Source organism: Vombatus ursinus, unplaced genomic scaffold, assembly GCF_900497805.2.
Source record: "Vombatus ursinus unplaced genomic scaffold, bare-nosed wombat genome assembly UNPS02014779.1, whole genome shotgun sequence".
Taxonomy (NCBI): Eukaryota; Metazoa; Chordata; class Mammalia; order Diprotodontia; family Vombatidae; genus Vombatus; species Vombatus ursinus.
The window spans coordinates 37,714,761-38,207,610 of NW_020954557.1; the positions used below are offsets into that span (position 1 = coordinate 37,714,761).

The 492,850-nt window shown below is 37.9% G+C and overlaps 2 protein-coding genes across 2 annotated transcripts; both read left to right on the top strand.

The window, feature by feature from the left end:
- The first annotated feature begins 3,784 nt into the window (after positions 1-3,784).
- Positions 3,785-468,025, top strand: PDE11A (phosphodiesterase 11A). The gene is made up of 20 exons (XM_027866086.1): positions 3,785-4,702; positions 92,334-92,492; positions 189,375-189,464; positions 193,762-193,902; positions 218,829-218,893; positions 248,756-248,888; positions 259,727-259,802; positions 262,258-262,325; positions 263,791-263,883; positions 287,739-287,789; positions 356,212-356,358; positions 356,489-356,596; positions 371,306-371,415; positions 385,742-385,832; positions 391,844-391,944; positions 405,786-405,863; positions 409,399-409,462; positions 420,018-420,092; positions 425,584-425,667; positions 467,867-468,025. The coding sequence occupies exons 1-20, from the start codon at positions 3,785-3,787 to the stop codon at positions 468,023-468,025; spliced, it is 2,811 nt and encodes a 936-aa protein (XP_027721887.1).
- A 12,921-nt stretch (positions 468,026-480,946) lies between these two features.
- TTC30B (tetratricopeptide repeat domain 30B) lies at positions 480,947-484,155 on the top strand. Its single transcript, XM_027865953.1, has one exon. The coding sequence runs from the start codon at positions 481,173-481,175 to the stop codon at positions 483,168-483,170; it is 1,998 nt and encodes a 665-aa protein (XP_027721754.1). The 5' UTR covers positions 480,947-481,172; the 3' UTR covers positions 483,171-484,155.
- Positions 484,156-492,850: the final 8,695 nt, after the last annotated feature.

Here is a 492,850-nt window from a genome sequence, read left to right on the forward strand (position 1 = left end):
TTTCCTTTCAAAGAGACCTTATCTTAAAGGTGTGACATGTGTAGGGTTATCCTTTGTTCAAAGGAAAATGATATCTTTTTAAATTAGCAATGAAATTAGAAGTTGTAGTGGAAAGGGTAGCAGATAGGAGGATTAAAAGTCACTAGGTAGTACATTGGCTAGTGCTCTGGACCTGGAGCCAGAAAGATCTGAGTTCAAATCTGACAAATTAGATACTTACTAGCTGTGTGATCCCAGGCAAATCACTTAACCTTTGTCTGCCTCAGTTTCTTCAATTATAAAATAGGAACAATAGTTAGTACCTACCTACTACCTACTTACCTACCAGGGTTGTTGTAAGGATAAAATAATATGGCATCACAAACCTTAAAGTGCTTTATAAATTCTATTATTATCTTGGGTCAGGGGATCAGATTTAAATCTTAGCTCTGGTACTTACTACTTGTATGACCTTGGGCAAGTTAATTCCTCTCTCCAGTGGAGCTCATTTTCTTCATCTGTAAAATGAAGAGGTTTAATTCAGTTTTCTCTAAGGTACTTTCCAGCTGTAAGGTAGCAGACTCAGTAGCTTTGCTTCAGTGACTTTTTGATTGGTCTCCTTCCTGGTTCCTGCCTCATACCTCCTGCTAATGTCTTCCTCTCTTGGGTCACTTTATATCTACTTTCTATGTATTTTGTTTATACATATTTATGTGTGTGCTGTCTCCTTCACTAGAATGTAAGCTTCCTGAGGGCAGGGTCTTTTTTTTTTAAAGCTTTTTCATTCTTTTTTTTTTTTAGCTTTCTCATTCTTTTTTTTTTATTTTTAGGCAATTGGGGTTAAGTGACTTGCCCAGGGTCATACAGCTAGTAAGTGTTAAGTGTTTGGTCTGAGGCTGGATTTGAACTCAGGTCCTCCTGACTTCATGGCCAGCGCTCTATCCACTTTGCCACCTAGCTGCCCCCTTTTTTTTTTAACTTTTTCTTTGTATCCTGAGGGCTTAGCTCAGTTCCAAGAACATAATAAGTGCCTAATAAATACTTGTTACTGAATTGTTTGCAGGACTTATACATGACTGAAGTCCCTCTAACATCTGAGGGTAAATATATGTACAACCATCAAAATTATCCAGGGCAGGAAAATGGCAGAGTAGGGATAAGGAAAGTACTTAGCAGCAAAACAGCAGCAACAGCAGCATCTTCTGAGCCCCAAGAGCTGATCTGATTGGGTTTGATTTCATTCAAGAACCTGAAAATAAAGTAGAAATGTCAATTGAAGCAATGCCATTAATCATACACTTAGGTAAGGAGCAACCTTCAACCCAGGCCTCTATGTCTTCCCCATATCCCCCACCAAAAAGGAGCATTTTTCAGTGAAAATCAAATGAGGAGCCAAAGCAGTTTGGAAGCTTCCTCTCTTGCACTTGAAGCCTTAAGCAGGGGATTTAGCACACCATAGCCATCAAAATGCTGTTAAATTGATTTCTCCCAATCTCCCCTAGGTCTCTCACCTCACTCTTTCCCTCTGCCCTTCTCTAATTAACAATACTATTGAGACTAAGAACTGAATCAGGGAGAAGTTTTACCCAATTAGCTCTGTGACTCCAAATAGCTTATTGCCTTTAATATCATAGAATTTAACACTGGAAGAAACCTTAGAGATCATCTGGTCCAGTGCTCTCATTTTACAATTGAAGAAATTGAGGCACAGAGTGGCTAAATGAGTTGTTCAGTTACACAGCTAGCCAGAGCTGAGATTTGAATCTAAATCTTCTGATTCCAAACCCAGTGCTCGTATAAGATGGACATTCCAAGACTGGCCTCTCCTCAATCTGCATCCGTATCTCTTCTCTCCTTCATCCAAGAAAACTTCAAAACACAGAGCTTTTAAACAAGTGACACTCTATCCTCTTGGACCCTGCTAATGGTTCAAGAGGAACAAATGTAGAACTTCAAAGCACTGTCAGTTACTGGATCCCACTTTCAGGCCCCCAAGATGGTTCTGGTGGGCCTCAATTTTGACTATTTAGAATTCTTCAGGGAGAAGCAGGAGGCAGATCAATACAATAAATGTTGATTGAATTCTTACTACTTGCACACCACTGTGAATATATCTTCCATTTCTTGGATGTTGATCCTATCCATTAGCTCATTTAATGGTATCATATAAGACTGGATCACAATAGTCCTGTTCCTGTCTGCTTTTTTCTCCTCTGAAAGGTCAGAGTTGATCTGCAACCTGTCCTGGGAGTAAGATCACTTGCCTGCAAAGATCCACTTCTCTGACATGCTCCTCCCTTCCCCATGAATTGTTTAAGACTTACTAGCTATATTTTTAAAAACGAGACACCTAACTGCAGAAAGAAGTCAGGTTCAGGGAACTTTCAGGCTGGAGAAAGAATAATCAAATTCATTACATAAAAGCACTAGAAATTCATAGGGATAGAAAGCACATCTGACTGTGGGCTTGGGGATGAAAAGGAATGATTACAGGGTAAGTCACTCATGGAGGAAGAAGAAAGAAATCATAGAAGTATAGAGGATTGGGGAAAAAATTCTCCTGCCCTCTTTCTCTCCCTCCTTCTCTTTCCCCCCTCCCCAATCCCCTTCTCTCCAGGCCAGTGAATATATTATCCTACCTTGAGCTAAGCTTCCCCTAATGGGTTTACCTGGTAAATCTGGTTTCCCTTTACTTCGTAAATGAATTTCAACAAGCTACACGGAACAGCTTGCACAAAGAACTTTATCTGGTACTTTGGGGGAAATTTAATTCAATTAATATTTCTTGAATTCTCTGCAGGGACAGGACACTAATCACGTAGTACTCTAATCTGGCAAGTGAATAACCTCTAATCACCCCCCCCTTCCCCTCCAAAAGCAAAACAAAACAGAAAATAGCCCTACCTCTCCTTGTCCATCTTCATTTCCAGGGGAACTAACCTCTGGGTTCTGATTTCCTTGTAAAACACAAACACTTCCTCTTAAAGTCCCAGCTGTGTTCCTGCTGGGATCCTTGCAACAAATGCTGCTGAATAACCCGGTAGGGGAGGATGGAGAAGGGAGGAGGGGGCTGCAAAAGGCGAGGAGAGGAGGGAAGACGATAAGAACAAGACTCTTCTTTCTTTCCTCTTCCCCTCATTCCATTCCGAGCAGAAACGCCATCCACCCCGATCCCCGTGGTTTTTGTCTCACTGGTTACTGAACTCCCTCCCATGGAGCGACAGCCTGCCATAGTCTCTGGTTTGTTGACTTGAGCTTTTCATCCCTCTCCTCCGTTGCTCCCTCCCTCCAGTCCCTGCCCCTCACTCAGGGGCGTGTCTTTTCTCCCCCAACCCCCCTAACATCCAAGCATCAGTTCCCTTACTGCTTTCACTGTGGTCCACTCATCGATTTCGATAACAGCAGAAACAGAAGCAAGGAGGGCAGCAGAAGCAAGGAGGGCAGCAGCAGCAACAGCAACTAGCTAGCTCCGCACTTTTTTTCTTTTTCTTTTTTGATTAGAAGTAAACAGCAGCTGCGGCAGCAGCGCGGCTCCAGGCACCTGTGAGTCTGGTACCCAGAGTGCAGTGGAAGAAGGGCTAGCTGGAGTACCTATGCGACCCACCCTCTGAGCTGGAGGAACGCGAGGAAACCTGCCTGCTGGGATTCCTCTGCCCCACATGACCCACAGGCTGGCAAAGAAGGGTCCCCTTGGAGTTCGTGGTGCTTGATTGGGGTAGAACATGTGGAGGCAAAGAGTTCCCTGGCAGTAGGTAAAAATTTGTGCCCAAGTGTCCCAGAGGTGTCTGCAGTCACAGCTGGGACCATGTCAGCTCCTTGCCTGGACTTTGGGGAGGTGGAAAGTTTCCTGGACAGGCACCCAGATCTTTTCGAAGACTATTTGATGAGGAAGGGGAGGCAGGAGCAGGTGCAGAAGTGGCTGAAGAAGCATGACCAAAATCAGAGGGTCTCAACCGCAGGCCACTTTGCTTCTGAGGCCAGGACCCTCGAGAGCAGTGCTGCTGCTGCTGCTAGTGGTGGTACTTGTGGTGTCTCCGTCCATCAGGGGTCTGTGAACAGTCAGCCCAGTGCAGGTGTGGGAGATGGTAGCAACGTTCCCATGAGTCCCAACTGGGCCAGTAGTAGCCGTGGAGGAGATGGGGGCCTACAGCGGAGGGCTTCCCAGAAAGAGCTGAGAAAGAGCTTTGCCCGGTCCAAAGCCATCCACGTGAATAGGACCTATGATGAGCAAGTGACATCCAGGGCCCAAGAGCCACTGAGCAGCGTGAGGCGCAGGGCCCTGCTCCGAAAGGCCAGCTCCCTGCCTCCAACCACTGCCCACATTCTCAGCGCCCTCCTGGAGTCTCGGGTGAACTTACCCCAATATCCTCCAACGGCTATTGACTACAAGTGCCACCTTAAGCAGAACAACGAACGCCAGTTCTTCCTGGAGCTGGTCAAGGAGATTTCCAACGACCTGGACCTCACCAGTCTCAGCTACAAGATCCTCATCTTTGTCTGCCTCATGGTGGATGCTGACCGATGCTCCCTGTTCTTGGTGGAGGGGACAGCCTCAGGCAAGAAGAGCCTGGTCTCTAAGTTCTTTGATGTGCATGCTGGGACCCCATTCCTTCCCTGCAGCAGCACTGAGAACTCTAATGAGGTGCAGGTGCCTTGGGGAAAAGGCATCATTGGCTATGTTGGGGAACATGGGGAGACAGTCAACATTCCTGATGCTTACAAGGTAGGACCATTTCAATGTCCTAGCTAGACACCCCCCCCACAATTCAGTAGCCACTGGTGACATTCCAATTGGATGCCCTTCAGTGCTCTCAACACAGATAAAGCTACGTCCAATATGAAACTTGTCATGTGAGGTCCTTCATGTGCTTCCATAAATCAGAATTTATCTACTATAACTCTAATGTTACTGAGTACTTTCCAACACTTAGTGGTTTACTGGGAACCCAAAGACTCTGAGGGCTATGTAGATCTCTGTTTAAAAAAAAAAAATATCAGGATGTATTCAAGACTAACAAGGAATATGAGTTTTCAGAATATATCTGAATAATAATAAAAGAATTCAGTCCTAATTTATATTTAATTTTTAGACCTAGCAATCTAATGTTAATGCAAAGAAAAACACCACTTCGACCCCTTAGTCCATTAACTGCAATGCACTTTTTAGTTCCCTTGCTCAGTGTCTGGCAAAGTGTCCAAATTAGACTCCACCCCTGTGAGGAGGAGTCAATAACTTCTTAGGTGAATTTTCATTTTCCAAGGGCTTATTTACCTCTTCTGTTTATATTGACACTCTTGTGCTTTTTGTTCAAATATGTAATTCTCAGTTTTTGCAGTATAAAGTTGGCAACGTTTTTATTTGTCGTCTTCAGAGAGCTTGATGATAAAGATGCTAATAACCACTTCACTGACATGCTTGCAAAATGCTGCACTGATAGAAGAGAGAGAGAAACAGGAGACTGAAACCAGAGAAAGAATCAGCAAATTTTAAATTGGCAAATCATCCTTAAGTTGTAGTCTTAGAGGGCTACCCTGGGACACCAAGAAGTTAAGTCACTGGCCTGCAGTCATCTTCATCCTGATCCTCAGGCTAGCCCTGCTCTAGCCCCTGACCCACACTGCTTCTCTGTATCTCTAAATAGCTATTTTAACTGTGCTTCTAACTTAGAAGATTATTATGAAAATGACTTTTTTTTAATTGTAAAGCACTATATAAATGTGAAATATTCTTGACTGTTGAGTTTTGACCAAACGGGCCGGTACTTGGTTATCATTAGGCTCAGACAGAAGAAAAAGCTCTTAATAATTAACTTCTTAAAGTGTGCATTTACTTATTTTTAACTTCTAATTAACACGGTGATTAACCTCTTAGTGAGTATGTTTTATATTTGTGAGAAGACTTAGTTAAAGTGATAACTAGATTTAAAGGTAAACACTTGGGAAAAAGATGATTTTCAAATGCTCATAGAGTTGAGAAAGACAAAACAATATTCTTTGTACTGTGAAGTCACTTTTGTTTTTCAGTCATGTGTGACTCTTGGTGACCCCATTTGGATTTTCTTGGCAAAGATACTGGAGTGATTTGCTATTTCCTTCTCCAGCTCATTTTACAGATGAGGAAGTTGAGGCAAACTGGGTGAAGTGACCTGCCCAGGGTCACACAGCTAGTAAGTGTCTCAGGCCAGATTTGAACTCAGGAAGATGAGTCTTTCTGACTCCAGGCTCAGCACTCTATCTACCATGCCATCTAGCTACCCACATGGTCACTAGTCACTTTCATTTTTTTAAACAGTGATTTAAGCTTTGGTACCCAGGTGCCAAGGCTTTGAAAGCCAATCACTTACAATTCAGTCAGTGTTCATTGACTGAAAATGTTAATGTTGTATATAATTTTCCATAGTATTTTTAGGATTCACAAGAAATGCAAATATACTTCTTTGGTCATGAAAGTTTTCTAGTGATTCTGTGAACTAGCCTTCCAGCTGTCCTATTCAGCTGCATATAGGTCTAGTACTCATTTAACCAGAACGAATTTTCAGAGTGTGAAAGAAATGGAAAAAAATTATTTTTTTAAACCTCATCTGAAAGATTCCAATACAGAACAATCTAATCTCCAGTATGGGTTTTCTGTGTCCCTACTTTACAGATCTATTATGTCATAGAACGCCCACCCAAAACATCAGCTTTACTAACAATTTATCAGTAACAAACTCAGCTTGACAGCCAGTATAGTATAGGCGAGAGAGCAGGCCAGTGGTGGAATAAGAAAGACATGGGTTAATAGGTAGGCATAGACAGTATGATGGGTGGGCCTAGGTATACTGGCACACTTGCCCCATGACCTATGCAGGTCCAGGTCTGGTCCTGATGCAGACACATAATATCTGAACTCAGGTCTTCCTGACCCCAGGGCTGGTGCTTTACCCATTGCACCACCTAGCTACCCCTCAGACACATAATATCTGCATGACTGTGGGCAAGTCACTTAATGTTTCAGAGCTCCCTGGCAATTCCCTAAGACCATTGTTGTTGTTGTTTGTCCTTCATTCTCAAAGAGGACCATGACATCATGGAGGTGATGCCATGACATGCAAGTGAGTTGGATTTAAGTGAGGGAGGACTGTGCGAAGTCACCAGCCTCACTTTCTCCTCCAGAGCCATCTGGGTCCATTGGAAAGATATAGATCAGGAGGAATGGAGGTGGCCCAGGATCCAGTGGGAGGCTCTAAGACCATAAATTACAGATGACTTGCCAGCCTGTCTTAGTGTAGGGAATCTCCATACCAGGAGTTCCCTACATTAAGGATAACTGAGGTCCATAAACAAAAGCATAAAACAAAGGTGAGCACATTGTAATTCATTTTCTTCTCTGAGGAAAAACCAAATGGTTTCACATTAAGCTGCAATTTGCTGAAAGATGTTATTTTGATTCAACAAGTGTGTACTCCACTAGAATACTAAATATAACTCCAGAGATCCTATCATACAAAACTTTACAAAATCTTGGGGGTATCCATGAGAAGTCGATACTCAAAAAGTTCTCTTTCTTTTTCTATTGCTAGCATTTCCTTAAGTCCTCTTGTATACCTGGTTTGCTTTTAAATAATCACAAAAATTGTATCCAGCTGTGCAAGTCAAATAGTTGAGGTTTTTGTTGAGTCATTTCAGTTGTGTATGACCATTGGTTTTCTTGCCAAAAATACTGAAATGGTTTGCCATTTGCTTCTCCAGCTCATTTGACAGATGAGGAAACTGAGGCAAACAGGGTTAAGGGACTTGTCCAGGGTCACCCAGCTAGTAAGTGACTGGGGTCAGATTGGAACTCACAAAGATAAATCTTCCCAACCCTAGTCCCAGTACTCTATCCACTGTACTACCTTACTCTCCAACAATCAGTTGTCGAACAGTTGATGTCAAACATAAAACCCAGCAATGTATCTTCCTTATTTCTTTCTTTGCTTTTTTTTATTCTTACTGATGGAACTTCTCCTATTTTTGTACTCCTTATTTCTTACTAGACTCCTTCATCTTCTACCATCCAATAAATACTACTCATATTGTATTCCTTCCTCTTCATTTTCCTAGGCTCCTCATCAATTCTTTGTCTAAGGATGGAGAAGAAACCTAAAAGAGTATCAAAGGCAGAGATACCATAGCTTCAGGGTTTTAGTGGTTTTCAGTTCATCTCCTTTTCATTCTGCAGTCAGCATTTGCCTCATTGCTGGTTTTTGGTTTTTAAATTCTGAAAGTGTGGTTGGGAGGAGAGAAATTTGTTTCTAAGATCAGTGATATCTGTTGAACTAGGGGCCTGTTTGGTGGTGGTGGGATAGTGGAGGCAAAGGAACTCAAACGTAGCTGGTGAGAAGTCCAATGTCACCTTTGTTTCTAGCCTAGGAAAGCGTGGTTTTCTCCTCGCTTTGGCTGCTTTTTGCTACCTGTTCCAGTTTTCTAATTTCCCTTTCTGATTCGTCCCTGCCACTCTCCTTTCTCACCTTGTGTATGGTACAGTTTTGAATATGGCTATCTCAATTTCTGTTCATTTTATTTGTCCTTATTGCTCATGGGTTCTTCTCTTTTCTTATTTGTCCTCTTAGTTTCTCTTCTTGATTTTTTAAAAGCTATATCTGCTGTCCCTGTAAGCCTGTCTTGGTTTTTTATGCTGCTTTTTATCTCTCTGACTTTCCATACATTCCCTAATTTTTTATGTTGTCCTACTAGCTGCTGCTTTTTTAACTTCATCGGGCAACTTATTTTTGTTTTTCTTCTTTGTAAATATTTTGCAACAAGTCTGGAACTTACCCGAGTCATCTTCTGTCCCTTTGCCAACATGGCCTCACTAAAATCTTAGAATTATTGTGAATTCAAGTCACACTCTTCCTCTCCACTCCCCGTCTATGGCACTTGAAATGTAACCTTTACAACGTGGCCTTGCTTCTACTGTATTATTCCAATTCTTCATCTAATATTCACCATGTACGTGTGTGTGTGTGTGAGAGAGAGACATAGAGACACACACACAGAGACACAGAAAGACAGACAGAAAAGCAGAAAGAGAGAAAGACACTGAAACAGAGAGACAGCAAGAGAGAACATTTGGGAATACTTTATTCTGGTATTGATGGTCCCCCCCCTTCAGATTCTAATATTTTCCTTATCTCTTTTCTAATATAATTATGACTAAGAAGTCAGGAAGACCTGAATTAAAATTCCCTTTGATACTACTAGCTATGTGACATTGAGTATGACACTTAACCTCTCTGGGCCTCAGTTTCCTTATCTGTAAAATAAGTTTGGCATTTGATAGCCTCTAAAATCCCTTCCAACTCTGAATCTATGATACTATAGTCTCCTTTATAGTACTTATTCCTCTTTCTGAAATAATCCTCTAAATGTATCATCAGTTGTTTTGTTTGTACCATGATTAATATTGTGCATACTTTGAGGTTTCTATCTGAGCTTTCTGTGTGAAAGCAGAACCACTTGCTTTGGTTCTAAGCATTCTCTCCACCTCCCTCCCTCCTCTATATAGAGTGTCCCAAAAGTCTTAGTGTAATTTTAAGCTTTTTATAGCTTTAATAACTGAAAACTGCACCAAGACTTTTGGGACATGTTTTTAATTATTGAAAATATTTAAATCTGCCATTTGTTTAGGAAGAGCCAGGCTTTTATGTTTCTGAGGCAGGTGAGCTTTTTTCTTATGCCACTTAATTTTTTGTTACTGGCTGGTGAATAGAATTTTGCTTCTACTGAATGGAAAGAGGAAGTAGAGGAGGAGAGTTAAGCAGAAATCAATCAAAAGCATTTATTAAAGCACCTACTATGTTCCAGGCACTGTGCTAGGCACTGAAGATGTAAAAATAAAACTTGATTAGTACCTGCCTTCAAGAAATAGAATTATTCTTATGGAAATGAGAAAAAAAGGAACAAAACTTTGTTAAGCACCTACTATGTGCTAACACTTTCCAAATACTATTTCATTTGACTTTCACAACTCTGGAAGGTAGGTGCTATTATTGTGCTTATTTTACAAATGAGGAAACCGACTCAGAGAGAGATTAAGTGATTTGCCCAGGGTAACACAATTAGTGTCTGAGGTGATATTTGAAATCAGGTCTTCCTGCCTCCAGACCCAGTGCTATATCTTCTGCCACACCTAACTGCTTAGCTGATTAGAGAAAACCAACATAAACAAAAATAAGAAAATACGAAATAATATAAGATAAATACAAAATAAGTCCAAGGAGAGCACTAGCAGCTGTGAGTGGTGGTGGTGCTGTTCTGTAAGATGTTCTTCTGCTTTTCATGATGAGTTGACACTTGACCTGAGTTTAACAGAAGCTAAGGGACAAATCTGAGAAATGGGATGATATTGTTATAATACAAACATAAAACAAATATATGAGCAAATTAACTTATAATGGAAAAGCAAAACAAGCATAATTCAATATGACATAGTGAAAAACACATATAACAATAAACATATGCAATTCCCCTATGGATAGGGGTGAGGGGAAGATTTCATGACTACACAGGTGAAAGAAAGGATCACATAAGATAAAATGAGCAATTTTGAATATATAAAATTAAAAGGTTTTACATAAAGAAATCTAATATAGTGCAAATTAGAAGGGAAGCAGAGAATGGAGAAAAAAAAATCTTTCCAGCAAGTTTCTCTGATAAAGATCTTCTTTCAACTGATTAAATTAGTAAGACTAAGAGCCATTCCCCAGCAGGCCAATGGTCAAAGGATATAAACAGGCACTTTCCAAAGGAAGAAATCCAAGCTATCAACAATCATATGAAAAAATGTTATAAATCACTAACAATTAGAGAAAAGCAAATTCAAGCAGTTTTGAGGTTGTACCTCATACCTGTCAGACTGGCAAAGATGACAAAAGAAGAAAATGACAAATGTTGGAAAAACATTCGTGGGAAAACAGGTATAATAGTTAGTGGATCTGGGAATTGGTTCAGCCATTCTGGAAAGCAATTTGGAACTATGCCCCCACATTCTATAAATTGTGCATACCCCTTGTCCCAGCAATATCACTGGTAGAGCTATTGTATTATCACTCAATGGCTTTGTATTATGATACAAAGAACTAAAAGAAAGAGGAAAAAGATCTATATAAACAAAATTATTTATAGCAACTCTTTTTATGGCAGTCAAAAATTAGAAAACAAAGGAATATCCTATGAGGGAAAGGCTAAACAAATTGTGGCATAAAAATGGAATGGAATATTCTTGTGCCATGAGAAATGGTGAAATGGACAATTTTAGGGCAAATTAGGAGAACATAGAATAGTTTACCTGTTAGATCTATGGAGAAGGGAAGAATTTAGGAGTGAACAAGATATAGAGAACATTATGAAATGGAAAATAGATAATTTTGATTATATAAAATTGAAGTTTTCACACAAACAAAACCAACACAACCAAAATTAGAAAGAAAGCAGAAAATTAGAGGGGGGGATTTATAGCAAGTATCTCTGATAAAGGCCTAATTTCTCAAATACATAGAGAACTGAATCAAATTTAAAAGAATAAAAATCATTCCCCAATTGATAAATGATCAAAAATATTAAAAGGCAGTTTTCTGACAAAGAAATCAAAGCTATCTATAGTCATATGACAAAATGCTCTAAATTACTATTGAATAGAGAAATGCAAATTAAAACAACTCTGAGGTTCCACCTCACACCCATCAGATTGGTTAATAAGACAAAAAAGGAAAATGATAAATATTGGTGGGCGTGGGGAGAAACTGGGACATTAATACACTGTTGGTGAAGTTGTAAATTGATCCAACCATTCTAGAGAGCAATTTGGAACTATGCCCAAAGGTCTATAAAGCTGTGCAGACCCTTTGATATAGCAATGCCACTAGTAGATCTGTATCCCACAGAGATAAAAAGGTGGGGGTCAGAGGGAAGAACCTATTTGTACAAAAATATTTATAGCAGCTCTTTTTGTGCTGGCTAAGAATTGGACATTGAGGAGATTCTCATCAATCGGGGAATGGCAGAACAAGTTGTGGTATATGGTTGTAATGGAATATAATTGTACCAAAAGATATGACAAGCAGGATGATTTAAAAAAAAAACTGGAAAGACTTACATGAACTGATACAAAGTGAAATGAGCAGAACCAAGAGAACATTATACACAGTAACAGCAATTTTGTATGATGAAGAATTGTGAATGACTTCGTTATTCTCGGCAATATATTGATACAAGGCAACCCCAAAGGGCTTACGATGAAAAATGCTATCCACCTCCAGAGAAAGAACTGATGTAGTCTGAATATAGACTTCCTTCCTTCCTTCCTTTCCTCCTTCTTTCCTTCCTTCCCTCCTTTCTTCCTTTCTCCCTTCCTTCCTTCCTTCCTGCCTTCTTTCTTTCCTTCCTTCTTTTGTTTTTGAGTTTTCTTGTACAAAATGACTAATATGGAAATGTTTTACATGATTGCACATGTAGAATCTATATCAGATTGCTTATTATCTCAAGGAGGGGGAAGGGAAGAGAGGGAAGGATAGAATTTAGAACTCAAAACTTTAAAAAAAGAATGCTAAAATTGTTTTTACATGTAATTGGTAAAAAATAAAATTATTTAAAAATAAAATAAACTAAAATTTGTTTAGTAGGGAACAAGTAGTACAAGTAGAACAAGCACAGATTAATAAAATATTTCAATAATAGAAATAATTATTATAAAAACATTAAAGATGCTTTAAAAGGGAAGGGACAGCACTAGGCCAATTTGGCTGGAATATAGGATACAGAAAAAGAAGCAATATGCAATCAATCCAGAAAGGCAGGGTGAAGTCAGATAGGGAAGTGCTCTATAACCATCCCAGGCAGACAATATATTTTATTCTAGAGTCAAGATGGAGCATTAGAGCTTCTTGAGCAGGGAGGAACATAGCCAGACCAGTCTGTTAAGAATATCGCTTTGGTAGATGTGAGGAGGGTGAGTTGGAGATCTGGAAGCCTTGAGGCTGGGAGGCTTCCTCCAGGATAAGGATATTGCTATAATTCAGGTGAGAGACAGTCAGGGCCAGTACTAGGCTAGTGGCTTATGTGAATGGAGAGAAGGGCATGGATTAGAGCAGGGGTAGGGAACCTACCTTGAGGCCACATGTAGCCTTCTAAGTCCTTGACTGAGTTCAAGTTTTACAGAACAAATCCTTTTACTAAGGGGATTTGTTCTGTGAAGTTTGGATTCAGTCAAAGGGCCGCACTTGAGGACCTAGAGGCCACATGTGGCCTTGAGGCCATGGGTTCCCTCCGCCTGGATTAGAGAGATGTTGTGCAGGTAATATTGACCAAACTTGGCAACCTATTGGATATGAAGAGAGGGTGAAGAAGCAAGGATAATTTTGAAATTGAAAGCGCTTAAAATTTAAAAAGTTAATATTATTAATTTACTATTTTGCATTTTAGGGTAATCATTTTAAAGATTGCTTTTAATGGCTCATGGTGAATCCCGAGGAAGAAAACATTCAAGGTTTTATTAATAAACAATAATCCTGCTGAGGCCTAATAAGCAATAAGGAATAGTAAGTAGAACTCTGGATTTAAACATAAGACAACTAGATTTGAGTGACACTTCCTAGTTGTGTGACTGTGGGGAATCCAACTTCTCAGAGCCTTAGTTCCCTCCTCTGTAAAATGGGGATGATATACTCTCTATCTCATAGGTCCAACAGATCTAAAGCTTAGACATCACCTATTCTCACCCCACCCCTTATTTTACAAACGAGCAAACTGAGGTCCAGAGAGGTTTGGTCCAGAGGTCTGGTCAATATCATATAGACAGCAAAAGGCAGAGCTGAGATTCAGGCACAGTTCTTGTTTGCCATCATCTAGTATTCACTGTACCATAGGGGTGTCGGTGAGGAAAGCATGACTCTAAATCTTTGAGAGTTCGAGAAATGGGAGCTAAAGGGTTTTGAACTAAATAGTTTCAAAATAGTAAACTTAGGAGGATCAGCTTTAAAAAACAAACAATCTTTCCTTAATCACCTACCATGCTCAGACTTAACCTTATAAGCAAAGTAATGTACCCTGTAACATAACAAATCCTAATCTATAAATGAACCATCACATTTGTTGTTGTTAGTAAGTATGTTTAGAGTGACCACCATCTGTCTGTTTATCTATCTGCTTATTTGCTCATTTCTTCATATCTCTCTCTCTCTCTCTCTCTTTCTCTCTCCCCCCTCCTTCCCTCTATCTATATCTATCTATCTATCTATCTATCTATCTATCTATCTATCTACCTATCTATCTAGGCTCACAGTTAACCAACAGGAGGAGTTTTCCATTCCTTAATAAAAAAAAATGCCCTAAAGAGGTTCAAAATGATGTCAACGTGCTCAAAGTGACAGATGTTCCCTTTCAGGGCATTCTTAGTATTCAGAACACAGCACTTTAAACATTAATAAAAAGCACTTTACTATTTGTTTTGCTAGTGTTGTTAATGATGATACAGGTGCTTGATCGGCTTTGAATTTGAAAAACAGAGTCAAGCTCTTTTGTTGGGTGAGCTAAGACAGATGACAGAAACACAGGTGTGCGAGGCTGTAAGAAAAAACCGAATGTTTACATAACATTTATTCATTACTTTCATGCATTTATTCATTCAACAAATATTTATTGAGTGCTTACTATGTGTAAAGCATGTTTCATCAGTCAGGGAAGGGTTCTTAGAAGAAGTGGTTTGTGAAGAATGAATAAGATTTCAGTAAGCAAAGAGGGGATGAGGCCACTCCAGGTGACCAGAAGGGCATTCCAGGTAGAGAGAGTAACATGGGCTAAGATACAAAGGTGGAAAAGAACGGGGCATGTTTAGAGAACTCCCAGTAATACGGTTTGTCTGCAGCATATGATGGATATACACGTGTAAAGGATAATAACATTAAAAAGGAAGTTTAGGGTCAGATTACAGAACGTTTTGAATAGTAAGTTCAGGACTTTGGATTTCTTTCAGTGGGAAATCAGGATGCATTGAAGGTTTTTGAGTGCAGAAGTAACATTAGGAAAATTAATGTGGCATTTATTCACAGGATGGAATGTTGGTGGGAGCCCAGAAGCAGGGCGGCCAATTAGAAGACAATTGCATCTGTCCTGGGGAGAAGTGGTTTAATTATGGTGGTGGCAATGGTAATGGAAATAAAGAATCAGATTAGCCAAGTACTGCAAATTCAGGTGCCATTGTTTGTTGTTGTTCATCCTTCATTCTCAAAGAGGACCAATGACATCAGGAGAGTGATGTCTTGACTTGCAAGTGAATTGGATTTAAGTGAGGCAGAGCTGTGCAAAGTCATCAGCCTCACTCTAGAATCATCTGAGTCTACTGGCAAGACACAGGTCAGAATGATTGGCAATGGCCCAAAATTGCAGGGAGAGACCTTGGCCTTTTTAAGCTAAGGTCTTTCCCAGGTGTCAGTTTGTCTGAGGCAACACCCATTCATTGATTTGAGGTGAGAGAGAAAGAAGAGTTAAAGGTGAATATTGGTTGAAAGAACTAGGCATATTTAGCCTAGAGAAGAGAAGGCTGGGGGGGAAGGGGACATTATTTGTCTTTAAGTCATTGATCCTCACAAAGACAGTTTGTGGTAGGTGCTTCTGTGATCTCAGTTTTACAGATGAGGAAACTGAGGCTTAATCAAGTCTCAGTTTAGTCAATATTAGACTTGTGCTATTTGGTCCCAGAACATTGACCAGAACATTGGGTGAAAGTTGCAAAGAAATCAATTTAGACTTAATGTTAAGGAAATTTTCTTAGTAATTAGACAAGTCCAGAAATGGAATGGGCTGTTTCAGGAAGTGGTAGGTCTTCCTTGGAGATGTTCAAGTAAAGGCTGTGTGTTCACTTGTCAGGAATGTCATGGTGGGGAATCCTTTTGTATGTGAATTAGAGTGAATGGCTACTGAGGGCTCTTCCAACATTTAAATTCTAAGATTCTATTTTGGGATTTCAAGCCTGTATGACTATGACGATGGTGGTATCTGTCATTCACAGACATTGGGAAGTAAGGACAAGGAGTTGATTTGAGGGAGAGAAGATGATTTCAGTTTTGGACATGTTGGGTTTTAGATGCTAGTAGGGCATCTGGGTAGAAATCTTTAGCAGGTAGGACAGGAGCTTGAAAGAATTTGGGGACTGGGTCTGTGAATTTGGGTATTGTCTGCACAATTATTTGAAGCCATTGGCATGGATAAGATCCTCAAGAAGAGAAGAGGGTTGATATTGACCTTTGATGAACACCTACATTTAGAGAATAAAAGGAGGAGGTGGAAATGGAGAAGGAGCCAAGCAAGAGACAAGGGAAGAGAATGAAGATACTGCTGGATCTCAGAAGTCAAAAGTTTGAAAAAGTGAATGGCCTGTGGTGTTAAAAGCTTTAGATAGGTCAAGAAAAGGCAAGTTATTGGCTCTGGTGATTACCTAGTCATTGGTGACCTCCAAAAAAGAAGTTTCAGTTGAATGGGAGTAGAAAAAAGGGAAGTAAAATTTGGTATTATAAAAAGATAGTTTCCAAACACTTTATTTAAATATTGATCTTCCCTAGTATTGTCAATGTTATTTTTTCTCTTGACCTTCTCTCCATTTTTAAATGGTTTATAGGTTATTAACAACTTGTGGAATAGAAATACTCCAAACTAAGGTCTTATGAACCAAAGAAATAATACCATTTTTGAAATTATGATGTAAGGTGCTAAATTCAGTTATATTTTTTGCTTTCTAAATTTTAGTGCCTTGGGTCAGAGCCACTATCACCTTGCCTTAGTTATGTCTCTAACTATTTATTTCTTCCACTGAAGTAGATTTTAACTCTTCCATAATGGCATTATGAATTGCTGTGGCCCCTAAATTCATCACCAACCCTCTGGTAATTTAGCCTCACCTCATTGGACTTACTAAGGCCAATACTGAGATGCTGGATATACAGTCCCTCTCTGGGCTCATACTTAAAACCTTTCTAGCCTGATAGGATATAATTGTAATCAATTGGTATAGTCTGAGAATATAGGGTCACCTCCATGTCACAACCCAGCACTGAAGTAGGATTTTAGTGTAGAGTTACATGGATGTTTTACAGTAATGTGACATTTACCTTTTTAAAATCTTTGAACTGTTTTATAGGAAAGTCAACAAGTTTTGCACAGTTTACCATTTACTACTTCATTCACCTAGTATGGAAGCCAGTTATTTCTTTTTAAAAAATGATGCTTATGTTTTTAGCCTTTGGTTCACAATCTTTCTTCCCCAACTCCTGCCCTTATACTTGGGGATGTACATTGTCATCTCTTCAAACACACTCACTTTTCAGTTTCTCAGCCTACTCATTTCCCATGACCTACTCCTCCACCCTACCTCAGCCACACACAGAGATGATCATACCCTTGATCTTGTTGTCATCATCCACAAATACACCACCTCCATATTCAAGAATTCTGAAATCTCTACATCTGACCATAATTTGTTTGCTTTTTATCTCTCCCTCTGCCTTTCCATAACAAATACTACTCTTCATCTACACTGTGACCTCTAATCCCTCAATCTCCCATGCCATCATCTTTGCACTATCCACTCTCTCCTGTTTTTCCCATCTTCATCTTATAGTGAATTAATTCAACTCTTTCCCCATCCTCTGGTCTCCTTATCATATCATCTATCGTGCTCTGCCAAGCTTCAGCCTTTGATGACTTCCACCATTTGCCACCTTTGTTCCTACAAATATGCTGCTGAATGAAGGTGGAGAAAATCATGTGACCCTTCTAACGGGGTCCACTCCAAATTTATATTACATAATTTCAGCTGGGCCCTCACCGCTACAATCCTTCTGCACTTCACTTATCAACTCACTATCTCACTCTCCACAGTGGCTCTTCCAAACTGTTTTTATCTGTCCTCAAATCTCACATAGTTCTCCTTAGACCCACCTTTCCAGCTGAGATCCTTGCCTTGTATTTTATAGAAAAAATTGTGGCTATGTACCATAAGCTTCCTTTTTTCTCCTCTTCCTCATCTTCTATCACTCAGATGCCTTCTCCTACCCTATCTTCTGTTAATCTTGTCTCACATGAAGAGGTGGCCCTATTCCTCGACAAGGCAAATCCCTCTATTCTCCATTCAAATGCCAAAGTTATTTTCCAAAACCACTGGTCCAACCATGTCATCTCACATTCCCTTCCCCACAAAAAACAAACAAACAAACAAACAAAAAACCTCCTTATCATCTCTAGGATCTAATACAAACTTTTTTGGCGTTCAAAGTCCTTCATAACCTCATCCCTCCCCCCTCCCCTCACTCTCCATTCTCACACCTTATACCCCACCAATACTCTTTAATCCAGTGAGACTGGCTTCCTTGCTGTTTCATGAACAAGATACTCCATATCTTATCTCCAGGCATTTTCTTTGGCTTTTCCTCATGCCTGGAATGTTCTACCTCCTTATCTCTGCCTCCTAGACTCCTTCAAATTCCAATTAAAATTTCACCTCCAGCAGGCTTGCACATCTTACACACTACTTTGCCAATGGATTTCTGGCACCCCTGAAAAATGTAGGGTTGCCACTGCGCACTCTCCTGTTGTCACGTGACCCGGGGCAAGCAACCATCCTCAGTCTGTCTCTAGTCTAACCTATCTGTGGCCCCAAGAAGTCTACAAGTTGTGCAGGTAAGTTCTACAGCAAACCTTTCCCAAACCTTCTCAATTCTGGTGCCTTCCTTCTTTTAATTATTTCCTATTTACTCTGTATATAGCTTGTTTATCTTGTCTCCTCTATCAGTCTGTGAGCTCCTTGTTTTTTTGCTTCTTTTTGGATACCCTCTTTTTGGATTAATAAATGCTTATTGACCGATTGGCAGGAATCTTAGTTGTGAAAAAATGTAATTAAAAGACATGTTTTAAGAGACAAATTGGTTATTGTTCCCCTGTACATCTTCAGGCTGACTGTAAACTTCCTTTAAAATTAAATAACTTTAAATTGAAACAATGTTCTTCTAGCCAGTTTCTATGCTTCTAATGTAAGTGGTTCTTTAACCTTTTTGTATCACAGATCCGTTTGGCAGTCTGATGCAGCCTACAGATCCATCTCAGAATAACGTTTATTACCTACCTTAATACTGGAAGGAAATGTCGAACCACAGTTAGAGATTATTGAAAATAAAGATGGAATTTTGTTTCCCAACCAATTTCACATACCCCCTGAAATCTATCCACCAACCCACTGAAGTGTTAAAAAAAACAAACAAACCAACCTTGCTTTAGTGTCTCTCTTCTATAGGATCTCTAAGTTTTAAATTACATAGGACCTCATGCCCAAAAAGAATCCCTATTACATCATAACCAACAGGTGTCATACTCCCTCTACTTGAAGACTTTCAGTGAGGAAAGATTCAATCTATTCTTCACAGGTGAGTAAACTAGCTAATATACTACTCTCATTTTCCTTCTCTGAGACTTTCAGTGGCTTCCTAGCTCATTCCAGATAAAGTCCTTAGTATGGCATTCCATGCCTTTCATAATCTGTAACTAAACTTTGTAGCTTCCCCTCCACATAGCACATGTACAGAACCATACTTTTTGCCCTTTTCTAAGCAAATCCTGAGCTTAATGCCTCATGTCATTCCATACACCTAATATGTTCTACCTTCTCATCTTTACCTGTTCTTTAACTTCATTCTGGCTGTGGAGACTTGGTAGACTGAGTACCAGTCTTTAGGGGTAGCTAGGTGGTGCAGTAGATAGAGCACTGAGCCTGTAGTCAGAAAGATCTTCATCCAAATCCAGCCTCATACACTCACTAGCTGTGTGACCTTGGACAAGTCACTTAGCTTCCATTTGCTTCAGTTTCTTCATCTGTAAAATGGGGATGATAACAGGACCTACCTCACAGGGTTGTTGTGAGCTCAAATGAGATTAATATTTTTTAAATGCTTAGCACAGTGCTGGCACATAGTAGGTGTTATATAAATGCTTTTTCCTTCCTTTCCCTCTCTGTTGAAATCCTAATCCTAATCATTTTTAGGGCTTAGCCTTCTGTGATCTGCCTAGCTGAAAATGATGTTTTTTTCCTCTAAATGCTCATGGAACTATGTATATACTTCTTTGTACTTCTGTGACATTCTATGTGTTTTTGTGTGCGTATCTTAGCTCCCATAGTCTATGTGATAATCTGTTTCAGGATAAATACTATGGGTTTATGTATCTTTATATCTGTCTCAACGCCTGCTATAGTGCCTTGCACGTGGTAGACATTCCGTGTTTCCTTAATTAAATCACAGTATTGATATGTAAACTATACCATTAGTTTCCTCTGTATGCCTCTGTTTTTCTTACTAAGTTAATAGATTTTAGTAATTGATCAAAGGTTCTGTAAATTGATGATAATTTCCATTTCCATTTCCATGTCATATGATTTTGCTCTGGGTGATTGGTAGCCCTGTATGAAGAACTTTTCCCTTTTATGGAATAGTGACAATGTGAGAACATCTCTTAGACTGACTTTTTCCCATCACGGTGAATATCAGAAATTGAACAATAGCCACATTGATAATTTGATAGTGAGTACTACTCTCTCTCTTTATTTTTAATTTTAGTGAGGCAATTGGGGTTAAGTGACTTGCCCAGGGTCACACAGCTAGTAAATGTCAAGTGTTTGGTCTGAGTCCAGATTTGAACTCAGGTCTTCCTGCCTTCAGGGCCAGTGCTCTAGCCACTGCGCCACCTAGCTGCCCCCATGAGTATTATTCTCAACTCCCTTAGGACAGGTCTACTAGGCCAAAGCACATTAGAGGATTCAGTATATTCATACAGTGTAGACAGTCAAGATAGATAAATTCTTCTTTAAAGCTCACTTTTAGTTATTTGGATTAAAAAAATCTTTAAAACCATGATTTATTGGAGCCTAAGTAGTTTGTGAATTATTTGGATCGGTTGTCTACATTAACCAAATAAAAAATCAATTTTATTTTCTTTGGCTTCATTCTGGCTATGGAGACCTCATAGACTAGCCACTCTGAAAAAAAGCCCCCAGAAACTATTTTTTACCACCAGCTTTCTTTAGGGAAAATTATTCAAGTCAAGAAATGGAACGATAATTAATTTGCTCACACAGCCTTCAAGAATCTATAGTTAAGTCTGAATGATATTTATTCATTTTTCTAATGATATCTGATCTGGGCTTGGAATTTTGAGTGGGTTCTAGCAGTGAACAAAGGAAGGGATGACCCATTTTTATTTGATCAGGTTTATCAGAAATCTTTGCTTCCAAGTACTTTGAATTATTCTCATGATCATTTTGTTCTTCCTCTTCCCCAGTGCAAAGTCTCAAAGATTGATTAGGACTCCTGTTAATGCATCACTCCATTCATTCAATCAAAAAATCATGAGGATGCACGAGTCAAATAATTTGCATGCTGATTAATTTACAGATGATATTCTCTTTCCCTGCTAAATCTAATCAACATGTAATTTCTTTCCCATTGTCTGACTAAAGTTCTTTAAGTACTGCAGGGGAGGTAAATGTCATGAAATTCAGTTCAAAGAAAACACGATGAATTCCTATAGAACGGGGAAGGCAGTTGGAAAAAATGAGGAAGTGATTCTTTCTAGAGTCCTTTGTATTTTCTGGTATAAATTTTCTTCCTCTCCTGCCAGTTGTGTCCAATTACAGTGTTTCCACTATACCATATAGCCCCAATTTCATGGGTTGGTCGGGATCATTATCCGGTGGTCATCCTTTGATTCTTGAGTCTCTCTGGACTTAGCTAGGCCAGCTCCCATAACATACCTTACCTCTCTCCACCTTTTGGGATTCTCAGCTCCTTTCAGTAACTGTCTTTCCTTAATCTTCCAGTTTTTAGTTTAGTGTTAGGACAGAGTTACCTCCTTCCTAATCGCTTTGTATTTATTTTGTGTTTATTTATCAGTGAAGGTTCCCCCCATTAGAGCGTAAACACCCTGAGGGCAGGTGCTGTTTTGTTTTATCTTTGTTGTTGTTCTTGAGTCCTTTCAGTGGTGTCCCACTCTTCTCTACCCATTTGGGGTTTTTTTGGCAAAAAACTGGAGTGGTTTGCCATTTCCTTCCCTAGTTCATTTTACAGATGAGGAAACTGAGGCAAACAGAGTTAAGTGACTTGACCAGAGTCACACAGTTAGTAAGTGTCTGAGGCTGGATTTGAACTCAGGTCTTCCTGAGTCCAGGCCCCGGTGCTCTATCTATTTTGCCATCTACCTGCTCCTTTATCTTTGTATTCCCCTTTCTCTCCCCTGCATAATTAGCATAGTGCCTGGCACAATGGTCATGAATAAATTATTGAATTGAATTGACGAGCACAAACTCCATTTCTGGGCACATGCTCAGGGCATTTTCAGCTTTACCCTAAGGCTCTGTACGGGGCCCTCTTCTTTTTCTCTCTAATTCACTCATTTGGTGAATTCATCAGCTTCCATGAGTTTAATTATCATCTCTATGCACATGACTCCTATCAACCACTAGCTTCTCCCCTGAGTGAGTTTCATATCGCAAACTACTTGTTGAACATTTCAAACTGACATTATAGACATTTGAAAGGGGCAGCCAGGTGGCGCCATAGTGCATAGAGTGCTGGGCCTGGAGTCAGGAAGAATCACCTTCCTGGGTTCAGATATTTGACCTCAGGCACGTTCTAGCTGTGTGACCCTGAGCAAGTCACTTAACCCTGTTTGCCTTAGTTTCCTCATCTGCAAAATGAGCTGGAGAAGGAAACGGCAAGCCACCCCAGTATCTTTGCCAAGAAAACCCCAAAAGGGGTCACAAAGAGTCAGACATGATTGAAACAACAACAAGCCATTTTAAAATCAACATGTCTAAACCAGAACTCATTATCCTCTCTGCAAGACCTACCTCTCTCTTGATTTCTAACAAGGGCTCTACTATCCTCCCAGCCACCGAGGTTCATAACCTCAGTGTCGTCTATACTCTCACGCATCCCACATATCTAATCAGTTGTTTTTATTTCCAAAATGACAGTCCCTTCTGTCCACTCAACCAACCACCTTCCTAGATCAAACCCTCTTCACTTCTCATTTGGAATAATGCAATAGTCTTTTAATTGGTCTCCCTGCTTCAAGTCTCTCAACAATCTAATATATTCTCCACTATTGCCAAAGGGGAAAATTTTCCTGAAGTGTAGGATGGACCATGTCATTCTCCTACTTAGTAAATTCCAGTGACTTCTGACCGATTCCTAGGATCAAATGTAAAGTCCTTTGTTTGGCATTTAAAGTTCTTTACAACATGACCCCATTCTGGCCTTATTCCACATTACCCTGTGATCCAGAGGAACAGGCCTTCTTGCTCCTCCTTCCACAAGACAGTCTCCATGTGTTTGCACTGGTTGTCCTTCATGCCTCTGATATATTCCCTCTGCCTCTTAGAACCCCTGACTTTCTTTCAGAGTCAGTTTAGACACTGCCTTCTATAGTAAGGCCTTTCCTGGTCCCCTAAGCTCCTTACCCCAAAGGTTACTATATTTACTTTGTGTATCTTTTGAATACATAAACATATAGTGCGTATTGTTTTTCCTATGAGAATGGAAACTCACCTAGGAGGTTTTGAGTAAGCTTTTGTCTTTGCATTGCCAAGAGCTTAGCACAATACCTGGGGCTTAATAGGTATTTAATTAAAAATTTTTTAAAAAAATACTTGATTTGCCAGTATCACCTTGAAGATCTAGAGCAGGGGTAGAGAACCCGTGCCCTTGAGGCCACACGTGGCCCAATAGGTCTTCAAGTGTGGCCCTTTGACTGAATGCAAACTTCACAAAACAAAAAAGATTTGTTCTGTAAAACGGACTCAGTCAAAAGGCTGCACCCAAGGACCTAGAAGCCCACATGTGGCCTCACGGATGCAGGCTCCCTGCCCCTGATCTAGAGTAACCACCTCGTTGTGAAGAGACATTAAGATTTTGGTGGATAAACCAAACAATCACCTTTAAAAGAATATCCCTTAGTGAGCCAAATGTCTGATAAAACATTGTGGTATAGTAACATCTGTAACTGGTATAGGTCAGGAATGAAGTGTTTTGGTTAACTGAATTTTCTGACTTACTAACCTTTAACCCAGTGTTCACTGTTTAGGGATGTTCCTTCTTAGGAAAATGGACCTGTGGAATGTAGCTCCTACCTTTGGAATTTTATTTAGCATTTGTCCAATTGCATTAGTTTATGTCTTAGTGGCATAAACTTAGGGATCTGTGGAATGTAGCTCCTATGTTTGGAATTTTATTTAGCATTTGTCCAATTGTATTAGTTTATGTCTTAGTGACACATGGTTTTTAAAATCTATTTTTTTAATTTTAAAAAGTTTTATTCATACCTTTTGTTTGTATGTACAATATTCCACATCCCTAGTGGAGGCAGCTAGGTGACAGAGTAGATACAGTGCTGTGCCTGGACTCAGGAAGACCTGAGTTCAAATCAGCCTCAGACACTTACTAGCTATGTGGTCCTGGCCCTTAACCTCTGTCTGTTTCAGTTTCCTCAACTGTAAAATGGGGATAATAATAACACCTACCTCCCAGGATTTTGTGAAGATCAAATGAGACAATACTTGTAAAGTGCTTGTCATAGTGCCTGGCTTAATAAATTCTTTTTCCTTTCTTCCCTCCCTCTAGTCCTCTTTCCAAAAATGAAGTTTGTTTCCTTGTATGTCCCCTGGAACCAAGATTTCTCATTGTATTTAGTCTCAATTTTAGTATTGTTTTCTTCCTTCCTTCCTTCCTTCCTTCCTTCCTTCCTCTCTCCCTCCCTCCCTCCCTCCTTCCTCCTTCCTTTCTTTTTTTTTGTTTTGTATGTTGTTTTTCTGGTTTTGTTTTCTGTTTCAAATCTTTTCACGCAAGTCTTCCCATGTTTCTTTGAATTCTTAATATTTGTAATTTCTTAAGGCATCCATATACAACAATTTCTCCAGCCATTCCTTAATCAACGCAGATCCGCTTTGTTTGCATTTTTTTGTTACTACTAAAAGTGCTGCTACAACTATTTTGCTACATATGTAAATTATCTCCTCATCTTTGGCCTCCTTGGAATATGTGTCCAGTAGTAGGATCACCAGGTTAAAAAAAAACATTTTCAAAAGTTATGAGAAATTATAGATTTTTTTAAAGCTTGTTTAGAGATTATTCTCTCTTATGACAACTGCAGTTTCTATAGGTTCTCAGATTAAGAATGATTGAATTTCTTGGGAAATGAGGGGTAAATGAGGTCTGACCATGTCATTCCTCTGGTCAGACTTCAGTGTCTCTTGCCTCTAGAAAAAAATACAGACTCCGCTGTTGACATGTTAATCCCTTCACAGTCTGGTGCCAACCTATCTTTCTTCCTAGATTGATTTCAGATTAGTCCCCCTCATGCCCTCTCTGCTGCAGACAAACTGGTCTGGTTGATGTTTCCCATACACATGTGATACTCCATTTCCTGCTGTCCACCATGCTTAGAATGCTCTTGCATACTCATTTTACCTCTTAAAAGTGCTAGTTCACTTTAAGACTCAGCTCAAGTGGCCTTTAACTACAAGAGACCTTTCCTGATCCCACCTGCCCCCAACCCTGCTGAAATTTCATTGACTTATCTGTGTACAAATTATTTTCCCCAAGTGGAAGGCAAGGGCTTTGTATCTTCTCAGGGCAGCCAGGTGGATAAAAGTGCTGGGCCTTATGTAAGGAAAACTCATCTTCCTGAGTTCAAATCTGGCCTCAGACACTCACTAGCTGTGTGCCTTTGGGCAAGTCACTTAATTCTGTTTGCCTCAGTTTCCTCATCTGTAAAATGAGCTGGAGAAGGAAATGGCAAACCAATCTAGTACCGTTCCCAAGAAAATCCTAAATGGGGTCATGAAAGGTCGGGCACAACTGAAAAATGACTGAACAACAAATTGTATTTTGTGCTCCCTGCACAGTTTCTTAAATGTAGTATACACTTAATAAACGCTTGTTGAATTGAAGTGAATTGGTAGTGCTTGGGGGCATAGTGCACTTTTCCTACTTTCATTCTTGGCTCCTTTATTCTGTTGCTTCTGTGGGATGAGCTCTGCTTTCCCCTACTTTGGCTACATGATCTAGCAGTAATTTCTTGTTTACAGACCTAATATCAGTTTTTCTCAGAACTTCTTTAATTGTTTTGTGGTGACCTGTGTGTGCAGTATGGTGTTATATTGTTAAGTATAACCTTTGGCCAACCAAACTGTTCTCCCCAAATATAGATTTTACTGTTTTTGCTTTAAGTAGAGGTGACCTGTAAACTGACATTTTCATTCCTTCTTTTTATGGACTTGGAAGACCATAATTAACATAGGTAAAATCTTTCAAAGTTATTTCCAGATCTTCTTTTTTCCCTTTTTGTCTGAGGATTTTAGGCAGGTACAAATTAGTCCCATGTTACTTGGACTCTCTCAGGCTTTCATCATCAACTTCTGAGAGTACACTCTACCTAACTTGTTACTGTATTAATTCAAAGATTATTTCATTGAGTTTCTATTCTCTTACAGATGTAATTTAAATTATTGGAAATTGGCATTTCTTTCCAATTTGACCTAGGATTTAGTTAGCAGTAAACACCAGTTCCAAAAACCAGGATTCCAAAGAGGTATTAACCAATTTTCTCATCTTTAAGGTACTTCCTAACTGATCCTGATTTTCAAAACTGGGATGAGAGTAGAGTTTGTAAATGAAAGGTTAGTGAGTTTGACTTTGAATATGTCATTAAAGATGTTGTTAGTGAAAATCTATTAAACTGGAGACTTCAAAGAGGCTTCTTCAAAAATAAGTCATGCCAGACTAACCTCATTTCCTTTTTTGACAGGGTTACTAAACTAGTAAGTTAGGAAGTGCTGAAGACATAGTTTAGCTAGATTTTAGCAAAGAATTTGAGAATATGTTATATTATTCTGTTGGAAAACATGGAAAGATGTAAACTAAAAAAAGCCCACTTTTTCTTAACATCCTCTCAACCTATCACTGTACATCTCTCCTCCTTTTCTCAGTCAAATTTCTAGAAAAATCTGTCCACATTTGTCACCTCCACTTCTTCCCCTCTTACTCATTTCTCATCCCCATGCAATCTGGCTTACCACTTTATCACTCAACTAAAACCATCTCTCCAAATTTACCAGTGATCTCTTCCTTGTCAAATCTAATAGCTTTTTCTCATTCCTCATCCTTTTGGAATTCTCTGTAACATTTGACTCTCCTCCTGGACACTCTCTCCTCTCTGGGTTTTGGGTTTGTTTTTTGGGTTTGTTTTTTTTTGACACTGCTTTCTCAGGGTTCTCCTCCTACCTGTCTGACCTTTCTTTCTCACTCTGCTTTGGTATCCCACACTCCATTTGTGTTTGTATTCCAAGGCTCTGCCTGGTCTTTCTTCTCTTTTCTCTCTAGTTCTTTCCTTTGACGAATCTCATTAACTATCAAGGGTTAAATTATCATTTCACATATATGTGTATATATATATATGCATACACAAATCTGCATATATATGTGTATTTATATGTGTGTACATATACACACTGATCTACTGTCACACAAAGAGTAGCCAAGGCAACATATTTGAAACAGCAAGTTACCCTGAGGAAGAGTCAGGAAACAGCAGGTGCCAGGCAAGTCCACTATCACCTCTACCACCTTGACTACCATTTCTCCTCAGACCTTGATGGAGAGAACCCAGGACCCTGAACCCATGAGTCTTGGGAATAGCAATGCTTCCAGCCATCATCCTGGGAAGCAACCCTCTGGCAATACAGCCTGGCAACTGCTCTTGCAGGTGCTATATGCACAGCTATTGAAGACCCAGAAAAGAGAGTTCTCACCACCATGGTCTTTGGCACCATCAAATGGTTCAATATCAGAAACTGATGTGATTTTGTCAGTGGGAATGACTTTAAAGAAGAGTCATTAACTACTGTGCCACCTAAGTGGCACAGTAGATAGAGTGCTGGTCCTGGAGTCAGGAAGACTCATCTTCCTGAATTCAAATCTGGCCTTAGACACTTACTAGCTATGTGACCCTGAGCAAGTCACTTAACCTTGTTTGCCTTAGTTTTCTCATCTGTAAAATGAATTGGAGAAGGAAATGACAAGCTACTCCAGTATCTTTGCCAAGAAAATCCCAAATGGAATCACAAAGAGTCAAACACTACTGAAAAATGACTGAACATTAACACCTACTGCACCCTGAGGTCCATGGGAATTGTCCATCTGACTTGCATCTGAATCCTTCCATGTGGGTTGTCTCTACCATTGGAATGTGAGCTCCTTGAAAGTAGAGACTGTCTCACTTTTCTATTTCTATCTCTTATGCTTAGCATAGTGCTTTACACATAATAAATGTGTAATTTATTTACACTTAATAAATGCTTCATATATTTGCTCATTCATCCATGATTCCCAGATATACACAGATAGGTGTGAACATGTATATATGTGCATATAACTATACTTACATATATGTATGTGTGTATATACATAGATGTGTATGTGATATATATGTAGTCTCTCTCTTGAGTTACAATAAGTTGCCCTGTAAGCATCTCAAACTCAATATGTCCAAGACAAAATCCCTTGTCCTTTCCTCCAAACCTACTCCTCTTCCTAAGTTTATTCTTTCTATTGAGGGTAAGGCCATCCTTTTAGTCACCCAAGGTCATAGATTCAGAGTGATCTTTAGCTCTTTTTTCTCCCTCATCCCCCCATATCCAACCAGTCATTAATTTTGGCTAGTTCTACCTCTACAACATCTCTCTAATCCATGCCCTTCTCTCCACTCACAGCCACCACTCTAGTTCAGGCCCTTGTCATCACCTTTTATCTGGCCTGTTGTCCTCACCTTTTCCTTGGTCTCCTAGCCTTCAATCTCTCCCTTCTCACTCCATACTCCACAAAGCTGCCAAAATGGTATTTCTAAAGCAGATATCTGATCATGTCTTTCCCCAGTTCAAGAAGCTCCAATGATTCCTGCTGCCTCCAGGATAAAATAAAAATTCCCTTGTTTGGCTTTTCAAACCTTCTATAGTCTATGTCTATCTTATCTGTCCAGTCTTATTACTCATTGCTTCCCTTCACTCACTCTATGACCCCCCCAAACCAGCCTATGTGTTTCCTTATATATTGGCATCCCATCCACCCTATTTATCTTTACAGAGGACCCTGGAATGCATGCCTCCCTCACCTTCCCTTTTCAGAATTCCTTTCTTCCTTTAAAACCCAGTTCAGGATCTCTCCCTGAGAGTGGGGTGGGAGGAAGCTACTAGTATTCCTCCTCCCCAACTAATTATTTTGTATTTCTTAGCATATATTTTGTATGTGCATTTGTTGTTTCTTCAAATAGATTGTGAGATTGACACTAGGGAATGTTTCATTTTTGTCTTTGTATTTCTAGCACCTGACGGTGCCTGACATATAGTAAGCATTTAATAAATGCTCGCTGACTGATTGATTAGAAAATAATATGATTAGATGGAACTGGATGATTGGCCAGACTTAAGTAGTCATTAATGGTTCAGTGTTCAATGCCAACTTGGAAGGAGATCTGCACTGGATTGCCCCCCCCCCCCTTCCACTGGGAACTGTGCTTGACTCTGTTCTGTTTAAAATTTCTATCAGTGATTTAGATAAAAGGAAAGGTGACATGTTCTCAAACTAGGAAATGACACAACGCTGGGAGGGATAGCTAATATACTGGATAAAAGAATGAGGATCCAGAAAGAACTTGACAGGCTAAAACATTGGGCTGACTCTAATATGATATAATTCAATAGGAATAAATGTCAAGTCTTGAAAACCAACTTCCCAGTTGCAGGATAGGGGAGATGTGGTAAGACATTAGTTTGCCTGAAAGAGATCTTGGGTTTTAGTGGACTGAAAGCTCAATATGAATGAGCATTGTGGTGTGGAAGCCAGGAAAATTAATGTGATCTTAACAAAATTATAGCTTCCAGGAATAAGGAGGTAGTAGTCTCTATGTACTCTGCTCCAGACAAACTGAATATTGACTAGTGTACTCAGTTCTATAGCAGTTTTTATTTAGAAAAAATCAACTATCCTGGCGAAGGGTCTTAAATTCATTTCATATTTTCAAAAGACTAGTTACTTAGTATTTTTCAGGCAGCTAGGTAGTATAGTGAGTAGAGTGCTGGATGTGGAGTTAGGACAACATGAATTCAAAACCCACCTTAGATATCTACTAATGGTGTGATTCTGGCAAGTTACTGAAATTAGTTTCCTGATCTGTAAAATAAGGAAAAAAATAGCACCCACATAGTTGTTGTGAGGATCAAATGAGAGGACATAAGTAAAGGGATTTGCAAATCTTAAAGCACTATATAATACTAGCTATTGCATTATGATGATGAAGTAATCATAGGTAGTTTTTGAAGGGACTGAGGATGTTTAGCCTGGCGGAGAGAAGAATCAGGGTGGGTATAGTAGTACCTCTCTTCAAGTATTTGAAGAGCTCTTAAATGAATGAGAGTAAAACTTGTTTTATTTGACCCAACAAGGCAGCACCAAGAACAATAAGAGGAAATTGCAAAGGGGCAACTTTAGACTCGATGGTGGAGAAATATGTCTAACAATTAGATCTGTCCAAAGTGGAATGGACTGCCTCAGGAAGAGGTAAATTCCTTTTCTTTTGAGGTCTTCAAGCAGGGGGCAGATGACCACTTATGAATGTTATAGAGGGGATCCCTTTTTAGGCATAGGTTCAAGTTGATGGCCACTAAAATCCCTTTCAGATCCGAAATTCTGTGATTCTTCATGATTTTCTCCTAATCTCTTAATGCATCTTATAATTGTAGCTTGAGTTCCTTATACATTTGTATTCCCAGCACCTAGCACATAATAGATATGTTTATTTTGCATTTGCTTTGTCAAATAGTATGTTGAATTGAATTGAATTCACTCTCATGAGAATTTGTGTTTCTATATAACAACCCCTGCCTGAAATAATACATAGTCAAGGTCATATGTAGAAATTTTGTATACACAAAAAAGTTACAGAGTATGCCTTCCCTTTCCATAAATGTCATTGGAATTAGGTGTTGATGATTTTAATTGGTTGCAATATGGATCAGCCAAACTTGATTGATCAGTATCTCAGCCAGTTAGTGTCAGAGCATATTCAAATACTGAAAAACACAAGAATGCCTTCCATCTCCCTTCTTCAATTCAATACACAGAGGTTTGGATATCAATCCAAGGCTGTGTGCCCTGCCATCAAAAATGCTGGAAGCAACAGTAGACACTAGCAGAAGGTTTAGAATTCTACTTAGGGTCTCCCTTGCACCCTCATGGGGCAAGAGAAAAGGGAAAGAGAACTTCCAGATGGTATCTGGGCATCCTAAAATGCAGCATTGCCTCCAAGTGGCCCAGTGTAGTTATTGTCCTGCCTAGGAATAAAAAATAATTATTTCTTTTGGATGCAGAAACACTGCTGACACCCCTCCCCAATACATTGAATAATTTTTCTTGTATTGATAATACATATTTATAGCTCCATGTAGTTATTCATTTGGTCCCTCTCATGGCCATGCATTTACAATATGGTGGTACAATATTGGAGTTAAAATCTGTGACTGTGAACACAGCTAACAAGAAAAAATAAAAACAAAACTGGATATAAGAAAAGTGTTTTGACCAAAGAAGGTAGGATCATGTGTGCATGGAAATGTATTTAAGAAGGGGGTTGGTATGAAAGAAAAAGGCATCTACATATTTGTTAATAGATTGTGAATTTCATAAGGGCTAGTACTTATTTCCCCCTATTCCTAGTATAACACAACCTACTCTGCCCTATCCCTGAAGGCCTGGTGAGTTAGATTTTACCCTTCTCCTCAGGATTCTCTAAGGGTGTCTAAATTCTCTGCAAATGCTTCTAGCTCCCATCAATGTTGTTCTCCAAGTTGTAATAATTTCCTAATTCCCTAATCGATGGTCCTCAGTGCCCCAGTTCCATTTAGACATTAGCAGTCAGATTAGCTTTTACACAGACATACTTCCAAAGGTATAATCACAAACATATAAATGTAATTCTCTTCTTTTCCCAGTACTACCTCAAACTCTGGGGAGGGGAAGAAGATTAAATTCACAGCTTGCCCTGGTTTTTATAGAACACATTCTTAGTTCCAAGTCCAAAAACTCCCCTTGGGTTCAAGTTTCCAGCACCTTGAGCTCTCAGGGTATCCATGCCAGGCAGGCTGGCTATATTATCCAACCTGCAATCCTGGCTCCAAGTTCATCAGGGCTTGAATTACCATGTCCTGTAGGGATCAGCTCTGGCCCCTGAAACTGAAGAGGGCAAATAACATAGTACAGAAATGAACACCCCCAGGCCTATTTCTCAGGAGTTGAGGCAAAAGGGAGCAGGGAAAGGAAAGTCCTTCCTTTCTTACCAGTTCAGTTCATGATGTACATGCTGTGGGTTAACTTTGATTTTCACCATCTGGTTGTATCAGATAAAAGGAGTTGAAAATAATGCAGCAGAAAAAAGAGATGGAAAAGATCTATTGGCTTTATCTTGCCATTTTAAAGAAGTAGGCAGACAATCACCTACCCCGACCCATGTAGTAGGGGATTCCATATTAGGCAAACTGGGCAATCCTGAGCATATACCAGTTACTCTCTTATAGTTTTCTGCATTGAGATGTCATAAATGGAATGCTGAACTTGGAGCCAGGACAACCTGGGTTTATATTCCACTGCTGACAGTGACTAGTCACGTGATCCTCAGCAAAGTCACTGAAGATCTGTGAGTCTCAGTTTTCTCACTTGTAAATTGAGGATAAAAATACCTTTAGCACCTATCTTATAGGATTGTCTTGAAGATCAAGTGCAATAATGATTGAAAAGTATTTTGGAAACTTTAAGTGCTGTATTATTATTAATATTAATATTATTGTAGGTACTCAACAAATATAGGATGTCCCAAAAGCTTTATTGGCTTAGAAGAATTTAGGACATTATGTGCGGAGATTGAAATATCTTGGTGTAATGTGAGTACAGGCATAGCTGATCTTATTGCACTTTGTTTTATAGCACTTCATCAATATTGTATTTTTTTTTAACAAATTAAAGATTTGTGGCAACCCTGCTTTGAGCAACTTTATCAGCACCATTTTTCTAACAGCATGTGTTCACATAGTGTCTCTGAGGCACATAATTCTTGCAATATTTCAAACTATTTTTATTGTTATTATATGTTATGTGATCTCTGATCAGTCATCTTTGCTGTTACTATTATAATTGTTTTGGGGTGCCACGAAATGTACCCATATAAGATGGTGAATTTAATTGAGAAATGTTGTGTGTGTTTTGACTGTTCCACTGTCCCAGTCTCTCTCCCTGTCCTCAGACTTTTCTATTTTCTGAAAAACAATATTGAAATTGTGACTAATTAATAACCCTAAAATGACCCCTGTGTGTTCAAGTGAAAGGAAGAGTCAATAAATGCGGGCAAACTTCATTATTGTCTTAGTTTAAGAAATTGCCATAGTCATCCCAACAACCTTCAGCAGCCACCATCCTGATCAGTCAGCAGCCATCAACATTGAGGCAAGATCCTCCACCAGCAGAAAGATTATGACTTGCTGAAGGCTCAGATAATGGTTTGCAATGGTTAGCAATAAAGTATTTTTTAAATTAAGGTATATACATTTGTTTAGACATAATACAATTGCATACCTAATCGACTACAGTATAGTATAAGCATAACTTTTATATGTACTGGGAAACCAAAAAATTCATGTGACTTGCTTTATCATGATATTTGCTTTATTGTGTGGTCTGGAACCAAACCTACCACATAACCAAGTTATGCCCATGTGTGTACATAGGGGTTGTGGAAGGGCAGATTGTGTAGGCTGTCATGGCATCAGGGACCACTTGACCAACATCAAGGGAGTATGTAGAGCAGAAGGATTTTGTGTTGTTTACATTTTCATTAGCTCCCATTGTTTATGATGTTCTCAATACTGATTTCTAGGGTAGGGTGCTTTGAAATTTCCTTTGAAATTTGCCTCCTTCCCTTCATGACTTGCTAGGTCTGTTATCCTTCAGTGTCAACTGTAAGCAAAGGCAGCTCTCCATGACTAATCCATAGTGGAAGCTCTTTATTATTATTGTAGGATCAGAACTCAAATGGAGTTTATAGTAATTAGTATTAGCCATGGTGGGTGGGTGGAGGGGGGAAGAGGGCAGATTGAGCAATTAAATAATTTGGCCATCAGTTTTTAAATTTTGTTACATTTTCATTTAGTTGTGTAAGAGCCCACACGTTTTCTTCAAAGGGACTATAACATCAGTAAATGTGCAGTTTGTTTTAAGTTTAAGACTTCAAAGACTATTAGCACTGTTAGTAAGTGGTTCACTTGATAATGTTTAATTTTTTAAAATAGATTTTAAATTGCAGGCTAGAAAATATGACTTGGGTGCAGGCCTAGTTAGGGAGGATTCCTTTTCATTATGACCCTGAAACTATCTCCTACTCTCCTTGCAGTTTGGGTTGAATCACTGAATCTCTCTTTCAGAATTTCTTCTTTTGTATAGGAGTAGCACATAGATAGGGGTTTCACGAAGTCACAAATACTATTTGTCATTTCACTATGAACATTAAAAATGGGCATTGTATTTGTTCGCAGACTTGTAGTTCTCTCAGTATGGAGATTACTTGTATCTTCTTACATATCAACAGCATGTTCTAGTTAAAAGGAGTCTGAGACCACATTTCCAAGCATGTTATAGATTCTACTGTGTAAAAATGGGAAAGTAATTTGATGATTCACAAAATCAGTTGAAAACAAGCAAGCACAGCTGCTGTGAAGAGGAGGCCAAAAATGGTGAAAGAAAAGCAAATTCTGTTGGATGGTTATGGCACATCAATCTTTAAAAAGGGAGAAAAGTTAATAATGGGTACTGATAGGAATTTTCTACTGTCTTGTATTCTGTATTAGAAATAGAAAACAATTGTTAACAGGTGAAATGATAGATATAATTTATTCTGGAAGCTCTTTAAAAGGAGGAAACAAAATTCATGGTATATATGTATAAAATGCAAAAAAAGAAAAGAAGTTTTATGATTCTATGACAATATTAATTTAATTCACTTTATAAAGCACTTAATGCTAGACACTGGGTGTATAAAGATAAAAATGCCTTCGAGATCAGTTGTATATTACATTATATGATATAAAGCTAAATTAGTGATACAATTGCCTGACATAGAGCTTTTAGCCTCTTATTTCACAGGGTAGAAATGACTCTCAGATTTCTGGAAGATCTTTTAACTGGGAATTACCTTGCAAGAAAACTTCTCCAACCCCCAACTTTTTAAAAAAAAATCTCATAAAGGTCAGTAACCACTAGGGGTTACATTTTATGATAAGCATTTATAATAGTGGGAGATGCTAATGAAAATTCCATAGTTGTACATAAGTAGCTACCTGCAAACTGCAAGAAGTTTAGCATTCATTCCACTATTAAACTCTATATATTTCTTTAATTGTGTAGCTTGTTATTCTGGGATAGAGAAGGATTTTCACTAATTCTGCTTATAAAGATATTTAATTAACATATAGCTGACTTCTTATTAGTCAAGAATGAATAAAAAGAATAGAAAATAAAATACTCAAGGCTGTATTTAATTTATAATAGGTTGAGCTGCATCGCATGGATAGCTCTTCTGATGTGAAAATTATCCAATGCTGGAGTCACAGATGCCCACTCAGATGTAGCAGGGAATTGCTGTGTTCATCTTCCCACTCACCCCCAACCACCTTTCACTTTGGTTGCTGACTTTTTTCTTGGTCACTGATTTCACCGGGCAATGTTACTCCAGCCACTGACCTCATGTAGCAGATTTGGTCCAAATAACTAACTCTGTCTCTTAATCATACAGGGAGTTTCAACTAAATGTGCACGTGCTTTAGTGATCAATATATTTACTTATGATGAGGTTTGTGATATTAAAATATTGCATTAAGCAAGCAAATGTGCCAGGACATGGTACAGTGTTCTTTGTATAGTAGGTACTTAATGATTTTTGTTATTTTCAAGAGGAATGTAGGAAGATAGTGCCACGTTAGGATCTATAGGATCCCAGTTTCCTCACAAATAGCCTAGTAAAGCTCCAAAAATGTACCGGAAGGAATAATTATAAAGAAACTAAAGAGAATTAGTTAGAAACTCCTCTATTCAGTTTAGAATTGCACGAAAGACTGCCAGAATTCTGTAGTGGAGATAAGCTAGGGTAAGTAGTAGGTGAAGTACAAAGCAGCCCAGTCCCATAGAAGGGTACAGGTCGGGAGCAGCACTCAGTGGTACCAGGGATCTCGTCTCCGTTCCCAATAGAAAACAGGGACAGACCAGCATCCAGGCTGCCTGTGGCTGATCCACGGCAAGGACAAGGCTAATAATTGTGGGGACTAACAAGCTAACAAACTTGGGATCAAACAGTGCCTACCTGTGCCATCCAGTAGTACAGGAATTGACTCAAGTATAAGCTACTAATCTAGAAACTGAGGCTGCAGATAGGGGCAAACGGAAGAAAAATGCTAACACGATAAAGAAATAACTTGTGTGAGAAGCACACAGGATAAATCCAAAAGAAGAGAGTAGATCCATAACAAATCTAGGTAGAGCCTCAGAAAATAGAAGGTCTTCTGCATAAGAATTACTAAAGTATCTGGAAGAAATGACACAAGAGATACAAAATGGAGTAGCTGGTGAGGGGGAAAATAGCAAGGAGAATTAATGGATTAGAATAGAAAAATTAAAGATGATAACTCTCTGGTGATAACTGAATAGAAAGAGAAAAGAACGTACATATTTTTCAGCATTTCATGGAACCTTTACAAAAACTGGCCATTTTGGGGGCATTGAAACCTCACAAACAAAGGCAGAAAAGCAGAAATTTGAAATGCCTATGTGAGTGACCACAGTGTAATAAAGTTATATTTAATGAGGGGCCTTTTCAGAAAGAATGAAAAATAAATTGAAGACTAAATAACTTAATGCTGAAGAATTAAGGGGGTCAAAAAACAAATTATAGGAACAATAGAAAATTTTATCAAAGACAATCACTGCAATGAAATAGTATACCAAATTTATGAAGCTCAGCTAAAGCAATTCTTAGGGAAAATTTAAGTCTTTAAATGTTTTAATGAATAAAAGAGAGAAAAAACAAATGAATTGAGCATGCAACTAAAAAACCCCTAGAAAATCAATAAATAAAAAAAATCTATCTCAAAATAGAAATTTTGAAAGTCAAGGAAGAGATCATCAAAATTGAAAGCGAAAATGACCGTATTGAATTGACAAAACTAGTAATTATTTTTTAGGAAAAAACTAATAAGCACATAAACAGTTAACTAATCTGATTTTAAAAAGAGAGAAAAAATTCATAAAAATGAAAAAGAATTCACAACTGAGGAAAAAAAGGAAAAAATACACATTATTTTGCTTAATTATATTCCAAAAACCGTCAGCTTAAATGAAATACCTGAATACTGTAAAAATACAAAAAGCCCAGATTAACAGAAGAAATAGATTCTTTATATATAGCTTAATATCAGAAAAAGAAATTGAATAAATCACAAATGAACTCCCAAAGAAAAAAGACTGAGGGGGATTTACAAATGAATTATACCAAATATTTGAAGAATAACTATAATTACTTCCACTATTACATATTCTATTTGCAAAATAGGAAAAGAAGGAAACTTTCCAAACTTTCTATGATACAAATATTGTTTTGATACACAAACCAAGGCAAGACAAAACAGGAAATAAAATTCTATAGATCAATATTCTTAAAGAATATTCATAAAAATTATTAAATGAAATATTAGGAAATAGGCTACAACAACATATTAAAAAGATCAGAGATCAAAACCAGGTTGGATTTGTACCAGGAATTAAGGGATGGTTCAACATAAGGAAAAATATAAACAAAACATACCATATTAATAGTAAAAATAACAAAGTCATATAATTACATCAATAGATCTGAGAAGGCTTTTGACAAAATCCAACACCCATTTCTATTAGCAACACTAGAAACATAGGAATAAATAGATTTTTCCTTCATATGGTAAGTAGTATCTCAAACTAGCAGTAAATGATATATGTAAAGGAAAATGTTTGGAATTTCCAATAAGATCAGGGAGGGGTAAACCAAGAATGCCATTTATGACCCTACTGTGTAGTGTAGTAGTAGTGGAAATGCTAGCTATAGTAATGAGAAGAATAGGAAATCAAGGAATAGGCATGGGCAAAGAAGAAACAAAATTAGCACATTTTTGCAGATGATATAATGATCTATCTAAAGAACTCCAAAGAGGCAACCACAATTAATTGAAATAACAAATTCAGCAAAGACAGACGTAGGATATAAAATAAATCCACATAAATCATCAACATTTTTGTGCGTTACCAACAAAATCTAACAAGAAAAAATAGAAAGTGAAATTTCAATCATAATAAAATAACTCATGTATAAAATAGTTGGGAGTCTAGCTTCCAAGAAGCACTTGGAAACTATATGAACATGGTATTACAAAAGTAAAGATGGAACTAAATAATCGGAGAAATAGTAATTGTTCATGTCACAGTGATACCAGATCAGACTTTCTTGAAGGATAGCCAGTGTTGCACAGATAACAGACCAGACTCCCTGAAATCCACCTGAATCCTTCAAGGATAACAGATTTCTTCTAATTGAACAAGGGCAGCTAATGGTACAGAGATAACTGTTTTCTTTCAATTAAAGTGATTTATAGGGAAACAACTTTTAAACTTAACTTAGAGAGAAAAACTGAACTTCTAGACTCATGAACTTCAGAACTTAACTCAGAGACCAACCTCTCCCCCTGAAATCAAAAAAAAACCCCTTTCCAAATAAAAAAACAACCCATGGCTCAGGCAGTTACAAAATGAATCAATTACAGAATGACATCATATATAAAATACTAAATCAATATCTGATTTTCTCTTTAGAGAAATGCAATGTAAAATAACCCTGAGGTTTCACATCATACTCATCAGATTGCTGATAAAAAGGGAAAATCATGTAAAAATCCTCTAAATCACTAATAACCAGAGAAATGCAAATAAAGCAACTTTAAGGTTTCATCTTACAACCACAAGAATAGCAAAGTTGACAAAAAAGGTAAATGACAAATATTGGAATGACTATAGGAAAACAGGCACACTAATGGATCCATGAATTGATCTAGCCATTCTGGAAAGCAATTTGGAACTATCCCCTAGAAACTACTAAATGGTGCATACCCTTTGACTGAGTGACAGCACTGTTGTTATTTAGTCACATTTGACTGAAACGACTGAACAAAAACAAAAAGAATTAATGCTTACCATGTCTTATGATTTGTTGTTGTTCAGTTGTTTCCAACTCTTTGTGAACATTTTTTGGGTTTTCTTGGCAAATATACTGGAGTGATTCACCATTTCTTTCTCTAGCTCATTTTACAGTTGAGGAAACTGAGGCAAACAGGATTAAATGACTTGCCCAGAGTCACACAGCTAGTAAATGTTGAGGCCAAATTTGAACTCAGGAAAGTGAATCTTCCTGATTCCAGGCCTGGCACTCTATCCATTTCACTACCAAGCTGCAGTGATACTACTACTAGGCCTATAAGGCAAGAGATCAATCAAAGAAGAAAAGGACCTGTACATGCAAATAAATATTTATAGCAATTTTTTTTTGCAGTAGCAAAGAACTAGAAATTAAGAGAGGTGCCTATCAATTGGGGAAAGACAAAACAAATTTACATCTATGAATATAATAGGATACTGTTGCACCATAAGAACTGATGAAATAGATGGTTTCAGAGAAACCCAAGAAGACCTACATGAACTGTTGGCAAGTGAAGTGAACAGAACTAGGAGAACAATTTATACAATAATAATGTTATAAAACAAATTTGAAAGACTTGAGAACTCTCAATGATTTCAACCATTCCTAAAGGCTGATAATAAAGAATGCTATGTACCTCCTGACAATGAGTTGATGGATTCAAGATGCAGAAAAAGACATACATTTTCAGGAAAAGTGGTTATTTGTTTTGATTGACCATGTACTTTTTTTTTTACAAGAGTTTTTTTTTCTTTTTTCTTTTCTTTTTTGTTCTTTCCTTCCCTTTTCATTTTTTAAATGTCCAATTATGGGGTCAAGGTGACTTCTTTCAAGTCTCACCTAAATCCCACCTTTTACACAAACCCTCTCCCAATTCCCCTTAATGTTGATGCCTCCTTCCCTCTGTTGATTAGTTTTTATTTATTCTACATATAACTCATTCATTAAGGTAGGTATTTAATAAAGACTTATTGACTAATTGACTGACTGAGAGGGCGAGAGGCATAAGATAGGGTAATAAAAAAGAAAAGAAACCAAAAAAAGAAGGTGATTGAGGCATCTTTTTTTAAAAACAGAGAGAAAAGAACAGAAAGAAGTCCAGACAAACTGAACAGTTCAACCTTGAAAAGCTACAGGTTGATCTTATTGAATACTTAACAAAGGAAAAGCAAATTGGATATAATAGACACCTGCAGTTTCATGTGCAAACTGCTTTTTCTGTTCTACCACGGATAGGCAAATGTCCATTCTATTTTGTGTTAAGTTCAGAATAAAAATTAGACTTATAAAAAAGTGGTGAAAAACTTTGTTGAGTTTGTTAGATTACATGAACTGTCCAATAATATGCATCCCACTAAACTTTAAAATACTATCTAAAAGTTGATGATATTTATTATTATTATCATTATAGTAGCTAATATTTTGGGAATTAGAGGTAGAGGTAATATTTCTAAACCTATTTACCATCCCTTCAAACCCCTTCCATTATTGTCACTATATCCTTTGGTCCGAACAAACTACTGAATAGTTGGGTTCTTGTCCAGGTGTGGATTGCAATCTGGCTCCAGGTTATCCCTGTTCTTACAAAGCTTTGGACCAATCTGAATTTTGGTCATTTTTCAAATCTGTTTCTCAACTTAACTCAAGTCCTGAACCTGTCCTAGATTTTGATTCCCATTTTGGACCCAGAACTAAACATATTTGTCTGAATTGGAGCATGCTGTGCCTTCATCCACTCTTATATTCAAGAACTAAACTGAAACACTGCAGAAATGTAGTAGTAGTAGTAATAACAGTTAGCATTTATACAGTACTTTAAGGTTTGCAGAGTGCTTTGCATATATTTAGCCTGGTAGGAGGCAAATACCTAGAGAAGAGAAAGGAGAAGGATAAGAAATAGGATTTTATTCCCTTTTGTTTCTTTTTCCATTTCCCCAGTCTTCTGGCATGGATGAGGAGGAAACTATGGGACGGCTTTTTATTTTGGGAGGGGAAGGCATATGCTCAAAGATTCGAAACATAAGAGAAATCTTGACTTAGTCATTTTTTTGGGTAATTTCAAAAGAAACAATGATATTTCACATCTGTTTTGAGCTTGTGGTGCAGACTTTATGACAGATTTTGAGCTCACTAACTTTTTTTCCTTTGAAATTTTCCCTGATTAAATTTTGCTCAGTATAGACTAGGATTGTCTTCTTATGGTGAATTAAACTGATAGAAATTCTCAAGGTCAAAGCCAATGTGAATACAAGTACTTATGCTAGATTTAAAGTGGAAGCTGTCAAGATTGTATGTTTTAGAATTTCTTTTTTTTTTTTGTTAAAAGAGAAGTTAATGTTTTCATAAGATATTTTCTTTTCTTTCTTTTTTTTTTTTAGTTAGGCAATGGAGTTAAGTGACTTGCCTAGGGTCACACAGCTAGTAAGTGTTATGTGTCTGAAGTCGGATTTGAACTCAGGTCCTCCTGAATCCAGGGCTGGTGCTCTATCCACTGCATCACCTAGCTTCTACCCCATCAGATATTTTATTGAAATCATGTTAATTCTTTGAATGATTTATAATTTTATTGGTGAGAATGACTGCTCCTTCCACCAATACAGACTGCAACTTTTCCACACCTTCTTGTCATATTTGGTTCTTGTGCATATTTTTTCATAAATCTTCTACAGGAGGTATACCTGGCATTCTAGAAGCTTTCCTTTCATTCTTTTGTATCCACCTTGAACTCATATTGTCCTTTAATCTTAGGATGGGACCAGTGCCTCTTTCTTTCTGAGCCTACATATCTTCTATGTCTTTCATGGCCCTGCTTGCATGGAAGCTGCTGTTGTGTTTAATAAATGTTGGTCAGTTGACTGATTGTCAGCAATTAAGCTGCAACTGGTTTACCCCTACCAGGTATCTTTCCACTGCTTTTTGTGTTTTTTAAAATGTTAATTTAAATAAATTCAATAAACATTTATTAAATGCCTATTATGTGCAAGGCACTGTGCTTGTTGGCTGATACTTGGGTTACATTGACTAGAATGAAACTGAGCAATTTCAAAAGGGAGATAGTGTTAACTGGGTGGGAAATGAGGAGGTAAGGATCAGGAAAGATGTTTTATAGGAGGTGGCACCTAAGCTTTGAAGGAGACTAGGGATTCTATGAGGTGGAGGTATGGAAGGATATAGGGGAACACTTGTGTAAAGACACAGATGTGAGAGATGACAGCTAGCCAGTCAGTTTGAGTGGAATAGAGAATGTATTAAAGGGAGTAATTTGAAGAAAGACTGGAAAGGTAGGTGAAAAGGAGTTTCTCAACGCCAGGCTAAGGAGTTTGTATATATTCTAGAGGCAATAGGGATCCACTGAAGATTTTTTGAGTAGGGAGATGACATGATCACATCTGTATTTTAGGAATATCAATTTGTCAGCTGTATAAAGAATGACTTGGAGAAAGGAGAGACTAGAATAAAGGAATACAGTTAGAAGGCTATTGAAGTAGTTTAGGTGGAAGGTAATGTGAGAATGGACTATGATACAGTAGTGTAGGGTCTGTGTGAATGCTGAGAAGGGGGTGGATGCAAGACATGCTGTGGAGATAGGTTTGATAGGACTTGGCAACTGACTGGAGTTGAGGAGTGAAGGAGAGTGGAAGATGAAGGATGACTTCAAGATTGATCATTGTACCCCATGATTTAAAGCTATATTCACAGTTCCTGGATAGAATTTGTGATTATCAATGATTGTCAATATTCTTCACTATCTCTAGCTTCTGGCTCAGCTGAGATCCTGGCTTGAGGTTATTACAATACACTTTCTTTTAAAAAAAAAGTTTTTATTGATGTTGAGAGAAATTATTTTTCTGTTTTATTAAAAACCAATTATTAAATTAGGATCCAGGCTTTTCTCTTCCGTTTCTCTATTGAGGCCCAACTCCTGTGGAAGATCATTCTCTGAAAGACATGGGTGATTGAGATTGCCCCTAACCTTAGGGGAATATGCTCTTTGATCTTGGGCCAACTATGAGACCTTCCTTCTGTTTAGAGTATAAACAGAATCGAGCCTGGGTGAGTTCTTACCCAGAAGGAAAAAAGCCCCTGTTCTTGTGCCCCTCCATTAGAGTTTAGGGTGACCCAGCTCATGAAGGAGAAAACCAAGTTGTCTGGATGGAGATAGATTCCCTTGCCCAGATTGCTGGTGGTGGCTAAGTTTCATGATTAAGCCATGTTCTCAGCAAGAGGAGCTGAAAACTTCTAGTCCATCTCCTCATTAAATACCTACAAATCAGGATTGATTTTCACTTGTTGGGGTATTCCCTTTTACAAAGGTGTTGAAGGTATCCATTATCTCCACTGGGGGTCTTTGGTTGCTGAGAGAAACCACTAACCATCAACTTATTGATTGCCAGCTAGCCTAATTAATAAATTGCTTATTAATTACCTCTCTCGGTGGTTTTTCATTCATTACAATGTCTTGTGGGTTTTTTGTTTATTTTTTACATCATCATAGTTTTCCCCAGTATCTTTCTTCCTCCCTCTACCAGAGAGCCATCCTGTATAACAAAGAGCATTTTTTAAAGACAAAAGAAAAAAGAAGAGGAAGAAATCAGTACAATCAACCATTATATTGAAAAAGTATAAAAACATGCACAATGCGCAACAACTGTGAACCTCCAACTTCCATGAAGGATAGGTTGACAGTGTCCTCTTATATTTCTTCTTTTCTGCCTTCTATGTTCCTTGCAATTTTGCTATATTCACTTATGATTTTGTATGTGTGTGGTTGTTCTTGCCATTTACATTTTTGTATTTGTTGTGTATTTTCTTGGCTGTGCTTACTTCACTCTGCACCAGTTCATATAAATCTTTCCATGATCCTCTGTATACATCACATTCACCATTTCTTATAACACAGCAGTATGCCATTAGATTCATGTACCACAGTTTGTTTAACCATTTCTCAACTGATGGGTATTTTTTCAGAAAGAACCAGAAGTGGTACCCTAGAACTAGCAAAAGCCTTAGCTTTGGGGTCTACAGATCTTCTGAGCAGGATTTTAGCTCTAGGGTTAGACTCAACTCCTCTCATTGGTTCAATTCTATTCAACTCCAGGGATACTACCCATGCCACCACGTTATTTTGGTTGCAGGATGCCATTGCCAATTGAGGGAAGACAAGAGATTACCCTAGTTCTTCTTGGCAAGAGGCCCTCTGGGACTCATCACTTGACCTAGTTAACTTATTTTTCATATTAGTCCACATAATTTAGTGGCAACCCATAGCCTGGGAAAAAGTCCATAGTCTCTGCCAAAAGCTTAGCTGAATTTCTGATCTTTTCAAATGAAAATTCAGCTACTCAAAGTCTAAAAGGTGCACACCCTTACATTTCATCTTAGCTCTTAGCTATCTGCAAATGGGCCCACTCAAACTCTGAAAGCTTCCTATTTTCATCCGGTGGCTTGAGAGTATCTAATGGACACATTTCAGATACCCTAAATTAGCAAGGTCTGGAGTCCTTTCTCATCATAGATTTATTCTTATAGCAACCTGAGAACATAGCATCCGTGGCTTATTCATATTATCCAAAGACTGCCTAAATTCACAGAATCCCTACCAGGAAACCCTATTCTCCCAGAATACAGACAGATTGGACATTCCCCTTTCTTACAGTTCCTAACCATGGAAATACTGGGATTCTAGAAATGGAAGGGAATGTAATGATCGTTGAGTTCAATGCCTTCCCTCATTTTTACCAACGAGGAAACTGTCAGTGATAATCACCCAAGATCATATAGCTGCTAGGTTAGTAGTGTTGAAAATGGATTTTTGGGAGAACATAACTGGTTCCATTTTGTTGTGCATTTTTTTCCTCACTCATCCTGATTCTTGAAAAGACATCAGCTTGAAGATTCCAGAGAGAGGTTTTTCATTAACTTCTTTTGCACTTTGATGCACTTCAGGGTTTGTCCAAATAAATCAATAAATTGTTTTGGGAATTGAATCTCTTGTGCCTTTTATACTTTGTAAAGCTTCATGATAAAATGTACCACGTAGTGGTCATTTAAATTGATGTTCAGTAGGTACAGACTTACACAGATCAGACCTTCCTGGGATTTTCCCTTTATTAGCCAAAAATATGCCAGAGAGATGAGACCTCTCTGGAATATTCTATTTTGGAACAGTCTGACCAGGATCTCAGAACTTGAGCCTTAAGTCAGCTTTATTTCATTAGTGATAAGAAACTCTTCTCACTAATTGAGGTTTGTGTCAGATCTGAAACTCACCAACCTTAACCTTGACCTTAGGCTCTAAATTTAACTATGAATTTAGAGCAGAAATGATGGTCATGACAATACTGTTGTCATAAATGACAGACAATCAGACTGACAAATTCCTTGGTTGTTGACCTGTGGAAAATAAGATGAAGGGGCATCAGGTTCAGAAAAATCCTAGTTCTAACCAAGATATTCACCCAGGTATAGAGGAACCTCTCCTGTTGAAATACAAAGTTTTTTCAGGAGTGGGAGATAAGACAGATAGATAATATAGAACCACAAAACATTACCTGTCTCTGGTTTTCTCAGGGGTGGCTAGGTGGTACAGTGGATAGAGCACTGGACCTGGAGTCAGGAAGACTCATCTTCCTAGTTCAAATCTGGTCTCAGATGCTTACTAGTTGGGCAAGTCACTTAACCCTGTTTGCCTCAGTTTCTTCATCTGTAAAATAAGGTGGAGAAGGAAAAGGCAAACCACTCCAGTATTTCTGCCAAGAAAACCCCAAATAGGGGTTTAATCTCCAAGAATGTGATGATTAAAAAGTTTGAGAGACATGGTTTCTGAGTAATTTGATCATCTTATTAATAAGGCCAGCAGGTTATTAATAAAAGGATGGTTATTTGGTAATCTCTCTTAGACCAAAAGACACCTAATGGTGGTGGGGTCACAGTTTATATGCCCTTTGAAGAAGAGGGTTCCCCAGGGGTGTCAGTCAACTAGGATTGGTTAATACAATAATGTGTGTGTGCTATATTAAAATAAAGTTCTTGGGGGTATGTGACTTAGATCACTCAAATCTTGGTCAAAGTGGCATCAATTTCCATATCACCTGTCTTGATAATAGGGAGAATAAATCTTTCCACCTCTCCCCCACCCTGTCTGATCAAATACAATGAAGCAGAAATATACTGAGTGGGGGCAGCTAGGTGGTGCAGTGGATAGAGCACCGACCCTGGAGTCAGGAGGACCTGAGTTCAAATCCGACCTCAGACACATAACACTCACTAGCTGTGTGACTCTGGGCAAGTCACTTAACCCCAATTGCCTTACCTCCCGCCCCCCAAAAAATATGCCAATTAGTCTAAACTTAGAATTTCTTTTACACTCTGATTAGATCATGGCTTGGAGAAATCTCTAAGAGAGATTTCCCACATTGGTTGGTTTCTAGATGAGGAAGTAGAAAAGGGGAAAAACCTTGGTCCTAATACAATAATTAGTTATTAAATATGAAAGAAATATTAATTTTTTTTTGGTTAGGCAATGGGGTTAAGTGACTTGTCCAGGGTCACACAGCTAGTAAGTGTTATGTGTCTGAGGCTGGATTTGAACTCAGGTCCTCCTGACTCCAGGGTTGGTGCTCTATCCACTGCACCACCTAGCTGCCCCTAGAAATATTAATTTCTCACAAGAAGAGTCAGACACAACTGAACAACAACAAAATAGTTTTCTCACAGGCACTATGCTAAGTGCTTTACAAATATCTCATTGATATCAACACACAACCCTGGAAAGTAGATGCTATTATTATCCCAGTTTTATAGTTAAGCAAACTGAGGCAGACAGAGGTGAAGTGACTTGCCCAGGGTCACATGGCTAATAAGTGTCTGAGGCTGGATTTAAACTCAGGTCTTCCTGACTAGGGGCCCAGAGTTCTATCCAATGTGCCTCTGGGTGCCTCTGAGAAATGTGAAACAGTTGAGTTTCAGCAACTGACTATATACATCTTCACTTCTTAATTCATAATATGCTCTCCTTTTGTGTCTGCAAAAGGGCACGACTCTTCCTGCCTCTTTCAGCTGAATTTGTGACAGAGATGTAACCCTTACTTGAATCTGTTGTAGAGATAAGTCTGTTTTCTCTTGGCCAGCTTTACCTGAAGAAGTTTCTTCCATTATGGCAGGAAATTTGTTTCCCAGCTGGGTTTTTCCAGGAAGTATTACCCACCAATCTGTACCTAGGATAATCCGTATTATTGGCATGTTACTTGCGGAGTACCTCTTCTGCTGCTGCAATAAGCATAGGCCTACATATTTCCTATCCTCAACACCTATTCTTCTAGAACTGCTGATAATTACGGGGATTTTACTAGGGAGGCTTTGTAATATTCTCAGGCATAATGTAATGAATACTGTGACACTTGAGGTGTTGCTATGATCAGGGCTTGATCCCATTTGACAGGTAGACCCCTAAGCATAGGTTTGTCAAATAAATGCTTGACGTTATCTATCATGTGTATCAACTAACACCAAAATAGAATAACTACCAAGCTCCTTATGTTCTTTTCTTGCTCTCAGAGCAATTGGCCACCAGAGTCCTTTTGGCTTGCCATTTGTGGGTAGTGGTGTTTTTCAGGGCCTCTAGGGGTACAGTTTAGTATTTCTATCAATCAGATCAGTGACTTGGCCTTCATCCTCTCAGCTCCTTCTATTTGTTCTGTCATTGGTCATATGTTTCACTGGCTCACCCCTAAGTCAAGGACATATAATACAAAGTGTTTAATCACATGAGACTAATGGTAATAAAATGGGAAACATTAGTCTAACAGAGTAACAGATAAAAATGGATTCCCCAGACCCAGTCTCTACCAATATTTTCTGAGTTGAAATCGATCTTTTTTCCACACCATGTTCACTGCAATTCTTTTGCTGTTTTACTTTTGAGGCAATATTTCTCACGGTTTTCTGGTGTCTTTGTTGATATCTCACAAATGAGATTTTATTCTAAACTATTTTTTGCTTCCTGGATTGTTTTTCTGCTTAGCAAAGAGATTATTTATTTTCTAGCTAAGCCAGTTTCTGAGTTCCCTCAACCTCCTTATTGTGGCAATCATTTTGTATTAATTAAATTTCTCTAGAAAAGGTAATACTCAGGAATATCTTTGCTTTTATTTATTTGCCTTTTTTTCAAAGTCATTATATCATTAATCATAGTGGAAAAAAGAGCTGCCCAAGAGCTGGTTATTTTAAATAAACAGATTCAGCTGAAATAAAGAAATCATTATTTAAAACTATATATCATGGAGTCATCCCCCAATTGATAAATGGTCAAAGGATACAAGCAGGCAGTTTTCAGAGGAAGAAATCTAAGCTATCAATAATCAAATCAATAGCAATTAGAGAAATGCAATTTAAAGCAACCCTGAGGTTCTACATCATACTCATCAGGTTGGCAAAACTGATAAAAAAAATAAGGGGAAAATAACAAATGTTTGTGGGATGGGATGTGCTACAGGACAACAGGCGTATTAATCCACTGTTAGCAGAGCTGTGAACTGATCTAATCATTCTGGAAAGCAGTGTGGAACTATGCCCTGAAAAGTTATAAATTGTGCATACTGTTTGACTCAGTGATAACCACTACTAGGTATGTTCTCCAAAGTGATCAAAGAAAGAGGAAAAAGTCCTTCACATATAAACATTATTTATGGCAGCTGTTTTTGTAGTGGCAAAGAATTGGAAGCTAAGGGAAGGTGCCCTACTATTGGGGAGGGGCTGAACAAACTGTAGTATGGGAAAGTAATGCAATATTATTGCATTATAAGAGCTAATGCAATGAATGGTTTAAGAGAAGAGTTGTGTGAACTGATACATAGTAAAGTGAACAGAACCAGGAGGAAAATTTATGTAATAACAACTACATTATATAGACAACTTTGAAGGACTTAAGAACTCTAATCAATGCAGACCCACCATGATTTCAGATGACCTATGATGAAGCATGTCACTCATCTTCTGACAGAGTGGTGATGGATTTAGAGTGAAGATAATATATATATTATGTATGATATATATGGATAGGTATAGATATATAGATATATAGTTTTGTGATACTATATATATACATACATATTTTTGTGATTTATATATATTTATAGCGACACAGTTTTTGGACATTACCAATAGAAATTATTTTTGCTTAATAGTACATATTTGTTAAAATGGTTTTGTTTTTGTTTTTTTCAGTGAGTAGAGCTGTGGGAGGGAGACAAAATAGATTTTTGGCTACTGAAAATATAATTAATTAATTAATTAATGAAAATAAAATATTATTTTAATTTTTAAAGAACCAAACTATATATCATGGTATAGCAGAGCACTGGAGAAGGATTCATTAACTGCTATGAACTTGGGTAAGTTACTTCTTATCCCTGAGGTTTCCTCCCTCCCTCTGATTGTAGAGTTGGGGGATAGACATTGGAGAGATCCTCTCAGGCATTTAAGGAGGGAGTGATTAGGTCTGTGAAATTTAAGGAGGGAGTCCAGGGCAGGCACATCATTATTTCCCATCCAGCTTGAGGACTTCATCTTACTCATTACTTTTCAGTTTCTTTTTTTATGTGTTGTGTTTGCCCATTAAATTGTGAGCTCCTTGAAGGCAAGGACTCTTGTCTTTCTTTTTTACCTCTAGTACTTAGCACAGTGCCTGACACACAGTAGGAGCTTAATACATGTTTACTGACCACCTGGCTAACTTCTCCTTTGGGGACTTGTCTGCTCGTTTGTAAAATGAGGGGGCTGGCACGGATAGTCCCTGAGGTCTCTTCCAATTCAAATGATTGATCTATTAATGAAATCTATGAATTTGTTTCCTGTTTTATAATAGAATTTAACAATTTTCCCCCCATGAAACTTTTTAATTGAAGTAAATAGCAACTTTCTTCCCTACAGTGGATAATAATTTCGGACTTAATTCATTTAAGCGCAATTTTCTGCTATGTCAATTAGTGGGTAAATTCAGTACTGTTGAATTGCATTGACCAAAGATGTTGTAAATATTTGCATATCTGTGCTTTACGTTTAGTTGTGCAGGTTGAAAGGCAGTAGCAAGAACAGAGGAGAGAACTGGTTTTGCTGTCCGAGAATCTGGGTTCAAATCCCACTTCAGATGCTTACTGATTGTATGACCTTGGGCAATTCATTAACTTCCCTGGGTTCCAGTTTCCTTATCCTTAAAATGAGGATGTTGGGCTAGATGGCCTCTGAGGTCTTAATGATGGGATATGGGCCCAAGCTGAGACCTTTGCCCCTCACCCAAAAGGAATTTGGGTCCTATTTGTCTACTGGGCCCCAGAAAACCCTTAAACTTTCTTTGAACTATCTAAGAAGTGGAAAGTGGCTGCCTGAGGCTATTATCCCCTCAGCTGGCCTTTCCTTATCTCTTATTTTTATTCTGATGGACTGGCTCTCCCTAATCCTAGGCCCTATCTCCCTTTGATATCCTAATCTATCTAATATTCTAGTTTTATCCAGATCCCATTCCACCTCCTATCTCCCAGTTCTTTGTTACCTTAATAAAAGCCTACCCCTTCATTGTCTATTCCAAATGACCCCATTCAACTTCTCAGACACTCCCATTCTCTCTAAACTCCTCCCTCTGTCACCCTAGATCCTCCTCCTAGCCCCTTCTCCAAACACCTCAAAATTGTTTGGCTGTATATAAGATTCATCCTGGTCCCCATTTAAACGCTGAGATTTCCTCATGCCTGCTCGTCCTTATGGGTGTCACAAATGTTCAGATTCCTTAAGAGTCTGGCCTGTATGGTTCATCTCTAATAAACCTTGTCTTTGACTGGAAGAAAACTTGGGTGGGATTCACTTGGGCAGGACCCGCATGTTGTGATTTTGGGGTCCTAGCACCCCTAGCATCTATACCTCATCATTTCCAGTTCCAGATCTACGATAATGAACTAAAGATTCTATGACCCTGTGACTTTTCCCTTGCACAAGCCAACTAAGCTGATATAGACAAAATGTGAGAAATGACATTTTTCTTTATTTCTTTTCTTTCTTTATTTATTTTAACAAAGACAGCACAGCATAGCAGAGCTTTGGACTTGGAGTCTGGCAACCTATATTCTAGGTCTGACTCCATCACTAGCTGTGTGACCTTGGGAAAGTCAACTTACTTCTCAGTTTCATCTTCTTCATTTGTAAAATGGGAGTAACAATGCCTGGCCTGCCTATGTGATAGGGTTGTTATGAAGAACAAAGGAAATAATGCTTGGAAAAGTATTTTGATGGGTATAAAATCCTGTGCAAATGCAAAGCAATTAATATCATAAAATGCACTCATAGACTAATGGTTTGAATCATTTGGAACTGGCAACTACCTCGAGGTTGATTTGTACAGTCCCCTGGGGTTTTGTTTTTTTTTTTCAGATAAAGAAACTGAGACCCAGAGAATTGAAGTGACTTGTCCAAGGTCATAAAACAAGTAAGTGGCAGAGTAAGGATTCAAGCCCAAATTTGTTCAGTGATGTTGCAGATAGGCTTCTTGACTTGGACCGGAAGGGCTCTAAGACCCTTTCTAACGCTTAGATTCTGGGTATTCGGTTTCTAAACTCTTTCCACTATTCATGCATACTAAATCCGTCCCCCTGATTTTAGACATATTATTACCACATATGCTGTGTATGTGGGAGTGTAACACATTGCTGACAATGAAATAAAGGTTATATCATTTGGGTTTATCTGAAAGGACAAAGATTATGAAGTATGACAGGGATATACATTCCCAATTTCTTCTTTTTTTCTTAAAACTCTGGATTTTGGCTTTTCACAGACCTAATCACTGGCCAGTGACCCCTTCCACGAGGTAAAAATTTGTTCCTTGAATGAATCTGAAAATAAGCAATTCCATAAGATGAGAAATAATAAGCCATGCCTCCAAGTGACTTCTAAATCAGTTCATTAAATCTGGGACTTAAAAGAGGAACTCAGCTCCTGATGAAACACATAGAGACAAAACTTCGAGAAGGTACTAGGAGCTGGGAGAGTAGAAACAGAAACAGAAGAGAATGCCACAAAGAACAGGCTAAGATTCTGTGATCACGTCTGCTGGTGGTGGTGGGGCAGGGTGGGGGGCAGGGTGGGGAGATGGCAGGACACACATAGTATTGTGACAGAAGCTAGTTTGCTGAAACCTCTCCAGACTACCTTTTACCCAATAGTAAACTTTTATGGGAACCTAAAGCCTTTTCTTTTATGGGAACCTAAAACCTTTTCTTTTAGGCACAGGGAAAGTCTGTTTGCCTTCCTTTGTTTTAAATATTTACTGTTTATTTAAAAGCCGCATTAAGCACCAACATTTGTTCTTGCAGGTGTAGTAAACGGGAATACTGTTGGGAGGAGGCAACTAAGAATGAGACATCCCCAGAGAAGGAACAGAGATAGCTCCAACACTGAGGTATTTTGCCCAAAGCACAATCCCTGGCTCCTGGGAACTCTAACTAAAATAAAGATAGAGAATTATAGAACCAGAAAGGAGAAGGAAACTTTTATACTGAGAAATTCATCTGGATGAATTGAATCAGTAGTAGGGTGAGGAACAAATGGGGTGTTGGAAGAATATTGATCTCTCTACCATCCACTGCAAATAAACAAAATCTCTTTTTCCCCCTTATCCAATAGGAGAGAATTATCAGGATGAATCTCTAGTTGGAATCTGTTTTTATAAACTATCAATATTATTGTTATAACATTTCTAAGGAACTTCAAGACATTTTTATTAGCAGTGTTGAGATCTTGCAGAGAGTCAGCATATGATAATAGATGAGTGTTAGACATGGAGTTGATGCGGTTTAGGGGTTCAGGGGTACTGGGACCCCAAAATCACAACACATGGGTCCTACCCAAAAGAATTTGACCCAAACCTTCTTTCAGCCAAAGACAAGGTTTATTAGGACACCCATCATATTGGGCAGACTCTTAAGGAGTCTGAACATTAGTAAGCTATTGGCTTATTGGCTAGATTATAAGAATCTGAGCAGTGGCTAGATTTTAAGAATCTAAGCAATGGCTAGATTATAAGAATCTGAGCATCTTAATGGTGACAAGATGGACCTTATATACAGAAAGACTGTGGGAGGGATCTAGGAGTGGCCAGTAAACTGGGGTGAACAGAACTCCTGGGACCTGGACCTCCTGGCCAAGGAAGAACGGAGCCTAGCTAGGATTAAGGGTGGGAAATGGCTGGGGGCCATACATAGGGAGGTAAAACAAAGGAAGGCCAGGCTAGGTTAACAGAATTGGGAGATTGGGTGTAGCCACAACGAAAGGCCAGTTAATGGGATTATAGCCTCAGGGGAACACCAGAGATTTGGCCATGTGGGAAAGTCCAGGGTTTTTCCTTTCTGGGGCCCAGATTCCAACCCTATCACTTATCGTATTGGAGATCTTGTCCTGTCAAGTCTTAGCCTTCCATTATTCCCACCATCTGCCACTTTTGCTCTTACTCACATGCTACTGAATGAAACTGCTGAAAATCATGAAACCATGTTCACTGAGTCCTCTACAAATTTATGCTATATAATTTCAAGTGGGCCCGCACTGTTGCAAAGCAATTCTTTTATATCTCCCTAATTGACTCATTATCCCACTCACCAAGAAGCTCTTTCATACCTTTTTTTATCCCACATGTCTCTATTGCCCCCCCACCATTTCAACTGAAAACCTTTCCTCATGTTTTACTTGTCTCATATGAAGAGGTTTTCTGCGGGTGTTCTCCAAGACTCTACCCTGGGCTCTCTTCTCCTCTTCCTCTATAGTAGGGGTAATAGCAGTAGTAGTAGCACTACTATAGTATTCAGGTGTTACTACTACTACTACTACTATAATACCTAGCATTTACATAGTGCTTTAAGTTTTGCAAAGCACTTGGTGATCTTATCTGCTCCCATAGATTTAACTATCACCCCTATGTATGTAATTTTCGTATTTATATGTCCAGTCTAGTCCTAAGTTCTCTTTCAACCTCTAGCTTTCCATCCCTAATTGCCTAGTGGACGTCTTGAACTAGATGCATTGCTGACATCTTAATTTCAGCCTATCTAAAACCAAACTCATTCTATTTCCCCCCAAATTATTCCCTCTTCTTAACTTTCCTGTTACTGTGGAGATTACTACCATCTTCCTAAAGCATTTTGCTGTCTACCAAGACATCATCCTCAACTTCTCACTTTCTCTCAACCCCCATTTCCAAACAGTTGCCAAGTCCTGTTTCTTTGATCGTCCTAAAATCTCTCTTCTATGCCTCCTTATCTCCATTTGTCTTCTTTTCTATCCCCAGTGTCTAGCACATAATAATTTAATATGTTGATTGACAGATTGAATGTCATTTGCTAGACTTGTGACCATGTGATAAATTATTAAATCTATCAGATAGGTTGGTTGTGCAGTGCAAAGAGCTCTCGACCTAGAATCTGGAAAACTTGAATTCAAATCCTGCATTAGATACTTACTAGCTGTGTAACCCTGGGCAAAGTCACTTGACCTCTCTAAGCCTCAGTTTCCTCATCTATAAAATGGGGTAATAGTTTCTATTTCATGGGATTGTTTTGAATTTGACATTAAAATGCTATATTGATGCTAGCTATTACTATTATTATTATCTGAGTCTCAGGTGACTTCCTAAGACTTAGCTAATATATACCAGGGAGGGAATTTCCATACCAATGAAATTCTAGAACCTTGATATGTTGATGAATTTGGATCACAAACTGTACAAAAAATAAATTAGGTCATCTAACATCCAAGAATAAGTGAGCCTGAATCTCTGGTATTTCCTCACCCATAGTAAATGGTAGATAGTAGATAGATCATTCCTTCAACTGGGTAGCATATCCTTTAACATCCAGTTATTTAATTCATTGCCTTTTATTACTCAAATAATGCTTTCCCTATGCATGCTTTTATATTCAGATTGTGTTAACTTGAAGATCGTATTTGTGAGAGTTGGATTAGGTGATTCTTATGCTACATCCTAGCTTTGTGGTTCCTTTCTCCTCCATTTCTCAGCTGAGTCTGATTTCACCATTTTTATCAGCATGTTTTCATTTTTTGAAGATCTTGGGAGTGAGGGATTGAAATTCGGATATTGGCTTTGTTCATATCGTTCCCTTATATTTTTCCTCATTAAAAAAGAAGTGTTCCTTTTTAAAAACTGAAATTGCAGGGAACTGTTTTACAAGTTAACATTTTTAGTGGGCATTTAGCAAGTTAATGTGCATGATTACATATTTAAAGTTTTAATAACAACTGTAATAGTATTAAGAACTATAGGCCTGGGACATTGTGAAAGAGAGCATGATAGGGTTGCTAAGGTAACCAGCCTCCATTTTCGTGCATTTTTGCATAGGGGATTTCGGAAGAGATGACTGGCTATAAAGCAAAATGATATTCCTAACTCTCTAATGACCACCTGTTCTAGATACCCAAATTATTTCCCTTTGTATCCCTCTCCTTAGTCCTTCGGCTTCAGAGGCGGCTACTAAGGGTGGGTGAGAGTGGGTGAGACCAGGCCTATATCTAGCTACTAACCCTGGCTTTGTTTTCTGCCTTCAGCTGGTGGGGCCTTGGGCCAGAGACCTCTCCTCGGGCCCTTCCTGTATTTCGGATCAGCCCTGAAGATCCCGGCCAGCTTTAGCAGCTTTTCTTTATGGCCATCCTAGGAACATTAAGGGGAGGAAGGAACAGCTAGGAATAGAGCCAAAAGGAGCAAATAGAGGCAATGGAGGAGCTAGATTCCAACGAAGGGAATCTAGAGGCCCGGACAGGGTGAAGCAGGAGCTGGAATGTGATGCCTCCTTCCCCTTCTTGGACCTCAAAATCTTCAATATATTGGTTTAGAAAAGATGGGGGTGAGGGTGGGGGTAGGGAAACTATTCAGGGCTGGTCCTGTTTTGACTGAATCCTTTCCTAGGTTCCTTTAGCAGGTTTAGGGAAAGAAAGGCTTGGGAACAGAGGGAAAAGACAGGATGGTAGAACTGGAAGAGTTTTGTCTGAAAGTGAATGACATATCTTATTAAGCCTTTATTATGTGCAGGCACTGTGCTAAGTCCTGGGGACAAAGAAAGGCAAAGACATTTCTTGCCCTCAAGGAGCTTATATTCTAAGTCCTAGGACTCAGATATTTACTTTCTGTGTAAGGACTAGACAATTAAATTTACCACCACTGTGCTCCTACTTTGTGTCCATAGTGACTTCTACAAAAACAGAAAAGGCTTTGGCTTCAAATACCTTCCTTTTATTTTGAGGTGATACAATTAACAATACAATTAACAATAATACAATTAACAATTAACAATAATAATGATGAAATTAATAATAATAGTAATAGCTAGCATTACGTAGTGCTTACGAAGTGCCAGGTACTATGCTAAGTGCATTACAATTATTGTCTCCTTTGAACCTCATTGCTGGGTGAACAGGTATGAATTAGATTCTATTGTTATCCCCATTTTACAAATGAGGAAACTGAGGCAAGCAGGTTAAGTGACTTGCTCGGTGTCACACTGGTAGTAAGTATATGGGGCTGGATTTGAACTCAGGTATATTACAAAAAAAGCAGAGTATGAAGAAAATTGAGGGACAGGGCACTAAGATAGGAAAGTCATTTTAAATGCTGAGAGCCTCAGTTTCCTCAGTTATAAAATGGAGATAACAATACTTGTACTGCCTACTTCACAAGGTTATAATGAAGAAAGCACTTTGTAATCTTAAAACACTTATATTTAAATAGAAAGTTTGGTTTTGGGAGAGATTGCAGCCTGACCCTGAGGCCTCTCTTCTTCCATTTTGTATTCCTCTTTCCCTTCCTTTGGTCACATATATAAAGTTTAAAAAAAAGAAAAGGAATCCAAACATGTTTGATACTTTGAAATCCTATTTGACTATATCTTGTTTTATTTAATTCATGTGGATCCTTAATTTAAAAATTTTTTTTTGCTCTGTATCTTAAATCCAAAGTAAACTTACCAAACCCTGGGATAGAATTTTGACTTTGGAATAAGGTCTGTCCATACATCTTTTTTTTTTTTCACTTTGAATTTATTATGTATGTATTTTTAACATTTTTTTTTTAAATTTGAGTTCCAAATTATTTCACTCTCTCTGGTCCTTCCCTCATCCATTGAGAAGGCAAACAATGTGATATCAATTATACATGTGAAATTACGCAAAACATATTTCCATATTAGTCATGTTGCAAAAAAAAAGCAATAAAAATAAAGAAAGTGAAAAAATCATGCTTTAATTTGCACTCAGACTTTATCAATTTTTTGGGGGGGAGGTAGATAGAATTTTTCATCATGAGTCTTTTGGAATTGTCTTGGATCATTGTATTGATCAGAGCAGCTAAGTCTTTCACAGTTGATCATCATTATAATATTGCTATTACTACGTACCAGTTCTCCTGGTTCTGCTCACTTTACTTTGCATCAGTTCATATAAGTCTTCCATGTTTTTCTGTAATCATCCTTCTTGTCATTTCTTACAGCTCAAGAGTATTCCATTACCATCAGATGCCACATATGAGGTATATCCCTTCAATTTCTAAGTCTTCACCACTACAAAAAGAGATGCTATTTTTTTTTTGTACAAATAAATCCTTTTCCTTTTTTCTTTGACCTCTATTTTATAGCCGTTTGGGCATGGTTTCAAATTGTTCTCTAGAATAGTTGGAGCAGTCCACAACTCCACTGAACAGTGCATTAGTGTCCCAATTTTTCCACATCCCCTCCAGCATTTCTCATTTTCCTTTTCATGTTAGCCAATTTGATAGGTGTGAGGTGTTACCTCAGAGTAGTTTTAATGTGCATTTTTCTAATTAATAGGGATTTAGAGCATTTTTCATTAGCTTTGATTTCTTCTTCTGAAAACTTCCTTTGAGCATTTAGCAATTGGGGAGTGGCTTTTTTTTTTTTTAAAACAAATTGACACAGTTTCCTATATACTTGAGAAATGAGACCTTTAGCAGAGAAACTTGCTGTAAAATTTCCCCTCCCCTCACCCTAGTTTCCTGCTTTCCTTTCAGTTTTTGCAGCATTTGATTTTGTTTGTGCAAAATCTTTTTAATTTATTGTTATCAGAATTATCCATTTTATTTCCTGTGCCCTTGCATCTTAAAGCAAATTATGATCTAGCATGTATCTCTTCAGGATTGATATTTTAGTAATTAGGGACTTTGAAATACTCTGAAATACCTAGATGTATTCAGAAAAAAATCTGTGTTAGACAGTCTTTGACTGTAAGTATGCTGTGTGGTTACGTACCCTGGATTGTAGAACATTACTACCCTGTACCCTCATTGCCTAGATTTTTAGTCCACAACTTTACAGAATGAACCTTGGTGGGCTATTTTTAAAAATTTTAATGATATTTTATTTTTTCCAATTACATGTAAAGATAGTTTTCAACATTCACTTTTATAAGATTTTGAGTTCCAATTTTTTTCTCCCTTACACCTTCCCCTCCACCCTCCCATAGAGAGCAAGCAATCTGATATAGGTTATACATGCACAAGCACATTAAACACATTTCCACATTAGTTATGTTGTGAAAGAGGAATCAGAACAAAAGGGAAAAACCACGAGAAAGAAAAAACAAAAAAAGAGAAAATCTATGTTTCAATCTGCATTTAGACTCTATAGCTCTTTCTCTGGATGTGGGTAGCATTTTCCATCATGAATCTTTGGGAACTATCTTAAATCATTGTATTGCTGAGAAGAGCTAAGTCTCTCAAACTTGATCATCGCACAATGTTGCTGTTACTATGTACAATGTTCTCCTGGTTCTGCTCATTCTGCTCACTTCACTCAGAATCAAGTCATGTAAATCTTTCCAGGTTTTTCTGAAATTCACCTGCTCATCATTTCTTATGGCACAGTAGTATTCCCTTACATTGATATACCACAACTTGTTTGGCCATTCCCCAATTGATGGGCATCCCCTGAAATTCCAGTTCTTTGTGGTGGGCTATTTTTGACATTGACAAATAGGTATGGAAAGGTCAACTTTCTCATCTGGATATAGATAAGGCTCAGTGGTATTCATGGCAGATATTTAGCTGAATAGATAAGGGAAACCTAGATAAACTTAGGGGGGAATTTCTTTAGACACTGGGAAAGAAAGACTTCCACAGAACTCAATTTTAGAAATCTAATTTACTGCCTAAATGGGATTTCTCACAGGGTAGTCTTGTGGTGGAGGACAGGGACACAGTGAATTTGTGTTAATAGCTATGGTGCCTAGAGTGTCCATCATAGAAGAAGACCCCCATGCTAATCTTGAATTTGATTACTTTCAGTAAGACATGAAATATATGATAACCTCTAAAGAAGTATCCTTTTACAAAGAAACCTGAAAATCTGGTCTCTTTATTCCCATTGCAGGACTTTATTCCTCCTCTTTCTTCCTTCCCCTTCTCCATGTCTGCCTATCTATCTTTCTCTCTCTTTCCCTTTTTTCCTCCCTATCTACCACTAAATAACTGTCATGGATTTTAGTCATTACATTTTAGTTACCCCAGGGGAGCAAGGATGCAGGCAGGTGGCAGGGACTGAAAGCAGTTTTATATGCAACACAGTTGGATATATGATACTTGCTTGATTAGTCACTGCCTCAGTACAGAAATAGGCTAGGTTTATATCAAACCACTGTTCAGTGGGAATCCAGTTCTGGTGATTTTGATCAATCTTTTCTCATGGTCCTTGAATATTATAGCAAGATCATTCTAGGTTCAGTGACTTTTCTTATGTCATTACTTTATGTTTTTATGTAGCCAATGTAAAGCTCTAGGGCATTCTTATACCAACCTGACTCTCACAAATGAAGAATTTCCAGAGATAGGCTGTCTACATCTCCTCTGTAAGAGTCCTAAGGGACTCTGAATGGCTAAAAGTTGACTTTCTTTAATGCCATAAGCTTGAGTCCCCACTGGTATACTTTCCCCCAAGATTATCAGTTGAGAATCAGTTAGTCAATGAGTTTTAAATAGCTTTTAGAAAGTGAAGTGTTATGTTGGTAAATGACTATTAGCTCTCTGGAAAAAAAATATATATATATACATATATGCATAGATATATGTATGTATATGTATACATATATGCATAGATATATGTAATATGTATTTATATGTATATGCATAGATATATATGTATGTATATATATAGTATAAATATGCACAACATACTTTTAAGTTTAATATGTATGATTAGCATTTTCTCTTTCCCTTTCTTAAGTATAGACAATGAACAAAACAATAAATCAAGTCAGTTCAGTTGAATTGCTGATTTCTAAAGGGTAAATACACTGAAAATTTAATAATAGACTCTTATAAACTGATTTGAGCTGGCTCCAGCACACCCCTGAGAAAGGGGTAATTACTCAGGGAGTAAAAGAGAATAATTGGCACAAAACATTCACTGAAGAACTATGATGCATTCTTTCACAAGTACATACAGAGTCCAGAGGAAAGTGGGTTAAAGCTTAGAGAACATTTGGCAAAAAGATAACTTCTAGCTCCTGGTTCTTTTCCCTCCATTCATGAGGTATTCAAGAACCAAATTAGGCATAGTCTAGACTTTTTTTTTTTGCTAGGCAATGGGGTTAAGTGACTTGCCCAGGGTCACACAGCTAGTAAGTGTTATGTGTCTGAGGCTGGATTTGAACCAGGTCCTCCTGAATCCAGGGCCGGTGCTCTATCCACTGTGCCACCTAGCTGCCCCCTAGACTTTTTGCTAAGCTCCTTACAGAGCTATGAGTTCAGTCTAAGCCTGGTCCCCAATGATGTGGAAGTTGTTGCCAAATGATTCAGGGATGCTGTTTAGGACACCGATGGGAAGATGGGAAGTCCAATATACACTAGACCATTTAACACTGGAAGGTCTTTCTCCTGTCAAAGATTAGGATAAAGGAGGCCCAACTGATGTCTTTCCTCCAATCTTAGCAGAGTATTGGAAAGTTACATTTGCTTCAATTTCTGAAAGAGCTTTCTTCTTCAGCTTCAAACTCAATGCTGTCAGAGGGAATAATAAAATCTCAGCAACAATTGGAATAGATCCCTTTTCTGGAACCATTTTATCTCAATAAATGTATTTCAAAGACTTTTCCATGCTTAAACCAAGTATGAAACTGATGAGATTCTGTTTGCCCTGAGTTAAGGCATCAGGCTGAAATTAGGGCAGGGTGGTTTTGACCTTAGCCTTACATCTATATGTCATCAGATGGATCTGTCCTTTGTCTTTATTTCATCTGGTCCTAATGGTAAACTTGTTAAAATTCCTACCCATCCTTCAAGTTCCAGTTAAAGTAATGTCTGTTCCTGGAAATTTCCCTGATTTCCCCTATCCAGATGTAATCTGTCTTTTCTGTAAACCAACATAGTAGATCATACCTCTGTTAATGTACTTTTGCTTTCTGCCTTGTGCTATAATTATTTGTATACACATTTCAATTTCTCCCTCCCCTCCTTAACCCTCACCCCCATAAGTTTTGTGAGGGCAGAGTTCTTACTTATTCTACTTTATGTGTCTCATGATGCCTAACACTTTGTCTTGATCATTGGAGACAGTTAGAAATACTGGTTAAATGAATGAAAGAAGGGTATATACCTACTCTAACACAGATTAAAATTCCTCTTTTGGTGGATTGTTTTGGAAAATCCCAGTCAGAATAGATTCTTTGTTTTTGTATTTTCTACTTTTGTCCCTATTTTATTCTGTGTGCCTTCATCCTATCTTCCCCTTTCTACTTCACTCGTGATTTTTTTTTCTCCTCCTTTGTCTCTCTTCTTTTTCATTCACTACCATATGCCTATTCCCTTTTATTGGTTGTCACATAGAACAGAAGTTTTAAAAAATATTTGTGTATTTATTGAATAAAATTTTATGTTCCCTATTCTTTCTTTAAAAAAAAAATATTTGTTAGGGAGAATTGTGGGAAGATAACAGAATAAGACAGGAAATTACCTGGCTCTCCTACATTCCCTCACAGACTCATAATGACTCATAGTGAACTTTGAGCAGCAGAAATAATTTAAAGTCTGGTAAAGCAGTTGTTTGACTAAGACAACTTTGGAGGACTTTGGGAAAGACCCAACCTCCAGGGGTGGTGGTGGTTTGACCTAATTGAAGTGCAAATACTTCTGGGTAGATACTGCTGAGCCAAGGAACAGCAAGCCCTGGGGGCAGCCTCAAATTTAGAAATTTTTGCCACATAAACAATGGGGAGGTGGGTGTGGTGTCAAACAGCTAATCCGGGGAAGATTGCAGGGCCTCCACAGGTACTGGATGCTGGGCCCAGGTGTTCTGACCTGACAGAGTCCCAGACTGTAGCTGTGAGCAAGCACAGGCCAGGTGAGTGCAGTCATAGAGGGCAGAGACCCTGGTGGTTGTGGGCACTTGCAAAATCCATGGTTTTGGTTCCAGGGCAGAGGGGTGAGCTGAACCTTGCAGCTGTGAGAGGGACCACTGGGAGCAGGAGTGTTGGTGGTGACAGTGTCATAAGGAACCCTGGTCATGGCTCAGGGGTTGAGAGGAGTACCTGGTCAGACCCTCTAGAACTTAGAAAACAACAGCACAAAAAAACCCCCTGAAACCTAAAATATTATCTCCCACATCTTAGGACCAGAGCCGAATTTTTACACAAAGTTAACAGATGAGAAATAAGCTGCTAAGATGATGATGATGATGATGATGAGAAGCAAAAGAGAAAGAACTCAACCATAGATAGCTACTATGGTGACAGAGAAGATCTGGGTTCAAACTCAGAAAAAGATAGTAAAATTAAAACAGCTACTTCTATCTCAAATCAAAAAGCAAAATGGTCACAAGCCCTAAAAGTTTTTGGAAGAGCTTAAAAGAATTTTAAAAATGAAATAAGAGGGGCAGGTGGGTGGTGCAGTGGATAGAGCACTGGCCCTGAAGTCAGGAGGACCTGAGTTCAAATCCGACCTCAGACCAAATACTTGACATGTACTAGCTGTGTGATCTTGGGCAAGTCACTTAACCCCAATTGCCTCACTTACAAAAAAAATCAAATAAGAGAAGTTGAGGAAAAATTAGAAAAAAATAAGAGTAATACAAGAAAATCAAGAAAATTATGAAGAGAGTCAACCAATTGGAAAAAGAGATCCAAAAACTTACCAAAGAAAATAACTCCTTAAAAATTAGAATTGAGCAAGGAGAAACTAATGACTTTATAAGACATGAAGAAATAATAAAACAAAATGAAAAATTAAAAAGAATGGAAAAATAGAGGAAAATGTGAAACATTTCATTAGAAAAACAACTGATCTGGAGAACTGATTGAGAAAAGACAAGGTAAGAATTGTTGGACTACCTGAAAGTTCTGATCAAAAAGAGTCTAGATACTATACTTCAAGAGATTATTAAGGAAAAATGCCCTGAAGTTTTAGAATGAGAGGGTAAAATTGAAATGGAAAAAATCCACTGATCACCACCTGAAAGAGATCCCAAGATGAAAACTCATAGGAATATCATAACTAAGTTTTGAAGTGCCCAAGTCAAAGAGAAAATACTACAAGCAACTATGGAGAACAATTAAATACCGCGGAGCTACAGCCAGCATAACACAAGATTTAGCAGCTTCTATATTAAAAGACCAAAGGTCATGGAACAACATATTCCAAAACAGAAAGAAACTGGGTTTGCAACTAAGAATAACTTACCCAGTGAAGCTGTGTGTTATCCTGAATTGAAAAAAAAATGGATATTTAATGAACTAAAAGACTTTCAGGTATTTGTGAAGAAAAGACTAGAACTAAATGGAGAATTTGACCTACTAGACTCAGGAGAAACATAAGAAGATAAATATTAGAGACAAATTATAAGGGATTTAATAAGGTCAAACTGTTTACTTCTTATATGGGAAAACGTTATCTTTAAGGGTGTTATCATTACTTTGGTAGTTTGAAAAAGCATATGTAGATAGAAGGCGTGGGTTTGAGTTGAGTATGATGAGATGATCCTAAAAAATAAATTGGCGTAGGGAGAGGTAAAATGGCACACTCATACAAATAAGGTGTGAATGGAAGAACTGCTACAGTGGAGGCAGGAGGGGGTGGAGGGTTGGTAGTGGTAGAATCTTATTCTCATCAGAATTGGGTTAAAGAAGGAATAACATATACATCTAGAAGGGTATAAAAGTCTTTTTAATTTACAAAGAATAGGAGGGCAAGGGGATAAGAAAAGGGAGGGACTCCTAGAAGTGTGGGTAAATTAAGGAAAAGAAGGATAAGGGGGGGAAATAAAGGAGGGATTCTTAGAAGGGGTATGGATTAGGGAGGCAATGGTCAGAAGTCAATTGGATGTTTGAGGAGGGATAAGGTAAAAAGAGAGGGAGAGAAGGATAAACAGTGATGAAAAATAGGATAGAAGGAAATACACAACTAGTTATAATAACTTTAAATGTGAATGGGATGAACTCACACATAAAATAGAAATGGATAGCAGAATGGATTAAAAACTAGAATTCAACAATATGTTGTTTACAAGAAACACATTTAAAAATGGGAGATACACATAGAGTAAAAATTAAAAGCCGGAATAGAATTTATTATGCTTCAGCTGATACAGAAAAAAAAAAGAAGAGGTAGCAATCATAATGTCAGACAAAGTTAAAGCTAAAATAGATTTAATTGAAAGAGAGGAACAGAGAAACTATATTATGATAAAAGGTACCATAGGTAATGAAGTGATATCAATAATATACCTATATGCACCAAATGCTATAGCACTCACATTTTTAAAGGCAAAGCTAAATGAATTACAGATGGAAATAGCAAAACTATAACAGTGGGGGATTCCAAATTTCCCCTTTCAGAACTAGACAAATATAACCAAAAACTAAATAAGAAAGAAGTCAAGGAAATAAATAGAATCTTAGATAAGCTAGATATGATAGATAATCTGGAGAGAATTGAATGGGAATAGAAAAAAATATACCTTTTTCTCAGAGGTATACGGTAGGTACCTCTACAAAAATTGACCATGTATTAGGGAATAAAAACTTTATAATTAAGTGCAAAAAAATAGAAATATTAAATGCATCTTTTTCAGACCATAATGCAATCAAACTATATTTAATAAGGGACCATAGAAACACACATTAAAAATTAACTGGAGACTAAATAACCTAATCTTAAAGAATGAGTAGGTTAAAGAACAAGTCACAGAAACAATGAATAATTTTTTTAAAAAAGAGAATGATAATAATGAAACCACATATCAAAAACCACAGGATACAGCAAAAGTAATAATCAGAAGAAAATTTATATCTCTAAATACTCACATCAATAAAATAGAGAAAAAGCAGACCAATGAATTGGGTATTCAATTAAAAGAAATCTAGAAAAAGGAAAAATTAAAAATTCTCACTTAAATACCAAATTGGAAATCCAAAAAATCAAAGATAAGAATAATACAATTGAATGTGAGAAAACCATTAATTAATAAACAAAAAAAAATTGGTTTTATGAAAAAACCTAATAAAATAGATAAACCACTGGCTAATATGATAAAAAAAAAAAGACAGAAGAAAACCAAATGATTAGTATCAAAAATGAAAAGGGTGAATATAGCACTAATGAAGATGAAATCAAAGCAATAATTATGAGTTAGTTTGCTCAATTATGTGTCAATAAATTTAACAATTTAAATGAAATGGAATAATGCTTCCAAAAATATAAACTGCCTAGATTAACAGATACGGAAATAGAATATTTAAATAAACCTGTTTTAGAGAAAGAAATTGAATAGTCTATGAATGAACTTCCAAAAAAAAAAGCATCAGTACTGGATGGATTCACAAGTAAATTGTATCAAACATTTAAAGATCAAATAATTTTAATATTAAATAAGTTATTTGTAATAATAGGCAAAGGAGTCCTACCAAACTCCTTTTATGAAACAAATATGCTACCTACACCAGGAAGAGCAAAAACAGAAAGAAAATTATAGACCAATTTCGTTAATGAATGTGGATGTGAAAATTATAAATGAAATACTAACCAGGAGACAACAACAATATATCACAAAGATTATACGTGATGATCAACTGGGATTTCTACAAGAAATGCAAGGATGGTTTAGCATAAGGAAAACTATTAATGTAATTGATTATATCAATAACAAAAGTAACAAAAAAACATATGATTACATGAATAGATACAAAAAAAACTTTTGACAAACTACAACACTCATTCCTATTAAAAATACTTGAAAGCATACTATAAATTAATTTTTCCTTAAAGTGATAAGAATTGTTTACCTGAAACCATCAGTAAGCATTATTTGTAAAGGGGATAAGGTAGAAGTCTTCCCAGTAGGAGTAGGAGTGAAACAAGGATGCCCATTATTACCAATATCATTCAATATTGCATTAAAAATACTAGCCATAGCAATAAGATAAGAAAAAGAAATTGAAGGAATCAGAATGAGCAGTGAGGTAATAAAACTATCTCTCTTTGCAGATAATATGATGATATATTTGGAAAGTCCCAGAGATTCAACTAAAAAATTAGTTGAAATAATTAATATTTTTTAGCAAATCAGCAGGATATAAAATAAGCTCATATAAGTTATCATCATTTCTATATATCACCAACAAAACCCTGCAAGAAGAGATAGTAAGAAATACTTCATTTAAAATATTTGTAGGGGGCAGCTAGGTGGCTCAGTGGATAGAGCACCAGCCCTGAAGTCAGGAGGACCTGAGTTCAAATCCGGCCTCATACCAAACACTTGACACTAACTATATGACCCTGGGCAAGTCACTTAACCCCAATTGCCTAAAAAAAGGGGGGGGGGAATAAAATAATTGTAGACTGTATAAAATACCTGACAGTATATCTGCCAAGACAAACCCAGAAACTACATGAACATAATTATGAAACATTTTTTATACAAATAAAGTCAGATTTAGATTGGAGAAATAGTAATTGTTCATGGGTAAGCAGAGTCAATATAATAAAAATAATAATTCCACCTAAACTAAACTACTTATTCAAAATGCCATCTCAATTAAACTACCAAAATTATTTTTGAGCTACAAAAAATAATAATAAAATTCATTTGGAAGAACAAAAGGTCAAGAATATCAAAGGAATTAATGAAAAAAAGCATAAAGGAAAGAGGCTTAGCAGTACCAGATCTTCAACTATATTATAAGGCAGTAATTATCAAAACTATCTGGTGCTGGCTATGAAATAGAAAGGTGGATCAGTTGAACAAGTAGATATACAATACACAGTAGTAAATGATTATCATAACCTTATGTTTGACAAAGTAAAGATTTAAGCTTTTGGGATAAGAATACACTATTTAGTAAAAAAAAAATCATTGGAAAAACTGGAAAGCAATCTGGCAGATATTGGGTATAGAGCAATATTTCACACTGTTTACCAAAATAAGGTCAAAATAGACTAGAGATAAATGGCGATATTGTAAGAAAACTAGAAGAACATGGAACATATTACCTATCAGATTTGTGTATAGGAGAAGAATATATGAATAAACAAGAGATAGAGAGTATTGTGAATGTAAAATGGATAATTTTGATTACATTAAATTAAAAAAGGTTTTGTACAAATAAAACCAATGTAGCCAAGATTAGAAGGAAAGCAAAAAAAAATTTGGGAAAACATTTTCATAGACAGTTTCTCAGATAAAGGTCTCATATTTCAAATATATAGCAAACTTGTCAAATTTATAACAATATGAGTCATTCTCCAATTGATAAATGTTCAAATGATAAGAACAGGCAGTTTTCCAATGAAGAAATCAAAACTATATATAGTCATATAAAAATGCTCCAAATCATCTTTGATTAGAGAAATGTGCATTAAAACAACTTTAAAGTATCATCTCACACCCATCAGATTGGCAAAAACAATAGGAGGGGAAAATAAGAAATGTTGGAGGGCATATGAAAAAATTGAGACACTAATACACTGTTGATGGAACTGTGAACTGATCCAATCACTTTAGAGAACAATCTGGAATTATGCCCAAAGAATATAAAACTATGCATACCCTTTAACCCAGCAATACCACTATTAGGTCTGTTTCTCAAGATGATCAGAGAAAAAGAAAAAAAAAACCTATGTGATCTAAAATATTGAATAGTAGCTTTCTTGATGGCAAAAAACTGGGAATTGAGGGGATGCCTATCGATTAGGGAATGTCTAAACAAATTGTGATCTATGATTGTGATTGGTATACTACTGTGCTATAAGAAAAGATAAGCTGATTGATTTTAGAAAAACATGGAAAGACTTGCATGAAATAATGAAAAGTGACATGAGCAGAACTGAGAGAACATTGTATATAGTAACAGCAACATTGTTCCAAGAATAATTGTGAACAGCCAAGTTATTTTGAGTACTACAAATACTCAAATCAATTGTAAAGGACCTATGAAAGAAGAGGCAATATATTTCCAGAGAAAGAACTGATAAATAGAATTATGCACAGTATAGTTTTACATATATTTATAAATAAAATAATTTGTTTAACCTTTTAGATACTTTAAAATTTTTTCTTCAATTTTATTTTCAGTTCCAAATTCTTCCCTTCCTCTTCCTCCTTTCCCATCCATTGAGAAGACAAGAAAAAAACAAAGCCCGTTACAAATATGTGTAGTCATGCAAAACAAATTCTTGAATTAGCCATGTCCAAGGAAAGAAAGAAAAGAAGTAAGGAAGGATAGAAGGAAGAAAGGAAGGAAGGAAGGAAGGAGGAAAGGAGAGAGGGACACTGAGAGTAAGGAAAGAAGAGTACACATGATTTGATTTGCACTCTAAGATCATCACTACTCTGTCTGGATGTGTATAGCATGTTTCATCATGAATCCTTTGGAATTGTGGTTGGTCATTGTGTTGATCAGAGTTCCTAAATCTTATCCTTACAATATTACTGTTATTGTATAAATTGTTCTCCTGGTTTTATTTACTTCACTCAGCATCAGTTCATATACATCTTCCCAAATTTCTCTGAAACTATTCCTTGCATAATTTTTTATGGTACAATAGTATTCCATCACATTCATATACCATAACTTGTTTAGCCATTCCCCAATTGATTGGCATCCCCTTAGTTTGCTACCACAGAAAGAACTGCTATAAATATATTTGTACAGATTGATTCTTTTCCTTTTCATTTGACTTCTTTGTGGTATACAATCAACAAAGGTATTGTTTGGCCAAAGGGTATGCACAGTTTAATAGCTTTTTGGTCATAGTCCCAAATTGCTTTCCAGAATGGTTCACAGCTCTACCCACAGTACATTAAAAGAGCCTTTTTTTCTGATAGCTTCTTCACAATTTGTCATTTTCACTTTTTCTCAACTTAGCCAATCTAATAAGTGTGAGTTGGCAAATCAGAGTGGTTTTAATTTTCATTTCTCTAATTATTATTGATTTAGAACATTATTTTGTATGGCTATTGGTAATTTGGATTTCTTTCTCTGAAGATCACCTATTCATGTCATTAGAGGATTTATCAAATAGGGAATGGCTCTTATTATAAATGTAAGTCAATTCCCTACATATCTTAGAAATTCGACCTTTAGCAGAGAAACTTCCTGCAAAGATTCCCCATGCCTACCCCAGTTTCATGCTTCTGCATTGGTTTGGTTTGTGCAAAAACTTTATAATTTTATATAATCAAAATTGTCCATTTTACCCCCAGTGAACTTCTCTATCTCTTATGTGATCATGAACTCTTCCTCTATCCATCGATTTGATGGTAATTTCTTCCATATTCTTCTAATTTGCTTATGATGTCACCTTTTATGTTTAAACCACTTACTCTTTAGAACTTATCTTTGTATATGTTGTGAGTTGTTCATCTTACCTAGTTTCTGCCAGAGTATTCTTCAGTTTTTCCACAGTTTTTGTTGAGTAGTGAGTTCTTGCTCCAATAACTAGAATCTTTGGTTTTATCAAATAACAGGTTACTGTGCTGCTTTGCTTCAGCAGATTGTGTATAGATTGTGTACCTAATTTATTCCACTAATAGACTTCTTTATTTCTTAACTAGTATCATCCCCCCCCCCCCCACATTATGACTTTGCAGTGTAGTTTGGGCCCACTTCCTTGACATTTCTTTTTCATTGATTCCTTTGCTATTCTTGACCTTTTGTTACCCCATGTGAATTTTGTTATTATTTTTTCTAGCTCTATAAAGTAATCCTTTGGTTGTCATTTTTATTTATTGATTCAGCCTGTCATGGGCAAGTAATATTTCCCCAATTATTTATATCTTCATGGAGTGTTTTGTAATTTTGTTCATATGGTTCTTGTGTCTTGTCAGGTAGACACCCAAGTATTTTATATAGGCCATGGTTATTTTAAATGAAATTTCTCTTTTTATCTCTTTCTGTTGGATTTTGTTGCTAGTATACAGAAATACAGATGATTTGTGTGCATTTATTTTATATTCTGCAATTTTGTTGGTTATAAATTGTTTCAATTAGTTTATATATATATATATACATATTTATGTATATATATGAGGCAATTGGGGTTAAGTGACTTGCCCAGGGTCACACAGCTAGTGAGTGTTATGTGTCTGAGGCAGGATTTGAACTCAGGTCCACCTGACTCAAGGGCCGGTGCTCTATCCACTGTACCACCTAGCTGCTTCTCAATTAGTTTTTTTAGTTAACTCTCTAGAGTTCTCTAAAAAATCCATTGTATCATATGCAAAAGTGATAGTTTTGTTTCTTCTTTGCCTATGCTTATTCCCTTAATTCATTTTTGTTTTCTTATTGCTATTGTTAGTATTTCTAGTACAATGGACATCCTTGTTTCACTCCTGATCTTACTGGAAAGGCTTCTAGCTTGTTCTCATTACACATAATGTTAGCTCTTGGTTTAGATAGGTACTACTTGTCATTTTTAGAAAATCTCCATTTCTTCCTTTTCTTTCTAGTGTTTTTGACAGGAATAATATTGCATTTTATCAAAAGCTTTTTCTGCATCTATTGAAATAATGTAATTTTTGTTGTTTTTCTTATTATTATGGTCTTTTATGCTTATAGTTTTCCTAATATTGAATCAATCCTGCCCATTCTAAATTCAACCTGGTAATAGTGTGTGATGTTTGTGATACATTGCTGTAGTCTCCTTGTTGATGTTTTATTTAAGTTTTTTTGCATCAATATTCATTAGAGAAGTTGGTCTATATATACTTTTCTCTCTCTACTTTGACTTTCCCTGTTAGTATTCAAGACCATATTTATGTCATAGAAATAATTTTGTGGGTCCCCTTCTTTATCTATTTTTTTCAAATAATTTATATACTATTGGAATTAAATGTTTTTTAAATGTTTGGTAGAATTCACTTGTAAATCCATCTGTTCTGTTTTTTTCCCCCTTTGGGAGTTCAATTATGACTTTAATTTATTTTTCTAAAATGGGATTATCTAAGTATTATTTTCTTGCTTTGCTAGTCTGGGCAACATTTTTGTAAATATTCATCCATTTCATTTAGATTGTTTGTTTCACTGCCATAAAGTTGGGCAAAAGAGCTCCTAAAATTGCTTTTATTTCTTCCTCATTTGCTGTAAATTCACTTTTTAAATTTGCAATACTGATAATTTGGTTTTCTTTTTTTTTAAAAATCAAATTAATTAATGACTTGTTGATTTTTATAAATAGTACCTGGTTTTATTTATTGGATCTTTTTTTAATACTTTCAAATTTGTTGATCTCTCCTTTGATTTTCAGTGTTTCTATTCTGCAGTTTAATGGGGGAGGGTTATTTGGTGGTTTTCTAGCTTTTTAGCTGCACGCCCAATTCATTGATCTGCTCTTTCTCTCTTTTTGATGTAATCATTTAGAGATATAAATTTTGCTTTAACTACTGCTTTGGCTGCATCTCAGAAAGTTTAGTATGTTGTCTCATTGTTTTCATTAGCTTTAATGAAATTACTTATTGTTTCTTTTATTTGTTCTTTGACATACCCATTCTTAAGTATGTCATTTTTAGTTTCCTATTAATATTTGATCTATGCTTCAAAGTACCTTTATTGAATATAATATTTATTGCATTGTGGTCAGAAAAGATATATTAAATATTTCTGATTTTTCTGCATTTGTGAGGTTTTTATGCCTTAATAGATGGCCAATTTTTGTGAAAGTGTCATGTACAGCTGAGAAACAGGTGTTGTTGTTATTGTTCAATCATTTTAGTCCTGTTCACTCATTGGTATCCCATTTGGGGTTTTCTTGGCAAAGATACTGGCATGGTTTGCCATTTCCTTCTTCAGCTCATTTTATAGAGGAGGAAACTGAGACAAACAGTGTTAAATGACTTATCAAGGGTCACATAGCTAATAAGTGTCTAAGGCCACATTTGAACTCAGGTCTTCCTGGATCCATGCTTGGTGCTTTATCCACCACACCACCTAGCTGCTTTGGAAATAGGTATACCCTTTGGGATACAGACCTAGAAATGGTATTGCTGGGTCAAAGGATGTACACATTTTTATAGCCCTTTGGGCATAGTTCCAAATTGCTCTTCAGAGTGGTTGGATCAGTTCACAACTCCACCAACAATGCATTAGTATTCCAGTTTTCCCACATCTTCTCATCTTTTCCTGTTTTGTCATGTTATCCAATCTGATAGGTGTGATGTGGTACCTCAGGGTTGTTTTGATTTGCATTTCTCTAATTAATAGTGATTTAGAGCATTTTTTCATATGAGTATAGGTAGGTTTAATTTCTTCATCTGAAAACTGTCTGTTCATATCCTTTGACCATTTATGAATTGAGGAATGACATATTCTTTTTTAAAATTTCTTTTTATTAATTTCTTTTGATTTATCAATAATCACTTCCATATGGTTTTGAGTTTAAAATTTTTCTCCCCCTTCCTCTCCACCACCCTCCCCAAGATGGCGTACAATCTGATATAGGCTATACATTCACATTCATATTAAACATATTTTCACATTAGCGATGTTGTAAGTAGAAATTAAAACCAATAGAAGGAACCATCAGAAAGAGGAAACAAAACTCAACAGAAGAGAAAAAATATAACAATTCGGCTTCCATAGTTCTTTCTTTGGGCGTGCATAACATTTTCCATCACAAGGCCTCTGGAGATGTCTTAGATCCTTGTATTGCCAGGAAGGGTTAAGTTTATCAAGATTAGTCATCACACAATGTGGCTGTTATTGTGTACAACGTTCTCTTGGTTCTGCTCACTTCACTCAGCATCAGACCATACAAGTCTTTCCAGATTTTTCTGAAGTCAGCCTGTTCATCACTTCTTATAGCACAATAGTATTCCATCACACTCATATACCACAACTTGCTCAGCCATTCCTCAATTGATGGGCATCCTCTCAATTTCCAATTCTTTGCCACCACAAATGAATATGCTATGAATATTTTTGTGCATGTAGGTCCTTTTCCCATTTGTGTAATCTCTTTGGGATATAGCCCTAGAAGTGCTATTGCTGGGTCAAAGGGAATGCACATTTTTATAGCCCTTTGGGCATAGTTCCAAATTGCTCTCCAAAATGGTTGGATCAGTTCACAACTCCATCAACAATGCATTAGTGTTCCAATTTTCCCACATCTTTTCCAACATTTATCATTTTCCTATTTTGTCATGTTGGCCATTCTGATAGGTGTGATGTGGTACCTCAGAGTTGTTTTGATTTGCATTTCTCTAATCAATAGTGATTTAGAGCATTTCTTCATATGACTATAGATGGCTTTAATTTCTTCATCTGAGAACTGTCTGTTCATATCCTTTAACCACTTATCAATTGGGGAATGACTTATAGTCTTAAAAATTTGACTTAATTCTCTATATATTTTAGAAATGAGGCCCTTATCAGAGAGACTGGTTGTAAAAATTCTTTCCCAGTTTTCTGCTTCCCTCCTAATCTTGGTTGCATTGGCTTTATTTATGCAAAAACTTTTCAATTTAATGTAATCAAAATTATCGATTTTGTATTTCATAACATTCTCTATCTCCTGTTTGGCCATAAATTCTTCTGTTCTCCATAAATTTGACAGGTAAACTATTCCTTGCTCTCCCAGTTTGCTTATAGTATCAGCCTTTATATCTAAATCATGTACCCATTTCGACCTTACCTTGGTATAGGGTATAAGATGTTGTTCTATGCCTAGTTTCTGCCATACTGCTTTCCAGTTTTCCCAGCAGTTTTTGTCAAATAATGAGTTCTTATCCCAAAAACTGGAGTCTTTGGGTTTATCAAATAGTAGATTACTGTAGTCATTGACTACTTTGGCTTGTGTACCTAACCTATTTCACTGATCCACCACTCTATTTCTTAGCCAATGCCAAGTAGTTTTGATGATTCTTCTAGCCTGCTTTTTGACTTTGTACTTTATGTTAGTGCTGGGCTCTGTGTACTTCTGGAGGGATGTCTGGCTTGAACTTCTGTCCTTTTATATCCTTCTGATGGGTTCACAGGTCAGTCTGGAGCACTGTAAATTTTTGGTACCTCTAGAGTGGTATTCCTCAGGGAGAGATCTGTTCACTACCTCTTAGTCTGAACTCTGAAAGTTCCTGACTGAAATTTGTGTCTGTTGGCTTGTATGTGGTTGGATTTTGGTAAACAGCTACTGGACTCAGTCACTAGGAGGTTTTGTAGGTTTAGAGCAATGGAATTGCTGGCACTTGTTTGATCTGAGACTTCCAAATTGTGCCATTGCAGGCTTTCATATGGGCAAAAGGCTAGAACTGAAGTGATGCTTTGCTCCTAGGCTCAGAGCCACACAACTACATTTCTGGACTTTGTACTTTTCTCAGTATATAACTAAGGCCCATGTTTGTTTGTATCTGCTCTGCCCTGCCCCGCATCTGTGACCCAGAACTGGGTAACAGGACAATAGAACTGTCACATCGCACTTGTTCCTTCACCCAGTGCTAGTTCAGGGATCCCTCAGGATCTCTTCCTGCCCTGGTGCTCTGTCTTGGTTGTCTTTCTATCTCGAGATGTTAGAATGTTCCTAACCACAGCCACTGTGGTACATTTCTGTTCAGCCCCCATCTCCAATGTCCACAGACCTCTTTGTCTCCCTAAATTGCCCTGAGCTGGAATAGTGACTCATGACCTTTTCTTAGCATTCTCGAATAGGTCTGGTGATTTTTCTTCGTCCTCCAGGGGGAGATGTGTTGGGCCAGCTCGACAAAAATGGTTCCCTTCACTCTGCCATCTTGATTCTGTCTCCAGTGTCTTTTTCTTTCAAGGAAAAAGAAAACAGTTTTGTGGGTCTGTAGCCTTTGATTATTATCCTCATTCTTAATTTTTAAAGTTGCTAAAAAATGAGAACAAGTGGCTGAATAGAATGCTTTATGTTTCTCTGTGAAAATAAGTAGAAGTTAATTAAGTTAATTTTTTACTTAAGTAGCCCTTGATTATTTTTTTCCTGTGGTTCAGTGGCTTTCAGTAAAAATATGCTTCCTTACCCCTCACTAGGAACAACCAATAAGGATATTGGCATGTATTAGGAAGATTGCAACTCTGTTCTTATTAAATGGGACCACTGAAGTATACTACTTTTTTTTGTACAACTATTAATTAGCCTAGTGTTTATCAGGAAAACACAGCAATAGAGGAGTTAATAGTATTGCCAGCAAAATTAAAGACTCATTGGATTGGAATTCTGATTCTATATAATAGTTAGCATATGGAATATCTAAAGAAAATTAATTTACCTTTAGTTTGCAATTGTTTGCCACCACCACCACCAAAAAAAAAAGCTGCCTCTAAATATTTTTGCACATATAGGTACTTTTCCTCTTTCTTTAATTTCTTTGGGGGTATAGGCATAAGAATAGTATTCTAGGTCAAAGGGTATGCACAATTTATGTTCATTTGGGAGCCCACTTCTAAAGAACCCGTTAATTAGACCATGGTTGAACAAACTATTGTACTGTCAGTTCTGCCTTTCTAAAAATCACTGCACTATCAAGATTGTGTAATAAAGACCACAGGGCTGATGGGGAAAATGGGGTTAGAAACACTTAGAAACTTTGTTAGTGACACATTTAAAAAAAAGGTAGGAACTTAATAAGAAGGCAGCACAGATTTATATGTGTTAAATGGTTACGAAATACATAAAGAGTACCAAGTAATGGTGGCATCAGCAGCTTTTGGCTGTTGCTCCACCCATGTCCCATTTCCCATGGGGACAGGCAAAGTCTAGGGCTGTGGGTGAGAGAGGAGGCCTCACCAGGCTGAGACCACAAGGGATGAGTAGGTGGGAGATGTGGAGTGTATGGGTGTGCACCAGCCCTCCTGTACTCATAGCTCCTACTGCACTAGAAGATATATAATGAATTTGACACTTTACTTTGAAAAAGATCTGAAGTTTGCTTGTGAAATTGGGCTTTCGAAAAGCTGTACCTCCTAAGTTATTGTGAGGTAGGGCAGTTTTCTGCCTTGTTGCTGTTGTTTCTTGCAGATGAAATTGCGCATAAGTGGAATCCTTTGGAAAAAATTCATGTTTTCAAAACAATTATAGTGGAAATGATTATATATGAACAGAATGGGATATTGTTATGCCATAAGACGTGATAAAGGGGATGGCCCCTGAGAAATCTGGTGAGACTTGTATGAACTGAAGTAAGCAGAACCAGGAGACCAATTTATCAAAACCAGACAAACAAAACCAAAAACCCAACAGCACGGTAAAGACAAACAATTTTGAAAGATTGAAGAGCTCTTAGTGCAATGACCAACCATCATTCGTTCCAGAGGACTGATGATGAAGTATGATACCCACCCCCGACAGAGAGATGATGGACTCAAAGTATAGAATGAAACATATATTTTTTGGGGAATGGCTGATGCAGGAATTTGTTTGCTTGACACCGTAAATTTGTTATGAGGTTCCCTGTACCACCAACAATGGGGAGTAGGTGGGAAGAAAGGTAGGAGGGAGAGAAAATGGATTTTTATTAATTAGAAAAAATTGTAAGTGAAATGGAAAAAAGTGAACATCCTTTGAACTGTTCTTTTATATATGCATCTTCATAGAGAAGAAAAAATTCCATTGAGTCTCCTGAATCTACTACGAAGAGGATTTAATCACCCATGTCATTATCTGCTCTTTCTTCTTGACCAATGTATCAGCGATCATAAAAATGTCCAGTCACTTATTAAATTCAGCCATAGGAATTGTTGTTGCCCTCCTATGGTAGTCAATTTTTTTAGGTGAGAAGTCAAACAAACTGTATACTTGATGCTACTGTAGTTTAGAGAGTGATATTTCCTTGTGACTCAATAATTGTTTTTATGTTTATCATTTGTACAATTCTTTATTCATATCCAAGACCGTAGGATCTTATATTTAGAGCAAGAAGGGACCTTAGAGATCTTTTAATATCAGATCATAAAAAATCATGTAGTTTTTTTTTTTTTAGTTTTTAGGCGATTAGGGTTAAGTCACTTGCCCAGGGTCACACAGCTAGTAAGTGTCAAATGTTTGGTCTGAGGCCAGATTTGAACTCAGGTCTTCCTAACTTCAGGGCTGGTGCTCTATATACTGTGCTACCTAGCTGCCCCATAAATAGAGATGTGATCACAAGAATCAGAGATCTAGAACTAGAAGGGACCCCAAAGACCACCAATCCAACCCTCTTCTTTGACTGATGAGGAAAATGAAGTTTAGAAAGGCTGAATTACTTGCCCAAAGTTGTTTCAGTCAGGTCTGACTCTTCATGACCCCATTTGGGGTTTTCTTGGCAAAGATACTGCCATGCTTTGCCATTTTCTTCTCCAGTTTATTTTACAGATGAGGAAACTGAGGCAAACAGGGTTAAGTGACTTGCCATGGGTTACATAGCTAGTAAATGTCTGATGCCAGATCTGAATTCAGGAAGATAAGTCGTCCTCACTCCAGGCCCACCATCCATTGAGTTACAACATAAAGCTTCAATAGCTGTGCCTACTCATGAAAGCTTTTTCTCCATTTCTAATTCCCTGTAACTGTTAATAATGATGATAACAGTAATTGCAATTAAAGGTATGGCTCTTCCACTTTCCTTGTTGTCTACTCTGAATCACCTGTAAGTCTTTTGGGAAATGCACTTTGGGCTAGCACGTTGTATCTTAGGAGTTAATTTAGTGACTCGTGGGAGACAGTAAGCTGGAATGAGTTGGCTCCTGCATCCCACTGAATGCAAGGTATGTATGGTTAAATATAAAAACAAATGGTGCAGATCAGAAGTGCTCTAGGAATTCAGAAAAGGACAAGAGCAGAATGGGCTGGAGTTATTGGGAGTGGTGGAGGAGGAGGAATTTGAGGCAAAACTTGAAGGATGAGTGTGATTTGGATAGGTAAAGTCTGGAGTGCGAATAAGTATGGCAAGTTTGTAGGGCATCGAGGAGACTGATCTGGGCACTCGTAGGGAATAAAGTTGAATGAGTATGGTGAGGATAGGTTATGAAGGAGTCTGAAAAAGCAGTCTGATTTTGGGACTTAACCTGTGGACAATGGAGATGATAATAGTTGTAAAAAGATCCTTAGTATAATATTTGGTACATAGTAGGCACTATATCAATATTCATTCGCTTTCCCTTTTCTTATTCCCCCCTGAAGGCAGCCCCAGTTAGGATTACAAAGAACAGGACATGGTAGAAAGAGCAGCCACAAGACATATGTTCGAGTCTTGACCTTGAGATACTTTATAACTGTGTGACTGTGGGCTAATTTGTGACCATATGTATGCTGTTTACTTAGGTTTCAAACATTAATTTCAAAGACTTATAAGACAGAATGATTTACACGAACTTTGGGATTTTTATATATACTTCAGAATTTTCACAGCTAGGGATTTTAAATGCTACTCAACAGAAACATTTCCTGCACCCAAGTTTGCACAGAAGGAGGCTAAATTAGCAGAAAGAATTTGACACGATATGTATGTGTCATGTATAAAGCACGATATGATAAGATCACATATTCTAGAGTGCTAGACTTGGAATCAGGAAGACCTGTATTCAAATCTTGCCTCAGACACCTGTCTGACTTTGGCCAAGACAAACATGAACCTCAGTTTCCTCATCTGTAAAATGGGGATAATACTTGCATTTTAACCACCTTGAAAGGTGACTATAAGGTTTTAGTTAGGTAATATATATAGAAAACACTTTGCAGACTTTAAAGCACTATCCTCCTTTATTTCTTATCAGCTGTTCTGCTTGGTTTTGATTTCATAATCATCATGTGTTCACCACCTCCACATCCCACCAGCTGGGTACTTTCTGGAGCTCCCTTACTCCCTTTCAGTTTCTTTTTATATATTGTCTTCCTCCATTAGGTTGTAATCTCATTGAGGCCAGGGACTGTCTTTCTTTTTCCTCTATGTATCACCAGCCCTTAGCATAGTGCCTAGCACATAATAGTCACTTAATAAATGTTTGTTGACTATTGACTATTGTTGACTATCAGTTTGGAGAATATTACTGTATTTTTACTTTTTATATTTGGCATGAGAGTTCTTCATGCCTTAAGGGACTTTCTGGAATTTAAAGTGGCCCAAAGGACATAAAATAGACGGAATTTTAGTGTGTTATGGGTCTTTAACATATGGAGGTTGCACATCTGTAACAGACAATAGAAATGAGTAAGTTGGGCCAAAAGTTGAAAAGGAAGAAGTCAGTGGGCTGGATTGCTTTCTGAAAATTACAAGTCTTTATCAATATCAATAATTTGTTTCTGAAAGGCTATATGAGACATGTAATACAACAGCCTCTAAAGAACTGAAAATGAATATCGCAGAAAAGGCACCTGGTAATCATGAGCAGGCTGAAGCGTACAACCAATGAGGAACTTTGAAGGAAAGGAGTAAAAGATGTCACCCCAGAAATGTTGAATAGGAAGATATGAGGGGCTGGTCAGGTGGCAAGGTGAGATATGACAGGTGGACAGCCAGAATGCTCCACTGGTGTACTTGTGACATGAAGAGAAATCAAGGAAGGCCTCCAGCTTGTTGGGTAGACACCCTGTGATGAACTCAAGGATGACATGAAGAAGAGGCACAGGGCTGGCCAGGCATGACTGTGATCTGCACAGTAGGAGGGAACATCCTAATTTCTGAGAACACACAGACCCATTTGAATATTGAGCACACATGCTTATTGTATTTGCTCAGTCATCCCTTATTTGAACTGGGAAACCAGCCTTCTTTACCTAAGAAAAAATGTCTATTTATTTATTCATTTTTCCTTCCTCAAGCTAGCATGTTCAACATTTAAATTCTAGAAAGTAACAGAGACAAAGGAATTCCAGTGTTGTTGTTCAGTCGTGTCTGATTCTTTGTGACCCTGTTTGGGATTTTCTTGGCAAAGATACTGAGGTGGTTGGCCATTTCCTTCTCCAGGTCATTTTACAGATGAGGAAACTGAGGCAAACAGGGTTGAGTGACATTTCCACGGTCACACAACTGGTAAGTGCCTGAGGCCAGATTTGAACTCAGAGAGGACTCTTCCTAACTCCAGGCCCAGCATTCTATCCACTATACTATGTAGCCACTCCAGATTCCAGTACCTAAAAATAAACTAAATTAAATAATTAATTAAATGAAAATTATTAAATAAATTAATAACAAAAGCTGGCAGCTATATGGCACTTTTAAGATTTGCAGAGTGCTTTACAAATATTTTCTTATTGATCCTTACAATAACCTTGGGAGATAAGTACTATTATTATCCTTATTTTAGGAAACTGAGGCAGACAGAGGTTAAGTGACTTGTCTGGGGTCACACAGATTAGCTAGTAAGTAGCAGGATTTGAACTCAGTCCTTCCTGACTCTACTTCAGTGTTCTAGCCACTGGACCACATTATTGTCTCTAGTATTAGCAGCAGTGGGGCAGCTAGGTGGCACAGTGGATAGAGTATCAGGCCTGGAGTCAAATCTGAGTTCGAATCCAGTCTCAGATACTTACTAGCCATATGACCCTAGCTAAGTCACTTAACCTTATTTGCCTCAGTTTCCTCATCTATAAAATGAGCTGGAGAAAGAAATGGCAAAATATGCCAGTATCTTTGCCAAGAAGACCCCAAATGGGGTCACAAAGAGTCTGACATGATTGAAAAATGGCTGAACAACAACAACAAAATTTAGCCATAGTACTTAGAATCATACAATTGTGGAATCCTTGAATTTTAAAGCTGGAAGGATCCTTAGGGAATCTTAGAGAACTTCATTTACCTCTCCAAATTCTTTGTTTTTAAGAGCAACAATAAAATACTGCTTAATTGGGGAAGCTATTCATCCTGTATCCTGATTTATAGTCTCAGTACGTGAGGGATTTTAAAAACAACACAAAACAAAGTGCTCTAGAGTTTGATAAATAGAATGTTGTCTTCTTAAAAACTCTTGCTTAACACTGGTCTTGGGCTGAAAGTTAAGGACTTTTCCAGAGATGATGGGTGAACATACTGAGCAAAGGAAACAGAACAGGTGTGAAATTGTACAGATCACACTGTAGGAAGGAAATAAATTTCTTTTGGTACCTTTCACTGTTCACAACACCATCTGTCATTAAAAAAATTATCGGGAAAGAAAATGAGAATTCCTGTCCTTTAGATTTAAACTGAGTCCCAAACTCACTTCTAACATCATTTTGCCAAAAATGATTCCACTACTGCTATCTCAGTAGGCATTACCATTGCATATGCTCACCTTGGAGAAATAAGGTTTTTGTTTGAGTTTTCCATGATTTCCATGGGGGGTTATCAATTGGCACTTGTTAATTAGTTTATGGTCTGAAAATTGTCCACCAGATACCAACTACCATAGTTCATAAAAGTCACTTAAAAAAAAAAAAACAAGGTGCAGAAGATAAATAGAGTATAAAAGTAAATTCTAATAAGTTGTGGATTATCTACAATAGTGACATATAAATAGATGAATAAAATAAAAAAACTGAGGCAACAATATGGAAAAATAACATGAGATGCAAAGGAATTTAGGTGTGCAGATTCTTTAAAAAGGCAATCAGCTGGGTCTCCATAACACCATGGGGTAAATTTTCAGTGCTCAGTTGAACCACATTGCTCCCATTAACTTTAATGAGAGCTGGGTTGCTAACTCCCTCTGTGCAATACTGAAACCTATCCTTTCGAACTCTGCAAATTAAAGTCAAAATGAAATGTTAATTGTATGCTGAGAAGGTTGGTGTTTAACAAGGGCTCTTGCCCCCTGGCTTCATTGTATCACATGTAGCTTTAAAGGTGGCATAGTTCTTATGTATTATATTCAAATTGTGTCTTATGATGCCCCGAATGATTGAAGGCATACTTCTATACTACTATTATTAAATGTGCTAGTTCTTCATTGGCATTTACAAAATTGAAGCATGCTCATAATGCTGAAAAGTTAAAGGAAAGAATTTGTTGTTTTTGTGGTCCAGTCATATCCGACACTTTGTGACTCCATTTGGAGTTTTCTTGGCAAAGATACTGGAGTGGTTTGCCATTTTCTTTTCCAGCTCATTTTACAGATGAGGACACTGAAAGAAATAGGGTTAAGTGACTTGCCCTGGGTCACACAGCTAGTAGATGTTGAGACCAAATTTGAACCTGGGAGTAGTTGTCTGTCTGACTCCAGGTCTGGTGCTCACTGTGCCACCTAGCAGCCCAAAGAAAAGAATATCATTCTAAAAAGCCAAAAGCACCCTTTTTACCCCCTTTTTGGTGAGGCAATGGGGTTAAGTGACTTGCCCAAGGTCACACAGCTTGTACGTGTCAGCTGTCTGAGGCTGGATTTGAACTCAGGTCCTCCTGACTCCAAGGCCAGAACTCTATCCACTGTACCACCTAACTGCCCCAACACCTTTTAATCTTAAGTGGAAATACCCAGGGATCGCTGTTCAAATGGTAGGCGTCAAGGAAGAAGAATAATGGCATCTACTTCCATATATAGATGGTGCTTTAAGTTTTTTTTTAAAAATATTTTCCTCCCAACAAGTTGGTGAGGTAAGTATTGTATTCCTATTCTCAACTTACAAGTGAAGAAACTGAGGCTGTGAGAGACTGGAAGACTCCCCTGGGGCCACACAACTAGTAAGTTACAGAACTGGGGTTAGAACACTGTCTCTTGACTATAGTTCCATTGTCTTTTCCTCTAGAATGGGGAGCTGAAGTTGTTAGGAAATCCTGATCCTCAACACTGGCATTGTTTAGAAAGGAGGCTCACCTGTCACAAAGGTGCAGCGTTGCAGCTCAGCGGCACCATCCCCTGTTACAGCCTGAGTGTGTTGGAAGTCTAGGTGGGAGACGCCTTAGCTGGAGTTATTTCTATTACACTGAGCAGCCCCTGGAAGAACTTGGTTATATTTGCTAGAAGGCTGATGTATGCTATGTTAGGCTACTAGTGACAGTAACCATATTGGGGTTTGTGGAGTGTTCAGAGAGGACTAGCACCTCTGGTTTGAAGGCTTGCTGAGCCCTTTTCAGGGCTGTTCATCCACCCTTCATATCCACCCAATTCACCAAGCTCTCCCCTGTGGCTCCAAGAAGGTGGAACACTTGTAGCGGCCACAACCCTGTAAAACCATCTTGGCAGAAGTGCTAAACCAGTTTGAGGGTAATCAATGGGTCTCAAACCTGTCGGTGACTTAGAGAGATGTCTATCCCAAGCGTGTGAAGATGTTCCCCGTTGGAATGGCAAATGAGAACAATTTGTTCCAATAGACCGTGAAGGTGGGTAAAGCAGGCTCTGGGGAGCACTTAGAGGTTGATCCAAGGTCATCCACTGAGCCATCACAGTTATCCTGGATTTTATCTTGCCACTGGACTTTGATGACTCTGGAAGAGAGAGTGAGGCTGACAGCTTTGTGCTACTCTGCCTCACTTAAATCCAATTCATTGGAAAGTCAAGTTGTCACCCTATGATGTCATTGGTCCTCTTCAAAAATGAAGAAATAACAGCAACATTGGATAATATAGTAGAACCATGGAGAAAGTCCCTTGTCTTTTCTCTTTGTGGTTAGGCATTCCATTATTGACTTGTGGACTAAAAAAATGGGAGAATCTATTGATTCTTAATCTTAGACTCTTTAGAACTGTTGTTTATGATGTTTATCTGCTTATGGAAAGAGGAGCTCCAGAAGAGAATAACAGTAATGTGGAAAGGAGGAGAGAATTGTTATAGTCTATTAGTATAGTCTTAGAGAGTTGTGCCAAGAAATTAAATGGCTTGCCCTATAAATATTAAAGGAAGACTTGAATTCAGGTCTTCTTAGCTTTGAGGTTGGCTTTCTATCTATCCACTATGCAAATTGCCTCTCGGTTTTAGAAAAAAAAAACAACTGGAAAATCCCCTCCCCATTTTATATTAGTCATTATTTTCTAGTAGTTTTTTTTTTCCAGAGCTGAAAATCTGCGGCAAAAATTTGGTATCTGCTCTTTCTCTTACCCTTTATCATCTCTTGTTGCAGAAGGAAGTAAATATTTAAATGGCCAGACAGCGGATAGCAGGAGAAAGGAAGAGCTGGGGCAGGAGGCAGCTAGCTCCCTAGGTAACACGTACACTAGATAATCAGCCCTTAGACAATGAAGAGTTGCCTATATATAATTTATTCTAAATTATGAAGAGCTCAATATAAGAGTCTTAGTAACTGGTAGTCAAGGAGTATGGGGAGTCAAGCAGGATGACTTCAAGAGTCTATTCTGACAAACTCTTGGGAGACAATCTGTTTCAGATCCTCTGCCTCCTCTGAACGAGTCACTGTCTCCAGTTCCCTTTCATGTTTGCTGACTGGCTCTTGCTAAGGGAAGAAGTAACAAAAAGTTTTAGTAGTATTAATCTTAATCCCGGGGAGTTAAATGTGATAAAAAAGACATCTGTTGGACATGAGATAGATCAAAGAGATGTCTAGAACTATAAGAGTGAATGAATCACAGTATATTCTAACTTGAAAGAAGTTAAATCCAAATCCCTTCAGATTTCAGGTGAGGAAACTGAGGCTTAGAAAGGTGAAATGACCTACCCAAGATATTCAATGAATATTAGGCACTAGTGCATTGGATTCTAAGCTTCAGGAACATTTTAGAAGTCTGGCTTTGGTTTTCACTGATTATTCACATTCCATTTTCCTGAACAATATTGTACAGCCACTCCAATGGGATTATAGAAGGAAGAGTAGGCAGATGTGTAGAGGATGGTGAGAATTTATGGTTGTAAATAAGCCAAATCCTTAAATAATAGGCCCTCCTCTTCTTGTAGTAGGAAAATCTTGACTCAAGTCTGCTAAGACAGTTGTGTGCTAGAGAGTTGGGTTCTCAGGGTCCACAGGTAGTTGAATGTTCAGACTATAACTGAGGGCCATCACTGTAGCCTAAGTGAGATTAAGTATGACTTGGCTTGGGGAATTTAATTAGAATGTGTAGAAAATATTATGAGAGCTCAAAAGAGAGCAATTAAAATCCTCCCAACTAAATAACTGGAATAGTGAACCAAAAGTAAGGAGAATCTCTCAGGAGACTCTTCCCTCTACCCTTATCCAAAGTATTCTGGAACACATTAACTTACTATAGGTGGAGCTGTGAATTGGTCCAGCCATTTTGGAAAGCATTTTGGAACTGTGCCTAAAATGTTACTAAGCTGACCAAATGATATGGTTACTAGCCTTATACTCAAAGAAAGAGGAAAAAGAACCATATGTACAAAAATATTCATAGCAGCTCTTTTTTTTGCATGGTAGCAAAGTAGTTTTAAACCAAGGGAATGTCCATCAATTGGGAAGGCCTGAAAAAATTATGGTATATTAAAATAATGGAATTCTGTTATGCTATAAGAAATGATAAAGGGGATAATTTCAGAGAAACCTGGAAAGACTTGTATGAATCGATGTAGAGTGAAGTGAGTAGAATCAGGAAAACAATTTGTACATCAACAATGACACTGTGAAGACAACTTTAAAAGATTTTTTTTGAGGTGTGATCAATGCAGTATCACTCACCATGATGCCAGAGGTTGGTCCTACCTATCTCTTGACAGACAGGAGATACCCTCAGGATACACAATTAGGCATATATTTTTTTTTGGACATGGCCAAAATGGGAATTTGTGTTGATTCACTGCATATTTGTTTAAAAGGTTTTCTTTTTCTTTTTTTCCCCCTGAGTAGTGTGAGGAGGTGGAGGAAGAGGGAGAGAAAATAGATTTTTGTTCTTGAAGGAAACTAATTTAATTTTTAAAAGAAACAAAACAAAAAACACCAAAGTAAGCCTGAGAAAGTCCTTTGATTTTTGGCTCTGCACTACAGACTCCTGATTGACTCCTGTGGGGAAATAAGTTAGATGAGAAAATGTCGGCTTCCTCTCCAGGGCTAATGAGCGTGTTCCTTCTTTTGCCTTTCAAACTCTCAGGTAGCTAGCTGAGTATCTTCAATGTGGATATGTTTCCAGGATGATATTCCTAAAGCACAGGTCTGACTGTTCTACTCTGCTACTCAAAGAGCACTAGTGGCTCCCTATTGCCTCTAGGATAAAAATGCATACTTCCTGGTTTGGCATTTAAAGATTTGGCCATCTGGCTCTAGCATAACCTTTCTGTTTCTATTCTATATATCCCTACTTCATGTAGTCTCCATTCTAACCAGACTGATTTGTTTGCTGTTTCTCAAACATGACCCTCTATCTCCTGTTTTCATGACTTTGAAGGGTGTTCCCATGCTTAGAATGCACTCCCTACTTACTTCTGTCTAGATTTCTTCAAAACTCAGTTCAAGCATCACATCTAACACAAGGTCTTTTTTCTGATCCCCTAAAGATGGTGCCACCACCTGAAATTGCTTCGAATATATTTTTTATTTACTCCTATGTATACTTGTTTCCCATGTTAGAATGTAAACTCCTTGAAGGCAGAGAATGTTTAAATTTTTTTTTTAATCCCCAACATCTGGTACAGTGCCTGGCACATATTAGGTGCTCATTTGATACCTATTGATTGATTAGTAAATGTTTGTTGACTTGTTGAATATAAATCTCTCCTTTTGGTCATTTCTTCTTGTTCTGTCTTTCAGGAAGATCATTGCCTTTCATATTGTACTTCATTATCTATTTGAGGATATTCATAGTTACTCTCAGCCTTCCCCTCTTCAGGGCTAATAATTCCCCTCCACATTTTTCGTGTTTATTAGTTCTCTCTGAATTCTGAGATTGGATGGTAACTCCGGGATGGCTTTGGTTACCTCATCCAGTCCTTCAGCATCAGAGTCATCAGAATAAAACAGGTGCAGCTTCTTTGAACAGTCTCTGACCACTTTGTTGTCTGTCTCAGCCTGTTTTCTTGATCTCTCATATTGTGTTGCCTGCTCTGATGTTCAGATAAGTCTGAGATAAAGAAAGCAACACTGACAGCCCATGCCATTTTGATGTCATCTGTTATTAAGCTATCCTCCTTCATTTGACAAAAGAGCATTATTTCTCTTTGTCCTCTTTTTGTGTTTACTATATTTTAAAGAATGGTTTTCCAACTTCCTTTGTCTCTTGCAAGTGACAGCATATCTGTTTGGGGCATGGCTTGTTTTTTTTTTTTTTAATCTTTTCATTGTAAGCTTGTATCTAAGTTTAGGGACTAACATGTTGGGAAAGTGAGGATTTCTGTCATCCATTTATTTTCTTCCCTCTTTCCTGATGGACTATTTACTACATTGTGTGAGAGTCAAGCTATAAGTGAAATGATAAAGTAGGGAAACAGAAACTTTTGAAATCTCATAAATTTAAGAACAACTGCAGAACGATAATAACTATTGCTTCTCAAGTTTTGAACTGGATAACTATTGATTATATATTTTCACTGGCTTATTCTGTTTTATTGTGTGAATTTTTTTCCTCTAAAGCATAAATTCACTTGGGAGGGCAGTGGGGTGGGACGTCTGTAACAGTGATATTGAAAAAAGCACAGCACTAAGAGTCCAGAAAGTCTGAGTTCTAGTGCTATTGATGCTTCCTAGTGATATGACCACAGGAAAGACACAATCTCTCTGAGATCTAGTTCAAAATAGGGATAATAATACCTGGTTTTTCTATACAATATGTTGTATCAAATGAAATAATGTATGTGAAAGCACATTGTAAAATTCTAGAGTGCTATATACATGTAAGGAATTATTATTATAGTTTGAGAGGTTGTATACTGTTCTTGTACATGCCTTAGTTTGAGTCTGTATCCACGTATGTTAAACTGGTTTGATAGGCAGGAATGTTCCTTAGACTAGTGCATGTATATTGAGCTATATTGGGTTGAACCAAGGATTTTGGCTATAGCCACTCTTGAATGTTTGACTAATAATGGTGATCAAGAAAGGTCTACAATGGGAGCTCTAGTCTTTTCTGGGTTGGGCTGGTGGAGGAAGAAGCCCATCAAAAACATAGAGTTTTCTTTTCTTTGTTGTGGATTCTCTACATTTCCAGGGTTGAGGTTGGGACATACTGGACCCCTCAGGACTAGTTTAAACTTGTTTAGTTTCCTTGGTACACTCATGAGGGTTCTTTAACTTATTATAAACTCAAGGCTCTGGGGGAATAAACCATGAAGTATAGCAAATGGCCTGATAATTTTCCATTTAGTGTTTGCTGAAATGAAAATAAGCAACTTGTTTTTTTTTTTGTATCTCTTAAAGGGAAATTAAATTGTGCCTTTAAAGATGAGTGAATTGGAGAGGGGGATGATCAATGGGGCAAGTTCCTAGAGAAGATGTTGGGGGATGATATCAAGGGCATACATAGAAGATTATTCTTGGCAATAGGAAGGTCACCTTTTGTTTAGAGGCTAGAGTGGGGCAGGAGAGCATGGGTAAAGAGGCAGCGCGATAGGGAGGCATAAAGTAAGGGAAATTAGAAAGCTCATAATGGATGGTCTTAATTTCCTCAGTAAAGCAGGAAGTGAGGCCATCTACTGAAAAACAGAGGAGTGGGGCTGGCATCTGGGTTTCAAGGAAAAAGGAAAGGTTTGAAACAGTCACTGCAGGCATACAGAGCATGCCAGGGAGTCAATCAGGGAAGAATAAAAGGATTGTCATGCAGCAGGGAACGCCCAGTAAAAAAAAAGATTCATGGATTTGTAATGAAACCAGTTGGTATGGGTGTATGATTTCCTCTAAAAAATATTCAACAGTTTGGAAGTAGGAGCAGAGAAGGCAGATGGGATAAATCAGAGCTGGGTTCAAAGGGTATGACTAGGTAGAAGGGCAGGGGTAGGGGATAAGGGAAGATATGTGATTCAAGGGTACAGGAAAGTTATGTCTGTATAGGTTCACAATAGGGTCAAACTGTGAAGGCAGGAAAAGTGAAACTGGAACAGGGGTAATATGCTGTGACAACATAGAGAAATGAAAAGACTAGAGGTCCTTCCTAAAGATGAAGAATAGATTTAAGAGGAGTAGGGCAGAAAGCGAAATGGAAGGATAGGAAATTTTGAGCACAGAAGGGAATTTCATACTCCAAAATGGAGTTGGAACAGTTTTTGGTGCTGGTATGGTCTAAGGTGTGACAATCCAATGAGTGGATAAGGTAGCATAGAGATATAGATCACGGGAGTTGAAGTTTGGAAGACAAATATGTTTGAAGGGATGTAAATATTGTGAATATTAAAGTTTCTAAGAAGGAGGACAGGAGTTAGGGTAGAGATGAAAATCATTAGCCAGGCATGGAACTTCTTGAGAAAGAGAGTTACTTGGAGGCTACAGATGACAGCGAAAAGGATCTGGGCTTGATATAGGTAGATACGGTGAACCTCAAAGAAGGAGTGGTGACTGAGTGAGAATGACACATTTTTGGAAGCAGCAGGGTATGGGACAGAGTATGCTGACTTTCTTGGCCTCGTGGTAAGGGGTAGACTATGAATGAAAGAGTAATCATTCAGGGAGAGGGTGGTAAAAGGTCTTTTAGAGAATGTCAATTTTCTGTGAACTCAAGAAAATAGAAAGTGTGAGAGGAAGAATTTTAGAATGAAGGAATTTGTTAGTGATAGGTTCCAGAGTACATATAGGGAAAAGATTGTGGAGGAGACTAAGGAATTGGTGGGGATGAAGAGGGCTAAGTTTTTGAGTTATGAGAGTGGGGGAAGAGGTAGCAGAATGCTGTTGGAAAATACATGTATTCAAGGAGGCTAATGATCCCAGGCGGTAAATAGAAAACTGGAACTGTCATGTAAAAACATATTGACTCTTCCCGCTCTCCCCACGTTTTTATTTTCCAATAGCATTCACCCCATAGAACACTTTCTAGTTTACATTTTGTGACTGTAGCCCACTGCCTCCCTATTAAGAAGAGGAAAATATGTTTTGTCTTAACCCTATGCAACCAAGATTAGGCATCATATGGATTGATTCTAATGTCTTTTAGTCTTATTTTCCTTTACATTATTCTAGTCATCATATATATATATATACACACACACACACACACACATATACATATATATGTATATACATACATACACATGTATGTGTGTATATGTATATATATTATACATCTATACATATATATTCAGATTCTTCTTTCTTCATTTTCTATCAGTTCAAACAGGTCTTCCCAAGATTCTTTGTATTTATCGTATTTGTCATTCCTTTATGAGGCATTACACAATTACATGATTACAACACAATTTGTTCAGCCATTTCCCAATAGGTAGAAATTCACTTTATTTCTAGTTTTTCCTGTTTAAGTATCACAAACAACCTCTTTATTTTTCTGTCTCCATCACAGTCCTCAAAAGGGACTGGTGCTAGCATTGGAAACATTGATATCCTTTGAGGATCAAAATCTAGGGGAAGGCCACGAAGAACATGAGAACAACATGGACTGAAGGAGCTGGATTTTATAATGACATTGTCCTTATAGTCAAGGATTAGTCCAAGCAGTATCATTTTTGGTCATGGTCAGCTACATTCTGTCCCCCCGCTCACCTCCCACCTCGGGTGCAAAAACAAAACAAAACAAAAAACTTTCCTGCCACTCATTTAAAGTCAATGAAGAAGCTGTGGAATGATTTGTGGTGGTACAGAAATCTGGGGAGCAGAATTAAAATCACTTTAAACAGATCTAGGATCATAAGATCATTGGTTTAGAACTGGAAGTAACTTTAGAAGTCATTTTGTCTGATCCCCGTATCTTAGAGATGAGGAATCTGAAGTCCAAAGACAGAGTTCTTCTTTGTTGTTCCCCATTACCAGCACTCCCCATCACAGAAATGTAGTCATCTATTTTGTTTTGGTTCAGTCATTTTTCGGTCATGTGTAACTCTTTGTGACCCCATTTGGGGTTTTCTTGGCAAAGATACTGGAGTGGTTTGCCATTTCCCTCTCCAGCTCATTTTATAAATGAGGAATTGAGGCAACAAGGTTAAATGACTTGCCCAGAGTCACACAGCTAGTAAGTATCTGAGGCCAGATTTGAACTTGGAAAGAGGAGTCTTCCTGAATATCTACTGTGCCACCTAACTGCCCAGCTAATAACTCCCACCTATTTATCACAAAAGCTTGACCTAATTTGATAATTCTAATGGTATTTTGAGATGTGTCTTCTCCATTTTGAAATTAAATGCTGAAGAGAGTCATTTTTGTGAAAGTAGAATAATAAATAATATATTACTGTATCACTGCTCCCCTTGTCCCCACCTTTATACACTGTTAGTTAATCTTAAAATCTTTTAGGACATCTACTAGGATGTAGAGCTGTTTGCAATGATTTATTATAACATATTTCTAAGTTGAACAAAGCATCAAATCAAACCTATTAAATATGGAAAAAGATTATTGGAAAAGGTTTTCATTGATCACACAACCCATAAAGAAAGACTGCTCCCTAACTCCTTTCTATCCTCTTGCAATGAAGCACAGGTGATTAATATTGCATCTCTCTTCTGTTTAGGACCGAAGATTCAATGATGAAATTGACAAGCTGACTGGATACAAGACAAAGTCATTGTTGTGTATGCCAATCAGAAACAGTGATGGGGAGATCATTGGTGTAGCACAAGCAATAAACAAAACTCCCGAGGGTGTTCCCTTCACTGACGACGATGAAAAGGTAAGTCCACACACCTCTCTTGGGACTTACAGGACTACATTATTACACTTCACATAGTGAGAAGATCATTGATAATTATCTTGATTGGAAAAGAACAATGATTATAGGATTTCCTTATTCAAAGATGAATGATCTTTGGATCATCTCATGATAAATTAATGTTTTTTTCCCCCAATGGTAGATTCTTGCATCAATATGATGGAAAAGAATCATGTTTACTGTGTTTTTTGGTTATTCTTTATCTATCAAAAGGATCATAGGATCATATTCAGAGATCTAGAGGGACCTTCAAGGTTGTTGTTCAGTCATTTTTCAGTCATGTCTGACTCTTCATGACCCCATTTGGGGTTTTCTGGGCAAAGATACTGGAGTGGTTTGTCATTTTCTTCTCCAGTTCATTTTATAGAGAAGGAAACTGATGCAAACAGGGTTAAGTGACTTGTCCAGGGTCACACAGTTAGTGTCTGAGGCCATATTTGAACTCAGGTCTTCCTGACTTCATCCCTCAGGCCCCTTTCCCTGCTCTATCCACTGTACCACCTAATTCAACTCTCCCTTTTACAGTTGAGAAAACTGAGACCCAGAGGGGTTTACCTAAAGTCATATAGATAGTAAGTGGCAGAGCCATGATATGAACTCAATTCTTCTAATGCAAAATAGACTTCTCTTCCAAAGAAAATTGGGTGAGTCAGAAATCATAGATTCAAGTCTCTGCTGTACTTATACTAGCTTTGTAACATCGTGTAGGTTCCTTAACCTCTCATTTTTTCCTCATCTGCAAATAGTAGATAGTTTGTGAATTACTTTGTTGTGAGGAGCAATATAATAATATATCTAGGTCACATTTATATATAGTTTCAGAACAAAGCACTTTACTCACAACAACCTGCAAGATAGGTAAAGTATTTTGTCATTATATATAAACATATAATACCTGCAAGTTCCCATTGTGCCTGCTTTTGGCTACTTTCAAGTCCATGATAATCAAGAGGTAATAATCCATTTGATTCATAGCTCATGAGCCTCTATTTCCATGAAATCTCCCTTGACTAAGCAAGAATAAATCATGTGACATAACAGTAAAGCAAAGGACATTTTCTCAAAGTAGGATGAGAGGCAAATAGCAAGGAATTAAATTAAGCAGTGAGCTCTCTCACAATCCATTTTCCAAAGCTACCACCTGCCCACATATGTCTCCTGGGGAGCACTGGTCTCTGCTCCTACTTAGCCATCTGAGGCTTATTATCCTGCCATCTTCACAGAACAATAGGAGCATCATACATCCAGTTGCTCTTGACAAGATGTTGGGGAGTGTCCATGGCAGCAGCATCATGCTGGTGTTCTCAGCAGGGCACTGCAAGCTAAGGGTACAAATAGGGGGGTATTAGAATGCCCAGGAGGCAGGGAGTGTTTTTGAGAGTGTTGTTGCTTCCCATCATGACAACTGAATGAACAGGACTTCAGGACCAGGCTCTGTCCATCATTTCTTTCCTGTCTTCCCTCTCCAGCTCTGTCACCTGGACTATAATCCATGTCTAATTCCCTGGAGATTATTCTAGTCTCTTGAAAATCTGAAGTGCGCCTAGGCAATCAGAATCTGGACTGGGATAGTGTTGCCATTTTGCAAAGTCCAAACATAGTCTTGAGGGGGATGTAGTCCCATGACTATTCCTGATGAGAAGGGTTCTCCTGTGCCCCCCAGGCTTCCCATATGGGAATCGGAAGTCCTATAGAAACACTACCAAAAATATAAGCTATTATCATGATACAACTGATGGTACAGTAAATGGAACACTAGAGCTGGAAGCAGGAAGTCCTGAGTTCAGCCCCCTGGCCAAGTCACTTGACCTCTGTTTGCCTCTATTTCTTCCTCTGTAAAATGGGGATAATAATAGCATCTACCTCAAAGGGTTGTTGTGAAGATTAAATGAGATAATAATTGTAAAAAAGTACTTAGCACAGTGCCTAGCACATAGTAGGCTCTTTGTAAAAATTTATGAGCTTCCCTCCCTTCCCCTTATTATAATGCATGTAAAATGTTATGTTACCATAAAGTGATAGAAATGTGAACTGTTACTGTAATATATTGTAGGGTGATTCATAAGCATAAAGTGTCACATAAATATGTTGTTATTATTGTTGATATTATTATCACAAACATCATGATCATTAGTCCTGTTATTACATGGACTTTTTCTCAGAATAAGCAGGCTTTTTAATTAAGGGCCTTAGCGCTATCAACCATTGCCCAAGAGATACAAAGAGATTACTGCATTTTAGCCATTCAGCTCTTTTTATTAGACTTTCATAAATACTTGAAAGAGTTTTCTCAGTTGTTACATAAAAATCCCAGAATGATGAATGCTATTTGATTGTTATTCCCAACTGCTGATGAAGAGAGCATCACTCTGGTCCCTAGAGAACAGCTGATCTTCGTAGTAGTAATGCATTTCTTGACCTCAAGTCTAAGAGGTGTCACCGGTTCATTCATCAGCTCGTATTAAAAGTCAGAAATTGTTTAGGAACTAAAGCTCCTGCTTTAAATCTTTCCTTTTGATTTTTAAAGAATACTTACAGAGATTTATATCAGTGTAGTGAAGAAATGGGCCCTCCATGCTCAGAGAGGCCCATGTGTTGTGAGGCCTGTCACTGGGTGGGTCTAAGGGAAGCAGAATAAGCATCTCTTGCTTCTTCTCCCTCCGTCCTTCTCCAAGGGAGATTTTTCATTCCTGCCAGGAGGGGAAGCAGGAGGTTGGAGTCATCTCTCCTCAGAAAGATTGAGTATCAGGTTAGAAGTATATCTATCTGTTCCCTTAAATATTGTCAGTCTAGGGGATATGATTGGGTTGAAGCTAACTTCTTATCACTTTGTCATTTTGTGGGGAAAGGAGGATCCCCAACTCTATACCCAAAACTTGACCCCTTTCCCACCAATGCCAGTTCCACCGTGAATGCACATAGGAAATAGCAAAGAAACCCATTTAACCAAATCATAGCAAAACAGAAATCAGAGAAAGTATATATAGGAGAATATATACCAGATAATACAGAGTGAAGGAGCTTTCCCATTAGGAGCAAGATAACTCAGCTCAATCATGAGAGAGACTCTTGGATCTCACCCAAGAGGAAACTCATCACAATCCATAGTGTAGCAAGGTGGGAACAGAGATGTGATGGAGACTGCTGGTTCCTGTCATATCTTCCCAGTCTTTTCCCTCAGTAACCTGAAGTAGGGTTGGCCTCTTCTATCTTCTCTCTTAAAGCTAGAAGCCAGAAGTGTCTGAAGCAATTCAGTTTGAAGTTTGGTGAGTTCTAAAAGGGACTGGTGAAGTTTAGAGATCTCTCGCCTCTCACCAACTTTGCCCCACCCCTTACACAGAGCAAGCATTCATCCCCACCAAAAAGGAGAGAGCCCTGTACTAATGGGCTTTTGGGGCAGGGGTTATGTAAGACAATATATAGCAAGCAGATTTCAAATTACATTTGTTTAAGTTTTAATCGGTGCTGTTCCCATCTTTGATAGTGCCACACTTCCTAACTTAACCTTTCTGGCTACAGGGTTGCTATTTTGCTGTGCTAATTTGTAAAGCAGAAGACCTACTGGCAGGGGGCAAAAGGATTAAAAGGTTGTCATAAAATATGATTATAGTGTAGCACAAAGAACTTTTCAAGTGAAGAAGGACACTGCCGTAGGTCATTACTGGAAAGAAGTATTCATAGCCATCCAGATTTAACCCAAATAGCAGAGATGCTACAAAAACTCCAAGAACAACCAGAAAATCATTAGACTTGAGGGCATTTGTTAAGAATAACTAAAAAACTGTTGGACTTCAGGGCATTTGTTAACAAGTAGCTCAGTTCAGTTTTAGTAAAAGCAGTTATTTCAAGAGAATCATGTGAGAAAGAGGAGATAAATCTAGGTCATCTTAGACAAAAACCTTCCCCTGGTGACAGGTATCTAAAGGATGAGTGCTTAAATCAATCATTCAGTCAAAAAGTACCTGATATAGGTAGTCAGACACTGTGATAGGTGCTGAGGATATAATTATAAAGAGTGAAACAATTCTATGGAGTCAGGAGCACCTGAGTTCAAATCCAGCTTCAGACACTTACTGGCTGTGTAATCTTGGGCAAGTCACCTAATCTTGATTGCCTCCAACAAAAAGAAAAAAAGAAAGAGTGAAATAATTTTAAAACATAGATCTGGAAAGGGTCAGAGGCCAAGGCTAACACAACTGATGATCACCCCAAGTCTAGGTTGTGCTTCTTTGGAAGCATCATGATCCTGGTGATGGACTGACCAGGCCCACCCCAAGGGCTCTGCTTGAATGGCAGGCCATCTGAGAAGCACTATCAGATCTTGAATGGCAGGCCATTTTAAATTTTTACTATATTATAGTAGGAACAGTAGAAGTCTCATAACATAGCTTGTTTATGATTTCATGGCTTATAATCTGAGTAAATCATGTCTCATAAAATGTAATAGCTATATTAGTAAAAGCTTGATATGGTTGGTTAACCTATAACATAGATTGTTCTGTCTCTGTTAGTGGATGTGCTAGTGTATTTCATGAGAGTTTTAAAAATATGGTATGGTTTTCTTCAGTTCTACCCAACTCACATAGCAATTACTTGGTCTCCCTTCAGTCTGGTTCTAGTCTAATTTTCTAACTTTATTGCACATTATTCCCTTTCTCATACTCTATTGTCTATCTAAACGAACTTAGGCTGTTATCCAAATTCAATATTCAGTCTTCCACTCTTGCCCCATTTTTGGAATCTCTCCTCAACCAAAACCCTTAAAATCCTTTGTTTCTTTTAGGCATTTACTTTTTTTAAAAACAAAATTTTCTCAATAATAAATACTAGCTAGCATTTATACAGCACTTTAAGATTTACAAATGTTATCTCATCTTGTCCTAACAACAATCCTGGGAGTGCTATTATTATCCCCTTTTACAGATGAAGAAAATAAAGCAGAGAAAGGTTAAGAGATTTGCCCAAGGACACAGAGCTAGCAAATGACTGAGATTGGATTTAAGCTGGGGTCCTGACTCTAAGCCCAATACTCTATCCACCGAGCCACCAGCTGTATCCTAGAGTTGATTTATATTGAGCCCCATGTTGAGTCATCTAATCCCCCAGGCCTATTTTAAATGAACTGGCTATTTATATGTTTCTTATCCTAGAATTGGAGAATTGATTCATTTGGACCTAAATTTAGGATTTTATTCTGATCCCTTTTACATTTTATTTTATTACATTGGGCCTCTACTGAGTTCTGTTTTCATATTTCTTCATGATTATGCCAGCAGAAGAACATCTCTGACAGGTTCTACCAAGTAGGAAAAGCTTTGAATATGGGCCTGGTGATGAATTATATATCTCTTCATCAACCCATCAATTAATCCATCCACAAGCATTTATTAAGCATGTGCCACATGCCAGGGACTATGCTAGGCACTAAACATACAAAGACAAAACCAAAACATTTCTTGTCTCCAAGGAATTTCTATTCATTTTTTTTTTCAGGCAATTGGGGTTAAGTGACTTGCCCAGGGTCACATAGCTAGTAAGTGTCAAGTGTTTGGCCTGAGGCTGGATTTGAACTCAGGTCGTCCTGACTTCAGGACTGGTGCTCTATCCACTGAGCCACCTAGCTGCCCCCAAAACGTCTATTCTATAGGGGGAAGTAACAAATATACATATAAGTATAGACAAACTAAGTATAGACATTTATATATATATATATGCACATATATTTGCATATATATTCACAAAATGAAATGGAATAGAATGGAAGGTATTTCTGAAGTAGTTACTATGTGACAACCACTGTGCCTTCAAGTAGAAAAACAAGACAGTCTCTCTTCCCAAGGAGTTAATTAGGGGAGAAAACTCACAGAGGAGGTTGTAACTGCAGGCAAGATGGAAGGGCCTGATGGTCTTTAGAGTATAGCAGGAAGATAGATGACAAAGTCTAAGAGTCCTTAGGATGCAATAGTAGGACAGATGGCAATGCCCAGAGGTATTATTATAAGGTAATTTGGGTAGAGGCACTGCTATCTAGGGGTGGAAGGGAGATCAGGAAAGGCTTCACATAGGAAATGGTATTTTGGTTGAGCTTTTAAGGAAACTAGGGATTACAAATTATAGAGGAAAAAAGGGGGTGCTTTTCAGGCATGAGGGGCAGAGTACATAAAAGCATGGAAATAGGAGGTGGGATGTTATGTGTGAGGAACTGTAAGAAGGCCAGTATGGTTATTGTGAAGAGTACAATGTATAATAAAGATGCAAAGAGAGGTGGGAACCAGGTTGTCAGTGGTGTTAAATGCAAAGCAGATTGGTTTACATTTGATCCCAGATATAATAGGGAACCATCGGAGTTTATTGATCAGAGAAGTAGCACAGTCAGATCTGTGCTTTAGGAATATGAATATCACTTTGGCAGTTATATGGAAGTTAGATTGGAGAGAAGGGAGATCTGAGGCAAACAAACAGACATTTAGAAGGCTATTTTTTTTTTAGGCAATTGGGGTTAAGTAACTTGCCCAGGGTCACGCAGCTAGTGTCAAGTGTTTGGTCTGAGGCCGGATTTGAACTCAGGTCCTCCTGACTTCAGGGCTGGTGCTCTATCCACTGCGCCACCTAGTTGCCCCTAGAAGGCTATTTTAATAGTTCAGAAGAGAGGTGTTAAGGACCTGAAGTAATATGGTAGCTGTGTAAATGGAAAGAAGGGGAGTGAATATGATAGATGTGGTGGGGCTAGCTAAATTAAGAGCAAAGAGAACATAGAAGGGTTGGGATCTGTGTCAATGGAGGGAGTGCCCACAATAATGAGGTTACATGGTGAACTGTCTAAGCTTTCCTCTTAAATACCTTCTTCCATTCTTTTCAGACATGTTTCATTCTCTATTAAAGCTTTCCACTTGAATGATTTAAGAAAAAAAATCAGCCTTGTTCTTTAAAGTTCTTATCTAATTAGCATCAATTTTTATCAAGAATTGTGGAGAGGTTTGTATTAAATGGAGCCAACCAGGTGTACATATTAATAATTAAAGTTACACTGACAAATTATTAGTTTGGTGATTCACATTGGAAGCACACACAAAGGCAGAATATACGACGTGAGAATATGCGATTTCTTATTTCACTAGTTGGGCTTCGAGCGAATGTACCTATTTTTCAGTGATATGTAGAAGGTGATTCAGGCTCTGTCTGGGCTCCTGGTGGCTTATTATTTCCTCACTTTGCCATTCCTGAGTGAGAGCATGGGATTATTTACTGCAGAAGAAATAATGAGATGTAGATAAGGGAAAACATTCCTGATCTTTTCGCAGGGATGTTTATTCCAGGGGGGAAACTGAGAGATCGAAGATGTGGTTACATCCCTTTGCTTCTGATTAGCCACTCCACCCCCTCTAAGCAGCTGTTACTGACAGGGTATTCTCCCCACTGCTGGTGCTTCCAATAGCCTCTTTCTGCATTTGGTGACTTGAAGTACTTTGGCTAGTCTCTCTTGCATTTCTTTGGCCCATGGATAAAGGAAGTACTTAGGCATCCCACTGTGATCTTTCCTTCCAACATGTTCAGTCATCCACCAGATCTCAGATAGTCAACAGAGCTTGGATGCCATGGGCCTGGCTGTGCTCCATCATTACTGATGATTCTTTCTTGCCACATTAACGGTGCTAATGAAACTGCTCAAGAAATTGGACTTTTGTTATGTGTAGCAGAGCCAAATCTCATAACTAATCAAGAGGGAGGGTTTCATAAGACCCTTGTATGTTTATACAGCTACCAATGGCTACATTGTTAGATATTTTTCACATGCTTATGTTTAGATATCTGTGACATATAAAAGGTGAAAAGTATATCAAAACTTCTTACAGTTTTGGTTGGAGACTTAAATAATATTACAGTTTTGAATCTTTTTTTTTCTCTCTTTGAATAATTTCCTGAAGTCCACACATTTATAATGAATAGAAAAAGGTATCATTTTTTAACGGAGAATTGAAAAAAAATTCTTCTTTTCCTTTTAAGCTTAAACATTATTATCCTCAAGTATAATCTCCCAGAATATTTCTATAAAAAGTTTTTGCCACACTTTTCTGTTGAAAACCCCTTTAGGCATCTGATTAATTTAAACTTGCTCTATCTGCAGCCAGAAAAGAACAGGACCCAGGATATCTTCCATCAAAGGTGACTGGGAGGGGGAATCTTTAACCTTAAAGATATATTGAAGCAAAGCTGGGTAGACTCTGAGATACTGGAGGACCCTTAGGTCTGCTCTCCAAGATGTTCGTAAAATGAGATTTCTTTAGTGAACTACTGTTAAAAAACTGCTGAGGTCAAGTATGGCCATTTACATGGCAGCCGAAGGCACTTCACAGTCTGCCCAGAGCTACATGTAGAGCCAACAGGACCCAAACAATATGGTAGCATTTTGTGTTTAACCTATACTTCTCTCAATTATCCATGTTGAAAATAGGCATTACCTTCATATAGAATTAGATATTTGCAGTGCAGGGATAGTACTTTTTTTTTTTTGACCTGGAATGTGGAATTTGTGGATGTAGGGAGTTCCTGATGAGGAAACTCCATCTCTCTTGTCACCTGCTCTGCAATTTACAGATTTAGAATGTTTAGCCCTGAAAAGTTTAGTGCCCTGCTAAGCAAGGGTCCCATAATATGTGTCAGAGGCAGAAACGGAATCCAGGTCTTCCTGACTCTCTTGCCAATATGATGTCTCTATCAGTAGGAATAGTGCATAAGAGTTAACTCATCTCCCCAGGCTTAATTTTGAAATCTTTCAACATTTTTTTGTTGTTCAATCATTTTTTTCAGTCATGTCCAACTTCATGATTCCATTTGGGCTTTTCTTGGTAGATACTGGACTGGTTTGCCATTTTCTTCTCCAGTTCATTTTTTATAGATGGGGAAACTGAGGCAAATGGGGTTAAGTGACTTCTCCAGGGTCGCATAGCTAATAAGTTTCTGAGGTCAGATTTTGAACTCAGGTCTTCCTGACCCCAGGCCTGGTGCTTTATCCAATGCACCACCCACCTGCTTATCGAAACATTATAAGAGTACTTTCCTTTTTTTTTCTTAATAGACTAACTTTATTTTAAAAATTAAATTAAATTTTTTCAGTGAACAAAAATTGATTTTCTCTCCATCCCACCTTCCCCACCCCCACTGAAAAAGAAAAACAAAACTGCTATACCAAATATGCATCGTCAAGCAAATCATTTCCACATTGGCCACATCCCCAAGTATCTGTCTTATTCTGCAGCGTGAATCATCCTCCTCTCTGTCAGGGTGAAGGTCACACGCATCTTTCATCACCAGTCATTTGGAATAGTGATTGGTTGTTTTGTGAATTGGAGTTTCATAGTACTTTTCAAACAGCAATTTAAAAACAGGCGCAACTCAGCTCACTTGTGCTCAGGGATATAGGCAGGGTATCATGGTGAACTCTCTCAGGTAAGTCCTTTTGTATTGTAACCATCTCATGTTTTAGGCATCAGAATACTGAAAGTGGAGAGAGAACATTAGATGTAAATGAAGAATTTCCTATCATCTAGCTCTTCTCTTGTTTCTTTGCTTATACTCAAATCAAGCTACATGTCCAGGCCTATTGCAAAAAAAAAAAAAATACTGCTACAATGAAAATTTTAAAAAAGTGAAATAAAATAAAATTAATTCCTTAGCTAATGACTTGTTTATTTAAAAGCTCTTGTGGGTTCAGCAAATCTCCAGTCCAACAAAGAATTTGGGCAGGCCTTTGGAGTTTTCTGTAATAGCACTTGACCTGTTTAAGCAAAATAACCAAATTAGGATCCTTGATTTAGAAATGGAAGGGACCCTAGAAATGATCTTGTCCAACTCCCTCATTTTACAGATGAGGAAACAGGCTCAGAAAAAGTGAAGTAACCTATTTTAAGTCAAACAGGTAATAAGTAGGGATTGAACCCATGTCATCTGGAAGGAGAGGCCGATCTGGAATCAGAGGATGTGGATCCCTCATATGTAAAAATGAGGACATTAGACTAGATGACCTCTGAGTTTCCTTCCAAAACTTGACCCCAAATCCAGTGTTCTTCCCATTGCCCCATGCTATCTCCAAATCTCATCAAATCACCTCTGCTTTTTCTTTCCTTCTTGATAGAACATGTGCGGTCAGAGTATGTCCGTAGTACCCTCGTGACCTGTGAGCTCAGAACATTTTATAGTTTTCCCAGATATTAGAATATATTTCATGGAGACACTTAGAATTAAACAAGATTTCAAGAGGAAAGCGCTGTTAATGCACAAGAATGCCAAGGTTCAGACCTATTTTTCCCAGGTTCTGTGGCCTTGAGGCCACATGTGGCCCTCTAGGTCCTCAAGAGTGGCCCTTTGAATCCAAACTTCGCAGAACAAATCCCCTTAATTAAAGGCCTTAGGGCCTAAGGTCTTGAAAAGCCTGATTTCTGTTTTTATATTCTAGGCTCTGACCTACTGCTATGGTTAAAAATGCTGACATTTTCTGGATTAATTAAGAAATAATATTGGAAATTTGGGGCTGTATTCTGTGCCTTTCCCTGTACACAAAGTCATTGGTAGTGAGGGTACGGTAAAATTTCAGTAAGGCCCTGTGAATCTAGCCAGTGCCCAGATGAGTAGTTAGGGGTCTGGCCAAAGCATTCCACAACACTCTGAGCATGCCTTGTATTCTCTTGACTTGATTCCTTTGCTTATGTCTTACCTAGAATATTCTTTCTATTTTTTTTTCCCTCTGGGGCTAGTAACACTTTTATTGATTACCTAACAGCATTATTGTGAGGAATAAAGGAAATAATACATATAAAAATTCTTGGTACTTATAAAATTCTATGTAAGTGATCTTATCTATCTATCTCTCATCTGTCATGTCTATATACACCTTTACACACATACACACACACACACATATCCTTATTTAAACTGCTGATGGCTGGGGGCCATTTCTTACATATCTCAGCACCTCCTTTTAGTTCTTTTGTGCAAAATGGATGCTAAATATCAGTTGGCAGGTTGGTTAGTTCATACAGGTTGGTCCAACCCAATGTGATAAAGCAGAAAGCAGGCCTTAGCTTACTGAATACCAGATGATAGGGATTGAACAGGAGCTGAGGGAGAATTCAGTGCATGCTGACATTAAACAAATGATATGAACATTCCAAGTACTAAGTACTGTGCAGAACCCTATTTGTCATCTTTTGAAATAAAATTAATATCTTCTTACTTTTGCCACTACCAAATTGTATGACTTTGCTCAAGGCCCACTGGGTCCCACGTTCCTCACATGAAAAATAAAGGGATGGCAGTAGATTGTCTTTATGTCTCCTTCTAGCTATAACATTCTTGGATTTTATGACTTTAATACTGCATATTTTGAAATGCTATAAAGGAGGGGCAGGATGATGTAGTGGTTAGAGTGTTAGCCTCGGAATTAGGAAAATCTAGGCTCATGGCCCACCTCTGATACAGTGGGTCTGTATGGTTCTGGACAGGTCACTCTAGCAGGGGTGGGGAACCTGTGGCCTTGAGGTCACATGTAGCCTTCTAGGTCCTTGGGTATGACCTTTTGTCTAAGTTCAAGTTTTACGGAACAAATCCTTTTATTAAGGAGATCTGTTCTGTGAAGTTTGGATTCAGTCAAAGGGCCGCACTTGAGGACCTAGAGGGCCACATGTGGCCTTGAGGCTGCAGGTTTCTCACCCCTGTGTCTAGGGGGTGTTCTAAGATTATACTTTGCAGAGAAGGTGCCCATCTGTACTGGCAGAAGAAGTTCCTCCCGAGGAGCACCCTATATTGATGAAATCACAAGTCTGCCCACCCTCTCTCCCCGTTCCCCCAGAGTATAGTCACAGTAACTACTATTGCTCTGAATTATGCTTTGAGGTTATACTTTAAAAAACTCATAGTCTTTGAAGTTGAGGGTTGAATCTGGTCATCATGTTAATGAGATAAGACCTTTTGGTAGGGAATAGGATTTAATCCTTAGAAAGCCACCATAGCATAATTTTTTAAAATTAAATTTTATTTATTAAATTTATAAGCATTGATTTTCTCTTCTCATCTCTTTACACCTTCTCCTGTTCCTGCAACCCAAATGAGAGAGATAAAAAGAAAAAGAAAACCCTCAAACAAAGATAGCATAGAACAATTAATACATTTCTGGACGTGGAATCAGGAGAATCTAGATTGATATAATGTCTCTGACAGTAACTATATAATCCTGGACAAGTCAGCCTACCTGAGCCTCAGTTTCCTTAGTTGTAAAATAGCACTTATAATTGCATTTACCTCATAGGATTGTTGTGAGGATCAGATGAGATCATATTTGTAAAGCCCTTAAGATCATAAGATCATAAGATTTAGAGGTGGAAGGGACCTTAGATGCCTACAAACCCAACCCCTTCATTTACAGAGAAGGAAATTGAAGCCCCGAAAGATTAAGTGATTTGTCACACAGCTAGTAAATATTTAAGGCAGTATTTAAACTTTGCAAATCTTAAAATACTACATAAATGTAATCTATTTCATCAGCTTTAGCTGCTGTGATTCATGTATGATGAGTTTGACCAGGATCTCTTTATTTTCTTGTGCGATGTATGGCTCAGATAAAGTGCTTCTTTCTCATGGTCATCTTAGATATTTGGTTCAACTTGCAGCGTGAGGGATGTTGTCCAAATGCTTCCATCTCAAGCATCTGCTACTGTGTCCTCATGTAAACATCTAATCATAGGACAAGTACCAGTTGAGTGAGTCTGGCTAGAGATCTGAGAAAGTTTACAAAATAATAATAAGGGTTACAGTGACCTGGAGGGAATGTGAACATTAGCTGGAGCTAACACTTTCCATGAGTGACAACATTCTAGCTGTTAAGCCCCTTCTAAAAATGTAAAATGACTCTGGTGCTACTCAGGAACCCCTGCTGACCCTGCCAAAGCTTTGTCTCCACTTGAAGCTTATACTCAATGGAAAGCTAGAATTGCAAGTGAGAAATGAATGAAAACTTTTTTCTTGATGAGATAGACTATGACTAAATAATAATTATTATTTATTTGACTACATGACAAATGAAGGCCAAGGTCATGAATGATTTTTTTAAATAAAAGATTTAAAAATTAAGGCAGAGTATCATCTTCCTTGAATGGTTTAAATATATTTCTGGCTGGAGACAAGTGGATAAAATTGAAGGGTTGCCATTTGGCATGCTGGAAGATTCAATTTAACATTTTAAAGTTTTTTTTTTCTCTCATTCTGTTTTGGTGAAATAAATAGAGGTCAGTAAAATTCCACATTTTGAATATTCTTTGACCTCTCCATTGCCCTTGTCTCTGTCTGAAAGGTTAAATCAGAAAAGCCTGGATTGGAATCCTGCTTTGGATATTGAGTGATTTCATGACCATGGACAAGTCACTTAATCCTGCCATTCTGTAGAATTGGGATACTACCTTTAGCACCCTAACATCCCCATTGGGTTATTGTGAGGTTCCAATGGGATAATATCTAATGGGTTATGTGTTCCAAAAATATTAATGTGTTGTATAAATAACAGCTATTATTCTTCTTTCCTTTGATCTCAGATGAGTCTCTTTAAAGCATTATTTCCACTTATTTAATTGAGAGAGAGAATGAACAACAATGAGAGCAATAGTAACAGACCAAGAGAACATATGTGCATGTACTTGCTTGACTCAGTCAGCTATCGGCCTTTCAGATGGTAAAACCAGAAAGGATTTTGGAAGCACAAGAAGCTTTTCTTGATTTTTCTTTCTTTTTTATTACAATAGGCAAAGGATGTGAAATTTCAGCTGCCTAGAGAATTTCCAGTACGAGGACTTCCTTCACCAAAACAGATTTCAACCTATCTATGACTGAATAGATACTTTCTAGAAAATTTTCTATAGCATAGAGAGGTTAAACCACTTACCCAGAGTCACACAGTTAATAAGTGTCCAAGGTGGGATTCAAACTTCACACCTAGCATAGCAATCTTGACCCTCTGCCTCTATATACCGCTAAACAACCTATATGAAAATGTAGTACTCATGGTGTTGTTTATGCAGGTTTAAGAAAAAGAAATTTCTGTTGAATGAATGAGTTACAATTATTCTTAACTTGTTGATAATATTAATAAATTTCATGGGTATCTGGAGTCAAGTTAACTCTTGATTTTCAATGAAAATTGGAGAGAGAAATGGGTGAAAAACTGGGAACAATGAAAAATTTTTCTTATTAACAATCCAACTGTGCAGTGAAACGAACCTACCATTTTACATTTCCTTTTTATTCTGTTTATCAGGGGAAACACATACTTAAATATTATTTATGTTTTCAACATAGAACATTTTTAAGAAAGTGAGAGAGGAACAATTTGGATCCCTCCCTCTCTCCTCAATCCCCCCTCCCTCTCTCTCTTCTTCAAAGGATTATTCACTTTTTGAGTCATAATTTGGCCAATATCATATAATTTTACTACTCTGTGAACCGAATCTGGTATACTCTGGTGTATTGCAGTCTACTTAGGATTTTCCATGCGTAATTCATGTTTTCTTTGTATTCAGAATAATTATGGACTATGGAAGTTAAGATGTAGCTACACTGTAATTTTTCACTTTGCCCATTAGAGAAACCCAGATGGAAGGATAAGATAAATGTGTGCTGTATTTTAAAAAGTGCTGCCTTAAAAAATTTTTTTTGGCTTTTTACCTTTCTTTCTCTTTCTCTATTTAAGCTACAAAGTGTTACTATTACCTTTGCTCATTCTCTTTCATTTCCTCATGTACATTCTAGGTAATATCTTAGCTGGGTTAGCCAACTTTGACTAGCTTATTGTGACTCCATTGACTAGTGTCCACAATCAAAAGTAAAGGGCCATTTGGTTGTTTTCTTTTTTTCCCTCCTCATATAGTATACCTTCCATTTGAAAATAAGAAAAAAAAATTCCCAAAGCAGGAATCACTATATTACCAAAGCAGACAGAAAGGCCACTCAAGGGAGTGCCCAACCTGGAGTGAAAGCCTACTGAAAGAGGGGAGAAAGTAATGAACAGTTTTGAAAAATGAAGTTATGTAACTTAGAGCTGCCCAGGGATGCTCTGAAGGTCTATTAGACACAGTTCTTGAAAAGTGGTTTAAATGAAACTAAAATGTAATAACAGAATTCTCTCACTAGAGAGAATGGAAAATGATTCCTCACTAAAATTAATCGACTCCATCAGGAGGTTGGTACTAGCTTTAGCTTGTTTAGGGAATATTTGGTATTTGGCAAGAGAAGGTCTAGCTGAGAGAGCATCTAATGAATGAATGTGGTTCATTGAACATGGGAAATCAATCCCTTTTCTTCAAAGGTGTCACCCAGAGTTTAATAGCATCAAGTGATCATGTCCATCTAGCCATTTGGGAAGGCTTAATAGGATGGTTATTCTGTTTCCAAGCAATATGGTATTCTTTGTATTCAAAGTTTCCCTGAGTCTCTGTCTCTTTCTTTCTGTCTTTATCTATCAGTCTCTGTCTCTGTCTCCACTCCCTGCCTCTCCCTCTCCCTCCCCCCTCCTTCTTTATGTTTAGTTTATTTATCCTTTATATCTCTTTCTGGTATTATTTGTGTCCAAAATCAATCTCCTTCTTGCTCTATGTCTCTCTTTACTTCTCTTTTCCCTCTCTGATATTCTTTGTTTTCTCCCTGTCCTATCTCCTTATCCATCTCTCACTCCCCTTCTCCCCTCCTTCTTTTCTTTCCTTCCCTCCTACAGAATTTCTTCTTAAATGAAACTTGGACAATTTGCGAGAATGGGAACAAGAAAGACTGGTCAATTTTTTATTGCCTTTAATAACAAAATCAATTTCTTTTGTCATGATTTCTTGCTGGTACTTTTGGCTCATTCTCGCTGAGCTTTTCTACAGGAAGCTCTTTCAATGGTCAGTGAGTTTTTAAGTCTGGAATGAGAAGCTGAAATAATTTTGGATTGCTCTTCTTTCTCATAGAGAGAGAAATATAGTACTATAGTGAATCTTATGGATGTCCAAATGATTTTTTTACTGTTTAATGCTTGTTGTTATTGTTGTTGTTCATTAGTTTTAGTCATGTCTGACTGTTTGTGAACCCTATTTGGGGTTTTTTTGATAAAGATACTGGAGTGATTTTCCATTTCCTTCTCCAGCTCATTTTACAGATGAGGAAATTGAGGCAAACAAGGTTAAGTGACTTGCCCAGGGTCATACAGCTAATAAGTGTCTGAGGCTGGACTTAAACTCAAGAAGATGAGTCTTCCTGACTCCAGCCCTGGTGTTCTATCTACTGCTCCACATAGATGATATTTGGGAATGACACCACCTTCCATTTGAGTAAAATTCGATACTTTAAGTTATTTGACATCAGTTATTTTATTTGAACCTCACACCTCTGTGAGGGAGGTAGAACACATACTATTAACTTCACTTTGTAGATGAACAAATTAAGGTTGAAAGTTTCATTTACCTGTTACAAGTCATGTAAAAATTAACGTCATAACTTCGATAAGAGCCCAAGTCTCATGGTTTTTACTCATACACTCTTTCATTGCCTTCTTCTCTACTATAATTCTAGCTTGTCTTTTAAGGAAACATTTCCATTCCAATATATCTCCTCATAAATGGACTCTAAATGACAGGTATTTGTGATAGAAGTTATACTGTTCCCTACAAATTATTTGGTTTGTTATAGGATCTATATCTAGCAGGTGCCAAATTAGACCACATTTCATATGCCACCCAGCTGTTCTCCTGGGCCATCTTGCTTTGTTTACCATCTGCTCTACCTCTACCCACCTGAAATTGCCTCCTTACACGTCTCCAAAAATCATGCTGCAACTCCCTGGGGCAGTTAATCCATTCAGGTTTGGAATACCTACCCTAGGGCTGAGCTATTTTGATTGGTAAATGAATACAGACTCACTTAGCCCCTGATGTCTAGTGGGCCACAGAATCATACTTCACATTCCATCAAGCTACCCACCCAGATGGTCTTACCATCTGCCCTACCATCACAAGCACCCACCTCACCTCCTCTACTCCCTTCACTGGAAATAATAATTTTACCATTACTTCTGGAAAGGGTCTGTCATTTGACCAACCTATGGATCAATGCACTATCCCCATTCCAGACTAAAACTCTCTTCCCTGGTTACCACTCCTCTATGTGTGTCATCTTCTTTTGTTAGAATTCAAACTCCTTGAGTTTAAGGATTGTCTCAATTTTGTGTTTGTGTTTTCATCAGGGACTACCTGAATCAATACATGCTTTTTCATCCATCCATCCATCCATCCATTCATTCCTTCATTCATTCATTCACTCACATCAGAATTAGAAGGGATCACAGAGATCATATAGTCAATATGTCCTCAAGCAAGAACCCTTCTACTGTTTTCATGACAAGTAGTAATTCAGCTTCTGCTTGATGAATTTCAGCAATGTGAAATTCACTCTACCTCTGGGCAACTCTAATTATTAGGAAGTTTTTCTTTATATCAAAAAGAAATTGTTATCTTCTCTTCTTATTGTTCCTAATTGTACCCTGTAAGAAAGAATACAAAAAAGCATGATTTCTTTTCTGTATTTCAGCCTTTTAAATACTTAAAGATAGCTATTTTTTCTTCTCTTGGCTAAACATTACTAGATCCTTCAATTAATATTTGTAGGGTAAAGTTTTGGGTCCCTTCATAGTTTACTTTTGGTCAAATCTATAATTTCATTGGACAGCTAGGTAGCACAGTTGATAGAGCACTGGACCAGGAGTCAGGAAGATTCATCTTCCTGAATTCAACCTGGCATCAGACACTTACTAGCTCTGTGACCCTGGGCAAGTCACTTAACTCTGTTTGACTCAGTTTCCTCATTTGTAAAATGGGCTGGAGAAGGAAATGGCAAACCACTCCAGTATCTTTGCTGAGAAAACCCCAAGTGGAGTCACAAAGAGTTGGACAAGACTGAAAATGACTGAATAACAACAAAAAATAATTTCATTGGTGTAGGGAGCTTTGAGAGAGTTTGCACCTTTTACCAATGAATATTTGCAATTCTTCTATAACCTAGTAACTTCGTAAATGGCCTGGGGATACTGAGAGGGCAAGTGAAGTGCCTAGAGAAACACAACTAAAATGTTAGAGGCAAGTCTGAAATCCAGTTCTGCCTGTCTCTGAGGCCAGCTGTCTGTCCATCATGTTACATTCTCTCTCTTTGGTTATCTATTAGAAAAGAATAATGGTTTTCTATACATGATTATTTTTAAAAATCACTGTGATTTACTTTGATTTACTTTGAGCTTATGTCAGCGAGCAAGGTAGGAGAATCAATTCTTTATTAAGTAGCGAATTTTGTAAACTCTCATTGGAGATTCTTTAGTAAAGAAGAGACAATCATCCTTCTTGGATGATTTCTTCATTCTACAACTTCCCAAAGGCAGAGGATTGAACAGGATGAACATCTTGTTCATCGTGATTCATCGTATGATCAATGTAAAGCAGGAGATGATAAAGTATCAATAATTTATTGTACAAAGGGTAAGCACATAGTGTTAGGCAGTAGAAAGAGTACGGTTTTCATAGTCAGAGAACTTGGGCTGGAATCTTGGCTTTGCCCTTCTATTTTTAAAATCTTATTTAATATTTTATTTTTCCCAATTACATGTAAAAACAATTTTAACATTCTTTTTTTTTTCAAATTTTGAGTTCCAAATTCTCTCTCTCCCTTCTCTCCCCCCCTCATTGAGAAGGCAAGCAATTTGACATAGGCTATACATATGTAGTCTTACAAAACAAATTTCCATGTAAGTCATTCTGCAAAAGAAAACACAGACAAAAAAACACAAGAAAAATAAATAGTAAAGAAAAAATATCTTTGCTCTGCACTTAGACTCTCCCAGTTCTTTCTCTGGAGATGGACAGCACCTTTCATCATAAGCCCTACAGAATTGTCTTGGATCATTGTATTGTTGAGAATAGCTAAGTTATTCATGGTTGATCATCATACAGTATTGCTGTTATTGGGTACATTGTTCTCCAAAGGTTTTGCTCATTTCACTTTGCATCAGTTCATGTAGGTCTTTCCATGTTTTTTTCTGAGAGCATCCTGCTCATCATTTCTTAAAGCACAATAGTATTCCATCATAATCATATACAGCAATATATTAAGCCATTCCCCCAAGTGATGAATATCACCTAAATTTCCAATTCTTTGCCACTAAAACAGTTGCTATAAATATTTTTGTACATATAAGTCCTTTTCCTTTTTGTTTTTTATCTCTTTAGGATACAGACCTAGTAGTGGTATTACTTGGTCAAAGGGTATGCATGGTTTTATAGCCCTTTGAGTATAGTTCCAAATTGCTCTACAGAATAGTTGAATCAGTATACAACTTCACCATTAGTACATCAGTGTTTTAATTTTCACACATCCTCTCCAACATTTCTCATTTTTCTTTTCTGTTACATTAGCTGATCTGACAGGTATGAAAGAACAATGAAGAGGAAGACAAGAAGGCATACTAAACATAGATGATAATAGCAGAGAAATATCATATTTATCAGCTATTAAAAACAGTAAGAAAGTAAAATTACAAGTCTTTCCATGTCCTATACTGGCGTTTCTCCAATTTTAGTAAGGCTGTATTGGGTAATGAAGAATTAAGACACTTTCCCGCCCTCCATTTTCTTTCGCTGTCCCTCAATATCTAGAGCTGTCAGTGTCTGATGAATAGAGGTGAAAAGCCACAAAGCCAAGACCAGAAAGAGATGTGGAGTAACCAGAATCATTTTCTGGAGAGCACAGTCCTAGGCATAAGATAAAGGCACAGAAAAACTGACAATAATCCTTCAGAACATGGCAAGATGAAAAGGTTTTTCATCAAATAGTGAAACAACTTCTGAACATCAACATTCCTTGGGAAGAAAAGGAGTAAAAGTAATTAGAAGTAGATTGTGTCTAAGGCAATTAGATAGAAATTTTGGAGGGAGGTGAATTTTGGGGAAAGGATCTTGGGTAAGTATATCAAAGGTAAATCCATTGGATAGTGAAAGGTTCTCATATTTTTTTCCTGATATTCAAGGTTGTAAGAAGTAAAAGTATCTTGAAATATTAGAGTCTGATATAATTAACTCTTATTGTATCTAACCTGGCCTAGTATTTATTGTTGGTCCATGTTGTCCCTTTCTTGTGAGGCAAGGGGCATGCAGGCTCCTGGCATTTAAGATCACAGGGAAATTTTAAATCTAAGCCCCAAGAAGGTCAGGAACAGGGAATAATATTTAATGGGGGAATGCACAAGACATGAAGTATGGCACATGGGGGCTGATTCTGGAAGTACTATTTAATTTATTTTGACCAAATAGAGCAGAGGTTCCCAAACTTATTTGGCCTACCACTCACTTTTCAAAAAAAATTATTCAGCACCCCTCACCCCCAGAAATCTACTTTCTTTAATCATTTAATTTTCTTGAAATTTTCATAATTTCAAAAAATATAAAATATTTTTAAAAATGATACATCTTAAATTTAATAATTTATTGTAAATTTGTGGGGTTTTTCCTGCATTGAAATTTTGATGATGCAATATTGCATCATGTAATTGTATAGTATTGTATTGTAAACAAGTCATTATACGCATGTATTCCTGCTGCTGCATCCTGGACTTCCCAACAACACATGACACACTCACTTGCCAATACTTGCTTGTTAAGACCTGTCAGTGGACTTGACCACTGATTGGTTATAATTTGAATTTTGTGTGTTTATTTGGAAAATAATGTAATCACTATGACTTTAACTCTGTTACACAACAGATGAAACATGTATGGACAGTTTTTCAAGATTTTCTTATCTTCTTTCCTTATGCTTCAACCACCCCCTTACTTTTATTCAATGCCCCTCAATTGTACCCAGTGCTACTACTGCCCCCCTGGATTGTTCCAGGACCCCAAGGGGGTGATATCTTCCATTTTGGAAACCTCTGAATTGAGGGAAATACTTTATAAAGAATAAATGGAGCAATTAATTTGCAATAATAATATTTTATAATGCTCTTAGAAACCATAGATTTTCTTAACCTGACAGACATAGTGTAAATACCTTTTTATATACAGATGAAGTCAAAAAATTATTTTTATTTTTTCAGAGAAGATAAGCTTTAATTGTCTTTTTGTTTGTGATCATCTCCTAGGTATGATAGGTAGATTCAGCACTGAGAAGAGTATTTTTCTGTACTTCATTCAGTTTTTCAGTGCCTAATGCCTATCCTCATAACAATGTCAAGAACTGATACACTTTTAGAAAACAGCTTTTCATTTCTCCTATGAATTGTTTATCTTTCCTGAAGCAAAGTAAATTGTTCATACAGCAGTTCTTATTATTCTGTGTATATCCCATTGGAATTGGTGCTGTGGGGCTTTCTATGACTGTAGATTGAATGATAGGTTTTAGCAAATCACTGGTTCTAACCAAGTGAATCAAATCTGAACGTGGTGAGTGAACCTGGTAAAAGTTCATCATGCTTACATGGAGTTTTGAATGAAGACAGTAGGCGAGGCTGTTTCTCTGTGCTCTCAGAAATACTTGCTTTGAAATTTTCAAGTAAAATCAATATTGGTTTTTCATTCCACAGAAATTATAGTTTTTGTCTGGTAAGAAACCATGGTGCAGATATATCTTGCCTACTATATATGATTCTGGTTACTGAACCTTAAGGAAAAGCAAATAAATAAACTATGGAACTGGAGAAGATTAAGATAAGGATTATTAATGTGATGAATGGAAGGACATCCATAAGCAATAGAATAAAATATTAATAATTCTTTTTCACCACCTTTATCACCATTGGCACATATCTGATATGTGCCAATGAATGACCTATCATAAAATGGAGGGGATAATGAAATCCTGAGGGATATGCCAGTAGAATACAGCCACTGTGTTATTTTTTTTCCCTGTGGGAAAACACACACATTGATATATTTTTGATAGACCTGTGTGCATGAGTTTCTGGAAAGCAATTCGAGTTTGGAAAGCAATTCCATTATGGAAAGCAATGTGAAATTATATACAAAAAGTTACTAAACAGTGCATACAGTGTCAAAGGCTGCAGAGAGATCAGGAAGAATGAGGATTGAGAAAGAGCCATTGGATTTGGCAATTCAGGGATCATTGGTAACTGGAGAGAGCAGTTTCAGTAGAATGATGCGGTCAGAAGCCATATTTTAGAGATTCAAGATGGTGAGAAGAGCCTAAGTGGAGGGGTACCCATTGTAGATAGCCTTCTCAAGGAATTTAGCCACGAAAGACAGAAGAGATTTGGGGATAGGTACACATGGATAGACTGAAGATAAGTGAGAGAGTGGGGATGATAGAGGGGGCAATCTATGGAAAAGAATGCATAGAGTAGGATCAATTGTATAGTTTGAGGAGTTAGCCTTATAAGGAGAAGGGCCACCTCTTTGTGTGAAACAGAGGTGAAGGAGGAGATAGTGGCAGACTGCATCTGACTGATAGGAGATGAAGAGGAGGGTAGAAGACTGAGCTCCCAGGGAAGTACCTCAAGTTTTTTAGTCAAATATGAGGCAAGATTCTTAGCTGAGTGGATGTTGGGGAAAGGGAGCCACAGATAGACTGAGAGTCAGGAAGAGAAGGGTTTAATCCTACCTCATACATTTACATCATGACCCTGGGCCATTCAGTTAAGCTCTCTTTGTCTCATTTCCTCATCAATGAAATGATGGATTGGACTTGATGATCTCTCTGAATCTATGATCCTCGAATGAATTTTCTTTAACAATAACAACTAATGAGGTTTCAGCCTCCCTTGGTGGAGAAAATACTCACATTGATGAAATTGGTGAACTTTTGGCAATTCCCATCTTCCATGATCTTTCAAACATCACATCCTTCATAGTTCTTTCACTACCCATGGATGTAGTCCATTCTTGTATCAAGTGTCTTAAATTAGCCTAGGGCAATCTTTTTATCTCCTCACTTACCTTGGGTATTACCTCCATTTTAGGCCATCATGTGCAGTACAACAGTTATTCTCCTTGCCTGGGAAGATAGAAACAGAACAAGCCTTTTAAGCTTCCCTGTTTTAAATTATCATTGGGCCATCCAAGTCAAGGTCCTATCTCTTCTTTGATCCTCCTTTTCCTCTCAATATAGCTTTAAAAACCTTTTGTGTGTTTTTTTTATCTTTCCTTGCCAGCCTCAGTTAAACCTGAGCTTTAGCACTCCTCACACTATTTTCATAGGATCATGTTGTGCTCTTATATTCATCCCCTGTTAGACAGGCTTGTTTCCATCATTTGTATGTTTCTTTTTAAAATTTAAGTTTGTGTTTTCCCTTTGAATCCACATCAGTCCCTTCAGACATAGCATGTTTTTTCTTCCCATTGAAATTGTTTTGCTTTGTGTCTTCAGAATTCTTGATCATTTCCCATGCTTCCTGAGCTGACTTCCTCTGTAGCATTTGAATCCATAATATCTTAACTATCTTTCCTCTGAATCCTTTGAAATCTGTTTTCCAAAACCTAAGGAATAAGTCACATTGTACCTGATTTCCTCTTCATCACAAACTCTAGGCTGGAGTACTCACTTTTTCAAAAGGTACTCATGATTTCTGTCCCCAGAAATCAGTTTCTCACTGTTAGGGGATATTAGATTCAGAATAACATTTCTCTTTGTTGCTTCCTCTATTTTTTGCAATGATGGTGGTAGCATAGGGAAAGGAGATGAGAACTCAAGGTGAGAAAACACCCTATGTAATTACAGAAGATCCCATCTGAATTTTTAAATAAACTGTCACAATAGGAAATTGATAAAACTGAAGATGTTGACTATGATCACCAGCATTTCTTTTAGAAGTTTAACTGGTGTCACACAGGGAGGCCTACACGTTGCTTAGCAAACACTTTTTTTCTTCCCAAGTGGAGAAATTTGGCAACAGAAGACAATTCTAGTTTAAAGTACAAGCTCATGTGCAAAACATTACATAGGAGGAGAGCTGAAAAAATATGGTAGAGAAAATGAGTCTGCAAAAAGCTTGGCATCAGACCCAACTAAGACAAATTATTCCAAGGGGACTTGTAGGTAAAACTTTACTCCAGTCTCTGAAGAAAAGGTGGTCCTTCTCTTTGAATGAATGAATGGGTGAATGAAGCTATTATTAAGTGCTTACTATGTGCCAAGCTCTGGCACATACACAGAAATGTAAGACAGTCAGTCTCTTCTGAAACTACTGTCAATGCGACAACATATTGAGGATTTCAGCTGCAAGAGAGATGGACTTTTCTGTGGTCCCAATGGTTCAATGAAAAGTCCCAGGGTCTTTTCATTCTGTTCGTTTGTGTTTTCTCCAAGTGCTTGCCTATCAATCATTCCCTCCCTCTCATTTTTTCAATCTTTCTCCGTCTACAAATTCTTTCTCCATTGCCAAAAAAATGTTCTGAACTAACCATCCTTAAAAACCTTTTATTTGACTCTATTATCGCCTCAAGTTACTATCCAATAGCTTTCCTACATTTCACTGTCAAACTCCTAGAATCATCTACACTCACTTCTTCCACTTTTATACCACTCAACCACCACATTTCTCAACTACTTACAATCAGACTTCTGATCCTATATATTGTTGAAACTACGCTGTCTAAAGTTACTGATTATTTTATAACTTATTAAAGTTATATTAAAAGCAATTGATGTGTTTTCAATCCTTTACATCTCCAATTCATTCTCTACACAGAAGCCAAAATAATCTTGCTAAGACACAGGTTTTATCATTCCGCTCCTCTGTTCAGAAACCTTCAGTAGCTCCCCATTACCTTTAGGATAAAATGCAAACTTGTGAGTCTGATGTTCAAGGTTCTCCACAATGGCTATAACTAACCTTTATAGCTTTATTTCATATTACTACATTTTACAAACTCTATGCTCTAACCATACTGGACCTCTAGCTCTTTGTCATATTGGATATATCATCTCGTACCACCATATAGATTCCCATGGTCTATCCTCACTACTACCACCCTGCCTATATCTTCACATCTCTACTCCTAAGAATCCTTATTTTCCTTCTAGGGTCAACTCAGGTTCCATCTCTTCCATGAAGATCCTGCAAGTTGATAATTTTCCTTCTATCCTCAGATTCCCTTTATGATGTTTATTTTTGTCCCCGGCATCATCCTGAGCAAATTGCAATCTCCTAAAGGAGGGGGATTGTTTTGCTTTTGAATTTCTGGTACCTGGAACAGTGCCTTGCAAATAAGAAGTGTTTAATAAGTATTGAATTGATTTGAGCTGTAAGGAGGACAGCAAATAGAAGCGAGTGTCAGCATTTTTGTAGTGTTCTAGTCTGATTGTTAAAGATAGTTGAAGCACTGTATTTGGGCTCTAACACTTTATTACCAGATGTTCTATATGAGGAACTGGAAATGACATTTTTAAGAAATTGGGGCCATGAAGAGAAGCTGGACATGACTCTGTACACAAAAAAGAACTTTGTGTTGGAATAGACACAATTTTAAATGTAGTCAGGGACTGAATTTCAAGAAAGAGTGAAGAGGGAAAGATTCCAAAACAATAGAAAATTCTAAATATGGCATTATTAATCCATAAAAATCCACTAAGAAGATATCAAACACTATATACCCATATGTCTACTTTTTCATCTCTACACATGCCTATCTTTGATGAAAATATGAGAAAGTATGAGGAAGGCATTTGCAGATGACTTTCTATGTTAGATAACACTTTTTAATCACACAAATGATTGAAAGGTATAGAAAATCAAAGACTCCATTATGTTTCTTGTTTGTTGACAGCAAGAAAAAGAAGAAAGAAAAGAAAAAAAAGATTTTGACTGAATAGAGTAAAACATAGCCTTGAAGGCTCCCTTTCAAAAAGGTGTTTCCCATGAATATTTTGAATATATCTACTCCTTGGTAGATGCAGTTGCATATATAATTTTATTCAGAGAGAGCTAGGTGGCATAGTGGATAGAGCTGGAGTTAGAAGACGTGATTCAAATCAAGCCTTACACTGGATTTGACTGTCAGCTGTGTGACCCTGGGCAAGTCACTTAACTTCTTTTTGCCTCAGTTTCCTCAACTATAAAATGGGGATAATAATAATAATAATAATAGAACTTCCATCCTAGGATTGTGTGAGGGTCAAATGAAATCATATTTATAAAGCACAGTGTCCAGCACATAGTAGGTGCTATATAAATGCTTTAGAGCAGTTAAGTGGAGCAATTGATAGAACGCCAAGCCTGTAATCAGGAAGACCTGAGTTCAAATCCAGCCTCTCTATATGTCCCTCAAAGCCATATCTTACAACATTTCGTTCTAGTCTCTAATTTCTCATTTCACATTACCTTCATTTATTCATATTCAGCCAACCAGCTGTGAAAATCTCCACTATTATTTTCTTCTTAAATGATTAGCTTTTTCTTTATAAATTTAGCTTCTGGGGCAGCTAGGTGGTGTAGTGATAGAACACTGACCCTGGAATCAGCGGGACCTAAATTCAAAGCAGGCCCCAGACACTTAGTAACTGTGTGACTCTTGGCAAGTCATTTAACCTTGATTACCTCTCCTGAAAAGATAAATACATAAATTTAGCTCCTATGTGATTTTGTACATAAACATTTAGAATCAATATGATCACTTTATCCATGTAAATGTCGTTGTTTAGTCGTTTTTCAGTCATGTCTGACTCTTCATGACCCCATTTGGGGTTTTCTTGGCAAAGACACTGGAGTGGCTCACCATTTCCTTCTCTGCTCATTTTACAGATGAGGAAACTGAGGCAGAGTAAAGTGACTTGCCCAGGGTCACACAGTTAGTAAGTGTCTGAGGCCTGCTTTGAACTCAGGTCTTCTTGATTGTAGACCTAGTGCTCTATCTGCTATTCCACCTTTGCTGCCTGTAAACTTTGAGCATAATATAACTTTCTTGTTTTGCTCTTCACTTTTTCTGGTTTGAATTCAGATATCATTAATGCAACTCCAGATTTTCTTGAGCTCGTATGGTGAATTTTAGTCCACATTTTTAATTGAAATTCCTTATAAATCTTTTGATATTAGATATGTCTTCCTGTAGAGAACATATTGTTGGATTCAGTTTTTGTTTTTAACCTACTGTATTACTCTGTTTGTATAGAGGAATGCTATCAGTTTATATTCTAAATTGTAATAGTCATATTTAGTTTGTCTTTTACCACTCTTTGCTAAATCCTGAAGGAAATACACCTTTTAAAATTTCATTATATATTTTCTTTAACTGAACTCAATCCAACACTATGCAAAGTTATTAATTATTATGATGCTTTGAGAATCACTATATTTTGACTTACAACTTGCACCTAACGAAGTTGCAACAATTAACCCCCTCCCCCGATTCTTGTCAAAGAAAGGGAGTTTAACACCTTCTTGTACTTTCCTTCCTCATTCTCCTTAATTTTTGTCATCCAAAATGCCCTTTTTTGTTATATAGGGCTAGTGATGAGACCTGTGATTTCATTGATATAGGGAGCTCTCCAGTGAAGAAACTCCCTTTTCTGATTCACATTGGCACCTCCACAACCTGTCGTCTTAGGGGGTTGTTTAGAATTCTCTGAGATTAAGTGACTTGTCCGGTGTCAATACCAGGCAATATGTGTCAGATGTGGGCCTCGAACTCAGGTTTTTCTGGTTGGAAGGGCAGCTCTCTATCCATTATTCCATATCACCTCTTGTTTTTGGTTATATGCTCCTTTAAATTCTATTTGCCATTCTTTCTCTACTGCAACTCCTTGCTATACTATATCACTCATTAATTAACCTACACAATGTTAAATTTATTTTGATCACCCCATAGCAATTATGTTGAGCTAATAACTGGTTAATTACAGTTGTAAATTATCAATTGTTTTAGGTACTTAATTATTTAAGATATTTCTCTAGAGCTACTCTAAATGTTTGTTCCCCCTTTCTCTCTTTCTTTTAAATTTGATTTTATTTTTCATTAACTTTCTAAGTACCTTAAAAAAAATCCCACTGTTCCTCTAAGCCAAAAGCTTTTCTGAAACTGGCCCTTTTCTCCAAGAATTGTTCAGAGTGCTTTTGGAATGAGTCTTTCTTTAAAAAAAAAAAAAAAGAATCAGAGGATCAGAGATAGCAGGATTGGAAGACGCCAGAGATCAGCTAGTCCAGGGGTTCCTAATCTTAATCCAAATGAATAATATTTGTAAAGCAGTTAGCATAGGTCCTGGCTCATAATATGTACTGAATAAATAAATGCTTATTCCCTTTCCCTTCTCTTAAACCTGGCATCCATTTTTTAAAAAGATAAATAGCTAATGATTTCAACATAATTGGTTTCCTTTTTTAATCCCATATATTTTATCTTATGAATTTAAACAAAGGGTTGTCAATGAAACAAAAAAAGATTAAGAACCCCTGACCTCTTCATTTATAGAGGAGGAAACTGAGACTGAAAAAGTTGAAGTAATTGAGAATTACTTGTCCCAAGTCCTAACCCTCCCAACACTGCACTATAAGTGGTCTGTATTTTAATTGATACAATGCTGCACCAAGGTGTATGGCACAGGATGCAGGTTCTAATAAGTCATAGGCAAGTTCTATTCATTTGTTTTGAATGAGTTTCTTTTTTCTCTTTGTCACTTCCAATGAGGTTCTGCCTTTCCAGTTTTCTCCAGCTTCAGAAGGCTTCATTTGGAAGGTCACTTGGTAAGAACTGAGGGTCAACTGTTCTGCTTAGCTGACTGAAACAATCAGATTCCACAGTGTTGAGGATTGTAGAGGTCTTTGTTATACAGGTATCCAGGGAACAAATTCTCCAGTCCTCTGCCCTTCTTGCTTTTCAGCCATGCATTCACAGGTGCCACAAATTCCAAAACATACCCACCAGAAAACCCAGCCCTTGTGGGAAAGCTCTTCTTTGCCCCTTCAAATGAGAGCAGTTTGGCTTATGTCACATTTTCCCAATGAACAGCATGAAGGGCTTGGAGTAATTTCTTTCTAAAGTTTGCTGAATGCCTGGTTATGCTTTCTATTTCTTGAATATTTCCTCCCTACACTTTCTTTTTTCTTGTTGTTTTTAAAAATAAATTATCATTGATAGCTTGTTTGTACATAGTTATTTTCCCATTGTCTCTCCCATTAGACTAAGAGCTCCCCAAGAACAATGACTGTCATTTACTTTTCTTTGTATCCCCAAAGCTTAGCACAGTGCTGGCACACCGTAGGCACTTAATAAATCCTTATTGACTATATTACCTAAACTTTTCAGTTTCCTTTCCCCTTTTAGAGAACCATCTTTTATGATAAAGAATTAAAAAAAAGAAAAGAAAAAAAGAGCAATCAGCAAAACTGATCAAAATATTGAAAAAAATCAAATGATATATGTGATACTCTACCTCTGTAGACCCTGCACTCAAACCTCTACAAAGGAGTTGGGGGAGATCCCACCTACATTTTTACTTTGTGGCTTCTGAGTTCTCTGATTTTAACAAAGATCATACAAATATGATAGTATTTTGTACAATAAATACCAGTTTCAGACCATCAATAGCCCACTGTTTATGATGCCACCTAGTGGATTTTATCCATAATAATCACATAGTAATATCAGGATGCCCCAGTTTAATCAGGGCATGAAATATCCAGTACAATAGAAATCACTTTAGGATTACATTAACTAGTAATTCTCTCGAAGCAATTATTTATCCCTTTAGGACCATTAACTACTTGACACAGATTGGGAAACAGAAAAACCTGAAATTAAACTCTTTGAAGCCATTGAGGACCAATTAGGCATAAAGATGAAAGCATCTTTGAAGTCATTATATAGACAAAGGGAAAACAAGATTTGATTTATAAAAATCTGCTTTACATACTTTTTTAAGGGGAACAGGGCCATGTTGTCACAGTCTGGGAGTTGAACATAGGCTCTTTTGACTCTAAGTGGGGTTGACCTTCCATACATTAGACCAAGCTCTCACTAATTATTATGATAATTGATTTATAGTTGTTTCAAGGAACATTCATGTTTATAGGGCAGAGGAGAGCAAGTCTATGTAATTTATTTAGACATTTAGCAAAAAATATAGGAAATTCTGTAGAGTCAATGAGGAATATAGGTTTATATTTAAATTACTTTATTTTTTATTTTTATTTATTTATTTATTTTTAGACCATTTGGGTTAAGTGACTTGCCCAGGGTCACACAGCTATATTGAAATTATTTTTTAGAGAGGTAGTTTAGTGGAAGGAATATTGGGTTGGAAACCAAGAAACCTACGTTTTGTCACTATCCAGTTTTTTGATACTTCTAAAATTGCTACTTTGGGAGTGCCTCAGCAGGACTAAATGCTTTCTAAGGTTGCTTCCACCTCAGTTGTTTGGATTTTAAGTGTCCAAATCTAATTGCTCATAGAAGCCTGTAGTCCCATATTTGAATGAGCTTTTACACATAAGGAATGATTTTGATGATGAAGACATGATGTTGCAATCACTGATGTGTGACTCTTGGTTGTTTATTAGATAGTGTTATGGGAGTATTTATCTACTTTTTAAATTCCGGGGTAATTATGCTGGTTTCATAAAGGAAGTTATCAAGATCCTCTTAGCTTACAGCCTGATAGGTCTTTGAATTGATTGTCAATTGAATATTAAGAATGAATTAAGAATTGAATTAAGAATTAATATCAGTGTGAGTTATTACTCTTGCCAATATTGAGCAAATATTTCATAATTTTAAAGTTCTTTTTGCTTTAAGATGTCAGCAAGATAGAACAAAAGTAAGCCATATCCTTATTGAAAAAGATGAGTAGAGGAAAAGAAAGCAGAACTATGATGATAAGGAAGCTTCACAGAAAAATAGACAGGAAATGAAGAGACTGAAGCTGATTTTTATTTGAAATCTTTCCTGATGCCCCGAGATGAAAGTGATCTCTCCCTTTTCAAATTCCTCAAAACTCATTATCTGAACCTCTTCCTTTGATTTCTCACTCTGAGCCTTAAACTTATTTGTGTTCATGTTTTAAGTACTATTTAGACTGTAATAAGAATATTTATAATAGCACTTTAAGTTTTGCAAATCACTTTATGTCCATGTCCTCATTTGAGCCTCACAACACTGTGACAGGTGTTATCCCCATTTCACAAATAAGGAAGCTCAGAGAGGTTAAATAAATTGCCCAGGATCACACAGCAATTGAATGTCAGAGATGAGATTTGAACCCAACTCTTCCTGGCTCCGAGTCAAGTGTTTTAGCTCCTGAATAGTGTTACCCAGCACTGTGAGCTTTTTAATAGTTTGTGTTTTAATTCATCTTTGTATGCCCATCACAACATCTTATACCTATGAGATATTTGATAAACGTTTATTATGTTGACTTCAATTCAGTTTTGTTGCATTTATAATTTGTACTGGCAAGAGAGTTTAATGATGGCACACATTGTCTCCTGGCAGTAGTAATGGCTATTTGGGCTGATACATTGGAAACAGTTGAAAGTAGAGACATATGTTCTTTTCTTGTGGCCCATGATTTTGTGTGCATGGTCATACCAGCCTGTGGCAATATGATCTGACAGTTTTCACTGGCCCATGATCAGTTAGTTGCTAGATCACAGAGAAATTAATGTCCATCCAGTCCAAACTCAGTTAATAGAAGTTTGCATATTTGTAATTAGCTATTACTACCCTGCTGCATTTTCAGACAGAAAAATAGTTAACGTTTTTTTTTTATTTTCATGAAAAGGGATCTTATTTTGAATTAAAATGGCCCCAAATTAAATTCCAAATATGTTAAGGCATCAGAGCTAGGAAGCATGCTAAGTTTTTCATACATTTATCTATTCCAATTTGTCATCAATCTGCTGTTAAATACAGAAGATGTGGGGAAAAAAATAATGCTTTTGTACTCATCTACCCTTATCTGAATCAATTATGTAGTTCACTACATTTTGTTCAAGAAAAATATCTATGTGTTACCAAAGATTCCTGGCATCTGAGGGAGAAGGGAAAAGGCTTTCTTCAAACTAGTCTCATTAGCATTACTGCATCCGACTTGAATGTTTGCTTATAAGACTCATCCTACTGTTAAGAGAGGATTTTTGTAGTGCGTGTGAAAGGTTGCAAGACAGTAGATGGTGGTTGTTGTTGTGGAGGTGTTGCTGCTGCTGCTGTTGTTGTGGTTGTTGTAAGGGCAGGTAGGTGGCACAGTGGATAGAGTGCTGGGCCTGGAGTCTGGAAGACTCTCCTGTGGTCAAATCTGTCCTCAGACACTTACTAGCTGTGTGACTTTGGGCAAGTCAGTTAACCCTGTTTGCCTTAGTTTCTCCATGTGTAAAATGAGCTGGAGAAGGAAACGGCAAACTGCTCTAGTATATTTTCCAAGAAAACCCCAAATGGGGTCACAAACAGTTGAACCCAACACAACAACAGCAACTTTACTACCCTGAAACTCTCACAGAAAAATGATTGCATTTATTCTGGAAGAAAGAGAAGAGGGAAGGAAAGGAAGAGAGAAGAGGAGAAGGGAAAGGGAAATGTTAAATTTCTTGTCCCAGAGATTCCGTAACTTGTCTTGATAATGTTTTCCCATATATCATCCCAATTTTTAGATTCATTCTTTTTGTTTGTTTGTTTGTTTGTTTATTTTTGCAAAAGAACTGGGTGGTGAAACTCATGTTGGAGCTCAGGAGGCAGCTTTAAATTTGTTCACAGAAGACCATAAAAAAAATCCTCTGAGGATTTACTTTAAAAAAATATTTTTTTATATAGCCATCACACCTCAGCTAATAACGCTTAACTCCATTCTGGGCAGTCTCACTCCTCCTTTTCAAACTCTTTTTCAAGGGCATGAATAAGAATTTTTTTTGGAAATAGTCAGTCATATTCCTTTTTTTTGTTGTTGTTGCCATTTGCAATTTACAGCCCTATTTTCCTCTTCTCCCACGTGGTTCCATTACTTTCAGCCTCTTTCTATCACCCAAATCAATGTCATTTAATGTGTGTAATGGAGTGAAAAACTTACATTGAATCAATTTTCTGCTTCAGAAGAATTTCTTTAAAAAAAAACCATAACAAGTATCTTTCAAAAGATTAAATAAATCTGCATTGAACTGTGTAGATATGACACATACTCTTAATTGGGCCAAACTTTAAACCCAAACGATCAGTAGTGCAGAATTTTAATAACCCGCTCATTGTGAAACTTAAACTGTACTTCTTAGTACCAGAAATGGTAAGTTGTTTTCATGTTGACTGCTTCCATGTTGTATTTTAATTTTACTGACCATCCCAGAAAACTGGTAGAAGCTGTATTTGTAGCTAAACCACCAGTTGGGTTACTTTGTGTATAAACAAAACAACCAGTTAACTAAAATTTCCCCTTTTCAAGCAGCTGTGATCGTATCATGAAACAACCAATTCATACCCATGATAGAGATTTGCTTTATGTAGCCTGATTTCAGATTTCTTTTTCAGTTCTACAGGATTTTTGACTATAAATTATGTTGCTAATAATTATATATAATTAATAATGTATAGATTATCTTAGTGATGGAGAAAAGATCCTTCCATCTTTCTTTCCTTATTTATCCGTTGTTGCTCTTGGAATTCTTAACCTTTTGTTCTTCTGTGTAAATTTAATTGTTATTTTTCTAGGCCTATAAAATATTCTTCTTGAAGTTTGATTGGTAGAATGCTGAATAAATTCATTTAGGTAGTGTTGTGATTTTTATTATGTTGGTTCCACCTACTCATAAGTAATTAATGTTTCTCAAATTATTGTCTGTATTTCTGCAAAGAGTGTTTTATAGTTGCATTTGTACAGTCCCTGGGAAGATCTTGGTAGATACACTCCCAAATATTTTTGCAGCTTTTGTGGTCCTTTTGAATTGAATTTCTCTTTTTAGCTCTTCCTATTGAGTTTTATTGATCATATGTTGGAATGCTAGTGACATGTGTAGATGTATTTTATAGCCAACTTTGTGGAAGTTGTCAAATATTTTAATTTATTATAGTTGACTTTCAAGGATTCTCTAAGAACACCATTATATCATCTATGAAAAGCAATAATTTTGCCTCATTTTGTTTATGATTCCTAGAGCTTTTAATGGAAACAGTTACTCGATTTTGTCAAGTCTTTCAGTGTCTATTAATATAATAATATTGTTTTATTTCTCATATTCATTTTCAAAGACGTGAGTAAAATTTTTATTTCTCTGGTAATAATGAATCTGTTATATTATTTTAGTCAAAATATTCATATTGATTATGCATTTAAACACAGCTCATGTATACTAATTGGTGAGTATGTACACTGGGGGTTGTCACATATATGTTCACCAAAGGTATCTACAATTCTCATGAAAGGTGTCCTTTTGAAAGTTTGAACAAAAAAAGGAGACTCTATTTTCAAAGTTTTTCAAGTCCTTTTCTTTGCAGATGACATCATACAGATTGCATCAGGTCCTGCAATGCTACTTAACGACTTAATGTTCCTCCTCTGTGAAATATATTTTCTTTTCAATAAAAAAATATCGTTGATAAAAGGAACTCCCATTGAAGAATCTCCTTCTGTTCACTCAGGTTGGTACCAGCTCTGTAGCATATAGCCTTAGACTGAGAGTTGCCTACAGTGCCAACAAATTGAATGACTGGCCAAGGGTCATGCACCCAATGTGTGTCAGTAGTAGGGCTTCAAACTACCTCTTAACAGACTCTGAGGACAGCTCTCTACCTTTTAAACCATCCTTGCCTTCTCCTTGCCAAGTCCAATCCCTCTATGTGAGTCCTTGATCCTATCTTCTCTTATCTTCTCCAGCAGACTGATCCCAGTTCTTTCTAATCTTTAATCTCTGCTTACCTACTGTTTCCTTGCTTAACACTGACAAATGCAGTTAAGCCTCCTCTATTTAAAAAAAAGCCAGACTATCTCACTATCTCTTCTATCATCCTACGTCTCCTCACTTTCTCAGCCAAATTCTTCGAAGAAGCTGACTACACTCAACATCTCCATCTCCTCTCTTCTTACTTCTTTGTAGATAAGTCTAAGATCTTCACATCCACCCATGTCACCTTCTTCATGAAGTCTTACCTAATTTCCCCACTGTTCCCCCCCAGCTATTATTGTTGTTTTCCCCAAGGTGACTATAAATGTTTTATATGTGTTTCATATGTATGTGCCTTTTGGAATGCAAGCTCATCAAGGGCAGCGACTGTTCACTTTTATCTTTGTGTACTTAGCATTTAGTACATACATACTAGGTGCTTTATAAATTAGGCTGCTGATTAATAATTTTTGGAGGAGGAAGGGAAGGAACTAGCAGCAGCAAAGATCAAGAAAGGCCCCAGGCAGAAAGCGACACTTGAGCTTGCTAGGAATTCTAAGAGGTGAGAAGGGAAATATACTGACACATATGTGTTTTCCAAAGCATACATTTCCTCACTAACACCCAATTATTGATGGAAGCAAACTGTATAATAGTTTGGCTGAAAGGTTGTTTTTTTGTTTTGTTTTTGTTTTTTTACTATGAATGGAAAAGCAGGTGTTCCAGTCATGTCATGGGGTTGAAGGGTGACCGAGAGCACAGATGTTGTCCTTGAAATAACAAAGGAAACAGAAAATGTCTAACACCTTGAGTGGATCCTCTGTTGTGGGTATATAGAATTATATGAGCAAGGAAAGGAAAGGATGAAATCAGAAGGGTTGCAGTTTACTCCAATAGAGGGCCTATTTATGTCAGTGGTATAGATAAACCAAAATATTGAAATGGCATCTTGTTAATGCAAGATCTTTCATCTTTTTGTCATGTATTATAATTTACATGTCTGGTCTTTGACTAAATCGTGTGCTTGCTAAAGCAAGGCTCCAAGATTTGAATTGCATTAAAACTGCCTTTTAATCCACGTTTATCTCTGTTTGGTCCTTAGAGCTTTTCACAACACGATCCAATCCTGCTTTTCTAGTTTCATTGTTAATTACTCACCTTCAGGTATTCTACAGCAGTGATGTCAAACTCAATAAAAAAGGGGGCCACTAATCTGTACATAAGGATCCCTATGGGCCACATGATGAATTAGTTTTAAAATTTATTATCATCCATGTTTCATTATATTTTTATTCATTTTGTTAAATATTTCCCAATTGCACGTTAATCTGGTTAGTGCAACCCAGAGCTTGACACCTTTGCTTTACTGTCTTGCCATTACCCCCTTCTTGCCATACATATTAAACTCTATCCCCCTTCTCCATGCCTTTAGATTGGCTGTCTCCCATGCTTAAAATCCTTTCTCACATTCCTCTTTCAATTACTGATTTCTTTCAAGACCCAACTCAAGCACCATCTTCTATATGAGCTTCCAGTTCATAACCGCAATCCCCACCCCCACCCCCATGTTACTGATATCTATTTTGTTCATCTCTACTTATGAACATGTTTTTTTTTTCTCTCATTAGAATGTAAAATTGTTAAGGGTAGCTGTGCCAGTTTGGACTGTTTTCTTCCCACCATTTTCCACAATAGTTGGTATATAGTAGGTCCTTAGTAAATACGTGTTGAAAAATAGTCGTATGACACAAAGATAGGCAAGTGTTTTATGAAGCAAAAGATATTTTCTTTCCCCTCCTTTTCAAGAGTCTCCTGTAAGATTTTGGGATTTGGTAACATCAGTCTTGTCCTTGAGTTTATACAGCTTTGTACTCAGTAATCTTTTTCATCTCAACTAGAAAGCATTGATTAAGAGAGTCCTGAGCTCTCTCTTGTTTTAGAGAAGATAAAGTTTGCCTTAGGTTATGTGAGTGAGAAAGTGAAATGTCTGTGTTATAGATGAAATTGCAATCACTTGGAGGCAATCCACTGAAAAGAGGAACACATTAGTCAATTGAATGAGCTTTGCTCCAGTGAATTATATATTATTTTATCGTCTGAAATAATGCAAATAAAAAGCAGTGGCTTTGCCCTAGAGGTCAATGGTGACTTTGATGAGCCTCAGTTTAATGACAGGAAATTTGTTGCTGTGGTTGGTGAGACCATTCTCTTCCCAGTAAGAGACAATAAACATGGTCAATCTTTCTTTGTAGACTTCTTCATAATTTTACTGCAAAAAGTAATAATGGGTCAGGTAGAAATGATAATCTTTCTTAACTAATATAGCAGTTTATTAATTTAATTAATTTAACCTAAACCAATGCAACATACATTTTTTTTTTGCACTTCACAGAAGATATTGGGCTAGGTATTTGGATACATACAAAGACAAAAAGAAAAAAATGCGAGCATATATTCTCTGTAGAAGGGGTTCTTAACCATTTTTGTATCATGGATCCCTCTAGCAGTCTGGTGAAGACTTTAGGCCCCTCCTCAGAATAATGTTTTTAAATGCATAAAATAATTCATATGTATCTATAGCTATATGATTACAGGGGAAACCAGTTAAATTGAAATAAATTTATTAATTTTTTTAAAGTTCATGGACCCCAGGTTAAGACCCTTTTGCTCTGTAGAAAATGTAAACTTCTTGAGGAAAGAATATTTCATTTTTGCCCTTGTGTCCCCAATATCTAATTCAGTACCTGGCATATAGTACATTCTTAATAAATGCTGGTTGATTAATCCTTTAAAACATTATTAATTTTATATTCATTCTTTTTTCAATTATCAACTATTTTTTTCTCCCTCTTCCAACACCTCCTCAAAAAAAAAAACACCTGGGAAAAATATAAAACTCTTGTATCGTGGAAATGTAGTTAAACAAACCAAATTCATACATTGGACATGTCCAAAAATGAGTTTGTCATTCTGTATATTAGTTCATCATTTCTCCATCACTGGATGGGCAGCATTTTTCTTCATCAGTCCTCTGTAATCATGGTAGATCATTGTGTTGATCATAGTTAAATCTTTCAAAATTTTTCATTTTTACAATATTGATGTTATAGTGTAAATTGTTTTTTGGATCCATTTACTTTACTCTGCATCAGTTCACAGAAGTCTTCCCATGTTTCTCTGAAACTGTCTTTTTTCCCCACTTCTTACAGCCCAATGGGAATGCATTACATTCATACACCGTGATTTGTTTAGCCATTCTCCAAATAGTGGCTGCTATTCCCTTAGTTTCCAGTTGTTGTTGTTGTTGTTGTTGTTGTTGTTGTTTTTTACCTCTACAAGAAGAGCTGCCATAAATATTTTTGTACATATAATACCTTTTCCTTTTTCTTTGATCTCTTTGGAGTAAACTAGTCTCTTTGTGTTTCTAAGGGCTTCATATGATAGGTGAAAATAAACATATCTCTGTTTCTACTTCGGAAGCTTTCCTTTTTCATAATGTTGCTAGAAAATCTTCTGATCCAATAAAAGGCAAATCTTTTGTAATTTTGTGCCAGTGGTATATTCTTTTAATGCCTAGGTCTTTGCATTGAAAGAGTATTTTTGAATGGGCTTATCTTGACTCCAGTTGATCGCATCACTTTCTCAAAATATTCCAAATTTTTAAAGAAAGTTATAAATAATTTACTTTTTTTGGAGGCAATCAGGGCTAAGTAACTTGTCCAGGGTCACACAGCTAGTAAGTAAGTCTAGATTTGAACTCAGGTCCTCCTGACTCCAGGGCTAGTGTTTTATTCACTACACCCCCTAGCTGCCTCAATAGTTTACTTTTGTTAGGGGCTGAGAGAAAGGTGAAAAGGGAGACTCGACATACATAAAATACAGATTTAACCCAGCACAGTCTTATTCCATCCTACCCTTTCCAAAACCAAAACCAAAACAAAAAAACAAGACTCCCCACAATATCCTTACATTGTCTATTGTAATTGGTCCCCTAGAATCTAGATGTGGATCTTAGGTCATAGCTGCCAGTGAATAACTGATGAATTTACCTGAGCAGGGAAAGGAATTTGATAAACTTTTATTTAAATGGATTTTACTTCTCCTTTCTTTGTTTTTGAGATAACAAGGAAAGAATCTAAGGACAGAATGCTTAATAACTGCTGGTTTTATTTTTGTTCATCAAAACACATGGGAAGTGGGAATAATCTACTTTGCTTTCAGAATTGTTTTCCTCTCTAGCACCTCTCCAATTGCTTGTTATCAACAGATTTTATTTCCAATCACCAGAAGCTGTGACTTTGGGGAGTATGATGATTCAAGATCTTTAAGAATTTGGAAAAAATACTAAGAAAATCTCAAGTTGAAAAATGTGAAAATGTCTGGGATTCAAATCTCCAGTGTTTTCCCCCACCATTATTTTTCTTATTGATTATGTTCACTGTTACAAACAAATATACCTCATTTATGTAATGAATATATTCTTGAAACTATATATAAATCAAATTTGTATATGGTCATGTTTTAAAGTTGCTAATACAAAGTGCTGTTTATAACCCATATAAGACTTGGGAGACAAGTTCTAGTGAGTCAGTCGCCTGGACCATATGGATCACATACCTAGTGTCAGAGGTGAGATTTGAACACAGGTTTTTTCAGACTCTGGAGACCAGTGTGCTATTTTTTTGTTCCATGCTTCCTCTCATCATTGTATACAATATCTGTATACAAATAACCAGGCAGCTAGGTGGCACAAGTCAACAGAATGCTGGGCCTGGAGCTAGGAAGACTTACCTTCCTGGGTTCAGATGTGGTCTCAGACACTTATTAACTATGTGACCCTGGCCAAGTCACTTAACTCTGTTTGCTTTACTTCCTCATCTGTAAAATGAGCTGGAGAAGGAAATGGCAAACCATTTTAGTATCTTTGTCAAGAAAACCCTAAATGGAGTCACAAAGAATCAGACATGACTGAAAAGATTGGACAACAACCACAACCAAAAATACAAATAACCATTAGCTAGCTGTGTTTAAAAGTCTTTCCTTCCTTATTACTGCAGTAAGATATTATAATAGAGCTATCGCTTTTAAATTCTAAAGTTCAAAATTTCCACAATGTAGATGCTAGGTTAATATCAAACAGCAAATTAGTATAAAATGAAATGGTTAAACTAGATGGTCTCCAATCATGGTAATATTTCACATTTCTATAGCACTTTAAGATTTTCAAAACTTTGGAGTTTTCACAACCCTGTGATTTAGCTACTACACGTAGTTTTACCCAATTCTGCAGATGTGGCAAATAAGGCTCAGAATAGTTCTCTGATGTGTCAGTGGTCACACATGTAAGGTAATATCAAAAATGGGATATGGCCTCAGGTCTCTTTCCATCAGCAGATCCATCCATTGATCCTTTATGTCCTCTCCTGTTCTCATATTCTTTGAGTCTCTGATTTTTAGCTCTGCGACATTAACAGTAGGGGATACTCCCTCCCTCCTTCCTTCTGTGCTCATCACAGACATTCCACATCTTGACATCCTGGTCAGTCTATGTCTGTCTTTCCACAAATCTTCCATAAAGGATCAATCACACATACTAGAGATCTCTAGTTATTTTGATATCTTGGGAGTTCCAACATGATGCTATGACCATCTATCTCTTATTCTTGTTTTATAACTAATTCATTTCCTATTCTGGACAATATGGAATAATGGACAAAAAGCATGCAGTAGAGTAGGGGGCAAGTCAGGAATAAGTAGGTTCTTATTCTGCCTCAGATACTTATAACCTTATGGTCCTGGGCAAGTAACCTAACTTGTCTGGGCCACAGTTTCCAGATCTGTAAAAGCAGGGGGTTATAGTCAGTGGTCTCTGAGGTCCTTTTCAGCTCCGAATTTACTATTGCATGTCTTTTCATCACTTTTCACATGAAAATTCTATTATGTATTTTCTATATTTAAAGTATGTAGCATTTAAGATGATATGGCAAATTATTTGAAATGTTGCAGGATAATAGTGTATTCATTCACTCATTGATTCATTCATCCAGCAAATGTTAGTAATGTTAGTTATAAGGAAGGAAAGACTATGTGCAAGGTCCTATAAAAATAATAATAATAACAGTAATAATAATAATACTTTCCATATGTAAAGTACTTTTAATTTCAAAACAACCCTGGTAGAGGCAGCTAGGAGGCTCAGTGGAGTCAGGAAGACTTGAGTTCAAATTTTACCTCAGATCCTTACTATTTGCCTCATGTTTCTTCATTTGTAAAATGGGGATAATAACAGCACCTAGCTCCTAGGGTTGTTGTGAGGATCAGATGAGATAAGATTTGTAAAGCGCTTAGCATAGTGCCTGGCCCATGGTAAGCACTATATAAATGTTAGTTCTTACTGTTATTATTAATATCGTTGTTGTTGTTTGTCCTTCTTTCTCGAAGGGGACCATGATGTCAGGGAGGTGATGCCATAACATGCAAGTGAATTGGATTTAAGTGAGGGAAGGCTATGCAAAGTCCAACAGCCTCACTTTCTCTTTAGGAGTTATCTGGGTCCAGTGGCAAGATATAGATCAGAATGAAATGAAGCAGAGAGTGGCCTCTTTACCTAGTGAAAAAAATTTCATCTGGGAGAGGAAGACCCTCAGGGTTTCTGGGCAAAACAGAAACAATTGCTATTCATACTCACTTTGAGCCAATCAGGGTCCAAACAATGACCAAGTGGGGCTTGGCCCAGAATATATTATTGGTCAATCAGTGAGAGCCAGAGTGATGTGGGTTTAAGGCATGGTCCTTAAGAAAAAACAGGTTTCAGAGATTAAAATTTATATTCCTTTGAGCAGAGTACCCACAGGTAAGGGTATGATACATATGGACAGAGGGAAAGGAAGGAAAAAAGAAGGAAGGAAGGAAGGAAGGAAGGAAGGAAGGAAGGAGGAAGGAACTGGCCTGTTCCAGTTGGGTCCCCAGTAGGGCAGTTCCTATTCCACTCACAGAGATTGTTTGTCCTTTGTTTTCTAAGAGGACCACGACATCAGGGAGGTGATGCCGTGACATGCAGGTATATTGTTAATATAGCCAAGACTGGTATTATTATTCTCATTTAATAGATGAGGAAACTGAAGCTTGGTGCAATTAAATGAGATATGGTACAGTTAAAAAATACTACATTGGAAGTAGGGAGATTTGAGTTCTAGCCGCATCTATGTCATTAACTAGACGTGTAACCTTGAACAAGTTATCAAATATCTCTGGAAGTCAATTTTTTAATCTGTCAACATAGGCATTGAACTAGGTGAAGTCTAAGATATTTTCTTTTTCTCTTTTCTTTTCTATTATGATCTTAATGGTCATCAACAAAAACAAACATTTCAATATACAAAGAAAAGGAGAGAGGATTATATTAGACTGAATTGTTCTGTATGTTTTCTTTTTTTAAAAAAGAAATATGTATAAATTCATGAGGTTTAATAAAATACTGATGAATTTGCCCTATTTTTGTCCTTTTATGCAATTTCTTGGGTTCCCATACTGTGCAATTTTAAAAAAATGCTTTGTTACTTTTTCCCCCCACATTTAACACACCTTCCTCTCCCCTTCCAAGTAGAAGCCCTCCCTGTTAAAACATATATACTTCTGGAGATCTGAAATGGTTTTCCAGCTCTACTGCACTAATTATATAATATTGTGTATGATAGCTATCTGTGCTCTGCAGAAAGTAGGTCCCTAATAAATGTTAACTGAATGAGTGAATCTGGTTGGATAATAAGAGACTCAAAGGAATGGGACATAAGACTAGAAATTATGATTGCAGGGTGGAAGTGAGGAAGGGGAGGAGCATTGATTTTGTCTAGATCTGGAAGAGTCCAGAAGTGGGTCTAGGAAAGGAGAGGATGTATTGGGTACTTGAAAGAGGATGCTTTAAAAAAAAGTCTGGGGATATCTAAGGGAAGGTTGGAAGAATATGTAAGACAAACATTTATTTCCTAATTCTGTTACTAGTTAGTCTGTGTGTGTGTGTGTGTGTGTGTAATTGATTTCAGTTTCCTCCTTCCTTGGCATTTTTAGCTTTATTGAGCAGACAGATACACATGGTTATTACAATGGCCATTTCTTCCTTCCTTAGTTTGCTTAGTTTCTCTCATGTGTTTTTGCCCTTGGCAGACTGGGACTTTTCAAAGAGCTGAGAATATTTTCTTTGGTTTTGCATTGGGGCTGTGTAAATACAAAATTGTCTTTTTAAATCAGGTTCAAATTATCCAGTTCTTTTCCTCTGAAATATAATTTTGGAAAGTAAATATTAATGGACAGAATAAAAATCACATGTTACTCGTGCTTTTCAGATGAGTCTCTGTGGTAAATTCAAACAAGTCGTGCAAAACTACCTTTAGAATTTTGGCAGGATGATGTTTTCCTGAGAGAGGGAGTTCCACATTTAACATTCTATATAGTATTCCTTGTTTTTTTTCTACAAAGGATGCTTTCAAGTTGAGGATCTGTATAGAATATAGGTGGGGAAAACAGGAAGCCAAAGGGTTAGGAGGCAATGATTAGATACTTTCCTAGTAGCATAGCTAACAATGTAGCAGAAGCAGAATATGGGCATTTCTTACAATGTTGTTGTTGAGTCATTTCAGTTGTGTCTGACTCTTTGTGACCCCATTTGGGGTTTTCTTAGCAAAGATACTGGATTGGTTTGTCATTTTCTTCTCTGTCTCATTTTACAGATGAGGAAACTGAGGCAAACAGAATTAAGTGACTTGCCCAAGGTCACACAGCTACTAAGTGTCTGAGGCCATATTTGAATTCAGGAAGATGAGTCTTCCTGACTCTAGACCCAGCACTCTATCCATTGCACCATCTAGCCGTAGTGCATTAATTTTTATTGTCACTATTGAAAACAACTTGCAAGTCAGCTACTGAAGAAGCTGATCATTTCCTTTGAGAAACTTTGTCTCATCTTCCCACCTCAACTTGAAAGCACCCTCTGTTGAAAAAAAACAAGGAAGACTATATAGAATGTTGAATATGGAAGTCCCTCAACTAACTGTAACCTCTCTCAGGAAAACATTATCCTGCCAAAATTTTAAAGGTAGTTTTGCACGACTTGTTTGAATTTACCACAGAGACTCATCTGAAAAGCACAAGTAACATGTGATTTTTATTCTGTCCATTAATATTTACTTTCCAAAATTATATTTCAGAGGACAAGAACTGCAAAATTTGAAGCTGATTAAAAAAGACAATTTTGTATTTACACAGCCCCAATATAGTTTGGTATCTTCTTAACTAGATCTTAACAGTCATAAATCTTAATCCTTTTTCTCTTTTCCCTTAATGACTTCATTACAACATTTACAACACACAAATTTTAAACATAATAAAATACGCAAATATCAACTTATTGATAAATCCTTTAAAATGGCCATATTTATAATTTATAAAAATAATAACAATAGTATGTAACAGATGAGCTTAGCTTTTAGCAAAGTGTCTCAATATATGATATCAATGATAATGCTATTTTTATTATTTTAATCACTAGTCAAGATCGATACTTTGTTTTAAAAGCTATCGTAAAAGCCTCATTTCTTTTTATTTTGAATTATATTTTTTTCAAGCAGCAAAATTCTGCTTTCTCTTTTGAGAATGAAAGCAAAACAAAACCCCTGTAACAAACATGTATAGTCAACCAAAACGAATTTCTGCATTAGCCAGAAAACCCCATTTCACAAAATAAAATATTACAAATAGAAGTAAAATTTTCATAACTTTGAAAAACTACAGAACTCTTTGTTCACCTGCAGTAGAAACAGTAAGATTTTCAGGTTGAAATACTTTTAAAATATATTACCATTAGAAGATATAATAACCTTTCTTATTCAAATGGAGCAAGACCAAATGATTCCTTATTCATTCATATTTAGAAATATACAGGTCCTTAAAATAAGAATCCTTCTGTAAACTTGCTAAGTAATTAATTACTAAGGAAGTCTCTACTTTCTTATTCTATTTTTATAGCATATATTTTTTTACACTGGGAAACATAAGAACAGTAATTTCATAAATGTATTATAAAAAACTCATCTTTTTATATAAATATACTTCCATCTTTCTGGATAAAAGTATGTATTTGAGGACTTTGCATAGATTTATTTAGAGTGGATTTTTAAAAAATACACCAAATTTACAAATTTCAGTAGGAATTTTCTTGGTATCAGATGAATTTATTTCATTGTTATTCTTATCACTAAGAAAAATAGCAATTTCTTTTTTTAGTTCAAACACCTTTTGAAGCACTTTGACACAATAAAATGTTCCAAAAGGTTGGCCAGTGGGTTTTAAAAACAGGACTTTCATTGGCCAAACTTTCTCCATACCTCCAATTCCTTATATTAGTAATGCTAAATTTTTTTTAATGGACTATTCCCTGACCCCATATCATCACACACTTCTACAAAGAACCTTGTTTTTAATGGAGTGTTTTTGATAAGATTGATTATTCTGGTAACAACTTAAAAATTATATGTAGCTACTCACTCATATTTCTAAATGATCATCTGAAAATCATGTAATGTGTCCAAATAGCACAAAAGGACACATTTTAGCTAGTTCTCATAGACCAGTATTTTGGCCTTAGGTTAACTGAGCTGTCATTGAAATCCATGACAATTCTCTCACGTTATGTAATTTTCATTTTAAAAATCTGTCAATTATATTGAAAATTTCCCCTTGCTGTTGAATGTGATCAGTGTTTTCAAAACAACAAATCTTCTTTAGCATAGTTTCTACAGTCTATATACATATATAATTTAATGAACATCTTTATATTTGTTGCTTAATCCACTTACAATGCAAAATAGGAAGATTTTATTTTCTTATTTGTGTCTTACATGTTCTTCAAATACATGGGCAATTTTCCTTTCTGCTTTATTATTTGCAAGTGGAACCATTTGAAGCTGCTTTGCATATGATTTGTCAAACATTTTGAATATGTCAGTAACTGTAGGTAGCATCAATGTTTTTCCTTTTGAATGATTCTTTCTATACTTGGAAATTCTGGAAGCAATTTTATATTATGCAAGCAATCCCTTTGATGTAAAAAAATTTGATGATTGATTTTTGAAAAGTTTGGTTTTACTTCTTAAACTTTTATCTGGAAAAATTATCATTTTCCCCTCACAGTCTTCATGTATACTTTTGAGATATCCTTCCAGTTTATTAGTTTCAATGTAATTTTCAGCTAAAATATTCATAAAAAACAAACACAATTGTCTTTATTCTCATGCTTGTGAATTTTGGTGATAAATACAGTTGATTGAATTTTTTGGATTTAGATTTTTTTCCGTTGTATTTTTGTATTTTCTGTACTTTAAGTGTTTCTGTTGTCTTCATACTTGTTTTCACTTGATTTTTTTCTTCATATCAGTTATGTATTACAATCACTCCAAAAAACTGTAGCATGTGCAGCAGCCACACCCCAGAAAAAACTATCTTGGCAGATGGGCTAAACCAGGTTGAAGGTAAACAACAGGCTTATTCCCATTGGTGAGTTAGGAGGGTATCTACTCCAAGCAATGGGCAGAGGAGAGCAATTTGTTTAGACAGTCATGAAGGCAGCTGAAGCAGGCATTGTGGAGTGCATAGAGCTTGGTCAGACATGGAAGATTTGAGGGTCATCCACTGCATAGCAGGTCATTGCCAGTCATCTGGACTCGTCTTGCCACTGGACTTTGGTGCTTCAGGAAGAGAGAGTAAGGCTGACGACTTTGAACAACTCTGACTCATTTAAATCCAATTCAGGCACAGGTCAAGACATCACCTGTGATGTCACCGGTCTTCTTAAAACATGAAGGATGAATAACAATAGCTTAAGGTAATGGTTTCCAAATTTTATATAGAAACAGCTCCCTCTCCTTAAAAATGTTGAGCTTCTTGCCACTTTTCAGAACACAGTATATGCAAATAATTTTCTTTGTTCATATTTCATTCAGATAAAGGGAAGAATTCATTACAGTACATACAATAGCACAGAAATAAATCTTAAATATACACTACAATACCCAAATATATTGGTAAGATCATTTACAATGATCACATGTATAATGTAAAACACCACTATAATAATAGCATTATTTTTAAGTAGAGTATATTTCAAATTTAATCTGGCAAGAACTTTTCTGTCTTACACGGACTGGCCCCTTATCATTTGTTGTACAGTTTTAGGGACATCTAAGTTTTATTTAAGAGTTTGAACTAATAAAAATGTCAATGAATTTAAAATTTTAGCTTAAAAATTTTAAATAGAGCTTAACAAATATTTAATATAGAGACAGAAAGTAGTTTCTTTATAGCTGTCAGTATTGACTGGTGAGGTAGATAGACTGCTGCTCCTGAAGTCAGAAAGACTCCTTTCCCTGAATTAAAATCTGACCTCAGACACTTACCAGTATTGTGACCCTGGGCAAGTCACTTAACCCTGTTTGCCTCAGTTTCTCTATATGTAAATGAGCTGGAGAAGGAAATGGCAAGCTACTTTAGCATCTCTCCAAGAAAACCCCAAAAGGGTACATGAAGAGTAGGATACAACTGAAATGGCTGAACAACAATCATTTTCCTGGACTACAAAAACCTGAAATAAATATAGGAGAAGGGATGGAGAGGGAAAATATGGTAGAAAAGTTATTGAATGTGAGACCCAAGCTTTATGGCAATTCATGTGTGAAGACATCTATTGTGTCTTTGGCCATAAAAGAGAAGTCTAGACAAGAAACATTAGTTGAAATGAATCTTTAAGGACAAAGATACTGATATAGAAAAAAGCTGCCAAATGGTTAGTAATACTAAGAGATCACCCTTACCTAATGGTAGTAGAGTTAACAGCAACAACAACAATAATAACTTACATTTGGATGGTGCTTTAAGGTTTGAAAAATGTTTTACACACATTTTCTCACTTGATTCTCATAACAATCTTGTGGGGTTAGGTGTCTTTATTGTCCCCATTTTCCAGACCAGGTAACTGAGGCTTAGAGAGATGAAATGATTTGCCCAGGATTGCACAGCTATTAAAGCATCTGAGAGAAATTAAACTGATGTTTCCCTAACTGTAAGGAGACACTCTAGCCATTATGCTATTCTCACTGTAGATAGTCACAAAAGAGATTAACCAATGTTTTGATATTGAGGTTTGAATGTCAGCTGAGTTTCTACTTCTGTGACCTTAAGAAAGTCACTTTATCCCTTTTGGTCTCAATTTCCTCATCTGTGAGAAGTTGGACTCAATGATCTAAATGATCCCTTCTAGCTCTAAATCTATGACTATTAGGCGGTAGAAGGCATAAAGAACCAAGCTAGGTTGTGGGTGAACCATATGACAGCTTGTGTGTGTGTGTGTGTGTGTGTGTGTGTGTGTGTGTGTGTGTGTGTGTGTGTGTGTGACTGCAGTTGTTTCCCTATATTGATCTTAACCTCATGAAAAGGTGTAAGAAAATTCAAGGCTTAATTTTTTTCTTTTGGTTAGAAAATGTGGTTCTCGGGTTCACTTTCCAGTTTGAAGCAAAAATGTAGCTGATTCTGTTTTCAGAGATGACAGTTTTAACTCATGTCTTACCACATAATGAAATTGCATTTCTTCCTGAGTAAGGCTGCCCAAGGGAGCTGTTTTTTTAGTGTAAAAATACCCAACTTACATTGACTTGAAAATGTTTGGCTCAATGAAAAGAAATGATTTTGAATTTAATGTTCATAACAAATAGATATCTCAGTCTGTTCTTTTGTACTGGGAGAATACCTTAGAACATTGAACAAGTTTTCATGAAATGTGAAACTATGACCGAAATTATGGATTACTGTAGTCTTGAAAGCTAATAAAGTCTGCTTTCATGAAAACTTTAGGAATTTTCATGTGGTACTATAGAATTTTTAACTTTTAAAAAAATTATAACTCTTGGAGAAAAAGGAAAAACACCAAAAACTGAAATAAAAACAGCTGTTGTAAAAATGATGAAAGATAATATTATTTGCAAACAGATAATTTAAATATAGGAAGATACGAAGAGAAATTACCAATAAACTTGCTGTTATCTTAATAAATACAGCCAAAGTTACTGGGGTATTGGTAATTGAGGACCAGGAACTGAGGCTTCTTCCTGATTCCTTCTAGGCAGATGGAACTGGGGCTGACTTTAGTCACAATAATAGCTCACATTTATATATCTATTTATAGTTTACAAAGTTTTTACATTTATTATTCCATTCAAAAATACTTATTATGTGTAGCTAGGTGGCACAGTGGATACAGTTCTAGGCTTGGTGTCAGGAAGACCTGAGCTCAAATTTGGCTTCAAACACTAGTTGCTTAACCTCTGTTTGCCTCAGTTTCCTTATCAGTAAAATGGGGATAATAATAGCTCATATCTCACAGGGTTATTATGAGGATCAAATGAAATAATAATTGTAAAGCACTTAGCATAATGCCTTGCACTTAGTAAGCACTATATAAATGTTAGATATTACTAGCTATTACTATGTGAAAAGCCACCACTAAAGTCCTTCTTTGATGTCTCTTCAGGATGTGGAAGTGAATATTGGTTCACAAAGGTCATGGCAATGGAGCACAGACTCAGGCAGGTCTTATCAATCTAGAAAAGCCTTGAATATCAGATTAGTGATGGACTTTATGTCTGTTGTTCAAATACCAGCTTAAGTTTAGAGAGATTTATAGCCCAGGTGTCCACAGAGTTACTAATTTTTCAGCCATAGCACCTCTTATATACTATCTATCAAATTAGGAGAGAGTTTTTAATCAGTGCTGGTAAAGGCACTATTCATACTGAAGAAAGTACATTATTGAAGTTAAATTTAAGATTGAAATATGTTATTGTAGCAGCTTTTTGTGGTAGTAAACAATTAGAAACTGAGGGGTTGCCCATCAACTTGGGAATGGCTGAATAAATTACGATATGTGATTATGGTGCAATACCATTATGCCATAAGAAATGATGAAAGGGACAGTGTCAGAGAAACATAGGAAGACCTGTATGAATTGATTCAGAGTGAAGGAGGACAATTTATATTATAACATCAATAATATAATAATGAACAATTTTGAAGACTTATAAATTGACAAAGAATGAAATGAGAAGAAACGTAGAGAAATTTATATAATAGCAACATTGTGAAAACAAACGACCTTGAGAGCTATAGGAACTATAGTTATTAAAATGACCATGCACGATTCTAGATGACAGAAGATGAAGTATGCTATGTCCCTCTTGACAGAGAAGTTATATCCAGAGTACAGAATGAGACATATTTTTGAGCACATCCAGTGAAGGAATTTGTTTTGCTTGACTATGCATATTTTTTACAGAGAATTTATTTTTCCTTATTTCATCGGCACAAAGGGTAGGAAGAACAAAAAATATATTTCTATTAAAAGTAAAATTTTAATTTAAACAAGAAACATTAAACAGCAACAAAACTCAGAACAAATCCAATAGACAACACAGTAGTACTATGTTAAAGTTACAGCTTGATCTTTGTTTTAACAAACAATTGTATGCACCATCAGTTGTACTTACTCTTTAGTGTAATTTTGCTTAATTGTTTTTAAGGAGTATGCTTTGCAAATTTATATCTGCTGTGTTAAATCAAAACTTATTAAAAAAACAAGATAAACTTTTAAAAAGATTGCAATATGAATAAGGCATTATATTAGGTGCAGACAGAGACAAAAATGAAATAGTCTCCACCCTCCAGAAGCTTATACATACACAAACAGATAAGTATAAGGTAATTTGAGGAGGGAGAGTCCAAAGATCTGGAACTCTTCAATTTCATCCTTATGTAGGGCTCATAATAATCTTTCCTGCATCATTCTACTTTTAATATGTGTACTGATAGAGTCTTCCTCATTATTGATACATTCTCCTTATTTATCAAGAATGTATTTCTGGACTGTTAGGATTTCTCTCTCCAGTTTCCACATTATTTCACATCACTCCAACTGAGAGGTCATGTCTGATTTGGAAACTGAAAACCCCAGTGATACTGGGTTCCTAAAGTTCTCCAGATTTCCTTATATGCATAGGTCCTTCTTATCATGACCTTTCTTTCTTAGCATGGTCTTTCTTCTTCCCAGAGGAAGCCAACGGCCTGTCCTTGAAAATCATTGATTCCTTTTTCCAACTCCTTCCTAGCTTGACGTAACTCCAAGTATGGTTTCCATCTTGGTCTTGTCATTATTTCTCATCTTTCACCTTTTCTAGAAGTTAACCTCATCTAGGGTTTGTTCCCTGAGTGCCACCTTCTTCTGCTTAACCCTGGAACTTGTCAGTGAGAAAGATAAGGGAGAGTGAGGACCATTCCCTCCCGGTCTAAGTTCTCCTGCTGGAGATGTACAGAATCTGTAGATTACAGAGCTGGTGATGAGGGCTCAGAGCTAAACTGAGCCGCACAAAGAACACAAGCCATACCAACTCTGCAGCCTTTTCTCATAATGGTGGGATTATTTCATTTAGTACCCATCACTACCTCTCTCGCCTTAGAGAGAAGAAGAAATGGAAATTCATAGAGCTTAAATGACTTGCTCAAGGTCATATAACTGATAAATTGCAGACCTGAGAATTGAACCCGGATCTTTTGATTTGGAACTTCATGCTCCTCTCCACCATTCCACTGTAGCACAAAGCTCAGTAGCATTGGCAGGAGGAAAATATCTTGTTTGCTTCACATGTGCTCGTGGAAGTCCTGTGGGTCTTCCATCTTTTAAAATAATAGAGTGTGGAGATAAACCTTTCTTTGGTATGAGCTAATAGGCTTCATCATTTTAATTGCTCTCACTGCCTAGACCAGTGGGCTGGAGAAAATCCAGAATGTCATGCCTTTGGAATGGAATGTCTCTCCTTATTCAATCCATTGAATTCTATTTTCTTTGGGCAGTTGAGTTTCTTTTCTATCAAAAGATCATTATATATTTGCCCCACTGTGCTTCCTTACTTCATTATATAACACAAGATGACTGGGAAACAAAGATTTTGTGACTTGCCAGGTAAGGTCAAACAACCTGGGACAGAATCCAAGAATTGTTGACTCTCCCTATCAGCTTCTAGTTGGTGGTTCTCATCACAAGTCTTTCTCACAAAGTACTGATTTTTGTTCAATAGACGAGTGACTTCTCCAATAGAATAAATTTGAAAGTGACCTCTCTTGAGCATCTGTGTGGGTAAAATACAGTTAGCAGTTCTTAAAAATTGTCAAAATTCGTGGTGGTAATAATAACTAATGAATTTAATTGGAAATAACTACACTTTTTTCCCTTTCGGGATATATAACTGAATGATAGTTTTATAGTTAACAGGGCCTATGCTATTTTGAAAGAGCAAAAATAAATAATATTTCAGACTGTGCTGGACCCAGGGTTTCAAAATCCCAAAGAAAAGAACATATAAGCTTGAAGCCATCTTCAGATAGACACTCAAAAATCTAAAAAGCAAGATATAACAAAAGAAGAGCTCACCATATGGGGAAAGCCTCTTAAAAGTACCAACTTAAAGATTTCCCATAAGAAATTTTCAGTCCTAACTGCACGGCTACCATTTTCTATTCTCCCTCCCTACCCTTTAATTTATCCTGTTAAGAAGCTTAACAACTGGCCCCTTGAAATGTATTAACAGGATATTGCTCTGTTTATTGTTCTTTGATAAGGAACATTTATTCTATTCATTCTAATTTATATCCACTAGTGGAATTTACTCATAAAATGACTTTAAGGTACCATACTATGTTTTATCTTGATTCTCAAATGCTGTGGCCCAGTGCAGAATGCAGAAAGAAACAGCTGGGAAAAAATTCTCAGAAGATTCATCAGATCTCTAACTGTTTCTGGATGAATACTTGCTGATTCTGAGGATACATTAACTGGAACATTTTTCTGGAAGGTATGCAGTATAGGATGTAAATTTAGAGCTAGAAGGAGGTTCTTGAGATCATCTTCTGATTTTTACACATAAGAAAACTGAGGCACAGAAAGTTGAAGTGATTTACTAATGAGTGCCTGATGGAGGATTTGAACCCAAATCTTGAAGACTCTAAGTACAGTGCCCTATCTACTTTGGCAGACTACCTCTAATGTCTAATTGGATAATGCCAAATTAGTTAGAGAGATCTTTGAGACATCGGCACTTCAGTAATGATCAGATTGAAACTCTGGTTATTTTCACAGTATTTATCCTGCAGGTTTCTTGAATAACACTCTGCTTACTATTCAGAAACAGTCTTAGAATAGTGCATGTAACTTATACAATACATATTTTTTCCTTGCTCTGTTTAGTTCTAAATGAATGATGCATCAGTCTTGCTTTTTACCGTCATCTCCTAGTATATATGCATTTGAAAGCTGTCTTTTAAGTAAAAAGCACTATTAGTTATATTTATGTTTTTAGTTTGGATATGGGATTTTTAATCGCAGGAGCCTTAACTGGAGACTCTGTTGCAAGTAGTGTTCATTATGTTGTGCCTGAGCTTTGTTCTTCGAGGACTCAGTTTTGTAGAGAACTTGGTTACCTACCCCTCCCATTAGCAGGCATTTTCTTTACTTTCATCTCTTTTTAGGGAAAGGGTCCTCTTCTTTAGGAAAAGATATCTCATTGTTAACTGTACTTTCTCAATGTCAGTTTTTTTTTTCCAACTTCATCAATTTAGTTTCTATTTTAAGCCAATTTGAAAACAAATAACAGGCAAATTGCGGCTTTCTCCCTGGGGCAGTTAAGTGGTGCAGTGGATTTGAGTTCAAATGTGACCTCAGACATTTGCTATCTGTGTGACTCTAGGCAAGTCACTTAACCCTGTTTGCCTCAGTTTCTCATCTGTAAAATGAGCTGGAGAAGAAAACAGCAAACCGCCCCAGTATCTTTGCCAAGAAAACCCCAAATGGAGTCACGAAGAGTTGAACATGACCTAAAATGTGAACAATAATCACCTCCCTTTTTTTATGTAAACTACATACAATTATTTTTTTAAAAATAGTAAAAGTCAATGTTTACTTAGTGCTCCCTGAGTGATTCATAAATGTTACATCATTTTATGGAAACTAGTGAATGTTTGGTCTGATTCTGAATTCATCAAACAAATATTAACTACATACTGGGAGAGAAATGTAAAGAGACCCTTTTGCTGCCATCAAAGAGCTTACAATCCTATAAAGTGATTAGATATATGTACAGATAATTATGTTACAAATTAGCATATGGTAAATGCATAAAAGGAGAATAGATGATTATGGAATCACATGAGTGAAGAGTCCCCTCAAAATTCATAAATCAAATAAGATTTCATGGAAGATATGGCTTTTGGGCTGGCCTGTTGAAATGGGTATGGTGTTGCTAGGGAGATTAAGCCTTGAGTGAGCCATAGTAAAAGCTACTGAATTGATTTTCCATAATTGGTGAAAATATCCATCACTAACCGATTGATGCTAGACATGTCAAACCTGAATCATTTTCAAACTACATATTACATTTAAGACTGTCACTTGTTTTCATCAGCATAATGGAGACTTGGAAAGTACATTCACAAGATAAATAGTCACATAAAATCATAAGGCAAAAGTCATCCCCAAAGGCTTTATAATCTCCCTCATTCACAAGCAACATTGCAGTTAAAACATCTCAGACAGATGATTGCCTTCCTGTGTCTTGCTCTAGAGAAGACAATTCCAAAAACCTTCTTTAGTAACTCATTCCTGAAAACAAATTCCTTCTCATGTGTTTCCTAAATTCCTTAAAGTTAAATTCATTGCTGCCATTTTAAAAGCTTTTTTTCATTGTTTTATATTCAATGGAACAGAAGAGATGCCCTATTTTAACTCTTTATATATTTGAAGGCCATTATTACATTGCTGTCCTTCACTAGTCCTCTTTTCTTCCAACAGAATAACCCAGACTTTAACAATCCAGCTATTTACCTAAACAAAGAAAAAATAAAAGTTTCACAGGCTAAACCAGTGGTGTCATACTCAAAACAGAAATGTGCCTCCTCCCAAGCAATCACTACGTTTCCCTTTTGGCTACATGTTGCATTGTTTTAAAATAAGATTATCTATGTTTTATTGTATTTTTGTTTATTTTGTTAAGTATTTCCCAATCACATTTTAACTTAGTTCAGGTTCCACTTTGAAATGTTGTGGGCCACCTCTGGTCTGTTGTTGGACACCTCTGGTCTAAGCTATTCTGAAAGTCATTTATGATAATAAGACAAAACCACACATACACACAAACACACACACACTCATAAAACACTGCCCTTTCCCCCAACACATATACCATAACACTCATGAGCATTTTGTTCTATTATGGGAGAGAAAATATTTTTAAAAAGCCTCCCCTCTATGGCACTTATTATTAAGACCAGAAAGAAGGAAGATTTAAAGGTAATTTAAATTGTACTTCTTCCAGGAAGCAAATAATTAACACTAGAACACAAAGAAAAGATCCAATTCTGGAGTTTCTTGATGGTGAATATTTCTTTCAAGGAGAAAAGGCTCAGTTCGTTACAGGGTAAGAAAACTGGAATGAAAGTCAGGAGACTGGAATTATATTACAAATTCTTCCACAAGCTTAGTGTAATCCCTACAAGTTATTTAGCAACATTTCTGATCCTCAGTTTCCTTTCCTGTAAAGTGAGAGGGTTAGATCTTTAAGGTCTCTTCTAGCTCCTGGATTTCACAGAAGAAAATGAGTTTTCCAGTGCCTAAATAAATACCTAAATAAATTAGGTATTCTTAGATACAGGATTAAATTTCAAGATATGAGGGTACCCTAGTAAGTGGTTGATTTTGTGCTAAATTGATGGATTCTTTAATAGAGAATTTGGAGTATAGGGTATATTCAGGGAAGACTAGTAGCTCTGGTGGGAGGGCTGCTGACACCTTTTCAGGGCTGCTTTCCACCTTTGGTGTCTACCTGATCCACCTAACTCTCACTTATGGCTCCAAGAAGCTATAGCATACACAGTGGCCACACCCTGGTAAACCATTTCAGTAGACATGCTAAATCAGCTTGAGGATAACCAAGAGGTCTCAAACCTGTTGGTGAGTTAGGGGAGTATCTACCCCAAGCATGTGAAAGATTTCCCCTGGTGGAATGGGTGGATGAGAACAATTTGTCCCAGTGGCCATGAAGGCAGCTAAACCAGATGCTGTGGACTGCTCTTAGAGCTTGGTTAGACATGAAAAACGTCAAGGTCATCCACTGTCATCTTGACTGTCTGGCCACTGGACTGTGACAACTCTAGAAGATAGAGTGACCCAGATGGCTTCATGCAACTCAGCCTCACTTAAAATCCAATTTATGCGAGAATCAAAAGACATTATTCATACCATTTTACCATTTTTACCTATCTCTAAGTCCTGGGTGACAGGCAAGTGACGAAGCAGCAAGTGTAGATACAGTAGGAGCTGCAGTTCCAGCCTTGTACACAGATGGCATAGGCCATAGGGTCATCTTCTCACTTGAAGCAGCAGAGGGATTCGGCAGCCCCCTGGATGTCTGAGCAGCCTTTTAAAGACCACACTGCTCACCTCCTGATGGGAGGAAGGGGCTAGAAAAGATGCCCTAAAATTGTCTTTTTACCCAACCCTGGCCTGTTTACCATGGCAGGCAGGGAATCCCACTCTGCATTCAAAACACAAAAAATGTACAAAAACTCCTGCAAAGATGATTCCAGTCACCACTGGTATATGCTCTGTGCACACAATTATGGACAACACAAAACCCAGAAGACCTGAAAGATGAACAGCTCTTGTTGCAAGAGAACTCAGCAGGTATCACATCCAAAAAGCAGCCCCGAGTGAAACAAAGCTGGCAAATGAAAGCCAGCTTACTGAAGTTGAAGCTGGATACCCATTTTTCTGGAGTGACCACAGTGAAGGACAGCACTATGAAGCTGGTATAGGTTTTGCAGTCAAAACTAATCTAGTCAACAAACTTGTATGCCTACCAAAAGGAGTGAATGACAGGCTCATGATGATGCTATTGTCCCTTGCAGGAAAGTGATATGCCACCATCAGTGCCTATGCTCCCACTATGACAAACCCTGATGAGGTCAAAGAAAAATTTTATGAAGGCCTGGAGACCCTTATTATCAATGTGCCAAAAGAGGACAAGCTTGTAATTTGGGTGACTTTAATGCTAGAGTAGGCTCAGACATGGCAGGGAGTCCTTGGGAGGAATGGAGTTACAAAGAGCAATGGTAATGGTCACTTATACTGAAAACTTGTGCAACTCATGACCTTCTCATCACCAACACTGTCTTCCATTTACCTAAATGCAATACAACTTCATTGATGCAACCTTGTAGCAAACATTGGCATTTAATAGGCTATGTCATTGTAAGGAGAAGAGACAGACAGGATATAAGAGTGATGAAGGCAATGTGTGACATAGAGTGCTGTACTGATCTGAGATTTATCTTCTCCAAGCTAAATATTCACATTCAACAAAAGTGGTGGCCCCAAGGCAAAATGACTACCAGAAGACTTAATATCAACAGATTACAGTGCTTCTCTGAATGGGAACAGTTGCAGCTAACTTAAAGGGAAAGTTGAGCTAACACATACTTGGCAACAGTGGAGCAGGAAAGGAGTGGTCAGCTTTCAGAGATTTGGTGTACAGCTCTGCCTTTACTCGCTTGGGTCAGAATACTTGCAAACATCAAGTCTGATGAAAATGATGAGGAAATTCGGGAGCTGCTAAATGAAAAACGAGAACTACACAAAGTTTGCCAGAAAGATTGTTCATCTGTCTCTAAGAAGACAGTATTTAACTCCATCAAAAATAAAGTACAAGTAATGCTTAGAGAGATTCAGGATTCTTGGCTCAGCAAGAAGGCTGCAAAACTATAAACTATATAACTATAACTATAATATATAACTACATAGTTTATATATAATTATATATATATACATATATAAAACTGTATAAACTATGAAACTGAGAGCCATTTCCCAATAGATAAATTATCAAAGGATATGAACAGTTAATTTTCTATGGGAAAAACCCAAATGATCAACAACCATATATAAATGCTCAAAATCACTAATAATTAGCAGTGGTGGTGGTGGTTGTTGTCCTTTGTTCTTGAAGAGGACCAAAATGATAAAGCCAAGTTATAGTGTGTCCCACTGTGGCTGATCAGACCAATATGAGCTTGGAATGCTCTACCACAGACCAGGCACAAATAGTCCCTGTGAACATTTAGGGTGGATTCTCTGCATTGGCACATCTCATGTTTTTTGAGCTACTTCAATTCTTCTTTGCTCTTAGAGGACAGCACCTTCTCTAATGAGGGTATTCCATGCTGAGCAGTCCTGTGCCAGTGTCTCTCATGTCACACAATCAATTCCAAAGTTCTTAAGAGAAACATTGAGAGTGTCCTTGTATCACTTCTTCTGACCACTATGTGAGTGCTTGTTCAGTGTGAGTTCTCCATAAAATAGTCTTTTAGGCAAGCATATGTTTGGCATTTGAACAACGTAGCCAGCCCATCAGAGTTGCACTCTCCGAAGTAGAGATTGAATGCTTGGCAGTTCAAGAAAGGCCCTCAGTGTCTGGTATCTTATCCTGCCAGGTGATCTTCAAAACAATTCAAATGGAAGTGATTCAGTTTCCTGGCATGGCACTGGTAGACTGTCCAGGTTCACAGGCATGCAACAAGGAGGTCAGCACAACAGCTCTGTAGACCTTCAGTTTGGTAGTCAGTCTAACACCTTTTCTCTCCCATACTTTTCTTTGGAGCCTCCCAAACACTTAGCTGTTCTGGCAATGCATGTGTCAACCTCATTGTCAATGTGTACATCCCTGGAAGGTATACTGCCAAGCTAAGTGATCTTATCCACAGCATTGAAAACTTCTCCATTTGCTGTAACTGATGGTTCCAAGTATGGACGGTGTAGTGCTGGCTGATGGAGCACCCGTGTTTTCTTGTTGTTAATTGTTAGGTCAAAATTAGCACAAGCAGCAGAGAACTGATCCATACTTTGTTGCATCTCAGCTTCAGAGGCTGCATTGAGTACACAATCATCTGCAAACAAAAAATCGTGCACCAACAGTCCCTTCACTTTGGTCATGGCTTGTTGCCTTTTCAAGTTAAAGAATTAACCATCGGTATGGTAGCTGACCTCGATGCTGTATTTGTGCTCATTAAAGACATTGCTGTGAACATCATGCTGAAAAGCATGGGAAAAAGCACACAACCTCGCTTTACTCTGTTGGTGACTGAAAAAACGCAAGAGTATAGATCATAATCTACAACCTGGGCAAGCATGCCATCATGAAATTGACATACGATAATGACGAACTTCTCCAGGCAACCAAATTTTAACATTATTTTCCATAAGCCCTCATAACCGACAGCATCAGAGGCCTTGGTCTGATCTACAAATGTTGTGTACAGACTTCTGTTCTGCTCTTGGCATTTCTCCTGGAGTTGTCGGGCAGCATACGTCATATTGACCATTCCTCAGCCCTTTCTGAAGCCACCCTGGCTCTCAGGTAGATGACCATCTTCCAGGTGAAGGATCAGCCTATTAAGGAGGACTCTGGCAAGAATCTTGCCAGCAATGACTAAGAGAGAGACTTCCCCCTGTGATTGTCACAGGACAATCTGTTCCCTTTATCTTTATAGAGATTGACAAGGAGGTGTCTTTGAACTCCTGGAGAATAGCCTCCTCTTGCCATATATATGCCACTGGAAAATTTCAGTCATCTTTTGTATGAGCAATGGACCCCCCACCTTGTAAATCTCAGTTGGAATAGAATTGGCACCAGGTACTTTGCCACAGGAGAGGAGATTAATGGCTTTCAAAATCTCTTCCTCAGTTAGAAGTCTGTCTAGAGAGGGATTGACTTCAACCTGAGGAAAATGACCAATTTTGGAGGGGTTATGGGAAAACAGGTACCATGGTACAATGTTGGTGGAGCTGTGAATTGGTCCAGCCATTTTGGAAAACAATTTGGATTTATACTCCAAAAGTCAGTGAACTGTGAATATTTGACCCAGCTATCTCACTGCTAGCTCTATACTCAAAGAGATCAAAGAAAGAAAAAAAAAAGCACCCAATTTATCAGTTCTTTTTATGATACTTAAATATATTTATAGCAGTTCTTCTTATGGTACCCAAAACCTGGAAACTAAGGAAGTACCAACTCTTTGGGAATGGCTAAATACATGCTATACATGAATATAATAGAATATTATTGTTCAATAAGAAATGATGAAAAGAACAATTTCAGAAGCAACTGGGGAGACTTTTATGAACCAATGTTTAGTGAAATGACCAGATCCAGGGAAAAAATACACAATAACAACATTATTAAAAAAATCCAACTTCAAAAGACTTTTAAACTCTGATCAATGCAAGGATAAATTACAAATCTAGAGGAAATAATAATAGTAATAACAACAGCTAACATTTATATAGTACTTTCTATGTTCCAGGTACTTTACAATTATTATTTCACTTGCTCTTCACAACAACCCAGAGGGTTGGAGCTGTTATTATCTCCATTTTACAGATGAGGAAATTGAGGCAAACAGAGGTTAAATGATTTGCCCAGGGTCACTCAACTAGTAAGTGTCTGAGGCCAGATTTGAGCTTAGGTCTTCATGACTCCCTACCTGGTGCTCTATCTATTACACCACTTACGTGTATCACCTAGCTAAAGATGAAACATATTAGCAACTTCTTGCTAGAAAAGAAATGGACTTAAAATTCAAAATGAGACATACTTTTGAAAATGGCCAATGCAGAAAAAATTTTTTTTGCTAGGCTATGCATAATTGTTGAGAGGATTTTTTTATTGTTCAGTTGAGGGATATGATAAGAGGGTACAGTTATAAATGTTTGTAAAATTAAATCAACAAATATATATATATATATTTTAAAGAGAAAGAACATTATATTCTCTCCTACAATAGTGGGACAGTCTCCCATTCACAAGAATGAGAGCAGTTTCCTTCGCTATCTCCTGCTCCTTAGGGGATACAGTGCTGCTACAGATAGAAGAGCAGATTTATGGGAGAAGGATTGGTTTCGAGTACATGAGTAGAGCATTGACCCTGGAGTCAGGGGGACCTAAGTTCAAATCTGTCTTCAGACACTTAGTAGGTGTGTAACCCTGGGCAAGTCACTTAATGCAGTTTGCCTCAGTTTGCTGATCTGTAAAATGAACTGGAGAAGGAAATGGCAAACCACTCCAGTATCTTTGCCAAGAAAACCCCAAATGGGGAGACAAAGAGTCAGACACGGACTGAAACAACTCAATAACCAATAAAAGTCAACTTTTTGTGGTAGTTCCTCTACAAAGTGTTTGGGCATAAAATCTGTCTTAGTATGGATGACTCATTTTGGTCTTCGAACCTTGAGGCTTACCAGGGGAATACTGTCAGACCTACTCACCAAAGTTTACTATGATGTGTAGGGTAGGGGAGGTATACTGTGAGGAAATAGCAGAATAGAGGATAACTTCCCTTTCTGAATCCTTTGGATTTCCAGTTTAATTGCTCCTTTGGAGCAGGGAGAGTTGCCTGGCAAAAAATAGCCTGCCAACAGCTCAGCCATAAGCTTTTTGCAGTTATCATTATCAGTCAGGTTTTAGGCCCCAGGGCTGATTTTCATCAGCATGATAGGTGTATAAGAGTAGCTCTAGAAGGCTTAGGTGGTAAGCTCTTTTAATCTCAAGAATCCTTCCTTTGTGGCTGTATGGCAAGGTGATTAGAGAGCCAGCCTCAAAGTCAGGAAGAACTGGGTTCAGATTCTACCTCAGACACATGCTATGTCACTTATACTGTATGATCCTGCACAAGTCACTGAGCCTCTTGGTGCTCTAAATAAATCTTTAAGACTGTAAGTTCCATCCTATATTGGGAAAAGAAGTTTCCTCACTTGGGAGTTCCCTATGAAATCGCTGGTCTTGTCCCTATTTCTATTTTATAGTTGTTTTGAGTATTTATAGTACTCACAATAATTTGGCTGTTCACAATTATTCCTCGAACAATATTGCTGTTACTGTATACAGTGTTCTCTTCATTCTGCTCATTTTACTTTTCATTATTTCATGCAAGTCTTTCCACATGTTTCTAAAATCAACCAACTGACCATTTCTTAGAGCACAGTAATATTCCGCCACATTCATATACCATAACTGGTTTAACCATTCCCCAATTGATGGGGAATCCCTTCAATTTCCAGTTCTTTGACATTACAAAGAGAGTTACTATTGATATTTTAGAACATATAGGTTCTTTTCCTTTTTCCCTGATCACCTTGGAAAACAGATGTACTAGTGGCATTGCTGGGTCAAAGGGAATGCACAGTTTTAGAGCTCTTTGGGCACGGTTCTAGATTGCTCTCCAAAATGGTTGGATCAGTTCGTAGTTCCACCAACAGTGCATTAGTGTCCCAGTTATCCCCTCCAACATGTCATTTTCCCTTTCTATCATTTCAGCCAATCTGATAGATTTGAGACGGTATCTCAAAGTTGTTTTAATTTGCATTTCTCTAATCAATAATGATTTAGAGCATTTTTCATATGACTATATAGCTTTGATTTCCTCAGCCAAAAACTGCCTGTTCATATCCTTTAACCATTTATCAGTTGGAGAATGATTCATATTCTTATAAATTTGACAGGGTTTTTTATATATTTAAGATATGAGACCTTTGTCTGAAAAAAATCTATATAATTTCTCCCCCAATTTTCTCCTTTTTAATCTTGGCTACATTGGTTTTATTTGTACAAAACCTGGTATAATTAAAATTATCCATTTTGCATTTCACAATGTTTTCTATCTCTTGTTTATTCATAATTTTTTTCTGTAGTCCACTGGTTTTCATTTCATCTTTATGCTTGGAAATGTAGGGTTTTCTGACAGATCATGATTTATTTGTCTGTCCATACAGTTAAAGGAGTGAGGTCAGTCCAATTTATTGCCATTAGCAAGACAAAATAGCAAAAAATGGTCAGAAGTTTGCCCTACTCATGCCTGAGACAGTCAGTCAATAAGCAATTATTAGGTGCCTACTATGTGCCAGGTATTGTGCTAAGTGCTAGGGATACAAAGAAAGAAAGAAAAAAGTTGGAGATCTCACCTTACCCAAAGATATGGGAAATAAATTAGGCTTAACCATTTGGCCCTCCCCCAACTCCCTCACTTAACTATGAAGCCAATTCTAAATGCTTTCCACATTCCTCTTCCTTCTTATGATTGTATCATGTCAGCAGATTGACAGGTGAATTCAGGAACCTATTCTCTTAAGGAATATAACATTTTTCACATTAGGGCAATTAGTAAGCAACTTAGGAGTGATTGAAAAGTGAATCATAAGGCTCTTTGTTTAAATTGAATCAGGGGGCCCTGGGAATGTTAGTCTGTCCATTACTGTGCATGCTAAGTAAAAGAACTAGAGACAGCTTTGTTGGGTGGAAAACAGATCTGAGTGTCAATGGAAAAATGGGAGGTGACATGTTATGACAATGACTTTGTCACACAGAATTACCAAGTGCAGCCAAGCTTCAAATAGACCAGCACAGACAGCATCCACAGTGAGTGTAATAATAGTATAAGAGAAAAAAATTGTAACACAACATATGAGTTCAGTTTCATTAAAGTGGCTTCCAGTTTTAAGATTCTATGATTGTTATTCTTCTCTCTCTGCCCATCCTCCCATCCCTAGCCCCTTGATATTATCTGCTCTACAATATATTCATTTGCCCTTGTGAAAATAATCAAATCACCACTCTTTCTTTCCCATCTTTTTCTTTGGTTCTACATGCTCCCAGGCTGAAAGAACATTAATGTAAATTCCCGCAAAAACTGAATTCTTTCACAAGCCCTAGATTCCAAGGAAAGCTAAACAGTGTCTGGAGAAAGGAAATGCTTTTTGGAATTATCTGCATGCATCAGAGGAAATCAATTAGCTAGATGTGTGACCTTGAATAACCTCCTTGAACCTTTGTCTTGTCATCTATAAAAGGAGATGCTTGGACTCTATGATCTCTAATGTCCCTTTCAGCTCTGTGGGCCTTTGGTTCTGAATTGAACAATTATCTGAGTTATACTATGTGACAGTTGCAGACAACAAACTTAGCCTGGAGCTCCTCTGGTTTTCTTTTCCATCAGTGATGGCTAGGAAATTCCACTCTAGAACTATAACCAGGATGGAGCAATGGGCATTTTACCAAGGGACATCAACACTTAGAGGATACAAATATAACAGTTTATTATTATCTTTTGTCTTTTATCATCTACATTTCCTAGTGTATTCCTCCCTCCTCCCCATCTCAGAGAATCATCCCTTACAACAAAGAATAAAAAAGAAGGGGGAAAACAGTTCTGCATAATTAACATATATATAAAAATATACATATGTATATATTTTAAAGGCTAACATATATAGTATTTCATACCCATAGTTCTCAACCTCTACATAGAAACTGGGAGAGGGAGCATAGAAATTTAATACATGCATCCCATCTGGAGCTAGAAACAATTGAGCCTAGCACTTAATTATCAAGAATAGTTAAAATAGGAAACCATGATAATTAGTTCTAATGCTATTTTCATATCAAGAATTGCAAAGTTGATTTGAAGGCACATCCATTGCTGCTGCTTGCCCTAGGTTCTAGATTTGCTAGTTATAGCCCAAAGACATTGTTATCAGGCTAGTTGAGAGAGTAGTAAATATTTCTTTCTTATGTGTCTCAGCCTCCAGGTTAAAGAAGAAGTAGAATGTAATCTTAGTTTCTGGACTAGTCTCAGGAGCTGCATATGTCCTGTTATTTTATTATCCTGAACAGACCATAACCTCATAGTTGCCAGAGGGCAGAGATGTCCATTTTGGTGGTAATATTCAGTGAAAGTAGTAAAAGTATCCATGAGGATATGACAACTTTATGCTCTGATCAAAATAATTAAATTATGCCTCCTACTAGTGATATAGCATTATAGCTAATAAATCCTACTTTCCTAGCCTCCTGAGAGTTTGTGGATGATTAGCTTGTGACTCAGGCCTGCTGGCATATTGGGTAAAGAGGGCTCCCTGATGAGGTACCTCTGGAACTCTTCCAATTTAACAGCAAGAAGTTTGGTTATGTTAGAGTCTCTACACAAAGCCCAAAACTAACCACTAACTTAGGTGGTTCCATACTAAAGCTCCCTTGTTTTGCTGCCATATATGGGCCTCTGCTCACACTGTTCAGTAGGATCAGGGATTTAGTTTGGTCCAGGAGCCCCGGATACATGCCAAGACTGCCAAACAACCCTTAATAGTACAATCAGTTCTACTATAATGCATGGTTTTTTTTTTTTAATGAAAAAACATTTATTGAGTTCCTATTTCTACTAAGTTCCAAGTGCTATGCTCAGTACTGGAGATGGATGACAACTACAGAAAGACAGTTTGTGGTCAAGTTCACACTTGGGTGGGAGTTGGGGGGAGAAAACATATTAGAGAGTTCAGTTGCTGGGTAAATGAAAAGACTTTTAAAAGTTCTAAGTCCTAAAAGTCATAAGGATGCACCAGAGGAGCAGATTGCGTGGCCCAGACAGGCATCTTTAGATTGTCAGAAGGCCAGATGATATTGGGATCCTGTAGGGTATACAAGCAGGGCAAATGGTAAAGCCAGGAAGTGCTTGGAAAGCAGTGTCCGGACAGACGGCAAGGTTGTTTCCCAGTTCATTTTACCTGAAGGAAAAGTTGGTGATTCCCATTACCCCAAGTCATGAGAGCCGTCAAGCTGTCTGGATTGGTTTCTAGGTGGTCTGGAGCAAGAGTTGAGCAAGTCAGAGTTCAGTTGGATATGATACAGATGAGGCTATCTGCCTCTCTCTTATTGTTAGTACATGTGAACAATTCCTATAGTTGTTTATAGTATGTTTATAGTATAGAATATAGTATTTTTTATATTATTGAAGAAAAATAGCACATAGAAAAATTGAGAAAGGATACGAAGAAAAAAATTACCAAAGATAGCCATGGAAGACAAATCCAACACGAGAGGGAAGGGTAAAGAGAAAATGATTTGGAGATTATATTGAAGGGTTGAAGAGAGTGACACTTTAAACTAAATTTCACCATCTGCAAGTATTGATTGAGTCTTCTCTCTTCTTACTAGTTGCTTCTCTGGCTAATTTTCGAGCTTCAGCACTGCCTTCAACTTTTGAACCAGCAGGTATATACTTCCACTCAACATATAATGCATGTTTTGAAAATGTAAATTTGTTCCAACACCTTGAAATGTTAGGGAACAATTTTAGTGTAACCTGAATTTTGAGTTTATTTATGCACAATTTCACTAAGGGAGAAACAGAAAAATTCACCCAGCTGAATGGAGCACAAAACATGCGGACACACAAACACACACCACACCACACCACACCTCCTTAAATATCCACTAACCTCAGTTCATCTCTTATGTTGTCCTCCAAGGTTGGGTAACACCCACTTTACAATAACTCACAAGCTGTAACTCTTCCCACTTCTACTTTGACAGGCAGACTTTAGTCTTTCTCAAGGTAAAGTGCTATATTTACTACATATCTTCTGGTATAGTACGAGTTGTGAGCAGAGGAGAGCTGGTCTGTCTGCCCCCCCTCCTCAAGCTTCCACTATAGTCCAAGCCTGGAAGTTGACTCCCATAGAATTTCCTGCTTCTGGCTCTGAAGCAATTTTACTTTGTCAGCTCAGGGCCTTGTGGAAAACCAGGTATAAACCCACCGTTTTTATTAGGTTCCTATCTTTTTTTGTTAATGTGTCTCACCAACAAAATTTTTGAGCATTGAGCCCCTAACACCATTTTCTCCATAAGCTCTGGGGTTTTTAATTTCACAATTTTCATAGCATGATGGTTTTTAGGAACAAATATGTCCCATTATAGTAGAATTGACTGTAGTTGCAATCTCTCATTCCCCTGCCACTGACCAAGGCAGTGGTTTCTCCATAGCAATTAATATGATGCTATGTACTCAGCAGACATTCAGAAGACATTACCTTCTTCTCTTCCCTCCTTATCCCTATATTCAGAAAGATCTAGAGATGGGACCATGATTAGAGCTACAGCCCAGCATCTATTTACCATTCTTGGTACTTTTTCCATAGCAATTCATGTTAATCTACCAGCCTAGAAGCTCCGTCAAAAAATAAACAAAAAACTCCCCACCTACCCACTCCTCAAAAACAAACAAACAAACAAAGAAAAAAACCCAACTGTAATGAGTTTAGTCTGTTCTTAAAAACAATGACAACAATACAAAACAACAAAAGAAGTTGCTTAAAAAACATGGAATGGATATTTAGCAAAGATACAGGGCTAATTCAGTTGGGTGCAGTTCCCCTCATCTCCATCGAGAAGTACACCAGTCAGGAGGGTGCATTGACTTACTTAGCACCAGAGAATCCATTAAACCTTAGGTATGCTGACTACTTTCTATGCACACTAGACTTTTTATGCCTTATGAGACCAGGAAGCAACATCAATCGTTTAGACCTTAGTTCTCTGGACCAACTAAGTCTCAAGAATGTGTTCATTACCTTATTTTTTTTTAAAAAACACATTCTTTTTTTTAATGAAATTTGGAGATTTTGAGAGAATCTTATTTTGGGGTAGAAAAAATGTTAACATTCTCTCTCTCTCTGCATGTGTGTGTGTGTGTGTGTGTGTATAAACACCTTGTGAACTACACACACACAGAAAAATAACAAAGAAGTAGTCAGTTACTAAACACTCATTAAGTGTCTACAAAATGCCAGACATGGCGCTAAGTACTGAGGATACAAGGAAAGGCAAAAAAAATATTCCCTGCTCTCAAGGGGCTCACAGTTTAATGGGAAACACAATATGCAAACAATCACATGCAAACAAATTACATAATGGATAAATTGGAAATAAGTAACAGAGGAAAGGCACTAGCATTAAGGGAGATTAGGGAAGGCTTAGTGTAGAAGGTAGAATTTTGGCTAAGACTTGAAGGGAGCTAGGGAAGCCAGGAGACAGATTTTTGAGGTAGGAGAGCATTCCAGGCATTGGGAACAGCCAGGGGAAATGCCCAGAGTCAGGAGATGGAGTGTTTTGTTTGAGGAATAGCAAAGGGGCCAATGTCACTAGATATAAGAGTATGTGGTTGACTGTAAGATATAAGAAGACTAGAAAGGAATGGGGCTGGGGTTGGAGGACTGGGTAGGTAAATTTACAAAGAGCTTTGAACACACTTTATTGATTAGGTGGTAAGGGTGGGGTGGGAATGGCAGGATCAGATCTGCACTTTAGGAAGATCCCTTTGGCAGCTGAATGGAGGATGGACTTGAGAGGGGATGGACTCCAGAGAGACTTGAGGCAGGGTGACCAACCAGCCAGCTAATACATTTTCCTATTATTCAGTCCTACCATACAGTCCAGTATTCACGATTGACTTGTAAATTGTTCCACTGCCATTAAACATTTCTCACAATAGTTGCTCGGTCTTGTTGCATGTTAATTTTCTCCTCTCAGTAAATCATTTGTGTTTTCTTTCAGTTCCTTAATAATATCCAATCCTTAATGATCTCTTAATTACCAAATCTAATGGCCTTTTCTCAAATCTCATCTTTTTTGGCCTTTCTGTAGTTTATCATCCTCTTCTCCTTGACATTCTCTTTTCTTTTGATTTTTTGTGACACTTCTCTCTCCTGTTTCTCCTCCTACTTGTCTGACCACTGTTTCCCTTCAGTTTCCTGCTGAATTTTCATCCACCTCTCTGACTAACCATATGTATTTCATATGGCTCTGTCCTGGGTCTTCTTCTTTTTCTCCTCTATACTATTGCCCTTGGTTATCTCATTAGCTTCTATGAATTCAATTATCATCTCTTTGTAGATGACTCTCAAATCTATTTGTTCAGCCCTAACTTCTCTTCTAACCTCCAGTTTTACCTATTCAACTACCTATTAGACAACCTGAAGTCAATGCCTTGTTGACATCTTAAACTCAACATGTCCAAAACTAAACTCATTCTATTTCCACCCAAACTCTCCCCTCTTCTTAACTTCCCTCTTAGAACTGAGACTACCGCCATCAAGCCAGGCTCACAACCTTGGTGCCAACCTCAATTTCTTTCTCTCATCCCCTATATCCAATCTGTTGTCAGCTCTTGTCATAGCATGCCTTGTATACTCCCCCTTCTCTCCTGTAACACTGCTATCACTTGGGTGTAATCCTTCATCGCTTTATGCCTGGACTATTGCAGTAGCCTTTTCTGATTGGTTCCTCCTATCTCAAGTCTCTCCCTATTCTGGTCTATCCTCTGTTTAGCTGTCAGATTGATCTTTCTAAAGTGCTATTCTGACCACGTCATTCGCCTAATCAATAAGCTCCAGTGGCACCCTATTACTTCGAAACAAATATTAAATCCTCTGGCTTTTAAAGCCCTTTATAACCTCCCTTCCTCTCTATCCAGTCTTCTTATACATTATTCCCCTCTGTTTGTTCTAGGATCTGCTGACACTGTCCTATTTGCTGTTTCTCACCCAAAACATTCAATTTCTCTTACCTAGAAATAATCTCCCTCCTTATTTCTGGCTCCTGGCTTCCCTTACTTCCTTCAAGTCTCAGCTAAAGTCTCAACTTTTCAAAGAGGTCTTTGCCAGTCTTCCTTAATCATAGTGTCTTCCCTCTGAGATTATTTCCAATTTATCCTATATAGATCTTGTGTGTACATGGTTGTTTGCATGTTGTCACCCCCATTAGACTGCAATAAGGGACCTTTTTTTGCCTTTCTTTGTATCTCCATTGCTTAGCACAGTACTTGGCACATAATCAGTGCTTAATAAATGGTTGTTAACTTGACAACTGGGGGTAAATTGACTATTAAGAGCAAGTTTTTAATTCTTGCCTCTATTCTTCATCCTCTAATATAACAAACATCTCACAATCAATCCCAGTACTATTAAGTATTTCTAGAATTTGCTGACTCTCCATTTTGCCATCTGTTTGTTTCTTTACATAAATAGCATCTCACAAGCTTTTATTTGTGGGTTCTTTGAGCCTTTCCTCTAATTTGGGAACGATAGGGCAAATGTGTCTAGTTATTTAGATGTTTCCAATTCCTTAGCATTCTCAAGTCCTCCTATTAGCTCTCCAAATACATTTAACTGAAGATAAATGGACCAAATACAATTAGTTTTGAGCCCTTGGCACACTTATTCACTTGAAAAGATATCAAAACCTCTAAACTGGGTATTGTGCTTTTAAGAATTCTTATCTACCTGTTGAAACCACAGCGGAGACTTCAAGGAAGGCCTTTTTGTGTATAGCATTTGGGGGACTTGGTTAACTTCCTCAGACATGGGTCAAGGTCTTCTTTCCTATGTTTATTAGGTCCAGGACAGAAATAACTGCCACATACACGACTCACTCATAAGCAGTGTCAATGTACCTAATGATTTATCTTCCTTCAGTTGCATAGAGTGTTTTCTATTCACGTAAGTCTTGAGTGTGTCTTGATAAATGGACTCATAGATATTTTTATATATTTTGTGTTCATTTTGAATGGAATTTATTTTTTTTCCTCTCCTTAATGGCTGATGATTTTTGTGGGTTTATATTATATCTTGCTACTTAACTGAAATTGTTTCTATCGATTTTTAGTTGAATCTCTAGGATTCTCTAAGTAAACTACAGCTTCTGGGGTCCCTTCGAGCTCCAGACCTATGAGCCTCAGGTTCTTCATTTGTAAACTGAGGGAGCTGGACCAAATAGCCTCTGGCTGTCTCAGCTCAGGATCTGTAATCCTCTGGCCTTGCTGTTTGGAGGATGAAGGGCAAATGTTGCTCTGAGAGGCAGGTTCATATTATTAGATACGGAGTACAACAGCTTAGGGTAGGATTTAAGATGAAGGAACATGGCAGGAGTGTTCTTGACCATCTTTCCCTCTTTTCTATCTTTTTTCTTCTAGTGACAAAGGAATCTTTTATGACTCCTTTGCAACTCCATGTACCTCTCTTTGTGGAAACCCTCAGGTTGAGACAACTTATGGAACTTAATTCAACAGTTTTAGAATTAAAAGTGTAAATGAAAAAGAAGTCTAAGGTTCTTAACCTTTGATGCTCCATGTACCCTTGTTGGCAGTCTGATGAAGCATGTGGGTCCCCTCTCAAAAAAGTGTAATGCATTATTGTATGTAAAATACAGTAGTGTATGAAAAATGAAACACAAAGGATTATAAAGGAAACCAGTTATTTTGAACTACTATTATCGGGTCAGCTAGGTGGCACAATAGATAGAGTGCTGGATCTGGAGTCTGTAAGACTCATCTTCCTGAGTTCAAATCTGGTTTCAATCTGGCCTTAGACACTTACTAGTTATGTGACCCTGGGCAAGTCACTTAACCCTGCTTGACTTAGTTGCTCATCTGCAAAATAAGCTAGAGTAGGAAATGGCAAACCATTCCAGTATCTTTGCCAAGAAGATCCCAGATGGGGTCACGAAGTCAAACATGACTGAAACAACTCAACAACAGCAACTTTTATTAGAATATTTTTTTAAGTTCACAGATGTCAAGTTAAGAGCCCTTCACCTGGATTATTTTCTGCATAAAATGTTATTTTGAAGTAAGATAATTTAGCAGGATGAACCAGAAGACTAGAATCAGAGACTTCACTGGAACCTTACAGCCTGGGCCTGTATGACCACATATTTGTGTGTTTGTGTATGTGCATATGTATATATGTATGTGTGTATGTACATGTGTATATGTGTATAAATCTGTATATGTATGTGTTTATGTGTATTGTATATATGAATAGGTTTGTGTGTGTATGTGTATTTGTGTGTATGTTTTTAAAGACTTACTCTTCCATCTCAGAACTGAAATCTTCCTGTTCTGTCAAGTGAGTGTCATGTAGCTTCAGAAGTTCTGAGTAGTCGTGATTTTTTAAACCACTTCAGCTCCATCTCATTTTCTTTTCAACTATCCTGTGATGATACCTTTCTTACAGTGCCTTTTATTACAGTATTTCAGAACATTCTGAAACTCCTAACACAGGATGGAGAGAGAGAGAGAGAGAGACTCCTTTTGAGTATGAACTAGTATCAACATCTAGCCTTATTTTGGTGGTAGAACTAAAGCAGGGGTGGGGAACCTGTGGGTGGGGTGCCACATGGACTCCAGGTCACAGGTTTCCCACCCCTGAACTAAATCAATAAGAAAAGTAAAGGTAAAAAGGTAAGAATGAGTGAATTTTCACCTATAGTAATCTACAACATGATTGGGGGTTGGGCAGAGTGTTTAGATTTAGAGATTTAGAGCTAGAAGGCACTTTAGAGATTGTCTGGTCCACTGCCATTTTGTGGTGATGTACTTTGTCCTTTGTTCTCAAAGAGGACAATAACATCAGGGAGGTGATGGCATGACTTACAAGTGAATTGGAATTAAGCGAGGCAGGGCTGTGCAAAGTCACCAGCCTCACTTTGTCCACCAGAGCCATCTGGGTTCAGTGGCCAGATATAGATCAGGACAACTGGAGATAGCCAAAGATGCAGTGAGAGACCTTGACATTTTTAAGCTAAGATCTTTCTAAGAACTTTCCAAGTTCTCACTTTGAGTGAGGCAACACCCGTTCAGTGATTAGACCTATTTAAGAAGTCAGTCAAGGACCTCTCTCTGGTGAAACCATTTTACAGATGAGAAAATTGAGGTCCAAGATTATATAGCAGATCTGGGATTTGAACCCAGATCTGAACTCTAGATCTAGTATTCTTTCCATTATGCCATACTGCTTGTTATCTGTTCCAGTCTTTTTAGCAAAGAGTTAACTGGAAGTAATAATATCCTTTGGCAGCTAGATGGTGCAGTGGATAAAGAATGGGGCCTAGAGTCAGGAAGACTTGAGTTTGAACCCAGCCTTAGATACTTTCCAGTTGTGTGACCCTGGGCAAGTCACCTAACCTTCTGTCTGCTTCATTTTCCTCAACTATAAAATGGGAACAATGTTAGCACCTGCCTCCCAGGATTATTGTGAGAATTAAATGAGATAATATTTGTAAAGCACTTAGCACAATTCCTGGCACATAGTAGTTGCTTATTAAATATATATTCCCTTGTTTCTGCTACATAAATAATCTACTTCTCATGAAAGGCAGCATGGCATAGAGAAAAGAGCACTAGCTCAGATCATTAAGAGACTTTAGTTCTGGTCCTGCTTTGATAATCAGTATTCTTGTGACCTTGGGACGTTACCTAATGTCAGTTAGCCTAACTGTATAATAATTTACATCGTGGGGCTGTTAATGCTCAGGGATGTCACCTTTGTTGATACCATACATTAGGGACGGGAACTGGGAGCAAACTCAGCTGATACAATGCGGTAGATCTAGATCTAGATGACTATGTGATAGCTGCCTCCATCATACTATCATACCATTATACCTGTGAACCCTACTCTACCCAAATACCAGAATGATAACATAAGGGAAGGAGACACAAGACCAACACTGGGAGGGCCAACACCTTGTACCTCTCAGTTCCTCCCCTTGGTGCACTCTTCTAATTGTGATCAAACACCCTCCCCAGATAAAGAAATAGTCTCTGCCCATCCATTCTATGGCTGGTCTCTGGCTCCAACAAACTACTTATCCATCAGCATTCTTCTCCCTCCCTGACATGTGTAAGTAGTCTTCCAGAAATGCTAATGCAATTAACTGCGCTTTTCTGTAGTCAGTCAGTCAGTCAGTCAGCAAACACAACTAGGTGGTGCAGTGGATAGAGCACTGGCCCTGGAGTCAGGAGGATCTGAGTTCAAATCTGGCCTCAGACACTTACTAGCTGTGTGACCTTGGGCAAGTCACTTAACCTGTTTGCCTCAGTTTCCTCATCTGTAAAATGAGCTGGTGAAGAAAATGGCAAACCACTCCAGTATCTTTGCACAAAAAAAAACCAAAACACCCAAATGCCATCACAAAGAGTCAGATATGACTGAAACAACTGAACAATAACAAAGCAAAATATTACCATTATGTTTATGTATAGAGAGGTGAAGAAAATATTTCCCTCTTTTGTAAAGTCCAAGAAAGGCACTTATCTGTGTTAAGCAAAAATCAACCAACAAAATGGTTTAGTTTGATAATATGTGTAACATTCCACACCCATTGTTTCCCATTTGTCTACCAAGAATAAGGAGATAGGTTTCATCATTTGCTTTCCAGGGATGAAGATTGATCCTTATTATTAATCTGAGCTTTTTAGCATTGCTTTTGTTGGTGTTTTTTTAGTCACTGTTCTCTGGGTTCCACTTATTTGGCTCTGCATCAGTTTATAAATTTCTCTGTGCTTCTCTTCTATTACGTTCATTTACCATAATTTGTTTAATCATTCCCTGCTTGATGGGCATCCACTTTGTTTTCTTTAGGAAAAGAAAACCATAGTCATTTCCCAATATACTTCCCCAATACACATTGTCCTCCCTTACGTAACCAACAAAAACATTTAAGCAAAACCAACAGGTCCACCTCTGTAGTTCCTCTGCTCTCTACTGAAAGAAGGAAGACAGGCTTCCTCCTCACTTCTCTGTGATAGAGATTGGCCATTTCAATTAATCTGAGTCTGGTAGCCTTTCACTGTTGTTTTATTTTATTATGGTAATATTATTTCATATTATATTATTATAATAATAAACTTTTATTTTATTATTATAATAATAGCTAGTATTTATGTAGCATCTTCAGGTTTCAAAATCATGTATGGATGTTAACTCATTTAATCTTCACAACAACCCTGTAAAGGCTATTATTATCACCATTTTACAGATAAAAAACTCAAGCCTGATAAAGGTTAGGTGATTTGCACAGTCACACAACTAATAGGTGTTTGAAGCAGGATTTGCATTTGAGCCTCCCTGACTCTAAGTACAGCACTCTGGCCCATTCCCCCCCTCCCCGCCCCCAATAGCACCCCCCCCCCCCCAGCTGCCACAGTTGTAGCCATTGTATATATTGTTTTCCTTGTTCACTTTACTGTTCTGTGCACAGCAAAAACCCTGCTGTGTTTCTCTGGATTCCTCAACTTCACTATTTGTTATAGCTCAGCAATATTCTACCACATTCACACATTAAAATTTGTCCAGTCATATCCCAGTTACTGGGCACCCACTGTACATTTTGTCTAAAGTTTTTTGCTGCAGTGTTTCTACCAGCTCCCCTGGCATACTCTTCACTCTTAGTGTACCTAAAGTTTCATTCATTAATTACCCATGACCTATATTTTTCATGATTATCATCCTATAAGCCACAATCTTGCAATCAAAATCTTAAGAGCCCCCAAGCTTCTTGGGGCACTCCAGAACCAATGTCTGTACAACCCTGGCTTGCATTATATCTTATGTTGTTCATCTCACATTTTACTGCTAATGGCTAAACTTGTCCCCTCTGAATACAGAGATTTTCCATTGATTTCACTGTATCTACTGAACCAAGCTGTGAAAACTGAGGAAGCCCAACCATAAAACCAATAAATAATGTCATTTAGTGAAGCCTCAAGCAGTTTCAGGATTCACTTTTTCAAAGAATTGATATGGTAGCAATTTGAGAGTCCACTGATATATAACTCAAGATGAATTTACGCAAAGTTTCTTCTCTGTGTGTATCTGAAACCAAGAGGACTGTCTGAGCTCACATTTCTCTCTCTCTCTCTCTCTCTCTCTCTCAATCAAATTAGGGGGAAAAACCCCGAAAGACAATTATTCAATTGCTTGTTTTCACTAGATAAGGAAAAAGACCCTTCCGAAGTTAGATTAATTCTTCAACTTCTAGTTTAGTAGGTAGCTATATGAGACCAATGCCATGGTATTAGAAATGTAACCCAACTATACCCTGACCCCCATAGAGGTTAAGTAACGTGCCCAAGGCTATATAGCCAGTATGTATCAGAAACTAGATTTGAACCCACCTATTTGTAACTTTTATGCAGCACTCTATCCAGTATACCATAGTGCCTCTCAATGTTGTTGTTGTTTAGTCATTCAGTCATATCCAACTCTTTGTAACCCCATGGACCATAAAGTCCATGGAGTTTTCTTGGCAAAGATATTGGAGTGGTTTGCCATTTCCTTCTCTAGTGGATTCTATTGAGTGCCTCTCAGTATCTGGATAATTCTAAAAAAAAATAGCATACTCTTTTGAGGAAATGATAAACATTAGTATCATAGTAGCAAAATGCTCATAATATAGGAGATCTGGATTAGATTCTTAGCCAACAAAGAAGAACTTTTTAGGGAGACAACATGGTATAAAAGCCAAACTACTGAATTGAGACTAGGCAAGCCTGGCTTCCAGTCTCAGCTCTGCCACTAAATTACTGTGTAACCTTGGACAGCCAACTCACTTCACCTCTCTGAGGCTGTTTCCTCATTTATAAAATAGAGGTTGGACTAGAGAATCTTAAAGGTTCCTTTCGGCCTTGATATTCTATGGAAAAAAATTTGGTTATTTGAATTACATGTTTTACTTGTAAATACGAAAGCCTATATCAAGTGACAGGTCAATCGTCTAAATGCTTTGTACAGACATAGCCCAAGTCCCTAAGATGTCAGCTTGTTTTCCCTTTCCTTGCTTACCCTTATATGTATGAATAGACTGGTTGTTCCTCATTTACATATATATGTGCTCTGGCCTAGGTTGCCCTACTTGTCAGACTGACACGGCAGAGAGTTGGCAGAACAACCCAATTCTCAGGTTATATTCGTGGTAACTTGTTGAGCAGTGGTGTTATAACTGGTAAAGACAGAAATGTCAAAGATAGACCAGAGTTAGATCAGATATTTGTAGAGAAAACTTCTGCCCTTCACATCTAAACCCTAATGGTATTAGCTACTCTTAGCCTTGGCACAGTTTTCTTTGGGGGCCAATATTCCCTAGGTATCAATGATCTAATTTCACTGGGCTCAGTGATACTATACTATACAGATGTCAGTTCAAAATATGATTTGGGTTGAGTGTTCACACTCAATCATATTACAGTTGAGTTTAGGTGCAGGGAGACAAAAACCTAATAAAATAATCCATATTCTGCACTTATTTTTGGAAAAAGGAAATGTTTTAAAAGAACAAGGGGCCAGGAAAAACTGCAGGTGTTCCTTTGGACAATTACTGGTTGTATTTCACTTATTCATTATCTGTCAGGTAACATTGAAAAGCTTACGTGTATAAAGTAGACATCTACATTGCTTGTCCTGGTTAAATGATGGCAGTCTGATAACTCTGTGTTATACATAGTCTTTTTAATTGAAAGCCATCATCCAGAATATTGTAAAAGTCCTGACAGACTATGTTAAGTAGAAATGATTAAGATCCCAAGGAGACTTTTAGGGAGAGAGCTTCCCTTAGATGGAGCTCTACAAGTTTGATAATGCTGACAGCCCTGGGAGTTCTATGAGAATGAAAGCTCAGTAAAAAATACTGGTATACTACAGAATGCCTGGGAACCTGTGAGGCCAAAAGAAAGCAGATGGTATGTTTAATTTTTAATCTTAATTTTCACATGAAGAGAAAACACTTATCTGCTTTGATAAGTCATTTCCTGATAGAAAATTTCCCTTGGCTTCTCAACATGATTGTCAATCAATCAAGCATTGAGTTCAATTATTAGTTCTATGTAGATTACTCCCAGATGTCTGTTACCAGTCTTAGTCTGTCTCCTGAGCAATAGTCCTACATCACTAGATGTAGTGAAGTGCTATTGGGCACGTCAAAGTGAATGTCCTGCAGGTAAACTCACTACACCCAGAACTGAACTCATTATCATTATCCCCAAATCCATCCTTCTTCCTGATTTCCCTGTTTTCATTCAGGCACCATCATCCTCTCATTCACCAATGTTTGCCACCTCGGTGGTGTCCTCAACTCCCCCTTCTCATCTTATATATTCAATCAATTGCCAAATTTTGCCATTTCTATCTCCACAACAATTTTCACATACCTACACTCCTCTCTGCTTGCACAGCCATCTCCCTAGCTCAGTCTCTCATCATCTCTTTGTTGACTTATTGCAATTACCTCCTAATTTATCTCCCTGTCTCAAGTCTCTGTCCTCTCCAATCCATCCTCCAGAGAGCTACCAAAGTGATATACCTAAAGCACAGGTCTGACCATGTAATTTTCCTATTCAATAAATTCTAGTGGCTCTCTTTGATATCTATGATGACACATAAATCCCTCTGTTTGCTATTTGCTCTTTACTTCATAAACAGGCTCACCCTACTCTCCTAGCCTTATTGCTCCCTTCCATGTACTCTACAATCCAGCCATACTGGTTTTTTTGCTGTTTCTCACAACAACAATTTCTCTCTCATTTTGCTCCTTTGCACCAGCTGTCTGTCTGTCTTCTATGATTGGAGCACTCTCTCTCCCTACCTCTGTCTCTTGGGATTCCTAGCTTCTGTCATCACTCAGTTGAGGTACAGCCTTCTGCACAAGTCTTTTCCTGTTTCACTCACCTACTAGGGCTTTTACCTACAAGGTTATCTCATATTTGCTTTGTATGTGGTTGGTTTTTTTTTTGTTTCTTTGTTTTTTGGTGGGTTTTTTTGTTTGTTTCTTTGTTTGCTTTTTTTACATGAAACTGACTATCCTGGCCCTCACTGCCTGGAAGGTAAGGTATGTTAGATTTCACCTCTTGCCCAGGGTTTTTTGGTTTCCTTCAGGGAATTAGAGTGTCTATCTAAGCTTTCTGCAGTTTGATTCCAGCACCAATTGGTTCCCTACACCCCAGTTCCATTTAATCACCAACAATCAGATTAGTTCTTACAAAGGAATATTTACTTCAGAAGGTAAAATAACAAATATAAAAATTTACTTCCTCAACCTATGGGAGGCCAAATCCTCCTCCCTCCCTTGTACCACCTTAGTCTCTGGGGAGAAGAAAGGGTTTAAATTCACAGCTGAGGTTAGTTTCTATCGAGCACAGTCCCAAAGTCCCCTTCTGGTTCAGAGTCCCAGGCACTTTGACTTCTCTGGTTTTCCCTGCTGGATGAATTGGATGCAACATCTCCAGATATTTTATGCATTTTGTAGTAATTTGGAATGGGATTTCCCTTTCCATGATTGATTCTTGAATTTTGGATTTCTTTGGATTTTGTTATTATTATATAGAAATTCTATTGATGTTTGAGTATTTTATTGCCTGCAAGTTTGCTGAAACTGCTCTCTCAATTAGTGTCTTTGCTGATTCCTTAGAATTTTCTAAGTAAACCATCATATCAACAGATAGGAACAGTTTTATTTCTACTTTATCTATCTTTTTACCATTAATTTCTTTTTCTTCTCTTAATGTTATCACTAGCATTCCTAGAACTACATCAAATACTGAGGATAGTGGGTTTCTTTGCTTTAGTCTTATATTTATTGGAAAAGATTCTAGTGTATCCTCACTGCACCTGATGCTTGGTTCATAGTCTGCAGAACTGCCCAACCTCCTGGTTTAGGTGTGGAGACACTTCCAATGGAATCAAGTGTGGTCATTATGTTTTAAACTGTTCTGGTGAACCATGACATTAAATATTAATGCTATATGCAGCATTTCATAGTCTTTTATATTTTAAATTCCAGTAGTGAATATTACTAAAAAAATTTAAATAGTTTAGTTTATTATCTGCATCATTTTGTGTGGAAATCTTTTTGAAAAATGAGAAAAATTAAAGAAAAGCATCCCCTCTAGATTTTCTGTATTTCTGAGTAACAATTTTATATTTCTTCACTGCTTTCTTTGTGAGATTGTTAGATACTATGATCCATTAGCACAATATTAGAGATACTAAATATTAGAGATACCCTTCAGTGACTTCACAATTCTGCTATTTTTAATCTGGTATATGAGATAATATATGTGAAAATATTGAAAAACCGAGAAGTGATATATCCATATAAGATATCATCATCATTAGTATTCCTTATATTCAATTACATTTTGAAGCTTAGTAAGTATTTATGCAAACCACATAGTATATATATTTTAGATAGGCAATGGGGTTGTGACTTGTCCAGGGTCACACAGCTAGTGTTATATGTCTGAGGCCAGATTTGAACTCAGGTCCTCCTGACTCCAGGGCCGGTACTTTATCCACTGTGCCACCTAGCTGCCCCCATAGTATATATTTTTAAGGATAGAACCTGGACAAGTGTCAAATAAGAAGGAAGGAAGTATTTCTTAAGTTCAGGGCTCTTTATGTGATACCACACTGCCTCTAAATCTTATTTTTCCTAAATCTAAGGTGCCTTAGGCTGTTTTATTACTTTGTCCTCCCTTAGGTCCCAATGAATTTGTTCCTCTCAGACATATAAAATTACAACTTCCCTTTTCATTTCATCTCACTCTTATTTTAAGTATTGAGAGAGTGAGTCCCCCCTTCTAGTCTAATAGGCAATTTCTTTCTTATAATTGAATCCCTTACCCTCCATTTACTCTTGTTGTATTCATCAGGATTATTTCTATAGATTTTTTCTTTTCTAGTTTTAGATATTGAATCCCCACAGGCCATGTCCCTAGTTTTCAAACTATGTGCTTATCTTCTAGGATATATAATATACGCTCACCTTGACCAACATATGATGTACCTTGTTATTCATTCTTATATTGTTTTAAGGGTGCTGGTCTGTTGTCTATGTAATACAGTAGAAAGGGGATAGGACTTGGAATTAGAAGGCTTGTGCTTGAGTCCCACTTCTATTACTTTAACAGCAATCATTTAATCTTTCTGAATCTTATCTTTTCCATCTATAAAATCGGGGCAATAAAACATGCAGAATCTACCTTATAGATTTGTTCTGGTGACTAAATAGATCCCTGAATTTTGGAATTGGAAAGAACCTCAGTGGCTAGCTAGTTCAACTTATAAACAAAAAAAAAAATCTCAAAGATACAAGACAAGTAGTTATCTTCTCTCTACTTGAAGACATCCAAGGAGAGGGAACCCACCATCTCCTAAGGCAACCTACTCCATTTTTGAACTGCTGTAAATATTAGGAACTTTTCTTTTGCTCCTCACTCTGATATCTGGAGCGAAACAGATCAAATCCAATCCCTATTCCACACAGCAGCCCTTGCAATACTTGAAAATAACTATCATGTCTCTCCCAGGTCTTCTATTCTCCCAGTTTACTATCTGCAGTTCCTTCAATAGATCTTCATGTGGTAGACTCACGGCCCCTCATCATCCTGGTTGAAGTCTGTTATGTGCTGTTCTTTTTATCAATGACCTTTTAATCATCATCATTATTAATAAAAACAAGAATTGATTAAGCAACTACTATGTACCCAGCATTGTGCTAAGCAATGGAGATACAAAGGTCAAAAAAAAATAGTCTCTGTTCTTAAGGAGCTCAAAGTATAACAGATACAACATGGAAATAATTATGTGCAGACAAGATATGTACATTACAAATGGGAAGTAATCTCAGAGGGAAGGCACTAGCAGTAGGGGGAGGAAGGGAGTGGGAAAGGACTCTTGTGGAAGGTGAGATTTGAGGTGAGTTTAGAAGGATGCCAGGAATAATGTCACATAGGATTGATGCCTGTGAAAACATTTTGTGACCATAAATTGTTATTGGTGTACAAGTTAGTGTCATCATACATATGTATTAACCCACATGAGTTTTGATGATTTGGTGTACTACAATCTCCTAGATGGTAAGCACCCAATTTATGTAATTAATTAACTTTCTGTAGTACCTAACCTATACCACTATTTACTAGTAATAGTGATTAAATCATTGGTAAATCTCTAAAGCAAAAATATAGAATTTTAGCCCTTGGCAACTGTTCTTTTTTCTATAGAAACTTATCATTGTCTAGGGTCTTGTTGTGACACGCAGCATCTTGTATTTGCTTGATGTGCTCTAATGAAAAGGGACACTACAGCCCATCCATTTGTGGCTGACCTGTCTGAAATGGCTAATAGCATGGTCAGATCAACTTGGCCTACTCCTTGTCATAGCTTCAAGAAAATTTCAAAAAACAGTAAGCTTGATTTCCATTCTTTGTAGCTATGTGAAGATTATTTTTAGAAAGAATTTGACCCATATTTCACATTCTGCTCTATTTGTCTCATTGTTCTTTGTTATTTCCCAGTCTGTGTATGAAATCAAGCTGCTTTGACTTTCAGATATCTTTATTGTTGGTTCTTCTCTGTCTTGAACCTCAGGCTTCAGGGTACAATAATTGATCATTTACTAAGTACAGCTACACAATAATGGGAATTACACATTAGAGGTAGGTAAAATTATACAAAGTGGAATTGTGTAATCAAGGCATTTGTATAAGGACTACAACACAGACAAATAAATACAGATACTTATGACATTCATTGATATAGAGATTATTTAAAAGTAATTTTCTTCATTTGGGTAATGACTACATAGAATTTGCCAAAGGTCATATAACTAATAAGAAAAATATTTGGGATTCAATCTGAACCCAGGTCCTCTGACTTTAAATCTGGGGATCAAGTTCTTTTGTTTAAAACATTAACTGAATGATATGTTTTCACTGCATTCAATAATAACTAATTATTGTACAGGATTTTTCTTGATAACAATGAAATTAGCTAACAGTCAATCCTCAACTTTCACAGATGTAATATTCCTAGAAAATGGCATGAAAGTAAAAAACACGAATGTTGATACATTGCACCTATTGGAAATAGGGAGTGAGGTTCCTGTGACTACCAAAAACTGTAATCTTTCATTAGAGATTGCTGAAAATACACTTTTCTACATACAAGTCTTTGTAACAAAACATTAATTCTGATAATATGCGCTCTTCCTAATTCAGTAACCATGAAATAACCCATAAAATACAATACACAAAATAAAATTGGTAATATGCAAATCATTGCTTCTTACTAATAATTCCCTAGAATTCTGTGACCTTGGGGCTAACATCTCAATAAAAAAAATTGATTTCAGACAGTATTCACTTTTCATAACACATGAAATCTACAGTACCATAAATACTGTACAGCAAATAAAATTCTTAAAACTATAACAATTTTTAACTTGAGTCTTACTTTCCACTGTGTCAGATGGTGGCATGAGAGTGTTGTACTGTATATAATGAATCATAGATTCATTAACACCAAACTCTAGGCTGACAACGACTGCAGACATTCCGGCACGAAGTTTATCTAACAACTTTATCTTCTCATTAAATTGTACCACTGACTTTGCCCACTTGGGCTTAGAGCCCAAAGGACTTGCATTACACTTTAGGGATATAATTACAACACAAAACTTGAGTTTAAAGGCAAAGAATGAAAACATACAATGGATACTTGAGGAGTTCTTTACAAGGGTAGGGTGAACAAGACCATTGAAACACCTAGGAGGATGCCAGCCACTCCACAAACTTGCATGCATTGAACTTCTCTTTTTTTCTCTACTGTACATAGCTGTGAATGTGCACAGCTGCCACTGCAAAATTGAAAATGAGGTTACTAATAAAATCCCACAAATGCTTGAATTTGAGAAGGTTAATGTGTGAGTGTTGAGGATTAACTGTATTCCTTCTTTATAATTTCAGTTCTTACTTCCTTTTACCATATTATTTCTCCATGTCTCTCATTTTAAAACTTCCTGCTCTGAAGGGAAATGTTCATAGTTTTCTCTGTAATTCTGTAAATTCTAAGTATTTATTTGGTCCAACAAAGTCTATAAAAAGCAACTGTCCATGTGAAAGAGTTGAAGCATTATTTTTTGTATGATGATTAATAATTCTTCATTTTGTGTTTCTTTTTCTCTAATAATTGTCAAGAGTTTTAGGGTCAACTTCAGACTACAGGAGACATTATTTTGACAAGAATTCTGTCATTTACACTTCATCCTTAATGCAGTATCTGTTTGTCTCTCTTCATCTTTGTAGCATCCTTCCCTCTGGTGTCCTTCCTCAGAGATTAGAGGGAAGGATGATTTAAGTCATTTCTGTACACATTACTTGCACACAGTCAAACTACTTACTTATTAGAGTCAAGAATAAAATCAATGCCAAATGAACAGGAAGATCAAAAATGAAAAGTTAGTATGTACAATTGAGGCAGCTCCATTTTGAAATAGTTGATCTAATTGTTGACACCGAAAAGTGAGAGATGAATAAAAGAACAGAAATTGTCACAGAACAATAATTATTTCTTAAAGAAAAGAAGTTTGATCAACAGAAATTAATTGCCATGATAGAGAGACCAAAAGATCCCAGAAACTATCTCAGTACACAATTGGTAGAGAGAGAAATGTCAGCCGAGGGCAATACTAGCTTAGAATGTAAAATTTTTCTCTTTGCAAAATGTCATAGAAGAAAGAGTAGAAGATTATGAGCAACGTGCCTCATAAAACAATGAGAAGTAGTGGAAGGAGAAAATAAGTTTTCATAAAGCTTGATGAAAGGAAGAAGTTGCACCCAGGTGCCCTGACTTCATAATAAGAGGAATGTATAACAGGAAAAGAAGGCAGGCCAGTCATGTAATTAAAGTAAAGGATAACTCATGGACATACAGAGTGCTGCATAAGTATCTATCTATTGTTGAGAGATCTGGATCTCAAAGAAGCCACCTAGCATCTTGGGAGATCAATATTTGCAGAAAGATGTAAACCAAAGTGATACAGAATGAGAAGACATAAATAGGTTGTGTACCCTATCACTGGAGGAAGTAGCCACACCACCCACAGTGGCATCACAGACCTGTCAAAGTATTGATGTCTAATAAATAGTTGGAAACTGATGAACATGAAACACTCAACAATTATCACTAACTACAATAAAGTCATACAGTTTATTTAGTAGAGGTGTCTTGATGTCTTAAGTAAAAGGAAACCTGGTTAAAAAGAGCCTTGGATTTAGAATCAGAGGACCTGAGTTCAGATTGAATATTGAATCTTTTACTTATTAGCTCTGTGACCTTTGACAAGTCATTTTATCCACTCTGAGCCTCAGTTTCCTCATTTGTAAAATAAGGAGTTTGAACTAGATTATTTCTAAGCTCCCTTCCAAAACCCTGAAATTTTATGATTTTATGATATTTTGTGTGTCCATAATTAATGACATGGTCATAGCTTCATCTTTGTGAAGAAAAATGGCATAATGAATACTTGAAACCACTAATTTGAATGGGGCGAGAGGAAGAAGCCCAGGTGGAAAAAGCAAATATAGGTCAAGTCAAATCAAGGAGCATTTATTAAGCATTAACTAAGTGTCAGGCACTGCACAAAGCCCTGGGAATACAAATAAAAGAAGAAAGAAAGACTTTCTACCCTCAAGGAACTTATATTCTGATTAGGAAGACAACCCAACACATAAAAATATACTGAAAAAGGGTTAAAGTAGGGAAAGATGTCAGTGTGGGGGAAAGGGATAGGAAAAGTTGAGGTGGGAAAGATATGGTGGAGAAAGTCCAGAGAGTGAGGAATGGAGCCTGGAGAAGAATGAAGATATGGCTGCCAAAGGTACTTTTCTTAAAATGGAGATTCTGGAAGAATCAGCCAATTAGAGGAAGGGACCACAGGGGCATAATGTATTTCTAGTGTGAAGGCCAGTGGTGAGTGAGCTCCCAGGATGAGAATAATTCTGTGGCATTGTGAAGAAAGCCTCGAGTGCAGTGGAGTGGAGCCCAAAGGGTAAAGAATTTGACAGATATTAACTCATTTGATCCTTACAACAATATTTGAAATAGTTGCAGTCATTATTCTAATTTTATAAATGAGGCATAAAATTAAGTGACTTATCCAGGAACACTCAGCTATATATGACTCCAAGTCCTGAATTCTATCCATGTATTACCTTCTAAAGTTCTTGGCAATTAAAATTTTTTTTCTGATATTGTACCTATACCATTCATTTGGTTAACAAATCTCCTTTTCATAGATAGGGCAAGCCTAAATGACATTCTAACTCATCAAAATTGTCATCAAGTGTGAATTATAGAGATCTGATTTTAAAAAATTTACAATGACAGCAAGTCTATATAATAACAATTATAGCTAATATTTATATAGTGTTTACTATGTGCCAGCACTGTGCTAAGTACTTTATAATTATTATCTCATTTGATCCTCACAACAATCCTGGGAGGTAGGTGCTATTATTGTCCCCACTTTATAGATGAGGAAACTGAGGCAGAAGGAGGTTAAATGACTTGCCCTTGAATCACAGCTAATAAGTTTTAGAGTCAGGATTTGAACTCAGGTCTTCCTGACTCCAGGTCCAGCACCTCTATCTCTGATGCCACATACCTGCCTATGTTAAGCAAAATCTGTCTTTTTCCTGTTTTGGGGAATTAGAAGATTTACCCATCTCCATTCCTTTTTTTACCCTTTATAGTAACATAGCATTTTACACACATTATGATAAGGAGAAGGGAGGGAAAGGAGTAAACATTTATAAAGGGCCTAGTATGTATCAGGCACTGTACTAAGTGATTTTTTTTACAATTATTATCTCTTTTGATCCTACCAACAACCCTTTTGTTATTGTTGTTATTATTATCCCTATTTTACAGATGAGAGAACTGAGGCAAACAGAGGTTAAGTGACTTGCTCAGGGTCACACAACTAGTAAGTATCTGAGGTCATATTTGAACTCAGATCTTCCTGATTCCATGCTTCTGTTGCACCATTTAGCCATATAGAAAAAAAAATAATGTGGCAAATCCATTAGCATGATAAAAAGAAATCCAAGGCAAGACATGCTTTACATTTGCATGGCCTCAACAGCTGTTCAGAATCCACATGAACAGAAGTGATTGCCCCCAGAGCTGGGCTTCCTTACTCCCTAAGAGGTGAGGCCATGACTATGAGGACTGGCCTGGATTCCACACAGAGAATCTGCATGCCCAGAATGAGAGCTGACCATGTTGTACTCCATGTGATTTTGAAATTGCTTCCTTTCAAGTTAGAGGAGGTGGGAGCCCCATTCACTACCTTCAGTACATTGATGGAAGGCACTGGTGTTCAGCCTGTGCTTATTAGCTGCCTTTTCATGAGTTTCCAGGGCCAAAGCGACTTCTGCACACTGTTGAATGGTCTTTAGTTTGCCTCCCTTTCTGTGTGGGATGTTGTAAGGATTAATTAGCTAGTGTGTATAAAGCGTCTTCAAGCTGAAAATTGCTGCACAAGAGTGTTAAGTCTTATTAACTACTTAGTCATTAAAGCTGTTTGGACATTTTTGTTATTTTTCGACATCCAGAAACCAGGTGGCAGTAGCTGAAATGTATTAATTTTTCCCATGCTAGAGAAAGAACAGGTTAAAGTAAGTCATTCTTTAAAAATACCTATTGTACAAGAACAGATTAGAAAACCAACACTGTGAGTGTTGAGTGAGTTTATTGGGAGTTGCTTGTTATCCATTATTGTCCATCTCCAAGGTATTTGTCTGTTTCTCCTGCCAGACTCCTTTAGTAATGCTACAAATCTTGCCACTGAATATCTGTCCAAAATGTGTCTGACTCCAACAAAATTGAATGTGGTTTAACTGAAGGATTCAGGGCAGATTCATCTCTTTATAAATGAAGACCCTCCCTTTGATAAGAAGCTAAGTATAAAGGGTACTTACTGGAATGAATTATCATGAGTGCTATGTTGCCCCCATCCCTAGTGATTATTAAGAATAGGATAGATATTTATGTGTCTTAATGACTTAAGTAAGCCTTGCCTGGAGGCAAAAGAAATATGATATGGCTTGAGGTAATCACTTTTAGACCTGTGACTCAGTATGACAAGTGGGTGATATCTGTGGGGGATAAGTGTTCTCTATTACTAGATATGGTTCAATGCTATTGTCAGCCAAATCTCAATGTTTTCCCCCTATGATTGTGGCTCTGAAACACCCCACAGTAGTCACCACCACTGAATCTGCCCAACTTTTCCCTTCCTTTGGCCATAATACCACCCTATAAACCACAAAAGTGCTTTCCCAAGGCATTAGAAAGAGTTTTGGCACCCACAAAATGTTCAGAGAGCTAGAAAAAAAATTGCCAGTGTGCTGAGTAAATCTTCTATGAGGATTTATGGGAGCTCATGAACAAAAATCTCATATAATAAGGAGGGATGGATGGGTTGTGATTCCAATACTATTAGCAGGAGTACCCATACGTATAAGGTCATGGATCCATTGAAGTATAATCAAAAAAGTTCTATACAATGGTCAGATAGGAAGGTGTACAGTTTTATTAAGCTGTCCTGATTAGTTAATATTCCTTTAGGTTCACCCAACCTACTATGACTCTCCCTTAAAGCTCCAGAGCATTCTATTTCACTTGAAACCAGAACAGTTTTCATCTTTACCCCTAGAATATACCTTACCAATTTTGGACAAGGTTCATCTGTGAAAGAGGTGATCTAGTATTCTTAGCCCTTGAGAGAAAGCTACACCTCAGGAAATACACTCAGATATGTTATTTAGCTAAGCCTGAGGCTCATATTGTGTCCTTCTACATTTATACCTGTGTGTGTGTGGGCGTATTTCTATGTTACCATGTATTTTCATCTATAATTATATATTAAAAAAACCACGTAGTTTGTGAAATCTGCACCTTGTAAGGGATGGATCTGGAGATAGTTCGAGGCTAGAGCCAAAATAGTGAACCATGACAGAGACAGAAAAACTATCTTATCATCACATACAACATATAAATAATGTCATGGAATGGCCTGTAATCATCCCTTATTTACAAAGGTTTCATAATCCTCATATCTCAGCTTAAGAGTGAAGGTAGTACAATAAAACCCCTAAAGGAAATCAAAATAATGAAATGGCACTCTCAGACCTCCTAAAGATACCTTGGGTCTTGTTTACACTCTTATTAACGTTCTAGACTTCCAAACTCCCACCCCTTCCCATACACACACAAATAAGTCAATCTAACAAAATCTACAATCATTGGTTGCCAATTTCTGCAGTGATAATTCAGTGCAGCCCTGTTGTGAAGGCTATGCTAAGGTCTTTCCGCTATTGAAACCTGCTAGTTTTTGTTTGATACAAACCCTGTCCATGGTGCTGACTGATTATCTGACAAAATATGTATGAACAATATCACCACCCTTTCAAAAGACCTCAGTGGAGGGGCAGCTAGGTGGCACAGTGGATAGAGCACTGGCCCTGGAGTCAGGAGGACCTGAGTTCAAATCCAGCCTCAGACACTTGACACTTACTTACCTGTGTGACCCTGGGCAAGTCACTTAACCCCATTGCCTAGCCAAAAAAAAAAAAAAAAAGGAAAAAAAAAGACCTCAGTGTCTCCTTACTGTTCATGGGATTAAATTCAAATGCCTTAGTATTGCATTTAAGCTAGCCTATTTGTTCATCCTTAATATGTTTCAGCTTAACTGAACTGTTATGATGAGGAACGGAATGCTTGCATGAAGAGAGATAACTGAACCTAATTTCTGCAAAACTGGAAGGGGCTGATCTGGATAAGTTCCATATTTTTTGGCTCAAATGCTTCATAGTGAATCACTAATGACTTTGCTGCCTCTGTGCACTTATACAGGGTAGCTATGAGGCCCAACATCAACCAATCAATCAACAACAATTTATTAAGCGCCTGTTAGTTGTCAGTCACTCTGCTAGATGTTGGGAATACAAAGACCAAAAAATGAAATACTCTTTACTCTCTAGGAGCTTTACCTTTGCTTGTTGAAATCTCCCTTTCCTTTTCCTCCCAGCTCAAGTGCCACCTCCTCTATGAAGCTTTTTTGGGTTCCTTTCCATCTTTGCCCCCAGCTGAAAATAATTTCTTCCTTCTCGGATTTGTTCTAGAACACTTTGACTGACTCTCTTGTCCATATCACATTCTGTCTTGTAATAGATTTTTTTCCAATACATGTTGTACTTTCTCCTCTCTTTCTGTAAATTGGTAAATTCTTTCTGGCAGGAACTGTATAATTTTCATCTCAGTATCCCCACTTCTGGTAACAGCACCTCATATGTAGTGGGCCACTAAGTGTTTGTCAAATTGAATTGAATAAAATTAAGAGCAGTGATGGTGTCCTTGTCCACATTGTTATGTTCTACACAGGTAGCTCAGTGCTGGTGTGATATCCGTTGAATATATAGTGAATTGAACATTCTAAAGTTTGGTGAAGAGGATGTTAAACTGCTATTAACTTTTGTTGGAGACTATTTAAGAAGCACTAATTTTGGCAGAGAAGGCTCTTTTATCTTTTAAATGTTGCACAGTTATTTTAAATTAGTATACCTTTGTTCTCCATGCCCATGGAGAAATAAAAGCAACTAGGTTTACATCATGGAGTGGTAGATTTATTGTTCATAAAGAAGAACCTGTAGAACTTGTTTGTTAGACATTACAATAAATAAAGGAAAATGTGAAATCTTTTTTCTTAGAGTTGTTTTGAAATAAATAGCTACTCATTTGTTGTTGAGTGGATCTACAGAAGACAGTAGGATGGATTAAGGGAACTAATAAAGTAAATGTAATTGTTACATCTAAAGCATTACCTTAACATTTCCTCAGAAATTAATCATTCATTAAATGACCTCATTCCATGATACTTGTAAGACGTCTTTTAATCTGGAAATGTCATAGTATTCGAAATAGGCAGTATGGTATAGTAGAAAAAATGACTACACTTAGAGTTAGAATAGCTGGGTTCCAGTTTGGCTTCTGTCACTAACTAACCAAGTGAATGTGGACAATGTGGACCCACTCTCTGGGTCTCTGAAGCAGTTTATTGGAACTGTTTTAGAATCTTAGATATTTCTACAGAAGAAGAACAGCCCAAATTCTAAAAAAAAATAATGGGCCTTTTTAAATCATAGGATCATTTTAACTGACAGATGGAAAGTACTTAACTTGAGACCCCTCTTGGTGAGAGAGGGAATTTAGGAGGCTACATCTGGATCATAATGTACAATCAGCTTTCTAGTGGGGCAGGACACATCTGAGGCGGCCATCAGAGAAACATGTTCTTGGGTTAGATGCTTTTGAAGCCATGGCAGGAGGAGAAAGGGGTTTTGGGATTATGATGGAAGTGGCTTTTTACTCTAATTATGCCAGTATTTTAGTTACTCATTATATCAGAGGATAATGTGTTTAAGGCTAGGCAGAACCACAATGGAGTTAAACTTTTTCCCTGGAAGACACCATGTTTTATATCAACTCTTCTTAATCTTATTATACTAGTGACATGTTTCAAGTAAGGAAGAGTTTTCCATATGGACATCAAACTCCCTAGCACTGTCATTCTGCTTGGATCTATTTTATGTATTTGCAGTGCATAACTAAGCCATGAGTGTAGAACTGAGTCAGAAGCTTTGCTATAGTCAGTAAAGTCAGCATAAATGCTATGACACTTTAGAGAGACTCAGTCAGTAATCACTGAAATGGTAATGAAGTTGCTTTTGGGTTTGGGGGGCACACCCCTTTTTATTCCTTAGATAATATACTAGATCAGGGGTGGGGAACCTGTGGCCTCAAGGCCGCAGGTTCACCACTTCTGTTAACTGGATGTTTTGTTTTTATAGATTTGTTGAGTCATACAAGATGTGAATGCTTTGCGTAAAGAACACAACTTGACTTGTATCTGAAAGTGTCACTAGTGTTCTCATCATCTAGTAATAAAGATGTTCTGCCTTCTGTTAAGAAAGATGAAATCAGGCTGGTGAAGTGCTTTCCTAGTAATTAATTACTCACCATGAAGCACTTGAACTGATAAATATTGATTTTATTCAGACCAATCGCTTTCTGGTTTTATAGTGAAGCTAGAGTTTCAGTCATCTTTCTTGTTGTGCTTTGCTTTTGTTCATCATATTAACAATACAGTGTTTCTGACCCAAATTGCATTTCTATTGTGTTTAATTCTTGAAGCCAGATGATGATGGTGGTCATCAATATTGATGAGCATCATTATCATCATCATCATCATTGATGTATTATTCTTCTCATCTTTTTTGACGAGGTTCAAATCAAGATGGTCCTGGAACAAGTTGCTGTGTTACTATGATTCCTTTCTACTCCATGTTCAACAGACTACTACATAAGTAGTTAAAATTACTGGATTTCATACTTGAATAAATCATTGGATAAAGATTCCTCAAAATGAAAGAGCTAATCTTTTTCTCAGTGTAGCACTATAGCTTTATGTCAGTTCAGTAAGCTTACCCTCTGGAGCATTCTCAGTAAAACTCTAGAAGCAGACAGGACAGCAGGGTTAATAAGGCAGCTAGATGACAATGAGTAGAGGGCTGGCCCTGTAGTCAGGAAGAACTGGGGTTGAATCCAGTCTCAGACACTTATTAGCTGTGTGACTCTGGGCAAGTCACTCTCTGCCTCTCTCTGCCTCAGTTTCCTCAATTGTAAAATGGGGATCAACGTAGTACCTATCTCATAGGAGTATTGAGAGGATCAAGTGAATACCTGTGAAGAATGGTGCCTGGTACATAATAGGAGCTTAACAAATATTTGTTCTCTCCCTCTCTCCCAAAGCAAATTACCCCTTCCTGGCCACTGCTCTATATCTGTTGTCTACTCAAATTATGTCATAGACTCTTTATGTGCAGGTACTGTCTTCTTTTTAAATTTTGAATCCCAGTTTTTAGTACTTCACATGCGGTAAGCAGTTCATAAACGTGTTTTCATTCATTTATTCATTCATTAAGTTGCACCTTGGGACTTTTTGGTATATCCTTTTTGCTTTTCAACCAATGAATTATTTTCTTATTTTTAGAGTTTTTTGGATGATACAAGTTGTGAGTGTTTTGCATAAAGTATATAAACATGTAATTGTTGCACGTTTGAAGGTAACACTAATTTCTCATCTTTTTAGAACAGACGTGATATCTTCTGTTAAGAAAGGTGGGGTTAGGCGTATTTTTGAGAGGGAGCTAATAAAGTGTCTTAATAGTAATTAGTGATCCAGTGTAAACTATTTGAGACAATCATTTTATCTCTTATGCAGATCTGCTACTGTGCAGCTTTGTCACCTTCCCTGACATAACTGTTCCTTCATGCATTATAATAATGCTGTATAATCTTTCTCTTTCTTTATTCAACTTGTGTTTTTTTTGTACTTGACTTCTTATAACCATATAGATGCCAAGAGCTTTTCCTCATCCTTCTTTATTGCCACTGATTTCTTTACTACTTGTCTCTATAACAAACTTTTGATTTATAATTAATTGTTTTGTTCTTTGTGCTGTTTTGAGTCCTAGAATAATTTTTAACATTTTGACTTTTACTTTCAGTTATTGATTAAGGGAATCTAGAATTTCTAGGATACCTCTGTTTTCCTGATCCTTTTTATACATTTCTTTTTTCTTGCTTTTAATTGGGTGATAGTGTTTTCATGTTTTCTGTTGCACATACCAATTATTTATGTAATGTTCCAATGACTCTCTAAAGGTCTTCCATAGTTCTCTCAAGCTGTTTCTGCCATGATGGTATTTGACACCTAGAGGGTGTCCTGGAGGGTATTCTTAGATAGGTTCATCTTTCATCTTACCTTGGTCATTGCTACTGCATATACTGGCTATGTGCACATCCCAAAACATTTTTCTACTATGGAATAATATGTTTATTTAAGATAGAGTATGTACTAGCTTTTAAAAGTTACTCTAAAATTGTATGTTTATTCTGCTTGTTGTATTCAAGTTGTCAAACTTTCTAGCATTCTAGTCTAGTATGCCCATCTCCTTTACAAAAATCATTAGATGCATTATTGGTGGAGTTGTGAACTGATCCAACCATTTTGGAGAGCTATTTGGAACTATGCCCAAAAGGCTATAAAAATGTGCATACCCTTTGATCCAGCAATAGCACTTCTAAGTCTATATTCCAAAGAGATTATACAAATGGGAAAAGGACCCACATATACAAAAATTGAGGGGATACCTATCAATTGGGCAATCACTGAACAAGTTGTGGTATATGAATGTAATGGAATACTATTGTGTTGTAAGAAATGATGAGCAAGTGGACTTCAGAAAAACCTGGAAAGACTTATATGGACTGATGCTGAAAGAAGTGAGCAGAACCAGAAGAACATTGTACATAGTAATAGCCATGTTGTGCTATGATTAACTTTATTGGACTTAGCCCTTCTCATCAATGCAAAGATCTAAGACATCTCCAAAAGTCTCATGATGGAAAATACTATCCACATCCAGAGAAAGAACTGTGGAGTTTGAATGCAGATTGAAGCATACTGTTTGCTCTTTTTTTTTCTTCTGTTTTGTTTTGTTTCCTCTTTCTTGCAGTTCCTCCTATTGGTTCTAATTCTTCTTTACAACATGACTAATGTGAAAATATGTTTAATAGGAATGTATATGTAGAGCCTGTATCAGATTTCACACTGTCTTGGGGAGGGAGGATGTGAAGGAAGGGGGAGAAAATTTAAAACTCAAAAGCTTATGGAAGTGATTGTTGAAAACTAAAAATAAATAAATTAATTTAAAAAATCATAAGAGATTTGCCTGCTGTTTTTCTTTCCTTTTTCATTACTGGGTCTAATTCCTAGAGTTTTTATTAAGTAAATACTTTCAATGGCCTGAAGATCTTCAACTTTTCCCTCTTTAGGTTTTAGTAGTTTCTCAGTTTTATTTAATTTTAAATCTAATCTAAGCTTAGATGTTTGGGTGTTTGTTTTAATGATTGCTGTGTTCTGCTCAGCAGCACACTGCTGTGTGACTTTAAGCTGAGGTATCATTGACAAAAAAACAATATTAAGCCGTTGTCTGTTGTGATGTTTCTGATTTTGTTCTGAGATTGTACTGGCAAGGAAGGAAGGAAGAGAGGGAAGGAAAGGGGGAAAGAAGGAAGAGAAAGGAGGAAGGAAGAAAGGAGGAAAGGTAAGATAGAAGGGAGGAAGGGAAGAAGGAAGGAAGGAAAAATAAAAAAAGGTATTTATGATATGCTTGTTTTGAGCAATGCACTGGGGATACAAACAGAAAAATGCCTTCCCTCAAGGAGCTCACATTTTAATGGGAAGACAATATAAGAGGGAATAAGTGGTAGGATAGATGATAAGGTCTAGTGGTCTGAATGACAGGTAATTCAGATTGGCTTGAATGTAGAGGAGATATAACAGTGATATGCAAAAGCTTCTTTTTTTAAAATAATAAAATAATATAATAATAAAGATTTTAAGCACATAATAATAATATATCACATTAATACAGCACTTCAAGGTTTATAAAGCATTTTACACAAATTATCTCATTGTATCTTCACAATAACTCTGTGAAGTAGGTAGTGCTATTATACCCATTTCACATATTAGGAAAGTGATACTGAGAGAAGCTAAGTGACTTGCCCAGGATCTCACAACTAGTAGATAACTGAGTCAGGATTCAAATGTAGGTCTTCTTAACTACAAATCCAGTGTGGGGTCATTTTAATTGACAAAACCATATCCATTTCTGATGCTGAACCATCTGACAGTGCCAAGAAATTGGGTGAATTTTCTTTTTTTTGGATTTCAATAACATGGCAGCTAATAAGGGAGGGCCAGAATAGAAGAAGCAATTGCTAAGCTCAGGCTACACTGGAGTTACTCCCCTGGACAGTGGTGGACATTGGGCTGCAGGCCAGTAGCCTGGGCCCTAGGGGGCACTGCTTATTTTCAGGGCTTTGGGATACAGAGTCCTGGTTTGCCTCCATTGGTATCTAAGAGAAGATGGTACTCAGAAACTTTGCATTAAGCACCCTATGATAGAGTTTTATCTTGTTTTTCAATGCTATCTAGTTCTATTTTCTTCTATTTCTAATAGGTACTTGAATGAATGAATCAATCAATTAATAAGCATTTATTGTTTACTATGTACTAGGTAATATATTAGGCATCAAGAATGCAAAGACAGAAATGATATAGTCCTTTCCCTCAAAGAGCATACACAAGCTCATATAAATATACACAAAAGGGGCACAGTGGATAGAGCACTGGTCCTAGTTTCAGGAGGACCTGAGTTCAAATCTGGCCTCAGACACATAACACTTACTAGCTGTGTGATCCTGGGCAAGTCACAACCCTATTGCCTAGCCAAGAAAATAAATAAATACATATACACAAAATCTATGCAAAATAAGTTAAAGGTAATTTTGTTAGGGAGGCATGAGCAGCTAACAAGAGACCAGAATGAGATTATAGCTTAGTATAGAAACTAAATAATAACTCTTCCCACTTCTCTTGAAGAAAATTCCCTAACTTAACTGAGAAGTCTACAAAATCCTCCTTTTCTCCCACCCCCTCAACATTTTGGGGGGAGAGGTATCTAAAACCATGGTATACTAACCTATGAGGGCCCATAATCTCTTTTGGTCTCTTTATCTTTCCTTGCTTCTAGATAGATTGTGAGAGAATAACAAGTTGATGGGATGGGGTAGGTGGAGTAGCATTAGCAGTTAATGCTGTCCTTGGGGCAAAAGAATATAATATTGCATATTATCAATCATATGCTCTAAGAAGGAATTATTGATTATTCATAGGCTATTAAGACTTTTTTATGAATTTCCCACATTTTCCATGGGACAGATAAATGCATTTATCTCCTTGAGTGCTTATTTAGGAATCTGTGGAGACCTTTTACCTATATATGTGGACATCTAGGCACAAGAGTTATTTAGATATTTCCTAGAATAAACTATAAGCCAAAAAGAAACTAGTATTTTTAGGGTACCCCCTCAGGATTGGACCAGATCTGTATAAGCCCAGCATCAGGGGTGCTAGATATATGAGTTACAGTTGTAAATGCCTTCAACTCAGAATTAAAAACAGACAACTTTTTGCAAAATTCTCAAGAAAAGTATTTTATCCAAAAATATTTTTTTTCCATTAAGACATTATGGCCTATAACTATACCTATTAGACATGTTATAAAAAAGAAGCTATGTGAACAAAAATAGGTATGTTAATAATAATAATAAACCTCTAACTAATGATAAATAATAATAAACCTCTAACTTCTTTCTGTGTCAGGTTATGCAGATGTATCTCCCATTTTGCGGGATTGCCATAGCTAATGCTCAACTATTTGCTGCCTCAAGGAAGGAATATGACAGAAGCAGGGTAAGTAAAAAAACAGATCTATTGACAAGCCTCATATCTCTCTTTCCTTCAAGTTTTTATGAGTAATTTCATTTTTTAAAAATAGCAGATGATCTTTGGATGGGCCAAGAATATTTTATTTCAAAATAATTTATGTATAATCCTTCAAGTATGTGGTTGATGATACCCTTTAGGTTTAAGTAGAGATGGATACAAATAAATGGCTTTGATGTTGCTTCCTGATGGTGCCAATTTCATGGTTTCATTTCATAAGGAAAATTAATTTGAAATCCATGTTGTAAAACAGAAGTTATGTTCTTTCAGGCTTTGGATTTATAATGGTTATAAAACCTGAAAATTTCATAGTTCCTTCAAAGAACTCCGGGCTCTTGACCAATATGATCTAACTAGACCTCAAAGAATTTTCTCTTTATTGGACTTTTTTTTCTTTGCTGGGGCAATACTGTTAAATTTCACAAAATATATGACATATGCGTGGTGTAAACATCCCTACATTTTAAAGATTTACAAGTGGATACATTGGGGCAAAAAAGTTAAGCAATTTGGTTTTAGACCATTCTGGAAGTCATTAGTTGTGCCATCAAAGAGAGATTGGATGAACTTTGGAACTAATTAATTTAGAGTCAGAATGTTGGATTCCAAGCCCTGCTCTGTCTTTCATTATGTGAACCTGGACAAATCACTTCTCTGGGCCTCAATTTATTCATTTGTTAAAAACAAAAGAAAGAGAGTTGGACAGGATGTTTTCTAAAGTCCCTTCTAGCTCTAAATCTAGGATGCTATGAATTGTTTTAACCAAAATGATTAATCAGGTCTGTTAAACAGTTTATCATTTTTGTCTAAGAACCAGTTGGTAGATATTTTCATTGAATTAATTATCTATTTAACAGAATTGAAAGGACTGATTGATTATTTTATCATGTGTGGAGACATATTTTTATAGGAACACAGGCTTCCATGTCTTCCTTCCATTCTGTGGTTACTCCAAGTCGTTAATTTGAATTTTGTTTATCACTTCTTAGTTGTTACAATTTGTACTTTGAAATAATGAAATGGCCGTAATGGGATTTGCCATGGCAAAATCTAAGCCAGATCCAATTTTTCTCTAGAACAGGCTTCTTACAAGTCTCAAAGGCTATTTCTTTACAGGTACAACAATGTGGGAAGCTGAATGGTTGTTGAATAAAACACATAAATGCAAGAAGACAATCTGGATTATTAAAGAGAAAAAATGATTTTCTAAAATAACAGAAATTTTAAAAATCTGGGTTATCTGACTATTTATTTCAGTTATCCATTTTACTTTGTTTCCATAGACATAACCACAGGGACAAGAGTTTTTGCTATTGCTTTAGCACTTTGAGAATCTGTGGTGACTTCTTCCATGGTCTTAAATGATAATAACAACAAACAAAACTCACCTTTTATGGAGCTCTTTACAGTTTACAAATCAGTACTTCACAACAACCCTGTAACATAGATAGAACAAATATTACTGTTTCCATTTGATAAATAAGGAAACCAAGGCTCAGAGGTCAAGTGATTTGCCTAAAGTCACTCACCTAGTATATATATTAGTATATTTTAGGTTCTTTGATTCCAAGTACAAGTATTTTTTCACTACACTATTTTTTCATGAATTGCTGTGTTAAAAAATGATGTTGGCAAACCTTCTGGGCATGAATCTCTATGAAGGTAGCCAGGCAAGTTCTTGGGTGGCAGACCTACAGGCTATCACAGGGACTTTATTTAAAATACTTATAGCTGGGGAAAACTTGTGAGAGCTAAAGCTCTACCAGCATAGTCTTTGAGAACCTAGGGCATCAGAGTAGGGCTTTCAATGAGAATCCTTCTGTTATATTTGAATATGCCATCCATCATTGAATATTTCATATGTATGTGTATATATATATGTATATGTATATGTATACACACACATAACATCAATGGACTTTATTTCAGTGAGATTCAAATTTGAAAACTACACAGATGGGCTACATTTAACATGTCTTACAGTTCATGGATAAGTGATGAACTTCAGTTTGGAATGTTAGAATGTTAAATGCCTTGGAACAGAGCTGTTTCCTCAGTTTGGCAGTGCAGAATTCCATGTAACTATCAACTTATTCTTATAATGGCTCTGTGTGGGAAATGTTACCCAGGGTTTTTGGTTCTTGTTTAATTATTCTTTCAACTGGATTGGAATCTTGAATGCATTGGCCCATCTCATTAAAACTCTTTCCAATCTAAATAGGCTTAGAGAAGTTTCCAGATGTCTAACATTCCAAAACAACTCATACATTCTTTCAAAACAGCTCATTCATTTTTAATTGGAAATATACTTTTGTTGCCTGACCAAAGGTGGAGTTAATAATTTTTGAATGTTAATGGAAAAAATGCTGTGATATACAACAGCATATATTTGTTTAGAGTTCATTTGACTTGGAAAACTCATTAAACACTTTTGTTAGAAGTCAAGATCAGGGCTGAACATCATATCAAAACATAAAGAAACAAACCTTCTTTTGCCAAACCCTTAAATATTATCACTGATGGCACGTATTTGTTATTTTAATCTGATTTTTAAAAATATAATATCCATGAATGAATATTTGGGATAAAATTCTATGTTCAGATCTCTGAACAATATTAATTCATATTGAAATCTGTCATTAAAAGCTCCATCTGGGTTATTATTTTAATGTAAAGGAATCAAGAAAATTCTACTGGATAAAAGCTTACAGCATAATCTTTAGTTTTAAGTTTTGAAATATGAGCTTCCTTTGTAACAAATATACAGTGCATTTTACTGTTTTCACCAGTCTCTTTCTCTTCTTATGGATCCTTTTCCTAAATCAAACACCATCATTGACTGGACATTCTGGTGAACAGAGTGATATGGAACAGTACATGTTCTTTTTCTTGAGTAGAATATAATTTATATTTAATTCAACATGCATATGTATATATTATATATATACACACATATACAAATATGAATATGTATATGTGTATACACACACAGTTCCTAATATGTGAAAGGTACTTTTTTTAGGTGCTAAGGTTATACAACTATGAAAAATAATTAAGTCTCCTGCAGTCAAGTATCTTATAATCTGGTAAGGGGGAATAAATTATGTTACCAGATTACCACAATATAGGGAAGAATGTGAAAAGTATATAGGGGAAGCCAAACCATTAACTATGATAAGCATAAAGTTTGATATCCTACCTTTCTATAAGCTGTCTCCCCATACCTGGAATGCACACTTCCTTATTTTTGTCTCTTAGAATGCTTAGCTTCCTTCCTTCAAGGCTCAACTCAGGTTCTGTCTCTTTTGAGATGGCTTCTCCCATACTGCATATTAATCCTAATCCCCACATGTCCCTAACACCATCTCTTGTTAAATGTTCTTTCTTTTATCAAATTATTGTGCATTTTGTATAAAATTCCTGAAAATGGGGACTGTTTTTTATTTTGTTGTTATATTCTCACTGTCTAGCATGGCACTTTGCATATTAAAGGCAACTGATTATTGCATGTTGAATGTCCTTTTCAGTTCATGGTGCTAGATATATGTTAATGAAAATGAGGCCCTTGGTTTTTTTTTTTTTTTTTAGGCAATTGGGGGTTAAGTGACTTGCCCGGGGTCACACAGCTAGTAAGTGTCAAGTGTTTGGTCTGAGGCCAGATTTGAACTCAGGTACTCCTGACTTCAGGGCCAGTGCTCTATCCACTGTGCCACCTAGCTGCCCCAGAGGCTCTTGATTTTGAACAAGAGGACAATACTTATTACCAACGGGAAAGAAATGACCTATTTCTTTTAATATTTTATTAAAATAATAAAAGAAATATTAATATTTCTTAATAATTCCATAGGTTTTATGACCTGTTAAATCAGTATGATTAGATAGGAATTATGAGTCTATTATTGATAAGATGGTGACTTTGTTTTTAGTTGATTTGTGCAGTATTATTATGGGAGAAAGAATTCCTAGGCTGAAGATCACATGATTCCTGCTGCATAGAATGCTACTGTCACCAATTTTTGCCTTGTCCTACCAAAGGGTAATTTACCTAACAAAATAATAGAAATACATAACAAACTAGGAAAGACTTTAGGGGTTGGGAGAAGCCATGTATACTTTTAGCAAAGGAGCTCCATGTTCTAAAGCCTTCTACTTCAGAAATTATGATCCTATATGAAATATTATTTTAAAGACTTGGAATTTCCTTCCAGCGTAGTATTTTGTTAGTCCTACATCCACCAAACTAAATTTCTTTCATCTTCTACAGGCACTGCTCGAGGTGGTTAATGACCTCTTTGAAGAACAAACTGACCTGGAGAAAATTGTTAAGAAAATCATGCACCGGGCCCAGACGCTGTTAAAATGTGAGCGTTGTTCAGTCTTGCTCCTAGAGGACATTGAATCACCAGTAAGTGCCTTCAAGATTCCATATAGATTTGAGCAGGTATAGTAATAGGATAAAACTTTGGCTATTTTGAGTTGTGCTCATGTACCTGTGCCTTGAATCACTCTCTTTATAATGATACTGTATTTGAGAAAATACAGAGTCTTACCACTGGACAGTCCATAATGCACAAACTAGTTAGGGAACTTTGCTCACCAAGTGAATCTTTTCCCCTTGTAAACCTTTAACTTAGTCAAAATTATGTTGTCTCCTTGTGGGTTTAAAATGTTTACCCCTTGAGGTATCTATTTGGGGAACTGGTATTTTCCTTAAACTCTGGGATTATGGTCCAAGAAGATGACTAGATAGAGAAACTTTGATAAGGGTGAAGAGAGGGGGAGAGGGAAAAGAAAAGGATATCTGAATTATCATTAAATGAGTTCAACTTTCCTTGAAGGGATGAATGGGAGTGCCAGGTACTACCTTCAATACTGCATATTAATGAAGAAACTCTGTCTCAGTTATGTCTGATTGGGGTGGCTCTTTGCAAGGGCTTCTAACCCCACTGCTACCCATAAGAGCAAAAGCTCACCATTTTTCTGTTCCTCATATTTATCTCACAGTCCTGTGGGCCTGTCTAAATAATCCTAATCACTTCTCTTTATGCTGTTTTGGCTCACTTATGCATTACTTCCCTTTCTTTGCTTAGCCAAGTAAAGCAAATGTATGCATTTTAATTTCCTAAGGCGATGCTGTCTACTGGTGTCTCCTTTCATGGATGCTGTCATTGTTGCTTGCTTAAAAAAATTTAAGACTGGATCTTCCCTTCTTGGCCAGGCATGCCTACTCAAGGCCAGATATCATCTGCAAGTGATCCCAGATATCCTGTAACTGATCAGCAAGGAAGCTTTGACCTGTGCCAATTCAGACCTGGGCTGCTCTACCCCTCATTAGGCAATATGGTAACACCTCTGCTCTTGGGAGCTCACCATGTTGATGCCAATGTGTAGACCCCAATGAGCACAGCCCAATGTAGCTCAGATATCCAAAGCTCAAGCTATCTGTAACCTTCATCCTTCATGATAAGTGGTATTAAAGGAGTGTGCTACCATGTCCACCCCTCTATGGTTGCTTGCTTTTTGTCTTGCCCAAGACTCAATGGTTATTTTCTGTGTGGACAAATGTGACAGCTACATAATGATGCCTACACCTGTAGGGAGGGAGGGGGAGAAATCTACAGATTTAATCTCTTGATCATGTGGCTTCCTTAGCTACCCTGTCATTTCACTAGTGACTGAGGAGTCTATGGGCAGTTAGGCAAAACACACAAGTGAAGCAGGCAAAAGGTCTTTTTCCCTTGGTTCATCAGGAGATAATGTCTCTATCAAGGAGAGAATCAAACCCATTGCTTTGAGACATCTGTGCCTACCTCACTTGGGTATTATGAAGATCACTTTCAAATTTTATCAAGGGCCTTTGACTCCTGGATAAAAAGAGCTCTATAAATGCAAAACAATAATAAAATTAATGATTATCATCAATCTAACAACAGAGAAGTTAAATTGTCTAAGCTGTTGGTATCCTTGCTTAATATCCTTGCTGAGAACTCTCTTCAAAGAGCTAGCTAGAATAGTTTAGCAATTAAGAACCCCTCCAATGTCCCATAGAGATCTATATTTGACTGCACTTTGTTTAGAAAAGATAATTGCTTTTGGACTTCAGAATTATTTTCCTCAGAGTGCAGCAACACTATAGGAAAGTTTTGAGATTTCAATGAAGCTTAAGAACTGAAGTTCACAAGGATTTTTTAAAAAACAATATATTAGACATATATGTTCAAGGCTGCCTCCCCCTATAAGAAACTTGTGCTTCTGTCTAATCTATAATAAATAGCCCTGGATAACAATGACTCATAGAATTTTATTGAGAGCCTAACATTTAAAAAGTGAAGTTTTTGCTAAAAAAATACAGATACAAAATGTTCAGTGGTCTTGACTTTGCAGCACAAAAAGGAAAACAACCAATTTTTAAAAAGCTAGCTGTGGATCTACTTACAAATAAAATTGTATCGATTACATCAAGCCCCAGAATATCACAGAATTCCTGAATGAATTTCACAATCATCAAAAGAGTTTGGCTTACCCGTCTGCATCGGAAAGACCAAATGGGGAAAGACTCCTCAAACTACAATATACAGTTGAATAGACAACCTACAGATTTCATCCATCAATATAAGTATCTTGAATGGACATTACAGAGACAAGAAATTGAGTCCATAATTGAATAGGGGGAAGAGAGCAGAGTGGATTGCTTTTGGGAAATTTCAGAGTTCTTTTAATGATCTCAAGTTTCTCCCTGAAACAAAGGCCCATAATTTTAAATACCAGCGTTATTCTTAGAATTCAGTATGGTTAGGAGCCATAGAACACTGTAGTTCCCTAGGAACTGAGGATCACCTAAAAGATGTTGTAGAGGCATTTGTTTGTTCACTTGTTTCAGTCATGTCTGACTCTTCATGACCCCATTTGGGGTTTTCTTGGCAATGATACTGGAGTGGTTTGCCATTTCCTTCTCCACGTCATTTTACAGATGAGGAAACTGAGGCAAACAGGTTTAAGTTAGTAAGTATCTGAGGTCAGATTTGAACTCATGTCTTTCTGACTCCAGGCCTGGCACTCTATCCACTGCACCACCTAACTGCCTTGATGGAAAGTCAAATACTGGTTTTGAGCATGTTAGAACACATTACAAATAAAGAATTACAGAGGAATAGTAGTGTAAAGAATGACATTATGGAAATGAATGAACTGGTCAGAAGGGGAGAATGAGAGATTACAGATGGACAATCCACGCATTGCCCTGATATTCTTGATATGTCAGAAAGACTTGAAGAAGTTTGCCAGCATGTTGAGTGGACCACCAATGATGAACTTATTTGGAGACATGGGCAAATTACCAAGAGATCACAAATCCATTTGTGTATTTGAGTTGTGGAAACTTCAATTCATTGAGATGTTAATTTAGGACTCCCTGTTAAGGGCAAAATCTTCCCTCTTAAGATACAGACATTTAAGTGAAAATTGGTCACTCAGTCAATAATCAGTTTATTGCCTCTGTCATCCCTATTCTTTTATTTATCTTCAATCTCTTATTGTCTACTAGGAAAAGCAAAATTGCCTCTTGAGATGAATAGACATTTAGGTGTACATTAACTAGTCAGTGAATAGGCAGCATATTTCTTTTGTCATCCCTACTCTCTTAGTTATTTTCAATCTCTTCCTGCCTACTTGTTTCTTCCCTATAAACATTCCCATGTCTCCCTCATCCTCAAAAACCCTCACTTGATCCTTCAATCACCACTAGCTATCATCTCATATCTCTCCTCTTTTTTGTGGCTAAATGCCCTAAGAATTCATTTATAATCAGTGCCTTCATTTCCTTTCCTCTTTCTCTCTCCTTAACTCTCTGCAGTCTGGTTTCTGACCACCTTATTCAACTGAAACTACTTACTTCAAAGTTACCAATGATCTTTAAATTACCAAGTCCAATGGCCTTTTCTCAGTCCTCATCTTTCTTGACTCCTCTGCAGTCTTTGACACTGTCATCCTTTTCTCCTGGAAACTCTCTGTCCTCTAAGTTTTCATGCCATTGCTTGTTCTCCTCCAACCTGTCTGACCTCTTCTTCTCAGTCTTCTTTGCTGTATCTTCCTTTAAGTCAGGCTTATTAGCCATGAGGATCCGCAAGGTTCTGTCCTGGCCCTCTTTTCTTCTCCCTCCATACTCTTTCACTTGGTGATCTCATCAGATCCCATATATTGAATTATTATCTTAATGCTGATGACTCACATAACTATTTATTCAGCCTTAACCTCTCCCCTGACCTCTAGTCTTGTATCTCCAACTACCTATTAGACATTTCAAATTGGATGTCTCAAGCTCCTCAATTTTAAACTCAACATGTCCAAAACTGAAAACAGCATCTCTCCTTCCCCTGCCCAGATCTTCCCTCCAGTGAACTTCCCAGTTACTATTGAGGACACTGCCATTCCCCCAGTCACCTAGGCTCACAACCTCAGTGTAATCCTAACCTTCACTCTTTCTTGTCTCTCCACATCCAATCTTCCCAAGTCTTGTCATTCTACCTTCATAAAAACTCTTATACACACTCCACTCTTCATCTCTGACACTGCCACCACTCAAATTTAGACCATCATCATCTCATGCCTCTAGTATTATAATAGCCTTCTGGTTGATCTCCCTGCCTCAAGTCTCTCCCTATTCCAATCTGTTCTTCACTCAGCTGTCAAAGTGGCCTTCCTAAAGTGAAGGTCTGACTATATCACACAACTCCCTTCTCCCCCATTCAGTAAACTTCAGTGGCTCTCTATCACCTCCAGAATCAAATAAAGAATCCTCTGGCATTCAAAGTACAGCATAACCTGGCCCCTGCTACCTTTACAATCCTCTTATCCTTTACTCTCCAGCTTCCCCTTCATAATCTGTGGTCCAGTGATACTGCTCTCCTGTCTGTCTCTTGCACAAGACACTCCCTGTCCCGACCATGCATTTTCCCTGGGTGTCCCCGTTCCTGGAATTTTCTCCCTTTCCATTTTCATCTCCTGACTTTCTCTGGCTTCCTTCAAAATGCAGCTAATATCATACCTTTTATCTTTATCTTTTGCAATCCCCCTTAATTCTAGTGCCCTTCTCTCTGTTGATTATTTACAATTTATCTTGTGTATATGTTGTTTGTACATAATTGTTTTCATGATGTCTCTTCACTAGACTGTGAGTTTCTTGAGAGCAGAAGTTGTTTTCTCCATTTCTTCATATCCCCAGCAGTTAGCACAGTGCTTGGTACATAGTAGGCACTTAATAAATGCTTATTGACTGACTAATTTATCCAGCATCACACAACCAGTAGGTGTCAGTGACGAGCTAACCCAGACACCAGTTTTCTGCCTAGCAGCTATAAATATAAATGGGAAACACTGATCATCTTCTTCATTCTCTTGTCCAAAGCAAGAATTATCCCCTTATGCTTCTCTCAAGTGTTTTACCCAACTTAGTTTAAGTGAATCAGGGAATGAAATTTCCACTAGACAGGAGATTGTTCCAAAACAAATAGATGCCAATATTAGAAAATATTTCTTCACCTTAGTTTGATATTCCTTGTGCTCAATGTCTTTCTTTTCCACATCTTCTACGGTCCTATGGACCTAAGTAACTCCCATCACTTCTCTTTAGTTTCTTACAGTTCATTTACATATTATTATTATTAATCTTTTTTTTTTCTTAGGAAAGGCAAATGGAGGCTTTCTAATCTCCCCTTTAAGGCACTGTTTCTGGCCCTGGTATTTACTGATAATCATCTTTTCATGAGCTGCGATGACTGTCACCAGCTTTGTGCTTCCCCTGGAATTCTGTGAAGAATTTGGTATTTTGTACAGTAGTGTGGGGGGCAACCCTAGAACATTTTTGGATCAGTTGCAGAGCTTAGCTCACTAGCTCCCCCTTCTGATTTTCCACAGCCTCCACCTCTTCTCAGACTTGGGCTTCCTCTCACCCAGGTCCTGCTGGGAAAGAAAGCAACTTTCCAATTTCTCTCCAGCCATAATGTCTCTGAAATAAAAACTCAGACTTCCTTTAGGTTTCCTACAGATTTTTTCTCTCTCCCAGGAACTACAGGGAGACACTGAGAAGTTTTAAGATAACAAACAAAATAGGAAAATAATCACAAAGTGAAATAAAAATCTAACCTTAGACTTTCATACCAGTGCAGAGGGAATAGATCTAGAGGGTTCTCAGCTCCTCACTATTGACTGACCCCCTTTTGAAACTAGTTCTTCTCCCTAGAGTCAGCTGGACTCAATTGAATGGTAGTTTCAGATCCCAGGCTTCCAGATGGAAATAGATACAGTTAGGGAAAGCTGCTATGTTTCTCATTCCTTCCAGAACCTATTTCTCAATCTTGCCTCCAAGTGAAGAGCCCCTGGCTTACCAAAGAAACATTGGTATCATTATCTGGCACCTCAGACATTTCTTCCATTGACATCAAGCCTTTCTGTAAGGACTTAGTGGAATATCTTTTGCCTTTCTTTGTATCCCCAGCTTACACATAGCTGGGCTTAATAAATGCTTATTGAGTGACTGACCCAAGTCCTTATAGCTAGAGAAGAGTGACAAATTGTAAGGCAGGATTTTGACACCACAATTAAGTTGGTAATTGAAAGAAACATAGAGCCCAGTATGGAGTTATAGGAAGGAAAAAAGAATAAGTATAATTACAGTCTAAAAATAATTAGAAGTCTACAAGAAATGATAAATATAAACAATACATAGGAGATATGGGAAGATTTTTAAGAACTCATGCAAGGTGAAGTAGAACCAGAAAAACAACATGCCCATTGGCTACAACAATAAAAACTGAAATTGAATGCTTTGTAATAAATAGAGTGATTGATCTTGGCACTGAAGAAGAAAAATGAAAATGAACTTCCCTTTTTTTGCAGAGGTGGGGAACCATGAAAAATGGATGTGGAACAGTGCACACTTATACTATTGAACTCGACCGACATGTTCCATAGTTTTCTTCAACTGCTTCCCCCTTTCCTTTTTGTTCATTGCTAAAAGAATGATGGTGGTGTGGGGCAGAAAGGAGAGGTATGTTGAGAAATGAAAGTGGTGTAAAAACAAGAGCTAGCAAGAAACTTAAAAAGAATTAGAAGTAAGAATACATCTTAGGGGTTCTTTGTTTTTAAAAAGTGCTAAAAAGCATTTCATAAGTTATTTAACTTTAACTGCCAATCTTATTTTATAGAGAGAACATTCCTATTTTTATTTTTAGAAGAGTGTCTAAATGGTAGAACCTGCCCTAGAAGGAGGCAGATGGGGGTGGGGGGAGGGAAGGAGAAGGCAACACAGGATACAATTATCAGTGACTGGGACATGCAGTCCATAATCTGGCTCTGAATAGTGTCTGTACCTACTGAGTGAACCAGGTGGAGAGGTCATAAATCTCAGGAAAATCACTCTTTCCCAAGTATGACTGTAATTCTTTACCACCACCTGTTGTCACAGTACTTAAATTGCAAGAAATTATTCTGTTAATTGAAATTAACCCCCAAGTACTGTAATCTTCCAAATAAATATCATGAATAAGCTGCTTAGCTTCATTCTGTTGATCTGTTTTGTTTTTCCTACCCCCTTAAGCCACCACTGCCCACCCACCTACCCAATACAACAATTGAATGGGTAGGAATTGTCTAAGTGGAAGAGTCATTTTCCAGATTTTATTGGAAAGACCAAACAGTCTAATTCTTGTACGTTTTTTTCTCTACCCAAAGCTCTTCCTAAATACTGTGGAATACTCATGCACAAATTAGGACAGATTCAGATCTATTCAATTCAATAAGCAATTATTAAGTGCCTATTAAAACCCAAAATGGGGTCCTGAAGAGTCGGCCGGACAGGATTGAAATGACTAACTGACCACCACAACAACGATGGTAGAAGATCAGTACTAAGTGCTGTGGACACAAGGGCACTGAATAAAACAGATCCTGCCCTCAAGGAGTTTATATGCTACTGGGTAGCATCCAGCATGTAATCATATAAGTAAAAGTATAGACAAAAGAATACAAAGTAATTTTAAGTGGTGGATAGCACTAACAACTCAGAGAGATCACAAAAGGGGGCATTAAGAAAGGAAGGAAAAAAGAAAGGCCTTGATCAGAAGGTTAAGTGGTGCTTTGAAGGAAATTAGGGATTTTAAATGGCAAAGAGAAAGCACAATTGGGGTGTGGGAGTGGGGTCAGATAGGGCAGCATTCTGTGGAAAAGCAGGAGGCCAAAAATAGGCATGTCTTTGATGGGGTATCAGAAGAGTAGTCTTGTGGAAAACTTGCATTCAGAGAATACCTGAAAAATTAGTTATTTTGTAGAACATTCCTGTTTTCTCTCTGGTGTTGGGAACATGAAGTTGAACACAGATGGGGGTGAAGGGAGTTGTTTTTAAATCGAAAGAATTACAAGCAGTCAGACTGGCCACAGTTTGATAAACATCCAAATTTTAAAAAAAATACTTCCTCCTATGGATCCTTTCCAAAGAACAAGAAGATGGGGGTATTTTGTTTTCTTTGCTTTGGCTAGTATGTTAATTTCCCCACATTGAAATATGCTAATGCGAACTGGAATCCAGAGATGCTTGAAGCCACTTGTACTGTTTTCTTGACCTATAAATTATATCATTTAAAAAATAAGTAGCATTCAGAAGAAAACATTTGAAATCACAGTTATTTAGTACATTCAAAATGGAACTCAGAGTCCACAATGCTCCAATCAGATTTGGGGGTAAATGGATAAACTGTAAAGCTTGTGAACCCAAGATACTAATAGCAATGATGAGAACCAAGCACATCAGGAGAATTAGACTTTCTTCTATTCATTCTTCTCTCTGTGCTTGCTATGATCTTTCATTTGGTAAGAACTTTCTCTTATCACTACAAAATCAGGCTAAATCATCCTTAAATGAATGGTACCAGGCTTTGGTCCTGTTCAACACATTTCATATTGTATTTTTAAACTTGGTTTAGACAATATTGTATTGAATAGAATATTGTAAATGTTCTCATTGGAAATCATCTTCCCCATTATGTTTTCATCAGATTCTTCACACAAAAATCACCTGTCATTAACCCTAGGCAAATGTAGTCTGATCCTCCCTTAGATGGCATGATTGGAAGAGCACACAAAGGCCTGTTTACCTCCAAATATGTTATCACTCACTTGAAGTCTCTCATACACTTGCCAGTCTACTTAATGCCTGAAATTTCCACCATTTGTGTCACTGTGTCTCCAGGAGACCCTGTTATTTAAATGTCAGTGTGTTGCCTAGGAAAGGTAACACATTAACCTATTAGCACCCAAGAATATCCTACATGCTATTGGCTCCAACTGCTGCCTCCAATCCCACACTATAGTTCCTTTCCTGAGTCCCTGGCTCCTGATTAGTGAGAGTTCACCATAACTAAGTGGCCCCAAGAGCCATCTTCTTGGCATACTCCTGTGCCTCATCTTCTGATATTGACTAGGAAATCCAACTCTTGCTCTGGGGCCCAAGCTCATTACTGATAAGAGTTCATCATATCTATAATGATCATGATACAATCAAGCCCATCTTCCTCCCCACAGCCATTCCCTGTCCAGTTTTTGTTCTGGGAATGGTAATGAAATCAATACTACCGACCTAGAAATGTATCTGTCAATTGCCCTATGACTCCACTCATCATCCCTGTGACTTCCCAGACCAAAACATCCCTCTCTGGCCATGACTGTCATGTGTTGTCATCTCTTATTTGAATGTAGGCTCTTTGAGGGCAAAGATTGTCTTGGGTTTTGTTTTATTTTTTGTATTTGTATCCCTATCATTTAACACACTCTAGTACATTGTATGTACTTAGTAAATGCTCATGTACTCATTCAGCTCACTAGTTGTCATTTAGCACAGAGCAGGGTTGGGAAGTGGATGGGTTGAGATAAAAATAGGGCAGATAAGTACCGTTAGGTTTGTAGATATGGATCATGGGGTCCTGGGGCACACTCAGATGAAGCTCTGAAATGAGGTGGTCCTGGTCAGTCATAGAGTAGAATGAAACATTTTGTGACTGAACTTAATGGATAATTTGAGAGCATGTTGTTTACTTTGAAACTCTTTCTTAGGCCAGTTAGGCTATAGAACTGTCATTTGATTCACAAAAAAAGAAAAAAACAACCAACTCTCTGAACCCAACATTAGGAAGCTAAGGCTCAGATGACATTTTCCGTTATGGGGTTCACAGGCAAAAATGTCCTTTATAGTTTTGTTTGTGCAGACAATTGAGAGAGCAGAAAAACTTGTGTTGTCTTTTCTGGCCTCTGTCTCATTAAATAAATACTCTTTCCTGTATATGTACATACACATATGTGTACACACACACAAACACACATTAATTATGTACTGCATTTATTTTCCCCTTGTCATTCTTTTATGTTCTTCAGGCATCTTAATACGATCTCTCCTTTTAGATTTTAAGTTCTTTAAGGGTGGAGACTATATTTACTATTTCTTCATAGCCACCACCACCCCACCTTTAGTCCCTCAGTGCAGCAACTTAGGGACTGATCTAAATCTTAGCCTGTGACTGTGTGTTCTAAGAACAGAGAAACATGAGACCTGCCCACTGACCTCTGACAGTGTCCCCAGAGTGTGTTGGTGGAGGAGGCAGTTGTTGCCCTCTATGATGTAGATCTTTTATTAGTCATAAAAGTTCATCTTTCAAGAAGACAAGGGTCTTGGTGTTCTATAATTTTGTGAAGAGATATGTGCTCTCCCTCTTGGTGCCCTACATGATTTTATACACTTTGAGCCCTAAGGTCCCTCCCAGCTCTCAAATTCAGTGAACATTTAATTTTTCACAGACTATGTATCTCAGACAGAAAAAAGAAACCTAAACTTTTCTCATGTTTTCTCAAAGACGAGCTTTTCCAAAACTTTGAAAATGGGATAGATGGTATTGGAAGGAAGCAATGGTGTTTGTAAATGTGTGTTAGGGTAAAGTGGAATTTTGGAGGGGATAAAAAATATATATATATGTACATAATATATAAAACATACAGCTGTATTATATATGGGATATGTATATGCATATAAATATATAATATACATACATATACTGCATGTGTGCTGTATGGCTGCAACATATACATATACACATAATATGTAATAAACATACAAATATATGTGTATAGATATGTACACATATAAAGACATATAATATATGATATGCACTAAGGTATATGCACATAATATATGATATACATGCATATATCATGTGATATACACACATATACATGACATACATACATATATTATGTGTGATATATATGCACATGCATAATATATCATGCATATACATATATTACATTGTGATGTGTACACACATATACATAATGTATTGCATATGTGCATATATTATATATCTGTGATTTTTACAAACATATACATAATATACATTTATATATTCTATCTGTATCTTATACACACATATATAATTATAGCAGAATTTCATTATTGCAAGATTAGTTACTCTTCATAGTTCTGTTCCTAGAGGTAACTTGATCTGAACTGCCCTAAATATTCCAGATATGGACTTATCTGGTTTTGTAATGGGGTAAGCTTCTATAGTGGGGCAATGGTGTATGTTGTACCAGATATAAAGCTGGTATTGGAGTCAGGAAGACCTAAATTCAAGCACTACTTCTGTGTGATGAAGGTACAGTAACAACCTCTCAGTACTCCAGGCAGCTCTCCAAGGTACAGAGAAGTAGCTTACCTGCATGGGTTGCAGGAATTTCTACACCCAGTTTCTCATGCCAATTAAATCACAGGTTTGGACCAAAATAATGATGATGATGATGACAATGATGATGATGATGATGATGTTATACTGTTATTTCTTATGTCTAGAATCCTGACAATTATCTTATAAGGTAATACAAACGATTAGGAAAAGATTTATTTATTTTTCTTTTTTTTTTTTCCAGCAATTGGGGTTAAATGACTTGCCCATGGCCACACAGCTAGTAAGTGTCAAGTGTTCCGTCTGAGGTTGGATTTGAACTCAGGTCCTCCTGACTTCAAGGGCTGGTGCTCTATCCACTATATCACCTACCTGCACCAAAGATTTATTATTCTTGTAAGTTATATAATTCATAGGACCATAGATTTAGAGATGGAAGGGACATTAGAATCCATCTAGTCCAACCTCTTCATTTTACAGAAGAGGAACTGAAGCCAAGAGGAGTTAATTGATTTACCCAAGGTAACAGCCCAATGCAGAAACAGCATCTGAACCCAGGTCCTTGGATTCCAGATCTGGGATTTTTTCTGTTGTACTACAATTGCCTCACCAAAGGCAGGATGAACTTTTCGTTAAGGCCCTGTGCTTCTTTCTATCTTCAAGTGCTTATTAGAAAGGAATAATTTCTTTCAAATAGATGGTGTGGTTGATGGTCCAATTTTTTTTAAATGAGAAAATGTACTATAGTAGATATTTCCAGTTGGAAGGCTACTTTCTATCTTTGTAGACAGAGTAAGCATTTGGGGGCAGAGAGAGCTGGTGAGACTATTTTAAAATGGCTCAATGTAATGTTCAATGTGCAGTATTCTCTTTGATGAAAACACTTGAATGGGTCTTCAGGCAATTTCTTCACTGTGAAAATGGTGTAGATGTGATTTGTTGTTGTTGTTGTTGTTAATGTTTGTTTTTTTGGTGAGGCAATTGGGGTTAAGTGACTTGCCCAAAGTCACACAGTTAGTGAGTGTTGTATATCTGAGGCTGGATTTGAACTTAGGTCCTCCTGACTCCAGGGACAATGCTCTATCCACTATGCCACCTAGCTGCCCTGGTGTAGATATTTTGGAAAAAAGCTGGTTTATTTTTTGTTTTTTGTTTTTTGTTTTTTTTGAGAGGAACACAGTATCTTTACAAAATTCAAAAGCAAAAGTTTTCCTAATCCCCACAAAAAAGTATCTGGAGCTTCTTTATCAATAGAAAATGCTATTGTCAATCCATTTCCTGCAGAGCTAGATTATGAGTGTTCATAACATTATGGCATTTTGGAGGCATTCTTAAAGGAATTATGATAATAACTAAGCACATATATGCATGTATAAGGCCTAACACAAATCAGGTTACCTAAAGAACTTAGAATGTTCTCTTTTCTTTTATATTATTTTCTAGCAGTGCCTCATTCATCTAAATATTGTCAGGGAATATTGTTCCACTTACGTGAATTTTCCAGATAAATGAACTTAATGGACATTTCGTTCAGGAATCCTTATTCAGATTACTTACTTCTTAGTCTCTTTATATGGAATTATACCAAGCATAATTTAGCCATTTCCAGTGTCTAAGTATCATTATGGACATCAGTCATGACTCTGGCTTTGTAATGCTATGATACTCTCAGAAGCTACTGAGATATATTAAGGGTTATTTTCCCCCAGACTAGATGGTCTCGGACTGTAGTACTTTTTGAGGTTTGAAAAAATAATTTATCAGCTTCCTAACCCTGGGCAAGTAATTTAACTTCTATTTGTCTCCATTTCTTTGTCTATAAAATAGGGATAATAGTATCTACCTCCCAGGTTTGTTGTGAGGATCAAACAAGATAATAATTGTAAAGTGCTTAGCATAGTACCTGGCACATGGTAGGTGCTATATACGTGCTAGCTCTTATCATCATCATCATCATCATAATTGTTGTTGTTGTTATTTCTCACTCTTAGCTGTCACTTTGTGCTGCTGTCAGTATCACTGAACTAAGAATTTTTCTTCTCTTGCCAGTCTTCTAAGTTCTTTTGATGTGCTGTGGGATGGGAAAACCATGTAACCAGGGTTGTTGGAACTGTCTCTCCAGTGAGAGTAAAACTGAATGAGGGTCTGAGGTCCTCAACATATATGAGCCCCAATGCACAAACCTCATTACACTTATTTGGATTGTACAGGTCCCTCCTGAGGGACAGGAGCACGATGCAGTGGAAAGAATATTGAATTTGAAGTCAGAGGAGCTGGGTTCAAACCTTAGCTCCACTACTTAACACCTATATGACTTTGATCAAGTTACTTAATCACTCTGGGCTTCAGATGAGAGGGCTGGACTAACTATGTGACCTCTAAATTCTAATGCAACTATAAATCTATATTATGATCTTTCCTGGTTCTTATCTCTTCTAAATAGTTGAAGTTGGCAGATAAGTGACCTCTAGGTGCATGAGATAGTGCTAGACTTGGTTTCCAAGTACATCTTAATAAGAGAAGAGCTAACTATGTTTTACTTTATGGGAACAGTAGAAAAATATGTGGATGGTACCTGGAGCAAGGAGACAGAATTTGTAAATGTGTGCTGGGCAAAATAGATATCTATGGGAATTTTTAAAAAAAGCTACAGTGGACTCCTTATAAAAGTGTTAAGTATAAGGCATGCCCATCTTTTGTTGTGACTGTCAAGCCATTCAATCACATGTAACTCTTTGTGACCCTGTGAACCACAGCACACTAGATCCTTCTATCTTCCACTATCTTGTGAAGTTTGTCCAAGCTCATGTTCATTGCTTCCATGACACTATCTATCCATCTCATCCTCTGCCATCCCCTTCTTTTGTTTTCAATCTTTTCCAACATCAGGAGCTTTTCCAATGAGTTCCATCTTCTCATTATGTGGCCAAAGTATTTAAGTGTCAGCCTCAGTATTTAACCTTCCAATGAACAGTCTGAATTAATTTATTTTACATATTGACTGATTTGATTTTCTTGCTGTTCAGGGGACTCTAAAAAGTCATCTCTAGCACCACAATTTGAAAGCATCGATTCTGTAGCGCTCATTTTTCTTATAGTCCAGCTCTCATAGCCATATATGGCTACTGGAACCCATAGCTTTGACTACTTGCGCTTTTTTGAGCAAGGTAACGTCTCTGCTTTTTAGTATGTTGTCCAGATTTGCAATAACTTTCCTTCTAAGGAGCAAGCATCTTTCAGTTTCATGGCTGCAGTCACCATCTGCAGTGATCTTTGAGCCCCAAAATATGAAATCTGACACTGGTTCCATTTCTTCTTTCTCTATTTGCCAGGAAGTAATGGACTGGTTGCCAGGATCTTAGTTGGTTTTTTATGTTAAGCTTCAAGCCAGCTTTTACATTCTCCTCTTTCACCCTCCTCAAGAGGCTTCTTACTTCTTCATTTTCTGCCATCAGAATGGTATTCTCTGCATATCTGAGATTGTTATTTCTCCTGGCAACCTTAATCCTGGCTTTTGATTTGTCCAGCCTGGCATTTTGCATGATGTATTCTGCATATAAGTCAAATAAATAAAGTGACAATATACAGCCTTGTCATACTTCTTTTCCAATCTTAAAGCAATCAGTTGTTCCATGTTTGGCTCTAATTGTTGCTTCTTGACCCACATATAGGTTCCTCAGGAGACAAGTAAGATGATCTGGTATTCCCATCTCTTTGAGGACTTGCCATATTTTGTTGTGATCCACACAGTCAAAGGCTTTAGAGTAGTCAATGAAGCAGAAGTAGATGTTTTTCTGAAATACCCTTGTTTTTTCCATAATCCAGCAAATGTTGGCAATTTGGTCTTTAGTTTCTCTGCTTCTTTGAAAACCAGCCTGCTTTTCTTGTAATTCTTGGTCACATATTACTGAAGCCTAGCTTGCAGAATCTTAAGCATAACTTTGCTGGTGTGTGACATGAGTGCTATTGTTTGATAATTTGAACATTCCTTGACTTTGCCCTTCTTTAGGATTGGAATATAAACTGATATTTTCCAATCCAGTGATCACTGTTGAATATTCCAAATTTGCTGGCATATTGAGTGCAATAATTTAATAGCATTATCTTTTTTTTTTTAAGTAACAAAACATTGTTAATTTATTTTTCATTTTAAGCAATCACTTCAATAAACTTTTGAGTTTTAAATTTTCTCCCCCTTCCTCTCTGCTTTCCTCCACTAAACTGCATACAATCTGATATAGGCTCTACGTATACATTCTTATTGAACGTATTTTCACATTAGTCATGTTGTAAAGAAGAATTAGAACCAATAGGAGGAACCACAAGAAAGAAGAAACAAAACAAAACAGAAGGAAAAAAGAGCAAATAATATGCTTCAATCTGCATTCAAACTCTGTAGTTCTTTCTCTGAATGTGGATAGCATTTTTATCATGAGGTTTTTGGAGATATCTTAGATCCTTACATTGCTGAGAAAAGCTAAGTCTATCAAAGTTAGTCATTGCACAACGTGGCCATTAATGCATACAATGTTCTCCTGGCTCTGCTTGCTTCATTCAGCATCAGTCCATACAAGTCTTTCCAGGTTTTTCTGAGTCTACTTGCTCATCATTTCTTATAGCACAATAGTATTCCATTACATTCCTATACCATAATTAGTTCAATCATTCCCCAGTTGAGGAGCATCCCCTCAATTTCTTTGTCACCACAGAAAGAGCTGCTATAAATATTATTGTACATGTGGGTCCTTTTCCCATTTGTATAATCTCTTTGGAATATAGACCTAGAAGTACTATTGCTGGGTCAAAGGGTATGCACATTTTTATAACCCTTTGGGCATAGTTCCAAGTTGCTCTCCAAAATGGTTGGATAAGTTCACAACTCTACCAACAATGCATTCATATTCCAATTTTCCCACACCTTCTCCAACATTTGTCATTTTCCTGTTTTGTCATGTTAGCCAATCTGGTAGGTGTCATGTGGTACCTCAGAGTTATTTTGATTTGCATTTCTCTAATCAAGAGTGATTTAGAGCATTTATAGCTTTAATTTCTTCATCTGAGAACTGCCTGTTCATATCCTTTGACCATTTATCAATTGAGGAATGACTTGTATTCTTATAAATTTGACTTAGTTCTGTATATATTTTAGAAATGAGGCCCTTATGATAGTCACTGGTTGTAAAAATTCTTTCCCAGTTTTCTGCTTCCCTGCTAATATTGTTTGCATTGGCTTTGTTTGTAACAGCATATTTTAGCTGGTATTCCATCACCTATACTAGCCTTATTGTTAGTAATGTTTCCTAAGGTCCACCTGACTTCATTCTCTAGATTACTAACCACACCATTGTGGTTATTGGTGACACCGAGATCTTTCTTGTATTATTCTCCTGTATATTCTTGCCACGTGTTCTTAATCTCTTTTACTTCTGTTAAGTCACTACCATTTTTGTCTTTTATTGTGCCCATTTTTGCATGAAACATTGTTTCGTATATCTAATTTTCTTGAAGAAATATTTTGTCTTTCCCATTCTATTGTTTTCTTCTATTTCTTTGCATTGTTCATTTAAGAAAACCTTCTTATCACTCCTTACTATTCTCTGGAATTCTGCATTCAGTTGGGTGGATATTTCCCTTTCTCCTTTCTCTTTTGCTTTCCTTCTTTCATCAGTTCTTTTTAAAGCCTCATCAGACAGCCATTTTGCTTTATTGTTCTTCTTTCTCTTTTGGAGTTTTGTTGCTACCTCCTGTACAACATTGTAGACCTCTGTCCATAGTTCTTCAGAAACTCTATCTACCAGATCTAATCACTTAAATCTGTTCATCACTTCTACTTCCTATTCCTTCTAGATCACTGCCTTGTCATGGCAATGGGGTTTTGTGTAGTTCAATAAAACTATGAACTATGCTTCATAGGGTTACTCAAGACATACAGGTCATAGTGAAGAGTTCTGACAAAAAGCAATCTGCTGGAGAAGGAAATGGCAAACTGCTCTGGTATTTTTGCCAAGAAAATCCCGTGGATGGTATTAAAATGAAAAAAGAGATAACATCAGAAGATGAGCCCCTCAGGTTGGAAGGTGTCCAATATGCTACTGGGGAAGAGTGGAGGAAAACAAAAAGTAGTTACAGAAATAATGAAGCAGCTGGGCCAAAGCCAAAAGGAAGCTGAGCTACAGATATGACTGGTGATGAAAGTAAAGTGCAGTGCTGTAAAGATCAATATTGCATAGGAACGTGGAAAATAAGATCTATGAACCACGTTAAGCTGGATGTGGTCAGATAAGAGATGGAAAGATTGGATATTGATATCTTGTGTGTTAGTGAGCTTAAGTGGACTAAATATTTTAGTTTTGGTTAGATATATGTACATATACACACACATATATGCACACATACATGTATACATATATAAACACACATGTACACATTTATATCAGTATATACACATATGTGTATGTGTGTATATATATATGTATATATATTTTATCTTATTTTCGGTTCCAAATTTTTGCCATCACCTTCACCCATTGAGAAGGCAGGAAAAAAAAAACCATTACAAATATATAGAATCATGCAAAACAAATTCATCAACAAATACATTAACCAAGGGGAATGGGAGAAAGAGGAGGGCAGGGAGGAAGCAATATGGAAGGAAGATGCAAAAGAATATGTATTTTGATCTATATTCTGAGTCCAACCCTTCTTTACCTAGAGGGGGATAGCATGTTTTATCATGAGTCCTTTGGAATTATGGTTGGTCATTGTCTTGAACAGAGTTCCTAAGTCTTTCAGAGTTGATTGTCCTTACAATGTTATTGTTCTTGTATAAATTGCTTTCCTAGTTCTATTCATTTTACTTTATGTCAGTTCATATAAGTCTTTCCTGGTTTTTCTGAAACCATCCTCTTAATTTCTTATAGCATAATAATATTCCATCACATTCATGTACTATGGCTTGTTCTACCATTCCTCGGTTGATGTGCTTACATCAGTTTCCAAATCTTTTCTACTATAAAAGAGTTGCTATAAATATTTTTCTACTAATTGGTCCTTTTCCTCTTTCTTTGATCTTTTTGGGTGCATAGATCCAGAAGCAGCATCACTGGGTAAAAGGATACGCACACTTTAATAGTTCTGGGGTTATAGTTCCAAATTGCTTTCCACAGTAGTTGGACCATTTCAAAGCTCTACCAACAGTAAACTGAAGTACCTGTTTTCTGACAGCTCCTCTACATTTGTCATTTTCATCTACTGGGCCAATCTGATGAGTTTGAGGTAGTTCCTTAGTTCTTCACTTGTAATTTGTATTTCTCTAATTATTGGTGGTTTAAAACATTTTTTTATTTCCTACTGATAGCTTGGATTCTTCCCCCTCTGAAAACTACCTGTTCATATCTTTGACCATTAAAAAATTTGGAAATGGCACTGATTTTTATAAATTTGATTCAGTTCTCTACATATCTTAAAATGAGTCCTTTACCAGAGAAAACTTACTATAAATATTCCCCGAATTTCCTGCTTTTCTTCTAACTTTAGCTGCATTGGTTTTGTTTCTGCAAAAAAAATTTATGTAATAAAAATTATCCATTTTACCTCCTGTGAATTTCTTTTCTCTTATTTAGTCATGAACTAAATCTACATCCATATATCTGACAGGTAATTTCTTCCATTCTTCTCTAATTTGCTTATGATATCACTCTTTATGTCTAAAACATATACCTATTTGGAGCTTATCTTGATATATGATGTGAAATGTTGTTCTACATCTACTTTCTGCCAGACTGTTTTTCAGTTTTCTCAACAGTTTTTGTCAAATACCAATTTCTCATCCCAATAGCCTGTGTTGATTGTGCTATTATTGTGCTGATTTGCTTCTGTATATTGTGTACCTAATCTATTCCACTGAACAACCTATTTGCTACCCAGTACCAAATTGTTTCAATAGTTATAGCTTTGTGGTATAGTTTGAGATCAGGTACTACTAGACTTCCTTACTTCCCTTTTTTTATTGATTCTCTTGATATTCTTTACTTTTTATTCCTCCAATTGATTTTTTTGTGTGTATATGTACATATGTATACATGCATATATATGTGTGTATGTATGTATATATACCCCCATATATACATACATACACGCATATATTTTCAATCAGCAAAAATCTGCTTTTTTACCTTCTTACACTCCCCCCCAAATTAGAACTAAAGAAAAACAAAACATCATAGTGAAGCAAAACTTTTCCATATTGTCCATGGCCTCCCCCCTCCCCCCAGTATGTCTCATTTTGCAATTCCTTCACCTCTCTATCAGGAGCTGGGTAGCATGTCTCATGATTAGTCCTCTAGAATCCTGGTTAGTTATTACACTAATAAGAGTTCTTAATTCTTTCAAAGTTGTTGGCCTTTACCATATTGCTGACATGGTATCAATTGTTCTGATTCTGTTAACTTCCTTCACCATCAGTTAATACATGTCTTCTAAGGTTTCCCTGAAATCATTCCTTTTATCATTTTCCACACATTTATATAATAACTTATTCACCCATTCCCTAATTTATGGACACCCCTCTTAGATTCCCATTCTTTGCCACCTCAAAAGGACTATAGTTGTATACATCATTAAAGTTTGTTTTGCTTAGAACTAATGCCTCCCTTAATCTACTGTCCCTCTAATTCTTTCTCCACTTTCTCTCTTTTACCTATTTCCCTACTGAGTGAAATTTATTTCTGTACTCAACTCTCTCTACGTGTATGTGTATAGCCAGGTGGTGCAAGTAAATAGGGTGCCAGGCCTGGAGTCAGAAAGACTCCTCTTCCTGAATTCAAATCTGGCCTCTCACACTTACTAGCTATATAACCCTGTTTGCCTCAGTTTGCTCATCTCTAAAATGGGCTGGAAAAAGAAATGGCAAATCACTCGGGTATCTTTGCCAAGAAAACCCCAAATGGGATCATGAAGAGTTGAACGTGTTGAAAAATGACTGAACAGCAACAAAGATCTTACTGTTGTTTTCAAAGCTATCCTACATGCCTGGCCTTCTTTCTGATCTTTTCTCTGCATTTTTCAAGAAGGTGCTTCAATGACTGTCTTTTTTTATTTTTTTGTCTACCCTATTCCTATCTTTCTTGTCCTTCCATCCTCTTCCTCTACATTGGTGGGGGGGGGAAGGCAAAAAAGAAGTCCCTTGAAACAAATACACACCCATATATTTGTTGACTGTCTCTTTCTCTCTCTCTCTCTCTCTCTCCATACACACACCCACCCCCCCCCACACACTTGCTGACTGTATGTGTGTTGGACTACATATATATATATATATATATATATATATATATATATATCTGTGTGTGTGTATGTGTGTGTGTGTGTGTCTGAATATACTATATATTAACTATATATATTTGGTGATATATACATATGTGTGTGTATGTATGTGTGTGTGTATATATATATATCTTCATATAGATAGATAGATAGATCTATATATATATATCTATATATATATCCTCTTCACTTTAATTTTGCTGCAAAGGTCCACTTAATGTGTTAGGGGGTTTTGTTCATGTGTCCTTTACCTAGGTCAACATTCAGTGTTTGAGACTATGTTTGAGTTCATCCATATTAATGAGTCATATTTCTATATTAAAAAACAAATGCATAATTAGTGGAACATTGTGCTCCTTTCCCTCTCTGTGAACCATATTTATATATTACAGCAGACGGTTCAAACCATAAATGTAAAGAACCTGCTAGCACCTGGTGGCAGGATATCCTAATTACAGGTTCATTTATTTTGACTGGCACATAAACAAACATTAGAAGTGGAAGCTACAAACATAAACATCAGCAAACATAATGATGTACTAATCATGGGGTATAACCTAAGGGTTTTGATGCCTGTCCCACTTTGGAAAATAGAAGACAGCTTTTATGTACAATGTTTCGTACAAATTAGGTGTCTAAAGAGTTGTCGAATGAATGAGTCAGTCAATAACCAGTCAATAAGCATTTTTAAAGTGCCTACTATGTGCCAGGCACTGTGCTCACTGCTGAGGATACAATGAAAGGCAAAAGACTGTCCTTGCCCTTTAGAAGCTTATAATCTAATGGGAGAGACAACATGCAAGCAAATATGAATGTTCTTCTGGAACAAGAACCCTCAATGATTATTTTTAATACCTTAACAGCCTAAGATGAGTGACTCTGGAGGACTTTATTTCACAGTGTGGCATGAAATAAAATGATTACCAAGAGTTGTTGGAGTTGTCTCCTTCTATCTACAGAAGCACTAAATTTTCAGTACTCAACTCACTCTCCATCCTGACCATGGAGGTTACTGGTATACATTCCATCCATTTTTTACCATGGTAGGATTTTCAATTTCCTGATTCTGCATTTTCCTAGTTCAGGTTCATTACCTCTCTCCTAAAGGTGTTTTAATACTTAAAGCACTCCCAGTTCCCAAACCATTATCTCAAGTGCCCATCAATTCCTATAGTGCAGCCCGTGTAAGTTGTATAATTTAGATGCTTTCCAAGACCTCTGAGGCATGACTGTGCCTAGCTGTAGCAAATTTAAATGTCAGTCTTAGAGGCCTGCAGTGACATTCAGATGTACCTTCTTCAGGTTGGTGGAAGATTTTAAATGTAAGCAAATCTTATCATTGTGACTCTTTCCCCCCTTTTTATCCTCCTCCCTAATCCCTGTCAACCCCATGCATGAGCATGTTCTGATGAAAAGAGCACTGAATATCAAATTAGAGGATTTGATTCAAATTCTAGCTCTACCACTTAGTATCTGTGTGACTTTAGGCAAGTCACAACTCCCCTGAGCCTCAGTGTTCTCATCTCCAAAATGAGAGGATTGTACTCAATCCATGGGGGTCCCCTCTAGTTCTAAATGTATGATCATGTGATCCTAAGTATATCAAATCCTCTGCAAGAAAATAAACAGCAGAGGCCCATTAGGAATTTCAGCTCTGGCACAGGCCACCTGGAATTTAGCTTTCAAGAGGTCTGACCAGTTAAGGAGTAGAGAGGGGGTATGTCCAACATATACCAGTGCTCTATTAAAAGGACCCTGTGGGAAAACAGGTTAATAAATTAGGCCCAGAATTAACCTGGGGAGAAAAACTGGCTGGATTCTCTTTGGAAAATTGCAAAACTCCTTTTGTGTAGCTAAACTTCTCCCCAAAATAAAAACCCATCTTTTCAATACTAATATCCTATCAGGTTTGTATGTGGGACTGGGAACTAAACCCCAAAGACCAACAATGAACATAACACAGAGAACGATGGGGGACTGCATAATGGACATGAGCAGGCTATACTTTATAACCAAAGACCTTGGAAGAAGAATAGGAGTGAAAGCTTTCATTAGGGAAATTTCTAATAGGAAATGAAGATGAACTAGTATTTGGTGAGATAGGAGGATGGCAGTTGGACAGCCAGGGTGTTCCACTGGTCAGGAGAAAGCAAAGAAGCCTTCTAGCACCTGGGTGATGGGGACAAGAGTCCCATAGGATGTGCAGAAACTGATGGGTTATCCTCTGCATCATTGGCAAGAACATCCAAACAGTCAGATCACAGACTTGATGTTTGAATGCTGGAGCATAGTGTGAGCCCAGCAAGCACTCATTCTTCTGGTAGCCCTGAGCTCCTCCACCCTTGAACCATCTTCTCTGGCATTTCTTACACTGGGGTTTACTTCAGTATTTTGAACCTATGCTGATGCCTCAACCTCTCTTTTAGATGACTTTCTGGCATGAAGTGCTCTCTTCTGTCCTACTCTGCTGTTTTGATCGTGGCTTAGTGCCTCTGACCTCTGGTTTTCACCTGGTTCTGTTTCAAATTATCTTGCTTCTTGCACAAGGCATAGCTAGCCAGCTCTTCAGGATGGCGCAGCTTGGTTTCTGCCATTAATCTGGGACTGGCTGCCCCCTAGTGGCGGAACATGATACATGCCGGGTGTAAACTACCAAATTGTAGCAGTATCTCCTACACTCTCTCCCAGTTCTCCCCTCCTTTTTCTTTCCTTAGTTGTCTCTTTCCTTCTTCTTTTTCCTTGCTCTTTCTTCTTTTCTCATATTCCTTGACCCTTTTCTTCCTCACTCACAACACTCCATCTCTCATTTCAAATTCTTTTATTCTCCCAGGACTGACATACTCTTCCTCTTTGTCTTGGGCTCCTGACTTTCCTAGCTTCTTTCAAGATTTAGCTCAAGTCTTATTTTCTATAAGAAGCTTTTCTTGGTCTGTCTCCTCCTTCTACTTCTCCAGTGTCTTTCCTTCTGAGACGATTACCAATTTATCCTGTATCTATATCTTGTTTGTACACAATTGTTGGCATGATGTCCCCTTCGTTAGGCTGTGAGTTCCTTGAGAACTTTTCTTCTACTTTTCTTTATATCCCTGTCCTTAGCCAAGTGCCTAGAGCACAGTAAATGCTTGATAACTGCTTGTTGACTTGATGTTTTCATTTTCACATAATCCCTCCCATCCCACCTTTTCCTTTTAACACAATCCCTCCCATTCTGTTTCCCTTTTCTCTTCCTTTCTTTGTAATTCTTTAAAGTTATTGAAAAGACTTGCAAAATGATTATGAATTCAGGAGCCACCTGCAGTAGTATCCTCCTGGAAGGAAGAGGTAGAGGTTGGTGATATAATATAAACATAGGATCTTTAGTATTTTCTAATTGATAAAGGAATGATTTGGGATTTTCCAGGATAGGCAATGATTGTCATCAATGTGTTATTGTGTACTGTGAATCCCTAAGAAGGAAATAAACAGCCCATAGATTCTTGGATCATAAGCATTAGGTGGTTTAATGGATAGAATGTTGGACTTGGAGTCAGGAAGACCTGAGTTCAAATCCTGCCTCAGAGGTTTACTAGCTTTGTTCCTCAGTTTTCTCTTCTGTAAAGTAAGGATAATAATAGTGTCTACATGGGACTGTTATGTGAAGATCAAATGAGATAATATGTGTGAAGCACTTTGCAAATTTTAAGGTGCTATATAATTATTATATAATAAATATAATAGGTGCTATATTCTTATTTTCATAGATTTAGAGCTGGAAGAAACTTAAGGAGCTATCTCGTACAACTTCTTAATTTTACTCATGAGGAAGTAAGATGACTTAACCAAGACTGAATAGGTAGTAAGTAGAAGAGTGAAGATTTGAACACAGATCCAATTACTAGGGTGGTCTTCTCTTTGGGGGCTGCCCTGCCAACCGTGCAGTGACCCACGTGTCTATTTAAGGATAATAAGCAAGAGTGACTGAGTGGATAGCAGGGCATTAGAAAGGTGAGTTCTAAACTGGATCACAATAACCCTATTTGCCCCACTACAATAATGGATACTTCCATACTTGTAAAATTTATTAAGATTTTGGTGGAGTGTCCCCTAAAAAGAATTTAGTTGAATGGATAGAATGGGAGATTTCTTCTCCCTTAAGATTTTCCTCATCTATAGTACTTGACAGTTTTAGTAATTGTGAAAAATGGAAATGATAAATTTGCAACTTGAAAACTGTTACCCAAATTTTTTCAGAGCTGTGAAAAAAATCTTCTATTAGTTGAATTAATAATCTTTTTTTTTCCTATGACAGGTGGTGAAGTTTACCAAATCCTTTGAATTGATGTCTCCCAAATGCAGTGCTGATGCAGAGAACAGGTAGAGCTTATGGCTATCATGTTTCTCATTTCTTGCTGAATAGTCCGTGCTTCTCCACACTAATAACCTCTTTGAGCATGCCATCTTTCAAGAGATAACTGAAGTATAAATTGATCTAGCTGCTTCTCTGCATTTCATGGCTATATCTAATGATGGTTTTTCTATGTGTCTCTAATCAGCAATTGGATTTTTAAGATTGAATGTCAGTACTTGATCTCTGATTAAAATTTTGTCTGTTTTATTTTTTAATGCTAAACTTTATCATACTTCCAATGTGAACTTTAACAGAATCAGCTGATTTTTAAGCAAGACATAAGTCTCATTTACGTATGTTTACTGAAAAATCTAATATCAATCTTCCTAAACATCTTAGTCAACCACTTTTACTTCCTGCGCCAAACCAGAGTTGCTAAACAACTACAGCAGACTCTCGATCACTCTGGCACTGTATTCAGTTCATTTTGATCATTTCTGGCCTTTGTTTTTTCTCCCTACTGGCTGATCACTGTTGGTCACCAGAGTATGAACAGGAAGACAAAGAGGGAATAATCTTACTTAGTAAGTTTTGATATGTGCCATCCTTTCTAATACAAGAATTGGTTTGTTGTAGGAAAGTTATAACATGGATAAAGTGAGGTTTTTTTGAATGTCTGTGAATCTCTGTCTATTTTGCATGAATTTCCATGGATAAACAGGAGCTGGCCACCGTAAAAATGAATTCTTTTAATTTTGCCCATCCCTTTCCCTTAGTTATTTTCAATAGAGGAGCTATTGAATAGTGAAGTCAGTGAAATGCAGAGACAAATAAAGGGCCTAGATAATTTGATTCAACAAACTAACTCTGGCATATAGAAGTGTTGATTATTGCCTATATCCCAGAACATTACCCTGGCCAACACTAATTCACAATAACATTATTAATGTAGAGTAACTGAACCCCAACATAGAGCAGCAAACTCCATTGTAGTGCTAGCTAATCTCTGGCAGTGCAATTTCCATCACACTTCAAGTATTAGTCCTCTGAAAGCCTTTAAATACTTAAGCTAATCAGAAAGTAGCTGCTGGGTGGGACTGGGGAAGCATCAGCCCATCACAAGGGATTGTTCTATGTGACTTCATGCTTGCGCCCCATCTTCCCTCCACCCCACACAGTTTTAGCTCTTTTTAGTTTCTAGAGAAAATGAAACCGGTACCACAAGTAACTGACTGCTCCCTTCCAGGGCCCATGCACTGGCAATCTACTGAGCAAAGTCAGAAAATCATGAAAGGAATAAAATTAAATGAATGTCAGCTCAAGTCAATAAGCATTTATGTAGCACCTACAATGTGGCAGGCACATGTGCCCCTGTGCTAAGCACTGAGAATACAAAGAAAGGCAAAAAATGGTCCCTGCCCTCAAGGAGTTTATAGTCTAACAGGGAAGACAAGATACAATCAGCTACAAATAAACACTCCCTGCCTCTCCTCCTGTGTCTCCCTCTCTCTCTCTGCATGTGTATGTATATAATCATCATATATACACATATATGATGATTATACATACATATGTGTATATACACAATTTTATGTGTAAATATATAAAATCTCAGATACGGCATTAGCATTATTGAAAATTGGGAATAGCTTCTTGTTTTTATTTTTTTGGTTAGGCAGTGAAGTTAAGTGACTTGCCCAGGGTCACACAGCTAGTAAGTGTTATGTGTCTGAGGTCAGATTTGAACTCAGGGTCCTCCTGAATCCAGGGCTGGTGCTCTATTCACTGCGCCACCTAGCTGCCCTATGGGAATGGCTTCTTATAAGAAAGAACAGTTTTAGCTGGTACCTGGAGGAATCCTAAGAAGTTAGGAGATAGAGATGAGGAGGGAGAGTGTTCCACGCATGAGGGACAATCAGTGAAAATGCCTAGATTTACGATATTGTTTCGGAGGAAAAGTGAGGAGGCCAGTGTCACTAGATTGCAGTGCACGTGACGAAAATAATGTTGTAGAGAACTGGAAAGGTAGGAAAGGGATGGATTATAAAGAACATTTAAAAAAATGGAAAAATTTATATTTGATATTGGTGATATTAGGGAGTCACTGGAATTTGTTGAATGGAAGAGGTGACATATTCATATCTGAACTTTAGGAAGGTCAGTTTGACCACTGAGTGAAGGATGGATTAGAGTGGGGAGAGATTTGTGGCAAGAAGACCAGCCAGAAGGCTATTGCAATAGTTCAGGTTGTGAAGGCTTTTCAAGCCGAGTAGAGGAATTTGCATTTTATCACAGAGGCAAGAGGGAGCTTCGGAAGATTCTTGAGTAGGAGAGTGACATCATCATATGTGTGTTTTATAAATATTAATTTGGCAGCTATGTGGAGAATACCTTGAAATTAGAAGAGCCCAGAAGTTGAGAAGACCGATTAGAAGACTGTTGCTCTCTACTGAGAAGTGATGAGTCTGGGAATTAAGGTAGAGGCTATGTGAGCGAAGAAAAGGGAACAAATAGAAAAGGTGTTATAGAGGTAGAATTGAAAAGATCTGGTGACTTACTAAACATGAGAAGGGAGCAGCAGCATGCGGGAGCCAGCTCAGAGGGATTCACAAGAGCCAGTCATTGCATGTTTAGTGTGATCGTGTACACCTTAGAAATCAGGAACGGCTACAAGTTACAGCTTAATTTATTGTTTTGTTGATATCCTCGACTTAAGAAAGTGATGGAGGAATGTTAATGAGATAGATTAAACTTTTAAGTGTGACACAGGTACAATTTTTTTGGCCCAGAGATCCAGCTGTTAAACATTTGTCAGCAAACCACTGAGACAGAGAGGGAGGGGGAGAAGGAGAGAGAAAGGAAAAAGTCCTAGGGAGGGTAGATTTAGTATTACCATAAAAAAGATGATGTTTACATAATTACCTATTTTGAACTTTTACAGTAGGTAGGATCTGTGTTCAAATCTTGGCTCTTCTACTTACTACCTATTCTGTCTTGGGCAAGTCACCTCACTTCCTCATCAGTAAAAGTAAGCAGAGGTGGGGAACCTGCGACCTCAAGGCCACATGTGGCCCTGTACGTCCTCAAGTGCACCCCTGCTTAAGAGGTTAGACTAGATAGCTCCTTAAGTTTCTTCCACCCAAAGAGATCATACAAATGGGAAAAGGATCTACATGTACAAAAATATTCATAGCAGCTCTTTTTGTTGTGGCAAAGAATTGGAAATTGAGGGGATGCTCATCAATTGGGGAATGGCTAAACAAGTTGTAGATATGAATGTAATGGAATACTATTGTGCTATTAGAAATAATGAACAGGCTGACTTCAGAAAAACCTGGAAAGACTTGTATGGTCTGATGCTGAGTTAAGTGAGCAGAACCAGGAGAACATTGTACACAATAACAGCCACATTGTGCGATGACTAATCTTGATAAACTTAACCCTTCCCAGCAATACAAGGATCTAAGACATCTCCAGGGGCCTTGTGATGGAAAATGCTATCCACATCCAAAGAAAGAACCATGGAAGTTGAATTGCTATTTTTTTATCTTCTATTGAGCTTTATTTCCTCTTTCTGATGGTTCCTCCTATTGGTTTTAATTTTTACTTACAACATCACTAATGTGAAAATATGTTTAATAGGAATGTAAATGTATAGCCTTTATCAGATTGTGTGCCATCTTGAGGAGGATGGTGGGGAGGGAGGGGGAGAAAAATTTTAAACTCAAAAGCATATGGAAGTGATTATTGATAAATCAAAAAAATTAATAAAATTTGAAAAAAAGTTTCTTCTAGCTCTAAATCTACAAAAATAAGAATATAGCACCTATTACATTTATCATATAATAGTTACATAACACCTTAAAATTTGCCAAGTGCTTCACACATATTATCTCATTTGATCCTGGCATAATAGTCCCGTGTAGGCACTAACCGATGAGAAAACTGAGGAACAAAGCTAGTAACTCAAGAACATGATGTCATTATTTGTTGATAGAAGGTGCATTATTATGAAACCTAGTGTTATTACTTAAAAACAAGCAAATCAGAAAATTCAAAATATCTTGCATTTGAAGGACATACTGCAAAACCTATTCAGGGTACCTACTGAGAGATAAGACAAAAACTTCTTTTGTATGCAAACCTCATTCCCCAATTGATATGGAAAATCAATAGAAGTACTGAGATCTGAGAACTTCCTTCATTTCTCTGTACTAATTCCTCAGAGAGAACTTCTTTGGGGACAAAATGCACACATGATTGAGAAAGGCATCCAGGTCTAGCCTTCCCCTCTTTAGTCCTTCATTAGGTAAAAGTTTCTATTTCTCCTCATAGACATTCAGGACATATCTATACAGTAGAAGGCAGCTAAATGGCTAAGTGGATAGAGTGCTGGCCCTGGAATCAGGAGGACCTAAGTTCAAATCTGACCTCAGACACTATTGTGTGACCCTGGGCAAGTCACGCAACTCTGCCTCAGTTTCCTCATCTGTAAAATGAGCTGGAGAAGGAAATGGCAAGCCACTCCAGTATCTTTGCCAAGAAACCCCAAATGGGGTCATAAAACAGCTGTACAGTAGAACTGTGGGTATGTGTTATTTCATCCGTGTTATTGTTGTTGCACCAATTGGCCATTTTTTCCAAAATAGAAGTGAGTTCCTCATTCTTCTTTTTCAACAGTTCATTTAAAAAAAATCGATTTCAACAACTTCCTGATCTAAGTGAGTCACTGTTTCTTCCAATTTCTGGTGACTTTTTTTTTTTTAAAGACCCACTTCTGTACTCTTCTAGGCACTGAGAATCCATTTCCTCTTTCATCTGCCACCAACTTGTCACTGACTTAACTCAGATGACAGTCTTGGATGACTATTGATTGCACCTTCTCTGCCAAGATAAACAATGGTTATGTGTAGGAGGATAAGAGAGAAACTGTGAACTTGTAGCAGGATAGTGATCAACAGGGGTGAATAAGAGTAGCCTGAGTGGCACTGGAATCTGGAAGATGTCCCTGGCCGCTTGTGCAATGTGGAAAGGGTTTGTGATCATCTAATCAGAGTGTTGTCCCCCAAGGTGGACAGTCACAATTTATCTTTAGCACAATCAGACCATCCCCTTCACCCATGATTGCCCAATACTTTCCCACCTTTTCTGTCCTGGTGCTGGCCTTCTAACACTGTGGCAACTCCTAACCTTTCCCCTTTATCTACCCAGAGATAGCCCCATGGGGTGACTATAGCCTAAATCTGACCCAAGCATTAAGAAGGCATCATTCCCACTCCCTCTGTAGCCACTGCCCAGTAGAATACCTCATTACTGAAACAGGAGGTCTGCCCCCATTTTACTCCCTTCCTGGCTGGTGTTCCTAGGTAGACTTTGTGGCTCTGGAATAGTGAACTTTAAGATATCTCCCCTGCTTCCTCCTGACCAAGTTTTTATTATTATTTTTTTTTTTTGGTGGGACAAAGTAAGTAGTACTGATGAATAGGCACTAGTGGGTTGTGTGCCTCATTGCAGATCTCATTGTATTTTTATTCCCCCCAAACCCACACCTCCTTTGAACTTTCCTATTTCTTCATAAGGTGCTACCCTCCTTCTAGTCATGCATGTTTTAACCACAGTGTCATCTTTGAGTCTTTATTTTCCTTCATGACATCCATCCAGTTAGTTGACAAATCTTGTCATTTCTATCTCCGTAATATCTCTCAATCTTATCCTCTTCTCTGTACTCACAGGGTCATTGCTGTAGTTCAGACTCTCATCTCCTCTTGCCTGGATTATTGCAACAGTATCCTGACTGGTCTTCATTCCTCAAGTCTCCCCTGATTCCAATATCTCCTTCAATTGTTATTGTTGAGTCACTTCAATCTGACTCTTCATCATCCCCTATTTGGAGTTTTCTTGGCAAAGATACTTGAGTGGTTTGTGATTTCCTTCTCCAGATCATTTTACAGATAAGGAAACTGAGGCAAACAGGGTTAAGTGAATTGCCCAGGGTCACACAGATAGTAAGTGTCTCAAGCCAGATTTGAACTCATGAAGATGAGTCTTCCTCCTTCCCAGCCCAGTGTTCTATCCATTGTACCACCTAAATGCCCCTCCATTCTCCAATACATCAAAGTAATTTTTGCCAAAGCTTGGATCTAATCATGTCAATCCTGTACTCAATAAACCCCAGTGGCTCTTTATCAACTCAAGGGTGAAATATTATTTCATCTTCATCGCATCCTTTTTAACGTCTATTTTTGTACAAGTTTTATAATATATACAACTATTAATATAGCACCACATACACATATGCTTTATAAATAAGTAAATTTTCCATTCATAAGGATGTGTGCTGAAACATTTTTTTATGATAAAGCAGCATGATCAAAAAAATTTGGAGACCACTATCCTAGCGGACATGGAGACATTTCATTTGGCATAACCAAAATATAGGAAGTATTTGGTGATTCTATTCTTTCTTATGTAGAGGCAATACAGGTATATCGTTTTGAATAGAATGCTAGGCTTCAGGTGAGAAAGACCTGTGATCTAATCTCTGACATCTATTAACCATGGAACCCTGGGTTAGCACTTTAACCTTTATGAGCTTCAATCACCTCCCTAGGGCTTATCTACTAAATCATAGACATCTGCATTAATGTAGAGAATTCCTACATTTGGAGTTCTCTAAGTTGATGAAATTGTAGATCTTCTTGTCACTTGGTATGGTGAGTACAATGCTAAAACAACAGGAAGAAAAGATGGATGGCTTATCTTCAAATACAAAGATCACCACTTGAACCAGTTCCAGTATATTGATTGCAGGGTGGAGGGCCAAGATGGGTTATATTTATGTAAATAAGGAAGTTGAGGTTCTCTGGTTGCATCTCTGGAGGGAACTAGGTGGCAGAGGGGATAGAGCGCTGAATTTGGAGTCAAGAAGACATGATTTTAATCATGTCAGACACTTCCCAGCTGAGTGACCCTGGGCAGTTCACTTCTATTTTCCTTATTTGTAACATAGGGATAACACTAGAAACCACCTCCCATTGTTGTGAGGATAAAATGAAATAATATTTGTAAAGTGCTTTATAAACTTTAAAGTACCATGTACATGTTTATTATTTTGATGTTGTTATTGTTTCCTTATATAAATGACCATTGAATTAGTAGGTTTGACAAAACATATTGGGGCATTACGTGGATATGTCCAGCAGTCACAAGTATATAAAATATTGTATATGTGACCTCTATGAGGCACGGTAATTGTTTCACACTGAGACTCATTAATTCTGTAGAATTACTATATATTACTTATATAAGAATCCAATATAAGTCTGAGATATTTGCATAAAGTAATAACACTGATAGTTTCATGCATTGTGAGGTTATGGTACATACAGTGATCAGCATTTTCTTCAGTTGGTTATTAGGTACTTCCATGACATCTACTTTGGGACCCTAGCTTAGGAGCGCATCTGCTCAGGCACTCAAATCACTGGATACAATCCACATTCCAGTCTCTGGTTCCCCATCCCACTCTCCTCTACCCATGTTTCCATTTGTAAGATTTCTCCTAAGGACAATGCCCTCTGCAATTTTTGCCTAACAAAAAATCCTTTTGGAGAACCAGTTAATGCTGCCAGGTGGGATATAACAGTATAACTTTGGATACAACTGAAAATGCACTTTCAGTGTGTTTTATGATATAAAGGTAAAATAACTCACATTTATTTAGGACTTCAGGGTTCTCAAAGAACTTACCAGTGTAATTTGATTTCCTGTACCTGGGAACTAGATGTCAGTTTTGGGTCATTATTTCTAATTAGCTCAGCATCAGAAATCAGTCAGTTCAAAGGTACAAGATTCATTTAGTTGCTTTGCCTTTTATCAAGTACAATAAAAATAATGACTTCACATGGCAAAAAGATATGGCTGTCACAATAAATCTTTTTCTTATCTTGACAAGGTTAGGTAAGCTGGGAGCTGTGAACAAAGGCTTAGTTTCAGAGTCCCTACAGTCAGGCATAAATGACAACAAATAGTATACTTTGCCTCATCTGTAAGGGTCACTAAATAAGGGCTTAAACAAAACAAAACAAGGAAGTTTAAATTTTATTTCAACCTAACTTTAGAAAAGTTTTATCTATGCCTTTACATTTTTTTTACATCACCTCATTTCCCAATGGTCCCCCTCTCCAACCATTCTTTGTAATAAAGAAAAACAATCAGGCAAAAGCGATCAATGCAGCAGAAACATCTGCCTGCACCTGATACGTGTGATCTATAGGACATCATTCCCTACACCACTTCTGAGAGGAAGGAGGAGAGTTTCGTCATCTGTTCTTTGGAATCATCATTGGTCATTACATTTAATCTGAGTTCAGCTGCTTTTTGTGTACTGTGTTTATTTATACTATTCTAGTCTTTGTGTATATTTTTTTCCTGGTTCTGCTATCTCCAATCTGTTTCAGTCCAAATAAGCCTTTCCATGTTTCTCTGAAATTTTTATATTGTTTCTTATAGCACAATAATATTACATTACATTCATATGTCACAATTATTCACCAATTCTTTGATTGATGGTAGCTGCTTTGTTCTTTGTTGTTGTTTTTTTTACCACAAAAAAATGCTGCTATAAATATTTTGCTATACATGGAACCTTCCTTTTTTGTCTTTGATGTGACTGAGGATATATGTCCTTTAGTGGAATTATTGGACCGAAAGGTATGAAGAGCTTACTAGCTATTCCTCACATAATTCCCGATAGCTTTCTGCCAGACTTCCTACAATCCCTTGTGTGTGATTATTTCAGCTTTTATCATCTTTGTCAATTTAACAAATGAGATGAAATCCAAGAGTTACTTAATTAGCATTTCTCTTATTATTAGTGATCTGGAATATTTTTCCATGTGCTTTCTCCTAAATAAGGTTTTTTTTTAAAAATCCATTGTAAAAGTTCATAAAAAATGAAATTAATTATAGCCAAATCTTGGGTTATCCTGGTTATGTTGGATGATCATAGCCACACAGAAGACTCTACCATAAATAATTTCAGTTACTCCTACTAATGAAAAAAAAGAAGTCAGCCGTTTTTAAAAATGTAAAAATCTGACAGCCTTGACAATATACTACTCCTTTACCCCTAAAAATCATTCTTTTGACCATGGTAGAGTTCATTTTTTTTTTTGCCTTCTGATTCATTTGAAGTGCTGAAAGAGCCATAATTTTAAAATTAAATAACCTAGAGCCCTAGGTTGCCCTTAGGAAACTCTGCAATCATTTAAAAAAAGGTCAAGTTTTCTTCAAAGAGAAATTAAAAGGACTTTCTGCCTTTGAACTCTGACATTCTAAGATAGGTGTCTCCATCACTCTATTTATGGTCTCTAAGTTAATGTAAAATGTATTTATTTCAAGAGACCTTTGTTGGATTGTCCAATAATTTCTCTCCTTTGGAAGAGGACTCCTTCATTCAATTTGATAGAGTTAAAAAAATGAAGATGAGTAGGTCAAGCATTTATACCACCTATGATCACAGAGGAGACAACTGAAACAAGCCTTGAGTGTACAAATTATGGCTTGCTTTCCATATACAGTAAATCTTTCTTATAACCTTTTCTCAGTTAGCTTTTTCTTTCTGTAGATAATGTATTTTAGACAGCTTGGTCCTCTGGAAAACATTACAGAGTTTAACTAATATTTCTTTTCAAAATTTTTCATTACTTCATGTGTCAAAGTCTTAAGAAACTTATTTACTTCTGAGGTCCTACTTTGGTGACTGCAGATTTTATGGCTATAGAATTGTTAGAGATTTTCATGAGCTTAAAGTTGGTCCATCATCTCTGCTTGCTCGTATCCATCTCTCACACACAACACCCAACACTTTTTTTCATTATCATTCTTATTCCAATCCTCACTCAAACCCAATTCATTGGTTATTTCCAGCCTTCCTCTGTTGCCATCATTCCTTTAGCTCTTTCTTGATGTACTTGTTTAACTATCATTCCAAGGTCCCGCTTTTAAGCCCACTACCTTGAGACTTAGTTGGAATATTCACTGACCCTAGCCTAAATATAGCAAACTTTTCAGTTCTCCTGCTATAATTTTTAGTAATCACAGCAACATATTTAAAATTATGTGAATTGTGAATTTAAAAAATTCACTTATAGAAATTTATGCATAATTTTAGGAGGAATGCAACATTTATTCCTTTAGAATCCAATTGGCCAGATTTCTCTTTGTTCTATTGCCTACTGCCCAAGTTTAAATTGGGAGATTTTGGAAGGTTAACTCTTTTAATCTCAATGACACTGAGACTGAAAGACAGTTAGATCTAAATAGATATTTGTATTTCGGCCTGAAATAGTGTAGCTCTCAGAACATCATAATCTACTAGAAGCCAGATATGGGGGTACATAACTGTAATCCTAGATAGTAAGGAGGCTCAGACTGATGGGTGTCTCAAGTTCAGGAGTTCCAAGCAGCAGTGGGCTATGCAGATCAGGTGTCTATGCTAAATTTGGCATCAATATGGTGAGCCCGAAGCACAGGGACCACCAGGTTGCCTAAGAAGGGTAAACCAGCCCAGATTGGAAATGGAAAGAGTCAAAGCTCCCAATCAGTGGGGAGGACAGGAGAGTGAGTAGACTTCCAGCCTGAGTGAGATGGAGAGACCCAGTCAAATAATTAAAAAAAAACCCTACTACAAAAGTTTGTGGGATATCCTGACTTTTCTTCCTTATTAATAGTTGAGAATAGTGTTAGAAACAGTTCAATATTTCCTTTGCCATTACTTCATGAGATGCTGAAATTTAAGGTACTATTTTTTATTATTAGTAATTTCCAACCAATTCACTAATAATAACATAGTCCATGTTAAATTCTATTATTTTCATTGATTTCCTAATATTTATTTCACATCTCCATGGGTTGAGTTTGGGTCAGAATAGGTTTTGTTGCTAACAATGATTTTGTTGAGTACATTTCGGTAGAGCTCATCCATGTGGGTCATTCCTCCACTGGTACCTTTTGTAACCCATCCATACCTCCTCATGCCGTGTGATTCTCTTTTATGACATTGGATCACAGATTTATAGTTAGAAAAGACCTGAGGAGTCATCCTTATTTTAATCTTATCTAGTTTAATATTATTAACTTACAAATGAGGACCTGAGGCCCAGAGAGGTTATGTGGCTTGATTTACCATGAGTTCTCCATAGAGAATCTGCCCAATGGATTGGGGGCCTTGCCCTAGCTCTTTTGAGAAGTACCAGGGCAGTGCTTGCCCAGTCCATATTTTAACCATCATTCTTACTATGTGATTGGCTCCACTTTCTTTTCTTATTTGTATAAGCAAAAGTAGGAAGTATCTATTTCTTAATTTCTAATAATGGAAATTATCTATTTCCTAGATAATAAAATAATTTATATTTTATGATGAATTTGTTATGTTTATTTTATATGTGTATATGGTACACATATTATATAATATAAATATTTCCTTATATTATATTTCTGTTATTAATTAGTATGTCATTAATATATTTAACAATTTATTGTTCCCACTTTTATCAATATATCATTATATTTGTTATATTAAATTTATAATTTATTTTATAATAAATATAATTCCTTTTAAATCATTTCTTGTACAGAAGTCATCACTGGCAATATGTTATTGACTAATAGCGTCAGACCCAAATAGAAAAAGGGGTCACTAAATTGTACATAATAGTTACTGTGGGTCACATATTGACTTAGTTTTAAAATGTAATATTACCTATGTGTTTTTAAATCTCATTAAATATTTCCTAATTTATATTTTAACCTGGATTGGCCTCATCTCTTTAAGCTTCAGTTTCCTCATTTGTAAGATGATGAAATTGTGCTTTTTTGTTGTTCAGTCATTGCAGTCACGTCCAACTATTTGTGACCCTATTTGGGGTTTTCTTGACAAAGATACTGGAGTGGTTTGCCATTTCCTTCTCCAGCTCATTTTACAAATGAAAAAACTAAGGCAAACAGGGTTAAGTGACTTGCCGAGGGTCACACAGCTAGTAATCTTTAATAAACAGTATTTGAAGTATGGGTTACATAGATTCACTTGTAAAATTAGTTGCTATCCTCCATGTCAGGGAAGTGGATAGAGCATAGGCCTAGAGTCAGGAAGACTCATCTTTCTGAGTTTAAATCTGGCCTCAGATACTCACTAGTTGTGTGACCCTGGGCAAGTCACTTAACCCTGTGTGGTTCAATTTCCTCATCTGTAAAATGAGCTGGGGAAGGAAATGGAAAATCACTTCAGTATCTATGCCAAGAAAAACCCAAATGGGGTCACAAAGGGTTAGACACCACTGAAACAACTGAACAACATCTGCAATATAGCAATCAACAATGAGTCATAAAGTTAATCATATCTTTTGATTCACAGATCGTGTGGCTGGGACTTTATCCTAAATATTATAAAAAAGGGGGAAATAATTATCCATACAACAATGTTTGTAGCATCTTTGTTTGTAAAAGTGGAAAACTGCAAGTGATCTATATGTTCAATGATTGAATAGGTGTATTCATGTAATGAGATGTTATTACATTCTGATACAAAAAGGACCATTATGAAGAATACAAATAAATGTGGATATATTGATATAAAATAATGCAAAGCATATTAGCAAAGCAAGAAGACTATCATACGCATTGCAATCATAAGTACATATGTGCCTATGTGTATATGCCAAAGGTATAGAGCTTTATAAGTACACAGACAGGTTTGGGAGGGAACACATAACAGATGTATTTTGTTGCTACTGTTCATTTGTTTGATTTTATTTTATTAGGATGTATGGCACAGTATTATTTTCTTTCTTTTCTCTCCTTGTCTGGCTAACATGTAAATGGTGCAAATTTTATAGCTTTTTGCTGGAGATTAAACCATATTTGGTCCACCTGTTTGTGAATTGGTATTTGTTGTAAATAATAATGTTAGTAATAATAAATGTAAACTAATAAGAAAAAACAACATTATTGCTTTTTAGGGAGCTTGGGAAACATTGAGATTTACCCAATGGGAGAGGGGTGGGGGGAAGAAGAAGAAGAAGAAGAAGAAGAAGAAGAAGAAGAAGAAGAAGAAGAAGAAGAAGAAGAAGAAGAAGAAGAAGAAGAAAGAGGAGGAAGAAAAGAAAAATCAGTATTTTAGTTGATCTAAGAAAGCTTTTTTTTTTACCTAAATGAGTTACTAGGAAAGTATGTTAGTTGTTCTTTTCCAAACCCATTGAAAGAACAAATAGTGCCGATGAATTGGACAATTAATAATAGTGGCAATTGCTCTGTCAATCGTAAATGCTGCCCACATTTGAGCAATTCAGAATCAAATAACAATAGACAAGGATCTCATGCCAAAGTAGCCTCATATTCATGGGGTATTGCCTCTTTCTCACATCCCAGTGCCTTTTGCCTTGATCTCATTTTCCGGGGGTCATTTCCCACCATCTGACTGTTAGTGGGTATTATTCTGCCTTTAAGTGGATGAGACTACTGGGCTTTGCAAATAACATAGGACATCTATGTTACCCTTCCTTGGCTCTTTGACTGCTCAGGCAGCAAATACTGTGGGTTGGCAATTACTTTGACTAATAAGTGACCTCATTCTGTCCCTGTGTCATTTTCTTGGTTGGTGTCAGTTTGGAGCACTTTGAACATTTCCATCTTAACCTCATTACATTTGAAACCGTAATTATAAGCTGAAAAGAAGAGCTAGCCTCTATTTGAGATTATGTAATGCTGTCAGATCCTATTGATTTCTGTTTCTACATCTCTTTGAAACTAAGTAATTGTTTAAGGTTTATCTTTTAAAAAGAGCACTAACATGTAGGTGCTTAATGAATGTTTGAGTTGACTTTAATCTTAGGCTTTACTCTAAATGGATCATTTGCCAAAGTTCAAGGTATATGAATTTCACTTTCATTTAGAAAGATTAAATGATGGTGGTATTTTATTTTGGCATTAGCTTCCACTTGTGTTAGTCTATAGTTAGGTCTCCTCAGTTATAAACACTGTTGGATTTGAATCTTGGAAAATGAGTGCTTTAAATGCACTGGGTTGAAACTTCACTCTGCATTCTCATAATCCAGACATTCCCATTCGCAAGCTGCATCCTGAGAAATAATTTTCATTGAAAAAACTACCCTCACTGTTTATAGCATTAGCAATTACTCAGGGTGATGATTATATTTATTATTTCCCAATTCAATTTCCTTTTTTTATCACTATTACTTTAAATTGCCAGCCTAGTATCACCCGCTCTTCCATCAACTAAGGTTGCTAGAATTTCCTCGTACCATCAGAATAGGGAAATTTGTTTTTCTCTGTTAATGCTTCCTAAGTCCTATATTTCTCTGACTTGCGTGCTTAACTTTGGATTGGCATTTGCTAAGTGGCCATATTAGTCCCCTTTAAAAGAACAACAGCAAAGGTATCAATAATTTGGGGCAGTGGATAGATCACTGGGCCTGGATTCAGAAAGACTCCTCTTCATGAATTCAAATCTGGCCTCAGATTCTTACTAGCTGTGCGACACAAGTCACTTAACCCTATTTGCCTTAGCTCCTCATCTGTAAAATGATTTGGAGAAGAAAATGGCAAACCATTCTAGTATCTTTGCCAAGAAAATCCCAAACAAGGTCACAAAGAGTCAGACATGACTAAAAAATGACTCGACCACATCAATAATTTATTTTTAAGAAAAGAGTATTTTCCAAAAGTTTGGTTGATTCTTAAATAATACAGCATCAGAATCTAAAGTACAACATTGTAGAGACAGTTTTAAGTAATAGCTAGGATCAGAGGATCATGTATTTGAACTCATAAAGGACCCTATAGGCCATCTAGCCCAAACCCCTTATTTTGCAGATGAGGAAACTGAGGTCCAGAGATATTAAATGACTTGCTCAAGGTCTTAAGGTAATAACTGGCAGAGGAAGCATTTGAACCCAAGCAACTTGTGAATTCATTCTAAAGCACTTGGTAACGATCAAATGTTACTAATGACATTAGAAGAAGCCTCTGGCCTTGGTAGAGGTATAGTCATTTGTCTTAATAAGTTGCATAATTCCTTCTGGGACACCAACTTGCTAAGCTTTTTGAGGTATTGATATCACTAGTCTATAATCCAACACTAACAGCAGCATATGGGCAATAACCAGTTCTGTATTCAGCTTGGTCTACATACAGCCTCAGCAATAGCCACCAGGAATTCCTGGGCATACTTGTAAGCAGAGGAGAAAACTCCTAGGAAAACACGGCCTTCAAGAACCACCCAGAATAGGTGGAAGGCATGGTCGTCTTTCAATGGCATGTGAGGCTTATACTGCTTAGCTCCATACTCATCCAGTTTGGTCAAAGATTCATTTACTTGCTTCCCAGATGCTGATGGTACTGCTTCCTGAGATTCAGTCCTAGTGGCATTATTTTTATCATCTTCTTCACAGTAGCTTTCTTGGACCTCTTTTTCTTGCCCATGCTGGAGGTAGGGATAGCAATGGCCGTGACAATGATGACTTGAGGAGAGCCCCAAGTCTAGTTGAGAGTCCTACCATCCAGATCCCAATCTGGAATCATATTATTCTCTTTTTTTTTCATATTATTCTCTTTTAATCAGCTACTGGTCCTCCTACCCTTCCTGACTTTTCTATACTTTCCCCCTCCCTCAACTCCACCATCCCCCTGGCCCTGTTTCTTTCACAGCCAAGATTTTTGACATTCTTTAATGGAAAGGGACATCCATTGGGGAGATATGACTAGGATTTGCCAATCTATGGTATTCTCTTGACTGACATTTTATCACAGAAGCAGTTGTTTGTTACTAACCCATTGTGTTATTGATACTTGAAAAAAAATTTGATTTTGGTAAGGCTAGATTTAACTATGAGCTAGTAAAACTGATTTTAAAAAAAAACCCACACCAAATGCATAACCCAAGTGCATAGCATCCTTTAAAGATGTCACCCTAGGGAGTGATTTGTATGTATGGCATATGGAATGATTGAGTCATGTAACTAGTCACATTACTTTATTGTTACACCTCATACACATGATGAGCAGCTCAATGCATATTATTTGGTTATTCGATTGTACACAAGATCTGGTTTATTCTTGGCTTGTCTGACAGCTTGATTCATGATTAGACTGCTTATCATTCTGCCCTTGGTTATTTTTCCTTTTCAATTCCTCTACTTCCTACCTATTTTCTTTTGTTTCATGTAACAAAGTTTTCTTGGCCATTCCCCCTATTCTTATACTCCAAAGCAGAAACAGTGCAGGATAGTGGAAAGAGGCTGAACCTGAATCAGGAAAACCTGGTTCAAATTCTGTATCTGGTACCAACTAGCTCTATGACCAACTGGGCAATTCATTTAAACCTCTCTGAACCCCAGCTTCCTCATCCATAATTAAAGTTTAATAATAAAACATGTAGAACCTTCAAACCAGGGTTGTTGTGAGGCTCAACTCAGATGATGTATATAAATCATTTAGGAAATGGTTTAAAAGCATTTTGTAAAAATAAAACAAAAAAGGAAGAAAGGTTCTTTGCTTTCTCCCCTGCAATTCCTTAGGCATGTACCATTTTTCCATTTTTTAGATACTAAGCTACTTCTCTACCCTTCATATAAAACACTCAAGAGCTTGGAAACAGACTGTCCTGATTTGACAAGGCTGTGAAGAACTCAACTGTTGTCCTAAAACAGACCACTATCATTAATGTCATAAGCCCATGTTCTATGATGATGTCTAGTCTATTATATCTGTTCTATTACTATGCCAAGTATGAGAGGAGATTTCTTATAATCAAAGACTCTAAGGGACAAAATGAACAAAACAGTCAGGCAAAAATTTAAGAACATTCTAGAAAATCCCCATAATTGAACAACCACCAAAAAAAATCCCAATAAAGAAAGTTAATAAGAATGGAGTCGTGAAAGGTTCTCAGAGTCAAGAAGTATGATTTTTGCATGTTGTATTTCACTGAGCACTGTGTGGATGTGACTTAATGACAATAATCGTGTTGTTGTTCAGTTGTTTCAGTCATGTCTGCCTTTCTGTGACCCCATTGTGGGGTTTTCTTAGCAGAGACACTGGAGTGATTTGCCATTTCCTTGTTCAGTTCATTTTATAGTTGAGGAAACTGAGGCAAACAGGGCTAAGTGACTTGCCCAGGGTCTCACAGGTAGTAAGCGCTGAGGCCAGATTTGAACTTATGAAGATGAGTCTTCCTGATTCCAAGCCCAGTGCTCCATCCATTGCACCACCTATCTGTCCCAACAATAATTTTAAGACATATTAATGAAGCTGATGGAGCACTTGTGAAGACACTATAGGTTTTTCACATTCAGAGAGAGCTTCTAAAGCTGACAATATATGTCATGTCCTAGGATTTAGACCTGGAAAGGGACATAACAGCAGGGGCTTTTTGATATCTTTTTTGGCATCATGGACCCCTTTGACAGTCTGGTAAAGCCTATGGACCCTTTGTCAAAATGATGTTTTTAGATACATTTTAAAAAATCACAGGATTTCAAAGAAACCGATTATATTGAAATAGTCATAAAAATATTTAAAAAACAAGTTCATAGACTCCAGGTTGAGAACCTGGAGAATCATCTAGCCCAGTCCTTTTATTTACAGGTAAGAAAACTGAGCCCTGGTTAAGGGATGGGAGCTGCCTATAGTCATATAGTATGGAAGTGAGGGAGATGAAATTCACACTCAGGGCTTCAATATCCATATCCAATCTTTCTTCCACACCCAGATCAGATGTTCATCTTTTATACAGATGTTACTCCTACCTTTTTTCATTTCCTTGCCTTTGAGCATGAAGCCTCAAATGAAAGACAAGCTCCTCCCTTCCCCCCTCATTACTGCTATTTATTTCGAACTGATGGGCTTGCATATCTAATAAAACTGTCATGGAGGAGAATGAAAGCCGTAAAAATTCATGTGAACAACAAGGCCCATGAATAAAAACTCAGATCAAATACATAATAGTGTACCCTATGTAGGTCAGCCATCCCTTAAATTGATGCAGGGTATTAAATAGAATTATGGCAACTCTGGATTCCTGCAAACTGGTTTTTATAATTTGGTCTTTTTCTCTTATGTGTCTCTCATTTAATTTGGTTTTAGTTATAAACATTTTTAAAAACATCAGATCCATTATAGTTTGTAGAAAAGTGGAAGTTTGCTTCTCCCATCATCAAGAACCAGGTGGAGGGAATCAAAGAACCCCGAAAGAGAGATGGAGAGAGACCTGTCCCCCAGTTCTCCCAACTAGTACATTTTATCTTGAGCATGACTCTGAAATCTGGGAAAGGTGGATTTGTTCAGGGGGCCCTTGAATTTCTCTCTTGTTCTGGGAAAAGTAGAGTTAACACAAAAGTTACACTCCTTTTTTGTCAAGAATCCTCCCCTTCTTGTGCCTGAAAGGACAAATCACTTCTCTGCACGTCCTTGTTTCTGGAACTACTTCTTGAAAACAGCCTCCATGTGAAAATATCAAAGCAGTGTCCCATAATAAAAATTCTCTGACGTGCATAAACAAGCTGCAAAGTGGGTGATGAATCTCATTATCTTTCTTTTCCAGATCAAGGAGCTGAAGCATAAAAAGGTTATGATTTGGTCAGCAGTTCTTAACAAGTTTGTGACAGAATGAGGATAAACTACAATGCTAAAAGTGAGAGGAAAAAGAGAGAGGCACAGTTCTTTTACTCATATTTATTATGTTTTAAAATATGTTTTATTGGTGCCTTTTGTTTCTACATCACCGTCAATTCTGGATATGCCTCCCGCCATACACCCCAACTATCCTGGAATTAAACCCTCCATCGTAACAATGAAAGAGAGTCAAGCAAAAAGAATGGATACAGAGACTGCAACAGACAGTCTGCCCTCATGGTCCCTTTCCTCCCTGCCAAGAGAAGGAGGATATGTTTATTATCTGTTTTCTAGGACCATTCATTATTGGCTCTCAGAATGACTCAGAGTTTGGTTTCTTTTTAGCTATATTTTCATTTATATTCTTGTAGTCACACAATTTTGTTCTCTTTTTGCTTATTTCATTCTGTAGCAGTTCATACAAATCTTCCCATGTTTCTTGCTGCACAATCCTTTTTTCATTACATTCACATTCCATAGTTTGTTTAGCATTTCCACAATTCACAAGCACCTATTTTGTTTCCAGCTCTTTGCTACTTCAGAAAGAGGTGTCATAGCTTTAAGTCATAACTTTTAAAGTCATAACTTTACCCATTCATTGGCCTCAGGCCTTCTTGAAAAGAGGTAGAATGACATCGCTCCATCCTTCAAAGTCCAAGCACAGAAGACTTGGTACTCAAGATGCTTCTTTTCATTGCTGTTGTTCAGTTATTTCAGCCATTTCTGATTCCTTATGACCCCTTTTGGGGCTTTCTTGGCAAAGATACTGAAATAGTTTCGCCATTTCCTTCTCTAGCTTATTTTACAGATGAGGAAACTGAGGTAAACAGGGTTAAGTGACTAGCCCAGGGTTACACAGCTAATAAATGTCTGAGTCTGGATTTGAACTTGTCTTCCTGGCTCAAGGCCCAGTGCTCTATTCATTGCACCACCTAGCTGCCCATCCTTTCCATTACCTTTTGAATTGTTTTTTGGTATTAAGTGTTTGATTAAAAACAATATTTTTCATGTAAAAAATTTTAATAAGAAAAAACGGTTGTATACTTAGTAACTAGTTATTTATATATGTATGTGTGTATCTATTATACATATATATATTTAAATTAATTTCAATGAATAAAGCATCTATTCTATTTTAATATTTCCCCAAGTCTCCATCAGGATTTTTTTTCTCTATTCATACTCATTCATTTGTCCTCCTGTGACCATAGTTAGGGTATACTCCATATTTCTCGATCTTCTTTTTTCATTTTGCATTATTTCATAAAGGTCTTTACTGCTGAAGAACTTGTTTCATGACCTTTGCATGATGAATGAAAACTGTAGGAGACAGTTTAGTGCCTCAGTCATTGAGTTTACCTGGTTTCCCTCTCTATGGGCCTTAGCCCATGTGTGGCAGTAGTGACTTGGTTTTTTTTTTTGTTCTCCTAATTGAAATAGGACTTCAAATAAAGTGGCCCAGTGAGGGTTGTCAGGGAAGCCCCAGGGGAAGAAGGGTTCACCTGGTGTTCAGTAATAAAGAATGAGGCTGCTCTTTTTGAACAAAAGTTCAGGCTTGATCCCCAATTAGAGAGCAAAGTAGAGTTATCCACAGAGCCAGGTACTGCCTAAAGCTAAAAGAGCAATCTTTGTAATCTCAGTGTGGCAGGGATTGGGTCTGAGAGAAATGATTATTTCTTTCTTATATTAATAACCAATTTTTAATTGAGATTAAGATTTTCCCTTTTCTATATCCTCATTCAGAAATCAGTCCCTTGTAGGTTATTCAGCCAGCATCTGAAGGATATTGCTGATAAATGAGATTTCCCAAATCCTCAGGGCATGTGATTTCCAATCTGTTCAGAGACCCCACCCAATTGAGGAAATTTAGTTCTGATTAAAGAGTGAAAAAAATCTAATGTAGGTAAATTCTGGTCCTTTGTGTTCTATTCAGGCAAGCATGTGGGGAGGGGGTAAATCTCTTTATCTAGACAGCCCAAGGCTGGGGGTGGTCTGGGAGTAAGTGACATAATCAAAGTCATATCCCTCAGCCCCTTATTAGAATAGGTCCACCTGTCATAATATTCATTCTCTCATTGTTTACCAATCAGAACTGATTGTCACCTATGGAGAGCACCCACTCTTCCAAGGACATATGAGCATTGAGAGGGTTCCAAGATTCCTCTTTTGCTTTATGAGAGAAAGCCAAATGACCATCCTTTTGTTAATTATTCACTACCCATAATTAATAAAATTATTAATTACCCAGAAACTAAGTCTTATGAAGTTTTTATATGTCACAGATCCTATAGAAATTCTATATGTTGGTCTGTCCCTTCCAGTGCCTTAAATGTGATCACTGTAAATAGCATATTCTTCAAATATAAAGAATAATAATGCTATAAAGGTGGGATATAAGAGCTCATATCAAATAGAAAATGTTCATCCATGATTACACTAGTTCTAGGCTGTGCTTATATTGATACTTCTGTTCTCATCTCAATAGTTTGTTTACTTAAACCATGGACACTTCATTAGAGATTTCTAGCAAACTTTGTATTTTTTTAATATACTTTATATTAACTAATGTGTGTACGTGGTACACCCTATCAGGAGAACATAAGCTCCATGAGGGCAGGAGCTGTTTCCTTTTGTATCTCCCCTACCTAGCATAGTACCAAGCAGATAATGACTAATAAATGTTTGTTGAATAGAATCAAGGATGTACTTCATGAGTCTATCAGAGTGATAAATTGCTACTGTGTGTTTTTAATATGCTTTGTTGTGATTTAGTTGTTTTTCAGTTGTATAAAACTCTTTGTGACCCCATTTGGGGTTTTCTTGGCAGAGATAATTGGAGTGGCTTAAACTGAAGCAAACAGGGTTAAGTGAGATGCAGCTAGTAAGTGCCAGAGGCTGGATTTGAACTCAGGAATATGAGTCTTCCTGACTCCAGGCTGGCCAGCACTTTTATCCACTGTGCCACCTGGCTGCCCTTTTAATATGCTAATATATCTTAATAAGTATTAAGGCAGCTAGATAACCCAGTAGATAGAGCCCTGGGCCTGAACTCAGAAAGTCTGGAATTCAAATCCAGCTTTAGACACTAACTTTGTGACTTTGAGCAAATCATTTAACCTGTGCCTGCCTCAGTTTCCTCAACTGCGAAATGATAAGATAATAATAGCATCTACTTCATAGGATTGTTATAAAGATCAAATGAGATAATATTTGTACAGCAATTAGCAGTGCCTGGCACATAGTAGGTGCTTAATAAATGTTTGTTCCCTTTCCCTTCCCCTCTAATGAGAATAGGGAAGAAAACAAAAGCTTTAGTAAAAGAACAGAAATATAACATTAACATTGAGCTTACTATATGCCAGGCACTATGCTAAGCACTTTACATTTATTTTCTCTTTTGATCCTGATCCTCACAACAACCCTGGGAGGTAGGACTTCTGCTTATATATACACATATGCAGATACGTATTCAAAAGGTGAATGAGCTGCTCCAGTAGAAAGTGATTTCCCAGTCATTGAAATTCTCCAAGCAAAAGCCTGATGACCATTTGTTGAAGTATTTTGAAGAGGGGAATCCTTGTTTCATTAATGTTGGACTTCAGGGGTAGGGAACCTAAGGGCCACAGGTTCCCCACCCCTAGTGAGATGGCTTCTAAGGTCCCTTCCAACTCTAAAATTCTATGATATGTGTACACATACATATATGTATACACAAATACATTTATACTCATATATGTGTGTATGTGTGTTTACATACATATGTAGGGCTGCTAGGTGGCGCCATAGTGCATAGAGTGCCAGGCTGGTAGTCTGGAAGACTCATCTTCTTGAGTTCAGATCTGGCCTCAGACATTTACCAGCTGTGTGACCCTGGGTTTAACCCTAACTCTGTTTTCTTCAGTTTCCTCATCTGTAAAATAAGATGGAGAAGGAAATGGCAAATCACTCCAGTATCTTTGCCAATAAAACCCCCAAAATAGTCACAAAGAATCTGACACAACTGGAAACAATTGAACAATGTACATAGACGAATAAATTACACACTGCCTCCTTCATGTATTTTGAATTTTATTATTTAATGACAATTCTTTCAGAGAGATTTTTAAAGAGTGCCAGTTAAATGGCTTTTCATGCAATTGTCTGTACTAAACCTTTTTTTTTTTTTTTGGTTTGTTATTGGCTATTCCAAAATCTGCAAAAAATAATAAAGACTTTTCCCTAAAAGGTTTTTGTTTGTATCTTTGGATTATATGACTTAAAATCTCCCTTCTCTTTACTACTTTACAACTCACCAACTTCCATATCTACCGTAGACTCATTGGCCTTAGTCCCATGGGTAGCTATATTTCATGAATACTGTTGTAAGTTTAATATGATAGTATTCTGTTATACCTGTGAAAGTAGATACATCTTTGTATGTGAAGTTCTCTTTGAAGTCAGTAGGCATGCCAAATGTGAACTATATTCACAGATGAATGAGAAACTAACGTTTAGTCCTTTTATTTAAATACTGCTTCTGGGAGAGGAACCCTAAAAATCCAGTGACTACCAAGATTACATTTTTAACCCTATAAAAGTGTAATTTCTTAGACTTGGTCTTCACTTTAGGTAGTAACAAATCATCTGATAGCAAGTCCTTTATGTTATCCAAATATATATTTTTTTTTTAACTTCCCTTTCCTTGAGTACTTCATCCAAAGATTTGCTATGATCCTGTGGTACTGGTCTCCACATTGTTCCTCATATCTCTCAGCTGTGAATTTTCACTGGCTATTTCCCAGGCCTGGAATTCTCTCCTTCTTCATCTCCAACTCCCAGTTTCTCTGTCTTCCTTTGAGACTTAGCTAAAAACCCACCTTCATCAAGAAGCCTTTCCTAGCCCCACTAATTGCTAGTAGCTTCTCTCTGAGTTGTGGTTTTTGTTGAGTCATTGCAATCAGGTCTAACTCTCCATGACCCCATTTGGAGTTTTCTTGGCAGATACTGGAGTGGTTCACCATTTCCATCTCCAGCTTATTCTACAGATAAGGAAACTGAGGCAAACAGGGTTAAGTGACTTGCCCAGGATCACACATCTAGTAAATGTCTGAGGTCAGGTTTGATCTCAGGACCTCCTGATGCCAGGGCCAGCATTCTACTCACCATGTCACTTATCTGCCTCTCATTTACTCTATGTAGATCTTGTATGTACATAGTTGTTCCATATTGTATCCCCCACTGGACTGTGAGCTCCTTGAGGCAGTGACTGTTTTTGCCTTTCTTTGTATCTCTAGCACTTAGCATATAGCAAACTCTAAATACATGCTTGCTGATTAAGAGCACCAGGTAACTCTAAGATTCTAAGTTGCAAGAAAGGTACTGACTAACGATTAGTAGCAGGGGCTTCTTCATCAGGAGTTTCCTATATCCATGAAATCACAGGGCCAATCCCTAGCCTGATCCATTTGTGCAAGGTACACTGGGGTCAGAAAGACAAAAATAAAATTGTCCTTGATTCCAAAGAGATTCAATTTTGCTGATGTGCAAGGAGTAGGGAAAAAGCTTGTAGGTAGATAAGCAAATACAAAATATATCACCAACACTCCTACCCCCCAAATCAATTAAGTCGCAGATCTATGGAAGTATTGCAGCACTCTGTTCTTAAAGTGCATTCTAGGAAGCAGAGAACTGGTTAGAGGCACATAATGTGGTGGCCCTTTTCTTCTAATCTTACCTCTGTAGATCAGCTTTGGGAGAGATTGTTGGGTAAAAACTCTGCTCTTGTACTATCAATTTGAGCACTGTGACTTCATTTTGAAATGCCATAGGAAAACCTTATTGGATCATGAATAGTTGGGAAAGGACTGATTTTCATCACCCTGGTGGCCTTTCACTAGCAAGTGAAAAATAACATGAAATACAGAATGTTTCATTGGGCTAAGAATGATGAGAAATCTCTTTCTATCTCTGGGGCATCAGAAAAGCTCAAGCAGATTTTGCCAGTAATTTCCTTCTATTGATAAATACTGCATCACTCTACAAATACTCTATTTCACCATCACTGGACTAATTTAGAGTATTCTAGGATCTTCTTCACTTCCCTCTGTCAGCCTTTGATGCAGTTCAAAATTATAATAACTCTCCTTACAGCGCTTTCTGTTAAGTCCAAAAATCCAAACATTGAATTCTTTGGTCTTTGGTGACTCTAACCATTTTGTTTTGTTTTGTTTTTTACTGAACTTGTGATTTCATCAGTGTAGGAAATTCCTCTAGTGACACAGATGGGAAACATCTTCTGTGCATTAGTCTTAGAAAGTTTCCTGGATATGCCAAAAGGTTAAGTGATTTGTCCAGACCACAGTTATAGGCATGAAGCAAAATTAGAGAGTCACCTCCTCGTCAGATGGAGTTTGGAATTTGTCACAAGTGTGAGCCTTAGCTCTTCTGTTATACCCTCTGAGAACACAGGGTCAGCTTTATTTTGTGATGAAGCATTAAAGGACTTTAGTGGGGATCTATGCTCCATAATAGTTTCTGTCCATAAATGTCATGTTAGAAGCTTGTGATAGAATCAACCCTCTGTCTCAGTTATGTATTTGATAGAAGGAAAGAATTTAGAACTGGAAAAAAACTTTAAAGATTCTACTCTGAGGGGTTTTTAACAGTCTATGAAATTAAAAAAATCTTTTGATTTCTATATTTAATTGCTTTCCTTTATAATTCTATGGATTTTATGCATTAAAATCTATATTTTCAAAAGAAGTCCATAGATAGGCTTTACCAGACCACCAAAGGGTTCATGATCTATAAAAAGTGAAGAGCCCCTGATCTCCACTGACTTGCTCATTTTATAGATGAGAGTGGGTGAGTAATTTTTCCCAATATGACCCAAATAATAAGTGATAGAGTTGGTATTCAAACCTAGGTACTCTAACTCCAAATACAATGTCTTTGCCACTATATCTTGCAGTCTCCCTTTAGGTGCTTTAATTGAATATTCTGGAGAACACAGGATCATAATCTGAAACTAGGACATCAGAAGATAACTAGTCTAAGCACCTCTTTTTCTATTTGAAGAAACCCAGGTTTAGGCATTTAAAAAAAGTTAATACATTTTTATTGTCTTTTTTTAAACTATCACCTAGATTTCCTCATTTTCCTTACTCTACCCCCTTTTAGAGCTATCCCTTATAAGAAAGTTTTTTTTGAAGGAAGAAAGGAAGGAGAAAGGAAAGAAGAAAGGTAGGAGGGAAGGAAAGAAAGAAGGAAGGGAAAATAAAGGGAGAAAGAAAGGGAGGGAGGGAAAGAAGGAGAGAAGGAAAGGAGGAAGGAAGGAAAAGATCAAAAGAGTTAAGAGAAAAAAGAAGTCCATATTTTTTATTTTGTTTTGCCCAAGTTCACATAGGTAGTAAGTGTTGTAGGTAGGATTTACCCAGAGCTCTTACTCTAATTCATGATTAACGTCATACCACCACATTGTTAAATAATGAAAATACATGCATATGTTTAAGCCTAATCATATGAGCTTAATAACAATTAGAGGAGTTACAATTCATTTTAGCTCCTTTGATGAGGATGGAGAGACAGAGAAACAGGGACAGAGAAAGAGAGACAGTGAGAGAGAGATAAAAAGGAGAGAGGGAGACAGAAAGAGAGATGGAAAGAAAAGGAGGGACAGAAGGAAGGAAGGAGAGAAGAAGGGAGGGAGGGAAAAAGGAGAGTAGGAGGGAAGGGGAGAGGGAGAAGAGGGGGTTTAGGGATTTTACTACTTTTCAGAAAATTTACTTTGTAAGTTATGAGATATGTACCCAGAGTCAAATTGAAGGCAATAAATACAAAATTAACTTTTCTTGAAGATAAAAGGAATTACTCTGAAAGATTTGAGTTCAAAGTTGGGTGGCTTTGCTTAAAAGTAGAATTGAGTAATATTTGGGGATATAAAACAGATGCAGAGGGTCAGCACACAACATGGTTCCCCAGAGTAATGAGGCAGCTCTCCCGATCTTCTTGGGCACTTATTCTTCCTGACTGTTAATTTATGTGCCTATGAAACTACATTAGATACTGTGGAGTTGACCAGATCATTTCCACAGACAGATAAATTAAATCATAGGGAGCCAATCACAGGAAGTCCAAGCAAAATATTAACACTTTGTCTGGCTAAATATTATCACAAACTTTGAGAGTTGGAAGGGACTTCTGTGGTGATCTAGTCCAACTCACACATAAAAGGAGTTCTTGCTATAACATGCTTGAGAAGTGATTGTCCACCCTCTGCTTAAAGACCTTGAAGGAGAGTGATCCCATCACCTTCTGATCCCACCACCATTCAAAATTTTTTTTTATTTTACTACATGGTTTTTAAAATTTTTTTAAAGTTTATTTTATTTTTAACTTATGGAATAAAACAAGCATTAGCATAACATAGTATAGTAAAAAAAGATAATTGCACATGAAACTGCAAATGTATTATGTACAACTTGCTATTTCTTTTAAATATATAATAAAATATGTAAACTTTTCCCTTTTTTTCTTCCCCCCACCCTAGAAAGAGCTACCATTAAACACAAATATGTACATATATATGTAAAATCATTCTATACATACTTCTATGTATCAGTTCTTTCTCTGGATGTAGATAGCATCTTCCTTCATGTGTTTTTCAAATTTTGAATAGGTCTAATGGTTAGGAAGCCTTTTCCTGAAATCAGTCCTAGCCTCTTTTCATCTTCTACCCATTGCTCCTGGTTCTGTTCTCTGGGACCAAATAGAGTGATCCTATTCCCTCCTCCTTATGACAGCACATTAACTACTTGAAGATGATTATCATATCATCCTCTCTACCTCCCCCCACTATACTCTCCCAACTCTGGTTTTCTCTTCTCTAAGTTAAATATGTACATACGGTTCCTTCAACCATTCCCCATGGACTCAAGGCCCTTCACCATCCTGGATGTACTCTTTTGTATGCTTTCCAGTTTAACAATATACCCATTTGACTATTAGAAATACTCTAGTTAACTACAAAGGACCTATGAAGGAAGACTATCTGCATCCGGAGAAAGAACTGGTAAATAGAAGTATGTATAGAATGATTTACATACATACATACACATATACATACATATACACACACATAAGTATTTGTGCCTATCAGAAGCCATCTCTGGGGGTGGGGGAGGGAAGAAGAAAAAAAGAAATATACATGATAACTTTATTATATATTCAAAAGGAGTAGCAAGCTGTACATAATATAACTGTAGTTTCATGTGTAATCATCTTTTTTATTATACCATGTTTTAGAAAAACTTGTTTTATTCTATAAATTAAAAATAAAATAAAATAAAACAATATGCCCACAGATACATCTCAAATCCTATTTCCTTTTTGAAACTTTCCCTGACTACTCCAGCTTAAAGCAAGCTCTTCCTCATCCTTCTATCACTCCTTAAAACTTATTTATCGCTTATCTTTGGTTCATGAATTATCATGAGATAATGAGGTAATACTAAGTGAGACAATGTAGGTAATATAATGTATATACATTGCTTTATGTCTTTCAAAGCACTATATAAAAGCAGTTATTATTATTACTATTAATGTGTCATCTCTTCCATTACCATGAACTGTTGTTTACCTGTTCCATTCAACTTTTTGTATATTTATTACTCATCTTTCCAAAGTAGATTGTCAGGCCCTAGAGGCAAGGAGTCATTATTTATGAATTCTGGTTGACTTGAAACAACCTAGTGAGAGTCTCTAACTGGGAAATGTGACTATGTTGAGAAAAGTTTTTTTTGTTGTTGTTGTTTTTTGGTGAGGCAATTGGGATTAAGAGACTTGCCCAGAGTCACATAGCTAGTGTGTGTTATGTGAGGCCGGATTTGAACTCAGGTCCTCCTGCCTCCAGGACTGGTGCTCTATCCACTGCGCCACCTAACTGCCTGGAGAAAAGTTATTTTGAGACTAAAAAGATTCATGCAAATATAACCAAAGTGCAGAGACAGTGAGGTGCAATGGATACAGGACTATACTTGGCACCAGGAGGTCCAGGGTTCATATCCTACCTCCAGTATCGACTTTATGACGTGGACAAGTCCCTTAACCTCTATGTGGCAACTCAGTAGAAGAATTTATCTACTAGTCACAGATGAACAGTGATATTAATTGGTGTGTTCTCATGGTACTGAAATACAGGCTCCTTCCTTTCTTATTTACAGTAACAGTCATAAACTGATTAGTTCATATATGATAACTCCACCACATTTGGGCTTTTGAAAATAGTCATTTCATTGTTCTTCCCAGGTCTTTGATATATATGACTGAGACAAAAGCATTTGTTCAATTTGGTTAATTAAATGGAGGCAGGGGTTGGGGGGAGAGTTAAGACACATCGTGATGTAGTAGTTTTAAATTTTCCTTAATTTTGGTTTCTTTAAAATAAATGTTATTGATGTTTTTATATTGTCTAAATTCCTTCCATACATTTTCCTTTCCTTGTCTCAGAAATCTATCCCATATAAAAACAACAACAAAAAAAAAAAAAGAAAGAAAGAAAAGAGGAAGAGGAAGGAAAAAAAAAACTTGGTATACTGTGATCAATCTTGATGATTATCTGAATTTTTTACTTTTCATCTGAATATTTTGGGCTCCTGTAAACACAGGCAATAAACCTCTGGTTTGTGCTGAAGGGGCAGATTACGACCAGTGTGGGAGAGCTTTGCAACATGTTGGCAGGTGCTGGGTGTGGTAGTGCATGTCTGCAATCCCTTTTCCTGAGGAGTCTGAGGCTGTCAAATCTCTTGGGTTTAGGAGTCCACAGTGGGCTAGACCACTTAGATGTCTGCATTAAGTGTAGCATGAATATAGTGATCTCCAGGGAGCAGGATTCCAGGAGGTTGCCTGAGGAGAGAACTGATCAGGTTGGAAATAGAGCAGGCCAAAACTTTTGTACCAATCAGAGTGGCCCAGAAGGAGTCTCTGTTACTTCTAGCCTGCAGAAAATAAGCACACCCAGTCTTAAAAAAAAAAAAAAAGCCTCATGGCAGGTAAGATCTTTCTGGGGTATTGGCTAATGCTTTGTTACTAACATCACTCATCCACTCTTAATTGTTATAGATAAGACTGTTGTGAAATGTGTCTGTGTAGTATATAGTTCACCCTTAAAGCAGGATTGATTGAATTCTTTTTTTTTTCTCCTTGCCAAACCCTTCTGACAGTTTCAAAGACAGCATGGAGAAATCTTCTTATTCAGACTGGCTTATCAATAATAGCATTGCTGAGCTGGTAGCTTCCACGGGCCTTCCAGTGAACATTACTGATGCTTATCAGGATCCTCGCTTGGATGCCGAAGTAAGAGATGTTCTTTCATTTCAATCTCAATTCGCATTGTCATATTGTTGTGTGCCGTGTGTAATAACAAAAGCTAATGTCAGACAGAAGAATGGCATTGCTGGAATTTATCCTTTCACTTTGACATCTTTTTAAGTTCAGAGCTCTAACATTTGCATTGGCACCTGAAAGACAGAGACATTTTCCAAATTCTGCCCTATTTCCTGGTAAGGTTGCTGCCATCTTTTTGGTCTAATGTTGTTTGTGCTTAACTAGGGAAAACTGTAGTTTAAATGCAGATAATTTAAATATTAATCAATCAATAAATAAAAATTTATGTAACACCTACTGTATGCCAAGCACTGTGGTAGGCGCCAGGAGAAATCAGGACAAAAGTAAACCAGTCCCTGATCTGATGGAGCATGTATTCTAGTGGAGGAGACAACATGTACATATATAAATATACACATGATCTATATAAGAGGAATCCAAGGTGGTTTGGGGAGAGATGACACTGGCAGCTATGGGAATCTGATGAAGACAGCACTACAGCTGAGTCTGAATGAATGAATGAAAAAACAAGCATTTATTAAGTGTTTATTATGTGCCGTGCACTATGTTATGTGCTGAGGATATCAAGACAAAACTGAACTCATCCATGATCTTGAGGAAATTATTTTCTAATGAGAAACAGAAAATACATATATATATAATATATGCACACCTATACACATATAAACAGTAACTCTATATTATACTGTTATGCCTATATATCATGTCATGCATATGTAATATCATATCATGCAATATGATATGCTGCTATATGTCACACACATGTCATAACATGCACATACAATATGTTGTTATACAACATGCTGTTATAGGTTAAGCTGTGATATACTTATATGTCATGTCATACATGTGTCACATCATGTGATAGTCCCACATGTTATGCTTCTACATACCATACACATGTGCACATGTCATATCATGGCATGTACAACACTATGCTGTCATGTAGTACCCTGTGTTATACACACATGTCATGTCATGCCATGTATATGCCATGTCATACATATGTGATACATTATTATACATTGTTCTATGTTAGATGTCATGTCATTTCATGCAATACAATATGCTGTTATACATTGTGCTGTGTTACATGTTATACTATGTTATATCTGTATGGCACACATATGCTAAGACATCTATATATCATGCAATGCACAATGATATGCTGTTATATATTATGCTGTATAATGCCATGCTGTTACATGATATGCCATGTTGTGCCTATATGTCATGTGTGTTATATCATGTACATACAGTGTTACTGTGTCACACATGTTGCATCATGTCACACATATGAAGGTCAGTTAGGTCCCATTTCACTCCTCTCCCTGGAGCTCTCTAGTTACCCTTATGGGAATTTGGGGGATGTTCAATCTCCCTGCCATTGGTTCAAGCACCCACTGATTTTTTAAAAAATATATTATTCCCCTCCATGCACTATCATCCAGTCATACCGGACTATTTGCGGCTTCATGCAGACCTCTGCAATGTCTGTCCCCCATACCTAAAATGTGTGACCTCCTTGCCTTGACCTTTATTCCCCAGTCATCTTTCTGTCATGTTCCTGTATTCTGGCCTTCACCTCTAACCCGGCCCTTCAGCTCTTCCCTGAGCCCCTGGGCTTCTAATTAGTGACCATTCACCATAAACAGCTGGCCCAGACCCTCAGTGTTGTTATTGCCTGGAGATCTTCATTCTGTGGTCCTGGCTTTTGGCCTCCATCTCCAACTGGGCTCTCCAGCTGTGTAGGCAGAGGGTCCTATGCGGATATATATGTGTACACACACACACATGTATATACACATGCATACATACATAAACACATATATGTAATGCATACACAACACACATACATGTACACATATACATAGGTGTATATGATTTTTTTTTTCCATATTAGGAACTCCGGGTGTGAAAACTCCTTCTAATGCAGTCATGGATTTTGCTGATCACTAACTTACCATGTTAGACATTTGTCTAGGGCAGTGCTTCTTAAACTGTGGGTCACGGCCCCATATGGGGTCACAGAAAATTTGGCAACATTAAAAGGTTTCTGAATGTGCAATGACCAAAAACTAATTCAAAATCAAATGCATAATGAATCCGAGGTGTTTCTGGTAGCGCTTGCCCATGTGGCATGGTGCAGCTTCACTGCAGCCTTAGTTCTGAACACAAAGCATGCACACTTTGCACTATGCATGCCAACATGCCATACAACACCAGCAAATACTGCCAAAATGCGAAAAAGAGTGGCAAGTGGAAAAAGTTTAAGAAGCCCTGGTCTAAGTCACATAAGAGTTAAGTGACTTGCCCAATGTCACACCGCTAGTATGTTTCAAAGGCAGAACTTGAGCCTAGGTCTTTCTTTTTCCAAGGCCAGCCCTCTGACCATTCAGTCACACTGTCCCTCAACAACAAACATCATAATAGCTGTCATCTAAATAGCCCTTTAAGGTTTGGGAAGCAGTGTACACACATTTATCATTTGGTTCTCACAATAACCCTAGGACTAGGGCTATTATTATCCCAACTTTATGGATGATGAAATTGAATTTCAGAGAGGTTAAATGTCTTATCCAGCATTGCACAATTCTAAGGCAGGATACAAACCCAGGTTTTTCTGACTCCTAAAATGTAGCATTTTCTCTAATCCTGCTTCACTATGTGATTCCTGTCCTTTAGAAGCTTACATTCTAATGCTGATTGCCACATATCAATGCTATCCATATATGTGTGATAGAGTATTAGTTAATACCACAGTCAATCAATAAGCACTTATTAAGCACCTACTATGTGCAGGGCAATGCACTAAGTGTTGTACAGGAACATTTACAGATCTTTATATGTTTATAGATATAGTTGAATTCAGCAACAAGCATTTATTAAAGGATTCCTCTGTGCTGGAAACTACTATATATTTTAAAATTGAGACATAAGATCTTTAAAGAGGATTACCTAGGTGCAAATGATGGAATTAATTATATCAATTGGACATAATCTTTGAGTCTTCCCAACATTTGATTAACTCTGATACAATTGGCTTCAAGTTTGATTTATGTTTTCTTAAGAATGGGTCTCCTTATCTCTCCCAAGCTGGAAGCATAGAGGGTACTAACATTCCAATCCCACTATTGATGATTATGAATGCTTTGACCTGTTCCGTTTCTGTCATGGTCCTGTTCATCTCTCCTTAGGCAAACTGGTGGCCCTTACAACTAGAGATTCACCATATAAATGCCCAACTTATTGCAGACATCTGGTAGGCATAGCCCATTACAACTCAGAACACCCAAGCTTAAGTGATTCACTAGCCTCGGTTTTCCTAGCAGTTAGGATGTACCACCACAACTTGCAGGTTTGATTTAATTTCACTGAGGGTAAGGGACTGTTTCTTATTTGTTCTGGATCCTCTGAAACTCCTAGAGTAGACTCTTTCCCAGACTATATGCATTGCAAAGATTCACTGAATCCCCAAAACACTTTGGCCCTATGATCTCAACATGGAAAGCCATCTTGAAGTTGAAATGAGCTCCTGTACTGTGGTATTAAGATGTATTGGATAAGTATCTTTTTGTCGTTTTGACTTTTGTGATTTTTCTTTCCTCCTGAGTTTTAAGGAAAATATATAGATGAATTATATGTTTGTGTAGTGTAGTGACTATTTTGCTGAGAAACTCTCCCAGTCATCTCCCAAAAGCCTCAATAAACTTTTCTGGACAAGCTGGAGAGCCTACTCTCAAGAACTAGGAAATCTTTGATTGGTATCTCTTGGTTATCAAGTAAATATATTGAATGAAGTATAAAACAGGAAAAATGTTGATCCCTCTTCCCTCCTCTCTTCTTCTTCACTCCCTCCTTCTTCCCCTCTAGTAGCCTGCAGGACAGATAGGGTATATGAGAAGCATCATTCCAGAGTGTGCTAAGGAACACATACAACAGTATCAGTTTTGAGATAAATGCAAGTGAGGCATCAAATAATGCAGCTACTGCTTTTTGACAAAAGATGCATTAGAGCAAGTGCAGTTTATGCCTTGAAACAACTTTTGGATAGCAAGATATGGGGAATTTAAATATGCCATCTCCTTGCTGGATCTACAGATCTGCTTTTAATATGTCATGGACTGATTAATTACAGCCATTTTACATTTGTGTCAAACTCACAGTCCATGACAATAAGGGGTGCTACCTACATTAGCTACAAAAAGAAAGGTAAGAACTCTCAAGCACGAAGGACAATTATTTTCTGTAGATTTGTCAGAAAGATTTCATTCTCTGGGTCCATTAGAAGAAATAGTGTCTGCAGACAGCAAAGAGTGGGCTAAGAATTAGGAAAACTGCATCTTTTCCAGAAATATAACACAATTACACCTTTGCAAAGGCTACCCCTCTATGCCTAGAGCATCCTCCCTTATCACCTCCATCCATTTCCTGCTGTTCCTCCAAAGTGTTACTTTCTATTGGAGATCTCTTGAGAGCCCCTAAGTTGTTAGCACTCTTTCTCTCTTTCTACCCCTACAAATACACAGTATTTACTTACCCAGATACATATGGTGTCCTTCCAGTAGAATGTATGCTCCTCAAGGGTAGAGAGGGCTTTATCTTTATATCCTCAGTACCTAGCCTAGTTCTTGTATATGAGAGGAGCTTAGTGGAATGGAATGTTGGGATGGGATGTCTTGCTGTGTATATATACCTTCAGGCTGCCATACAATTAACATTGGACCATAGTTCTACCGTGAGATGATTTTTACACTTATTTATGTATGCTGCTCTTTGATTTAAGACAAAAAGCATTTGAGGAAGGATACTTGGTTGTGAGAGAGTTTTTCCTAGTGAAAGATTTGTGTTTAAATGCTGTTTTCTAGGATAGTGAAGAGAAAAGGTTCTTGCCAAAATGGCTCATTACCTAACAAGGGAAACAATTTGTCAGCATAAGATTTCTCCCTCGTGTCTGGGAAATCCTTCCAACACATTTTGCCAGAGTGACAGCTGTCAACCCTCAGTGTACTCAGGGCCTAAAGTGACCTACAGAAGCAAAGCCCTCAACCAAAAGACCAAGCCCACCTTGTCCTTCCATATTTCCTTTGAAGATACCATGAAACGGGAGACACAGTGTTAAGTTCTTCAAATGACTTCACAAGTTAAAATACTATACAACCATTTTCTTTCAAGACAGAAGGCTAATGCAGCTGAAAAGTAAATTGCTTTATCCTCTTTGAGAAGGCCAGTCTTTCAGATGCCTGGCTGAAAATAATCTCCAGGGGAAGAGCTTGCCTGGAGATATATGGCACCTTTTGGAACTGTGCTAAGTTTATCTGGGAATGTTTGATTTCTCTCCTCGTCTGTGTCTGGGATACGTGCCCATAATTTTTCCTGGCTATCATAGCCTTGTTGTTGCTTATCAGTGGCAAAACGTAAGGCACTCTGACTAAATACTCAGGCATGCTGCTCAGATGTTTCAAAATTCTAGATCTCAGCACTGCTGGGAAAACTTCTTGCCTTCCTGTGTTCCCCATTTGTAAATTGGGAATAATACAAAACTGACCCCCCTGACCTGTGCAAGGATTCATTAGTTAGCAAGAACAATAGGCAGTTAATCTCTCTCCCCTATCCTACCAACCCCTAATGATGGGTCATTTCCAGCATCCTTCTCTTCCACTCCAGCTGTCAGAGCTGACAGAATGCTGATGGAGAATATCCTAGAGCCATGCTTATGGCATCTACTACCAAACTGGTCCTGTAGCAGGACAATTGTTTTCATCCATCTCATTTTGACTCTCATTAATGTCTGCTAGATGCGAGGCATTAGCCTTATGACTGTGGATACAAATATAGAAGTGAGATAATGTCATGATATAGGTTTAGGAAGGTTCATAATGCCAAAATCCAGTTCAAGGAAACACAAAGCAAACAAAAGGACAGGAAAGCAAGTCAGTTTTATTGAGGGGACATACTTAATACAAAATGAAGAACAGTCATGGTGTAAACTGATCCAACATGCTGGAAGTACCCAAGTCCAGAGATGCCTGGTGGGTTTTGATAAGGTTAATATCTGGGTTCAGCAGGACCAAGCACTGGGGGAAGGCAGCAAGGAGCCTGGACCTGGGACCGATGTTGATTCATGCTAATAGGTGGGGAGTAGCAAGTGAAGTAAGATTCCTGTAGAATTGGTGGCTAGTTAATATTCAAACTTCCTGCCATCAGGGAAAGGGTTTTTGGTTGTTAGTGGAAGCAGCTTGGTATTGCAGTGGGCAAAATGTTGGACCTGGTGTCAGGTAGACCTGAGTTCAAATCTAGCCTCAGACACTTACTGAGTGACCCTGGGCAAGTCATTTAGCCTCTGTCTGACTCATTTTGCTCATCTAACAAATGGGGGTAGTAATAGCACCTACTTCACAGGTTGTTGTGTGGATCAAGTGAAATAACATATGTAAAGCACTTTGCAAAACTTAAATCTCTGTATAAATGCTAGCTATTGTTATTGTTATTATTATTATTACGGCTTGTCTTACTATGGTAGGGTGACTCAAGGATTTTGAGCTTTCCTCAGGCCTTCATTTAGCAAGGTAGGGAGGTTACTGTCCCTGACCTTGGGGAGCTCATATTCAATTAGGCCCCCAAATATATCAGAAAATTTAAGGAAATAGAGTAGCCAACCTAAGAAAGTTCTGGTTCTCACAGGAAGTTCCATCCAGTGGAGACTCTCAGACATTAACAAGGTTCATTCAGAACACAACCCCTTTTCTTCCTCTCAGCTGCAGGATGGTTTGGATCTACTTTGCAGTCAAGTGGACTTTCTGATTACAGTCTTTGTTTTTGCTTCAATTCAATTGTATAAACACATACTAGTATGTCTAAAACACTGTCCTTGGTGCTGGAAATACAAAAGCACCGCCATGCCTTTGCCTTGGTATGAAATCTCCTGAGCTTCTGTCAAAGTACCTGAAAAACTATGCAGAATGTTAGTTTCTTTTGAAAAGGTCTTACACTTTTTACTTCATATTTTGTACAGAAAAACTAACAGATTTGGATGAAAGAAGTACCTATTAAAACATAGTTCATTAGAAAATATTTGTGGTGGCCCAGCCTCCATTAAAGTCCTGCTCTGATATGCCTCATCATAGTGTGAGAGTGACTCCAAGTCCTGGCAGATTATACCCATAGAGCCTCAGCTCTGGCAGGTTCTACCCTGTCAATAGTGTGTGTCAATTGAAGACTGACTTGATTGAGTGTGTGGAGGCTTTTTACCAGAAACTTGGCTACCAGGGGTTGAAATATTTTTGGCCATGACAACTAATGAACCCATCTACTAAGGAGCTGAGGTAAGAGCTTGCCATCTGAGTCAGCAGAAAGAGTATCTATCCAGATGAAGCCATGCATTTCAGATTGATTAAAGTATAGATACTGAATATTGGTACTTGATTAAATTCACGTATCATTTTAGTGTTTCCCCTTGAGAAGGTGTGTCTCCTGAGGACAAGGACTGTGTCTCCTTTATTCATGTATGAACTCTGGAATTGATATGTTATCATGAATGGGAAAGGAATAGAGGCTAAAAATTTGAGATAATAATAATGATATTGATTGCTAGCATTAGCATTTATATAGTACTGTAAAATTTGAAAAGCATTTTATATGTGTTATTTCATTTGATCACATAAAAATTTAAGGCATTTTAAATATATGCTATGCATTTATATGTATGCCAGTGCTAATAATATCTCACATTTATGTAGTCCTTTAAAAGAGCTTTACATATATTATCATCTTTGATCCTCTTAGAACCTATTGAGGAGATGTGATAATTATTATCCACATTTTACAAATAAAGAAATTGAGAGGTTAAATGATTTGTGTAAAATGACCTTACTGCTAAGTAGAAGAGCCCTGATTCAGTGCGGGTCTTCTGCCTCCAAACACTGAGCTCCTTCTACCACATTATAACATGATTTATTTCATCCTCTTATCTCTGTGTCAGGATTGCCTATTGCCTTTGTCTAGAACAGGGGTTCTTAATCTGGGGGGTTCACAAACTCTGATGGAGTCAGTGGATAGATTTCAAGCTATCCATGAATTAGGATAGGAAAAATAATTGCATCTTTGTTTTTACTAACCTCTAGCCAAAATTTATTATTGATGCTAATAATAAAAAATAACAATAACAATAGCATCTCCTCTCATTTTTCTGAGAAAAGTTATATAACCTTCACCAAGCTGTCAAAAAGGTGACACAAGAGCCCTGAATCTAGAAGGTTTATCTTGCTAGCCATCTTCAATTTTATTCCAACTAATTGTTTGCCGTAGACTAGGCCTTAACTATGTTGTTCAGTCGTTTCAGTCCTGTCTGTCTCTGTGTGACCCCATTTGTGGTTTTCTTGGCAAAGATATTGGAGCGGCTTTCTATTTCTGTCTCCAGGTCATTTTACAGATGAAAAAACTGAGGCAAATGGGATTAAGTGACTTGCCCGGGGTCAAATAGCTATTAAGTGTCTGAAGCCGTATTTGAACTCCAGAAGATGAGTCTTCCTGACTCCAGGCTGGCATTCTATCCACTGTGCCACCTAGATGCCTAGGCTTTAACTAGAGAAGAGAAATCAAGGGTTTGCTCCAAGGGACTGAAGTTTAAAAAGTGTAAAAATTTAGCGTTATTTCAGCAACAAGGAAAGAAGTGACTTTAGAGCCTCCATAGTATCACTACCTCCTCTTATGGAGTTACTATAGTAGCTAAATTTTCAATCAACCAGATTTTGTCTTGATTATTGATGTTATTGCTTTGACATCATGAATTACAATGTTAATTTAAGGACATATTTCATACTGCTTACCTTGGAGATTAAAATTGCCAGGTGTGGCTCTCCCCCTTTGTGGTGACACAGAAACATGTGTATGTGTTACAGTTACACCATTTACATTGGGCAAGTTTGGTGGATTCTTGAAGGCTAAGCTATATGCATGAAAACCTTCAAGATATGATAATCATTTAGTCTTCTTTCTTATAACTATCATGAAGCTCATTGATGGAACTCCGGAAAAGGAGTTGCCCACTAGGATGCTATGTTTAAAAATATTGCTATTATTATCTCCATTTTACAAATGAGGAAACAGAGGCAAACAAAGGTTAAGAGACTTGCCTGGTGTCACATAGCTAGTGTCTAAGGTCATATTTGAACTCAGATCTTCCTGACTCCAGGCCCAGAACTCTATCCACTGAGCCATCTAGCTGCCAAAGCATCTTATTAGAATTATCTGTAAAATATGTATAAATAAGCTCTGAATTGCCTAGAATACTCTCCTATGAACTTTAATTAGTGCACAAGTATTTGGTTGCTCATTCTTTTTTCATTCCTGGTTCTAGTCTGTCTTCCATTTTGGTGACGTTGACAAATAGAAGAGTTTTAGATAGGTGAACTTTTATGATACTGTTGCATGGCATAGATAGACAGCTAGCCTCTAATGCAGGAAGACGTGGGATCAAGTCCTGCTTCTGATACATAACTGTCTATGTGACCCTGGGAAAGGCACTTAACCTCTTTGTGCTCCAGGCATATCTGAAAGACTAAGTTATAGAGAAAGTGCTAGCCTGGGATAAGTTACTTACCTGGGAGTTCCCTGTATCAATGAAATCACGGATCCAGTCCCTATCCCCCTTATCTCTGTACCAGACTCTTCAGGTACCTTCATGTATAAGTAATGACAAAAGTGGCTTGAGAGTCATGTTTTGTAAATGCTACTAGCCTAGGCTTTATTGTTGGTGAGTCGTTTTCAGTTGCATTGGAATTTTCATGACCCCATTTGAGGTTTTCTTGACAGAGATACTGGAATGGTTTGTCATTTCCTTCTCCAGCTCATTTTACAGATAAGGAAACTGAGGCAAACAGAATTAAGTGACTTGTCCAGGGTCACACAGCTAGTAAATGTCTAAGGCCAAATTTGAACTTAGGGGCTCGAGTCTTTTCCAGACCCAGCCCTCTATCCCCTGAGCCACCCAGCTGCCTGTGCAGATAGCCTGGGGCAAAATTGTAGAATAGGTAAAGTCTTAATGGGGCAAAGATGCCAGAGGGTTCTTGGTCATGTTAATGACCTTCAGGAGAAGGGTACCATCTGTAGCACCTCTAGTTTTATTGTCTAATCTGATAGTAAAAATAACCAGTACTTTTATAGTACTTTAAAGTTTGGTTTACTTATTTGTAACAAGGACATGAACTATAATGACCTTACAAACATTTATACAGAGACAGATGATTCAGGGATAACTCCTACCTCAGTAACAATTTCCTGCTCATTAAAGTATAATCGATTTCATGTTTGTGGTGTTAATTATTTATAATGAATTTATATTCAAAACTGTTGCTGTCCTTTGCAAGTCATATCTTTCTACCTGGCAAGTAAGTCATGTATGTGTGTGTGTTTGTGTTTATATATGTATACATAAATCTATTTATATTTTGTACATGTATTTGTTTTTTATATATACATATATAAACATACACACGTGCATGTATAGACATATGTGTTATGCAAATATAATGCAGTTTGAGGAGAGGAATAACACTAAAACAACTCCAGGAGGGAGTGGAACATACAATTAGCCTTGAAATCTTATGAAAGGCAGAGTTGAAAATAGATGGTTGGGTGTACATGTATTTAAAAATTGATTTAGATATGGTATTTATTTTAAGCCTCTTCAAAAGATTTGTTTACTAGAAATTGATGGGATTATAAATCAGTAATGAATGGTTAATATATATTTTAACACTTTTTAAATTCTTTTTTTTTTATCCTAGGCTGACCAGATATCTGGCTTTCATATAAGATCTGTGCTCTGTGTCCCTATTTGGAACAGCAATCACCAAATAATTGGTAAGATACTGACATAAGTAGGATAATATTGTTCTGGAATCAAGTATTCTTCCTTTAAAGTTGGTTGGTATTATTGGTTCTTCCCTTTTTGAGCTCCAGAGTTCACCAATCTGAGTCTTATCCCATCTCACATTTTCATTCAGACTCCATGTAAGGAGTTCATGCTTCTTTCTGAGGAAATTAAGTGTTTGTCCATTCATTTATCAGCAAATATTTATTGAGGGCAAGGCAGAAATTCTTCATATACTGAAAATGCAGGGAAATAAGAGACATGCTGAATTAGTGCTATACCAGTAAGCATTTAGGTTTTTGCCAAAAAAAGTTGGATAGCCCACATATTCCTAAAGAAAGAGGGCACAGTAGCAGTCAGCTACTAATCTCTACATTCAGATGTACTCCTAATCTACTTGGCTAGACAGTCCTGCCTCTGGAAATCTCATCTGAGAAATCACCAAGCCTGGGAAGCCTAGTGATGGTACAGGGGCCACAACTGAACAAAAGCACTCATAAGATTCTTCAAACTAGTGCTAAAAGGGAGATATTGTTCTCTGGGAGTAATAGGGATTTTTCTTTTTTAAAAATCTCTAATTTCTAACTGTATAACTCTCTTACCCTGGGCAGCTGTTTTCCTCTTGGAGATTTCCATAAAATTTCCTCATTAAGCTCCAGGGGACTGACTGGTGCTAGCAATGGAATTCCATATTCTGACAATTAGTGCTTAGACCTAAATTTGAAAATAGATTTTCTCATTCATTTACTCAACAGAATCAAGTGTCTATCAGTACTATGAATACATCACATCACTAATACAAAACACTGAACAAGATCATTCTAGACAGCTAATTATGTTGACAGGTTACAGAATGTAGCACACTGAACCAAGACAAATAACCAAGTATTTTTTCCTATGTTGTGAAATCATATCATTTTAAATCAATAATGTATTTGTAGTTATTTCTAAATTGGAGCTGTAGTTTACCTAAACGTGGGATGCCTGAAGTTTTTCATTTAACCCCCAAGTTCCTAGCAGTATTTCGTGGACTTAATGTTTCTAAAGGTGTAAGTCATTTTCTGCAGGGCAGCTAAGTGGCACAATGGATCGAGTGCCAAGAGTCAGGAAGATTTATCTTCCTGAGTTCAAATCTGGCCTCAGATACTTACTAGCTGTGTGACCCTGGGCAAGTCACTTAATCCTGTTTACCTCAGTTTCCTCATCTGTAAAATGAGCTGAAAAAGAAAGTGGCAAGCCACTTCAGTATCTTTGCCAAGAAAACCCCAAATAGGTCACAAAGAATCTAACAACAAGAACTTTCTGATGGTAAGTTCAGTGATATGCAATATGTAGTCATTCTTGTGGATCACTAAGAGTAGAGTGTCATTTATCTACTGACCTCTGCCTTAGTTTTGTAGGAGGCCAGGGTTCTGTGGTTTGCTTGCTTGTAGGTTTAAGGTACACTTTTGTCTTGTTTCTCATGTCATGGAACACTTGGTATGGTATTGGGGGTGAACTTTCAGGTAAGGGAGCAAACTTAAATCTAAATCAAATAAGGGAGGGGACTGAAGCATTGCTTTACCAATAATGGCATTGGAGATTGGGACTAACTCAGGGTAGTGTGAGGCACAAATGAGATATTGGGTATAAAGCACTTTGCAAACCTTAAAGTGATACATGAATACCAGCCATCATCATCATCTTCATCATCATCATCATCATTATTATTTTTATTTGCCTGCAGTCACCAGACCTACAGTCTTGTAATGACTTCGTTCTCTGGGCCTTGTACTACACTCCTAAGCTCAAACATTGTTTATAAAGCAATATGGAGATATTCTAGTAAATGTTTAACTCACTTGGGCTCACTTGGGAAAAGAAATAGATATACACAAATTTTTAAATTTGATTCTGCATTATTAATACTTTCTTAAGTCTAGACAATCAATAAAACAATAAATCAAGCCCTGATTTATAGTGATTGCCATAAAGGTTTAAATACTTACACTGAAAATGTAAGCATGTTAGAGCCCACATCCCTGGGCTAACTCCTGCCTTCTAGGTTAACATTGTATAACAGACTTTTGTTGTACATCTGTATGTTTCAGAGACGTGCTTTGACCTTGAGTATATCTACACAAAAACCAACCATGCTGGAACAGACTTCTAGTGCTTATAGATCCTGATGACATGTGTTCAGGGAACCCTAAGGATGTTTTGTGTCTCTTTAGACTTCAGTGGAGCTCAGTCTGAAAACCATTGCTGCAGAAGCCTCAATGGGACCATTTGCCTCTCTAAGACCTTTTTTTTTGATAAGGTGCTCACATGGGCAGCATTTAAATGAAGCATTCAAGTATGTTTCAGTGTCTCAGGATAGACATGGGCTAGACCCCGCTATGTATTTTGGCAATACTTGGCTTTCTGTGTTTGATATTAACAACATGGTGTGAACTCTTTCAACAGGGGTTGCTCAAGTCTTAAATAGACTCGATGGGAAACCTTTTGATGATGCTGATCAACGACTTTTCGAGGTACAGAAGGAGCTTTGTAAACTGTTGGGGGGCTGTGAATGATCCAAACATAATTGTACTTGTGCCAAAGTTCTTTCAGAAACTGAAGTTAGTCGGGTCAGAGCATTATTGATGCTGGGATTTGCTTATCTGGATTTAGTACAATCCCTGTACATTCCATCTCTGCCAGGTATGGCCAGTTTCTCATAGTGGCTTTATCAGGTATGGTCTGGCTCTGTTGGGATTATCACCTGTCTCAGAACAACTGTAGAAAAGCACCAGGAGCAGTGGTATGATCATGATTCTATGGTCAAGTTTATTTGACAATAGTGTGCATGCCTACTTCCTATTTAATTCAATCTAATATACTCCAAAAAGCATATAACAAGTTTTTACTATGTGAACAGCATTGTGCTGCCATCAGAGAAATAGAAACAAATGGAGAAACCATCCATTTCTCTAAGAAGCTTACATTCCACCACTCCAGCATCTCTCCTCTTAACTTAATATTTCAGCATGCCCTCTTGTTGGAGGGAGTGTGTGTGTGTGTGTGTGTGTGTGTGTGTGTGTGTGTGTGTGTATACACAGTGGTTTGAGTGCTGGACTTGGAGGCGTGAAGACCTGAATTTGAATCCATCCTTAGACACTAGCTGTATGACCCTGGGTAAATCATATAACCTTTATCTACCTCAGTTTCTTCATCTATATAAAGGGGATAATACCCACACCTATCTCATAGGATTGTTATGGGGATTAAGTGAGAAAGCACTTGTCTAAAGCTGTGCTTGCCCTGCTGGCTATTTTTCCTCTCCACTGTGGGCCACTGGTACTTGCTGAACCCTCCCAGTCTTGGCTCTTTGCTATGATCAGCAGTTTCTAACTTCTCACATCCTAGAATTGAAAATGACATTTATACATTTATATCTTCAAAGCTTTTTGTTTGGAAAATCCTCTATAGTTACCTGAAGGTTATTCTTTCCATAGACTGTAGGAAGTAGTTCAAGACACATCACATTGGTGGGGTCTTGATTCACTCATGACCACACAAACCCCATAAGGACAGATCTCAGGCACTTACTATCTGTGTGACCCTGGACAAGTCACTTAACCTCTGTTTGCCTCAGTTTACTCAATTATAAAATGAGGATCATAACAGCATCTACCTTAAAGGATTGTTGCGAGGATCAGATGAGAAATGTATAAAGCACCCAGCACATAACAGGTGCTATATAAATGCTTATTCCCTTCCTTACTCCCTCCCTGTGCCAAGTTGTGTAAGTTAATTAACCTCTCAGTGCCCCTAGGAAACTGTTTAAGACTTAAAATTGCACAACAATTAGATATTTCTATTGGTGAAAGGGATTTCTTCATTGGGAGTTCCTTACCCTAGTGAACTCACAGTTCTAAACCAAGAAAAAATAAATTCATACTTGTCCCTGAAGGCTGCCTATCTTTGTTTTAAACTGTGACCTTTTTTCTTTCTTAGGCTTTTGTCATTTTTTGTGGCCTTGGGATCAACAACACAATAATGTATGATCAAGTAAAGAAGTCCTGGGCCAAGCAATCTGTTGCTCTTGATGTAAGTATATTGGCAATTAAGGGATCATGGATAACATAGGAGATTTGAGAATCATCTTTGTAGAGATGATATTTGAACCTACAGGAGCTGATCAGAGATTTAGAGAGAAGAAAAGGATCCTAGGACAAAGCCCTGGAGGACAACTGTATTAAAGTGGCAGGGGATGAGGGGCAATCTAAGAGTGGTCAGAGATTTTGGAGAAAAACCATTAAAAAACAGTTTGAGAAAACCCAAAGGATATGTGTGGGCAGTTAGGTGGTGTAGTAGATAGAGTGCCAGGCCTGGAGTAGGGGACACAGGAGTTCAAATCTGGCCCCAGATGCTTACTAGCTGTGTGACCTTGGGTAAGTCACTTAACCCTGTTTGCCTCAGTTTCCTCATCTGTAAAATGAGCTGGAGAAGGAAATGGCAAACTGTATCATTATCTTTGCCAAGAAAACCCCAAATGGGGTCATGCAGAGTCAGACGTGATTAAAATGACTGAACAATGAAAGGCTATGAGTGCCTAGGGGCAAGTTCAACAGTGTCAGAAACTGCAGAAAGGTCAAGGAGGATGAAGATTATGAAAATACCATCAGATCAAGCGTTCAAGAGATTGTTCAGAGAGAGCATTTTCAGTTAAGTGGTGGGGCCCATAAGGCAAATTTCAAGGGATTGAATGGTGGTGAGACAGTGGAAGCTGCAAATGTTGGCAATTATTTTTCAGAGTTTGGTGGCAAAAGGGAAGAGAGATTTAGGATAATGACTTGAGGGTATAGCGGAGTCAAGGGAAAGGCTTTTAAGGGGAATGAGGTAGAGGCAAAGAATGAAACATTTGAGATTATAATCAGGAATAAAAAAACATTCAAATGATTTGTAACCATAAATTACTATGTAAATTATGATGATTATACTTACAAAGCATACCATCTTAAACGCATTTTCACTTCTCATGTACCTCTCCACTGCAAAGTAATTGGGATGATCCGTGGCACTTCTGGTTATACTAGGAAGGAGGTCCCAAAAGGGACAAAGCTGCCTCCTGACCTAAGACCTTTTGGACCTCAGGCCTTACAAACACCAGTTAACTTTCACATTTCCTCTATAACCTACAAAGATCTCAATATATACTAATAGTATTTCTCCTTATTTTTAGCTGCTCACTTTTTCATTGCCTAATTTGTATCACTTAGATATACACCAGTTGTAAATACCCTCTTTCTTGTGTAACTCAGTTCTTAAGGTCCGGCAAATTAAAAAAAAAATTAAAAAGAAGGCAAATATGAATGGTTTGGTTCTGTGAACCCAGAAGACAAAAGGAAGTTGCAACTAAATGAAAGGCTGGCTTATAGATTCTCCTTGAAGAAGCAAATAGAGAAGCTGAGAAGTTTGTTATTTTGTGTACCCAAGGGAACTACGAAATATTTTGTAAAACGTGGTCATTTTGAAACCAAATCGTCATATACTTTGACGCATCAATCAAAGGTGGGCCAAAGGTGGGGGGTGGGAAAAAAATAAAAAACGTATTGGGAAATATGGTGCAAGTATGAAAGAGAGACAGAGAGAGAGAGAGAGAGAGAGAGAGAGAGCGCAGTGGCTTGTAAGTACTCAGAAGGCTCATATCTATATATCATGAATTCATTCTTCCGAAAGAGTGTTGGAAGGAGCTCAACATGGCAAGCAGTGATTATCCCCAAATTAAAATTGATTATATCTTAACAACCAGGAAAGGACAGTTTCCTGATGTGGGAATCTTATCAAAAATCAGCTGTCTGTGCAGTCAGACCAGTGACTTGTTAGAATGAAGAACAAGATCAAATTAGAAAGAAAGCTGAATTTGAGAATTCAGTGCAAATAACTGTAATAGCTTCAATCTGACCAAGCCAAATTACCTATTAATGTCTAAAAAGGAGAAATGGAAGAAGGTAAAGACAGTCAAGTTGGAGATGACTCAATTTTGAAAACATTAAAAAATCATTTTATAATATATCTCAGAGGGGGGACAAAAAGAATGGAAAAGTAATGCCATGAATGGAATTATTGTCCCCTCTCCCCCCCACCAAAAAAATGATTAAGAGGATGTCAGTAACTTCTGATTCATTTTTCTACTTTTTCATCCTCCAAAAATCTTCATGAGAATAATTTATGTGTATATGAAGGATTTTTTTGATAAAAATATGAGAAGGGAAATGGTAAGGTTTCTCAGATGATTTTCCATATTAGACTGCATCTTTAGTCACAAAATTAATGGAAAGAGATGGAAATACAAGATATCACTGTGTTCGTTACCAGTGATTAGCAGTGTATTGATTACCCCCCCAAAAAAAGGACTTGACCTAGTATAACAAAATGTTCTAGTAACAAACTCCTCGAAAAGAGTCTCTCATGAATATGTTAAGATTGTACAGGATTTCTTGATAAATGTAACCACAAAGTTTACTGTTCAATAACCCTCTGATAATAAGTGTGAAGAGAGGCATAAAATAAGAAGATATATCCTTGACAAAGGTTTTTGCTGCTGTCATGGAAGGCATCTTTTAAAAAGTACAAATTTAAGAGGTGTTCTATATATATACAGTAAGGTTCTCCAAATGCTACTATGTGTGAATGATAGTGTATCAGTGGAAGGAGGTAGTAGAATATTACATGGCTGCCTCATTAAGAGAGAGAGAGAGAAAGAGAGACAGAGAGAGAGACACAGAGACAGAGAGAGACAAAGACAAGGGGAGAGAGGGAGAGACAGAGAGAAATGAAAACAAAGAGGGGGAGGGGGGAAGACAGAGAGACAGAGAGAGACAAAGAGAGAGACACAGAGAGAGAGGGAGAGACAGAGAGATAAAGACAGAGATAGGAATGGATGGATGGATGGATGGATGGAGAGAGAGAGAGAGAGGGAGAGAGAGAGAGAGAAACAACTAAATAATCCTCACAGTATTATATGAGTTGTATGTAATGATGCAGTTATATGGCACAGTGGATAGAGAACTAGAGAGTTGGATGGACTTAGAATCAGAAAGATCTGAGTTCAAATCCTGCCTCAGATACTAACTAGTAATATGATCCTGGGCAAGTCATTTAACCTATGCCTCGGTTTTCTCATCTGTACATGTGAATAATAATAGCACCCTATCTTCCAGATTGTTGTGAGGATCAAATGTATTTATAGAGTGCTTTGCAAACCTTAAAGCACTATATAAATGCTGGTTATGAAGGAAGGAAGGAAGGAAGAAAGGAAGGAAGGAAAAATAAAGGAAAGAAAAAGGAAGGAAGGAGGAGGAGGGAGGGGAAAAGAAAGGAAGGAAGGAAAGGAAAGAAGGAAGGAAGGAAGGAAAGGAGAGAGAGAACATTTATTAAGTACCTCCTATGTGCCACTCACTGTGCTAAAATCTAAATGGACAAAAAATTCTTATTGTTCAGATTATAATGTAATCAGAAGACCAATGTGTTGAATTAGTTTAATGGTACAAATATTGGGGAGAAATACTGCAGAGAGACAATGAGGTGGGTGCTAAATTTAATAGGGAGATAAGAACAGACTAGATTTCATTTAGAAAATTGTACAGTGCTTTCATTGCTCCAAGCTGTCTCCTAGCAAACAAACAAAACCCACCTAAATCTTTTTGGCACCAATAGTTTTCCCCATGATATTCTGCAGTGTTGCATCTTGTAACACCACAGTTTCCAGATAATTAAAATTGGGGGTAATCCAAAGTTCAGTGGAGCGACTCCTAGTGGGTACAAATAAACTGCTGACTGGCCCAAACCAAGACCTCTATATGGTAAGTGGCAGAAGGGGTATCTATTACCAATAAAAGTGGAATAGAAAAGGGAGGCATGCCTGTCACCCACCCAGAGGATGTGAGGATGCTGGATGGATAGCCCAAGCACTGCACTGGGGGCTCCCTCCCCCAAACATTAAAAAAAGAAAGACTTAGTAGGAAAAGGCCTCTAGCACACTGGGAGAATATGGGCAAAAATCAGACAGGACGAAAAGGTAGGTTAATTGTAGGGATGTTCTGGAACCAGCTTATAAGAAACAATTGTCAAATTTTCAATGTGTGTATTTACACTTTAGAAATCAGTAATCACTTCAAATCAGGACTTGATTTATTGTTTTGTAGATTACCTAAATTTAATAGTGTTAATAATGCAGATTAATCTTAAAAGTGTATGTACATACACTTGTTCCCCCTTGTTAAACATTTACCAGCACACCCCCATATTGCTCCATAAACACTGCTTGAGCTCAGCAAGAGTACAGTACAAGGACCAGAGAATGAAGCCATTACCAGACTGGAGGTCCAGTGACTGTAGGATGATAATGATGATGATGAAGAAGAAGATGATGATGATAATGATAACTGACATTTATATAGCACTTTAAGGTTTACATCCTTTATCTCGTTATACTTCATAATACCCCTGGGTGATTGTGATCTTTACAAATGGAAGGATGACTGCTCACTTCAATAAGATCAAAGATCCATGAAAGTACTGATGAAAAATAAGATGAATCTGCTGTCCTTGGCACCTGGAACGACCACTGTTAGGATTAGAGAAGAGCATGAAGACCTAGAAGGGTATTTTACATGATTATTGCCAAGGTAGCCTGTTGTTTATTGTCTTCCAATGATACCAATTAAAATTTTCTTAGAAGTAGGGAGATTATGTATGAAAGGATATGCAATTTTATGGTGTAAGTGAGAAAAAAACAGAAGGATAAAAAAGACATCCAATCAGTTGCCAGATTCAATTGATGCTACTGCCAACCTAGTTCTCAAACACATTACTCACTTTCTTTCCATTCCCATTTTTATCATCTCAGTTCAGACTTCCATTATTTATCATCTGCTACTTTCATACTGGTGCTGCTAGGTGGCTCAGTGTATAGAGTGCCAGGCCTGTAGTCAGGAAGATTTGTCTTCTTGAGTCCAAATCTGACCTCAGACACTTACTAGCTGTGTGACTCTGGGCAAGTCACTTAACCCTGTTTGTCTCAGTTTCCTCATCTGTAAAATGAGCTGGAGAAGGAAATGGTAGACCACTCTAGTATCTTTGCCAAGAAAACCCCAAATGGAGTCATGAAGAGTCAGACAAGACTGAACAAAAGCTTTCCCAATAGCTTCTTTACTTTGCTCTTCTCCAGTATGTCTCTCCTTTCATGCAAGCCATTGTATAAAACGCTGTTAGATTGATCATACTAAAATATGGCTCTAGTAATATCAATCCCCTGCTAAAAAAAAAAAATTCAATGGCTCTCCGTTACCTACAAAAAAAAGTAAAAATTCTTCATCATGCCATTTAAAGCATTTTAAATCTCTCCTCAACCCACCTTCCCAGTCTTATTTTTGACAGCTCCCTTATGTATATCCTACTCTCTAGTCATCATTTACTGTATGTGCCTCCACACCACTGTGGAGGCACCAGTGGTGCCTCCATTTTATCTTTTTCACACCATTTTATCTTTTTCCAAGAATGCTTCCCTGCTTCACCTATCTCTGCCTAACCATCCTTCAAAGCCCAGTTCAGATGCTACCCCTGCATTCCCTGCTCACCCCAGTTAGAAATGATCTTCTTACCCTCTGAACTCCCATAAGCACCCATTGTTCATTCTTCTGTGGCATTCAAACAATAATAATAGCTCACATTTATATCATGTTTTAAAATTTTCAAATAGCTCTATGTATGTTATCTTACTTGTCCTGTCAACCAGGTAAAGCCCACCCTTCAAAATGTAGAGGAGTCGAAGCTGGGTTGAAAGCAGAAAGGTTTTATTTGGAGGAATACCAGATCCTAGTGCCAAGACCCCCAGTACAAGGTGCAAAGGAGCCCACAGCCCAGGAGACTGGGGAGATTTATGCTTGAAAACCACAAAGAGGAGGTTCAAGGATGGATTGAGAAAAAGAATGGATAATCTTTCTTGGGAACAGGTGGACATAGAAGCAGGATGTTTTGCAGGAATGGTTGACCTCAAGACTAGTTTGGGCCAGTGTGTGTGGGGGGGGAGGCAAAGTTCAGTAGGGTCAGCTAGCGAACACCTGCAAAGGAGTCTGGGAATGAGCAAGACTTTGGCTTTCTACAGGCTCCTGATTGGCTCCTTTCAGAAAACAGGCTTACTCTGCCTGGTAAGATAATTCATAGAAAACAGGCATAATAATTCCAGAGGTACTTCCACAATCCTACCTTGCATTTTATTTATATGGGCATTCATTTTTACTCCTAGATAATCTGTTAGATTGTAAACTCCCTGAGGGCAAGGACCAAGTCCTATTCATTTTTGGAGTGCTTACCATGGCACCTTGTACACAGTATATATCAATGTTGTGCTGTTGTTCAGTTGTTTTTCTATAGTATCCAACTATTCATTACCTCACTTGGGTTTTTCTGGGCAAAGATACTAGAGTGATCTGCCATTTCCTTCTCCAGCTCATCATAGGCACCACCTATTGTCAATAATATATGTTAAATGAATACACACATGTATACTCATCAACATGCATTACCATAAGACTTGTGAATTTGTTTTGCCAAACTGTTGAAAGATGGAAATGGTGATCTGGCTGACCACATAACAGCAGCCACCACTTACCCCTGAGAGTGCTTAGTCCCCCGCCCCCTTCAAGGAATAATAACAGAAGCAATTTCCTGCTATTGCACAACCTAAGTGTATCTGACAATGGGATACTTGCCAATGAATCAAGACACCAACTTGGCTAACCTGCAGATAGCAGAGAGAGGTGGGAAGAGGCTCTTTTCTCTTCTCTGAACATCCTGGTCTCCAAGAAAGAACTAAGCTCAATGATTCCTCTTCTCCTCCTCAACAAAGTTACTGTTAGGGGATGATTCACTGATACTGAAAATAGTAAATATCACCTACTGGAGTGGAACCATCTGTTGAAGACCCTTGTTCATTAGCAGGGACTCAAGACAGAGGCTGCAAATTATAAGCCAAAAGCAACACATAACTGGAGACAGGAACTGTTCACATGCCTTAATTCTTCTCTGAAGACACTTTGGATGATGTTATCTCTCCTATTGAAAGAAATAGGATTGAAAAAAAAAAAGAATTATTTCCCTTAACCTGTTCTGTAGTAATTGGTTCCCTGTGAAGTATATTTTAGGTTGCTGTGTAAAGAGACTTTGGAAACTTCTTTGGGTGAGAAGCCCAATTACTCACTTAGCTGGCATTAACTTTGGCTAAAGGGTGGCCTCCAAAAATAACCCAGACAAATCATCTCGTCTTCTCATGTGACCTAAAAAGTCAGCTAATGGAGCCATTTAGGCCCTGGACTAGAGGAAGCTGCTTCCTAGCCCTTGTGGCCCAAAGAACTGTCGTGGGATGATCACTGACTGCATTATTAGATAATTCAGCTGAAAAGATCAGCAATGGGAAAACAAACCATAACAGCAACAACTTCGAAGACTGAGTTAGCCAAATAGTTTTTCAAAACTAATCAACCAAACTCCAGTATAATTTTTAAAACTTCAGTGTTCACACAGTTTGGTGGAACTGATTAACAACTCAATAAATATTTGTTGAATTAGATAATCTCATTATTAGTAGTAATGAAAACAACGTATTTCTTTAGGACCTCATGATTTTCAAAGGAATTTCCTCACAGCAACCCAACCCTCTGAGGGAGGTGAATTGAAATGGGCTGAATTTTGCATCAGGGACCTGAGAGACAAATAAAATCAAAGCTGACCTCTCACCTTGGTGTTGGGCTTTAGTGCCTGCTGGGGAGAGAGAGAGAGAGAGAGAGAGAGAGAGAGAGAGAGATCAGACTAATATGCCCAGTAAATTTGGGTGATCTTCATTTGTAAATGTCAGAAATACTCTAAATGTACATCTGAAAGTGGCATTCCAAGCAGGTTTTGAGTAGTAGGGATAGTGTTTACAGCTGAATACTTTGAAAATGGGGAACATAATATGGTCAAGAATTAGTGACCCATGTTGGACTCAGTTAAACACATCTTGGAAAATCATAATTAGACCCTTCACCCCTCCCTTGCTCTTAGAGAGTCCTGAGATGCTCACAAGCACCAGGTGTCCTCAAGGCATCATAGGGTTACCTTGCTAATTATAGACAACGGGGGAAAAAATACAAAGATGGGGGATGTGGAGAGAGATCCAGGTTGAATACAAATATTCAGTAATACGAACTGCTGAATAACTACTAAAACTGGTGTTAACTAGTACTAAAACACTTTATGTGCAGACAAATGGTTTTAATACATGAAGCACAAATTTGAAGAACTGATGGCATTTTGAAAAGAACAATCATTAGGCTGAATTGCTCTGTAGGCCTAAAAGAATGCCTCATACTCTCTGTTCTGTACTTAGAAACAGGAAACTCAAGAAATCCAAGGGTTCATTAGAAAAGCACTAATGATGCATTAATAAATAGGATAACAATTTGTTGAAGAAAATCAACCTCATTGTAAATCATAAGAAGATTGACAGGGAGCAAAGGTGGGCAAAGATAGCCATGTAATTGTGAGTGTTGAACTTTTTTTTTTCTAAAATGTTTATTCCTTACCCAGAATGCATACATTTGCAGGATCATAAATGAATTACACTGGCAAATGAAAGTTGGGGGCCTTTGAAAATTGAGAGCTACTTTGAGGGCCCCTTTATGAAAAATTACTTTAGCTGAAGATTGGCAGAATTTTAGATGCATGCAGTTTTTATTTTTAAAATCTGTTTCATTGATGCCTTTTGTTTCTCACACCAAAGTCATTTTGGCTTATAGCTTCCCACTATCACATACCTTCCCTTTCTTCTTCCAAAAATAGTTAAACAAAAACAACCAATACAATGATCCCATGTCATATATTACTTTTTTTTTTAAAGCTAAAATGACTTGGGTTATCTCCATTATTACCCAAATGAATAAAATAATAAACTGAGTAATTTGGGGGAATTTATGCAATGGAGACAAGCCAATAATATCTAATATTTCATATAGAACTGATAGTCTATGGGCTTCAGAAAACCTACTAGCATTGTTTTAGTATCTATGTGCATGAAAAATCATGGGAGCTGGAAGGAATCCAAGAGGCTACCTACTCCAAGTGATGTCTACAAGTTCATATAGCTAGTAAATATGAAAGGCTGGATTTGAACCCAGGCTTTTCCTGATTTGAATCCAGTACTCTTCTTTTTATCCCATACTGCCTCATTTAAAGGCACTTTTCTAGGTGTAATAACACTGCAGTCACCTAGAAGACCTTTATCTGGCAATTTCTATTATCCAGAGTGAAGCCAACCACCAAGAAGAAGAAGAAAAAAAAGTTCTCAGGTAGTTACAACAAATGCTTCAACCTTCTAATACTAAAGTTTACTCTCTTTTAAGAGAGTTCCTCAGGCCCTCCCTTAGCACCCATTTATTCTTATTTTACGCATAATTCTATTTAGCATTATTATCTTATTTCTTATCCCACAGGTCATTAACAACAACAACAAAAAAAAGCAAGTTAGTAAAAAGAAGAGAAAAGGGAGAGAGAATTTAGGGAGATTAAGGACAAGGAAATAGATATTCAAGTCAAGCATAGAGACAACAGCAAAAACTGTTCACTGACAGCCTCACTATGAAGGAGACAGGAAAAAAAATAAATCTGGAATAAGAACATTATTATTCTTAAAAACACAATAGCCTAGGGTCATTTAATGCTGGGGAATGTAGACCTCAGTAACTCCTTAGGTCATTTTTTTTTTTAAATCACAACTTAAGCCAATAATTGATGTTCTTGGTAATTACCCTGAATCATGAGAAAAAAATAGCAATGTGGGGTCTACTACTTAATAAGATGGAGAACAGTATATTTACAATACCTAGTACAGGGTTGTTGTTGAGTCATTTTTCAATTGTGTCTGACTCTTGGTGACCCCATTTGGGGTTTTCTTAGCAAAGATACTGAAGTGGTTCTGCATTTCCTTCTCCAACTCATTTTACAGATGAGGAACTGAGGTAAAGAGGGTTAAGTGATTTGCCCAGGGTCACACAACTAGTAAGTGTCTGAAGCCAGATTTGAACTCAGGAAGATGAGTCTTCCTGACTCTAGGCCTGGCACTCGATCTACTGTGTCCCCTAGCTGCCACACCTTGCACTCAAATATTGGATGAGTGATTTAAAAAATATTTCAGTCAAAAGAAGGTTTATAAAAAGGTTAAATATAGCAATTTTTTCTTAAGACTCAACTTATCTTAAATATTCACACAATTCATTCTCTGATAATGCTAAATTCCTGAGGAAACTTTATTTACAAATAATTCCTATAGTTAACTATCTGAGAAATGAATGATCTAAAATAGCAGAAAAGCAAAATAGTGGGATTTTGGGTTTTTTGGATTAAAAGAATTATGAAACTTTAGGATGGGAACTTATTAAGTTTCAGCTATGTTTGCTTAGGCTAATAATAGGTTAATTTGCTTTTCCTGAATTAGCACTAATTGATAGACCAGAAAGTAGCCAAGAAACTTCTTGAGTGAGAGGGAGAAACGAGTATGGAATTTTAAAATCTCTATAGATGATATTAAAGGCTGTTAAGGGGTCCCCTGAACTTGTCTTTTGGAGTTGCTATATTTTCCAGAAACACTGGACCCAGAGCATGCAGAAGGCCCTGAATGTGTCAAGGATGAAGCCCCCCCCAGAACCCAACCCCCAGCATAATTCATTGTTTGCCTCCCAAATTGGACTCGCTCTAAGGTGCCAGCCAGTCTATGCCTGGCTGGGAAATTTCCTTGTGCAGGTGGGACCCTGTAGATATTCAGACCATCCAATCTTCAGTCTAGCAGTTCCCAAGGAAAAAGAATGAGGCTTTTGCCATCACCTTGCTCCTCCCCTTCAGGAAGGGTTTTGTCCTTTTCCCATCTTTGCTGTACTTTTCCATCTTCCATACCACACTGCTTCCTGGTTTCTCCACCATCCTTTGTCCTGCTGTCATAAATATACAAACTTCAGTATGAATTGTGAACACTTTGGGTTCCACATGTATGTTCATTTCTCTTGTAATAAATCTGGTTTTCACATAAGTTTCATGATGTTGTGATTGCTTGTTGACAATAATAATGGGCAGCTAGGTGGCACAGTGGCTAGAGCACTGGGCCTGGAGTCAGCTAGACTCACCTTCTTGAGTTCAGATCTGGTCTCAGATACTAACTAGCTGTGTGACCTTGGGCTAGTCTATAAAATAAGAAGCAAATGGCAAACATTCTAGTATCTTTGTCAAGAAAACCCCATATGGGGTCATGAAGAGTCCGACACGACTGAACAAAAATAGATAATAACCCATGGTTCAGCAGATGGCAGGGTCAAAATCAGCTTATTGGGTATATCATCATCACTAACATTTATATAGCATTTACTATGTGCCAAGCACTGTGCTAAGTGCTTTACAATTATTGTCTATTTGGTTCTCATAACAACCCAAGAAGATAGGTACTATTTTAGAGATGGTCCCCATCCCCCACCCCAGGCCTGTGAAGTTCAGGTTTCTGTTGTTGAGAGTGGCACTGAAAGATGTTTTGAGGGAACTATGGTTTTCCTCTTTGGCATAGGATCATGGGATTTAGAGATAGAAAGACCTACTTAGGTATCATCTAATCCAACTCCTTCATTATATAGATGGGGAAACTGAGGCCTGAAAAGGTGAAATGCCGTGCCCAAGATCACACAAACATTATAGTGACTGTGTCAAGATTTTAACCCTCATGTCCTGATCTCAAATCTATAGCTATTCCTACTGTACCATGAAGTTTCTAGGCATCATTGGAGATACAGATGCTATTTAGAGATAGGTCCCCATTTTAGAGATGAAGAAACTGAGGCAAACAGGGTTAAGTGATTTGCCCAGAGTCACACAACTAGTAAGTGTCTGAGGGCCAGCTTTGAACTCAGGAAGGTGAGTTTTCCTGACTCCAAACCTGGGCAGTCTACCCTCTACACCACCTAGTTGCTTACCTGACACATAGTCAGTGCTTAATAAATGCTTATTAATTAATAATTGATTACCACCATGGAGGAAGGGAGCTAAGCATGTATGAAGGATGTATGTGGAGGGGAGCTAAAAAGTGAAATATATCCTAAGATTGAAGCCTTAAAGAAAATTCACTTTTATTAACTGGGGGGAGAGGGAACTGTTGATTATTAGGCTGCTCCATTTAAATTTGAAAAGCTTCAAAACGTAACAAGAAGTCATAGACAAAGTCTCAGAAGCTGGACCCACAGAGAAGAAATGTAGCTGAGTGAGTGTCACAGTGAGGTGAGAGAATTGCCTCTGTGTGAGATAAAAGGAATGTCCAAGTTGGAGTGGGGAGTAGCAAGTCCCAAAAGAGCAGCATTAAATTATTCATCTTGGCTTATAAATGATGGAGAGGGCCTATAGGGGTAGGTTTTGAAAAGGAAGATGATGAGGTGAGTCACTCAACTTCCTGCCCCATGGGGCATGGTGTCAGCTGTCAAGAAAGGAGGTCCCTATCTTTACACTGGGGTAGAGAAGAGACTCATTGCTCTCCCTCCCCACCAAAAGAAAACAATCTATTTTATTTCTAAGTGTTAACTAAGAAATTTTGAGAAACAGAAAAAAAGCATGATAAGATGGAAAGAGTATTGGCTTTAGAGCAAAAGAAAGTAAGTTCCAAACCTGCTTCTGATACTACAGTCAATCTTCAAGTTGTTTGTTTGTTTGTTTGTTTGTTTGTTTGTTTGTTTTGGGGGAGGGGGGGTTAACATTCCTACAAAATGGCATAAAAGAAAAAACAGGGATGTTGATATATTGAACCTATGGGAAATATGGCATTAGGTTCCCAAGACCATCTAAAACTTTAATCTTTTGCTAGAAATTGCTTTTCTGTATACAATTTTTTGTAATAAAACATTAATTGTAATAATATATACTTTTCCTAACACAGAAACCATGAAATAACTCATAAAATTCAGTACACAAAATAAAACTGGTAACATGCAAAACCTTTTTCTCACTAGTAGTTGTCTACACAGAATTCTGTGACCGATTGTGCTGACATCTCAGTTAATAAAAGAAAAAGAAAAGTTGATTTCAGGCAATATTCACTTTTCATAATTCCCCCTAAACCATCCCAGCCTCTGGATGGGGTTAGGTTCATAATTTAGTTCAGTTCTTCTGTAGTATTGGTCCTCTCAAATTCATGTTTACAAACAGTATGACTGTTGAGTGAGTCCTTCCAATGGAGTTGAGTGACTCCATTGGAGTCCCAAAAGTTAATCCTTGCTTCTGAGGATTTCGATGTTGGGCTGAGGGTAACATCTAACCTGGATTTTGACTCCCAAAGTCCTGTGTCTTCCATTCCTGAACAAGGTCTGAGCCTTCATTCCCTACATCTAGAATAGAAAAGAATAAATTAAAAAGCCAAGGAGACCATCTTGTTAAAGAGGGTAAAGGAATTCCTGGACAAGGAGACTTCCTTTACTAATGCAGATCAGTAACTTGTCTGTATCTTTTGTTCTTAGAGAGCTGTCTAAAAAAATCTGGGAAGTTAAGTGACCTCTCCAGGATCACATAGTCAATGTGTGTCAGAGAGGGCACCTGAATCCAGCTTTTCCTGGTTCTGAAGCTAGTCTATCACACACTGCCTCTAAAACATATAGATAACCTACAGGAATATGCTCTGCTTGATCATAGATTGATATACCCAAGAAACCCAAGAAACAGTCAGTCAATAAGAGCATTAAGGCACCTACCATATGCCAGGCACTGTGCTAAGCACTGGGGATACAAAGAAAGGCAAAAGACAGTCCCTGCTCTCAAGGAGCTCATAGTTTGGGGAGACAGCATGCTGATAACTATGTACAAACAAGATATATATGGGATAAATTGGAGATAATCAGTAGAGGGAAGGCACTAGTGCTAAGGAGAAGGTTATCAGAGAAGTTGAGTTTTAGCTAGGACTTAATGGAAGCTAGAAGATGGAGATGAGGAGGAAGAATATCCCAGGCATGAAGAACAGCAAATATATCTGGAGTTGGGAGATGGAGTGTATTGTGCAAGGAACAGCAAAGGGGGCCAGTGTTACTGGAACACAGAGTATGGGGAGAGAACGTGGTATCAAAAAACTAGAAAGGTGGGAGAGTATCAGGTTGTGAAGGGCTTTGAATACCAAACAGAGGATTTTATATTTGATACTAGAGCAGTAGGGCAGATCAAATAAAGGTGCCTGAGTGTTGTGTTGCCTTGAATTAAGAGACCAGAAGTCCATCAAGCAAATACTTAGTGCTTTTTTAGAGTTTCAGACTTTCCTTCTCAAGCAGTTAAGTGTATTAGCATTGGCTGTTCCCTAAGCAGAAGACAACTCTTGAGAGTCACAGAGGAATACCAAAGAATGGCTGAACAATTCGCTGACCTATTGCAGACACAAAGTACACATCTTCTACATCAAACTGAACCTGAACATAAAATAGCATCTGTATCTCCAATGATGCCTAGAAACTTCATGGTACAGTAGGAATAGCTATAGATTTGAGATCAGGACATGAGGGTTAAAATCTTGACACAGTCACTATAATGTTTGTGTGATCTTGGGCACGGCATTTCACCTTTTCAGGCCTCAGTTTCCCCATCTATATAATGAAGGAGTTGGATTAGATGATACCTAAGTAGGTCTTTCTATCTCTAAATCCCATGATCCTATGCCAAAGAGGAAAACCATAGTTCCCTCAAAACATCTTTCAGTGCCACTCTCAACAACAGAAACCTGAACTTCACAGGCCTGGGGTGGTGGTGGTCTCACCCCATGCCATTTCTTAGCTTCCAAATTGGGTCTCTACTTAAAAGCATATAAAGTAGAATGACCCTTTTGTTTCCATGTAGCAGTAATCAAGACATTCCTCAAAGCCATAACCCTTTAAATCACTCAGATTTAAGCTGATTTATATTCTGTTATCCGGGTCAGCAGTTATCTTTCATTCTGCTTTAAATTCAAAACCTCCAAATCCTTTTTCAGATAGGTAAAAATCTTTTATGATGGATGTGTCCTGAAAGTCATCCTAACAGATCACTCAGTGGAAAGAATTCTCTGAAAGCTCGTTTTTGAGCATTTCATTCTATCCAAATAGAAGATGATTTCTTAAATATTTGATGGTGGAAGTGGATGATCTCTCACTTTTGGGGCATTCGTTCAGTTCCAGTGCCTTTGAAACCTGTCATCTCCTCATTACTGATCTCCAGACACTGGTACTTGATGCCTTCAGATGACACTCCTGGCAGGTGATTCCAAATGAATTGTCCTTTCACTTCTCTGTGGTTTGTCACTTTTTTTTTTTTGGTATCGGTTGGCTGCTTGTAGCAGAAACTTGCTTTATTTCCTTGGGGCTTGTCAGTACCAATTCTTTGGAATTTTCTTTCATATCAGCTTAACTTAAATATGATGTCAGTTTAGTTCTCAAGTTCTCTGGCCTGGCAGCCAGAATCGTAAACATATCAATAACTATTAATGTTGCCCTTTCACTGTTGAGACGGCCAGGCTGGAGTTCTCAGCAAGTTCTGGGTTTCTTCTTTACCATTGAGTAGTGCTTGGGATTGTGATCTTCTTGCCCAGTTACTGTAATAGTCCATTTCTCATTTCAAGAATGAATGGCCATTGCAACCAATAATGAATCAACATTCAAAGCTATCCAGATGCAATTCCTGTTGATTTCAGAGAAGAGCTATAAATGGACAACCAAAGGAAAAATGTGGCCCTGTTGCTGAGCTCTATGTAAGGGGGAACAAAGCTTACTCTGGTTTCACCAGCTTGGTTAGCTTCCTCTGGGATACAGTTAAATGGCCCTATTCTGCTTTCCAGTCCATTCTCTTCCCTCCCTAACACCATCCCTCCCTACACACACACACACATACACACACACACACACACACACACACACACTTCTTTGTGATCTCACAGGTTATGAGATTACAGAATTCTAGATTTAATGCTGGAAGGGGTCCTAAAGATCACAGAATCTAGCCTCATCATTTTACAAATGAGGAAACTGAGGCCTAGAAAGGTTAATTGAATCACCCAGGGAAAAACAAGTAGTAAGTGCAAAACTGAGATTTGAACTCAAATCCAATGACTCTAAATTCACTATTCTTTCCTCTGCATCATTATCTTATGTTTGTTTTCCTGGGAGACAGAACAAACCCAAACTTAATTAAAATTGGTTTTGAGTCATTTTTCAGTCATATCTGACTTTTTGTGACCTTCTTTTGGGACTTTCTTAGCAAAAATACTGGAGTGGTTTGCCATTTCCTTCTCCAGCTCATTTTATAGATGAGGAAACTAAGGCAAGAATGGGTATGTGATTTGTTCAGGTTCACACAGCTAGTAAGTGTCTTAGGCTGTATTTGAACTCAGGTTTTCTTGAGTCAAGGTCCAGCACTCTATCCATTGCACCACCTAGCTGCCCATTGAAATTGGTAAGTTTTGCAAATTGTGATTTATTTTTGAAACACTAAAGAGAATTTCAAGTCCCAGATAAAATGCATAAAACCATTTGGACTTTTCATCTTAAATCTTTTTTGATACAGAGGCCTAGATAAACTGTACCTTGGGGACCAAAAAAAAAAAGGTTGTAATAATTTCATGCTTGTCAAGGCTTCTATGATTCTAGTATTTCCTTTCGAATTTAAGGTCAATACAGTTGCTTGAGACAATTGTTCAAAGAATTGTCTCATGTATATGATATGACTAAATTTCTGTAACCTAATAATATTTATAGCTGAGAAAAACAGTATATTAATTAACTATTCTTTTGTGAATGTTCCTGTTCTCAAAACCATTAGTTTGTTTAATGCTTTTTGCATTGCTCAGGTACTTTATCACATGAAAATATTTGATGAAAATATTCCCAATGTGAAGTTAAATGAAGACAGAACTTTTAGCTTTTTTACTTAAAGAAGTGGACCAGATAAAGAATAATAGTTCCAGCTTCTTCATCTGTAAAATGGGAGAATTGTATTCTTTGTCTGCTAATGTCCCTTCCCAATCAAATCGATGCTCTTTACCATGCGCAGAAACATAAACTAAGCTGCTCCTCCTGGTTTTCCCTGTTGTGGACATTTGCTAGCATTTAGCCATTAGCAGCAACACACAATTTGGAAGGTATAGATGTTGTGCAAAAAAAGACCAAGTAAAAAAATCATAGAATTGGAGCACTAGAAGCTCGTAAAGGTAACATAGTATAGAGAAAAGAAAACTGGACTTGGAGTCATGGGAAACCTAAGTATGAATCTTATCTACTAGCTTGGTGAATACAGGCAACTCTTCTCTCCTCAGGCCTTCCTCATCTTACCCAACCTCAACCCTTTCAGCTTAGGCCCTCACCTTTTACTCTACTGAGAAAAGTCGAGGGAGAGGCAGCATGGCATAGTGATAGTGGATAGAGAGTTGACTCACCCTCTATCCAGACATAAAGGTCTGGGTTCAAGTCTTGCTTCTAATTCATACTGGCTGTGTAACCTTGGGCAAATCACTTAATTTTCCCCAGCATTCTAGTCAATTCTATAAGATGAAAAGTTGCAGAGGAGGTACTGACAGGAGTTTCCCCATCCAGGAAGTCTTTCAGTTGTGACCGACTCTTAGTGACCCAATTTGGGGTTTTCCTGGCAAAGATACAGGAGATGTTTGCCATTTATTTCTCCAACTCATTTTACAGATGAGGAAACTGAGGCAACAACGGTGAAATGACTTGCCCAGGGTCACATAGCTAGTAAGCATCTGAGGCCAGATCTGAACTCAGGAAAATGAGTCTTCCCTGCTCCAGGCCCAGCACACAATCCACTGAGCCATCCTGCTGCCTAGGAAGTCCCTTATACCAATAATTTCAAAGATCCAGTCTCTCTTCTCTATATAACCAAAACAAAAAAGAAAGAAGGAAAGAAAGAGAAAGAAAGAAAGAAAGAAAAAGAAAGCTAAGGGCATTTGCAATGATCCCCTTCACCTCACCTCAAAATCCATTTGCACTATCCCCCACTCTCCTGCTTTTCACCAGACTCCTACAATAAGGTTACCTTTCTCTTTGCAAAGACCAACCTCTTTATATGTGCCTTTGGTCCCATTCCCTCCTATCTTCTCCAAAAGGGTGCCTCCCAATCATCTTCCCCCCCCCCACTAATCATCAGCCTCTCCCTATTTACTGGTTCCTGCCATGTTGTCTTCAAACATGCCCAAGTCTTCCCATCCTTAAAAATCCTTCACTAGACTGATATTATTATCTTATATCTTGCCATCCTTTTTTAACCAAACTCATGGAAAATGCTATCTAAACTTGTCTCCACACTCATTCTGCCACCCTTTGTAAGCTGGTTTTTGACCTTATCATTCAACCAAAACTGTTCCCTCAAAAATTACCAGTGATGGCTTAATTACCACTTCTGATGGTTTTTCCTAAGTCCTCATCCTTCTACACCACCTGCTATATTTGGTGTTGTTAACCACCTTCTTCTGTTGGATACTCTTTCCTTTCTGGGTTTTCATGACACTAATTTCTCCTGGTTCTACTGTTACCTATCTGGCTGATATTTCCTAAGCTCCTTTTCAGGCTCATTGTTTGTATCATTCCCCCTAACTGCTCGTGTGTCCCTAAGGCTCTCTCCTGAGCCTTCTTCTCTTCTTTCTGTAACCTCTTACTCTTGGTAAACTCATCAGCTTTGCTAGGTTTAGTCATCATCTCTATGCTGATTATTTCTAGATTTATGTACCCATATGTATGGCTATATATTTCTATATTTATATACTCTACTGAACTTCAGTCTCACATCATCGACTTTCTATTGGACTTTTCAAACTGGCCTATCCCTGTGTCACCTCAAACTCAACATTTCCTCCAAAAAAACTCATTATATTTTGCACTTAAACTCATCCATCTATCAAAATTTCTTATTTCTATTGAGAGTACCAACATTCTTCTAGTCTCCCAGTTTCATAACTTCAACATTATCAATCAATCAACATTTATTAATGTTAAGGCACTGTACTAACTACTAGGGATACAAAAAGAAGCAAAAAACATCCCTGTTCCCAAAGAGCTTACAATTTAATGGGAGAAACAACTTGTAAACAAATATATGCAATGCAAATTATATAAAAGATAAATTGGAAATAATTAATAGAGGGAAGGCACTGAAATTAAGAGGGGTTGAGGAAGGCTTCCTATAGAAGGTGGGATTTTAGTTGGAACTTAAAGGAAGCCAGAGAGGTCAGTAATCAGGACAGAGTGAAAAAAAGCTCTTTCTAGGAATGGGGGACATCCAGAGAAAATTCCCAGAGCCAAGAAATAGAGTGTCTTATTTGCGGAACACTCAGGAGATTAGTGTCACTGGATTGAAGAGTACATGGATGGAAGAAAGGTGTTAAGAAGTTTGGAAAGGGATAAAGGGGCTAGGTCATGAAGGACTTTTAATGCCAAACAGAGTATTTTGTATTTGATCATAGAGGTAATAGCAAAGAGTTTATTGAGTAGGGAGGTGACAGGGTCAGAGTTGTGCTTTAGGAAAATCACTTTGGCAACTGAATGAAGGATGGATTGGAGTAGAGAAAGACTTGTGATACACAGATCCACCAGCTGCCAACTGCAATAATCAAGCTATGATATTTATAGCAGCTCTTTTTGTGGTAGAAAAGAATTAGAAATTGAAGGGTTGTCCATCAATTGGGGAATGAGTGAACAAGCTGTGATATATGATTGTAATGTGCTATAGGAAATGATGATGAATTTCAGAAAAATTTGGAAAGACTTATGAACTGATGCAAAGTGAAGTGAGCAGAAGCAGGAGAACCTTATACACAGTAATAGCAATATTGTATGACAAGCAACTGTGAATAATTTAGCTCTTCTCAGCAGTACAATGATAGTAAACAATTTCAAAGGACTCATGATGAAAAATGCTATTCACCTCCAAAGAAGAACTGATAGAGTCTAAATATAGACCGAAACATAGTATTTTTCACTTTCTTTATTTTTTGTGGTTTTTTTTGCTTTGTGTTTTCTTTTACAACATGATGAATATGGAAATATGCTTCTCATGATTACACATGTATAACATATCAAATTGCTTACCATTTCAGGGAGGAAGGAAGGACAGGAGAGAATTTGGAATGGAATTTTTTTTAAATGAATGTTTAAAATTGGGGGTTTTTTTTACAAATAATTGGGGGAAATAAAATATTATTCAAAAAATCAGTGAAAATAAAAAGTAATCTGATAAAAAGTGTCTGGCAGAATGAGGGGCAGTGAGGAATGAAGGAGAAAATTTGGGTGATATAAAAATAATATATATCAATAAAATTTACTTTTTAAAAACAGTAAAAAAAAAAAAAGCAAGGCATGACATAATGAGGACCTACAATAGAGTTGTGTCAGTGTCAGAAGAGAAAAAGGACATATAGGAAAGTGATACAAAGATGAAATTGACAGGGATCAGCAACATTTTGCTATGGGAATGAGAGATAGTGAGGAATCCAGGATGACTCCTAGGTTGTGAGCCTGAGGGATAGGAGGATGGTGTTGCCCTCTTCAGTAAAGGGGAAGAGAAGAGAGAGGAGGGTTTAAGGGGAAAGATAATGAGTTCCATTTTGGACATATAGAATTTAAGATGTCTGTTGGACATCCAGTTCAAGATACCTAAAAGGCAGTTGGAGAAACAAGATTGGAGGTCATCAGAGAGTTTCGGGTAGGATAGTTAGATTTGAGAATCATCATTCTCAGATGATGATAATTAAATCCATGGGAACTGATAAGATCACCAAGTGAAGTAGTATAAAGAGAAATGAGAAGAAGGTCAAGGATAGAGCCCTGAGGGACACCCATGGTTAGAGGTCATGGTCTGGAAGATGGTCCAGCAAAAGAAAGAGAGGAGTGGTCATATAGATAGAAGAAGAACCATAAGAGAGTGATGTCCCAAAAACCTAGAAAGAATAGAGTATCAAAGAGTGGTCAACAATATAAAAAGCTGCATAGAAGTCAAGGAAAATGAAGATTGAGAAGAGGTCATTGGAATTGGCAACTAAGAGATCATTAGTAACTTTGGAAAGAGTAATTTTGTGGAATAAAGGTGGAAGATAAATTATAAGTGATTAACAAGAGAGTGAGAGGAAAGTAGAGGCGCTTATTGTAAATAGCCTTTTAGAGGAGTTTAGTTACAAAAGGCAGAAGAGATAAAGGACAATAGGGGATAGAAGGATCAAGTAAGGGTTTTTTTTTTAGGATGGGGTAGAAATGGACATGTTTGTAGGAAGTAGTAAATGAGCCAATAGAGAGGGAGAGATTGAAAATAAGTGAAATAGGAGGCTATCTGTTAGAGGAGATGGGAAAGAATGGGATCCCTTGAACAAGTAGAAGATTGGCCCTAGTAAGGAGGAAAGCCACTTCATCACATGAAACAGGGTGAGGGAGGAAAAAGTTGTAGAAGGCACCCAAGTGATAGGGGATAAGGAAACAGAGAGAAGAGGGAGTTCACAACAAATGATCTTAGTTTTTTTTCTGTAAAATATGAAGCAAGTTTCCCAGCTGAGAGAGTGGAGATGAAAAGTTTTGGAAGATCCACTGTGAATAGTGGGATAATGAGTTGATAAGGGATATACGGGAGGATTGCCTAGGAGCAGCAAGAGCCCAGTTGAGGTTGGATAACATAAATTTGTACTGGACCCAGTCAAAATGGTGTCATGATCTTCTCAGCATGTATATAGGAGCAGAGGAGATGAATGATGGAAGTGACCCAAGTCTGAGGCTTAACTGGGTTGGATTGGTGATATAAGGAGCTGGGGATCCATGAAAGAAAGATAGTGTAGAATTGAATTGGCTCACCAAAGGGTTCAAGAAAGGAAGAAGAAGAAGGAGTGACTAAAGTAGGGAAGATGGCCTGGGAGAGAATTGAGGGGTCAAGGGATCAGAGGTTATGGTGCGGAAGAAGAATAGAGTTTTGAAAAGAAGGCAGAGTAAGAGTTGAAAAGCCAATAGATTATGGTAAGATAAGAAGACATCAGAATTCTTGAGCAGGGAGGTGATACATTTGTGGGTAATGGTACGACCAAAGGTATGAACATTTTTGTGTATAGTTGAAACGGTGGGGAAGAGTAGCTCAAGAGAGGTGAGTATACTGAGAAACTGAGTGGTTAGAGTATTTGAGGGAGAATCAATATGTATGTTAAAGTCCTCTAGTATTAGTACAGAAGTTGGGAAGGAAATAAAAATTGTGAGCCAGGTGTCAAACTGAGGAAAGAAAAAGAGTGATTTCTGTAGACAATAGCTATCAAGATTTTGATTGGAGTGGTAGATATAAATCACATGGTCCTCAAAAGAAGGAGGGTTACTAAGGGATAGAAGAAGGGGGAAAAACTGGAAGTGGCAATGAGGAGCAAGGAATTCCTATTCTCCCACCCCAACCAGTGAGCTAAGAAGAATGAGTAAAAGTACAGTCAATCCTGGACAGGATGGCCAGGGAGGCTATGTCATCGGGGGGAGCCAGATTTCAGCAATAACTAGTAGATGAAAGGAGTGGGAGAAAAAAGGATTTAAGATGAAGGGAAACTTATTGCCTATGGAATTTCAGAGGAAGCAGTGGAAGGGCTGGATGGAGTTAGGTTGAAACTTTGGAGTAGGAAGGTTTAAGGGGATAGAAATGAGGAATTGGATGGTATGGGGTGTTGGTGTGAAATTTAGATGATAATCTACAGGAGTTCAGAGTCACTGGGATGTGAAGGTTATGATCAGGTATAAGAATGTTCATCGAGTGGAAGACATCATGCCTTTAACCTCAAAGGATAAGTGAATCATGATATAAGAGGCTTGAAGTCAAAAGGAGAGTTGCCCTTCTTTGCAACATCCCAGTTGGGAGATTAGGCTGGTAACAGAAGGTGGAAGTTGTCTTGTGCTGGCATAAATGGAAGTGGTTACTTTGAGGCAAGTAGAAGACTCCTGGCCCAGTCCCTAGCAGCCTTTCCTTGAGGGGACATGCTGCACCTGTCAGGAAATGGAAGTCACAAGGTGCTGGCACACTGGTCACTTGAGGAGTCTGGCTATGAGGCAGCAGCAGAAAGTGGTATACTCTCTAAAAGGTGCCTGGCCTGGCTCCTAGCAACCTTTCATCAAGGGATATCCCTCACTGCTCTCACCTCACATGATCCAATTAGTTGCCAAATCTTGCTATGTTTATTACCACAACACTTCTCCCATAATCCTCTCCTTTCCATTAAGAAGGGCCACCACCATGTTCTTTTTATCTTTATCTCACCTAAATTTTTCACTAGTTGAACTCAGTAGTTCAACTCACAGTTGTCTTCTAATTGGTCTCCCTACCCCTCTCTTCCCATTCTAATGTATTCACCATAAAGCTTCTGAAAAGGTTTTCTTGAAGTATGGATCAGGCTTTGTTACTGCCCTACTCAATAAATTGCAATGGCTCCCTATTGCCTCTAGGCTAAAACAAAAACTCTTCATAAAAAGGACTTTTACTGTCATTTACAACAGTTCCCTATAATAGCATAATGCTCTTATCAAATTTTAATGTGGAAGAACACAGATTAGTGGATAAATTTACATTTGCTGTATGTAAGCCATGTCTTCTTCTTTTCTCCCTCTGCCTCCTATAAAAATGGCATGCGGGGAAGAAAAATTTGATAAATCACATTTAGCTTTTAAGGTATCTACTAATCCTATCCAGTGTTATGAAACAGTCCCATTGTAATTGTATAGATGGTAATCTTTTGCACAGTTGGCAACCAGAAATTTATTGTTGTATATTGTAATTCACTGTCGCATTAGGGTGATAAATAAGAACCAAGTCCATTTTTGAAGCCAGTGAATTTCATGAAATGTCACCATTTTCAGTTACTAAGGGTCTTTCTTTTTTTCCTGGCTCAGGTGCTGTCTTATCATGCAACATGTTCAAAAGCCGAAGTTGACAAATTTAAGGTAAGGAATTTAAGGGTAGATAAAACCCCAAACTTAAGCGTAGCCAATCCATGCTCCCTTCCCCACTTACTCCCATACTTATCCCTTTCTTTGTGGTGATACATCTCTCTGATATTAACCTTAGATATTCAGTGTTGAAGAGAATTTTGAGAGAGGCAAGAAGGGCCATCTTGCAATTGGAAGAAACGCATGCATAAAATACAGTAGGCTTTTTTACAAGGCTACTTAATAGACTTTTTAATGTGATTCAACCCTAGTCTGTTCCCCTTGGGAAGGGGAAGTAGTTATTCAATGAATTAGTTAACAAGGATTTTGAAGTGTCAGGAACTGTGCTGGGGAGAGAACAAACAGCAAAAGCTTAACAGTCTCTGATCTAGAGACTGGTGGAAACAATTGATAAAAGCATAGATAAAGATATGTAGATATAGCTATACATAATATGTGTATATGTATTTTTATGTTTATATGTCTATATGTATACCTATATTTACATTTATCATTACATACATATATGCATATATTTATATTTATATACACCTGTATTTATATATACATACATACACATAAGTAGAAACAAAGTATATAGAAAGTAACTTGACCTTTCTGCCGGCTCTGCCATATTCCTGTGAGTTGCCAAAATGATGAACACAAAAAGAAAAAGGAGAGGGACACGATACATGTTTTCTAGACCCTTTCAAAAACATAGTGTTGTCGCTCTGGCTACATAAATGCAAATATACAAGAAAGGTGATGTTGTAGATATCAAGGGTACAGGCATAGTTCAGCAAGGAATGCCCCACAAATGTTACCATAGCAAGACTGGATGGGTCTGTAAAGTTACTCAACATGCTATAGGCACTGTTGTAAACAAACAGATTAAGGGCAAGACTCTAGCCAAGAGAATTAATGTGCGTATTGAGCATATTAAGCATTCTAAAAGCAGAGACGGCTTCCTGAAGTGAGTAAAGGAAAATGATCAGAAGAAGGAAGCCAAAGAAAAAGGCACTTGGGTTCAACTGAGATGCCAGCCTGCTCTACCCAGAGAGGCACACTTTGTGAGAACTAGTGGTGAAGAACCTGAGCTGTTGGAACCGATCCCCTACGAATTCATGGCATAAATGGCTGTAAAGTAAAACTGATAACAAATTCTTGGGTTAAAAAAAAAAGTAACTTGAAGGAAATTTAAGAGGCAGCTAGATGGTGAAGTGGATAGAGTGCTAGGCTTAGAGTCAGGAAGACCTGAGTTCAAATCTAGCCTCAGACACTTATTAGCTGTATGACCCTGGGCAAGTCACTTAACTCTGTTTACCTTAATCCACTGAAGAAAGAAATGGCAAACCACTCCAGTATCTTTGCCAAGAAAATTCCATGGCCAGCATGGTCCACTGGATCACAAAGAGTCAAACACAACTGAACAACAAAGAAGGAAATTTAGGAGACTGGGAAACACTAGTATCTAAGCAAGGATCAGTAAACATGTTGTGTCAGAGATAGCCTTGAGCCCTCGGGAGGGACAAAATTTACTGACTGAAAAAACCAGGGCTTGGAAAGACCAATATTCAGGGTAAAGCAGTAAATATAATCTTTTGATTGGCAAGAAGAGAAAAAAGGGTAAGAATTAGTGGAGTAAAACAGAGGTCATACTTCCACTAACCATAACTATTTGAATCATACCTGACATCCTAAAAGTAAGGAGAAAAAGAGCTGAACCCCAAATAACTGTCTGTAAGCCATTGAGCTTCAAGCTAAAAGAGGCGAAATCACTTTCCCACCCTCACCCAAGCAATTACTTCCAGTATGTAGAAGAGCAGCAACCAAAACTATAACAATAGCAGAGAGGAGACAGAAAATCCGTAGGAGAACAGGAGATTTGAGATTTTCAGAGTTAGGTGTAAACATCCCAATATACCCTTAGATTTTGTTCAGTCATTGTTCGGTCCTATCTGACTCTTTGTGACTCCATCTGGGATTTTCTTGGCAAAGATACTGGAGTGGTTTGCCATTTCCTTCTGCCGCTAATTTTACAGATGAGGCAACTGAGGCAAATAGGATTAAGTGACTTGCCCAGAATCACATGGCTGTTAAGTATTTGAAGCTGGATTTGAACTCGTCTTTGTGACTCTAGGCCCAGCACTCTATCCACTGCACCACCTAGCTGCCCACATGCCCTAGAAAATGCCTCCTAAGGGCATCACTATATTATAACCCAGTAGAAATGTTGTTCACAATAATGACCCTAAGTCTTAGAATCTCACTATTTTCCCTCAAATGATTCTCAGCCTACTCATCCAAATGCTAAGACACTACCTGAATTACTTTGTGTTTACTTCATATATATTTTATATTTATTTATGTGTGTATGTGTTGTATCCTTCAATAGAAGGTAAGTTCCATGAGGGCCAAGACTGTTTAATTTTTGTTTGTGCCTAGCATAATTCCTAAGACATAATAGGTGCTTAATTGTTTATAGAACTAATCAGCTAATTACTTAAGAAACTGTCGACTATGTACACTCTTTTGGAATGAATATACTATATTAAAAAATTATTTGTATGCAAAATAATTAACATAAAAAGAAAACTTTGGCATTTTTCTTTCTTTTTTTTTTTTTGGTAAGGCAGTTGGGGTTCAGTGACCTGCCCAGAGTCACACAGCTAGTGAGTGTTATGTGTCTGAGGCCGGATTTGAACTCAGGTCCTCCTGACTCCAGGGCTGGTGCTCTACCCATTGCATTACCTAGCTGCCCCCAACTTTGGCATTTTTCAAGACAAAAAATTCATTCACTTCTGTGGAATATCTCACTCCCCATGACACCAGAAAATTGAGGTGTTATGATTTTATCAATAATAATAAATACAATAGAAAGAAGACAGAAGGAAGATGGTAATGCTGAGGAAGGACTAATGAGATATTTTGTGGGACATGTCAGGAGGTTGAGGAAGTCACAGTACACAGATATCTGGTCTACAGCAAAATATTGTCTTTTATGCTTTGGTTTACATCCCTTGTAGGATTTGCCAGTTTTTTCTACTATTTAATTTTATCTCCTCAAATATGAGATATTTAAATTTTAGAGTAATAGGTTATTTCTTTTTAAGATTATTAAGATTATTAACTTACCTAATTTATACCAGACATTATTCTGAAAGAAGAGAACTAGTATCTTATAATAATACAATTGAGATATAGTGAATAATTATAATCTAACAATTTTTTCTTGATGTAGAAAGTAAATAAAATACTCTTATAATTGTTAGTTGATACGTGTTATAACTGTAGCAATAAGACCAAAACACATATGGCCTTAAAAACAATATTGATCAGGGAGAGTCAGAAGCATCATTCTCTGCCTGGGCATTCACAAGAGTAGTTCCAGAGTATTGTTAATGAATTACAGTAAATAAATGCTTTGATTTGACCATCTATATGTAGAAGATTTATGCCAACACTAATGCACATTGGTTTCTTTTTTCAACTAGAGAATATGCAGAATGTTTTATGGTAATGAGAGTCAGTGTAGTAAAGTAGATGGAGTGTTGGAATTAGTGTCTGGAGACCTGGGTCAGAATGCTAGCCCAAGCACTTAATAGCCCTGTGATCTTGGCAGGCTAGTCACCCTCTCATAACCTCAGTTTCTTCATTCTTAAAATAGGAATAATAATATTTGTATAGGTGTGATGAAGAGGAACCTTTTAACAGTTTCCTGAATCTTTCTTTAATAAGGTAGAATTCCATTGATAAAGTTTACTTCTCATTAAAAAGGTTAAAACAGGATCATTTTTTTTCTGGCCTTTATGATGTTTTACTGATAAGACATAAACTTGTCTTGCCTTGGGGCAGGGCAGTTTACCTTTGGATTTGAACTTTGAAAGGTGGGAGCTAGACAGGCACTCAACAAGGTAGGCATGAAGAACCAGAGCTAAGATAGCCAGCAAAAAAGTGGTCTGACACCAACAGGTTGTGATGCTCTGGAGGGAAGCTTTGGCTGTCCTATGACAGTTTTCACAGTTTCTAACCTGAAGGCTCTAGAAATGATAGAAGAAGGGGTTAGCTAGGTGGTTCAGTGGATAGAGCACCATCCATGAACTCAGGAGGGCTTGCGTTCAAATCCAGCCTCAGACACTTACTAGCTGTATGATCCCAATTGCCTCACAATCCTGAGCAATGAAAAAAAAAATCCTGGACCAGATAGAAGCTAAAGCTAAGAAATGGTCAAGGACAGAACCGTGATGTCTCGGAGCAAATCCGGACTTTGCTTCATTTGTTCAGTGAGTTATATGGACTGTGAAGGTCCAGGGAAAAGACTTGACTCTCTAGTGACTCCAAGTGCTTCCTTCTCTCAAGGGGAGTCCTCAGTCTCAAGGTAGTCCTATACATTTCAAGGATTGTATCAGTCCCTCAGGGAGGTGGAATTCATCTGATGACTTTATTGCTACCCCAGATACTTTCCCTTTGATGGGAGAGATAGAATGTGTAGCTCAATTCTGGAGAAATATTATAAGTCTGGAGGATTGTATTATAATATTAGTTCCCTGACAGAGGACGGGCCAAACATAAAGGGAAGGAGAAGTGTCAAGATGAGTGGTGTCAAACTCTAATAGAAATCGGAGGCCACCAAACCACACATAAGGATACCTATGAGACACACATACTGACTTAGAGAACCAGATACTAACATTATCTAAGTTCTACTGTATTTTTATTTATTTTGTTAAATACTTTCCAATTACATTTTAATCTGGTTCCCATACTTGGGAGTACTGGCGTCTACCAATGGTTGAGCTTCTTATCTAGGTGATTTATGGACTTGAGTGTAAATCCATTGTATTTTACATTTCTTGTTGGATTAAGTAAAGTTTGTCTTATATTTGATCTATTGTTGGCCTGAATTTTTGCATGGAACTAAAGGCCCCTTTCACTTTTTATTTTTTTTATATATTAACCCAGAAACAAGGCGATTTCTCATCTTCTCAGGGAAACCCTAGCCAGAGGTGTAAATCAGATAGAATCATTTGAGAGACTTGCTCCCAAATTTGAGCCCAGTCTTTGGTTTGGACAACAAAAAGAGTAGACTCTCTGTCTCTCTCTGTCTCTCTCTCTGTCTCTCTCTCTGTCTCTGTCTCTGTCTCTCTCTCTCTCTCTGTCTCTCTCTCTCTCTCTCTCTCTCTCCCTCTCTCTCTCTTTCTCTTTCTCTCTCTTTTCTTAGCTATATTAGGAGAAAAAGAAACAGTGAGATCTCTGTTTGGGGTGAACAAGGCCATGATAACTGATGATAGGGAGAACACAGGGCCATACAACTATTATTTTGCTTCTGTTTTCTCTGCCAAGGAAAATGAACTTTGAACTGAAAGGTACAGAACAAGAATGGCAAAAAGGGAGTTAGTGCCTAAGATAAATAGATAGTAAGAGAGCACATTGATGTCTTTGATGAATTAAAGTTGCCCGACCCAAGTGAATTACATTTTCAGGTACTGAAAGAAATGATAGATGGGATTTTTGAATCACTGTCATCAATGATATCTGATAGATCATGAAAGAATAGAGAAGGGAAAACATTATGCCAATTTTCAAGGAAGGAATAGGAATGGAATCTGCCAACTATAGTCTAGTGAGTTGGCTTTGATTACTGGCAAAATTCTAGAAAATCTTATTAAAGACATTTTCATTAGCTATTTATTAACCCTCTCCTTTGTTCAGTCATTATCTATCTCTTGCCTCCTAAATGAGGCACCCAAGGCCTCTTCTCCTGGGACCTCTTCTTCTCTCTTTTTATGCCCTTGTTTGTTGATCTCCCCGGCTCCAGTGGATTTAATTATTATCTCTATGCAGATGTCTCCCAGATCTATATAGCCAACCCTTCTCTTTCTCTCTCTCTCTCTCTCTCTCTCTCTCTCTCTCTCTCTCTCTCTCTTTCCTGAGCTCTAGGCCTCCATCACCAATTGCTTGTTGGACTTTTCTCATTTGTTATTCTGTAGGCATCTCAAACTTACATGTCCCAAATAGACCTCATTATCTTTCCCCCTAAACTTATCCCTTTTCTGAACTTCCCTTTTCCTTTTAAGGGTGCCCCATATCTTTTCAATTATCTATATTTACAACATAAGAGTAATCCTTTACTCTTCACCTTTCCCTCACCCTCTAAATCCAATCAGTTGCAAAGTCTTGTTAATTCTACCTTCAAAATAAATAATAATAATGATGATGATGATGATGATGATGATGACAGCTAGCATTTGTATAGCAATTTAAGATTTTCAAAACACTTTACAAATATTATCACATTTTTTTCCTCATAATCCTGGGAGGTAGGCTAGTATTATCTTTTTTTTTTTTTTTTTTTTTACAGATGAGGGAACTGAAACTGGGAGAAGTTAGTTGACTTGCCTAGGATCATAAAGCTAGTTAGTGTTTATGGAATAATAATAATGACATTTATATAGCACCTACTATGTGCCAGACATTGTGTAAGCACTTTACTATTATTATCTCATTTGATCTTCACAACAACCCTGGGAGGTAGGTGCTATTATTGTCCCCATTTTATAGGTGAGGAAACTGAGACAAACCAGGTTAAATCACTTGCTCAGGGTGACATAGCTAGTAAGTATCTGAGGTCACATTTCAACTTGTGTCTTCCTGACTCCAGTTCCAGCACTCTAAGTGCCACCTAAGCTACCACAGTATCCGTCACATCTGTCTCCTTATCTCTACTTACATAGCCACCACCCTAGAGCAGGCCATCAGCACCTCTCTCCTGGACTATTGTAATAGGCTCCTAACTGGTCCCCCTTTCTAAAATCTCCATTCTCCAATCCTGCTTCCACAAAACTGCACAAGTCTGACCATGTCACTTCCTGGCTCAAAAAGCTCTGGTGACTTCCTATTGCTAGGATAAAATACAAACTCATACATTTGGCGTTTAAAGCTCTTATAATCTAGTTCTTTTCCAAGCTTTCTGCATATTATTTCCCTTCATGCAACTGGCCTGCTTGCTATACATACCTTGTACACAACATTCCATTTTCCATCTATCTGCATCTGCTCTGGCTGTCCTCAGTGCCTGCAATGTAGCCCCTCTTTAGCTCTAGCTCTTAGAGTATCTAGATCCATTCAAAGATCAGTTGAAATGCTGCTTCCTATGCAAGACCTTTCTGGGTTCCCCAAACTGCAAGTGCCCCTGAAATTATTTCGCATTTACTTTGCATGTATTTTATATTCACTTATCTGAATTCATGTTGTTTTGCCTTATAGAACGTAAGTTCCTTAATGGCCAGAAATTTTTTGGTTTTATCTTTGTATCTCCAGCCCCTTGTACAATGCTTGGTACATAATAGTCATTCAATAAGTCTTTTGGATTAATAGATTGATGGAAAGATCTAGGAAATGAAATGAGGATCATAAAGAGATAGCATGGCTTCATCTATAACACATTATTCTAGACCTTTTTTTGGTAGGATCATTAAACTTGTAGGTAATAGAAATGCTGTCAATATTCATTACCTAGATTTTAGCAAAACATTTGATATCTTATCCCATTCTTGAAGAAAGGATGGAGGGAAGTGGATTAGATCAGTCATGTTAAACTCAAATAGAAACAGGGGCCACTAAACCATACATGTGGCCCTGCAGGTCACATTTTGACTTAGTCACATATTGATATTACATATGTTTTATTATATTTTCATTTGTTTTGTTAACTATTTCTCAATTACATTTTACTGTGATTTGGCCTACACTCAGAAGTGTAATAATTCCTGAGTCATGTGTTTGACACCTCTGGGTTAGATGAGAGTATAATTGGGTGGATTTAAAACTGATTGAACGTTTGGACTCAAAAAATAGTCATTAATGGCTCAATGCCAGCACGGTAGCTCAATGCTACCATGGTTTGCCGCACATATCTGTATTTGGTCCTGTGCCATTTGACATTTTTATCAGTTTCTGCATTAGGGCATAGATTGAATTTTTATCAAACTTGCAGATGAATCAGAGCTGTGAAAGAGAATTAATAAGCCAGGTGACAATTGGGATCCAAAAAGATTTTGACATACTAAAACATTGGAGTGAACCCAATAAGGTAAAATTCAGTAGGACTAAACAAAGCCTCAAACTTGGGTTTAAAAAATCTTCCTAAGTAGAAGATGGAGGAAGCATGGCTAAATAGCGATTTGTAGGAAAAGGACTTAGGAGTTTTAGTGGAATGCAAACTCCACATGAGCCAGCAGGGTGATGGGGAAGCCAAAGAAGCTAATGCAGTCTTGGTCTATGTTAACAGAAGCAAAGTGTCCAGGAATGAAGAGGTGACAGCTTTACATTTGGCCCTGATCAGACCACATCTGGAATATTATGTTCAGTTCTAATCAGGGGTGTCCTGGTAAAAACTTAAGAACTGGCTCTCCAAGGAGTGGAAATGAACTTGTAACATACTTTAAAGTTTAATTTGCATTATTTACATTTTCTCCTCCACTTTCTTGAGTCTAAAGACAATCAACAAAGCAATAAACCAAGCACTGGTTTGTAGTATTTGCCCAGTTCTGGTGTGTAAATACAGAATATTGATGCTCTAATACCCCACTGGTTCTAAGGCACCAGACTTTCAGAAGGATATTGATCAGATAGAGGACATCCAGGATGGTGGGGTCACCATGACTTACAAGAACCTGTTGAAGGAACTGGAGACATTTGGACTGGAGAAAAGAATGCTCTGGAAGGACATGATGCTGTCTTCAACCTGAAAAGCTATCTTTTGGAAGAGGGATTAGGATTGTTCTTCTTGGTCCCACAGTATAGAACTAGGAGCAATTGCTGGAAATTATAAAGAGGCAAATTAGACATTATATAAGGAAAATTTTCCTAACACTTAGAGCTATTCAAAAGTGCGGTGGCTTGACTCAGAAGATAGTATGTTTTCCTTCATTTGAGATCTAACAAATGCTGAATTACTACATGTTGAATATGTCATAGTAGTTATTGTTTTCTGGTTATGGGTTGAACTAGAAAACTGCAAGGGTCTCTTCCACCTCTACAATTCAGTGGTAGGTAGGTAGGAGAGGCAAGGTGGGTACTCATCAAGGAGGCAAGAGCGCTTATCCAGGATTATTAGCTTTTGTTTGGGGCCATTGATTACATTTTCATTACCTACAGAATTGTCAACGAGTCAATAAATGTTTATTAAGCTCCTATTATGTGTCAGGCACTGTGCCAAGAACTGGGGATACAGAGAAAGGCAAAAGACAGTCCCTGTTCTCAATGAGCTCACAGTCTAATGGGGGACACAATATGTAAGCAATTGTGTACAGACAAGCGATATACAGGATAAATTGGAGATGATGAACAGAGTGAAGACGCTGGAATTAAATGGAATCATGAAGGGATCCCTGTAGAAGGTTCGATTTTAGCTGGGACTTGAAGAAAACTGGGCAAACAAGAAGGTAGAGATGTTATAAGGTTAAGTGCTTTGAAAACCTTAATATGAAATATAAATAAGTTATTATCTTTAATATTAAAGGTTTGATCTGAACCTGTCATTTCATTGGTGTAAACCCCTTCAGTTAGGATCTGCAACTGTTAGCCAACTTAGAGTCTTAGAGATTATCTGGAGCAGGAATGGGGAACCTGAGGCCTCAAGGCCACATGTGGCCCTCTAAGTCCTCAAGTGTGGCCGTTTGACTGAATCCGAACTTCACAGAACAAATCCTTTTATTAAGGGTATTTGTTGCTGAATTGAGAGGGTCTCTTAGCCCATATGCCATGCTGCCTGACTTACTATTTCTAGGGGTAGAGATAGGGATAGGGATAAGGATAGAAATATTTACTGAACCTATTGGTATAGAAACCCCTTTTACTAGTGCTGGCTGGTACCTTCTCTGCAACTTAAAGTCTTAGTTGCCTGAAGCACTTGGAGGGTAAGTGACTTGTCTGATGTCACACAGCCAGTCTGTGTCAAAGGTAAGACTATTAATAATAATGTGAATGTGAAATTAGACTCAAAGCCATCCCTGGGGATTTGTTGTGGGCACCATACTAGGGAGTGGGGAGAGCAGATGCCTGACCTAAGAGGCAGATTGGTACAATGGAAAGACCATTATGTTTGGAGTCAGATGATTTTTAGGTTTATTTCTGCTTCTTTGTGACTTTGGGTAAGTCACCTGATGTCTATCGGCCTCCGTTACCTCATGTACAAAATAAGGGGGTGGATCTGGATGATTTCTCAGTTCCCTTCCAGCTTTAAATCCATGACCCTATGAATATGATCATGAATCAGGGTGATTTTCTCTTAAGGAGGTAATTAAAGGTAGGGGAGAGGTATTGCCACTGGCTGTTAGGCTCACAAACATGGCATGGAGGACTGACCTTCCCCATTTTCATACATAGCCCATAATTTCTAACTTTTCTGAATTCTTTTATTTTCCAAGGGAGGGGAAGCATGATTTGGCCTGGGCTTTGAAACTACTAATGACTTCAAGTCTCACATCCTCTCACTAGGGACAGCCCTGTTTAGAATAAACCAAGAAAGCTAACCCACAATTGTATATTCATAAACGTCACAAACTGAGTTAATTTTGAATGGTTTTGGTACATTATTTGTAGGGAATACTGTATGTAGGACAACCATCCATTCACCCCAAGTAAAGAAATATCTGCTTTACAAAGAGTCAGATTTAGATTCTAATGTGAATAATGTTGCCCCTATAAACATATTTGCTTGCTCTTCTTTGGATCAGGCAGGACCAACCCAAAAATAGAGAATGGAAAGTGAAGACTAGGTACTGCCCTCACTGAAAAGTCACTGATCTTCCATGAAATCAAATTAAGAAAAGCACTAATGGGAAATTTGTGCAGGTTTTAATGCCCATATATATCCCTCTTACCCAATATAAACAGAGATAACATTGAAAGACCATACTGACAATTAGATCCATTTGAAGAAGACTGATTTAAATGGGTTTAATAACCTGGAGATGCCAGCTGTGATAACATAGGAAAATGAGTTTAGTATACCAATTATATGCAGCTGTAATTTTATATCCATTCTTGCATTCTGTGTGGTGGACAGAGCAGACAGCTAACACTTCTGTGTACTGATAATTTGACAGTTTAAATAACTGGAAGGGCATTCTCACACTGTATTATCATTTTCTATTATCTTTCATTTCAATCGAGAACTGTATGAGGTTACTTCTGATGTGATATGCTAGTTTATAGCATAAAGCCATGATAATGGCCTTGATAGTTAAACACCACTAACTCATGAGGTATTTGTGGACTGTACCGCTCATTTTATATTTTAAACATTCAAATAGTAATATCTAGGCCATAAATTTATATATTAGTAAAATAAATACTGTTCCTCTTTTAATATAGCATTAGGTTCAACAAGAACCTAGGAAGCTCCTTGTAGACTTTCTGTTCCAAAACAACAGTGGCTTCATGGTGTAAAGGGCCTATTAATAGAGTGAACTCCATTTGCAAGACTGATGTTAGAGGACTGGGTTAGAATATGCTTTATAGGCAATGTGGTATAGTGGATAGAGTGTTGGACTTGAAGTCAAGAAAACCTGGTTTCAAATTCTGTCATTCAATAGCTACATGACCCTGAGCAAGTCATTTAAACTCCCTAAGCCTCAGTTTATTCATCTGTAAAATGGAGAGAAGAATACCCTCTTTATAGGATTGTTATGAAGCTCAAATTAAATGATGCATGCAAACACATTGCAAGCCTTAAAGCACAACATAAAGGTCAGCTATTATGATCATTAGTAGGTCAGACTTATGATTTCACTGGAATAGGGAGTTCCCAGTGAGGAAATTTTGTCTATCAATATAGATATGTACTTGCTCTAAAACTTAGTCTTAGAGAGATTCCTTGGGACAGGATAGGTAGCTTGCTCAGACTCACATGGCCAGTATGTGTCAGAGGTCTAACTTAAACTTAGGACTTCTCCACTCCAAGGTCAGCTTTGTCTACTGCGCCATACATTCCATTCTTCTCACTTTTTAGATGAGGTTCAGATAGAAATCAAACTGGGACGAGTGGCTAGCCTATTACTATTTGTTCAGCTAAAAGCTAGTATGTATGTGTGTATCTCTAAGATTTGCAATACTTTAGTTACGTTATTTTATTTGATCCTTAAAATACCCAGGGATGATCTATTATCATTCCCATTTTATAGATGAGGAAACTGAGGCTGAGAGGTTAAGTGACTTTCCCAGGGTCACACAGGTAAGATCTGAACTTGGGTCTTCCTGATTCCTAACACTCTATTCACTGCACCACCTAGCTGCCTTTACTATTATTCTTATATATTTAATGTTCTGGGTACAAGGGGCACAGATGGATAAAAATAACTATTTCCTGTAGATGAATAAAAATACATGATTCTGACCCGCATAGCTAGGTCTCTACATTTTAAAACCTTTTTATTTCACATAGCTTGGAGATGATGAGTATTAGTGTAGTGACATCTATTTCAATTATTGTTAATAAGTTTTTATTAATTAATATTGTATCCAAGTGATTATGGGGAGCAGTTGGGTCTGTCATAATGGTCCAGTCCAGTCCAGTTTCTTGGTTGAGTTCTTGGGAATATTTGAGGGAGTCTGCATTTGTCTTATGGAGATTTGTCTTTGGTGAGTCCATGAAAGAAAGTAAGGTTCTGATGTCATTCCATCCACTGGGTTATGTCTTGCTAGCTTTGTGGAAGGTGCTAAATTTTTAGTTTTCAATGATCATTTGTACAGTTTCTACTGTTTCCTTCCATATTTACATTGAACACTGGTGTGCACTTCATTAATTACTAGTGGTGCTGACTTGAAACTGAATAGTCATTGTAAAGCTTTCCATTTTTGTAGATAAATAGCCAACTCAGCTATTTGTTCTTTGTTTCTTTATCAACATAAATTGTTGATATGGCTGAGTTCAAATGAATGTTATCCATGGAAGGTTTTTTAATTAATTAAATTAATTATGAATTATTTTAGTTAATTATTAATTAACATTTTAATTTCACTTTTGGATCTTAGATATTTCATTGGCTTCAGTCATTGTTAAACCATTTTCAGTTACATTTGACAAATCCAAATATTCTTCTTTCTTCTCTTCCTCCTTCTCCTCCTCTTCCTCCTGCTCTTCCTCCACCTCCTCTTCCTTCTCCTTCCCCTTCAAGGGTAAGAATCCTTTCAGTGCTAACCTTCTATGATTTGATGAAAAAAGAATAAAACTAGAGTCACAAGTCATTTAAGAAATTATGTCAAAGTTGGTTATGGTTCTTATGCTGGTTTTTTTTTTGAGTTTACAATTAGGTTAAACTGGTCCTTATGAATCTGAGTATTTGAAAGAATAATCACATCTGCCTCACTTAATGATATATTCAAAGAAAAGCCTCCTAGCCAAGATAGAGATTCAGATTTGGGAGGGTAAGATAACTCACTAAATAAATCTATGTAATAAATAATGCATGTTAGTTAAGACTAGAGCCTGAACTACACACTGCTGCTTCCAACAAATGTTAAAAGTCTAGGGCCATTTTTTCTGTCACTTTCATTAGCAAGCAAGAGGGTACAATGTGTCCTATTTCTCTCCATCTTATCTCTCCTCATCCCCATTAAAAAGCAAGGGACAGGAATAGGGACTGAACCTGATTGGATTGGGATAGGGTACTTTTGTAGGAGGAAGGCCCTTTTCTCAATGTAGATCAGCTCATTAAAAATGAAAAAAGTTAATTTTCAAGAAAATTCTTCAGTGATTCTGAGACTGAAAAAAAGAGGAAAGCTTTATTCTTAACTCTAACCATTTTCTTTTAATTTAACCACTATACTTGTGAACTTCACAATATTTTAATTGGCCTTGGGTTGAATCACAGGGACAGCTGCTGATAGCATGAAGAGAAAAGTATGTGAATGGCTCTAACACTGATGCTTTTTAAAAAAAAAAAGGGATGGGAGTCCACATATTACTCTAGGGTAATGAATATATAATGTTCTTTTTATTAAAAAAAATCTCCATGGTCTGTAGTTGTGTTGTCCAAATAAATTCTCACTCTGGGAGTTTAAGAAAACTGAGGACACCAAGAAAATTGGAAACAGTAAAGGCTGGGAAGGCATTGCATCACTCACAACAAGAGGTGTGTATGATTTGTTATTCTGACATATTGCTTGTCTCTCTCCAAGTCTGACTGGCTATCTAGATGCACAGAAATCTCTTGTCATCTGGGAAGCTCAAAGGAAAGAGAACAGTCTTACTTTATAAGATAACATATATGTGGGCATGAAGAATATATGCTTAATGATAAAGTACTTGTCAACTGATAAAGTCTTATGTTGAAGTCATGAAGACTTATGAACTGGAGACCATTTGGGAAGAGATACCAGATGAAAAATGTGAGAGTGGGTTTATATTTGGCTAATATTTCACATAGTAGCATCTTAGATTGGTAAGGTGGCACACTACTCTTTGCCTTTGAAATATCATGATTTTCATAAGAACTTTTAAATGAAATTTTTTTTCTTAAGTTGTCCCCGCCCAAATTGACCTGCAGAAGAAAAATCATCCTACAAACAAATGGTCTATTTAATCTTAAAATGCTTTATCTTACTTAAACTTGAAAGAATACCTGAGGGATTTGAAACTTCAGCCCTATCTTTTACATTGGTGGAGGCAGGGGTTGGGGGTGGGGAAGGAACTCACTACAATCAAAGGGATGAGCTATGGAAAATTGTTGAGAAATAAATGTCTGAGATGCCGCTATTTGGCCACTGGGTGCCATCCTTGCTCCATGTTAAGATTTGCTGAGCTGCAGTCCTGAGAAAATGGCTCAAACCCTAAAGAAGGTAATTTAAAAGTAATTTCAAGGTGTAATAATGTTTTTGTGTGTGCGTGACCTGGAATATGTTAGTGACACAGTCAGCTTATTCATTTGCACATGGTAAAAGAAAGACTGGGAAAATTTCCTGGCTGGTTCAGCTATCCCCACCAAAGCCTCATATGCAGCATGACTCTTAAGTGAGGTAATGTTATATACAAGTGAGTAGCAGAATGCATCATAACCACATTTAGAGGCATTACTGCCTTTGGGTGAGGTCAAAGTCTAACTAATCATCTCCCTACCCCAACACCCACCAAATTATTTTGTGAAGTAGCCAGGATGACACTGAGCTTCAAGCTGAAGATTCAATTGTAACCACTCTTTTCTTCAGGCCTACTTTATGTTCCCACACAGGTAGCTCCAACCTTCTTCCTATGGTGAATTCGTAGAGGGATATCATCCAACATGCCTCTGTTGCCTGTCACTGGCTGGCCGAGCCGTCAACCTCCAGCAGGTCTACCAAGATAGTGTATGTCAATATATAAAGGACCCATCTTTTAACTGGGGGCACGTAGGTGGTGCCGGGCCTGGAGTCAGGAAGACTCATCTTCCTGAATTCAAATCTGGTCTCAGATGCTTACTAGCTGTGGGACCCCCGGGCAAGTCATTTAACCCTTGTTGCCTCAGTTTCCTCATCTATAGAATGAGTTGGAGAAATAAATGGCAAACATCTCTAGTATCTCTGCCAAGAAAACCCCAAATGAAGTCACAAAGACTTAGGCACGACTGAACAACCAAACAACAACAACATCTCATTGAGTCTGACAACCCACTGTGTGAGACCTTCCTCCACCAAGGCAGAGCAAAACTTATCCACGACTTACAGACAGAAAGCTAGATAGCCACTCGCTCTGTATGTTATAGTTGGTGTTCTTTCCCTCGATTAGCTAGCTAGTTGGCCTCCCAGGTCCCTTGCAACTTTCAAATCCTTTGATGCAGTGAGGGCTGCTTGAGGCTCAGAGAAATTAAATAACTTGCTAATGGCCATATAAGTAATAAATTCAGATGCAATATTTTGATCCAGGTCTCCTGACTCTTACACAGTATAAACAATTAAAAGCATTGCTGTCTGGCAGATGCTGATAGACAGCTTAGCCAGCCAGTCAAGGACAGTGGTGGGAAGGGGAGGATATTGGCTCCTTCCCCTTACATTCTCATGGGTTCCATAACTATTTATGGGCTCTCAGTTAACAAGGTTCTTGTATATGGCCTAGGTAGAAGAGCAGAAATTACATAAAAGGCACAGAAATTACCAAGGCGATAGCATGGTAGGATGCCCCATGGGGGATTATTGTGAATTTTTCCAGTTTAGCAAACAAATACAGCTCTGTTGGTTTGTTCTTTATTCTGTCATTTGGATTACTTTAGATGGATCCTGTATTCCTTTAATTGGAAGAGTTTGTAGTAGGATTGGACTGGTAGATTTATGTTTGTGTTTTTTCATCTCTAGTTCAGTTAAATTGTACATACTTCAAACCAGTGAAAACCCTGTTCCAGCTCATTTTTGACTCTCATTACTGTTGCATGGAATTACACCTAAGGCTAGAAACAAAAAAACTGCATATTCAATGACACAATAACCACGAAGGATTTACCCATCTTTGGTTTTGTGAAAACCAAATCCATAAATGTGAACACAATAGTCGTGAGGTCAGCTGTGTTATTTAACACAAACTCAATTCCTCCAGGAGGGAGGCAGCCAGGTGGCCCAGTGGATCGAGTACTGACCCTAGAGTCAGGAAGACCTAAGTTCAAATCCAGCCTCAGATGCTTACTAGCTGTGTGACCCTGAACAAATCAGTTAACCTCTGTTTTCCTTAATCTACCGGAGAAGAAAATGGCAAACCACCATAGTACCTTTGCCAAGAAAACCCCATGGACAGAATAGCCCACAGTCCACATAGTCATGAAAAGTCAGACATGACTGAACAACAACAACAACAAGACATCCAGGTTTTATAGAAATTAGGTTGGGACTAGAAGGAATCAGCCTATGTACAAATAAGAAGTTCCATAAAAATTAAGAATAGATGGGAAACCCACCCTGACCAAAGTCTTCAGGGTCCAAAGGGGTAGGAAGTAGGATGGAGACTATCTGTGAGACTACATTATACAGCATTGTGTGGTTTTGATTTCAGGGAGTTCAAATTTAGCCACAGACACTTACTGAAAATGACCCTGAGCAAGTCACTTGACCTCAGATGGGGTTATAATAGTGCCTACCTCCAAGGCTAAAAAGAGATAATATTTATAAAGCACTTCGCAAACTTTAAAGTGTTATATAAATTCTCCTCCTCCCCCACCAGCACCACCACTCTGTACCTCAGTTTCATCACTGTTTAATGAGGCTTCGACTAGATGCCCTAAATCTATGCATCTTTTAACTGTTCTATACTATTTTGCTTTCTCTCCGCTGAACGTTTCCACTTGGCCAGTCTCTGTTGCTCTCTACTGCCATCTGCTGGTCTTTAGACACTGTGTGTCAGGATCTACTGCCATCTACTAGGATAGCAGCTTCATTGTACCTTAGGTTCCTGAGCCCAGCGTTTCGTTGTTGTTTTAAATTAAATTTTGTTTTTGAAAGTAAAGAGCCTCTTTTTCTCCCTCTCACTCAGCCCTGAGAAAATAATAAAAGCAAAACCCCTTTCACAAACATGCATAGTCAAGTCAAACAAGGTGAATTCCCTCATTGGCGATATTCAAATAAACACAGCATACACACAGATACATATATACACACACATATATTATGTATATGTATATATATACATATATGTATGTGTGTATGTATATATACATATACATGTGTGTGTATGCATGTATGTATGTATATATAATTTCTCAATCTTCGTTGAGTCTATCCCCTATCAAAAGGTGGGAAGCCTGTTTCATCTAGAGTCCACTGGAATTACGGCTTGTTTTTGTGTTGAGGATGGTTCCTAAGTTTTTCAGATGTTTGTCTTTACAATATGATTGTTATTATATAAATTGTTCTCCTAGTTCTGCTTCACTTCAACTCTGTATGAGTCCATACAATTCTTTCTGTTTCATTTTTTCTTTTTTTTTCTTTAACAAATGTTTTATTTATTTTTAACTTTCTTTTTAAAATTTTGGTTATATCTTTTCTTACAGCACAATAGTTTTTCATTGTACTCATATGTCATAACTTGTTCAACCATCCCCCAGTTGATGTTAACTTCCTAAGTTTCTAATTCTTCGCAACTGCAAAAAGAGCTACTATAAATATCCCTGTATAAATGGATCTTTTTCTTTCCTGATCTCTTTGAGATATAGTCCTACTAGTGAAATCACTGGATCAAAAGGTATGCATAGTTTAATAGCTTTGGGGCACATAGTTCCAAAATCCAGAATGGCTAAACCAGTTCACAGATCCACCAATAGTGCATTAATGTTGTCCCACAATCCTTCTGGAATTTCTCATTTTCCCTTTTTGTTGCCTTTGCCAAGCTGATGGGTATGAGGTGGAACCTCAGTTTTAATTTTCATTTATCTAATTATTAGTGGTTTGAATCATTTTAATCATATGGTTATTGATAGTTTGGATTGATTTCCTTGAGAGTACCTGCTCATATCCATTGATAATCTATCAATGGTTCTTATTCTTTTAAATTGAATCCATTCCCTATATATTTCTCTTTATCAGAGAAATTTTCTGCAAAGATTTTCCCATTTATTTGCTTTTCTTCTAATTTTAATTGACTTGTTTTTGCTTGTACAAAATGTTTTTAATTTTATATAATCAATATTGTTCATTTTACCTTCTATGATCCCCTCTATCTAGGGGTGGTATGAAGCTCAAATGAATGAGATAAGGGATGTAAAGTACTTTGCAAACCTTAAAGTGCTATATAAATGCTTATTATTATTATTATTAAATGTTATTAGCTTATTATTAGTTATTAGTCACCAGACCTCTAATCTTTTAATGATCATCCCCTTAGCCTTCTATTATACTTCTCCTGAGTTCAAGCAATGTTTATAGAGCAATAAAGGGTGTGCTGGTAAATGTGTAACAACCAGGCTTTAGGGGGGAAAAAACAAGTGTGTACATACTTGGTTATTCCACTGTAGGCCACAGATTAACCTGCAGGTTAGAACTAAGATCCTGCTGAGTTCTGAGGGTCAAAACCACAAAGCCTACAATTGTGCTTCTGAACTTGTTCTTCACCCAGTAACTAGGCTGCTTCTAAGTCCCAGGTAGGATAAAAGCCACTCATAGGGCCCCTCTTCAGTCCACCCTAGATCTAACTTGGGAGTGGATAATGAAAAAGCAAGCAGCTAGTTAGTACTTGTTCTCACATCTCACTCGAGGTCAGGAATCTCTTCCTGTCCTGAAACAAGTTCCTGAATGCTGGAATGCTCTACGTGGCACTCTTCTGACCAGACCGCCCCAGGATACACAGACCTCTATGTCAGTAATATCCTGGCCTGGAAGTATGACTTACTGTGATTTGTTTTCTTGGATTTCCTGATCAGGACTCAGTCTGGTATGTTTTCTGTATCTTTGTGGATGAGTTGTGTTGGGAACTTCAGCTGCACTTCTTACTGCTACTCCATCATCTTGACCCTATCTACAAGCCCAGGGTTTTTGAAGGTTTTTTAACCCAGCTAGTTATCCAGAAGAAAAAGAGAAAGAAAAAAACAAACACTGGGGCTTATGTTGTCTTTTGAACTCCTTTTCTCCTGCTAAACTTTCATCTTAATTATGGTCGAAATTTCTTTAATTCGTTTCATTTTCCTTGCTTGCTAGCATGGAATCACCTTTGAGCCATCCAGATACTCCCAACAAAATTACAGGTGTGATGGCGATTCCTCTTATCTTCCCCTATAATGTCTTTGGTTGTCTTCCAAACAAACATTATAAGGACAAGACTGAAGAGACTCAGGTGGAACTGGCAGCCTTTGTGATATTTTTGACTAGCAGCTAGCATCTGTTACAATGGAGAGATCAGCAGCTCTGGAATTCCATGTCCTGTATTCAAATTTCATCCCTGATGCCTGTCTCTGTGAACCTTGGGCCCAAACTTCCTCATTCACAGAATGAGTGGGTTGGACCAGATGGTTTCTAAGGTTCCTTCCAGAATTATGATCCTATGATTCTTTGCTCACTAACTTCAGAGAATTATGAAATCAACAAGTTCAAAAAGTGTGAGAAAAGCTAGTGAAAAGTCAACTCACACTCACTAGGTCCCAAACTGAACTTATCACCTTGACCCCCCCCCCCCAATCCTTCCTTCTTTGAAACTTCCCTTTTTCTATTGAAGGGACTGCCATTCTTGGCATTGTGCTCTACTCCTTACTCTCCTCCATCCATAATCCAATCATTTGCCAGCATGTGCTGTTTCTACCTCCACAAGACCACCTGCCTCTGACTCTTCTCCACCCACACAGCTGCTACTTCAGTTTAGGTCCTCATCACCTCTCACCTAGAGATAGCCTCCCGGGTGCTCTCATCAGGTAAACTGCTTTCTCTTTATAGTACAGTATTAAATGATATCAAAACATGAAACATTTGGCTGCCTTTGGCTTTGTGAAAAACAAATACAACACTGTGAAATGAGATAGTCATGAGGACATTCTGAAGTAGTCTCTTACCACTCCCGTTAGATTATGAACTCCTTGAGACCTGGAACTATTTTTTTTTTTGCCTTTCTTTATATCCCCAGCACTTAGCAAGGTGTCTGGCATTAGGTAGGTACCTAACATATATAAATTGACTAGCAGTCTCTGGGCAGTTGGTGGCTCAGTGGATAAAACACTGGGCTTAGAATCAGGAAGACTCATCTTCATGAATTCAAATCCAGCCTCAGCACTTATTAACTGTGTGACCCTGGGGAAGTCACTTAACCCTGTTTGCCTCAGTTTTCTCATCTGTAAAATGAGTTGGAGAAGGAAATGGCAAACCACTTCAGTTTCTTTGCCAAGAAAACCCCAAATGGGGTCATGAAGAATTGATATGATTGAAACAACCAAACAACAAAAACAGATCTATCCTATGTGATTGCTGCCAAAGTGATTTTCTTTAAGTACAGATCTGACCATGTGACTCCCCTTCTCAATCAGTTCCAGTGGCTTCCTATGATAAAATATAAATTCATAGTTAGTTGTTAAAGCCCTTCACAACTTGGCCCCAACTTATTTTTCCAGCTTCTCTAGACATTACACCCTCATCCACATTCTGCAGTCCTACCAGTCTGGCCTTTTCTCTGTTCCTCACACTGATTTCCCTTCTCCATGTCTTTGTATTGGTTGTCCCCAATCCTTGGAATACACTCCCTCCTCACCTCTTCCTCACAGAATCATTCTCCTCATTTTAAATGCAAGCACCACCTTATACAGAAGACTTTAGTGATCCCTCCAACTTCTAGTGCCCTCACTCCCAAAGTACTTTGGATATTTTTGTATTTTTCTTTATTTGTATTGTACATTTTATTTGTACATATTTATATTTTGTGTATATTATATATATATATATATATTTGATTATATACTTATTGCCTTTTCTATTGGAATAAAAGTGAGTATTATTTTATTCTTTGTGCTCCTACCCCTTCCTCTAGCACAGTTCCTAGAACATAGTAGGCTTTTTGGGGGAGGGCAATTGGGGTTAAGTGATTTGCTCAGGGTCACACAGCTAGTAAGTGTCAAGTGTTTGGTCTGGGGCCGGATTTGAACTCAGGTCCTCCTGACTTCAGGGCTGGTGCTCTATCCACTGTGCCACCTAGCTGCCCCATAGTAGGCTTTTAGTAAAAGCTTGTTGACTAAATGATTGAGGGTCTTAAATGCTTTCCTAAAAAACCTCTCTTTAAGGTAATTGCCATAAACAATGATTGGCTCTTCAAATAGTTTCCCCATTTTTTAATAGCACTGTCTTCAAAATATTTGACAACAATAGGTTCTAGTTTACTGATGAGAGATCTGAAGGTCAGAGAAGTTAATCCACTTACTTAACCTTCATGGTCACACTGCTGGTAAATGTCAGGAGATTAGAGAGTCCAGTACCTTTTCCACCATACCATACCTCAGTGGTTGCCTTCCAGCCAGTAATATCAGCAGAAAGAGATAGGGAAAGCTACTTCCTCTCCCTATGTTTTTTATGTGACCCACAACTATTTTGGGGACTTTAATGATACAAAATTCCTACATAAGACCTTAATAGCAGAGCTCTCTAAATGGTAGGGAAAATTTAGTCTTCATACTTCTCTACTTTTGGAGTAATCCAATTATAGTTGCCCTGTCCACATAGACAGTTTATCCCTAATGCTCAATTTCAGATTTGAAAAGTAACAGAATTTACTGAGATTTGTATCTCATCTGTAGGACTTGTTAGGTTAGTAGTAGTTGGTATTATCAGACTCTATATGTTGGACTCCTTTGAAAAAATCATTTCACATAATCTGCAAACACAAGATGGAAAAGAATATCCCCTGATCTCAAGTATGGGTGTCTGCCTGTGTATTTTTGCTCTATGATTTTTTTTCCATAAGAGGAACTCCTAGCATGAACATTCCTACTGATATAGATCAATAATTCATCTGGAAGTTAAGAATTTTAGAGTTTCATAGGGCTCTGCAAGTTTCAATGATTTGCCCATATAGTTGGTATATGCCAGAAGCTAGGCTTGACCTCAGGTCTTTCTGACTCCAAAGCTGGCTTGTTTCACTATGATAATTCTTCCTTTTCTAAAATATTGCTATTGTATAATAGCTACACTTTGAATTTATGTAATAAATGCTATTATTTTTTAAAGTGTTTTCATGTCTGTCATCTCATTTTATTCTTATAACACAAGTAAGATGGGTTAAAAGGCAAACATAACAAAAAAGAAAAAAATAATGCTAGTAATTAACATCTATATAATGCTTTAAGGTTTGCAAAGGACTTTATTATCTTATTTAATAATCACAACAACCCCATGAACTAGCAAAGTTTGGAAAATAACAATTATTAGAAGATGTATTTGTGAACAGGCACGTTAATGCATTGTGTGTTTTTTTTAAGTTTTTTTTGTATTCATTTAGTATTTTATTTTTCCCCAGTTACATGTAAAAACAATTTTAAACATTTGTTTTTAAAACTTTGAGTTCCAAATTCTCTCCCTTCCTCCCTTCCCACCCTCCCTCATTGAGAAGGCAAGCAATTCTATATAGGTTATACATGTGTAGTCATGCAAAACATATCCATAATAGTTACATTGTGAAAGAAAAACAGATAAAAAAACTCAAGAAAAATAGTTAAAAGAGTATGCTTCAATCTGCCTTCAGACACCATCAGTTCTTTCACTGGGGATGAATAGCATTTTTCATCATAAATCCTTTAGATTTGTCTTGGGTCATTGTATTGCTAAGTCATTCACAGCTGATCATCTTACAATACTGCTGTTACTTTGTACACAGTACATTTTACCTTGTATCAGCCCGTAGAAGTCTTTCCAGGTTTTTCTGAGAACATCCTGCCCATCATTTCTTATAGCACAAAAGTATCCCGTCATAATCACATATCACAACTTGCTCAGCCATTCCCCAATTGATGGGCATCCCCTCAATTTCTAATTCTTTTCCCTTAGAAAAGAGCTGCTATAAACATTTTTGTACATATAGGTCCTTTTCCTTTTTGTTTTTCATCTCTTTTGGGATACAGACCTAGTAGTGATATTGCTAGGTCAAAGGGTATACATGGTTTTATAGCTCTTTGGGCATAGTTCCAAATTGTTCTACAGAATAGTTGATACATTAATGCATTGATAGTGGAATAGTCAACTGGTCCAGCCATTGTGGAAAGCCATATGGAACCATACCCAAAAAGTCACTGAACTGTGTACACCCTTTGACTTAGTGATACCACTACTAGGCTTATACCTCAATGAGATAAAAGAAATAAGAAAATATAGCATGTATGAAAATATTTATAGCAGCTTTTTTATTGCATCAAAGAACTGGAAAAAGGGGAGTGCTCTTCAACTGGTTAATGGCTAAACTGGGTATGGTTTATTGACATATTATTGAATATTATTAAACTGTAAGAAATGATGGAAGGAATGGATCCAGAGAAACTTGGAAAGCTATCAGGAACTAATACAGGATGAAGTGAGCAGAAACAGAAGGAAAAAAAATCATACAATGCATACAACATCGAAAGAAAAGCAACTTTGCAAGTCTTGAGAATCCTGACTAATTTAGTGACCAACCAAGATCCCAGAAAACCAATGAAGATCAGGAGCAGTCGTTGGCACAATGAATAGATTGCTGGTCCTGGAATCAGGAAGACTTCATTTCAAATCTGACCTAAGACACTTACTAGCTGAGCTAGTAAGCCAATTCCTTTAACCTCTGCCTTAGCTTCCCCACCTATAAAATGGGGGAAATAGTAGAATCTACTTCTCAGGACTGTTGTGAGGATCAAATGAGATAATATTTGTAAAAAAAAAAATATTAAGCCCCAGTGCCCAGCATATAGGCAGCACTATATAAATTCTTCTTCTCTTCTCTTGCACTAATAAAACATCCATCCCATATCTTGAGAGAGGTGATGGCCTAGAGGTATAAAATGAGATATGTATTTTTCACATGTTGAACACAGGAGTTTCCTTTGTTTGATTATGTTTATTTATTGCAAAGGAGGGCTTTCTTGTTTGGGGAGTTAGTGATACATAGGAGGAGGAGGATGATAGCAGGTATTTCTTTAATGCTTACTAAGATTTGTAAAGCGCTTTATAAATGTTAATCTCATCTTATCCTCACAGCAACTCTGGGAAGTAGATGCTATTATTAGTTCTATTTTACACATGAAAAAACTGAGGCAGACAGGGGTTACATGACTTTCCCAGGGTCACACAGTTATTAAGTATCTACGGTTGGATTTGAACTTTGTCTTCTTGACTCCAGGCCTATGACTCTTTCCCCTGGGACACCTAGCTGCTTCTAGTGATGCCAGAAAAGAAAGGGGGAATCAATGAACCATTTTTTTAAATATAAGAAAAGAGAAGGAAGTTCAGAGGGAGAGACAGACAAGCAGGACAGCTTTGGAGTTACCATGTTGAATTTGGCATCTGCTTTTAAGAAACAAGCTGTATGTTATACACCATCTTCTTTTCCCACTCTTCTTTGTATATAAAAACATTCACATTTGTCGATGGTTGTCAAATTCAGAATTATTTTAAAATTAAAATTAAAATCCTAAAAAAAAGATGGGGACGGAGGGGCATGAACATCACCATTTCACATGTGGAGCAGCTAAAGGAAAGAAATGTCAAATCTCTTGCACAAGAACACACAGTTAAGTAGAATATTTGGGCCTCAAGCTTCCTAGACCACCCAGAAAGTGAAAGCTCCCTATGTGGTACATTGGCCAGAAAGAAAATAGTCTGTGCTTTTTTAGAGAACTGCTCATCTAAGATTCTAAAAGCATTTCACACTTGGAAGAAATACATAGGCAGACTCTCCATAAAGTAGTTATTCCTACTGTTTTAACAAATTGGAAAAATAAATTATAGAAGGTGGAGCTGCTTAAGGGGTGTTCCTAAAACCAACTCATATCAGCTTGGGAGAGGTCATCTCAAACTTTCAGGGTGAGTGTTTATTTATACCTCAGAAATTGGCAAATGCTCCAAAACAGGACTTGATTTATTGTTTTGTTGATTTCTAAACTTAAGAACGTGATGGAGAAAATGTTAAGATTGCAGATTAAACTTAAAAGTATGTCATGAATACATTTTTTTTCAGAGAGCTGGTTGTTAAATATTTACCAGCATACCTCTGATGCTGAATGAATTATGGTAGTTCTCTTCTGCAAGTGACAAGGTAGCCTTCTGATTTAGCCTGCTCTTCCTCTCACAGTGTGACCATCACCCAATTATAGTTGGCCAGTCCATCACTTGTGCTTTGTTAGCTGAATTGTGATTTAAACAAAGTCAGCTCAGTTGTATGTGGGGGTTTTATTTCATGTTGTGTATTTATAAAATAGTGTTACTTCACTCCTCTGGCTCAGTCTGGAGACAGCTGTGTTATCTCAGCCTAAAGCACTCTGGACTGTCAACTTCAAGGGATCAGTTTGTGGGATCTAAAAACAAAATTTGGAAGGGGCAAACTTTGAACATTTCATGTACTGAACAATCCCTGTACTTTTGCTACTAAGCTCCTTTTCCTTAAAAACAAATATCATAATTTATCTTGCTTCCTCCTGGATGCCATAGAAAGTTAGGGACAGCTCTAGCTTTGCAAATATTTTTTGGAGGAACAGATGGACATTCTCCAATGCTGAATTTCAACACTGTCAAACAAAGAAAGAAAGTTTTCAGGAAGAATATTTTTGTCTAATTCCCCACGCCCCCCACCAAAGAAAATCCATAGTAGTAAAAAGGGGTAAAGGATAATATATTTTGGAGACTTTTCTTTTCCCAGATCCTTTCAATATGCAAAGCCCCTTGGGTGGTAAATGCTAAGTGCGAAGATTACTATGCCTGTGAACTGGATGGAGAATTTACCACCTCTGCCTATAACATTACTTTAAGGCTCTGAAAATAACCAGGAAACAACTTTGGTGTGCTGTTTGGAAGAGTTGTGTATAGAAGCAAAGGCTGAACAGTTGGAGAGCCACATTAAACCAAGACTTCTATTGTAAAGCCCACACTCATCTTCCTTCCAAAATATCTGAAAGGCCTCAAAATATGTAAGTGTAAAACCAATGGAGCTGACCAGATCATCTCCATTGGGTAAAATGGGATTTTTTTTTCATTTCAAAAAAATAAATAAAAAATCAGACCTCCTTTGACTGACTCACCATGTGACTCCAAAATGGTACAGTGGAAAGAACACTGGATATGAAGTCAGAGGAACTTGGCTTGGATCCCACTTCTTCCACTTTCTATTTATGTGACCTTGGTCAAATCATGTCACCACTTGGGCCCCCAATTTCCTCATTGGAAAAAAGAAGGAATTAGACTAGATGACTTTAAAGGTCACTGTTGCCTCTAAATCAATGATACCACACAGTGTTTTCTAGGCCTGTTTCACCTGGGGAAATCCACAAGGTCCTAACTAAAAAGATTCTATTAGAATATTGCCATCTGTTCTGAGAACAGAACTTTTTGTTTCAATAGTTTTAGAGCTTCTAGGCCAGAAAGTACCTTCTAGCTTATCTTACCCAACCCTATCTGTAAGTATCTGATCTTTGTATTTTTACTCAGGGCTTCTCATCTTTCACTAACTTCTTTAATCACTAAACCTTAACCTAGTAAATAGTTTTCTGACCTTGGTATCTAAACTAGCTTGGTTCCCTGAGTCCAAGGAACTGCCACAATCCATCCCTCATGATCATTTTTCCCTTTCTTCAGTCATTGCCACTGTAACTCGATGGTCAAGTTTGGTGTCCACTCCTTTTCCCTCTTCTTATGCCTCTGCCACCTCCTCTAGACACGAGTGGATGTTCTAGGATTTACTTACAAAAAGAAAAAGAGAAAAAAACTTCAGGCTCTGAAAGGTTAGATGACTTACTAGTGATTGCCCTGCTAGTTGGTAGAAAGGCTCACATGAGAACTGAGATGTACTGGCTCTTTGTCTTGGGCTCTTTACCCGCCTATGCCATACCATTATGAAGGTGGGTCTGCCTATCTTCTCTCAAAAAGCCAAAATTCTTTTTTTTTTTTCATTTTTAAGGTGAGGGCAACTCAAAACATGATAAGCAACTCATCATAAAAGCAGATAATTCTCATAATCCTCCATCTTCTCCATCATTGTTTATGATTGTGTATCATGTTATATCATGAAAACTCCATGTATGTGCATATGCAATTTAAAAAAATATTTAATTTTACACTCTTTCATTTTTCCATATGTATTATAAAACCCTTTTAATTGGTCTTACTGCTCCAAGTCTTTCCTTTCTCTCATCTATCATCTGCACAGGTGTAAAATGATCTTTCTAAGGCACAAGTCTGACCAAAAATCTTCATTAACTCCTTATTGCCTCTAGGACTTAGGAGTTGGACCTGTGGCTCTCTTGAGTAAGAAAATGCCTTCCACCAGTGTAGGTAGGCACCTCTCTCAAACTAATAGTCCTAGAGAGTTTCCCAGAGCATTAAGTGGTTAAGTGACTTACCCAGGGTCAAACAGCCAGTATGTATCAGAGATGGGACTGGAACTCAAGTATTTCTAGCTCTGAGGTCAACTTTCTATCCACTAAATTATAGTGCTTCTCAGGATATTATACAAATTCATAGATTTTGAGCTGGTAGAGATCTTAAAGCATCCACTTCAACCCCCTCACTTCAAAATGGAAATGAAGGCCTCACATAATAAGACTCCACTCTGCCTTTCTAGCCATATTATCCCCTCCACACACTCTACATTTTAGCCAGACCTAGACCACAAGATGTTCTGATTTAATTCAGTTAGACCCAGCTGTCATTTCTAGGGGTTAATCTTGAAGTACTTCTGCCTTTCCATCAGCCCAGCTGTCTGGTACCTTTGCTCAAAAAGAACTACAGTACCTACTAAGGGCAAGATACTGTGAAAAGTTAAAAATAAAAGTACCCTCCCATGATGGGCTTACTAGAGGTAGGATACTCTACATAGACTCAAACTAGTATAATACTAGGAAAATTGAGCAAGAAGAGAGGAGGAAAGATCAAGGAAGGCTTCATAGGGAGCTAAGATCAATTAATTGAACCTTGAAGGGGGACTAGGATTCTGAGGATGGAGTATATTCAAGGTATGGAGAAGGGCATGTACAAATACAGAGGAATAGAAAATGGAGTGTCAGCTACAGAAAAGGGCTAGTTTAAAGGGAAATAGTCAACATTTATTAAGCACCTACTATGTAACAGGCACTGTGCTAAGCCCTAGGGATTCAAAGAAAGGTAAAAGATGGGGAAGGCAACAGGCAAGCAACTATGTACAAACAATAATAGCTTGAAAGAGACTGGAAAGGTAGGTTAGAATAAAATTGTGGTAGGATGGCCTTGAAGTACCAGACAGAAGAGTCTGCATTTTATTCTCTTGAACAACCTGGACTTGAATCTACGAACGACACGGGCTGGAATCTTAGTGCCAATGCTTACTCACTATATGTATGTGTGTGTATGTGTGTGTGTGTGTGTGTGTGTGTGTGTGTATACATATACATATACATATACATATACATATACATGACTCTGGAAGTCACCTAAACTCTCTGTGGCTCTTTTTCCTCATCTGTAAGATGTAGGTAGTGATACTCACACAACCAGAATCACAAGATTGTTGTGAGGAAAGTGCTTTGTAAACTTATAATACTCTCTAAAGATGAGTTCTTATTGTTATTATTCTTATTCTTAAATTCTGATTTCCGGCTTCTACCAGAACCGCTACCCTAGATTTCAATAAGAAATAGTGACTTTTGTCTGTTTAGCACACTATCAGATTTAGAACTCCTCGATTCTTTGGGGAGATTTTCAGACCAATTTGAATTGAGGAAGACCTATTGGATAATTTGATAAAACAAATGGTAGAAAACTTATGTCACTTGTTTAAAACAGTGAGCTGACTCAATTTCTATCCACTTTCCAGACTTATTAGCATCTAATTAGGAAAAAGAGAGACTTTTCCACCAGCTGTTTGGCAGATTTGTGTGTGCATAGTTAACCTAGGTCTAGCAAAAGCATTAAGTTGTATGCAAAGACATTTCTCACCACCAGAATCAGTCCTAAGACTGTTTAGATAGGGATGTGCTTATCCTCCCAACAGGGTAGAGGTATTTCAAATGGAGGCTCTTTGCTTCCTGCAGAGGAGATGAGGAATAAGAAATAAAACATAGCTGAACGTTTCCCTTGACATGTTTTCACTCCCTGTGGCTGCTCAAGAATTTGGAGATGAAAAGGAGGTAATGCCAAGTATAGTGAAGGCAGGGAGAAAAGCAGGAACACCAACTCTTGAAAGTACTCAAAACAAGGGCTTATCACCATTTTTGTGCTGTGCACCCCTTTGACAGTCTGGTAAAATCTGTGGACCCCTCCACAGAATAATGTTTTTACATGCATTAAAGAAATATATAGGATTTTTAAAAAGAAACCAATTATATGGAATTTTTAAAGGACTACTCTGTTCCAGGAACTGTGCTAAGCACTAGGGATATAAAGAAAGGCAAAAACAGTCCCTTCTCTCAAGGAGCTCACAATCTAAAGAAGGAATACAAACAACATGGATGTGGGATAAATTGGAGATTATCTTAGAGGGAAGGCACTGGCATTATAGAAGGACCAAGAAAAGGTTCTTGTAGAAGGTAGGAATTTAGATGAGAAGGAAGTTTGGGAAGCCAGAAGGCAGAGATGGGCAGATATGAGAGGACAGTCAGTGAAAATGCCTGAATTTGGGAAATGGAGTGCTCTAAGCAGCTAGGTGGCCCAATGAATCTGGAGGCAGGAAGACATGAGTTCAAATCTAGCTTATTATTAATAATAGCACATACCTCACAGGGTTGGTGTGAGGCTCAAATGAGAATAGTTGTAAAGTGTTTTAACACAGTGCCTGGCATATCGTAAGTACTTAGTAAATGCTTATTCCCTTACTCCCTAAGTAAGGAACAGCTAGGAGGACAATGTCACTGGATCATAGAGTACATGGAGTGGGGAGTAAGATTTAAGACAACTGGAAAATATTATTAAATGGTTATCTAATTAACAAAAATGTATCTAGTCATCAAATATATATTTATATATAAATATATGCACATAAATATATTTGTATAGAAATACATATGTATTTATATATTGGATAATTGGAATAATTTTATATAAATATATTCATGTAATTGTATTATAATAAATATATAATACATTATAATAGACTGTGTAATTATATTTATATAAATATATACATATACATAAAAATACATTTATTTATAAATACATACGTATATAAGTATGTATTGGATAAATGGAATAATTTTGATTTAAATATATTATATTATTCCTATAATTATATTATAATAAATTTTTGTAATGTGTTATAATAGACTACATAATCTATTTCTATAAATATATACATATATGCATACATTTATGTATGAATATATACATGTTTATATAAATATATATTTGATAACTGGATGATTTTGTGAGTTAGATAATTATTTCATGTATGTATGTGTGTATATATTTTAAAATCACAAGTTTTTAGACCCCAGGTTAAGAACCAGTGGTATAAAATCTCTCTCCATGAACAAATTAGTTGGATTGTTTTTTTAAAAAGCTCTTGCTAGAATATTCAGGGCTACGATACACACAATTTTTTTAAAGCATGAAGCATATTGTTTGGAGTTGTTTTGGGGAGACAGCAGGACAACCTTGAGACTTATTTTTAGAGCTTCCTCTAACTGTTCTTCAGCGGCTTGGAAGTATTCTCAGTGAGATTTATATTCCACCTAATAAGGCACTGTTAGGACTATCACTCAGCCTTGAAATCGTTTTCCTCTCCGATGGAAGACCAACCCAATCCCACATTTGCATAGCTCTTCCCACCTATCACTCTAGTCCCAGACTAGTATGTCAGTGCTGCACAAAAGCAGAGCTAGCCAATGGCAGGCTTATGAGCTGCTGCATTTATAGAAAGCATTTTCAAACTATTAGCGGTCACCCAGCAACAGGAGAAAATGCATCATTGGCTGGCTCAGTGTCAGCTGAGAGAAAGGTAATGTGAACTGACATCAGACCTAGATGAGGCATTGGATAGGTGTATGGAGGAGGGAAGTAGGGGAGGGCACAGATATGTTCGTGCTTGAGTTTCTCCCTGGCAAATGTGACATTGAAAAAAAATAGAGAATTCCTGCAAAAAAAAAAAGAAAATACTGATGGTATGTCTGGGAGATTTAAAAAAAATCTATGCTTATATGTGCCATGTGAAAAAAAAATACAAAGGCTAAATCTTATCTGTTGTCCTTGAAGAGTCACCCCAGAAGTGAAGGAGTGATACTGACCCTCCTAACAATCCAAATTCTCCCATTTAAAATAGGAATGTCTTAGGTATTACAGTAAATATTTGTATATTTGTACATTCACATGGTACATAGTTGGCTCCACATAAATGCTCTTCCTTTCCCTTTTAAAAAAGTAAGTAGGGATATGAATATTAAATAAACAATAGTGTTTATTATTGTTAATATTCTTATATTCTGTCTTGTGAATATTCTTCATTTAGGATGCTAAATATAAACTTTGCATAGTAGATAATATTATTGAAGGCCAGCCCAATAAAAATAAGACTTGAAGCAATCTGACATAGTCATAGACTTTTGAGCAGCAGTAGCATCTTGCAGTTAGCTTGTTCAGTCAGAAATGAGGCTAATTTGAGCAAAGGCATTTGGTCTGTGAATGAAGAAAGGGCCCAGAGGCCTAGCTACAAAATGAGAGGAGACCATGACAAGGAAGGTATAATTTCTAACTAATGCGTTCAAAAACACAAGCTATACTCATTGTGGAACATGTGGGGACATTTCTACTGGGGACTACCTCAGATACAAAGGAGAACAATGTAGAAATAAGGTAGCACGGGCCAAGTTGAAATGAATTCTTGAAATCGTTCTTTGTCTCTGGTCATACCTTCCTCAAATGATCTTGGAAGCTAGGCAAGGTCAGCCTTGGATGGAAAATAACTTAGACAGGCTAGCTTCAGCAGGTGCTGTTGGCAGCTTGGTAGGGTACAGTGGATAATCAGTCATTAGGTCAAGAAGCAATTATTAAACACACCTATTTGGAAATTCCCAAAGCTGAAGCATAAATTGAAACTGGAAATATAGGCAAAAATATACTCTAGGATTCCTACACACTGATTGTATAGTTGGCACTGATTTGTTGACTACTCTACCCAACTCATCAATTGCACTGGCTAATTGTGCACATAATTGGCTCTTGGAAATACTTTTCAATTACTTCCAATAGATATTAATACTGACTCCAAAATCTATAGTTAGGAGATTGTACTACTGTAAGCTTATAGAGGGATGTTCCTTGGTGGTCTACCAGTGGCAAACATCACCAATCATTTTGTGTGTGTAAAAATGAGCAACTTTTAATTTTCCAAACCATGGGATGGGCAATAAATGTAAAGCCTAGAAGTGAAATAGGGGAAAGGGTACCAGTGCCAGGACTTGTCTCCCCTGGGAAGTGGCCTTTGAGATCACTAGAAGATCATAATATTTAGAGTCTGAAGAGACCTTGGAAACAATCAAGTCCAACCCTCTTGGTTTATAGACAAGGAAATAGAACCATAGGGGTTAGACAACTTGCCCAAAATTACAAGGGTAGTAAGTAACAAGAGTTGAGATTTTAACTCAGATCTTTTGACTCCAAATCTAGTGTTCTTTATACTATATATCATTCCAGTTTCTGTCTAGAATTACACGTTAGAGTTCCCTGACTTTTGTTGTTGTTGTTCAGTCGTTTTCAGCCCCATCTGACTCTTCGTGATCCCACTCAGGGTTTTCTTGGCAAAGATACTGAAGTGTTTTGCCATTTCCTTCTCCAGCACATTTTACAGATGAGGAAACTCAGGCAAATGGGATTCAGTGGCTTTCCCAGGGTCATAGAACTAGGAAATATCTCAAGCTGTATTTGAACTTAGGAAGATAAGGCTTCCTGACTCCAAGCCTGGCACTCTATCCACTGTACCAGAGTAAAATAAGTCTTCTTCCTCTCCTGCTGGAGCAGCATCTAAGGGAGTTTCTCCTTAGTCTAGCTCCAGGAGGCAAAACACACACTACAGAAGGGATTATTGAGTTAATAATGATATAGTAGAAAGAACATGGAACCAGGAGTCAGGAGACCTAGATTCTAGTTCCTACATTGTGATTCAAGGGAACCTGACTACACCTCTCTCAGCCTCAGTTTCCCTCATCAGCAAAATGAGATTAGACTAACTGATCACTAAAATGACTTGCAGCTCTAAAATTCTATGAATATATGATTTTTTAATGGTAACACAGAAGATATATTTGTGGATTCCCATCAAGACGATCATTATGGAGACAGTTCAGTGGCTCAGTGAATAGAGCTCTTAGAGTCAGGAAGGTCTGAATTCAACCCTTGCTGTAGATATTTACTAGTTGTGTGATACTGGACGAATCCATCTACTTCCATTTCCTTCTCTGTAAAATGGAAATAATAATAATAATAATACCTGCTTCCTAGGATTGTTATGTAGATAAAATGAGATTATATATATATGTATATGTACACACACATATATACATATACATACACATACACATACATATATATACATATATGTATGTGTGTGTGACTTACAAATCTTAAGATGCTGAATAAAGGTTAGCTAATAATTTGAGGCAGCTTGATGATGCAGGGGATAGATGCTGGACTTGTAATCAGAATGATCTGAACTCAAATCCTGTCTCAGACACTTAAAAGACACATCCTCTGTCTCAGTTTCCTCAATTGCAAAATGGGAATCATGATATCTCCTACCTTCCAGGGTTGTTGTGAGGATCAAGTGAGGTAATATTTGTGATTTTCTTTGCAAACCTTAAAGTGCTATATAAATGCTAGCTCTCATTATTATTATTATTTTGTTATGCATGAGTTGTTATAGGGAATGTAGAGGAGGACCTGAGAGCAGTGGTGTGGCGGGTGAGCATTTTCATAGGCAAACTCAAATGTCTTCGGTATTCTCCTTAATCCCAGCAGCTAGCCCCAGCTAGAACCAGCAGAGAAAGATCTCAGCTGCCACTGCATTCCCAAGAGCAAGACTTTTATTTTAATGTTCATCCTTAAACAGCTGCAGGAAAGCCATGTCTTAGCAACTGCCAAAGAGAGAATTTTTAATGACGGTCCTGTATATTACAGCACTGTCTCGTTTTTTATTATCAGCATCCCCAATCTAAAACAGGAATGTGTTGTTGTTTTTAGTTTGTAAATTGATTCAAAGAAGGGCAACTCCTAAAGGTTGCTATTGCTTTGGCATCCTCATGGATGCCCGAGAGTAGGATTTTTATATTCAGTTGGGGATCTGAGAAAGAAGGCGGGGAAGATAAGGTGAAACTGAGTGTGATGTGGAGCTTGAGTATGTGCAGGAATTAACGATGTACTAACTGTCTAACTACCTGAAATAAAAACGGGTAGGCAGTGACATAGACTTTATTGGGCAGTTCTGTCAGGGTTTCTTATGTGCAGCTGGAGATTATGCATGGCTGGGAGCTGAAGCCTGAGCTTACCCCTTTCGGCTGCTACAGTGTAGCTGTCTTCAGCCTGACTTTCCCCTTGGCTCCAATGGCTTTCTGACCTATGTCATTACCATCTCTGTGTTCTCTTTACTAGATTTATTCTCCTTTCTGACTACTACCTCATTTTCTGTTTGGCTTTTATTTTAGGTCTCCATATATGTCAAATAATTATTCTTAATTTATATTTAAATAACAGGGACCGAAGACCATAGAAAAAAAGCTGCCTCCAGACAAGGGAATTAGAATTTTCTTAGTTTATATGCAGTGGCTGCTGCAATATTTAATGTACTCTTTCTCTCTGAGCTAGGTGCAATGGATAAGAAATTGTAGTGTGTGTGTGTGTGTGTGTGAGAGAGAGAGAGAGAGAGAGAGAGAGAGAGAGAGAGAGGGGGGGGGGGGGGGGGGGGAGAGAGATTAATATGAGAAAGTGAAAGATACCAGGTCTTAACAACTATTGAACTACCATAGACTGGCTGCAGGATTACTGGGTTATCAGAACTCTACCTTAGAGAAGGATATGGAGGGAAAAAAAATGTCGTTTTTATAAATACAAAATGGCAGAGATGTGGTATCTCACCAGGTTGCTTATCTGGAAAAGGTGCAAGGCTTTTAGGAGACTGCCAGCTCAAAATGAATCAACTTCGATGTGGCAGCCAAAAAGACCAGATCTTGGCTTGCTTTAAGAGAAGCTAATTATCACTAGGGAGGTAATAGCCCTGCTGTACTCTTCCCTGATCCAACTGCACCAGGAGGATTGTGTTCATTTCTGGGCACAGATTAGGAAGAACATTGTGATAAACTGGAGAATGTCCATCCATAAGAGCACAAGGATGAGGAGACTGCTGGAAAACATGCCTTATGAGACTCAGCTTAAGGAATGGGGGACATTACCATGGAGAGAGGAAAGGAAGATAATAAGCATTTATTAAGTGCCTAATATGTGCTACAAACCTTACAAATATTGCCTCAAAACAATACTGTAAAGCAGGTGCTATTCTTATCCCCATTTTACAGTTGAGGAAACTGAGGCATACAGAGTTTAAGTGGCTTGTCCAGGGTCACACAGTGAGTAGAAGTCTGAGGCTGGATTTGAACTCAGGTCTTCTGGACTCCAGGTCCAGCGCTCTGTGCCAAGTCCACTGTGCCAAAGTGTTCATGGGGCTGTTGTATGGAGAAGACTCCTTCTGCTTTATCCTAGCAATAATTGGTGGAAACCGCCAAGAGGCAGATTTAAGATTGATGAGGGGAAAAAATTCCTAATAATTAGAACCATGCAAAAGTGGAATGAGCCGCCTCGGAAGGTAATGGATTCCCTGTCGCTAGAAGTTTTGAGGAAGGTTGGATGACCATATGGCAGTTATATTGTAGTGGGAATTACTGTCCAGATTCAGGTTAGGTTTGATGAACTCTGGGATCCTTTCCAAGTCTGACATTCTGTGATTCTCTGATATTGAGGCATCTGGATATTTAGAATCAGGCAGCTAGGTGTCAAAGTGGAAAGAGTGTTTGACCTAGAGTAAGTCAGACCTGAATTCAAATCTGGCCTCAGATACTTATAAGCTGTGTGACCTTGACTGAGCAAATCATTTAACCTCTGTGAGCCTCAGTTTCTTCATCTGTAAAATGGAGATAAAAATAGCACTTACCTCCTGGAGTTGTTGTGATGATAAAATGAGATAATATTTGTCAAGTGTTTTGCAAACTTTAGAGCACTATATAAGTCCTAGCTATTATTATTATAAATAGAATATCTAGTATTTGCTGAATTTTGTCAGCTTTAGTCTAGATGTTTATACTTTAGTAGCTCAGAACAGCTGTGCTTTCATCAGTGTAGTTTATTCTTTGACCAATGCATATCACAATGGCTCCACACCTTAGCAAACAATCTTTATGAAATGAAGTAGCCAAGAAAAAGATGTCATCTGTTGACCAGCCTTCTACTGATGAGCTTCTCTGACCTCTGGGCTGGTCTTGAAATGATTTCCAGCCTGTCTTCCAGGTCTGTAGTCAAAGCCTTTCCAGCTATCTGGGTATTTCCAGACTTTGCAATTTCTGGCATAATCTGCAGGGACTTACCTCCAGGGCAGGGGAAGAGAACTTTTGTCTGGATATTTGATGTCTCTCAGACATCATCCTTTGTAGAGACCCTTGATGGGACTGAGATTGAAGATAATTACCTTTTATGTGGCAAGTTACCATTATAAGATAGCTCTAATATTTATTTGTAAACCTATCTAGTTAGTTGTGATTTATATCCCAGCTACTTCCAAAAGAGATTTAAGGTGGCATATCCCTAAGTGAAGGAAAAGAGATGTTATAGAGCTACCACTACCAGGAGAGGGGGTATTCTGAGTTGTTTGGTTTTTTTGGGTTTTTTTAGTGGTGAGATTATCCTGAGCTATGTATGCCCCTTTGTCCATGATGGCTACAAGAGCATGCCTTTGACTGACATGAGATATATGATTTATGGCCTGGAAAAGGCCATAAATAGTCTGGTTGGACACTGCTTAGCTCATGAGGGGAGGGAACCTTCATTTTTGTCTACATTAGTGCTGGGCTTTAACCAATTCAGCTAAACAAAATTTCTTAGTTGCATTTAAACATTTTCCCTTTAAGTTTTATAAACTGTACTCTGCATTTTATATTCTTTTTCCAATGTCTTACTTCTCTTGGGCTGATAACTTTGGCCCCATATTTTATTCCTTCTTTTTTTTTCAGTCTCCATGTCTACCATGTTCCATGGATTCTATAAAAAAATTTTATTAATGCCTTTTATTTTTACATCACAGTAATTTTTAGGTAAATCATACACACACAGAAAGTGAACCATTCCATGTTAAGAAGAAGAAACAGAGAAGCAAAACTAATGAGGCCCCATTTCTCAGAGAATATGCAATATTCTACACCACTAGTCTCCCACCTCTCTGCCAAAGAAAACAAAGGCATTTCTTTTTCTCTTCTCTTGGAACACAGCTGGTCATCAAAGTTATTCAGCTCTCAGATTCAGTTACTATTCTTTTTATTTACATAATTATGATAATTGCATAGATGACTAAAATGGCCTCATTATTTTGCTTGCTTCATTTTGCATCAGGTCATACAAGTCTTTCTACATTTATCTGAATTCCTCATATTCATCACTTTAGTGGTGCTACATGTCATGATATTCATATACCAAAAATATTCAGTGATTTCTCAATTGATGAGCTCTGACATTTGTGTGTGTGTGTATATGTGTGTGTTTTAAACATCACTCCTTCCTTTCTATTCTCATTATCCAAGTCTGGCACTCCCTCCCATCATCTCACACCACGATTACTTGCATTTCTGTCTTGCCTGTTGTCAGTCTCTTACTTCTCCAATTCCTCTAATCTTACTTAAACATCACGTTCATCATCACTTCCCTACTCCGGAACCTAGTCCAAACTTCTTTTCCTGACTCCCTAGGACCTTCAGACCCATTCTACCTTATTTCCAATTCCATTTACACAACATACACAGCACATACCAAGTATGCATTCAAAAATCAGTCCAATCTCTTTACTGTCTTGCTCATTGCCACCTCTGTGCTTTTTCTCCTGCTGTTGTCCTTCTGGAATGTCCTTCTCTTTTTTTCCTCCTCATTTAAAGAAAAATTCTCATTTTCCTACATGACTTGTCACGGTCACGAATCTAGGAAGAAATGGAATGGAATTTGAACTCAAATATTCCAATTCTAATCTTCTCTTCTCCCTCTATGTGTTTTCACTTAGTGATTTCATCAGCTTCCGATGATTCAATTATGATTTCTATGCTAATTATTCCTCCAGATTTATTTACCCAGCCCTAACCTTTCTGCTAACTTCTAGTTTTGCACCTCCAGCTGCTTATTGGACATCTCATACTAGAGATCCTGAAACATCATAAACACTCCATTGTTTTGTCCACAAGTCTCTTCATGACCTCATAAGGTGGCTTCCTCTTGCACTTTCAAGTCTTCTTTCAGTCCCCTACCACTCCCACCCACCCCCCACTGCCATATATTCTTCAGGCCTGTGATACCGGCCTCCTTGCTGTTTCTATCTGGACCTTTTCACTGACTTCCCTATGCCTGGACATCTGTCCTTCATCATCTCTAGCTCCTGCCCTCCCTGGTTTTCTTCAAGTCCCAACTAAATCCTACCTTCTACAGAATGTTTTCCCCAATTCCCCTTAATTGTCTCCAATTTAAACTGTCTAGATCTTATTTGTATATAGTTGTTTGCCTGTTATCTCCCCAGCATTATACTGTGAGCTCATTGAAAATAAGGATAAGGTTTTCCGCCCTTTCTCCCCCCACCCCGACCTTTTTTTCCCTTTCCTTTTTTTTTTTTACCCCAGTGCTTAACATAATGCCTGCCACATAGTAGGCACTTAACAAATGCTTATTTACTGACTGAGTCCAGTGATCTTTCATCTTTACTTTTCTGCCTCTCTATCTATGAATGAATGATGTGGGAATTAAAGGGAAATGCCTTTGAAAAGAACGTATTTAAAGTAAAACCTCACCTGGATACAAAAAGTTTAGGATTTCTCAGTGTCTTTCTCACATACATTACTCAGGAAAGTAGAAATCCATTTTGACATACTTGTCCAGAGTGAAATAAGAATTCAATGCCTGGTGACCTTTTGGAGGATTGTAGTTTAAAAAAAAAAGGTCAATGAAAGATCAAATCCCATCTCTCCAGTAAAAATGACACTTTTAATAGGTAGTAGGCAAATATACTACATCTGTTCTAGGGGAGTGGTTTACTTTGGCTGGTGCTCACGGTAATGTAGACTTGACTCAAAGAAAATAGCTTCTGTAGCATTAATCAACATTATTTTTTGTTGCCTAATTCCAAAGCAGGAAAATTCTAGGTTCTGGCAAAAAAAAAAAAACTGTTTTAATATTTTATTTTTATTCCCTACAAAACAACTTTCAATGCCAAAGAATGATTTTAACAATATAAATAATCTACCTTAGGGTGTTTTTATATCATATTCAATGACAAACCATGAAATGTAACATTGTTGCTTTGACAGACTATGAAATCCATCATCTGTTTCCTTGGGTCCTTCATTCAGAAAAAAAATTGATTTTAAAGGATTTATAGGCTGATCAGAAATATCTGAATGCAAGATTTGCAGCTTTTAAAATCAATATCAGGATTTACTGGTAAAAAACCAGAGTCAGTAGGTGAAATGTTATTGTAATCATTTATCCTTTGTGACCTTTAAAAGAATAAAAAATTACTGCTGTCTGGGGCATGCAGTTTATATCCTGCAGCACGAGGCAAGAGGCAAAGTTTTTTCACCTTCATCCCACAGTTCATGACACTCATCAAAGAAATATCCAAATGCTGTTGCTAGGTGGCAGATGTGGCACATAATCTTAGTATTTAATAAACAAATAGAAGAAAAAGTAGACCTAGGGCTGGTACTTCTTTGTACCAAGTATATACCTGGAATTTGCTGATACTCTAATGTGCATCATTTAATTATTCATCAGAGCATAATGCTTTCTTAGACTTGTATTGATTCCAACAGTGTTTATCATCATTCTACTATTTGTTTAAGATGGTTTGGGGTATAGCCTCTATGGAAACCGTGCATAGAATAGATGACACTCAGGTCCATTTGAGACTCATCATCAACATCATTGTTATCATGACCAGCAACAAATAATTCTTCCCCCTGGTTACAATTTGTATAGGATGGGCAAGATGGTTTCCTTCTGCTTTGGAAGCTTCCAGTCCAAAGTTCATGCAGCCATGAATGTAGTTTCTATCTAAAGTTTACTTAGAAGTTTATTTTCCTACTTATATAGTAGGCTACAAGTTGATTACTGTATAAGTTGACTACTGTAAGTTCAGGATTTTATCTCTCCCAACCACATAGGGTGATTCCTCTCCATCTTCTTTTCTTAGTGGCTCTAGGTAAGCTGTAATCAAGCTCATTCCAGCCTGTGGCTTAAGTTGCAGCTGCTGAAAGCAGAGTGGAGGGATATTTGGAATAGCCTGCATGTGTCAACCTCATTTGGTGGAAATATATTGTTTAACCTGAAAATACAAGCATATACTGCAATCATAGTAAGCAGTTTTTACCACAAAATGGTCTTGGAACCTCTTGTCTGTCTTTACCTCAGTCAGATTCTATTAGATCAGTACAATAACCTTATGCAAATACATTCATTTTTCTTGTCCTAACATTCTATGTTTATCATTTTAAGCCTAGGGTGCTTAAAATGAAAGATCTATTATTTATTTTTTGTGCACTTTTAGCATCAGACTTGGTACTTATCTATTAACAAAGAAAAACTGGATTTTATTCTAGCTTTGGGCAAATCAATGGTAAAGTTAATGTATGACATTCTAATTCCATTTCCTAAATTAGCAGCAGTCTAAAACATATAGGAAAATCAGTAAAAATAAAAATTTTTATTGTTGGTTCAGAATATGATAACTTTGGTGATGCTTCCATTGAATAAATGAATCTAAAGCTTTTGATCTGTAGTTTCAGAGTAAGTGAATTTGGGGACTAAACTATTTGCATTTATCATATATTCTCAAACAGACATATTTGTATATTAGGCAAAAAGTAATATTTAGTTAATGATCATTGCCATTTGTATATTAGGTAAAAAGTGATATTTGAATTAATGATCATTGCCATTCACTCTACCACTTATGTATTGGGGAAAATTTCTACTGTTTGGATTTTTCATATTTATCTTTGGAGCTGACTTACCTTCATGTTTCAGATCACATAGATCAGAAAATGGGCTTTATTGTGAGAATAGACCACTCTGTGAAGACTTTCTCCCCCAATTTGAATGTTTTCTTATTTGTACTCTAGTTATAAATGAGAGCGGATATTTCCCTACATATAAATTCTGGAAATTATGTCACAGAGCAAACCTCATTCGGTCTCAGTACTATTAATAAAAAATGACATTTAATAAATAAAATAATAATATAATTGTGATTATGATTATAATATGATTATTTAAAATATAACAAATAAAGTTTAATGATAAAAACAACATTTATATAGTGCTTTTAAGTTTCCAAAGCACTTTACAAACATCTCATTTTATCCTCAAAATAACCTTGGGAGATAGATTATTATATCCATTTTACATATGAGAAAACTGAGACAGAGGTTAAATGACTTACCCAGGGTCACAAGCTAGCAAGAATCTGAAGTCAAAGTTGAACTCAGGTGTTTCTAACTCCAAAACCAGTTCTCTAGCTGTGTAGCTGTATTCATTCATTCATTCAGAGAAAGAGAGAGAGAGGTACACACATATACACATAATACATATACATATGTTAGATACATAGTTTCCCTAGCTAGATAACAATCACATATAAAATGTATATATGTATTTATTTGCTACGTATCTATTTTATGAACATATATACTACGCATCTAACCTCACAAGAAAGATTACAGGTTAATGGACCTAGAGATGTAAGGGACCTCAGAAGCCAACCAGTCTAACACCCTCATTTTATAGATGAGGAAACTGAGGCCCAGGGAGGCTAAATAACTTGTCCAAGGTCACATGAGTAGTAAATGCCATAGGTGGGATATGAATCCAATTCCTCTGACTCTAGAGCCTAGGTGCTTTCCACTGGGAGTGCTTAACTAATGGCAGCATAGTATTTGGCATTTTGCAGACCTGAACCAACAGGAATAGAATGGGGAGAACCAGCATCCCCTCCTTTGTGATAATAATATTGTGACTGAGATATCCATCTCCTTCCTGGAGCTGTGAGGAATGAGGGAATGGTGTCTCTCTTTCCCCAGCTTCCAATCTTGAAATTGTAGAAGCGGGGAAAAGCTGCCCCAATAAATTTGCCCCCAAAATATACCACCAAAAGGCATTCTTGTGTAGGATGCTGAAGAAGGCTGTAGGTTGGATTAGTACACCTGTGGAAAGGTGCTATCCTTCATTGCCATCTGTGTCAGCAGAAAAATCATTGGGGTGAAGTGCTCTGGCTTGAATATATCCACAAAGCACTATGAGATAGATATCTTGCAGAGTATACATTCAGAATTTTTTAAAGAGTCTTCTTAGTAAATTGTGTAATTTATTTATTCATTTATTAGATTTATTAAAAATGTTCCCATTGCCTGAAGGCTTCTTGGCACATGTACAAAAATATAAATACAATAATTAAATTAAATACAGCAGCTGAAAAGCCTCATAAACAAAACAGAAGCTGGAGACCTCCACCAATTAGAGTAGGGCAAATCTAAAAGAGAGCCCTCAGTGACTTGAATGTTGATAAGCCAGCCCACCGGCCAGGGCAGATAGAGAGTTCAGGAAATAACTGAGGCGGGGGCGGGGGGGAGTGTGATATGGAAGAAAAAACACTAAACAATCTTAGTTCTAGATCTAGCTTGGGCACTATCTAGCTCGATGACCTTGGGCAAGTCAGCCTCTCCGGAACTCAAGTTTCCTCATACTTAAATTGAAAGGATTGAACTAGATAACATCATAGGCCCCTTCCTATTCCAACCACATGATTCTGGGACTTTTAGTGATATTTCATTCTTTATATCAGTCGATCCATGATACCATCGATGAAGGTGCTCCTGCCAACAGTGAGGATGCAAACCGTCCATGCCTTCTCATCTAGTGCACTTGGGATCTACATTCACCCATGAATCCTTTACCTAGGGAAGGCTTCTAGGTATTGTTTTGAAAACATCCTTTGGGCACAAGTGCAATATTTGGGCTCTCACTCTGTGACCACTTCATCTCCTTTTCTGGTCATGTGTCTCCTGCACAATAGACTTTATGCTACATCTTATGGATAAACCCTACTGATATATGCTGTAGCCTATTGTGCCCACAAGGTATCCCTTTGTTCACCTGCAATTTCAGAGATTGCTGTATTTCCTCCTCATTTCTCACCTGGCTCCAATACTTTGGGATTTCTCTATCTGACTTCTCCACTATGCCCTAGGAAGCTCATAACTGGGAGGACCTCATCATCCTGTAAGACCTCATCAGTCTTGGTATTCCATCTCATCACTGTCATCTGCCCTTTAGTTGGAGAGTAGGGCCATGAACTTCAAAACCTCCATTAAGGATGGGATTCAGGAGAGACATCTCATTTCCCACCTGGTTGCACTATTTGGGAACTTCTCTGACTTTTCCACCATGTCCCTGTGACAGGTACTTCCCCCACAACCCCCATCCTTCAGCTCCTTTTGTGTGTTGGCTTCCCATATTAGATTGTAAACTCTTTGAGGGCAGAGACTGTCTTACTTTTTGTCTTTGTTTCTCCAGAGCTTAGGAAAGTGTCTGGCACATGGTAGGTACTTAATAAAAGTTTATTGATTATGTTCCATGATTCACAGTCATACTTATGATAAAACCAAAACAAAACTAGTCAGTTTGGAAATACAAAATCTGGTCTAGGGTAGAGAAGATTTCCCCATTCCCCCCCTGCAGTTACACAAGCCCTGAAGCCATATATATTTTTTGCCACCATCAAGCTGAAATCTTGGCCCAGATGTGTCCCCATTCAGTTTTAAATTTGTCCCTCTTTGTGTACTAACTATGGTTTATCTTTCAGGTTCCCAAGCTTTATATCTCCTGCAAAGAGAAGATCATTGGGTCTCTTCTACTCCGCCCCTGTCCTATCCCCAGACAACAGAACACAAACTTTCTAGGCCTTTAAAGAATTTTTATCATTAATAATATGGGGAAACATGCACATATGTATGCATGTATATATATATATGTTTATGTGTATTTATATGTGTGTATGTGTATCTTTATATATAATAGACGTTATATATAAATATATATATGTAAAATTTCATACACACATACATATATGAACAATGGGGATAGGGATACTCATGTATAATAATTTCATGATTTCCAAAGCTTCCCAGGACCAAACCAAGGACACTTGCTACTCTTACTAGCTTCTTTCTGCTCAACTTTCTTCTTTTGCATCTGGGTCTTGATATTTCCTCAATTCTGATTCCATTGTGATGGATTTTGTTGGTCAGGGCTGCTGTTCACAGCCCATTAGAATCTTTGTTTTTCAATTCTCACCATGACAACCTTCTGACAGTTCTCTACCTTCTCAAATCCCCTACCTGACCCCCTCCAGAAATATATCACATTAAGATACTACCCTCAGCTCATTAGTTCTAATCTGGGAAGTCTCTCCTATGTCTCAGAAACTTGCTGCAAAGGTTTCTTTTCCAGCTCTTTGTTTCTTTTTTAATCCTAGCTTTATTGGACTTATTTGTGAAAAAAACTTTTTAATTTTACATAATCAAAATTATCCATTTTATATTTTGTGATCCTCTTTATTCCTTATTTGTTACTGAAATTTTCTCCTACCCATAAGTAATTTTTTCCCATGATTCTCCAATTTTTTGTGATGTGACCTTTTATATCAAGGTCATGCATCCATTTGGAGCATATCTTTGCATAAGATGTGAAGCGTCAGTCTAAATCTCTTTTCTTCCATATTGCCTCCCAATTTTCCCAGAAGCTTTTGTCAAATAGTGAGTCCTTATCCCAGCCAGTGGGGTCTTTGTATTTACTAATAGTAAGGAATAAATTTGCTTCTGTATGTCGTATACCTAATCTGTACCACTGATTGTTCTCTGTATTTTTTTTAACCAGCACCAAATTGTTTTAATAATTACTACTTTGTGGCATAATTCTCTTAAATTCTTCTCTCTCTGGTATAGCTTCTCTTAAACCTCCTTTGCTCTACTTCACTCTTCCTTAAGAAGTTTCCATGCTGAGTCTTTTGAAAGGTGCTAGCCTCTTGCCTTGACTCTGATCTGACTGCTCTCCTAAAAACGCTCTATAGGCTTCATCCTTTTCTTAGAAGCAGCTATGCAGAATCAGGATGACCTAAGTTCAATTTTAGCCTCAGACACTTACTAGCTGTGTGACCCTGAGAAAATCATTCAATCTCTGATTATCTCAGTTTCCTCATCTGTAAAGTGAAGATTATAATAGCATCTACCTCCTAGAATTATTGTGAAGATCCAATGAGACAATATTTGCAAAATGCTTTGCGAATCTTATAGCATTGTATAAATTATTATTATTATTTTAATTGTCTGGTTCTGCCTTTAAGTGGCCAGTCTCCTCTTCCACATAGATCATACATGGACCTCATGACTTGGCAGACCAAGCATCACCACCCACATACCCACTCCTCAAGCCTTGACCTCCATGATTTTATTTCATGACTGCTTGACATAGAATAAGTTACCCTCTAGTTCTGGACCTGGGTTACCAAGCAGGCCTGCTCTTAGCTCTCTACTATTGGCTGAACTAAGTTGACAGACACACAAATGGTCCAGCAGAAAGTTGACACTTTCTCTCCTTTTTCTTCCCTTTTCTTTTTCTCCTTGTTTTCCTCAGCTAGTCATCAAATTGTTTTCCCATCTTAAAGTAAAAAGTCACCAGTCAGGACCAGACATCTTCTTCCTGAGGATAGATCATATAGATTTCACATTTTACCGTAATTTCTAAACAAAAATTCATGGGCATAGGGTAATATCTATAGTCATTTTGCTATATCTCCCCCTTTTCATCCCATGCCTTTACCCTCCAGTCACTGTTCTTTGCCTTTTCAGTCTTGAGGCCTTTTTCTATTTTTTCCATCTCCTTCCCTTCACCATTAAAATCAAGGGATTTGCTTTTTGCCTATTCAATTCAATAAAGGTTTATTAAGTGCCTAATATGGGTGAGGCACTAAGGTGGGAGGGGGAGGGAAAAACAAATAGTAAAACGTACCATATATCTCTCCCAAGATTTAATGTCAGTGTACAAGTAGCAGCTGTGTATGGCAGGATGTAATAATTGCCATTGGTCAGACACAAAGTGCTAAGTGGAGTCAGAGAACAGAAAGAGCAATCCCCAGTCAACTAATGATGTGACTAAATTTGGGTTTAGGAAGATTACATTAGCAGAGATATGTAGGATGAATTGGAAGAAGATATTGAAGACAGGGAGACCAGTTAAGAGGCTACTGTAATACTCCATCCAAAAGAGTCCTGAACCAGATTGGTGTCCATGGAAATGGAAAGGAGGAAGTAGATATTAGTAGTCTTGGTAACTGATTTGATGCGTAGGAAGAAGGAATCAATGATTATCTTGATATTTGGAGCCTTAGAGACGTTAGTGCTATTAGCAGAAATACATGAGTCAGGAAAAGCAACAAGTTTGTGGAGAAAGATGGCAAGTCTGGTGGATATGTCACAGGCCATTCAGTTGGGTCAGCTGATTAACAGACATTCAAGTTGCATCTGTAATTTTTCATAAAAGCAGAGAGTTGGAAACTAAGCAGACATCCATTGACTGGGAATGAAACAAATTGAGGTACGTGAATGTAGTAGAATATTATTGTGTCACAAGAAATGATAACTACACAGAATTCAAAGAAGCATGGTAAGACCCATGAACAGACACAGGATAGAACAGACAGAACCCAGGAAATAAAATACAGGCATGAATTTATTGCTGTTATTATTGTCTTTTGCTAAAGGGTAGTAGCCAACATGCCTATAAAAAAAGAAAGAAAACAATATTCTGTGTGATAATTATAATAATGTAAAGGCAAAGAGAAAAAGGAAGCGGAATGCCATGAAATTGTAATGACCAGGTTTGGTCCCAAAGGAAAAATAAGAAAAATGCATCTCCTTCCACTCTTTACAGAATGGGGTTGGTAGGTTGTTGTCTTTCCTTCTCTAAGAGGTCTAAAATGACATCACTATGCTAGAGTCAAGTTACACTATGTCTGACTGTGGCTGATCAGACCAAAATGAGCTCAGAATGTTCTACCACATGTCGGGCACAAATAGTCCATGAGAGCATTTGGGGTTGATTCTCTAAATTTGCTCATCTTGCATTTCTTTTGAGCTATTTCAATTCTACTTTGCTATAGAGCACAGCACCTTCTGTGATGTGGGCAAGCCATGCTGAGTGGTCCTGTGCCAGTGTCTCCTATGTCACACAATCAATTCCAAAGTTCTTAAGAGAGACCTTGAGAGTGACCTTGCATCGCTTCTTCTGACCACTATGTGAATGCTTACCCTATGTGAGTTCTCCATAAAATAGGTTTTTTTGGCAAGCATATGTTTTGCATTCAAACAACATGGCCAGTCCATTGGATTTGTGCTCTCTGCAGTAGAGTTTGAATATTTGGCAGTTTGGTTTGAGAAAGGACCTCACTGTCTGGTATCTTATCCTGCCAGGTGATCTTCAGAATCCTCCTAAGACAATCCAAATGTAAGTGATTCAGTTTCCTGGCATGGCACTAGTAGACTGTCCAGGTTTCATAGGCATGCAACAATGAGGTCAGCACAATGGCTCTGTAGACCTTCAGTTTGGTAGTCAGTCCCATACTTTCCCTCGAAATCTCCCAACACTGAGCTAGCTCTGGCAATGCGTACTCTTGGTGTGGAACACTGTATGTGGTGTCAGTCTTGGTTGATATGTTAGGTAATTGTGTGGAACTGTTTTGCCCCCTCTTTTTTATTTTTTGTTGCAAGGAATGGCTCACTGAGCCAGGGAGGATACATTCAGAAATGAAGGTTGATGAAAAAAAAAACAAAAGATATAAATAAAAAAGTTTAAAGTTACAGCTACAAATAAGACAAGTGCCATTAATTACAACTAAAACCTTGCCTCTGGAGAAGGAAATCAACACCTCCACTGTGCTCTGGATTAAAAGAAAAAGAAAGCCAGAGGGAAACTGCGCCTCACAGCCCTAAACTTACAGCTTAGGCCACTAAATCACTGTGTGGTTTATAGAGAAGCATGAAGGCTGTGGTAGAAGCAAATGCAGGCTGGGAAATCTGGAAATGGTCAGGTTGGGAGAAAAAACAGCTGATATTTATCAGGAAGGCAAATCAATTGTCACTCTGAGATAGAGCCTCAGACCTCCCCTTCTTGGATCCTGTCCAGCTCCACGTTAAGAAGAAAGTATCCCCAACTAATTGATGAAGGCAGTATTCTCTTGGGGGTAGAGAAAGGGAAGGGCTCTATATACCCTACTCTGTTCTCTTTTCTCTTTCCCCTGAAATACCTAAAATAGTCTACCTATCCTTCTCACCCTCTTGCTTTCTGCCTTTTGCTCTCAAATAATGTATACATAGAGAAAAGGCACCAACTGCTCTGATCCCACGTATCTTTCAATGTTTCTCCAATAAGATGGAATATTTTTCCCATGCTTCATTCAACAGTATGGCTGTTGAGTAACTTGGGAACATCCCCTCCTCCCAAATGTAACTAGGATACAAAATATAGGGATGGTGAGAGGAGGCACGATGGAGCAAGATGTTAGGCAGAAGGATGACTCCCCAGGTACCTTTCTACAAGAGGATTGCTTTCTCAGGCAGAATGGGCAGCCTGGTTTTATATTTGACAAGTTTACAATCCTTCAGATCCTTATCTTTGAGGTGTTTACCTTGAACCTGATGAATCATGTTTTCCTCCAGCGTATCTTGGATTCCCTAGCAGCGAATGTATTTCTTTCGAAGAGTAAAAATAGCACAGTATTGCTGGGTGGGATTGTAGTGGGGTGAGTGAACGTGCTGGATTGTATTTTCAAGGGTACAGAGCTGGTTCAAAAGGGCAGGAATAAGATGTAAACCTTCTTGAAGGACTAGTATGTTTAGGCCTGGTTTGAGAAAAAAAGTTTGAGTCATAGAGTGTCTTTATCATTAAAACAAACAAGTATTTCCCTATGGACCTTTAACAGATGAAATGGGAAAGACCTAGTGCACCGGTGATATTACAACCAGAATTCCTGGGTTGAAGGAAGAAATTCTAGCCACAATAATATTATGGTGCCCTTGCATTGCAAGTTAAATTAATGATACAGAATAAACAGAATTATGGAGGCTCAAAATTTGTACTTACCTGTGCAACTGCCAACTGTATCTTCATGATGCACCCACCTCTAGTATGTTGGTTTAAAAAAATCATTATGATGCCCATCTACATGATACCAACAAAAATCTCAAACTTCTCTTCGCATGACTGACACCTCTGTTTTTAATGAAATTTGCTGGAGTTGGTGAATTCAAACCTGAATATTTGAGATCTACTCAGATTGATCAATAAACATGGCAAAAATCATAAGGGTATCTTGTTTGATCTCCTTTTAAACACTAATGTTAGATTAAAGCATTTGCACCATCAAGATTGAAAATATATTTTGCAGGACAGAACATCAGTGGTAAGAATAAAAGATTTCAACCCCATTATGTCTCAGTTAAAAAACTCCATTTTGTAGGCACATTCTAACAGAGACTGACTTCTCTGCTTAATGAAAGCAATTCACAGACAATGATTGTTCCTGTACCTATGTGCATGAACTCTGTTGAGAGAATGTTCTTGGAGTGGTTTTGGTAATTACTTATGGAACCAACCATTAGGACTATGAACTAGAAAAATGTACTTCGCTCAGCAAATAGATCTTGACATCCATGACAACATCTCCTCCGGTGACAAACAGTGATCACCATTGTCCCCCAAGTCTGACACTTAGTAAGTGTTTAATAAATGCTTGTTGATTGATAGGCTTAATAAATTATATGGAATGTCAATTTTCTGTTTTAAAACAAGTTCTTTGATAGTGTTGATGATGATTGAAACAATTATGATTAATAACCAACACTCATTTAGCACTTCAAAGTTTGCAAAGTGCTTTACATTCTTCATGTCATTTAAGCTTCATAACAACCCTGCGAGATAGATGCTACAAGTATTTTCATCCCTGTTTTAGAGACCATGAAACTAATGATCAGACAGATTAAGTGACCAGACCATGGTCACAAAGTTAGTATGTGTAGAATATGGGATTTGAACCCAGATTTAGCTGACTCCCAAGTTCAGCACTTTATGAGGAGAGGTAGGGAATAAGCATTTGTTATGCACATACTATATGCCTGGAACTATGCTAAACACTTTACAGATATTATATCATTTGCTGTTTCATAATGGTATTAAAGAAAACCAGTATTAACAATAACAATACATTTCACAAAAAAGTACATGAATAGGTTTCCTCTCCAGGCTACCCTGCAGATGTCCTCTACCATGCTTTTCATGCTGAAGTCTCACTTCAGCCCTGGCATTCACACATTGAAAGGACTCTGTGACCCTGTGACCCTATAGCTTTTCCCTTTGATTGGATGACTCCTCTTAGAATCTCCATTTTTTAAAAGTGAATTTTTACTGGGGCATTTTTTTATATCACCATAATTTTGCCCAGTATTGCTTCCCTTCCCCTTCCCAGAGAGCTAGCCAATATAAAAAAATGGTATTTCTTAAAGACAAAAAAAAGAAAAGAAAAAAATCAGAATAACTTATAAATCCATCAAAAAAGTCTAAAATTATATACAACACTTGTGAGCTTCCCATCTGTCCAAAGGGGTGAGATGAGAATGTCTTTTTATATCTCTTTTTTTGACCGTTTGTTCTCTATAATTTTGCAACATTTTGGCTTTTTGTGGATGTTCTTTTTGTTTACATTCTTGTAGTCACTGTTTATTGTTTTCTTGACTTTGCTTACTTTACTCTGCATCAGTTCATATAGATCATTCCATGCTTCTGATATTCCTCACCTTCATAATTTCTTACAGCACAGTAATATTCCATTACATTCATGTGCCACAATTTGTTTAGCCATTCCTCAATTGATGAGTACCTACTTTGTTTCTAATTCTTTGCTACTATGAAAAGTACTACTATATTTTTGTGTATATGGAGAGTTTTTCCTTGTGAATGGCTTCCAAGGAGTATAAGCCTAGTAATGGAATCTTTAGATCAAAGTGAATGGGCGTTTTACTTGCATCATTCCAAATTGCTTTACAAAATGATTGTACTGATTCACAGTTCCATCACCTACATCATTAGTGTGCCTATCTTCTCACGACCGCTCAAGCATTGACTCTTCTCATCTTTTGTCATCTTTGACAGTTTGCAGAGTGTGCAATGATACATTAGGGTTGTTTTGATTTGCATTTCTCTTATTATTAGTGATTTGAAGTCTTCTGTCATATGGTTGTCAATAGTTTGCAATTCTCTTGAGAATTATTTGTTCATGTCCTTTGACCACTTTTGACCACTTATTTATTGAGGAGTTGCTTTTGGTTTTACATATATACTTCTATTTATCTGTCTATCTAACCATACATACATACGGATAGATAGATCTGGATATGTATGAAAATTGTTTATATATCTTAGATACCAAGAGCCTATCAAATATATTTAATACAAAGATTTTTTTTCCCATTCAAACACTTCCCTTCTTATCCTAGATGTATTGATTATGGTTGTATGGAAGCTTTTCAGCTTCTAATAATCAGTCACCTATTTTATCTTTTGTAATTGTCTCTCATTTGGCCAGAGCTTCCATATTACGAAAGGCAGCTAGGCCAGGAATTTCTCATTTCTCTACAGGCTACATTCCAGTCTTTCTCTACCATATCCTATGGGGTGCTTTTGCTCGCACTCACCCTCTTTCGCCTTCCTTCTATGTTTATTCTTCCCTTATTAGAATGTACACCTGTTGTGGGCATAGGACGTCTTTCTACTTACATTTGTATTCCTAGCACTTAGCACAGTGCCCAGCACACAGTAAGCTTTTAATAAATGCTAGTTAATTGAATGACTGACTCCAAGGGCCTATCTTGACCCCGTTGAGACTTGAATCTTAAGTTTTAAGATGTCAAATTTTATACTCTAATAACGAGGCCCTAATGGTCTGAATGACCTTCAGTGGTTCTCTGTGCTTTTATAAGAAATATTTGATATTTCATATAAGAGATATATAGACTATTAGATTTCAAAGGGACATTAGAAATCACCTAGTCCAAGCCTCCTCATGTTATATATAAGAAAATTCACATATGATCATTCATAGATGTGCCCGCCTACAAATTCCATGAAAGTAGCTACTGAATGATATATATATAGATATATATATACAAACATTTATACATGTACATATATACATAGATGATCATCAACATTTTCAAATAGTATTTGAGGAAAACCTGGCAAAATGTGTAGCTGGAAGGGTTAATGAAATTCCTGATGAAAATTGAAGATTTAAAAACAAAAAATGGGTAATTGTTTTGTGAGTCTGTGTGTGAGTGTGTGTGTGTGTGTGTGTTAAGAATCACTTCTCTGCCTCTATCAGGCTAAATATAAATCTAGGTACATTTTCAGGCAAAGAAATGTCTTTGAGGAGACCAGTAGTAGTGGCTCTTTTGCTTTGGTGACAGATTATTTCTTTGCTACAAATAATTGTTTTATTCAGCCTTTAGAGTTGAAATATTTTTTTTAAAAAACACCGTGTGTGGTTTTTATGTCACAAAGTAATATAAATATTTACTAGATCTATGAGTAAAAGCATATAAATATTTGTTTCTCATGCTGCTTAGAGAAATCATGGGAAAATATATGGAGGGAAAGATTCTTCCCTTCTCTGCTTCCTCCTCCTCAAAACTCTGACCCAAAAGACAAAGAGGTTCATTCTTAAGGATTATTCAGAGAGATGTAAAATACATTTTTTTTTTTTTGGTAATGTACATGTGGGCTACACAATATATAGACATCATGATGCAATAGAAGTGGTATGAGGTGAGATGTCAGGATACCTAAGTTTGGTCATCATTCTACCACTGATTAGTGATATGACCTTGATCTAAAATAATATCTCACATTTATGTAGGATCCAAGTTCCTCCATACCACATCCCATAGTGTCTAAAGTTACTCCAGCTTCTAGGTACTTTATGGGTCAGAATCTTCTTCAAACCATGGAATGAGCCCCCACCAATATGTTTACTTTTACTTGTCAGTGTAACAATATGCTTAGTTGAAGGCAAAGGCTTTGACTGACTCGATTAAATGGAGGACCATACTTTCCTGATTGTCCCTGTTGCTCTTGCCATCCTATCAAAATTGTTGTTGTTCAGTCATTTCAGTCCTGTCTGACTCTTTGTGCCCCATTTGGGATTTTCTTGGCAAAGACACTAGAGTGGTTTGCCATTTCTTTCTTCAGTCGTTTTACAGATGAGGAAACTGAGGAAAACATGGTTAAATGACTTGCCCAGGGGCACACAGCTAGTGTTTGAGGCTGGATTTGTCCTGAGATCTTCCTTACTCCAGGTCCAGAGCTCTATCCACTACGCTACCTAGCTGCCCCCAAATTACTAAATTATCAAATTGCCTTGTGTTTGGTGGAAGCTAGGTGGTGCAGTGAGAGAACACTGGTTCTGGAGTCAGAAAGACTATCTTTGTGAGTTCAAATCTGGTCTCAGACATTTATTAGTTGTGTGACCCTGGGCAAGTCACTTAACCTTGTTTGCCTCAGTTCCTTATCTGTAAGATGAACTGGAGAAGGAAATGGGAAACAATTCCAATTTGCCAAGAAAATGGAGCACAAAGAGTCAGACACAGCTAAAATGACTGAACAACAACAAATATTGTATTTATTTTATATATATGGATGAATATACAGATGTACGTAATTGTCTCCCATATAAGAACAAAGCAGTATAATACATCTGGATTTGTACTTAGAGAACTCAGGTTCAATTCTTGGTATTTCTACTTAATATTCAGGGATGAGCAGGGCCCATGATCATCAAGCAGCCGAATTTTGAAAATCCATGGAGGACCTCCAGATAGAGGCAGGTGGAGATCATTCATAAGGAGGCATGAGTTAGATAACTAAAAACATAAGTATATAGGGAAGATCTGGAATCAGAAGCCAGGAGAGATCCTGAAGGTCTTCATATCAGGGAGATATGACTCATAGATGCCAAATCAGAGTGAACAAATAGTTTTGTCAGGTATAGAGGGCAATTAACCAATCAAGATAATAATCACAGAGAGCTTGTGCTATAGGCTTGCTAGGAGTTATTCCTAGTAGTCAGGCCTTTATCTGCATCTGCCGCCATGGGGTTCAAACAGAAACTATTTGTCTATCAGAATAGTCATGGTAGATTAAGTCTTTATAAAGCCACAACTGATCTACTTTGCATTGTTACTAACAGATGTGCCTAATGAAATATTAGTATTTTAATTAAGTAATTTTAAATTAATATTATTTAAATTATTAATTTGCAAACATTAATACAATATTTGTGGAAATTACAAAATCACTGTGCTATGAACACACAAATACCAAAGGATCTATAATTTCCTCACCAGAAGAAATTCCTGGTGTGGGAACTCTCTCTTCCGAAACAGATTGCATCACATTTATGATTTAGTAAGATCATAGGATCAGGGATTTAGAGCTGGAAGGGAGTTTAGAGGTCATCTAGTCTAATCTGATCATTTTAGAATTGAGGAAACTGAGGCCAAGAGAGGTTAAGTGACCTACCCAAGACCATATGGGTAATAAGTGGCAGAGCCAGCATTTGAACCCAGTCTAAACTCCGTAACTCCATTGTGCCATACTGCCTCTATCTACTATTTTTAATTCCTTGCTAATTTATCTTGCAAACTTACTTTGTGAACAATACTTGCCCATTAAAAGACAAAAGACTAGAGGACGATATAAGGTCATATGCAACTAGGTGCTGGGTTGTGGCCTAGGGTGTGTATATAGAGGTACTGATGGAAAAGTCACCTTTAAACTAAAGCCAGATGCTGCTGATAATCTAAGTGTGTTATTTGGGGAGTGGCGTAGGTAGATGTACCCTGAAAACCAAGATTACACTAACTTCATTTAGCCCCTCCCTCAAAGAGTATATTGTTCAGTCATGTCAGACTCTATGACTCCATTTGGGGTTTTCATGGCAAAAATACTGGAGTGGTTCTCCATTTCCTTCTCCAGCTCATTATATAGATGGGGAAACTGAGGCAAACAGGGTTAAGGGACTTGCCCAGAGTCACGCGGCTAGTCAGTGTCTGAGGCCAGATTTGAACTCAAGAAGATGAATCTTCCTGACTCCAGACCCAGCGCTCTGTGCACTGTACCACCTAGCTGCCCCTCAGAGACTATGGATACCATTATTTTATCTTTAAGAGGGAATAGGATCTTGGGATGTGACAGTTTTAGCTGTCATCTGAAGTAAGACAACAATTATAGTGAGACAATGAGATATAGAGAGAAAGAACTGAGAGAAATGCCTTCCTCTAGGTCTGAGTGAGTTAACTGTCAACGAGAAAGAATCTGGGAAAAAATTGTTTTTGAGAACATTTTTTAAAATTCTTATTTTGAGGAGACATAAAGAGAATTCCTGAACAACTCCAATTACCATCTATAGAGAACCATGTTTCTCACGTGGAGGAGTAAGTGTCATTCTTTTGCTTTTAAAGAGTATAGAGGTGACTCTGGCTGTGAACTTTATTCACTCCAATACATTGTAAATAACTATTTATGCCTTCATTTTATTATTTTCTCCTGTAATAAATTGTAGGAGCAGTAAGCAGTAACAGTCTATGAGACCAGAGGTTTTGAGATTTAGAGAGAGTGAAATAAAAGTTCATGGAAAAAGGGGATGCTTCAATTTATCTGTAAACTGAGGTGGGGGCTCAGAACTAGTTGATTAATAACAGAGATTGTGCATTTATGAGGAAGTATCAGGATATACTCTTTGATTGTCTTAGAATCATGTTAGAGAATTAATAAGAAAATGGGCCATAATTAGTCAGAGAGGGAGTCAGGGTTGGTGTGTTTGTTGACTAGTGTCATTATTTGTATTTCTTTATATTACACCCCATATTTGAAAATAAATACATATAGTCCAGTCTAATTTCTGACTAGAGTGAGGCAGATTTCAAGATGCTGAATCCCCATGATTTTCAAGAAAGAGAGTAAGATAGTATGTTAGTCAGGAGGAGAGCCCTAAAGCTTTGAAGTGAATATTCTTAGGGGATGGCAGAAATGTTAAAAAAAAAAATTTATCCAGTTAGCTAGACTAAATATTGACAAAAATCCATGACTAAGGAATAAATAAGAGTCATGGGGGATGATGGACAAAGGAGAAAACTAGAGATAGATGCTATCTTTTTAGACCAAAAGTTTCTGGTCCAAGACTTAAGGAAGTTGATGCTAGGAAGCTAAAAACCATATGACTTTGCTAACTGGTTCCATTGGTTTGTATGCAATACCCAAAATGGAGAGGTAAATGAGTCCCCAAGAACCTCTTGTAGAGGTGAGTAAACCATATCTTGTTCTGGATGGATAGGTAAGGAAGGAATCCATTGTTCCTTATCTTCTCTTGGCTTAGTGTCAGTAGCCAGCAGGGAGAACTGCAGAAACCTTTGAGTCGTAATGACTCACATTACTGCCTCCAGGGTCATCAGGGTTCTTCCAGAACTCCTGGATTTGAGGACTTCATAGCAGATTTACTCTGTTCTTTCCATTCATTCTAACCAAAGTCTGCCTTCCTGAAAGTAGGAGGTCATTTCTGTCTCTGTTTATCCCAATTTGCCAGGAAGTAGGTTCTAATGATGGTTGTTACTTTCCTCCTTCTAATACGGGTATTTTGGGGGAATTTCTCAGCCTGGGTTCATTGAGAATGCAGGGAAAATCTCACCTACCTGCAGGACAGTAAGACTAGAGGTCAAATAAAGTAGCCAAACTGAAAGGAAACATGCAACATGATCTGGTAGCAGTTTCAATTTCCTAGAATACAGATTTGGCTTCTGTAGCTTTTTCAGGCTTACTTAGAGTACACAATCAATCAGAAACATTGTGTGGCATTCGAATGGAGCAGTAGCATATGAATGGACCAATGTCTGTTTCTATAGGAAAGCTGGTCTGGAAAGTCCCTAGATGCATGTTGGGTACAACATGTGTAGGGTCCAGAAGAGCATCTTCTGATGACAAGGTTGTTTTTCTCCTACAGTATCACCATCAGACTTTGTCCTCATAACCCACATCTCTCATGTCTAGGCATAAATGTTTCAGGATTCTGACATCTTAGGGTTTTTCCAAGTGAGTGTTGGTTCCCATTGCATCAGCCATTACGGGCAAATAAGGCTGAACAGGAATCACCATTATTAGCAAACTCTAATTACACTGAGCTCCTAAGATCTTGGATCTTGAAGGGACCTCCAAGGTCATCTAGTGCAATCCTCTCACTTTATAGATAAGGAAACTGGGATAAGAAAGGTCAAATAACCTGCCTAGGATCACCCAGGTAGTGAAGTGTCAGTACTGAGATGAGAACTCAGTTTCTCTGACTCAGTCCTAGATAATATAGTGGGCTGCAGTGGGTTAATCCTGGAACCAGCTCTAGGAGACACAAGAAGGTCAACCAGTGAGAGTGATTAGAGGCTAAGAAAGAGCTAGACCTAGTTTTCTGCACTATGTATAATAGATTGGAATTGACCAAAAAAGACTTAACTTTTCCCCTTTATCTGCTATTGTACCTCTTCTGGAAAGTTCTTTAGTATACAACTAAGAAAGGTGAAGTGCTACTTCAAGGGGCCAGGGAAAAGGACTGTGCCATTCCTTGCAAACTAATTTGGGTGTTAAGAAACTTGGTTTAAATAAAAAAGATTTGAGGGAGTGATAGAAATTAGAAAATTCTCATCTGTGGACTGGGAATGTGGTCATTTAAAAATAGTTGTTTGGTATGTGTCAAGGAGGCTAAACTAGTCATGCCCTATGGATACAGCTATGTCGTTGTGGACTGCCATATGAAGAGGATGCTTACTTCTCTGATTTATTCTGCTTCCTGCTGCCACACAACTTGATAGTTCCACTCATTCCATCATATTATTGCCTTCTGCAAGGGGTGATTCTGCAGGTTAATTCCAGGCTATCTTAGTGATGTTACAGTATAGCATGATCCAAACTGAATGGCTTATATTGGCCTGAAGGAGGTCCTAACTCTTAATGCTGGTCCGGTTATTTTTCAAGATACCCTTAGGGATACTGATCTGGTCACAGGCTGGTCCAAATCTGCAGGAATCCTGGGAAGCTAGATTTATTCCATAGCTGTTTCTGGGTTGAGAGCCTACACTAAATGATTTGAAAATGAATCAGAAGGGATTGAAATACAGCTCCCCAAATTCTGGATTCTATAAAATAGGTCCATAGATGGTTCTATAGGCTTGTGAGTTTCCCCAGGATTAATCTCACCTCCAGCCACAAGGGTCTTTGTTTGTTGTTATTGTTCAGTCATTCCAATAATGTCTGACTCTTTGTGACCTCATCTGGGATTTTCTTGGCAAAGATACTACAGTGGCTTGCCATTTCCTTCTCTAGCTCATTTTACAGATGAGGAAACTGAGGAAAACAGGGTTAAAGCAACTTGCCCTGGGTCACACAGTTGGTGAGTATCTGAGGTCAGATTTGGAAGAGGAATATAAGTCTTCCTGACTCCAGGCCCAGGCAGCACCTACCTGCCCTTTTGACCTGGTACCTAGGGTTATACATTGCTCCTTGTTCACTATTGCCTAACTTCCTGCTCATTCATATTCATCTGGGAATCAGTAAGTCAGTTAAGAAGGATTTATTAAGCACCTGTTATATGCCAAGCACTGTGCTAAGTGTTGAGGATACAAAAAATGGCAAAAGACAGTTCTTGCCTTCAAGGAGCTTACAATCTAATAGGGAGACAAAAAACAAACAGATATATACAAACAAGCTATATACAGGATAAATAGGAAATAATTAAAATAGAAAAGGCACTAGAATGAAGAGAAGTTGGTAAAGGCTACCTGTAGAAGATGGAATTTTAGTACAGAGTTGAAGCAATCCAGGGAATCCAGGAGGTGGAGATGAGGAGAGAGAGAATTCTAGGAAAGAGAAATAGACAGAAAAACTGATCAGAGCTGGAAGATGGAGTGTCTTGTTCAGGGAACAATGAGAAGGCCAGTATCACTGCATCAAAGAGTACAACTTGAAGAGTAAGGTGCAAGAATACTGGAAAGTTATGGGTGACTATCCTATGAAGGGCTTTGAATGCCCAACTGAGGATTAAGTGTTTGATCCTGGAGGTGATAGGGAGTCACTGAAGTTTATTGAGTTGGGGGAGAAGAGCAACAGGGTCAGACCTGTGCTTCGAGAAAATCACTTTGGAAGCTGAGTAGAGGATGGATTGGAATGGGGAGTGACTGAAGATGGGCAAACCCATCAGCAGGCTACTGCAATAGTGCAAGTATGAGGTGATGAGGGCCTGTACCAGGGGGGTGGCAGTATCAGAGGAGAGAAGGGACCATATCTGAGAGATATGACAAAGTTGAAATCAGCAGGCTTTGGCAACAGATTGGATATGGAGAGAGAGATAGCGACGAGACAAGGATGACACCTACCTTCTCTCCCAGGCTAATAAACCTGGGGGAATGGTGCTGAGGGGCAGGAGAGGAGGATTTAGGGGGAAAGATAGTGATTTATGTTTTGCGCTTTAAGTTTGGAGTTTAAGATGTCTACTGGACATCCGGTTTGAGATGTCTGAAAGGCAATTGGAGATGTAAGATTGGAGGTCAGCAGGAAGCTGGGGCAGGACAGGTAAATTTGAGAATCATCAGTGTATGTATGAAGAGGTCTAGAGGTTTTGGGGTGCTTTAACAGACCCCAAGATCGCAGCACCAGGCTCTGCCTGAATGAATTCAACTCAAATATTCTTCCAGCCAGAGAAAAAGTTTATTAGAGATAAAACATATAGGACAGACTTTTAAGGAACCTGAAGATTAATAACGCCCATAGGGATGAATGGGCATGAGACAGTCTCAGCCTTTTGGGTATGAGAAAGTCTCAGCGTTTGAATGGGGGCCAGGGTGGATCTTATATACACTAAAGTAACTTTGGGTGGCCAGAGGAGGGGGCTGGGAAAAGGGTCTAGATGAGAATTCCAATTGGAAGGTCTGAGAGATTGAATAAACAATGGGAATAGATAATGAAAGGAACTGGAAGGTAGAAGTTTGAAAGGCATCTGCATAAGATCAAAAGGTTGGGCCAGGGCTTTCAAAGAGAAATAAGGGGAGTAGATAAGGAATCTAAAAGTTTAAGGGTTTTCTGGGACCCGTAGACAAACAGGAGCCAGATTCTTTTTAGGGCTAGGGGCAAAGGTGCATCTGAATAAGATCAAAAGGTAGGGCTAAGGCTTTCAAAGGGAAATAAGGAGCTGGGGCCTGTAGAGCCAGATTCCCTTTGGGGCAAGGGGTGAGGATCTTGACTTGGGCCGACACCCTGTCATATATACATACACACACACACACACACACACACACACACACACACACACACACACATTCCATTGGTGAAAAAAATCACCAAGTGAGGTAGTATAAAGGGAGACGAGAAGAAGGCCTAGGGCAGAGGGCTGGGGTATACCTAAGTTTAGAGGGTATGATCTGAAAGAGGATCCAGCAAAACATACAGAGGAAAACCTATTACATAGGTAGGAGGAGAACCAGGTGAGAGTGGTGTCCTGAAAACCTAGAGAGAAGAGAGGACAAAGGAGGAGAGGAGATCAACAGTGTCAAAGGCTGCAGAGAAGTCAAAAAGAATGAGGATTGAGAAAAGGCTAATGGCATTGAGGATTGAGATTTGGCAATGGCAAAATCATTGATAACTTTGTGAAGAGCAGTTTTGGTGGAAAGGTAAGGTTGGAAGCCAGTTTGTAGGGGGTTAAGAAGAAAAAGGAAAGAAAGTAGAGGCACCTATATTAAACTGCCTTCTTAATGAATTCCCAGAAGCCACAACAGCTTCTACCTCATCAAACAGTAAACCAGGTGAATGGGTTGGGGGTACAAAAAAATCAATTTTCACTTTTAATTTCTCTGGTTCTTTTGCTATACAAGCTGTTGTTTCATCCCATTTCCTCAGCTATACAAGTGGGAATATTCACATATCAAATAATCACTGATTGTATTTTAACATTCTTTATAGCCTCTTATAAAGCCACCTTTTCCATTTAAAAGGAGGCGGTTTTATGAGTCTCTTTGATAAGCACTTAATAGTTACTACCCAAACAAAGAACCAGAGAAGTCAGAGGACAGGAGGTGCTCCCAGCTAACTACTGCCTCTATCTGGAGTCCCACTTCTTGAACATTATTCAAATTAGCTCCAGGACTCATAATTCTGTGTTTTCCTTTATTGCTGCAGTAAAGTAAATGGTTCTTTTATCCAAATGTTATTTCCTGGCTATTAATTCAGTAGTTATTTTGGATTGTGGCACTCCTCTTTGATTTAGGGATGTAGCTTCTTATAAATATTTAAAAGTATAAGACTGACACTAGGAGAAATTGACTTTGATTTGTTTTGTTAATATCCTATAGCTCAAGTAATTATAGATTTGGAAAGTGTTATCCCTCTCTATTTGTCAGGAGAGATGGAAAGCACTTATCTCTATTATAATAGTGTACTTGGCAACAGTAAGCCTGTTCTTTAGAGCCTTTGTTTCCAGGTCCCCAGAAGAGCGTTCTAACTATCTTCTTTATCATCCTACTTCTCTAGGATGTGCACAATCCTTAACTCACATTCTCAGAGGAACTTGTCCTCAAACCCTTGCAAAAACTGTACTATGTATATAGGAAAACTCTTCCTCAACCTCAAAAAACCTGAAAATAGTTTGTCGTTACTAAACCAAACAAGGCTTTCTTGGCACCTACAAGAACCAACAGGGATTTGCAGTGGTACCTAGGATGATATATAGACTAGAGTGATTTAACCTTGGATCAATCAACCTATTAAAAAAAAAAAAGGAAAGATCAATAAGGATGGGTCTTGGTGAACCAGAGGTCATCTCACATTTTTCAACCTAATGTTCTTATTTCCTTTCCATTAACATTTCATGATGAAAAAATGCCTATATTCTTTAATTTTTAAGATAATTAAGAGAATTTAGTGCTTTTGAAATGTGGAGAATTTATAATGGCAACATTGAACACCCCATGAATATTCTACAAGACAAGTCCAACTTGGGCAGCTGTAATACATGTATTCTCATCATCACTGCCCCCAAACTATGGATATACCCGAATGAAGAGAGCCAGGGTGAAGATTTAGCTTAGTCAACATCACCAATTTAAACCTTTTCAATTCATTGCTTCTCACCTAGAATATTACACAGCTTCCTGTTTGAATTTCTGGCTTCCTATTACTCCCTATTCCAAACTATACTCCTCACAGCTGCCAAAATAATTTTTCTAAAGCACAAACCATAACATGTTACTCCATTGTTCAAGAACCTTTAGTGGCTATTACTAACTCTTATCTTGGGGTTAAAATACAAACACCTCAGCCTGGAATTTAAAGCCCTTTACAAATAGACTCTAGCCTACCTTTCTTTCTAGGCTTATATCAAATTATCTCCTTTTTGTACATTATATTCCAGCCAAAATATCCTACTTAACTGTTTCTCAAGCTCAGCAGTCCATCTCCCGCCCTTTGAATAATCTGTTCTCCATGCCTGAAATTAGCTACTTCCTCAACCCCAGATCACAGAATCCCTGGACTTCCTCATCATTCTGCTCTTATGCCCCCTCTTAAGGGAAGCCATTCCCAACTCCTTTAGTTGGTAATGCTCTCTCCCTTCTCAAATTACTACGCACATGTTTATTGTTATTCCTCCCAATAGACTGTAACCTTTTTGATGACGGAGACTGACTTTCATTTTTGTATTTGTATCCTCAGTGCTTAGCACAGTGCCTTGCATGTAGTAAGTGCTTAATGAATGTGTATTGAATTGGATTCATTGTGTTTTGTTAGGAACTTCTTGAAACGATTTCCAGCTTTATTTTAATTTTGGTAAATTACGACCAACTAACATTTATAATAGCCCTTAAATGGTTTCAAAACATTTCATAGGCATTATGTCCAGGAATGTGCTAGAAGGCTCCCTGAGAGCCAATCGTTAAATTTTCACAAATTTGCTAACACTACAAATCAGGAATTGATTTAATGTTTTCTTAATTGTCTAGACTTTTAAAAGTGATAGAGAACATGTTAATGATGGGTATTAAACTTAAAGGTATGTCTTGCTTTGTCAGAGAAGCACCTCTTAAACATTTACAGGCATACCAGGGGGAAGGGAATAAACATTTATATAGTACCTATTATGTGCCAGGCACTGTGCTAAGTGGGGAAATGGAGGCAAACAGAGGTAAAGTGGCTTGCCCAGCATCATACGGCTAGTTTCTGAGGTCAAATTTGAACTCAAATCTTCTTGACTCCAGACCCAGTGCTCTATCCACTGTGTCACCTAGCTGCCCTGCTGATATCCTTCAAATTTCACCAAAAGCATTCGTTAAGCCAAGTGTCTGATAATCACATAGCTTGAAATGTGGGGGTGGAGACTTAAACTTCTAGGGTGGAGTCTTCTAACTTCAAATCTCACCCTCTTTCCATTGCCCCATACTGTTTCTCACTATACCATGCTGAACTTAGGATACTTACATGTCCTAATACTTTGATGTATTGACATTTTCTGGAGAGGTCTTGAGAATAAAATAAATATAGCCAGAATTTTTTTAACTGCTTATCATTCTTCCCTTCTACGGATACTAGCTAAGGTTCATATTTTAACAAACAATAGCACATACATTTGATTATTATTATGCAAATATTTAAGTATTACATACAAGGCATTTATGCGATGTGTATAGATGATGAAAATTGACCTAATACTTGTTCTCAAGGATTTTACATTCTAATATGGGATACAGTTTAAAAATAGTTGTAATATAGGTTCAAATATGATTTGTATAAATGATGGGTTAACATGTCATGAGAAATTTGAATAGAGAGCAGTCACTTCCAGATTGGAGGGGTGAGATGACCAAAGAATAATTTATGCAAGAGATAAGATCTGAGCTAAGGACTATTATAAATACTCAAATTAATTACAAAGGACAAACGAATGAAGACTCTATCTGCATCCAGAGAAACGACTGATAAATAGAAGTATGTATAGAATGACTGTACATATATATGTATATATATATACATATAATATATACATATACACACATATTTGTGTCTAATGGTAACCATCTGGGGGGGAGGAAAAAAAGAAATTTACATGATAACTTTATTATGTATTTTAAAAGAATAGCAAGTTGTACATAATAAGTTTGCAGTTTCATGTGGAATCATCTTTTTTTTTATTATACTATGTTATGGAAATTCTTGTTTTATTCCATAAATTAAAAATAAAATAAAATTTTAAAGACTTAAAGGAAGAGAAAGTGATAACTGAAGTGTAAGGAGTCAGTGTAAAGAGAGAGAGGGAAGAGAACCAAGAAGATGTCCTTGGGGGACACTGTACATAAAGCATAGAAGGAAGAGAAAACAATGAGAACACATTATGAAACTTAGGCGGTCAAGAGGAAGAAACTTTCAGCACCAAAGTGCTCTCCACCACTATTTCCAGCCCATGGAGCTGCCAGGATCATTCAACAACCTTTCCTCCTTTGAAGTTCCTGCCAACTGCTTCTCTCCAAGGTCATTTGTGACTACTTGCCAATGGCCTCTTTCTCAGCATTCATCCTTCTCGACCTTTTTTGCAGCACAGGGCCACTCCTTGATACTCCCTCATCCCTCCACTAAAGTGACCCTGCTTTCAGCTAGTTCTCCTACCTCTTTGTGAGATAGGGGGATAGATGTGATAGAATCTCAGATTTGGAAAAGACCTTAGAAACCATATAGGTTAGCCTATATCTAGGCAGAAATCTGCTGCTGAAACATCCCTGATGGTGGTCATTTGGCCTCTATATAATGACAAGGAGCTCAGTAACTGAAATGAGATCATGTACATAAAGCACTATGTAAAGTTTATTATTATTATTATTATTATTATTACCTTCTGAGGCAACCCATTCTACATTTGCACAACTCTTCTTATTGGATTTTTAATTATATTAAGCTGAAATTTGCCTTCCTGTGACTTCAAAGAATCACAGAACTTCATCTCCAAGTTGTAGGGGTACCTCAGTGATCATATTTTCCAACCCATTTATAAAAAGATTGCTTTCTATATCTATAATCCTTTCTCTCTTCTATCAATGACCCATAGTTTTATCATCTACAACCAAGTTTGGTTTTTTTTCAAAACTTCTAATCCCTTTTCAATGGGGCAGCCTTACAAATATTTGAAGGCAACTATTATGTTCCTCCTAAATCTTTGTTATTGTTGTTTTCTCTTTAGGCTTGCTATTGCCGGTTTCTCTATCATAGGTTCCCAGAGTAGGTGCTACCAATCCAGGGGGGCAGTAGTAGCCTCGGGTGCAATTGGGGTCATTGAATAAAAATAAGGAGGCAGTGGAAGCATAAGGCAAGAAGAAAAGATAAGAAAATTTTGAAAAACTGTTCCTACATGTTTTATGTATTGTATAAAGTCATAGTGGTTACATAATTTTCCAAATAAACACACAAAATGCAAGTTGTAACCTATCAGTGGTCAAGTCTCCCCACAGGTCTTAACAAGCAAGTGTTGGCAGGCAAGTGTGTGGTACATTATTGGAAAGTCCAGCATGCATTGGCAGGAATATGTGCGTGTAATAACTTGTTTACAATAAGATGCTATATGGTTATATAATACAACATTGCATCATCAAAATTTCAATTCAGGGGAAAACCCACAAATTTATAATAAGTTATTAAATTTAAGATGTGTCACTTTTTTAAAAATATATTTTATATTTTTTGGAAATGATGCAAATTTAAAAAAACTGTTAAAGGGTTAAAGAAAGTAGATTTTGGAGGAGGCTGAGTAATTTTCTTTAAGGGGAAAGAAAGCCAAATGAGTTTGGGAATCTCTGTTCTAAATGATCCTCTTCAGGTATGGTTTCCATTTCCTTCATCATCTTGGTTGTTTTCTTCAGAACATACTCCAGCTTACTAATGTCATCAACTTCCTTTCTAAAATGTGGTACCCCGAACTGGACACAATACTCTTGGTGTGACATGATTAGGGCAAAGTGTATCATGACTATCATCTACCTTGTTCTGGATGATAAGATTCTATAAATGCATCCCAAGATCCTGAGTGACCAGTACCAAAGGGAACCCAATATAAAGGAATTTCTTAAAAGTTCTTTTTTCCTTTAAAAATCAAACAGGTTCTGCAGAGCAAGTGGTTTACAGTTGCTTAATATGGATGTCTTGACAGCACTACATATGAGCAGGTGATACAATGGATAAAAGCTTGACCTGGAGTCAGGTAGACCTGAGATCTAATCCTGGCTCAGATACTTAATAGTTGTTTGACCTAGGGCAAGTTGCTTAACATTTTTCACCCTGAGTTTCCTCATCTGTAAAGTGCAGATAATAATAGAACCTATCTCCCAGGGTTGTTATGAGAATCAAATCAAGCAAGATTGCATATACATATATATAGCCATATATATTTATGTAAGCTATATAAATGTTAGCCAGTGTTATTTATGATCAATATCATAACTATGGTATTATGTTTACATAGGATAAAGCAGAATTGTATTATTGTTGTTTGTTCCTAAAATGAAAGAAAAAAAAATAAAAACACACTGATTGTGCAAACCCTTCCAGTTAAGAAAACACACTTGGTACTAGTGTGATATGACCTTTTTCATTCCACTGAATATACAGTAAACATATAACAAAGAGCACTTGTACATCTAAAGGATATAAGGAACGTGGCAAAGTAGTGTATTTTCACCTAGATTTTCTAAATGGTAGCAATTAAAATTCACAGCTGCTGGCTGTCCAGATGTTTCTTGCATTTAGAGTACTGTAATCTGCATGAGAATATATTGCATTACCACATTTGCTGTAAACTAGACAGCTCAGTATTCTAAATTCTGCATACAAACTCTAGTGAGTATATTTTATCCTCAGATTAGCTTTTCTTCCTCTCTCTCTCTCTCCCTCTCTTTTTCTCTCTCTCCGTTTTTTCTCTATGTGTCTATCCATATCTATCTCTCTGTGTCTGTCTTTTTCTGTGTCTGGCCCTGTGTTTGTCTGTATCTCTCTACCTCTGTGTCTTTCAGTCTGTGTCTCTCTTTGTGTCTGTTTGTCTTTGTCTGTGTGTGTGACTCTAAATGTCTGTCTCTCTGTGTGTCTGTCTATCCAAATGTTTATCTATCTCTGTGTCTGCCTGTCTTTCTGTCTGTTTGTCTCTCTCCCTCTCTCTCCCCTTCCCTCCCTCCCTCTCTCTCTCTCTCCTTCATTTGCTTGGGGCATTTGCAGTTCAAAAACAAAAGACATTTACTGCTTAGAGTTTAGCTGTATCAGGGTGTAAGTGCAGGTCAAGCTTGATTTATGTGACACTTCTGATAAGCCCTGGATGAGAGCAGGACACTGAGCTTGAGATGTCTGTGGAACTTGCATTGACTTATGTCTCCTTCTTTTCTAGGCGGCCAACATCCCTCTGGTGTCAGAGCTTGCCATAGATGACATACATTTTGATGACTTTTCCCTTGATGTTGATGCCATGATCACTGCTGCTCTGCGGATGTTCATGGAGCTGGGGATGGTGCAGAAATTTAAAATTGACTATGAGGTAAGTCACTCCTTTCCTTAGAGGACTTCCACCCACCCCCATCCCACCTACACTTCTCATTTGAGCCAAGCTGGGGCCAATGAGGCCATGGGCCATTGATCTGATGCAAATCTTTGCCTTCTCATTTCAGACACTATGTAGGTGGCTTCTGACAGTGAGAAAGAATTATCGAATGGTACTGTACCACAATTGGAGACATGCTTTCAATGTGTGCCAGCTGATGTTTGCGATGCTAACCGTGAGTGTATTCTGCTACAATGGAAACGCTTGTCTTTTCTATCTCAACCACCTAAATGCTTTCCCTTCATTATTTCTGTTCTCTACCACTTATTATGGTATATATTTCTCTTCATCAAAATCCACGTGCTCTAGGGCCTAGAATACATAGTTCTAGTACCAATATTCTAGCAACATTCCTCAAACTTTAGCAACTATGAGGTTACTGATACAATGGAAAGGACAAAATAACTAGGTTTTTATCTTAGAATAAATGTTTAAAAGCTTCTTGGTAAAATTTCATCCTGTAAAAATAGTTCTTTAAAAAAGGAACACAAGCTTCCAATGTACTCTTTCTATCTGTCTCTGTCTCTATCTGTTTCTATCTCTTTCTCTCTCTGTGTATCTCTTCTGTTTCTCTATCTAACTCAGATATGAAGATGGGGCATTGGACAGAGAAATAACTGGCCAAGGAACCTAAAGTTATACTAGGAAGGCTACAACATTTACTGTAGAGCACATTATTAATACAGAGAAATCCCGTTGAATTCTTATTTTTAAAGGTCGCAGAAGGTGGGAAGGGGAGCAGCCCACATTCTTGCCAGTTAAATGGAAGTCAGATGGGATCAGCTGTTGGGTCTGCTGTTCTGGAAAGCTCTGTCTGTGAGCCTACCATCATGGATATCTGTGTGACTTGTTGTTTTGTTTTGTTTTGTTTTTTGTTGGGGGGGGGCATTGCCCAACCCTAAACACAAATGACATCTGGCCAGTGATAACAGTTGTGATTTTGTATACTTGAAGTAAATGTTTTACTACAAGGACAGAAATAAACTCTTTTAATAGAATCCATTTGCTGGGAGGGGAAAACCCAAATGTTTATTTTGGCAAAGCCCACTTGAAGCAGAATATCAACAAGTAAAACATTTGTTAGTTGAAATAAATTGGCCTCTCTTTGGCCTACTGATATTTTGTAAGAGACCTTTTGATACTCTGAAAGAAAGGGCCCATAGGAATGACCTTTCTTAAAAATAAAAAGAAATAAAAAATTCTATCCATATAGCTTGATATCCAGATTGCACAATTAGGGAAGTAAAACTTTGGGAATACAAATAGAGATATTATTTTGTCTTTAGTGCAGATAAACAAAGGCTTTCCAAGACTTTTCACAGAGCCTGACCCATAGTAAGCAACTAATAAATGCAAGTAGACTTGTTACTCGGTCATTTAAGTCTTGTCCAACTCTTCATGACTTTTTTGGGGGGTTTTCTTGGCGAAGACAACTGGAGTGATGGATGCCGTTACCTTCTTTAGCTCATTTTACAGATGAGGAAATTGAGGTAAACAGGAGTAAGTGACTTGCCCAGGGTCACACAGTTAGTAAGGGTCTGAGACCACATTTGAACCCAGGAAGATGAGTTTCCTGACTTCAAGTCCAACACTGTATCCACTGTGCCACCTAACTACTTGTTTCAGCTAGTTGACTTACTGACACGCATATGAAGGAATCACATATGACCGAAAGAATATTAGCCCAGCTCACTTAGACTCATGAAAGTGCCTTGAAGGCAATACATAGTGGTGAATCCAAATCTTTGAGGTTCATGGAAGCAAATTAGACCAACAAATTGTATCTTTCAAGGTATTCAGTCATTTCCTGTACAGTGGTGTACATAGAGGCTTAATCTAAGTCAGGGTTTCTTAAACTTTTCTGAGTCTCAGACCCCTTTGGCAGTTTGGCCAAGCCTATGGACCCTTCTCAGGATAATATTTGTAAGAGAATAAAATGCTTAGGCCTACGAAGGAAACCAATTATATTGAAACATAGCTATCAAAATATTTTAAAATAAGTTCCTTAACCTCAAATTCAAAATGCCTGTAAAATAAGGTAGCATCTTTCATGGAAAAGGAAGAACCTCTGAGCCTGAAGGTTTAGTTACTCAAGTAGCAAAGTTGGTTGAATGAATAGCAGTCTTTGCCTTGGACTTTACTTTTACAAATTATAACTTGGTAGTATCAGGAAAAATTGTGTGTTTGGTGTGTTTGTATGTGTATGTGTTCAGATACTATGTCACACTTTTTTTGAATCCTTCTCAGCACCTGGGATGTATTAACATGTATTCAATAAATTATTTTTATTTTTATTTTGGAGGTCCCAATGATCTTATAGAATCACCAGAGTCTGTGGGCATGAAGTATTTTGTCTATCAAAGGAGAAAGGAAAGACAATAATATAATGAATCAATGATAGGAACAATCAAAATAGACCTCATAAGACCATTCTAGAAAAAAAAAAGGAAGGAAAGATTTTTTTAAGAAAAATAAAAAATACATTTCTTTCCAGTATTAATTATCATAACTTTCCAATTCAGCACAAAAACATTTATGAAGTGGCCACTATGTGTACTGTTCTAGGCACACTGGGAATACAAGGACAAAATGAAAAATAGTCCTTGCTTTACCCAGCTTAAATTCTACTGGGGAGATGGAACTTGGTACTCTTCAAGAACTGGAGGGAGGTATTAAAGAAACAAAGTAGTCCTTATTCCTTCAGAAGATTTCATATCTACCATCCTTAATGTAAATCCACTGCAAATGTAAAACACCCTTGACCAAATCACTGTTGAAGAAGGTTTTCATACTGGTTCACCCAGAGTCAGAGGCTAGCTCTCCACACGTCCATTGTGTAAGAATGGAAAAGAAAAGACAACTCTGGGCAGAATACCTCATAAAACATCATCATACAATCTTTCAGAATACACTTAAACTAAAGAGCCAACTGTAGAATAGGCATGGTCTCCTACACATCAAATATTTGTGCTGCTCTTTACTGCATGATTGTCCCTCTGAGACATACCTTTACAGAGGGTGGGAGGGAAGGAGAGGGAGGTCCCTGCCAACTCAAAGAACCTGTAATTGTCTTTTGTTGATCACACACACACACACACACACACACACACACACACGTAACTCCCTCCCCCATTACAGTGCTGGGTTTGTGGAAGAGCCCTGATCTAGAACCCCCTTCTCCTGGCCTACACAGTCTTAGAGATATTCTCCAGAGAGATTTTCCAGATGGGGAACCTGCAGGCTCAAGGCCACATGTGGCCCTCTAGGTCCTCAAGTGCGGCCCTTTGACTGAATCCAGACTTCACAGAACAAATCCTCTTAATAAAAGGATTTGTTCTCTAAAACTTGGACTCAGTCAAAGACTGCTCCCAAGGGCCACATGTAGCCTCAAGGTCACAGGTTCCCCACCCCTTTAACCATAGGGGCGTATCATTAATAAATCCATCTGTTTTCCCCTAACCTTTTTCTGGGCTAAAATTAGCACAAGAAGTCTCTTCCTCTGATCTGAAGGAGCCCAGAATGAGTTTGGTGGCCAGGCCAATAGCCCCGTACCAGGCAGTACTGGTTGGGTGTGTATGGCGCTGGCGGTGGGGGGGAAGGCATTGTTGGAGTGGAGGAGATTGGAATGTATTTCACAAACACACACACACACACACACACACACACACACAGACACACACACACACACACCCCTCACTTGGCAAGGTAGAAAGCATGGTCTGCAGCAAATGAATCTCCAATGAGCAAGAAGCTTCTGACTAGGTAGCAATTATGTGACTTGCCAGTGCGGGTGCTGGTGAAGTGCGTGGGTAGCCCATAGGGAGAGCAGAGCACTCCCATGCTTCATATGGAAGTAAAAGAGGCTGCCTGAACTGGGGAAATAATAAAGAATTGAACACAAATTAAAAAGAATTGAACTCACACTGATGACCTTATTTCTGAAATAGAGGCCCTAATACCAAATCCTTTCCCTATAGCAACCCTGTAGTGGCTTTCCCAGCACTGTGAAATGATCCTCCCATTTTCCTTCTCCTGAGCTGTCCCCATCCGCCCTTCCCAAGTGTTATGATGGGTTTGGAATGGAATTCTCCAGCAGGCTGAAAAATGGCACAATAGAAACACGTGGCATAACTCTCTAGCTGGGGACTATGCCTTTGTGAGCTGCTTTTTCCTCTAGGTGGCACTCCAAGGCTAAATTTCTCTTTTAGCTGCCTTGAAAAGTAGAAGCATTAAACCTTCTTTTCGTCTAGGGCGGATGATAAAGAGGAAGGGTTAGACTGGGGGTGGGGAAGGGAGGAGGGAAGATTTATTTTTAAAGGGAATACCATCAAAGCCAGTCTGCCTAAAAATCAACCCTTCTCATCAAGAGTGGGTCCATTTTATGTCAGAAGTGGATACATTTTCACATACTCCTTTGCTGCAGTTAGCATGAATTGTCTGGCCTTTTTAATGTGGTAGCTCTGGTTGTAGCATTTTTTCTTCTAAAATCCCATTGTTTCTGGGAATGGGAAAATGTGTAAAGGTGATGACTTTGGTATATTTGCATTAGTATTTGGGCACAGTTGAGTCTGCTACACAGGCAAAGCCTATATAGGGTTCCACTTCCATATTTGCATTAGTATAATTTGTAGAGTGGGCTCTGCAACACAAGCGAAGTCGACATGAGGGGTTCACTTCCTTACCTGCACTCTCTGGGGTTATTCAAAACACAGAGATAGTAAACATTATTGCTGAATCAGAATTGTGTTCTCCAAAGTACTCAAGCTGATACCCCAGACCCATGGACCTTATGCAGAAAGCAGAAGCAATATACATTCCTCTGGAAATAAAAACTCCATTATAGGATAAGCAATTTCATGTAAAATGGTAGGAATCTGGCCTGCCAATGACCCAGGTAATGACTAAATAAGTCACTCCATCCTTCTCTGCCTGAATTTTCAGATCTGTAAGGCAGAGGTTATAATATCTGTCCTTTGCTTTCAATGGACATTTAGGGGGATTCAAATTTGCTAAGTGCATAAAGAAAAGCATTATAGAGTATGAGTTTTCACATTGCAAAAAAACCTGAAGTCCAGGGGTATTTGTTTTGATTTTCTTAATTTTCGGAAGAAATTGAAAGTGGCTATATTGTTTGTTTTTATCAAATAAAATAGTATTAAGAGCAGCTAAATATGCAGTGACATTGGCAGGCAGGGTTGTCACTGACACACAGAACCTGGTAATTTCCCCAAAAGAGGCTTGCCTTAAGAATCAGTATTCTTTCCTCAGAGGACCATGCTAGAGATGTGCTCATTAGTGCCTCATGCCATGCCTTGCACCCTGTAACTGCTCAATAAAGGTTAATTGAATGAGCAGACTTCGTTTCGGGTAATATTACTCAGGGAACCGTGGTGCCCAGTGTCCAGCACAAAGCCGTAAAATGATGAACATCTATCACCACTAGAAATCTTGTTCTTTCTCTGTATCACAGGAAAGTTCAGATAGGGTTCATATAGAATATTATGATCTTGCAGAATTCGCTGGATATGAAAAGAGAAGAGCTCATGATCACATTAAAATTTATAGCAGGGCTGCCAAAGCAGCTCTAGTGGGGGATTGCCGTTCAGCACTAATAATAAGCGGGTATCACAGCAAACACATGGACACCCCCTGACATTTATAGTGGGCTTCCTAAATCTCATATGTGGACAGAACATGTTTAAGTCCATATTTGTGTTGTCAACAAGGTTATTTTCAGAGATAAGCCACAAGGTTTGTTGATAATTCAAACTAGGGAGCAGAAAGGACATTTAGGGAGAAAAATCCAGCCCATTCACAAAACTAAAGATAATGCACATAATATTTGCCAGCTGCCTGCATTTTTCAGGAAAGTCTTGGATTTTTGTTGTAAAAAATTTCTCCCTCAAAGTAGTCTCAGCAAGAAATAAAATTGGAGTGAAAAGTGTTCAAGGAAGAATTTTCAGAAGTGCTTGAGTTTTCATGTAAAATATTTTTTGAATCAACAATGAAAATCCTGATTTTTTTCATCAGAAAATAGCCTAAGATAAAAACAAAAAGAAGTCTAGAGATTTTGTTCTTTTCTGTCTTTGTCAGTAGTATCAACAATAACAATGATTTTTTTTTATTATTGACATAATAATAGATAATACACCATACCTCAATTTTCATATATTCTCTTTCCTAGTGATATAAAAACAAATAACTAGTAAGAGTCATCTTAAAAATCACACATCAGAATACCATAGTTGTTCTGCATGTTAGCCTGGCATGTCATTTAATTTTCCTATTTGCATATTATATTTTTCAATATAACTCAAAGGGAAGGATTCACAAGATTAGGAAACCAAATAAGTGATCCTCCTTAATTATCTATCTACCAGCATCTTGTAATCCATCTACTATGTGGGTAATCAATTTGGAACATATTTTAAAATTATATTTAATGCCAGTGCCCTTTTATGCGCTCAAAGCTTCCTTCCATCTCTGTTCTGTTTGGCCAGACCTCAAGGTAGCAGTTTGACTATGTCCTTCTAACAGATAGCACCCATGTCTGTGTTTATTTTTTAAAAATCACAAAAAGTCAAAGCAGCTCATAATTAAGAACCTGGCATACTAATAACCAAACGGGTACTATTGGGAAGAGGAATAATCCAATTCATTTCCTCACAAGAGAGAATGACCTCCATAACTCACTTTAAGCTCTGCCACTCATGAGTTATGGGTCATTCACTTTCTAGTGAAAATAAATTCTCCTGTACCACCATCCAGGGCTAGGTATTTTTTTTTCTCTGTACATGTAAATTTTAAAAGTATATAAACATAATCACAGCTAGCATTATGGGTAAAGTAGATATTCCTGCTCATAGACACTGCTTTTTAATGAAATGTGTTTGCGGTCACAGGAATAGCAACAGTCTTTTTTACAATATAGGATTTTTGATTAAACTGAATTTATTCTTGAGATTTTTACGGTGTTGGTAAACTGCTTAATCTTCCCTTTTGTGTTTTATGATGCTGGCTGAATCCTTCAGGTCAGTGAGATTCAGCAGTAGGCAATGTACCATTTATCATGGCCTCAGTTTTCCATTATCAGCACCCTATTTTAGATGCTTTACAACTCGTTTGTGAGACTTTTTCTAGGCTGAAACTTAGCACCCTAGAAGGTGTCAAGTTGGGAGATCACTTTCCCAATGTTATCATTGATTTCATTTTCAAAGGTTTTATTTTCTGTTTGGTGAAGACATATAAATTAGGGATAGTGTCTCAGAGATTTGAAACGCCTATTCTACCTGGCCCTTTCAATTCCCATTTTACAGGTCATACACTCTTGTTGTACACAATTAGTGTTTACTGCATTGGGGATGGAACCCAAGTAGTCGAGTTATTTGTGGTTAAGAAAAGGTGTTCTGGATTTCATTCTGACCACTGGTGATTTATCATGAAGAGAAATGTGAACCAAGTTCTTAAATACACTTGGACAAAAGGTGCTGCTGTTATCCTGTGGAAGTACTAATGCACCCATATTCTTAGCCTGGCTTTTTACAAATCGCATAGAGAGTTGAATATATTCTTCCTCATTCTCACTTTGGCCCTTTTACAGCCCAATCAAAGCTTCTCTTGGCTTTTATTGCTGTTCAGTACTTGGTGGGTGAAGGAGACCTATACATAGATCAACACTTGACTGTGGCATCTTTATCAGCCAATCAATTGACAAGCATTTATTAAATACCTGCTATGTTCCAGGCACTGAACTAGGTGCTGGGCATACAAAGCCAGTGATGAAATCAACACTGATTTCAAAGAGTTTCCATTCCATCAGGAGAGACAATAGATACCTATATAAGTACATATAGAAGAAAGACAAAGTAGTTTAGGGAGGGACCCTAGCAGCTGGGGGAGAAGAGAAGGCTTAATGGAGAAGATGTTGCTTGAGCTGAATCCTGAAGGAAGTATAGGATTCTAGGACTTGGAGGTAAGGAGGAAAAACATTTCAGGCAGGTAGATGAGAGGTTGAGTACTGAGTGTGAGAAACAGCAGCTGCTAGTGGGAGCCCAGCTGCATGACATTCAAACCTGTTTGGGGCTGGATTTCAAATCAATTCAACTGAAACATGTACTAAATACCTACTATGTGCTGAGCGCTGCAAAGTGACATGATCCCTGACTTCATGGAGTTTATGATTAAGGAGGCAGATTTAATGCATATATAAGTAATTATAATGCACAGTAATAACAATAACCTGTAACACCTTAAGTTTTCCAAAGAACTTGACATACATTATATCATTTGATCTTCACAACAACCCTGTGGAATAGGTGCTATTATTATCTCCATTTTACAGATAAGTAAATTGAGGTCCAGATTTAAGTGATTTTTATGCAATTGCACAGCTAATTAGGGTCTGAGGTAGGATTTGAAGCCAGGTCTTCCTGACTTCAAGTCTAAAACTCTCTCCACAAAGTCAGTGAGAAGTGCATAAGTGTGGCAAGAGCAGAATCAGTGCATGTTGGGAGTGGGTCAGGAGCTGCCCCATTGGCAGGACCTATGTCATAAAGCATAGCACTACATCTCTTTTTAAAAATTATTCACTTTATCCTTCCTTTGCTTTGTGTTCTCTCTTCTTTCTGTTGAATAGTTCTTTTTACAGGTATTAAGTCAATAAGATGGTATGTGTATAGAAGACAATAGGTGAGAAATGCTAATTAAATATATATCCCTTCAAAGTGGCAATAAAACAATTTGACTTGAAAATTGTTCAGGACTCTAATATTAGTAGGAATGTGATCATTAGAGGCATAACAGTCGATGATAAGTATTCACTTTGAAAGCAGGGACTGTCTCTTGTCTTTCTTTGTATCCCTATCACTTAGCACAGTGCCTGGTACATAGAAGGTGCATAATAAATGCTTGTTGGCTATGTTCCAAGTACTATAATAGGTGCTAGGGATACAAATGTTGTAGTTAATATCCTAACTTGCATACCTTAACTTGATTTCTTGAGGCAACATGAGGTAGTGGATGAAGGGTTGACCTTGGAATCAGTAAAACCCAGATTCAAATACTACCTCTGCTACCTATTAGCAATGGGACCATGACTGAGTCACAGCTTCTCAGTACCCCCTCTAGGCAAGTCTCTGGGACCTTAAGTTATGTAGATTATCTGCCTGTCTGCATTGGAGAATGAAGTGATCACACCTTGAGTTCCTCACAGAGATAAAATCATAGGCCTAACCATAATGTCCCACCTCACCACTCCAATCTCCTGGCTTTTGGGAAAATGGCAGGATCATATGTAGGGTTATATTTCTAGATTACATTTACAAAGTGGTCATTTGACAGACCATAGGACAATATGCCCTTCCCTTCGCACAAGTCCAGCTCTTTGCCCAGCCTACCTCTCCAGTCTTCTTACACCTTTCATACTTCCCTCTCACCATTACCAACATATACTATGTAATCCAGTGACACTGGCCTCCTTACTGTTCCGTGAACAAGACACTTCCTCTCCCAGCTCTAGGCATTTTCTCTGGCTGTTGCCTATGCCTGGAACTCTCTCCTTCCTCACTGCTGCCTCGTGGCTTCTCTGGCTTCCTCCAAGTTCCAGCCAAATCTCATCTTCTACAGGAAGCCTTTCCTGTAGATCACCTTTAATTCCAGTGCCTTCTTTCTGTTGATTATTTCCAATTTATCCTATATGTAGCTTGTTTGTATGTTGTTGTTGGCATATCATCTTCCCAGTCAGACTGTGGGCTCCTTGAGGGCAGGGATTGTCTTTTGTCCTCTTTTTTTCTATCTCCATTGTTTAGGACAGTGCTTGGCAAATAATAAGCTCTAGCTAAATGTTAGCTATTATTATGATTATTATTATATCATTATTATCATTATCATTAGGTCCTGGAGAGCAGAGGGTCTGTTTGGGTTGATTTGTTTGTTTGCTTCTTTGTTTTTCTTTTGTTTTGTTTTTTATCCCCATAGTACCTAGCTCAATGTTGAGAACACATTATTAAGAGCTTGTTGAAGTGAATAGAATTCTAGGTTCCTAGAATCATTCTGACCTCTAGTCAGGGAGTGTTATTCCAAAATACAGCAAAAGGGGAAAAAATGATTGAAAAGATGAGAAATAGGGATGGCAAAAAAAGGTCAAAGGCTTTAAGGCTGTTAAACCAAGGAAAGAGAAAAGTATAAGATGTGACTTAATTACTGAGTCTAAGTATACAAAAGGTTTATCACAAGGAAAATGATGCACAGTCCTTTCTCTCATCCACAGAGAGCTAATCAAGAGCAAAAGGGCTTGACTGAAAGTCAGGAAAGATTTTGCCTGGATGCAGGAACTCATTTATTTGAAAATGATAAAACAATGGAATGGGAACAAGAGAAGCCTCCATCCCTGGAGAGCTTCAAGAAGAGAAAAAAATGACCACCCATCCTATAATAGCTTAGCTAGTCCTCCTTCCCTCCCCTCCCCGCTTAAAGGCAGAGGCCTGATCCATAATATAATAATAGCAATAATAATGAGGAGGAAGCTACTCACCTCTTGCTCTAGGAGTCTATTATGACATTGGCTTTAGTGTCACACAGGTTTGTTAGGAGGCATAACTGAGATAATGTGTGTAAAGTGCTTTGCAAACTTAAAGCACACTATAAATATCAGCTATGATTATTTGCTACCTCTTCTAGACAATGTGCTGCTTTTCAATATATTTTATGGCATAGTTTATGCCCTTTAAGATAAGATAATGGATTTTTTAACCAAAATTATAGCTGGACAAATTGGTAGAAAAATACGCTCTACTTTTTTTAAATCTAATGACCTTTCAACCTGGTGATGAATTAAGATTTTGATATGCCATACAAAGAATGACATTAGATTTTTTTTTATTTCCATTTAAGCTATTAATCAGTTTTCCTGTTTCTAGTGATACCTGTCCCTTGACATTAATTCAGTATCAGTATATTTGAAATGAATGGAATGAATGAATGAATGAATTGAAAAAAAAATTTAGTAAACACTTACTATGAGCATGGGCAAGTCATTTAACCCTGTTTGCCTCAGTTTCCTCATCTGTAAAGTGATCTGGAGAAGGAAATGGCAAACCACTCCAGTATCCTTGCCAAGAAAATTCCAAATGGGGTCACGGGGAGTTGAATGACTAAAAAAAAAAAAAACAAAAACGATTGAATGCCAAGAGCCAAGCACTGTGTTAATTGTAAGGGATGCAAATATATAAACAAAGATAGTCCCTACCTTTAGGAACTTAAATTCAAATGGAGGAGATGGCACATAAAGCTGGATGGTGGCCAGGGAGGGGTACTTTGGCCCAGAAAGTTACAGGGATATGAGTCAGGTTGCAGGGGAGTAGATTAATACACTTCATCCAGGAACAAGGCGATTGTCAAGGAATCTATGGCCAGAGAACAGGGAATGAAGTGAGGGATGGTGGCTGGGGCTTTCCCAAAATGGTGGTCAAAGAGAAACAGTCACCAAAGAAGTGGAAATTTTTCCGTGGTTAATTGATGGCCAGACTAGGAAAAAAATATTCCTCCCTGCATATAGTTCCCAGTAGATGGCATAGTACAGTAACAAGAACACTGACATAGGGTCAAATGACCCAGATTCAAATTTTGGCTTTGCCACTTATTAGTTATGGGACTTTGGGTCACTTAACCTTCCTGAGCCTCAGTCTCCCTACCTGTAAAATGGGAATAATAATAATACCTGTTGCAATATTGCATTTACCTCACAGATATGAGTAGGGAAAGCACTTTGTAGACCTTAAAATGGTAAGTTAATAGGTTATTATTATTTCTATCATTTCACAAGCAAATCCTTTCTATAGCTCGCTGTGCCATTTTTAAATTTTTGCTTCACTTCCTATATGAAATCACAAGTAAAATATTCCACATTTGATAGCTCCCTCAGCTTAACTTATTTGGAATGTCTTCAAGGCTGTTGTTCAGTCGTTTTTCAGTTGTGTCCAATTCTTCATGACCCCATTTGGGATTTTCCTGGCAAAGATATTGGAGTCGTTTGCCATTTCCTTCTGCAGCTCATTTTATAGATGATGAAACAGGTCAGCAGGGTTAAGTGACTTGCCCAGAGTCACAAAACTAGTAAGTGTCTGAGGCTGGATTTGAGCTCAGAAAGATGAATCTTCCTGCCTCCAGGTCTGGCACTCTATCCATTGTATAACCTAGGTGTCCCTTCCTCTAGTCTATGAAAGTCCTAAACCCACAGAACAATTCTGGATTGAGAGTCAAGTCATGGCAAAGGGAGTCAAGTTTTAGCATGTTCAGATTGCATGGATAATTATTAAAGTATGCATACTGGACCCTATAGTAATTATTAAAATCCTCATTTAAACTGCTAATCAAGCTGTATGAATTTTGAAATGTGGAATCTAGTTCTTCAGTCAATTTTTTTAACTGTACAATCCAATGAAGAACAATGGATAGTGGAAGCATAAGGCCTCAAAACCAGAGGGTTTGTATTGTTTTAGGGAAATCACCTCTGGGGCTTAGTGCAGTGCTGTGACTAAATCTTGATTCACTAAGTATTACTTAAAGTTGACAAATTTTAATGTCATTTCCCACCCCACCCTCACCCCTTTCCTGATACCTCCAGATCCTAGAGCCTTCCTCTCTATCCCTTGACTTTACCTTGTATCTATTTCAAATATATTTTGCATTTCTTTGTATGTGTATATGTTATTTCTTCCAACAAAATGAAAGCTTCTTGAAGGCAAGGACTGCTTCATTTTTGTCCCAACTTGTCTCATATGTAGCACACTACTATCCATAGTAAGTATTTAATAAGCACCTGTTAATTGATTGATTCCCCTGACCTGACTTTTGATGATTGTGAGATATATATACGTGTATATATATATATATACACACACACACACACATATTTGTATGTATATGTATATATATCACAATGGTCAGTGAAATAGGCAGGAAGGAAAACAAAAAACTTCAGTCCTGAGTGATGTATCCCAAATAATAAGAAGCTTGTTATCTGACTAAGATAGCTAAAAGTTAGCTAAGATATAGCTAACTTTTATATTATTTAGAGAGAGGACCATTGAACCTTGCTTATTTCCTGTTCATGAAAGGCATTAAAATTGAACAGTTTGCTTAAAGTTCATTACCATTGCAACTGCTTAGGAAACTGTATCAGAGGCCTCCTCAAATGAAACCTTCCATACCTATTCATTTGGCTAGCATAATGTAAGAGAAGATTGATGAATAATTTTGAGGAACTGAGAATATACTTGGTCCTCATTCTGTATGAAACTCACAATCCTTTAGAGCTAGAAAGAATCTTAATCCAGTGAACCCATTACAGCTAATCCAGCCCTCTTATTGCATCTTTTAAAATTACTTTTAAATTAACAATTTATTTAAAGTTATTTTTAAAATTTGCGTAAAATTTACTTTTTCTCTCTCTTACCTCACCTTACCTTTGGGAAGGAAATAATAGGAAAAAAAACAAAACATATGTAATAAATAAGCAAAAGATCTGTGACTTTTTTTTTTGCTTTTTAGTGAGGCAATTGGGGTTAAGTGACTTGCCCAGGGTCACACAGCTAGTAAGTGTCAAAGGCTGGATTTGAACTCAGGTTGTCCTGACTCCAAGGCCAGAGCTCTATCCACTGGACCACCTAGCTTCCCCAATCTGTGACTTCTTCAGAGTGTAAACCCCTCCCCCAATGCAGATCACAACCCCTTCATATCTTAGAAGAAGGTCATCTTCATGGGTTGCTTTGATCAAAACAATTCATCACAGAGGCAGCTGGTGGCACCTCGAGTCAGGACGACCTGAGTTCAAATCTGGTCTCAGATAGTTACTGGCTGTGACCTTGTGCAAGTCATCTAACCTCTGTCTGCCTCAGTTTCCTCAACTGTAAAATGAGGATATTCACAGCACCTACCTCACCAAGTTGTTGTGATGATCAAATGAGATATTATTTTAAAAGTCCTTAGCACAGTGCCTAGCATGTAGTAGGTGCTATATGAATGCTTATTTCCTACCCCTAACCCCAGCATTCTGGTGATGAGCCTTCATCTTGGAATGGAAGTCCATCACTAGGCAGATACCTGAAGCTGTTGCAGGTAAGTAACACCTAACAGAACTTACACCCTGCTAGGAGAGACTCTGAAAGCCCAAAGTCCCCATGAGGTCTAGGAGGAGGACTTTGAGGGAGACTTTGTGGCCTATAAATTCTTCGTTTCAATATATTCATGGCTTGAACAGCTTCTATTTTTTCTCCTCACAGTTAATGATCAATCATAGTAAATAGTTACTTTAATAATAGAAATATTTTCCTCTTAATCCTAAATATCTTAGCTTCTCCAGTGTCATCTAAAGGTACCCATTTGTCCAATAGCATTCACATCTAAATTAATCTTTTTATTTCTTTACTACTCAGTACTACAGGAGCTCACCATTAAATTTTAATAACAATAGAATATACTTTATTCTAGAACTTTGCTATATTCTTGTTTTAACTGGAAATGAAGCTTTTTTGTCTTAAGGAGTCAAAATTCTTATATGGACTTTCCTTCCCCTTATTACCTTGGTTTCTCTCTCTTGCACACACACACACACACACACACACACACACACACACACACACACATACCACATGCCCTGTCTTGGTTTTGGGGCATGCGTAAATGTGACAGGGAAGTAATTGATCACTGTGGGGACCTGATGCTGTTAGACTGGCCACTCAACCTACAGTAGTTTATGGTAGATGGCAGTTAATCATTTCCTTAAATGATGCTGGTCTAAAAACAGTTGATTGTTACTCACCAGACTAACGTTATCCATCCTTTCTGCTCTAAGTAGTTACAGTTGCCATTTTTCCCTTCTTCCCAGACGGCTGGGTTTCAGGAGATTTTGACTGAGGTGGAAATTTTAGCGGTGATTGTGGGCTGCCTATGTCATGACCTCGACCACAGGGGAACCAACAATGCCTTCCAAGCTAAGTAAGTGTTCTAATTGTTGCTATTTTAATGCATTTGCCCTTCTGTTCAGAGCAAAAGGTGAGGAGCGCTGGAGAATAAGAGCATTCATTTCTGGCATCCTTGGCCAAGGCCACAGAGGCTCTGGCTTCTGTGTCTTGGGGACCCATCCATCTTGATAATTCCCTACTCCTTTTTTAATTGCAAATTTGCCCTTTGTGTCATGCTGTTGATTTGGGTTGTCCCTACTGACCCCAGTCAGATACAAGGCTCAATTTTAAAAGGGCCTCTTTCTTCTAATGCACAGCCATAGGAGCTCCTTGTAATCCATCCTTCCTGTCTTCAAAATCTGGATTGAATTCTGCATCAAAGTATATTTAGGAAAGAACTTAAAGTGAACTATGCCTTCATTCCCTGATAGACATTTCTGGACAAATCTGTTGTTATGTGGTATTTGTAGCACTGTACAAGTTATTACAGTATGAATCTATAGGATCGGTCAATCAGTCAAATTATAAGCATTAACTAAGTACTTACTATATGCCAGGCACTATGCTAAGTATTGAGGATACAAAGAAAAAGCAAGAAGCAGTTCCAACCCTCAGGGAACTTACATTCTAATGGGGGAGGCAATATCTAAGTATAAAGTACAAACAAAATATGTAAACAACTATGTAAAACAAGATATAGACAGGATAAATATGAAATAATCAATAGAGAGTTCCTGCTCTCAAAAACCTCAGCCTAATGGGGGAAACAACATGCAAATTTTTGTTGTGGTTGTTTAGTTGGTTGGCTCTGACTCTTCACGATTCCATTTGGGATTTTCTTGGCAAAGATACTGGAGTGGTCTGCCATTTCTTTCTCCATCTCATTTTATAAATGAGGAAACTGAGGCCAACAGGGTTAAGTGACTTGCCCAAGGTCACACAGTCAGTAAATGTCTGAGGCCAGATTTGCATTCAGGTCCTCCGAGTACAAACAAGATATATTCAGGATACATTACAAATAATCAATAGTGGGAAGGCACTAGTATTGAGGGGGATCAGGAAAGGCTTCACACAGGACATGGGATTTTAACTGGAACACGAGAGAATCCAGAGAAACTAGGAGGCAGAAATGAGAAGGGAGAGAATTGCAGGCATGAGGGGACAGTCAGTGAATATATCCAGAGTTGTGAGGAGGAAAGTGTTTGTAAGGAACAGCAAGCCAGTCCTGATAGCTGAGGAAACCAGGAAAAGCCTGCTGGTGCAGATGGTACCTCTACTGAATCTTGAAGAATGCTAGGGATTCTGGAAGGCAGAAGCAAAGAAAGAGAACATTCCAAGCGCAGGGAACAGCAGAGGCACAGAAGGGGAAACAAAGTGTTAGGTGTGAGGAAGAACAAACGGGCCAATGCGGCCAGTCTAGAGAGAGAGTGAGTGGAGGTGGGTAACATGAGAAGACTGGAAATAGGGGGAAAAGCTCAAGTTGCCAAAAGGTTTAAAGTGACAAAAGAAACAGTTTTTGTTACATCCTAGAGAAGTGTTTGAGTAATGAGATGCTAGATAGGCCTACATGTTGAGGAATTATTGTTGGCAGCTGTGTAGTAGATGGATTTGAGGAGGCACAGACTTGAGGCGATGAGCCAGGCAGGCAAGAGGGACTGAGGGGCTAAACCAGGATGTGGGCATAGAAATAGAAAGAAGAGGCTATATGCAAGAGATGGAGAGTTAGAAACAACAAGACTTGGCAACTGATTGGTTGGATGGAGTGAGTGAGAGGGGAGAGTGGAAGATGACGTTGAAGTTGCAAATCTGGGTGACTGGAAGGAGGGTAGTGCCCTTGACAAGAATCAGGAAATCAAGAAATTCAAGAACTTTCTAGGTACAAAATAGTCAGCTAGCTATTGAGTACTGGTTGACTAACATGTAGTCAGTTAACTATGGTGGATATACAATGAAATTGCTTGCACACAGGAATCATACTGGTTAACTGGCTGTGTGACCCTGGGCAAGTCACTTGACCTCCATGCCTCAGTTTGCTCATCTGTAAAAATGGAGGTAATCATAGCACATATCTGCTATTGTGAAGATCAGATGACATAATATTTGTAAAGAACTTTGCAAACCTTAATGTGCTATATAAATGCTAACTATTATTAAATGTGCAGGATGAATGGGGCTTTTCTCTAAAGTGGGAGTGGGGCATCCTTCTTCCCTAAATGGTTAGTTTTCTCTCCAAGAAAGATTGCTATCCTATGCCTCACCTCATGATTATCTGCTGGCCCATGTCACTACATGGCATGATTGCTTCTGTGCCATCAGAGTCAGAGACCCACCACCATGGTGTTCTCCTTACGCATCCCTGTAATTCCTATGGAGGTACAAGTCAAATTCTCTTGGGAATAGGCCACCTCCTCCTGTGGTGAAAATGTACTTGCAATTAGACCATTCTCTGTACCCCATGCTCAAGAATTCCTATTCATTATTTTGTTTAGGTATATGCATGTCATACATAGATACAGTACTAGTTTTATGATATTTTAGTACACAAAAAAAGTTTATCAGTCATTGTACTGCACTGGGTGCTAGAGAGGTACAAAGATAGATGTTGTCAAATCAATACAGAAATGTTTCTGGCAGGTAGATGGCACAGTCTAGAATGGGAACTCAAGTCAGGAAGATCTGAGTTCAAATCCAACCTCAGACACTTACTAGCTGTGTGACCCAGGGCAAGTCACTTAACCTCTACCTGCCTCAGTCTCCTCATCTATAAATTAATATAATAATAGCAACTAGGGTTGTTGTGAGGATAAAATGAAATTATATTTACAAAGTATGTTGCAAAGCTTAGTGCACTATATAAATGCTAGCTATCATTATTATCAAATAGAATTTACTCTAGGATATAATTGTGAGACTCAGTTATTGTATTGTGCTATAATACAGTGACAATCTCAGGTAGTATTAAGATTTGTTTGGTAGTTTGCCCCTGTTACGAATGGCGTTAGACTGTCTGTTTTAAGCTATTCTATCTATTTTTTTTAAATAGCTGTACTATCTTCTCCCTCACTGTCAGGCTATTCTTGCAGCAGTAACTGTAACTGCTTTTGGAATCTTCCCTCCCCTCCCCTTTCTTTCCTCTCTCTCTCTTAACCACTACTTATGATTGACTTCTTATGAACTGCCCCAGGCCATGGAAGCAAAATAACCAAAGTTGTTAGAATTGTGCATAGAGTAAATAGGCTCTGAGTGAGGACCTGGGGGCACCCTCTGCCCCAGTGAGTAATGCTCATAGGCCTTGGTGCACCGACCTTGTAAAACCCGAGTTGGCTTCTCACAGGCCATTTTGTCAGGCATGCTCTGGATAGTTGCAGCTAGCAGGAAGAGAAGTGACCCATGCGTGAGTGAGTTGTTATTGCATTTAATTTTTGATACCCACAGGCCAAGACTTAGAATCACAACAGCACAGAGATGGACAGCATCTTAGTGATTATTTGGTACAATCCCTTTATTTTACAGATGAGGCAACAGAGGCTTAGAGGTGGTAAGTCATTTGCCCAAGGTCATCCAACTCCTGACATGTTTAATAGATATTAAGGTAACCTGGAGTGCTGGACTCTCTCAGGAAGACCTTGGTCCAAGATGCACCACTGATGCCTACTGGTCATGTGATGTTACATAAGTCACCTAACATCTTGGTGACTCTCTAAGAACATAAGGTGTGTTAAGAGAAGCAGTTCCTTATTGGCAGGTCCCTACACAGATGAAATCGCAGGTACAGTTTTAAAAAAAATCACTGCTAGCAGGCTTCTATTCTGTCTTCGCACTATTTGAGATCTGCATTATGTATTTAATATTAAGTTATCTGATGTATTTTCGATGTGGTCATATTAATCTCACATGTTTTCAGGTCTATCCCTTTACAAAATTGTCTACAGCCTTGCACCAATTAGAGTCATTTTTGTGCTAAGTACATACAGTGACACACCACACTCTGGTGTTTTCCCTTCAACTATAATGGGCACTATTAATTATAATGGGTACTATTAATTATAATGGGAACTATAACTATAGCTTATAATTATGCAGAATTTCAGAGTTACCAAGGGCTTTCACCTGTGATATTTCATTTGACCTCACAGTAACACTTGGCAATGGATTGTGCAAGAATCCTTATCATCCCCATTTTATAGATGAGGAAACTGAGGCTTAGAGAAATGAAATGGCTTACTCAAGGCTATACAATGAGTTTCTAGGCTGAGACTTGAACCCAGTGGTCTCTTGACTCCCAGTCTTTTGCTACTTTCATTATGCCATGCATTTAGAAACTTATTCTTTTTAACATTCAGAATAAGATTTGGTCAATGAATGTGCCAGTGTTTAGCTCATTTCTCCAAGAGAAATCTTTGTCCTTATTATCTTTACTTCTTGGGTGATTTGGAAAGAAAGGATTTAAATGCACCAACATAAAGCGTTTTAATATAGTCTATAAAGAAATTGTTGAAAATGCTAAGAAGGGTGCAAATTGCAATGAAAAGTGCAAAATTCCCCATGAAAAGAGAGTTGCAACTTTATTAATAACAAGTGATGTATTATTTCAGTCTCACTGATGAATGAACCTTTGCATTTTCATATTTTATCTTTAATTTTAAGTATTGGTGTGAGTGCAATGAATGATCAATAGTCATGTGAAGGCAGCAATACCATGGTCCTTTGAAATTGCTCTGTTAATACACCTCTGCCCTGTTTTCTCTAGGGATGATGTTTCCCAGGCAGCCCCCTCTCTATTACAGCTGCCCCTGATGATTAAATATCAGTATGGTGCAGCTTTGTAGTATATTCTCCTAGGAGACTCCTTCTATTCATTTCTAGCATAATCTCTTCTGCTCATTTCTTGGGAATGAAAACCCATCTTGTCGCTTTAGGCTGCGTCCCAGAAGTGAAATACTGGTGTACATTAATCTGCGGTGACAGTCCAATCCCATTCCCCCCACCTTCCAACAGTCCTCAATTTCATAATTACGTTTCATAGTCTTCCCTCTTTTAAGTTGCCTCCTAGAATGTTTTAAGCCAGGTGCTATATTGCATTCAGTCATCTTCTTTTAAGAATACACATACCCCAGGAAAGCCACTGATATACACTTCCTTTTGCATTGTTATTCTCTTTGCCTGCTTATTTGCTTAAGCCGCCTAAGCTCAGGGGATGCCTGCCTGAAAATACAGCATTTCATTTACTTTTTAAAAATTCCCTTTCTCTAAGTATTTTTTCCCTGATGCTTTTCCCCTTTGCACAAGGGGAAAAATAACTTTAATGTATTCCATAATGTAATAATTTATTAACAATACATTTCATGAATAGGACTATAGATGCATGTGATATAGCTGTATGAAACATGTTTGCATGTATATGTACATATGTATGTGTATTATATGTTGTGTATATACATTATAATTATGCAGAATTTCGTACAAGGGCTTTCACCTGTGATATTTCATTTGACCCTCACAACAACCCTCAGGTATGGATTATACTAGAACCATTATCACTCCCATTTTAGAGATGAGAAAACTAAGGCTTAGAGAATTTAAATGGCTTTCTCAAGGCTTTATAATGAGTTTCTGGGCTGAGGCTTGAACCAAATGGTCTCTTGACCCTGGACTGTTTTCATTACACCATGCATTCAGAAACTTACCTTTTAACATTCAGAATAAGATTTGGTCAATGAATGTGTCAGTGTTTTCTCTCTCTCTCTCTTTCTCTCTCTCTCTCTCTCTCTCTCTCTCTCTCTCTCTCTCTCTCTCTCTCTCTCTGTGTGTGTGTGTGTGTGTGTGTGTGTGTGTGTGTGTGTATAAAAATAAACAAAAAGTGAAGAACTCTGTGGGACAGAATCTTGAAAACAATAAGGGATCATTTTACAAGTTACCTTAGGAAGGGGAAAATACCAAAAGAATTGAAAAAGCCAAAGATAATTTTAATATCCAAGGGACTTAAGAAATCATTTGGTCCAAACCCTTCATTTTGCAGGGAGGAGGGAGGGAAAGGGAACTAATGTAGCACCTACTATGTGCCAGACACTGTGATAATCTCTTTACAAGCATAATCTCATTTAATCTTTACAACAAGGAGATAGGTCTTGTCATTATCACTATTTTTACAGTTGAGAAAACTGAAGCCAACAGAGGTTAAGTGATTTGCCTGGGGTCACATAGCCAGTATCTGGGGCCATATTTGAACTCAGGTCTTCCTGACTCTAGGCACAGTGCCCTCTCTACTACTCTACCCAACTGTATCAAACAAGAGGAGAATCAAACCTGGTAAGGAACCTGGAGCCCAAAGAAATGAAGCCAGTTGCTCAGGGTTGCATAGGTAGGATGTGTCAGAACCAGAACTTGAACCTACAGCATCTGACTCCAAAACCCTCTTTCCTCTGTGCCAGTTGATCAAGAGAATGTCAATATTTATTAATCCATTTGCATATGACATAAGTGCATACCAAGGGTATCCTTAATGAAAATATGAGAAAAGAATGAGCTTTCTTTCTTAAATGATCCTCTGTAGCAGACCACATCTTTCCAGCCACTCAGTTGGTTAAATTTTTAAATATTCAAGTGGATCTATGTTTTTATCAATTTGGGTATTGCCTCCAACAAAGCAAATCACAATTCACCCAGGCAAGCCTCCGCAACCCCTGTCCATATTCTTCTGGAAGTCTACCAGAGGAGGTCCACTCAAGCTGCTGGAGGTCTTCCTCCAGTTCATATGGCTTCGTGCAGAAACACTATTGAGGAACTCAAGCTATCCCTCCATTATACCTCTTTTTTGCCATGTGATCAACCCAGATTCTTCTTCAAATATATGTATCTTGATGACACCCTTTTACTCCATTTCTCTTTCGTAATTTGTTGTTTGTAATGTGTTGCAGCCTACTCCCACACCATGGGCCTCAATGCCCTTTGGGTGATCTCTAACTTCAGTTCTTCAAAGACTGTAAAGTTCCATGATTTACAGCCATATATCATCTGAAGAATGTTAGTATTAAAAATGTAAGCTCTAATTTCAGGAAGACACAGAGTATTAAAAGAGCTTGGCAAAAGACACTGCAAATAGACAATGAATTAGGTCCAAAAGTGAACAGGAGTAGAGTAGGGTTGGGTTGCCTTTGTGAAATTACAAAGCTCTTTTAATATTTTTAATATCAATATCCTTCTGGTGATATAATATGGCTGTAAGTCATGGAATATTATTTATACACATGTGGAAAAACTCTCTATAGGGCAACCAATCATATGCATATGATAAACTATCATATTTTATCAACTCAATTTTCCTTTGTGGATGGTTAGGCTAAATTCTTTTTAATGATCATAGAATGCATTTTGGAAGTTATGCAATATTTTTTTCTATTTCTTGATACAATCAGCAAAATGTCACCTGCAAACTGGAACAATGGAGGACTTCATAGTCTATAGGAACTCCCACTTTAATTTATGTAACAATGACTACCCTGGTCCTCACCGCCTGGAAAACCAGGCATATTACATTTATACCCCTCCTCCAGGATTTTCTGTTACCCTGTTTGGGGGGTCTAGGTTCTCTCTAAATGACTCTAGCCCCCACTCATGATACTCCCCAAGTTTAGGTGTGGGTCTCTTGCACCCTTGTTTTATTTAACCACAGTCAGATTGGCTTTTACAAAGAAATATTTACTTGAAAAGTTATAATCACTAATTTGCAAACTCACTCCCCAAAACACGGGGCTTTCCTTCCTCCCCCTTGCACCACCTCAAGACTCTGGGGAAAGGAAAGAGATAAGATTCAGAGCTTTGCTTGCTTCCTACAGTACAAATGGTCCCAGTTCTAAATCCAAAGATTCCCCTTGGTCTCAAGTTCCAGGCACCCTCTGGACTTCCCTGCAGACCGGGCTGGCTTCAATAGGCCACCTAGAGTCCTGGCTCCAAGGCTCCTGGCTCTAATTTTCAGACCCAGTGGGTATCCCCACCAGCACCAGAAACAGAAAAAGGAAGCATGAAACAGAACAAAATAAACCCCTCCAGCACATTGATTGCACCTGTGCCTTGAGTGAGTTGTGATCTTCACCCTCTGGACACAGCAAAAAGGAGTGCTAAACAGAAAGGACAGTTGTCTGTCTCACCAGTTTTAAAGATGCAGCCTGTTCCCATTAGACAGCCAATCAAAGGAAGCTAACTCCACCCACGTGTTAGGTGATGCAGAGGACCTCCATTTTTAGGTAACCCGGGCAGCATCCTCCAAAGGCCGCTCAGAGGAACTCCAATGTAGGCAATATGGACATGCTCTAAAAGCATCAGTACAATGGGTAAAAGCCCCGTTGTACTGATATTCTCACTGCATCTCGTCTGTGCCAGAGGCGAAGACTCTCTTGGGCAAGCATGTATATCCTCATTTTATGCCTCCCTTGATATTAATGATCAGAGGGTCATCAAACAAAGTTATTATTTCCTTTTAAGAAATCTTGCCTAATACTGATAGATGCATGAAAGACATCTTATTAGAGGACAGACTTCAAGGCTCTATTTTGTTTCACTGAATCAAATACTTTATTTATAGTCAACAAACAGTGCAATGGTGGGCTCTTGTGTTCTCTACAGCTTTCAATCAACTGTGTGATTAAAATTGGTTCCACGGTGGAAAATTACTTATAAAAGCCTGCTTGTTCCTTCCTAATACCTTCATGTTTCTATGTGTGTGCAGATTATCCTTGCAAAATGTTATATAGATGGATCAGTGGTTATTGATGTTCTCTTGGTCACCTTTTTTTTTGTAGTAATAAGGTTTAAGATTTTCTCCCTTGTCTTTAGTATTGTTTCCTCTTCAGATACTTTGAGAATCAATCCCTCAATACTCTCAAAACTATAACTCTTTTAGCAAAGATCTCTTCAGTATTTGCTTAACCTAGTATGCCTGCTTTCCCCAATCTTTGTTTTCCTTAGTGCCATTTCTACTTTTCCCATAAGCACATCCAGAACTGTGCTATCATCACCCAAATGCACTAGGTCTACTGTCCTTGGTGGTAAAAAGAGTTTATATACATACATACACACACACACCCCCCACACATATATGTATACATGCATACATATACATATGTATACATGTGTACATGTATATATACCTATATGCTGTATGTAGGTATATACAAAAATCTCCTGCCAATGATTCTTGCTTTCTGTCAGTCACAGATTAAGTCAACAAATTGTGCCTATTATGTGCCAGGCATTGTGCTAAGCATTGAGGATACAAAGAAAGGCAAAAGACAGTCCCCTTCCCTTGAAGAACTCAAAACCTGATGGGGGAGATAATATGTAAACAACTATCTAAAACAAGATACAAACAGGATAAATATGTGATAATCAATAGGAAAAAGGTACTAGAATTAAGGGAGATTTGGAAAGGCTTCCTGTAAAAGGTGAGATTTTAGCTGGGACTTGAAGAAAGCCAGGGAAGCTGACAGGCAGAGATGAGGAGAGAGAGAGAGCATTCCAGGCATGGTAGACAGTCAGAGAAAATTCCTGGAGTCATTTCAGGAACAGCAAGGAGGCCACTGTCACTAGATCAAAGAACACATGGTGAGGTGTACAGTCTAAGAAGACTGGAAAGATCAGGGTGGGGGGTTATGAGAGCTTTGAAAACCAGGCTGAGGTTTTCGTATTTGATTCTAAAGGTGATCGGATATTACTGAGTAGGGGAGGATATACTATGGTCAGGCCTGTGCTTTAGAAAGATCACTTTGACAGCTAAATGGAAGATGAACTGGAGGTGGGGAGAGACTTGTGGCAGGTAGATTCACCAACAGGCTATTGCAATAGGCCAGGCATGAGAAAATGAGGGCCTGTAGCAGGATGTTGGCAGTATCAAAGGAGAGAAGGTGGTGTATTCAAGAGAAGTTACAAAGGTCAAAATATGCAGGTTTTGGCAATAGATTTGAATATGGGGGTGAGAGATAGTGAGGAATCAAAGATTATGCCTAGGTTGTGAACTTGAAGGCCTGGGAGGATGGTGGTTCCTTTGAAAAGAATAGCAAAATTTGGAAGGGAGGAGAGCTTAGGAAGAAAGATGAGTTCAATTTTATACATATTGAGTTTAAGATGTCTACAGGACATCCAGGTCAAGATGTCTAATAGGCATTTGGAAATGAGACTGGAGGTCAGCAGAGAGGTTAGGTCTAAAAGAAACAGTTGAAACATTGCTTCTTGGAATAGACCCAAATGGATACACTCCAAGAGACATGTTGATTCATATGAACAGATGAAAGGGGAAAGAAATACAACAACATGGGTAGGGAGATCCTTGGTTCACTTAGTCTTGGAAGTATTGCAATTATGAAGACCAACATTACCCAATAATAATTTACCTCTCATGAATGGAGGCAAGATGCCACATCACTACTACCAAGCTATGGTGGCCATTGAATTTTATACGTTACTTCCTTAAAAAAAATAGGGAAAATATCAGCTCACTTGTTTATGTCCCATCAAAAACTCTCACTTCCCAGTCCATCAATCTCCTCCATTCCCACAATACTTACATTCACTCTACCTACCCCATACATAGAGCTGATCATATCCTTGCTCTTATTATTTTCTGCAAGTCTTCCACCTCCATAATTCGTAACTCTGAAATTCCTCTGACCAAAATCTCCTATCTTTCTATCCCTTCTTGGACCTTGCTCTTCCTAAACCCATTTTCAACTTTATACTCTCTTCTAACCTCTAGTCTTTTGCCCAATTGTCTTACTACAACTAGTGCCTAAACCCCAACCCAAAATTATCACTCATCGTTTTCCCTACTCTTACTCAGGTACTTGAATCACCACTAGGGAGAGTCACACAATAACACAGTTGACTTGAGTCCATTACAAATTTATATTCTAATCTTAACTGGGTCTTTTAGATTGCTTTCACACCAATCCTTCTGATTCTTCCCCAATTGACTTTCTATCACAATCTTCCATGACAGCAGTTCTAAAACTTCTCTTCTCTACTCAAGCCACTTACATAAGCCCTCTTAGCAGAGAATTTTGTTCACACTTCAGTGAAAAAACTGAGTCATCCTTCATATACTCCCTTTCTTTCCAATTCCATATTTCAAATCATCTCCCATTCTCTCCGCTTTGATGAATATACGTACTCACTTCACCTTACCATTCCCCAGCCTTATTCCTGGCTCTTGGACTTCCAAATTATTCTGTCTCATCCTTAAACTTCCCTTAGCACCTGGACTCTCCTCACCCTGGAATAGCCAACATTCCTTTTGGCCTTTTCAACATAGAACATCCCACTGTAGCAACCCCACCCCCACCCCCCACTCCTATCCCATTTGGCGAGTTCCTTCTGTAGACTCCACTTTGTTGAGGGTCCCAGACTCTTTCTTTCCCTCCTGGCTCTCTTCCTGGCTTCCAGACATCAAAACTATTCTCTCCTCCCTTCAATCCACTTTTCAGCTCTCTTTTGTGTTTTTTCTTTCCCCATTAGAATATAATCCATTGAGATCAGGGATGGTCTTTCTTTTTGCTTGTATTTGTATTCTCCAAGCTTAGCACAATGTCTGGCACTCAAGATCTATTAAGTGCTTGTTTCCTTCCTACCATCTTTTTAATCTTTCTCATTATATTTTTCTTCTCTTTCATAACCAACCCCCTAGAAAATGCTGGATATTCCTTCTGGATACTCTCTTTTCTCTGGGTTTTCATGCCACTGAGTTGATGTTAGTTAATCAGTTTAACTTTATTCTCTCCTCTAATTTCTAATCTTTTGCCCAAGTATCCTCTTCCTATCTGTCCAACCAATTCTTCTCAGTCTCTTTTGCAAAATAATCATTGATAGGACACCCCCTATGCTAGGCAAAGGGATCTGTCCCAGGTCCTCTTCTCTTCTAAATCTGTATTTGGTGATCTCATCTGCTCTCATGGATTCAGTGGTCTACTCTACACAGATAGCTCCTAAATCTACATATTCAGCCCACGTTTTTCTACCAAGCTTCTGCATCTCCAGTTGCCTGTTAGACATTTCCATTTGCATGTGTCATGGGCATCTCAAACTCAACATGTCTAATACTGAGCTCATACCTTTCCCTATAAACTCACCTCCTTTCTAACTTCCCTGTTTCTGTTGAGAATATAGCTAGGTCCTGATTTATGCAAATAACAAATCCAGAGAAGTGGTCACATTATTCAAATTCACATTGTATATTTCCATTATTCTGGAACCAATTACCATATTGTACATAATTATAACTTTGAACAGTATGAATTCAAATACATGCAACCACTTCACATGATTCATTGTTTGTGCTAGTCAGGACATAGATGTATTACCACTCTTTTAGTCACCAATATTCACAGTCTAGGAGTTATACTCAACTCTTCATTCTCATTCAACCCTCTGTATCCAATCAGTTGCCAAGTTTTGTCAGTTCTACCTCTTATGAGTCTCTTGTATGTGTCCCCATCTCTCCACTCACATGGGTACCACCCTGGTGTAGGCCCTCATTATTTTTTAACCTGGACTATTGAAATAGCCTCTTAATTAGTCTCCTTACTTCCAGTCTCTTCATTCTCTAACCTGTCTTCCACCTAGCTGCCAAATTATTATTCTTAAAGTATAGATCTAGCCATGTTACTTTGCATTCAAGAAGATTCAATGGTCCTGTAGTGCCTTCTAGATAAAATATAAACTCCTCTATTTGGCATATAAAAACCTTCACAATTCAGTCCAAACCCACCTATCCAGGCTGATTATACATATTTCATGTTCTAGTCAAACAGCTATTTGCTGTTTCTCCTAACCAATTCTGTTATTGTTCAGTCATACCCAACTCTTATTGACTCCATTTAAGGTTTTCTTGGCAAAGATACTGGAGTTGTTTGCCATTACCTGCTCCAGCTCATTTGACAGTTGAGGAAACTCAGGCAAACAAGGTTAAGTGACTTGTCCATAGTCACACAGTGTCTGAGGTCAGATTTGAATTCAGGAAGATGAGTCTTCCTGACTTCAGGTTTGGCATTCCATCTACTGTGCCACCTAAATACATTGTGGTAGATTAAAGTAATGGAATCTTACTTTGCTTTAAGAAATAATGATTACCAAAAAATATGGAAAAACTTACATGGACTGATACAAAGTAAAGTAAGCAGAACCAGGAAAATGATATGCACAATAATTACAATGTAAATGGAAACAGTAATTGAAACTATATTGTGAAATTATGACCAACCTTAACCCCAAAGAAATAAAATGAGAAGGCACTCCCTTCACACATAGAACATCCCACGTTTCTGCCTCCCTTGTTTCTTTGTAGAAGTGGGGAACCATGGATGGGAAACACTACATATAACATAAAATTTCTTTGATATATTGGTTAGCTTTATAGAAATTTTTCTTTCTTCCTCTTTTATTTTATTTATATCATATTTATTTAGGACCTTTTAAATTTTATTCATTATAAAGCATGGCTCTGTAGGAAGAGACAAGAAAAGGAATATAATGGACAATGTTAGTCACATAAAAACAAAAGTTATCAAAAATTTACTTTAAAAATTACACTTAAATTAGAAGTATACTATTTTAAAATAGAAACACACAGTGCTTTTCTCCCATAACACATCATCATAGCAACAATTGCTTCCAGAAAACCTCCACTATCAGTAATGGTTAATTAATGGATAGATCTCTAGACTTGGAGTCAGGAAGACCTGAGTTCACATCCCACCTCAAACATTTCCCAACTGTGTGATTATTTAATGTCTATAAGCCTCAGATTTTTCATATGTACAATGACAATAATAACATTCCTGACTTCACAGGGTTGTCGTGAGGATGGAGGGAGATAATATAGTGTTTTGTAAATGTTATAAATAAAATGTTATATAAATGCTGCTTTTAAATTATTATTATTATTGATTTTCTTAATATGTGATTATTCATGACTCTTAGACTTGGGCCTTGGCTTCTCCATCTTAATGACTTACTTACATTATACTACTCGAAGTTATATAATATTCTTTTTCCATTTTGGCCAAGTTTTTATTTGTCCTCCCCCTACCTCTCACAAATTTCCCTAGCCTACTATTCTTTTCCCCTACTCCTCTTCATTTTCCCCCACTCCTCTTCATTTTCCCCCAAATGAACCGGGCTGCCTATATATGCTTAACTAAGTTGTTATTCAGGTGCCTTGTCCAGAAACCATGCAAACATCTACGTTGGACTGATCTTGCCTGTGGGTATTTGCAGCATGTGTCATGCTGGCATTCAGACTACTCCAAAGATCTGAAATTTCAAGGGATTCTGTTGTGAGGGGGATAGTATCTTACCCTGTTATCCTCTTTCAGGAGTGGATCTGCTTTGGCCCAGCTTTATGGAACTTCTGCTACCTTGGAGCACCATCACTTTAATCATGCCGTGATGATTCTGCAAAGTGAGGTACAGAGCTAATTTCTCCAGTTGCCTTCTGAACCAGAAATCAGTGGAAGCCTTTACTTCCTAAGTATTTCTTTAAATACCATGAGTAGCCTAGGTAGAATAGGAAGATTCTTTTTCCCCCCTGAATGTTGGCCCTTTTCTATTCCTTGGTGGTCCTTGTTATGCTAGTCTGAGATGACATGCCAACTCTTCACTGGTCCTATCTACCTGATTTTTGCCTGATTGTTAAGATAAATTAATCAAAAATAAACATTTATTAACTGTCTTAGTATGTGTCAAGCACTGTTCAGCAATGAAAATACACAGATAAAATGCAAGGATCATCTGCTTTAAATAATTTCTACTAATTTGATACGTGAATTTTCAGGTCATCATGGTAGAATACTAACATATTCATAGTTTGCTTTTTTTGGAATAAAACTTGTACCAATAACTTGACCAAAGTCTAAGTTGTTGATTTTACTCAAAGAACTATGCATTTTCCCTTTAGTCTTTACAAAGTACTGTAAAGATTACTGTTTAAAAACAACCAGTGAGTGTTGATGTATAAAATCTTATCATTTCCCTCCGGGAGGATTTCAAAATCACTGATAACAGTTGCTTACAACAATAACTAAAATAAATACTTTTCTAGCTAGATATCTGCCTATCACCTTTCCCCTACTCTCACACTAAGTGGAAAGACAGTCAAGTGTAAATGGTACTAGCAGAATCCTAGAGATAAAATGCTTTCATTGATGTTATTCTATTGGCCCTCAAAGAATGTCATTGCCCATAGATTATGATCTGAGTACATTTATTTCCTCCCGTAAATGGATGAGGAACTCAGCAAAGAAGTAGCAAAGCAAACAGATCATCCATTGTAGCAGGCCTCAAGAGGGCTGGCTAGTTATTTTGTGAAATGCAAACCGATTTTAAAAGGTTACAGAGAGGAAAACAGCATGAGAAAGATATGTTTTCTCAGTAGAATGGAGGAAGCCCTTGGAGACAGACTAAGAAATTATAATTGCCAGCAGGACTGACTTGTCAGCAAGGAACCCAGCTGAAGGAAGAATCTGAAGGAAGATAATTTTCCCTATTTATCCTTCAGATGGTAACACAGGAGGTTAGAGTGGGGAGGTCCCTTTCTACACTTTCAGCTCCCAACAAAGAAAACCATCCACTACCACCAGACTGTGACCGAGGCTGCTGAGTTAATACTGCCAGAAAGGGATCTGTTTAATTTTCTGCAAGCATGCAGACTTTTTGAAACCAGGAAGGGATCATCTGTTCACCATTATTTGTCAGTTCTCTAGCTGTGCCATTAATTATTATTATTATCATCATTAAGACCCTACTTTGCTGGAATATTCTCATTAAATATGGTGTGTTTTTCCTCCAGTGTCTTAAAAAAAAAAGTACATCTTTTGCAAGTTCATGAAAGCCTTTGACCCCAAGAAGGGTAGTTGACATTCCCATCTGTAGCTAAGACCCCAAATTCAGAGTAGGAATGGGAGAATTGATTGGTGGTTGTGTATTCTCCCTTCTGAATGAAATACAGATGCTTAGACCCAAGTGACAGGAGCCAGCAGAGATAAGCAGAAATACCCTGGAATCTCTTGGTTTGAAAATTTTCCCTAAGGGCAGGGATTGATTTATTTTTGTTTTCATAGTCTCAGCGCCTAGCACAGTGCATTACATATAGTAAACATTTAAATGTTTGTAGAATTTCAGCTAAGGATGGTTGGTATGGGATTTTTATATTGTATATGCTGGGTTAGACATAGGAATAGGTTATGATAGGACAGGACAGGACAGAGGAGAGAAAGGTCAGAGTCAGTCAGAAGGGGCAAGTCAAAGTATTGGTGTATTTCATTTTTTTTTTCTTTTGGTACAGACCTGTGATTTCCTCTGGGTGGAGAACCCTTCATGTGCAAACTGCAACTCCTTTATAATTTGTACTCTTAGAGACTGGCCCAGACCTTTGGAGAGACTTGCTCATGACCACACAGCCTAGATGTGTAAGAGGGAGGCCTCAACACCAGGTCTTCCTGATTCCAAGGCCACTCTCCTATTTGCTATTCATGCTGCCTCACATTTGTTCATAAAACATAGAATGTTCAGAATGTTCGAACTACAAAGAATCTTAGAGATGATCTAGTCTAATCCCTTCATTTTGCAAACAAGTAAGGCCCAAAGGGGTGGCAGCTAGTTGGTGCAGTGGATAGAGTGCTGGGTCGGGGGTGAGGAAGACCTGAGTTCAAATGTAACCTCAGACACTTACTAGTGGTGTGTCCCTGGGCAAGTCACTACACACTGTTTGCCTCAGTTTCCTCATCTGTCAAATAAGCTGGAGAAGAAAATGGCAAACCACTCCAGTACCTTTGCTAAGAAAACCCCATGGACAGTATGGTGCATGGGGTCATGAAGAGTCAGATACAATTGAACAACAACAAAGACCCAAAGAGGTGGGGTGATTTACCCCACCCAGGTGGCACACATCAGGTTCGGGGTAAAGTTGGAACGAGACCTGGGATCTGACAGCAAACTTTTTCCAGTAGTTCCACTCTACTCTGATGTTTTCTTTCTCATCTCTCTCCCTCCAGCAAATGAACACTTTGTGATGAAAAAGCCCTTTCCATGTATCATTTCATTTTAATCTGCAAAACTACCTCGTGATGAAGAGATGACAAATATTTTTATCCCCACTTTTCAGAAGAAATTATAGCTCAGAGAATTTAAGTGAAAAAACCAAAGTCACACGCTTAGTAAGTGTGTGTAACTAAGACTCAAAATCACTCCTTTTTCCATTCTGCCACACCTTCTTTTCAGTACTGGTAAATGCACTTGTGTTGGAAATACCAGAGTTGTCTACACAAATTCAGTATTCATTCCATAAACAAACACCCATTATGGACAATTTACTGGGCTGGGCCCTAAGGAACTTACAAGATAGTATAATTAACAATTACAATAACTGTGGATATGATCAGAGAGTAGTGTTAACTCAAGGTAAGGAAATGGTGTTCAGGGCACTGAGATAATGATAATAATAACAACAACACTTATACAGCTCTTTAAGACTAGCAAAGTGCTTTACAAATATTCTCTCATTCTATCCTCACAACAACCCTGTGAGGTAGGTACTTTTATTATCCACATTTTACAGTTGAGAAAACTGAGGCAAACAGGATTAAGTGATTTGCCCAAGGCCACACAGCTAGTAAGTATCCAAGGCAGGATTTGAACTCAGATCTTCTTGACTCCCAGGCTAGTGCTCTATCCACTGTACCACCTAGCTGAGTCTCTGATCTTACTTGCATTTGGGAATCACAGATCCTGGAGTTAAAAGGAGTCTTAGAAGACATGTAATCTAATCTATAAATGGATAAGAATTCTCTCTGTGACATGCTCAATAAGGGTCATCCAGCTTTTGCTTGAAGTCCTCAAGTGAGAGGGAACACAATGCTTCCCAAGATAATAATAATAAGGATTACAGCTAACATTTATATAGCACTTACTATGTGCCAGGCACTGTGCTAAGTGTTTTACAATTATGATCTCATTTGATCTTCACAACAGCTCATTGAGGTAAGTGCTGTTATTATCCCCATTTTATAGATGTGGAAACTGAGACAAACAGAGGTCAAGTTATGTGCCCAGGATTCCATAGATAAGAAGTGTCTAAGCCTGGGAGCCCATTCCACTTTTGAGTAGCTATAATTGTTAGGATTTTTCCCTATGTATAAGCCAGTCTAAATCTGTTCCTCAGCAGCCTCTTAGCCCTAGTTCCTTAGCCATTGTTCTACTATCTGAGGACAAGCAGAATATTGGCAAACCTTCTTATACATGACTGCCTTTTAGGTTCCTGGAGATAGTTATCATGTCACCTTAAGGCTTTTCTTTTCCATCCTAAACATACCCAACTACTTCATCCAGTTCTCATGATAGCAAGTCCCTTTTCTTGTCTATGACAATTATTACACATGAATACAAGGACCTTAGTGCAACAAAACCCCATTAATGAAATCCTTTCTAAGTTGAAAGTGTATATTCAGACAATCTTAGTTGAAATTAACCTTTAAAGTATTTATGAAGAAAAGATTTGTTTAGCAAATAGTCTAAACAAGGAAAAACCCTATGTCTATTTAAAACAACAAAATGTCTTTAAGTTTTTAAATGTTTTTAAGATTTGTGTATAAAGAAAATCAGTAAATGTTCTGCAATTTTTAGTTAGAAAGTTGCCTGGGGCATTGAGAGATAGAGTGGTCTCCAAGCCAGAATGTGTCAAAGGCAGGACCTGAATCCATCTTCCTGAATCCAAGAATGACTCTCTATCCACTATCATATGCTGCCTCTCATTTAAAGAATATATTCATTTCAAATCATCCTTTTCTATATATTAAAGTCAGTCTTGCCAATCCTCTGCTAGACAATACTTTGCTAATCATCATAGGATGATAGTTTCAAAACTTGACAGGAGCTTAGAGACCATTTAGTCCAATGCCCTCATTTTATAGATGATAAAACTGAGTACCAGATACCTAAGTGACCTCTCCAAGTAAGTAACAGGAAGTAGTAGCACAGTGTGGATTTGAACCCAAGTCTTTTGACTCCAAATCTTGAAATCATTCTTCTATTCTATTAGCTTTGCCCTTCAAAGTCATGACAGTGCATTTATTTAAAATGAAATCCTTCTTTTTTTTTTACAGAACATTCCATTTTTTTCAGCCTAATTAGTCAAGATAAATCTGTTTTTAGTTGTATCAGCACCAGGAGTCATTTTCCTGACACTGCAGAGGGTATTGGTTCTGTAGTTAGAGATGGACAGTTGATTCCTCATACCCCTGGTCTCAGCCCCCTGAGTCTGATCTATGATGTGTGGGATTCTCACCGACTTTGTGATACCAGCTTTCATTTAGCTATTTGTCTTCATTCTACTGGCTGAATTAAAGATCTGGAAGAGTTCATTTGAAAATTATTATTAATATTGGACTGGGTCCCAGTTGGAACCAATATGAATAACTATTCTCTGAGAATAAAGTGTTCATCCATAGGAGGTAAATTAACTCAGAGTAGCAGATTCTCATTTAGCGTCTTGGAAGATGTAATTTTCTAATTGATATTAAAGAATTAGTGGGACAGGAGTTAACTCAAGAGTTTTTTTCAGATTTTTCCCCTAACTATCCCTCAAATCAAGCTTAATACTATTAATATCATGCTAACCATATCTATGTAGATCTGCCTCTCTATAAGCAAATATATTAAGATCCATATGTCCAAAATAGAAAAATTAGGGTGTAATTATTCACTTTGAAAAAGAATTATTCACTTCACAAAAAGCAGTAACTATAGAATAGAATAATAAGCCACTTAGTTCATTTAAAATTTTATTTTTGATTTACAAAAATTCAACTCTTCAGTAATAACATTATTGCATAAGTCAAGAGAGAGAAGAGAGCTGAACTGGAAATATTTTCTAAGTAAAATCTATCAGGCATTTCTCTTAGACACATTAATGACTTAACTGAATTTCCCCCAGTTGAAAGCATCTGTTTCAAAAGCAAATGTTTCCAAAATGACAGCTTAAAATGTTTACTGTGAAACCAATATTTATTTTGGGATTAAGGTTGGGTAGGATGCCAAAGTATTTTATAAACTTTCCATATGATAATCCTAATGGGAAAATGTCATTGAATGAGTAAAATGTGGATGTGAGTAGATACATGTTTATAAATATGAATATACAATGATTCAGACATTTCCAATATCTTTTCTTTGTAACTATGGTAAAACCTTTTAAAAGATGTTTGTTCTTCCCTACAATGTTACATTTGCCTGCATATTTGTCTATTTATATAACATCTCCATTCAAAAGCCCTAAGTTATTGTCATGTAACTTGGACTTCACTTGGCTATGTTTTTATGGTTTGTTTTGCTATGTTTCCAAACCAACATTTGTTTTAGGAAAAATACAGAAGAAACAACTGTGGTTTGAGTATTCTCTATGACCTTTCATTTTCTCATTCCAGGGTCACAACATCTTTGCTAATTTATCTTCCAAGGAATACAGTGACCTCATGCAGCTTTTGAAGCAGTCCATACTGGCAACAGACATAACTCTGTATTTTGAGTAGGTATTGACATTTCATTTATTTGGCAAATATATATATATATGAATGTGTATATGTACACATACATACATACATATATATTTCTATAAACACACACAAAGAAAAGAGGGAGAGAGATTAAAATCATCATCTTTGAATTAATTTTCATTTCCATGATGAAGACCGCTTAGTATTGAAAAATTTAGTTCTAAAAAATTTTTTTTAGTTTTTCTTTGGGGAAATCCAAAGAAAGGTAAAAGATAGTCCCACCCCTTGAAGAGCTTACAATCTCTCTCTCTCTCTCTCTCCTTCTTCTTTTCTCTTCTTTCACTATATATGTATATATGAAATACATATATATAGAGGGAAAGCACTAAAATTAAGAACGATTGGGAGAAGCTTCCTGCAAAATGTGGGGTTTTGGTTAGGACTTGATGATGGATATGAGGAGGAGAACATTCCAATTATGGGGAACAGCCAGTGAAAATGCTACCAAGAGATGAAGTGTCTTGTTTGGAGAACAACAAGGAGGACATTGTCAGTAGACTGAAGAGTATGTGATGGGATATGTGGTGTAAAAAGACTGGAAAGAAATGGAGGGGGAGGAAGGACTAGGTTTTAAAGGACTTTGAACACCAAACAGAGGATTTTGTGTTGTGATGGTAGGTGATAGGGAGCCATTGGAGTTTATTGAGTAGGGGGTGACTTGGTTGGGCCTGTACTTTAAAAAAATTACTTTAATACCTGAATGGAAGAGGGACTGGAACAGGGAGAGGTTTGAGGCAGGAAGATCCACTAGCAGTCTACTGCAATAGTCCAGGCATGAGGTGATGAGGGTCTGCAATGTCAGAGGAGAGAAGGTGGTTAATTTGAGAGATGTTGCAAAAGTGAAATCAATAGGTCTTACGGCAAATTGGGTATGGGGGGTGAGAGACAGTGAGGAGTCTAGGATGACACCTAGGTTGTGAGTCTGGGGTACTGGGAGGTTGGTACTGCCCTCTACGGTTACAGTTAAGTTAGAAGAAGGAGGGTTTAAGGAAAGATAATGTGTTCGGTTTTGGACAGGTCAATTTTCAGTTGTCTCTACTGAACATCCAGATGGAGAAGTCTGAAAGGCGTGTGAAAGGAGATACAATATTGAGTGTCAGCAGAGAGGTTAGGGATGAATAGGTAGAGTTTGAGAATCAGCATAGAGATAGTAATTAAATCCGTGAGAGCTGATGATCTCACCAAGTGATCTCCAGCAAATAGCTCCCTAGGTGGTTTTGGTACAGTGGGGTAAGTTCTAGATTTGGATTCAGAGAATCAGAGTTTGAATCCTGGCCCTGCCAATTATTACTGTTACGACTGTAATCAAGTCATTTGACTTCTCTGGACCTCAATTTTCTTATCTGTAAAATAATGGAGTAGAAGTAGGTGATTTCTAAGGCTATTTCCAGCTCTAAATCCTAAGAGTTTATTAATGAGATTTTGATAAAAAGATTTCCTTCTTCATGGCTATCTTAAGTCATCATTTTTCTCAACTCTACTAAGATATTTATGAAGCAACACCAAAAGCATTTATTAATGTGACAAAGAATAAAATTCCAAACAGAATTCTTTACTACTGCCTTTTTGTGTATCTCAGAAAAAGTATTCCTCCTTTCCAAAGCATGGAGTGCTGCTCTTGATCCCATCCTTTCTTGAGGCAGTTTAGTGGTGTAGGGGATAAAATGCTGGGTCTGGAGCTAAAAAGACCTGGTTTCAAATCCCACCTCTGATACTACTAGCTGTGTGACCCTGGGCTAGTCACTTCATTTTTGCCCAGGTTTCCTTATGTGTAAAATGGGATTAATAATAGCACTTACCTCCCTGCGTCGTTGTGAGGATCAAATAAGATATTATTTATAAAGTGTTTTGCAAATATATATAATCTATGTAAATGCTAGCTATTATTATTACCTCCCACCTTGTCTAGGACCTTATTCTCTCATTTATCCTCTGCCCCCTCTAAATACTGTCCTATTTCATTCCTTCCTTTCAGACTTTTCCTATATCTAATCCTGACTCTGATGCTAACTAGATTTGTGACTTTGGGCCAATCATTTAATTTCCCTGCGTCTATTTTCTCATCGGTAAAATGGTGAAAATCAAATCTGTTCCGGAACATCATAAAGATTAAATGAAACACACACGCACACACACACATCTATTTGGTCTAGACTTGAATTTTCATTGATATAGGGAATCCCCAGTGTAAAAACTTTCTCCACCAATGTAGCTTGGCCGTTCTTCCATAACTTAGTTTTAGAGGGTAGCATGGGGCACTGAGGAATGTGTTATTCAAGTGACTTATTCAAGGTCTCATAGCTAATATTTGTCACAGGCAGGACCTGAACCCAAATCTCCCTATGCCACATTGCCTCTCATCTAAATAAAAATGATTTGAAAAATACAAAGTGCTAGACAAATGTAAGGCATTACTGTCAATGGTTTGGAAAATCAGATTGAGAAATGCTTCATAAAAAATAATAGCTCTTTGAAGCCTAGAATTTGGAACTTTATTATGTTAAAATTAGGTGAATCCAACTTTCACCTGTCCTTCAAAATTTGCTCTTGTCATGCATTATATTCAAGTTATTAACATTTACATTTTTAAAAAAAGAGATTGTAAATGATGTGGTGCTGTGTGTCCCAAGGAGTTTCTAAGACCCTAATGTCACAATGGGGGAGATATATTAGCTCCCAGGGAAAGGGATTGTTGCCTGCATTTACAGTATGGGTAAGGTTGTTTCTACCTATGTGATAACATAGCTGCCTGAAGAATGGGCAAGAACAAACTTTCTGGAACAGCTTTTTCCTGGTTTGACTGAATTGGCCATCGGTCTGGGCACTGTGCTTTACAGCCTTGTGCCATCCACACAGGAGTACACCGGTAAATGCCTGCCATCTGGCTCTGCAGGGAATGATGGCAGGATAGGGGGGGTGTATACATGACACACTTCTAAGTTTAATCTAAATTATTAACATTTTCTCTAACATTTTCTTAAGTCTAGACTATCAACAAAATAAATCGAGTGCTGATTTGTAGCATTTGACTATTCCTGAGCTATAAATTCTACACTGAAAATTTAACAATCAGCTTCTATGAGCTGGTAGGAAGGAGCTGATTCCAGCACATTCCTACTTCCACACCATTTTCAACAGTCTTTTTGTCTGAATTCCATCTGTTTCATCATATGACCTCTTTGTTATCAGCAACAGCTGAGAAATCAGATGGCATCTCTGTCTTAAGCATGTGGCTCTTTGTTATCAGAAGTGATAGGCTAAATCCATAACACAATTATTTCCTTTCCAAATCAGATTAGCCCTATCAATCTGCCTAACTGTCCCTTTCATTATAGTTACTGGAATTATTAGCAGTCAGCTTATTTCTTTCTATTCTCAGGAACTGAGGATCAACCCATAAACTTTCAAGAACCTACACACAAGAAAAAGGAGCTATGGCAGATCTTTGAGTGTCCCGTAAAAACGAGCTCCTTTTTTCTCTCTAGAGTATCTGTGGAGCTGAAATAGGAAGATAGTAGTGTTGGTGATTCACTACTTTAGGAATAACTAATAGTACTGGAGACAAAGCCTGCCTAACATTTATCTACCTTTTAAGAGATGCAGAAATAAAGCACAAAATATAAATATAAATTAACAGATTTTCACAATCACAATGTGAAATGGGTAAGGTGTTATATTTTTTTACATTTTATAAAGACTGAAGGCCTCCAGGTAACATTTTTAAATGATCAGACTTTGTGATATGTGGCTGATGATCTAACAGCAGTTCCTTTATGTGGGTAATTTCAGTGTCTGTTTCCTAAGAGCTGCTTGTTTGGGGGACACTGATTATTAAAAGTGTAACGTCCTGCCAAGAAAGCAAAATGCTAAAGCCTAATAAAAACATATCTGATTAGAGAGGAAATTTTCCAGTGAGATGCTTTTCACTAGCGGTGATGTTTCCCACTGTCCTTGAAACCCAGAGTAAAATGTTTTCAGTGCTCTGTTTGAGAAGTTAATGATATCGTTCCTCATGATGTAGTAGTCTGGATCTAAGGGATATTGTATCATTTTGTAGATTTTCTGATGCGTGTTTTTGCAGCCCCTCATAAAAACTTCTACAATTGCCAAGGGTTCCTTGTTGACTTTATCCAGTGATACTATCTGGGAGACAAAAGAAGTGAACAACTACATGATCAAATCACCATGTGACCTTGGGCAAATCCCTTTTCATCGCTAGACCTCTATTTCCCTGTCTGCAAACTAAGGGGGCTGAACCAGATAATTTCTAAGCTTTAACTTTCATTTTGTGATTTCATGGAGTTGTTTAAGTCATTTCTCTAAATGCCATAAATGCCATATGGGTGCCAGCCCCAGCTGGACCATCACAAGAGAGACGATCCGAGATGGTGGTTTTCCAAGTGGCGTTGACTTTCAGGGTGCAATCCTGGCAAAGCCATTTTCCTCTCCTTGTTCTTCCTATATGGCCTTCTTTGAATCTCCCATTTGGTTGATGATAGACATGTACTATGAGTTTGGTCCTTTGCATTCACCCCCTTGTCATTCATCCTTAGTTCTTGAAGAGGACCAATGACTTCAGGAGAGTGATGTCTTAACTTTCCTGTGAATGGGATTTAAGTGAGGCAGAGCTGTGCAAAGTCATCAACCTCACTTCTCAGAGTCATCAGAGTCCGGTGGCAAGACATAGGTCAATACAACTGGCGATGGCCTCAGATGAAGTGGGAGACCATGGCCTTTTTAAGCCAAGATTTTTCCCAGATCCCAGTTTGTCTGAGGCAATACCCATTCAATAATTGAAGGCTCAGTAAGAACTGAGGCAAAAGATGGCCTAGTTTGCCTTCACAAAAGAATCAGTCTGGGAGGGAAAGACTCTTAGAGTTTCAGGCCAGAACAGAAACAGTTGTTATTTATACTCCACACTCATCCCTAAGATAATGTGGAAGGCATACTGGATTTGGAGTCAGAAACTGGCAGAAACTGACTCTCCAAACTGCTTACAACAAGGTCTTTTTGTCTTAATTCCATCTGTTTCATCATACGACCCCTTCGCTACCAGCAACAGCTGAGAAATCAGATGGCACCTCCATCTCTGGCATATGGCTTTTTGTTATTGGCAGTGATAGGCTAAATACAGGACACAATTATTGCCTTTCAAAATCAGATTAGCTGTAGACTGAAGTCTTGACTCTGACAATTTTCTAAATGACCTTGATTGAATCATTTAACCCTTTGAACTTCAGTTTCCTCACATAAAAAAATGGTAACCATTTAATCCAAAATGAACTTTTTAAATGTCTACTAGTGCACAAGACATTATGCTTACAGAGTAAAACATGGGCATAAGTAAGTAAATACAAATATTGATAAAGAAAAAGTATTTTCGAGAAGCAGAGGGTGCTAATAACTAGAGAGATTCCAGAAGTCCTGTGTAGGAAGTGATACTTGATCTATTTGAAGAAATGTAGGGATTCTTCAAGGACAAGGAGAGGAGTGAGTGCATTCCAGGCCAGGAGGACCACTAGTACAAAGGCAGGTAGGAGGCGGAATGTCATGCAAGGGAAGCAGCAAGCAAGCCTGTCTGGCTGGAACATATGGCCAGTTAAATAAAAGTAGAAAAAGTAAGTGGGAGCAGATTATGAAATTTTTGTTTGTTTTTTTGCTAGACAATGGGGTTGTGATTTGCCCAGCGTCACACAGCTAATAGGTGTTATGTGTCTGAGGCTGGATTTGAACTCAGGTCCTCCTGACTCCAGGGCCAGTGCTCTATCCACTGTGCCACCTAGCTGCCCTCAGATTATGAAATTTTTAAATGCCAACCTGAGGATTTTATATTTTACCTTAGAGACATTACAGATCCACTGAAATTTTTCCAGGAGAGGGGTCATCAGCCACATATAAAAATAATCTAATCAATGTTTTAGGAGTATCAATTTATTATGAAGGATGGCTTGGAGAGGGAAGAGACGGGGGATGGGGATGCTGCAACTGTCCTGGCCAGTGGTGACAAGGGCCCAAACTAAGGTGGTTGTACAATGAATGGACAAAAGCCGGGCTAATTTGAGAGAGGTTGAGGCGGGATCTTCAAGACTTGGTAAACGATTGGATATGGGGAGAGGAAAGAGTTAAGGATGACCTCAGGCTTGACCTCTGGGTGACTGTTAGTCAACAATCATTTGTTAAGTGTTTGGATAGAGGTGCCAAGAACAGAAATGGGGAAGTTTAAAGGAGGTAAATAACACGTGGACTGTCTGTTTCAAAGAATTTTGTAAGAAATGAACTTTGTACATGCTAAAGTACTATATGGAATGGAATGAAATAAGCATCTATTACATACCTGCTATGTGCAGCTAGGTGGCTCGAGTGGATAGAACACCAGGCCTGGAGTCAGGAAGATCTGAATTCAAATTCAGCCTCAAACACTTACTAGCTGTGTGACTCTGAGCAAGTCATTTAACCTCTGTTTGCCTTAATCCATTGGAAGAGGAAATGGCAAACCACTCCAGTATCTTTATCAAGAAAACCCCATAGACAATATGATCCACAGGGTCACAAAGAGTTAGACACAACTGAATGAACAATTGCAACATGTGCCTGGCACTGCACTAAGCACTTTACAGATATCTTATTTGATATGAATATGGGTTATCACCTTAGCCCAGCAGTAATGTTCACTGACTATGTTCTTGACAGCACACATACCTGTACGTGAAGATTCAGATTTGTGAATGATTGGATGAAAAAGCATTTATTAAGCACTTACTGTGTATCGGCATTGTTGCCTCTTTTAGTAACCACAAGGGACTTAGATGACATGTAGTAAAGACAACAGCACTGATTACTATTTCACAGATCTCCTGTCTTCACAGACACCCCACACTGGGGCCGCCATCCATTAAAGCTGGCCTTGGACCAAACTGGATCATGTGTGGATTTCTAGGCCATTTGGGCTGAAAGCTTAATCATTTATCTGGTCCTTGGTTTGTATCATCTGAATCACAGGAAGTGTTGAAATCATGATTTTGCCCAATCTTGGTCACTTTTATGCTAGGAATATTGTACATGCATGTAGTCTCCCATTTCTTTCAGCAGACAGATCCTAAGACTCAAGACCCCAGATTATGCATAATACAAGAGGTATTATGAAAGAAAAGAAAATCAAATTGGTGTGCTAATATTTTTCCTTTCTGTATTATGGGATTTCCCCCCCAAGAGATAATATCTATTGAGCCCCTTCTCTGTGATGCAAGCAGAATCTAGCTTTACTAATGTGATCTGAAGTCTGTGACCAATTTAGGGCTAGACTGATTTAAGATTTCCATACCAGCTACTACAGCTATTAAAATTTCCATCACTGGAGTATTTATTCTCACAGGAGCTGTTCTGTCATTATGTCAAGAATTTGCATGAAAGAAATGAATTTTGTTTTCTGCCTGTGACTTTGCATTGAATTATCAACCTTTGTAACAGGCAGCTTCCTTGTATAATATGTCATGTCTCACCCATCAACCATATACCATCAGTAGCTTTAATGATGACTGGTGGGGGGGGGTGAAGGGGAAGGGTGAACCAGAGGCTGACTGGAAATGATGTTCTTTTTATTCAATTTATTAAACTGTCTAGTTAGTTTAATTTGGAAGTTCAGCTAAGTCTACATACAGTCTGGACCACTGTTTGACAGATTGTCAATTATTTTCTCTTCTTATTCTTAGATGGATAAGGCATAATGGTAGCACACTAGACTTGGAGTCACAAAAATGAGTTTAAAGCCCACCTTGAAGTCTTATTATCTGACCCTATGCAAGTCACTATACCTCTCAGCCTCAGGTTCCCCATCTGTAAAATAGGGATGATAATAATAGTGCCTACCTCACAAGATTGTATTGATCAAATGAAAGAAGATATGTAAAGTGTTTTGTAAACCTTAAAGGGCTAGGGATTTGTATTATTATCCAAATCTCTCTATAAATGCCAGTTTTGAGAACAGTAAAACTGCAGACAACAGTTCTCAATGCTTCAGGACTGAAAGGATACATTGAAACTTTGATGGATCTCGATGTGCCATAGATCAGTTCCCTTGATGTCAATATGCCCTATAATGGTAAAGACCATAACCCATCCATCCATTCCCTTGTTTAACTTTTGTTCATGCCCTCCTACAAATCCTCTACAAGGGCCAATCAATACACCGGCCACCCACCCTCTCTTGACAATGCACATATACCAGTGTGACACATGTGTTGTCCATCAATCACTATTCTTTTCTGGTTATACATCTTTCTGATGATATCTTTTATATTGCTTGTCTTATACAACTCTTCATTCATAATATGATGCAACCTACTCAAATCCACCATGCATTTCTCTATTGTATTTTGATTGATCTACAACTTTAATCTCTTAGAGAGTATCGTATTCCGTAACTTGTGACCAACCATGAGTCATCACCAGAAGACTGTTGACATCAAATGATAAGTCCTTGTTTCTTGTAGAAGATGGAAGTTAGCATAGAACCTGCATAATTCAGCAAAAGGAATACAATCTACTCTCTTCTTCCTATTCAGTTCTGGACCCAGTTCATTGTTCATGTGCAGGGCTATCCAAGATAGATTTGTTTATGGGCCAGCTCTAACAGTTGTCCATTCCAAAATATATCGTAGCCTAGATAACAGATGTTCTTCATCCACTTGGTATTTCCTTTATGGATAGTTAGGTAGAATTCTTTTGGTTAATTATACATCTCATTTAGGAGACTCTGCAGTATATTATGATGCATGATGCAATTAAGTACAATATCATCAGGATCATCTGGTGAACCTCATTATTGATAAGGAATCTCTTCAATATAAATATTAGTTGTTATTGTTATTATTGTACTCATTGTTCATATAAAAATATATTATTGACAAATTGGGAATGGTTTTAGAGGAAAAAAATCACCAAAATAGTGGATATCATGAAATTTTAGAGTTGAGATCATGTAGTTGAGACTAGAACCCAGATTTTTTCAGTATAATAATTTTGAGAACTCTAAACCCAGAGATGGGTTTCTAGGGGAGTTCTCAGGCTCTGGGCCTGGTGTTTGAAAGTTGGTGAGATTCAAGTCATTCTGGCACTTTTCCAAGGGCTCTTTGAGGAGGCAGGAGCATGGACCACATGAATTCTAAGATTTCTTTATTCTTTAATACTTTAAAGCTCAGTTAAGTAGCCACTAAAGGTGATATGAGAGCTGCCTTCAAATATATGAAAAGGCAAGATTGTGAAGAAAGGGGATGATTAATTGAAGGTGAACTTAATGAGATGTTAAAAGTAATGGAATGAAAAGCTTTGTGCACACTCTAAAGAGGCTAGGATTTCCTCTGGTTACATCCGTGTAATTAGGCAAAAATTCTCCAGTGCTAAAAAGTTGCCGAAGTACTTATCAACTAACCCATTCTTGATTGACTTAACCTTTATTTTATGTTAGAAGCAAGCAACTGCTTATAATGGTATCATGTTAAAGTTCATTGATTTTTGTTTGTTTGAATTATGATTTAGATAGCCCTAATTTCTAGATGTACTGTGGTGTGGTGGATGGAGTACAGGAGATGGAGTCAGGAAGATTTGAATTCAAATCCAGCCTCAGACACTTACTAGCTGTGTGACCCTGGACAAGTCACTTAACCTCTGTTTGCCTCAGTTTCCTCATCTGTAAAATAGGGATAATAATAGCACCTGCCACCCAGGGTTGTTTTGAGGACCAAATAAGATAACATTTATGAAGTACTTAGCACAGTGCCTGGCACAGGATAATTGCTGTATAAACATTAGCTATTATTTTTTATGTATGTATATATATATATACACGTGTATATGAATAAATTAAAAGGCATTTATTAATCACTTGTTTCATGTCAAGCATTGTGCTGACTAGGGTTGGGCACACAAATATAAAAGCAAAGATTTTCCTTGCTCTCAAGTTTATATTCTAATAGAGGGAGATAATACATGAAAACAAATAGTAATGGGGATGTTTTATGGTTCAGAAAGTTACAGGTATGATGAGTGGAACCATAGGGGTAGGGATGTAGATTGGCATACTCTCTCCAGTACCAATGGCAATATTGATTAGGTTACAGTTTCAGAACCAGAAAGCAATGGAGTGGGGCAGAGCAGAGAGTATGTCCACAGTCATCAAGGTGGATAGTTAGAAGATGCACAAGGAGTAAAGTGAGGCATGATTGGAACACCTAACCTGATATAGTGAACAAAATGAGTCACTTCAGGAATCAGGAAGGAGTTCCAGAGATGAAAGGGTTAAGTCATCCAGGGTATGGTCTCTGGTCTCCTGGAAAGGTACCTGACAAGGAGATGATTGGGGCTTGTGTTCAGGGCCATTGTGTACGTCTATACACTAACCCAACCTCCCAACTCTTTTGCTATGTCCATATACATGTATATACATATATGTGTATCTGTATGTATATATGTGTGTATTGTATGTATGTATATATACATACAGATACACATATACAAATATATGGAGAGAGAGAGAATATCTGGCAACAAGGAATATCAAAATATAATAATATCTATATTTACCTATCTATTTACATATGTATATATCTCAAACATATCTATAGGCATAGATATATTTAGGGTTAATTCATATTCCAGTGCCTTGTCCCATTTTGGATTGAAGGGATACAGTTTGTCTTGAATGGTTTATGAGGAAGAATGGCATTAAATCTAGCTTAATCCCCAGAGCATTTATTAAGTGCTTATTATATGGAAGACATCATGAAAGGTGCTGCAGATGTCCAACTTTAAGGATCTTGCATTCTACTGAAGGATACAACATGTAAACCAATAAGTAAAAACATGAGGAGGAAGACCAAGAAAGTCTTTCCACAGAAGTATCATATGAATTGAACCTTGAAGGAAGCTGAGGATTCTGAAAGGCACAGATGAAGGAATGTATTCCCTGTGCAAATGTGCAAAGGTGGGAAACTGAAGACTGAATTTGGAGATTAACAATTAAGCTATTGGTTAGCCTGATGGAAACCCAGTCAGTTAATTCTTGAATCCAAATCAAAAGGTGTAGGAAGTAAAAGACTCATATTTGTAGAATGAAGTGAGCTTTATTTTAAGGATATATAGTCACAGATGTCAACAAGCTGAATTGTTGGTGGTTAGTACAGTTCACTACAGGTCCTGAACCAGTAACCTAAATGGCCATGATTCACCCTGGACTCCAAATTCTTGATTACTAGAGAACTTGTAGGCACCATCAATAAACAACCAAGTATGCACTGTGGCATTTAGCACCATTGCCCTAATTACTGACACATACTGTGTCAGAAGTGACACTAGAACGCAGGTCTTCCTGACTCCAAGGCCAGCTTCTATCCACTATACCACACTACCACCACCACCACCACCACCACCACCACCACCACCTCCTCCTCCTCCTCCTCCTCCTCCTCCTCCTCCTCCTCCTCCTCCTCCTCCTCCTTCTTCTTCTTCTTCTTCTTCTTCTTCTTCTTCTTCTTCTTCTTCTTCTTCTTCATCATCTCCTCCTCCTCCTCCTCCTCCTCCTCTTCCTTTTCCTAATAGTAAATAATATATCTAAATAAGTTGTGGTATGTGAATGTGATGGGTTACTAGAATGCTGTAAGAAATGAGAAAATAGATGACTTCAAAGAGATAAAGAAAGACATATGAACTGATAAACAATGAAGTGAGCAGAACTAGAAAGGCAATGTATTCTTTAATATCAATATTGTAAAAATGGACAATTTTGAGGACCTTTATAAATTGATGAAGAATAAAATGAGCAAAATGAGGAAAAGAATTTTTATAACAATGTTGTAAAGACAAACAACTTTGAAAGTTGTAAGAATTCTGATCAATACATGATCTTCCATGATTCCAGCAGACCAATGATGAAATGTGCTATTCATCTCCTGATAGAAAGGTGATAAATTTTGGGTGCAAATTGAGACATATGTATATACATATATATATATTTTATATATATTATATATATATATTTGTATACAACCAACAAGGGAATATGTTTTACTTAATTATGCATTTGTGATAGAATGAATTTGTCTATCCTTTCTATTTTTTAATGTGATAGAATGTGGACAGAAGAAAAAATGGATTTCTGTTACTTAAAAAAAATTAAAAATAGAGAACTTGGGGGATGTTACACCTGTAAATGTTGATTGTTTTACTTTGTTATAGGACACCTGTCATGGAGTTGTAGTGTTCTGTAAATGTAATGCAAAAACAAAACACATTAATAAAATCTTTCTCCCCCCCCAAAAAAAAAGATAATGACAGTCTTAGTTCAATTTCTTGTTTGAACTCTCCAGGATATTTTCTAGTTTGTATTTGCAATATAGAATTTGGCATCCATTACTTCATAGAAGATATTAAATATGATGATAGTAATGATGATTTCATTTTTTTCACAGTGGTAGTAGTAATAGTAACAATAGCCAACATTTACATAGTGCTTTAAGGTTTGCAAAGTACTCTACAAATACTGTCTCATTTCATCCTCACAACAATGCTAGATAGATGTTATTATTCTTCTCATTTCATAGATGAGGAAACTGAGGCAGACAGAAGTTAAGTGGATTGTCCAGGACCATACAGCTAGTACATTAGGCCAAATTTGAACTCAGATCATCCTGACTCTACATGTAGTGTTCTATCCATTGTACTACTTGCCTTACTACTACTACTACCACTATTGCTACTACTACTACTATTCATATCAGTTCACAGTCAGCAAGTCATTTTGACTTAATAACAGAAAGTCAGTCTAGTAAATCAATCAAACTAATTCTCAGAATTTTCAGTTTTAACATTGCCTATATAGCTATCATTAAGTCTCTCTTACTCTCTCTAAGTTAGAACATATGCTATGTTCTCCAAATTGAAATTTGGCAACAATAAATTAATAAGAAAAAATTGTGACTTCATTTCTGCCAGAAGTGATGTATATAAGGGTTGGGCTGCTGTTGTTTTGAGCAGAACTATAATTTAATTTGTCTGAGGGAATTCCCAATGTAGATCAGGCCATTCAACTGTAACTTTGAGTGGTAGAGAGTTGTTCAAGGATATTTGAGAGGTTGAATGACTTGCTCATGGTCATACATCCAATATATGTCAGAGAAAGGACTTAAACCTAGGTCTTTCTGACTCTAAGACCTTCACTCTATGCTCTATACCATTATGCCTCCAAAAAAAAAAAGGTGTTAGGGTATCATAAATGTCATTTCATAAAATGGGAAGGGAAGTGCCTCGGAGGTAAAACGTTAGGGACCATCATCTGGCAGGTTACATCTTACAGGACATGAAATACTTCTTTACTAACTTGAAAAATTATTTTACCCCAAATTCACTCCCATAGAGTGTCTTTTACATCTTAAATATGATTAGGTCCCATATTAAGGTAATACAAAATTCTTCTGAAATTACCATTCTTTTTCGTGGTCCCCCTGGTCCCTTCCCTTGAATTTGGGTGGGTATTAACAATGTTATCTTTGTCTTGATGAGTGCAATACTTCATTGTTTCCTGCTTTAGATGTATGTAATTACCTCTCTTATGAATATATTCAGAAATGCTTGTTGCTCTTTCTTGAAGCATCAATATTTTTTTAAAAAATTATTCATCTTGACAGAGCATCAGCTTCATGTTTTCCAATATCAATGTATGAGGTTCAGGGCTCTTATATTCTCCCAGTAAATGTGTTTCTGTAACCCCACAGGCTGAAAAAATTCATTCTAGACTTTTTTTTATTATATGATTTTCTTTCAGAAGGAGAACTGAATTCTTTGAACTTGTCAGTAAAGGGGATTATAACTGGAATGTCAAAACCCAGCGTGATATATTTCGGTAAGAAAATGTTATTGTTCATTTGTTACATTATTATTTAGAATCATACCCTGTGTTTCTAAAAATGTCACCTAGAAGCATAAGAATAATTTCATACAAGCAGGGTTTATATTTAAAATGTGCACAGGTTCTGGTCACTCAAATTAGAATAAAGATAATAATGCTCACACTAAAAATTTAACAATTGACTCTCATGAGTCATTTTGAGCTGGCTCCTGTACATGCATATAACACCTCTCCTGGCATTTGACTCTCTGATCATCTAAGAGTGATTTATTTTATTTATTTTAGACTTAAATACTAAAACTCAAATATACAATAGAGAAAAGAAAGAGAAACATAAGCTTAAATATTGAAACTTATATACAAAATAAGGGGAAAAGCATGTCATGTGCACAGCAGAATATAAGAGAGGATTCAAAACATATAGCAATAAAATTCCATTTCAAGAAAGCCTATATAATAAATATTATGCATTGTGTTGAGAGCTGTCCATCTTTGCTTCCTTGTAAGTTTTCTTTTGTGACTTCATTTCTGCTGTGCGCTTTTTATTTTGTTCTTTTTTCCCCCTTCCTCCCCCGCCCAGGTTACAATTAAGCATAGATATATTCATATATAGATATATACATATACATACATACATACATAGACAGAAACTTTCCCTAACAAATTCTACTCCTGATATTTGTTTTTATGTTTGTGCATGTCTCATTTCCTATCCAGAGTGATATTGTCATTAAGCATGGTTAAGTGGAAAGACAGCTGGATCTGGAGTCATAGGATCTGTTACTTACTATCTGTGTGTCCTTGGGCAAGTCACTTACCCCTTACAGACCCATTTGTAAACTGAGGGGCTTGGATTAAATGAGGGAGAGAAGTAGCATGGTATAATTGATACAAGGCCAGCCTTGGAATCAGCATGACTTTGACTCAAGTCACATACTACCTATGTGACCAAGGACAAGTCACTCTCCCAGAGCTCCCAAACAGCTCTCTAAGACTCTAATTTATAGATGTGATATGATGGACAGACTGCTTGGCTATGGAGTTGAAGGAGCTTGGTTCGAATTCTGCTGTTACTGCTGCTGTTGCTTCTGCTTACTATCCATGCAACCTTGGGAAATTCACTCAATCTCCCTGAGATAGATAAAGCAATGTATTAAGTGCTTACCATATGGTAAGCACTAAAAACACAAATAAAAGCCAACAAAAAATTTTAAAAGACAGCCTTTGTCCTTAGGAAGCTTAATTCTAATGGGGAAGGCGGAAGATAAAAGGGAGCTAGACAGGGTGGGTAGAGAAGAGAGTGGAGAGGTATGGGAGTAGAAGAGTCCAGAGAGTCAGGAATAGAGCAGGGTGAGAAATGATCGTGGGTGGCCTGGGCAGTTCCTTAAATGGTGGTCCCGGGCAGGAATGCACTCGTTGGAGGAGGAGACCATGAGGCAGAGGCATCCCCAGAGTGAGAAGGCTACAAGAAGTCTGCTTCAGAAAGTCCAAGCCATATAGTGGTTAAACCTAACAATTCTAATAACAAAAAACAAATTCTTCAAACAGCCAGAAGATTGTACCTCAAATACAAAGGAAAGAAAATTTGATTAACACAAGACGATTTTGGTGGAGGGAATGGACTGTTTTCATTATATCCGTGTCCTATGCAGCAATGTTCAGTAGTTCCCTCTGTCCCACACAGTAAAGTCCCCAAAGTTCCTTTCCAATATATCCTCCCATTGCCCTGCAAGGTGAACCCCACCCTCTCCTGCCCCAGTCAAAATATTCTAATCACTGTCCCCAAGGCATCTTGTGTGTTACTTCCTCTCTACCTTTCCTCATACGATTCTCTTATCTGGAATCCAGTTATCCTCTTTCTCTGATCATTTGAAACCTATGATAGAAAATAGAATTGATTTTTATTAGGCTAGGCTTAGTGATCATGAGCTCTTGTCCGTAAGGTAGCATAGTTTAATCAGAATGAGAAATCTGGTCAAGAGAGTTTTTGGGCAATGTTCTGTAAGAAATCTAAGGATCCTGGGATTATATACTCAGACTAAAAAGGACCTCAGAGGTTATCTGATCAAATGAGATAATATTTATAAAGCACTTAGCACAGTACTTGGAACCAAGTGCTATATCACGGCTTACTCCTTCCCCATCATCTCGTCCAAGCAACTCACTTTACAGGTGGGGAAACTGAGACCAAAAGAGGATAAGTGACTTGCCCAAGGTCACACAGATAGTAAGTAGAAAGTCCTTTGACTTCAGACCCAGCTGTCTTTCCCCTGGACCATGCTCAATGATAATATCGCTCTTAACGTGACAAGAGGGTTAAAGGCCAGGAGAAGTATTACAGCGGTATACTCAAACTGGCTTGTGACTTAAATTTTTAGTATGAGCTGTTACACCTCAGAAATCAGCAAAGTATAAATCAGTATTTGATTTATTGTTTTGTAGATTTAAAAATCAATAGAGAAAATGTTAATAATGCATTTTCAACTGTAGAGGATCCCTATATTTCTTTTGGAAGGGCCGATTGTTAAACATTTACCAGCACACCCCTGGGTATGTTACCTAAGCCCATCTTAAAGGAAGGGTGAGACATCAAAAGGCTGAGATGAAGGGGGTAAATTATTCTAGACACTGGAGCAATGGAGGCTAGACAGGACAAAAATTGGGACAGAGAATAACCTAGCATGGCTAAAACATAGAATATGTGAATGAGTGAATAGTATGATATAAGACTGAAAAAGTGAGTAGTAGTCAGGTTGAGGAGATCCAAATATCTGCATCAGGAGTTTATACTTTGATCAGCAGGCACTGGGGAGCCACTGAAAGTTTTTTGAAAAGAAGAATGGCATTTTTGAGTGGTCCATTAGGAAGTTTTTTATAGATGAATATTTTTCCTCTTCCTAATGCTTAGAAAATATGGTCATAACCAAGTCATAAACTATACTGAAATAATGAGACTCTTATTGTAAATCTTAGCTTTACATAGCAGATGAGGAAAAGGGGAGAGGCTCTTTATGTGCTTTTTTTTTTAGCTGCCTCTTCAGTACGTTGTTCGTTTTTGTTTTTGTTTTTTTGTTTTTTTTTTCCCGGAGTCCCATCATCCTATAATAAGCCAGCAAATAGGTTCATCAGTTATAAATGCAGTAGTGCATGCCTGTCTTTTGTGTTTATTGTAAAACAAAAAAAAAGCCATAATATTTTTTAACTCATAAATTATTTTAAAAAAATAAAATAAACTTTGGTTTCTGCAGTTGTGGGGGAAGTAGTCTTTAGCCCGTCTTGAGCAGCTGCAGGCAAAACAAAATGGCCACCCCTCGATGTGTGATAGCTTTGTCTGCCTGGGTTGGCATGAGGGAGGTACTGCAGAATATGGAAGACAGTAAACGGTGCTGCCTCTCGTTGAGAAAAAAGGAGCGAAGTGGCCTCTTTTTTCTTTTCCTTTTTCTTTTACTTATTTATGTATCTGGGAAGGGTGTATTTAGAAATGCAACAGAAGATTATTCAGCCTGTTTTGTTTGGCTCTGTTTTTCAGATCAATGCTAATGACAGCCTGTGACCTTGGAGCTGTGACCAAACCGTGGGAGATCTCCAGACAGGCAAGTCATGATTAATGGCCAAGCCGAGCAGAGGAGGCATTGGTAGGACAATATTCCCAGAGCCCTGACTTACAAGGGACCAAAACAGCAGTCAATTTACATCAGTTTTAACATAGTGCACATAAAAAAAAAATAGCAGGAGATTTCTGCAAGGCAGAGTTTGCTACATAATCTTTTTCTTAGCTTAGTACTGTTGAACAATATTTAGGCAACACAAGAGATTTTTATGTAATGAATTAAAATTGCATTTTGACTTTAAAAGACCTTTACAAATACCCTGAAACTGACAGATATTTTTATATCATATCACATATTATATTATATACATAATATAATATTGTAAATTATATAATAAAATCCTAAAATTCCCCAATTTTATTTAATATCTAAAATGTATAGTAAGGGAGCCATGCCAATTTTTTTCACTTAAGAAAGACTTAGAGATCCTGGGCTCTTATGTATAAAGTATCCTAACCTAATCAGAAAAACAAATCAGGAATTACCCTATCATGTGCCAGGCACATGTTAGCTTTATAGTAAAAATTTTTTTAAATTTTTGTTCAGAGATTTAGTTATATCTTAATCTTAAGATTCTTGACTAGTTCATCTTCTACAGCAATTAATAGTTCTTTAATATTCAATAACTCCTATGGGCTGAATGTCATTCAAAAATAATCCTTGGTCCAGTATCCTCTCATCTACATTTGAAAGCAGTAAGACACTTTAAGGTATGATGTATTTTAAAAGAAATTTTTAAAAATGCAAATATGGCTTTTTGAACAACTTATGCTTATCTTACCATTTTTGTGTTTCTCCCTTAATTTTAGTTTGACATATTTGAGGTGGAGTAAGTAGGGCGTAACTTGGCATGGTAGAGAGATGGCTATCCTTGGATTCTGGAAGAGCTGATTTCAAGTCTTGTCTCTGAAATACTTGTTATAGGACTGGGGTCAAGTCACATGATTTGTCAGCACCCCCAGCAGCTCAAGACTATATACTAGAGAGAATTATTGATGGTATTAGGGAGAGGAGTTTCCAAACTGAGAGTCTATCACACTCATAATAATAACTAAATTTTATCTAGCACTTAAGGTTTGCAAAGCACTATATGCACACTGGTTATTGTCCTTCATGCTCAAAGAGGACCAAATGTCAGGGCCAACGTACAGCATGTCCAGCTGTGGCTGAGCCAAATAATATGAGCTCGGAAGGCTCTACCACAGGTCAGGCACAACTAGTCCATATGAACATTTGGAGTAGAGATATCTCTAAATTTGTGCATCTCACTTTTTTTTTGAGCTACTGCAATTCTGCCTTGCTCATAGAGAATATAGTGCTTTCTTTGATGCAGGCACACCATGCTGGGCAGTCCTGTGCCAGTGTTTCCATGTCTCACAATCAGTTCCACATTTCTTCAGAGAGACCTTGAGAGTGTCCTTGTATCACTTCTTCTGACCTCCCTGTGACCTGCCTTGTGTGAGTTCTTCATAAAATAGTCTTTTAGGCAAACATAGGTTTGGCATTTAAACAATATAGCCAGCCCATCGGACTTATACATACATATGTGTGATATATATGTATTTGCAGTGTCATTTAATCCTCATTACAACCCTGTGAGCAAGGTAGATTTTCTTGTCCCCATTTTGCAGATGATGAAATAGGCTGAGAATTAGGTCTGACAAAAAAAAAAGTCAATTGATATGCAAAGATCTCAAGGAAATGAAATTCTTAGTTCCATCTTCCTTTTACCCTTTCCCAGGTAGCTAAGGATTCTTGTTTGAAGCAGAGAGGTGTATAGATTGGTAGTGTAGAGGGAGAAGGCTATTCCTGGCACATGACAGCACTGGAAATGATTCAGCTTCTGGGATTCAGCTTCAGTCTGGCAAAAGGGACAGAGAGTAACTTTCCTCGAATAAAACAAAGAGAAAAGGTAGGAGAGGAGGGTGAAATACAGGGTATAGCAGAGGCAAAAGCAGTCTAACAGCAGTACAAGAGGGAATCTGGTGCTAAAGAATAGTAACAATGAGAAAACAGAGAGTAGTTCACACTTTGGCAATGCCAATCTTAAAGTATACTTTTGGAACAATAAAATGAATGATGAATTTAGAAAATATCTAAACACAAACCCATACAGAATTAATGAAACACAGGACTCATCACTCTAAGGCAGCTATAGAAAACTTAACATTTCCTCATCACAAAAAGGAAGAAAGGAATTGATAAGTGATCTCAGATAACATAATAAACAAGTTGAAAACTTATAGAAATACTTCTGAAAGATACTACTTTATGGGGGGGATAGTAAAGGTTGACAATATGTATAGAATACTGGATTTATCAAAAGTAACTTGTCTTGGTTTCCCTCTGGAAGGGGCTTATGAAAAGGCTGAGATCCAAGGGTGGAATCTAGTGGTCCACCATCGCCAATATTAGCAACATCCACATAACTGAATCAACAAAGAAGCATTGAAGAAGTGGTCTATTAATACAGATTTGTTTATATAAATAGGGGAATTTATGATAGTAGCACAGGATCAGTTCATCGCTACCAGAAATTGCAAAACGTTCATTTTTAAGGAGGCCAGACATATAGACCAAAACAGATGTTTCAAAGAAATGGTAGAAAATTTGCATGCTACAAATACAAACCAAAAATATTCCTGAGAATTTAACAAAGTAGTAAGTACTGGAACCAGAGGATTGCCATAGACAAACTTTTGCCCACAATCACCTAGATATTACATTGGACCTCAAAAATTTAAGAATAACATTTTAATGAATGTTATTATATTGAATAACCATAATCTCAAGACTTTATATAATGAAAAGTTCCTAAAACATAGAGAACTAGCAGAATGAATCAAAACCATGCATAAAGAGAACAGAGTATACATGATTCCTTTTGTTCTCTCTGCAAAGATGCTTTCATTGAGTATACAAAAGATGAGCTTATATCACAATGCTATTTTTTAGTTACAAAAGGCAATTATTTTATCCACCCATGAAATAGTCTGCCAAACATCAAATATTAAGGAATAATAGTAGTATGGTGTCCATGTCCATCAGCCATTTTTATCTTAACTCTGTTGAGTCTAAGATGAAAAGAATGAGAACAATAATAATAAATAGGGGATAATAGTAATAACAATAATTTTTAGGAAACCTGAAACACTGGTGAGTTGTACTATAATCAGGGGTCTATTATCTCATTGGCCAATGTGTTTCATATGTTCCTAAGAGTCAGAGATAGAGATAGAGGGGTACAGGCTGGCCCTAATCAAAACAATCTTTGATGATAGACCATGGAGTGAGGGAGTGGTTCTTCTTTTTGTTCTAGTACTACAACAAGGCAAGAGACTGGAACCAATCAGACATAACAATATCCTTTCTAAAGCTGGAAGTGCTTCAGTGCAGATGATGCTTTCCACTAAAGCAGACAAACACACAAGTGCACATGAAATTGACTAACAAATATGAACGTTTTCATTGTGTGTCAGTGCTGTTCCATAACAAAACTGGAAAATGATCTTTTTGTCAATGGTACCTTTAGCAATGTACTACTGAACTGATGCAAGTCAGTCATAAGAAATAATCTCTTTCCCAAACCTAGAATGAATAAAATAAGAGCTGTGATTGAGGAGATTTTTTAATCTGAAGAGGGAAAAATTGAAGAATATGAAATGAGTTGGAAAATCTTTATGTAATGCAAATTCTAGAAATCTACCTAATAACAAAACAAATGGCATTGAAGTCTCAAATTATTTTGAAGAGTGGATGGATACACTTAGACTGGAATACCAAAAAGTCCCTCTTAAAAAAAAAAGTTTGGCACGATTCTAACAAGCAGAACAGCTGTACCAAAGCAGAGAAAGTTTTAAAAGTTCAAATTTCCTCTCACCATCCTCCCACAATATCGGACAGAAAGTACAAAAATGTTTCATTACCCATGTGCAATAGTGTATGCAGGAGCTGTTTCTCTGGTAAGAACCATAAAAGGAAAGGAGCAGCTACCAAGAAATACTCATAAAGACGGGTGTCAAACATCACCATGATAGAAACAACTTGACCAAAGAGGCTTAAGAACTATGGAAAGACATTTTAAGATTACGTTGATAGCTAACTTTCGTGCACGATAAAATAATTTTAATTATAGGCCACCCAATTAAAGAGAAACATACAGAATGGGCTCTGGAAAACAAAAGCATATCAGAAATTTAGATTCTCTTAATTAGCCATTGAAAGCAAAAGTCAAAAAGTTAAGGAGATACAACGAATCAAAGCAGTGCAAAGAACAATATAAACAAGTAAACACAATTTTAAAAAACAACATTTACTACAGAGACAAGGAGCAAAAAAAAATCAAGAAGAAAAAAAAATTGAAAACCAACGTTATAAGCAGGGAATTCACAATGTTTTGTTTTGTTTTGTTTGTCATTCATCCTTCAGCACCATATAATATGGTTACAAAAAGCCTATAAGAAATCTAATATAACAACAATGCAAGTTGGATCAGAAATGAAACTTTGAATCAGCTTTGATATTCACATCACATCAGTACCCTCTGCCCACTGATTGGATCCTCTGACTTGATGACAGAGTCATGGGCCTCCATTTAAGGAGGGGGCTCAGCACAGTCTTCTCCCCATTATGAACCAGTTATGCTGCTTTTGGACTTCTCCATCCTATTTCCAGTGCTGGGCACCTTCCTCTGTTTCCATCCATCCCTACTTTTCCTTCCTTCCCAACAAAGATTCCTTTGTTGTTGTCCCCCATTAGATTATAAGATCCTTGTGGGCCGGAATTGTCTTTCTTTTCTTTTCTTTTTTCATATTTATATTCCCAGTGTCTGGCACATAGTAGGCATTTACTAAATGTTTATTTACTTACTGAAACAGAAGACTTATGCAGTGTTAATATAACAAATGACAGAACAGCTACATCAAGGAAAGTCACTGAAACTCTAGCTTTTCAGCAGAACTGGAATGTGATAGAACTAGATAATATCTATAATAATTGGCTCAAAGATTTCACAATGTCACATGAATTACTAACAAAACACTGTCAGCTTCTTCTCAGAGGCAAATTTGATTACACTCTTCTGAATAAGAAATGTCTCATTATTGCTACCAAAATATGTGAGAACTCCAATGACACCTACAAATATAGGCTAATTATGTGTTTATGTACTTAACACGAAGCATTCACAACTTGTTATCACTAAACAAATCTAGAAATACAAGAAAATAATATATTCGCCAAGGTGTGCCCAAAAGTCCCAGGAGTATCAAGGTGGTACAGTGGATAGAGTACTGCCTAGAGTCAGGAAAACCTAAGTTCAAATACAGCCTCAGATGCTTACTAGCTGAGTGACCCTGGGCAAGTCACTTAACCTCTGTTTGCCTCACTTTCCTCATCTGTGAAATGAGGAGGAGAAAGAAATGGCAAACCACTCTAATGTCTTTGCTAAGAGAAACCCTAATGAAGAGTTGGACATCACCAAAAAAACAACTGAACAACAATTATTGAACTGGCTGCCAAACACAGCTGTTGCTTTTATTGATTATCATCAAACCTTTGACTCAGTTCCATCCTCATAAATTGTTCATTTATTGAAAATATATAAAAATAGATACAAGTATAATGATAGCCCTAGAACATTTATATGCATGTAGAAGACTATTCTTCAATTACAACATGCCAGCAACATAATAAGATAAAGAACAATTCATGTGAAAGATGGCATTTTGGGGGCGAAATTTTAATTTCATTGTGGTTCTGCTTAGCTTTAAACTAGTTATCTCTACTAAATAGAAGTATCACTTCTAAGTTAAAGTAATTGAACCAAAACATCTTATTAATCACTTCATGAACAAAGATCACATCAAGTTATTTGGTTCCACCAAAAAAAAAACATTGTGCAGTTTCTTCATCTTGTGAACTCAACTGTTTCTCTGGATATCAAAATGTCATTTGAACTCAGTAAGTGTAAAAATTTTAATGTACAGTAAGGAAAGATAAACACTAATGGCTTCAAACTTAAATGCAGAGCTCAGATTGAACCAATGGGGAAAGCCAAGTTTTAGTCTCCCATAGGCAAGACATATCAAGAATTAAGTTCAAGAAGAAAGCTGTGGCCAAGAATGTTAAGAGACTTACTAATGTTTAAAGTAATTAGAACCTTTATAACAGACACTTTTGGAACTATAAGAAAGACTATGAGAGATTTTAAAAGTATCCTTGTAAATACCTATACAATATTTACAAAATCCAAGACCTATCATGCTATGCCAGTCATAGAAAATGAACACTTCTTCCTCAGAAAGAAAGAAGAGAAATGACAAATGTTTTCAGAGCACTTAAGAAATAGGTTAGAAACATAGGAATTCTTTTAGAACAAGTAGCTATCACTGAGTAATAGTAAAAGTTGAAAATAAGCATATGTCACTGGATTTGTCAAATGGATCTGATAATGGTTTAACTCTGGATGGAGCCTATGAAGCAACTAAGACCCAAGAATGGAATCACAAGGCCCTTTATCAGTACTCAGATAACAATATGATGACAAAGAAATGTCAAGTAAATGTCCAAGTCATGCAAATTTGTTTATAGGAAAAGAGAGGTCAATTATGACAATTCAGGATCAGGTCATCTTCACCAGAAATTACAGAAGAACTAGACTTAAGAAATCTGATCTTATCGATCAATGCAGATAATGAAAGGGAACAGTAGAATTGTGCTGTACATTATAGCAAGATGCAAAAAAATTTATCACTTACTGAATACATAGTACAACATGACCTGCTGGTTATAATTATACATCAGAAACTCACTGTCTTGCATAAGCTAACAGATGGAAAATCTCCATTCTACTAATGTAGACTTTAAAGTTTGCTGGAGAACCCAACAACTAAACCCTACTATAACTAGAGTTTTATCACAGATGGAACTGTTGCCTAAAACCACCCAGATATAATATTGATCCATAAAACTTTGAGAGTAATGTTTTAATAGATGTTGTCATACAAAATTCTCATAATTTCCAAGCCATGTGGAACGAAAAGCTTTCAAAATAGAGACAGCAGTAACCACAAGAATGATAATAATAAGGAAAACAATAGCTATGGCACCTGCCATGTGCCAGGCATTGTACAAAGCACTTTACAAATATTATTTCAATTTGATCCTCACATCAACCTTGAAAGGTAGGTATCTTATTATCTCAATTTCACAGTTGAGGAAAATTAGGCAAACAGATTTAATGACTGGCCCAACATCACACAGCTAGTATAACAATAATGATAATAATAATAATAGTAACAACATGCTAAAAAAAAAAAGAGAGAGATCAACTTGCTGACAAAGGTCCATATTGTCAAAGCTATGGTTTTTCCAGGAACAATGTATGACTACAAGAGCTGGACCATATGGAAAGCTTAGCACTGCAGAATCAACATGTTCAAATTGTGGTGTTGGAGAAGGTTCTTAAGAGTCCCTTGGACAGCAAGGAGATCAAATCAGTCAATACTTAAATAAGTTAATTCAGATTATTCTATGGAAGGATGAATACTAAAGCAGATACTTAAATACTGTGGCCCCATAATGAGAAGACAGGACTCATTGGAAAAGACCCTGATGTTGGGAAAGATTGAAGGCAAAAGAAGAAAGGGAGGACAGAGGACAAGATGGATAGATAGTGTCATGGAAGTAATGAACATGAGCTTGGCCAGACTTAGGGAGATAATAGAGGATAGAAGGACCTGGCATGCAATGGTCCATGAGGTCATGAAGAGTTGGACAGGACTGAACAGCAGCAACATGGAGCATTTACTACATTCCGGACACGATATGTTAAGCACTTTACAATTACTGTCTCCTTTGATCCTCACAATAACCCTGTGTTTTTACTGATAAATATGTAAATTACATCAAGTTTTAGCAAACAAAAGATCAGGCTTTCACTGGCAAAATTTTCCACAAATCAGTATTTATCTCTAAACTGTTATTACGCCTCCAAACCCAGTACTTTTTTGTCTGTACATGTTTTCCCTCTGAATTGCATAATTACAGATATTTTAAACGTTGCTTATTTTAAATAGTTTAGGCAATATTTTTCATAAATGAGTAGAACCTATTTTTTGAGAGTGAATTCCTGTAGAATTTTTAATACCATTATGCTTCTTTCTTTCCGTTTCCAAGAGAATTTTCTCGGGTCCTTTCCACCCTTCTTCCTACACAAGTATAACTACAGCATGTGGGTTTCCCCAGTGATCCCCTGAGGCCTGATTAGCATCTAAATTTCCTTCTTTAATAAAAAATTCAATCAGGAGTCGCTTAATGTCCCTGATTGGGTTTTTAAGTACAAAACAAAATAGTGGTGCCAGTTGAGCTGTAGGAGAAGTGCTGAGGAGATCCTCAGGGGCCCTCTAAAGAAGAAGAACAGGTATTTTTTATTCCACTGATTTCCAGGGGTTACAGATCTACACAGGATTCCTACCTCTGTGGGGCCTGATGAACACATCTAATTTATGTTGTGTTGAGAAACTCAATCAAAGAGCAACCAGAGGAACCTCGTTGAGTCTGGGAACAAAGCACCTGAGGCTCTAATCCTTGCCTGGAAACCTTTTTCCTGCTGGGCAGAAAGAAGTGAGCCCCAGGATATGAATGGAAAGTAGTGGCATAAATGATGATGGGGAGGAAACAGATATAAAGTATGACACACATTTTAGATTTGGCCAATGCAGAAATTTGATTTGCTTGAGATAGATAAGTATGTAGATATATAGATATGTAAGCACATACACACAAATACATATATGCACACATACATACATACACATATACATACATATGAAACCCTTGATATATAGATATAAATACACACACATTTTTATGTGTGTGTGTGTATGTATATATATCAAGGATTTTTCTTTTCTTTTTCCCCCCAGGGAAGTGGGTAGGAGGTAGAAGGGACAGAAAATAAATACTTGTTAATTGAAAAAAAAATCAGAAAAAAGATACGATAGCTTACAAATTCAGAGAATTCAAAGGCAGAGAAAAAAGAAAGGTCTATGTATCTTACACATAAAGTCCAAATGGTTTTATGCCATAGTTTGACTCAAAATTTTCCTTGTTAGAAATATTATATCTGACCTGTCTGGCCAAACCTTTCTGGTTTGCAGGGTTTGTTTTTTTTTTTTTTTTTTTTTTTTGATTATAGTAGTATTTTAGGATTGAGAAAAGACTGTTAAGTAAAAGGCATATTGATTGTCTTGATTCTCAGAATTTACTGATCCTCTTACTTTGCTAGACCTATGTAGTATATCTTTTAAGAAGTCTCAAAATGAGAGGCTCAAGTGAGCAAGGCAGAACTAAAGGAACGTGGACTTTGGGATTGTTTTCCTGCTTCCCTTGAAGTCCGGGATCTTTCTTGGCTCAGCCTGCCAAGCTTGAGATCTTTTTCTGCTTCTCCCTATGCTTAGTGATGTTTCTTGTTCTTCTTGTTCAGTCATTTCAGAATTTTTAATCACAAGTCTTCAAGCACATTATTGAAAGGACATGCTACCTCACTTAACACCAAAATTTCCCAGAAACTATCCCTACGGCTTGATGAAGAAATGTCTCATTCTAATCAACTAATCAACTCTCAATCATCCAAACTCATGGAAGGGAACCCTTGTCATGCAGAATTCCAAAGAGCAGATAATCCAAAGAAGTGGAGTATTCAACTTTGAAATGTGTTTATGTAGCAAATTTAACTTGTGGGTAACATTTTGGTCAGTCTGGTATTAAAATGCATCTTCTGTGAATTTGGATAGACCACATCTCAAATTATGTTCCCACCAAAATGACAATTCTGTGTTATAAAAGACTACTATATAATATACCTAACCCACAAGGTAGGTGTTAGTTCTTTATAGCCTCCTATTATAAGAGCATGTTCTGTAGTTATCATTGTCTCGGTATGCTTAAAATAAGTCTGGGAGAAGTCACCTGAAAGGGTTCTCTGGAGCAGAAGGAAGCCAATCAGGGATGTAAATATGCTATGGATGACCCATTAGGTAAAATAACCTATATGAAAATAATAATGGCTTACCTAAATTGTTATTTGATTGCTTTCTCTACCAGAAGATATTCCCAGGGGTGGGTAACCTGCAGCAGGCACAGCCCTTTGACTGAATCCAAACTGACTGATCACACTTGAGGACGTTGACGGCCACATGTGGCCTTGAAGATGCAGGTTCCCCACCCCTGTTCTACACTATGACATGTGGGCCTAATATTTCAACCCCAGTATGGAAGCAAGACTGTGGAGATAAAGTCTCTCTACATAGCTGCATAGAGGAAGCATTTTTAAAATGTTCTGATTGGTTAAGATAATAAAGGCATTGCCATTGGTGTATTCTGTAATGCCCCCAACTATAAGAGGTTACCATGCTTTCCTACTTTGGGAAGGTAGATGTTGTAAGCTTGAGCTATGCCAAGGTTGAAATAATTTATATTGTTCACTAAAAATGTCCACCAAAAAAAAAAGAATTAAAATGCTGGTGTTTTTCAGGTGGCTGAACTAGTAACCAGTGAGTTCTTTGAACAAGGAGACAGAGAGAGAGCTGAACTCAAACTCACCCCTTCAGTAAGTTTATTCTTATTTTTATGAAACTGAATCAGAAAATGAATCTCTCAGCTATCAAGTAGCTGAAAGCAAGAGGGTAAATAAATGGGGAGAAACAGGTTTGAAAGTTGAAGAATCTAAATTTAGACACAGCTACCAAAGGGCAATTTCTCCAAATGTTCTGAGTAAGGGAAACAAGGGCAGAAAGTTTCTCAACAAGCATTTACCTAGCACCTAGAAAGCCCTGTAGTGTAGCCAGCAAGAAGTAGAGATATAGGACTGTGGGCAAGGTGGCACACAGGTGATACTGAATAAATACTTGTCTGACTAATACAAAAGAAAATGAAGTCGAATATAAGCCCCTTGAGGAAAGGGACAATTTAATTTTTCATTTTGCATCCTCAGACCCTAGAACAATGCACTATGTGTGGCACTGGCTTAGTAAATGCTTGCTATTTTGAGAAGGAAGGAAAGAAGGAAGGATTTTTTTTAAATTTAATAGCACTTTTAAATTCACAAAATAGAAGGAATCACAAGCAATCAAGACAGCTTTGAAAGTTACATGTTTACATGTTGAATATATTATATACTTTAAAAGAAAAAGCAAGCTTCACATAATCACAGTTTCATGTACAATCTTCTTTTTCTGCTCAACTATGTAAATAGAAATTTTATTTGGTATTTATTAAATTCCAAATTTTAAATTAAAAGAAAGAAAAAAGATGAAAGACAAAGTCTCTAGCCTTGAGGAGGAGAAAACCAAGGCAAATGATTATAGTAAAGAACTAGGCATTCTCAATGTTGTTTCTCTCTTACTGAATTCCTAGTATCATAAGTAAGTCCTTTCATATCTCTTTCATTTCTCAGTTTTAAAAATGTAGAGTACATACCCCCCCACACAATCCTTTCCTGTCTTTTTTTTTTTTTTTTTTTTTTTTTTTGCAATTGGCATTAAGTGACTTGCCCAAGGTCACACAGCTAGTAAGTGTCAAGTGTTTGGTCTGAGGCTGGATCTGAACTCAGGTCTTCCTAGCTTCAGGGCCAGTGCTCTATCCACTGCACCACCTACCTGCCCCCACCCCTTTCCTGTCTTAGAAGGGCATTATATATGTTTATTAAAGTCTGAGTGACACTCAGAAGCCCAAAGATGGATGATCCTGGAGAGTGAACAGTGTCTTTATACCCATTTTGTGCCCGAGCATTCAGAAAGAATCCTCTTGTCAATACATCAGTACAGAAAGCACTCTTCCCTCTCAACCTGACTCTTGCTAGATTCTAACATGCAAGTCAAGATCATACGCAAATTTAGTGAAAAAGACACCAGTTATCTCTGTGAAGCAAAGTAAATGCAGTAACTTGGCTGTTGGGAGGTATTTATGATTTGTGGGAAATCTGGGCATAGGGAGTCTTGGTTTTGATGGCATTAAAAGACAGAGAAAATTCAACAGAACAAGTTCCCAGAGGATGGAGATTTGTTGGTTCTGCTTATCAATCATAGTCAATCAATCAATAAACATTTATTAAGTACCTCCCATATGCCAGGCACTATACTAAGCTTGTGTTGAGTCGAGCTTTTTACTCCAAATGGGTTGGGACTGCTCCTGCCTGGAAGGGCTCTAGACTCACCAGCTCCCTTCAAAGATCAGCTCGAGCACAGCCTCCTCAATTAGTCTCCACTTGGCCTTGGCTACTAATGCCTGACCTCCAGAAGTACTTTGTTTTTGGCATGTATGTTCTTTCATTTATTTACGTGACATAGATTATAGATTTAGAGCTGGAAGGAACCTCAAAGCCCATCTCATTCAACCCTTCATTTTACACAGAAGAGAAACTAAGGCTCAGGTAAGTTAAAGTCACACAGGTCATAAGTATAAGCATTATCTTCCTTGATGGAATAGAAGCCCTTTAAAGGCAATGACTTTCATCCTTGTATTTGTAGCCCCAATGCTTAATATAGTACCTGCAACATAGTAGGTGCTTTATTGTTGAGTTGTTTCCTCATGACCCCATTTAGGATTTTCTTAGCAAAAATATTGGAGTGGTTTGGCATTTCCTTCTCCAGCTCATGTTACAGATGAGGAGACTGAGGCAAACAGGATTAAGTGACTCACCCGGGGTCACATAGCTAGTAAATGTCTGAGGTCAGATTTGAACTCAGGAACGTGAGTCTTCCTGACTTCATGCTCAGTGCTCTATCCACTGTGCCATCTATCTGCCCCAGTAAGTGTTTAATAAATGCTTATTAGTATATTAATTGATTCTAAAAGTCCATCTACATACAAATAGATTTCTACACATGGACCAGAATTATTTTAGTTTTCAAAGCAGTCACTAATTTTATTATTTTCACATCAGTTTAAAAAATAAAAAGTCTACTTCCTTGCAGGAACCATGGAGCTGGTAACTGTAAGAGAGAATTCAAATCCAATAACCAATAAATAGCCTCTATTATGGGCAAAGCAATGTTAGATCCCTCTCTTTTTGGTGTAGAGGGGAGGATACAAAAAATAAGTAAAACCAAGCCTTTGTTCTCTAGGTACTTACAGTCTAACAGAGTGGAGGAGAGAGATTCAATATTATTATAAGAGGCAGAATGTGACAAGTTCACAAGAGAAGTAAAAAAGGAGGGGAGTGGGATGGGGGTGTGTGCTATGAGAGGCCTCAGGCAGTGTGACTGAGTTTGATTACAGAAATAAAGCTCTTGGACTGAAGTGCTCAGCGTTTATGTCTGAAGGCTATGCGTGACCCAAGTGGCTTTCAACTGCACACACTTTCAGAAGGTTTTTTTTTCCTTTTAAAAACTGCTTCCCAGGCAGCAACTGAAGGGTTTACAATGCAGCAATACCACAGGTCATTTAATTAAATGAGAAAAATATGAGTAAATTGCCAGCGTTGTAGAGCTGGATGCTGCAATGAAGCAGAGCTAAGGAGCCTTTGTCTGTAGGCTCAGGTAAAGGGATTATCTGAAAGGCATGAATGTAATTAATTTGACCCAAGTCTAAATGAGACTCTTTCTTCACAAAGTGTCACAGGAAGAGAAACTGACCCTTATAATGAGGCTGATTGGCTGAGGCCTTCCATGACAGCACTAGGAAGGCATGCAAACAATTACCAAATTTCATCTTCATTTTTTCTTGTCAGATTAGACAGGGATGGGGAACCTGCATCCTCAAGGCCACATGTGGTGCTCTAGGTCCTCAAGTGCTACCCTTTGACTGAATCCAAACTTCATAGAACAAATCCCCTTAATACAAGGATTTGTTCTGTAAAACTTGGACTCAGTCAAAAGGCCACACCCAAGGACCTAGATGGCCAAATGTGGCCTCAAGACCCCAGGTTCCCCATCCCTGTTAGGATAACTCAAAAGACCCAGGATTTCACCAGTGTAGGTAGGTAGGCCTCTCCTGACATAGGTCAGAAGGTCTTCATGAGTGGCAATAGTTGAATAAATTCATGATAATAGCTAGCATTTAAATAGTACCTACTATGTGCCAGGCACCATGCTAAGCACTTTACATTTATTATCTCATTTGATCCTCACAATTTGATTACCTCACCTGGGAGGTAGGTGCTTTTATTATCTCCATTTTACACATGGGGAAACTGAGGTAAACAGAGGGTAAATGACTTGTCTAAGATCACACAGTAAGTGTCTGGGTCTGGATTTGAAATCAGGTCTTCCTGACCCCAGGCCCAGGGCTCTCTCCATTGTGCCACCCAGCTGCCCTGGTGACCAGCCTTCTGGGGATGACAATTTCTTAACCAAGCTAGGTTGGTCCTGAGCAGACCAGGAAGAATAAGGAGTTGAGAATAAGCATTGAGGTAATGAAGATGAGAAACTGAAAGAAAAGTGGTGGCATTGATAGAAATAGGGAATCTGCAAAAAGGGGAGAGTTAAGAGGAAAGAGTACGTGGGAGCAGGAGACAGGGGTGGTGACAAAGCTTGAGAAAACATTGAGATGTGGAAGAATTTTAGTTCTCAGTGAGGGCAAAGATGGTGTTTGGAAGGAATGAGTCATAGAGAGAGATGGAATGATAGGAAGTTATGGTCAGAGAAATGGCAGTGTTTTATCATGGAAGTGGAACACTTGTGAGTAATAGTGAAATACAGGATAGGGTCATTCCTATGCTTGACTGAGATGGAGTGGAGAAGTAAGCCATGGGATGTAAGAAGATTGAGATTAGTGTATTTAAGGAAGCACCAATATAAATGTGGAGTTTTCTTTACTTTGTTGTTCAGTCATGTCTGATTCTTTGTGACCCCATTTGGGGTTTTCTTGGTAATGTTACTGGAGTTTGCCATTTCCTTCTGTAGCTCACTTAACAGATGAGGAAACTGAGGGAAATAGGGTTAAGTGATTTGCTCAGGGTCACACAGTTAGCAAGTGTCGGAGTCCAGATTTGAATTCAGAAAGACTCATCTTCCTGACTTCAAACCCAACAAAGTCGGGGAGAAGAGAAAGGCAGTCAAACATTATTGATTACCACATGTCCAAGTCTGATCTGAACAGAAAGAATTTCTCAGGTTAAGCAAAGCAAGATATATTTTTTAAAAATTTTATGGAAACAGAATCCAAAGACAAGTGGTATGGTACAGGGAAATGAGAGGTGCATACTGGCAGGACAGGGTGTTAATAAAACTATTCAAATAATAAATTGATTATGTTCGAAGGCAGACCAGCGAGGCTTAGCAAGCTCAGGAGGAGCCAGCAGAGTATTTGGAGAAAGGTAAAATATTATCAGACATTATCAGTGTTATCAGTAACTGAAATTACACAATTGACTAAGTACAGGCTTTTCATTGTTCTCCCTAGAGGCAGAAAAGTTTAATTTCTTCAAATTAGTAATACCTAGTCTGTCCAAAGACCTTTTCATTTATGTAGGGCTTTCTAGACATGGAGCTGAAAAAGGCGAGCTTAAAGTCCTCATTCCAAAGATGTAAATTCGGAAATTCTATGAAGGAAGGAAACCCTCTAATAAACATATAAAATAAGGTATTGATAATAATAAAAGCTGACAAATTAACAACCTCCCATGAAGTAGGTGAATGTAAATTTTTTTTTATTTCAGACAAAGCATCTATTTAGGGCTCTTTGCCAACGTATCCCATTCTACTTTATTTCACCTCATACTTAGAATGAAAACCTGCTGTATTTTCATGGTACTAAAATCCATGCCCTCCCCTTAAACTGGGTACCTACTTCCTACTGACTTGATTTTAGCAGGAGTTCCCATATTTGTAAATATTGTTGGCCCCAAGTAGTTACATGCTATAAAACTCAAATAAATTTGGCTTACAAATCTCATTAAAAAAACAGGTAAAATCATTTATTTTTCATCCTAGAAAAAAGAATAAGATGTGTGTGTACATGAGTGTCAAGATTGGTTGTGATCTGTGAAGGGTTCAGTTTGTAAAAATTGGATCATGGCTACAAAGGATTAGATGAAGCATGTGTAAAATACCTATGTGTAATAAAATGTGTGTGTGGTTTCTTTTTCCCCTTCATTGTAGGCTATTTTTGATCGAAACCGAAAAGATGAGCTGCCTCGGTTACAATTGGAATGGATCGATAGCATCTGCATGCCTCTGTATCAGGTAACTTTTGCATATGAGTGTCTGAAAGCCCTATCTCACCTAGGAAAGTAAAAGTAAGATATAATAGCCTTGGAAACCTGGATATTCTCAAAACTTTTCAGGGCCTTTTTGTAGTGCTTGAAACTTGATTTGCTCTCTTTTCTCAGAATACTGAACATCCAATGGGATAAGGAGTCAGTGGAACTGATTCCCATTCCCTATCTGCTGTTTAGTGACCTTGGGCAGGTCACTAACAGTCTCTCTCAAAGCCTATATTGTCTCATCTGCAAAATAGATTTTAAGAGAGAAGGGCTAGGTAAGATAATATCTTGTAGTCCTTTCTAGCTTTATGGTCTATGATTTTATGAGTGCCTGAAACAAGTGGGATGGATTTGGAGTCAGGAAGATCTGAACTCAAATCCCTACCTCTGAAGAAATACTTGTTGAACACAAGGATGGTTCTGCTATGGCATCTCTTCTCTTCATTGATTTTTAGGGGGAAAACTATTTTTTTTGTTGTTGTTTGGTGGTTTTCAGTTGTGTCTGACTCTTCATGGCCTCATTTGGAGTTTTCTTGCCAAAGACATTGGGAACGGTTTGCCATTATTATTAGCCATGTTTCTTTGAGCAAGTCATTCAAACTCTCTGAGCCTCAGTTTCCTGTAAAATGAGTTTAACACAGATAGCCCCTAGTGTATCTCATGAAGTTATTGTGAGACTCAAATGAGATATTTGTAAAGTGCTTTGAAAAGTGCTCCGAGTTCTTTAATAAATATTTTTAATATTATTTTTCTTATCATTATTATTAATGTCACCAAACTATGTTTGACAATTGCATTTTAATATGATATATCGGTATAACATATTATATAATTATATAAATATAATATAATAATATAATAAATAGTTTGGCTGAATCAAAGCCATCCCCCCTATGTCTTCACTTCAGAAGTAAAGACAATAGTGAACTCTTCCATTCAAGCACCACTTTGGGGATCTAGCTTATTTGGGAGAAAGGAAGGCTCTCTTATATTAGCAGTGACAGCTCAGTGTACACTGACAATTTAGTTTTATTTCTATTTATTCATTTGGAAAAGGAAAACCTGGTTTGTTCTTTACCCCCTACTTAGTGCAAATCAGATTGGGCCTCATTTTCATTTCAGAGTGAAAAGCCCATGTAGAGAGAGCAAAATCTATTTAGTTTCTCACTCTATGTAACTTCCATTAACAAACATTGTATTTTTTGAAAAGACTCTGCAGCCATTATTCCTAAGTCTTATCTACTCCTTCATTTTTAGTACTTCTGAGATAGCTTGGCTTTTTCACATTAACCTGGAAAAAGAGCTGTCATGAAGATGGAAATTTCGTTTCTCTAATAGCTATAAATAACTGATGCATATTCATTCTTTGAGTTTTAAATTATCCATTGAATCAGTAATAAAATGAAATCTGAAGTGCAAAGTTGAAAGGGAACCTAAAAATAGATATAGTCTAAATATAAAGAGCATGAAGTATCCTTGTTCTTTTTAAAAATTGAAGCATTGAGTGGAAAAAGTTCTGGAATTAAAAACACCACACACTAGTAACATCTACTTTTATTTCTGTTATTCTATTTATAAAAAATAAAGTTCTGACTCTATAACTCCATTTGGACAGGATCACTTTATTGTCCTTAGTCATATTTACTTATTCAACTTCAGCTAAGTCCTTGTCATGAGTCAATAATGATGAGCAGTAGCATGGTGTAGAAGAGGTGGCTTCAGAAAGCCAGAAAGACCTGCCTTCAAGTCCTGTCTATGACATATTGTAGTTAGGAGACCTTGGCAAAGTCACTTAGGCTCTCCAGGTTTCAGGCAGCTCTCAGAGAGTATCAGTCATAGACTGACTACCCATCAGTGTTGGTGGAAGGAGTTTGTTTTTTCCGGGTTTTGGGGGGGTTTTTTTGCTTAGAAGTTTCATATCTCAATGATATCACACATCTAGTCCCTATTGATTAGTCAGTCTAATGAGATTTTCTATAAGAGCTGCCTCTTTCTCATCCCAGGAATGCTCAAATTCAGATGCAATAAGCCATATAACATCCTCAAGACAGAGACAATACAATTCCCATGAACCAACTAGTATTGTCTATTATGTGTCGGGTGTTGGGACTATAAAGACAAAAATGATACAACTCCTTGCCCTGAAGGAACTTATATTCAGTTAAGATGGGAGTTCCTGAGGACCAACATAGGCATGACCTCCTACACAAAATAATTACTTAATAAATGCATGTTTACTGATTGACTGATATACACAAAATCCTGACTATTTGATCTATCTCCCTAGGTTAGGTTTGGGAGGCTGCTAAGAGCATTAACCTGGCACTCTGACTTGCTATACATGAATATAAGCACATTCTTTTGACTTAAATTATAATAAATGTTGAAAATGGTCTTCAGGTGTTTGTCACTATCAAATCACCTGACCCTTTTCAGCAGAGTGACACAGATCTCTTTGCTCATTCTTTATTTCTTTTTAAGTATTGTGAGGGCTTCTGGTAAAAAGTATTTTTGTTGTTGTTCAATCATTTCAGAGGTGTCTAACTCTTCCTGACCCCATCCGGGGTTTTCTTGGCAAAGATACTGAAGTGGTTTGCGATTTCCTTTTCCAGCTCATTTTGCAGATGAGGAACTGAGGCAAACAGGGTTAAGTGACTTGCCCAGGGTCACACAGCTAGTTAGTAAGTGTCTGAAGCCAGATTTGAACTCAAGGAGATGAGATTCTACCTATCTAAAATTCTGGAATCTAAATTTCGAATAACCAGGTTCTTGAGCTTAAAAAATAATTCTGCTACTACTCTGCATGTATGTTTTCATTTCCACGTAGAGCAGCTGTTATGACTTTTGTTTTATTGATGGACAAATTAAAATGCCAGAGATTAAAAATACAAGAGATTAAAAATACAAGAGATCAAATGTCCATGTGGTTGACCAGGTACCAGGCTCATAGCTTCAGTCTTCTATCAATGGCCCTTCCATAAATCACTCTCTGCTGAAATTTTCCTTCTCAATTGTTCCTTCTGTTTAAAACACTAAAAGCAAGTGTGGAGTTTCTTTGTTCTTGTTGCTGTTTAATGAGCAATGTGTAATGTTTGTTAAGAAAGGTCTCATTTTTTTTACCTGTATATCTTAACATTGGATGAAAATGTTAACCCTCTTGAGATTGGTTTCTCATTGATTTTGATACTTGGAGGGATACATGGTCACTGTTCTAATTTGGGATCAACAAAAACAAGAAGATTGTGGTGAAGGGGCCTGAGTGACGTTGAAAGTAGTAGCTAGACTCTCTCTCAGCTCTGTTAGCAATATAGGAATATTCTCTGGGTCACAACCTGTCATTGTCATGCCATCCCATGCAAGTCTTGTAATGTCCTCCTATAAACCCTCCATGGGGAAGGCTATCCAATCTACTGGGGCCCTTCCAGTGGAATACATGGACTGTTCACCAGTTAGTCCTCCCTCTCACCACATCCCTTTTACCCCACTGGTTATACATTTCTCCGATGGCATCTTATACCCTGCATATCGTGAGCACCTCTTCATTTGTAGTATATTATTGCCTGATATGGCCCACCATGCACCTCTCCATTGCCTTCTGAGTGACAATAGCCTTTCATTCTTCAAAGACTACTATTCTATCATTTGCAAAATCTTCTAGATTCCATACTTTTCCATTATTAGAAGAGTGTTGTTGTCAAAAGATGGGCTTAGTCACTTATTGTCACTAATTTTCAATTAATTAATTAATTAATAATTAATAATAAATAAATAAATTTTAAAATAAGTCATTTGGGAATGAACTTTTTTGGTTGAACAGTGTCATTGAGTGGAGTTTTGGAGCTAGAGTCACAAGAGACCTTTGTCCATATCCTACCTCCATCACTTATTAACTGTGTGACCTTGGGAAAGTCATTTTTACCTCATCTGAGCTTTAGTTTCCTTATCTCTAAAGCAAGGATAATAATCTCTCAAGGATAGTAACTCAGAGGATTGTTGGGAGGGTGAAATGAGTTAATGTATGCAAAATGCTTCATAAACCTTAGAGAGCTATATGGATGTCAGCTTCTTGAATCCAGAGCAGCTAGGTGACTCAGTGGATCAAACACGGGGCCTGGAGTCAGGAAGACTCATCAACCTGAGTTCAAATATGGTCTCATACATTGACTCATATCCCTGAGTTCAAATCTGACCTCAAACAATTACTATCTGGGTGATCTGGGCCAGTCACTTAACCCTGTTTGCTTCAGTTTCCTCATCTATAAAATGAGATAGAGAAGGAAATGGCAAACCACTCCAGTATCTTTGCCAAGGAAAACCTCAATGGGGTCATGAAGAGTCAGACAAGGCTGTAAAGACTAAAACTTCATGAACCCAGGCCCAGCACTGTCCACCAAACCGTCTAAGTCATCTAGCCCCATTACTATAATACAAATTCAATCTCTGACAGCGGTTCTCCATTAACCTGTAATTCTAACAGAGAATCAAATCAAAATAAATTAGTTTTGCAAGAGATTACTTGAAGGAATGAGCCATCTGGCAATCTCGGTGGCTGACTTGTAAGTTTGTTGGAAAAAATGTAAAACAAAATTTTTTAAAGGACTTGTAGGCACATTTTGACTTCATTCATAATAACGATAGAGCCACATGGAGCAGGAAGTGTCTGTGCCCCCTCAACAAACTAGGGGGCACATACAAAGATTCAGCCCCCCTGAAGCTCAGTAAGGAGGAGTGATAGTCACATATATTGCATTATACTGTATGAAAATGGCTGAGCTTTTCCCATCCTACTGCTTCAAAGTTTTTTTCCCCCCTCAAGAAAGGGGTCATATCATGTAAAAGTAATGATTTGTCTGTGGGAGCGTTTTAATCCACATGAGTACAAGAAGCCAGAGTGGCCAGAGAAGCATCAGAGCATGTTCCCCATGAGAAGCCCTGGTTAGTTAGCTCCGTCCTAGCAGGATATCTCCGAGGAATAGACTCACATCTGATTCCCCGGCTTTCTGCTGTCTTTACACCCTGCTGCGCAGCCATTAGCCTGCTGCTCAGCATCTTAAAAAAAAAAAAAGGAAAGAAAGAAAGAAAGAAAAGAAAAGAAAAAGTACCATCAAACCTTGAAGTCATTGCAATATCAGCCTTAGGGATAAACAGAAAACCTGATGTCACAGTATCATACTGAGCTCCTCTTTGGAATATCACACTTTGTTGTTGTTGTTGTATTTCCCTTCCCAAGTTAATCTCAGAGCTTCAACGATGTGCACAAGCACTGTAAATCTATTTTACAAAGCTTTGAAAAACTTAATTTAAAATATGGAAACTCATTTCAGCTGTTCACAAAAATGTTTTCATTTCTGGAGTGCTTTTCCTTATAGAGGATGCTTAAGGATGTCACCAGGCAGAGGCTGCCCAGCATAATGCTCCTTCCATATTAAGAAAAGAAAGAAGTTTTAGCTCAGGATTTTGTCTCATTAAAAATGCCGTGGGATCCCTACAGCAGAGAGGTCTCTCGATTCTAAAGACAGAATGACCTTTGATTTTCTTTCAACTTCCAGGTGGGACAACCATTTAAAGAATGTATGCATCATCATTATAAATGGTAATAAACACTTTGTAGAGAAGAGTGTAGAAGGGTGAAAAGCAAGATTGAGTTTGTGTAAAAAACAAAAACAAAAAAACCCTTGGATTTGAAAACAATTAAGTTCAAGGAGACCAGTTGTCCCTACAAAGGATTAGCAACAATAAAAACATAATGCCCCCAGGATGGTTTGTTTCTCCAGTATAGATTTTAAAATCAAATAAACAAATGAACTGCAGAATGACTGTCTATAACAAGAATTTAAAATACACTCTCTCCACCATAAAGAGCCTCATAATCTAAAAGGTGCAGAATGTATGGAAGAGAATACAGAGGAATGACTTCCAGTCAATGTTTTTAAAGTTTGAAAGAAAAATAAAACTTATCAGTGGGCAGTTTTTCTATATCCATCGTTATATTTCTGCATATATTCTTATGTATAGATATACTCTTAGTATGAATACTGTTCTACTGTTTCTGATTTACTCATAATGAATTATTTCTTTTGGGGGGCAGGCAGGATTTGTAATTCCACCAGTGTAAATAGGGAATTCTCAGTGTGGAACTTCCTCTTCCAATGCAGATCATCCCCTTTTCTGCAATGTATAGTCTTAGGGAATTGCCTGGGATGCTGAGGAGAGATTAAATTACTTGGTCAGGGTCATATGGCCAGGATACCACAGTAGTGGGATTCAACCCAGTTCTCCCAGAGACCAAGCCCAGTTCTATAGCTACCTCTTTGTCTTCCAAATTAGCTTCAGATTCCTTTATATTATGTATTATTTATATTAAATTTCTTTGTATTCCATTACATTTCTTTATATTTATCCATCTTTATTTCATTATGACATTTCATTATATTGACATTCTAGTTTGTTCAACCATTCTTCAATTATTGGACACTTAGGCTGTTAGGATTTTTGTACAATGACAAATAATTATAATTATTAAATTCCATTTCACATATATACAAATGATATGTTATCTATATGACAGAGATGAAAGTCTGACAATGTATAAAAGCTGATTCTGGAATATGTATCATGGAACAGCAAGTTATTTCAACTCTATGCATAATTGGTTTTATATGGCCTATTGCATTTGGGGGAGGGGGAGAAGAGTTAGAACATGGTGGATAAAGTGCCTGGCCTGAAGTCAAGAAGACTCATCTTCCAGAGGTCAAATCTGGCCTCTGCCACTTACTAGCTGTGTGCCCCAAGGTAAGTCACTTAAACGTGTTTGCCTCAGTTTCCTTATCTGTAAAATGAGCTGGAGAAGGAAATGGCAAAACACTTTAGTATCTTTGCCAAGAAAACCTCAAATTGGGTCACAAAGAGTCAGACACGACTGAAATTGAAGAAGTGGCAGCGGGGTTTGGGGTGCTCTTAGATGCACAAAGGCACCCCAAGATTGTGGGAGGTTTTGGGGCACTGGGAAAAAAGCCCCAGATCGCAGCATCAAATTTGCCTGAAAGAATTCAACCCAGATCTTCTTCCAGCCAGAGAAAAAGTTTATTAACGATAAAGCATGTAGGCTAGATCACACCCGTGAGGACTAGCAGGCTTTAGAATCTCAGCCTTTGGAGGTGAGAGGTTCTCAGCTTCAGAATAGGGGTTGGGGGGTAAGGTGGTCAGGCCAGGCAACCAGCAGGCATGAGAATCTCAGCCTCTGGGGGCATGAGAAATTCCCAGCATCAGAATGGGGGCTGGGGTGAATCTTAAATACAGAAAGACTGGGGGAGGGGTCTAAGGAGATCTGGATGGGAGTGGCTAGTAAGCTGAGGTGAACAGAACTCCTGGGTCGTGGACCTCGTGTTGCCTAGCTAGGATTAAGGGTGGGAAATGGTCAGGAATGCAAAACAATGGAAGGGAGATTGGGTGTAGCCACAATGAGAGGCCAGTTGAAAGGGGGAGGTGATAAAGAAAAGGGTCCAGGTGAGAATTTCCGTTTGGAATGTCTGAGAGATTTGAACAGACAATGAGAATAGATAATGAAGGGAGCTGGAAGGGGGGAATTTTGCTTTCAAAGGGCTTTTAAAGGGAAATAAGGCAGTTTCTAAAACTTTAAGGTTTTCTTGGGACTGGTAGACAAATTGAAGCCAGGTTCTTTTGGGGGCCAGGAAGGAAAGCTCATTGAATAAGATCAAAAGGCAAGGTGGAAGCTTTGGAAGGGAGGTAAAGAGAATCTAAAAATCTAAGGGTTTTCAAACTGGATGGTGGGCACATAACCCTGTCATTTCCCAGGGGAACGCCAGAGATTTGGCCATGTGGGAAAGTCCAGGGTTTTTCCCTTCTGGGGTCCAGATCCCAATCTCATCAAAATGACTGAACAAAAAGACTGCATTTTTTAAAAAATTTAATTCTTAATAAGGTTGAATTAGCCATTACTTCTACTATGTTGAATAAATTGATGTCTATGTGCTTTTCAGTGCTAGAACTTTTCCAGGTGAAGCTTCCCACATACACACACACTGATGTGAAGCTACCATAAGTGTCATATACAGATACCAGTTGTCAAAGAATTAGACTATAACAAAATAAAATAAAACTGTTCCATGAACATAATTTATTTTTTTTTAATCAGAAGGCATCTCATACTCTTAACAGTGCCTGAAGTTATCATGATCAGCATAAATATTTGTGTAACAGATAGAATGAATCCTTTTTCACAGAATTCCAATGAACAAGTATTCAATATCATGACCATATTTATAGGACTGAACAATTTGGTTTAATGTCCTTTTATCTGGGTAAATGTCTCAACTTCTGAACAAAGAGCTTAATTCTTGCACAGACTAGCTCATCACTTAATTTACCCGGGTGTCACCTTCCTTATCCGTAAAATGAAGGTGTCAGACTAGGTAACCTCTGGCTTCCTTTGCAGTTCTAGAGCTATGACTCTATGGCCTTATTAAAAGTCTTCACTTATTTAATGAAACAATTCACTCCCATTGTATTGTTTAATGAGATTTAGTCAGAGAGTTCCACAGGACTTGGTGTCAGCAGTCTTGGGTTCAAGTCTCTACTTCAATCATTAGTAACTATGCATAAATCATTTAACCTCTGTGAGGCTCTGTTCCATGTCTATGAAAGTAGAACTTGTATTTGTACAGTCTTCCTCATTTGTGAAGAAGTTCTGTCTAAACCACAAAACACCACATAATTATGGGCTGTTGTGATTATTCTTGAGAGAAAAAAATGCAACTTATTTTGCCATTCAAATAATTTTAATCTTGTATCAGAGTTAAATTTGTTGCATTTAAGGATATTGCCAAATAGCAATTATAATAAGCTTATAATGATAGTAAAGGCTCCATCAGCTTGATTCTCTAAAAGAGAAGAAAGGATTAATTTCCTAACACTGCTCTGGATATTCTTATACATAGGAGAAGAGAGGATTGACCAAACAAAACTCCTTTACTCTCATTTGTTTTTAATATCTGCTCAAGGGAACAAATAGCATTCTGATCCAAGAGCATAGTTCTGGGTTTTTCCTTTTTCTCATCGTTCTTGTGCACCTTTCTGATATGAGGCTACTCTAATCTGATAGGCCCATTCTTTTCTGTCTTTGTGCAGTAAGTAGTCTCATATACATCCAGGCACCAGATTCCTTAATGCTATACAAAGAAATGTGCCAGGCCATGAAGCAAAGTCTTAGTCCTAGAAGGAGTTGGGAGTTTTCAGGTAATTTCATCCTTCTTCCAACAGCCTGTAGGATATAAGGCTACTGCCCTTACTCTAGGGTCCTGGATTAGTCTCAGAGGTCAACTAGTGCAGTGCCCTCATTTAACAGATGATAAGATTGAGGCCCAGGGAGATGAAAGGATTTGCCCAGGCTTACACAGATAGCATGAGTCAGAGATAAGATTTGAACCCAGGTCTTCTGACTTCACACATAGTGCTCTTTCCCCTGAAACACTCCCCTCCTGAAGGCCGGATGAGTTGATGGATTTAGTATTAAGTAAAAAACTGACTCAGAGATATTTTCAGTCAAACCTTATATCCTATTTGTTCCAAAGATTTCTCTTTTTTAAAATGGATCAAAAGCATTATAATCCCATCCTTAGAAAACCTTCGCCTTGTGCATTGAGAGTAATAGTTTAAGTTAGGCAAGACACAAAAAGGGTTGTCTTCATTCCTTTGGTTCTAAATATGGGAACTGGGTTAGAAAAATAGATTTTTAAATATTTTATACTGCATTGCTTTGCAAGGCTGATGTAATCTGTGCTCCAAGTTCCATGGTAAGAAACTTTGTACTATCCCTCTTCTGAAAAGTGAGTAGGGAAAACTTGTAGGGATGTCCGTTAGGGAAGTAAAAGCTCGACAGTGGTAGATTAACAGGAAGGCAGTGGAAAATCTAGGAAAGATAGGAACAAGATAGTAAGAGAAGAAGTCAAAGGTCACCATTGGAACTGCCAGGGGTTGGGCAACAACTAACTTTAAATGAACATCCTTATAGAATAAATCAAGAAATGCAAGTACAAAATGTCAACCATTTGAGTTGTTTGTCCTTTGTTCTTGAAGAGGACCAATGAAATCAGGAAGGTGATGACTTGCAAATGAATTGGATTTAAGTGAGGCAAGCCTGTGAAAAGTCATCAGCCTCACTCTCTCCTCCAGAATCATCAGAGTCCAGTGGCAAGACATAAGTCAAATTGACTGGCAATGGCCCAGCCAAATTATCAGCCAACTCAAAGGGGGAAAGAAGGGTAAGAGGAACACATGAAGATAGGATAAGACAAAAGACAAGAAAGGATAAGAAAAAGATCAAAACAATATCAACTGATTGAAAGGAATAGGACCATAAGATTAGGGTAACGCTGTTCCAAAATGACATTAAAAAAGAAATGAAAACAATAAATTTCCTAGAATCTTGAATGAGTATACTTTTGTGCAACTAAATATTTATTCATAACAAACCAGAATAAATGAGTTTTCTTCCATCAAACCCCAAGAGTAAGTAGGTAAATAGTGTTCACTAAGCCATCTAACATTTTTATCAGTGACTTGAATAAAAGCATAGAAATGTGTGCTTATCAGATTTGCAGGTGACAGAAAGCTGGGAGGGATTATTAATATATAGGATGACAAGATTACGATTCAAAAGGATTTTGACAGTCCACAACATTGATTCCTTTCAACTAGATGAAATAGTATAGGGATAAATGTAAATTTTTACTTTGGGTTAAAAAATTCAACCATACAAGTATAAGGTATAGGCTAGGATTGGGGTAGGCAAGGGAAAGTCAAGAGACACAGTTAGACATCAGCTCATCTTAAAAAAAGGCCCAGGGGTTGTAATGGACTACAAGCTTAAAATGAATGACACAGCAGCAAAAAATTCTAATACAATATTAGGCAACATTAAGACAGGCATAGTGTTTAGTTGGTGGGTTGTTGTCCTTCGTACTCAAAGAGGACCGAAATGACATCAGTATATTGGGGTCCAGATACAGTGTGCCCATGTCTGTGACTGATCAGACTGATAAGAGCTCAGAAGGCTCTACCATAGGTTGGGCACAAATAGTCTCTATGAACGTTTGGAGTAGAGATGTCTAAATTTATGCATCTCACGTTTCTTTTGTGCTGCTGCAATTCTACTTTGCTCACAGAGCATCTAGGAGGTGACGGTTATCACTGTGTTATGCCCTCATCAAACCACTTCTTCTTTTTCAAAGAGGTCAGTATTTAGCGTACAGTCTTCCTTTCCACCCCAATTCCTGGCCTCTTAGTTCATCAACTTCCTTGACTCTCATAACCCTTCATCTTCGTTGGAGTTCGTTCACACACAGGGATGATCATACCTTGATTCTACCATCACTCATAGGGGTTCTACTTCCATGGTTAAAAACTGTGAAATTCCTTGATCTGATCATAACCTCTTATCCCTTCCATCTCACCTTGATTCTTACTCTTCCTAAATCTCTTCTTCCTCACCATGACCTCGAAATCCTTAAACCCTGCAGGACAAGACCCTACTTTGATGGCTGTCTCCCATTCCTGGAATGCAGCCCTTCCCTATCTTCTCCTCAGAAAAGCAATATCTTCCTTCAAAACTCATCTCAAGTTCCATCTATAGGAGCCATGTCCTCATCCCCCTTGTTACTAATGTCCTAAACCCCCCCAAAAAATTACTTGTATATATTTTATAGCTACTTTTCTGCATACCTGATGTTTCCTTGTGATAGAATGTAAGCTCCTTGAGAGAAGTCACCATCTTCCATGGCCATTATTTCATCATGGCCTAGAAGAGTGCCTGAAATTTAATAAATATTTGTTGAATGAATCCATGTTTAATGAACCAGTATGTTAAGTTCTACACACCACATTTTAGGAAGAATACTAATAAGTTGGAGTGTGTGTCAAAGGGGACATCCAAGATGGCAAAGGACCTTGAGTTCATGCCATATGAAGACCAGGTGAAGCAACAGACTTTCAAACTTGCTGAACCTTGGGCTGGCGCATTAACTTCCTTGGGCCATTGGCTGTGCTCTTTGCCATCCTAGAGGAGAGGTGTTGAATTCACAGTTGGCCGGAAAGCCTGAACCAGATTAAAAATTAAAATGTAATTAGGAAATGTTTAACAAAATAAATAAAAGCACAAAAAACATAGATAATGTTCATTTGTGGTTTTATAAATTAATATGCAGCCTACAGGAATCTTTTTCTTTTCTAGTTTGACACTACTCTCCTAGAGTCTGCTAAATCTCCTGATTTAGCTAAAGGAATCAGTATATATACACTAATTCTCAATTTCCTTCCAAGAACCAACTTATTTAATGATAATAAATAGTATTTTATAGTGCTTTAAGGTTTGCAATCATTTTACATATGCTATCTCATTTGATTCTGACATCCACCTTGTGAGATGCTATTATTATCCCCATTTTATGGATGAGGAAGCTAAGACTAAGAGAGGTCAGGTGACTTGCCCAAAATCAGTCAGCTAGTGAGTACCTGGGGCAGACTTCAAACTCAGGACCCCATGATTCCATGTCCAACATTCTTATTCATTTTACCAACTAGATGACTATTTCCTTACTGACCGGAGCTCTGGGTCTCTTTCAATGTCTGTAAATCATGAGTAACAATGTAGGCTACTTGAGAAGAGGGACTAGGCCTTATTTTGATATTATTATTTTCCCATGCTGAAATAACCGGCAAGGAGGTATTTAACAAATATTGGTTGAATTGAATTCTGTATTCATGCAGGCCCTTTATGAGAATGTGTGTGTGTTCAGTCATTTTTTCAGTCATGCCCAACTCTTCATAACCCCTTTTGGGGTTTTTTTGGGAAAGATATTGGAGTGGCTTACCATTTCCTTCTCCAGGTCATTTGACAGATGAGAAAACTGAGGCACACACAGTTAACTGACTTGCCCAGGATCACACAGCTAGTAAGTGTCTGAGGCCAAATTTGACCTTGGGGAGATGGGTCTTCCTGACTCCAGCCCAAGCACTCTATCCCTGGCACTACCCCACCTAGCTGCCCAATAAATTTATGAGAATAATGAGAATTTATGAGAATAATGTTCACAAAATGCTTTGTGTTGGAAATGGAAGAAACATCATGGTTTCATTATAGTCTCGATGAGCTTTAAGCTTGCATCTGCAATGATCATTGTTCTATGCAAGGTTGAGCCCCACTTGGTGCTATATTCTAAACACTTGAATGAGCTCATTAATGACTTTTAGGGAGAGAACAGGCTGACTGTGGAGTCACTACATTATAGATTTCTTTTCTAATGGAAATGTGTATTTGGCAAAATGTTCATCCTTGTATTTCATTTTTAACTTTATCTTTTCTAATTGCTAGTTTTGCTTAAAAGTACAGTCACAGGGAAATAAATCTATTTCCAAGGGCAATCAGCTCCCAGAATAGTTTCCTATCTTATTTTAAGATATTGGTGATCAAACTCTGTTTCTGCAGAACAACTATAGCTGTGAAAGAGTCTGCATCATGTGTGATCAATGAACTTTATCTTGTGGCATCTGAATCCCAGCTGAGGACAGGAAGGGCAGGACACAGATGGATTTTCGGTCCCCAGAATAGTTCATGGCACTAAGCTTAGAAAAAAAAATCAGCTTTTAACTTAGAAACTGGGAGGATTTGAAGATGACTAAGATAAAGATGAGGGCAGCTAAGTAGCGCAGTGGATAGAGTGCTGGGCCTGGAGTCAGGAGGACTCATCTTCCTGAGTTCAAATCCAGCCTCAGATACTTACTACCTATGTGACCCTGGGCAAGTCATTTAACCCTGTTTGCCTCAGTTTCCTCATTTGTAAAATGAGTTAGAAAAGGAACTGGCAAACCACTCTAGTATCTTTCCCGAGAAAACCCCAAATGGGGTCATGAAGAGCTGGACACCTCTGAAACAACTGAACAAGAAGATGAACAAGGCTAAGAGTCGCCTTGTAGAAAGAAATATCAAATTCCACAATATTGGTTTCGATGTCAGTTTTCTGACAGTAAAGCAAGTCTTTAAAATATTTCCATCTGAGGACAGTGCCTTGTTGTTGTTCAGTCGTTCAGTCGTGTCTGACTCTTTGTGACCTCATGGGTCACAAAGTATGCCAAGGCCCTTCTATCCTCCACTGTCCAAGTTCATATTCATTGTCTCCATGACACTATCTCTCCATCTTATCCTCTGCTGTCCCCTTTTCCTTTTGTCTTCAATCTTTTCCAACATCAGGGTCTTTTCTAATAAATCCTGTCTTCTCATTATGTGGCTAAAGTAATTAAGCTTCAGTATTCATAGGACAACACCTAGATATATGAAATAGGAGAGTCACAGGTCATTTGCATGGAGGTTATATATTGTTTGTTTGCAGAAATGCTGGAGTCTGTTGTCAGATAATTTTACAGTTAAAACTTTTATGCCTACATTGCCATTTCTTGATCTTTCTCGATTGAATCCTCTATCATTAATGCAGATCCTCTAGCTGATTATCTGGGAGTCCCTCTGAGGCACAGAAAAAGGGAGAAGAAAGATAATGAGGGCTGAGAAACCCTTTGCTAGGCCACACATGGGTTCTGTCACCTGGAGAACATGTTATTGTTCTGTATTTGGGTGTTTTTTTTAATGGCTTTGAGGGAGTCATCTTCACCTGGGCTGCCTTCCCGATAATCTGTAGCTAGCTTGTTCATTATCCTTGTGATAATGAGCCCAAAGTCATGAGTTCAGTTCCCTTGTGGGTCTGTTAACTTTTCTTTGTTCCTTAGCCACAAACTATACACCATCTTAATTACTCCAGCCAGCGCCCCATTGTTTATAAGGAGAACCAGATGAGAAAGAATGGAAGAATCTCTGGAATTTCAAAATAACTGATCTAAAAAAAAAGTGAGAAGCATCATCTTCATATACAAAGAACAGCATTATAATATGCTATTATAATTATAATATTATAATAAATATAAATTATAATATTTTATCTTCATGTCATTTTAAAGGCATTCTCCCATATGTATGAGAAAGGAGGTGAGATGAAAGAAGATGATATTGCTATACTCCCAATCAGTTCTGATTTGTGGATTGTGAAAAAGATAACCTATGGGATTCCGTGTCTTACCAGTTCCCTACACTCAAATAATAGCAAAAAGGCTGGAAATACGACTGGAGATATTCCTTCTGAGTTAGCAAAAATGGTTATATGCTTAAAACAGGATAAAAAATGGTGTCCCATCTCTACTGTTTTTCAAATATGTCTTATAGCTTAGTGTGGTCAAAGGAGGAGACCTCAGGCAATGTAATAGAAAGTAAAGAGGCCTGGACTGAAAGATTTGGACTTAAACCCCCCTCTGACACTTATTAGCTATGTGACCATGCTCAAGGCACTTACCCTTTCTGATCATCAGTTTCCTAACTTGTAAAATGGGTATCATAATACCTGCCATATCTACTTCATCAGGGTTGTTGTGAGAATCAAATGAATAATGTGTGTGAAGTGCTTTGCAAACCTTGGAGCAGTGTGTATATTTTAGCTATTGTTATAATTATTATTAGGGTAGGCACTTCTGGGAATGGAAGTTCTGAACTAGAGATCCAGTTAGTCTGGGTTTAGAAACCATGAAGGGTATGGTAATCCAGATACAAAGAAGAATGGTTGACTTGTTGGGGCCATTAGAAATCATTCAGTCCAATTACCTTTCTTTACAAAAAAGAAAACAGACCCAGTGAGGTTAAGTAATTGGTTCTAAGTTACAGTTCTGGGCTGGATCTGACTCAGGCTACTCGCCTGGTGGTTTAGGTTTGATATTAAAACAATGAGACACTCATGAGTCATTCAATAATTAACAATGAGAGATTTGCTTAGCTGCACAGCAGGAGAAGGATGTACAATGAGGATAAGCATTGAGGATTCCTTGAGTTGATTCAATGAAATGAAGCTCCCTTCACTGAGTTACCCATCTCACCCATTAAGTGTTAGAGCCTCCTACAGCTCATAACAGCTGCTTTGCCCTCAGATGATGAGGAAGTTATATCAACAATCTTGCGCTTTTAGACCCCTGAACCAGCTGAGTCTTGAGAAAAGTCTCAGTCCCTTTTAAGGAAAAACTAGCTTCACTTGCAAGGTGGGGTAAGGAGAGAAGTTGGGTTATTGCCCTTGGGAGGAGGAGTTAGGCTATTGCTTGCATCACAGTTACACACCAAATCAGTAGCAGAGGCAAAACTAGCAGCAGAGCCTCCTAGCTTTCTATCTCTTTCCTTTTTTATACCCACCAACAGAATAATGTGCAAAAACTCAGGTCCAGCGTACATGACCTGAATAACATAGGTAGAAGAAATGATTATATCTTTGAGGACTGAACCAAAAAAATCCGCTAATAAAGGTTCTGGAAAGCTAGGATAGCCAGGTGATGCAGTGGATAGAGTAGTGGGTCTAGTCAGGAAGACTCCTCTTCATCAGTTCAAATTCAGCCTCAGACACTTAATAGCCTCTAGGCAAGTCACTTAACCCTGTTTGTCTCAGTTTCATCATCTATAAAGTGAGTTGAAGAAGGAAATGGCAAAACACTCCACTATCTTTGCAAGAAAACCCCCAAATGGGGTCACAAAGAGTCAGACATAACTTAAAAATGGCTAAACAACAACAATAAATCAGAGCAAAGGGAAAAAGAAGAGAGCTTCCAAAGGAGCAAGAGTTAGATGAACCCCCAGAGGAAGACCAAGATCCAGTGTAGAATGGAGTCATTTTGGGGGCCCATATAGGGAATAAGTCTTTCCTTTTGGAAGCTGGAGGTGGGGTCGGGTAGGAGGCTATGGACAGTGAGTCAGGGAAAGGGATTCCAAGAGCAACTATGGAAGAAAGGACCTAAACTTATAAACTCCGAATCTCATACCCCATAATTGAGAGCTGGTGAGGCAGATTCCGAAGGACTGAAACATGATAGCTCAATCTAGTGCTAGATACAGCAAGGGAACCAGAATTAAGTTCATGTGAAGTTCAGGCTTGGGTAAGTACCAAGAACCAGGATGAAGCTCTAGGAACCTTTTGAATTCTTTGTACTTGGATCACTGTTTCTTGCTATCTATTTCTGTCCCCTTTTCTATTGTGTTACACTATAGTGTAACACCATAACTTAAAACACTTAAAAACACTTAAGAGGCTGGGAGTATAGGAATCGGGGAACAGGGGAGGCAGGGGCAACAGAGAAAGCCCTGATGATCTTTATTCTAAAGGGATCTGAAGTTAGAGAACTCTAGGAACTTAGGGAAAGCAGACAGTGAAGAATCTCCCAGGTGCCACCAGATGGCTAGATCAAAGGCAGGGTCATATGAAAAAAGAGGTAGCAGTGGGCCCCTGATCCTTAGGAAATTGAAGGACCTCAAACTTCTTTCAAAAACAAAGGGAGAGGGGCAGCTAGGTGGTGCAGTGGATAGAGCACCAGCCCTGGATTCAGGAGGACCTGAGCTCAGTTCTGGCCTCAGACACATAATATTTACTAGCTGTATGACCCTAGGCAAGTCACTTAACCCCATTGCCTAGCCAAAAAAAAAAAAAAAACAAAGGGAGAGCTGGCATCTTTTTATGCCAACATTCTACCAGTGTTGTTATATGTCTGTGACTCATGAAACACTACAGTTTTTAAGGAATTAAAAATGAACAATGTGTTTTTTTCCATGAGGAAGGAAGTGTTGGGTGTGAGCAGTTGCAACATATTACAAATAAGAAATTTCAAAGAAGAATTTCAATTAAAGGGTATCACCAGAAAAATGTATGAGCAAAAAGAAGATGAGCCAGGCTTGTAGCAAGAGCAAGAGCAGACATAGACAAAGTGCTTCATTCCAGCCTTCTCAATGTCAAGATAAAGCAAAGAAGACCTCCAAAATGGGTGCCTACCCTGTGGTGAACTTAGGGGTGCAAATGGACAAGAGTCCCACAGGATGGGTAGGCCTAAATGGATGGAATGGAAGTCCCCACCCCAGGAGATTACAGACACATTGGAGTATTTGAGTCTTCTTAGCAACCATTATAATACAAGATTCGATATATTCTGGGCAGCTAGGTAGCACAGTGTAGGGAGCATAGGACTTGGAGTCAGGAGGGCCTGAGTTTGAATCCTGCCTCAGAAATGTACTAGCTGTGTGACCCAGGGCTAGTGACTTAACCTCTCTATGGTTCCATTTCTTCACCTGCCAAATACAACAGCTGCAGCTACTTCACAGGGGTTGTTGTGAGGTTCAAATGTGTTATCCTATGTAAAGGATTTTCCACATTGTAAAGTGCTATATAAATGCCAGCTACTGTTATTATTACTCTTATCATCGATACAGAGCTTAGAATTAAAATAATCTCACTTTATGACAGAAACCATTAAACAAAAAATTTAGCAATTTTTTTAAAAATAAAAGTTATAACATGTAAATTGAAATATTACAGGATAGAAGTAGGAAAATACAGCTCCAAGTATGGTATGGAAATGTATCATACCTAACATTCTCTAATTAAACTTCCTCATTCTCGGCTTCCTGGGGGCAAAAGAAACTGCTTTTTCTTAAGTGCTATTACTATTAGAGTCTATGGTAGCTACACCCCAATCCCCTCCCTTCCCCTCATGGGGGGGAGAGGAAGGAGAGGGAAAGTGAAGGGAAGGTTTTAAGACATACAAAATAAAAGCACCTGATTTTCTGGGAAAACACCCAGAGGGATAGCTTGCTGGTGTGCTTTGGACAGATGCTAGAGAATACCACAGGGAGACCTGCCTGTATTTCTGACAAGTATGTGTATCCTTGCCACTGAGACATTATTTTCCTGTGTGTTTCTGGAAAAGTCTGATTGACATGACCAATGATAGCTCAGCCTCCCTTCTCTCATCAATGTGAATGAAATGCTGTAGACTGAAGCAGCATGAGCTGCCTCCTCTTAACTGACAGTTGCATTTCCTGCTGAGCCTGAAGAATCTTGGGGAGAGAAGACAGAAGAATCAAAGTCCTTCCGTGGGGGAAGGGGGAGAGGTCCTGCAGGGAGGTATCAGATATTATCCAATGGCCGCAAGACAACTTGAAACTGCTTGAGGACCATACTGAGTCACACAAATGGCAGAAATAGGAAGGGGGTTATCATCATTATTTCTGTTCATGCTTAGCGTTTCTACAGCACCTGTATTTCCAGACTACACTGAACTAGGTTTCCTTCCATTCATTCTGCCCCATTGCCCTGTGGCACATGTTAGTATGTCTGCCCTTAGTTTACAGATTAGGAACAGGAGAGGTCATGTTCATTTCCCAGAGACCAACAGTAAATTAGGGATGGTTTTAGCATTAGCACTCACGGCTTCTGAGGACAAGGGGACCTGGAAGCTACTGGAATCCCAGCTAACTTAAAGAGTGGATTTTTTTTCCAAATCTTAAAATGCAAATTAGATTTCCAAAATGTAAAAACCGAAGGTCTTGCTTTGGAGGAAAGGAAAGTTAACATGCGAGGAATCTGGAGAGGCCCATTTCTATAACAAGACTATGATAACTTTAGAAGCCTCTTTCTTTTCTTTTTTTAAGTCAGCCCACAAGCATTAATTAAGTTCTTACTTAGTGCCAGGCACTGTGCTAAATAATTACTGGGGATATAGCAAAAGGTACAAATACGGTTCTAGCTTCCCTGGTTTCCTTCAAGACTCAGCTCAAAGTAAGAGACCTTTCCCAGTCCTCGTCCCATGTTAATGACTTCTCTGTGGGATTACCTCCCATTTACATCATACAGAGTTTTTTATTATTTAAACTTTATATTTATTTTCAGCTCCACATTTTCTCCCTCCTTCTACCCTGTCCCCCATCCATTGAGAAGGAAAGAAATATGATACCCATTATACAATACAGTCATACAAAACATACTTCTCCATTATCCTATGCTGTATAGATTTTTGTGTGTACATAGCTATTTATATGATGTCTACTCAATTAAACAGTGAGCTTCTTTTGAACTGAGATTGTATTTTTGCCATTCTTTGTATCCCCAGACCAGTGCTTGTCAGAGGGGCAGCTATGTGGTACAGTGGATAGAGTCTGGGCCTGGAATAAGGAAGACTCATCTTCCTGAGTTCAAATCTGGCTTCAGACATTTTGTGATCCTAAGCACATCACTTAACCCTGTTTACCTCAGTTTCCTCAATCTTCAGGGCCCCAGCCAAGTGGTAGCTAAGATATAGCTGTCAAGCCACATTTGTTCATGAACTTGATGGGTGAGACTAATGCTATATAAAAAATGAGTTGAATTTTCAGCCTATTTTGTGCCAGAGACTAAGGTGATATAGAGGAGAATATGTCCTGGAGCAGCTAGAAAAGGATAAATATTTGTATATTTGTTCTTGTAGTATCTTTAAAGTAAATATCTCTTTGTAAAAGCTAATCAGATATTAAATGGTAAAATGGAAGGAGTTACTATAAGTCAATCAACATTTATTTAGTGCCTACTGCATGCCAGGCACTGTTCTAAGTACTGGAGATTCAAAAAGAAGCAAAATTTAGTCCCTGCCAGAAAGAAGCTTACAATCTGATGGGGGAGGGGGGGACAAAATACAAAAATATACAAAGCAAGCTACATACAGAATAAATGGGAAATAATTAAGAGAGGGAAGGTGCCCTAATGAAAAGGGGAAAAGACTTTCTATAGAATATGGACATTTTAGTTGAGCCTTAGGGAAATCCAGAGTAGTCAATACTCTGAGTAGAGGAGGGAGAGCGGAGGATGGATTGGAGTGGGAAGAGACCCGGGGCAGGTCCCCGGACAAATAGAGGGGACCCAATTGGCGGGAGCTTGAACTAATGTTGTCAGGGAAGGGTGACACCCCAAGGAGGTGGCAGAGTTAGCAGCTGGCCCTGAAAAAGTGGGGCAAGAGCACGCCTGCCCCCCATCTTGGTGTATCCGGTGTTCCGTTCCTGATTGCTTCAAGTCAGATTGATCTGCTACTGCTATGGCCGGCTCTGTCACTTCGCTTGAAGCGCTGCTTCAGCGGGTCCTCGGAGCATTTCTTCTGTTGACCCAGTTGGTAAATGAATCCCGCTTCAGCTTCCCATACCACAACGAGTTTTGTCTGTTGTTCACATCAATGCGCCCCACGTGGACACTTAGCACAGCAGGGCTGTAGGGAACATGGCTTTGATGCTGGGTAGGGATTCTTTTCTTTTGTCTTTGCCTGTAGCCAAAACCCAATAAATGTTTGTTGAATTGAATTGAGGTGAATTGAATTGAATTAAATGGCCCTTGTCCTGATGCTTCATGGTCCACATTTCAAACACCTGGTGCACCCTGGGAATACTTCAAGACTCATATTGGAGGCATGTATAATTCAATCAGGCAAGAATTCACGCTGAAATTCAGTCAGTCACAGTCCCTTCAAAGTCCCACATCTTCATCTGGCTATTAGCTATCTCAAAATGGATGTCCCGGAGATATCTTAAACTTAGCATGCCTAAAACCAAACTCATTGTCTTTCCCCACAAATCCCTCCCCTCTGCCTGACCCTCCAGTGATTTTGGAGGGCACCACCATCCTGCCCAGTCACCCAGGCTCACAACCTGGGCACCCCCTCCACTTCTCACTCTCTCTCACCCTCCCCCCCAACTCCAATCAGTTGTCAAATCCTATCATTTTTACCTTTGTAACATCTCTCCACATTCCCCTTCTTTCCTCTGACACTGTAACCATCCTGGTGCAGGCCCTCGTCACCTCACGTCTGGACTATTGCAATAGACTACTGGCTGGTTTCCCTGGCTCTTCTCTTCCCACCGCAATCCATCCTCCATCATTAAAGTGATTTTTCTAAAGCTCGTGTGACTATATTGCCCCCTGTTCCATAAACTCTCTATTGCCTTCAGGATGAAATATAAAATCCTGCTTATCTTTTAAAACCCTTCATTGGCTAGCTCCTTCCTACCTTTCCAGTCTTGTTACACCTTACCCCCCTCCTCCCCACCCTCAGGGATTGTTTGATCCAGTGACACTGGCCTTGCTGTTCCTTGAATAGGGTGGCTGCCTCTCATGTCTGAAATTCTTTCCCTTCCCTTTTCCATCTCTTAGATTCTGTGAACTCTTTTGAATCTCAGCTAGTCCCACCTTCTGCAAGAAGCCTATTCCAGTCCTCCTTCCCTCTGAGATTACCCTCCATGTCCCTTGTAAATATCTTGTTTGTACATAGTAGTTTGTCTGTTATTTCCCCCATTAGACTGTGAGCTTTCTGAGAGCAGGGGCTGTTTTTTGACTTTCTTTGTATTCTCAGCACTTAGAATAGTGCCTGGCACATAGTAGGTTCTTAATAAATACTTATTAACTGACTCTGCAACCTTGGACAAATTATATAACCTGTTTGGGCCTCAGATTCTTCATTTATGAAATGGGAGAATTCTAATAGATATCTAAGATCTCTTACTACTCTTAATCTCTGGTCTTTGGATCATTTGTATCTACCTCTTGACCCAGCATGGTAAGCATAAAATAAATGTTGTGGGGGTTGTTGTTGTTCAATCTGTTTGTGACCCCTTGGCAAAGATACTGGAGTAATTGGCCATTTCCTTCTCCAGCTCATTTTACAAATGAAGAATTGAGACAAACAGGGTTAAGTGACTTTCCCAGAGTCACACAACTAGCAAGTATCTGAAGCCAAAATTGAATTCAGGCCTTCCTGACTCCAGGCCGGGCACTCCATCCATTGCGCCACCTAGTTGCTCCCAATAACTGTTTACTGACCTGAACTGAATTGCTACCACCTTCCAACCTAAGATTATCTCTAGGTCTTTTTAATATGTAAGCATGTGCTTTGTAATATGAGAATCATAAAATGTTAAATCTGGAAAGAACATACTTTTATAAAGTCTCATTCATGAATGCTAGGAGGCCAGAGGCCTTTGATATTGCTTAGTACTACTTCCTAATTTTACAGATGAAGAAACTGAGACCTAAAGAAGTCAAGTGTTGGGTTCAAAATTATATACCAAGGCAGAGGCAAAAGTAGAAACAGGTTTCCTGACTCCCGATCTAGTACCTTGGTCACACCCCAAAGGGTAGTGCATTTAAAGCAGGTAATTATATAGATTACATATATATGTATAATTTTGCATATTACATACACAAAATTATATGTGCATATATGAGTATATATGATTATGTGTATTTATTTATATACATATATACATGTGTGTATTTATGTATATATACACACACGTGTGTGTATATGTATATATAATTTCATATGTACATATACATCTTCTGGTGAGGTATTACTGTTTCTAAACAAGCAGAAAACAGAATTAGTAAAGTAGGTGCTTAGGATTGTGGGTTGAAACAAGATACTACCAAGAACAAGGAAAATAGAATGAAAAGTCAGCAAATAAGGTAGAAAAGATAGCCCTGGGAGGAACAGAGGAGCTCTACAACCCAGCCCAAAGAAGATAAATGGATAATTTAACAGCCATTCAGTTTTTAAGAAAGACAGAGAACAAGCTACATTGCATCAGAAAAGGACTAGAAATGATGATGGATGGAACACTTCAAATAAATGTTGAACACAACAGAATCACAGTTGCCTGCAGAATTCCCAGCTGACAGTAAATTTGAGGAACTAAATAAGGATATGAGACTGATACGGATTGAAGAGTTTTTCAAAATCTATTTAATGGCCAGGCGGGGGGTATTGATCACTATTTACTGGAAATGTTGACTAGAAATGAGGCAGTCAGCTCACATTTTATATTTATACATACTTATATATACACATACATATATACATACAAAGAGAGAGAAAAAGATACATATATGTATATATAATGAGATGTGATGTATAAGCATGAGCTATACGAGAGCTATAATGTACACTAGCAGAAAAATCATTTCAGGATTTATTAAATATAACTATGACTTCCTTTTTCCACCTGGTAGCCTTCAACCGGGTGACTTACCACCTAGCAGCTCAAATACATTAGCAAAGGGACCTCTTTCTAAAAGATTGACTTTCCATAACAACATACCTTCCCTTCCATAGTTTGTGTTATTATCCCTGACCTCAGTTTGCTCATTTGTAAAATGAAATGGGATGGACTTAGATATACTTCCAGATTTAATATTCTTTGATCTATGATTTTCAGCAGAGATGTGCTTTGCTTGTTAAAGGGAGGTAAGCTGAATGTTCAAAAGTTAGATATAAAATTACCCAGCACTTTTGAAGCTGGAAAATTTGGCTTATAGCTAATTTCTATATTTGATTTTTTTCTCTTTGCTCCCTCATTATGTTTCAAAAATGAAAGAGAAATTTCCAATACTGTGGTGCAAAAAAAAAAGCTTTTAGAATGTCAGCTCTGAGAAATCTTTGATAAGTATTCATGATCCTAAAAAGGATTTCATTCATTAATTCAACAATCATGTATTAAGAACCTCATATTTGCAATACACTGTTAGGTTCTAAGAGAAAAACAGAGCTATGACATTTCCCTGGAGAAGCTTTTGTTGTTGTTCAGTTGTCTTTCAGTCATGTCTGATCCTTCTTGGACCTTTTTGGGGTTTTCTTGGCAAAGATACTGGAGTTCATTTTCCAGATGAGGAAACTGAGGCAAACAGGGCTAAGTGATTTGCCCAGGGTCACACAGATACTATGAAGCCAGATTTGAACTCAGGAAGATGAGCCTTCCTGACTCCAGACCCAGTGCTCTATCTGCTGTGCCATCTAGCTACTCCAAGTTGTACTCTAAATCCTTTGCAATCAGAGATTGTTTAATTCTTTGCCTATCCTCAGCACTTAATAAATACTTGATGGTGGATTGACTTCTTGAACGTATATAACCAATGAGGAACTTCAAAGAAGAAAAGAAGCAAAAGATATCATTAAGAAATTGAATCATAGGAAACGAATGTGGGATGCTGATGTGGTGAGGTTAAAGGATTACAGGTAGACAGCTGGAGGGCTCCATTAGCACCCTTGAGATGTCAGGAGAAAACAAGGAAGGCCACTCGCATGTTGGGTGGGCCCCATGTGATAAACTCATGCTGGGACATGGACAAGAGTTGCCCAAGTTGGACAGGTCTGGATGGGTTCTGATCTACATTATTGCATCCAAATAGATTAGATCACAGATCTATTTAAATATTTAAGTATCATTAAGCCATACTTTGCTTCTTAGAGTGCATTAGTTTTTGTGCTTTTATTTTTAATAATTATTTAATAACTAAATAAATTTAATAAATATTTAATAAAAATAAATAAATTTAATAAATGTTAATAAAATACATGTTGCAGCATCTGCCCCTCAAAACAACCAAAGAGTCAGAAGAGTATTAATTAACTTCCCAGTTCTGGTTTAGGTGCGGCCCATGCTCTGATGGCAAGCACAGCGTTGCTTATGGACTCTTTTTCTTGTTAAGAATTGCATAGATGTTTTATGTCTGCCATCATCTAATCTTAGAATCTTAGAAATGGAATTTTGTTCACTGTTCCAGATGAAGGTAAGGCCATGCCCAAAGCATCCCTAGTTGTTTCTTCCATTAAAGATCTGCAGGTGCATAAACTCTATTTGTTCTTAGAAGTCTGGCTATGGGAGATAAGGGGGAGAGACTGGGCATTCCCCTCCCCGCTTTACAATATATAACAAAAGAAATCAGACTTTTAGAGAAAATGAGCTGAGAAACAAGGGAGGGAATAGCCTGTAAAAATCTTTTGGCATACCCCTACAGATAACCTTCCTCCCCTCCCACTCCCCCAATCAGTGACCTCTTTTCTATCCCTTAGAGGTTACCAGTCTGAGATCCTGACTCATTTAAGGCCTGTTTTGGAGGATGTTGTTATAATTGCTAGGTTATAAGCTCCTCCAGGTGGGGCAGCTAGATGGCTCAGTGGATAGAGTACTGGGCCTAGAGTCAGGAATATCTGATTTCCAATTCAACCTTAGACACTTACTAGCTGTGTGACCCTGGGCAAGTCATCCTGTTTGCCTCAGTTTTCTCATCTGTAAAATGAACTGGAGAAGGAAATGCCAAACCACTCTAGTATCTTAGCGAAGAAAACTCCAAATGGGGTCATGACGAGTCAGACACAACTGAAAAACAACTGAACAACAAAGTACAACTTGATTGCTTTTCCCAATTTTGTTCTCTTTAGTATTATTTCTACTTCCCCTATCTAGCACTGGGATAGTAAAGATCTACTGTGGTGATTCCACTGTCTTTTATAGAGAAAACAGTTTGTTATAATAATTTTTACAAATCTTTTCCATTGTTTTTCTTTTGGTTCTCTTTTTGCCAGGTGGGGAAGAATATAAATCTTTAAAATATCTTAGGAATGATTGACAATTGTGAGTAATATCTTATAAAGCAGTAGAGGGTAAAATCAGTCTAAAGAAAACTTGTCAAGACATCCAGCTAAGCAAAGTCACCCCAAAGGCATTTAGGCATAATGATGGGTTATATAAATAAGGAATTTCCAGGCAGAACAAGTCAGAATGGCTTGAAGGCCCTTTCAGGTGATTCTATGACTGTATTGGTGTAATGACAAAAGAAAAACCTACCAATTTTACAATCATTATCACATAGTCTCTCACTCCCAAACTGCCCAAGGAAGGCCTTTTTACTCATGAAGTTATAAAAGAGTATTCTAAAATTGTCCTAGGTTTAATTGTCATAAACTAAATCTGACCATGATTTAAATCAAGATGTAAACTGTGTCCCATTTTACCAATCTTTAACCAAAGGGAATCACGCAGTAATTAAACTTGTATGTTTAAAGAACCAACAAAATGGTGCTGAACCACTAAAACCAGTCCAGTACTAACAAAGAAAGTTAGGGTTATGGAGAATTAGGTATGGAGTGCAGGATCTTGGTAAGAGATTAGCATTTCAGTTCCACTAAACAAAATTTCAGACAACCAATACTTGTATGGCGTCCCATTCATCAAAGGCTGTGGCTTCTGGGTCAGTAAACATTACTCCCAGATCAGAAGTTGTCTGTCTAACCAAAATGATGAATTAGTGCCCACCCAGTCAGTTTTGAAAGCTCCACAAACAGGATGACATGAGACACTATATGAGAAGTGCTCATTAATAAAAGGATACTACTGTGCTGATCCTATTCGTTTAGACTGTTTTTAAACCTGCTTACAATTTGCCAATTAGGCTATTGTCTTCTTAGTTTTCCAGATCTGAATGGAGCAAATGAGATTGCACTGAAGGACTAGTAAAACAGAGCCTGATTATTTGGGAACTGATGTTTGCTGATTAGCAACTCTTCTTTCTGATAATTAGCCTACCTTAGTATTAAGGACCTTAGAGCTATTTGGAGACACGGATGCACAAAGCCCTTTGTCCTCACACCATAATAACATCATGGACCCCCTTCATCTCATTTGCATGCGATGTATTTGCTTCAGATTATCCTCCAAAGGCAAGTCTATATTTTAGAAATGAGTAGATTGAAACCATCCTCCTAGTGGATTGAAGCTTCCTTTTTCCTGAAGAATTCTGAATTTTAATAATCTTTGATATTACTCCAAAGTTCTCTACAAGGAAAGACACATCACTCTCATTGATTATGTGCATGCAAATATATGTGTTTGTATATGTATGTGTGTGTGTACACACACACAAACACAAGTAATATCAGAGGTCAAGGAGTAAATTATTTCCTCAGGGGGAGTTATTTAGTAATTTTTCAGTCATGCCCAACTCTTCATGGGTTTGGGGGGTTTTCTTGGCAAGGATACTGGAGTGGTTTGCCATTTCCTTCTCCAGTTCATTTTACAGATGACAAAACTGAGGCAAACAGGGTTAAGTGACTTGCCCAGGGTCACACAACTAGGAAGCGTCTGAGGCTGGATTTGAACTCAGGAAGATGAGTCTTCCTGACTCCAGGCCCAGTGCTCTATCCATTGGGCCACCAAGCTGCTCCAAGTAGCCTATATTTTTGGGTAGGCAGAAGGGAGGAAAAGACACGAGTGAAATACCATATATAATAATGGTGCATTTTTACTTTTCAGATAACTTGGCTATTATAACCTTGGAATCTTAGGATAATCAGTGCTCCATTTAATGGTTATGAATTCAATATTTTAAAAGATCTGTGATTTAATCAAAATGGGGGCTCCCTCAATTGACATAAAAACAGAACTCTTCCAATGCCTCAGAAAAAAGAAAACATCACTTAGTCCTTAGTCACTGTGGGGCTGTACTCAAAACCTTTCAGGTGTTTCACATCTTGTCAGAGTTAGCATAGCCTTCAAGAACCCAGAGTGTATTCCATCACACAATGACATGCTGGACATCTCCATTTGGGTATCCTCTTGGTACCCTAATCTCAATGTGTACCAACACTGAACTCATTTTCCCACATACCCAGTCCTCCTGTATTTCTGAGAAAGGCTGACCCCACGCCAAGAGTCACCCTGCTTCAAAACCTTGGTGTAATCCTCCATACTACCACTTTCCACACTCCCATGTCCTAGAAGTTACCAAGTATTATAACTTCTACCTCAAGGTTATCTCTCACATCCGCCCCTACTCTCCACTCATACAGCCTCTACTCTAGTATTCATGTGTTCTTGAGCACTTACCTGGATTACTGCAATGGCCTCCTTATCATTCTCTTTTTCTGGTCATCCTCTACACCAGAGGTGTCAAGCATTTGGCCAAGATTCAAACCAGATTAAAGTGATTGGGAAGTGTTTAACAAAAATAGATTTAAAATAGAATAAAACATAAATAATATTACATTTTAAAACTAAGTCAATATGTAGCCCATAGGAATACTTATATACTATTTAATGGTCCCATTTCTATTTGAGTCTGATAATTACTTTCAAGTTAATATTCCTAAACTGATTTGATTTCATCGCCCCCCCCCCCATTCAGAGATCTAAATTGGGCCCCTCTTGCCTCTGGGATTTGTTTTAGCCAAACTTCTGATTTCATTGAAGGAAACTTCCAGGAAGGATGGAATATAAAACACTCAGTCTGGCAATTAAGGCCCTGCACAATATGGCTCCAACCCACCTTTTAAATCTTACTTTACATTATCCCCCTCCACACACTCTCTGTTCCAGTCAAACTGGCCTAGTCACCATTCTGCATACGTGTCATTATATCTCCTGCCTTTGTGTCTTTGCACAGATGGTTTTCCAAGTCTGGAAGGCATTCCTTCCTCACTTCCATCTCATAGAATCACTAAGTTCCTTCAAAACAAAGCTTAGGTGCCACTTCGTATACCAGCTATTTCCTGATTCCACCCTGTCCTCCCACCCAATTGCTTTCTTTCTCTTTGTACTTAGTTATCTTTGTACATACTGTAACCCCATGATAGAATGTAAACTCCTAGAGGACAGAGACTATTTCATATCTGTCTTCACATCCTCAACACACACTACAGTGTCTCATACATAGTACCGGTGCTTTTAAAATGTTTGTTGAATTAATTTGTATTGAAATTCAGCACTGAAATAGAACTTTAGTGGAAGTCACACAGTTATTACTAGGATTATAATACAATTTAAATATGTTGTAGTAGCTGTGCTAGCAAAGTGTTCTGTCCAATTAAATGCTGAACAGACTGTCAGTACACTATCTTTGCAGGAAATCTGATTGTAGACATAAAGTGGTTTCTGCAGATAATATGCTTGCTTACTGTCACATCCAAGCATTTTGTTCTCTGTCATTATCTTTCCTGATATCTATATGTCTCTCTCTCTCTCTCTCTCTCTCTCTCTCTCTCTCTCTCTCTCTCTCTCTCTCCCTCCCTCTCTCTCTCTCTCTCTCTCTCCCTCTCTCCCTCTCCCTCCCTCTCCCTCTTTCTCTCTCTCTCTCTCTTTGGGTGGGGGTAGGGTTGAAAATATTAAATTTTTCTGGAAGGACTACATATCCAGAATATTTATCCAGCAAATGAATGCTACATCCCACACTACCCCCCCACCATCATTGCAATACAAGAACAGATCACAGAGTCAGTACCTTGAGTTAGTAAGGCAAGAATTCTTGTTAGCAAAAGCACCTACTCTTCTATGATGAATGTGAGGTAGGAAATGATACTGAGGCAATAGCTGTTGTAAATGGAAAGCAGCTTATTTAAGAAGCTTATTTGCTGCATTTCTTGTAACATTGCAATTCACACATGGTCCAAAGAGACATCAAGGTTAAATGGAGAACTTCTAATCTGAAAACTTAATAGGTTCACTCTAACCTTGATGCCAGCAAGTCCAGATCATCCCTTACTACTTCCTGAAACACCCTCCAAGAGAAATAACCTGGAGTGCTCTGGAGCTGTCCAGAGTCCTGACTCCTCCCCTGGGCCTTTGTGACTTCTTGGCTCTTTGTCTTGTCCCTAGTGTCCCTGACCTGCCTATCTTAGCTACTTGTGACCTTGCCCACTCTCTCAGGCTGGTACCACATCTTGTCTGTTTCTATAGTCAGGTTGCCTGGGCCCTGCTGACTTAAAACATATGACTGCATTTCTGGTTTATAGCAGCACTGTTGATTTTTTAAGAAAATAATCACTGAAGAATAAAGTGCTGCTTGGGTTATTATACCCAATGATTACACAGAAAAATCATTTTTATAACAGTTCTGAAGTAGCTCCACACAAGCATTACTGGCCCCATGCAAAATTGTGAAATACTGTGATAGCTAAAGAAATTCTCTGAGAACAAACCTCTTTTGTAAGGAAGTCTGGTGATAATGATGTTGTCATGGTATTTTTTTTTCATTCATTCAGCAAGTATATATATATATATGGTTATATAGTTACATATATACAATATATTATATATATATATACACATATATACACACATATATACAGATGCACACATATACACATATATACACACATACAGATACACATATACATAGTTGTTTAATTTTTTTATATTTATTCATTTTGAACTTAAATACAAAAAGATAAAAAAAAAACTTCCATGTACACAGCATAACATAAAAAGAATTCAATATAAAACCGTGAATTTCATATGGTTTACTTTTTTTAAAAAAAAACTATGTAATAAATACTAAACATCATTTTCCTTTTTTTTTTTTTTTTGGTGAGGCAATTGGGGTTAAGTGACTTGCCCAAGGTCACACAGCTAGTAAGTGTCAAGTGTTTGGGTCTGAGGTCACGTTTGAACTCAGGTCCTCGTGACTTCAAGGTTGGTGCTCTATCCACTGCGCCACGTAGCTGCCCCTAAACATCATTTTCAAAAGCTACACTGCTTTTCTATGTTTCCTTCTAAGTTCTTTTTGTTTCCTTTTTTTATTTTTTAACTTCATAAATTATGGGCGAGCTGCAATGGCTGCCTCTTTGCTCAACAGAATACAGATTACTCTTTGCTACTTTATTTTGAGAAGGGGTTGTAAAACTACTGGAAGTCTGTTAGGGTAGTTAATAGATGATCTTTAACAATTCAATGCAAATTAATTTTTTATACAACCTTGAGCTTCAAAGGGCAGAAATGTGGGGAGAAAGGAGAGGAAAACCAACAGGAGAACTCTGTTTCCTGCCTCCCAAACAGCTGCAACAATGAAAAAAGCACTGATTCTGGAATCAGAGGACCTGAATTCAAATCCTGATTCTAACACTTCTAACTGTGGGATCTTGAGTAAGTTACTTAATGTTCCTGGGTCCTCATTTCCTGTCAAATAAAATGAGTTGTACTAGAGGACTTATGAAGTCCTTTCCAGCTCTTGATCTATGATCCCATGAATTGTAGAGTCATGTCAGTCATAGTGAAATCCATCTGCTGGCCTGTCCATCCCCAAACTCTTCACCCTGTACCCCTGCCCAATGGAACAACAGAATCACAGTGAAAGCCATAATGTATAGATTTATACTTGTGTATATTGTTGTTGTTTGTCCTGTATATGGCTTGTTTTGTATATATTGGTTTGCATGTTGTCTTCCCCCATTAAATTGTAAGCTCCTTGAGGGCAGGGACTGTCTTTTGCTTTTTTCATATCTCCAGCACTTAACACAGTTCCTGGAATGTAGTAGGCACTTAATAAATGTTTATTGATTGATTAATAAGACTTAAATTTAGAGCATGTGTGACAGTTTTGCTAGTAGTTACTAATATTGTAGTATCGAAAACCCTCTTTCCAAAAATCCAAAAGGTATCTTTTTGCTTTCTCTGTTAGGTTTACCTTGGCTAAAAAAAAGTTCCTAATGATTAAAATGGATTTTTGAAATTCATCTTCTGTAATAGAGGTATCACTGTAGATGAAACTGTCTTTGGTGTCACCCAAATGCCTTTTTTCACCTTCTCTGACCCCATTATCAAGGTAATTTTGAAGACATTCCACCCCTTATATGCTCATCTTTAGCCAATGACCTCAACCATTCACATAGTTGATGACTATCCTTCCAAAATGCAAAACAAAACTGAGCCTTTTGTAATTCATAATCAGAGAGGAGAGGTCAGCTATGATTTTCTTCATGAATTGTCCACAGATAAATCATTAAGTGGTAGGACAAGAAAGCAGAGTATGGGCCATTTTCCCAATGTCCCTTACTTGCCTCTTCTCATCAGTCAGCTGAAGGAAGAAGGCAAAGAAGATAGCATGGCTGCTCCTAGCCAGATCTATTTACCTGAGGGGTTCTAGAAAACTAAACTTCTTCTGTCAATAGTTTGCCAAATCTATATAACCCAAATGTCCAAATAATACTGCCAAATCATGTTCAAAGGAGTCAAGTTATTATCAGTTATTTAACTCACATTAAAAAAATACATAAACACAAAGACTTTTCCCTTAGTGTTGACCCAACCCTAAAGGACTATGGCTTTAGGTAAAGAAAAACTTCCTAACAAAGCTACCTCAAAGTGTAATGGACAGCCTCCAGAGGTCATTTATTATCCTTACAAGAGACCAAGCAAAGACTGAGTTATTATTATATGTTATTGGATAGGCCACAGAAGGGATTCTTGTTCAGATGGGCAGGTCCCCTTGTTTAGGGTTTAACTAAATGACTCTAAGGTTCTTTCCTTCTGTGAGATTCTGGGACTCTGTGAGAGCACAGTTGAACTTCCTTTCCTTTTAATTGACTAACATGAAATGCAATTATCTATATTACAAATTAATCATTAAATGGAATTTAGGTGTTATATTTTGCATAGTTTTATAGTCAATCATATTGATGATAAGGCTGATAAACTTTTATTCTTCTAAAAGGAATGTTCCTTCCAAAAACCCATTTGGATGAATCATAAGTCTTTTTCTATGTTTCATCACATATTTGATCCATTTTTAGAACTAAATTAATTCCCTCATCTACAATGTGTTGTTTCTTTTATCTTTGTTTCTGATTACTTCCCTGGGGGAAAAAAACAAAACAATGAGTTTTCCTGGTAACCCTGAAGAAATAATTCAATTACAGAAGGCCAGAAAGGCTTTTGCTTTGACTTTTAAAAGAAAAATGCTAACTCAGCTAATTTCTGATTATAAAACCCCTCTTATTAGAAATGCTATAAGGCATTAAGACACAGTTGGATGTTTTTCAACCTCAAAGGTAAATGTGTTTTGAGTCTGGTAGACTTTCCCACAACTCCCCCCCCCCCCACTTTCCTCCCAACAGGGTGCAATAGTACTGGCATTTTCTGTGTGTCTAATGAACTTGCCTTTCTCTTTGTTTACTTCCTCGTTTCTACATCAGCATCATCCATCATGTCAGCAAAGTTCCAAGAATAAGGTTTGTAGTCAATTGTGGCTTCCTAACCAAATGATAAGTATAGCACTGCACCAGATTCAGGCCTGAGTCATGAATGAAAAACTGAATTGAGGGAAAATTCTTACTTTTGAGCCATAGACAATGGCAGTGTAATTTTATTTCTAGGGAGCAGAGACGAGAAGAGAGTGGAGAGAGAAGGAAAGACAGTAACATTTGGTGTTTAGGGGAATTCGTTTTTGCTGTATTTTGTTTTACTTTTCATATTTGTGCCGTGTGATAAAATAGAGAACCAGAGTAGTAAAATCCAGTCCACTGCTGAATCTCTGGTTCCTTCTTTCCTGCCCTCAGGAAAATGTAAATTAGGGAAAGATTGAAGATTATATTCTAAATTCCCACTCTTCACCTCTACTCTTTCTTACTTCTCCAGTGGAGGCCCTGGTGCCCCAGAAAGAGGAAGTGACTAAGAGTTAGAGGAAATAGTCCTGGCTCTGGCGCTCACTCATTATTAGAATGGTAGGCAAGTGTCTCATCTGCAAAATGGAAAGGTTAAACTGAACAACTGCTAAGTTCCTTCTAGCTTCAACCTTGAATTAATATGGAAGAACAGTCTGTGATATTCAGATTGCTTTGTTCATCTTTGGAGCACTAAATAATCTCTTCCATTTGAGTTAGTAGTCATCATTCTCATAGATCCTTCTAATCATTCTAGTTTGTCTAACTGTCCACCCAAGTTCCAAAGTAATCTTATAGGATGATGGGATTTAGAGACAAGGAAATTTTGTGATCACTTAAAATAGGGGTAGGGAACCTGCAGCCTTGAGGCCACATACTCAAGGCCGCAGGTTCCCCATCCCTGATCTGGTCCAACCATTTCATTTTACCAATGAGAAGATTGAGACCCAAAAAGATAAAAGGATTTGTCCTAGACCAAATGAATAAGAAGCATAGATCAGGGATTTAAACCCAGAACCTTTGATTCCAAATATAGTCAATGACTCTACCTGTTTTGGTAGATTTTGAGATTTACAGGTAAAAGACAGTCTAAACCAGCTAATAGATACATGCAGTTCTAAGAGTGGCTATCTGTCATACTTGCTAGGTGCTGGAATTGGAGTTAGGAAAACCTGGATTCAAATCCTACCTCTGACACTTACTAGCAGTGTGACCCTGGGCAAGTCACTTAAACTCTATGTGTTTTCTAAAACTCTTTATAAGAGTTTTCTTGTGTGTAAAATGGAACCTCAACAGGGTTGTTGTGAGAATAAAAAAAGATGATGTAAAACTCTGTAAACTTTAAACGTAAGGTAATTTACCATTGTATTTAGAAAATGAGAGATAGAAGAAACTTAGACTGGTTTTTCCCTTTCCTTCTCTTGCTGGGTTCTTGTGTGGTTCTAGAGACATATACACATAAACAGCTGCCAGTTCTATACCTGAGCATTCTGATGCTATATTTTATATTCCCAAAGGGGAGATGTCTTGGGTAATAGTGGGAATTCTCCCATTGGGTTTCTATACTCTTATATATACCCAGGAAGAGAAAAAAAGATGCCCTGGTCTGGGAGGAAGGCTCTTTTCCTTCTTTCCTTACAGTCATACACCCAAGGATGAGGTGACAGCCTGACTATAGTTAAGTTGTTTTAATGAGTCAGAATTCTGGTCAAAGCAGATCATTTAAATGAAAAGAGCATCTTCATAGTTTGTTGTTAGGAAAGAATGGTAGCAAGTAAGCTGACAAGTTTCTATCTTCTTTTTTCACTTAAGAGTAATAAAAACTAAAAAAGAAGTTTGAAGTATCTCTAGCAGAAAACATTTTTATGGTATTAATCAGGACATGTCCCTCAATAGGAGCCAATTAGGAAGTTTCTGAAGAATTTTCCCATCAATAGTTGGCAAGCATTTATTAAGCACCCACTATGTGCAGAACACTGTGTCATTTGATGGGGGAAATACAAAGATTAGCTAAAACATGGTCCCTGCCCTAGTGGAGCTTATAAGGTACTTAATATATACATAAATGAAATGCAAATAGAATCCTGCAGGAGACCCAAAGGAGAAGTGATTGTTACCAACTTGGGAATTAAGAGAAAGCTTCCTGGAGGGGTTGATTCTGATAGTAAAAAGAGTGTTGGACTTAAGATTCAGAAGTCCCATGTTCAAATTCTGCCTTTGTTACCATCTGTACCATTCATAATATTTTCCTGGCATTCATAGAACATCAAAAGCAAAGTGACAGGAAGATGGAGAAACACAGGGGATGTCCGAGTGATGATGAACAGTCCACTTTGGCTAGAGCATAGAATAAGGGGGTAGAAATCATGTGAAATAAGGCCACAATAGATTTTAAAGGCCTTAAAATTCCAGGCTGGGTACTAAGTAGGTAAAAGGGAACACTGAAATATTTTGAGCAAGAGAGTAACATAACCAGATCTCTACATAAGAAAGATTTGTCTGGCAGCCATCTCTTCTGGGAAGAGGAGAATGTAGAACAGAAAAGATGTTAGCAAACTATTATTCTAATATAATAATTCAGGCAGTTAACAATGAAAGCTGATAGGGCAGGGTCAGGGGGCAGGAGGAAGAGATGCAGAAAATATTTCCAAGGTAGGCAGGCTGGTTGGCCATCACTGTCATCATAACTGCTGACATCTGTGCAGTGATTTAAGGTTTGTGGGTCCATGCATACATTCTCTCATTTGGTCCTCACTCTGATTGGATATGAGGTGAGGAAAAAAGAAGCAAAGATAACATCAAGATTTCAAACCTTGGTGACTGAGCGAATGGTGGTGCCATTTTCAGAAATAGAACTAGAGGAACAGGTTTCAGAGAGAGACTTAAACCTCAGTTTTACACATATTAAATGTTAAGGGCCATCTAGGGTAGATAGCCCATGTAGGGTAAATTGGAGCAGCCCATTCAGAGCTCTGGTGAGAGAGAGGTCAGGCTTGTAAATACAAATTTTAGAATCATCTGCAGAGAGGAGGTAGTCAAAGCTCTGAAATTGAATAAGATGGCAGGCTGGGAAAAAAATACAGAGACAAAAGAAAGCCAAAGACAGAAGCTTAGAGAACCTCTACCTTTAAGGGGTTAGTAACAGGATGAGGAATGGTCATTTCTTCTTCCTGATAAGATAACCAGTGCAAAACCTAAAAGCAATGTACATGACTCATTCTTTGCCCTAGTAATATTCCATGGTCCCCAATTTTCTTTGGTTGAATTGAACTTATGGGTTAGATTCACAATGGAATTAACTTTTTTTGGAGGGAGGAGAGACTTTGGACCTGTGATTTCATCAGTAAAGGGTGGACTCCCAGGATGGAAATCCTATAGTCATAGAGAGTTAGTTGCCTAGGGCATCAAGAGGTTAAGTGACTAACCCAGGATCACACTGCCAGTATGTAAAACCTAGATCTTTCTAATTCCAAAGTCAGTCCTCTGTACATTACAATATGCTGACTTTCATAATTTATACTGTATAGAAATTTACCTATACCTATAGTAAACACTAGGCCTAGAGAAAAATATTTTACTGTTGCAATTCTGTGCCTCAGATGGAGAAGGAAGCAAGGAAGAAAAAGGAAGGAAGAAAGGAAGGAAGGAAGGAAGAAAGGAAGGAAGGAAGGAAGGAAGGGAGGGAGGGAGGAAGGGAGGGAGGGAGAGAGGGAGAGAGGGAGAGAGAGAGGGATGAAGGAAGACAAACTGAGAGAGAAAAAGAAAGAGAAAGAAAGAGAGAGGAAGAAAAAGTAGAGAGGAAGAAAAAAAAAAGAAAATGAGAAAATACTCCCCCAAAGTGTTTTCATTCAACAAAGGGAGAAACAACTAGTAGAACAAAGAGCCAAGATAGAAGTAAAGAAATTTATTTGGGGGAAAGCCAAATAAACTCAAATGGTTTAAGGAATAAATTGGTGGATTAATTCGAATCATGGCCAGGTGCTATGAATATAATTCAGTAAATGCTCAGGAACCTGCCAAGAAAGAGAAAAATGTGTTGCTTTTGAGATCATTTCCCAGCAGTTTCATAAAAGAAAACTGATTACAGGAATTTAATAAGTAAAACAGAGCCAGAAATATAGTAATCAAATGAGTTTTTAATTACATTTTAGGCAGGAAAAAAAATTCCAATTTGTACTCCTGGGATCAAAAAAAAAAGTCCTAGAGAAATGCTTTTGTAGCTTGAAAATAAAATAAACACTAATTTCCATAGGAATTATCCTAGTCAGTTTAATTAAAAGACTTGATCAGAATGAAGAGCAACCCAAGCCAAACTATACTAAATACAGCAGCGGCAGTTGCTGTATCACATAAATGTCAGAATGAAGACTCCCTACTGAGAGTGCAGAAAACGTCCACCGTGAGTGCTTCTCACAGAAATAAAAGGAATTTCAGTTACTACCTAAGGAAGGGGAAGTTGGTGTGATTTCTTATCAGATAGAAGTATGAGTGCATTGGATTATAAAACAGATGTTTTCTTTGTTGGAAGGAAAGGAATACTTTTCACTGTTGGCAGAAAATACTATGCTTAGGCCGTGTAGAACTGGAGAGGTAGCTCTGTCACGATGATGAAAGCTCTTTAAAAGAAAGATCTTTAAAAACTCGGCACTGGCCTGCGTCACAGGATCATGGACCTAGAACTAAAAGGGACTTCAGAGACCTTCTAGTCCAAACCCCTTATTTTACCAATGAGGGACCTGAGGCCCAAGGAGGTTAAGAAAATTGCCCCAGATCGCTCTGGTAGTAAGCTGAGAAGTGGTCGATGATGTCCTTTCTATTATATAGGATGCTGCTGCTGTTGTCAGTATCTGGATATGCGCTTTAAGTTGTTTTTCTAGTAATAGCTCTCATTTAGATGATGATGATGGTGATGATGATGACATTTTTATTAAGCCCCAAAATTTACTATATGCTTTAGAGGTGATGTAATTACATGCAGACGTTCATATCTCACCAGTCTCCCTTGCGACTCATAGACTACTTCTAGACTCATCCCTAGGATTAGGGGTACAGTCTGTTACCATAGAAATGAGTGGAGTTGACTGGCTCAAATGAGAAAAAGGTGACTCACTCAGAATTCTAACTACTCACTCAACCAGGCACCAGGGGATTCAGAGAGAGGAATGTTCTTCTCTTAGTTACTTTTCCTGCTTTGTCTCAGTGCTTCCTGGCACCACACTCTCTCAGTTATACATTATTTATCTGTGGTTTCAGAGAGGAATGTGCCTCACAAAGTGTAGTTTGAACATTGTCAGTATCCCTGGGAGGAAGATATTTATAAAGGAAGTTCCAGAGTATGAGAACTTACCCTAGTTTGATGATAATGGCCAACGCACTCCTGATTCCCTTAGTATTTTAAACCTTCAATATTTTCCTCCTCAGTACACAGGATACTTATTGATCCATAATTTGTTCAGCTAAAGTTTATGAAGTATCTGCCATGTACAAGGAACTTCATGGGTACCAAGAGAATGACAATAGTCTCTGCCCTTACAAAGCTCAGTCTAGCAAAATGTGTGTTTATTAAACTGAAGACTTTTAATTCTTGAAAAGAGAGCCTTCTAATCATTCAAGCTGTAAGGCCAACCACTGTTTCACATATTGCAAGAACATGGCTGATTGTTGGCAAGGATATTAAAGTCAATTCACAAACTTGGAGCCAAAAGAGAATAGGTCATCCACTCCAACACCCTTATTTTATGGTGAAAAATTGAAGGCCATGGAGGGGAGGGTTGAATACACATCTTCCAACTCTAGAGGGGGTGTCCGTCCACTTTTTGTCATTTTCCAGTTGTATCTGATTCTTCATGACCCTATTTGGGTTTGGTTTTGTTTTTTGCAAAGATACTGGAGTGGTTTGCCATTTCCTTCTTCAGCCCATTTTACAGATGAGGAAATTGAGACAAACAGGGTTAAGTGATTTGCCCAGGGTCACACAGCTAGTCAGTGTCTGAGGGACTTGAACTTGGGTCCTCCTGACTCCAGGCCCAGCACACTATCCACTGCACCACCCAGCTGCCCTTAATGCTTATATCCACTGTACCAAGAATCTCTGCAGTTTTTCATGTTTGACATATTGTTTATTTCCCTTCTTCTTGTCTTTCTGTGAATTCGACCCTCTGTATTATGTTCTGAAAACTCATTTATAATTACTTATGCTGTAATTATATGCTATTATATATATATATATACACACACACACATATAATACATTAAGGGGCAGAGATCCCTGTCTTATACTGGATTTTCCACCTCAGAACTTCCTCCATAAGATCCCTGATATTACAAATGACAGATACACCAAGTAATTTCACCAAGTTATTTTTTTCCTTTCCGCTAAAGACATCCCAGACATTTCCCAGCCACTCAAGAGAACTGGAGTTGTGAATGGCTTTTCACCTCCACTCTCTACTCCTTCATATTACTGCCAAATAGAACTTACACACATAGTCATAATAAAAATAACTCACATTTATGTGGTGCTTTAAGATTTGCAAAACACTTTCAACCTGTAAATCTGTTAAGAGAGGGAGTAGAAATACTATTATTTTCCTTTTATAGCTGTCTTTCCCAATATCCCAGAACTAGTAAGTGTTAGAGACTCCAGGTTCTCCTAAATCCAGATTCAACAGTGTATCTAGTAAACCATATCTCTGTCTACTCTACTACCACAGAGTGTAACTTTATACACACACACACACACATATACATAGGCCACAATGGTGGGGAGTGAGCCACCTTTATCTGTGCAATTTGCTGATTTTATTCCTACTGCTACAAAAGACACAAAAAGGTGCTTAATAAATACTTTTTGATATTTTACTAGCCAAAAGAGCAACTTTCTTTGGAATTCATCCTGAAGGTTACCTAGCATTATCAGTGAAAAGTAAAAGAAAACATGGCTAGAGGAAAAAATAATGGGTTAAATTTGCTTGAATTCATGTTTGAAATTCATTCATTCAAGCTCATGTGACTGACATTCAAGGCCCTCCAAAATCTGACACCACTATTCCTTATCTCAAATGACTCCTTATCCCAAACTAGACTACCTGCCTTCTCCTCATCCTTCACTTTCCTGCCTGTGCATTCTTCCCCAAACTCTGCCCACAGAAATCCTATTCATCCTTGAAAGCCTAGATCAAATGTCGGCTCCTTCATTAAGTCTTCCCTTCCCTGATTTCACCAACAATAATGGCCTTTAACTTCTCAAACTCTATATGGTACTTTATATGCATAAATTTAACCCATTTGTGATATATTATTTTGTACTAGTTTCTTGTGTGTCTTGTACCCCTTTTAGATTGTAAGGTCTATGAAAACAGGGACCATTTAATCTCTGCATTGTATCTCCTATCTGAGAATGAATGGACTCCTTTTAAGTGCAAGGAATATTGAAACATCTTATGTAAAAGTATAATTCACCCTGACTAGTTATACAGTGTGTCTTGACACTTAAACATATGTGACAGATGTGAATATAAAGGTTTCTTATTTCAACAAGGTATTAAGAGAGTCTTCTGATTTGAAAATAGCCCATCCAATAGAAATAAACGTCCAAGGATCTGCAAGCTTTCACCTGATTTGATCTATTCATGAATTACTGTTATAAAAACACCTCCATATCAATACGTTTTAAAAGCCCAGATAATAGTGCTATCATTGTCTCTTTAATCCTAGCCATGCTTCAAAAGGATAAGATTGTCATAAAAGTCTTTCTTATTTATCTGCTATCATGCTGTCCAGAAAATGATGGGGAGAGAGAGCCACCTTTATCTGTGCAATTTGCTCAGATGATTTTATTCCTACTGTTACAAAAGACACAAAAGAGGAGCTTAATAAATACTTTTTGATATTTTACTAGCCAAAGAGCTATGTTCTTTTGACTTCATCTTGGAGGTCACCTGACATCACTAATGAAAAGTAAAAAAAAAAAAAAATTGACTGAAGGGAAGAAGAGTGGGTTTGAAATTCATGCTTCTCAGTCTCAGAAATAGAAGCAACCCTGAGCCCACCGACTTTGATTCTATCCCTCCTTCAGAAGCTTCTGTCGGCAAGCTGCTTCCTAGACTACCACGTGAGTCTTAGACACATGCTTATTACCACTTATTCAACAATTTGGGAGGTCCAGACCTGTGATTTCATTGGAGAGAGCTCATGTTGAGCAAATGCCCTTTACCAATGCAGACTGTTCTGCAACATAGGGCTTTCCCGAGTTTCCAGGGGACATTGAAAGGTTAAGTCACTTACCCAGAATTATATAGCTGTATGTCTCAGACTTGGACCTGGAACTCAGGACATCCTGACTCTGAGGCCACCGCGCTATGTGTACTACTCCACGCTTATTTATTACCATTTACTCAATAATTACATCCACCAAAATCACAATGAATCATGCTCCTTATAGCCAGTTCCCTGGTGAGAAATAATATCAATAACTCTGGTTTTCTTTCTTCCCTGCAAACCTGCAACCCCTGTCCCCCCTCCTCTTTTTAAATCTCTTTTAGGCCTTAGTAAAAGTAAATGTGAAATTGAAGCCCATGCTGGATTCTATTGCTGTGAACAGGAGTAAATGGGAAGAGCTGCACCAGAAAATGTTGCTTTCTCAGACACCTCCGCCTTCTTCCTCTTCCAGCCTCACTGTGTCAGTGGAAGATATCAATTAAGCCTGCCTGCATCGGTTGCCACTGCAAAATGACTGGCTTTCAAAAGGCTCTCTTTGGCTTTGCCGCAATTTTTTTTTAAGCTGCCACAGACAAGCTCGGGGCGCTGGAGATGATCCCATTAGCTGGGAAGTGACTTTCTACTTTGGGTTTAGTCATTCTGAACAGCAAGTGGACCTGGAATAATACAGAAAGACATAAAGCCCAGAGAGTGCCGTGGATGGAGGAGAGGGCCACCTTTCCACTGCTGCTGTACAGAGAATATCTATACCACAGCATCTAAAGCAGAAAAAAAAGCACTGACCCAAATCAGCAATTAGAACACTGTTGGGTTGGTCAGTGCTCACACAAGAAGCTAAGGGAATGCAGAATTATGGTGTTTTATTTATCTCGCCACTATTTGTTATAAGCTAAACACTGCCCGCTTTTCTGTTCTCTGCTTGCTTTTGCTGTTCTCCCTTTTGTGCCAGAATGTCCCAAGGACCCTCCTCTGTATTCTACAGAGCTTTTTTTTTAAATAATGAAGCTTCTTTGTCATTGTTCAGGGCCTTTAGCATAGCCAATCTTGCCTACCCTTAAAAAACAAACTTTATTATCCTTAAAAGTCTCAACTTGGGCCAGTTACCCCCCCCCAAAGAAGTCTGTGGTAAGGAGGCAGTAAATTTGTTTGGCCAGTGGAAGTTTATATAAAAGTAATAACACTGAATGGGGATTGTGGGCCCTGCATTCAGAGGAGCCCTATTCAATATTCACAGTGGACTGTGCCTCCTCCCAAGAGAAGAGGATTAACGGACTTTAATTAAAGTATGAATGGAAAGGAAATCTATAGTTCTGAAGCTCACAATCTGGATTTAGCATAAATGGGTCATGTTCTTTTTGGAATTGTTTTCTCAGGAGAGGTAGGCATTTCACAGGAAATAAAATGGGCCTGGTGTACCATCTGACTGGGGCATTGACTACATGGAGTTTTCTGACCAGTGGGTTTGTTTTGTCCTGGTATAGCACAGAAGGCTAAGAAACAAGAGTCTGGGCAGGGAGCACACATTCAACAGGAAAGAATGAGGCCTGTTCAATTTGACTAAACCAGCTTTGTAAGCTACCAAAACACCTTGTCTTCAAAACGTCCAGCTATTTCGCATGAGCTTTAAAAATGAACTTCTGAACTGGCTGTGTAACAAACTGTTACGGAGGCTGGGTGTTTTGTCCACAGAGCAAAGATAGGCATCGTGGAGGATGGAGACTCATGAAAGGCAATACAATGTAATGGAAAGAAGCCTGCTTCTAAAGTCAGAGGATCCAGGTTCAAATCCACCTTCTGATGTACTTATATGACCATGGGCAAGTCATTTAACATCTCCAGTTTCAGTTTCCTCATCAGTAAAATGAAGGGGTTCTACTTGACAGTCTGACTAGAACCCCTCTGATCTCTATTTTCGGTGTAATCTTAGATAATTTGTTTAACCTCTGAGGGGTCAACTTTCCTCATATGTAAAAACAGAGTTTTGGACTAGTTAAGGTTATTTTTAGCTCTAAATCTATGATACTCTACATGAATTCTAGTCCTTGAAGATGATGTTCTTTCAGGACCTTGCACCCTGAACCTCATCACTAGATCAGCAGTTCCATCTTGGGCAAAAGTCACCTAACCTCTGGATCTCAGTTTCCTCGTCTGTAAAATGGGTAAAATGAAGGGGTGGGGCTGACTCAAGTCCCATCCGGCTTGTAATTTTCCTTCTGCCTATTTTCACCTTTACTGATCAATACCACCTTTCTCCTCCATTCCCTGAATATTCCAAGGAATAAAAGATAATGTATAAGGGGAGAGGGAGAGCAGACAGTGGAGGAACTAGGTAATACTCTCAATGTAGCAAGAAATTAATTAAGGGGAGGCAGGTCTGTATGAAGAGGCAAATAATAAACAAATTATCTGTGCAGACCAGAGAGGTAACAAAGGAACTGTGGCCAACGAGTAGCTGACATTTACATAGCACTTTTAAGATTGTAAAGCCTTTCCTCACAACACTGAGTGCCAAGTATCAATGTCATTATTTTGCAGACATGGAAAATGAGGTTCAGGGAAGGTGAAAACCAGGATGGGAACCCAAGTCATGATTTGAAATCCGGGGCTCTTTCCACTAAATCACGATAGAAGAAAAAAAAGAGTGGGGGGAGGGTTAAGGCAGTGAAAACAAGGAGAAAGGAAAGGCTGCCCTCAGACAGAAGGAGGAGAGGCTGTGTTATCAGAAAGCTCAGCACAAGAGAAAGGTTTAGAAAGGGAGGGCTGTGTAGAGGAGAGATGAGAAGCCTTAAAAAAAATAATGCTTCTGACTACCCTTTACAGCTTCCTCAGCAGAGAAGGATCGAGAAACTACAGGAGAAAATGAGTGTAGATAGATGCCTCAATAGAGCTGGTAAGAGGAGGTCGTTCAGATTTATGGGCTTTATTATGCCCGTTTTCTGAACTGCCTCGCTGTAAAGGAAAATGGCTTCTTGCAGGGCTGTCTTACTTCCTCCAGGTAAGGAACAAAGGTGGGTGGGGTTAGAAACAGCCACCCCTATCTCTGCTTTCTGAGCTACTGCAAGTGTTTATGGGTATTGTGCCACATCATGTTTACATCACAAAAGGGAATTGAAAAACACTCCAAGAGAGGCTGAAACAAACTCACATCTGTTTTCCTCAAACACTACAAATAAATAGCCCAAAAAGCCTCTTGCAAGTCCATCTAAAGCAAATTTATATAAGATGTGTTTCAAGGCCAAAGGATAAAAAATAGATTCCTAGTTTGACTTGATACTGCAGGCAGGCAGTTCTGTGTACTGGAGCTCTCCTAAACATTGATGCTGCATATTGCTAAGTATAACATAATTTATAAGACAAACCCTACAGCCTCCACCAAGGTTGAGTTTTTTCCTCTCATTTCCTCTCCTTTTTATTGGCTTCACTGCACGGTTGCCAATAGCAACATCCACTGGTAGCAAGGGGAGTTCAACACCATTGCAACCTGCCATACAGTGGAGCCCTAACAATGTCAACCATCAATCATGTAGCTGTTTGTAATTGCCTCCATCTATTTCTCCTGTCTTGAGGTATCTCTCCTATTGTGGGTCAAAATTCAGAAACTGCTGACTAATGCCATGAGTCTGTTCCTCCATGGCCATAAAGCAGTGGAAATGGAGTGTGGCAGGCTCCCCAACCTCAGTGACCCAGCATTAAATGTTGAAATCTTGAAGTCTGTGATAAGAAGAAAAAAAAAAATCATGATGGCCTTAAGGTTTTTGGAATATTTGGCTTGGTGACTCTTCATAGTTTTAAAATATAGTGAAATTGGTTGTTCTTCAGTCACCTTTTAAAATGTAGGAGATTATGGAGGTGAATTTCTTTTTACTGATGCCTTTTTTTTTTGTATTTTAGTCATTTCCACAAGTGACACTATCACCTAGCCACTGAACCTTCCCCAGTAACAAAGAAAAACAATTCAGTGAAACCAACTGTCAGGATATCTTGACAGTATATACAATATTCCATATCCACAGCCCCCTACCTCTCCAAAGAAAAGAAAGAGGTTACATTTCTCCAGCAAAGATTAGTCATTACAGTTACTGAAAGGTGTAATTTCTATAACCCTTTATTTTTGTTTATTTGCTAGTCTGGAGGGGGTTTCCAACTTACGCCTTCCTAGGAAATGACTCCTCCTAAGCCAGAATTTGTTTGATTAATATGAAAAGGATCGTTGTCAGGGTTTCTGTGGAGCTGAATGTGAGGGCATCCAAATAACTCCATCCTACTTTCCCTAAAGAATAGTTTATCATATTACTCCTGGTGGTATGGCTGCCCACTTTAACCTGAGACTGTCAGCCATGGTGTAGTAGGGACTCCATCACATGATGGAAGAGCCACTAGATTGGCAATGAGAAAAATCCAGGTTCTAGTCTGGCTCTGGCTTTAGTAGCTAAGTAACCTTAGGCAAGTTACTTCATCTCTCCGATCCCCAGGTTCCTCCTCTGTAGAATGGCAGAGTTAGATGAAATGATATCTAAAGTTCCTTCTGACCTTTACAATTCATGGTTCTAGGTTATGTCTACACTAACTCCAAGAGCAGGATGGTCTTTTTCAATGTACATTATGACAATAATCACATCTATTACTCATTTGTTGAAAATTATATTTTGGAGTAATATCATGACAAGCTTAAAAGGGTTATCATCACTGGGAATTTGGGTTATGTATACAACAACCTTATCATTTTCATATTTCTGAACACATTTCTACTGACCACAAAAGGCACTACTATTCAATTTAGAGTCAAAATGAAAAAATAGTTTCCATTTATCCCATATAATTGACAAAATTTAGTAGATGAATTTAGAAAGTGAATCAAAATAAATTAGCAATGATTTTCCCCATCTGAGAAATTTAAGAATGTCTGTATTTTTGGTATGATGTATATGCAAAGAAGAACTGTCAAGTTTAAAATCATTTAAAACATAATGTTAATTTTTGTTGATGTTACTAATAGCATTTTATATTAATGCCAAGGCAATTTATTGAGTATTATTTTCTTCTTCACTCAAAGCATAATGCTTATCATACTTTTAAAGGTGTTCTTCCCTAAGGACAATGAATAAAAAAGTGGACAGTTTCACTTTAAGGTACAATTAATTTAAAATCTATTGCCTTGCCTGATTCTTATGGATTGAGGATTATCAACAGAACGGGACAATTTCCTTCAAGTGGAATAAAAATCTGAACACAACATGGGAAGTTTAAGTTTAAAGGAAAAAGTTTTCATTGAAAATAATTTAAAGGTTTCATTTTATTAAAATATCATTTGAGAACCTGCTATTATCAGTGTAGTGAAGCTTTCCTCTACTTCAAAATACCAGCTCTGGAAAGACACACAGCATGGTCTGCCATATGCAATAAATAACTCCCCAAACCAGAATGTATCAGGAAATAGAAAGTATATGCTTGTACAATCCAACCACAAGAAGAAAGAGATTCCATTAACTTCCTAAGAGGGCTATAACTAAATGAAACAACATTTGCATCAGAAATAAAATTGGTGGAGGCAAAAGAATCTAGAGAATTTCATGATGAACAATTTAATTTAACAGACCCTAATGACAAGTTTACATTGTTGGAACACCAGTCTCTTTTCCTCAGCTGGTTATTTTGGGTACCTTTTCCAATTTACTTTCTAATGAACTTGCATGTTTAGCATTGCTTCTCGCAGGTGTGTGGAAAATCATGTAATTTGTCTCTTTTGGTAGGTAGATGTATCTTCAGACACTTGTCCTCCTACATGGGTATTGCTTTCTTAAGTAAATGAACTTATATGCCATGAAACTGTTATTTAGGATGGTCATTTGGCTTTGTGTCCATTTCTCGTGTAGACTTTGGATCCACAAACCTTGTTTTGCTGTCAAACAGTTCAGATTCAACTGGATCCCACCAATCTCCCTTTAAAAACAAAACAAAACAAAACACATGGCATGTCTTGGAAATAACTTACTAGACTAGTCTTTGGTCTCATCCCCAAGGTGAAAAAAAGTATCCCTTTTGCCATTTTCTCTTTTTTGGAAATACTCTGAAGAATTCCTACTAATTGACTTCTTAATTGTTATTGTTTTGCACAAAAAGAACAAAAAAAGTCTTTGGTTGAATCATTTGAACTCCTTCCCTTTGTGTGGTTTTCTAGGGCTGATGTATAATCATTATGCAGTCTCAAAGACTGTTTTGGAAACAAACTGCTTTATGCGACCAAAAAAAAAAATCTTTGGTTTTTAATAAAATGCTTAAGATCTCCAGTGACGAGTGTTTATTTCTCTGCAGCCAGGGTGATTTAGGGGCTGAAGTAGGAAGCACGTTGCAGACTCCCAACTCAGACTGCAGCTCTCCTTTCGTATTAGTGGGTAGCCCATTAACCTGCATCCTCCTGCTCAGTTCTGTGCTTGACTACCTGACAAGGGTACAGTGAGAGTTGAAGTCACTGGAGCAATTTCAAGATGACAAAGGTGCTGCTCCTCAGCTTTGCCGAAGTTTTCTGAATGTGGAAGAGTCTCCAGCCTAATGCTAGGTTATGCTGGCCTTATTATAAATTGCTCATTTGCATGGGCAATTACACAGAAGCCCCGCATCACTGCAGCAGCCGCCAGCCGCCCTGACGGGCCACACAATTACACAATGGCTCCGGTGCTTAAACTTTAAAATTCTTGCACCATTGTGCCTGTTCTATTAGAACAAACTGCAGCAAATGATCCAGAGACAATCCAAATGACTGGAAAGAGAAAGTGCCCAGCGGGAGAGAAGGGATGAGGTAGAGTAGGGCTCACCACTGGCCAGATCAAGGCAACCTGCATCAGGCTCAGGCAATTCGCCCAACCCTTTTGTGTCTAGGTTTCCCGAGTTTAAAAGTGGAGATAACAATATTTATCGCCTACCTAACTCACAGAGGTCTTACGAGGATTAATGAGGCAATATGGGCAAAGCAGTCTGAACTCTTTGGAGGAAAATACTACATAAATAAAGTGTCTTGGGGTGGTTTCATTTATTTTTTGTTTGGGTTTTTTCTAAATGGCGCTGTCCACACCATTATGTTCTCCCTTGCTTATAAACTGAGATGCAATTATGCTAAGCCTAAAAAAGCAATTCTGATACAGCAGTGGGACCCAATAATAAACCTGCAAATAGTAGCAGCTTGATCAAAAGCAAGATCTATCTAGGAACGAGGGAAGAAGGAAACATATTACTAATTAAAATATTAATAAAACTGTAATCACAAGCCAGAGGAGGCTAAGTTCATAATGAGGTTAAGTTTCTCTCCATGTGAGCATTAACTGGATTTCTGAGGTCTGACTCTAATACAAATTGGCTTCAACCTTTTGGGAAAATATATTTTGGGGTTATTTTTTACAAAGACAGAATAATTGCTTCAATAAGTTAATATCAACTACTCTGATCCATAGAATACTAGCTTGTTCTTCCTTTTCCCATTTTACATGCCTTTTTTTCTGGATCTAGAATTCCCATCACTTTCAAAGACAGTACATGAGGTTAAAAAAAAACAAAAACAAACAAAACAAACAAAGCAACCTGGAGCACTAAGGAGATGAAGAAACTGACTTCCAAATACTTCCAAAGCTAAAGAAAAAGGCACTTTCTAGGGCCATAATTTAAAAACAGAAATTTATGAGAAGATACCTTAATGGCTTTCTGTAACAAGAATGGTGTTAAAATGACTATTGCATCTGAATGGCATTCAGAAAGTGAGTAATGTTATATTTAGCTAAAGTGTTTACAATTTATATACAGTCTGCCAGGGGAACTAGTCCCTTTTAATTAATTTCCAAAGAGAATGCCAAGAAGTCACCTGGGATTTGACCATCTCATTTTTTGCCAAGCAGATATATAAGCATAAGAACCAAGCTTCATGCTCTTAACCAGTCACTCATCATATGACATCTACACCGATTTTTAAAGGAGTTCATGTATGCAATCTTAGCAGGATAGAACTCTCAACATGTATTACCTTCTACTTCCATGAAACCAACATTCAGGCTGTACATGAGCTGAAAGTCTTCTTCTAAAAGCAAAATTCTTTTCTTTAAGTGAGAATCATTTTGTTACAGTCACCAATTATTTTACTTTTGCTGTGGATTGTAGCATAGATTTACTTTTTGATAAATGCTCCGGCCTGATCAAGATTCTATTGGAAACAAAATGGCCCTTTATGACATTTTACCATATTCTACCTCATTTATCGCTTAACAGAATTTCTATCATTAATTAAAGAGCCTTCTTTCCCAAAAAAACAATCTATTCCCCAACTGCCTATCAGAGCCTGAATAAAAGTTGCTCTATCATAGCAGCATTGATGGTCATGCCAATTTCACAGTGTGATTTGTGCACTCATTTCATTTTGAAAATGACCCTGCCCTCCATCTGTCTATGCCGAATGTCCTGGTTTTTCCAAGCCAGGTCTCTGGAGCAGCATCAGATAAAATTAGGAGGAAGGTACAGAACAGCCTCCCTCCTATCCCCTTCAGCTGCTGCAATTAGAGAAATACTCTGTCACAAAGACAAGGATGTGAAATGGAGGAACTAAACAGGCTGTGAGAACAGCAAAGGGTCATTTTGCCTCTTTTACATAAACAGGAAGCCATTTGGAAGCAAAGTGCTTCCAAGAGACAAAAACAACCAAACAACTCAGCCCACCTGGGAGAGAGACTAGAGAGCTGCAACAGTCATTTTCCCATTTCCAGGCCCTGTTGTTATGCCCTGATTTAATGGCAATGCACCCAAGGTAATTATGTGAGAGGCTAACTGCCTGCTAAATAAATGGGTGGCCAGTATGGTGAAGGGACTGAAACAGTTGAAGAAACAGGGGACAGTTAGCCTGGAGAAGAAAAGACTAAGGGGGGATATGATAGCTGTCTTGAAATATTTGAAGGGCTGTCATCTGGAAGAGGGATTGCATTTATTTTGTGTCACTCCAGAGGGCTATACTAGGGCTAACAGAAAGCACATTTTGGCTCATTTAAGAAAGGACTTAATGTAAAAATAGGCCATTGTATAAAGCAATGAGCTTCTTGTAGCTAGATGGGTTAAAGTAGAGGCTGCATGACCACCTATCAGAAATGTTGCAGAGGGGACTGAAGGATTCATATATAAAATGGATTAGATTAAATTACATCTAAGTGTGTATAGAAGGTTCTTAATGCTTTTGGTGTCATGGACCCTTTAGGCAATCTGGTGAAGCCTATGGACCCCTTCTCAGCATAATGTTTTCAAATGTATAAAATAAAACACACAGGATTACAAAGGAAATTGATTATTTTGAAATATAGTTATTGAAAAAAATGGTTAAAGTTCTGAGATCTCAAGTTACGAAATTCTGCTACCATTCCTTCAAACCAAATTCTCCGATTCCCTAAGTCATGATTTTTCTTTAATTGATACTTTTACCCAAGCCAGCCAAAGACATAATCTCAGCTGGAATAAAGAAAACGTATCCCCTTCTCATCTCTGCTCTCCCCCCATCAAGAAACATTGCATAGAATTGATCTGCCTGTGTAGTTTTCAGAAATCAAAGAGTCCTAAAAGGGTTTTGACTCCAGGTAAACTAGGAATAAACCTTCGACCAAATCTGGACAGAATGTTGGGGTCAGTCCACCTAAAGAGACCACTGGAGGCCTACAATTATATTTACTAGTAGTGAGTGTGTGTAATTATACTGTTACTCTCTTAAAAGCCGTGAAATGGAAGGCTCTTTGACCCATTCTACTCACAGGCACACATCTCTAATATTTTCCTGGGCATGAAGAGAGAAAGTGAATTCATTAGGTCGGTGACTATATATGCTCATATATCATACTGAGATACAGCATAGTGTTTATTTTTAAAAACCAAACAAAGCATTGGACTAGGAGTCAGAAAACCTAGGTTTGAATCCTGACTCTCCCACTTAATAGCTGTGTGGCTTTGGGCTGTTCATTTAGCCAGTCTATTCTTGGCATCCTCATTTGGAAAATGAGCTACTGGGGGGATCAAATGAAATAACAAATGTTAAGTACCATATAAATGAGGTGTTATTTATTATTAGAGTAGCCTAATAGTCTTTTTTTCTTGTTGCATAAGGTGATATGTCCATCGGAAAGTTATGCCTCCATCAAAATATTACAGTAAATGGGTGGGTTCTAAGTCTATGAGAAAACATTAGGAAGAAAAGCTAAATTTCAACCCACCATTAACTCCCTAACAACATTCTGTCAGTTGTAATTCAGAGGCAGACGTAGTGTCTGCTGTCAAAACCAAATAATGCTCAAGTATAATTGCACAGGTTTGGCATGAGGAACGTACATATCAATTTCCCCTAAAATTGCAAGTCCTAGCCCTTGCAGACTGGACTGTAACATGCTCTTCTAAAGCAGATTCAGGGATCAGGCCAATTTGTCAGCAGTAATCTCCTATTGAAATACCTTTTAAGGTCTTGAAAATTTCATGATTCACCCCCCATTTCACTGAAGTAACTAAATTCCATTGTCATCTTTTACATGGTCCTTTTTCTAGTCCCAAATGAAAATATTTCATTTCATTTCCCAAAAGGTAATTGTCACCAATGAGTCTTATCTAAACAATGGGTGTGAGTCCACTGTTTTATTACTAATAATTCACTGTCTTCAAATAACATTATTAAGCTCCTACCTGTTCATGGCATTGTAACAGGCATTATGCAAAATATGTTAAATATATTGGATCCCTAATGAGGAATTTACTATCTAAATGAGCTATTTAACATGTTTGATAGAAGAATAAGACAATCAACAATTAGTTTCTAAAACATTCTGACAATTTAGATTTAGCTATGAGCCTGAACGAGGTTCAATTTTGATTAAGTATAAGATTTTTTTTAATTGAAACTATGATCCATGGCACTATTTCTTTATTTCTTCAGTCTACTGATGGTCAAAAGGATCCTTACTAAGACATTAATGTTTATCAAAATAGGTGACATTCTTAAGTTTACAGGTTGAAAATTTTATTTTTTTTTGTTTATGAGGTTTATAAAATAAAGTTTTCCTATAGAATGTGAGGTTCTCCAGATTCTCTTTTCTGGATGATATTCTGTTGATTGAATCAAGCCCCAAAACAATATAGAACCTTCTCAATGAAATTTGTAATTACTGGAAAGAGATCTAACAAATCATGCAGGAAAAACTAAATAGATTTTTAAAATACCTATTACCATGTGTCATGAAGTTGGATGGTCAGTTCATTAAGCTAGTATACATATCTATATCACATACATACACATTTGTGTGTATATATATACCCAAATGTGCATGTATGTATATATATACATATATGTGTATGTGTGTGTGTGCATGTATACATGTATATATGGGACAAGACAATGAGTTGGGCCCTGAATAAGAGGAAAAGGGCAGGCTAGATGCATGTGAGAAATTGCGTGATGCTTTTAACAATACCAAGCTCTTCCCCAATCTATAAATTTATGCTTTTTATTGAAAAACACAAATGCTCTATCAGTGAGATGAGTACTAATCTTGGAACATCACAGTCTCCAAAGGACCAAAGATAAATGAAAAATATATGGCGGGCTGCAGCATATTTCCAATAACAATCTCTATGTAAGAGGTCATATCATTCAGAAAATATATGATTAGCAAAGGAGATGGGCTGATCACATAGCAAGAATGAGCACTTAACAGCTGGAAAGCCAGTGTGTTACACTGGTAGTCACAAAGGCGGTAGACCTTCAGACCACTGGGTGGATCTCCTCTGGAAAATCTATAGAAGTACACAAACAAGAAAAACAGGATGAAACTGCATGTCTGTTTTGTGGTACGCACCTATGGAAGAAACGCCCACACTAAAGAGGATTCAGGTAAGTTTTGAAGTATATTTGTGAGAATGGACCTAAGTAGTGGAGAAATAATCATAGAATCATACATTTAAAGTTGGAAGGGACCTAAGAGGTCATCTGGTTGAACTCCCTCACTTTTTACAGAAGAAAATGATGCACAGAGGGGTTAAGTGACCTGCCCAAGGTCACACAAGTATAATAACAGGAAATCCAGAATTCAAACTCAGGTTGTCTGACTCTGAGTAAAGCACTATTTCTACCACAACATGCTGTCCAACAAAGGAAAAGGAGATTTTAATTGTATCATTCTTTTCTGAAGGATGGGAACAAAACTTCTTGACTTGGTATTTGATATTAGAGGACACAGGCTGTGTGGTTCAGAGAAGTTTGAAAACACCGCCTCCCTTCTATGCAGAGGATGTACCGGATAAAAGCAAAGCACTGCAAAGAACCTCATCATTTCCACATTTTATAGTATCAATAAAACCTGGAACAATATTACACCTTAGAGGCAGAAACCAGGTCTTTTTTTTTTCTTTATGTCCTTCCAATGGATCAGGTTTAAGGCCTCTCAGCCAACCATATGGGACAGCAGAAAGAGCAATGGATTTGGAATTTTAAAACCTAACACCAGATTTCTGATTCTTCTGTGTGGGATTTGGGGCAGGTCACTTAGCTTCTCTCTATGCCTCATTTGTAAAATGAGGGGGTTGGTGTAGATTAGTTCCACAGGCCCTGTAGCATGAAATCCTATGATTTCTGGACTCAGTAGCTTCAGGCTGCCTATACATATCGGTGGTTCAGACTCAAGAGGTGCTTCCAGATGCCGCCCAAACCCCAAACCCAAATTTATTAGAGGATGGAATTAAGTGTAACTTTCACCACCACCACCAACACCCCTTGAAAAAAGGCTTTCTCCTCCCAAAAGGAACCCTCTGAGAGAACGTCTCTACTAGCTGGTCCTCAGAGACTGTGCCCAAGGACCAATGTAGGTTCGATTGCACAGGGCTGTGGGCGGTGGAAAAGAGGCAGGGGCTCTGGGTGTGAATCCAGCCCCTGGGTTAGACTCCGAGCTCTGCCACTTACTGTGTGACCTTAGTAAAGTCACAGAACCTCTCAGTGCCTCATTTTCCCTATCTGTAAAATCAGGGGGTTTATCTGATCTTTTTTAACTCAAAATCTATTGCCTCAAATTTAATTAGACTTTTCTTGCAGAAAGAGATAGCGTTAATCCTGCCTGTCCTTCCCCTCTTAAGGGGTTAAAAAAAAAAAAGCGGCTTGTAAGCATCGTCTCTGAGCAGGCTGAGTGCACACAATGAGAAGCCGAAACCCAGCCCTCCTTGGGGAACAGAGGATAGCATAAAGTGGACGCTGCCCCCTGCTTTCTCAATATGGACGGGAAGATCCTGAAGACTACATTCCCCAAGAGCGAGGGAATGCCCCGCAGAGACTACATCTCCCAGCATGCAGCACGACTGAGGTAGAACTCATCTTCCCAGGAGTCCGTGCGCGGCCAAAGTTGATGCATGCCGGGAAACTGCCGAGATTCTCTGCGAGCCCAGGTATCCTTTCACATTCGCTTAACTGTCTCGCGAAACGAGCAAAATAGCGACTGATAGATCCTCCGAGATTCCGATTGCAAACCGTCCCTCCGACGACAGAGATTTTTCACTTCCGGGTCCGGGAGGAAGGGCATTCTCTTTTTGTTTCCGGTTTCGCAGCAGTTGCCGTGGAGACGGCAACGCGGAGCAATCCTGGGGGTGATGGCGGGCCTAACCGGGGCGCAGATTCCGGACGGAGAGTTCACGGCGGCCGTGTACCGCCTTATCCGGAACGCCCGCTACGCCGAAGCGGTGCAGCTTCTGGGCGGAGAGCTGCAGCGGAGCTCGAGGTGCCGGGCCGGCCTGTCACTGCTCGGCTACTGCTACTACCGCCTGCAGGAGTTCGCGCTGGCGGCCGAGTGCTATGAGCAGCTGGGGCAGCTGCACCCGGAGCTGGAGCAGTACCGCCTCTACCAGGCGCAGGCCCTCTACAAGGCCTGCCTCTATCCCGAGGCCACGCGCGTGGCCTTCCTGCTCCTCGACAACCCCGCCTACCACGGCCGCGTCCTCCGCCTCCAGGCTGCCATCAAGTACAGCGAGGGGGACCTGCCCGGGGCGCAGAGCCTGGTGGAGCAGCTGCTGAGTGGGGAAGGGGGCGATGAGGCCGGGGGGGAAATCGAGCCCGACAGCCAGGTCAACCTGGGCTGCCTCCTGTACAAGGAGGGCCAGTACGACGCGGCCTGCGTCAAGTTCGCTGCCGCCCTGCAGGCCTCGGGCTATCGGCCAGACCTCTCCTACAACCTGGCCCTGGCCTATTACAGCAGCCGACACCACGAGCCGGCGCTGAAGCACATCGCGGACATAATCGAACGAGGCATCCGCCAGCACCCCGAGTTGGGGGTGGGGATGACCACGGAGGGCATCGATGTGCGCAGCGTGGGCAACACCCTGGTGCTTCACCAGACCGCGCTCGTGGAGGCCTTCAACCTCAAGGCGGCCATCGAGTACCAGCTGCGGAACCACGAGGCTGCCCAGGAGGCCCTGACGGACATGCCCCCGCGGGCGGAGGAGGAGCTGGACCCGGTCACCCTGCACAACCAGGCCCTCATGAACATGGATGCCAAACCCACCGAGGGATTCGAAAAGCTGCAGTTTTTGCTCCAGCAGAACCCTTTCCCCCCAGAGACTTTTGGTAACCTTCTGCTGCTGTACTGCAAGTATGAGTATTTCGACTTGGCCGCGGATGTCCTGGCAGAAAATGCCCACCTGACATACAAGTTCCTCTCACCCTACCTCTATGACTTCTTGGACGCCATGATTACCTGCCAGACGGCCCCCGAAGAAGCTTTCCTTAAGCTCGATGAGCTGGCAGGGATGCTGACCGAGCAGCTGAGGAAACTTACCAAGCAGGTACAAGAAGCCAGGCACAATAGAGACGATGAGGCTCTTAAGAAGGCCATGAATGAGTATGATGAAACTTTAGAAAAGTACATCCCAGTGCTCATGGCTCAGGCTAAAATCTACTGGAACCTTGAGAATTATCCAATGGTGGAAAAAATCTTTCGCAAATCCGTGGAGTTTTGTAGTGACCACGATGTGTGGAAACTGAATGTTGCTCATGTTCTGTTCATGCAGGAAAATAAATACAAAGAAGCAATCGGTTTTTATGAGCCCATAGTCAAGAAGCATTATGACAATATATTGAATGTGAGTGCCATTGTATTGGCCAATTTGTGTGTCTCCTATATCATGACAAGTCAAAATGAAGAGGCAGAGGAGTTGATGAGGAAAATTGAAAAGGAGGAAGAGCAGTTGTCCTACGATGATCCAGATAAGAAGATCTATCATCTCTGCATAGTAAACTTGGTGATAGGAACTCTGTATTGTGCCAAAGGAAATTATGACTTCGGTATTTCCCGAGTTATCAAAAGCTTGGAACCCTATAATAAAAAACTTGGGACTGATACCTGGTATTATGCCAAAAGATGCTTCCTTTCTCTTCTGGAAAACATGTCCAAGCACATGATCATGCTACGAGATAGTGTTATTCAAGAGTGCGTGCAGTTTCTAGAACACTGTGAACTTTATGGTAGAAACATACCAGCAGTCATCGAACAACCCCTAGAGGAAGAAAGAATGCACATCGGGAAGAATACAGTTACATATGAATCCAGACAGCTGAGAGCATTGATCTATGAGATTATAGGATGGAATATGTAATTGCTGCCTTGGAATATTACTTCTTCCTGCATTCCTGGCACTCAAATGCCTATAGCTTTTCAGCTTGTTGTATTTGTCATGTTTGTATTTTGTATATTTTTTTAAATGCAATAAAAATGATTGGGGGGAAAAACATTTTTGAAAAGTTACACAAAGGAAAAAGGAAAATTAAGCAGCCTAGGAACTTATAGAAAAAGATTATGAGTTGATACAGCATGTTTTTTTAGTATCAGTCACCATGCCCACCCTTTTGTTAACAATGGAATTTTATCCCTTTGACATCCCATTTCTGTCAAAAACCTCATTCCACAAACAGGTCAAGCAAGTCTAGACTAGGATAGACAAGGTACACTCAGAGCTGCCTAGAATATAATACCCAGAAAGGGATACAATGAAGCACACTTTTAAATATTAATTTTTATAAATATATTTTATGCCAGAATATTTCATTTTATATGGCATGTAGGTACTAATGTTGAGATAAATCAAGTTAGATATGTTGAGGGTACAGAGTTCCTATTGGGCAGCAGCATATGTGGTACAATTTTCAAACCATAGCGTACATGAATTATCTGTAATCTGGCCTATATTGATTATAACATGCCAGAATTAGGTCCTGACAGGATTATATGAACCATTTACATGACAAGTTCTTGTAATTCTATTCATTTTATAGTGCATAGGTACTGCATAGATTTTAGAATGCTATGACAAGGTGCCCCAAAACAAAGGTAGCAGTTTACAAATCCCTTATCTTGAAGGTTTACTCTATGGAATGTACAAGATTCAGTAGAAAATTCTCCATTGCTTTATCACAAAATGACAATCTTAGGGTCATGGTAGAGGAAATTTAAATGCCAGTTGGGGAGGAGAGTAATACTGTTTCTTGATTTATCTCTGTTTCTATTAACAAGAATTGGAAAATGTAATAAGATAAAGTTTTGTTGCCAACAATTTTCATAAAAGATGCATATAATTGTATTAATTTTGTTTGCTTGTTTGTTTTTAAAAACTCAAGAGTTGATGATCCTTAATCCTGTGCTTAAAACTTAAGAAAGATTGAGTTAGGATTTATTCATCCCTATGGAAGTACCTTCCTATGTTATACTTTAACTTCAAATATTTCATTTAAGAAAATCTTGATTTCAGCAATGTGGATCTTCACTGAAGCAGGTCACACCTCCATGCCTTAGTAAACAGCCTTTACCAATGCCTGGGCCAAAATAATTCCTATCTAGTGCCTTTCCAAATTCAAGCAGACTGGTTAATGAAGGGAAAATAACCAGTCCATCCCCAGCCCACATTCAAACCCTTTCCAACTTGGTGAGACCTGAAAGAGTTTGAATTCTACTAGAATAGCCTTTGAAAACCCAGAGTTGCCTCCATGCTATGATGAGACAATGGTATTGGAAAATGTGCCTTTTTCCATCACTGTCTCCTCCACCAAACTCCTCTCTCATTTACAATACTGATGGAAGGGTACATGCCATGAACTGGGGGGAAAAGGATGTCTACAACCACTAGAAGGGGATCTAGCAGTATATCACAAAAAGATTTAGTTGATCCCCAAGTCAGTCTTTACCTTGAAACCACCATGAAACACACCCAAGCCTGTTTATTGGAATTCTGAGTGTGTAGAGGATTATAGCTGGCTGCTAGACTCCTTTTCCTATTTTGGTCAGGGACTTTGGTGTCAACCACCAACTTTTCCTGAAATCTTACTTTCAGTGCCAGTCCTTTCCCAAAACACAGTTCTAATTGTCATGGTTATATTGGCTGTGTCTTATCAGTTGGTAGCCACCCCACTTCATCTGTTACAGAAAAATCCACATTGTGTTTGGTTCCTCTATACTCATGGAGCACATACCAAGTCTCTGGATTAGGGTCATTTAAATAACCATATTGTGGCATCTAAGTTGTTCCTTTCAAATTTAGGGCAGTTTTAGCCTACATTTTCACCATTGTTGAAATATGCAAAGTTTGTGGTGGTTTCTGGTGTAATTTGGGACAATTAGACAAGTTTCGAGCCTGATTACTTATTTTTGCTATTGGATGTTTATCTTTTATTTAACACCTATGGCATACAGAATTAAAGTAAGTGGTATAGAAAAAAAACACGGTCCTTGCTCTCATTTATATTTTGGATCGAAACAAAACACATGCTTTAAACTTATTTTAGAATGATTACAGTGTACCAAAGAATGAAAAACAACATGCTGAGTGGGGGATGAAGAAAGAAAGGGTCAAAGTAGAGTCACTGATACAAATTATGGAAGGGACACTGTGTTTTTTTCAAATCAACTTCATTAAAAAAAAAAAAGCTTTCCATTTGCTCTTCATAGAGGCAGCCAGGCATAATGGAGAACAATCTGGTAAGAGTCAGGAAGGCCTGGATTCAAACTGTGCCTCTGACATACTGACTATGTGATCTTGGATAAGTCCTTTAACTTCTCAGTGCCCTAAGTGTTAACAAAAGGGGTCAGAAAGTTGCCAATCTGCACTTACAGAAGTTTTCTCAGGCAAATTCCCTACACATAAAATCATAAGCCCAGACACCCCTCTCCCCCACTATAGCTCTGTGGATAGGTAGTGCAAATTCTTTCTGCATTTGATGGATGGGGAAAATGGGAAATTGAGTCATAAAGAAGCTCAATCACTTGCCCAAAGTGGCACAGCTAGGGCTCCAACCCAGAGCTTCAGATCTCAAGTTCTATGGTCACACTACTACAGAATGATTCCTTTAATAAATTACACATTTGGGGCAGCTAGGGGGCTTAGTGGATAGAGCACCAGCCCTGAAGTCAGGAGGACCTGAGTTCAAATCTGGCCTAGGACCAAACACTTAATACTTACTAGCTGTGTGACCCTGGGCAATTCACTTAACCCCAATCGCCTGAAAAAAAAATTTTTTTTAATTGTTTTAAAATTACACATTTATGTAACGATAGACCAGGAGCTGGCCTAGGAAGGTTTCAGGTACCATGACCTACTAAAAGAGCCTGAGCTCTGGTCTCATGTAGACCAGTTTCAGTCCTGGTGGTGCCTGGTCTCTAAAGAGAAAGATTAGGCTCCTTCTCAAACCCTCCAGTTCTTTATGCTCCTAGCTTGGAGCCCTGAGGAAAATCATTTAAAATTTAGGTATGACTCTAGTCTAGGGTCTCTCCAAAAGGAAATATAAAGGTACTCAATGTACAATGTTGATCAGGTTTAGGAGAGTTATTTGTATTATTCATATAAAAGAAAGGCTTAAGATGTAAAATATTCAAAAGTATGCATTCAAAAAGACATGAAACAGTAACTCACAACTCCTAGTATACTCTACCAAAAAGTTGCTCCTTAAAATATGAAACAGAAAGACTGCTGAACCACCATTATATCTTCACATTGGCTTTGTGCTGTCCAAATGGTACCCTCCAAGCCCATGCTTTCAGGGCATGGCTTGAGCTCATTTTTCCATCAGTGGTTATCTTCTCCAAGAAGGATGTAGGTGCAGAGAAGTCTTCCCTCTGTCAGTAAGCTTCTCAAGAATTCCCAAAGTAAGCAACCATTCCCAAAATGTTCATCTCATGATTGCTGTTGGCTCATCTATGCCTATGCTCATAGAAAGAAACATGAAGCAAAAAGGAAGACAGAATTGAGGCTCATCAGTCTCAGGCTTGTCTAGATTAGCATATACGCTCTTGGTGCCAAGCGTAAGCAGCCCCATGTCTGCTGGAGGCAGAGGAGCTACTTACTGCCCTCCCCACCCTCACTCCCAACCCCTGATTCCAGCAAGGGAAGTCCAGGAGAGAGCCACACAGACTCCCCACACCTTGAGAAGACAGAGGGAAGGCCAAGGGCAGAGTAACTCCTTTAAGGTCTACATAGCTCTTCTTGGCCCAGTACCCAATCCTCTTTGACATATTACCTTTGATGATTCAGAGGAGGAATGGAGGGAGGCACATAGGCTAGTACCCACAAAGCCAAAGCACATGCATTGATGAGATCATATCTATCACATTTAAAACATACTTTCCCCAGTAATTACTTTTTAAGAAGTCAAAGCTTTAAGATGAGAACGTTTTTCGCCTCTTGACACAATGCCTTTCTTATGTCTGTTGAATGAATGAATTTGTCTTTGTTATGGATTTGGATTGGATGCTCCATCTTCTTATCCAAAGGGTTATCTAGTTTTCTTTTTATATTTTGAAATTAACGCTGTAATTTCTCATAAGTTTTAGTTCTGGTTTTCTAGAATTGAAAGTGTCTGTTATGAATAATGTCAAACAGGATAAAAGACTTTCTAATATTTAGAATAGGAGTCAAATAAACAAGAAAGTCCCTTCTCCCTTTTCAGCTTTAACTTTTATACAGCCATAAAACTGATGTCCATACCTTACAGTGTCTGTTCACATTCAACATGATTAGGCCATATTGGGTTTTAGCTTGTTTAACACTAACTGAAATTTACCAACTCCATGAAAATCAGATCTTCTTCTCCTTTGGAGTTTATATTACCACAGCCTGCATATCAGATTGTCACAGACCAAATTATGTCCATTCATTTCCATTTTGGTCAGTTCAAAAAGTCTGAACTTTGTTACTATTGCAGAAATCGTCTAAAATCTTTCCCCTTTAGCATATCTACTTTGTAGTCATGGAAAAGGGGGAGCTTTGGGTTTTAATCTTTCAAGAAAAGCTATACCTTCCTACATGCTGTGCTTTATTGACAAGCTGTTATTGTGTGCAATTTTTTTCCAATTACTCTTGAAATAATTATAGCTTGTCCTGCCCCTGAGGTGAACGCCTCCAGCTGCCATTCTGCCAGAAATCTGAAAATGGGAGAGCAGGTGAAGTGAGGATGGAACAGAGATCTAGCTACATGATTTACCTCTAACTGTACCTTGAATCCCCTTGATGTCCAAATCTCAGTAGTTAATCAAATGTTTGCTGCTATTAACAACACAGAGTAGAAGTAATGGATGCCGGAGCTACCTCTGTAGCTCTGCCACCAAACTTAATCTTGGGTCTTGCATCATTTTTTATTTAATGCAAAGGAGGAGAGGTCATTTAGACTTTCCAAAAGGACAAAGCCACAGACTAACCAGCTGTCTCTCTAAAATAGTAAGAAATTCCCTCAGTTAAAAAAGCTTCCCTGGGAGTGCTGCTTTATCTGCCTCTTTCTTTCTTTCTTTCTTTCTTCAACTGAAATGGTCTATGTGTTTTGCTACAGAATGCACTAAAAGATAAGAAATGAAAGATCTTCCCTGCTGCACCTTTTCTCTTTCCCTTTTTTATCTTCCTTGTTCTCTCTTCATTCAATTATACAGTCACTGCTTCCTGATTGCTGGCAGCCAAGGCTTCAAGCTAGGTGCAGGAGACCCACGACAACCTTTTAACAGTAATGTTTTGATAGGAAAGGTGAGTCTAGCAACCATTGAAAACATAACAAATACTCAGTTAAATAAAATTTAACTGAATTAAATTGGCCATTTGCTAAACAAGCTTATAAGCATTTTTCAATGAATGATTCAAATTGGGGATGCAGAGAAACCATTCAGAAAGCAGCAGCTCCTCAAATACACCGGTTCACAGGACCTTTCTATAAAATAGTTACCGTATAGAAGGGGGAATTGACCTTTCTCCATTAACAGTCTGTCTATGCCCTTGCCATGCCCTTTCTTTCTGCCTGGTACTACAGGGCATCACCTTCCTGATGCCATGGTTGTCTTTGAGAACGAAGGACAAACAACAACAATCCTCCTTCTATGTCGTGTTTTGAAACTCCGATATTCAGAGTCTTCTATGCTTGTAACCCTCAGGTTAGAGAGCCCTCAGCCTCTCAGCTGAGTGGCTGCTCCCTACCTTGGATATCAGTAGTTGGAAGACAATCAGTTACATCTGTAAGAGACCTTGCCCTCTCCCTTCAAGACACGTGAGCTGCTCCAATCCTTGGCTGAAATGATCCTGGAGCTGCTCGGACAAATGGAATGAAGATGGACCGAGAATTCCCAGCAAGAGCTAAGTGCACCAGAGGCGCACAAGACCATCGTGGAAGAGCATTGAACTTGGAGGCACAGGACTCGAGTTCAAATCCTGCCACTGCTCAATCACCTTTAGGACTTTGAACAAGTCACCAAATTTCTCAGGGCCTCAGCTTCCTCATCTGTAAAATGAAGCTGTTGGACTGGATTGGCCCTTACAGTTCTAGATCCGTGATCCCATGGACTATTCTAGTCAATGTTGTCCAACCTTCCAGTGCTGAATTCCATGCTAAAGCATCACCACCTACAATCTTTATCAAGTTACTTAACTAAGTTGAATTCTGGGTTCCCCTAGATATGAATTGAGGATAACAATAGCTATACTGCTCTGATATGTTGTCAGGCCATACCTCAATAAGACCGCATAATATTAGAGCGAGTTCCTGATAAGACTGGGAGGTGACGTTTTTGCTCAGCATATCCCTGCCTTGAATCAATTCCTTGTCTTTCTCTCACCCTCCTGAACACCCCTCCCCCAGTCAGGTTCCACTTTCATGTCTTTACCTTCAGGATCTTACTTGTCTAACTCCGTAAGGAGTTAGCCGATAATGGTATGACTCTTCCCCCCCATACTCCAAGGAATTAGGCTATCATAGGAGTGAGATATGGTGACATTGATGTAGAACCATACAAACAAAAAATCTAGAGCTGAAAGGGATGTTAACTGTCGCTAGACCATAGGGGCGTAACTATTTCTGTGTCCTGGACTCCTCTGACCGTCTTTTGAAACATGCAGACCCCCTTCTCATAATAATGTTTTGAAATGTATAAAATGAAATACAAAGAATTAGAAAGGAAACCAATTTTAACCAATTACAATAATTTTATTGAACCATCAAAATGTTTTTTTTAAAAAAATTAATTCACAGACCCCAGATTAAGAATTTCTAATCTAAACCAAATCTTTTGTGTTATAGATGAGAACACTGAGGATCAGAGCAGACATGTGACTTGCCCAAGGTCACACAAGTACTTAGAAGTGAAGCTAGTACTAAACATAAGAATATGTTGGTGCCAGATCTAACCGGATTACGACTGAAGATTGTTAAATGTTCAGTTTGAGCGTTTACACCTTAGAAATCTGCACTTGTCACAAAGCCCTATAAACACTACTTGAGTTGAAGGCTCAGAGAATGAACTCATCAACAGATTGGAGGCCTGGTAGGCTAATATTACTGGGCAGCTAGGTGGCACAGTGGATAGAGAGCTAGCCCTAGAGTCAGGAAGACTCCTCTTCCCCAAATTCAAACCTGGCCTCAGACACTTAACAGCTGTATGATCCTGGGCAAGTGACTTAACCCTGTTTGCCTCAGTTCCCTCATCTGTAAAATTAATTGGAGAGGGAAATGGCAAACCACTCCAGTATCTTTGCCAAGAAAACCCCAAATGGGGTCATGAAGAGTCAGACAAGACTGATACAACTGACCAACAACACCGTTAACAAGATCAATATTAACAACAATTGGCATATTTATTTAGCACTTTGAAAGGTTTGCCAAGTGCTTTTCCTAAGTATTAGCTCATCTGAGCTTCACAACACCCCTGACTGAAAGCCAGTTTTTCTGACTCACAAAATCCCAGAAGTTAAGAGTTGGATGGGACATCAGTGGCACACACTCAAAAGGAATCCTTACTCTAACAAACCTGGCTAACGGTCATTCGGTCTATACTTTAAGACCTCCAAGAAAAGAGAATCCGTCAGCCCTCGAGGCTGACCATTCTGCTCTAATTGTTAGCTCCCTGGCCCAGACTCTTAATATTACATTACGTTGTCTTGTCTCTCCTTGGTTCTCATCCACAGTGTTCTGAGATTATGTGACTTCTGTGGTCTTATTCGTTTTTGGTTCTTTCAAATATATGGCTTCTATTACTTCCATTTCTTCTCCTGATGATCTTGCCCAGACTGTGGCAAGTGATTCTACTTATGCACGTTTAGTAAGTTCTGTCATCACCTCACACCCCCACAGGGGGTCAGCACCTCAACACGAAATCTGAATATTTCAGTCAGCTAGGGAACCACCTCAAGTGAGAAAGGGAAGAACTAGCCTAGAAAGAAACTGAATCTCATGTGGGCAGACACTGCTTCTTTCTGACCTGGCTGAACAGTGCTGTCAGAGACTTCAGCCCGTCAAGAGTAGTCAGCGGAAGCAATTCCAAGGGAACAAAGGGTTTGAGGGGATCCTCGGCTGATCAGGAGAACAGCGGATATCCTAGGACGATGTCAGAGGTGGCTAAGGGTCAGGTGGTCCCATGGCTGGACCATTGTGAGGAAGCAGGAATACATTTTGGGATCTGCAGGCACTTTGGGAGCTGATAGCAATCAGGTGCATTTTTCACTGGGTCCAAATCAGATTAGTGAGAACAGCCCTGGACTAGAAAGGGATAAAAACAGAAAGGAGGAGCGAGTCAGCATGCAGAAATGTCATTACAGGTTCCCAGGGAGAAAAGTGCCGGATTGTTTGGGATGGCCATAAATGTAGTACTACCAGCCTGGCATCTAGGCTGGGCCCAACTACTAATTTTGTCTCATTGATTTTCACTGGGTTCCAGCTCTTATTACTCTTAGAAGTGTCTGGGTTATTTCTCCTTTCTAATCAGAATTATCTGTTACTACCAAAGTGATTTATTCTTTTAGCCCCTGAGGGGAGAGAGCCTAAGGAAGCTCAGAAATCACAGCAGAGGGTCTACTAGTTACTTTACTAACTCAAAAAGTAATATTTGCAATGTTTTATGAGACCTCCAAAACTCTAGAAAACATGACATTTGTAAACTCTATTCACTTGACCCAAACACTTGAAAATTTGCCAGAGTGACTGACATACTTTGATGGGGTTGTGAATTGGTCCAATATTTTAGAAAGCAATTTGGGATGACTCTAAGAAAGTGATCAAAATGTCTGTAATTTTGATTCATACATCCCACTGCTAGGCATATACCCCTAAGAGGTCAGTAATGAAAATAGAGCTCGTATATAATCATAGCAACATCTTTTTTTTGCAGTGGCAAAGAACGGCAGAACTGCACATCGGAAACAAAGTCGATGCTGATCAGTTAGGAATAACTAAACAACCGGAGATAAATGAATGTCAAGAAACATTAATTAATATACTTTAGGAAACTATGAATACGATTGATTCAGAGAAGTCTGAGAAGACTATGAACTGATACAATGTGAAATAAGCAGAACAAGAGAAATGGTATACACAGTGACTATAACAATGCAAATGGAAACAACAGTAAAGCAATCTAAACGGAATGCTGTGAAATTATGAGCAAGTTTCACAACAAAGAAACGATTTGAAAATGCACCTCCCTCCTTTCTTCACAGGAAAAAGAAAAATGGAAATCACGATGTTAGAAAGTCAGAGCAGGGGAAGCAACCCCTGCCAACCTCCTTCTCTTTTTCTCTGCACAGCTATAAATACTACCCAAGTTGCTCTGCATTGCAAAAAACTCCTCCTCTATGCACAATAAATCTAGTTTACAATGAACTCTCATCTTAATCTGAAAAAATTTTAAAAAGAATAGGAGTAAGGAAATCAGGGTCCTTTTTTTGGGCACCTAGCACAGTACTTTGGACAGAATAGTTGGATAATAGATAGACAAGTGAATAGATAGATAGATAGATAGATAGATAGATAGATAGATAGATAGATA

What these genes read in the sequence shown, in the direction of transcription:
- PDE11A (XM_027866086.1), top strand. Translation starts at nt 3,785, where the DNA reads ATGTCAGCTCCTTGCCTGGACTTTGGGGAGGTGGAAAGTTTCCTGGAC. An exon ending in ACATTCCTGATGCTTACAAG is followed by an intron (nt 4,703 to 92,333) that starts GTAGGACCATTT and finishes TCTTCTGTTTAG; the next exon opens with GACCGAAGATTCAATGATGA. An exon ending in CGTGGGAGATCTCCAGACAG is followed by an intron (nt 409,463 to 420,017) that starts GCAAGTCATGAT and finishes GGTGTTTTTCAG; the next exon opens with GTGGCTGAACTAGTAACCAG.
- TTC30B (XM_027865953.1), top strand. Translation starts at nt 481,173, where the DNA reads ATGGCGGGCCTAACCGGGGCGCAGATTCCGGACGGAGAGTTCACGGCG.